The 520,747-nt window shown below is 37.5% G+C and overlaps 5 protein-coding genes and 2 long non-coding RNA genes across 64 annotated transcripts; 3 read left to right on the top strand and 4 right to left on the bottom strand.

Moving 5' to 3' along the window:
* Positions 1 to 38,486: 38,486 nt before the first annotated feature.
* POSTN (periostin) lies at positions 38,487 to 72,197 on the top strand. Of its 4 annotated transcripts, NM_001206347.1 has the most exon segments (23): positions 38,498 to 38,647; positions 39,992 to 40,090; positions 43,221 to 43,285; positions 45,210 to 45,367; positions 47,703 to 47,867; positions 48,753 to 48,899; positions 49,429 to 49,570; positions 50,954 to 51,166; positions 51,743 to 51,877; positions 52,997 to 53,145; positions 54,334 to 54,470; positions 55,298 to 55,428; positions 55,926 to 56,056; positions 56,163 to 56,265; positions 56,373 to 56,440; positions 57,148 to 57,193; positions 60,107 to 60,187; positions 63,361 to 63,450; positions 64,408 to 64,497; positions 65,208 to 65,285; positions 65,664 to 65,747; positions 70,117 to 70,158; positions 71,391 to 72,197. In NM_001206347.1, coding segments are annotated over 23 exon segments (2,511 nt in total). In that variant the 5' UTR covers positions 38,498 to 38,528; the 3' UTR covers positions 71,429 to 72,197.
* LOC146398538 (uncharacterized) lies at positions 47,133 to 54,465 on the bottom strand. Its single transcript, XR_014819304.1, has 2 exons — positions 50,915 to 54,465; positions 47,133 to 48,965 (listed from the first exon to the last, which is right to left on the bottom strand). It is a non-coding gene; the product is annotated as an uncharacterized LOC146398538 (long non-coding RNA).
* Positions 72,198 to 152,748: 80,551 nt separating the features above from the next.
* LOC106505265 (uncharacterized) lies at positions 152,749 to 434,596 on the bottom strand. Its single transcript, XM_084982501.1, has 10 exons — positions 434,550 to 434,596; positions 433,577 to 433,714; positions 432,746 to 433,309; positions 422,162 to 422,278; positions 421,159 to 421,313; positions 420,654 to 420,724; positions 358,156 to 358,261; positions 258,297 to 258,345; positions 184,714 to 184,814; positions 152,749 to 155,593 (listed from the first exon to the last, which is right to left on the bottom strand). The coding sequence occupies exons 1-5, from the start codon at positions 434,594 to 434,596 to the stop codon at positions 421,301 to 421,303; spliced, it is 879 nt and encodes a 292-aa protein (XP_084838627.1). The 3' UTR covers positions 152,749 to 155,593; positions 184,714 to 184,814; positions 258,297 to 258,345; positions 358,156 to 358,261; positions 420,654 to 420,724; positions 421,159 to 421,300.
* On the top strand, positions 432,977 to 472,136 carry SUPT20H (SPT20 homolog, SAGA complex component). 50 transcript variants are annotated; one of them, XR_014819202.1, is made up of 26 exons: positions 432,977 to 433,117; positions 435,593 to 435,688; positions 438,125 to 438,160; positions 438,955 to 439,013; positions 439,467 to 439,533; positions 442,961 to 443,087; positions 444,045 to 444,148; positions 446,560 to 446,676; positions 446,788 to 446,841; positions 449,674 to 449,813; positions 451,359 to 451,515; positions 451,615 to 451,671; positions 454,528 to 454,599; positions 455,574 to 455,731; positions 457,263 to 457,289; positions 457,851 to 457,883; positions 458,434 to 458,551; positions 459,215 to 459,314; positions 459,484 to 459,642; positions 460,633 to 461,658; positions 462,160 to 462,314; positions 464,805 to 464,860; positions 467,308 to 467,427; positions 469,086 to 469,191; positions 470,796 to 470,899; positions 471,655 to 472,136. XR_014819202.1 is itself a non-coding variant. In XM_084981495.1 (26 exons), exons 2-26 carry the CDS (start codon positions 435,686 to 435,688, stop codon positions 471,790 to 471,792), a joined length of 2,337 nt encoding a protein of 778 aa, XP_084837621.1. In that variant the 5' UTR covers positions 432,977 to 433,117; positions 435,593 to 435,685; the 3' UTR covers positions 471,793 to 472,136. The 50 variants fall into 50 exon arrangements, 26 of the variants coding, with proteins under 26 accessions (XP_084837621.1, XP_020920898.2, XP_084837619.1 ...); XR_014819193.1 differs by having other exon boundaries at positions 459,212 to 459,314; XR_014819197.1 differs by having other exon boundaries at positions 442,958 to 443,087.
* Positions 472,047 to 480,778, bottom strand: EXOSC8 (exosome component 8). The gene is made up of 11 exons (XM_021065264.2): positions 480,748 to 480,778; positions 479,598 to 479,634; positions 479,299 to 479,362; positions 477,355 to 477,428; positions 476,134 to 476,179; positions 475,369 to 475,474; positions 475,241 to 475,286; positions 474,441 to 474,537; positions 474,036 to 474,156; positions 472,588 to 472,694; positions 472,047 to 472,261 (listed from the first exon to the last, which is right to left on the bottom strand). The coding sequence occupies exons 1-11, from the start codon at positions 480,762 to 480,764 to the stop codon at positions 472,146 to 472,148; spliced, it is 831 nt and encodes a 276-aa protein (XP_020920923.1). The 5' UTR covers positions 480,765 to 480,778; the 3' UTR covers positions 472,047 to 472,145.
* Positions 480,779 to 481,059: 281 nt separating this feature from the next.
* ALG5 (ALG5 dolichyl-phosphate beta-glucosyltransferase) lies at positions 481,060 to 520,351 on the top strand. Of its 6 annotated transcripts, none has more exons than XM_084981037.1 (10): positions 481,060 to 481,201; positions 484,941 to 485,109; positions 485,459 to 485,505; positions 486,663 to 486,731; positions 490,400 to 490,492; positions 494,642 to 494,755; positions 505,857 to 505,916; positions 510,174 to 510,325; positions 517,792 to 517,877; positions 520,145 to 520,351. In XM_084981037.1, the coding sequence occupies exons 3-10, from the start codon at positions 485,467 to 485,469 to the stop codon at positions 520,258 to 520,260; spliced, it is 729 nt and encodes a 242-aa protein (XP_084837163.1). In that variant the 5' UTR covers positions 481,060 to 481,201; positions 484,941 to 485,109; positions 485,459 to 485,466; the 3' UTR covers positions 520,261 to 520,351. The 6 variants fall into 6 exon arrangements, 5 of the variants coding, with proteins under 5 accessions (XP_084837163.1, XP_084837166.1, XP_084837164.1 ...); XM_084981040.1 differs by having other exon boundaries at positions 490,400 to 493,232; positions 493,908 to 494,755; NM_001244320.2 differs by lacking the exon at positions 481,060 to 481,201 and adding an exon at positions 481,919 to 482,011.
* LOC146398537 (uncharacterized) lies at positions 488,018 to 496,910 on the bottom strand. The gene is made up of 3 exons (XR_014819311.1): positions 496,860 to 496,910; positions 496,546 to 496,661; positions 488,018 to 488,157 (listed from the first exon to the last, which is right to left on the bottom strand). It is a non-coding gene; the product is annotated as an uncharacterized LOC146398537 (long non-coding RNA).
* Positions 520,352 to 520,747: the final 396 nt, after the last annotated feature.

Genomic DNA, 520,747 nt, shown 5'->3' with positions numbered 1-520,747 from the left:
AAAGATGCACCTTGCCATTTGTGATAGATGTATTCCTAGAAATATCTGTGTAAATAAATCTATTAACTTCAGAAAGGAACAAGCTATGTAAAAAAAAATGGTGGTGAATTATTTTGTAAAATGATGAATTATTTTTTAAAGTAATAATCTTCCTCAAACTGTAACTGTTTCATAAGTTGGATATTTGTATATCAAAATTTCTTAGATATTTTATTTATGGGCTGGCAATTAAAATACTGCAAAAGCATACTCATTTTCTTGCCTTGACCTGGATGGCAACTTGACATACTTCAGTAACCAAGCATACAAACCCAAACAAAGAAATTTCTTGGGTAACTACTGGAGTGTAAAGAAAACTTTGGTGACAAGGGTAGTAAACATATATTATTCTCAAAGAAGTAGTCAATTTTTCAGCCAAGATAGAAGGAACATGGGTAACCAGTGACATCAAAATACACTTTTCTACTATTCATAATCCTTGATAATTCTGTGATCTAATTGAGTGAATGGCTGTCCAGTCCCATGACTTTTGACTTTTGGTGGAAGACCAGACATCAAGTATTGAAATCCATTCATTCTCATTTATTTGCGTGTGGGGTTTTTTCGGGCCACACCCGCATTATAGGGAAGTTCCCAGGCTAGGGGTCGAATCAGAGCTGTGGCTGCTGGCCTATACCACGGCCACAGCCACAGCAACATGGGATCCAAGCCACGTCTGTGATCATCTACACCACAGCGCACAGCAACGCCAGATCCTTAAGCGACTGAGTGAGGTCAGGGATCAAATCCGCATCATCATGGATACTAGTTGGACTCCTTTCTGCTCTACCAAACAGGAACTCCCATTTTCAGTTATTTGTGCATTGTATTTGCAACAGAACCTTCTAAAGTTTAGACATCTGCCGGATTAAACAGTTTAGGTAGTACCCCTAAAAATCAGCCTGGCAAAACCCATCCATATGTCCCTATCAATATATTTACAATGACTCAAACTTTTAAAAAGCCAAATTCATTAATATATTTTACAATTTTGAAAATAATTTATTCAGCTTAGCTTTATTATGTTTCTTTCTTGGCTTAAATTCTCCAAATTTCAAACCTTCCAGTAACCGTGGAATTTAGAAATTTAATATAGTTACCAGTTACCTAAATTTAACTTTAAAAATATTATTGTAATTACTTTACAATATACTATAGTACATTTTATTTATGTAGGGCCATCACATGACTTTTTTTAAAAAATTGAAAACCGTATTAAATAAAGTTCTCCATACATAACTGGAGAAATTAAGGCTCAGGGCATGTATGGTGATTTTCCAAACTTGCCCAGCTATTCAGTGGTTGAGTTAGAGCTTAAAGAAAAAACTCTTCATCCAGATATTCTGAGAAGACATCTGGTCATAAAAGTCTTGGCTAATGAATTTTTATTTTTGTGGAATTTTGTCTTCCTTGCCCTCTTCTTCAGAAGAAAATATTGATAGTTGTTTAAGTTTTCCACTGCTAAACTTTAGAATTAATATCATATGACCTTTTTCTCTACTAACTTGTGTTCACACATTTTTCTAAAAGCTGATATCCTACTGTTCTCTAAAAATACACTGTTCATTATTTTCACTTCGACCTGTAGATTTTCACAATTCTATATGCATACTGGTGATAATAAAATGCACTAATATTAAAGCTTCTTAACTGAAAAATAATACAGCTGGAAAACATGAAGCGGAACTAAGACCGAGACCATGGGACCAAGGCTAGATATGGCCATGCTATCAGCATGCGAGCTGACAAACAAACTTACAAGTAGCAAAACTATCAGTTTCCATTAGACCTGCCATCCAGGTATGGTAGCTACTATCCACATATGGTTACTAAGCACTTGAAATGTGCCTATAAGTGTAAAACACACAAAGATTTCAAAGATGTGGTACAAAAACAACATAAAATCTTATTAATATTAATACTGATTACATGTTGAGATGATAGTAATTTGCATGCGATGGATTAAAATATACTAATTATGTTAGTTTCCAGTTTCTTTTAACTTTTCAATGAAATAACAAGAACATTTAAAAATACATAAGTGTCCCACCAAATGGACTGGAAATCTTAAAAAAGATATCCTACTCCAGAAGAAAAAGGGGAGGCCACATCAAGAGGTAGGAGGGGCGATTACACAATATAAACAACCCCATACCTCTAGGGTGGAAAGCCTCACAGACTGGAAACTAACTGGTTCACAGAGACTCACCTACAGGAGTGAGAATTCTGAGCCATACATCAAACTCCCACGTGTGGGGATCTGGCACTGGGAGAAAGAGCCCCTGGAGCATCTGGCATTGAAGCCAGTGGAGCTGTACACAGGAGCTCCACGGGACTGGGGCAAATGGAGACACAATCCTTAAAAGGCACACACAACATTTCCGAGCACTGGGTCCCAGGGCAAAGCAAAGTCTCCATAGGAATCTGGGTCAAACCTGACTGCAGTTCTTGGAAGACATCCTGGGAAAACAGGGGTGAATGTGGCTTATTGTGGGGAAAGGTCATTGGAAGCAAAGCTCTCCGGAATATTCAGCAGTGTGTCTTTCTCTGGAGGTGGCCATTTTAGGAAAATCTGCCCCCCCCCACCACCACCCGGCAGTCAGAACTGAGAAGCCCCAGGGCAAACAACAATTCAGGTGGGATCACACTCCACCCCTCAGTAAACAGGTTGCCTAAAGACCCCTCAGGCACACAGCTACCTCTAATCCAATCTAGAGACTAAAGCCAACCAACAGAGGGATTAGAATCAGCTTCACCTACCAGTGGGCAGACATCAGCCCCTCCAATCAGAAAGCCTAGAGCAAGCCCCCATAAAGACTTCAGCCACAAGGGGGGAAGACACCAGAAGTAAGAGAGGCTACAACTCTATTAATTACAAAAACGTCACCACTCCATATACCTATCAAAATGAAAAGACAGAGAGCTGTAACTCAGATGAAGGAGAAAGGAAAAACCCCAGAAAATCAGCGAAGTGATGAGGAGATTCTCAGCATCCAGGAAAAAGAATGTAGACTCTTGATGATGAAGATAATGCAAGACATTGGAAATAAACTGGAGGCAAAGAGGGATAACTTTCAGGAAACACTGAGCAAAGAGATACAAGATATAAAACTGAAACAAGAAGAGATGCAGAAGACAATCATGGAAATAAAAAAATCCACTAGAAGCAGCTCACAGCAGAATACAGGAGGCAGAAGAGGAAATAAGCAATGTGGAGGACGGGGTAGCAGAAATTACGGATGCGGAACAGAAAAGAGAAGAAAGACTGAAGACAAATGAGGAGAGTCTCAGAGAAACCTGGGACAACGTGAAACGCACCAACATCTGTATTATAGGGGTGCCAGAAGGAGAAGAGAGAGAGAAGGGGACAGAAAACATATTCCAAGGGATAACAGCCGAAAACTTCCCTCACATGGCAAAGGAACCACTCACTCAAATCCAGGAAGCACAACGAGTACCCTATAAAATAAACCCAAGGAGGAATACACCGAGACACACATTAATCAAACTGACCAAAATTAAAGACAAAATCTTGAAAGCAGCTCGGGAAAAGAAACAGATAACATACAAGGGAACCCCGATAAGGTTATCCGCAGATTTTTCAGCAGAAGCTCTGCAGGCCAGAAGGGAGTGGCATGATACACTTAGCGTGATGAAAGGAAAAAACCTCCAACCCAAGATTACTTGACCCAGCAAGGCTCTCTTTCAGATTTGAAGGAGAAATCAGCAGCTTCACAGATAAGCAAAAGCTGAGAGAATTCAGCAACACTAAACCAGCCTTACCACAAATACTAAAGGAACTTCTCTAGGCAGAAAAGGAAAGACAGCCACAGGAAACAAAAATTCCACAAATGACAAGGCTCACCCATAAAGGTATATATACAGTAAAGATACAAAACCATCCATGCGCAGTTATACCACCAAAATCAGACATCATGAGAAGAGGTGGGAACGAATGCAGGACCCTGGAGGTGAACTTGCAATTAAGAGACCAACAACTTCAAACAATCTCATATACATATAGACTCTTACATCAAAACTTCAGAATACCTGCAAACCAAAAATCTACAATTGATACACAAACAAAGAAAAACCAACACGAAAGACAGTCATCAAACCAGAAGAGGAGAGAACCAGAGAAGAAGGGAAGAAAAAAAGAGCAACAAAAACAAATCCAAAGCAACTCATAAAATGGCAATAAGAACATACATATCAGTACTTACCTTAAATGTAAATGGACTAAACGCCCCAACCAAAAGACATAGACTGGCTGAATGGATACAAAAACAAGACCCATACATATGCTGTCTTCAGGAGACCCACTTCACTTCTAGGGACACATACAAGTTGAAAGTGAGAGGATGGAAGAAAATAGTTCATGCAAATGGGGATCAAAAGAAAGCTGGAGGAGCCATATGCATATCAGACAAAATAGACTTCAAAATGAAGAATATTTTAAGGGACAAGGAAGGTCACTCCATAATGATCAAAGGATCAATCCAAGAAGAAGATATAACAATTTTAAATATCTACGCACCCAACACAGGTTCACCACAATATATAAGGCAACTGCCAACAACCTTAAAAGGACAGATTGACAATAACACAATCATAGTGGGGGACTTTAACACCCCACTTACAGCAATGGACAGATCAACCAGACAGAAAATCAATAAGAAAACACGGGCCCTGAATGATGTATTAAAACAGATGGAAACAAGAAAAAGCTCAAATAAACAAGCTAACTTTACAGCCAAAGCAGCTCAAGAGAGAAGAACAGACAAGACCTAAGTTTAGTAGAAGGAAAGAAATCATAAAGATCAGAGCAGAAATTAATGAAGTAGAAACAAAGAAAGCCACAGAAAAGATCAGTGAAACAAAAAGCTGGTTCTTTGAAAAGATCAACAAAATTGATAAACACTTAGCCAGACTTATCAAGAAAAAAAGAGACAGAAGTCACATCAATACAATTAGAAATGAAAAAGGAGAAGGAACAACAGACATCACAGAAATACAAAGGATCATAAGAGACTACTATATGCAACTACACGCCAATAAAATGGAAAACCGAGAAGAAATGGACAAATTCTTAGAAAAGTACAATCTTCCAAGACTAAACCAAGATGAGACAGAAAAGATGAATGGACCAATCACAAGAACTGAAATTGAAACTGTGAGTAAAAAACTTCCAACAAACAAAAGTCCAGGACCAGATGGCTCCACAGGCGAATTCTATCAAACATTTAGAGAAGAGCTAACACCTCTCCTTCTGAAACTCTTTCAAAAAATTGCAGAGGAAGGGACTCTCCCAAACTCATTCTGTGAGGCCACCATCACCCTGATACCAAAACCAGACAAAGATACCACCAAAAAAGACAACTACGGGCCAATTTCACTGCTGAACATCGATGCAAAAATCCTCCACAAAATACTAGCAAACCACATCCAACAATACATTAAAAGGATTGTACATCATGCTCACGTGGGATTTATCCCAGGGATGCATGGGTTCTTCAATACCCACAAGTCCATCGGTGTGATACACCACATTAGCAAACTGAAGAATAAAAACCATATGATCCTCTCAATAGACACGGAAAAAGCCTTTGACAAAGTCCAACACCCATTTCTGATAAAAAAAACCCTTCAGAAATTCGGCATAGAGGGAACCTACCTGAACATAATAAGGGCCATATATGACAAACCCACAGTGTACATCATTCTCAATGGCGAAAAGCTGAAAGAATTCCCGCTGAGATCAGGAACAAGACAAGGATGTTTGCTCTTGCCACTACTCTTTGACATAGTCTTGGAAGTCCTAGCCACGGCAATCAGAGAAATAAAAGAAATAAAAGGACTCCAAATTGGAAAGGAAGAAGTAAAACTCTCACTATTTGCAGATGACATGATACTATACCTAGAGAACCCTAAAGACTCTACCAGAAAACTCTTAGAGCTCATCCACAAATTTGGCAGAGTCGCAGGATACAAACCTAACACTCAGAAATCAATGGCATTTCTCTACACTAACAATGAAAGAGCAGAAAGAGAAATTAGGGAAGCAATCCCGTTTACCATTGCATCCAAAAGAATAAAGTACCTTAGGAGTAAACCTACCTAAAGAGGCAAAAGACCTGTACTCTGAAAACTATAAGACACTGATGAAAGACATCACAGAGGACACAAATAGATGGAAAGATATACCATGCTCCTGGATTGGAAGAGTCAATCTTATCAAAATGACTAAACTACCTAAGGCAATCTACAGATTCAATGCAATCCCTATCAAATGACCAAGGACATTTTTGACAGAACTCAAACAAAATAATTTAAAGTTTGTTTGGAAGCACAAAAGACCCGGAATAGCCAAAGACATCCTGAAAAAGAAAAATGGAGCTGGAGGAATCAGGCTCCCGGACTTCAGACTATCCTACAAAGCAACAGTCATCAAAACCACATGGTACTGGCACAAAGACAGAAATACAGATCAGTGGAACAGGATAGAAAGGCCAGAATTCAACCCACGTACCTATAGCCAACTCATCTATGCCAAAGGAGGCAAGAATACACAATGGAGAAAGGACAGCTTGTTCAATAAGCGGTGCTGGGAAAACTGGACAGCCTCATGGAAAAGAATGAAATTAGAACACTCCCTAACACTTCACACAAAAATAAACTCCAAATGGATTAAAGACCTAGATATAAGATCAGATACCATAAATCTCTTAGAGGAAAACATAGGCCACACACTCTCTGACATAAACAACAGCAACATCTTCTCAGATCCACCTCTTAGAGTATTGACAATAAAAACAAAAATGAACAAATGGGACCTATTCAAACTGAAAAGTTTCTGCCCAGTAAAGGAAACCCTAAACAAAACAAAAAGACAACCCACAGAATGGGAGAAAATCTTTGCAAGTGAAGCAGCGGACAAGGGATTAATCTCCCAACTTTATAAACACCTTCTGCAGCTCCATACCAAAAAAGCAAACAACCCCATCAAAAAATGGGCAGAAGATCTAAACAGTTCTGCAAAGAAGACATATGGGTGGCCAAGAAGCACATGAAAAGATATTCAACATCACTCATTATTAGAGAAATGCAAATCAAAACCACTCTGAGGTACCACCTTACACCAGCCAGAATGGCCATCATCCAAAAGTCTACAATCATTAAGTGCTGGAGAGGGTGTGGAGAAGAAGGAACCCTAGGACACTGTTGGTGGGATTGTAAATTGGTGCAACCACTGTGGAAAACAGTATGGAGAAGCCTCAGAAAACTAAACATAGAACTACCATTTGACCCAGCAATGCCACTCCTGGGCATCTATCCAGAGAAAACCATGACTCGCAAAGACACATGTACTCTGATGTTCATTGCAACACTCTTTTCATTAGCTAAGACATGGAAACAACCTCAATGTCCATGGACAGAGGAGTGGATCAAGAAGAGGTGGTACATATACACAATGGACTATTACTCAGCCATTAAAAGGAATGAGATACCAGCATTTTTAGCAACATGGATGAACCTAGAAATTATCACGCTGTGTGAAGTCAGCCAGACAATGAGACACCAACATCCAATGCTTTCACTGACATGTGGAATCTGAAAAAAGGTCAGACTGAACTTCTTTGCAGAACCACAGATATTGAAAACCTTATGGTCTCTGGAGGAGACAGTTTGGGGGCCGGGGGGATGTGCTTGGGCTGTGGGATGGAAATCCTGTGAAACTGGATTGTGATGATCATTATACAACTACAGATGTGATAAATTCATTTGAGTAATAAAAAAAAGAATTAAAAAATAATGTATGTGCTAAACATAAAAAAATAAAAATACATATGTGTCTTGCATTTGTAATTTGCAATACAGTTCTCTTGCATTGTGGTGCTATTTTTTTTTTTTTTACTAAATTTTTGTATTTCCCTCTTTTGAATTGAATAGGTAAAGCTTATGTATTCAACTACTCAGTAACTTTGATGCGGCTGAACTAAAATTTGCCATCTCTCCTTGATTTCCAATCTCTTAATGGAATCACTGCTAATAATCTGCTGGGTTTTTTTATGCTTCCTTTTACCTTTGAAAATATGTTAACATAGAAATATGTATAGGTTACAGTTTTTCATTGTTTTTACAAAGAATAGGATTATACTATATAACTTAGTGACTTATTTTTCTTCAATCACGGTATCAGGGAAGCCTTTTCTAGAGCCATTTAATATATCAGAGACATCTGAATCCACTCAAAGTCCTTCACTAGTTGTTTTACCTACTGAAATGCATTCATAGACTATTCTAAAAGCTCTATGAAAGAGCTACTTATAGGGTCAGAGGTTTTTAGGAGTACTTGAGAGATGACAATGAGGTATATTGAAAGGCATATATGCTCACTTCTCTCAGAGCTTTCTATTTCCCTTGTGTTTAAGTGCAGATTGCACAGCAGGACCTTCATAAAGTCGCCCCACTTGATGATACCAGCATCATTTCTCAGCACCCCTCTTTAGAACACACTAAATTTCAGCTATCCTGGACTACTTCTCTCTGTTTAAGCCTTTTATTTCTCTTTCCCCAACATTTGCAAATACTGTACTTCCAGGCTTGGATCATAACTGGACTAAACATTTATATTTTAAAGAATTTTCTTTTAATTAATTCTATCCTATCATTTCTATGGTTTCCTTTAGGTCTAACTGTTTTACCAAATGTCTTTTTTTTTTTTTTTTCTTAAAGATTATCTTTTCTTGAGCCAGAAATAATGATCCAGGCTTCCCCACTCTGGGAGTAAGAGTTTATCTGCATTGACTTTCTTTCAGGTCATCAAAGTACTTAGAGGGGTTTAATTTACTCCCAGGAAATAACTTACCATTCTGCTTCAGCATTTACAATGCAAAATGCCTTGTGGCCTAGAAGAAGGCAGAAAACTGGTATTTGTTTCATTGCTGCCATGGAGTGACTACAAATTTCACTCATTTAGACTTCATTTGCTAGCATTTGAATTTTCTGGATGAAAATGGTCCATCTATCTATAACATGCTAAACAATGCTAAACCATCTTTCTAAAGTTCTAAGTACTAAATAAACAGGAAAACGGAAATTTAAAAATACAGACACCATAAAGTATTCAGTGGATGGTTATTTCTCCTTTTGTTTCACTTTATTATTATTATTTTCTTTTTACAGCCACATCTATGCCATGTGGAAGTTCCCGGGCCACAAGTCAAATCAGAGCTGCATCTGAGGCCGGTGCCACAGCCATGGCCACACTGGATCCTTAACCCACTAAGTGAGGACAGGGATTGAAGCTGCATCCTCACAGAGACAATGGTGGGTCCTTAACCTGCTGAGCCACGATGGGAACTCCTCTCCTGCTTTATTTTTAATTAAACTTTTAAGAAATTTTTTGCAATCATTGTAGATTTATATGCAGTCATAAGAAATAATAAAGAGATGTTTCACAAACCATTTAACCATATTCCCCAACAGAAACATCTTTCAAAACTGTATTATAATATTATGTAATATTGACAAAGCTATAGCCCACCAATCTTATTCAGATTTCTGCAGTTTCACTTGTACTTGTATAGGTGGGTTTGTGTGTGTATTTTGTTCGGGACAACTTTATCACACGCATGGGTTTGTGTATTCACAGCCACAGTCAAGATACTGCACATTTCCATTGCTACAAGGATACCTGGTATTGCCTTTTTAAACCACATCCATTTGCCAAACCACTTCCCACCTCTATCCCAAACCTCTGCCAATCTAACTTGTTCTCTATTTTTTATAATTGCGTCATTTTAAGGTTGTTAATAAGTGGAATCATACAATATGTAACCTTTGGGCATTAGCGGCTTTTACTGAGCATAATTTTCTGAAGATATCCAAGTTGTTGAATCTGTTAGTAGTTTCTTCCTTTTTTACTGCCGAGTCTTATTCCATGGTGTGTATGTACCACGATTTGTTCAGCATTTCACCTGCTCAAGGGTATCTGGGCTATTCCCACTTTTTTTCTATTACAAATAAAGCTGCAGTGAACATTGATACACAGATTTTGGCATGACCAGGATTATAATTGCTGGGTAGTCTGATGGTTTTACAAGGAACAGCCAAGGTGTATTCCGGGGTGGCTGTACAATTTTACACACTCACCAGCAATATATGAGTGAGTCAGTTTCTCTGCATTTTTGCAAATTTTTATTGTATTCATTCTGATAGTTGTGCAATGATATCTCATTGTGGTTTTAATTTGAATTTCCCTGATGGCTAATGTGTTGAACAACTTCCCCTGTGCTTATTTGCTATCCGTATGTCATCTTGGTGAAATTTCTGTTCATATCTTTTGTACATTTTCTAATTAGACTATGTGTTTTTTCTTAAATAATGCTGAGTTTTTTAAGATTTCTTTTATATTCTAGATACCATTCTTTTGTCAGATATGTGTTTTACAAATATTTTCTCCCAATCTGTAACTCATCTTTTTATTCTCTTAACAGGGTCTTTTGCAGAGCAAATTTTTAAAAAATTCTGATTAAGTCCAATTTTTCAGCCTTATGTTTTATGGCAATTCTAAGAAGCCTCTGTGAAGGCCTAAATCATGAAGACCTTCTCCAGTTTTATATTTTTCCTAAAATCTTGTCTTTTTTTTTTTTTTTTTTTTTTTTGTCTTTTCTAGGCCCACACCCGTGGCATATGTAGGTTCCCAGGCTAGGGGTCGAATTGGAGCTGTAGCCGCTGGCCTACGCCAGAGCCACAGCAACATGGGATCCAAGCTGCATCTTTGATCTACACCACAGCTCACGGCAACGCCGGATCCTTAACCCACTGAGCAAGGCCAGGGATTGAACCCACAACCTCATCGTTCCTGGTTGGATTCGTTAACTACTGAGCCACGACGGGAACTCCATATTTCTCCTAAAATCTTTACTCTATTATGTTTTGTGTTATGTTTTACATTTGACAAAATTATTTTCCTATTTCTTTTCTCCCAAGTACTTTAGTATACACAGACTTAGAGAAGAAAAGTCACCTTGATGAGTGAGGTCACATACATAGAGAAGAAATGAAGACAAGGATTTTGGACAGGTAAATGTGCAGATAGTAGTGACAATGGGGTGATAGAAAATTTAGTAAATCATAAACAACTGACTACCCAGAACTTATTGCCATACTTTTCAGAAGCTTGAAAAGAAACCTCAAACAATACTTCAATTCCATTGTGTTTCTCCCAACTTCCTGAATTAGATGGAGAAGCAATAAAGAATGAGAAAAACTGCTATGATGAGACTGAAAATCAGAAACACACAAAATTTTCAAATGCATCCATTCATAAAATCCAACTGCTGAATGAAGAAGACTGAGATTGCTGAAATATGATCTGACCCTACATTTTCTGATGAACAATCACTAAAATTGAAACTAGTAAAAATGTACCATTAAAATTACCAGTCGTTCGTTTAAAGTGCCTTTTTTTTTTTTTTGCTTTAACAATGAACAACAAAAAAAGAATAATTTGGGAATAAAAGCAATGTAATTCATTAATATAAACTTAGTAAAACTAGAATAATGAAATTACAACAGGAGAATAATATGAACCATTAAACAAAGCAATTTAGTGCACACACACAAATGACTGGATGATAAAGAATATGAGATAGAATTCCCATACTAATTAAAATAATCTCTCAGGCTTGCATTAGAAAGAAAAATTATCACTAATAACTATAAAAATATGGACTAGAGTTTTGACTAAATCCTTATGCTATATAATATCCCAATATTTTGATTCTTTAATGGAAATATGGCAAGTAACTGCATTGTTTAAGCAACAGAAACAACTGGAATTCTTCTCCAAAAAATTCAAAGTTGCCACTTTACAAAGGACAAAGTTGGAATTTGTAACTCAATTCATAAGGTGATGTAGATCTTTGATTTTGCTTTTATTTTCTATCATTTTCTATTCCCCCTCCACACCATTAGAGATACAGGCCCATGGTAGAGAACAGGGGTAAAAAGATGAAGCATCCTTCCTAGAGGAGCTCACAAAATCAAGTCTGGAAAAATCTCACTTATGTTTCACATTGTAAGCCATTAGAAATTGTATTCCTCTCCATACAGCTGGTGCCTTGCAGTCCAGGTTTATAGACTGGATTTCTTTTTCTTCATCATTCACCAAGCCATGTGAATAGAGACTATTTTGTTAAATGAATTATGTATTTTAGTTTTCATTGTGGTAGAAATGCAATAAGAAATACAGAAAAGGCACAGTTTTAAATTTCATGCCTAGAAAAATGCATTTAATTGGTGTTGTGTTGAGCAATTACCATCCTCATATTTTTACCCAATCAGCTAGTAAATTGCCTTTTGCAACAATTATTCCTTCATTCACAAATACTGATGAAGCACACATTTTGTGACAAGTATTGCAATATATGCTGAGAATAAAATAATGAACCGAAGAGTCACTGAACTAAAAAAGTTAATCTTCTGGAAATAACAGTTCAATGTGACAAGCATGATGTCCCTGGGGAGCATCTAGGAGGGGCATCTAACAAGATGGGTACAGAGAACAAGAGTTGTCTACGTCAGTTCCTAAAGATGAGTAAGAGTTATTCAGAAGTTGGCTTTTATCCTGGGCACAACTGAAAGTCATTAAAGAATTTCATGTAGGAGTTTGTCATGACAAAACTCTCTTGAAGCAGAGATGGAAAGAGATGTGAAAATCATCACATTTGCACTACAAAACTGAAGAGAAGTAAGACCTTTAAATTCTGAAAAAGAGGGTTTTTTTTTTTTTTTTTAAGATTTCACCTAATGGTTTTAAATAGTCTAAACTCCAATCTGCAGATGATAAATAGGTAATCTCTTCTCAATTTTTCTAAAGCCAAAGAGGCCAATGCAATTCTAATTAGTTTCATATTTTATCTTTTAAAAAGCTGAGTATGTTCTATATGCAATTATAATAAATTTTCAGGCCATTCTCAATCATCTGAAGAGTTATTATGTTTTAATAGTTTTATTTTGATATAATCTACATACCATACAATTCATTCAATTAGAGAGTAAAATTCAGGGTTTTTAGTATATTCACAGATATGTGCAATCATCAGCAGTCAATTTTATAACATTTTCATCACCTCTGAAAAGACCCTGTACTCTTTTGCTGTCACCATCCTATCTTCCCACCCCACCCTTCTCCAGTCCTAAGCAAACCACTAATTTCCTTTCTGTCATCATAGATTTCCTAGTCTGGAATTTCATATGAATTTGATCGTGTGTTTGGTGTTTTGTGACTGACTTCACTCAGCATAATGTTTTCAAGGTTCATCTGTGTTGTAACAGGTATCAGCACTTCATTTCTTTGTATAGCTAATATTCCATTTTATTTTTACCCATTTGTATTTGGGTTATTTCCACCTTTTGGCTATTATAAATAATGCTGCTTTAAACTTTCATATTTAAGGTTGGTGTGGACATATTTCTTTTTCGTTTCTTTTAAGTAAATATCTAGGAGTAGAATTTCTAGGTCATATGGTAATTCTGCATATAATTGAGAAACTGCCAGACTACTTTTGACAGTGGCTGTGCTACTTTACACTCCCACCAAGGATGTATGAGAATTCTGATTTCTCCACTTCCTCATCATTCTTTCTCTTGAGTTTCTTATTCTAGTGGTCCTAATGTGTGTGAAGTGGTATCTTATGTAGTTTTGACTTGCATTTCCCAATGGTGTTGAGCATCTTTTCACATGCTTATTGGCATTTGTATAACTTCTTTGGAGAGATACCTATTCAGATTCTTTGCCCATTCTTAATTGTGTTGTCTTTTATTATTGAATCTTAAGTTCTTTGTATATCATGCATACAAATCCCTGATCATATACATGATTTGCAGATATTCTCACCCTCTTATGAGTTATACTTTCACCTTATTGATGGTCTCTCATGAAGCGTAATACTTTTTAATTTTGAGGTCCAATTCATCTATTTTTCTTTTGTGGCTTATGCTTTTGGTGTCATAGCTAATAATACTTTGAAAATGTCATGAATATTTAACCTAATGTTTCCTTGTAAATTTTTAAATAGTTTTAGCTCTCAAAGTTATGTTATTGATACATTTTGAGTTAAGTTTTGAATATGCAGTGAGATAAGGGTCCAACTTTGTTCTGGTTGTAAGGGACTAACCAATTGCCTATGAATGATTTGTTGAAAAGAGTATTCTTTCCCCATCAAAAGGTCGTGGTACCCTTATCAAAAATCAGTTGACCATAGAGTTATGTATGAACTTTTTTCTTGACTCTCAACTATATTTCATTAAGATATATGTTTAGCCTTGTACTATTGCCATACTGTTTTGATTATCATTGCTTTGCAGTAGTTTTAAAATTAAAAAGTGTGAATTCTCTTACTTGAGTCTCCTTTTTTTAGTATTGTTTTGACTATTCTGGGTCCCCTGCAAATCCATATGAATTCTAGAATCAACTTTTCAATTTCTACAAAGAAATTAGCTGAAATTCTGATAAAGATTTCACTGAAACTATAAGTCAGTTTAGGGATTATTATTATTTTAAAAATATTATAACTTCTGATCCATGAACTAGGGATATTTTCCCATATTTTTTGATTTTTAAAAATTTCAACAATGTTTTATAATTTTTAGAGCATAAATTTCATGCTTGTTTTGTTAAATTTATTCCTACATATTTTATTGTTTACAATGCTATTATGAATCAAATTATAATTACCTTTTAAGATTCTCAAAAGTCAAAAATTGATACACAAATATATAAAAAGTTCACCAGTGTTCTAATTACATCTACTAAAAAAAAAGAAAAAAAAAAGACTAGATAAAGTGAATTACCTGTTCTCTGTTACCCTAGAAACTTTTGCTAAAAAATTATGCAGTTTGTAAGGGTACAATCTCTTTGATTGATAAAGCCATTTAACTGCTCAAGTTGTTTTGAAGGCAGTATATATAAAAGCCAAGAATAAAATATTTTATATATTTAAGCATATAATTCTCTATTCTTATTCAAAACTCTACCCCATAGTCTCATTTTCATTACCCTGTGTAGCATCTAGATAACTTTTTTTGCTGTAAATTTCAGTGTGGTTACAGGTATTAGTAACATTTTGTACTCACATCTAAACCTAGCATGATTATCCATTTTACCATACAGAACAGTGAACACAAACTTCCACTTGTTCATTTATAGGAAGGAAGTTTCAAATTTACTGAATTGTATGTATACATACACTGCGGTTTGTTGATGATAATATAGACTAAGTAACCAATACGGAAGACTTCATTTATGAATGTCTAATTACCATCTTACTGAAAATGAGAAATGAAGAGTAGAGAAGTAGATTATAATACTTCTTACTATTTTTTCATGTTTGCAATTGTGCTATACTTAGCAATGAATTTTTTGTCTAATATGGAAAGTGTGCCATAAATTTTACCCATTTATAGAATTCAAGATAGTCCATTAACCTTTGATTCAGGACAAAAGGAAGAAAACCTGGCTACTTGGGGAGGTTTGTGCTCAAATTACTACCTATATGAAGCCATAACCAGACTCATGGATTAGTTGAAAAACTGAGATGAAAAGAAAAAGATGGCTAGTATTAGGAAACTAGGTCCATGATCTCTGAAGATTAAGATTCCACTGAGGATGAGGAAAAAAAGCGAGAAGGAAGATAACAAGAAGCACAACTTTACATCCACATCTCTATTCCTGACAATGCCTCACTCTGCCTTCATTTGGTCTTTCTGTCTCTATCAAGGACAATTTAAAGACAAAAAAAGACATATAAGGGAACTTGGTTATAATCGTGTTTAATGAATGAAAATCCCCCAAACTATCCTCCACTCAAATCTGTTGGCTAGAATCCTCTGCTGTGGCTATTCGAGTTGGAAGCAAGACGGTCACTTTCCAGGTTTATCCTAATGTCTTTACAGGCTCATTTGTAAAATGAGAAAATAACAACTTACCCTGGACCAAAGAGCTTGGTTAGCATTATGATTTTAAAAATGGAAAAAAGAAATGAAAAACATTTTATCAAGTATAAAAAACTATGTGGGCATGATTTTCTTCTCATTACATGAGGATAACACCAAGAAATCCCAAAGTACTTAGGATTAAGTGGTACATAAGTTTCTTCTCATATAATTTGAATCAAAGAAAACTACGCAAATCATCCTAAGGAAGGAGAATGAATCACAGGCCACGAAGATGTCACTGCAACCTGGTCTAACGTATTAATGTGGCAAAACAAAGACAGTATTTGTCAGAACGGATGTAACAGGTGCAATCTGGAGAAATGCCACAGACAAAAGAGAAAGGAGTGTTAGAGCAGCCACTTTGGCATTTCTCAGTCACATGCTGCCCTGGCAAAGAAGGAACCTTAGCCCATGGGTTTGGATCATTCAGGTCCCACAGATAAAGCTGATCCAGTATGGGGATAAATGAAAGAAAGTATGTTAGCTAGATACCTCTGACACCATGCCCCAAATTTTACTTTCCAATCCCAGTGAGGTTCTGCTGTTATATGGCTTTATTCATGGAGCGAATGCACTACTAACATTTCCAATTTAAGTGACAGCTTTAATCATGGGAATAAGAAGTAGACACCTTGATTACAGAAAGCAAGTTCCTGAACTTAAGTAAATTGAGTCCGTGAGAGATGGGATCATGCTATAGCTGCTGACAAAGTTAGATTTCAGAGTCTGTAGGCAGAGCCAGACACTGAATTATGGCAAACTGGTTGACGGGAGGCCAGCTTGAGAGATCTCCCGGAAGACAATTAGCCTGTCTTTCCCAGAGTGCATACATGTATATATCACTAGGCATATTTACTATTCTAATATCCACAGTTATTATTATTATTGCCAAATCTCACTTTTTACATTACATTGAAGACAAATTATTAAGCAAAGAAAGTAAAAGGATCACAGATGCTATCCACTTGGGCTTAATTAGAAAGAAAACAAAATGCTTATGCTAACAAAACCTATGCCTACCTTAGTTTTGGTGTGTGTGTGTGTGTGTGTGTGTGTGTGTGTGTGTGTGCATGTTTGATTGTTTTTAAGACCAACCCAAGCTGGTGGTGAGAAAGATGGAGAATTCAAGGAGAATGCTCCTATCTCTTGCCTGGGCAGATGAACAGTTCAAAGGAAGAACAGAATGAAGAGAAAGAACCAAACAACCTAAACAGTCACTGCTAGAAGATAGTAGAAAATCATTGTCAAGAGCTTCAAGGGGTCAAGTAACAGAAATACAGAATTTCTCTGGGAACAAGAATGAGGAACAAAGTGGGTAGAGCAAGTTGACATGCGATTCACAGGACAGAGGTGCAATATACTGAAAGGTACACTGAAAACTGAGTAAGATTCAGATTCTCAACTTCCTGCTCTCAGGATACATGGGATGTGGAGAATGAAATCACATCCACAGGACAAGGCTACGTAGGGAGATGCTTTTGTCAGTTAAGAATCAAGGATTCAGGAAATGAAAATTGGTGGAAATTATTTTTAAAGTAGTAGGTGATTATTTAAAATTCATTTATTTAGCATGAAATAAGTAAAGAAATAACTGTTTCAGAATTTAAAATAAAATAGTTTGGGGAAGAAATCATGGGAAATAGGTGGCTGCAGAGAAACATATGGAGGGAAGTTAACAACACAACAAGGATAGAAAAAGGGTGGCTCTGGAGTTATTCTCAGGTGGCCGTGGGGTGAGAACACTGAACCCGAACCACTTGATGTAAGTCCCCAGAGCTTGTCCCTTTGGAGATAGAATTCCGCAAAGAGACTGAGGGTAGTGAGGCAAATAAGTGTTTACTTAGAGAGAAGAGGGGAAGCTAGGTGTGGAGAAAAAGCACAGGCGGTGTGGGTAGAGGAGGGGTGCGGGAAGGGAGAGAGAGAGACAGAGAGGAAGAAGGGAGAAAGAGAGCAGCACATGTGCTAGAAGGCATTTAAACCACCTGTATGGGGGCAGACCTTCCTTCATCTTGCTTCGTCTGATTTTGGCCTGGGCTCAGGGCCCGCCTTTGTGCATGTGCATCTTCTACCCAGGATGGATTGTAGCACAAGCTTCCAGGAGGTTGACAGGAAGTACTACAACACAACAAGGATAGAAAAGAGGGTGGCTCTGGAGTTATTCTCAGGTGGCCGTGGGGTGAGAACACTGAACCTGAACAACTTGATGTGAGTCCCCAGAGCTTGTCCCTTTGGAGATAGAATTCCGCAAAGAGACTGAGGGTAGTGAGGCAAATAAGTCCAGTGCCCTTCCCTTCTCTGACCCCTGAGGGAACCTTTCTGCAAGTGTGTAGTTCCGGAGGACCCCTCAACCTCAAGAATGAGAAACAGATAGTTTCTATCTTTTATTCATGCGGGACACAGCTTTTATCTTGAAGTTATCTGTCCACAGAGAAGAGATTACCGTTGCCCAGCCTGGGACCCACCTATCTCCTGCTTCAGTGTGTTGCAAGATTTCCTCAAACAATTGATCTCCCAAGTTCCTGGTGGATTTGGAAAGAGAGTGGAGACATTACTTACAGTACTATACCTTCTGGGAAAAATCAGCCTCATCTTTGATTAATTGCATTTCAGAGAGAAGCTTAGCCCAAGTTAGTATGTGGGTAATAAGTTTAACTACAGATTAAGAGTCTAACCACTAGCCCTAAATAGCGGTAGTTTTATTCATTTGTTGAATGAAAAATGTTAAGTGAAATCAGCATTTTTTTGGTACCTGGAGAATTGTTGCTGAAAACCAGGAAAGAAAAAAAAAAAAAACTGGTTGAGATGGTGGCATAAGCTTATTCGAAAGAGGTTAACGGACCCACTGCAATTTTTATGAGATTGAATAAGTTATTTTCTGGCTCTCAATTTTTATGATAGTTTTTAAAAATCACTAGACTATATAAACTTTTCCCTAGCCATTAGGTTGTTTATTTGTTGCTTCTCTGTGTATTTTTCTGCCTCTTTCTCTCTAAAATACCACTCTAAAAAGCAGGGGATGTCTCCATCTGGTTCACTCATTTTTCTAGTGCTCAGAACAGTGTTTAGGATATTAGGATATACCTAATAAATATGTTACAATAAAATTTGAAATGTTTTTTCATACTACCAAGTTTACTAACCACCCCAATCTCTTCCATCAATAAGCCAAAGAAGTAGGAAGAGTAAAACGTATACAAACTAAATGGTTTTTTCTAAAACCACAATTTTTACAGAAAATTTAACAAAGAAATTAAGAGAAGGGAAATCTATTTCTGAACACTTACTTACACCAGGAGACTTTCATACATATTTCATTTAATGTAACTCATAAAGGCTATTAACAAATATGTTCTGCAGGTGAAGGAAGAAGAGATTGAGAAAAGTTTAGCACTTTGCCTCGTGTCAAATGCCATGTTTGTGCAATCAGGTGGATTTTAACATGTGCTCCTCACTTCAAAAAGAAGAAGGAAGAAGGAGGAGGAGCAGGAAGGAGAAAGAAGGGGGAGGAGGAGGGAAAGGAAGGAAGCGAAGGAAGATAGAAGAAAAAGTAATACTTGGAATAAATACTTTATCCCATAAATTTCACAAGAATTACATGTGATAAACTCCTTTCACATTATTATTCAAAATTACCAATCACAGACTTTTCATGATCATTCCATGTGATTCATAACTAAAAGGTAGTGGACACGAGATTTGAACTGGGGTATTTTTAATCCCAAAGCCCATGATCTTCTGATTATATCACAATATTTGACGGTAAGAGAAAAGAAAGGCAAAAGAGATTTAGTTTCATTTGCAACCCAAACTGATTTTCATAAAACTGGGTTTAGACTGGTTTTTACAGTCATGATCAATTGAAGGACGTAGTGTTTCTTCCTTCGCACAAGTCCCCAGGCTTCCGTTAGTTGAAGTTACACTGTTTGCATTTACACGTTAATATTATACTAAAAATAAATCATGAGGAAATTAGGATTAACAAGCTATTGCTCATTACACATATGATCACTGTTTCCTTTCACATTGGAGAATCTGTCAGAGAACCACTTTATAATAAACACCAACAAAATGAACAATTTTTTTTCCTTTTGCTTTCTGCCTCGACAGCACATATACTGGCAGAGTCACTCCATGAGTCCAAAGGAGTGCGCCCAGAAATTAGCCCAGGAGTGATCTTTGTGACTACAAAATGGAGTATAATGACATTAAGTGAATTTTTCAGTAAAGGTATATAAGAATTACTGCCTTTTCCATTAAAGGCATGGGAATTTTAACAAGCTATGCCGACTCAAACTCTTCACATCTGTGCAGTCTTTCCCGAGCTTCCATGCTGTTTCATGATTCATGTCATCATCACCAACAACAACTGCAGACTCTAATAAAAGGTTTCTTTTTCTTTTCTTTTTTTTTTTCTTTTTTTAGGGCTGCACCTGGGGCATATGGGAGTTCCCAGGCTAGGGGTCGATTTGGAGCTATAGCTGCTGGCCTATACCACAGCCAGCTCCAAGCTTTGTCTGCAACCTACACCACAGCTCATGGCAATGCCAGATCCTTAACCCACTGAGCAAGGCCAGGGATCGAATTCGTGCCCTCACGGATACTAGTCAGGTTCGTTACTGCCGAACCACAATGGGAACTCCCCTGATAAAGGTTTCTATCATCTGATTATTGGTTAAGTGATGCATATAGTAATAGCAGAGGAAAAATCAAAAGCTACAGAACCCCAAATCAGCTTTGTGTGCCCCAAAGACAGAGATAAGCCAGTGCCTCATTATAGTCAAGGGAGTCCCTAGTCATGACATGATGCATTACAAAGATTTATCGTATAAATTTGATCTGAGAGCAAAGTTAACAAATGCTTTGTTTACATCTGTTTTTTTCCTTGGCTACACCACACCATATGGAAGTTCCTGGGCCAGGGATCCAATCTGAGCCACAGTTGTGACCTACATGACAGCTGTGGCAACACCAGATCCTTAACCCACTGCGGGGCTAGGGCTCCAACTCTCGCCTCAGCAGCAAACTGAGCCGCTGCAGAGATAACACTGGATCCTTAACCTGCTGTGCCACAGTGGGAACCCCTTGTTTGCATTTTTGAAGTGCTGTATTTTTAAGGTTTCTATTATGAAATTTTTGATAGAGAGCCTTTGCCTGACTCCAAAATAAAATGGTTGTTATATTCTTGCCATCCCCTGTGCAAGATGATTTCAGCTCTTGAAGAGAACTGGTAATTGGCTGGTTGGAAGAGAACATATAGAGACATATATGCCCTTTGTCTATTCCTCTCCGCCACAGTTTTAACTCTTCTAACACAGGTTATTACAATAGCAATTTATTTTCAACCTTTCACTCTTTGTCAAGAAGGAGGCGACATCTCTGAGGGAACTGTTACAGAAGAAACACAATGTGATGTGTCCAGCTGAACATTTTGCTTGTGAGTAAGGGAGGGAGAATTGTGAACTCCAATCCAAAAGAGTGGTCCAAGGATGACTTCAAACTGTTTTTTTTTGTTTTTTGTTTTTTTCCTTTTTAGGGCTACACCTGTGACATATGGAAGTTCCTGGGCTAGGGGTCAAATCGGAGCTGCATCTGCCAGCCTATGCCACAGCCACAGCAACCACCGGATTTGAGCTGCAACTGTGAGCCACAGCTTGGGGCAATGCTGAATCCTTAACCCACTGAGCGAGCCCAGGGATGGAAGCTGCATCCTCACGGAAATTAAGTCAGGTTCTTAACCCACTGAGCCACAATGGGAACTCCCAAACTGGTTTTGACCTCAGAACAAATACTGGAGTGTGAATATGTGCCCTGGTTGGTGCATGTCTGTGTCATAGGCAGGAACTAACCATAGCCTGGCTCCCAGCTCCAAGGAAATGATCAAAGGTAGTTTTTCCCAGTGGGGAAAAGTTTGGCAATGGCAACAAACTCAGGTGATGTATAGTTTCACTGGAGTGGACTTTCAAGGATTTTTCTTTCCCTCTATTTATCAGTACCATGAAATTTCTTACAAGAGATATTAATACTAAATGCAATAACACAAGCAACAAAATGTGATTCAGATCCTGCAGATATTTTTTAAATGGTCACTTTAAATATATCCAAATAATATGTGTACTATGTAAAGATGATGAAACAGCATTTAAGGTTTAAAAAGTTGCCCATGTTGCACAACTGGTAGAATTTATGTCACAGCTACTACAGAATTAGAGAAAAGCATCATACGCGCTCTACTGTTAAAAACAAACTCTCTATCATTCTTTCTTTCACATGCTATGTGCTTTGAGCTTCTCACTCCTCCTTTCTTTCATCCATGGTAGCTGATGGGAGCACAGGGCCTAAATTTGGAGATGCTGCTAGTGAGAGGATCTCCGACATGTATGAAGGTGCAGGTGATACTTCTCCACCTGCCGCTTCAGTGAAGACAATGACATTTATAAAAATTATCTGTCAAAAAACTGAGAAGCTCTGGCACTCCTGACTTGTCCCAACAGGTATGAAGGTGGAAAGTATTTTGAATTCCTTATTCAGAGGAATATTTAAGAGGGGTTATCTCACTTGAATTAACAATGTACTGCAGGTACAGAATTTCAATCATCTCTAGCAGTCTAGTTTCAGCTGAGGTTTTGAGAAGTGAAATTATATTCATATGGTCACACAGCAAGTTAGAGATGGAATCACCTCTGGAAGTTTCTAGATTCTTAAGCCAGCATTTCAAGTCTTATCCAAATGATTGGCCTTGAGGAGTGATATTGAATGGCCCTGAGTGCTGATTAAATGCTATAGTTTAGAGCTTCCTGTATAAACACATGAGATCATTTCACGTTGCTCAGCACCTGGTGTGATCCTGGCGTAGGCTAACACCTCAGAGCCATAAGTTAATCATGCTTAGACCATACCATGGTGTAGTAGGATAAGCATGACATTTATACCAAGTCAAATCAGGACATTTGAGAATGAATGTAGGAGTTCCTGTCATGGCTCAGTGGAAACGAATCTGACTAGCATCCATGAGAACGCAGCTTCAATCCCTGGCCTCGCTCAGTGGGATAAGGACCCGGTGTTGCTAAGATCTGTGGTGTAGGTCGCAGATGCGGCTCGGATCCCCTGTTGCTGTAACTGTGATGTAGGCCGGCAACTATAGCTCTTATTGGACCCCCAAGCCTGGGAACCTCCATATGCTGCAGATGCAGCCCTAAAAAGACAAAATTGCAAAAAAAAAAAAAAGAATGAATGTATATTCTATAATAATTTGTAGTATTTTATCTCCTTATAGAATTTGTCCTGGGTACTAATAAGCACCAAGGATCTAATAAAAAATTTACCACAACTTGGGGCCCATTTATCACAATTTGGTTGGTACTGGCTTCTTCTTGCTAATCTATAGCAGTGGGTAAAGTCAGAAGAATTAAGCACTAATCCAGAATCCAGCATATAGGTCTTAGTGTAACGTACCTTCACCAAGACTAGTTCCCTTAGCAATCAAATGGAGTTAATCATAGCACTTGACTTACTGATTTATGAGAATCAATCGAATCAAGTATTTGAAAGTTCTCTGAGGTACAAAAATGTGGTAAACAAACAGCCTGGTGGATTTCTCTCTTGAACTCAAATTACAGATGCCACAGAAGCAAGACAGGGGTTGAAATATTCCAGAATATTTCTCTCTCTCTGTCTTTCTCTATCTCTCTCTCACACACACACACTGCCAGCTCCTTAGATCTTAGATCCTTAGAGAAGAAAACACTTACTTTCAAGTAATGGCATGGGGAAAAATGGTAGCCTAGGACATACATTATAGAAAGAGCACAGGCTAAAGAAGAGATTTCTAGATGTCTTTCACTATAGGAATGGATACCTCAATGTCTTACAAGCATAAGATTGACTCTACGTGTCTGTCAGAAGTAACAAACTAAATCTACATATACCTACATGGATCAAATTTAATACATGGTATCATGTTTAAAATACACATGTCTATAGCAAAATACTATTTATGCAAATTCATAATGTGCAATACACACAAAACAGAACATGGTACATTTTTCCTGCCACACACATATATTAATAATTAATTGAATTTCTACAAGAATAGGAGAAAAACCATGTGGAATAAATTAAAAAAAAAGAAAACAATAAAAATATAGAACAAGGGAAGAGTCTTTAACTTTCCTAATGTTTCATGAATATCATTACCATCAATTCATCAATTCCATGAAGAAATAGAAAAGAAAAGCAGGAAAATAGGAGTAGGAAGGTGGAGAATGCTGCTTAAAACCAGGCTATGCCTCACTGACTTCCCTTTTGGTACAGAAACGTATCCTCTGCTGGCTGCACAGTAACCATCCCAATAATGCACATAATCTTTAACAAGGGCAAACTGTCACTGTCATTTATTGATGTTTGTATCCTGCACATACATATTTACACACACACACACACATAATTTCCATTCATGTCTTTACTGTCTGCTTAGATACAAAGATGTAATAAAAAGACCACAAACAGTCTGACTCAGTTTTCGATGTTTGACTAACAGCTTTCAAGCCCCTGCTCCTCCCTTCTCCCTCTTGACTGGCATCTAGACAAGCCAATAAGAAGGTCCACAAGCACTCGCTCTTGGTGCTGGTGGAAAATTCAAACCAAGCATACCGAGGGCCTGAGGTGAGACCACTTACCCTGGCCCGCACCCTAATTCCAATCAAAGTCAAAGCCAGTTTCCCCTTCCTGGACTCTCGAATCACTTTAGAACCTTCTTGGCAGCCTGACCTGCTTTCCAGAGAAAAGTCTTATTATTTAAGTAATAAACGTCTTTATATCTTCTTTGTGCATGTGTAGAATCATTATTCTCAATATCTAGACCAAATTTGAGTAATGGAATTGATCCTGCCTCTGCTCAGGAAACCAGAGATTAAAAAGGAAAGCAAAACACACAGGGGCACTAATTACCATTCAAATGATCCTTCTAATGATGATGTTGGCCCAAGGAGCCAATGCATAATAAAAGAAAGTTGCTCAAAGAGATATGCATTGATTATCTTTATCGCTTTATCTGAAATTACCATTAGGGCTGAAGGCTAAAGAAAAACATTTTTATAATTTTCTATTTCATTTCAAATATAATAAAAATAGCACTTAAGCAAAATAAGTCTTTTAAAAGCCACAGGGAATATATTACTATGGTAACACGATCCCCAGCAGAAATAGCAACACTGATCTTGACATACTCCTAGGATTACTCTTCTCTCGATACGCCACAGTGGCATAGATATAAATCCTTCAAAGACCCTAAGCAGAACACCTAAGCCACAATATGCGGCATCATTATAATGAGGTTGTATAAAGTTATCATGCAAAATAATCAGAAACTCCTTTTGGACTGCGCCTTTTCCATGTTGAAAAGGAATACAAAGTATAGTTGCTTTTTCAGGGCACATCAGCAGAAGAGAAACCCTGTCTGGTGTTTCTAACTTTTAAGTTAGTTTCAACTATCTATGTCTCCTGGCACCCAAAAATCAAAAATCAAAAATCAGACCATGCATTAACAGTAAAATATCTTGTACTTTCTAAACAAAACACTGAAAAGGGATTTCTAAAAGTCAATTTAAATTCAATTACAAGTAAATATGTAAAGTTATTACATACTATCCTGAAGTATTATTGAATAATACATACATCTTTTTTTCTCTTTAATTTGGATACTGTGAATTTTGAAGACTGATCAGTTTAGCATCTCAGTGTCATCATAAGCTAATCGCACAACCCTAACAATAAAATTATTTAGCAAGTATTTTGTCTTTTGTCCATTTGGCCTGCCCTTTTTCCTCCACAACTGGCACACTCTCTCTCTATATCTCCCTGGGGTTGATTATCTGAGTATGTCAAGTAGGTACTTCTGTGTATGTTCCTCCCCCCAGAAGTGTCTTAATTCTTTAAATCTAAATCTTCCTTCATCTGGTGCACAATATAAAAACTGTAAGAAATACACTTTACTCCAACAAAAATAATTCGGCATTTTCACCGATACTTTTGGTGCTACAGCAGAGCAGTATTTTGAGGTCAATCACCATGTGTATCAAGGCTGAAATATGGGTATTTCTTACTGCCTGCCATTTTTTTTTTTTTTTTTCCCTTGGCCTTTCCCGTGACATGTGTAAGTTCCAGGCCAGGGACTGAGCCTGTGCCACAGCAGCGACCGAAGCCACTGCAATGACAACGCAAGAACCCTAACCTGCTGTGCCACAGGAGAACACCCTCTCACTGCCTCTCACTTGACATTAGTACAGAGTAGGCAGTTTTGAGTGGTATTCATTTCTGCCAATCTTGAAAAGGCACATAATTTATCCTATTTAGACATTTACTTAAAAACTCACTCTTTCTTTAAAAACAACTCCTAAAACATGTCTGAGGGGTTGAGAGGGCAGACATTATTAGCTTATTAGTAAGCTGAGGAAATTCAGGTACACAGATGGGAAGCAATTTTCTCAGTGATCTCACTGCTTAAGACTTGATAACCAAGGGTTCGATTCAGGCCATCTGACTTCCCAGGAGTGGCCTCTTTAAGATAAATGTAGCACTGTTTCTCTTTGTCTCATCTTTACGTTTTTAATTTCTTTACTCTAAGTCTTTTTACTTTTATCAGTATTCACGTCCCCCCTTCAAATTTTAACAGTAATGTATAAGTTTCTGTGAAAGAAGAAAAACTCAGTGAAAAGGTTATAGAGAGGAATAGAAGAAGAGAAATAAAGACAAAATAATCCTTGCTAAGGGATTAATAGGGTGCCAGTCCTAAATTTATTTTACAGTTCTTCCTAATTTTTCTTATCAGAATCTGATCTCAAGCAGAAAAATCATAAACTCATTTTTACCATTAAAAATAAACTGCTGATCTATTAAAGATTTGTTCCTTCCTGCTTCTCAGAGAAGTTGTATCTTAATAGATGAAATTCTTTTTTTAAAAAAAAAAGCTTTCGGAGTTCCCATCGTGGCGCAGTGGTTAACGAATCCGACTAGGAACCATGAGGTTGCGGGTTCGGTCCCTGCCCTTGCTCAGTGGGTTAACGATCCGGCGTTGCCATGAGCTGTGGTGTAAGCTGCAGACGCGGCTCGGATCCCGCGTTGCTGTGGCTCTGGCGTAGGTCGGTGGCTACAGCTCCGATTCAACCCCTAGCCTGGGAACCTCCATATGCCGTGGGAGCGGCCCAAGAAATAGCAACAACAACAACAAAAGACAAAAGACAAAAAAAAAAAAAAAAAAAAAAAAGGCTTTCATACAGTAGAATTTCAGGCGACATCAAAGAGTGGGAGATGTTAGAAGGATGAAGAATTTGGAAAGGAAGGAAAGAGCGTGCCTGCTGGTCTCAGAGAACATACCCTGGATTAATTTTTCTATTCAGCTTTTTACTTCTTCTCTTTAGGTTTGATGTTTTGGGACATTTCCAGTCCATGGTCAAACAGCAAACACCATCCATCTCTCCTTCATCCCTTTCAACTATGTGTAGTGATGTGATACTATCTGAATCCAAAGTAATCCTAAAAAATCATCTCATCTAATTGCTTTATTTTGAACTAATCTCAAAAAAATCTTAGTATGGAGTTCTACATATTTTATCCCTTCACGAGATTTTTACATGCTAAATTAATTAGAAACTGAAAGTGTATCTTTTAATAACTTAAAAGGAAAAGCAACAAGATTCAACTAAGACAGATTCAGGTGTCAGAACACCTGAACTAGTGGTTATCAATCCTGGTTGTTCATTAATGTTTCTTGGGAAAATACTGATTTATTAATTTTCTTGGGAGGTGGTCTGGTTATCTGTATATTAAAAAGCTCTTCAGGTCATTCTAATATGCAGTTAAGGTCAACAAAAACTGATCTGGACGTTTCATATAACAGTACTTAGAGCCCAAGTTAGCTGAATGATGGTCAAAGTATTTTTTTCCCCATGTAAGTATAAAACATTCACATTTAAAAAGGCTTACCACTGGATATGCAGTTAAGTTAAAAGTCAATTTTTAGGACGTTAGTTACTGTATCAAAAATATTTTCATCTGCTACATCCTGGATTTGTTACTTGGTCAATAAAATCTCAAAGGAATTAGGTTAGTCATATCTGAACAAGCTATGAAGGGAATGCATCTTAAAGTTTTGAAAGGAAAACAAATCACTTATTTTTGTTTTGTTAACATTTACATTAATGAAGAGCTATGACAATGAAACTAATAATTTGGAAATGCCATTTTTTTTTTTTGAGAATTTATAGCATACAGAAGCCCCTAGGTTTGAAGTTAGGTTTGAAGTTATAATTCTAATTTTCAAAACATTGATATATAATTTCAAGAAAGTCCACAAATTCAAATGAAGATAAATACAGAGATCCAAATGATCCATCAGTTACAGTGGGAATAACAGAGAGTAAGTGATTGCTGAAGCAAGATGCTGGGCAGAGGGTGCAAACATTCAGTTCTACGATGAGTAAGTTCCAGGGAGATAATGCAGACATGGCGACTGTGGTCAACATACTGTATTGTATAGCTGAAAGTGGCTATGAGGAGAGGACGTCAATGTTCTCACCACCACCACCACAAAATGGTAATTATGTGAGGTTAAGGATGTGCTAACTAACACAATTATGTGAGGTAATTATGTGAGGTTAAGGATGTGCTAACTAACCTTACTGTGATAAATATATATATATATATATATATATATATATATATATACTGTGATAAATATATATATATATCTCAAGTCATCACATTGTATACCTTAAACTCGCATAATGTTATATGTCAATTACATCTAAAGGTAGATGGAAATAAGAAAAAGACATAGAGAAAAAAAATACTGGTTAACTACACATCTACAGAAAACCGGTGTAGCTACTTTAATAACTGATAAAGCAAAATGAAAAAGAAGAAGAAATATCAGAAATAAAGAGTTACATTTCATAAGGATCAAAGAGTCAATCTGTGAAGGAGACAGAAACCCTAAGTACGTGTACTCAATATCGGAGCTTCAAAATACATGAAACACAAAATGGAACAAACTGAACCGAGGAATAAACAAATCAGAGTAGTTATGAACACAGAGTGCACGTATCTTTTTGAATGAAAGGTTGGAATTCAGCAGTCAAGAAAGATGCTTATCTCTTCTCTCACCTCCTCCACTCCCACTAGGACCATGTAGGTCCTACCTCTTGAATACAATAAAAGTTACTCCTCCTTTTTTTTCTTTTCTTTTTTTCTTTTTAAAGCCGTACTTGTGGCATATGGAAGTTCCCAGGCTAGGGGTTGAACTGGAGCTACAGCTGCTGGCCTGCACCATAGCCATAGCAATGTGGGATCTGAGACGTGTCTACACACAGCTCATGGCAATAACGGATCTTTAACTCACTGAGCAAGGCCAGGGATTGAACCTGGATACTAGTCGTATTCATTTCTGCTGCACCACAATGGAAACTCCCAACAGTTACTCCTCCTTAATTTGCTCACCTACTTGTCAGATCCTTGGTGAGCCTCTCTACCGGGAACCCCCCGATTGTTGTAAATGCTAAGTAAACTTTATCCTTTTTGATTGGTGATGGCATGTGTCATCTGTCTCAGCATCCAAATAAATTACTGAGTGGACAATCATACTGCTTCTAGGGGGACCGATCTGAATAATTTTCAACACTCCTCTTTCAAAAATGGATTAAAAATAAGTAACCACACAAGTGATAAGGATATTAAGGAATTTAACATTCACTGACACAAAACCTTATCGAGATGGATCACATGTTGGGCCACAAAAAGTCACAGTTACTATCAAAGGATTGAAATCATATACAGAATGTTCTATGATCAAAATGAAATTAGAAATTATTAAGATATATAGAAAAATCTAAGATTGCACACTGTAAAATCAATACACAAAATCAACTTTATATATAATAGCAAGTGACTACTGAAAAATTAAATGGAAAAAGTCTACCATTTGTGATAGTATCAAACAGCATGAAATATTTTGTGAAGATGCAGCTAAAAACACATTACCAATTTACAGTTGCAAAAATTAGTTGCAACCACTAGAGGTCAGACATTTCAAGGTGCAATATGACGCTCAAATACTAGTCATTCAATTTAGAATTCTGTTCTCTGATTTTGAAAATATTTTCTAGGCTTTCTCCCATTACTAAAACTGTGTCTTTTCAAAAAGCTCAAAGCATTCCTGCCTGGGTGTATAGGTGTCTTACACTCTATTTAATTCAAGCTTCAAAACTCTAAAGAGAAATGTAATCCAGGAGTACAGAAAATTAAAGAAACTTTTCTGATGATTTTCTAAAAATAAAATAGAAAATGAAAGTATTAGATATATAATACTTCCACAGGTATTAAATAATTTAACCATAGGTTATAGGGCGCTGTAGGCATTTCTAGGTCTACCAGAAGTCCTAGGGTCTAAATGCCATTCTCCCATTGCCACAAGTATTTTTATCTTCCAGTCATTGAGGGGTAGGGTCTATGAGCTCACCTCTTTTATTTAGGCTGACTTGCGACTTTTTTTTTTTTGTCTTTTTAGGGCCACACCCATGGCATATGGAGGTTCCCAGGCTAGGGGTCAAAAAAGAACTGTAGCCGGCAGCCTACACCACAGCTCACAGTAACTCCAGATCCTTAACCTCCTGAGCAAGGCCAGGAATCAAACCTGCGTCCTCATGGATACTAGTCAGATTAGTTTCTGCTGAGCCACGACAGGAACTCCTGATTCATGACGTTTTTGATCACGAGCATATGCAGCAAAAGACTGCCATGTGAGCCCTAAGTCAGCTCATAAAAACATGCATATTCTGCTTGTTAGGCGGGTCACCGAGCTGTCATGTATGTGGTCCACCATGCTGGAGAGGCCATGGGGAGGTGCTCCAGTTGAGCATGCCAGCTGAGCTCAGCCTTCCCATCATCTTTGCCAACACGCTGGACAGGTGGGTGAAGACACTGTCATAGAGGCGGAGCCTCCCCCAGTACAAGGTGTTCCAGGTGGCAGCTGGAGGTCATTGGAATTATCCCAGCCCCTTGGGTCTCCCCAGCTGAAGCTACAGACATCACAGAGCACATGGGTTGTAAGCAATTCCCATTGGGCACTGTCAGAACACTTGACCCACAGAAATTGTGAGTGTAATAAAGTGGTTGCTATTTTATGCCACTGAGTTTGGAGTGGTGTGTGAGGCAGCACTAGATAACTGGAACATCCACAGAAATTAGCTGAACTCCCTCCTTTCAACGCAGAAATAGCCAAAATGTGGGTCAATGGGCAAATGATTTGTTTGTTTTTCACAATTACTCTCTGGCTATTAACTTTGTAAGACTGGGATGGGAGGAATTAAAAAAAAAAAAAAAACCTAGAGAAAAAGGAACTGCCACATGGTAAAAATATGATGTTTAAATATAAAAATTAACATAATCTGTTTCAAAACTGAAGTTCCCAAATGTTCTCCCAGACTGAAGAATTATTGATTCAGTGGTTTTCCACTGTCTGGCTCTTAAAGTTTCTTACTGTACCAGCATTATCAGCTCCTACGCAAAATGAAGCTTCTCCACCACATTTTACTTTGTGTATGAACTCCAAACACTGCTGATATACATGAATATATCCATTATAATGAATTGCTGTTATTGTTATTTTTAAGCAATGTCTGCATACTTGAGAGTTTATTTTACTTAAGCTGAAAATGATTTGCTAAAGGCAAAAATGTACAACTGTGTATGATTCTATGAAAATTAAAAGCAGACAAAGATTCAAAAAGTCTTTTCTCATTAAGTTAAAGCTTCCATTAACGACTATAGGCCTTATTTTTATTTTTATTTTTTTGGAAGAAGAACCATGGAGTTAAGTCTCCATGTCCACTTGAATGGATTTTCCTCCCCAGGACTCTTTCTAGTTGTTCGTTAAATCCTGGGAGGCTATTATGTCCAAACCCCTGTGCAAGTCATACATGTAGACATAACCTTAGGTCCTATGACTTGGATAACTCCACTTTTCCCACACGTATGAATATCTTTAGGAACAAGAATAAAAAATAAATAATTTTGGACATTTTGTTAAAATAAGAATAGAAAGTCTTTTCCACTCTTGTTCTCCCACAGTGCTAAATAACCTAGTACCCGAAGATGAGTTCGCATGCAAAAAAACCATAGAGAAGAAGTGACATTTTTGACTACATTCGAGTAAAGAAGCTGGAATTCCAATGATATATGAAGAGAGCAAGAAGAAAGAATATCTAATAGTGAAAACTGAATCCCTACAATTGGAAACTCAACATGTAAGATCAGTTTCTGGAGAAGTGGAGAAACACACTTTACTTTAGAGCAGAAAACAGTCAATGTCTCTGAGGACAGAAGACAGATTATGGTTGAAAAATGAGAAGTAACTCAACTTTGGTTGATGTTTTCCTGGGAAGAAGCACAAGAAACTTCTCACTTGTGGAGACAGAGAGAATATAGGAGAATATAGACCATACATTACAAACACTGGAAATAGGAGATGAAGAGGATTTGAGGACAGTGTCAACACAGAAAAATAAACAGAAAAATAAACACAGACAAATAAACAGCAGATGGAGGGCTGGGTATGTGATCTGAGAGTATTTGTTTCAGAGGGTCAGAATCCAAGGAGGTGGTAAATGGATGATTACGAATTACAGTGTTATCATAACTCAGACCATTTTTTAGCAGACCAAATGTACTAGATGGGATGTTGAAATTCTTACACTTGAAGGGTTGGAGGTATACAGATAAGTGCAGCAATTATCCATCCATTCATCATATGGCCTGAAGGAATATTAGAGGTTCTTACAAGTGGGAAGGAGTGATAACTAGAGTCTTAATTGCCTCTGAAACAAGGCCATCCAAATCTAAATGAGAGGAAAGGTGAAAGGCACTGTCAACAGCATCAAACAGGGTGGAGATTAGAAATACAGGACGTAGAAATGTGAGGGGGAGCCACTAAGTGAAAATAGACTGCAGAGGTGATTATTTCCAATCAGTTAACATTTATCTGCAATAAACAAGTCAGTCACAATTTCTTATTCTTACCCCTAGAATATGTCAGCATAGAACAACAACAATAACAAACTCAGATAAAAGATGAAACAATTCATCCTTCAGCCACAAACATACCAAAACAAAACCAGATTTTTCACTTTATATATGGATCTGACCCTCATTTATTGCGGTCAATCTAAATCAACTTTAAAATATTTTACATAAGAGACCACTTATTAATCTTCAGTTGTTGGCATTTTGAAATACATGTAAAATATTTAATATTTTTTCATATCAATTTGATATGAATTATTATTTTAATCAAATTGTAATAGATGGTATCTGTGCTTCTGGAAGTATGTATTGCACCTTCTCCACTAGATGTCTCCAGAGAAATACAAGTTTTACTGCTAATAAGAAATGGTGCTAATACACACCCAGTTTTAAAATTTCAAAAGTACCCACCTTGCCTAAGGACAAATACTTACATTGCTTACTTACTTACGAGAGAGAAAAATATCACTTGATGGGTTTTAAAGAAAACAGGAGTCTAAACGTATATAGGAAAGATGGCTCACTACCCACATTTATCACAGAAAGCCTGTTTACTCTGAAATGAGTTAACTTTAAAGAGACGTTATTTAATGTTTACTTGGGGTTAAGTTAGTCATCTCTTTGAATATGATTTCATTAGCTTAGATATGTTTGGCCAGAGCCTGCCTGGAAGATCTGTGGAGTAGAGGAGGAAATCCACAGGAAATACACCGGCTGGATGGCTGGGGAGATGATACTTCTTAGAGGTTTTACAACTGTGTCAGCCCCAAGTATCTGAGCCTGTATATTGCCCTTTTGACCTCTTTTAAGTTGGCCATTGATGTTCAGGTTTCGGGGTCTTTTTTGACTATATGAGTATTTTAATGAAGGGGAAAAGTAACAAAATTTAATTTTTGGCTTAATTTGAATTCCTTCTACTGTTGGCTGAGTACAGCATAATCCAATCATTTTAAGAAAAAGGTTTTCCCTCACTGGAAGGAAAGATCCATCTCTGCCAGAACTTCAGTTTACAAGGCTGCAAACCCAGGTACAAAGAAAGGAAGGCTGAGCCCTTCACTGGCCAAGGTGCTTGCACACTGAGAAGGGTGCTTCAAAAAAGTGTGGCATAAACTTCAAAGCCTTATCATATTTTACAAGTTCTATTATCTGTAGTTTATAAATAGATCAATAATAAAGAAAAGTGATACTCAAGCAATGTCAACATCCCACAGACCGTATGTTAAAAAGTGGGTTCATAAATTATTTGCAGCAAATAAATCGCTGTTGATCATTCAAAACCATGGAAATTCTGTTTTTAAAAAATCTACTCTTGGCTTGAGTATTCAGGTTTGTTTGAATCCATAGGCCATGTCCAGTCCTAGAGAGTGTAGGAATGTTGGTTACATGCTGGTGATAGCAAGCATGATATTTTAATGACATCACAGTCTCCAGAGGCTACAGGGTTTGCTACAAAGATCAACTGGATAATTTGCAAACTGCCTGTAAATTAGCATACTGATAGCTAGAAACAAAAGCCTCTGTCTTTCAGACACATTGTTTTTCTTTGGTTACATAATAAACCTTTCTTTTTTATTAATGACTTACATTTCCGGGTCAGGCTTTGCAACACTGGAAGTCAGATTTAATTGCCAAGATTTCAATCTTCCTCCAAATTGCTAAGAAAATTACGTAGTCAACCTCAGGGCAGGATCTCATCATGAAGCAGAACAATAAGGGTGCTGTGAGAGAAGGGGAGAAAGAGAGAAAGATTAACCCTTGATGAAAGGAGAGAATTGTGTCCTTCTCAAGATTTTAGAATCTTTTCTCTACAGCCTGAACAATCTTTTCTTCCCATTCTCTGGAACTATTTCCTTCCCTCAGCCTACTCCAAGTTATTGGCTATAAACCCAGATTCAATAATTAGCCTCCCTAAAGCCAGGATCCTTCCTGGCTAATGTAGTTGCTTGCACTTTCTCCCACTATATATCCACCTTATAATATTACACTTCTGGGGTGGACTCAACATTTTAAGTTACAATACTTTATGTATCTTTATTTACCCTAAAATCTTCCTTTCCTTGGTATGTTCTCCAACCTCTAAATTTATGTGTAATTTATATTTACAATCTGGCTCTCATTTTCAAGATCCTCTCTGATGACATGATTCATCCTGAGTGTAAATATTTGTTGAGGGCTAGCATTTGCTGACTTCCATGGAACTTACAGGAGTTCCAAATATGACGTTGAGGATGGATACATTTAAGACCCTATTCCTTGAAACTATGAAAAGAAAGATTTAAGAACTCTTTTTACAGTATGAGCATATATCTTGTTTTTTACAAAAAGTAAACCTCTATTTCCTAACAGAAGGGAGCAGTCATCTTATGAAATACAAAGGTATTTCCTTCTTCGAAACTTTCCTCGTGCACTATTTGTCCATTGAAGGAATCAGGATGAATGGAAGTCACTGATTCCAGTGGATAAAATTGTGATCGCAACAAAAACTAAGTCTGGAGTTTCCTGAAACGAATCTGACTAATATCCATGAGGACACAGGTTCGACCCCTGGCCTTGATCAGTGGATTAAGGATCCGGCGTTGCAGGTTGCAGATGTGGCTTGGATCCGGTGTTGCTGTGGCTATGGCATAGGCCAAGGGCTACAGCTCCGAATAAACCGACCCCCTAGCCTGAGAACCTCCATATTCTGCAGGTACGGCTCTAAAAAGACAGAAAGACAGAAAGAAAGAGAAATTAAGTCAAAATTGTTCTTGAAAATAATAAATATATTTTCTTTTCCCAGGCTAGGGGTCAAATTGGAGCTAAGCTGCCAGCCTACCTTACAGCCACATTAATGCTTAATCCCCACTGGGCAAGGTCAGGGATCAAACCCACATACTTCCTCATGGATACTTGCCAGGTTCATTTCCACTGCACAACAATGGAAACTCCTCAATATATTTTCAATGTAAAGGTACCATTAAGAAAAAAAGTAGGTAACGTGACAGGAAAGTATTAATTCTGCCTTCACCACCATCCTTATAATCAAGTCTATTTGTATTATGCTGGATTATATTTAAAGAACACTTTTACTCTTGATACACATTATCCAAGTCTATATCTTTCCCTCTGGACCTCATTCCTTCCTCTCTAATCAAACCCCACTGGATTCGAGCAGATTTCAGCTTCACTAAAGCAAAGCTTATAAGCATTTGCAGCTGTCTAAAATGAAAAGGGCTGGATTGACAATAGAGAGAACTCCAGCAAAGACTGAATGACTATATAGCGGGGACGTTGGAGAGATTTCTGTATTTTGAGTTCAACTTATTCCCATGTAGTTCCAAAATTCTCTTGTTATATCTTAGAAGATAAGCAATCAATGTTATAATATTTCAGTCTAGATTGAAAACTTTCATATAACTATGTTATCAATAATGTTCTAATAGTTAATATACTGATATTAGGTAGAACTTATTTTCATAAAAGTCTTCGCATGCTACTCAATAGGCAATTATCGACCATCTACTATTTGAACAACACAAGAATAATAGAAACCTATTATATAAAGCAAACCAGTAACATACAAGTAAAGTTAGAGTAATTCCATTCAGAGAAAGATAAATGATAAATTCCCTTCTTTCCACAGAGTACCAGAGAAAGAATATAATTTTCCTTTTCTGCATCTTTTCTCCAGCTCTTTTTGAATTGCTCTTTTATTTTCTATACCTAACATCAAGATTTTCAAATTGAAAAGAACCTTCCAAATCATATTTCCAAATTTATTGTTTCATTGTATGCTTTCTTAATAAACTAGGAGTAAGCTGCAGAACTATTTTAGTGCCCCAAGACAAGATCTTACAGCAAGCTTAATATAATCTACTGATACAACCAGCCTCCCCTAAAAGCCCGTTCAATGGCACAACATGCAGATTTAGTCTAAAATTTCTCCATATTGCCAGTGGGGAAACAACCAGGTCCTGCTATAATGGGCCACTATAGCAGGAGAATTTGCAGTACGATGTCATTTGAATTAGGCTTTGACTTCAGGATAGTGTGTAACCTATTTAACCAGGGAGATGCACTGCAGTTGTCTCAGCTTATCGCTGACTTCTGACATTTGGATTTCTTTTACCCAAAGTGTTCTGAACATTTGACCTACGATGTGAAGTGCTGAGGGCTCATAGTTCCTAGGCTAGCAATTGCAATGTGTAACACTAGGAGACTTTAGCTAGTCTTGATACAGCAGAAGAAATTCTTTGTTGTAGGAAATGTCCAGAAAAGGCAAATCAATAGAGACAAAATATGGTAGTGGTTACCTAGGGCTGGGGTAGCGGTGGGAAGTTCTGGGAGTTGACAGCTATGGGGTTTCTTTGGGGGGACGTAAAAATGTTCTAAAACTGACTGTGGTGATGGGTACACAACTTTGTAAATATACTAAAGGCCATTGAATTAGACACTTTAAATGAGTGAATTGTATGATATGTGAATTACATCTCAATAAAGCTGTTAAAAAGAAGAATTCTAGCAGTTCTGCTTTTTATTAATACACATTGAATTATTCTATTCCAGTTAGATTGGTAACAGTTGTTTCCAACAGGGGATGCTTTTGTCCAGTGACTACCAAGAGATGTGCTGTCTAGAGATGGCCAACATCATGCCATGTAACAAAAAAATAAATCGCACACATTCTTCTTTGCTGCTTCATCTCAGAAGTTAGGGACACTTGCCAGAACTAGATTTATGTTAACTCCATGTACTCCTTGACATTTGAAAAACGAAGTGAAGTGGGAAGTATCCCTCCAGTTTTGTAGGGCTGCAAAGAAAAGGTGATCCCTCCTATATGTTTCATCAGCAAGTTAAAATTCTTATTTCATACTTTGTGCAAGTTCATATCTATTCAACATTTGTTTTTAATCACCCGCCATTTACTGCCTTCACACTTACATCTACCTTTGTTTTCTGGTGAAAAATAACAACCGTTGTTCAATTCGGAGGTAAATTGAAGATGACAAGATGTGATAAGAGCCAATCATGCTCTCACTGAGCACAGGAACATGGACTCCAAAAGGGACAGATTACAAAATGATCTTTCAAACTGAAACAAAATCATTTCCCATAAAACCCCCTCTAAGTTACAAAAGAATAAAACAGAAATATGGACATGAAATGAATCAGGGGTAAAGAGAAAGATAAATCATAAAAATAACTATCTTTTTGGTAATGAGAGGAAAAGGAGGCTCAGCGTGCTCAGCAAACAGAGCTGACAACAGCTGACTTTCGCTGGCAACAGGGAGCTGCTGAAGGCTTTTGGAGGGAGTTCAGATTCTCAGGTTGATACAGCGCTCCCTCCCAGCACTCTGACATGTATATAAACCCTGAGCTCTCCATAGCCCACTGCCAGTTCTCTTCGTGGACTAACTGCAACGGAGAGACTGAAGATGATTCCTTTCTTACCCGTATTTTCTCTCTTCTTGCTGGTTGTTGTTAACCCTGCAAACGCCAATGGTCATTATGACAAGATCTTGGCTCACAGCCGAATCAGGGGCCGGGATCAAGGGTAAGTCAGTTTGATGTTATAAACCCTTTTTCCCCCCTTAGCTTGCTGTATGTACAATTTTACATAAAGCTCCTTATTTATAGCTCAGGGTTTTTTTTTTCCTACTTATTACAATGTAACAAGAAAAGGAAAAAAGGAGTGATTTATTGTGTCTTAACCTTTGAGAATTATTGTCAAAATAACTTGTGCATAATTGCTTTTTATGAAACTATATAATTTTAATCTAATTAACAACATTTAACAGGGCATTTCTTTATGATTCAGTTTATTTGTGTTTTTTTTCTGCCCAAATGTTTGGAATGAGGTTTTCAGAATTAAAGAATCTTGTGAGAGGCTCTCATTATGTAAGCTTTGCAGGTATGTAAGTTTTGAAATATCTCACGTGATGTTAATTTTCATTTAAGTTATGAATGAAAATTAAATCACAGGTAATGTAACATGTTCTCTGAATGTCTTGAAGCATTTAAGAATGCTCTTAAATTTTGCATTCTATAAAATTTCCAAAAATTATATTTCTTAGAATAAATTTAACTATGTTAACTTAGCATTTTTAAAGTTATCAGACATAATTTAGTAACTTAACCAACCATTTATTACTATTTTTTTGAAATGGATTTTGGCCCCACTTCTTATGTTTCAAAGGGAATTTCCTAATGCTCCAAAGTTTCCTTGCCTTACAGGGTCAATAAGACTTCCATCTCTTTAGGGGAGAAAGACACTTAAAATTTTGGCCAAGGATGTTTTAATGTCATTACTTCCAGTCAAAGAAATAAAATTCCTTTTGTGCAACTGTATTATTTAAGTTAAGCTTAGCATTCATTTACTTCTGTGATTACTTACCTAAAAAAGTACAGAGTATAGTGACTTTGGACTTAGTAAAACTTTCCTGTTTTGCTGTCTGATCTGCCATTGTCCCAGAGTCTAAAAGCTACTCCCATACCCCAAATGGCACATTTGACTTCAGTGGGCCAGGGCAATACCTACTATTCAAAGTGGTAAGGCACCTGAAAACAAAAGTATGTTAAATTTATGTTAAGTATTATACTAGGTTAAGTTTTATGATACTGGCATTTTACTCTCAAACATGTGTAATTTCCACTCTCTCTCTCTCTGTCTCTGTCTCTCAGATTTAGTTTTTCCAATGATTCAGTAGAACTGGATCAAGAATGAGATTTGTACATGACTAAAATCACAACTTTTTAAAATCTTCAAATGTCAAATCCACATGTTAAGTTTTTTCTTTCTTTCTTTTTTTTTTTTTTTTTTTTCACTATCTGCCTTGCAGATAGGAAAAACTAGTTGTCATTTGGAAATTAACTCTCTTTCCCTTCCTCTATGTTTCAGCCCAAATGTCTGTGCCCTTCAACAGATCTTGGGCACAAAAAAGAAGTACTTCAGCACTTGTAAGAACTGGTATCAAGGTGCCATCTGTGGGAAAAAAACGTAAGTCTCATCTCTTCCTTAGTGTGCCAGTTCCAAAACCAACACCATGACACTCATGCCTTTCCATGGACATACACATCATCCTTCTTGAAAATGCGCTCCAAAATTGTGAGCTTAAGAAAAATGGATCGTGTGTGAATAAAGACAAAAATTTCCCCTGCATTTCTCCCTACACCAGTGCAACTCTCATTATTCCTTAGAGTCTATGGCAAGGCCCATGTGATATGGTGCAGAATCACTGTTAAGAGTCTAACTATGTCATTTCTGCTCCTGATTTGGCCTCCTTTATCTTAGGCAAGTCAATTAACTTCTGTGCCTCAGTATCCTTATTTTATTTAAAAAAAAAAAAAAAAAAAAAGGCCAGAAGAACAAATTTATCTGAAATATCAGGGTTTTAAGGTAAAAATTAATGCTTGCCTATAGTCATTTAGAAATTACCTAAAGTACTCCACTTCGCCCCAGAGTTTTGACCCCAAAAAACCTCAAAGTGTGAAAGGGACTTAAGTTTTATCTCTTCATTTAATCCAGTCATTCCAACCCCAACTGCCAGATCCTCTGGGGTCCCCAAAGGTGACAGTGGAAGCTCACCACTATATTTACTATTTCAATAGCCGAAAAGATGACTGCTGTTCAACTTAGCTATCTATTTCACTGATTAACTTAAAACTGGAAAACATTTTGTATTACTTGATAGCTTATTGGTTTAGTCAATTAGTAAGTATTTGTAGAAGAAATACAGTCCTAGACCTATGCAAGTCAGGAACTACTCATGCGGTACAACTTCTTCATTTTAAGATGAAGGAGCTGAGTTCCGGGCACAATAAGTTTCTAGATCAAAAACGTTAGAGAGGTCATCCTCAGTCGAGAAAACAGTGGAAATGGTTCCTGCCTGCTTCCTGTTAACTTGGACCCCACCCTCAGTGAAGGGCTCCTTGAGAACCAGAATCATAAGCACATCATCATTAAACTTCAGTTGCCTTCAACAGGTGTAAGACTTGGAGGATGTTAAAAACATATTCCTAACTTAACAATACTGGTTGCAAATACTAAGTATGGAATCACTTAACCTTTTGGCGTCCTTATTTCTTTACCTGTGAAATGCAGATTTAATACTTAGAGAGTTTCTGAAGCTAAAATAAATGAATAAATGTGAAATTACTAAGTAACTCTAACTCATGAGTCTTAAAACTGCTTTAAGCAAATTGGATATATGCTGCTGGGAAAAGGAGTTGTGAGCAGAGACCTATTTAAAAGGATAGTATTATCTTTATTTCCATTAAAAATCATGTATTCAAGGAAGATAACCTTAGCTGGACTGTGCCTCCCCACAGTAACCACAGGACCTTGTTGCCCATTCCCACACGCTGCCTTAATAGAGTTTCAACTGATATTACTTTTTGACCTATTAGTTTGCAGACATCTGCTAGACTTGTGAGTCAGCCACACAATTACAATGTAAGTCAATGGTTACAATGATCCTGGCCATGATTTAGGCCTCAGTAGGGGACTCTGAAGCTCTGGATCCTTCTTCTTTTGTTCCTCATATTCTAGGTTGCCAGAGGTCTACTTGGAATGCACATTAACTATGTAATAAGAAAGGACTTGCTCTCTGAAATATTTAGGGTAAATCTTTACTACACCTTTCCTGGAAGTTAATGATATCTGATATAATCTTACCTTAATCATCAAAATGTATTAGAGATGCTAAGGCTTGTACAAAGCATATGCCAAGATTCTTTGTTGCTTTCCATCCAAAAAAAAAAAAAAAAAAAAAATTCTCTGCTTTGAAACCTGGCTTTTAACCGGAAACATAGCAGTGTCTCCTTTGTTTAATTGTATTAACTTATTTCCCTTAACTTCATTTTCACAAATATATTTACAAATGTGCTCTGGAATAAATGAAAACGCTGGTTTCTAGTTTCAATAACTAAAGAAGTCACTAATATTAACAGGAAGAATGTCTGACCTGCCATCACTTTCTACTGCTAAAATGTCAGTTATCTTTAGTACTTAATGTAGCAGTGGGCACAAACATTTACCTTCTGGTCGAAGAGTGGCTTTGGGGATATGGAGGAAGTAACTGAGTCTAACGAAAAACCTAAAGTTTCGTACGTTTAAGAGATTCTCAAAAATACATATCGGCTCAGTAATATAATATTTTATAGACTTCCTTTTAAAAACATCAGTGACATTTTCAGTTGGTATTTCCATGAGATTTTAGGTGCTATTCAGAAAATAAAGATAAATTTCCCACTTTCAGGTATCAACACAGATAACCATATTTCTCAACTATCAGGTGAAATTACAATTGCCTGTTTTGGAATTCTATCCAAAATATAATTCCATATATAATATATGCGAAAGCTAAAGTATAAGCAATTCTTAATCAACTCCTTGGCAACCAAATATTTACTTTTTTTTTTTTTTTTTTTTTTTAAGGCTGCATCTGTAGCCAATGGAAGTTCCCAGGCTGGGGATCAAATTGGAGCTGCAGCTGCAGCCTACACCACAGCCACAGTAACACCAGATCTGAGCCACATCTGTGACCTATGCTGCAGCTTATGGCAACAGTGGAGCCAGGCCGGGGATCGAACCCACATCTTCACAGAGACATGGGGTCCTTAACCTGCTGAGAGCTACAATGGAAACACCCACATTTATTTTTAAGACTATCTATGTAAATAAAATTATTTTAGAGATCATATTTGCATAAGGTCCCCTATAGTGTACATATGTTTCCAATACCAAAGCATTGTTTTATTTGAGATTCACAACTACCCCATGAGTAGGTATTTTAGCTACTACGTTCAAGTTAAGTATTTGGGGAAACTGGAACTCAAATTTATTGAAAGACTTGCTCAAGATCACACATCTACCAAGTAGTGGAACTGGGAAACAAACTCCATGCTTTTGGCTCAAGATTCTGGAACTTTTCCACATGCTGTGAGGCTAGAGAGAAATCAAGCTAATATAAAATACTTTGGTGCCAAAAGAAGCAAATGAACAAAACCACTTGATTTCTAAACTCTTAATAAATGATGACAATAAGTGACATGCTTTGCTAAATTTATGTTATAATGTATCCTATGTAGTCTCCCCATTTTAATAGCAATTTTCTTCCAATGTACAGGACTGTGTTATATGAATGTTGCCCTGGTTATATGAGAATGGAAGGAATGAAAGGCTGTCCAGCAGGTAAAGTTTCAATTACCGAATTAAATGAAGAATGTGTCTTGTTTGAGGAAAAAGGGCTGAAGTAGCTTGGAGAGAGTTCAGTTTTTTTTGTGTGTGTATTTAGTACCATGATAAATCCAAGACAGAGTCCCCATATCTTGAATTTAATCATGAATTTATCACAGTGATAAAATATTAAAAAATATATCTTATACACTGGATGCTGGACAATACAAAGAAGCTTAATCTAAATTTAAATTAGTCCAACTTTCCTTCAAGAACGAAGATCTCCACTGCAAAATCCTTTTCTTTGTATTTGTCCAGAAACATAGGCTGACCTCTTGGCAAGGCATCATCTTCTCTGATTTTATACGTTCCTCCTATTGAGTTTGTTTCCTATAACTTGCCAACTAGGGAAAAAACAGTTCATCTATTTCCTCTTTGAAATGACAGCCATTCAGATATGTAACAGAAATTATCACACCCTTCCCCCAGCTACAGTCATTTCTCCAACAGAATCTTCTCTTCTCTGGGCTCCCCACCTCCAGTTCAAATGTGATAGAGGCTTTGGAGCCCTTACCATCATTCAGGAAAAGCCTCTGGTCCAGTCATTTGTTTTATGATTGTGATCCAAAGCTGATGTCCACAAGCCAAGTGTGGCGAAGCAGCTGAAAGAATATTAAAACAAATACTTCAGTTTGGGGAGCTCCTAAACTTTGGTTAATGTCATCGGCAACCATGCCATATCATTAACTCACGTTGAATTTTCAATTCATTTAAATTGATCATAGGCCTTTTATACATGAGGACTGTCAAGTCAAGTCTTCCTCTGGGATTTCGTTCTTTTTTTTTCTGATTTAGGCATAGGATTTACATGGAACCTTGTGACATTTAACCTGCTAATTGTGACTCATTTCCCTCATCCTGTTGGAGTGTTTAATAAAATCCTGATTTTGTAATGCAGTTTACTAATTGTGTGCCTAGTACTGCAATATTCACAAAAATAATAGCCATTTTTCTTGTGATATTATCCAAATCATACTAAATTTCAAATAAGATAGGGTCATAAAAAATAAGTTGGCTGTGCCAAGCTGCAGATTGGCATTCATGTATTGATCTTATGAAGTTCAGGAGATATATCCTGGAAGTGTTATGTATTTTGATCTATTTATTTCCTTAAATTATGATTTAAAAAAAAGCTCTACATATTTCTTTTAGGGACCCAGAACTCTATATTTATACACCTATATTTAACCGTTTTACATTATTTAGGAGCTTTGAGCCAACATGAAAAAAAATTACCTTTGCCTTGCTCTCTCTCTCTCTCTCTTTTTTTTTTGTCTTTTGTCTTTTTTAGGGCCACACCCATGGCTATGCTGATTGCCAGGCTAGGGGTAGAATCAGAGCTGTAGCTGCCAGCCTACATCACAGCCACAGCAATGCGGAATCTGAGCTGTGTCTGTGACCTACACCACTGCTCATGGCAATGCCGCATCCTTAACCCTCTGAGCAAGGCCAGGGATCGAATCCACTTCCCTATGGTTGGTAGACGGTTCGTTAACCACTGCACCACAATGGAAACTCCCCTTTGTCATTCTCGATGAGAAGGAAGAAACTTTTTTTTCCAGCAAAATAATTTAAGAGACTTGCTGATAATGATAATTGAACCCTTTTGACATAGCAGATTTGATACTTAGACTAAAATGAAACTAGGACAATAATTTAAAATTCATTTTCAACCAATACAAAGGATGTGGGAAATGATATATTTCAACTCAATTATTTGACATTTGAATGGCAACTTCCATATAAAATTGATGATTTATAGAATTTTATTGCTAAAATTATCAGTTAAGTGTGTCAGACAACTTGATGTAAAGGTTAAATCATTGTAAATTATATTCATGAAATGTTATTGTAAGTACGTATTCATTTCTTATTTCAGTTTTGCCTATTGACCATGTTTATGGTACTCTGGGCATCGTGGGAGCCACCACAACACAGCGCTATTCTGATGTCTCAAAACTGAGGGAGGAGATAGAAGGAAAGGGATCATTCACTTACTTCGCACCCAGTAATGAAGCTTGGGACAACCTGGATTCTGTAATTTATTGTTTTTATGAATGTAGTTTTTTGCTACTTTTATTTTAATTAATTTATTAACTTAGAAATTAACATAAATTGTATATCTTTCTGTTGTGCATAAAAGGATGAATTATTGAAGGTAAGGAGTAAATGATTTTAATACATCCAGTGATGGAATAACACCCCAGCAAGCTCATGGACTAGTTAAAAAAAAGGCAAACCAATAGTGGACTGAACAAGGACGTGTTGTTGTTCTCTTTTATGCCTTTCCTCTTTCCCTTTTGGTTATGAGAAAATGTATATCATTTTAGATGACATAGAAATGAAAGGCAAGAGCTTTAAATTGCCTTTTACAATATGCTGTATCATGTACAATTATTACTTTAATTACATGTAAACGTATATGCCTGTTCAAAGACTGGCAGATTTGTAAACGTGTGGATATTTAAATGAAGGGTTGTAAGCAATACATTTGTTTTTTCAGGCATTTTTTGTGCCTCGTCTGATTTACAACCCACTAAATCATGACTCAATATCCAAATCTGTAAAACTGGTGTAGAATATATTCCCACTTTCTACCTGATGTGAGGATGAAATGATAATTACTACTAGAGTCAGATAACATTGAGTACAACTTGAGCAGATTCCTCTAAATTTTATTTTGCTACGTTAACTGTGTAGTTAATTGATTGCATTATAGAACCTCCTCTCTTCTGGTTGTCTTTACCCACCTCTCTAACCACCTCTCTGGTTCCTTTTGCTGACTCCTCTGCTTCCTTGCCTTAAGAGAATGGTTCTTAGGAAAATGTCCTTTAGGAACTATACTCAGCAGTTTACTTGTACAACCCATGACCTCTGCTTTCACTTTAATGCACAGAACCATTGAACCCCAGGAGAATACTTCTAACATCCATCTTCTTATTTCTCCTTGGACACACCATCTTTATTTTTAAACAAAACATTATCTAAAACATATGCTACTTTCTTTCTCCCCATAAACAACTGCTTTCCTGCTGTCTCTTTTCCATAATTGGCCATACCAATCTCAGAGTTCAAACTTGAAAATTATGAGTCAAGCTTACTTCCCCTCTCTCCAAATCTTAGAAACAACTGTTATCCAACCACATCTCATTTTTCACCCCCATAATACTCTCCTTTCTGCTATGCGTTACCACCAGATTAACTTTCCTAAAGCCCAGGCTGATCGTTACATTCCAATTCTGCAAAAGCTTCAGTGGCTCCACTGCCAATTTAACTTACACTTTACTAGGGCACTAAAGTCTTTGATTTTATTGTCCCCTATAATTTTATATAAAAATTTCTATATAAAATTTCTTTCTTAATATTATCTGATAAATGTAGAAGTAGACAATTACCACTCTGGACAACTTCTGCTTGCTCAACATCCAGCCAGTGCCTGCAACTGGACTTAGAATGATCACATCATTCCTACCCTTTTGACCCTTCAAGACCTGTCTCCAAAGCTTGAATTGCTGGCTATCTTCATTTGACCCCCAATCTATTTTTTTCTCTTCCTGTTCTTTATCTTACTATGTTCATTTTTACCTGTTGTTACAGGGTAAGTTGAGACTTCCCCTTACTTATCATTGTATTTCTCATAAACACCAAGTACAGTATGAAATAATATGGTAGTGTATAAATAAAAAGGTATAGGATAGTTGAATTCTTGAATTTTTTATAGAATAAACATTAAATGCTTATTAAAAATCCAATGTTATATACAAATATAATACCATTTTTGTTTTGTTTTCCACTTACAATATTTTATTTTATTTTTGTCTTTTGTCTTATAGGGCCACACCTGCGGCATATGGAGGTTCCCAGGCTTGGGATCTAACTGGAGCTGTTGCTGCTGGCCTACACCACAGCCACAGCAATGCCAGATCTAAGCCACATCTGTGACCTACACCACAGCTCATGGCAACACTGGATCCTTAACCCACTGAGCAAGGCCAGGGAGCGAACCTGCAACCTCATGGTTCCTAGTCGGATTCATTTCCACTGTGTCACAACGGAGACTCCCATTTATAAGATTTTAAATATTGATAGATCTATATTCCCTAAGCCTTTACATCAAGATCATCTCTTCATAAGTATATTCACTAAAAACTTTATTTTGTCTCTGAAAACGTCCAAGTGTTCTGTAAGATCCAGAACACTTTGCTTACAAAATTTCTTAATCAGTTAAAACACTATAATTTTAAGTGATTTATGTCAATTTGGTTTGACTGTCTGGATAATTCAGTGAGAAAATAATGAGAGTAGAAATTAGGTGATTATGAGAATTTTCAACTACAATAAAATAAACTTCCGTTATTTTAATTTTTCCTAGGATATCCGTAGAGGTTTGGAGAGCAATGTAAATGTTGAATTGCTGAATGCTTTACATAGCCACATGGTTAATAAGAGAATGCTGACCAAGGACCTGAAAAATGGCATGATTATTCCTTCAATGTATAACAATCTGGGGCTCTTTATTAACCATTATCCTAATGGGGTAAGTTTCACTAATAAAAAGTACATTGCCTTTAATTTTTTTCTGTACCTTTTTTATAAGGTCCACAGAAATAATAAAATGTTAGTGAATATGAGTGCCAAACCATGACTTTTCCCTACTTCTAGAGCATGTAAATTTCTAACTCAAGTGACTGATTTCTGCTAAAGAGTTAGTGAGAAGAAGTTAAGCTGGCAGTTCATTGACAGGAGACTTAGCTGTTCTATAAAAGGAAATTTTAGTATTTGATATATTTGAAAAACTAATAAGAGAGAAAATAATAAATAAGAATTTATCAGATAATTTATTAAAGCATAATCAGAGAATGTGTATTCCTTTATTCGCCCTCTGGCTACTATACTGATTTAGGTTCTTGTGTGTTTAGATAATGTCTTCGTGGGAAACTTCTAACAAGGTCATAGAGCTCTTTGATCAGAATTCTAGGGACAAAAAGGGTCAGCTATGATGCAATATTTAGGAAATCACTGAAACACAACTGATCATATTTATGCAATAATTATTTCTGTCTCAGAACTTTTTTTAGGATTAATTAGACCATGTAATTCATTGATCTATGTTAGAAATAGTGTAAGACTATCTCCATAAAGGAAAGAGAAGAATAAAGTTTCAAAGATGTTTTTGCCTTATGTTACTAGATATGTTAAGGGTAACTGGATTTGGGATCTCAGCTGGTTCAGTTTTCGCTTAGATTTTTTTTTTAGATATAGGAATATGTGAGTCTTCATCTTCAGCCTTGACATTCAGAATGTCAGTTCCTTTATGTTACATTTACCAATAAACAGGAAAAACAGGAAATGGGCTTGCAAGTCTCCATGGTCAACGGATAGCTGTGATTTCTGCAATTTGATTTTTCTCAAATAATTACAGGTTGTCACTGTTAACTGTGCTCGAATCATCCACGGGAACCAGATTGCAACAAATGGTGTTGTACACGTCATTGACCGTGTCCTCACACAAATTGGTACCTCAATCCAGGACTTCATTGAAGCAGAAGATGACCTCTCCTCTTTTAGGGTAAGTACAAGAATAACAGCAGATTGTCTTAGACCATTGAAATTCCTCCTCTTTCCTTGTCAGGCTCTAATGAAAAAAATAATAATAATAAAAGACTATTAAATCTAGCAGAAATGTAACCAAGATATTTCGTGAAATGAAAAGGTTTTCATTTTACACAGAATAAATCATCTCCTCATATGAAATAATAATATTTATGTGGGCATGACAGGTAAAAAATGATCAGTTACATGACTGTAGTATATTAGTGTATTTAGAATGTTTTCATCAGTTATACATTTATTGCCTTATTTCTTCAGTCACACGAGCATTGGCAGATTTCCCCATCTAGCAGACAGCTTGAGGAAAGATTGAAAAGATATGGTTGCCTGTGCCAAAAAAAACACTGTAAAGATCTAACAAGAGTTAGATCTAATTTCTATAGTTCTGTATAGAATCAACTCTGTCATGTCAGCCTAGACTGAAGGTGCTGTAGTTTTCTTCTGGACTGGCAATGTGCAAGCCTCTGAAAAGCACATTTGTGTTTCAGGCAGCTGCCATCACATCTGATATACTGGAGTCCCTTGGAAGAGATGGTCACTTCACACTCTTTGCTCCCACCAATGAAGCTTTTGAGAAACTTCCACGAGGAGTTCTAGAAAGGATCATGGGAGACAAAGTGGCTTCTGAAGGTACTTGAGTGTCTTCCTCTAGGAGAAACCGCCCAAAATTTCAAGAAAAGGAAGTGAAAATGAGATCAAGTCCTGCCAGTATCATCAGCTTTGATAAGAAAAGACAGAGAAAAACTTTTGTGCTGAGGTGGACTCAAAATCTTTAAAGACAAAATCCTTGAAAGAGTAGGCAAAGTAATTAAATAGTTAATTTAATAATTAAAATAATCAGGATATCTTAAAGATCACATTATTTTGCACTGCCTTTATGTAAATCAGTAGCAGATATTAAAAATAACTAGAAAGTGTTGAAAAGAAATATTGGATGATTCAAATTTAATATTATATATATATCATTCAATGCTTTTCATTCTAAATTTATGCTAAAGCTGATTTGAGAAAATTGTGTGGTTCTCTTTGGTCACTACTGATCCAAAGAATTTGGCTTCTTTCCAGTGTCCCTTTTTATTTTCAACTAGATTTTATGTTAGGACTGGCACATTTCATTTAGCCTACCCCAAATGTGCTTAACCAATTTAAGATGGGAAATTTTGATACAGATATAGACATAACACAGAATCGGCACAGATTCCTTGAAGAAATCTTTATTTGGCTATTTTCTAGATGTTGTCTTCAGGGTTGCCACAAAACTTCAATTTGTAAAAAACACAGTATCTGCAAAGCGCAATAAAGTCATGCTCAAAGAAATGAGGGATGCCTCTACAGCTATTCTGCTACGAATGGCTAAGGCAAGATACTGCTTCGGTGTTTGGAACGGGTATCACTTACAAATAACTTTATAGGCCTTCTGAAAGGAGGAATTATTATTTTTTTTTTTTTTCTTTTTAGGGCTGTACCTGTAGCATATGAAGTTCCCAGGCTAGGGGTCAAATAGGAGCTACAGCTGCTGGCCTACCTCACAGCCACAGCAACACAGGCTCTGAGCCGCATCTTTGGCCTACACCGCCGCTCACAGCAAAGCCAGATCCTTAACCCACTGAGCGAGGCCAGGGATCGAACCTGCATTTTCATATTAGTCGGGCTCGTAACCCACTGAGCCACAGCACGAACTCCAAGGAGCACTTATTCTTGTGTTCACATCAAAAATTACTTTCTTTGCTAATAGGTACTTGATCTAACACATTTTATAGAGCTACACCAATCATTTCATGCAGCCAATCTTCCCTTTTGACTTCCTACTGAGCTAATAAACTAATTTTATTGTAGAGTTGGAAAAAAAATTTCTAGAACATAAACAGAATCTTAAAACCTTAGGTCAATACTTAAGTCTTATATATGTGTTATATTTCTTAGAATACTTAGTTCCACAGTGAAATGCATCTTTTAGGGTCAAATGCTATTTACCTTGATCTGAAAGCTTGCTCTTTTTACTTTGTCCTCCAGCTCTCATGAAGTACCACATTTTAAACACCCTCCAGTGTTCTGAGGCTATCACGAGTGGTGCAGTCTTTGAGACCCTGGAAGGAAACACAATTGAGATAGGATGTGATGGTGACAGTATAACAGTAAATGGCATCAAAATGGTGAACAAAAAAGATATTGTGACAAATAATGGCGTTATCCATTTGATCGATCAGGTCCTGATTCCTGATTCTGGTGAGCAACAGTTTCGTTTCTTCTGCCTGCTATCATTTACCAATTAGGATGCCTCAAGAGTAAGCCCATGGAACAGAAATGTGCAGTTTAAGAAAAGGTGTGGGAAGCACAAACACAAAATAAACAGTGAGATGGGTACTAAGTAGGCAGCTTGTGTAGTCATGGGCCTTGAACTTTGGCTTTCCAGAGTTTCTAACACCTAATATTTATAAAGATTACCTTCGTGCCAGAGTTTTTCCTTGAAAACAGAAGGAAAGATACAATCAAATGGTTACGTGTGGACCAGTGAAAGAGCTGTGGCACCCGCAGGAGCAGAGAGACATGAGGCGAGCTATAGAGAATTAAAGAACACTGAAAAGCAAGAAGTCAGAATGACATTTTCCTTCAGAAATTCTTTGCTTATCAACCCTGGGAAAGGGAAGCTGGAACTCTCTTACTGGGGACAGGCAGGATGTCTTAGCACATTGCCAGTGCAGTAAAGAGCTTGTGGAAAACAGCCAAAGACCGATTTACTAATTTCATGATGATGGTAATAACAATGACGACATTGTTTGAATGGTGGTGGTTTATTTACAGCCAAACAAGTTATTGAGCTGGCTGGAAATCAGCAAACCACTTTCACAGACCTTGTGGCCCAATTAGGCTTGGCTTCTGCTCTGAGGCCAGATGGAGAATACACTTTGTTGGCGCCTGTGAATAACGCATTTTCTGGTATGTACTGGTCACTGTCATTCCTGTCTTTCCTCCCCTACACACCATTTTTCTCAACCATGAATGTTTGTATTAAGGAATAATATTCATTTTGTGAGGTGTTGATTAGTTTCTTCACTGGCTACACAGATAGATGCTCTTCATTTCAAAACATTTCACTATAATAGATAACAGGAAGGGGAAGTTTGTGATAAGGGGTCTTCAGTTATTCTGTGGATCTGATCATATTCTCAGCACACATAATGAGTCTATTAATAGAAAAAGAAATCTAATTTGTTTATTTAATACCAACATAATATTTAGGAATATATAGGTGGATTTTGAAACTCAGAATTTGAAAGGAAGGTATCAAATTTTAAATAAATAAAAAGAAGAGAATATTATGCATTTACATATTATGATGTCAACTATTTTCGCAAGTACTGACCCAGAACCTGCCATTCAAAGACTGTGTTTAGATTAATGCAACCTGCCACATTTTTTTTTCCAGAAAAAAAAAAATGACTTAACAAAGACATCTTTAAATTGTCAGGCAGAAATTAGCATCAAAAAAAAATATTATCACCTTTTAAATTTTTTCCAAATACTAAGTTGTTACATGAGAAATGACGGAAATCATTAATAAGAAAATTCAAATTCCGAGAAAAGCTGTTTTTCCTCTCTGTAATAGCAATGTTCATATATGTTGACAGCAACCCACCTTTAAGAGGTTATATTCTTTAACTCTCTCTCCATCAATCAAAACACATTCACAAATGATTCATCAGTAGTTTCTCATGTGACTAAGGGATATCAAATTCTCAGAGAAAATCTTGGCCGATCTTGAGTTTAACTTTTGCAGTGATCACATAAAACCATGTGGCCCTCACAGAGGTGAAAACCATTGTTTGAACTTCTTGGAATCATGTTGTAGACATTTGATGAAATAGCTCATAGAGTTTTAACTGGCGCTCATAATTCCTAGCCTTCAGCTTTTAAACAACTCATGCAGTACGTAAGTGTAGGATCCAATAGATCAACCGTTTTGGGAGTTATCCATTTTCATGATTTTCTTTTATAGGAGAAATTTTAATGCTTTTTAAATAAAATAACCCTCCTTTGTAATGAATCTACTTATAGATGACACTCTAAGCATGGACCAGCGGCTTCTTAAATTAATTCTGCAGAATCACATATTGAAAGTAAAAGTTGGCCTTAACGAGCTTTACAATGGACAAAAACTCGAGACCATTGGAGGCAAACAGCTCAGGGTCTTCGTGTATCGTACTGTAAGTAAATCAGAACAAGATAAAATACCCACACTGGTCTAAATGTCAAAGACATGGCCTTCTCAAAGAAGGTTCTTACAACAAATGCTTCTCATAATTTTGATGTGGTTTTAATAGTTAAATATTCATAGGAAAAGATGATGAGGAAAGTATACAAAAAGTGTTATATATTAATACTTCCAATATTTTCACTTGTTTCCTTATAAATTACCTTTTCTAAAGCTTGATTTCAATTCCATAAATCACTAAACTTCTTGAAAACAAGCTTTTGTGCTATAGAGTTCCGTACTTTACTGTTTACAAGGTAATGTTCATGTGGAGTCAAACATTTAGGATGAGCTTTTACTGTAAGATCACCATTTAGCAACAGAATCACTTCCGGCAGACTTTCAAGATTAACTCTTAGAAGCTCATCAAGATTTCTAGAAAATGGTTCCAATGTACTTTATCTGAAGTAAAATTTCTAGAAAAGATTTCTTATCAAAATCACAGTGCTACTAATGGTGCTGTTCAGTTTCTGTCCAGACAACACTGCAGCTACAGCTAAAAAGAATGCAGAGACGTCAAGCATTAGCTAAAACTGAATATGACCCAGCGCTGCTCACCGCAGTTCCATAAAGCCAAGACGCACATTTTAAATGATGCAGAAAACAGGTTTCATTCTACATGATACATACATGAATATTATATTTGTTCAAAAATGCTATAACTTAGTAATTTGACTTATATTTGATAGGTCTTACAGTCAAGACAATATAGTAAATATTTGTGAAAAATCAGAAGAGGCAGAGAAGCCCTGAAACTTTATGGTTAAAGAAGGTGCTTAAAAGGCTAAGGGGCTAAAGTTTACTAAAGTTTACCCTCTGGTCTGTAACAATGATCAGAACCTGGAGAGGAATGACAGAAAATGTAGAAGTGTAATTATATGGAATGTATGGTATTTACTAACAAAACTGGCTTTCCCACACACAGGGTAGCTTGCCTAGTAGTGAAAAAGCTAGTCAAATAAGCAGAGTGAGGTCAGATTGTACACGACCTTAAACACAGAGGAGAGAAACTATTTTCTCTGGCATTAGAAGTCAGGAGACCTCTTAGAAGAGCCTATCCAGATATTCTACTACACAGCTTCTTCCACATGGGGAATTTCAGGTAGGAAATTGTCAGCTGTATCTTTCTTCTCTTTGCTAGGCTGTCTGCATTGAAAATTCATGCATGGTTAGAGGAAGCAAGCAAGGAAGAAATGGTGCCATTCACATATTCAGAGAGATCATCAAACCAGCAGAGAAATCCCTCCATGAAAAATTAAAACAAGATAAGCGCTTCAGGTAAGCTTACTAGTTTCACCTTCACAAAAGAAAGAGAGCTTTAGGCATACTTCTGCTTCACAGTAAGTATTCCAGAATGCATTTAGTAGTTAATATTGTGGGGAACAGAAATTCTTTTTTATTTTTTGGGTTTTTAGGGCCACGCCTATGGCATATGGAAGTTCTCAGGCCAGGGGTCAAATTGGAGTTGCAGCTGCCGGCCTATACCACAGCTCATGGCAATGCCAGATACTTAACCCACTGACCAAGGCCAGGGATTGAACCTGCATCCTCACGGTTACTAGTCAGGTTCATTACCACTGAGCCACAATGGGAACTCTGAGAATATAATTTAGAATGAGATATATGCAAATGCTTTCAAAATGAAAATCTATCCTTAACACTATTTTTCTTCCTGGTGCAATGCACAAACAGATGATTTTGTGAGTAAAAATAAATAAATAAATAAACCATCTTTAAAAATTGAACAGACTGAACTGCTCCTTGCAATTTTTTTTATAATTAAGCTTTTTAAAAATAACAGTGTATATACTAACAAAGATTATTTGGCAGTTTATTAAATGAAAAAAATGCTTCTACTTTGTTAGAAAGTACGACTGTCAAGTTTTGTAGGATAAAAAGAGAGTTGAGGAAATTTAAAGATCATGTATACATTTAAATGATTTTTCCATAAGAAAACTTTAGCAGTAAATTGCATTTGAAACATATGAAAATGCATGAACAATTTTCTCATGCTTCCACAGATAGGGATTCTATTCTCTTTCATGCATGGTGGGTAGGCATGGCTAGATTAAATCTAACAACATAAACATGCCCTTCTTGCTTAGCATCTTCCTCAGCCTACTTGAAGCTGCAGATCTGAAAGAGCTCCTGACACAACCTGGAGATTGGACCTTATTTGTGCCAACCAATGATGCCTTTAAGGGAATGACTAATGAAGAAAAGGAAATTCTGATTCGTGAGTAGACGTGAACATCAGATATTTGACCCTTGACTTTGGGATCCCATTTCTTCCTCAAGCATTCCTGACCAGATGTCAGCCCTAAAAACATTCCCTTTTTCATATTCATGGCTAGCCTTTGTCTCCTTTAATTCCACTTGGGGTATGCAGAGGATTGTTTGGAAATGTTCTCAATTAACTGCTTAGTGTCACGTTGTTGGGCTAGATGTCCACTTACTATCTCTATTAAAGGCCACACAATTAGGTCACAACAAAAGAAATAGCCATGATTTCAAAAACAATTTGATGTTTTCCTCCCAGTGAGTTGGATAATATTTGATTGAACTGACTGAAGAGACTCTATGTTTTGACACAGACTCTATGTTTTGAGAGAACAATGAGAAATCACAGTGTGGAAAAAATAAAGACAAAGAAATATCTTCTCCTTAGTTCTCCTACTATCATATTGGCAGAATATATGACATTCTGTTAAATAAGTATATATTTTCCCCCAGGGGACAAAAATGCTCTTCAGAACATCATCCTTTATCACCTGACGCCAGGAGTTTTCATTGGAAAGGGATTCGAACCTGGGGTTACTAACATTCTAAAGACCACACAAGGAAGCAAAATCTATCTGAAAGGAGTAAGTTCTCTAGAATGAATCTGTGACAGTGTTCATCTATCATTCAATTCTCCTCATGTTCATACTTCATCAGATTTTTCATTAACACTATCCTCTGTTTTAACAGGTAAATGATACACTTCTGGTAAATGAACTGAAATCGAAAGAATCTGACATCATGACAACAAATGGTGTCATTCATGTTGTAGATAAACTCCTCTACCCAGCAGGTTGGTAATTACTGAATTCATGAATGGACTAAATCTTTTTCAGTAGAAACCTAGATTTTAATTTTTACCTATTCTTACCAATATTCATCTAATATTTCTCTTCATAGACATACCTGTTGGAAATGATCAGCTGCTGGAAATACTTAATAAACTGATCAAATACATCCAAATTAAGGTATGGATATTGCATGTGTTTCTAATGTGTTAACAGATATTGCAGGTTTAACATAAGAGAATAGAAGTATATGCATTAATAAGTAGATGGACATTGGGCTTGCATTGCTCTTTGTTCATTATGCACCATTGGCCTCATTTTTTCATGGTTTTATTCAAGAAGTATCTAATAAATGCTACTTGGGGCCAAGAAGTGTGTTAAGTATTCTGAGCAATAGTAGGTTGAATCAGATACGGCCCTTTATTTAAAAAATTTATAGTCCCTAGGGAAGATAAAAAATTTTGATATAAAACTATAATAGTTCTATCAAATATTTCTGCTGCATAATAAAAGGGAAAGATAAAGTACTTACGAGAAATTTTCACTAATCACAATAGTTAAAGGCAAAGGACTATTCTGGGATAAATATTGGGTTGAATATTTGTATTCAGACATACTCATACAACATATGAGATATTATTTAGCAAACATATTTAATTTGGGATTATTAGCTATTCTATAATTTTTAAAACCGAGTAGCAAATTCAGTCATTTTACACCATTTGCCCAATTGTAGTAAAATGGAAGATGATTTATGTGAAGACTTCATTTCTAGTAAATGTAATGATAGCTTTACTATTTTTACTTTGCTAAGAATTAAAAATTAGGGTGCCAAGATTTTAATACAGCTACATTTCATGTTACCAAATATAAATATTTATTTTCAGTTTGTTCGTGGTAGCACCTTCAAAGAAATCCCCATAACTGTCTACAGTAAGTACATAATGAATATCTGTCACATATAAATGGCAAGATATTAAAAAATAAATGATAATTTTCTCTGTATTTACAGAGATGATTGATAATCTGGTATTTAGAATTCTAAACAATGGCAAATCTCACCCCACTTGAAACGGTTTGAGGTCTGGATGAGACTTTTTAGCCATGACTATGCCCTTCAACACCCATGAACCACTTCCTCACTCATCTACTAGCTATCATATATGTATAAAATATATGCTATACCATATACATATATGATAGAGCATGGCAAAGAGGCAGGGGAAAAAGACATGCAAACATACAAAGAAGAGAGATGGCTAAAAGGCACTCAAGAGCCATCTGAAAATTCAAATGTGTGGACCCTGAAATAACGTTGCTGAAAGATCTGTAGCTCATTTCATTCTCAAGCCCTCAGCCATCCAAAGGCAGGCTGTCAGAGAATTCTAACGTTTATGAGCTGGTGGTTCAAAGACTCTTCCCATTCAAAATGGGATGAACAACAACAACAATAAAAATCTGTGAGGTAATAAACCTAGAGTGTCTAGAATCCAAGATTCTTTTATTTCTGACTCTACCAGATTATCAAAATTAAAGCTCTCCTTCTTAACAATGGTAAAGGGTACTTCATTTGCATCAATGTAACTTATTGTGTTTCTTATTCAACATGGCTTTTTCTTCGTCGTTTTTTCTCTCTTCCATCTCAGCTTTCAAAGCAGAAATTCTTTCCATTTTGTTTTGACTCTACAATTCAACACTCAAAATGTATCAGTAAAGCCTTGCTTCAATTCTCACATTTATCTTGGCTAGAAATTATTCTATTTTATACCGTAAGCATCCTGTTATTTAACTAAGAAAAATGTCCTTGAGACTTGCACTAGATATGGAAAGGAGTAAAGATGATGTAAGGAGCAAAACAAAATGACTGCTGCTCTTACTGACTTCAACTATGTAATAATAATAAAAGCAATCTTAGTATCAGGCCAGCTCCATACTGTTTCAAAGATTTAGTTGAAAAATTTGTCATTCAACTTGGCATAAATTCCAATATAGAAGTATACAGTCTTGTTAAAGATAGATTTTATAATAAATTAAAGAACACTGAAGGGCTCTATTCATCAGCAATGCTATGTCATATTTATCCATTAGAAAGGTACTACATTCCTTTACCTTTCCTACTTATCCATAAGAGGTCCACCACTTTCTATATATGCCAATGCAATATTTTGTTTACAATGAGCCAAACTGTTGTAATTTCTTTATTTTCCTCTACTTAAATTGGATCCTCACTCACAGAGAACAAGTTACATTTTTTGAAATTATGCAAGTTTAATGAATCTTGCATACTTTCTCATAGCTCTTGAGACAGCTCTGAGATTGACGTTTTGATGTGGAATGTTTCTTTAACTCCTCACCAACCTGTACACTGTTATTTGGAAGCACATTTCAAATAGAGGGAGAGACTAATTAAACTAAAGATCCCACTTTTGTGTTCCTTTATTGACTTGTCTCTAAAACTTCTTGAATTTCCATAACATGTACTATTCTTGTCCCCAAAACACCATACATTTTAAATTGTATGGGGTGGGGATGCTCTTTAGCATACGTTGTCAACTATATGACATTTGAGGTAGAGAGGAATAAAATCAGTACTTAATCCTCAGCCCATGACTCGTTAAAACTATTTAAGTCTTCGGAAAAGCAAAACTGAAACAAAACTAGGAATCAAATACAAACATTCTAAACTACCAGTTTCTTTAAATGAAGTGACCTCTGTGGATGTGACCTTCATGGAAAGGTTCCTCTGTGGCCAGTCCACCTGTGGAATCAATAATTGGACACACTGATTTGATACATTAAAAATTTTATAATTTGAGGTCTCAACATATGAAATCTAAAATAAGTGAGACATAGTCATGATTAAGCCTTCGAATCCATATTAATTCAAAGAGATGACATAGCTAAAGATCTCAGAAACCTGAAATGAGAATGTGACAGAAATCCAAACTCTGCTAACATCTTGAATTTAATGTGTCAACACAATCTGTTATAATTGCAGAGATAGCTTTGTGCATCAGCTAATGAATGCATTTTTTAGGCTCTAATTAGAAATGATAAAAAGCCAGTAGCTCTGGGATATGGCTCCAGAGGCATACTCCCACTTAATCTGTACAACTAAAAGCCAACCAAATAGTTGGCTGCTATTTCAAATACATTTTGCACATTATTATCTCAGCTGGGTGGACGACATACATTCAAAATACACAACTTTCAACATAAAAAGATGGTGATGATAAAGCTGAAAATTAGAGCCATTTTGGTCTACAACTTAAAAACTGATCATATGTTTGTTGCATAGAGCTCGTATCTGGCTGGCTGAAATTCATTTTTACTTTTAAGTATTCTAAACTATTTTTCATATTTTCCTTTCTATGTCACTGTTATCAAATGCATGAAAAATATATTGAGTCTTTTTCTTTCAATGTCTTCTAATTGAAAAAGAATTCAACAATGCAATTTAAGATATTATGAATTGCATGAAATTAATCATGTTTGTCTTTGTTGCTATGCAGCCAATATTTTCAAGAAGTACAAAAGAAGGTAAAGAGCTTTAGTGGTACAGTTCAAAATTATAGATTTCTAGGTAGAAATCCTCACTTAGTGAGTATCTGTTTCACTGGAACAAATCCAAGTCACTGGACTTCAGAATTCATCATCTGGACATAAGAAGATACTAGATTATGTACCACGAATATCTCCTGTATATGAATGCCTGAACAGTTACCACACTGATACCTCAGTACCCAACAAAGACAAAAAAAAAAAAAAAAAAAAAAAAAAAAAGACAATTATGTTCAGGTTGTTTTTTGGGAAACATCATTTATGTTCCACTTTCTATACTTACAGCCACTAAAATTATAACCAAAGTTGTGGAACCAAAAATTAAAGTGATTGAAGGCAGTCTTCAGCCTATTATCAAAACGGAAGGTAAAAATTGGTATTATAACATGGTTCCTTAAAAATCCATATAATAGATTTGAATGTATCTACATTCTTTTTGAAACTAACATGCTAAATATTTCTATACCAATGGCATGCTCATTTAACAGCAGAATGCGGAATGCAAATTATTTAGCAGAGTAGATAGTGCATTCCTAATACTTTCAGTACATTTGCTTGTATTTTATTTCACTTGAACTTAATTCGATATTGCATTAGCACTAGTACCCAGATACTGATTAAACAAATCCTGGGCTTATAATAAATTAACCAGGTACACATATACTTATCTCCTGGTATTTCAGACAAGAAAATTAAAGTCGCTTTTCTCTCTACCCCTACTGTCTCTGTTAGTCAATTTCAGTATCCCTGATGCCCTCTTCATTTCACGTTTTAATTAATTCCAAAGGGTCAGACCTTAAGAATTTATCATTTCCATGTCTAAGCATCTTAATGTGATGAATGGCCACAGAGAACAGACCAGGTTATCGTTATTATTCTGTAAAAAGAAAAGAAATAGCCTTCCAAATAAGGAATAGATTATGCCTTCAATTGAATCTCAAGAAAACTATTATTGTAATTATCTTTGATTTTGGTATTTCTTCTCATTTTATGAATTAAGATGCCAACCTCTTGAATTCTTTTGTCTATTCCTCTAAAAGTAAGACATTATCTAAAACTTAGACATTGGAAATACGTATTTAAAAGTTTATTTCCTAGCTATTATCTACATTTGTATATATTCTTGAGACAAAATTGAGGTATTTGGAACTTTTTTTAAAAATAATATATCTATTGTCAACTTTGAGAATTTGACTGCTCTTACACATTGATGAAAAGAACTTGGTGTTTTAAGATGAAGTTAAATCACAGAAATTTTTGTTGTGAAAATGTTTCTTCATTGTTTTAATGAAAAATTATAAAATGATCCCTGATTTTAAGTCTTTTACTCTTTTTTAAAAATTAGATTCCCTAAAATTTTTTATAATCACGTGTACACAGCTTCTGTTGAAGCTTCTATAGAAATAATTCACATGTACTGTTTTAATTGTTTTTTGTTTAAAAAATTATTACATTTGATTTATACACATGTACTACTCTTATTTTAAAAGATTCTTCTCTTTTTTTTCAAGCTTCTTCATTCAACCCACTTATCTTCTCAATCTTTTTGAGCAGTATTTTACTGTATTAATCTTTCTTGGATTCTTCCTATGACGGGGACTAGGATGAAAAATGGGGCCATGTAACCTATGCATTAATCTTCACTTTAAAAATTCAGGAGTTTTACTTTATGTAACACAATGAAGGAGACAAATACTCTCTTTGGCAGCTATTTACAACTGTCTAGCTCTCGGACTGCTATTGGCATTTCCTTCTCACTGTTAGAACTTTTGCTAATCCACTGATAACTCCTGGATTCTTACTAAATAAATTATACTCCGAGACACTATTTTTTAAATGTTTCTTATAAAAAAGTACTTAACTAAATTTTAGAATTATGGAATAAACCAACTGAAATTCAATTCAACAAACACTTATTGAGCACCTATTGTGTTGAGTACTCTCGTAGGTGCCCATGAGGAGTAAATATGAAAAAAAATTGTTATAAAAATCTGCCTTAATAGAATTTAAAGGTAGACGATGTTTCTGAAGTTTCAGTTTAGGCTCTTCTAAAGAAATGCCTATTGGGACATTTTATTCACTAATTTTCTGCTCTTTAACTACTTAAGTATTCTTTCCTTTTGAAATTTTCACACCTTAAAAACTTTGCCTTAATGTTTGACACTCAATGTCTACTGGCCCCATAGATCAAATATTATGGTGTGAAATTCTTACTGTTTGAAAGAATTATACTCTTGTTTTCATTATTTTAGATTCTCCTAGGCTATTTAATTCTGGGTAATGGTGTACATTGACAATTTCTGGACAAGCAAATAAATCCTCTCAAAGATAAGCAAATATAGTTACATTCAACTGCTAAAGGGTATTAATTATAGTATGAGTTAAATGTACTGAACTCCTCTAAGAAATAGTCTTGATTAACTAATGTAGTAATTAGCCTTCTAACATTCAAAATGATTTTCTCTGGGAGCAAAATCATTTTGCAAGTCAAATGCAAAAAACAAACAAAAAAAAACACCTTGCATTTGAAGGGCTGTTTAACTATTAATTAGTAAATATTTGCATTATTCACATATAGAAGGTAAGTACTCAAATCCATTTTCCCAGGAAACTTGAAATTCATATCTTAAAGGTAGGCATAAAATTGGTCTTTTTAATTTTATTACTTTATTTTTTTGTCTTTTTAGGGTCACACCCTAAGCATATGGAGGTTCCCAGGCTAGGGGTCAAATCGGAGTTGTAAGCCACTGACCTACACCACAGAGGCAGCAACATGGGATTCAAGCCATGTCTGTGACCTACACCACAGCTCACGGCAATGCCAGATCCTTAACCCACTTATCAAGGCCAAGGATCAAACCTGCGTCCTTATGGATGCTAGTCGATTCATTTCCACTGAGCCATGACGGGAACTCCAAAGTTGGCTTTTTTGATTTTCAGTCTTATGCCCATTAGATAAAAAAACAAAAGATGTTGAATGATTAAAGAATTAAAGTAGGAGTTCTCTTGTGCTGCAGTGGGTTAAGGATCCGGTGATGTTACTGCAGCAGCTCAGGTCACTGCTGTGGTGTGGGGCTGATCTCTGGCCTGGGAACTTCCATATGCTGCACGTGTGGCCCCCCAAAAATTAAATTAAAAATTTCATAAGAAAGAGTAATAGGTAATATCAGTATGGTTAAGTAAGAGCTAGACTAGTTATCATCAGAGCAACTCAAATTTGCATATACTGTATGGTTCCCAAAGTACAGCCACATGTAATAGTTTATGGGATCACAACTGTGGAAAAACTCGATGGATCAATTAAACAGCAATTTAAATGCTAAAGCAGGTGAAAGCTATTTCAGTAGCATATCAATAGACTGAGTCATTTTTTCATAAATACTGATTCAAAGACAATGGGAACTATTTCTTACCAATTTCATAAAATCTGAAACCACTTTGACACTTGAGCAATACCAAATGTTGAAATAAGCTTCTGTTCTTATAAGTTTAAAGGACTGCATTTAACATGGTATTTGTCTCCTAAAACAATGCCTCAGGACCCATGATAACAAAGGTCAAAATTGAAGGGGAACCCGAGTTGAGACTGGTTAAAGAAGGTGAAACTGTAACCGAAGTGATCCACGGAGGTGCGTTATTTATGTTTCCTGTAGCCTGGTTAGGATCACAGTCAACTGTTTGAAATACTGTTGGTTTAAATATATTGAACATCTGATGTTTTCTCTTGATGTTTGCTTTATATAAATTACGGGAACACTTTTCTCAGTTATGGATTCCTATTACCCAGTCAATTAAAATATGGTTTACCTTTTAATGGATCTAGTTGGAATTAATTTAACCATTAAGTCACCAGGTCCAACAAAACTGTCGTTACTCTGCACATGCAAGGATGACTGAAATATAATGAAAACAATAATGTACGTACAGACGAATATATTGAACTTAGAAGAAAGAATGGCCGTTCTTTAGACTAATAATAATACGGCTTCTTATGAGGTTCCCATTCTAATGATCTGTAATTCCCCAGATTCTCTCTAAACACTCACTCTCTAAACAGTCAGGAAGGAGTATGACATGGAGTGTTAGTTTGCCTGTTGGCTCTCTCCTTTACCCAAGATTGAGGACTTAACTCCTACTTTTTAGACCTCTGTTATCTGAATTTATGTGAGATATGTACCCAAATGATTACGATTGAATTCTAAATGGTACTGCTTTGGGAAATACGTTTAATCATTAAAATGTCTAGTTTATGGAGTTCCTGTTTTGGCGCAGTGGAAACGAATCCGACTAGTAACCATGAGGTTGTGGGTTCACTCCCTGGCCTTGCTCATGGGTTAAGAATCTGGCATTGCTGTGAGCTGTGGGGTAGGTCACAGACGTGGATTGGATCCAGCATTGCTGTGGCTGTGGCGTAGGCCAGTGGCTACAGCTCCAACTGGATCCCTAGCCTGGGAAACTCCATGTGCCATGGGTGCGGCCCCCAAAGCAAAAAAATAAAAAAATATAAAAAAATAAAATGTCTAATTTATGATTGTTTAGACACCATAAGGGGAGAAATTAAACACATTTTTCTTCCCCTATCTCAGAGCCAATTATTAAAAAATACACCAAAATCATTGATGGAGTGCCTGTGGAAATAACTGAAAAAGAGACGAGGGAAGAACGAATCATTACAGGTAATCTTTAATTCCATATATGGGACTATGCCTGGATTATAAAGAGCAAACCATATTTAATTCTAAAACACCTCCATAAGAACCATTAATGAAACAAGGTCATTTTCATGGTGGTTACTGAAGTTACTTCTTTTCTTTTTTGGCAGAAATAATACTAATCCTAAGTATGTAATCTATATTTTCCTCTGAACTGGAAAGTTTCCGACAAATCTAGAAGCATGTGTTTTTATTATGAATACACATATATATTATATAATATACTATCTTCATTTTGCTATTTATTAATGAGTTACTAAATCCTAGAAGAAAAACCACTCCCTCCTATTTGCCATTAATCTTAAGGTCTACATATTTACACACCAAAATATATGCAAGTTAAATGATTAATAATTTCAGTAAACCTCTGTATCAGTCTCCCACCAATGAACTGGCCTAAAATTCTGAATTCAGCTATTTTATATATATTTGTTTAAACAAGCAGTCAGTAGTTATGGCCCATGATACCTACTCATGTAAATAAAAGTTTTATGGAAAGATAGTGTGACCATTCACTTACACTATGTCTCTGGCTATTTCCATACTACAAGGACAAAGTTGAGTAGCTGCAAAACAACATATGATCCATGAAGTCTTACCATTTGGCCATTACAGAGGAAGTTTGCCTACTCTTGCTTTAGACCCTTTTTTAAATAAAATTGTCTCTCCTTTAGGTCCTGAAATAAAATACACTAGGATTTCGACTAGTGGTGGCGAAACAGAAGAAACTCTGAAGAAATTGTTGCAAGAAGGTCAGTATGTCTAGAAAAATAAGAATGTGACTTTACTTAAGCTACCTATAATCAAAGTCTAAAAGAATCTTTGAAGCCTTTTACATTTTCTCCTCAATCTCGTTCCTTTCTTCTAGTTCCAGACCAACACAAGAAAAAATCCCAAAGATAGGGAATGAAACTCAAATGGCAGTCATATTGATTGTTTTGTCCTATATTTGTTAAACACTGTTCAACAGCTTTGTAAGAACATTGGTTTATCCAAAAATAGCAGTAAAAACAGAGAATCAAGTGTTGGTCTGGAATTCATTGCTGGGCAGATGCCATTATATATCACATTAAGTCTCCCGCCTTTTTATTACATAAACCAATTTCTGCTATAAACATGTATCCTCTCAGAGGTCACCAAGGTCACCAAATTCATTGAAGGTGGCGATGGTCATTTATTTGAAGATGAAGAAATTAAAAGACTGCTTCAGGGAGGTTAGTAAAAGGGAAATAACTAACCCACTTAACAGGTTCTCATAACTGAGTTCTTCAACTTTTTAAAGACTGAGCATTCAGGTTTTTCTTTTAATTAGGTTAAAAAAGGCAACATCCTATGCTCTTAACAGACTGATTGGTCAATGGTGGTTAAAGTAATAAAGAAAGAATTACTAGTTTAAACAGTCTTTAAAAAGTCCATTGGGGAGCAATGAATATTTTTTTGCTTTCACACAGGTAATTGTAAGGATAATTTCAGTATGTGAAAAGGGAATACTTTTTAAATTGGTAGTTTTCTTTTTAAAGAAGCCAAATTGAGATATTTTTACATTTTAAAAAATGTATTCACTGCCCCCACAACAATAATAAAAGGCATGTTTATAGATTTTTTAAGTGCGTAGATCTAGCAAAAAAAAAATGCATTTAGTAATTTTATTTTCCAAAACTACATTCTTGGGAATGCATAACTGTTTCTTCTAACAGTTTGAGTGATAATCAATACCTGGAGCTGTAAATTATTTTGCATATGAAATTAATTTTAATCTTTAAAATATGGAATGTTCTTGTCTATGGCATTAAAAGGATCTACTTTTAAAAGGAAAGAAGAAAAAAAGAATTCAAAATCTTAAATCCTCAATGGCAATTATCAAAAAAACAGTAAATGTCAGTAGAGTATCATTTGGGTAATTGGCATTTGAATAAATTGATTTCTAGTTCATTTTATTAATAATATAAATACTTAGGGTAACAAATTATTTTAGAGAACAAATTTCTAAAATATTTGGAAAAATCCAGTTTGCTCCTTAAAATATACTGTGAATTGAGAAGTACAACTTAAGTTCAGTATTTATTCAAATTATATACCCAATAGCTTTTATGCTTAAATTTTTTTAAATTATAGTACTATGTCCAAGAAGTTGTAAATTCTCTTGGGACTGTATGTATTTTTGGCAATTATTGCTTGCTTATTGTTTATTTTTATATACATGGGATCTTTTACATAGCGTTGTGGCTGTTCAGTGATAGTAAAAATAAATAATTTTTGTTGAATCAATGATTGAATTTCCCCTCAAGAGAAAAATATGTGTCTGAAAAACACAAGATTTCCTTTCAGACTGCAGGGAGTACATGACACTCCCCAAATCAAAACAGAACCAGTTTTCTGTTCTAATGCAGAATTTACTCATCTATCTCTAATGCTTACCTCTCCACTAGAAAAAGGCAGAGATTTGAGGGAAGAGGTGAAGACATAATGAAGATTAAGTTGAATTCTTTTTTTTTTTCAGTCCTTGCCATAGTAAGCAGCTTTGTAGAATGGCAGTGCTTTTTAGAGAATGAACCAATTAGTAGCTATACTTGCATATGTTGCTGTAATATATTTAGGCTTAAACTTGAGGTAAGTATATTTTCCTCCCCTTCAATAAGTTCCTGTTAACAAGTCCATGACAAATAAACAACTAAGCACTTAAGCATAACTTCAGCCAAGAGAAGATAATACCAAAATGACACATTAAGAATAAGATATTCTAATTTTAGTTGATGAAATCCTTTCTAAACTCCGGCTTCTGTTCATCCCAGAGGTTGATTCCTTTAGTTCCTGGCATTTGATTTCTCTACATATTTATAAAGCATCAGCTTCCACAATACCACACCATAAATTTTTTATCAAAACATTTCCAAGGTTATATTTCCTCATAAGAAAGAAAATATAAGCAGTATGGTTACTAATACCTGAATATTAATCGGACATTCTAGTTTTCTTTTTTTCAGCCCTGTAAAACCACTGAGTCAACACTGAGTTACAAGTGTCTTCTTGTCTTGATCCTAAGAGATACCGATATCCAAAAAGGTCGTGTGAATAAAAACCATGATGTGCAAGATTGGATTTTTTTTTTTTCCAGAGGATAGATATTCGATCTATATCTAAACTGTGCTCTTCACCTCAAAGCTTGGAGTTTTCCACCCGAACTGCTCCTATTGTGATACATATATTACATTTTGATGAGCTGAGTGTATTCCTCCATCATTTAAGTCATGATTATTAACGTAGCTAAGTGGTCCTTTTGGTACTAATATTATCATGCCGTTGAAATGTTTCAGAGTCTTTAACTAAAAAATCTTCCCACAAAATGTGTAGAGTTTTTTAGGCTTATTTTAGGTAGAACTACATTTATTAAAACTACTAAGGTAATTAAGAGAGGACAGCCAGTTACAGAGAAAGAAACAAAAACAAAAGGTTATTTGGGAAGATTTTGACAAATCAACCAGTATAACATGTAAAGATTTACGGCCTCTGTAGAGAATAGGGGACTAGGCTGTAGGTGTGATTTCCAAACTGGGCTCCAACTTGAACTAATTAGGTAAACTGATTCTTTTCTGCCTTGCTTTCTTCATCTGAAAAGTGGGGATAGTAATGTTACCTACATATAAATGAACATATGAAAAGCACTTGGAATAACATTCAGTGCATATAAACTCTCAGTAATGTTAGTTACCATCAGTATTAGAGTCAGTTAACACGACTGTGATCGACAAAGTAATATTTTACACTCTACCTTAAATTTCCAAAGTGATAGCCACATACAAATGCCCAACTTTTGCAAATAATTGTGCGGAAGCATTTTGCATGCTTCGGGAAATGTGGTAGAGAGGAACGTTTTTGTGGGATCATTCAGATGATTAGTTTCTCTTACCACATTTTGCTTCTCTAAACATGACGTAATAAAAGTGTCATCATTTTGAGAAGGCAGAGAGCCACTGAGAGCAAATCTAGCTTTCCGCACTTTAATTGGGCTTTTCTTCTACAGATGTTTGCCTCAATGAACACTTCTTATTTTGAGGTTACCATAGCCAAATAGTAATAAATTAACAAGTTAATCAACTGGATGTACATTAATTGGATGCTGCCAAATTTATAAAAGAAAATCTGAGGATAAGTGCTTGTTTTGAAAAATAATGTTGTAGGAGTTCCCATTGTGGTGCAGCGGAAACAAATCTGACTAAGAACCATGAGGTTGCAGGTTCGATCCCTGGCCTTGCTCAGTGGGTTAAGGATCCGGTGTTACCGTGAGCTGTGCTGTAGGTTGCAGATGTGTCTCAGATCTGGTGTTGCTGTGGCTGCAGAGTAGGCCGGCAGCTGTAGCTCTGATTAGACCCCTAGCATGGGAACCTCCATATGCCGCGGTGCGGCCCTAAAAGGACAAACGAGACAAAAAAATAATAATAATAATGTTGTAAACATTTCTATAATTTTGTCTCAAATTGTATAATAAATGCTTTTGGAGTTTAATAAGTCCATTATAAAGAATGCTCCTATTCATTAATTAAAGATTGAATCCACCTTTTCTTGACAATATTTTATAAGCCATTTTTTTTGTGACCAAACCTGAAGTTAAGAAAAATATATAAATTGGAGCATATTCCATAATTCAGATTTTTCTATCTCACATAAACTTTCCTTCAATATCTGATCTAATGAGGTTTTCTACAGTTCCGTATTTTGTTATAGTATTAATGTGGTGTGATAACAGATTATGCATCTTATATTCTGGGGCAGGGGCAAAGAAAATACATTTTGGAAATGTGCTATTTATATAGACACAGAATTCTTTGAAACCTGTTAAATATTTCTTTCCCTTTTATAAACTTGGTATTTTGCAGCCAAAATTACCATTGGTAATACTTTCATATCTTATTTTTAATGAGATTTCAGAGAACTGAAAAAAAATAGAAAAATTTTAACTTCATTATTGAGTATAGATGATATACAAAAACTAAGAAGTCAAATATTGGAGAAAAAAAATTAAGAAAGGTAAACAGAATAATGAAGTCACTGTAGGAACCACATTTATTCTTTGATCTCAGAAATCTAACAACAGAGTGAAAAGGTGAATTTAGGTGGAGCAAGTAGTCTTGCCAGCAGGTTAAAAGGGTGAGGACCTGGGGAATATTTTGAAGTCTGATATACCACAAATAGGAATGACTAGAAAAATTGAGTAGATATCTCTGGGAAAATATTTCTGCTAAACTTTATAGAGTGTTAGACATCCCTTCATCATAAAGTAATGCTTTCTATAGAAGAATGAAAAATCCATGTAAGTCACTTACTTCATACAAAAAGGAACATCATCTGGGGCTCCACAAGCCATAATAAAACAATATGTTTTGCATATAGTGAACGTTCATTATGATGTATGGAAAACAAATGTCTGTTGCCAATGCAAAAGCCTCACTACTCCAAAAAAAAAAAAAAATCTACATGTTTACATGGTGTTTATTTAAAACTTTATACTTTTCTGCCCAACTATGGTCTCCCTTCTCAGATTAATCATAATATCAAAGTATTTTAACTACAGCTATTTAATTTCAGACACACCTGTGAGGAAGATACAAGCCACCAAAAGAGTTCAAGGTAAACATATTGACTAAGACTATTTGCATATGTGACATACCTTTTGGTATATGAAGAGAAACCAAAGAAAAGGAGAGTATTTTAATTTAAGCAAAGTATCTGATGCTATGAATCAGAAAATAAATTGATCATGTTATTCACTATTAGTAAAATATAATAATAATAATAATGATAAATGTCAAAGGAAAGGCAATTATACTCACGCAAACTGCTAGACACATTGAACCTTTGAGGTAGACTCAAGAAGAGTTAATGTGGGAGTTCCCATCGTGGCACAGTGGAAATGAATCTGACTAGGAACCACGAGGTTGTGGGTTTGATCTCTGGCCTCGCTCAGTGGGTTAAGGATCTGGCGTTGCTGTGGCTGTGGTGTACGCCAGCAGCCATAGCTCCAATCAGACCCTTAACCTGGCAACCTCCATATGCCACAGGTGTGGCCCTAAAAAGCAAAAAAAAAAAAAAGAAGAAGAAGAAGAGTTAATGTGAAAAGAAATCCTTCAATACCAGAGCCAAGCAAAAATAGGCTGCAGGTAGACCTGAAGTTTGTGAAAATATTATTTAAGATGAGTCTACAGTTTGAGACAAAAAAGTTCAAAAGTGTATGTACACATACATAAAACTGTTAATATAACTATGTACAAAATTTTGATATTTGTGTGGGATATACATGTATATATCACCCATGCACTATAATTTTATTTATAATTCAATTCATGTGCATTTTCTAATCTTCCACTTAGGTTACCTTATATTCTGACCCATTAAAAAAATCAGAGATCTCCCTTGTGGAACTTAGAATAAATTACATGTTTGGAATTTCTAAGATAATTATATACTAATAGTCAGAAGAATTTGCAACATGTATAAATGCATTATAAGCATATCTGGTTTTAACCCAGTCCAATATGGACATTTGAAACTAAAGACTCAATTGTACAAATAATTTTTAACTGAAGGATTTAACAGAGATTTCCCTAAATGTGAAGATTTATCCAAATTTTCTGAGGAACTAAAATCATCACTTTAAATTATTATTTTCATATACCTTTGATCAAAAGATGACTTAAGTTTTATCATTATAAATTAGAAGATACCATTAGGAAAATATGATCTAACATTTATTACAATCAGGTGGTCTTTTATAGACACAGTTATGCGTAGAATATCATATTCTTAAACACTCAAGTTTCATCACATTTACAATCTATATGTTCTCTGTTCTTCCTAATCAGGATCTAGAAGACGATCAAGGGAAGATCGTCCTCAGTGAAAAGTGAAAATCCAGACTCCAGACAACAAAGCTTATGAAACCCTAAGTAAATAACCTGATCTTAAAGGAAAAATATGAGAGCCACCTCAAAGTGAAGAAATGAGCCACCAACACAAAAAAAAACAATCACTGAACAATTCTGAGTGCAAAATGATATTTTTTTTTCTGAATGAGAAACATGAGGGAAATTGTGGGTTTAGCCTCCTGTGGGATAGAATCTGAGGGAAACATACCATCTCACAGGCTTTTACATCTTGACACTGAAACTTCTGGCTAACTTTGGAATCCATCAGAGAAAATTCTTGTCCCTGGATTCATTACAACCCAAATCTCAGAGTGGTGAGCTATTATCCCATTGAGAAGAATGAACCTTGAATTTGTATAATGGATAGATAAAATGCATGCAAGGAGTTACTTCTCTGTGGGAAATGGATAAATAGAAATGGATGCTCCGTATTAAATAACTGAAACAAAACTTTTACATCAAAAAGCTTTGCACATTTCTAATACAATGTGGGTTAACTGGTAAATTATATTATTTCTACAAATAATTTTGTACTCTTGAAATGTTTGTTCTTATGCTTCTTGCAATACATATTTTTATCTCAAACATTTCAATAAATCCATTTTTCGGGTATACAGAGAATTACTTCAAATTGGGTAATTAGGAAAACTCAACGTTTAAGTTAATGAGAGGATTTGGACTTGGGAACAGGATATTATACCTCTTTTTTTTATAACAAATACTCATTAAAGGAAATTGAATGAATTCAGTATTTTTTGAATTTTTAAAACTACTGTGATATATGAAGAATCATTACACAATGTAGTAATATCAACTGAGTAAATAATATAACCCCCAAACTGTGTTAAGTTGTGAGAATTTAACAGATGAATAGGGCAAGTACTGTCCTCAAAGGGTAAAAAGCCAAGTCACCAATAACCCAAAATATATCAGGGGCTACAACAGAAGAATAAACAGCAGTGCACAAGCACAAATGCATCAGTTAATTATTTCTAGGCTTGGGCTAACACAGAAGGAGCCAAAGAGATGCCCTTGACCAAGACTTGAAGTAACGTAAGCATCTACTGCATGGCAAAGGAGGGGAAGAGAAATATTTGTTTGCTGAGAGTGATGAAGAGATTAGTTTGATCTACTCAGATTTCCACAAGTGTCATCCTTTCTTTGTCTTAGTTGAGGTAAGAGCAAACAGGGGATAGAATGCATACTGCTGAGAAACTGAGTTGTGGTAGCAGAATAAATTACCCTGTGCATTGGAGGTGGTCACTGACAGACTGTAAGACAGAGGAAGACCAAACTAAAGATACCTCTTGGATCAGAGGCTTCGTTCTAGAGTAACACGAAAGGACTTGGAAAGACGTGAGGTAGCTGAAAAGCATTGGTTCTGTGAGGAGCAAATGGGGTGATCAAGTGAGATATAAAGTTCTGATGGTACCACTGACTGAGGAAGTTCTGAATAGCCGGGGTTTTCCAGAATGCTTTCTAGTCTGGTACAGTGGTGAGATTTATGTCCAGCATTTAGAACCCTAGCCAAGAAACAAAATGTCCTGCCAACTCAGTACTCACATGGAGAGCCTTCAGACTTCAATCTCAACTGGACAGAGTATGGCCGTGATTTAACCATGATTTGAAGGAGGTGGTTACATAAGGTGGTGCTGGTAGAATATACGAAGCTCTTATCAGCACAAATGGCTATTCCAAACAGATAGCATGCAGTTTTTGATCCTCTAGAAGGTCATAAACTGACTGCATAGAACAAAGAGCACATGGATGTGTTCAGTTAGCTCCCGTCAGGGTCTGCATTTGATAAAGAGCTAGTGTGGCGGACAGTTCATGGTCATCGGGGACAGCAGGGATGAAGCTGAGGTCTTTTTAAAAGCTTTTAAGTTTTAAGGCCTTGCTTCTTTTTTTGTACCACAGAAGGAAACCATTAGTATTGGCTAGTACAAATACGAAAATCTAGCACATCTCTCTGGTAAAGGACAGTCAAGTGACACATGCAAATATATTTAAGATAAAATTTAAAGATAAATTATTAATAAAATAGAAATAAATTAAACAATAATACACATAAGAAGAAACAAGATTAAAGTATATGAGAGTAAAGACTAAAACCACAAAACAAGAATTTAAAATAGATGATAGATAGATAGATAGATAGATAGATAGATAGATAGATAGGTAGATAATCCTACTCGGACACTTAACAATTTGAAGCTGCAGAGTAGTACGTGCTTTTACACACAATATTTATTCTTTTAAAAATTCTGAAGAGTTTTATTATGTCTGGTTTTATATGAAAAACATGAAGCTCCATGAATTTACATCACTGTCCTTACTTCTTTTACACTGTACTCTTAAATCCGGCCCTCAGTTGGTGCAGCACATGCTCATTCCCCAACAAGCACAAATTTGAGCATAGCAAACACGTTTGGTTTTGAAACTGTGCTTCTCTGTACTGCTTGATTTCAGCTCTTTTTCTAACTATTCTCTGCATAAGTGGTTGAACTTAAGCTGAATTTTAAAATAAGCCCTTCTAGTTATTCCTGATGTACAGAGATTTATGTTGAGATCACAGTGTCTAAGCAATCACTATCTACTCTGTCACTATAGACAACAGCATTTTCTTTTTTCTTTTCTTTTCTTTCTTTTTTTTTTTTTTTTTTTTTGTCTTTTCTAAAGCCACACCTGCGGCATATGGCGGTTCCCAGGCTAGGGGTCTAATTGGAGCTATGGTTGCTGGCCTACACCACAGCTCACAGCAATGCCAGATCCTTAACCCACTGAGTGAGGGCAGGGATTGAACCCGCAACCTCATGGTTCCTAGTCGGATTCATTAACCACTGAGCCACGACGGGAACTCCAGCAGCAGCATTTTCTACATCTTTATATAAACTAAATCACACAACATGCATGGCTTATTTTTTTGTCTGGCTTTCCTTTCGATTGGATTAATACATACAAATGGAAAAGCAGGACCATATGAAAGTCTCTTAGGACAGAATGCTGGGACAATCATGGATTTACCTTACTTGTTTCTTGACTCTCAGGCACCTCTGTTGTTTGAGCCCATGAGTCATCCTTGAATACCATTTTTTGGAAATTTTTCTCTATTTCTCTTTTAATTTTTTAGTCAGGAGAGTAAATATGGTTCCTACTATTCCATTTCCTGAAAGTGCAAGATCTCTAATTTAATTTAGTTATAATAATTCCATTTCATAATCATAAACTGCAATTTTAAATAGAAGCAGCCAACTGGAAAATACTAATCATAAGAGCCAGATGGGAAAATGTTGATGGGACGTGCATAGATCTATCATAGGTAACAAAAAAGGAATTCAAGATGAAATATCTTACAGCTACTATCATTGCTATCTACTGTGCACACAACTTCACACATACACCAATAAGAAAGTAGGGGGTTGGGATTGACATAGACACGCTGCTATATATAAATAGATAGGTAACAAAGACCTACTGTATAGCACAGAGTAATCTACTCAATACTCCGTAATAACCTATATAGGAAAAGAATCTGAAAAGGGATGGGTGTGTGTGTGTGTGTGTAACTGATTTATTTTGCTGTTCACCTGAAATACAATTTTCTAAGTCAACTATATGCCAATAAAATTAACTTTTAAAAATTGTCTAAAGGAAAATGGCAGTTGAACTTTATCTATTGAGATTTCTTTTTATATTTATCTAAGCAGATACTTACTTTCATCTAAAAACACTGAAAATAGCATTTCTTTTTTTTTTTTTTTTTTTTTTTTTGTCTTTTTGCTATTTCTTGGGCCGCTCCCGCAGCATATGGAGGTTCCCAGGCTGGGGGTCAAATCGGAGCTGTAGCCACTGGCCTACACCAGAGCCACAGCAACGTGGGATCCGAGCCGCGTCTGCAACCTACACCACAGCTCAGGGCAACGCCGGATCATTAACCCACTGAGCGAGGACAGGGATCGAACCCACAACCTCATGGTTCCTAGTCGGATTCGTTAACCACTGTGCCACGACGGGAACTCCTGAAAATAGCATTTCTTAAAGTTTTAGGTGCTTATTTATTTTATTGAAAATAGCCTCATTTTCTTCACTTCTGAGTCTTTGAAAGGTCTTACAAAATACCTGATAAATATTCATTGATTAGATTTCTACACAACGTGATGAGAAAAGACTAGTAATTTTCTAGCCACCCTAGATTCCCAAATAACATTTGGAAAACTAGACCATATGTGAATAACAATTAGATGACTTTCATTTTTAGCAATAAAGCCAATAACTAATGAATTTCTTAAACTTTAATGAAGTCTCACAAAAAGCTGTGGAAGCAAAGAAAAAAAAATCTGAAAGATAAAAGGGAATGATGGAAGTCCATGAAAGATAAATCAAATATTTCCAGTGGTTGGTAAGAATATTAGCTTGAAAATATAAGTAATGTTCCATGATAATTTTTTTTTTAAAAAAAGGACAGAAATGGGGTAAATAAACAATGTGTGAATTAACGATCCAGTTCAGTTAAAGGAATTTTAATAAATGGCTTCCTGAATCTATTATTCTAAAAAGTAATCTCAATTTAATTTGGTTAAACTTTAGGAAAGGTTTATTAGGTTAAGGCTCTATTGTAAAAATCAATCTAGTTTTTTTTTTCTTTAATATGGCAGAACAATACATCATTTGGCTTAAAAAGTTAAAATAATTCATTTTTTCCTGTTCTAGGAGAGCTCAATTGAAATTTTTCAAAGTTCATTAAATATCACCAATACCTGAGTTTCATGTATTTGTGACATGATTTTGGCTTGCTTCTCTTTTACTACAATAAAATGATCATCTCTCACACCCTTTAGATTGAGGCACACAGCTATGAGATACAGACAGCAAAGAACCCGGTAGAACCATACTTAACTATTACATTTTTACCTCTGTGGTCCTAAAGCTGCTCTCTGGAATTCACCATCTTCTCAGCCACAGTGTAAATGCATCTTCAGGAAATGAGCATAAAAACCCTGAGTCTTATCTTACTATGACAGTTTTGCCCAGCCATCTTTATTGCCAAACAGGGACGACATTAGAAAAATTAATAGGAAGACTATAGTAAAAATCCACAGTTTCTGCTACACTAGTCTTTGATGAGAAAATCTTTTTATGCCTGAATTATTTAGGTAATTTCCTCAATCCTTTATTGTCATTGTGTTTATAGCTATGACTTTACATATGTCAGAGAAACAGAACAGTGCACCCACTGCATTTTATTAAATGCAAAAGTCATATAATCTCTGATGTAATTATAAGAGTTTTACCAAACCAAAAAATAGCATAATCTAGTTTGACTGTAGATCAAAGGACAGGCAAACTTTGGCCAAATCTAGCCCACTACTTGTTTTCGCATGTAAAGTTTTGTTGGAACACAGACATGTACATTCATTTACGTACTATTTATGGCTTCTTTTGTGGTATTAGGGCTGAGCTGAAGAATTGCAGCAGAAACAGTTTGGCCCACAAACCTAAACTACTTAACTACTGGCCCTTTACAGAAAGAAAAGTGCCAACCTTTGGTACAGGCCCCAAATTAGGAAATACTTTTGTAATTTTATACTTAACACAAATCACATACTGAATTCATAATTTCCCACCCAGTTGGAACAAAATAATTTGTAGAAATTAGTCCCTTTTACACAAATGGAAACCCTGCTTTGAAGAGATTTGCCCATTAGTTGATAACTTTGTATTCATTTCTAGTAATTCATAATTCACACATGCTTTCAGCACTAGAAAAGGAATGCCAATATATTAATTAAAGTAAGGTTAATCCTACACAATTTACATATAATCATTAAGACATAAGAAATGATAATTCATTTCTTTTTGGAAACCATTATCAAGCACTGAATATGCCAGTGTCAGGGGCTGAGAGTCTTCCTTGGAATCAAAACTACCATCAGATACCACCTCACACCACTCAGAATGGCCATCATTAATAAATCCACAAAGAACAAGTGCTGGAGGGGCTGTGGAGAAAAGGGAACCCTCCTGCACTGTTGGTGAGAATGTAAACTAGTACAGCCACTATGGAGAACAGTTTGGAGATACCTTAGAAATCTATACATAGAACATCCATATGACCCCACAATCCCACTCTTGGGCATCTATCCAGACAAAACTCTACTTAAAAGAGGCACATGCACCTGCATGTTCATTGCAGCACTATTCACAATAGCCAGGACATGGAAACAACCCAAATGTCCATCAATGGATGATTGGATTCGGAAGATGTGGTATATATGCACAATGGAATACTACTCAGCCATAAAAAAGAATGACATAACACCATTTGCAGCAACATGGATGGAACTAGAGAATCTCATACTGAGTGAAATGAGCCAGAAAGACAAAGGCAAATACCATATGATATCACTTATAACTGGAATCTAACATCCAGCACAAATGAACATGTCCTCAGAAAAGAAAATCATGGACGTGGAGAAGAGACTTGTGGCTGCCTGATGGGAGGGGGAGGGAGTGGGAGGGATCGGGAGCTTGGGCTTATCAGACCCAACTTAGAATAGATTTACAAGGAGATCCTGCTGAGTAGCATTGAGAACTTTGTCTAGATACTCATGTTGCAACAGAACAAAGGGTGGGGAAAAATGTAATTGTAATGTATACATGTAAGGATAACTTGATCCCCTTGCTGTATAGTGCGAAAATAAAAAAAAAATTTTAAATTATGCTTAAAGATGATTATGTTGATCATTTTTAGTTAGAAAATAAATGTCATTACTTTTGCCAGGTTTGTCAAGTTTCACACACACACACACAAAAAAAAAAAAAAAAAAAAAGTCTTCCTTGGGTACCTGAATCTTTAGAACTGTGGCCAGATTTGAAACCTCATTTCTAAATTTCATTTCTGACCTCCCTCTAATAATTTTTCCTTTTAACAAAAGGCTTTTTTTCTTCTCTCCACCTCTCTGCCTACACTTCACATACCATGCGTCATACTTCCATGCTCTTCTCGTACATATCCTAGAGCTTCCATTACATAAGACACATTTCTTTATCAAGAAAGAGATCTATATTTTAGTCACGTGCGTGCTCCCATTGCCTTACACAAGGGCTGGCATATACAATACAACTACAAAAAAGCAAAAATCAGGGGTAATAACAAAGTGTAATCACCTTAATTGGACCTGTGTTTCCAACTGGGAGCCTGTGCAGACCTTTAAAAGATAGATGTGCTCTGGCACAAGAGACGAACATCAAAAAGAGGAAATTCAGTTCTCATAGTGGCGCAGCAGAAATGAATCTGACTAGGAACCGTGAGCTTGCAGGTTGGATCTCTGGCCTCCCTCAGTGGGTGAAGGATCCCGCGTTGCTGTGAGCTGTGGTGTAGGTCACAGACACAGCTCAAATCTGGCGTGTTGCTATGCCTCTGGCATTGCTGTGCTTCTGGCGTAGGCTAGCAGCTACAGCTCCAATTAGACCCCTAGCCTGGGAACCTCCATATGCCGCACATGGGGACCTTTAAAAAAAAAAAAAAAAAAAAAAAAAAAAAAAAAAGAGGAAATTCAACACCTATCTCAAATTCTTGGACTTAGTTTCCCAAAAATGCCCTACATCATCTGCACTGAACAAACCCTTTATTTAATTCTTCTAGCTTCTGCCACATATTATAGCCAACCTTGTATCTCTCCTGCATTAATTCATTAAGCAAACATAAACACATATATTTGTGTCATCTTTTTTACAAAACTTTAGATTTTAAAGAAAGTGCTACTTTTTCCCATCTTGGAACCCTTATGGTTCTTAATTAGGTGTGTTTCACATTGATTATACTTAATGAATGATGATTGAAATAAATATACTCATTTGTTTAAAATTCTATTGAATACTTTTCAGTAATTTATCCTAAGTCAAAGTTGGAGTGATTCCAATTGTGAATTAGTTCAATTTCCCTCCATCTTTAACAGTCACTTCTAGACAATAAGGCTGCAAACAAGACACTTGAGGGAAAAAGTTGTCTCAGAATCTTCTCAAGCTATTGGTCATCTGTAAACATCTGTTGGTCATTATTAGTCATGAGAAAATGCCTTATGAGTTTACAAGTTTTACTTAAGTTCTCCTTCAAAGTCTCCTCATATTAGCCAACGAGCATTAGATTCTGGGTATAAGAACCCTTCTCATGTAAAGAATTTGGTTTCCTGCTGAATATTCCTGCTCATTATTTATGTTGGTGAAGTGAAAAAAATCTCATAATCAATATCAGGTTGAACCCAGTCCTGGGAAGTGCAGATACCCATTTTCTTTCCTTCAGAGAAAAGAACATTTCACACAGAAATATTACTTTGAAATTATAACCTTGGGATTTTGAGAGATTATTTTACTTTTAATAGTGTATTGCTAATGAACAATTGCACTTGGCAAAAATGATGGCCCCGTTATGAAACCCATCTCACTAACACAGACCCAGTTACAAGTAAGACCTCCTGAAAATTCATAAACTTATAGAGTTTTAGTCTAAACACACCACAATTGCTATTTACTCATAAGCATAATAATAAATACTCATCAAGCCTGTGTACAGATCACATAAAAATAAATGCATGGACAGAATTCAGGATAATACTAAGAAATGATGGATTGAGTGTAAGATGGAAGGACAGAGAGGAATCCGTAATAATCCTGAGGTTTATGGCTTTAGCAACTGGATGGATGATGGTGCCATGTAATAAAACAGGAAAGCCTGGGAGAAAAAAAAGATCAAAAGTCCACTTTTGAACTTTGAACTCCTGGGCTCTCTATAAACACACCATGGATATAACAAATAGATTCTTGGACAAAGGAATTTAGAGTTCAGGGCACATACTCTAACTAGAGTAGAAATAAATTATGCACATATTGCCATTGATTTTTTAAAGTTATAAAATGGACCAGATTCAGAGACAAGTTAGAGAAAAGAAAGAAGGGATGAGCGTCTTCAAGAACTTCAGTAGCTGGAGACTGTTGGAAGAGCGGGAGCTAGGAAACAAGACTGAGACCAAGTGGCGACAAGAGATGGGAGAGAAACCAGGACTGCAGTTTCAAGGGAAGCAAGCTGTCCCAAGAACAGAATGGACAAACACATCAATCAATGGTAGGACATTAAAAAAAAGTATGGGGAGTGTGCCCACTGAGTATTCCAACAAAATGTTACTGTGGGCCATGGCAAGGACATCAGAAGCCAAGAGTGGTTTGACAAAAAGATAAAAAGTAAGAGAACGAAGGCTGAAGAAATATACTTTCTTCTTTACGTGTTTATCTTTGGAGAAAACAGAAAATGAGGCAGTACTGGAGAGGGATGAGGAGTCAAGGGAAGTGATTCCTTAAGGAAAAGCTTTTATTTCCTTTAATAGGAATTATTCCCTATTACAGGAAGCAAGATGCTTTGCATGACAAACTGTCAATGAAGTTTTCTAGGAGGTAGACAGCTTAAACTTGTATCTTAAAAATCTTATTAAAATGTTCTACACATCCAGTGATGTAAGTATGGATTCAATATTTTGTTTCCATTGTCTTTTCTTCATTACCACTCTTATGAATTTTTTCCTACCATAGTTTCTCATCTGGATGACTATATCAGCCTCTCACTGTCTCTAGCCTTACTTCTCTCTAATCAGTACTCTTTCAAAACCCCAAATACAATTGTTGCTTCATAGCTTAAAGTCATCCCTAAACTTTCAGAATAAAGGCTCAACTCCTTACTTCAGCTTTTCAAATCAGCTCATATTTCCTGTATACCTCCCCCCACTTCATTTATCAGGAGCCATTTTCCCAAACAACAATGATGTATTAAATATATTATGATGCTTTCCTTCAGACTTTTGCATATGCTTACACCACACATTTGCCTAGAATATTCTGTGCAATAATCCCAGTACTCAAGCCACATGCATAAATACATATATATTCACTCACTCACACACACACACACACACACACACACACAAAACCTTTTATAGCTGGTTAACATCCAGTCATCTTTCAGCTCTCAACTCAAAAGTCACCTCTTCAGGTAAGCTTTCCTTACTCAATTTGTTTTATTTTTTAATTTTTGTCAATTTGTTTTAGATTCTGATTCCATAAAGTACATTTTACCAATCATGGCACTCATCCCAATGTATCATATCATTGGTTTTCTTGTCAAAATTGGAATAAAATAGAAGGTCCTTGAAGGCAAGAGCAAAGGTTCATGAACTATATAGTCCTGGACTTGGCATAATTCCTGGCAATTATTCTTAATTTAGGGTATAGGAAAAAAAAAAAAAACAGCTGGAAAGAAATTGGGAAGAGTATAGGGCAGAGAAAAGAAAGATGCACATTTAGACATTCCCCAGCTGAATCTCAATTCCGTTATGCCAACCTATTTGAGAACTACCGACCTGGATGAATATCCATCCCTGGGAAGCAAAAGGGAAAAACTATTTCATTGTGTTGCATATGGGACTGAAATCATACCTAATTAAAAGAACACTTTGTTTTTCTTAACATAGCATATATTAAGACTTGCAGATGTCGAATTCTGGCACATTTGCAATAAGCTTACCAAACAAAAATTTTAAATTCACTACTTGAACCAGATAGAAGATTGGAAGAAAATAAAAAGTAACATTAATGATAACCATATTTTCTTCAAAATAGGCTGCACATTTGTTTTGAAGAACACTGCAAGTCCTTATGGTTTGTCTAATCCAAATTAAAAAATCACTGCAAGTTTTGATGTGGCATACTTTTTGGTCTTGCTATTAAAACTAAAAAAAAAAAAAAAGTTGTTAGGCATTTCACCCCTAAATAATATGCAAAATAATAACAAAAATATACTTTGACACAGCCTAATATATTTCAAAACTGATTAGGCCTTAAAAATGTGTATTCTATTCATCTCTGTTTCCCTACTCAGGCTATCTATTTATTCCTTGTGTTCTTTTCAAATGAACAACAGGTAACTGAATAATCTGCTTGCTATAAATATGCTTGGAATTCCTTTCTCACCCTCAGATTTCAAGAAAGGGGTAAAGGAAAAAAAAGTAAATTTTCCTTCTTATTCTGTTATCTTCTGATTTGTTTATAGGTTCAAAACTGGGGTTTCTGAATTATTTACCATCATAATATGTTTGCTGAGTAGCTGGTTTCTAAAAGGTATCTAGCTATGGGAAATCTTAGAATAAAACCACAGTAAAACACTTGGAAATTTTAGTTCCTCTTGGATAGTACAATTCTAGAGCTACATTTTAAAGGAAAAAGCATATATGGCATACATATGTGTGTGTGTGTATGTATGTATGTACATATATGCATAACTGAATCACTTTGCTGTATACCTGAAACTAACATGATATTGTTAAGTAACTATACTTCAATATTTTAAATGTGCGAAAAAATTAAAAACAATAAAGTAAAGCCAATTGAATTTTATGTCTCCTGGCTTCACATTTCTAAAAGGTCTGGACATATTCATCTCTTATCCTCTCTGCATCCTTGAGGCCTTCTTGTTTATTTAAAATAAAAACAAGAGCTGCATGAGAAACCATATTAAAAAGGAGAACTCAGTGAGGTAGAAAAACAAGGTTCACAAGAATCAATGAGTGAGAGAGTAGGAAGAATTAATCTGTCATAAATTTGGAGAGCATGTACAAAATACAAAATAAAAAATAATTCTTCAGAAATACTCAGTTAATTGAAGCTAGTTGACTATATTCTCTTAGAATGTAGAAAAAAATCATGAAATTGTGTGCATTTGTTAAAAAATATAGTCTTTACTATATGGAACCAACTGCTCAAAATTATGTTAAAATACAAATAAATACCTGTTTTGATTGTGTTTCAATTTAATAACCTCTTATATTTAAATTTTTTGTTTACATCAGGTAATTTATTGAATCTTCTTTGGTTTATAAATAAATAATTCAGAAATAGTAAATAAAATTTCTAATGCTTTATTTTAAAATGGACTCTTACACAGCAAAATACCAAGCATCAAAGACCAATATCAAAGTTTTCACCATGGAATAATCCAGAACGAGGCCTATAAGAAATGGAAATACTGATCACTTCTTTGCGTAATAATGTGTGTGAAACTCTTATAAACTTACGAAGTGACTGGTTTATTGCCCTTTGTATACAGGCTGACATCAGTTGAAACAAAAAACTTACTGGGCGTCCAAAGCCTGTTCATGAATTGAGTCCAGTGCCTTTTCATGTACTAGATTCTATTACCCCTACAACATGAGTGGGTGGTCCCAGACATAATTAACAAGCATTGAGAAGAAATCAATTAAAAAGTTTCATGAAAGGCTTGTAACCCTGAGCAGGAGTGTGCTTTCATTGGAAGGCAAGGTTTAAATATTTGAATCAAGGGTTTAAAGCTTGGTTTTGTTCTCAGGGTCCTAAATTCCGTAGCACAGAGTATTAGTCCATGTTCTTCTTTTTTTTCAAAGTATGTTTTTGTAGAGGTAATGAACATACATGGTATAAAATACAAAGTGAAAATGATCTTATTTTTAGAAAGTAAACCTCCCTCCTATCCCTAGCCATTCTTTTCAAATTTCCTGTGTTGTCTTTAAAATTATGCTATGCATATATGAACATATCTGTACCTATATATCTGTCTACCTATCATTTATCTATTCATCTTATACATCAAAGGTAACATATTAATCTTGTGTCCTGTGCTAATCTTTTTTTTTTTTTTTTGAAATGGTAAACTATGTCAACATCTTCCATACTGGTATATATAAGGCTACTTCACTCTTTTTACACCCTCCTAAGTTCTACAGAAGCTTTCTTCTTTAACACAAAGCTGGCCCCATCGTTTATCAGTTAATACTAATTTTTTATTAAAGAAGGAAGTTAAAAGATATGCTTGTTTATCTTTCAGTGGTCAATATTTTTAATCTTCCTGTAACTGATTTCCTTTCATGCTTACTAAATATACTAATTTAATACATTTTCAAAATTGGCATAATTTATATAGTTGTACTTTATTAACTCAAAGTCTGAGAATCATGTTTTCAAATAACGTGTGGCTGTCTTCCAGTTTTGAAAATACTCTGCTATTACAGGGATTGGGAGAAATCCGGAGAAGTAATTACTGGGTTAAAACTGGTTTCCATCCAAAAGTTTAGTTTCCCACTTGAGAGACAGTTATGAATTTCATATCCATTAACTCTGAAAACCTTTACAAATATCACTTACATGTGTGCACAGTCTCATGGGGATTTTGTCTCTGACTTGACCAGTTTGGGAAGCTGACAAGCACAGATTCTTTAAGAAATGAGCATCCAAACTAAACTGCAATCCTCCCAGCCTAGTCATCCACTTAGACAAAAATGACCAAATCGTCTGTCACCGTGTTGGAACAGGAAAAAGACATGACATAGGTGTCTTGAGTTGTATCATGTTAGATTCTGTGAACTACATGATCAACCTAAAAGTGTGCAAAGTAAATCAGTTAGCTTAAAGTATGAAAAAAAAAATAATAAGCAAAGTCAGTTAATGGTCTTTGCTCATGAGGTCAGAGAAATATGAAATAGTAATGACTAGCATTTGCACTATGTATTTTAAATTTACAAAGCACATTCACAAATACTGATTCAATTTAATAACTGTAATTTGCTGTACTGTACACGTATGAGTATAACCACAAAGAAAAGTCAGAGATTTGTATGTTATCATAATAATATATGTTCACACAGGCCTCTACCTATAACTGATATTAATACCTTTAAATCATTACAAGGTAGTGAATGGAAGGGGATGGATGGGGGTGGGTTGCTTGTCAGGTATTGATAATGTTCTGCTTTCAATTTGGGTGCTGGGTGCACTGATGTACTCAACTTGTAGAAAAGCCAGCAAAACAAATACACTTATGATTTGTATATATTTGTATATCCCAATTTATTTCAATTAAAACCTTTTAAATCATATGAAAACTACAGAGTAATACATGTTCTAAATACTTCAAGAAAAATTTTAAAATATTAACCATAAATTTATCCACTGTTTATGCTTCAAACATTTTTGGTCTATATATTTTCAATTTTTTTCTATTTCTATTTTATATATGTAGTTCCACAAAATGTGTAATCATAATGTGGCACTCTTTATAATCATTTTTTCACTTTATGACATACTATGAACTAAAACCTTTTCCTGATGGTAATACTATCTCTAAAGTAGCACTGCAGTATTTTTTCTATTTGGTGACACCACAGTTTAATTTTGGTTTTGTCATTTTCCCTTCCTCACAGGACATTGGAACATATTATAAATGAATGGCTACCTTTACCTCTTATGTTAGTGCCCTCGTGTTCTCCTCTGCAAGTCTACTTTGGTTTCCATTTTTATTTTGAGTCATCTAATCGATAGCCATTTAAATAAAAAAGCCGTTTTTAATAGGAAAGAGAAACTGTAAATCCAACATAAAAAGCAAATTGTCATATTTCTAAGATGCACACGTTCTTCACATTTTAACATCTCTGAAATCAAAATGCATTTTATAACTAATGTTGGCTCTGGACACTGTCACTAAGGCAGCCCTTATGATGAAATTGCTCCTGCTTCATGTCTCACACGTATGAACTTCCTCATCGCTCTTTGAGTCATGTGCTTTGATTGTATTGCACATGTTTCACAAAATTTCCATTTAAATATTTTGAAAAAAAGAAAAGAGGTCTTTGTTTAATACATAATTTGTAATTTCCATATTTCCTGATCCAGTCACCATGTTAGTACACAGTACTCAAGAAGGTAACGGTATCTTTGATTCGATTCGGACACAATTCATTTTTCCCTATTTCCTACTTATTGTTAAGTGGTTTTCAAAAAATTTATACAAATTTTTCCAGTAATTTTTGCTGAAGTAGATTATGGGATGTTTCTTTTCCCTCATTTGAGGCCAGATCTTTTCCTCCATCTTTGAAATCAACAACAACAACAAAAAGAAACAAAACAAAAGAAAAATCTGTTTTCTGTCTGTTGAATCAAAACATATGTAATTAAACTTCATAGACAATGGAAATCATATTTTACTTTCTTTTACATACTACCATCACAGTGAAAATTCCAAAAGGAAACTAGGAGTATATGTGGCCAAATAATACATTGAGAATAAAAATCAAAAATACCTTATCATTCAAGAATTTGGAATAGTAGAATTTTTCAGGGCTTTCTTTGCCTAACATATTATGTGGAAAGAAAAGGAAACAAAAAACTAATACACCTTGAATATTTACTGATGCTTATGTTTTTAGCTGAAAACTTTTGCTTATGGATTTTGCTCCCTGTAGAGTCACTGGAAAATTGTGGGAGAGAACTTGAAACCTAAGACAATGAAAGAAAGAATCATACATTGGGCATGAACCCTGGAGTGTCACTCAGCAATGAAACACATCTCAGCCAGCCACAAGTGTTTATCAGATGACCATGAGTGTCTGATGACAACCCATGGTCAGTCTATGCTGCAGTTTATTGGTTTCTCGATTACTCTGCACAGTGAATGTACTTTCTCCAAACGTCTCTACCCATAATGAAGAATTTTTGTTTCTCTATTTCTCAAACATCGCCTTTACTCCAAAATGAGGATGTGGAGTTTTTGCTCCATTGCTCTTCCGATGAACTTACATTTTGTGATTATTCTTTTCCTACTTCATAAAAGTTTCCTCCAAGAAACATCACTTACATGGTCGATGGCTGATAAAGGGAATTTAGGTCTATATCCAGTGATTTGGAGGGAGCAGGGCAAAGTAATAACATGTTATCCATGGACACATTCTCTAACCCTACCACTACTGGTGCCACAGAAAATTATTACTGTAGTAAAGAAAAAGTAAACATTTATTGAGGATTTTTCTAAAAAAGATTCTGTGCTAGTTCAAGAAGTTCACAGAATAGAAATGTATCTGGTCTATGAAGCTGAGGAGAGAGAACTATCTGGTGTTATAAAGCTCTCAATCAGTGGGAACAATGGATAAAGGTACAGGAACCCCCGCTGTATTGGTCAGCAAACAAGGGAGTCAGAGCGTTGCATTTTGTTTATACTGAGGGGCTTTTATGCCAGTCCTCGAGGGAGGGAACTGAATCCCATCCATTTCTGGCACTTTCTTTCTTAAGGTAAATTGACAGATTTCTCTGTGCACCCACATCTTTTTTTTGCAATTATTGCAGAGATTAAATTACATTGCACACATGAAGAACACGGTATGCAAGTATTTAAAGAATGTTAGCGTATCTTCTACTGGGGAACTTGAGAGACTTACTGCACCCAAGTCATATTCTAGGCTCAGGGAAGATCCTTTCCTCCCTGAAAACCTTAAGTTTCTTCATCTTCATGGTCTCTATACTGTTTGTTGAATTCATCTTGCCCTTGCCAATTAATTTGTGGAAGATGTGTGAGGACAAAGGCAAGAGCACAGGAGATGTCAGCAATATCTGGAAGCTGTGAAACCACTAGAATAACAGTAACCTGCTTAACCTACCAGAGAATGCTGAGCACTATGGGGTCAGGAAAGCCTAGAAACAGACTGATTGTGTCATCAAAACCCAGAAAGAGGAGTTCCCGCTATGGCACGGTGGGTTAAGAATCCAACTCCAGCAGCTCCGGTAGCTGCAGAGGTATAGATTTGATTCCCAGCCCAGGGTAGGAGGTTAAGGTTCTGGTGTTGCTGCAGTTGTGCCATAGGTCACAGCTGCAGCTGGGATTCAGTCACTGGCCCAGGAACATCCGTATGCTACAGATAAGGCAAAACAAACAAACAAACAAACAAAAAACCAGAAAGAGATGGGAAATGAAACAGATTTATACTTCCTGACAGGAATAGTGGGATCTAGAAAACCAATGATCAGTGCTTTCACTATCAGCAGCTCAATGCCCTTCAACCCAAGGAGCTATATACTCAGTTAAACAATCTGTCAACTACAAGGGAAAAATAATGATATTTGGGGGTATTCGAGTGTTCAAAATATTTTCCTCCCAGGAATCTTTTGTTCAGGAAGTTACTAGATAATATATCATACAAATAAATTAGCCAAGGAAGAGGAAGACATGGAATCAGGAAATGAAGAGGAAGTCAGAAAGAAGGAAGGGATGCCCCAGGGATGGTGAAGAAGTTCCAGAACCATAGCCTCCAAAAGGTCCATGACAGGAGAATAACATCCTGTTCAGACTGGTGCAGAAGAATCTGGGCTCCGGATAGGATCTCTTCTTGAAAAGAATGAAACAGATTAAATGCTCCACATGCCTGTAGGTTCTCTTCCATTAGAGAACGTGAAGATTAATTCTATAAAGATAATGCTAAGCTAAGAAAAACAGATAATTAATAATTCAATGGGACATAAATTTTTGTTCAAAACAAGGGATCACGGTCAATACTTTAACTGTGAATTATGGTATATATTCATAATATTACAAACTATCAATGTCAAACTAATAGAAATTAGGATGGAACTCTTCCAGAGAATGGGCGTGAGAAAAAGCACATACATGAGAAAAGGAGGAAGTCTGGGCTAAAATAATTTAATCCTCGTTATCTGTTGCATGAAATCATTGTGTCTCCAACCAAAAAAGCCAGCAAATAACCATATTTAAATGTACCTTAGTAAACGGACAAAAGCAGGTATTAGACTAGTTGAAACTGGTTGTCTCTGTAGAGTAGGAATTGGCAGAGGGGAGAAGTCAAGTGATTTATTTTTCATGAAAAGTCTTATAGAAACCATTTTCTTTTCTTTTTTTTTTTTTTTTTTTTTTTTTTTTTGCTGTGCCCATGGCATGGAGAGGTTCCCAGGCAAGGGTCAAACCCACAGCAGTGACACAGCAGTGACCCAAGCCATAGCAGTGACAACACTGGATCCTTAACTTGCTGAGCCACCTGGGAACTCCAAGGAACCATTTGCTTTTGAAAACTCTGTGCATAACTTTTGAGAATAAAAATCACAAATAATTACATAAAATTGCATTTAAGTGAATTAAATTCAAAACAACATTCTTAAGATAAGTAGATAGTTCTTACAGGTATTCCGGATTTATACTGTGACATAATTGAATTAGTCCTCTCTTAGAGTCCTTTTTTTCAGGAGTTTTCCTAAGGAGCTTAAGGAATTATCTAGCTCCTACCTACTCAAATATGGGCCCCAGACCACAAGCATCAACCTCACAGGGGAGCTTGTTAGAAATGCAGAACGTCAAGAGTCATCTCAGACATACTGAACTGAAATTCGCATTTTACCAACACTCCTAGGTGATCTGTATGCATATTCAATGTCAAAAGATTGATTTAGGTCACTATACTAGCATCCTCATCACTAAGCAAAATGTTTGGTTTTCTCTCATAGATAGGTTGCTCTGTCTCTAAACTTCTACAAAGCTCAAAGCTGGTAAATGCTCCATTAGAGTAGAGTTTTTTAACTTGGGTACTTTTGGCATTTTGGACGAGATAATTCTTTGTTGTGAGGAGCTGTCCTATGCATCATAAGATGTTTATCAGCATCTATGACCTCTACGAACAAGACGCCAAGCCCCTTCTCCATAGTAACAAAGTTATCTCTAGACATTGCCAAATGATCCTGAGGGGTAATAACCACCCTTAGTTGGGAATCACTGCTTTAGAGAATGAACACTGTGGTAGCGAGTATGGCTGCATTATGCTCAGAATTCAATGCAATCAAAATTGGGAGAGAGTGGCTTGAGGGGCAGAAAGAAATGGAATTTGAAAAAGAATGTTAAATAATAGAGTATTTTATATTATAAAATAATAACTCCTAATTTAAGTCCATCTCCTTTGGGTTTTATGATTCCTATAGGCATGCTTGCATTTTTGAAATTTCTACTGACTTAGCAATATTTAGGTAGTATGTTTCAAACTTCAAAATTATTTTGCAAAGAAATGGTCTCAAAATTGGAAAAAAAATAGAAATGTGTGATACTACTTATTGGGAATATAGGAAAGATATCTGAAATATTGTTTTATGTTTTAATTTGAAAATGTAAACAAAAATTCCAGATTTACTGATAGTTACAATGAGGATTGATACCTGCACCTGCACTCGGTTCATTTGTCAAAGGGTCAAGTCAGCAACTCTAGACACGGTGTCCTGCAGGAGGTGACGGTAGCACTTTAGCTCATTTGTATGGGAATGGATCACTGTTTAGAGGGGCCGGAGGCAGATGGTTTGAGGACATTATTACTTGTTCTTCCCTACACAAGCCCTCTAAAAGCAAGAGGCTTCAAAAGATTCTCCTGGTGTTGTAGGCACAAGGGAACAACAACTAAAAGCTAGAGTTGACCTATCTCCTACTCCTAGTACAATTTCATCAGTCATGTGGTGCAGTTAAGAAAAATATTTAAAATGCGGACAAAAGCTTGAATAAAATGGCATTTTTGTGAGGACTATTTCAAATATGGATTTATATAAACTTGGATTAATGACAAACCTTTCTGGTGTATGTTATCCCGAGAATATGGTTAATTATATGAATGCACATATAAAATTAGGATACTTGTATATACATACACATATGCGTGTAAGTACACACACGTGTATATGTATATGTATATATACGCACACACACACAAAGTATAATTAATATATGTATGTGTATCTTGGAAAGCTATAAAGAGTAACACATGAATTTGTTTGATACATGTCTGTGGCATGAACGATTAGCCCAGGGAATTCCTCAAAGCCACCCTGGATTAGTCTAGTTACCCTAAATGTCTGCTTTAAGACCTAAGATTGAAAAGGTGTTTTCTAATTGAGATGGTCTTTCTCTCAATTAAAGAGGATTTACTTGTAAAATTTTCCCAAAATAAAATTATCATAGATGATCTAGAAAGCAGTTTAATTTACTCATCCTGCTTTGGAACAGAAACATGTTTGAACAAAATTAAACTCTGCAGCTATCAGATCTGAAGGGTCTCAAGTCTGCTATGCAGAAAGTGTAAGGAGAGACTTGCTCTTGTCAAAGAGTTGAGTGGATGGCTCGTTATCAGAATCTCCTTAGAAATGTCTTGTCCTACAAGCCAGAGACCTGATTTATGTTAGGGTTAGAGTCCATGCTAATACCCAACTTTTGCCTGCTTTGTAGTCCTACAGATGTTTGGGCTAAAATAAATATTGTTCTACTTTGAAAATCTTGCAATACTGTATTTCAAACCCTCTTTGATAGATGTAAAAACACTGTATTAATAGCATCTTTTTTTCCTCTGTAAAACACTGACCACTTGTTATAACACTTGGGGATTTGTGCCGTGAGAAACAAAAACAAGCATGTCTTTAACTGGAAAGGCCCCTGAAACCAAAAACCAAATAAAATCAGCTAAATGTAAATGACTAAATTAGAGAGAAGGGAAGGAAACATTTTAAAGTTGATTCACAAATAAAAATATTCTCCAAGTTAAAACTAGATTTCCACACCTTATCAAATGTCTGCTACACTTTAAATACACAGCTAACCAAAGTTAGCACAAAAACACAATCCTTAGCTCTGTGAGTTAAACTCCAAAGTTGTAAAATTCATCCTTTATCCTAGATAATAACTAGACATCGAAAGATGTTTCACGAGGAGGGTGGACAGGATCTGCTTAAACATCACATTCTCTTGGAATTTTTGTCTTGCTCTTAATTTAATCTTGGTTGCCCGGGTAATATTCCCACAGTAAATGCTTTACCATAGTTACAGATGAACGTGGGTATATCCTGAGACAGTAACCTTTGTTAATTGTTATTATATACACATATAATACAGAACAAACAAAAATAAATTCTTCCAGACCTAGCAAAAGAAAAGGGGTCAGGTGTGGTTGCAATCCCCCAAACCTGTGAACATGTTGCCTTATGTGGCAAAAGGGACTTGGCGATTGGGATTAAATCAGGGGTATTGAAATCGGGAGGTTTTCCTAGAGTACTGTGTTGGGAGTCAATGTAGTCACAAAGGTCCTTATACGAGATCCAGAGGATCAGCGTGAGAGGCAATGTGTCGTGTCAGAAGCAGGAGTCACGGGAACGGGGAGCCGCCAGCCCAGGAACACAGGCAGCCGCTAGAAGGTGGAAGAGGCAAGGAAAGGATTCGCCCCTAGAGTCTCAAGAAGAAACACGGGCCTGGCAACTGCATTGCAGACTTCTGACTTCTGCAACTGTAAGAGGATACATTTCTATTTTTTGAAGCCACTAAGTTTGTTACAATAGCGGTAAGAATCCAAAATACAGACCCTGAGAAAATAAAAGGGTAGGCTCTATGGGGAGATAGCAGGTGTAAACCATGTAAACAAAAACACTCATTTACCTGAAGAAAATGAAAAATAGGACAAACATTTGGAAAAACAAGACCATGGAGCCTTTTCTTCACAGGAGAGGCTTGGGTATCTACAAAGGGAAAGAAAGAGGCAATGTGGACGGTATTAGCAGATTATGGAGAGAGACCGTGTGTGTGCGGGGGCCAACTGCTCATGGACACAGGTAATGAGCACCATGGGCTTGCCTGGACAGCCCTTGTCAGTAGGGGGCCTTTCCACTGGCAGAAGCATCTTAACAAGTTCTTAGAGAGACCGTTCACTGATGAGGAAATGACGGCTGACGGCCGGGTATGTGTGTGTCGGGGGTAAATGATTTGCCCAGGCTATGCGCCTTATAAATTGTGGAACGGGGCCTAAATCCAAGTCTGCCTGATAGCAAAGATCATCTTCTTAGCCTCCAAAAAGAGAGGAAAGGTTAACACTGCTGTTAAGCCCTGACTTCCAGTCCTTTGAGCTGGAAGGGGACAAAGCGAAAATGGATGAAGAAATTAATATGCTTTGGATATAAAAGAAGGAAGATGAAAATGTACTTCATAAAATACGGTTAATGTTTTTTCATGAGCCAACTTTTAAAGTATGAGGTTAATGTCAAAATATTTTTCCACTGAATTCCCATCTCAATCAATACATGATTATTTTCTGCACAATGTTAATGACTACTATATGGTCCAGAGTTTCAGCTTAACTAGCTTTTTGTGTTTTTCCCTTAAAAGAGAAAATATAAGAATAAAATTAACATACGACAGTATCCAGGCTGAATCTAAATCAAAACGAGTAATATTTCTAGTGTGTTTCAAAAGTGCAAGCTATTTTCCCATATCTCTGGATGACAGATTCTACTAAGTGAGAAAGTCCAAACTACTTTACAGAACACAATGTAAATTGACTTATCTGAATGTTATTTTGTGCTTCTAATTTGGGAAGGTGCTTGGTTTAACAATTTGTCTGCATCCAAAAAAGGAAGAGAGACTACAATAAGAATTGGGCAAGTACACAGAATCAGTCATTAGTACACAGAAATATTTACTAAGTATTTTTTAAAATGCTTAAAATCTCTACTTTCTTAAAAATCCAGGGTTCATTCTAAATTTTAAATAATTAGATGATTCATTAAACAACTGACTGGATTTTTTTTTTTTTTTGGTCTTTTTACCATTTCTTGGGCCACTCTCACGGCATACACAGCAACTCGGGATCCAAGCCTCGTCTACAACCTACACCATAGGTCATGGCAACACCGGATCCTTAACCCACTGAGCAAGGCCAGGGATTGAACCCACAACCTCATGGTTCCTAGTCGGGTTCGTTAACCACTGAGCCACAATGGGAACTCCAATTGATTGGATTTGAGCTAAATTTTGAAGACAATTTAAAATGCATATTGATGACCAAAAAAAATGTAAGTTGAGAAAATATTTCAAATGAATGGGCCAGTTTGGGCAGTTCATATAAGTAATAATAAAGATGAGTTTAGGAGTTCAAGGCAACTGTTGTACAGTAGAACCAAAATGCGTACTGAAGTGGAAAGAATAGATAGTCATTGTGAAGAAATAAATTTGTGATCTAGACCGTAAACATAAAATGATGCACCAGAGTTTATAGGAAAAGGAAAAAGTTTAAAGTCATAACACAGATGGAGAATGGAGAACAGGAGTGCAAACCAAGAAGGTAGCATTCCTGCAGGAAATCAGCACAACTGAACCAGATGGAATAGTTAACATACAATGAAGAAAACATCCCCAACTTTAAAAGAAATAATACCTAAGCATATAGATTAAGATATTTTATTATATTCTGAGGTGGGAGGGTAAAGAAAAAGACCCTTCAAATGAGACACATCCTGGAAAATAGCCCTCCAACATGATTAAGAGTATACCTCCTAGCATCTATGCAAAAACTGAATACACTTAAAAAAAAAAGTGAGGATATACTAAAGAACAAAACTCAAGTTCTCCCCAGACATGCTTTCAAAATTCTAGATAACAACAGAGAAGCCGTTAGTGCAAACATAATTTTGAATGCCCCTGATTTTGGTCATCCAATCAAACTGGACTTATCAAAAATAACAACAGAAAATTTCAAATATTTAAAGACTCTGAAAATATTTCCTCTGTACCCTTCTTGAGTAAAACACTGCAAAACATACACTCCAGCCAAATAAGAGTCGCATTACTCTTTTGTACATCCTGGCATAGCCCTCCTTGAAAAAGTCTGTGTTTGTGGATATTTTTCCTCACTTACTGTCCACCCTCAAACAAAGAGGGCATAGTCATGGGGTTTGCTCCCAGACTGTAGGATCACCGCTGACTCTGCTCACAGTCTCTAGAATGCTTGCTCAGATCTATTGTTGGAGAGCATTTTATGCTTGGTCTCAACTGGAGCCCACTTTATCTGGAGTGCTCTCATGTATTTTGCTTGCAATCTGGCTCTCTTTTACTCTGGTCTTTTTCTCTCCACAGGCTCTCTGCTGGTATTAGTGGCAGGATTGAATCTGGGTTGGTGACTCAAGTCCTCTATACTCCTACAGCACCTGTATTCCTCCAGCAGAGGACTTAGCAACAGTGCAGCTGCCTGTTAAATAGTTCCTATTTCTCCTACCACACGCCTACAATACAGTTGCATTAAAAACAATAACAGATAACCCAAACTCATCCTTTCCTAATTGTTTACCACATTTTACTATTATCTGTGCTCTTGAGTTTATTTACATTTATTGTAACTGCATGGAAAACATACCACATAGTGGTGTACTGATAAGCATACCTCCCCAACTCTTCTTCATTGCTGTCCACTCTCATCTTGGTTCATATATTCACTCCTATGTTGGATTTCATCATATTAATCTGAAATTTTCAACTTTTTAGTCAATGTGGTTGTTCACAACAAGATCTCAATTCCCTAGAGAGCAAGGCTGAATCTTCTCTTTCCTTGGTATCATTTTCATTGCACAGAATACACAGAAAATGCTGTTAGGCTTTCTGCTACTCGGGTATTGTTGAGGACTACAACATTCAGAGTTCCTTTTTGGCTAAGAGTACTAAAATACCCTACTGATTATTAAAAGTCTGATAGTTGAAGCTTCTGATTCTTCACTGTAGGGACTGCTCAAACCACCTCTCTTAATATCTGACTCTGCCGTGGTCTGAGATTTCCTGGTTAGTCTACAGATCACAAGAGGAAGAACTACAATAAAGAACCAAGAACAATGAGAAGAAAGAGACATCACTGGTATGCTACTTGGGTGATTTGAAAGAGGAACAGCAAATTTGAGGCTTTAAAGAAAAAAAAATAAGGAATTGGGAAAGGAACTTATATTTTTAAATACACACAGACTCCAGAATGAAGTCACTGGATTTTCCACAAAGGGAGGAATGGTGGGTGCATCATTCCTACCCAAGCCACTGCTTTCTTCACCCAGAGACTAAGCTAGTTACAATCAGCTCTTCCTTATCTCTTATTTTTTTATGAAAATAAAACACTTCTTGACTCATATCCTTATTTTTATTTAAAATTTTGCATATCTAACATATCTCCTGGGGGTCACAATTTTTTTTTCTTCAAGTTTCCCAGACTTCTCCTCAGACTTTTCTAAGGAGACACTTGGATAATTTCATCTGAAGTCTGAATCATCCTTCCACACCTTGCTTGCTCATCACCAAATGAATAAACAGTAGAATTTCACTATTTCTTGTAAACTTAAAAAATTAAGACAAATTCGGTTAAATGAAAAGACTGAAATTCCACAGATGCATTTATAACTTGTTTATACCTTTGATATATAATTTTAAAACAAATGCTTTGATATATAATTTTAAAACAAACGGTTCTCATAGTAGGAGTCTGTCCTGGACCTCCTATTGGTGGGCTATGGGCTCTTTGAATAATCTAGATGTGGGGAGGAAGTTTCATTTATGTATAGACTAAAGTTACTACATGAAATTATGCCACTTGTCATCTCCTAACAGGAAAATTTATGTGTGTTAAAGTCAGAGCTATGGGTTTCGTTCCATGTCAAGGTTATTGGATTTTTCCCCTCTCTCCAACATTTGCTTGCAACAGCCTGTATGTAGGATATTTGCTTTGTTATGTGCAATGCCATATGTGATATGCTTTAGATCTTGATAAATGAAGGATACTGCCAAGGTTACATGTCTTCCATCCTCAATTAAATTTTAATTTACTGAGAACCAACTACACATTTAGCAGCGATGGTAGGCATTCCAGGATAATATTAGTAAGATACAGTCTTTACTCTCCAGATGATTACATCAGGGAAGAGACAATTAGAGTGCCAAGTGGAATCTTTTATGTGACAATGAAATTTTTGGTAGCGAAAGAAAATCTTTACAGATCTTAAAATCAACACAAAACTGTGGATGTAAATTAAATTTTCCATTAAAAAATATGGCCAGTAGGAGAGCTGAGAAAGAAAAAAAAAAAAAAAAAGACTGACATCAGTGACTTGGTCACATGAGGATAAGAATCCTCTGTTCTCTGTGTTAAAATAATGTATAAAAGCAAACACTTGGAACTAATTTTTTCCCAAGACTTCTTGCTGCCAAATTCAAACTGGGTAGAATGTCCAAACTGAAAGAGGAACATCAGAGAGAAAGGAACACAAGAAATAAGAGGGAATGCAAAATTTCCATACTTGCCGCTCTATTCAAAGAGTTAAAATTAGGTAAATATGTCTGGAAAATAAGGTGTAGAGAGAAGTGTTTCTGTGTTATCAAAGGTTCTTTCTACTTTTTATTACAGTGTTAAAAACTGAAGCACTTAAATACACCTCTTCAGATTTGGCAACCGCATCTTAACACAAGAAAAAAGCCAGTGGGCTGGAAATCTAATCTTTCCCCCTTCCCTCCAGAGTTTATGGTTTGTTTAATGTTATCTTTAAAGGAAATTTTACTCCAGGAACCTTTCAAAATGATTATATGTCTTAACGAAATAACTTCATAAAGGTTGAGAGCAAACCAGAATCTTGAGCCAACTATAAGGTTATATGCCTTCATGGCATTTGACTAAAGTTTTCTAATAAGCTTAAACTATTGTTAGGCACAGGCAACTTTAACATAAAGATTCGCAAAAGCAGGGTAAAGGACTTGTGGGCCATCAGTGTTACTGATCACTGCCTTTTTATAATTGCTCAGATTTCAGAAATCAATTGTTCCTGACAACAATGGAATTTTTTAAGATCTTTGAAATTCTTCACTTTCCTTCATATCAGACTCAACAGATCATACTAACGTTCATCTGTTTAAAAACATTAATTGTCATGTATCTTATTGATCAAGAGTAAATACACTAGGAAATTTACTCACCGACTGTTTTACTACAGTGTTGTAAGTCACCAGAAAAGAAAAAAAAAGAAATGAAATTCAGCAAATTATTTAGTTTACATGGAAAGAGCAATACCAGGTATCACTTACCAATTGAGCATACACTATGAGACAAACACACTGCTTTATAAATCATGTCCATAACTTTTTTTTTTTTTTGTCTTTTTGCCATTTCTTGGGCTGCTCCCGCGGCATATGGAGGTTCCCAGGCTAGGGGTCGAATAGGAGCTGTAGCTGCCAGCCTACACCAGAGCCACAGCAACGCAGGATCCGAGCCGCGTCTGTGACCTACACCACAGCTCACAGCAACGCCGGATCGTTAACCCACTGAGCAAGGGCAGGGACCGAACCCGCAACCTCATGGTTCCTAGTCGGATTCATTAACCACTGCGCCACGACAGGAACTCCCATAACTTTTCAATGAAGGTATTTTTAGTGCATTTTACACGTAGAAAAATTATAAATTGCTCAAAGACACTCTTTGCTAAATGACAAACAGAAACAAAGGTCTGAACCAGGTCTATCTGATTTGCTGTTTCCTAAACAATCCATTTAAAGTAAAAACGTATTGGGTCCTTTCTCCCCCCCCCCCTTTTTTTTTTTACTTTCGTGGAATCAACCAGGTATATTTTGATTTTAAGTATAACTTATGTTTATTTGTTTAAAGTAAGAAAAATAAGTCACAAAATTATTGCAATACAAATATTCCATAATCCATTTCCCTGGGTTAATTTTTCAAATCAGCAAATCTGACAACCCTGACAATTTATCACTAGTTTTCAAGCTTAGCTACATCAACTTTGCACTACTGAACTAAATAAAAATATCTCTCCAAGAATCACTTGCACATTAGGGTTATGGCAAATTTCATTCTGTCATATCTAATACAATGTTAAAGAATTCAATTTATCAAATTTTAAGGATCAAAAGAAATCTTAGACATTTTTAAAGAAATGTTTAATATATCTACATCATTAGAAATATTTTTATTAAAAATGAAGACAAGTTCCCGTTGCGGTGCAGTGGAAACAAATCCGACTAGGAGCCATGAGGTTGCAGGTTCAATCCCTGGCCTCACTCAGTCTGTTAAGCGTCTGGCCTTGCTGTGAGCTGTGGTGTAGTTCGCAGACACAGCTCGGATCCTCTGCTGCCGGCAGCTATAGCTCCAATTTGAGCTATAACTGGGAACCTCCATATGCCATGGGTGCAGCCCTAAAAAGACAAAAAAAAAAAAAAAGGAAAAACCTGCCTTATCCATTATTTATTCCTGAAGAAACTAAGAGAAAACATAAGATTTCATTACATAAAAGAGCTTACCTTTTTTTTTTTTAGTTGTACTCCAGTAATGGGCTGGACTTCTGTTGTATTTGATGTTTGACTACTGAAAAGCCAAGCATTACTGTGAATCACGTCTGTATTAACATAGCCCTAACTTTATTTAGAAGACAATTTGAACTTTGAGAGAGATAATAAGATTCACAGTGAATAGAACTTTCTCTGCATGTTCAATGTCTGACTATAGCATCCCAAAGGACCAAGAGAAAAAATGAATAACTATTAACAGCATTTTTGGTCTTAAAAGATAAACAGTATTCTCTATGGAGTGAATTACTTCAAGAAGTCTATTTTATGCAGTTTTTGTATACTTTTTAGTTAGTAAGAAAAAAACCTAAAGCAGCGAACATTAAAATTTCTACTTTGATTCAGTATATGGGCCCAAATTAGATATGAAGGCCTTTTGTTAGTCTTGTCCCTTTTTCAAAGATGTGGGAGATATTTTGAAACTCAGCTATCAAAATTTTCTGGAAAATGTATGATTCATAGAGGAATTTTCTTAAATCATAATTTTCTCACATACTTTAAGATAAAGAAAACAATATCAGTTTAATAACCTATTTTGTTTCAAGCTAAATGAAGTTAATGGAACAGACACTAGAGAAAATGAACATTAACTATGGCTTGTTTTTCCTAAGTGGTAACAAGAGGAAAGAGAACATTCTGATAAACAATAAGATAATAATACAGTATTCAAATACTGTTCAGATGCTTTGGAAATATGTATCAGCTCACAACCTAAAATACAGAGAAAAAAGTCTTATTTTTAAGATTTAGGAAGAATTTTATTTCTTAACTATAACAGCTAGGTCTACATACTAGAAATAGAGATATAATTGGGTGCTAATATTGCTAATTCAGATACAAAATTAGATATGCAATAATTAGTTATAAATCTACCAAAATGTTTATGACTTACTTGTATATTGAAAACTATTCATAAAGAAAAGCTGATGAAAGAAATTAAAGATATAAACAGAGAAACTGATTGTGTTCATAGATTGAAAAAACGCGACATAGTAAAGACATCAATTCATCTCAAATTGATATTCAGTTTTGATGCAGCTCTTATCAAAATTCCCACAAGGTTCTTTTTGTACATCTAGGCATGATTATTGTAAAATTTATTTGGAAAAGCAAAGAAACTAGGATACCTAAATAATTTTGAAAAAGTTGACTAAAGTGAGAGATACCTGTCTGCCCAATTTCAAGACATTATATAACTACGGTAATCAAGAATGTGAGGTCTTGGCAAAAGACCCGACACACAGGTCAATGAAGCAAAATTACCTAGAAATAAACCCACAAAAATATGCCCACCTGATTTTTGACAAATGTTTAAAAGGAATTTAGTATAGGAAAGATAGCCTCTTCAACAAATGGTGCTTCAGAGGTTGGGCAGCCACAGGCAAAAGAAAGTGCATCTCAACCTAATTCTCCTAATTTATACAAAATTAATTCCAAATTTGATAGTATTTTAAACATAAAATGTAAAACTTTAACATGCCTAGGAAAAAAAAACTTAGGAAAAAATCTTCCATATCTAGGACTAGGCAAAGGCTCTTAAACTTCACAGCAAAAGTACAATTTATAGCAAAAATATAAGCTAGACTTCATCAAAATTCAAAACTTCTGCTCTGAGCAGGACCCTGTTAAAAGGATAAAAAGAGAAACTACAAAGAGGGAATATTTGCAAACCACATATCTGACAAAGAACAAGTATCTGAAATATATAAACTGAGAAATCAATAGTGAAAAAACAAACAGGAAAATAGGCAAAAGATGCAAAGAGACACCTCAACCAAGAGGATATACAGATGGCAAATAAACACACGAAAAGATGTTCAACATCATTAGCCATTAGGGAAAGGTAAATTCAAACTCCAATAAGACATCACTATACACCTATCCGAATGGCTTAAGTTTAAAAACAGTGAAGCAACAAAGCCTGGCGAGACTGCAGAGAAACTGGATCACTCATACATTGCTGGGATGGAGATTGGTACAGCCACCCTGGAAAAACATTTAGCAGTTGTTCAAAGATTTAGTATTCAAAAACTACACAATCCCACAAGTGCCATCCTGGATATTTATCCAAGAGAAATGAAAAGTTGTGTTCACACAAAAATCCATCCATGGATGTTGACAGCTCTTTATTCATAACAGTGAAAAACTGGAAATAATCTAGTGTCCTTCAACAGTCAACATTTAAATAAATGTGGTACATCCACACCATGGAATACTACTCAGCAATAAAAAGAGACAAATTTGATACACACAACAACTTGAATGCATCTCCAGAGAATTATGCTGAGTGAAAGAGAAAATCACAAATGGTTACAGATGGTATGACTCCATTTATACACCCTTCTTGAAATGACAAAATTATAGAAATGGGAAACAGATGAGTGACTGCCAAAGTTTAAAGGGGGGACAGACAGCAAGAGAAGGAGAGGAGATTAATGTGGTTATAAAAAGACAACATGGCTACATATTATATGACTCTAACTATATGACATTTTGGAAAAGAAAATATGGAGGAAATTTATGTCTCCACAAATATGGAGATAATAAAAAGATCAGTGGTTGCCAGAGGTGAGGATGTAAATAGGTAGAACACAGAGGATTTTTAGGGCAGTGAAAACACTCTATAAGGTATTATAATAAAGGATATATGTCATTATGCTTTTGTCCAAAACTGTAGAATGTACAACACCAAGAGTGAATCCTAAGGTAAACTATGGACTTTGAGTGATTACATTGTGTCAGAGAAGGTTCATTCTTGGTATATAACAAGGACCAGAAATGTACCATTCTGGTGAGTGTTGTTGATAATGAGAGAGGCTATGCATATGTGAAGACAAGTGTATATGGAAAAGCTCTGTTCTTTCCTCTCAATTTTATTGTAAACTTACAACTTCTTGAAAAAATAAAGTCTTATAAAAAATTGAAAAAAAATAAAATAAAAAGGCAACACGAACTGAGAAAAATGTTCTATATCTCAATGAATCAGTGTCGGTATACTAGTTGTGAAATTGTCCTACAGTTTGTGAGAAACTGAGTAGAGGGCACGTGAGATGTCTATCAACTGCGTGAAAATCCACTGTTATCACAAAATTTAAAATGTAAAGTAAATAAATCAATTTGCTTTGAATGTAAAATAAACAAAAACGTAAATTTGGAGACGTAAAATAATTTTATTTCTAAATAGCATATGTGAACCTAGAAAATATAGCTATAATTAGTATAATTATTAAAGCTTGTCATAGGTAAATAAAGATGTAATTAGAGTGAAAGTTCTCTTAAATTCTTATGTTACCAAAGAAAAAAAGCAGGAAAATAAGAGTTGAGCTTCTACTTTAAGATTTTGAAACTGTACTGAACAACCTAACATAAATAAAAGAAAAGGGATAATTAAGACATAGCAGAAGTTAATGAAATATAAAACAAAAATAAAACAGAAATAGTTAAATCACTCTATTTTTAAAATACCAATAAAAATGGAAAAATCTAAGTGGCTAATCAAAGATTAAAGACCAAAGGAAATATAAACAATACAGAGAATTCAAATGGTGTATAACTATTGAAATACAGATAATTAAAAATTAAGCAGTTACTATGAACAATTGTTTAGCAACAAATTTAAAGACACAAAATTTCAATTTTATTTAAAAAGAGGTAATTATATTTGACTCAATAAGCAGCAACTTATCTTCATAGGATACACAAATGTCTTGAGTTCAGATTTTCTTTCTTTACCTGCAGATTTGCTATTAGCATGACCATCTATGAACTTATGGAATGTCTTATCCATCCATTGTCAAGTTAATCCATACAACAATCACCTCTGAACAAAGGATACATTTTATAGGAAAGGGGGTGAGACAATGCACTCGTGCACACCGAATTCACTAGTCTAACCACAAATCCCATCTCAGAGGAGAAGGAGGCTTCACTGAACAGTAGATACCTTCTGAAGACTCACCTATGACACCAACTGAAAAATAAGATTCTTTGAGGTTAGATCACTATCCTGAGAAGGCATTACCTATCTTAAACCACCAGGAAATATATAGTGCCGTTTCTCCAGAGTCAGAGAAGGCCCTGGTCTGCAGACCAAGAGGTAACCAATATTTTCTTATTTTGCCATAGATTTGGGATCCAGGGTTTTGAAGTCCTTGTGCCCAGGAATAAATAAGAAAATACATTCACACGTCTGTTAAATTAGATGCTAACAATGCTATCGTCATTTTAGTTTTCCCGTGTCATTCTAAAATGTCTTCCAAGGTGCAAAGAAAGGGATTAATGTGCTGGTTAGGTTGATTGATCCCAACTGCAAGTAAGAAATTATGCTATTAGGTTGTGGTGCAGCGGAAATGAATCCGACTAGTATCCATGAGGTTGCAGGTTCCATACCTGGCCTCACTCAGGGGGTCAGGGATCCAGCACTGCCATGAGCTGTGGTGTAGGCTGCAGACCCGGCCTGGATTCCATGTTGCTCTGGCTGCGGTGTAGGCTGGCACCTACAGCTCTGATTCGATCCCTAGCCTGGGAACCTCCATATGGTGCGGGTACAGTCCTAAAAAAGAAGAAAAAAAAAAAAACTGAACGAATGAACAAACGAACGAAAGAGGGAGGGAGGGAAGGAGGAAGGGAGGGAGGAAGGAAGGAAGGAAGGAAGAAAGAAAGGAAGGAAGGAAGGAAAAGAAAGAAATTATGCTATTAAAAAAGACAGCCTGGAATCCAAGGAATTTGTTGGGGCACTCCTAGGACTCCTTGCCCAATAGGAAGAGTTGGGACGAAGTATTGGATTAAGAACTCCAACAATATCAGATGCTGACAAATCCTAAAGGGAACATGGTGATGGAACATGGTGATGGAAGACGGAAGCATAAATCTCAAGACAAACCTCACAAAGTCCCCACTGTGGCTTAGCAGGTTACGAACCTGACTAGTATCCACGAGGATGTGGGCTCCATCCCTGGACTCGCTCAGTGGGTTAAGGATCTCGTGATGCTGTGAGCCTGTGGTGTAGGTCACAGACGCAGCTCAGATGCTGCATTGCTGTGGCTGTGGTGTAGCCCAGCAGCTATAGCTCTGATTTGACCCCTAGCCTGGGAACTTCCATATGCTGCACATGTGGCCCTAAAAAGAAAAAAGAAGAAAAAAAAAAGTTAACCCTCATAAACAGCTACAGAAGCAGGTCTAAATAACTCTACTCTGTTGCTTAACTACTGGGTTTTTCCTCTACCCCAGCTACTTTATATATGCAAAGCACTGATGGTGACCAGCATTTTAGATCTCAGGTTGGAGTAACTGGAGCATATCCAAACTAGTGTCACCCTGAGAAGTTGGTATCAGATATAGGACTTCATCCCCTATATCTACGTAGTTTCTTTTTTTGGTTCTGTTAAATCACTTTTGTTTTATTTATTTTTATTATTGTTAAAGCACAGTTGATTCACAACGTTCAGTCAAGTTCGGTTGTACAACAAAGTAACCCAACCACACACATTTCCCTGTGCTGTGCAGTAGTTTCTACCACACACTCATATATCCACTCCCCACATTTTGGTGGTTTTCCCTACCCTTTTTTTCTTTTAGGTCTTCTTATAGTAATGGTTCCTGTTCTTATAATCCTTGGTGTACCACCATTCCCATTGGTTTTTCTAACCTGTCCATATCTTTATAAATGGTCTCCTGTTAAATGCTTCTGAAAGACTGGTTTGAGTGGTCATCTCTTTCTTACGAGGACTCTGAACAATAAAGCAAACATGATTTTATATCTGCCGTCAAATGAGTTTTTTAATACTTCATGCTGCATTAGAAATACCAGCTGGCCCTGGTCTCCTGCACATGGAAAGGATTCTTGCTGCAATTTTTCTGCTCCATGGAAAAAGAGACTCGGAAAGGACTGCACAGACTATGCTTAGACACTTCTGATCTGAGATAATTTGTTCAAAAGAGAGAGTGGGCAGAGAGACCAAGAGTGTCAACTCCATGGACATTTTGTCACACTGAAAAATTAGACCAGAGGTGGGGTCCCTCTCCCAATTTGCAGAAATCCTACAAACAATGAGAAAAAGACAACACAAAGTAGAAACTTTCAAAAAGCTACGAAAAGGCAGTTCACAGAAGAAATTGCTAATTAGATCATTCCTATTCTAATGCACATTCAATATACTATTTATTTTATGAGATCATCTTTTGTTATTAATTAGAATGAGTTTTCTATCTGGTGGAACACTAAATATTTGGTGACTGATCAAAGCAATTAGAGATAACATATAAGTCAGTTCCAAACTTTAACCTATTCTGTAAAGGCTTAAACTATCGTCTTCTTAGTTCAGCATTGTCCTTCCCCTATCTTGGACTTTAATCCTGCCTTTAATTATGAAAACACTAATGTCATTTATTAATAGGGCTTGCTGTAAGCCAAGAAAGAAATGTTCTAAATGCTTTACATGTAACAACTAGGTTAACCTTCACAACAATCCTGTGACGTATATAGTATTATTATTCCCTTTGATAAATGAGCAAACTGTGTGCCCAAGTTCAGCTGGGATTTGAACTAGGACAGCAGGCCTCATGATCCATGGTCTTAACTACCATATTATGTTACCTCAAATTTGCAGCTTGTTCCTAGCCTGAGCGATATTTAATCTATTTTAATCACATTCCTCTCCATGATATGAGTAGCATAAACACTAACTCCTTCAAGTACAAAGTTACTGATAGAAAATGCAAGCTGTAGTCTAATCCAGTGTGGACACCACGAAGAAAAACGGGAGGCATTAGATTAGTATATTTAATTGTAAAACGACAGACACAGTCGGGTAGAGCCAACATTCCCTTCCACCTCTGAGTCTCCCAGTGTTTGGGAAAGATTTAGAAAGACTGAAGGGCAATGGGAGGGGGAATTCCAAGCTGCAAATAGAGCTTGGACCAAGCAGTCTATTTAAGGAGACAGAAGTTGTGGCCTGCACAGGATTTCCTAGGGAGATAAGTAATGCAGACCAAAGAAGGAGCACCAATACTCAACACCGGATGCCGCTGAACCTGTGAGAGCATTTCAGCAATAAACCAGGACCACAGGAATGCAGTGCTTCTTTCCCGGACAGAAAAAGATGATTATACTTTAAGCACAAAAAGTCAAAGGTCCAAAATGGTAGTACTTAACTTATAAACCACTTTTCCCTCTCTTTAAAATATTTACAGACTGGATTAAAGTTTGCAAAAGTGGAAGAGAAACTAGGGAAAGAAAGAAGAAATATGAAATGTAGATTACAACAACTTTTTAAAGATATTCGGGAGACTTTTTTAGCAAAGATGGGGAAATCCTCCATTAGAATATGTTCCATAAGGGCCTTATTTGTCTTGCTCACTCTTCTTTCTGTGCTCAATACCTAGAACATTGCCTGGCAGAAGGTGATGCTTGATACATACTTATGGAATAATTTAAGTAATTAATTGACCAAAAAATAAACTAATGTTGGCAAATCAGGAACCACAAAATATTTTTATTTCTTCCTTATACTTAAACCCTACCCATTTCTGGCTGAAATTATCAGGACGATATGAATGAAGATGGTGTTTTGGCCCTAATGATCAGTGTAATTTCCGCTGATTAAAATGTTTTCAGAAATGCCAGACTTGTGTTTTCTTACCAAGAGCTCCATTTTTTTTTTTTCTTTTTTCCACATACTTTATTTTTTTCCCCTCATCGCCTTTAGGCCTTACTGTAGTTTAAGCATGAGAACTGTACCCAGAGGATAATCAACCTCTCCTCTAATCACTCTCTCTCCCTCTTCTTTCCCCTGCCCCACAATCCCCTCTCTCCCTCCCCAGCTACTAATTAGCCAGGATTGTGCTCTTAACCACAAAAAATATAATCAATATAATAAAAAATATAATATGAAATATAAAAAATATAATCAATCCATTCACAGAGGCATGTATTTATTTGTTGAAATCTCTGGTTTCTCCTGCCAGGGCAAAAATTCCACTCTACCAAATGTTCATTCTAATCAGAGACAAAAAAGGCCTTTAAGAGCATCCTAAGGGCCAATCCACATGCCATGTGAGTGAGAAACAAAGCTTTCAGAGCTGTCATTGAGAACACCTTAAAATCAGCACATAAACATATCTGAAACTATTGTCCTCTCTAAACCCTAAAGCCGCTGAATGAAAGCATATACCTTAAATCAAAGCCGCCATTTGCTGGACCTTGTCTATAGGTTTAGAATAAATACGCTGGGTGTTCTCACTATTATCTCAGAGGTTTCTCAGGGCCCCGCCAATCATGCTGTGACAAGCAGAAGGCAGGCACACAGGGTAAGGACTCATTTGTTTCTGTTAAGCTGCCTCTAATGAGATAGTCAAGGGCTAATGCAGTCACTCTAACTGGCAGTCCCTGGTACAGAGCAGGTGTCCTAGAACAGCGACCTTCTTTCTCTGCCTGTTTCCTTCCCAGCTTCATATACTCAATCTCTTCCTCTAAATCTCCTGCTTGAATATTTTAAATTAATTATATGCAGTTGGAGTTGAAAATCAATGTTCTGGTGCGTTTTGATTTTCTCCTTGGCTTTAAGGGGCAGATTTCATAAACATAAGAAAATGAATATAGGCTGGTTAAATGTTATCTGGATATTAAGACAAATATTTCCTTAATCATACTGTTCACACGGGGGGAGAAGGAGATTCATTTGTCATCATTTGCTTCCAGCTAACACGCATTAATCTTAAATTTACACTCCAATACCTACTAACTTTAGCATATTCTTTAGTCAGATTTGTCTATTTATTTTCCTTCAAATTCCACATGCCTTTGCTTGGGTCTCTGTCTTGAATGATTTGAAACCTTACAGCTATCTCTATCTTTCATGAAAAAATGCATGGGACACGAGGTATAACTCTGTTCCCCACTCTATCATTAACAACCCTCTTCTGCATCAATGTACTAAACACACCCATATTTTACTTAGGTTTTGAAAGATTCTTAGGCGCTCTATTACCTGTACAATTACTTGTGAGAATGTCTGTTCTTCTGAATTTTTTATTAATTAACCAGTAGTTTATAAATTCCAAAAGCCAAAGACATGATTGAACAAGTCTTTAACTACTGGTTCATTTTTCTAAACATGGGCTTTAGGGCAACATTTATTAGGACTTCAAGAAAGATAGCTGGAGAGTATGGGAACTGGATAGAAGAAGATTTTTTCAATAAGACACTATGAGACAATTTTTGTAAAACTGAGCTGACATCTTCCTGATGTTTTGATCTCAGTGTCTGTATACAAGATGTATAAACCAACACACTGCGAGTCATATTTTCCCAAAGAAAAGACAACTGTGTAACATCTGCAGGGAGACTGGGAAGGGATGGATACAAAACTAAAATTCCACAGGCACGCTGTCGAAGAAGAGAGGTTGTCCATTAGAAGTTGTCTGCTTCAAAGTTTCCTCCTGTTTCTTACCGTTCATGACCTTTGAAGCTGTCTGCACATCAACACATGAAGCACACAGGCCTTAAGTCAAGTTATTCTCAAGGAAATCAGTTTCAATTAAATGCCAATTAAACAAAAAATCCTGTCAAATTTATTGTTCTCTTCCTCTCTTTTCAAGAGAGTGGGGTGAAATCATAGAATATTAGAACAAAAGTTGCCCTAAGCAGACTCTAGTGCTTATTTTTAACCCTTATACTTGGAAAATAGTTTCATATAAAAGTTTACCATATAATAAGCAAAGTCTAGATACAATTTTTTTATGTCTTATCACTCTAGGTGACCCCACACAGATAAATTTCTTTAAAAGCTTGATGTTAATAATGTAAATGAGTTTGAAGAAATAAGCTCCAGGTCCTGCTTTTAAATTAGTTTTTGTTTTTTGTTTTTTTGGGTTTTTTTTTTTTTTTTTTTTTTTTGTCTTTTTGCTATTTCTTGGGCCGCTCCCGCGGCATATGGAGGTTTCCAGGCTAGGGGTCGAATCGAAGCTGTAGCTGCCAGCCTACGCCAGAGCCACAGCAACGCAGGATCCGAGCCGCGTCTGCAACCTACACAGCTCACAGCAACGCTGGATCGTTAACCCACTGAGCAAGGCCAGGGACCGAACCCGCAACCTCATGGTTCCTAGTCAGATTCGTTAACCACTGCGCCACGACGGGAACTCCTTAAATTAGTTTTTATAACTACCCCCAAATACAGAATTTGGGGGATTTTATGTCATGATGGGATGGAAGAAACTGTAATAAAATAGAAAAAGAAAACAAAATCCTTTTCAGGAAAAGCCTTGTACTTATTTATAAAAAAGATTTGGAAGCCAAATTAAAAAGCCAATTGTGATAGAAAGGATTGCTTGCCTTACAAAAGGCTATGCAGAAGGTGCTCTGTATAAGAAAAGGTGAAGAATTTGAGGTTCTAAGGAAAAAAATCTGGATAACAAAATAAAGGAGCCAGTGAAAGGTCACAGGATAGTCAAGGGGAAGATAATGAAGGACACTAATGGTAGGTAGTGTGATGGAAGGGAGAGTTAGGAGAAAATAAAACTATTTAATGAGGGATAGAATAAATGATATGAGATGTGTCACACTCTCCTAGAGAATCTTTATTTCTTTTTTTTTTCTTTTTCTTTTTTCATCTTTTTAGGACTGCACCCATGGCAATATGGAAGTTCCCAGGTTAGGGGTCGAATCGGAGCTGCAGCCTTGGACCTACACCACAGCCACAGCAACATAGGATCTGAACCACTTCTGTGACCTATACCACAGGTCGTGGCAATGCCAAATTCTTAACTTACTGAGTGAGGCCAGGGATCAAACCCACCTCCTTATGGATACTAGTCAGGTTCGTTACTGCTGAGCCACAACAAGCACTCCTAAAATGTATATTAATTTCAATCTATATTACTCACTTAAGGTTTGTTTCATTGCATCTGATATAGGAAGATGAAAAAATCTCCCTATCCAGCTTTTTAGGGAGGGAAAATTCACTCATGTCCATGCAGACATCAAGGATGGAGAGTAAAGCTTTAATCTGGGATACAGAAAAATGAAAATCTATCAATCATCATCATATCCTCTTCCCTTGATAAAGTAGTTGATGTTTATTATACAATCTCTCTATATCATATTTAAACCTTCCATAGGCCACACATAGCCACAACATTAGATTCTATAATGTGTTACCAAGGGTTACATGCTATGACCTACACAGCAGACTGAATCTTTCGAAAGAGTTACCATCATCTAGTAATTCTGGCATTTGCTCACCTCACATCAAATTTGGTTACAAAATATATTGGAGCTCATGTGTATTTAGATAACATAAGTTCTGGAAAGACTTTATGTCCTATTATATCAAATGATTTTGCAGAATAGATCTCAAAGAAGTATGAAATATATTTCCATTTTACTCAATGCTCTCCATCACAGATATTTAGGGGACATATTTATGTCTAGGGATATTACACTGGCACATAGAAAGTTATTTTTTAACTATAACAATGTTAACTAAGACAGGATAGCTCACTTTTTTTCCAAATATATATCTATAAATTAAAAGTGTCCCTTTCACACCTAAAAATTACTAAAAGTCCTGAAAACATTATTTATTCTCTTAGAAGAGCATCAATTTTTATAAACAACAATATTAATATTAAGACTACATTTCAGATTCAGCAAACATTGATGGTACTATTCATTAAAAATCATTCATATTTTCAATTTTTTTTTTTTTTTTTACAGCCTCACTCACAGCATATGGAGGTTCCCAGGCTAGGGGTCCAATTGGAACTACAGTTGCTGGCCTAAACCACAGCCACAGCAACACAGGATCCGAGCCACGTCTGTGACCTACACCATAGCTCATGGCAACGCCAGATCCTTAACCCACTGAGCAAGGCCAGGGATCGAACTCTCAACATCATAGTCCCTAGTCGGATTCGTTTCTGTTGGGCCATGACGGGAACTCCTCAATTTTTGAATTGACTTTTTTTTTCTAAATACACATCCAGGAAATCAAATGAAACTTCGAAATTGATTATTTTCTTTTTTTTAATTTTTCAGAATTGTTTTTTTCAGGGCTGCATCTGTGGCATATGGAAATTCCCAGGCTAGGGGTCAAATTAAACCTGCAGCTGCCGGTCTATACCACAGCCACAGCAACAGGATCTGAGATGCGTCTGAGATCTTGACTGCAGCTTGATGCAATGCCGACTCCTTAACCCACTGAGCAAGGCCAGGGATTGAAACTGCATCCACACAGACACTGTGTAGGGTTCTTAACCTGCTGAGCTACAATGAGAACTCCCAAAATTTATTATTTCCTTATAAGAAACAAAAATATTGTCAGTTTTAAATGCTGACTAACTACCCATATGCTTTCTAATCATAGTTACTGATAAATTACATTGTAAATAATTAGTTAAAGAAAATAACATAAGAAACGTCAGTTGCTAGGTGAATTTTTCCTCAGAATAGGAGCTGGATTATAACAACATTGCTTCTTGTTGAGTACGTATCATGCACTAGGAGCCCTGCTAGATATTTTTCATAATTATTTCATTTAATCTTCAAAACAACCCTGGAAGTTAATTATTCTCATTTTAAGATGAGGTCATTGAGAACCGGCAATGTTGGACAACTTGCCAAACATCCTAAAGTAATAAGCACTGAGATTCTAAATCAATTCAACCTTCACAACTCACAGTCCTTCCCAATACACCAGCTTTGTGAGGTTTAGTTCATTGTGATTTGAAACAAACTAGCTCTAGATTAGGTCAATGGACTTTAAAAAAATATTACTCCATTCACAACAAAGCGTCATCACCAAGTTGTAACTTAGATGAAGAAAAATACGGAACATTGAAAGAGAGAACTGGTCAATTTTTGAGTGTGCTGGGGATTAATGAAAAAATACATGCATCAAAAGCTAAACAAACAAATAACGACAAAAATTTCCCCCTCTTGTATTAGAAGTTAATGACTGAGATACATACAAAATGATGGACCATTTCTGAGTGTTTGCTGGTATCTATGTCAATCTCATTTTAGTGACTCATATTTTGTTTTTTCAAAAGCCTTATTTAAAAAAAAATTTATTATAGTTGATTTACAATGTTCTGTCTCAAAAGCCTTACTTTTGTTAATAAAAGTCCTTTTAGAGATTTCTTTTTCCAAAACAATGTGTCAAGAACACACCAAAAAATTATTTGTATTAAATCATCTTTCTAAAGCTAATAAAATTTAAAATGAAATTAAGGAGGCCTGCTTTAAGTTAAAAGATGCTGCTGAGGAGTTCCCGTGGTGGCTCAGTGGGGTTTTTTTGGTTTGTTTGTTTGCTTGCTTTTTAAGGCCGCACCTGAGGCATATGGAAGTTCCCAGGCTAGGGGTTTGAATCAGAGCTACACCTGCTGGTCTATACCACAGCCACAGCAACTCGGGACCCAAGCCATGTCTGTAACCTGCACCACAGCACATGGGATCCACAACCTACTTAGCAAGACCAGGGATCAAACCCGCATCCTCATGGATACTAGTCAGATTCATTTGTACTGCACCTCAACAGGAACTCCCGAGGCTCAGTGTTTTAAGAACCCAACATAATGTCAGTGAGGATGAGAGTTTGATCCCTGGCCTCACTCAGTGGGTTAAGGATCCAGTGTTGCTGCAAGCTGTGGCAGAAATCAGAGATGTGGCTCAGATCCTGTGTTTTGTGGCTGTGGTATAGGCTGGCAGCTCGATTCCACGACTGGCCCTGAAATTCCCATATGCTGCAGGTATGGCCATAAAAAGAAAAGAAAAGAAAAAAAGAGAGAGAGAGAGAGATGCCGCTGAGGCTTCCTTTCTGCTTTTGGGATATCAAGATGTCCTTTTTTTATGCACACACACAACCCAGAATGGCATTCCCTTTAATTTTTTAACTTTTCCTTCTTTTAAAACTCAACATGATGATGACTAAAACAGAGGTTAATAATACACTTCAGGTCAAGCTTTTTTTTTTTGTGTGTGTGTGTGTACAAAAACATTGAGATAACTAAGGGGATGCGTGCATGTTTCAGTTATCTGCATTTTTTCTCAGTTTCTCATTTTATCCTGCAAAAAGAGGGAGACAGAAGACATACAGACATTTGCAGAACCTCTGGGGGTACTGATCTCATCTCTTCTTTATTTCTTAGGGAAATGTTGGCTTTGGAAGTGGCTCCCTTTTCAGCATTAATTGCTTACTTATAATGTGCCAGTGAGTCTTCTCTTACACTTAATATGGAAAATGATACAAAATAAGCACTGTGCAAAATATTTGGCAAATAAAGTAAAGAAGCAATTTTGTTGTTGTTGTTTTCCAGTTTTCCAGACAAGAACTGAATGAAATCACATTTTTACACTAATAGTCATTAATGGGGCTTCAGGGTGAATAAAGATTCAGGAAAGTAATATTCACAAATAAGTCTATTGGATTCTCCATTCATCTAAGAAAACTATTAAATACTTGTTTGGATTTATAAATAGCATTCTTCCATAGAAGTTTTTAACTTTTTAAACTTTGAACAGACACATATGCAATAAAAATTAAAAACCACAGTCTTTAAACATAGTTGTGAAAATATATTTCCTGATAGATTCTAGATAGATATCAGTGAGTAGAAAATATGGAACATATCTACCTAAATAAAAATGAACTTGGGGTAAATATAAAAATCAGAAAGAAAAATCACTGAAAGTTATGAGAGACATGCTTTACTACCAACAAGTGTGTCAAACTTGAGTGTTTTAATTGATGACACCTCTATTAAAAATGGAGTATGGATGATGATATTATAAAAAAAAAAGACCACTGAGGTCTTCAGGAGCAGTGGAAGAATACAATATATGAAAAAAAGAAAGTGACCATCCTCTTCTACATTGCTCTGACCAGTATATTTTATTCTCCCTCATGATAAGACATTTATGGGCAAACGAGAATGCACTGAAGGCTAGCAACTAGTACGGTATGGGAAACTACATCACATAAAGAAAAGCTGAAGGAACTGCACATAGAGCTTGGAAAAGAGAAGACTCGGGAAAATTCCAGGGAAAACAGAGAGCAACTTTTTCTAAGGGTTAAAAACATCATTATATGAAAAAAGAGCCACACTTGTTCTGTGTCTAAAAAACCATCCATACTAACCAGGTCTTTTTTGCTCACAAGTGGTAAAACAAAACAAAGACAGGGTACTTACGGGCCCACATGCTTGAGAAACCCAAGGACAGAGCAAGCTTTGGGAACAGCACATTCAGAGGTTCAGACAGTGTCACTGTGCTGTCACTGCTGAGCTTTCATCTCTTTGTGTTTGGTTTCCTTCTCAGAAGGCTTTCTTTTCTCTGTGATTTCACGAGAGCCAAAAGGGCCACTGGCAGTATGAGATGTACCAGAGCTTAAAAATCACAGAGAAAAGAAAGCAACTCTATCTCCCATCTTCCATCTGACAGTTATCATCCACAACCATGACTGAGTCTGCTTGGCCCCCAAGATGGTCACTCTTGGACTGATGACCACAGACGGGGGGATGCCTGCTGTGAGAGACTTACCCTGGGTCATGTGCCTATGCCTAACAGTGCAGAATCAATCTGAGTAGGACAGAGAACAATAAGGAGCTACGCAGGCACCAAAGCAAACCAAACAAAGCCAAAAAAAAAAAAAAAATTTGAATTAAAAAAATAAGTAAAGTTGTGCAGCATGGCTACTTGGAAAGGTAATGAATTTCTCATCACTGAATGTGTTTAAGCAGAAGTTTAATAAGAGCTTGTCAGTGATAAAAGGCCACTGTGCCTCTGGTCAACGATGGGACTCTGAGCAAGTCACCCTTCATTTCCTCCTTCAGTCATAGATAATCATTGAGCACTTACAACGTGGAAGGCCACGGAGATTCAAGGGCACAAAAGACAGGTGAGGTCCCTGCCCTAGACGAGCTTATAACCAACAGTCTCTAATCTGTAAGAGAGATTATATTTGCCACACAACATGAGTATGATTGAAAGAAAAGATGTATGTGGGAATTGACAATTATAAAACAATATGCAAATGAAAAATATTAAAAGAGCATAAGTAGAGTAACTAAGATTTGCATTGGGAAAGGTGAAAAGATTTAAAAGCAAACTTTATCCCTAAAGGAATTTTATCTATACATACTACATGCATCCTTCTCAACTCTATAGCACAGGGCCTATGATCTAATCCCAAAAGAATTATTTCCCCCAGTAAAGATCAGGGCAAAAAAAACCTCAGCCAGAATTCAAAGCCAAAGATTTATGTTTGAGCCATAGACACTGACATTGAGTTCCAAAGCAGCGTTGCCTGAGGGATCCGTGAGCCAGCACAAAGGAGGGCAATTTCTCAGAGTAGCTAGAATGCCTCTCAGCACAGAGCTTCCTTGGACACCACTGGCACCGGCTTGCTAAGCTAAAGCTTAAAGGACATGGAACAGTCTTGGGAAGGTAGGGGGCCCCATTACCAGACACTTACATTAAGGAGGGTGGGAGTAGCAATACCTCGTCCAGCAATATGTCTCTAGTGCCAGGAACACTGCCAAGTACATCTTGTATGTGACAATTTCCACGACTGGAGTACGCTTTGATTCTAACTATACAGCTTTTGGGAAGCTCTTTATGTGAGTCATGGCCATTTCATCTTTCTAAGCCTCAATTTTCTAATATGAAAAACTAAATAAATTGACAGGATAAGCAATGAGATCCTGCTATATAGCACAGGGAACTATATTCAGTCACTTGTGATGGAACATGATGGACAATAATGTAAGAAAAAGAATATATATATATGACTGGGTCGCTTTGCTGTACAGTAGAAATTGACAGAACACTGTAAATCAACTCTAATGGAGAAAATAAAAATCATAAAATAAAAAAAGAAAAAATACAAAAAATAATTTACAGGATAAATAATGAAATACTGCCTCTCTTTTACAAATACTTAAAGATAGCCTTAATACTTCAATTTTATACTCAAAATGAGTGCCAATTTTCCCACTGAAATTTGTCTTTTTAATGAAGATTCTTTAAGATATAAGAATGTACTGTTAACCCATGGGACTCAAACACTTTCGATTTATTTTGAATGGAAAAAATGATCAGATAAGCTTTTAGGGGTCAAGTGGCGTGGGATGGGTGAGGTTGTTGGGCAATTTGAAAAAATTAAAAGTTGCTCTCTACTCTCTTAGATTTTACCCTGTTTTTATCACCCATGTTCTTTCCCAGACAGTTACATGATATAGTGACAGCCCTGATGTAGGATAGGAAGTAGCAGGATTAAGAGAGACCTCTAAATCAGTCAGTGCTTGCCACAGCTTAGTTTCCAAACCATCTGAGCACAAAGGTCTGTTTGGACCAGGATTAGATTTGGCCCTTTAATGTTTAAATCAGCCATCGAAAATCGAATGTGGAATTTCCTTTTAGGTCAAAAATATTGATGTCATATTTTCACCAGAGGAATAAACCAAAAATAATCTGAAAAAAATTTATCTCTCTGAGGGAGGAAAACAAGATGTAGAAACTCTACCCAGCTGACTCAAAATGAAAAGTCCAGAAGCAACTGCCAAACATCTACCTCAAAGGGGACATTTAAGTTGAATGAGGAATCCCACTCCTCAGTGAGGAGAAATGCTTTGGTATGGAAATGATGACGAAACAGCAAAGTCTTTTGTTTGAAGTGGGTTTTTAAGTCAAAGAATTTTTTTCAGATCTTAAATGTTCAGTGGGTACTACTGACCAATGGAGTAGGAGGCGAGTTTTTTTTGTTGTTGGTTGTTTGTTAGTTCTCAACTTTCCACTATTGCGTACTTTATAAAGTCATTTGGCAATGAGAGCATCACAAGTCTTGTCAAAGGTCTACTTGCTCTTTCTCTGTTTGAATTAATTTCCAACAAAACATTTTTTCCTGGTAAAAAGAACAAAAGGGTGTGTGTGTGTGTGTGTGTGTGTGTGTGTGTGTGTCTGTGTGTCTACCTGTCTACCCTTCATTTTGGCCTCAAAATAACACAGAAAAAAAAAGTATCTTTCAGTTTTCTGATAGTCTCTGCAGTTCAGACATTTCCATTAAGAGATCCTGCTTTTTTTTTTTTACCAATGGAACCTAATCAAACTGACAAGCTTTTGCACAGCCAAGGAAACCAAAAAGAAAACAAAAAGACAACTTACAGAATGGGAGAAAATAGTGTCAAATGATGCAACTGACAAGGGCTTCATCTCTAGAATATGCAAGCAACTTATACAACTCAACAGCAAAAAAGCCAACAACCCAATGGGAAAATGGGCAAAAGACCTGAACAGACATTTTTCCAAGGAAGACATACAGATGGCCAACAAACACATGAAAAAAATGCTCAACATCGCTGGTTATAAGAGAAATGCAAATCAAAACTACCATGAGATACCACCTCACACCACTCAGAATGGCCATCATTAATAAGTCCACAAATAACAAGTGTTGGAGTGGTTGAGGAGAAAAGGGAACCTTCCTCCCCTGCTGGTGGGAATGTAAACTGGTACAGCCACTATGGAGAACAGTTTGGAGATACCTTAGAAACCTATACATAGAACTACCATATGACCCAGCAATCCCACTCTTGGGCGTCTACCCAGACAAAACTTTCCTTAAAAAAAGATACATACACCTGCATATTCATTGCAGCACTATTCACAATAGCCAAGACGTGGAAACAACCCAAATGTCCATCAACAGATGATTGGATTAGGAAGATGTGATACACACACACACACACACACACAATGGAATACTACTCAGCCATAAAAAGGAACGAAATAATGCCATTTGCAGCAACATGGATGGAACTAGAGACTCTCATTCTGAGTGAAGCAAGTCAGAAAGAGAAAGACAAATACCATATGATATCACTTATATCTGGAATCTAATATAGGGCACAAATGAACCTTTCCAAAGAAAAGAAAATCATGGGTTTGGAGAATAGATTTGTGGTTGCCAAGGGGGAGGGGGAGGGAGTGGGGTGGTTGGGTAGCTTGGGGTTAATAGATACAAACTATTGCCTTTGGAATGGATTAGCAATGAGATCCTGCTGTGTAGCCCTGGGAATGATGTCTAGTCACTTATGAGGGAGCCTGATAATGTGCAAAAATAGAATGTGTACATGTATGTGTAACTGGGTCACCATGCTGTATAGCAGAAAAAAATTGTAGTGGGGAAATAACAATTAAAATTTTTTTTTCAATTAACTAATGTCATAAAAATAAAAAAAAATAATAAAAATTAAATTTTTAAAAAATCCTGCTTTTTTTGAAATAGTCTATTATCTAATGGTTGCATTTTCCAACATTTTCCCCAACAAAGTAAAAAGGGAACAGAAAAGGCTCCTATGGGTAGAGGTGATCAGCTGTAAAGGAACTCCTGTAAGGGTGATCAGGGCAGAGACAGCAGCCACTTGGAGCTTAGATACTCAACTGTTAAGTAACTCCCTCCAAAGGAGATGAAGTAGGCTTTCTTTCTCTGCCAGCAATTCTGCTACTAAGATCGCCTCACTTGGCTATTATCACCCTACAGGCCTGCATGGTCTGTCTCATTTTAAATACTTTATTTATCAATATGTTTTAAGTGAAGTTCTGTGTGGTTCAGTACAGCTTTCCACAGATAAAACTGCCTGAATTTGGTGGGTCTCTTATGTAGGCTGGGCATCCCACTGTGGCCACACTGCCACTGATACGATCCAGCCCTATGTATTTTTGCAGCATTATTCTGCAATCAGGGGGCCTTGGTAAACAAGCAGGCAGCTCACAAGTGAAGAATCAATATTTACAGATAAACAGAATCTTTCGGAATTCAAGGATCTAGGCTTCAAGTGGAAAAGACAAGAGTGGGCAGTTTGACCAAAGAAATTGCATTCCAAGGTCAGAGACATAAACGGAAGGGGCACTGTAGTTTTCTTGTAACAGAAAAGAACCAGTGTTTGCTGAATATGGCTGGTATCAGAAGACCCATCCTTACTGAAAAGGCACCTGTGAGTGGAGGTGACCAGAGGACTTTCCGAAGAGTGGAGAGAAGAGAACAGGACATTAGCTAGGCAGAACTACAGTTGACTCTCACAGGAGAGCTTTCTATTCTTTCTAAGTTTGGGTTTGCATGCAACCACTATTTCAGAGGGCTAAGGAGAAACAATGGGAGCAAACCAATCAAGCCTGCTAGGTCTTTGCTTCTTTTTACTACCTCTCAACAGAGCATTAGGAGGGGCCGATTTAGTAAGTCTGAATTTAGTATACAAAAATCTCTCTTCCTAAAGAATGCCAGCTAATATCAAATTTTTTTTACAGAAATATTCTTGTTTACCCCTATAAAAACTAACCTACTATGGGAGTTCCCATTGTAGCTCAGTGGTTAATGAATCCGACTGGAACCATGAGGTTGAGGGTTCTATCCCTGGCCTCCCTCAGTGGGTTAAGGATCTGGAATTGCCATGAGCTATGGTGTAGGTCGCAGACGCAGCTCGGATCCCGAGTTGCTGTGACTCTGGCTTAGGCTGGTGGCTACAGCTCCGATTAGACCCCTAGCCTGGGAACCTCCATATGCCGGTGGGTGCGGCCCTAAAAGGGACAAAAGACAGACAAAACAAAACAAAACAAAACAACCCACTAACCTACAACAATGAAGGTGTGCTTTCTCAAGGCTTGTTCTTGCCTACTCTCTTGCTCTCACTCATTTTCAAATTCTAACTGCATAAAACTGAAGATTTCAATTGATTTCACCTGGAAATTATATCACACTATCTTGATTCATTTTTAAGGAGTTAAATTACACTGTCAAAGTTCATTCTTATGATTTTACATGTTTGTAAAAGTTCTCTCTTGAAGGTTTTTCTTTCTCTCTCTCTCTCTCTTTTTTTTTTTTTTTAAGTGACTTTACCGTTAGTTGGTTTCACTGTTTCCCTGAGGGAAATGATGTTCTTATATTTTAAAGATGCTGGTCAAAAACTTGGAATTGCTCTCTCTTTTTTTCCCCAGCTAACTGCTTCCAGAAATAGATCGTAATCCACAGTGAACCCTCAAATACCTTTTGAAAGAAATTAGACTAGAGCTTTTATTTTTAAAAAAGCCACTTGGCCACTACCATAAAATTTTGACTAAAAAGATATATAAATGCTAAAAATGTTGATAATAAGCATTCATGCCTTATAGAATTTGAAAAATAAAACTGCTATTACACACATACACATGTAGAGTTGGAATAAGAAGGCACTATCATCATTTATGGGAAAAGAAGAAAATTTTAATCATTATTTGAAAATCTTAGAAATCATTTACTTAATAGATTTTTGTATTTTGTTTTTTTTAATGGCCACATCCAAGGCATATGGAACTTACCAGGCTAGGGGTGAATCCAAGCCACAGCTCTGACCTATGGCAGAGCATGGCAACTAAGATCCTTTAACCCACCGAGTTGGGCTGGGGATCTAACCTGTGCCTCCACAGTGACCCAAGCCAGTTGCCACAATTGGATTCTTAACCAACTTGCCACAGTGGGAACTCCAACAGCTGATTTAAAACATACATAACTGGAGACAAAAGCAGTTCTCATTCTAGGTCTTTGGACTTTTAAACAGAAAACTTTTGAGAATAAAACTCTGCTGTTGTCTTTTTTTTTTTTTCAAATGTGACAATAGACTCAATTGTTTCCTACAATTCAAACAAGAAACAACTCACTAGACAATCTGCCAAGCCAACACTTTTATATATATTCAGCAAAGTTTGTCTGCAAAAACCAGTAAACAATTAGTAAATTGCTCCCTTGTGTGGCATCTGCAAATGTGTAATGTATACATGTGGACATAAGCAGGATGAAAGCTATCTTTGTGTGAGTATAAAGTTCCTTTTCAGGGAATCCAAGTTTAATAAAAATGTCATCTGTTGCAATATATCTGGAACAAGCTATATAAAAAGCAAAATGTTTTATTTTCGCAGGTGTTTCCACTGGCAAGAAAAAGAGCTCTTTTTAAATGTTCAGTGATATAAAGCAGAGGAATATAAGCATAGGGGCAAGAAGAGCTTAAATAATCCCTGACCTCTGATAATAATACCATGAAATTCAACACTCTCCTAAAAATGTTGCTGAATATAATTGCCACAGGCTAACTATGCTCAGAATGAACTGCTGTTCAGAATATGGATATTCTTATTTTCTAAGGGTGAAATAAGAGAACATAAATATATTGCGAAATGTATAGCATGGGATATCACTTTGTCAGTGGGCTCTATCAGGTTGATGCTTCTGGTGTTCTTGCCAACTTTGGACTCTTGAGTTTACCACTTTTATTTTATTTCCTCAGTTCCATTACTGCTGTGGTTCTTGGGGTTTTCCCCATCTGATCCTGGGTACTTCTCAATATTTTTATGTCATCCTTTTTGTCTCCTAATAATTCTCCAGTCGGTTTAATCATTATCAACTTTAATCAGTCGTACCACCGAGACGGCAATTAGTTCATGATTACATCATGAAAAGCCCATTTTCTTTGCTTATTTGAGGGCATTATTTAAAATTTAAAATACATCATCAATTCCCTAATTAGAGCATCAGATTTCCCCCACCTGATCCCTTCCCCTCAACATCAGTGTCTAGTGGAGTCTGCAAAAGAGAGCATTCGTCAGTCTGAGACGACATACCGAGCTCCCTGAGCAATGCCTTTCCATTGTGCAGACATTTCCCTTACTAAAGTGCCTGGCTCACCACAGCTAAACACATCCATATGGTCTGCCTCAAAGGCTGCCTTTAACAAACTGGCCAAATGAAACATTGAGAATGTCTGTAGAGCAAGAACACTAATGTGTACTTTTTAGAAAATGACTAGAGTGTGGTTTTATTGAAAATTACAGTGCTAAAGGAAGGGAGATATGGAGGGAGGCCAGGCCTATTCATGGGTGGCCAGGTTTCCACGGAGACTCGCTTACCTCATTAATCCATTCCTTCCTTTCACAGTAATAGAACTGTATGTGTGTCACATGACTGCTCAAAATAAAGACTAGATTTCTATTTCTTTTGCAGATACGTGTGTATCCATTGCACGAATGCAAGTCATTTTGCAGTTGTCCTCTTGTGGTTATTTTTAAGGAGGTAAGGCACTACATAGGAAGTAGGTCACCTGGAAGCTCCTCATCTGCATAACAGAAGTTAGATTCACGAAATATTTCCTTGAAATGAATGACCTCCTTCCTCTGTCCATGAACAACCACTGTTCCCTTAAATATCACTCACATACAAAGCCATAAGGGAAATCACTCTTTACAAAAGCCAAGACATGGAAGTAACCTAAATGTCCATCAACAAAGGAATGGATAAAGAAGATGTACATACATACAAGGAAATATTATTCAGCCATAAAAACAGAATGAAATAATGCCACTTGCAGCAACTTGGATAGAAATAAGGATTATCATACTAAGTGAAATCAGACAGAGAAAGACAAATATCATGAGATCATTTTATATGTGGAATCTAATAAAAATAACACAAAAGAACTTATTTATAAAACAGAAACAAACTTACAGATTTCAAAACCAATCTTATGGTTACCACATGTGGAACTGTTGCCCATGGTGTGGGAGAGACTGGGAGGATAGGAATAATATATACACACTACTGTATAAAATAGATGATTAATGAGAACTACACTATAGCACAGGAAAATCTACTCAATAGTTTGTAATTACCTACACGGGAAAGAAGAATGGATATATTTATATGTGTAACTGCTTCACTTCGCTGTACACCTGAAACTAATAAAACATTTTAAAACAACTATATTCCAATAAAATTAAATTTAAAAAATATAATACATTGCCCCTAGGTAAAAACAGTGAGACATAACAAATAGCACCTCGAAATAAAAAATAAATTAAAAAAAAAATAGAACCTTGATTCTCCAGAAGAGAGAATCCATCTTTCCTGTTCAAAGAACTCGTTTTCTAATGACAATCCCTTAAGCTGGTCAACTGCCTAACCTGATCGAACAGCTCACTTTATCTCCTGATGGCTTTTTAGGTATAGAGAGAGCAGACAGCTATATAAATTCACACTCTGTCCAATTCAGTATCCAATGTCTATTTGATGACTGACTGTGAGGGGTTTTTAAACATTATCAATCCTATTCTTGGGTCTCTGGCTATCTTCCCCTATACTATCTGTTTGCAGTTATCTTAAATCTTTAAAAAGACAATCTTTCTAGTATGGTAAAGGAAAAACAGCTTTTTTATTTAGTTATAGGACACTTTCATCATGCACTGCTTCAAATTCTAAGCTTAACAGAAAAATGCTGTTACCAAAAGTTTAGAAACCAAATTGATCTGCACCATTTCAGTTTCCAACTCTTCCCTAACCACACTGGAAAACAACATTTACTGTTATTCCTTTATATAGTGTGACCACAAGAAACTACGTCTGTTCTTAAAAATGTTCAAGTGTCACCTAAAACTTCATTCTCCCCTTCTTCTCTCTTGACGAAAACAATCTCACAACTATGTCAGAGGGAGAAGAAGACCATCAGCTCAAAGCATCTTCAAATGACCATTTCAAACTACTTTTCCTTTTTTTTATTCATTCCTCCAAGGAGTACCTCATCAGATGTGACCCTATAGATATTCTATCATAATCTTATTTTATTGACAAGGAAGTTATTGCTGAAGAAGGAGAAAACTTGAATCTTTTCTCCCTCTCTGGTTTTCTTTTTAATAATATCAACATCACTAAGACCTATTTTTACTAAAACACAACAGTGTGTTTTAATAGAAAGAGCAAACACGATTTGAATAGGAACTAATTCTCTGAAATTTGAAAATCAAGCCCACTTCATTATCATATTCATTGTGGCTATCCCTAATGATTCAATAACTAGCCTCTTGGCTTCTATGCTTTTTCCATGGCTGAGTCTCTCTTTTCCCCCCTCCCCCTGTGCATCGCTCACATGACATGTGATCGGGCCTGGAGATCTGGCAGATCTTGACCAATGGCCCTTGACACAGCTTATGAGTATTTAAGCTGTTAATTTACTAGATCAAAGAATGGAAAAAGCTACAGGCCATACCCCTAATGTTCTTCATCAAAAGCAAGTATGCAAGAACAGAGTATGATGATTTGAAAACAGCACAAACTTCACTTATTTCATTAAAGCAATGTGAACCGACAAAAGGGATTAAGTGGAGAACTATTTCCAAGGATAAAAAGGATCCACGAGAGTGTACAGATACCTAATATAGAAAGAGATAAATATTAATTTAGAACTAGGATAGGCATTTTAAAAAAAATGGTGTGTTCTAGATGCATTTATCTAAAATTAGGTGAGGTCAACTTTTGTTTATTTATCATTTGTCATTAGTTTAAATGTCAAATAGCTGTGTCCTTCTTTATTAATGAAACTCTGATAATAAAATATTTTTTAGAAGTGATATCTCTTCTATTATTTATTCAGGACATCATTAAGAATAGCATATTTGGACAATGACAACTGTGTCTGGTTGTAATATCTTTGCCAAACGTGGTGACACCACAACATAAATTAGATTTGACATGTGATTATTCTGAAGTTCTTTTCTTTTCCCCCACTTTATTTCTATTTAAACAACTGTGGAAGAGTAAAATAAAAATGTGTAAACAATTTATTCTAGAACACTTGTAGGAAATCTTTCTTAATGTTGGCTGCATTTTTCTGTTCATTTGCCCCATGAAATGCAATAGTGATGTTGGATAAAGAACTGCATGTGTCAGTACTATTTTAGCCATTATGCCTGTAGGTGTAATTAGATTTTCTCATTTGAAATCCATGTTATTATGTGCGCTCGTGGCATGGCACTCCTGTGAGCAATCATCACTGAATGTCTACAATAGGCTTATAATGAGACACATATTTATATTAGCACAGTATTTTTTTTTTTCCAATTGAAGTCACAGTCTCCTTTCTCAGACCTCTAGGTTGAAAAAAGTTTATGCTTTCTCTGAACATCCTGTATGATCCTATGATACATCCCCACGTGCCAATAACAAATTTTTTGGATAAAAGCAAATCTTGTAAGTGTTCATAAATAATAGTGTATTTATTAGTGCATACACATAAATAATACTGCATATTATGAGTAAGTATGAATGGGAGGCGCCTAGATTGTTTTTTTAAAAAGTAATTAAAGATGAACTATATCTAGAATATATCCAGAAATTTCCATTATAATTAGTTAAGAAAAAAAAGCTGATGGTTTTTGAAGTTTAAAAGATTTATGATATCTGGAGTTCTCATCGTCGTGGCACAGAAGAAACAAATCCGACCAGGAACCCTGAAGTTGAGGGTTTGACCCCTGGCCTCGCTCAGTGGGTTAAGGATCCGGCGTTGCCGTGAGCTGTGGTGCAGGTTGCAGACGCGGCTCGGATCTGGCGTTGCTGTGACTGTGGTGTAGGCCAGTGGTACAGCTCTGATTAGACTCCTAGCCTGGGAATCTCCATATGCCATAGGTGCGGTCCTCAAAAGACAAAAGACAAAAAAAAAAAAAAAAAGATTTATGATATCAATAGCAAAATACAAATAATTTAATTTAAAAATGGTCAGAGGATCTGATTAGACATTTTTCTAAAGAAGATGTACAGGTGGCCAACACACACACACACACACACGCAAATGAAATGCTCAACCTCATTAATCATAAAGGAAATGTAAATTAGAACACAATTCACAGACTGGGAGAAAATATATGTAAAGCATACATCTGATAAAGGACTATTATCCAAAATATATAAAGAACTATTAAAACTCAATAATATGAAAACAAATAATCTGATTTTAAAATGTGCCGAAGACTTTAACAGACATCTCACCAAAGATATACAAACGGAAAATAATTATATGAAAAGATTCTCCACATCACATATCATCCAAAAACAAAACAGATCAAAACAAAAATAAGATATCACCATACAACGGCTAAAATTCAGAACACTGATAATACCAAATGTTGTTGAGAATGCGATAGGAATGGAAAATGGTACAGCCATGTTGGAAGACAGTGTGGCAGTTTCTTATAAAACTAAACATATTCTTACCATAAAATAGAGCAAACACATTGTTTGGTATTTACCCAAAGGAACTGAAAGCTTATGTCCACACAAAAACCTGCACAAAGATATTTAGAGAGCTTTATTCATAATTGCCAAAACCTGCAAACAACCAAGACATCTTTTAATAGGTGAATAGATAATAAAACATGATACAACCAGATAATGCAACATTATTTAACATTGAAAGGGAATGCCATGCACAAAAATAAACTCAAAGTGGTTTAAAGACTTACATGTAAGACAAGACATCATTAAACACCTAGAAGAGAACACAGGCAAAACATTCTCTGATATCAACCTTACAAATGTTTTCTCAGGTCAGTCTCCCAAAGCAACAGGAATAAAAGCAAAAACAAACCAATGGGACCTAATCAAATTGACAAGCTTTTACACAGAAAAGGAAACCCTAAAAAAAAAAAAAAAAAAAAAAAAAAAAAAAAAAAGACAACCAAGGAATGGGAGAAAATAGTTTCAAACAATACAACTGACAAGGACTTAATCTCTAAAATATACAAACAACATATACAACTCAACATCAAAAAACTCCCTACAACCCAGCGGGAAAATGGGCAAAAGGCCTGAATAGACATTTCTCCAAAGAAGATACACAGATGGCCAACAAGCACATGAAAACATGCTCAACATCAGTGATTATTAGAGAAATGCAAATCAAAACTACCATGACATACTGCCTCATACCTCTAAGAATGGCCATCATTAATAAGTCTACAAATAACAAATGCTGGAGGGGGTGTGGAGAAAAGGGAACGCTCCGGCACTGTTGGTGAGAATGTAAGCTGGTACAGCCACTATGGAGAACAATATGGAGGTACCTTAGAAATCTATACATAGAACTACCATATGACAGAGCAACCCCATTTTTGGGCACATATCCGGACAAAATTTTCCTTAAAAAAGATACATGCACCTGCATGTTCAGTACAGCTCTATTCACAATAGCCAAGACATGGAAACAACCCAAATGTCCATCAACAGATGACTGGATTAGGAAGAAGTGATATATATACACAATGGAATACTACTTGGCAATAAAAAAGAACAAAATAATGTCATAATAATGCAAACTATTGCCTTTGGAATGGATTAGAAATGAGATCCTGCTGTGTAGCCCGGGGAACAATGTCTAGTCACTTATGATGGAGCATGATAATGTGCAAAAATGGAATGTGTACGTATGTGTGTGACTGTGTGTGTACGTATGTGTGTATGTGTGTATGTATGTGTGTGTGTGTACGTATGTGTGTGATGTGTGTACATTAGGGAAAAAAATGTGTATTGAGGAAATAGCAATTTATACAAAAGTTAAAAAAAAAAAAAGACTCAGCATTGCCTCAAGCTGTAGTGTAGGTTGTGGATGTGCCTTGGATCCCTCATTGCTGTGGCTGTGGTATAGGCAGCAGCTGCAGCTGTGATTTAACCCCTAGCCCATAAACTTCCATATGGTGTGGGGAAAGAAAAAAGAAAGGAAGGAAGGAAGGAAGGAAGGAAGGAAGGAAGGAAGGAAGGAAGGAAGGAAGGAAAAGAGAGAGAGGGACAGAAAGAGGGAGAGAGGAAGGAAAGAAATCAAACCACATTATTGGACACAAATATCTTTCAGCTGCTAAGTGCAGTAAGGCATAGAGATAGGAACTAGAAAACAATAAAGGAAATAAAATCTTGCTCTTTTCTTCGAATTTCTTCTTCAACTGGGTATGCCTTAATGGAAGAAAGAATTTCTTTTCAGTAACTCTCAGACTGAGTTTGTAAATATTCTATGCATACTCAAAGAATCTGGATTCTCATAACTGGGGATGTAATATTATATATAAAATACAGACCTGTAATCTCTGATTTGCAATTCTATAATCTGAAAGTCTCCAAAGTTAATACTTTTTAAAACATGCACAAAAATAAACTCAAAATGGCTGAAAGACTTAAATATAAGACAAGACACCATCAAACTCCTAGAAGAGAATATAGGCAAAACACTCTCTGACATCAACCTCATGAATATTTTCTCAAGTCAGTCTCCCAAAGCAACAGAAATAAGCAAAAATAAACTAATGGGACCTAATCAAATGGAAAAGCTTTTGCACAGCAAAGGAAACCCAAAAGAAAACAAAAAGACAACTTACAGAATGGGAGAAAATAGTTTCAAACGATGCAACGGACAAGGGCTTAATCGCTAGAATATAAAAGCAACTTACACAACTCAACAGCAAAAAAGCCAATCACCCAATGGAAAAGTGGGCAAAAGACCTGAATAGACTGTTCTCCAAGGAAAAGATACAGATGGCCAGCAAACACATGAAAAAATGCTCAACATCACTGATTATAAGAGAAATGCAAATCAAAACTACCATGAGATATCACCTCACACCAGTCAGAATGGCCATCATTAATAAGTCCACAAATAGCAAGTGCTGGAGGGGGGTGGAGAAAAGGGAACCCTCCTGCACTGCTGGTGGGAATGTAAACTGGTACAGCCACTATGGAGAACAGTTTGGAGATACCTTAGAAATCTATACATAGAACTTCCATATGACCCCGCAATCCCACTCTTGGGCATCTATCCGGACAAAACTCTACTTAAAAGAGACACATGCACTCACATGTGCATTGCAGCACTATTCACAATAGCCAGGACATGGAAACAACCCACATGTCCATCAACAGATGACTGGATTAGGAAGATGTGGTATATATACACAATGGAATACTACTCAGCCATAAAAAGAACGACATAATGCCATTTGCAGCAACATGGATGGAACTAGAGACTCTGATGCTGAGTGAAATGAGTCAGAAAAACAAAGACAAATACCATATGATATCACTTACAGCTGGAATCTAATATACCAGCACAGATGAACATCTCCACAGAAAATAAAATCATGGACTTGGAGAATAGACTTGTGGCTGCCAGATGGGAGAGGGAGGGAGTGGGAGGGATCAGGAGCTTGTGGTTATCAGATACAACTTGGAATAGATTTAAAAGGAGATCCTACTGAGTAGCATTGAGAACTATGTCTAGATACTCATATTGCAACAGAACAAAGGGTGGGGAAAAATGTATGCATGTAAGAGTAACTTGATCCCCATGCTGTACAGCGGGAAAAAAAAATTTAAATTAAATTTAAAAAAAAAACCTCATTTGGTGGGGAAATCTGAGCTGACTTTAATGGATTAGTGACAAAAACCTATCCTGAACTGATAGGCAGCTACAAAAAATCTTTATTTGTTATATATTTATTTAGCTGTAGAAATATTTATATTTGATCATGGAATCCTATGCTAGATCCCATCAGGATTACTATATAATGCATAGCATTTATATTATATAATTTACTTTATTACCAAAAATATCTGAATTCTGAAATTCATCTAGTCTTGTGAGTTTTGGATAAAATGCTGGGACCTAAATATATATACCAGTTTATACATTATATATAAAAATTCCGTATTTTTTCCTTAACTTTTAAAATTTTTGTTCATTTCTGACAAAAGTATATCAAAACTCATGTCAACTTTTGACTTATCTATTTATATCTAGCTCTCTCTATATATACACTTCTTTCACTTATTACATTATATATTTAGGGGCCATAAGGCTTGCTGCATACATGTTCAACTTTTATATATTCTACTCTTCTATTAGTTATCTATTGCTGCATTACAAATTATCACATACTTATTGGCTTAAAATAATACATATTTATTATGCGTGTCAGGAATCTAATTGTAACTTAACCAGATTCTCTGCTCAGTCTCTTAGGACTGAAATAAAGGGGTCTGCCAAGCTGCATTCTTATCTGAAGGTGCTAGTAGCTTCCAAGATGCCTCAGGATGTCAGCGGAATTTATTTTCTTGTAGCTGTACAATTCATGGCAACTAACTTCTTCTGTGCTAGCAAAGGAGAGAAATACAAACTGAGGGGGGGGGTAGTTTGTTGAGGCCTCTGAATTCATAAGAGGCATGAGCCCCCTTTGAATGGGCTCATCTGACTGATAGTTTAGACCCATCCATAATAATCTCCCTTTTGATTAACTTAAAGTCAACTGATTATAGGCATTAATTCCTTCACTTTTGCAATATTCTATTAATTAGGAGCAAGTTACAGGGTTTAACTACACTCAAGGAGAGAGTATTATACAAGTGTGGGGTCCCTGGGAGGAAGATCATCTTAGAATTCTTCCTGTCTCAACTTTGATATGTCATCTTGTCTTACCGTGTCATTCTCAAAAGCATAACTTCCTGATTATTCCATATGATATTTGTCTCCCTTAAAGTCTATTTTCCTGATTTTAAAAAAAATGATACTTTTCTACCCTGGCTTTATTTGTGGTATTAATCTGGTAATAAGTACATATTTTCCATGTTTTTAAGTTCTCAGTATATTTTTACTTATTTTTAAATACAACATATTTCTGGATCTGTTTTAAAAACCAAGTCATTATTTTAAACATTGAGGTCAATTATGCTACAATAAGATTTGTTACCAACTAATTTCATATAGAAATTATGAAATTCATATAGAAAACTACCTTCTATATTTTTAAATATGTTTTTTTAATTCCATTTTTAAAAGATGTATGCCCTACTTGTAGTGTTCTAGTCTCTCATATATATTCACTAAGGACCACGCTTAGGTTTATTTCTCCCAGTCTTGAGTTTATTGACATCTATGTATTGCTTCTGGACAAGACAAGTATCATAGCATGTTCTCATTGTCATTTGTTTTTCCATCGTTCTCCCATTTGACATCACATTATTATCATCAACATTTCTTGTGATTTAGATATTTCTCTTCCTCCCTGTTTTGCCATGATTCTTTATTTATATAACAGTAGAGTTTATTAAGTTATTCCTACTTCACATATCTCCTTAATTTTCCTGGATATATTTATCTTCTTCCTGGACTATTTCTTCCAAAAAATACTTCTAAGGTGGGGCAGGAGGGGAGGATGGAGCGAGTATTTGTGCAGGAAAATGTCTATATTTCTAATTTCTTTTCAATAATCCTAAATTTTACAATATATTCTTACCTATCTTTATTGATATGTAATTACAAAACTATGCATTTCCTTATTTTTGTAATTCTTTTACCTTTCAAAATATTTAACTGCCTTTTTCACCATTTTGAAAATTTATTAAACTTAATTTTGCCAACCATTCATCTTAACTCTTTTATTCTTCCTATCTCTATATAACTCTGTAATGCCTCGGGACAATGAAATAATCTGATTTACCAGCCTACATATTCATCCCTTGCTAACACCCATTCTGCTAGTTTATTTTCTAATGAGTTTTTCATTTGAAGCATTATATTTCCAGTTTGCTTTTTTTTTTTTTCATTAGTAATTTTTTCTGCTTCATATCTCTAACAACAGATCTTGTTTCTTGAGGGATTTATTTTGTTTACTGAAAAGTCTTTTTCTTCCTGGCCTATTAAATCTGTTCCCTCTGAGATAAATTTTATTTTCTTCCTTTTAAAATGCTTACTGTCTTATATGTCTTGTTACTTCTTCTTAAATGCCACTTTGGCTGCAATACACATTTTGGCAGAATAAGTGAAAGCTGAGGCCTGAACTTGTTGTCCTTCAGGAAGTTGATGGGAAAGGAGGACAGAGAGGCTCTAGCATTACCAGTTGAGCTTCCTACTCTATTTGTCTCCTGCGCTGTTGAGGGAACACTTCTTTCCCATTCTAGGTTTTGTCTTCAATTAATGCAATTACTGACCTTTTTCAAAACCCTTATTAAATCCACCCCCATCTGACTATTAAATTTGTGAGTAATAAATTTCCATGCATAGCCCAACTAACTCTTTTTCCTCTTCAGAGCAAGCTGCTTAGAGCAAGCAAGGTTTTTCTCCTGCTTTTCTAGGGCCAGGTAGCCTGTGCCAGGTTGGTAATGTACCAGTCCAGGTCTTCTGAAAGATGTTGATGAACAAAACTTTTGGGGTGAAACAGAGAGGGAGTCAGTGCTAGGAGACCTGGCAAACCACTATGGTCTGGTATCTGTGCAGAAGAGAGGAAAGGAAAGAAAGCTGGGTAACAAGATCTCATTCTGCAGTAATGTTTTAGAAATATTTCAGCCAGGCTGAAGAGGAGTCCTTGAGCCAAAGTCAGAGGAGTCCCCTGTCTCCCAGGAACAGCTCTGCCTTAGCATCCCTGCTATGTCATTATTGGCTGGGAGTAGCCCAGGGAAAAAATTGAGAAAGAACCTAAAGAGTACAATGTTATGAAAACCAAGAAGTGAGATATTTTCAAGAAGAAGAACTCATCAAACATATCAGGTATGCAATGTATGTTTGTGGGTGTATGTGTATTAAACAGACACAAAATCCACAGTTAACTATAAACCTTATTGTTCATAGATCAAAAAGAATTACATCCCATAAAATCTTGTTTTCAAATTAAATAAAAATTTCCAAAATGCTGAGAATATATCAGGCACTTAATTATAAGTAAAGCACTTGTTTAACACCTACTACATACAAAGCATTGCTATGGAAGATAAATAATTGCTTATAAATATCCAGTATTTTACAGTTTATAGACCACTTCTCCTGCCTTCTAAGAGTTAATCTTATCAGAGATTAGAAACACAATTTGCATCAGAAATATTCTTGTTAATCACAATATGAATTTACCTTAATATTAAAGTTATTAATTTAAAAAATCATTACTATTATTTGTCCACTGTTGTCTTATTTTCTACACAATCCTAGAAGAAAAGAAAGTGGCTTTTTTGCAATAAATATTTAAATTCTATATAGATTTTGCCTTTAATGGTTCACTGAGAAACAATTATTCAATTACGTCTTTCTCTCCCTCCTTTACATGTACACACACACACACACACACACACTCACAAATTGGATTAAAGGATTTGAAAATGTCATCTATTTTTATCATTTCTTCACTATAAACTGGGATTTTCACTTAGAATAACAATATATTCATCTTGTCATATTTAAAGAAATGGCTAATATTTGTATGCTGCCCAAATACAACCCAACTCAAATGTGATAAAACATGGTGGTTTCTTTCTAAAGGTTTACAGATGGTTTTTCATTTCAAAGAGTTCTATCTGTATTCTATTGTTATATTCCTTATAAGGAGAGATCTGATGTAACATGGCCCTTGCTCCTTTTTAAATGTTAGGATTTGCAGGTGATATAATATTTAAAAAATAACAAAAAATCCAAAATTTTTACTAAGTATTTCAAGGCTCCATAAATATGGTCCCTGGTTATTCTTCCAGAACTTCCAAATCAGGGACAAACATATGGGATAGAACAAGAATAGGGTTTGTGCTGGGAGAAGGCTATAAGTGGAGCATAACATGACTAAAGGGCAAATTATATACAAAGGAGACTAGATAAGAAACTTGGGAAGCAATTTCCCACAAATGGACTATGAAGCATTGTCCTCCATAGATGAAGTCACCTTGGGATTCTTATAGAGATAGCACAGTCCAAACACTCAGCATAAAAATCGCATGGAAAGAAACATAGTTGGGGGTTGTTGATAGCAAGAACTTTGAAGAGAGACTGGCAATCTGTGAATATGATGGTTTAGGTCCAGATAAAACAAGTCACCATAGGATAAGAAAACGCAGATTGAGATAAGGTTGAGAAAGCTCAAGACAAAATATCCACCAAAACTGCTTACAAAATAGCATAGTTTTCTGATATTCCAGATGGTATGCTATTATTTGACTGATCATAAACCCCTAGAATATAATCTTTATTAAGCATTGCCTTAGTGTTGGCTATTTGCTAACATTTCAACATTTTCATTAATGTCTTTGTTTTATGATACTATGTCTCATTCGTAAGGTCTGCTTCTCAAGAAAAATTAGGGAGAATTTTTTAAAGCATTATCCTAATGTAATGGAAACTACCAGATGCCTTCCAGTGTCCCCCCATGATGCTGCTTCAAAATACACACACAAACCCACTTAACTGTGAAGTATTGGTATTTGCGTTCATATTTTGAAAAGCTCAACAAAATTGACAAACCCTTAACTAGACTAAGAAAAAAAGAGAAGACTCAACTATCAAAAATCAGAAATGAATAAGGAAACATTACAATTGATGCCACAAATAAAAAGGACCATAGAGACTACTATAAATAATTATACACTAACAAATTGGATAACCTAGAAGAAATGTATATATTCCTAGAAACATGGAACCTATCAAAACAGATCCATGAATAACAAAACTAAAAACCTGTACAGATCTAAAAGTAATAAAGAGATCGGTAATCCAAAACATCCCAAAAAAGAAAAGCCCAGGACCAGATGGCATTACTTGTGAATTCTACCAAATATTTAAAGAATTAAAGGCTAGCCTTCTCAAGCTCTTCCAAAATATCACAGAGGAGGAAACATTTCCAAACTCATTTTATGAAGCCCTGATATAAAAACCAGACAAAGGTATAAAAGAAAAGAAAATACTGTCAAACTGAATTCAACAGCACATTAATGGAATCATATACCATGACCAAGGGGATTTATTCTTGGAATACAAAGGTATCCACTTCCGCAAATCAATGTAACACATTGCATTAAGAATGAAGTACAAAAATCACGTGATCATCTCAGCTCATGACATCTGACAAAAATCAAACAGCCTTTCATGATAGAAACATTCAACACACTAGAAATAGGAGGAAACTACCTCAATATAATAAAGGCCATGTATGAAAAGTTCACAGCTGACATAGTACTCAATAATGAAAAATTGGGAGATTTTCCTCTAAAAACAGGAAAAAGGAAAAGATGTCCACTCTTACCGCTTCTATTCAACATAGTATTGGAAGACCTAGTCAGAATAATTAGACAAGAAAAAGAAAGAAAAAAGGCATTCTTTTTTTTTTAATTAAAGTATAGTTGATTTACAATGTTTCTTCAATCTCTACTGTACAGAAAAGTGACCCAATAACACACAGTTCTCTGTGCTGCACAGTAGAACCCCACTGCCCATCCATTCTCAATGCAATAATTTGGAAAACAGGAAGGAAAACTATACCTATTCAAAAACAAGATATTATATGTAGTTCTAACAACACAAATTGTTAGAACCAGTAAGTGAATTCAGAAAAGTTGGAATATAAAATATCAATATACAAAAATCCATGGTATTACTATACACCAACAATGAATAAATCTAAAAAGGAAACTATGAAATTGAAAAAATTCCATTTATAATAGTATCAGAATGAATGAAATGCTTAGGAATAAGCTTAACCAAGGAGACAAAGGACTTGTACATTGAAATCTACAAAAACATTGATTTTTTTTTTATAAAAGATACAAATAAATGGAAATACATCCCATGTTCATGGATTGGAAGACTTAATATGTTAAAAATTTCCACACTACTCAAAGTTGTGGAATTGAATGCAACTGCTATCAAAATTCCAATGGCATTTTTTTCAGAAATAGAAAAAACATTCTAAAATTCATATGGAATCTCAAAGGACCCCAAACAACCAAAGCAACCTTAAGAAAGAAAAACAAAGCTTGAGGTGTCACACTTCCTTACTTCAAAACATATTACAAAACAACAATAATCAAAACTGTATGGTACTGGCATAAAGACGGACATACAGACCAATGGAATAGAATAAAAAGCTCAGAAATAAACTTTTTACCATATGGCCAAATAATCTTGAACAAAACTGCCAATACTACACAATGAGGAAGGTACAAAGAATGGTGTTGAGAAAACTGTATATTCACACACAAAGGAGGAAGTTGGGCCCGTATTTTATAACATATACCTCAAAATTTAACTAGAAATGGATTAAATACCTACTTTTAAGACCTGAAAGTATAAAAAACCTAGAAGAAAACATACAGGAAAATCTTCACAACATTGGATTTGGCAAAGTTTTCTTGGAATTAAAAGCACAGGCAAATAGACAAATGGGACTACATCAAACTAAAAACTGTAGCAAAGAAACAATCAACAGAGTGAAACAGCAATGCATAGAATGGGAGAAAATATTTGTAAAGAATTTATCTAATAAAGAGTTAATATTCAGAATTTAAAAAGAATTCCTCCAACTCAACAGTAACAACAAAATAAGCCAAATTTAAAATGGGCAAAAGAACTTGAACAGTCATTTTTTCCGAAGAGATATATAAATGGCCAGCAAGCATATGAAAAGATGCTCAACATCACTAATTATCATGAAAATACAAATCAAAACAATGAGATATCACCTCAAACTCAGAATAGTCACTATCCAAAACAAAAACAAAAGAGTATTAGTGAAGATACAGACAACCCTTGTTCACTATTCGTGGGAGTGTAAAATGGTGCAGCCACTGTGGAAAATAGTGTGGTGATTCCTCAAAAAATTGAAAACAGGAATTACCAAATGATCCAGCAAGTTCACCTCTTGGTGTGTACCCAAAAGAATTTAAAAGAGGATCTCAAAGAAATGTGTGCACACCCATGTTGTTTGCACCATGATTCATAATAGCCAGGAAGTGGATGTGACCTAGCTGTCCACTGAAAGATGAATGGATAAAGGAATCGTGGTATGCACATAGAGCAAAATGATTTCCAGCCTCGAAGGAAAGAAAGAAAGAAAGAGAGAGAGAGAGCGAGGGAGGGAGGGAGGGAGGAAGGAAGGAAGCAAAGAAAATCCCATCATATTCTACAACCATGAGTAAACCTTGAGGACGTTATGCTGAGTAAAATAAACTAGTCACAAAAAGTAGAATATTGCCACGATTCTACTTAAAAGAGGTATCTAATTAGTCAAGTTCTTAAAAGCGGAAAGTCAAATGGTGGTTGCTAAGGGCTGGGAATAAGGAGGAAAGAGTTGTTCTTCAATGGTTGTAGTTTCAGTTCTGCCAGTAAAAAAGTTCTAGCAATCTGTTGCACAACCACGTGGATATAGTTAACACTACTATACTCTGCACTTAGAATGTTTAAGATGGTAAATTTTATATTATGTGTTTTTACCACAATAAAAATATGTTGATTTGAGACTCCAGATGGAAATATTTTGCACAATTTAAGCATCAAAAATAATATATATTAAAGATAATAACCTAAGGAAGTTATGAGTAAATGGAGATAGCTGAGAGAGGAGAAAGGAGAGAGAGAGAGAAACTCTAATATATGTAGAAAGATTGAAATAACTATTTAAAGATGGGTTTTATAACCTCCAATATAATAATCGACTTAGCAAGATACAAAACTATTGGGTGAAAGTTTGTTGAAGACAGAATTTTTACATGGACTCAAGTTACTTCCCCATAAATTACTTACAAAGGAGAGATACAGCATTCAACAACTTACTCAAGTGACAGCTAGACATCTGGTCATCATGTGATAAAAATTATATAACGTCATCTAGAATTCTAGCCAAGAATGTTTAACCTTAACCTAATTGAGAAGAAATGATCAGATAAGCCCAGAATGCAAAACATTATACATGATAACTGGCCTGAGCCTCAAAAAGTTAATGTCAGGAGTTCCCGTCCTGGCTCAGCAGAAACAAATCTGACTAGCATCCATGAGGATGCAGGTTCAATCCCTGCCTCACTCAGTGAGCTAAGGATCTGGTGCTGCTGTGGCTGTGGTGTAGGCCAGCAGCTAGCTATAGCTCCAATACTACCCCTAGGCTAACCTTCCTATGCCTCAGGTACAGCCCTTAAAAAAAAAAAAAAAAAAAAAAAAGTTAATGTCAGGTTAAAAAAAAGAGAGAGAGAGAGAGATTTAAAAAAAGTTGGTGAGGAGGAAATTAAAGAAGATTCAAAGAAATGGAAAGACAGTCTATGCTCCTGGTTTGGAAAAATTAATATCATAAAAATAGCCAAAATATCCAAAGCAATCTACAGATTCAATGCAATCCCTATCAAATTACCCATGACATTTTTCACAGCAGAACTAGAACAAACAATCCAAGAATTTACATGGAACCACAAAAGACCCAGAATTGCCAAAGCAATCCTGAGGAACCAAAACCAAGGAGGAGCCATAACTCTCCCAGTCTTAAGGCAATATTACAAAGCAACAGTAATCAAGACAGTGTGGTACTGGTACCAAAACAGACATACAGACCAATGCAATAGAATAGGGAACCCAGAAATCTAAACCCAGACACCTATGGTCAATTAATTTTTGACAAAGGAGGCAAGAACATAAAATGGGAAAAAGACATCACTTTTCAGCAAGTGATGCTGGGAAAACTGGACAGCCACATGTAAATCAATGAAACTGAAACACACCCTCACACCATGCACAAAAATAAACTCAAAGTGGCTTAAAGACTTAAGCATAAGACAAGATGTCATAAAACTCCTAGAAGAGGAACATAGGCGAAACATTCTCTGATAGCAACTGTACAAATGTTTTCTTAGGCCAGTCTCCCAAAGCAACAGGAATAAAAGCAAAAATAAACCAATGAGACCTAATCAAACTGACAAGCTTTTGCACAGCAAAGGTAACCATAAAAAAAAAAAAAAAAAAAAAAAAGACAACCAAGGAATGGGAGAAAATAGTTTCAAACAATACAACTGACAAGGACTAATCTCTAAAATATGCAAACACCATATACAACTCAACAGGAAAAAAACCAACAACCTAATGGTAAAATGGGCAAAAGGCCTGAATAGACATTTCTCCAAAGAAGATACACAGATGGCCAACAAGCACATGAAAAAATGCTCAACATCATTAATCATTAGATAAATGCAAATCAAAACTACTATGACATACTGCCTCATACCTCTAAGAATGGCCATCATTAACAACAAGTCAACAAATAAATAACAAATGCTGGAGGGGGTGTGGAGAAAAGGGAACCCTCCTGCACTGTTGCTAGGAATGTAAACTGCTACAACCACTATGGAAAACACCACGGAGGTACCTCAGAAAACTAAATATAGAATTACCATAAGGCCTAGCAATCCCACTCTTGGGCATATATCCAGACAAAACTTTCCTTGAAAAAGACACATGCACCCATATGTTCATTGCAGCACTATTCACAATAGCCAAGACATGGAAATAACCTGAATGTCCACTGACAGATGAATGGATTAAGAAGATGTGGTAGGAGTTCCCGTCGTGGCGCAGTGGTTAACGAATCCGACTAGGAACCATGAGGTTGCAGGTTCCGTCCCTGCCCTTGCTCAGTGGGTTAACGATCCGGCGTTGCCATGAGCGGTGGTGTAGGTTGCAGACGTGGCTCGGATCCCGCGTTGCTGTGGCTCTGGCGTAGGCCAGTGGCTACAGCTGCGATTCGACCCCTAGCCTGGGAACCTCCATATGCTGCGGGAGCGGCCCAAGAAATGGCAAAAAGACAAAAAAAAAAAAAAAAGAAGATGTGGTAAACATACACAATGGAATACCACTCAGACATAAAAAAGAACAAAATAATGCCATTTGCAGCAACATGGATGGAACTAGGGACTCTCATACTAAGTGAAGTAAGTCAGAAAGACAAAGACATATACCATATGATATCACATATCTGGAATCTAATATGCAGCACAAATAAACCTTTCCACAGAAAAGAAACTCATGGTCTTGGAGAATAGACTTGTGGCTGCCAAGGGGGAGGGGGAGGGACTGGGAATCTGGGGATAATAGATGCGAACTACCGCATTTATTGGAATGGATAAGCAATGAGATCCTGCTTTGTGGCACTGGGAACTATATCTAGTCACTTGTGATGGAGCATGGTGGAGGATGTTAGAAAGAGAATGTACATATATGTGTGTGTGACTGGGTCACTTTACTGTACAGTAGAAAATTGACAGAACACTGTAAACCAACTCTAATGGGAAAAAAATAAAAATCATTAAAAGGAAAAAAGAAGTTGGTGAGTACTAGGAGCTGTTCTAGGTGGAAAGACATTGCAGAGACAACAGTTAAATGCACGATATGAACCTTGATTGGATTTTGGCTTTTAAAAATAGCTACAGGAGTTCCTGTTGTGGCTCAGCAGCAATGAATCTGACTAGTATTCATGAGGATGAGAGTTCGATTCCTGGTCTTGCTCAGTGGATTAAAGATCTGGCGTTGCCGTGAGCTGTAGTATAGATTGCAGATGCAGCTCAAATCTGGCATTGCTGTGGTGTAGACCAGCAGCTACAGCTCTGATTTCACCCCTAGCCTGGAAACTGCCATATGCCGTGGGAATGGCCCTAAAAAGACTAAATAAATACATTTTTAAAAATAGCCACAAAAGAAATTTAGGGGGAGCATTGATGAAATTTGGCCATAAAATGTATATCATTTGATATTTTTGAACTAGGAGTTAGGTTGGCAAGGGGCAGAAAATGCTGGATTCATCACTATCCACAAAGACTGTGACAGGAACCCACAGGCAAGATGAGGTTCCTGCTTTCTCAGTCCATCACAGGCAGCCCCCAAACCTTTGGCTGCTCAATGGGAGAATCTATGAAAACTATTTGGGAAATTAAGAAGATTGATCTTCAAATGCCGTCAAGTCCTGGGCCCACTGAGTTGTAAACAACTGCAGTTAAAACTTTGCCAAGTAAGCAAGGCAAATAAGAACTGCTCAAAGGACATAATAGACTCAGGGAACTAGAAACACAAAATTAAACCCCCAAGAAGTACAGACATCGCTAAAGTCACCTCTGTGGTAAAAAAGCATAATGATAAATGCACACTTCTTACACCCTACATAGCCCCTGAATGATGTTTGGATTAGGAAGAGGAAAAGCAATCTCGCTGTAGGCAGAACATAATGATCAGGAAGATGTTTGCTTAAGAAAATACTAGATCTTAGACTCAGAACCTTTAGTGATAAAGGTTTACCACAAGCATAGTCTGCTGTGTTCTTTTTTCCCAAATAATAGTAAATACTACTAGTGCATAAAGGACCAAGAGTTTTATATGGTATTTTTTTATTGGTTTTAAGAAATCCAGTGAGACCCACAGGGTCATACGGAGAGCTGGAAATTATTTTCTGTCCTTGTTGGCTTTTTTCACTATGTATAAGGCAAAGCCAGACTTCTTTTAAAGCTACCTCACTCAGCTAGGAAAAGAATGGGGTGATGAATAGTAATTTTCCTTCAGTAAATGCAAATCTGCTGACTTCACGAGCCAAGGCCTTCATATGAAGTGCAAAGTATTCGAAGCTATGGGCGTCTCCTAACATTTCTAATACAAATATTTCTCACAAAGTATTACTGTGACACAATGGAAAAGGTTATGTCCTCAAGGAGCAAACTCTGGTTGATTTAAGGACCAATTATTATTGCTCTACAGTTTCAGCATCTATGTGGCCATGTCTGCCCATCTGTTCTATTCTAAACTTGCAACTTTGTGGCTGAAGACACATTTGCAGAGCAGTTAATTCAGTTGCCATATCCTCAGAATAGCGCAATGGAACAAATTAGCAATAAGTTCAAGTAGATAGAATGCAATAGATATATCACTTACGAATAAAACAACCAAGTCTAAACCAATGAAAGTAAGACAGAAAAATGTAACTGTGTACAATGAGTGTGAAATAAAATGGTCATTAAATATGTCTAAGCAGAACTGAATGACTTCTAAGATGCTGATTAGGGAGAACTTCCTCTTACTGAAAATAAAAGGAAACATTCCCAGGAAAAAAAAACTTGATGTTTTAACCCTATTAATATTCAGAATTATGATGGGAAAAATAAACCAGCAATAAGTTGGTGCTACCCTGTAGAAAGGAAAATTTGAAACTTTAGTTCTTCCCAGTGATATGCTTATTTTAAAGCAGTGTTTATAAAAGAAAAAAAAATAGGCGGAGAACTGCAAATATTAGCCTAATGTGTTCACCCCAAACTACTTCAATTATCCAATTTTTAGAAATAAATTGAGACAAGCGACTCTTTAAGTAAAAGTCATTGTACTTTTTGGAGATCCAAAAATAAACTTTTGTGCTCTATTTAGAACACAGCATACCACATCTGAAATCATGTTTGTTAAGACGTCTCTAAAGCAACAACTGGCAAAATGTGTTTGGGGAAATGCAAAAGCATTACAAGTTATTACCAAGAGTGTTAAATTTTTCCAAAATTTTAAAACAAGGATAATTTAAAACATATATTTATGACATCATCTGCTTTGTAATAGGAGGTTTTTTTAAGTCAATTGACAATAAAAATTTGAAAGGATGCTCTTCATTGTACTAGAGCTACATATCTCCAGAACAAAAGTCTTAGGATGTGTTATAATGAAAAATGTTCTTTGGTCAGTTATGGGAGGAATCCTGGCCTCTTGGCTGCAGAATTCCTGAGAGACAATTTTTTATAATGTGTTGCGGAACTCCAGGTATTCCACCATACCACACTTCTTTATGGAGCCTCTCCAGGGACCAATGTTCAGAGGCACACACTTTGGAAGTCTCCTCCCTGGAAAATAGTAGGCTTATATGGAAGTTGAAATCCTAGATATGCATAAGATGATGCATTAGTTTGCTAGGGCTGCTGTAACAGCAACAAACCACTACAAACAGTATCTTAAACCACAGAATTGACTGTCCCACACTCCTGGATGCTGGAAGTCTGAGGTCAAGGTGTCACCAGGGACAGCTCCCTCTGCAGGCTCGAAGGAGGATCTGTCCCATGGCTCCCTCCTAAGTTCCTCCTTACTCCCTCGGCTTGTGGCTGCATAACTCCAGTCTTCACATGGAGTTCTCCCCATGTGCCTATCTCTGTCACATTTCTCCTTCCCGTTTTACTCATCACAAGCAGTTCTATTGTTAAATCACACTTTAGTTTAGACTTTTCGAATTTTTTTTTTTTGTCTTTTTGCCTCTTCTAGGGCCACGCCTGAAGCATATGGAGGTTCCCAGGCTAGGGATGTAATCGGAGCTGTAGCCGCTGGCCTACGCCAGAGTCACAGCAACTTGGGATCCAAGCCGCGTCTGCAACCTACACCACAGCTCACAGCAATGCCGGATACGGATCCTTAACCCACTGAGCAAGGGCAGGGATCGAACCCGCAACCTCATGGTTCCTAGTTGGATTTGTTAACCACTGCACCACAATGGGAACTCTGCCTTTTCAAATTTTGAGGTGGAAAAGAAACCACTGTCACGAGCACTAATTACTCCTAACATTTTAGCAGCGTTTCTCTGTGGTGGCCTTCATATATTCCAGTGAACTGGAAGCCAGAGATCCTGGTGCATATTTTGTTACATCTCCAAGTAAAACCAGTCTCTCTCTTTTCTGACAACAACAGAATTCTCTTGGCCATATATTTATCATCTAAGACTAATTCAATTTAGCTTTGTATTATATATATTGCCTTGTGCTATGTTCCAATAATTTCAACAAGATCGTTAAGTCCCTAGAGAGTAACAGTACATTCCACATCAGTTTTAGGTCCTTGATATTGCTTATCTCAGGGCTCAATGCAAAGTGCATGCTCAGTGGAAACTCATTTAAGGAACTGAATTATTGACTACTTTCCAAAGAGAAAGATCAAATAATAACCATTAGCAAAGTCATCTAGAATTCCACACTGAAATAAACAAGGTTGAAGCTTCTCCCCAAGTCTTCTCTAACTGTAAAGCAAATATAAAATTTATGGCTTTTCATCATTGATATTTTTGTCACCCTTGGCTCCTGCCTTGATATATGTCTGCTCTCCTCCCATGCTTTCTAATGACTACTTGTTAGCCTCCTCAACCCATTCATATCACTGCCCCCTGATATGCTGGCATACCCCGATGTTGTATGCTTGGCCTTATTCACATTTCTAAGTTATCTTCCTGGACAACAGTCACACACTTCAGCTGTCAATTCCGGAGTAGATGATGCTTAAGTATACTCTTCAGCTTTGATCTGTTTTCCCAGGCTCAGAGACAAACGCCCAATTTTCACTGACCCACACTAAAACTCATTATTGTCCCTGAAAACACTGATCCTTTCTTCTGAAACCTGTATTTTGGGGAAATGAAAGAGTATGCACCAGTCATCTTCATTTTGTTACTCTCTTTGCCCTCCTACATCCAAACCATGGTTAAGTCTGGGTAGTTCTATCTCCACATACCATCTCTCCTGCCCTTTCCTTCTCTTCCATTGTTACTTAGGATGACCTGCATCTTACTCAGATCTTTGCCTGGACTACTACAGTAAATTCCTTCATTCACTTACTGCCCTCCTCATTCTCTTGCCATCCCAAACTACTTTCCAAATTGCAGCTGTGCTGAAGCTCTCCCATTTACCCCTTCAAATCTAGTCTCCACCCTTCTCCACATTGATCTGTTTCCCTGGAAGCTGAGCTATGTGGACTATATCAACAAGAGTTCTTGTCCCCTAGCTTCCTTTGGTTTTGACCAACAGGACATGCTGATAGGAGTTCAAAATGTAGGCAGAGAATGAACCTAGGTTTTTTATTGCCTTGATATCTTTAACTCTATCAGATGGCCCTCTTTACACCTCTCTCTCTCCAGATTGTATTGTTTAGAGCCGTGGATGGTAAAATCGTGACCTTAGCCCCAGTTTCAAGTCCTAGAGATTGAATTTCTTTTGATTTTCATACATCATGACAACATCTTTTGCAGAATCCCTTTACTAAACTTTTCTTCAATCACCTGATTTGAGTGTGCCCTCTGCTTCCTAACTGATATGAAATTACTTACCAAAAACAAAACAAAACAAAAAAACTATGTCACCATCTTTTAACTTTAAATCTTATAGTTTTCTCCATTGTCTAAGGTTCAAACATTGGAGCACAGCATGCAATATCTTCCACAGAGATCTTGCTCTGGCCTTCCTCTCCCACTGTAAACCACACCACTCTCTACACCAATGTATGCTCAGACTCACTGGAGTTTACCCAATTCCCTAAAGAGTCATGTATTTGAATGCAGTATGCCCCAAAGTTCCCCCTACTCTTTCACTTTCTAGTAAAATGCTATTTTTTTCAATGCCCAGTTAAAAATCCAATCTTTCAATGAAGACTTCTCAATTGAAATCAAATCTTCTTTCTTTGTTCTTTTAAACTATTAATTAGTACTATTTTAAGTGATGGGCTATGTACTGATATTTTGGTGTGTTCATATGAAAATGTGCCTCTTTTTTGATATATATCAAGTGCATCAAAAGAATGGCTGTGTTTTCAAAGTTTCTATGAGGAAATGCAGCTTGAGCTGGATGCTTACACTACTGGAGTTCTGCCACTGAGGCAAAAACCACTGTATCCCCAATCAAATGGTAATCTGTATACTATCGGGCATTATCAGAAAATGGCGATGTTGAGAGGGAAATACAGTGGTACAACTAAAAGAAAGGACTTATGTGTAGTTCTTGGTGAGAGAAAAAAATAATCTGCAACAAACATAATTCTTAGAATGACATCTTAATTTCAGTGGAGAGAAAGCTGGGGACATAGGCAAGGGTCGTGGATGGAGCCAAGTTAGAATATTCTTTTGCGATTTGCTTCATTCTTATGTGAACTGGGAAAAGAAGTAAAGAAATTCCTCCAAGAGAACCAAGGGATTTCTTCCCTGGTTATGCAGTGCTGAGAATGTTGAATGAATGTTATCCCCCAATTTTCCCATTACTAACATCCAAATTTATCTTACTCTTTTGGTCCAAGATCAGATTTGAACAACTGCAAAGGATACTAACCCTAGAGGACCTGGCTTCTATCTTAGGCTAGAGTTAAATGCAAATCAATTTGAGCAAGTGGAATAAAGTCCAAAACACACACACACACACACACACACACACACACACATATATATATATTTACAAAATTCTACAAGCAATATCTACAAGTGCTTACATTCTTGGATGGGAATGGTGAAACTATAAAATATTTATTCTACACTTGATGAAAGTGAAGACTCAAGAGGCAACAGTGAGTTTGATGTTACATACACTGAATTGCTCCAAAACACATGAAAGGGAAGGGAGATAAAATAGCCCACCATGCAGATGTGAGCTATAAGATTAACTTCAAATTAGATATCTGAAAACAATAAAAGTATTGAAAAAACTTATTTTTTTGTCAAATTGTTAAATGTCTTTACACCCAAGTTGAAAAGGCAATACTTAAAACCAGCGCTGAAGAAAGCATTCTCAGCCACACACATTTGGTGTCTTGCTGGATATTTGACTTCTCAACTACACTTATGTGCAGAGGAAATACTCAACATGAAGGGAAGGATATAGGACAAAAATATCAGCCATGTGCTCAGAACACTGAAGCTCATCTAGAATTTCCCTTGAATCAGGCCTTTTCTTAAAATGAGGGACAGGCATCCAAGGCTGTGTGGGAATGATGAGCGTGCAAAGCCCAGACCAAGGCATGGTGAAAGAATACATGCCAAGAGGGATCGCACATTTTACCAACTAGTGTCATCGCCAGCTCTAATTCTGTGGAACTCTTTCTTGCCTTTCTCTGCATTTCTCTTCCCACAATCTCCACAGTTTCCACAACCCACAGCCCTTCTTCATGCCCCACCCAAGCCAGTGCTGGCAGAACACATGGTTAGCTTGCAAGCAAACTCAGATGCTGAAGTTAGAGGTGGCCTGTCATTTGTTTCCTTTTTTTTTTTTTGCTTCTCAGGGCTGCACCTGTGACATATGGAGGTTCCCAGGCCAGGGGTCTAATCAGAGCTACAGCTGCCAGCCACAGCCACAGCCACAGCCACAGCAATGCCAGATCCAAGCCACGTGAGCAACCTACACCACAGCTCATGGAACACCGGATCCTTAACCCACTGAGCGAGTCCTTAAACCACTGAGCAAGGTCAGGGATTGAACCTGCAACCTCATGGTTCCTACTCGGGTTCCTTTCCACTGCGCCATGATGGGAACTCCTGTTTCCATTCTTTGATAAACTTTTTAAACTAGAGGGGAATACTTCTCTTGGAAATAACAACCAACATAAGATGTCCAGCAATCTAGGTCATTTCTTTGCACTTAGTGGGGAGCTCAGTAATTTGTAACTGGTAGTCATATTTATTTCTGAGAGTTAGATTTAAAAATACCATCATTCAGAAACCTGGACTGTATTTCCTCCTTGTAAATACAAAAATTATAGCTTTATCTTAGAGAAGCCTTTTTTTTATAGAAAGACATAAAAATATGCTTTAGTTTGAAAGTATATTAAAAAGTCCTTCAATAAACAACTGCTATATTTATTAAATATTGACCTTAAAAGTTATTTTTATAGTACATTGTATATCCACATATGATTGATCAAAGTGGACACCTTCTTCCTGGTTTCTGTAGAGTTTGATTCACTATACAACTAACCTCAACGTGTGCTAGTACTTTTATTGGCACAGGAAATCACTGCATGTTTAAGTAAAAAATAATAATAACAGTAAGAGACACAAACTGTTTTGTTGCTTCTTTTCTCACTAATCCCCCCCCCCCAAAAAAAAGTGGCTTTGTTTTACCAGAAAGGAATTCTGTATTCAATTTTGTGGTCAATTATCTTTGTCTCTGTTTCCCTTAAAATATCATTACTTAAATATTGTGGTATTTTAAACAAACTAAACACAAGATCTTTTTTTTTTTTTTACAAAGTTACTACCAAAGAATAAAAAGCATTATAATATCTTTAGAAGAAAATGTATTTTCTATGAGCAGAAACTTTGTATTGATTGCCAAAATAAAATTGAATAGTTGACCAATCATTTTAATAGTATTGATAAATTTTCTGCTTTGTATTATTGTATTAGAAAATTAGAATGGCCAGTTTGAACTTCCTTTGTCACTTAATCTTGGTTCCTTTGCCTCTAAATGAGAAACTCATTCACAGTATTTTTTTTTTTTCTTTTTAGGGCCACACCCATGGCATATGGAAGTTCCCAGGCTGGGGGTCAAATTGGAACTGTAGCTGCCAGCCTACTTCAGAGCCACAGCAACGTCAGATCTGAGCCACGTCTGTATCTGCACCACAACTCATGGCAACACCAGATCCTTAACCCACTGAGCGAGGCCAGGGATCGAACCTGCAACCTCCTGGTTACTATTCGGATTTGTTTCTGCTATGCCACAATGGGAACTCCCAGAGTATTTCTGATTTCAGTCTAGATCAACCATTACATTATTTTAAGTCCTTTGCATATTGCTTGAACATAAGAAAAGAAGAAGCTTATTTATGACCACAGCCAGACCATATAACCACTGCATTAAATGCCAATTATAGGTTTGGATTGATAGAACTTCCAAACATAGCACAACTTAGCTAAATTGGACAGAATTTACTGATATAAAAGTCACAAAACAGAGAGCACCATCAGGGTACTGGGCAGAGAGACAAGTCACACTGTCCAGAAGCATAAGTTTCTGAACCCCCAAATCTGCACCAGGATTATGCAGATGGAAATAAAGTGTCTGAAATAGTAAGGTCTTTACCTGGAAGTCCAGGTTTCCAGTACATAAGGCCCAGCTTCATAAACATATACTTTTTTACAAATGGTGAAATTATTCAACACGTAGGCAACTATAAATATGTACAAAACATCACTTCATCTGGTCTTGGTCTTAATCTTGGTGCACCTCACGATATCAGAATTTTTTTTAATAGCCACACCCATGACACATGGAAGTTCTTGGGCCAGGGATTGAATCCAAGCAACAACTGTGACCTATACCTCAGCTGCAGCAATGCCAGATCCTTTAACCCACTGCTCCAGGCCAGGGATGGAACCCACACTTCCACAGGAACCTGCAGTTGCATTCTTAACCCACTGTGGGAACTCTAATATCAGAATTTTGCAATAAAACTTGCGACCGCAGGGTGGTACAATATCCCCGGGCGTCGACACGGTTCTCTTTGATGACACTCGCCGCCCTCGGACTAACCCAGGGTCGTCCAAGTATATCCTGGAAAGAAATGGTATTGCACAAGAACACAGTCAGTTCTCTCTAAGACTCCTGCTAGCAGGAAAGGAATTACCAAGAAAGACAACAATGCCAAGTTTTCACATCGAGAAGATCAAACAAATAAATAAAGAAAACTATCTCCCAGAGTTTCCATCGTGGCTCAGCGGTAACCAGCCTAACTAGTATCCAAGAGGATGCGGGTTTGACGCTTGGCCTTGCTTAGCGGTCAGGGATGTGGCGTTGCTGTGAGCTCTGGTGTGGGTCACAGATGCCACTCAGATCCCACCTTGCTGTGGCTGTGGCATAAGCTGGTAGCTATAGCTCCACTTGGACCCCTAACCTGGGAACTTGCATATGCTGAAGGTGCAGCCCTAAAAAGAAAAGAAAGAAAGGAAAAAAAACTATCTCCACATTATTTACTCTGCCCTCATATAGTAGGTACATGGTCCTTATTCACTCATCTTACTAAATATTGAATACTTGCTTTATGTCTGGTACTATTCCAGGAATTGAAGAAAGAATGGTATACAAAAGAAAGTTCTTGCTCGCATGGACTTGACATTGTACTAGGGTTATCTTCTGTGTGACACTGAGCAATATTGCTTAGAGAAACTTAACTTGTGAGTTATTCCAGGCACAGTCTATGTTTACTCAAAGTTAATGAGATGTAGCAAAAAGGGACAGGCTCCTGGGAAAACTGTCAAATGATGAGAGGTGAACATTAGATGATAAGAAAGTGTTCTGGTTCAAAATTTGGGGCCTTTCCCATGAGCTCATTTGCTATCTAGTGCTGAACTTCAAAACAGATTTGATCCTTGATACATAAAACATTATGGAGAGGAGGGAGGTTACTAACAAATCCTTTAAGGTGCAGAAAGTATTGTGTTTATTTCTATGAGATGATAACTACTCTTTTTTTTTTTTTTTGTCTTTTTGCCTTTTCTAGGGCCACTCCCGTGGCATACAGAGGTTCCCAGGCTAGAGGTCTAATCGGAGCTATAGCCACCAGTCTACGCCAGAGCCACAGCAACACAGCATCAGAGCTGTGTCTTCGACCTACACCACAGTTCACGACAACGCCAGATCCTTAACCCACTGAGCGAGGCCAGGGATCGATCCTGCAACCTCATGGTTCCTAGTTGGATTCGTTAACCACTGAGCCATGATGGGAACTCCAGATGATAACTATTCTTAAAATAATTAGTCAATTATGAATTTGAAGAGTCTCTAGAGTCCATCTGGAAGGGAGACATAGGTCATAAGTAACATACATAAATGAAGCAAAAGACAGCAAGGAGTGAACTGTAGAAACATGCTTCCTCTAAAGCCATTTTAACTTATTTTTAAGAATACTATACATGCTAAATTTGGCCCAAAGGCTGCCAAATGACAACTTCTGCCACCGTATTATGGAAAACTAAGCCTTTTATGTTATAAAAACACCATCACTGTTTTTATTGGTCACAGGAGTATTATTATTACATACTTTTAATTTTTGACATCTAGAATCTAATCAGTCTTCCTTTTACAATCATACATAACCCATTTTTCCTTCAGGGCAACCAATCTGTCTTATATTATCTGACCATGTGTTTTGAATAAGTTCCTCCCTACCAGGAAGAGATGCTGTACTTGACCTGGCATAAGCCAATGGAAGCATTACAATTTCCCAGAAAGTGAATGATTTTGTAATAAGCACATGAACCAATCGGGCCTGATGCAGAGCAGTATACTCCTGATTCTCATTTCTCATGTTAGATGTGAAAATGAAATACGTTAAGGTATGGAGCATCGTTCTCTGTCATCATGGGACCAGGAAGGTAGAGCCTGTCTGACAGCAAAACCAAAGAAGAGTACCTTGAACATAATAAGTAGATGCTAAATATTTACTGGGCAAATTAATGAACAGCATCAGAGTTTGCAGATCTGGGTTGCCATAGCAAATTAACATCTCTGTGGCACAATTTACTAAACTCTATAAAGTAACAGGGATGGTCTAGATTAGTAAGTGTTAAACTATCAATGGAGAAGAATAAACACAGTAGGCCCTCTCTAGCCACAGGTTCCATGTCCTTGGGGTCAATCAACATTGGATCAAAAATACTGGGGAAGAAAATCCCAGAAATTTCCAAAAAGAAAAACAAACATGCTGCATGCCCATTACTACTCAAATAACATTTAAGTTGCATTTGTAACTACTCACAAGAATTTGCATTGTATTAAGTATTATAAGGAATCTAGAGATTAAAGTATACAGGAAGATGTGTGTAGATTATATGCAAATAATACACCATTTTATAGAAGGACTTGAATATCAATGGATTTTTTTTTCTGTCTTTTTAGGACCGCACCTGCAGCATATGGAGGTTCCCAGGCTAGGGGTCGAATCGGAGCTGTAGCCACCAGTCTACACCACAGCCACAGCAATGCAGGATCCGAGCCGCATCTTCGACCTATACCACAGCTCACAGCAACACTGGATCCTTAACCATGGAACAAGGGCAGGGATTGAACCAGGGATTCAATCTCATGGATGCTAGTCAGATTCACTTCCACTGAGCCACCATGGGAACTCCAAGCATCAATGGATTTTCTGATGTTCACAGAGGTCCTGGAAACAAATCCACATAGATACCCAGGGATGGGTGATTGTAATCACCTTGAAGAAGTGAGGGAATGTAACCAGAAAAGCCTCTTGTTAGCAGAAATTTTATTCAAGTTTTGTGTTTTATTTTAAATATAGACACTTTCATTTTCAGAATGTTTAAGAAACGAGTAAAAGCTCATGCTCCAGGAAGATGGGGATGTTGATTCTATAGCTTCAAAAACTCCTTGGGGAGTTCCCGTCGTGGTGCGGCAGAAAGGAATCCGACAAGGAACCATGAGGTTGTGGGTTCGATCCCTGGCCTCGCTCAGTGGGGTAAGGATCCGGCGTTGTGGTGAGCAGTGAGCTGTGGTGTAAGTCGCAGATGCAGCTCGGATCTGGCGATGCCGTGGCTGTGGCGTAGGCTGGTGGCTACAGATCTGATTAGATCCCTAGCCTGGGAACCTCCATATGCTGTGGGTGCGGCCCTAATAAGACCAAAAAAAAAAAAACAAAAAAAAACAAAAAAAAACCCACACACAACTCCTTGGAACATCATCACTCTTGACCTAGAGATACTAAGAAACATGGGACTAGACTGTTCATAAAGAAAAGTCTACCATTAAAAGCCTGTTAATTTGCATTTCTGAGCACTTGACCTTTAAGACATTCTCTTAACAATTTACAAGTAAAGGGGCAGTATTATTGAGCTTCCCTATAAACCAATTTAAGAAAACATTACCAAATAAGTAGCCCTTGAGAACTCAACCAGGCTCCCTTCTTCCCTCCTTTTTCTTCTCACTACCATTCACCAACTACCACTTGCCCTCCCCTGTTCTGCCACTGAAATTATTACACGATTTTAAAGATTGCTACTCAGCCAGTATAAAGAAGCAGGCTGCCTCTCCTCACCCAATGTGCAAACACTTGTGCAAGTTCTTCATTAAGAAAAGAAAAGGAAAGACGTTGAATAAAAAGAAAAGAAAAGGTTCCTCTTAGGACTTTATGTGTCCCGCTTAGTCTAAGGATGCCGTGTGAATCCTGTGAGGCAAAGTGCCACCCCAAATCCTGAGGACATTGTCTGAGCGTGAGGTGTAATTGTGGAAACAGCATGTTACAGAGACATTAACAATGAATCTTGGATTTTCCAGTGTAATGTACATTTTCTGGAACACTCAATTCTTCCCGAGGCAAAAGTCAGAATGTTTATAGCTTTCAGCCTCACTGTTTGTAAATGGAAAGTGGAGCTCAGAATTCATAATCACTGATTAAGCTGCTGTTTTTTACCCAAAATTGGGGGAAGAAACAGTGGGTTCTTTCATACTGAACCATAAACACATGTTATGTTATGTGTAATAAATTCCCTAACATTACATTTCTTTTGAAGGGAAGGATGAGGGATGTAATAGAGTATTTTGAGCTGAAAGCTGAAAGAGTCTGTCTAGTTGGTATATCAGGTTGACAATGAAAAGAAATCCCTGTAAGTACTGCACCATATATATTTCATAATTTTATTTTTATATGTTAGCATTAACATTATGAAATGCTGAAGCTGGAAGGACCTCACAGGTTACCTAATCCAATCCCTTTTTTATAAAAGAGAAAACTTAATGCACAAGTGAATCTTTCCACAGAAAAGAAAGTATGGACTTGGAGAACAGACCTGTGGTCGCCAAGGGGGAGGAGGAGGGAGTGGGACGGACTGAGAGTTTGGGGTTAACAGATGCAAACTATCGCATTTGGAGTGGATAAGCAATGAGATCCTGCTGCCTAGAACAGGGAACTATATCTAGTCACTTGTGAGGGAACATGATGGAGGAGAATGTGAGAAAAAGAATGTATATATGTGTGTGACTGGGTCACTTGGCTGTGCAGTAGAAAACGGACAGAACACTGTAAACCAACTATAATGGAAAAAAATAAAAATCATTTTAAAATAAAATAAAAGAGAAAACTGAAAGGCACTGAAACAAAGTGACTATTCAGAGTTACACAGTTAGAGTCAATATAGAAAATAGACCAAATTTCCCCAATTTCTAATGGAGCATTACTTTTCTACAGAGGATTTTATAGAAGATACACTGATTCTGTCTATTAACTACCAACCAGTGCTATAGACCATACAGACTGTGACACACCATTTTAAATACATCTGAATTCTACTTCTCAATGTCTTTGTAACTGTATTTAGCCATCATGCTGATCTGGGACCTTGCTCACTACAGCTATTTTCCTCCACTTCCTCCTATCCTTTAATAAGTGCCTTTGACCAAGCCAGAAAGCCTCAAAAAAATACTAGTTAGTAAGTTTGACTTTGCTGAGTCAAGAATAAAAAGATCTGTTATGAACGAGGAGGAAAAGAAGTGGGTCACAGTGTAATAACCAAGCTTTCCAGTTTCTGTATTTGACGCTTGACGTTTTGGGGTCCTGCAGACCCTGGAGGGACTGCCCCTCCCAGAACTAGCCAACTCCTAAAGACAGTAAAAGAATGACCTGAATGTTCATCTTTCTTGGGCAAACCAGTCAATCCAGAGTTCACACCACAAACACCTCTTTCATCAGGCTCTTACACTCTAGGTCAGGTCCCAGACAACGAGCTAGAGGAGAGCCTTTACACCCCAGAGCCCACTGAAATTACTCAGATTAGCCAAAACTTGCCTGTGCCCTTCTGCGGAAACCACAGTAGAGGTTCTTGCCTACATTTCCTTTCACTCCTGCTGCCTTCTAACCAACACTGGTGCTTCCCTACGTGGCCCTGCATGATGTATGTGCCCCCTCCTCTTGGTAAGTGCAAGCAACGAACCCTCATTTCAGTGGCAATCCTTTCCTCATCTGTTCGCTTCACTATACCTGAATAATAGTAATACCTACCTTTTACAACACAGAGGTCAAAGGCCAGGAAAACTACAAGTGCCAAAGTCAGAGCTGGATTTGAAGCAAGCAAGAGAAAATAAGAGATAAGTCACAATAGAGAGAATATGTCCAAGGTATGGCTCAGACAGAACTCTTGCAAACCCAGAATTCTGACTATGATACAATTTTGGTGCCCTCCTGGTCATACGGGAGGGCTGTCTTAAAACAGCACATTAACAACTTCCTCTTGAACGCACAGCTTAATAAATGACATGTGAGGACTTGAACATTCCTAGACACAGACTCACTATGTATTCCCGTGACCAGTGTCCCAGATCCTGTCCATAGCAGAACCTTAATATAGCCTCTTTGTCATCTCCCTGATTTTTTAAAAATCTGTCTTCCTTCTTTAATTCCTCTACTCTTTCTAAGCCACAGACTGTATATTCCTAAAAATCCTTCATAGTTCTTCATTTCTTTCTCAATTAAGTACTGAATCTTCACTGATACATTTAAAGCTCCCCAAAGAGTGTCTCCATCATGCCCTCCAGTCTTGGCTTCCACAAATCCACTATATTCACTATGATCTGGCTAAATCAACCATCCACTGTTCCCTGCACACTTTCCCATGTTCTGAACCACCCATGTTCTAATCATTATGGTTAGAAGCACCATAGAACATGTTTAAAAATATTGGCTTTAGAGAAGAGCATATCTGGGTTTGAATTCTTAGCTCCTCCAACAAACTGTTGTGTGACGTTTCAGGCTCCATTTTCTTATTCTAAAACAGAATGAATAATACCCATGTTACAAGAGTCTTACCAGGCTAATGAAATAGTATGTTTATAGATATAAGCACAAATTTGGTGTAAATTAATACTAATCAACACCAGCTATTATATTATTACTAAGTTTAAAATAGTGTTTCTGAGTTTTCAAAATATACCATAAAGATTGTTGCTTGATACCCAAGAAACTCTGGCATGTATATAACTGTTGCCATTTTTTTCAAATGAAGAAAACTCAGACTTATATAACTTGCTCAAGCTCATACAATCAGATAATTATAAAAGTCTCTCCATTATTTCTTATTTTCCACTCTTGTCTTCTCCATGTACATCTGATCTGCCACATAGTTATTTAGTGGAGAGATTGTGACTCATTCAGCTTTTATTTTCAGAGTACTTAAGAATATATTTTAATCTTCAAACTAATGTTACTGAAAACTTGCTCTGTATCCGACACTGGTTTAAGAGATTTGTATAAATTATATCATTTAACAATGACAGTATTTCTGTGAGTTATATACTTACACCTACATTCAGGTGAGGAAATGGAGAATCCCAGAGATTAACTTGCTCACATCACACAATGGTAACTGACAACACAATACCCATCTAAGGCAGAAGCTGGTGGGCTTACATACTACGTTAACCTACAATTCAAAATAGGCATGCAATTTATTGCTACTGAATCACATTTTAATTGGCATCTGGGAAATATATCTTCTTTCCTAGGCCAAAGATTGCAAAATAATGAGATTTTCTGGAAAACTCGTTTGTGTGTGTGTGTGTGCAGTGTCTGGCTGTGCTGGGTATATTTTAATAAGCATTCTAACTTTCCTCTAACAGTAACAGAAATCCACAGTTAAGGTTGAGTACATGGCTACTCCAGGAGCAGAAGGGTAAGGAGTGGGGGCAGGGAGGTGGTATTTCCAGCCTTCTCGTGGTTAGCTGTGACCCTACGGAAAGTTCTGATCAATAGGATGTTAGAGAAATGATGTAAATAAGTTCAAAGGCATACCTTAAAGGGAAAGGCTACTTCTCTCTTTCCTCCACCCTGCTTAAAACATGGATGTGATGGCTGGAGGTAGAATTTAGACCAGAAGAAGGAGGGTTATTCCCCAGAATGAAGTTGTGGAAATCTCAAAGGAGCCTGAGTCCCAGACAGTTACTAATCTACCTCACCAATCCTGAACTCTTAAATCCTAACTTCCACATGAGAAAAAAATACACTTCTATGTACTTAAACCACTGTTATTTTTGCTCTCTATTGAAAACAGCCAAATTATCATGACACTTAACGTCTTAAGTATTTCCTGATGAGTAGGGGAAAGCTAGAGAAGAAAAAAGGAAATAACTGAAATAATTTCTGAGGAAGGTATGGGATAATGGAACTGAGCAGGAATCTGTGAGGCCTTCCCAGAGTGGACCCCCACTCATGCCCTTCATATGCCTTTTTATCTATAGAAAAACTTTAGTCAAAGAATCAATTTAATCAGAGAAGTGAGAAAATACAGAGAAAAAGGAAAACAGTCAAACAAGACAGAATAATTAAATTTAGCCATTCAGCAAAGTCAAAGACTTTAGTTAGTTCTTCTTCAAAGACTATAGATAATATTCTGAGCCATGTCCATGGAGCTATTTTTTGGCAGGTGCTGAAGCCCCCACCAGGTGGAAGAAGTTAACTGTACGCTGCCCACAAGTTTGTAGACCCCAGACTGGGTGGAACCAGAAGGTTGATGACACTGACTCCCAATGACCTCGCCACCAACCAATCAGGAAAATATCCACAAGCTGATCACATTCTGCTCCGTAAAAGCTGTAAGACCCTTCACTATGCCCTCCAAGGGGTGGCACAATCCTTGAGGCACTAGCCTGCTGTGTTCCCCTCTTTGCCTGGCAATTAGAGCTACTTTTTCTGTTTTTTCCAACTCTGCCTCTGCGTTTCTATTTGGCCTCAGTGTACCGAGGCAGCCAATATTTTGGCAACAATAAGAATCAAGCCATAGAGTTATGGAATCTTGGGGCTGGGAGCGATTTTAACAGTTAGCTCATCAATTCACCAAGGCCATGCTCCATACACTCTCCAAACTTAGCTAAGTAAAGCCAGAGGAAAACTACAAAAACATATACTGAATCAGATGTACTTAAAACAAAGTGTGAGATTTTGGTACTTGTCAGAGCCACATCTATGAGTTACATATGAGGTACATGAGTGGAATACATGCAAGGCACCAATATTTATAAGCCAAAATGTGCTGCCTCTTTGTGAGATGATGCAGGAAGAATAGAACAGCTGAAGTCACGGCAGAGACCTAAAAGGGGTTATTAACCAAAAGAAGGTTTTCAGGGGCTCACATAGATTTACTACTTGGTACCACAAGTTCGTAGGGACCTCAATAAGCTTTTTCTCCCACATATCCCTCACTGCACATCTCCAGTGACTTGCTTCATGGGAAGCAGGACCACATCACATGAGACTCATTATGGTTTCTAAAATATGAGTATTACAATAGTTGCATTTGCATGGTTATGCAGACAAGTCTAGACTGAGGTCATTGCTGCTGCACAAAGTGACACTGTGGTTTATTCTCATGTTTATGCCAACTGTTCAGAAGGAAAACAGAAAATTGAGGATGCTGACTCCTTGATTACGCCTTAGGTAGCAGAAAGTTCAGTATCATGCTCCTAATCGGTGTTACACAGTGTCTGCCTAGAGGCCTGAGAATCGGTAATATCCAGACATTAGGCAGAGAGATTCCAAGAGTTACAGTATAAGACATATTCCTCCCTTCTGTTCCTCAAAGGACAAGGATGTGTCCGAGCGGAACAAGCTGCCCTGGGAGCCTCCAGGACCTTCCTGCTTGACTCCTAGATCAGCCCAGCTCCCACCCGAGCACAGAGACTCGCATCAGCCTTGTGACACCAAAGCAAGGCCTCCCCTTCATCTTCTTAAAAATATCATCAAAAAATGATTATAAAAAGTCAACATAAAGATGCTCTAAAATCTGCAGAGAATTCATTTCATCTAACATAACTGCCTTTCTAAGTATTTAACGGCTTTTTTCTTTCTTTTAAGATGCGGTTTGCACGTTCCATTGAAGTGGAAATACACTGTTACAAAACATACTTTTGTAAAAAGAATAAAAAGCAGAACTACTTGGAAGCTGTTGTTTGACTTGCACCCTCCATCAGTAATGTGCCCACAAGCAATGCTCTTATGACCCATCAAATATATTTTACTTCTTCCGAAGGGCCAAACATAAAATAACTTACAGTGGATGTGTCATAACTTACTAAAAATACAGGCATTCAATTGTACAGTTCCACATCAACTGTGTTTGCCACTGGCCATTATTTTTGTTTTATAAGGAAAGTAATATTGGCCTTTAGGCAAAACAAAATTTACTCATTTAATAAATACTCTAAACTTAATTATTTGGTTGGAGGTAAGGACCAGGTATTTTATGATTTTCTTTCCACTAATAGTATTTGCTTATTATAAAAAAAAACACAAAAAAATTTGTAACTATGTCTGATGATGGATGTTAAACTTCAATTTTTAAAATATTTTAAAAATGTATATAATACAGGAAATAAAACTCGCTGTATGCTATCACTGAAATTAAAAGAAATATTTTCATACATTTTAGAATATTGCAATGTAGCTTGTGTTTTCTATTTATTTATTTATTTTTATAGTTCCACACATGCAGCATATTGAGGTCCTCAGGACAGGAGTTGAATTGGAGCTGCAGCTGCCACCCTACGCCACAGCCACCCCAATGTGGGATCTGAGCTTCAACCTACATCACAGCTCACAGAAATGCCAGATCCTTAACCCATTGAGCTGAGCAAGGCCAGGGGTCAAACCCGCATTCTCATAGACACTACTTGGGTTCATTACTGCTGAGCCCACAATGGGAACTCCTATATTTTATAGGGGGAGGGGGAGGGAGTGGGATGGATTGGGAGTTTGGGATTAATAGATGCAGACTACTGCCTTTGGAATGGATTAGCAATGAGATCCTGCTGTGTAGCACTGGGAACTATGTCTAGTCACTTATGACAGAGCCTGATAATATGAGAAAAAAAGAATGTATACATGTATAACTGGGTCACCATGCTACACAGTAGAAAAAAAAATAATGTATTGGGGAAATAAAAAAATAAAGTAAAATAAAATTATATCACAGCAGTTTTCCATGTTTTAAGACATTTTCTGTTTTCCTTGATATTTTCTTTGCATTCTCTTTTGCTACACAGACTATATTTTATCCAGTTTTAACTTCTTATGTTTCTTGGGGGAAAAAAAATCTCCTAGTAGTAGTGGTTAAAATTTCTTCTAAAATTATTTCATTATAGTGCTGCTCTAACTAACAAAATAAAGAATAAATGGACATCATTTACGTCGCTCCATTTTATCACACACACACAAAACAGACAATTTAGGCTCCCTCTGTCTCTTCCTATTCTGGTAGCTTCATTAAGTGTCAGCCTGGCAAGGCTGAAGTGTATTTCCTAGAATTCCCTTCCTGTATGTTTCCAGCGAGTGGGGTTCTTGGGTGAGATACGGTGGCAGAAGTAAAATAGCAGCCATTTACTATCTGAATCAACTTATGGTATGAAACAGTGGCCGAGCCTGCAACCACTCCATCCTTCCTTAGATTCTCCTTCAGATTCTCCACCTTCGACACCAGGTGTGAGCTTTGCTCTGTGACAAAGGGCCCTGGCTTCTGCTGGACACCCACACCATTAAGCTCAGAGGAACAAATACTAACACATTTCAGTTCATCCTTGTGCCTCTAGCTCATGCTGGTTGATTCCAGGTTGTTCTTTTTCCAAACAGCTTTTTCAAAGAATAAGTTACATTCCATAAAGTTTACCCATCATAAGCAAAGAATTCATTTATTTTTAGTAAATTTATAGAATTGTGCATTCATCAGCATAACCCAGTTTTAGAATATTTCTGTCACCCTCCATAATTCCCTCACTCTATTTGTAGCCAATTCCTGCTTGTACCACCAGCCCCAGGTCAACACTTAACTATTTTCTAGCTCTGTAAATGTGACTTTTCTGAATATTTCTTATAAATGGTGTCATCAAATGAAATCGTTTGCAGCTGACATCTTTCACCTAGCATAGTAGTCTTGAGGTTCAACAATGCTGTGCTATATATCAGTATTTTGTTTTTATTGTATAAATATATTTTGTTTATATGTTCATGAATTAATGGACATTTGAAATTTTCTAATTTTTGTCTGTTTTGAATAATGCTGTTACGAATACTTCTGTTCAAGTCTTTGTGTGAACATGTTTTCACTGGATCTACAGGAATTAATGCTGGATTCTACGTTGGTAAGTTTATATTTAACTATTTATGAAGCTGACAAACTGTTTTCCAAAGTGGGTATACTGTTTCACCTTCCTACCAGCAATGATGAGGGTCCCCGTTTCTCCACAGCAGGCAATACTTGTAATCAACTGACTTTTTTCATTACAGCCATGCTAGTCAGTGTGTAGTGGTATGTCATGGCCTTGACTTGCATTTTTCTAATGACATCATTGAGTACCTCTTCTGTTTTTAGTAGCCATTTGGATGTATTCTTTGACAAATGTCTGTTAAAGTTTTTTGCTCATTTTAAAAATTGGGTTGTTTTTCTTATTATGATTGAGTTGTAAGCGTTCTTTATATAGTTCAGATGCAAGTCTTCATCGGATACATGATTTGTAAATATTTTCTCCAGTCTATAGCTGGACTGCTTTGGGAAACATTACAGTTTTTAATTTTACGATTTATAATTTATCATTTTTTTTCTTTGGGGTCAGTGCTTTTGTGGTCATGTCTAAGAATTCTGTGCTTAATCTAAGATCATAAATATTTCCTTGTGTTCATCAAGAAGATTTAGCTCTTACATTTTGCTCTATGGTTCATTCTGAGTTATTTTTGTTTATGGTGTGAGGTAAGGTTCTTTTTTCTTTTCTTTTTCAAATAGACATCCAATTGCCACAGAACCAGTTGCAACTGTAAAATTTTCCCCAATGAATTTCCTTGGCAACTCTACATAAGGTTAAAACCCTTAATATGGATAGGTAGATGATGGATGATAGATAGATAGATAGATAGATAGATATAATGATAGACAGACTAACTCTTATTGGATCTGCTTCTTTGATTGAACCCAGACTAATAAATTAATTTTACTATGCAATGGTTATTATCTGAAATTTTCTACTTTTTAAAAACTTTAACTATTATTCAGCTATCATAGATTTGCTGTTTGTATTCAAAGTTGTAAATATGCTTTAACTATTAATTAAGAATAACTATATTTGACTGGTTTCAATGTTCACAATTTAATTTTGCAAACTCCCAATTCTTGAGACGTTCAAGTTACACATCTTTCAGTATATATGGGTAATAAATAAATTGGTTTATTTTATGCCATCTACATCTTAGTATGTTTTCTGTTGAAGTTATGCACAAATGAAAATGTCATTGTGAATGAAGTCCTCGACTTAAGAAGATCAATCTCACTTTAATCCTTAAGCAATTCTTAAAATTCTTCCTTTCAATGTCAAAGTATCAGGATGAACGCAGCACTCGTTATCTGTATTACAGAAAGAGTGGTTAAAATACCTGGCACCAATCATGGGAAATAGCTCATGAGTTTATCTCTGTGTAATTAACAGTAAGCTGAATATAATCTGTCAAATCTTTATCTGTGTGTTATTTGTAAACAAATTATGTGAAATAATTCCAAAGAACAAGATGTATTTTGTCCAGCAGCAGAAGTGTTTGTATCCAAATTTCTACTCTAGTTTACAAACATAATTATCAAGTGATAACTTACTAAATGAATACATCTGCTTATCACTTCACATTTCTTTTCCTTCATAGTCTCCAATTCATTCTATACAGATAAAATAAATTCTCTGATCTTTTTACTTTTTGGGGGTTAACTGGGTTTTTCCTTGTTTTCCTTCTAACAGATTCACAATTTATTCTTTTTCTTTTTCTTTTTTTTTTAAATGGTAACCCTTGAAATTTTACCATGAATTTTTATCATTTAATGATTTTTGAAGTTAACATTTTAATCGCACTCATCAACAACAGAAGCTCCTTAGGACCATGTTACCTTCTGAGAGGTGGAATTGGTGAAGCTCAAACAGGAAGGAAAACATGTTCCTGTGCCTTCACGACTTTTTATTTTCTCACATTTCCTAGAGATAAGCTTGATCAAAAACTTCCCTCAGCAAGGCCACTGATAAGAAAGTCTTAATAAGCTTCAAATCACCATTCATATATTTTCTATGTATATGTTTCCACTTTTGATACTAATTAGTATTCTGGTCTTTGCCCATAATTAACTCGTCCAAACAGCCTAAGTACAACTTTAGTTTGAGGGAAGCAGGATTAAGCCTTTTAAGAATTCTTCCTATCAGATGAAATCTGTGTCATAAAGTCCATGCATTTAGGAAGCAGAGGAAGGGAGGGTGACCTAAGTCTGCCGAGCTAAATGTATCTTAAAACGGCAACGCGATATTCTCTTGAAATTTGATTTTTCTGCATTGCTATGCTGCTTTCATGTTCTAAGTTTTTACAAGCTCCCCTGAGTAGAAATCATGGGCTGTGGAAGTCTGCATCCTCCCAGGCAGCCAGCATCATACACAGTAGTAACTTGGTAAATTTGTCGTCATGGTGTCCAGGAGCAAATGAATACACGAGTTGGCAAATGAAGGAAGATAGGGGAGAATAATTAAATGACCTGTCCTTTTGTTAACCTAGGCTTTTTATGCAACTGTCTTACTATTACTTCATTTTTTAAATACTTAAATTTATTCAAAATTATTTTAATACATTATTTTGCTTAAAAATAGAATATGTGTCTTTTGTTTATTTAACTATTTTGGTGTGTTTGTTTGTAGCCAAAACTAAAACTGATCCATCAGAAGTCTGTGAAAGCATGAGTTAACAAATACTCTTTTTTAGTTATTACAAATGGAATGGATTACACAATCTTATTTTGAAGAAAAACTAGCAACCATGGAGAAAAGGGGTAACATGGAAAAACAAAACAAAACAAAAAAAAAACACGCTCACAAGGTTGAAGAGGACCTTCAAAGCTCATCTGATCTGTACACTCAGATACAGGAAAAAACACACATCAGTCATTGGAGACTATGGAGTACATTTTACTTTTAAATAAACCCAGTAAAAGAGGCTCCACAAGCATCCTTCCTGACAAATGCTGGTTTTAAAGTCATCAGAAATGACTTTATAATATTAAATCGAAATGCTTCATCACGATAAAAGCTAAAAGTGACTGATGCTATGATAAATGCCTCATACGGACTATTTCATTTAATCCTCATGATCCTTTGATTTAGGAAGAAATGAGGAAAATAAGGTTTACTGGGACAAAGAAATGGCAAGAACAAGGATTTGACCCTAGGAAATCTGACTGCAGGATCCACTCACATAATTATCAAACTCGTTGCTTCCCTGTCTTGTAATATAAATAATTTCCTTCATGACCAATTGGCAGTACAGTTAAGCCAAAACAACAGATCTCCAGTCTTAGGAACCCTCAATTTAATAGGTATTCGTGTATTTTAAGATTTTTTTATGGCTAATTCCTATTTTTAAAAGGGAGTAATTACACTCCCTGCTTCTTCTTCCTCTTTCCAACTCCCGCCCTAAACACACACACACACACACACCATTTTTTAATCAGTACCTAATCTATTTAGGCCAGTTTTTCAACCGTAGCAAATAGGAAGATCAAAGTACCACTAGTCTCTGAAATTTCATGTTTCCAGCACCATCGAAGGAGTAGGTGAAGCAGATAGAGTCCAGAGTCAGAGTATGTGGGCTTTAGTTGCTATTTCTGAGATATCAGGGAGGTTATTATTAACCTCATCAGTAAAATGCAAAAATAAAAATTTCTAGTTGTAATAAAAATCTAATTACATAAGTCTCAATAAAATTTTTCACATTATGCACGGTATACAGTAAGTAGCCAACTAATGCTAGATACATTAATATTAATTCTGGCCTGGAAAACCATCTAGTCACAAATTATGCCATAAATATGTTGGTAGTGATGATGGTTTTTAGCAGATTCACTAAGGCAACTACATAGAACAATGTCTATTTTTCAAATGTTAACACACTAATTTATTTGGGGGACTCCTTTGAAATTCTACTAACTAGCATATAGTTGTAGCTAGAAATCAATGTTACGAAAGTTATATTAAGTTTCTGCTATGGTAGATGTAGGCATTTGAGATTATTTAGATGTAAAATTGGACCTCTTAGAAGTTTCCCTTGTGGTTCAGCGGTAGCGAGCCTGACTAGTATCCATGAGGATGTGGGTTCAATCCCTGGCCTCACTCAGTGGGTTAAGGATCCAGCATTGCCAAGAGCTGTGCTGTAGGTCACAGACACAGTGGATCCCACATTGCTGTGGCTGTAGCATAGGCCAACGGCTGCAGCTCCAATCCGACCCCCTAGCCTGAGAACTTCCATATGCCGCACATGTGGCCCTAAAAAGAAAAAAAGGAAAAAAAACCATGCTCCTTTTTAATCATTTATTAGGCCCCAACCTTACTACTGGGAAAACCACTATGAGGTTGCAGGCATTCCTCTGGTTCACCTTCATGAAGAGATGAGATAGCTCTCTATAAAAATAAGAAAACAGGTCTGAAATTTCCACATCAAATTATCATCTCTGCCATCAAACAACCAATACAGATCTCTAGTATCCGTGCTCTAGCTTCTCACCAGCAACTTTCATCTCAAATGATCTCATTCTGCTTCTGGTAAGTGTCTGACCCACATATCTGATCACTGTAGCAGCTATGTATACTCCTCTGAAGTCTCCAAGCGTGATTTGTGCATTAAACCAGATATCCATAAAACTGCAAAATTGGAACATGCTATGCTTGACCTCATATATAAACTATCTCCAATTGTTGTAAAAATATTATCAAGTACATCATTTATTCTATGTTTTATGAAAACATCCACATGAAAAATTTCTCTCTAATCTCAGCCAGATTAAAAATATAAATATACTTGACAAATTTCTGAGCTCCCCATTTTTGGATAGCACGCCAGCTTTTAGGATGACACTCAGTTAAATCTGAGTTCAAATATATAACATGCCACCACCAAATTTTTCTTTGATTATTTTAAAGAGTTTTACATTTGTCAAATAATTGTTTTATTAGCATTTTGTATTAATGCAGTTCCAAGGTGGTCCCTGAAGTCTCTGTCTATCGAGGTACTAAGTTGGCCATGTCTGCTGGGGTCTCACACAGCCATTTAGCATCTCCAGATCATCTTACCTGTCCCCACCCCAGCTTTACTCAACGCCTTGTATAACTACTCTGTAGCAAGCCCTGTTAAATCTCTAAGCACAAAAGACTTATTCCATGATCTAGTTTCAAGCGTGATCACTGGTCTTTTTCTGACTGATCTCCTTTGCCTGTGGGTTACTGCCCAATTTCCTTTTTCCTTTTTTGTATCAAAAATCCTTGAGAATTTGTCTCTATTCATTATCTCCAGTTCTTCACCAACTATTTCCTCTTAAACCCACTCCACTCACCACTCTCCTGTGACTGCTACTTTCAAGGTTGCCAGTGACTTCCCAGTTATTAAATACAACAGCTAAATCTCAAGTTTCATGTCTTCAGTAGTGCTCAGCTCAGATGCTCATTCCCTCTTCCTAAGTACACCTTCTTCATGAGGCTTCCAGTCTGCCTACCTTGCCCGTTGCTTCTTCTGTTTCCTAGGTTAGCTTTTCTCCCATTGTGAACGCCTGAGTCTCTCGGGGCTTAGGTCTTGGATACCCTCTCTATTTTTACTGCCTCCTTGAGTGAGCGCATCCAGACTTGAGACTTGAAATGCCACCTTATTCCAATGACTGCCTCCCTGACAGAGCCATTGGACACAACACTCCACCTGTATCAACTGAGGGTAATCTGCACCTAAAGTTCCCCAGGCCTGAAGCGCTCAGTCATTCCTGTGTCCTCCCGTTCACTCACAGCTTATAGCTGATCTCTCTGAAGATGCTATTAGCTCTAACTTCAGAATGCATCCAGATTCACCACCTCCCACACCTTCATAGATCCACCTTGATGCAGGCCCCCGTCATCTCACGTGGATATTACAACAGCTCACCACTGATCTCCTACTGCCGTCTTTTTCTGGCTGCAGTCTATTCTCAACAAAGCAACCAGAGGATTTCTTTTAAAATGTAAGATGGTAAGTAGGATGACACTTCTTAAAAGTCTCCAGAGACTTCAGATTTCACCAGAGAAATAGCCAAAATTCTTCCAGTGCTGCACTGTTACCTCTGATCTCACGGCCTTGCTCATTTTACATTGGCCTCTTTGCAATTTCTCCGAGACACTAGGCACATGCCCACCTTTGGATCTTGGCACTTGCTCTTTCCTTTGCTTGGAATCATTTAATCCAATTTCTTTCATGTGTTTGCCCAATCCCTCCTTTGCAATGAATGTTGCTCTCATGATCTAACTTAAGATTATAATCTGCTCTCCATACTTTTCCTCCTCTATATTTACCTTTCTCTGCCTTACTTTTTAAATTTCTTCCATATAACTTAACATTTTCTAACATTTACCTAATTTACTTACTACATTTATTGCCTATTGCTCTCTTACCTGGCACATACCAGGGACTCAATAAATATTTGTTCACAGTTCCCATCGTGGCTCACCAGAAACGAATCTAATTAGCATCCATGAGGATGCAGGTTCAATCCCTGGCCTCAATCAGTGGGTTAAGGATCCTGCATTGCCATGAGCTGTGGTGTACGTCACAGATGTGGCTTCGATCCCATGTTGCTATGGCTGTGGTGTAGGCCGGGAGCCACAGCTCCAATTCCCTAGCCTGGGAACCCCCATATGCTGTGATGCAGCCCTAAAAACACACACACGCACACACACAAAATCTATTCAACCAACATGGCAAGAATACCTATATTAATCAGCATTTTTAGAAACAAGAGAATCCACTCTAGCTAATTTGAGGAAGACTATTAGATACTCCCCTTTATATTTGGTACAACTGAAGTAAAAGTATAGAGAATGACTTTTTTGTTTGTTTGTTTGTTTTTTGCCATTTCTTGGGCCGCTCCCACGGCATATGGAAGTTCCCAGGCTAGGGGTCAAATCGGAGCTGTAGCCACCAGTCTACACCAGAGCCACAGCAACGTGGGATCCGAGCCGCATCTGCGACCTACACCACAGCTCACGGCAATGCTGGATCATTAACCCACTGAGCAAGGGCAGGGATCGAACCCACAACCTCTTGGTTCCTAGTCGGATTCGTTAACCACTGTGCCACGATGGGAACTCCGAGAATGACTTTTTGATAATTCTCAGGATCACATGGTAACATTTTCTAGATAAAGGCTTGCCATTGCCATTACCTTGACTTAAAATTAGAAAGCAGCAAAATAAGGAAACCATTGCCACAATTTGAACCCAAGAGGAACCAAATCCTTTTATCACCATTATTTCCAGAATATCCCAACACTTCACTCATGCCTGCCACTATAGTGATGCCCAGTTGGCTTAAACCCAGATCATAAATATAATCGTAGCTGATAAATGTAGTTTTTTCTCTTTCCCGTCTCTTGTTTTTGGTCTCTTCAGGAAAACGTGCTCCAAGGGAGAGTGAGTGGGTGTGTGGTGAGCCAATTGCATTAAGAATCAAAACCTACGTGTGTGGCTACCCTACATCAAGAGAGTCACTAACTTCGACACTTTGACTTCCAAATAACAACAGCAGTATTTTTCCCAACCATGATGCAACTTCCCTCACATAAATGAAAAGGCACAGACCATCTCCTCAAAGGCGGAGATCCACAGTGTCATCAAACACCACAACCACTTCTGGATGATCAGCTCTCCTCCAATTCAGTCATATTCCTCTAGCACTATCCTGTAACGAAAACTCCAGTAATTAGTAAGATCACTACCACCACTCACTTATGTGAAGCACCATCGAAAAATGATGAAAGGAGGGAATATTTTTATGTGTATAACTATATATGTGACAGACTAGTAAGGAAAAAAATACCTAATCTTCGATACAAAGCCATATGATTTATAACTTCTTTCCTCTATTACCTCTCCATGATGCCTTCGTCCCTGGGCAGCAATAGAAAGATATTTCATAAAATTCAAATGTATGTATAATAGTCAGCTCTTTATCGTACTGGCTGTATACTTGTTTTCAGTTTGTTCTTCATCTTCTTTTGACTTTCTACGTCTAAGATTTAAATTATTTATGTGATCATATGTGATAGCCCCTTTTTGGTTCCTTTCATACATCTTTTACACATTATTTTATACATCTTTACATCCAGTATCTTTTATTAATGTACTTTTTAATGATATCACTTTAAAATATTTTAATCCATCTGGGATACATTTTGGGATATGGTCATGCTCTAACTGTCTGTATTCTATTTATAGGCCAACACTTGTACTATATCCACTGGGCTAATATCATAGTGTTACAGGTTTTGATTTTTGTAATTTCAGAAGGTAGAACAGTGTGTCAGAAGAAAGAAATGGGATGCGGGGATCTAAAAAATGTTAATACAAAGACACTCTTGTAATAGCAAGTTCAGGAGCGACTCTCTGTGAATAGGGCATTTAAGCTGAGAGCTGAAGATGAGAAAGCACCAAGATGCAGGAGTCAGGCAGAGGACAGCCTGTTCTGCACGTCCTAAGAGGGAAAGATTGGCCACAAATTCAGTGTGATGACAGCACCATGAGGGAAGCAGGAGTGGCTAGAGATTAGGCTGGAAGGACAGAGAAAGAGAGTCAAGAGTTGTGCTTTGGACAAGTTAAGTTCGAAAAACTTCTATGTGGGCTATCAGATAAACAGGTGAATATGTGATTTCAGATCTAAAAGCTGAAGGGGCAATGGTATTTACAAAATTTTGGAGATGCCTGAATATACGTGATAGTCAAAGCTATGGGGGTGAATGAGGTAGCCCAGAAAGAGGTTAGGAAGACATCCAGACAGAGCCAAGTCTCTAGGAATGCCAGTATTCAGCATCTAGTAGAAAAGGAGATGTTGGCAAGGGAGATTATGGAGAAACTGGTGATTAGAAAACAAATACCAGAAGATTTAGTGTCCCTGAAGGTAAAAGAGATTTGTGTAAAGAAGGGCATAATCAACTGTGTTGAATGATGTTGAGAAGTGAAGTATGATAAGGCCGAAGAGTGTTCACTGGGCAAGTCACTGCTAACCTTGACAAGAGCATTTTTGATGGAGTAACGGGCAAGGGGTCAGACTGGAATGGGTGAAGAGGGAATGGATGACTAGGAAGGAAGTAGAGACAATAGGAATGATGAAAAGTAAGGGAGCAGAGAGAGGGCAAGTTCCTAGAGGAGTCTGTGATGAAAGAAAAGAGGTTATTGTGGCTCTTTTTGTAGTTTTAATGGGAAATAAAAGTACATTCAGGATTTCCCATGGTGGCTCAGCAGGTTAAGAAATTGACTAGTATCCATGAGGACGTGGGGTCCATCCCTGGCCTCGCTCGGTGGGTTAAAAATCCTGCATTGCTGCAAGCTTCATAATAGGTCACAGATGCAGCTCAAATCTGGCGTTGCTGTGGCTGTGGCAAAGGCCGGCAGCTGCAGCTCCCATTTGACCCCTAACCTGGGAACTTGAAGGTGCAGCCCTAAAAGTTTTAAAAAAGTACATTCTTTTTTTAAGTATATTAGTGTGATGATGGAAATGATCCAAGAGAGACTATTTAAAATCTAATAAATATAAGTATCCCCTCAATTCTTTTTCAAAAACGACTTCAGCCAGGATTTTTTTTTTTTTTTTTCATCTTCTTTTACACTCACATGTAGGTTTTGTTTTTATCGCTGTTAGTTATACTTTGGCAAACCATGGCTAGGTCCAAATCTTCTTTTGTGTTTTAAATAAATCAATGCTTTCTGAACTGTGTACAAAGGTTTGGGCCATACATTTAAATTGCTTTTCTTTTCCATGTCATAGGCTTACCTAAGAAATAAAATTATGTGAAATATTTTTCCTCATAAAACTTCACTATATTACAGTAAAAGAAAAAAACCTCATTAGATGTTATTTTGTAAAATGATTTGAAAGCAAGACAGAAGACATAAACAAAAATTCTCTCAATACTTAAAAACATTCTAATGTCAAATCATATTATGTTCGAATTTCATTAAAAATATAGTTATATATACCTTTACATTGATCTATACATGTATGTGGGAGGCGAGTGGGAGTGGGCACATGCGTATCTTTAGTTCCATGAATGAATAAGACAGATCTGTTATGCAATTGAAAAAGAGTATTATTCTGAATGAGGAGCCAGCCTAACTCAACTGACAATTGCAAAAAAGTGAAAATAATTTTTTAAACTTCTAATTCCAGAAAAAAAATGACCAAACTTCGCTTAATGAATGACCATAATTTTCGCTTTTAAAAACAAGTTTCAGAGTTCCTGCTGTGGACAGTGGGTGGATTAAGAATCCAGCTGCTGGGGCTCATTCCTGCAGAGGTGCAGGTTTGATCCCTGGCCCAGCACAGTGGCTTGGGCACTGCCACAGCTTTGGGGTAGGTTATAGTTGCAGCTCAGATTCAGTCCCTAGCATGGAAAATTCCATGTGTTTGGGCGTGGCCATTAAAAAAAAAAAAAAGTTTCAAGTTAATCCTAAAAATTACTTTTGAATAAATTATTGTTCTGGGTAACTATTTGTCAGATTTTAATTACAGTTTTATTTTCAAAACCACTTTTAAATTTTCAAAATAGTAGTTCAAATGGTAATCATATTTTTTTAATTAGATCCAGTAGAGTTTATTTTCATAGATAATTGGCAGGAAAATAGAATTGAACTTTGCTTTGCTTTAATATTCATTTTAATATGAAAAAACCTCAGGGATGCATATTAAAGAAAAGACAACTGATTCATAAATTAAAATAAATTACTTTTAGTATACTTAAACCTCCAGAATTTATGGTACATCAACAGATTTATATGGCATTTATACCAGTAGAACTTTTATGTTATGGTGGTGATGTTAAAATTTATGACATTCATTTGCCCAATTTGCTAATTCTAGGAATGTATGCACTTTAAACACTTAAGGTAGGGAAGCCATCTCCACGTCTGATTACAAATTTAACTTCCACAAGAGACTTTGGCTCGGGAAGCAAAAACATGAAAACCTCAAGTACCAAATACTAACATGAGAAAATGTTTATAGAAAACTAAAGACCACTCACAGAATTCTCAAGGAAACCTAGAGCCCTTAGGTAAGTGTTCTGATGGCTGCTCAGAGTGATTAGTTTTCCCTGGCCCTGGTTTTGCCCACTGATTCCTTGGCATGGAATTCAAAGACAGAACCCTCGAGCCCGGTCCACTCCTAGCTCTTCTGATAACTTGCTTTTGTACATTCCAAATCCTTGACCTGTCCATGCTTTAGATTTCCCTTGTATAGCAGTCCGGAGCTGGCAGAATGCAAATAACTTGAATCTTCATACAAAATAAATAAATTTATTGGAAGACTACACGGTACCTCACAGAACCCAATGGAGTGAAATGCAGCAAGAACTGAGAAACTAGAACCAGGAAGTAAAACCCTTAGGAACCAAGGCATTTACTTTCCGCTTTTCTCTCTATAGACAAATGTCTCATTTTGGCTTCTTTTCGGTCTGATTTTTTTTCTTTCTCCCTCCTTCTCGGTTCCACAAGTTTATTTACAAGCACATGGCACAGATATGACCATTCTCATTCATCTATCTTTACAAATCTCATATCCACAGCTAAATGAACAAGTCCTTCCAAACTTCAAGTTCCCGAGAGAGAAAATAGAATTAATTGTCCAACTTAGGTCATGTTTCTCCCTTTGGTCTCACCAGTTATAAGTAAAGAACAGGAAGGGATGGAGTCATGAAAAATAGAGCATAGTCAGCCAGGACTGGTGAGAAGGGCCTCTGAGATTAGTTTTTGCTAAGAAAGTCATATGGGTTGGAAAGGAACTGATTTGTGGAGAAAAAGGCTTTCATCTCTAGGATTCGTCTCTAAAACTCTTCAAGATGATGTAGGCGTAAATGGAGATCACAGATGCAACAGTGATTTGAAAATATATTTAAGTACTTTAAAATGCTCGATGTGAGTATCAGTATGGTTTCTCCCAAGAGTATTTGGATTGCTCCTGCACTAAATATAACATTTTGGGATAGTTAACATAAACGTCCCAATTAATAGAGACTATACCTTAACAACTGTTCAGTTTACATATTTTGCCAAAACAGTACTTGGAAAGGGATACTACTTTTTGATGTACTTCTTGCTTTTCAGTATAATGATTTTACCCTAAAGTACATTAAGTACAGAGACATAAGAAGTATTACTTTAACAGTGTGTAAAGACTAACCAATTTGTTCAACAGAAGTATCAAGTTAGTAAACATCTTATATTAAAAAAAACTGCATCACATGTTATTTTGGGGCAAGCCCTAGATATTTGCCTTGCATACATCCAACATGTAAGAGGGGACACAAGGGGGTATGTTCTTTGACTCATCTGTGTGACATTACATATATTTCAGAGAATGTTCATGTTTAGTCTTTATTGTTACCCTAAATGTGTTTTTCTATCCTAAATATGTCTCAATTTTATTTTTGAGACATCTGAGTGCAAGATAATCCTGAGTGTAGTAAGCTGAATAACAGCTCCCCAAAGACGTCCATGCCCTAATCCCTGGAACCTGTGAGTTTGTTACCTTACAAGAGAACATAGGTTTGAAGACATGATTAAGTTAACGGTGTGGGTTGGGAAGAAGACAGAGTCAGTTCTGATATGAATAAACTCAATATGTGTCTCTGCTATAAATGAGTGCCACTATGGTCCCAATTTGCCAGTGATCTCACTCAAGCTCTGAGAAGGTAAATAATTCATTCAAGGTTATGTCCTGATATGAGTGTAAATTTTTTTTATTTTGCCAGGTTAGGACATAGAAAGCAGACAAATTAAAACAAGGAGAAAGAGGAAAGAAAAAAAATTGGAGAAGGAGGAGGAGAAAGAAACTAGACACAAAGCACCCTAGCATCTGCTATGACTCTGATTGCATAAAAGAAACCATAGATATTGCAAAGTACTAAAAAGATCATATTCACAGTATAAAGAATGGTTCTTAACATTAATTTCTCCACATAAGATACATGGTTTTTTCATCTAGGACTTTAAAAGCTTTTGAGGAACTGCTTTGGGCACCAAATTCAGGAGGTGCCCTGAATCCCTGACTCTAATTTACATCCTTCACCCCAAACAAGGAGTTTATTTGGAAGCCAGGTCTCCGCATCACTGGCACCTAAGAAGGAAGCATCTCACCAGGTCTGACACAGAGGTTCCTCCTCCTTGCTAATGTAGGAATCATTTACTATATCCTCTTGTAACCTAGCAGGGCTCTGTGGAGCTCCTGGGCACAAAAGGCTTTCTGTGTCCTCCACTTCTTGTTCTTGGGAAATGTGCCACATTCAGCCACTGCAGCCTTCCCTGAGTTCCAAGGGACAGGTTCAGACAGTTGCTGATCAGGGAAGGAGGGGAATGCAAAGACAAGGGAGGAAGAGTCAAAAAACAATAGCATAGCCTTGGGGCAGGACACTGGTTCCCTCGCAAGGGATGCACAAAATGATGCACAAAATAATGATCTTATACACCTAAGAGAAAAGCTATGTTCCTTATGCTTCTTTTCGAAATAAATACTTTAAAACTGAACAGTTTAGAGTCCTTCCTTGTCCTTCTCCCCCGCGTAACTGCACCCTAAACACAATCACCTGTAAACTAGAGACTAGGCACCCTGAGCGCAACCGCCTGTGGGTGAAAGATTACGAGGACATGGCGTTTTGTAGAAACATTCCTCGTTTGCTCTCATCTCCGATCAATATGCCCTTTCCACAAGTACTGTTATTCTGGGCAATAACCCAGAAGACCACTGTCATGATCATGCCAAGATCTCCTGAGTTCAGCTTTGATGACCAAGATTTCCCCAAAGAAAGAAGAATGCATGTCTGTCCCAATCCTGATTCCTACCTGAAAACCTTTCTTCTCCTTTTTACTATAACAAACTCTCTGCAGTTCTTCCCAGTGGAGGGTACAGTCTTTAAGGCATTAGCCTGCTGTGGCCTCCTTTGCCTGGCAAAGCAATAAAAGCTATCTTTTTCTTCTTCACCTAAAATTCTGTCTCACGTTTCTATTCAGCACTGGTGGACAAAGTGTCGGCAACACCCTCATAGCTTTTTTTTAAGTTCAATTCAACCTTCAGTAGCATACTCTGTGTCAAGTTTAAATTTCTGTTTTTCAATCAAAATCAAATATCTTATCATCTATCTTACTGGAAAGCACCAAAGAAAGTATCTGTTTAGCGTACTTATGCTAAACATATCTTAGGCATTGACTTAAGAAGATTAACAGATTCAGTTTTTCTCCAATCTTTTCCATGAACCTCATCCATGCTGAATGGTGAGTGTGTCCAGGGTGCCTTTAAAAACACAAATTGTAAGTTTGTTCTTTTTCATGCTTCAGAATTTACATAAACTCCTATATTGTTACATGACAATAGAAAAGTCTCTTGTTACTAATCATAGGGCTTAAAGGAACAGAATGTGTGCTATGAATCACCACAGATGTTGAGAACAGACCCATCAAGCTTTATTTTGAAGACAGACAGCACTGATTGACTTAACAGAAAGCTATCATTGGCTTGGTTTGCTGTAAGTATTCGTTTGTAAAACATACAGCATATCAGCTAAGATTACTACTACCCGCTCTGAAAATGGAGTCTGAGGAACAAACACTTAGCAATTCTGTGTAGTTCAAGCTTATTGAATACTGATAAAAGATAATTCCTGTAGAACCCTCTCACATCTAGAAACTTGAGCACATTTACAAATGACTTTTTGTTTATCTTTAACAACGACAATAACAATATGGTATAAACACCCTGCCTTATCAATGACAGACTGCACTATCCCTGAAGGTTCCAAGTGGAAGAATTCTCTGCAGTCAGTCCTGACACCTATCAGGTTAGAAGTAATACCTGAGGTTATTTCTGGACCAAGTAAACACTGTTATGTAAATAAAACTACATGTGATATGACAGATAAACTGTCATAGGCTAAAGAGTATTAGAGGAGTTTTAAATGGGATTCTAATATCTTGCCTCATTTCATTCCAAAAAATACCTATCAAAATTTAAAAATGCTAATAATGAGTTCAACTCCTTTTCATTTCCACATGCTAAGTCATATACAGAAACGCATTAAAAACTACTTCTAGAAATATTACCAAGAAATAACGAAAAGAAATATTAAGTGTTGATTGTTCTTCAAATTTAGCATGAAGGTCATAAATGGCATCCTTAACTTGTACACAGCTCAGTCCATCTGTTACACGGATTTAACTTCAGTTTTATTCCTTGCTATTTACAAGTATTATTGCACAGGCTAACAAAAGCAATTAAGATCAAAAGATTTAATTAAGCTGGATTTTTGTTTTACTTTTAGCAGATGTGCCATATATTTTGAAAAGACACTCAAAGTGCTCACAGTTTAGAGAAACAGACAAATATGCAAATAGATGTCAACAAAACAATGTGTTGAATGTACTAGTGAAGAGGCGACCAATACACCTCCACCTCAGTGACACAGGGCAGACACTACAGAGAAACAGAATGGTTGTATTGTTTTAAAATATAAATAAAGATTTGCAAGTTCAAGAATGAAGAATGGGGCTGGAAAGTAGAGAGGAAGAATATTCCGGACAGACTCTGGAAATATTTGCCACAATAACATTGAATCCCTAATAATCCCCTCTTGTTGACTTGGGTGATCTGATTTTTTGGGGTTTATATGATTCCACTATCCTCCCCCAAGAAAAATCAGAAATAAGAAGTGGTTTGTAACTGACATGTTGATACAATCCAGAGCACTTTTTCAAGTGCAAGGGAAATATTTATCAGAACCAAAACTCTGAGTGAAGGAAAACAGTTGGAAACTTAATGATAAGGCATTATTTGGGAAGGATATCTACATATTGTTCTTTGGGAGGAAAATACATACTATAGTTCATTTGACATAATATGACTACGTAAATATTTCTACACAGTAAGAGCATTAAGAACAGTCATTATTGCAATTTTTATTGCTTAAACGAAATTTAAAAATCACCTTAGTAAAACAAACAAAATATCTATAACCGTTGCATGTGTTCTGATAAAAAAATTACAAACTCTTGTGGAAAATTCTTTCTTCTTTCAAACATATTTTATGGCAATAATCATAATTAGGCACATATGTTAATAAAGTAGCACCTGTCTTCCAAATTGTCTCATATCACTAGGGGGTTCAGAACTTACTGGGTCAAATGCAAAGTTCAGATGAATCAATATATGACTGCTATTTTCTCAGATGCAGTAAATTATACATTGCCATTAACTTATCACCAAGTGATATTTATTTCACATAGCTGATGCAACCATTTCAATAACATATTAACAATTATTCACGTTTCTCATCATTATTCATGAATATTAATTGTGTAATGTCTACTCATTGGTGAAGTAATCATATATACAAATTCTATCTCTTTCAAACAAGTCTAGATATCCTCAAGGTTGCCAAAATTCCATGGACAATTTCCAGTCCATCTGTGATTTGAACTCTGCGGCATTTGACCTATTACTGGTCACTGCTCCTTTTTAAAATATTCCGCCATTGGCTTCAGCAACAGCGCTCTATTCTGTGTTTCCCCTACCTCTCCTACCCTGCCTCCCCAGCCTCATTTGTGGACTCTTGATCTTCTTCTGCAGCTTTCTTAAATCCTAGCACTTCTGGAGTTCCCATCTTGGCACAGCGGAAACCAATCGTACTAGGAACCATGAGGTGCGGGTTCGATCCCTGGCCTTGCTCACTGGGTTGAGGATCCGGTGTTGCCATGAGCTGTGGTGCAGGTCACAGATAAGGCTCGGATCTGGCGTTGCTGTGGCTGTGGCATAGGCTGGCATCAACAGCTTCCATTAGACCCCTAGCCTGGGAACCTCCATATTTCTGACTCTGAATTATGGATCCAGGCTCCATGACATGGCTTGACTGACTTGGGAACTCAGATGAGACTGAGCTTGAAGGGCACTGTGACTCCACTGTGGGAAAAACTGAAGTGAAAAATAGGGAGGAAGTATAAGGCTAAACTACAGGAACTGGAACCTGGACTGATTTTTTTTTCTCCAAATAAGACAAATGAGAATTTATTTTTAGCATTAACACAGAAACAAGTAATTCTTAAAGTGCTACAACATAAAATCTACCAGTTAAATCTATCCTTGTGAGCATTAGGAAGATATATAATTTCCTCTCCCAAGAATGTAAAGACAAATATTCTGACTAATAGAAAGAATACAACTGATTTCAGAAGTTCAAGGCTTAGGGACAAAATATCCCAACATATTGTCGCAGCATAGCAGTTATTCAATGTCAATGTTTGGGAGTGCCAATGGAAAAATCACATCCTGGGAAGTGTGCATACATACAGGTAGAAAGATTCCATCATTTATCTAGAATGTTAGGATATTGATTAAATACTACAGAATATGAAACAGTTTGCTCCACGAAAGTACTTTCCATGTCCATTTTCTTGAAAAGCATCTCCAAAAACATTCATCTTTTAAGAGAGATTGTTATTTTAAAATGTTGGCAATTTGTTAGAAACTAATTAGATTTTTTAAATATTTGTTTTGTCTTAAATCCAACTATGAAGTAAGGATAATGTATTCCCTTATGAGGAGGCTGTCTCTGGCTGGCTCCATTGCTAGAGAATTATGAGGCCAGCTGTAATCCTCCTGTGAACCAGTTAGCTTTGTTCATGTTATTCTGAGACAACATACTATATAGCCTTCACCATAGCCAAACATCATGAAGATGAACAAGCCAGGCAAGAAAGAAAGAATTCTAAAAAGGGAACCAGTTGTTATTACGCTTTTGCATGCCTGTGAGCTTTGTCACAATGTACTCTGATACCATTGTCCTCTGAGACTTTAAAGGAAAGACTGATGCAGAAAGAAAGGCACTAAAGTCTCCCAGGACAGAAGGTTCTCCTCATGTGAATCACTGAGGAAGAAGCAGATCCACAGACACACCATCAGAACTTAGGAGGTAAATTTTAATTTTGTAGGAAAGGAGCATCCCATCTCTTCTAGGGCCTCCCCAGAAAGGAGGCTTGACTTTGGACTTTATGAAATGTAGACCCATGTTGAAATACCTCTGGACAATGGAACAGAATGTTAAACATAACATTTTCTGTTTGCTCGGAGCTTCAGATGAGGATTCAATAAGAAAGAAAGAAAAAGAAAGAAAGAAAGAAAGAAAGAAAGAAAGAAAGAAAGAAAGAAAGGAAGGAAGGAAGGAAGGAAGGAGAGAGGGAAGAAAGGAAGGAGGGAAGAGAGGGAGAAAGAAAGAAAGAGAAAGGAAGAAAGGAAGAAAGGAAGAAGAAAGAAAGGGAAAAAATAGAGAAAATATAAATACTTTCATGTATTAAAGCAAAGAGTTGGGCCACATCTGCAGGGAGGCCTTGGTAATTTTAAAGCAGATTTCGCTGGCCTCAGCCATCACCACCCCCCCAGGCTAAATGAATGAAGAAGATGAGGTAATACACAAGTTTTAGAGAGTTTGACTGAGGCAGGTTGAGGATTCCTTTGCAGAGACTGTCAGGGTGCGGTGCATTATTTTCCCTCTCCCAAGGGAGAGAATATGGAATACCTCCCTCCCCTCTCAGGCCGTGGAATAGGACAACTTTGAATAACTTGTTCTGTGGTCCCTGAAATTTGACAGATAAGGAGAATAAAAGCAGTCTTGTTCCTGAAAAGAAAGGCATTAGGCTAACCCATTGTCCTGGGACAACAGAGCAAGGAGCGGTGGGTGAGATGGGAATGACCTGTACTCAAGGCTGTGTGAGCTATCAGAGGGGAGGATGTGGGCTCCACAGGAACAAGTTGGGCTGACTCAGCCTGAGTGGGACTGCTGAAGAGGAAGGCCTGGAGGCATGGGCGGATCCAGCAGGAATGCTCAGATCTGCCCACCAGCATCCAGAGGCCTTGAGGAAGACTGCAAGTGATTAAGAATAGAGAGTATCCACCCTGTCAAAGGAACTGAGAGGCAGTCCTCCAAAGAATCACAAGACACTCCATGACAGCAACAAAAATCATCTTTTTGAATTAGCGCCATCCAGAGGGCATCAACACCAGATTCACTTCAAGTAAGACTTTCTTCTTTTATGCCTCTTCCCTCTCCTACTCTGAACCCAGAAGAGCTGCGTGCCATTCAGGGAATGATGGAGAATAAGCAGAGCAGAAGATGAAAAAAACCCCTTTCGACTGCAGTCTCCTAAGCCTGAAACGTGCCTGGGCTCGGGAAGAGAAAACCTTGAACCTGTGTTAAGGAATGGAATGATGTGATTATACCAAAAAGGGCCCTTAATTGCTTAACAATAACCAGAAACATCACAGCACTTGGCAAAGTCCAGGGCCCAGTGAAAGAGCTACTTGACAAAGCCAGTTTAGTGGAGAGTGGCGAGAACGAACAATGCTACTATCCTTTTGCACCTAGAATTTGTCTTGCTCAATAAACTGGTAGCATTAAGGATCACAGGCACCCTCTATCCTGCAGAGTCAGGCAACTGGCTGAGAGAGGGTCATCACTGTAGGAATTACAAGTGAGGATGAACAGAATCTGTCTGAGAAAGCATCTTCTCTAGGTATATGCTGCTCTCTGGTTATTTCCCTTTTGTTTGCACTAAACATTTAATAATGTCTTAATTTTAACTTTCCAGCATACTGTCACCTAGGTAATATCTAGTTAGTCCAAAGCTCTAAACTCATGTCCCCTAAGGTCATAATGGCATTAATTAGGATGAAATCTCCAAAGATGGCACCTCACAGCAGAGTAAGAATAGGAATTATGAGGTCCAACGGTTCCACCGCAGATGTAGATTCTCCATTGCCAAACTGGGACGATTATATTGATATTGTGTCAAGGAGCTAGAATTGTCTTCAAAAGTATTACAAAACCAAGTGGAAGCATACATCTTACAGCCAGCTAGTCAGTTATACCAGAGTAATTCAAGAGGATCCTTTGCTTATGAGCAAAAGGACTTGATGTCTTGCCTTAAGGCAGTTCACACCAGAGTTCTGACAAAAGGCATGACAAAGCATATTCTATGCTGAGGCTCAAGTATTCTAGGAACGGCAGTTGCACCCACTTCAGCTTGAACAACAGAACTTTAAATTTATTTTGGTCCCATGTTGTGGACAGTTTTTGGAAAAGTGATACTTTCAGTGTAACTGCTAAACAATGAAAGAAAGTCATACACTACATTAAAGCAAATGTAAGGGAAGGTAGCCAAAATTAGGCCTTAGATCAGTGAAGTGCTGGTGCATCCAGAGGTCATACTCCTCCCCCTCCAAAGCCCATGTGTTTCTAGATGCCCCCTTCTACTCCTAAAACTGGTGCTCTGCTCCTGAAGCCACACTCTTAAGAGACTGGTGTCAATGACTTAATTCCCAAAGCCAAGGGATCTCAATGTTATCACTGTGTGTTCTTGTTTTCACTTTGCAATTAATCATTTGCATGACTTTGTTTAAAGTCTGTCTTGCTACAGTAGATAACAAAGTCCCATGAGGACATGTCACTCAAGTTCATTGCTCTATACCCAGCTCTCAGCAGGCTGCCTAGTATATAGCAAGGATTTAAAAAACTAAATTGTTAAATAAATAAAAGGTACTGGAGTTCCCGTCGTGGCGCAGTGGTTAATGAATCCGACTAGGAACCATGAGGTCGCGGGTTCGGTCCCTGCCCTTGCTCAGTGGGTTAACGATCCGGCGTTGCCGTGAGCTGTGGTGTAGGTTGCAGACGCGGCTCGGATCCCGCGTTGCTGTGGCTCTGGCGTAGGCCAGTGGCTACAGCTCCGATTCAACCTCTAGCCTGGGAACCTCCATATGCCGTGGGAGCGGCCCAAGAAATAGCAAAAACAAAAGACAAAAAAAAATAAAATAAAATAAATAAATAAATAAAAGGTACTTAGAGGCCAGCTTGTAAGGAGGTTTTGAATGCCAGGCTATAAAGTATAAATTTATTGAATAAGCAATGGGGAGATACTAAGCTTGTGCCTCTTAGGTTTGACAATATACTGGAATAATTATTCGGGCAGAATAGTGCAGAATCATCTGGATGAGGAGGAAGGCTGGAAACCTATTTCCCACCACAGAGCCCACAGGGACAGACAGGTAAACTCAGACAGATGTCCAAGCAAATCAATCAAAAACTGTCTTAACCAGTTGTGTTTGTTTTGTGTATTTGTGTGTGTGTGTGTGTATTTGTGTGTTTGGGGGGGGGGGGCTGTGTTTCTCTCCCCTCCCTAAAATGACTGGTTAGCTGTCTTAACTAATTAAAATCACAGATAATTAGGGATACAAGGCCTTGTAGCCAAAATCAGGTGAAAGGAGTTTCTGATCTATTTGATAGAGCCTATTGCTAGAGAAGGAAATCTTGGCTAAACCTCAGTTTTGTAAATATTTGAAAATGACCAGAGCATCTGTCCAGTTTCTCTTTCCAGTAATTTTATAACTTTTCACATGAAGAGTCATTAATGTTTCACTTTCTGGACTGGAATGGATGGCATCCCCCTTTAGGGACAAATAGGGATGGCAGCCTCTCAGAGCGAGGGAGGAAAAAAGTCTGGCTGGAGAGACTCCGGCCTAAGCCGAGGTATCCCTTGGGAAACAACCTCAGCCACAGGAGGAAAAGATACGGCTGTGGGTCAATCTCAATCAGACTATGGCAGGTTTTTACACCATAAATAACCTTTGTCATCCACATTTTCTTCCTGTTAACCCTCCTTCTCCATGTCCAACTGCATCTCTTCTAGAAACTCATGTTTATTCAACCCAGTGGATTTACTAAAGCTTTCCTTCTCTCATGAGTCATGAAACCATATTTTATAAACTGTATGGAAAATGTGCAGTTAACTTACTTTCAGATACTCCTGGCCTATACTACAATGAATTCATTTTTCTCTTGAACTTCATTTCAGTAAAGACTGTCAAGGATTCCAAGTTCGGCATGCTATGTCTGGGAGACCAAAAGAAGTATATATTATTTTCTATGATTTGAAAGTCCGAAGACCAGTTTTTAAAAACTAAACTCCCCTCACAGCTTTAAAATTTGAATTTTTAAATTTTCAAAATCTTGTTTCCACTGAAATTATTAGATCTACATCTATTATATAACCAAAACAAACATTTAGACCATATAATCCAACAATTCTAACAATATGGTATTTTCTTTAGAGACAAATAGGATACTAAGAAGAAATAGGAAATAAAGGCAAAAATATCTATTAAAGGCTAATCTTGGGCCTCGTAATAGTCTTGGTACTGTGGAGTACAAAATAGTTGGGTTTTATAGTATAGAAGTGTCCAAGCAAGTATGTCCCTGTTTTTCCTCACTGCATCCTTGGTAGCCAGTACAGCACTTGACTGAGCACTCAATATTTATTTGCTAGATAAATGTTAGTGGATGACTAAATAAGTGAATGAATGAGAATAAATGAATTCTCAATTTGACAGAAATAACTTAAAGGCAGTATGAAGCTGTCTTCTTCCCACAATTTTTTAATCATAGTCTGTTGCCTCTGAAGGTTATGCAAAGGTCACTTTCTGGGTTCCTGAGTGACCTAGCATAGTCCCATGCCTTAAATACTTCCTACAGGCGACAACACCCACTCCAGCTGAACTTCAGACTCCTCCATCCAACTACCTACACAAACACTTCTACTTAAGTGTGTATATGTGTGTGTGCACATGAGTGGAACCAAACAGTGTATCCAAAATTGAACTCTGGATTTCTAATCATCTCCCCACAGCCTGCCTCTCTTCCGTCTTATTCATATTAGCAAATGACACCTCCACACATCAGACTCAAGTCTTGGGTCACCCTTGACTCTGTTCTTTCTCTGCATTCTATGGCCAGCTCATCAGCAAATCATCTTGCTCTACCCCCAAGATATATTCTGGGTCAAACCACTTCTTCCCATTCCAGCACTAACCCTTCTAACCCAGGCAAATTATCCTCATCTGGACTATGGCAAAGCCGCCATGTGTTCATCCTGCTTCCACTTTATCTACCTGGGTGCTTCTAGAACTTAAGTCAGAGCATGTTCTGCTCATGTTCTTTCCTCGCATTCCTTCCCTTTCACTCTAAATAAAAGCAAAGCCCTCACCTCAGCCTGCAGAGCTCTACACAATCGACTCACCACCTACCTCTCAGATACACCCGTCCCCCCCTGCCCCTTAATCATTCTACTTTGATCACACTGGCCTTCTTGGGGCTTTTCACATCCACCAAAAACAGTCCTGCCTCTGGTGATGTTCTTGCTCTCTCCTCACCTAGGTCTTAAAACGGCTCTTTTCACTCAATTCAGGTCTCACCAAAACAGATCACCCTATCAAAGCACCACCTCAAGCCACTCTCAACCCCTCTACACTCCTTGCTTTTCATTCTTATTGCTTATCACCACCCAAAATATCACCGTATCTATATAGGCATCATCTGTCTGCTTTCCACTGCTCTGCACTGGAACACAAGCTCTGTGAGAGCAGGTATTTTCCCTAGAATAGTGCCTGACAGTGCTCTGTGAATTGACCAAAATTCATGGCACTCCGTCCTAGTCATCTTTGAATATCCTATGTGTTGATTTGGTACAAACAGTAAAGATCGGTTCAATGAACACATGGGTTTATCCTAGAAATAAGTTTTCTAAGGGGGCAGTTAAAGTAACAGGGCCAGATGCAACGCCACAGAACTAAGTCGGAGGTTCCACCTTGCTCTGCTTGTGCTTGTAGAGAGCCTAGAATCAAGCCCCCTTCGAAATCTTAGCTCTGAAAGAACAACGCCCTCCCTTGCCAGGGTATGTCAGATGGCCCAGATGTATATTTTGGACACAGCTATGCTTAGTTTGTCTTCAGTCTGACCACAATTACCGTAGGTTAATGATTTCTCCAGAGCAGTCTGTGTTTTCAGTCTGGTTTGCTAACATCCTCCTGATCATGGCTGAAGAGCGATTATTCATGGCGAAAATATCCTGCCTTGACAAACAATGGGGAAAGTTTTAGTGACTTTATATTACCTACTAGTTTCCTTCATCTGAAGGTCATGCTGCACTCATCTTACTGAAATTGCCCCAAACACATACAATTGGTCATTTATGGCACTCGTGTGAAACAAGAATTGTATTTTTTTAAAAACTTAAGAAGCTGTCAAATCCCATTTTTGAGGTACACATGTGTGTCTAGGACCAGTCTCTTCCTTCTCTTTTCAGATTCCGTTACATGCTCTAAGCAACAATTCTTAGGAAAAGGCTTTCATCTTTAAAAACTTTACACAGGAGAAGCATCAATAATAGCAGTAATTATAATCTGAAATTCCTCTCCCTCTTTCAAAAATTTTTTAGCTTCTCTTGCTATCTGAAATTAAATGTCAATGAAAAAATAAGTTTCTGTGAGAATATATATGTAATGAGTCCATTTGAAATTTATTTCACTTTGTTATAATTACTGATCCACAGAGGAATGTTTTCTTCATATAAACTGGAGTAGGATTATCTCTCAGGAGAATTTTTGAGTTTTAATTTTTCCTGTGGTGGTCTATACTATATCCCAAAGTACATTTGCTGGAAGAGGCATCTTACTGTCTCTCAAAATTTGCTTGAGTAATAAGTCATAAGACTGGAATTAAATAGTTATTCTTATAACCAATCAATTATTATCTTTAGACACCTTGTGATAGTTATCCATTACCACTAAAGCATGTCAAAACTATTTTCAAAGACTCAATAAAGCTCAAAATATTATCTTCAGCCTTAATTTTATATAAACTTTCCCCAAAACCTTTTGATGTATGTACATCCCACCAGAAGGAACCCCAACCTGACCCAGGCCTGACCAATCACAGTATCCTATGACCCTAAATGCAGTGCTGGGTCCAAAAATACAACCCAGCCATGTCAATTAGAGCCCTTTCCTTGAAGTGATTTTTTTTTTCAGACATTAAAAGAGAAACATTCCCTTCTGGAGTGCTGAGCTGAAAGGGGCCACCTTCCCAGGCTGCAGGAGTTGGAGAAGGTACAAGAGGGTCATCATCCAGGTACTGATAGTTGCCACCTTCAATTTGAAATAATCCTAGAAATTCTCCTTTCCACTTAGCAAAGCACAATACCAAAACCAACTAGGGACAAGCAGTAAATTTCAACTGAATCTCAGTCCAATGACTTGTCTTCATTCTTTCAACATTTCCCCAGTACTGGTGAATGGGGCAATGACTTTTAAGTTCTTGGACAGCAATGTTTCATGTTTGTGATTTTGTTTTCCATTTCAGGTTTAGAGTTTAGCTTTTTTTATTTCAAACAGGAAAACTCAGGCAAACTACTGAAATTCAGCTCTTTCTGCCATCATTAGTGCCTGGATTTATGGAAAGATGAGGAATCATTAGGGAAAATATGTGAAAGCAAGAGGAGAGGAGAAAGAAGAGTGTGTGTGGTCCTTGGGTGGGCATCCAAGAATGAGAGCAGGCAGGTCATCTCAGTTCCAGCCCTTCCACCAACAGATGAGGTTCCTGAGAGAACACAGGGCTCTCACCTGGTTAATGGAAGCTTAGCCTCCAGCCCCCTTTCATGGAGGAGGCCCATGTGTAGTAGCAAAGGAAGAGGCTGACTCAAAACAGGGGAAAACGCAGCTGAGAAAAAGGCGGAAGAAGGAGAAGAAGGGCTAGTGGGAATGAGAGGGAGAGAATGAATGAATTGAATGAGGTTCACTCAAATATATGAGTCAGAGATTGCAAGGAGATACAGACACTGTTTGAGGTGAGAAAGGGGTTTTGGCGCCATCTGGAAAGGCCCTTTTCACATTTCTCATAGTCTGAGTGAAGCCAGAAATGCCTTGAGAATTCGTGCTCTGGCCGCCATGTCATCCAAGTGTGGGCAGACCTCCCTCCAGCCACACTGAGAAAACCTCTCTGATCTTCCTTAACAATAGCTTTCAAGCCATGAGAGAAAGACCTTATCTGGCATGTGTCCTCTACAAAGCTTACTAAGTATTGCTGTTTGTTATTTTACCAAGTGCTTTTCCAGTCAAACTTTGTTTTAGTTGGGTTGAATAATACAAGCAAACAATTTTGAGAAAATATATATTCATACTCAAGTAAGTCTTCATGAGCATTACTTATCTAGTACAAATTAGATGACAAAACTGCTCACTTGCCACATTATTTTTTTTATTTTGCTGATTGGAGGGAAACTGATATTAGTCAATGAATAAATATTTACTCAAGCCTTGCCAGGACCATGCAACATATGATGTTCTTGGTAAGGGTTTCATCTGAAATTCAGATCTGAAGTTTGGCCTGTTAGAGGCTAAGGGAAAAATCACCTGCTGAAGTTATCCTTCATGTAAGATATACAGAAGAATAAAGTCCTGAGTCCAAATATTACAGAATAAATAAAACATTTATGCCTATTACTCATTATCCTAAATAGCTATTCACGGACAGAAATAAGAATAAACTGATACAGCATACTTGTTATATCACCTTAAGGACAGGGATTAGGTCTCCTTCCTTTGAGGAAGAGTGTCGTGTTGTGCTTAGGAACCAAGCTTCTGGGTACAGATCCAGTGCCACCCACTGCTAGATGTGTGCTGCGGAACAAGTCCTTTAACCTCACTATACCTGTTTCCTTGAGTATAAAAAGGATAATGATAGAACCTTCCTCACGGAATCAGTGCAAAGAAGAAATCAGACACAATTTGTAAATTGCCCAAAATAGTGCCTGGCACACCATCATTACTATACATACATATTAAGCACTACTGCCACTATCATCATCGTCTGAATCCCCTCAAAGCAGGCACGGTAGTGTCTAACACATAATAAGTGCTCATTTAGTATGTATTGGCCAAAGGAATAATGAGTGGAAATTCTGAATCAAAGACACAGTCCCTGTCCTCCATTTATTGGATGCGGGGTGGCTGGCATGACGGTATATAAAAAGAACAACTTCAGCATTAGATGACTTGGATTCAAACCACTTCGGCTCTACGTCCACATACAAATCACTTGACCTGCCTAAGCCTTTGTTTCCACAGATGGTGACAACTAGCTGACACATACATAAGGGTCCAGCTTCATGACAGATGCTTGAGAGATGTTTGTTCTCCCTGTGCCACCCACCCACCCACCCCCTCAAGTGCTAGTTGCCAATTTAGTGGCAGAAACCGTACGTTTCCCAGTATTTAGAAAAGAAGGGACTCGGGAGACACGAATCATCCTGGGCTGTGGACGTCTAAGAGGGTTTCCTGGAAGAGGTAACCTTGAACCTGATCTGGAATGTTGGGAGGATGTCCACACCCTGAAGGCAGGGGAGGAATGACACGGAAGCAAAGCACAGAGCAAGAACTGGAGCAGGTGACCATGAAGGCGAAAGCAGGGAGCTGGGTGAGAATCATCAATGGAGAAGATAGAGACAAATGACAACAGCAAATGTGAAATCTGAAAGGTCTCCTCAGGAAATAGGAAGCCCCCAGGGCCCCTCAGCACAGGTAGCTATGCACTGGTGCTCAAGAGACTGGTTTGCTGGCTGTGGGCACTAAGTAAGGTGAGACTGGCAGATGGTGATGACATTAGATGATGAGATATTTTCATAGTGTAGAGTGGGGGAAAAGCACAAGAAAAAGATGCATCATCTGTCAACAGGCTCGGCCTGCCAGGTATGAGGAGAGAGGGAGGAGCAGAAAAAAACGATCCTACTGTTTTGAGTCTGGGTAAAGGGCAGGAAGGAAAACGGGAGAAGTGAAGACTTTCAGAGGTGACTTGAACCCTGCTTGACAGAGAAAATAACAATTTTCCATGTTTGCCACAGAGACTTGTAAACTATAAAACCATGGAGTTATCTTCTCACAGAATAGGCTTGAATATCTGAGTGAGGCAAAATGATAATACCGACTAACCATAGTTATGAAAATACATGTTTCTTGGTTTCAAAGAACAAAGTTCATCCTAAGTAAGTCATATTTACCCAATGTATTATCTGCAATTATGTTAAATATGAAAAAATTGTGAAAAATAATTTTCCTGTTTTCAAAAGGAAAAAGGAGAAAGGAAAGTATTTTTAAAAGGACTGTAAATTACAATAGAAAGTATTCATGTCTTAATTGCAATAAAATTTGTATAAATAAGCACTATCTACCAAAATATAGTCATTTTGAAACATTTATTCACTAGATTTATAATCAATTTCTTGAAAAATACTGGAGGGATTGGCTTGTCACATAAATCAGACAGATGGTAAGTGTGTAACTTAATTTCTGTCTAAAATTATCTCAACCACTTTACCAAGCAAGTCCTTTAATTATTACTTTTTTTTTTTTTGAAAATCTAGACTCCACTTTACAAATGATTCAACAAACACAAGATGTCTGCCACTTAATGGGAGGTGGCAGTCCCAAGTATACAGACAGACGTCCACTCCACCTTCCAAGAATCTCTGACTCAAATCATAAGCAGGAACCTAGTTGTTTAATGGAGGCTCTTCAACACAAGGAACCTAACACAGACCTAAGTACTCTCCTGATTTGCAGAGGGAAATGGTACCATTTACTTCTTAAATGCTGCTAAAGTAGCTAAGACAATTTGGGAACTTGAACAAGGCCAGTTGACTTTGTTTTCAAAAGTGGTTATTTCACTCTTCCCCTTCCCTTTACCTCTTTAAATTAAACCTGTTAACTAAGTAAGTGTAATTCTGTACAAAGATAATTATTCATTTAAGTCTTCATATGATTTCTTTCCGTTTTTAACTTCCTGAAACTTTTAATTTCCTGTATACTAACAAAGGAAATGAGGTACGCTACTTAACTGAATCCTGGATTCTTACAGTGGTAATTATTAAAAATTTATAAATAATAGCTTGGGTTTGGATCTTTATTATAAGTGTTAAAGTATGAAAATTTGATTATAGTAAGTTTTTCTCTGTATCACATTTCTCATTTGGAAATCATTCACTATTACCATTCTAAATCAATGCTTTATCTTGAGAGATCAGGAAATGTAATGATATATGGCTCCCATAATTTTGAAAACAGCCTACGATGTTAAGATATTCGTTTAGATAGTCATCACGACCACTAATATCATTTACAGAATTAATATGCTCCAGTTACGCACGTAACATGTAATATCTCATTTATTTCTCGCAAAAATGCTGGGAAGTACAAAATATTCTTATCTCCATTTTGCAGATGAGCAGACTGAGGCTTACCAACGTCAAATAACTTGCTCACTATGATACCGCTTGTCAGAAGCAGAGCCGGGATTCGGTCTTAGGCTGCCTGACTCCCAAGGCCTCCAGCCATAGATATGCTGCCTCTGTGATATCATTTTAAATGTTCTATTAATCAAAAAAACATAACCAAGATAAAGCAGAGTGCTTGAGTCTTAATTAGTGGGAGGAAAGGATTTTGATTTCTCCTGGGAGCTATGTGTAAGGGGGATATTTAGAGACTGTCACATTGAACTACCTAGAAATCAGCTAATTCAGTGAAGAGAACTGTAGTAGGAAGATGTCATAAACAAAATTTTCAGCTAAAATATGTTTCTTAAGAAAGCCCACAATTGTCTGACACAAAGCAAGTTTTCAGAATCATTTCCACTGACCTTGGCTTTCAAACCCACTGTGTGCCTTCCCATCACATAATGAGAATCTGTGTAAAATACGTACACACTCTTGGTAGAACTTTTGCAAAAATACTTTTGTACAAATTTTTGGGGAAAATGATAACTTGTGTATTTTTCAAAATATTTCATGCAAAAAAAATGCTTCCCGTTAAAGTCAGCACCTCTTTCTATCTAAAATCTTATGTATTCATGAGTTTTAAAGCTTGTTCTTGGGTTTTGTTTTTTGGGTTGTTTTGTTTTGTTTTGTTTTGTTTTTTTAGGGCTGCAGGTGTGACATATGGAAGTCCCCAGGCTAGGGGTTGAATCGGAGCTGCGGCTGTCAGCCTACACCACAGCCACAGCTACGCCAGATCCAAGTCGCGTCTGTGACCTACACCACAGCTCATGGCACCCTGGACCCCTTAACCCACTGAGCAAGCCCAGGAATCAAACCCGCATCCTCATGGATACCAGTCGGATTCCCTTATCAGTGAGCCGAACGGGAACTCCTGCAGCTATTTTTAAAAGCCAAATATGCAGTTAAAAAGATGTTTCTGCCAGGAGACTTAGGGACTTGTGTAAGGTTGTATAATTCTTTGACTGCCTAATATACGTTAACTGTTGATATATTTTCCACTGTAATATTTAAGAATATAAAGCTTTCATACATACATTTATAGTCAAGACTACATTTCAAACACTACTGGAGAAAAACCATGACATGAAAAAATCCTGTATTATATATAACATTGTAATTTGTAACTACATTCCACTGTAATTTGGAATTTTCTTTTGTTCTTACTTACCTTTGTGTATGTGTTTGACAATTCTGTAATTTGCACTATTTTGAAAACAGAAGTGAAATTATACTATGAAAATGGCTAAAATGTAGTTGAAAACTTCTCATTCTCAAAGAGGTAATCTTATATTTATGTAAAATGGAACTTAACATAAATTATAAAAATGAAGTATTTATTTTAACTATCCTTCGTGGACTTCAAAAGTAATCAGGGAGTTCCCGTCATGGCTCAGTGGTTAACAAACCCAACTATCATCCATGAGGACGCAGGTTCAATTCCTGGCCTCCTTCAGTGGGTTAAGGATCCAGCATTGCCATGAGCTGTGGTGTAGGTCACAGATGCGGCTCGGACCCGGTGTTGCCGTGGTGTAGGCCGGCAGCTACAGCTCCAATTAGACTCCTAACCTACAAACCTCCATATGCCAAGGGTGCAGCCCTAAAAAGACAAAAAGACGAAAAATTAAAAAAACAAAAAATAAAAAGTAATAAGAAGTTTTTGCCACGGAATTATCTAAAGGATTACAAGATTTCCATAAAGTGAAAATAAGATAGATTCAATGAGGCTAACAACAACTTTGTGAGGGAGCAGTCAATACCCACAGACTTGTTACATCATGTTCAGTTGGGGAGCTCAAAGCAGAAAACAGTAATGACTGATACTCTTTGGCTCTTAGAATCAGACACAGGGGGTGGAGGAGAGAGGACTGGAATTCTGTATGTCTAATATCCACAATATTCCATGGTTAGCAGTAAACTATCAATTAAATAGGAAAGGATTGACAATTTAAAAATGAATATTCCAACTTACTAAATATGTTTACTTAGAAACATATTTCAGGGGGAGTTCCCGTCATGGCTCAGTGGTTAACGAATCCGACTAGGAACCTTGAGGTTGCAGGTGCGATCCCTGGCCTGGCTCAGTGGGTTAAGGATCTGGCGTTGCCATGAGCTGGGGTGTAGGTCACAGACAAGGCTTGGATCTGGCATTGCTGTGGCTGTGGTATAGGCCAGTGGCTACAGCTCCAAATAGATCCCTAGCCTGGGAACCTCCATATGCCATGGGTGCAGCCCTAGAAAAAAGACAAGAAAAAAAAAAAAAAGAAACATATTTCACTGAATTTTAATTAAGACCCTGCATTATTGGTTCCTGCTGTAATGACTTCCAGATTCTCTAAATAAAGTGTGTCCTTAAATGTCAGGTGTGTTAACCCCAGCTCGTCAGGTCACCAACCACCCTACCTCAGAGGCAGGCCATAGCCCTTCCTACAGCAGCTCCCATGCCCTCTTCTAGAGCTCTCTGGACAACTCCACCAATGAGCTCGAAGCCCACTATGTCTGAAAGTAACTGATTTTCATCAGCATGAAGCTACTCATTTAAAATATTTGCCCTCCCTTCAACACTTCTTACTTAGACCAGAAGAACTACTGCTTTTATTTTATGTGATCAGTTCTCTCGTTTCCTGGATACATTTATCCAGATGTCTGCACATTTTTTCTCCATCACCCACCCTTCCTCACTAACCAGATTTCACTTTGTCCCACTTCCATCAGTTCGTGAGGCCCCTCTACACATACTTGAATGAAGAGTTCCTTAGAACTAGGAACAGACTTTTTTCTTCCCAGTAAGGAAATTGTTTTCTTGATAGCAAGATAATTATTTGTATTTAATAAATAGAGGTTTTTTCCAAGGAATTTTAAATGAATAACATTGAAAACCACATTTGGTTTAAAATTTCTCATCCTATCATCTTCTAATCTGAGTGAGTCATGACAGAAAAAAATGTTTCTTCCATCAACATGTACAGACAATTCCTTCAGGATGAGCATGACCTAGACTTTCAGGTGGTAAAGTAATGAATTAACTTATTGGTGAGGAAAAAATATACAGTCGTTAAACTACTCTGTGTCTTCATCAAACTGTCTTTGTAACATAACCAAGTCTTAATGAGACTTCTCAAAATGTTTGAATACGTAAGATAATAAACAATCAGAAACCCACCAGAAATCAAAAGCAGGTCACAAATTACTCCCTTTTAAAGGGCACAATAATAGAACAGCCCCAAATGTGGAATGCCAAATTCATTTAGTGCTAACATTCAGAAACTCTAAACATCAGATGGTGATATAATCTTATATTTGTACAACATGGTAACAGCTGAAAATAATGACAGAATTATTTAAGATAAAAGTCTAACAGGAAAGTTTACACAGGTGTGAACAAGCATTGGTATTACATATAGTATATTTTAATAATATTTAATTTCAAATAAATACTCTGATGCTACATGAAGCGCTGAAAATTTTTTTTCACCCCATTGTAATGAAATTATTTTAAGCCCTTTGAGAGTATGAACACTTCTCATTTATATGTGCACCAGCAGACGTAGTACAGTGTCTGCCACACAGAACAATACATACATACCATCTGCCCCGATGTCAAGAAGTGTCGGCAGGTGCTTCAGAGCTCTCACTTCTCATGCTCCAAAACAGAAAATTTGGGGTATATTATGGAAACCTGCATGTTTAAGTTCTCCAAATGCTTCTCGTGTACACCGTAGTCTGATAACTACTTTTTTGTAGTTTAATATTACATATCATTTTTTAAATTTTTTATTTTTATTAAAGTACAGTTGATTTAGCATGTTGTGCCAATTTCTGCTGTACAGCAAAGTGACTCAGTTATACGCATATATGCATTTTTTTATATTCTTTTCCATCACGTTCTAACCCAGGAGACTGCATATAGTTGCCTGTATTATACAACAGGACTTGTTGTTTATCTATTCTAAATATCATAGTTAGCATCTACTAACCCCAAACTCCCAGTTCATCTAAATCTGTCCCTTCCTCCCCCTTGGCAACCACAAGTCTGTTCTCTAAATCTGTGAGTCTGTTTCTGTTTTGTAGATAGGTTCACTTGTGGCATATTTTAGATTCCACATATAAGTGTTTTTCTCTGACTTACTTCACTTAGTATGATAATCTATAGTTGCATCTATGCTGCTGCAAATGGTATTTCATTCTTTTTATGGAGTAGTATTCCATTGTGTATATGTACCACATCTTCTTAATTCCATTCATCTGTCGATGGATATTTAGCTTGTTCTCCTGTCTTGGCTATTGTGAATAGTGCTGCAAAAACAAAAGTTTTTTTCTAATACATTCCCAGGAGTGAGATTGCTGGATCATAAGGTAGTTCTATATTTAGTTTTCTCAGGAACCTCCATACTGTTTTCCACAATGACTGTACCAATTTACATTGCTACCAACAGTGAAGAAGGGTTCCCTTTTCTTCACAAATTCTCCATTTTTTATTTGTAGATTTATTAATAATGGCCATTTTGGCCAGTGTTATGTGGTACTTCATTGTAGTTTTAATTTGCATTCTTCTAATAATTAGAGATGTTGAGCGTCTTTTCATCTGCCTACTGGCCATCCATATGTATTCTCTGGAGAAATATCTATATAGGTTTTATGCCCTTTTTTTGATTGGGTTGTTTGTTCTTTTCTTGTTGAGTTGTATGAGTTGTTTGTATATTTTGGAGATTAAGTCCTGGTCAATTGACTTGTTTGCAAATATTTTCTCTCATTCTGTAGGTTGTCTTTTTGGTTTTCTTTATGGTTTCCTTTGTTGTACAAAAGCTTGTAAGTTTGATTAAGCCTTTTTTTGGGGGGTTTGGTTTGGTTTTTATTTCTATCCTCTTGGGAGACTGACTTAATAAAACATTTGTACTATTTATGTCAGAGAATGTTTTGCCTATGTTCTCTTGTAGGAGTTTTATGGTATCATGTCCACGAACATAAAAAAGTCACTCAGCAAATGTTTGGTGACTTTGGAACACTAATGTGTAGAATGCAGAACTATATTCTATCAAGTTTACCATTGGAAAAATATCTGGACACACAGCCGACTTTCCTCCCTCAAAGATACTTATGACACTAAATTGCCCTACTTTCATTATTTTCATTGGTTAATACCAAAAATTCAAATCATATCTGTTCCATCCTTCAACCATTGTCACTGGGCCCTCAGTAATTGCCTTTGTATAATCATAACTTCCTCTGAGTACTTGCTCTCTTTCCCTAGCTTCCTCCTCTCCATCCTGGCCTTAACTTGTCATTAGATTCCCATTTCTCTGTGACTCTCTCAAGTGATGGCTCACATAAACTTCTTCAGGGTGCAGAAGGCATGTTGATATAACGGGCTGAAGATTTATGTCCCCACAAAGAAGCCCACTGCTAGAGCATCTGGAGGTGGAGCTTTTGGGAGGTAATCAGGTCATGAAGATGGAGCTCTTGAATGGAATTAGTGCCCTTATAAAGAGAGATATGAGGGAGCTATGTGGAGATAAAGCAAGAAGGTGGCCATCTGCAAGCCAAGAAGGTTCTCACCAGGAACCAAACTGGCCAGAACCTTGATCTTGGATTTCTCAGCCTTCAGAAGAGTGAGGAAAAATTTATGTTGTTTAAGCCACCTGGTCTGACCAAGGCAGTTGATATCTGGCAAATTCTCCACTGTCACTTGCAGACTAATTAGGAGGCTGACTCTATAAGCCGGGTGAGAGATGATGGCAATTTAGAGTAAAATTTGTAGCACTGGGGATACTGAAAAATGCTTAGCCTTGGGATAGTGCTCTTTGGTGCTAAGTTATCAGTGCTAAGTTCTCTTTGTACCTTCTTTGGCCAGTTCATCTGGGTCTGGGTCCATGACTTCAATTACCACCTAAAGATGGACGACTCACATTTACATGTATATTTCTTTGAAATTCAGAACCTTAATAAGTAATTGGCTATTTGGCAACGCCACTTGATTTTATCAAAATCACCTCAAAGTCAAAATTTCAAAGGTTAAAGTCATAATTTTCTCCCCCAAATTTTAACACAGCCCTAACCTAGACACCAGCCTTGTCCTCTTCCAGTGTCTCACATCTCAAAAATGGCACCACCATCCATCCTTGAGTGGTGCTCATGGATTCCTCCATTCATTGATCCTTTCATATACATCTATGGGCAAGTCTGTTTACTTTACCTCTTAAATATTGAATCAATAGACAGTTCTGCATCTCTATCTCCATTTCCCAGGTCCAAGCCACCATTTTCTCCTGCAATAACTTAATAGCTAGTTTCCCTGCAAATCACTTTTATTTCTCCTCTACTCTCTTTTAAACAGGGCAAGAGTGATAAAGATCAATGGCTTTCTACAATTTTATGATGAAAAACAAATTTTTGGATGTGGTTACAATAAGGTCTGGTCCTACATATCCCTCCAGTCATAGTTCCTACCAGTACTATCCTTAGAGGCAGGAGAGAGACCTCTGCTAGACCCTTCACTCTGAAAGTTTTCCCATACTCCCCCTGCCCCCCCACACATATGTGTGTGCACATACAAAACACATTAAGAAACACACGGGAGCTTCTGTCACTAGAATAGGCATTTCACCCTAACACAGTACGACTCATTTCCCTAAATATCTACTCTTGAATCAACACTCTGAAAGCCTTAGGAGAACATTTTTACACATCTCTTCCACTGTGTCCTCAAATCAAAAGTACTGACCTCCATAAATGCCATGAAGGTTTAGAGATACTTAAACCACTTCTAATAGCAGGAGAACACTGCTGCTTCAGAATGCAGAGAATTTAAGCAATATAAACTCTTAGATTAGAGCTTAGTAAATCAATCAGTCCATCAAATCCTTCTTTTCTGATAGCATGAATGTAACAAATTCTTATATAATTGTATAATACTTGAATATTTCATAAATATTTTCTCTTGATAGACTGTAATCTATATGAGGGCAGGGATGGGAGGGGGGAGTGGACAATAAACATTTGATTAAATAAGTAAATAAATTTAGAACAAGACAGAAGTGATGCAGTCACTTGGGCAATTCATTTAACTTTGAAATTTAGTTTGTCAGCTAAAATGAACAACCTCATAGGGTTGTTTATGACTGTAGTAACAATGCCATGAAGAGCACACAAACCCTGCAATTACAATTTATAATAATTCAATGAAATAGAAAAGATGACGTCAATCTTTACTACGGTAACAATTCCCCAGATGCCACCATATTTATTAATGCTGTACTTATTTTTCCAAGTTTCCAGAACAAATTGCCTAGAAACCAAACCATGGATAATTACATCGGGAAACTAAATCTAATGCTTTTTCTTTTGCTAACAGTTGTTTTCAGAAGATGAGAACTATAATGAACCAGTACAGCTGAATTTTAATTATAGAGGAGACATTTTACTGAGTGACTCTATTGTGCTGACATAAAAATTGATCCTGCCCCATACTGCTTCCCTTGACCCTTCATTTGTAACTTAAGACTCTTTAATTCACATTTATTTATCTGCAGATAGCATTTCAAAAGCGTTTCAAAAAATCACCCATGAAATTATATTCCATATTGGAGAGCATTCATTATAATTGCCATTACTTTATCATACAGATCTTCTAACATGATTCTATCTATATTTGTGTGAATAGAGATGTCTTTCCAACACTATGGATCTTGGTATCTTGACACTCTCCTCCTCCAATGACCTTATCCTTTATGCTACCTCAACCACTCACTCTCACAGTCATAGGCTAGAAATTGTCATTACCAGTGTATGCAGACCTACCAGATTTCAACCTCCATGTCTTTCTCCCCAAACTTCCAACATCTTACGTTTTCTCTTCACACCCATTAAAGATCTTGTTCTCTCCACCCCACCCCCTCAAAAAGTAGACGCACCCCTCTATTCTCTTTATCAATACAACAGCCAAACTGAGTCTGATAGAGTGTAAACAAATCATGCCGTTCCTCGGATGAGAAACCACTCTTTTGTAAGTTATTATCATGCGTAGCAAGAAGCCAAGCCCTACAGTGGCCTAAGAGCAGAGTAAAAATAGGCACTACTGATAACAGTACCAGGACAAGAGGCATAAGCTGGGAATCTTCTGAGCGAACTGAGAAATGTATTTCCCCTACATGGTTCTGGCTTCCATGAACTCGACGACCTTAACCCGTACTGGTTTTCGCCTTGCTCACTCTGCTACAGGGCATGGAGCTCCTTGATGTTCCTCAAACACACTGCTAAGCTTCAGTCTGGGGCTTTTCCACCAGTACTGTCTTTACCTTCACCATTCTTTAAGATATCCTTTGAGTTTTCTCCCTCTCTTCCTTCAAGTCTTCACCTTCCTCAGTGAGGAAAGAACTTCCTTTGACCCATGATCTCAGACTACCACATACCCAACTCCATCCCCTTTCTCCTACTTTAGTTTTCTCTTTAGCCGTTATCTCCATCAACTGTACTATATATTTTACTTATTTTGTTATTGTCTGTGTTCTGACAGAGATATACACTTTTTGTTGTTGTACCATCACTGAAAAATATAAAAGACCTTTAATAAATATTTACCTTTAAGTCTGACTGAAAAAAAAAACTAAAGTTCTTATTCAGTTCAGGCAGCCTCATTCATCTAACATGGTCCATTCTTACAAGAAATGAGACTTACAGCATCTTAAATGTAGACTGGATGGGTAAATAGAAAAATCATGTAAAATATTCTGAGAATAAGAATTATACTCATGACTGGAGCAAAGGAAGGTAGAAAAGAAGAGGGTTTTGTACACTGGAGTGGGAGAAAGTCCTCAAGAGAAGGAAGTTCCCCATAAGCTTGGCCTTGAAGAAAATGGAGCTGGAAGGTGAGAAGAGGAGCTTTCTGAGTAGGAAGAAAGAAGCTGGCAAAGCAGGGAGACAAATGAAAATGATGTCTTAGTTAAGATTTTCCCACGATCCTCAATGAGGAAAGAACTTCCTTTGATCCACGATCTCAGACTACCACATACCCAACTCCATCCCCTTTCTCCTGCTTTAGTTTTCTCTTTAGCCATTATCTCCATCAACTGGAGATAATGGCTAAAGAGAAGGTAATTTATTTGAGTGTGATTTCTGGAAGCACACGTCAGGAAGGAGAGAAAGTGACACAGAGAAAGGACAGAAATCAATGAAGTGTATGGTAATGAGTGGGCAACTACCAAGGCAACTGTAGTTCAATTCTCCTAGAGAACTCTGAGCCACCATTTTGGTTTCTTATCACTGGTGTAACAAATTTACAAACTTAAGTGTCTTGAAACAACACAAATTTATTATTTTGCAACTCTGGAAGTTAGAGGTACAAAAATGGCTCCTACAGAGCTAAAATCAAGATGCCAACAGAGTTGTATCCCTTCTAAAGGCTATACAGGAAAGTCCTTGACTTTTCTAGCTTGAGAGTCTGCCCATATTCCTTGGCTTGTTGCCACCTTCAAACAATGCCATCATTCTCCTTCTATTATCACATATCTTTTTTTTTTACTCTCCTGCCTCCCTCCTTTCCATAATAAGAACACTTATAATTACATTGGGAGCACCTAGATAATTCAGGATAACTCCTCATCTTAAAATCCTTAATTCAATTACATCAGCAAAGTCTCTTTCACAGAAGGTCACATATTCACATGTTCTAGGGATTAGGATGTGCACATGCAGTGGTGGGCATTGTTCTGCCTTTATAGATACCATCTGGAAACACTTCAGAATCATTCACTCCACCACCAAGGATAAGGAACCTGGGACATATTGCACTGACTTCTAGCCCTGACCATTGTTTGAAGGTTGCCTTGGGTTGCACCTACCTGTAGCTGAGCAAGGTTTTAGAGGCAGGAGGAAGTCATCAAGCAGAGATGGAGATACTGTAAATGGGATGCTGCTGGTGGGCAGAAATTATTCTTAAGAAGATCTCTATATCTTGTAGCCAAAATGCAAACAGAGGACAATTAGCAGTGTGTGGGGGGAAACCACAGAATGTGGTATATGAACAGAGAAGATTGGCACAGATTGTGCAATGATCAAAGACCAAAGCATTGACTTTAGGAAAACATGAATTTTTAAGAGAAGTGATGCAAGCAATATTTTAGGGATATTTGTCTTACAGAAAAACACTGGCATCCCAGCTCTTCAATAATCCACAGAGGAAGGATGATGGAATGCCATGACTAAGGTACACATCTGAGAACTAAGAGGAAGCAGTGAAAGCAGAAGGAAAATAAAAGCCTAAGTATTAAGAACTGGCATCAGGAGAAGGAAAGAAAAATTTAAAAATACCGTAAGATTTCCAGCTTAAAAGGCTGAAGTAATAGTGGGTATAGGAGTTGAAAGTGAAAATTCATTTAAAGGAATGGATAGCTTCAATTTTAGTCTCATTGAATTTTAGATAAGATGATGGTGGTATATCCCAACTGAGCTGTCAAGTCATTAAAATTCCTCTAAATTATCCCTTATCTACACATTTCCAATCAAATTGAAAATCTTATTCAAAACAATTAAGATCATTGCCATTTCATTTTGTGGGTAGTAGAGCAAATACTTTGACATTTCTTGTCAGTTCATTTCCATTAGTATATTTCCAAGCTCACTCATATCACTTTTACAGCATACTTAATAGGAAAGTAAACTTTATTGGAACCAGAGTTTTAGACTTCTTATAATAAGTTACAGAATAATGAAGATACTTTCCAACCACAGACAAACCAGAAAGATAGAACTGTATATTAAAAATTGCATTGGTCTCAGAGTCCACGCATCTGGATCAGAGTTCTATCTCACCTTTATACCACCTAACTGTGCAAACTAGGGAGAGTCACTTAAATGCTGTGTCTGCTTCATTACTGATCCTGAGGGAGTTGGAATATTTTATCTCTAATGTTCCTCCTAGGTATACAAGCCTCAACTCTTGGCAGACAAACTGCTAAGTTTATAAGCACTTTAGTCAAATTCTAATCATTCCAATATGGTACACATTTTATCTGAATCTATTATTAAATTGACTCCTTTTTGAAGCCAAAGTGGAAATTTTGAGTGATAAGTAATACGTTGTTAATGCATAAATCACACATACAACGCACATGTCCTGAACTGGAGTTTGATTTTTTTGATAATAAAATAATCATTGCCTTTGTAATGATTCCTTTCTCTGTTGGAGAATATATACATAGTATTTTATTTCAGGTGTTCATATTGTTTGCTTATCTATTTGAGGAAGGAGATTCTCAAGGGTAGAGAATATGTATGTTATCTATATCTACCACATGAGCTGGCACAACGTATGTTCTAAAATGGTTTGGTACATGAATGAATATAGTGACTTTAGCTGGCATATGCACATAATATTTCATTACTGTTTAATACTTGTGATTGCTGTCTACTGTCATTACTGTGTGAAAGGTGTTAAACTGACACACATTTTCACAAGGTACTTACTTTTAACTGTCATACCAAAAAAAAAAAAAAAATCTGTAAGCCTGAGAAATGACAAATTCACAATAATAGTTAAAGTCTTTAAAAATATTCTGAGTTGGAGTTCTCTCTATGACGCAGTAGGTTAAGGATCCAGCATTGCCACAGCTGTGGTATAGGACACACCTGCGGTTTGGACTCAGTCCCTGGCCTGGGAACTTCCATATGATGTGGGTTCAGCTAAAAAATAAAATAAAATACTCTCAGTAATTTATTAAACAATGAGCTTCTTTTAAAGACAAAAATACAAAAGATCTGAATCTACCACTTTTATATAATGATGTGTTTATACCTTCAACTACAGAATACACATTCTTTTCAAGTACACATGGAATGTTCACTAAGATAGAAGGTATTTGGTTACAAAATAATTCTTAATAAATTTAAAATATGAAAATTTTACAGAGTATGTTCTCTGATTACAACAGAATTCAACTAGAAATCATTAATAAAAATATATCTGGAAAATCCCTCAAACATTTAGAATTTAAGCAACTCATGTCTAAGTAGCCTATGGATGAAAAAAGAAATCACATGGGAGGGACAGGCAAGATGGCGGAAGAGTAGGGAGCACGCTCGCCCTCCCCCACAAACACACACCAAAAAAACCCCACATCGACAGGTTAAACAACTCACACAGAACAGCAATTAATCACTGGCAGAAGCACCTAAACTCCAATAATGGCAAGAATCTCGTGACATAACTGGGTAAAACAAGAGAAAAGAGGAGAGTGAGAAAAGGGGAATCGGGGCTGGATGGGCGCTCCCAAAAGGGAACTGTGGGGGAGAAAGGGATCCCACACCCAGGAAAGTCACCTACTCCACGGAAAGATCAACCAAATCGGAGGAATCTCCAGATGCAGAGAAGAGCACAGCAGTAAGTCGGAGTTCTGAAAAGCAGAGCGAGAACCAAACAGATCATCTGAACTACTGGCACAGTCACCAAAAACAGAGGCACTTGGGTGGGGGCTGGGCACCGAGCCCTCGGCTCCGGAGGTTAGTCCCCGGGAACGGGCTGGGGAGGGTGGTGTGGAGATTGCTTGGGGAACTGGGAACCGGTCGGTCGGGGTGGCAGGGAAGAGACCAACCTGAGGGTTTAGGAAGCAGTCTATCAGATTGGCGGGGCAGAGACTGCCTGAGAGTCTATAAAGCAGAGCGTCGCGGGTGGAGGGAGCAATACGCTAAGGGAGCGGAAAGCCACATCAGAGGGAACCTGGCAGAAGAGCTGGGTCTGCAGGAGAGACAATGTGCCAGTATTGGGGAGGGGAGAGAAGAAGGGGTGGGCCTCCATAGAATACTCCCCACACCACAGCAAGCTCACTTGCCCTCAGCTATCGGAAAGCTGGGCTTTCCAGCACATCCCCCCACACCCTACTCCGTGCACACTGGACCTGAGACTGCCTGCCATCCTGGAGGGCTGGCCTCAGCATTAGCGGGAAGCCAACCACTGCAGGAGTTTTCCCTGACTTGGCCTGCATGCCCTCTGGAGGGGCTACACCCCTGTGGAGCAGCACCCAGCACCAACAGTCCCCGCAGCCGAGAAAAGCTAAAACAAGCTCAGCCCAGTGGTGCAATATCTGCCTCCATCCCAAGGCAGGCCTGCCAATCCAGCTGCCCTGGGGAAGAGCTCCTTTGGGTTCTCAGTGGCCCAGCTAGCTGCTCCCACCCTTGGGGGGTGCTGCACTCCTGTGGAACATCTGCCCAGCACCAACAGCCCCCTGCAAGAGCCCCCGCAGCCCAGAAAAGCTAGAACAAGCTCAGCCCAGCCATGCAATATCTGCCTCCATCCCAAGGCAGTCCTGCCAATTCAGCTGCCCTGGGGAAGAGCCCCTTGGGTTCTCAGTGACCAAGCTAGCTTCTCCAGCCCTCAGGGGGTGCAGCACTCCCATGGAACAGCTGCCCAGCACCGGAGCCCCCTGGAAGAGCCCCACAGCCCAAAAACATCAGAGCAAGCTCTGCCAGGCTGAGTGAAATCTGCTTCCATTGCAGTGCGGACCTCCCAGTCCTGTCTGCCCTGGGGAAGTCCTCCTTTGCTTCAGAGAGACCCTGTCAGCCACGCCCACACTCAGGAAAAGCCACACTGCCTCAAAGGAGACCAACCAACAATGCCAGCCCTCAGGAAACATTCCATAGCACTGCAAAGGCAAACTCTGCCTAGCCACGGGGAGTACAACTCCACCAAGAAAAAGAAAACAACAAGCAAGATGAAGAAGCTGAGAAACCACCCCCACTTAAACCAACAGGAGAACTCACCTAAAGCAGTCAGCAAGGAAACAGACCTCTGCAGTCTGACAGACTTGGAGTTCAAAAGGGAAATAGTGAAAATACTGAAGGAATTAAGAGAAGATATGAACAGTAATGTAGAAAGGAACTAGAAAATATAAGGAGGAGCCAAGAAAAACCAGAAAATTCATTTGCAGAGATACAAACTGAACTAAGGGCAGGAAAAACCAGAATGAATAATGCAGAAAAATGAATTAGTGATGTGGAAGATAGAATAATGGAAATCACCCAATCAGGACAGCAGACAGAAAACCAAATAAAAAAACATGAAAGGAATATAAGAGACCTATGGGATAACATAAAGCCAGCCATTCTACGCATAATAGGAATTCCAGAAGGAGTAGAAAAAGATAAGGGGATGGAAAATATATTTGAAGAAATTATCGCTGGAAACTTCCCAAATCTAAAGGCTACTGAGTTCAAGATACAGGAAACACAGAGGGCCCCAAACAAGTTGAAACCAAATAGACCCACACCAAGACACATTATAATAAAAATGGCAAAAGTTAGTGATAAAGAGACGATCCTAAAGGCAGCAAGAGAAAAGCAGAATGTTACCTACAAGGGAACCCCCATAAGGTTACCAGCTAATTTCTCTACAGAAACTCTACAGGCCAGGAGGGAATGGCAAGAGATATTTAAAGCACTGAAAGGAAAAACTATGCAACCTACAATACTCTATCCAGCAAGAATATCATTTCAAATAGAAGAGGAACTACAAATTTTTTACCAACAAACAAAGCCTAAAGGAATATAGCAATACAAAACCCAGGCTAAAAGAAATATTGAAAGGGTTTCTCTAAACCAAAAAGAAAGGAAGGGAAAGGAGGAAAAAAAAAAAAAAAGAGGAAATCCTAGGGTGACTGAGGAAACCACAGTCAGACAGCAGTCACTCAAATAAACCATTAATCATGAACACGTTTAAAACAAAATAAAATTAAAAAGCAAAAAAAGAGTCATCAAAACCATAAAATGTGGGCAAGGGAAGTAAGGAAATAGACTCTTCTTTAAAAAAATTTTTTGTTTGTTTGTTTCTCTTCTTAATTTTAGTATAGTAATGAAGTGTTTGAACCTACAGGACCATCAGGCTAAAACACACAATTATAGGAAGGGGTTAGCATACTTAAAAAACAGGGCAACCACAAACCAAAACCAAACATTGCATTCGCAAAAAATGGAAAAAAACAAAACAAAACAAAAAAAAAACACTCAAGCAGCAAATAACCAGAGACCATCCAACCAAAAAAAGAAGAATGGAGAACCATAGAATCAACTGGAACACGAGGTTTAAAATGACAATAAATAATCATCTATCAATTATCACCTTAAATGTCAATGGACTGAATGCTCCAATCAAAAGACACAGAATGGCTGAGTGGATAAAAAAGCAAAAACCTTCAATCTGCTGCCTACAAGAAACTCACCTTAGGACAAAGGACACATATAGATTGAAAGCAAAGGGGTGGGAAAAAACATTTCATGCCAATAGACGTGACAGGAAAGCAGGAATTGCAATACTCATATCAGACAAAATAGACTTTAAAACAAAAAACATAAAGAAAGACAAAGAACGACACTATTTAATGATGAAGGGATCCATCCAAGAAGAGGATATTACTATCATCAACATATATGCCCCAAATACAGGAGCACCCAGATACATACAACAAATATTAACAGACATAAAGGGAGAAATTGATGGAGAGACAATCATATTAAGAGATTTTAATACACCACTCTCACCAAAGGACAGATCCTCTAGATAGAAAACCAGTAAAGCAAAAGAGATCCTAAAGGAAACAATAGAAAAGTTAGACTTAATTGACATCTTCAGGACACTACATCCAAAAAAATAAGAATACACATTCTTCTCAAATGGTCAGGGAACATTCTCAGGAATCAACCACATATTGGGACACAAAGCTAACCTCAACAAATTTATGAGCACAGACATTATTTCAAGTATCTTCTCTGACCACAGTGGCATGAAACTACAAATCAACTACAGGAAAAGAAATAAGAAAAAACCTACTACATGGAGACTAAACAACATGCTACTAAAAAACCAGTGGCTCCATGAGGAAATCAAGAAGTAAATTAAAGAACACCTGGAGACAAATGATAATGAAGACACGACCTCTCAAAATACATGGGATGCTGCAAAAGCAGTGCTCAGAGGGAATTTCATAGCAATATAGGCCTTCCTCAAAAAATAAGAAAGGTCTCAATTGACAACTTAACCCTCCAACTAAACTAATTAGAAAAAGAAGAAAAAAAAGACCTAAAGCCAGCAGAAGGAAGGAAATTATAAAGATCCAAGAGGAAATCAATAAAATAGAGATTCAAAAAAACAATACAGAAAATTAATAAAACCAAGAGCTGATTCTTTGAAAAGGTAAACAAAATTGACAAACCCCTGGCTAGACTCACCAAAAAGAGGAGAGAAAGAGCCCAAATAATCAAAATTAGAAATGAAAAAGGAGAAATCACAACAGATACTTCAGAAATATAAAAAACCATAAGAGAATACTAAGAACAACTAAATGCCAATAAATTTGACAATCTGGAAGAAATGGACAATTTTCTAGAATCTTACAGCCTGCCAAAACTGAATCAAGAAGAAACAGACCAACTGAACTGACCAATCACTAGAAATGAAATTGAAGATGTCATAAAAACACTCCCTAAAAATAAAAGTCCAGGACCAGATGGCTTCACAGGCAAATTCTACCAAACATATAAAGAGGATCTGGTGCTCATCCTCCTTAAACTTTCTCAAAAGGTTGAAGAAGAAGGAACACTCCCAAAGACATTCTATGATGCCACCATCACCCTCATTCCAAAACCAGACAAAGATACCACCAAAAAAGAAAACTATCGCCCAATATCTTTGATGAACACAGATGCAAAAATTCTCAACAAAATCTTAGCCAACCGAATCCAACAACATATCAAAAAGATCATACACCATGACCAGGTAGGGTTCATCCCAGGTTCACAAGGATGGTTCAAAATACACAAATCAATCAACATCATTCAGAAATCAGTTGCATTTCTGTATTCCAACAATGAAATATTAGAAAAGGAATACAAAAATACAATACCTTTTAAAATTGCACCTCAAAAAAATCAACTACCTCGGAGTACATCTGACCAAGGAGGTAAGGGACTTATATGCCGAGAACTATAAAACTTTAATTGAAGAAATTAAAGAAGATGTAAAGAAATGGAAAGACATTCCATGTTCATGGATTGGAAAAATCAGTATTGTAAAAATGGCCATACTACCCAAAGCAATCTATAGATTCAATGCAATCCCTATCAAATTACCCAAAACATTTTTCACAGAACTAGAACAAACAATCCAAAAATTTATATGGAACCACAAAAGACCCAGGATTGCCAAAGCATTCCTGAGAAACAAAAACCAAGCAGGGGGCATAACTATCCCAGACTTTAAGCAATATTACAGAGCCACAGTCATCAAAACAGTGTGGTACTGGTATCAAAACAGACAGACAGACCAATGGAACAGAATAGAGAACACAGGAATAAACCCTGACACCTATGGTCAATTAATCTTTGACAAGGGAGGAAAGAACATAAAATGGGAAACAGAAAGTCTATTCAGCAAGAATTCCTGGGAAACCTGGACAGCTGCATGCAAAGCAATGAAACTAGAACATACCCTCACACCATGCACAAAAATAAACTCTAAATGGCTGAACGACTTAAACATAAGTCAGGACACCATCAAACTCCTAGAAGAGAACATAGGCAAAACACTCTCTGACATCAACCTCATGAATATTTTCTCAGGTCAGTCTCCCAAAGCAACAGAAATAAGAGCAAAAATAAACCAATGCAACCCAATCAAACAGAACAGCTTTTGCACAGCAAAGGAAACCCAAAAGAAAACAAAAAGACAACTTACAGAATGGGAGAAAATAGTTTCAAATGATGCAACAGACAGGGGCTTAATCTCTAGGATATACAAGCAACTTATACAACCCAACAGCAAAAAAGCCAATCAACCAATGGAAAAATGGGCAAAAGATCTGAATGGACATTTTTCCAAGGAAGATGTACAGATGGCCAATAGCACATGAAAAAATGCTCAACATCCCTGATTATAAGAGAAATGCAAATCAAAACTACTATGAGATATCACCTCGCACCACTCAGAATGGCCATCATTAATAAGTCCACAAACAACAAGTGCTGGAGGGGGGTGGAGAAAAGGGAACCCTCATGCCCTGCTGGTGAGAATGTAAACTGGTACAGCCACTATGGAGAACAGTTTGGAGATACCTTAGAAATCTATACATAGAACATCCATATGCCCCGCAATCCCAGTCTTGGGCATCTATCCGGACAAAACTCTACCTAAAAGAGACACATGCACCCGTATGTTCATTGCAGCACTATTCACAATAGCCAAGACATGGAAACAACCCAAATGTCCACTGACAGATGGTTGGATTAGGAAGATGTGGTATATATATATGCAATGGAATACTACTTCAGCCATAAAAAAAGAATGACATAATGCCATTTACAGCAACATGGATGGAACTAGAGACTCATACTGAATGAAATGAGTCAGAAAGACAAATACCGTATGATATCACTTACAACTTGAATCTAATATACAGCACAAATGAACCTTTCTACAGAAAAGAAAATAATGGACTTGGAGAAAAGACTTGTGGCTGCCCGGGGGGACAAGGAGGAAGCGGAAGGGATCAGGAGCTTGGGATTATTGGATACAACTTGGAATGGATTTACAAGGAGGTCCTGCTGAGTAGCATCGAGAACTATGTCTAGATAATTATATTGGAACAGAACAAAGGGTGGGGGAGAAAATGTATACATGTAAGAGTAACTTGGTCCCCATGCTGTTCAGTGGAAAAAAAAAATTAAAATAATAAAACAAGAAGAAAAAAAAAGTGAAAGCTGGAGAACAAAACAAAACAAAAAAAAGAAGTCACATGGGAAATAAATATTTTGAACTAAATGACAAGGAAAAAATTGTGTGTATGTAAATTTGTGAGATAATTCTAAAGTAGTGTTTAGAAAAATATTGATAGGTTTAAGTGCTTACTTTGTAAAGAAGTTAAGTTTTAACTTAATTTTGTGGTTATCTCCCTATAGAAATTAGAAAAAATAAGCAAATTAAACCTAAATTAAGCAGAAGGAAGAAAACAAGAAAGGAATTAAACAGAAAATAGGCAAACTAGAGAAATCCACCAAGTCTAAATGTTTGTTCTTTGAAAGATTATAAGTCCTTTGAAAGGCTAATAAAAAAAGAGAGAAAGTACAAAATTACCAATATCAGGAATGAAAGAGGGGTTATCCTTTCAGCTCTTATAGATATCAAATGTAATAAGTGAGTATTTTGAACATTATGCCATCAAATTTAAAGCATAAATATTGGAAAGAAAGAAGTAAAAGTGCCCCAATTTAAAAATAACATGAAAATACTTATAAGTTAAAAACAAGCAGCGGAGTTCCCATCGTGGCGCAGTGGTTAACGAATCCAACTAGGAACCATGAGGTTGCGGGTTCGGTCCCTGCCCTTGCTCAGTGGGTTAATGATCCGGCATTGCCGTGAGGTCGCAGACGCGGCTCGGATCCCGCGTTGCTGTGGCTCTGGCGTAGACTGGCAGCTACAGCTCCGATAGGACCCCTAGCCTGGAACCTCCATATGCTGTGGGAGCGGCCCAAGAAATAGCAAAAAGACAAAAAAAAAAAAAAAAGAAGCTACTAAAAACTAAGTGAATTTAAAAGATCCCAAGATACAAGGTTAACACATCCAATGTAATTATATTTCTATATACCAACAACAAATGTTTGGAAAACACATTTTTTGAAAATTTTATTTATTCTATGAACAAAAAAATAAAATATTTGGGAATAAATGGAATGAAATACACACAGGAACTCTTTAAAAAACACTACAAAGTATTTCTGAAAAAAGAAGGAACTAAATGAACAAGTTATACCATATTCACTAATAGAAACAATGTCATTAAGATGCCAGTTCTTCTCAAACTGATGTATATATTTAAAATCTCATTAATAACCCAAGCAAGATTTATTACATAAACTGATATGATGCTTAGTGCACAGGAAAAATAATCTTGTAAAAGGAAAAAAGAAATGGAAGACTTGCATTATCTGACTTCAAGAATTACTACAGGAATTCTTGCTGTGGTGCAGTGGAAATAAATCTGACTAGTGTCCATGAGGTTGCAGGTTTGATCCCTGGCCTCGCTCAGTGGGTTAAGGATCTAGTGTTACCATGAGCTGTGGTGTAAGTTGCAGATGCAGTTCAGATCCTGCACTGCTGTGGCTGTGACCTAGGCTGGCAGCTACAAATCGAAAGATTCAAGCTGTAACCTGGGAACGTCCATATGCCACAGTGCGGCCCTAAAAATTACTATTACAAAACATAATAATGAAAACACTTTGGTATTGGTACAAGGATAGACAAACTGAGAATAAAGCCCACAGAGAGACCCACACTTATAGTCAACTGATTTTGACAGAGGGGCTAAAGCAATTACATGGAGAAATGGAGACAGGAACATCTTTTCAACCAATGAAACAGAAAAAAGGACCACAACTCCTACTCATATAATACATAAAATTCAATATGAGAAATATCACTGATGTAAGTGAAAATCCTGTTTTTCACAAAGCTTTTAGAAGAAAAGAAGGGAAAATAACTTTACTACCTGGGAGTATGTAAAGATTTAAAACTAGATACAGAAAACAAGAACAATAGGAAAAGTATTGATATGGACTACGTCAATATCGAAATATCTGCTCATCATGAGACTGCTATAAAATGAATGACTACACAATCACATAAAAGGAGAAAATATTCACAAAACATGTATCTCATAAGGGATCTGTGCCTAGACTATATAAATCAATATAAATCCTATAAATCAATAATAAAAAAGACAGACAACTGAATTTTTAAATGAGCAAAATGTGAACATTTTACAAAGAAAGTTATAAAATAGCCAACAAGCACATGGAAAAGTATTCAACATCATTAATCACTAGGATATTCAAATTAAAGCCATAATAAGATACAAGTTTACAAATACTAGAATAGCTAAAATTAACTAAACTGGAGTTCCGGTTGTGGCTCATTGGGTCGAGAACCCAACATAGTGTCCATGATGATGTGGGTTCAATCCCTGGCCTTGCTCAGTGGGTTAAGGATCTGGCATTGCCACAAACTGCAGCACAGGTCACAGATGTGGCTCAGATCCAGCACTGCTGTGGCTGTGGCACAGGTCTCAGCTGCAGCTCCAATTCGATCCCTGGCCCAGGAACTTCCATATGCTGCAAGTGTGGCCATAAAAAGAAAAAAAAAATTTAATAAAATTAACCAAAAATATCAAGTGATGCATAGGATGCAGATACAACTAAAACTCTCCTATATACATAAATTCTAGAACAAGTAAAGTCAGTCTTTAGTGAATAAAATCAGGAAAAAATCCTGCCTGAGAGGCAAGGATACTGACTCAGGAGACTGAAGCAACTTTCTTAGATGATAGAAATATTCTACATCTTGGCTGGCATTTCACATCAGTGTGTACATTTGCCAAAATTTTATTGTATTGTGCACTCAAGGTTTGTACCTTTTATATTCTGTATGTAATTTTACCTCCAAAAAATCTATAAACAAACATTAAATTCTAATTAGAGATTGACCTTTCATGGTAGTATGGGTTAGGAATTCTGAAACTATTTTCTAGGTATTCTAGGCCAAAAGGGTATAGTAGTCAGGGTTCTCCAGAGAAACAGAACCAATAGGGTGTGTGTGTGTGTGTGTGTGTGAGAAAGAGAGAGAAAGAGAAGAAAGGAAGGGTGGAGAGAGAGATTTACGGAATTAGTATAACATCTGCAGGGCAGGCTGGCCGGCTGATACCAAAGAAAGAACTGATATTGCCATCTGAAGTCTAAGGCAGTCCAGAGGCAGAATTCCATCTTCCTTAGGGTTCTTCACTCTTTCCTCTTAAGGCTTTCCATTGTTTGGATGAGAGCCACCCACATTATTATTACGGAGGATAATCTTAACTCAAGGTCTTTATTTGTATATATGTATGTAAATTTATATGTGCATATAAATATGAAAGTAATATGTATATATGAAATGTGTAAGTTCTACAGATACATTTTATATATCAACATAGAATTATATAATTATATATAAACTATTAATGTATATGCATGTAGATATAAAAAAGGAAAACCAATGGAGCAAATGTAAATAATGGTGAACATGGATTAAAGAATATCCAGAGTTCCTTCTACTGTCCTGGTAACTTTTCTCTACATTTGCAAAACTATAAAATAAACTAGATACCAAAAACCATAAACTATACATGCATGATTTTTTCATGCCCACATTAAAGGTGTTCAGTATATCGTTATAAAGCATGGATGAATAAAGCTATTTTCTTATGAATATTAAAAACTTTTTGTAAGTTAGGGAAAAAATGATGAACCTGTGAGGGTTTTACTAAAAATCGAGAATATAGTCTTTATAACTCATATCACATTTTTCAGGACTCATATAATCATATCTAACACACACTGGACATATATTTTCACCTGATTAGACAAAATATAGCACAAGACATAGTCAAATCATTTTTGACTCTTCCCCAAGTAGATTTCATGTCAGGTCAAAAAACTAAAAAACAGGCGGCTGCTTTCTATCCAACCTGAATGTAACAAATTAGCACTTAAGTCGCTAATTCCCACAGTCTGTACAACTTTCATGTTAAATATTTAACATCTCAAAAAGGTTTAAGGACGTCTTCAGAATAATTTAACATTACATGGTCTCTATTTCCTATAGGATGATTCCTTCATTTTTACTCCCTGATGCAGCATGTAACTAAATCCAATAGAAAACCGGTTCACAATCTTACCGTCCAAACAAGTAGGCCAGGGTACATGTTTGTCTTCATGAGGGTTTGGAAATCATTAATGAATAGTTCAAAATTTGAATAACAAAAACATAATTTCTATTACCATTTTGAGGACTATTTCACAAACCCTAAGGCAAGTTAATTAAAATCAGATTACTTGTATTTTGGAAGAATGGAATTTACAGAAAAACAAAAATATTATTTAGTGAGAAAAGCACTGTTTCACCATCCTAAAGCTACCAAGAATTTTACAAATAATCTGCTTGCCTATTTTTATCACAATCAAGGCAGTTCTTATGGTAAAATATGTTTGAGAGTTTAGCAAATATTAAAACAATGAAAACTCTGGTTAAGGAAGGAAATAACATGAAAGATGCTGGCAATATTTATTGATTTCTGTATGAATATGCAGACATGAAAGACCTGTTTCAGGGTTTTATATTCTCTCCCACAGTATTTTGTAAACGAGCACAAAACTTGGGACACTGAAGTGAACCTAACTCAACTTAAGGGTAGATTTAGTGTCTAGGCAACTTTAAGTATATAATACTGTATTGTTAACTATAGTCATATGCCAAGTATTAGCTCTGCAGTGCTTATTCTTCTTCTAGCTGCAAGTTAGTCCTCTTTTACAACTCCCCAACTCTACCATCTCCAAGCCCCTGTAACCACCATTCTACTCTCTGTTTCTACAACTTTGGCTTTTTTAGATTCTATATATACGCGAGATCATAAAGTGTCTTTCTCTGTATGACTCATCTCAGCACAATGCCTTGAAAGTCCATCATATTGTTGCAAATGGCAGGAATTCATTTTTGAGATAGGCCACCAGGCCCAGATCTTGATAGATCCCCATTCCCAGATTTCATTCCAGGGGTGCAAGCAGGCTGTATACCAGGCAGTTGTTTCCCAAGGTAAGCCCAGACATCTAGATCTGGGGAAAAGTATCAGGAAGCCTCATTTTGACCAGAGACTTGAGCTTCACTTTCCAATCCAGCTTCAGCAATAATAAAGCTAACATATTAATCTTTATCTGAAGGCCATGTCTATTTCTGTTAGATTCTCAGGGAGGAAAATAGACTTCAAAGGACTAGATGACTGAAGGTAGAGATAAAGAGAGAGGAAGGGAAATCAAAGGCAACCCCACATACAAGCCGTTCTCTGTTTCTCTACCACAGTCACCAAGGGCTGCATGTCAGTGAAAAGGTCAATGATTAATCCAGCTTGGAAAATAAATTTCTCTCTAACGTGGTATCTTTGGTCTCAGTGGATTCAGAAAGAAATGTCTTGGCAGGACATTCAAGGAAAGAAGCAGCGCCAGAATATACATCCTCAGCCCACTATACTAACAGAAGGCAAGCACCCTCCATCTGCTTGCTACTCATCACTCTTCCCCAGGCAGTCAAAGGGACAGCCAAGGGAAATGGCTTTATTAACACCACATGGTTACTGACTTCCCTGCAGGTAGGCTGAGGCCTGGAACCCCCTCCAATTAGGGACCCACACAGCAGTGATTCATATTTCTGAGAAAAGCACTAGAAAGATATTAAATGGTATGCAAAAGGTAATCGTTATTCGAAGTAAAATTAAGTATCACCAACATCTCACATTAAGCCTATTTATGAAATGTGTCCCATTCTTCCTTTTTCACCAGTAGGATCTGAAATCTACACAGGGCCAAAATCCAATATTCCATCATCTGTTGGCTCATATCTTTTCTAGCTCCCTCTGGGCCTATGTTCTCATGTTGTGAAATTCAAATTCAAAACTGTCCAAAAAAACTTGTGTTGTTGATTATGAACTTCTCAGTTAACTTGCTGAATTTATTATTTTTTGTTCATAATAATATTGAGAATTATGAAAAAAATTAAAATCACTATATTAAAAAGTTAAAAATAATAATATTGAGAATTAGAACAAATGTCACAATATGAAATCAATATAGCACTTCAGTAAAGTATGGGACTTCATGTCATCCTAATACATCCTGTGAGATAAAGCTTTTTTTAAAAAAAATTAATTCTTAAAGAACTGGGTAAAAACAATATGTGCATGTCCTTGATATATTTAATATCAGTAAATAATACCACATACAAAACTGTGATGGTGATATTTACTGAACGAAATCAATGTAGTATATATTCTACTGTTCTTAAGTCTACAATGTCATCAATTTAAGAAGAGTTTATATGAATTACTTCCTGCTGCTCCTAAAATAAAATGAAGAAATTTTTCACAGTCAATTTTTTTGCTATTTTTCACGTAAGTGAACCCTTTGTTTTTTTCTCCTCCCCGGGAGAGTAGGCATTGAAAGTGATTTCTTTCAGGAGTTCCCGTCGTGGCGCAGTGGTTAACGAATCCGACTAGGAACCATGAGGTTGCGGGTTCGGTCCCTGCCCTTGCTCAGTGGGTTAAGGATCCAGCGTTGCCGTGAGCTGTGGTGTAGGTTGCAGACGCGGCTCGGATCCCGCGTTGCTGTGGCTCTGGCGTAGGCTGGTGGCTACAGCTCCAATTCAACCCCTAGCCTGGGAACCTCCATATGCCGCGGAAGCGGCCCAAGAGATAGCAACAACAAAAGACAAAAAAAAAAAAAAAGAAAGTGATTTCTTTCAACTTGGCTCTTTTTCTTCAAAGGAATCACTGACTTTCAAATAAAGCATTGGGTCCCCTGGCATACAGCCTTCAATCAATATTTGCTGAATGAATTAATGAATGATCACATATGATCCCAACACATCGCTGTAGAGAGGAGGAAAGGTAATAGGGGTAAAAGAGCTAAAAGAATAACTTTCTTTTAATGTGTAAGACTCCTACTTTCCAAAAGAAAAAGGACATAGTAGGAAATCGGAAGATAATCACCCAAGAGCTATTTTTCCATTCAGCTACACATAGCAATGCACACACAAAAGAACCCCACCTATATCACACCTCAGAGAAAACTAAAGTCGAATTACAAAGAATGCTCTATTAGCAGAAAAGGCAGGATTTTTACCAATGCTTTTCTGTATCCCAGAATACATTAACATAGTTATTACTCTATTTCAAAGAAAAACAATGGTAAATCAAGAGCCTCTGGTATTCAAGAAAGAGGTATTTGGAGAACACATTCACTACATCTATGTAGTAACCACATGTCTCTTAGAGTGAAACGTAAGCTGGGAGTCTAGAAAGCACGCATCTTCTAAATTCTTAATAATGTATTTATATTGAAACTTATTTTCAAATTAAAAATGTTATTGCCCAATAGACTCCACTAAGGAATAGAGACTGCTTTATCAGGTTTATAATTTGGATAAATAATAAGCTATTTGTATCATATTCACATGAACAAGATGTCACAGATGCCTCAGAAAATCTCCCACATTTGGAATGAAAGATTAAAAAGCTACATTTGCTCTTAAGCCTAGCTGTTTTCCAGTTCCTAAAGGAATCCTGGATTAGGTTTGCTTAACACTATGATCCATCCCTCCAAAATTTTTTAAATATCTCTGATAATAACCTCCTAAATAAATTATTGATGCTATTCTAGTTATCTGTCACAATTACAGCATTTTAAGTTTGTCCCTGAAGAATGGAATTGCCATTCAAAAATGAAACAGCTAAATACAGATTCATAAATACTGTATAATAATGTATATATCTTGACAAAAGTTGGTTTATGAGTAGAAAACATTCTGAAAAGATATATACTAAATTTCATTAGCGATTTTCTTTTTTACTTATCTGTATTTTTGAAAAATACTTTTATAATACAAAAAGTCTCTGAAATTATATTCATGTTTAAGATTTATAGTAATCATTTGCTAATCAAAAATTTAAAAAGTCACTTTCATTTTAATTTCAAGAAGAGAAGCTCATGATTGCAGGCTTCTCTATCTATTACAAGAAGTCTGAGTTCTGAAAAGGCCCCCCCATTCCCTCATTTGCTGCCAATTTAGCAGCTGCTTCTTTTGTTCATTTCAACCACCCAGCTGCTTCTTTATTCCCTGAAGATCAGAGATGAAACTCAACTACCTGAATCATCATTACTTACCACATTTTATTATTTTGACCTAACTTAGTATTTCTCAGCTGTGGGTCTCATTTAAATTTAATTTTTGGTGTTTGGCCGTAATAGCACATCACTGAGGATATGTAGCTCCAAACTTGCTCCTGGTGGCTTGCCTCCCTTTTGGAAAATCCCAGGCTGCTGAGGAAAATGGCCATTTGACAATTTGATTGCATGTGCATGTACATACAAACTTGATGGTACTTCAGGCCTCAACTCTACACTGTAGTTAAGTGGCAGTAATCCTAAGTAATCTTAGTGTTTGTGCTTCCGAAGTATGACATACCACCTATACCACCTCTTCAAAAATCATAAAGATTTTATCAATTTTCAGAGCTCACACTAATGTGACTTAAATATTATCCACAGCTGATCTGTATCATGAACTAAAATTTTGTTTTTCCTGGAATTAATTGCTAATTTTTTTATTTGCCTTGTTTTTTATACACCTAAGACTAACTCTTTCCCAAATTCTCTGACAGAACTGTAAAACTTTTCCTAGTATAATCAAACACACTTCTTAATCCAAAAGTTCCTTTTCTTTTTTTGCTTTTTAGGGCCACACCCACGGCATATGGAGGTTCCCAGGCTAGGGGTCCAATGGGAGCTGTAGCCGCCGGCCTATGCCAGAGCCACAGCAACGCCAGATCCGAGCCGAGCCGCGTCTGCGACCTACACCACAGCTCACAGCAATGCCAGATTCTTAACCCACTGAGCAAGGTCAGGGATCAAACCCGCAACCTCATGGTTCCTAGTCGGATTCATTTCCGATGTGCCATGACGGGAACTCCTCCATCAGTTCCATTTTATTTTTGTTGACTATCTTGCTCCAGGAGCACTCTCTCCTCTAGCTCCAGCCTGGTCCTTTGTCACACTATGCCTGCTTCTCAGCTGCTGCCATGGTAAGCATCATTCTGAGATTTCTAAATCCTGAGCACTCACTATTTCCTGGATCCCAGATCTCTTTTCACCTTTCTCTCTGTCCTTTCTTTGTAAAGATCATTTGTTCCCTTCATGAAAAAGAGTGCTTGGAAGATATATATAGATGTATATATATATATAGAGATATATATATATATAGATATATATAGATATTTTTACAACTTCCACATCTCAAATGGCTGTATTCTGGCTGTATGTGTATAGTTTAACTGGATATTGAATTCTAAGTTGAAAAGTTATTGTCTAAGACTGATTTGATCCTTTGTTACCACTGTTGTGAAATTGTCTGAGTTATTTTGATTCTTGTTCCTTTGTATATATATATTCTGTTTTATTTCTTCTGGAAGTTTTTAGGATCTTTAGTTTCTCCTTGGTATTTTGGACTTTCACAATAAAGAGCCTCAGCATGAATATTTCGCACAGACCATGCTGAATACTTGATAGAACCTTCCAACCTAGAAACTTATGACTTTGCTTATGTGACATTTTCTTCTTTATGTCTCTGTTTTGTTTCTCTCCATAATCTCTATCCTCCTTTTGAAATGGCAATTGGTTGTATTCTGTATCTCTTGGCTTGACCATCTACTTCTTTTATCCTTTATTCTTTCTGATATACTCTTTATTCTTTGTTTTAGTTATTAGAAAATTTCATTGCCATCTTTCAAATCTTACTAAATTTCTTATTCCTGCTCTAAAATTTTAATTTCCAGGAGCTCTTTCATTTACTCTGCATTATCTTCCTTCTGCATTTAAAGTAATCTAGATTACTTCCTGAGAATATCAATTTTGTTTGAATTTTTAAAAATTTCCTTCTGCTAACTGCATTTTTTCCCACAAAATTCTCAAAGGCTTTAAAAGTAAGGGATAATTAGGCATCTTATTCTTTCTTCAGAAAAAGGTATAAGTGATCATACTGTCAAGACATGGGTTACTAAATATTTCATACTAAAGATTATTCTGATAATTTAGTATCAAAATAGCCTTTCATTTACAGGCTTATTAAAGAGAAAAATGAATAAGTGGTAGAACATAAAATCAAAAGGCCCTGATCTGTCTTTATTTGCTCCAGGTCATACATAAATGAGCAAGAGCATCACACTGGCCATCTCGGTCAGGGGAAAAGTGAGAGTCTCCAGCACTGTAAAGAGATTCCTTTCCTTATAATTAGCCCTCTCATCAACAAACAAGACAACATTGATTCTATTTACATAACCTTGAGTAATCTCAAGAAAACCTAAAATGTAGGTGATAAAGTAGGATTTTTTTTAATATATATATACATCTAAAGACTAGAGCATGTGGAGCATTTTTTTTCCAAAGCAGAGAAAACCAAACAGTTGATAAATTCTCAGGAATTCAGGAACTAGGAAGTTTTCCAATAAGTATCCTGAACACATTCCCACTTATAAAATTTCCCCATCTGACAGTTTTCCTGCCAGCTAAAGGGAATGTAATAGTTCATTACTCTGTTTCCAAGAAAATTTTTTTGCAAAGGGTTTTGGCATAAAGTGGAAGATGAATTCTCCTCAGTAACAACTCTGCTTTCTCAGGAAGTGTAATATCTCTTCAGTGAGAACAGTTATACGAGGAATAAAAAAAAAGGTTCACACAACAAACAACAAATAGACTAAATAGAAGATAAAATGAAGGCATAAAATGGAGCACATTTTCTTTTTTTCTTTTCCTTTAGTTTGTTTTATGAGTTCATATCTATTTAAGCATGAGAATATAATCAGGAACATTGCATTTCTACAAACATAATCCTATGCTTAGCTTATCTTGTTTTACATTATGTAGTCTAAGGAAATTTTTTGAAAATATTATGCTATTCATCTGAGTCAGAACACTTAACAATACATGAAGCAGCCATAAAAATAAAAGTCAAATGATTCTCATTAAGAAAATTTATATTGATGTTTTCCAGGCTTTCATCTTTCCTTTAGAACATGAAAGTCATCCACTCTACACTGTATAAGATGATGTGCTCTTCATATTTCTGAAAAAGTGTAGAAAATATGGCACAATAAATATGTACTATTCTTGTTTTCTCTAATCTTCTTTCATTAAACTCATCCACCAAATGAAACTGTCTAATTGGACTCTCAAAACAGTATATTTTTTGGATATATAATTAACTGCATAAGTTGCATGTTAACAAAATTTAAGAATGTTCTGCTTTATTTTGTTCAATGACCTTAGTAAGGAAATAACAGTTACCTGGTATCCAAAAAATACTAAACACCCACTCCCCAGTACACAACCATTCTTTTAAAATAATTACACTGTGGAAAAATTATTATAAATTAGTTATTGCACATGTTTCAAATCTAATCAAGTCCACTAACATATAGCTACATAAAATTAAAACTTTTATTCAAATGTTCTGTCTATATTATAGGTGAGGGGAAAAAAGCTTGTGTCCAGGTAACAGCAATATAACTTAGACTTGTTTTATATGGTAAAATCAGACAATATCAATACAATAATTAGACTTCTTTCTCAAGTGTAACATGATGCTACCATTCTGGAAATTGTCACCAGCTAAGAATCAAAGACCAAGATATTTGACTGTTTGTTCCTGCTCAGTGTAGACATTTCATCTCTATTAAATTCTATATTCTCAGCTAAGATAAACTGGGAAGTTATAGCAGCTATATATGTCATTTCCTGTTCTAATCTATATATTAACCACAACAATACAAATACCAGAATATAATGTTAAATTCAGAATATGATTTAAATACTTCTTGTTTTGATAATACTAAATATAGGAATTAAGATCAAATCTTGGCTCCTTAAAAAAATACTAGAAACTGGGAGAGTATAGTGGGTATTGTACCTTCTATAGTCATTCAGAGGAAGCATAAGGTCAGAACAACTGAGAAGGCCTGAGCTATGAATATTGTTAACTTCTCCAATCATCTCACAGTGATCCTGTCAGAGATCAAAAGAACAGAAGGTCAGTATTGATGGCATAGAAGAAATAAAGGATAGAGAAGGTTGGGGATTTGGGTAGAGGGTCATTAGGATTTTATTGGTCATAATAAGGAATTTCAATTTTATTCCAAGTACAGAGGGGGGCCATTAAAGTGTTAATAGTACATAATTAGTGGCTTAAAGCAAGACAGAAATTTGTCCCTCTCATCTAAATGAAGTCCAGAGATAAGTAGATTTGTTTCTGGATTCAATATTCTTTGGAGACTCAGATTCTTTCCGCTGATTATCCAATCACACTAAAAGAATGGCTCTTATCTTCAGAAACCAAGATGGCTGCCAGGGTTCTTACCATCACAACCACATTCCAAGCAAAAGACAGAAGAAGGAACAAAGAAAACAGGAAATAAAGGCATGCACCAGCTATCATTTTAAAAGTTTGTGGAAAGGGCCATGCAACACTTCAGTCTGCATCCTACTGGCTTGAATTTGAACATATGGCTATCCCAAACTGCTCTGAGCTCAGATTAAAAATGGCAGTTCCAGTACTAAAGAAAAAGGTGATAGATATTGAGTAAGCAACTCTCACTGTCTGATATGAACTTTGTAAGAATAGGCAATCTTATACAATGGTAACATACTGCCTCAAAAATCTCAGTTCTTTAAAACAAAAGAATGATTTATTTCTTATTTATGGTACACATTCATGATAGGCCAACAGAGGGGCTCTGTCCATCATTCAGTAACTCAAACTCATAGACAGGTGACTCTCATGGGTAAGCTTCTACTTTATATGGTAAAGACCACCATGTTAGAAAAAGAGTGAGGAAATATCACTCTTTTTCATCTACTGAATAGTGAGACTCAGTAGATGAAAAACCATAAAAATATAGTTGAATTGACCAGCACCATCAATACCTAAATCTGACATCTATAGATCACTTCATCCAACAATAGCAGAATTAACATTCTCTTCAAGTTCACAGGGAAAGTAAGCCATATTCTGAGTCATAAACACATCTTAATAAAATTAAAAGAATAAACTAGAAATTATTCAAAGTATGTTTGCAGACTGCAATGGGATTAAACCGGAAATCAATAATGAAAAGATAGATGAAAAATCCCAAAATATTTGGAGATCCAAAAACACACTTCTACATAACAGATGAATCAAACAATAAGAGTATTTTGAACTAAATAAAAACAAAAATAAAACATCAAAATTTGTGGGATATAGCAAAGGGAGAGTGTAGAGGAAGATTTACAGCATTGAATGTGTGTATAAGAGAGAAGAAATATCCAAACTCAAAAACTAAACTTTTCACCTTATGAAACAAGAGAAAGAAAAGCAAATTAAATTCAAAGTAACCAGAAGAAAATAATAAAAATTCAGAACAGAAATCAATGAAGCTGAATGCAGGAAATCAATAGAGAAAATCAACAAAACCAAAAGTAACTTCTTTAGAAAGATTAATAAAATTGATACACCTTTAGACAGATAAACTAACAAAAAAAGAAGACACAAATTACTAATATAAGAAAAAGAGGAAATAACTACAGATCTCATGGACATTAAAAAATAATAAAGGAATATTACAGACAACTTCATACCCACAGATTTAATAACCCATCACATCAACAAGCTAAAGAAGAAAAAAATGATATGATTATATCAGTAGATGCAGAAGAATCACTTGATGAAATCCAACACTCATTCATGATTAAAACTCCTAGCAAACTAGAAAGAGAGGGGAATTTCCTCATCTTCATAAAGAACATTTACAACAAACCTACAGCTGACATTATATCTAATGATGTTTTCCTGCTATGATCAGGAACAAGACAAGAATGTCCCCTCTCACCACTTCTATTCAACATCATACTGGAGATCCTAGCTAATGCAATAATAAAAGAAAAGTAAATAAAGAGTATATGGACTAGAAGAAGGAAATAAAAGAAAGGAAGATATAGCTAGATTGAAGGTAAAGAAGGGTAGGAAGAAGAGAGTAGGATTTGAAGATATGGAATTCTGACTTTTTGGAAGGGAGAACTTTGAGTATCCCTAGGATCAAGGAAGAAGAAATTATGGAAACAAAAATGTTTAATATATAGAAGACAAAGGCAATGATCCATAAAGCAATGCCCCTCAGAAACAGAAGGGTCTAGGATTCAGAGCATAGGTAAAGGAAGACTCAACAATTTTTTTTTCTTTTTTTCTTTTTAGGGCCACACCCATGGCATATGGAAGTTCCTAGGCTAGGTGCCAAATTGGAGCTACAGCTGTCTGCCTATACCACAGCTTATGGCAATGCCGGATCCTTAAGCCACTGAATGAGGCCAGGGATCGAACCCAAAACCTCATGGATTCTAATAGGGATTGTTAACCATTGAGCCACAAAGGGAACTCCAAGACACAACAATTTATGCTAAGGTTAAATATCTCCAGAATTGTCTTCACTTAGTCATTGACAGAGGCAATGGAAAAGGAACAACTGAGTTAATGACTCTCAAGAATTCTGGGGTCTCTGCCTTTAGGAAAAAAAAAATCTTCCTCAGGCTACCTATTTTCACATTCTAAAGAAGTTTTGTTTTTTGCTGAGCCTCTAAAGAAATAGACATTCCAACCAACATTTTTCCTTTCTTTTTTTTTTTTAAACTAATGCCTTTATTTTTATTTATTCATTTATTTTTTGGTCTTTTTGCTATTTCTTGGGCCGCTCCTGCGGCATATGGAGGTTCCCAGGCTAGGGGTCCAATCGGAGCTGTAGCCACTGGCCTACGCCAGAGCCACAGCAACGCTGATCCGAGCCGCGTCTGCAACCTACACCACAGCTCACGGCAATGCCAGATCCTTAACCCACTGAGCAAGGGCAGGGATCGAACCTGCAACCTCATGGTTCCTAGTCGGATTCGTTAACCACTGCGCCACGAAGGGAACTCCCCCAACCAACATTTTTCAATCTCCTCTTCATTCTATCCCTCTTTCCACCCCAACTCACAGAACTGTTGCAGTGTTTCAAACATACACAGTTTTATAAGATTTTACATCCAATTATTAATTGTGGCTGGACTTTACAAAAATGAACTTTCTAGTAGAAACTTTTTATTAACCCAGAGTCAACTGAAAGACAATCTAAGGAAAATGAATACTAGCAATTAATAACGATAGTAACTTCAACTTACTGAGCACTATTTTGCATCAGTCAAAATGTATTTACTCTGAGGCTTCAACTTCACCCTAGCTGAAAATTGAGTACCAGTGTATGTTTGACCACTAGGCAATTTTTAAAGTACAAAGCTTTTTCTAAATTATTCCTAAATTGGTTTATAAGATGAAATAAATTTATTAGGTCCAGTTAAATGGAGGAGCGATAATTTAAACATATTTTATGTTTTAAAATGTTATTGGAAAAAATTTTTTTGGTAAAATATTACCTAGGCTAAAGAAAAAATGGTTCACTGATCACAGTAACTCATTAGAAGTTCGACAGTGAATTTGTTTCCCAGTAATGTTTCCTTCTGAAAACGAGAAGGAACAATTTTAGCTTAAGCCAAGGTAAAAAAAAATAACTCCAGTATGCTATATTCAAGAGTATCAAGTAAGCAGAACTTTATTTGGACTAAAATTGTTTTAATTAGTATAAATAAGTATCAGACTAGTTTATTATCATCACCATTATGACTTAAAATTTTCTTTGATTTAGTGCAGTTTTATGAAGTATTTCTCACACAATTAGGAGTAATTTCAGTATCTATCTAATGATAAAGTAATCCCTTTTATAATCTGTATTATTTAATTACTAAAACAATCTACAGAGTAGTTTTTATAATATTTTATTAATCAAATCTCAGATAACTGGTTTGTGAAAGCACTTTTTTTTTTTTTTTTTTGTCTTTTTTTTTTTTTTTTTTTGTCTTTTTTTGCTATTTCTTGGGCCGCTCCTGCGGCATATGGAGGTTCCCAGGCTAGGGGTCCAATCGGAGCTGTAGCCACTGGCCTACGCCAGAGCCACAGCAACGCTGGATCCAAGCCGCGTCTGCAACCTACACCACAGCTCACGGCAACGCCGGATCCTTAACCCACTGAGCAAGGGCAGGGACCGAACCTGCAACCTCATGGTTCCTAGTCGGATTCGTTAACCACTGTGCCACGACGGGAACTCCTGAAAGCACTTTTAAATAGGGATTATTTATTAGTTACATTTAGGCAAAGCACAACTTTCTAACTAAACTTAAATAAGGAAAACTTAAGAAAACATATTTCTGTAAATTTGTTTCCTTTTGGAAAAATCTGTGCATCTTGGAGAACTGAATTGTGACAATGGCTGGGTCTAAAGCTTGCATATCAGAAAGGAAAGAAAAGTAAGACACAAACTCAAAGCTTGCATCCAAGTCCAAAATGCAGTGCAACCAATGAGCGAGCACAAGCTTTCAGAAAACCAAGAAAGAATAAGCCAGGAAGACAGAGGCACAAGGAAAGAAACCAGAATTACTCAGAGAAAATCTCAGGTATTAGAGGAAAGATATCAAATTCAGAAAATTTGTCGATTCAAAACTTCAGGATATTCACAATGGAATTGTTCAGTAGTGCAAAGTGTTTCGCTGTCCCTGAGTCAGGCCACTTTGGAGTCATTAAAGGGGTTAATGTGGCCTAGAAGTTAATGAACTTTAATTCCATATAAATATTCTTCTTTTCCCAAGAAGAAAAGAAGAAAAAACTTTTTCCCTATCTGAATTAGGGAGATTTAAATTATGAAGTCAGAAAAATAGACATTATTCAGATAACATTTCTAAACTTCTCTGCGATTCTTGGATGAAAGGTATAGCAAGTGAAATATAGCACTGCTCTCTAGAGGTTATCTTTCAGATACAAATAGTACTATAGGATATAGGTAAGAAACAGAAATAAAACTAAATTTAAAACAGATTTAGTCATTCATTTACTCTTTGTTCATTCATCAGATACTTGCTGAAGAATTATTCCATGAGCATGACACAGTACTAGGTGCTGCAAATATAGTGCTCCATGGGATTTATAGTCTTGCAGAAAAGATATTGATACAACATGAGTATGTACAGTGTATCCAGAGATACATAGCAAGGACTACAATTCCCATCACTTCTTGAATAAGATGGCAGGGTAGGGATGAAGGAAGGCTATTCAGAGAATGAAACCAAACCAGTATTCAGCTGACTACATTTTTAGACAAAGGTAGAAAAGTTATAAGAGAAAAGAGAGAAATATGTTGTTTTAGGCAAAATAAATGAGTTGAACCCAGTGTTTTGAGGAATGAGAAATGCATACATTCATTTATTCAACAAGGGTTAACTGAAACCTTAGATGACCAGAAACAGAGGCATGGGGTGGACAGACAAGCCCTTTGCTCTTCTATTGTTTACATTCGGTGGGTCAAAGTACATTTTAAGCAGAGGAAACAGTAAAAAATGACAAAGGCTGGATGTGTTTGAAGAACCAAGAATGGGCCAGAAGTAAGAATGTACTGACCAAAAAGAGAAAACACTTGATATGTAGTCAGGAATGAAATTCCATTGGGCTATGTTGGCCAAAATAAAGGGGTTTTTTTTCATTTCCTACCATATGGTTTTAAACAAAGGGGATATAAGATCTGATTTACATTTTTCAAAGATTACTCTGGCTATTATGCAGGAAATGGATTAAAGAAAATCAAGGAAGTCAGAAGTTATTACAGACAGGCAGGTCAAAAAAATGGTGGCATGAATGCAATCAGTGGAGAGGACAAAAAGTGAGCAGACTTTGGATACAGTTTTGGAGATAGAGTTGATTGCTCTCATCTATGAATTCAATAGGTGTGATGAGCTAAGAGAAAGAAAAATATCAAAGTTAATACAGAGTTCTATATGGCTGTAATTTAAAGCAAATAATAAGGCTGGTGAAAGATGAGAATGAGAAAAAAAAGCAAGAACCACTTCATCATGAATATGTATGTCTTATTAGAATCTAAATATTAATACAAAGGGTAATAAGAATCCATTAAAGGATTTAGGCAGCTATCCTGATTTGAGTTGATACAGATTTTTGAAAGATCAGTCTGATGGAAAATTACTTTTCAAAATAGCCTCAAAAACTAAGATACTCAGGAAAGATCCTAAAAAATATTGTAAAAACACATATAGAAAAAATATTAAGCATTATTAGAGGAGATAAAAGAAGGCTTAATTAATGGAGTGATATGTCACATTCATGGATTAGAAGATTCAGTGTTATAAAGATTTCAGCTGTCTCCCTATATATTATTGAGTTTATATGCAGTGCTATTCCAATCAAAATCCCTAAGTTATTTTTACGTATCTTAGCAACAATGGTTCTAAAATTTATATGGAAGAAGCCCCAATAATGACAAGATCATTTTACAAAAAAGACCATTATGGGAGCTCTTACCCTTCCAGATATCAAGGCTTAAAAAAAAAAAGCTTTAATAACTACACTATGTGATAATAGGATGAGAGAAAAATAGCTAATTAACCAGATAAAGAACTCAGAAACAGGCATAAAATGAAAAATTACTATAATGATGCTTTATTAAAGTATAGGGAAAATAACTTAATACATGGTATTAGTTTCTTATAACATTTATTTAAAATTAATAATTTCATAATTAATAAAATTAATTTTATGATAATGGATTTATTCATAATTAATAAATGATTTGTTTGTAAAAGTTATAATTTATACAGAAAATTTAAATAAAATTAGATTCCAATCTCACAACACACACAGTAACCAAAGGGAAAAAGGAAACAAAGGGTATAAATGATGCTGTATTTTAAAATTAAGGATGCCCTCAACTGATAGTTTTTGTTCTGTGGGGTAAGACCACCCATTAAGAGTGAGAGCAAAAGTAAGGGTAAAACATGTTTGACAACGGCTTGGATTTCAAAAGCTGTGAAGAATAAAATAAAGAGTTGTCTAGGAAAATATAGAAGACATTCTGCACAGTATCTAAATGTCACATGAATTTGGAGTTTTTGAATTTAAGGCAGTATCCACTCGAAAGAGCTATTCAACTTTCCTATAACTTTCTGGTAGAGACGTAAGGAGAATGCTAGATAAACTAAGAGTTGCTTTCCATAGACAAAGAAAGGAAAATGGGTGGTTTAGGGAGTTGAGGATCATGTCAAGACAGTGGTCAAAGAGATGGAACATGAATTAAAAGAAACTGGGAATCCAGGGTTCGAATCCATCATCAGCATGGATGATAAAGCAACCCAGGGTAAAGGCAGAACTTGGACTGGAGCCGAAAACAGGGAGCCACATACCAAAATCTTCCAAGATTCAAGGAATAAAATTTATCCTCTTTGTTCACAGCACTTATTGACTTTATTTTGGAGAAAATTAAAACCCATTTCTCAGTTCAAATCAGAAACATGTATAGTCCTAGAAAGTTACTGTTCTTGGGCTGAGTAATAAAAATCATAAATAGCAAAGAGAATAACTATAAAAGCATAACAATCTAAGATCATTTACCATGGGAAAAGAAATAGCCCTCAACACATCAGTGACCCTGGAAGACGTCAGCAAAGTTTATATTCCAGTTCTTATCCTCCTATTCTCTCTTGGGAAAGTCTCTGAAATACAGTTTCCACCACTATCTAATGAAGAGATTAGACTTAATCATCTCTAAATTTATTTTTAGCTCAAAGTATATATATATATGTCCATAATGTTTGTCTTGACTTACCAGGGGAAGATTCTTATTTAGGAGGAAATTATGTTACATGTTTTAGAAAGAAAAAAAAAAAAACTTTATCAAAATAATGTAAAGTATCAAAGAGATAAATATCAATTATTTGAAAATTTAACTATATTTGATATCATGTCTTCCAACAATGGAGATAAATTAATAAAAGGAAATAGTAGAACTGAATTCCCATATCCAGAATTCCCATATTCCAGCATTCCTTTGGCCCACAATTTAACACCTCCTTGTAGAGTTCAATTTTTGCTTATATTGCTCCCCAACTAGACTGTGAGTTCCTTTAAGACAATTTTAGTCAGTATTTTACTTTTCTTCACCAAGACTGCTCTCATAGGTCTGGGTATAAACTAGACACTTCATATTTCCAATGTCTGAAATGAATAAAGACCAGACTGGAAAGTACTGTCTAAAAGTTTCCAAAGAAAAAGGACACAATTATATCTACACAGAAACTATGCCAAGAAGTCAAGTGCCTACTGTCTTATCTATTTCAACAGAATAGTGAAACTCCTGATGTCCTTCATCAAAGAGTTGTGTTTCTTCTTTTCATGTTAAAATAGATATTTGCAAATCAAACAAACCTATCCCTAGCCTTACCCATTTCTGTTTCATATATCATGGACTGCAAATGTTTTTAAACATTATTTGCTCCTGATCTGCTTTCCAATTAAGTTTTTTTAAAAAAAAGCATATCGAACACGAAATACCTATAGATTTACAACTGTGCCCAAAGACCTAAAATTCAGACTACTATTCTCTTTCCCAGTGTTTTCCAACACAGATCACAGTCATAAAAGTGATTGTAAAAGTGGCTAAGAAGAGAACAGTTTATATTTTAAAGAAAACAAAATGAAGCACCAGCTAAAATGACAGCAATTCTTTATTCTAGGCTTAATGTTTCAGTGAACAGATGAACCCCTGGGCTCTACCTTCCCAGCAACTAAAGCTTCACCAGTCTTTCGCAAAGAATGACAAATAGCACAGCAGCCCAAAGCACGTAGGCCACATTCCTCTTATTAACTTTGCTTGTCCTGGCTTGTCTCTCCATAGAACACCAACGTTCCTTCCAAGCAACTTCAAAAGACCCCTCAACAGCAAAAATAAAACACATGTCAAGAGAATCGAGCTGTTGGTAGAATGAAATTTATGACATTCGCTACCACAGCCGTTGAACATCTTTTACTCCATCAGGTTCTCTGGCAATATCCTTATTCATCTTTTTGTACTTAAAAACCTGAAACAATTTCAACATATTATCCACATGTGGACTTAAGCCAAATTTGGACATGTGTTTCTTTTTCATTCAATCAACATGACTCATAATCATAAGACACTAAAGACACAGAGGCATAAGAAAGAAACTGTATAAACAGAGACCCAGAATTTACCAATGGGCAAACACATAGTTAATGCCAGAGCACGGTCTAAAACCCAGGATTCCTAATTGGGACTCTACAGCTCTTTCCACTACATCAAGAGGCTGACTGTATCAAATTTCATGTTTTCACCTTCCCAATTAATAAAAACAAGATGATTTTTGTGTGTATATATACATATTTTAAGCTAAACTATAGCATGAATATAAGGAATTCTTTTTAATTACTATGTAATTACTATGTTATAAGCATTGCTAAAAATTTTCTTTAGTATGAATTGAATAAAATTAGGGATGGAGTACCTCTTATAAAAGAAAATATGATAATTAAAAGTGAGGCATCACTAAAAAGAGAAGAGGTTGCGTATCATTGCCAATCTCCCTGCAGTCTTCACATATTTTCCTTCTTAGTCATCTCTTCAATTATTTCAAGACATCATTTTCTTTTTGTTCTCCACTTAACACCTCATTTCTCCTTCTCATAGCCTGCATGGGCTTTTCTTCCTCTGCTTCCCTATAAATGTTGGGGAGTCTCAGTGTTTGAACCCAAGAATTTCAACCATCTCATTCCATGTATCTATATGATGTTATCTATTGTCATGAACATATCCATTACCTATATGCTGGTAAGCCCTCGAAGTATAGGTGTAGTATCTACTTCAGGGCTTATTTCATTCATTTAACAAATACAGCATTTAGAGTGCTTTTACATGCCAGGCACTATTCTAAATACCGGAGATATAACTATGAATAAAAGAAAAAAGTCATGACATCATGGAGATTATATTCCAGGTGAGGGATAGGGAAGTGACAATAAACAAAATAAATTAAGTATGATATATAATATATTAGACGACTGTAAATCCTGTGGTAAAATTATGCAAAAGGATGAAGATGGTACTTATTTGAGCATTAAAATCATGAATATAGTGCAGTGATATAAATGCTATCTGCAACAAAATTTGGGGTCTCTCATAGATATCTATTGGGCATAATGTGATAAGGACAGTACAATATCTCGCACCTCAAAATTAGTCCAGAGGTCACAAGTTGTCCTTTTTTTTTTTTTTTTTTTTTTTGCCATTTCTTGGGCTGCTCCCGCGGCACATGGAGGTTCCCAGGCTAGGGGTTGAATCGGAGTTGTAGCCGCCAGCCTACGCCAGAGCCACAGCAACGCGGGATCGTCTGCAACCTACACCACAGCTCACGGCAACGTCGGATCTTTGACCCACTGAGCAAGGGCAGGGATCGAACCCGCAACCTCATGGTCCCTAGTCAGATTTGTTAACCACTGCGCCACTGAGCAAGGGCAGGGATAGAACCCGCAACCTCATGGTTCCTAGTCGGATTTGTTAACCACTGGGCCACGACGGGAACTCTGACAAGTTGTCTTTTATTCTAAAGGCTTCAGAGCTTCTCCAGATGATGCATTTAAAATATAAATTATACCAGTGTTAGAAAAGTCTTCTTACTATAAACGATGTAAATTTATTCTCTCTGTCCTCTGTAGAAAAGATCATTTGTCACGAGTACATTGTCCATCCCAGGAATGTTATAGTGACAAAGGCTCATGTGGTGTGAGATCAGAGATGATAGATAAAGCCCCTAAATCAGCATTTCCTGTAATGCCTTCCATGACCCAATGACTCTGATAAATATTAATAGGTTCCATAGAAACAAGTGAATAATAGTTGGGATTCACAGCCAAATACAGTTGCCAAGTGTGTGTTAAATAGAATTAAAGACTGTTTTCATAAACCTCCTCAAAGCCTTTTCTATTCTAAGGTGAATTTTGAATTTCCAACAAAGGGATAAATAATCTTTCCCAATATGACCATATTTTAAGAAAAGTTACCTAGGATTTAGTTTGCACGAACACTCTTTCGGAATCATTGGTTTCAACTACTCTTCCTCATTCTGCAGATGATAAAAGAAACCCCCCAAAGTATTTTGCTACACTTATTAACATGGGGGTCACTCTGAAAAGAAGAAAACTTTAGAACTTTATGAATGTGTCACACCTTAGTGTACACCTGAGTTCAGATTTTGATGATGGCAGCTACCCAGAAAATAAGACGGAATTGATTCATTGAAATGAGTGGAGAGAGAGCAAGGAGCTCTAAAGAAAGGGAGGAGGAAAGCAGTAGGTTATTTCCCTAGAAGCAAATTTCTCCTACTCACAATTTTGCCAAGGGGCAACCTTAAATTGAATAATTCCATAGCTATAATTAAAATGGTTAAATCTTCCCTCAAGACTTCCTCATACTTAAAAATTCCAAATCCCTTGGAGACAGTTGCCAATCATTTAATATCATTAATAGTTTTCTTGTGGCTCAGTAAAACACTAAAGTACAAGTGGGTTTCTGTTATTTATAACCTATCAGATTAGCTCCTTTATACAAAAAGGAAAAAGACATTAAATTAGAATTGAGTTGTCCACGGGTTCAACAAATATAGAGAGAAAAACTTGAGTTGGGTCTGTCTGCCCTTCTAGATCTTTTTGGCATAATGATTCTTCACACATACGGAATTTATGTATATTAATTCCACCAAAGCAAACTGAGAAACAAATGATCTACTCCAAATTACCCATTCTAATACCTGTGTATGTCTACATATGCAATCCAGTTAACAGATGTTTTTCCATATAACACCTTAAAGGAACTATGAATCATACTAATATGCTTCTATGGAAAATACGTGTTAGCAAAATGGAAGGAAACAGGGATCTATACCAGTCAGATTACAGTCTGTGTTTTCATTAGCTACAAAGCTGCGGAAATTTGGCAGGAGTAACCTTCAAGGCTATTTCAACCACAGCCAGCCACTTCTGCTCCACCTTCCCTCATCTTAAGATTTTATAGAGCCACACAATTTGCATAGGCCTGTAGGAAACCATTCAAGAAAATGTGCTGATTTATCAACTAGGTTAAAATCCCCTACCTAGACCTTTCACTGAACATTTCTTCTTGTTCTGGACTAGAACAGCTTTGGCACACTACCCAAAAATAATACAATGATAATAACAATATATTTTGTAGAATTCATTTAAATATAGTTTTGAAGACTAAATGTATACCCAAAAAATTCTCAACCAAAGAAAAGATACAAGAATTTTTTTTCCTGAGTAAAGCAATTTAAAAATATCCCTCCCATAGTAGATTTTAAACAGTTCTCACCATAATTGCTTATGTGACATGATGGAGGTGTTAGCTAATGCTATGGTGAAAATGGTTTTACCATACGTAAGTTTATCAAGTCAAATCAATATCTTGTACAACTTAAATTTAAACAATGTTGTATGTTAATTATCTCACTAAAGCTGAGGGAAATCATCTCTCCCAACTGGGAATTTTCCTCTATCCTCTGAACCCTATCGAATGTTTTATTCCACATTGTAATTTCTAATGAAGACTCAGCTAATTTCCACTCATGACTCCACTATTCCTCCAACTACTCATACTACTACTGATAATAATTATATTATAATGGTTAATATTTTACATTACACCTATAACAAAATACAGCATACTTTGCCAATGAGCCCTGCCACACCTAAGGGACATTAGAGCTTATTCAGCAATGCCACAATTCAGCTCAGAAAAAAACTGTTTTCCTAAACCTTGTCATGTAGTATTCTATCTGAAAAAAATTATAAACTTCATATTCCTAAAGGAAGTGGGGATTCTGAAATACAACCACTGCAGATATTTTTGTTAGAATTCAGAAATTTATGCTCTTAAATACACACACAAACTATTTCACCACTTTTGGAGGAATGTAATAGGGTTTTTATGAAGAATTTTCTTTATTTTCACATTTTGGGGATTTCTTCCTTCATGTTATCTATCACAGTCAAATTGGAACATTTAATTGAAGACTAGTCAGGTTGTTGAATGAAATATTTCACATGCCTGAGGAAAGTTTCCATATATTTCCAATTAAAGAAGCAGCATTATTGATTACTTAATACATATTTTAACATTTCAGGAAATGTTCATGCTTAAAATGCCAATGAAGTTGCCTAGGCACCCAGATATACACACATCCACATATAGCCACACCTTACTGAAATCATCTAGATAGCTGTGGTATAGTTACTGCAAACAATAAAACAATTGTATATATATGTATATAAAAGTAGATTTGTGATCTCTTAACAGACATTAAATTAAACACTATTAAATTAGCAAAGCACATGAAGTACAAGGATCTTGTTGAATTACATCAACAAATGCAGCTTGAAATATTTAACATTATAGCTATGCCGTATTTTATATTAACTTCAAATTTGTTTACAAAACTTAATGATTACAAATCTATGTTGAGTTACCTTTTTTTTTTCATTTGTTTCAGATGTTGACTATGTAACTTCTAACAGTTTCCTGTTCTGTTGCTTATTTTTCCAATGTATCCTCCGTTTCTAACTGCATATCAAAGGGCACATCCTCCCTGATCTTTCAAGTACCAATGACTGAATATATCCCTCCCAAGTGGGAGTTCAAGCTAGAAGAAATGCTAATCTAAGAAAGCCCCCTAAGACGTATTAGGAACAATTTTGATGGTACATCTAAATAAGCCCAGCTTAGTTTCAACAATATCATTCCTCCTTATTTACTCTGGTTCTACAGTTCACCGTTAGTCTTGGTATGCTATCAATAATTCAGAGAAAGTTATTTCCCTCTTTATCTTATCATATGCAAATAAATATGTATTACTTTCATTTTCCTGTATGTCTTATACAGATTGGCTTGTGACCTCATTTATTTTAAACAAATCCATATTAAATGTCAGAAATATCTGATTTGGGGAGTTTCCTTGTGGTGCAGTCAGTTAAGGATCTGGCATTGTCACTGCAGCAGCCAAGGTTGCTGCTGTGGCACAGGTTTGATTCCTAGCTTAGGAACTTCCATATGCCACAGGTGTGACCAAAAAAACAAAGAGAGAGAGAGAGAGAAATATCTGATTTTTCATTATCTCTTTCTGTGTAGGTATGCCCAACATTTTTAATTGAAATATACATTATTTTAGTATAAATTAGCTTCCTTCTACTTCTCTTTATGTTTTTAAAGTTAGATCCAGAGAATTCTATTCATAATTTTAAAATTGTATGTGTAGGCAGGTTACATTACCTATGAATTTTATTTCAGTATGATAAAAGAAAAAGTATAAACAACATTTCCTAACTAGAGGGTGGGCATAGACTAATACGTACAGCAATTGTTTTATAGGGCCAGAACTTTCAAACAAAACAGTTGAAATACTCCTTTTCATATCAAGATTTATCCATCAAACGCCATTAGAAAGGAGATCAGGCAAACAAGATTAATCCAGAAAGAAACCCATGAGGATTAACATTGTGACAAATTCCTATTATGTTCATAAAAAAGTATATGAAGAAACTAAACTACACAGCATATGACTCCAACTATATGACATTCTGGATAAAGCAAAACTATGGAGACAATAAAAAAAAAATCACTGGTTACCATAGTGAGAAGGAAGGGAGGGGACAAATTAGAGAAGCACAGAGGATTTTTAGGGCCATTAAACCCCTCCATATGATACTGTAATAATGGCTATATATCATTATACATTTGTCCAAATCCATAGAATCCATAGTCAACACCAAGAGTGAATCCTAAGGTGAACTATGGACTTCAGGTGATTTTAATGTGCTAATTATTAGGATATGGGTTCATCAATGGCACCACTCTACTGGGGGATGTTGATAATGGAGAATGTTATGCCTATATGAGAGAAGGAGCTATCTGGGAAGTTTTTACCTTCCTCTTAATTTTGCTGTGAATTCAAAACTGTTCAAAAAAAATTTTTTTAAATAATAATTCTCATGTGATGGTTAAGTGCTAAGAAGAAAAAGTCTAGTAAGGATTCAGAGAGTTCCCTTTATATAGTTTATCAGGAAAAAAAAAAGAGAAAACTAGATAACAGAAATGCAATAAGCAACATTTTACTACACTGGTTTTACATTTACAGAATTTAAATACCAAATTTTATGGTGGTTAAATTATACTTATTTTAATTGGAGAAATTAATTTCAACTTTTTTTTCACAAAATAAACAATATTTTACAAAAAGTAGTTGCCTTCAAATCCAAAGAAAGCAATGAAGACCATATTTATGTATGCCTTTCAGGTTTTGTTTTGTTTGTTTTTTTCAATTTTTTAGGACTGCACCCACAGCATATGTCCCAGGCTAGGCGTTGAATAAGAGCTGCAGCTGCTGGTCTGTACCACAGCCCCACCAATGTGAAATCTGAGCTGCATGTGCAACCTGCACCACAGCTCAGGGCAAGGCCAGATCCTTAACCCACTAAGCAAAGCCAGGGATTGAACCTACACCCTCGTGGATGCTAGTCAGATTCCTTTCTGCTGAGCCACGACAGGAACTCCAGGTCTTTTTTTTAATATACAAATGTGTTAATTTAAAACGTCATAAAATTTTATAACTTACATTTGTCTTTGTTATCATCCTTCTGCTGTTATTCCACAATATTCATGATCATTATTTTTGTCATCATACGATATATTAATGAGGAAATAATTATAATTCACTTAAACATCGCTCTACTATAAACCTTTTTATTGCTTCCAGTATTTCACAGTTTTAAGCTATAGTGCCATAAATATATTTGATCATTTGAATTATCTCCATATCAGATGACTTACTGGGCTAACATACAGAAAGTTAGATTATGGGTTAGTAAGATTTAAAGAAAGCCTCACATCTCTTAGTGAATACTGTCCAAATAAGCTGTACCAATATAAAGGCATAATCAATATAATTACTGTCTCAACACTATTTTCTAACATGGGAAGCTCGTTATTTTAGTTGAATGATTCCATAAAAATTAACAGCATACAGCATTTTCCCTTAGGAATTCATTACACAATAGGAGAAACAGATGCACAAATAATCATAATATATTGAAATATATGTTCTAATGGAAGTTATTGATTTATAACAAGATTAATGCATATATATGCATCTGTATGCATTTTCCCCTCTAGTCCCTGTTGTCTATTTAAGGATATGGGCTCTCTAGAATTTTTTTAAATATTAGAAAAATATTTACCTTCCAAATAATGGGATTTCAAGCTAAGGTACAGGTCATGAAAGAAAATGTCTACCAATGAGAATCACTTTCCTCTTTTGATTCTGAAATTCCCATATAATATAAGCAACATTAAAGTTACCAAAAGCAGATTCATTTCTTAATTTATTCACTTATCTTCCAAAATCACCATAGCCAAAGGGTAAGGAACCATATAAAATTGCCAATATTTGATTTTATAAAGATGTGCAAAAATATAATTTCATTAGTTCAACATAATATAATACATATACTATATGCATTATACTATAACATATGCCCTTTTACTTAGGTTACTTACATTAGTATAGGTGAAAAATAAAAACAACATTTTTGCTTAAAAAAGTTAATTTTTTTGGTTGATGTAAAAATTTTTTAGGGAGTTCCCATCGTGGCTCAATGGTTGACGGCCTGACTGGCATCCATGAGGATGCAGGTTCGATCCCTGGCGTCGCTCAGTGGGTTAAGGATCCAGCATTGCGGTGAGCTGTGGTGTAGGTCACAGACGCGGCTCGAATCCCGCGTTGCTGTGGCTGTAGTGTAGACTGGCAGCTACAGCTACGACTAGACCCCTAGCCTGGGAACCTCCACATGCCACAGGTGCAGCCCTAAAAAGAGAGAAAGACAAAAAAAGAGAAAAAAATCAAATCAAAGTACATAGTTGGTAAAAAAAAAAAAAAAAATTCAAATACTACTATACCATAACATAAATCAACAAAAATAAGAATCCTTCTTCTGTGTAGCTTTCATCACTTTCTTATTCTTGTCTGGCTTTATGTTATGGCATGTTATCTCTATGTGACATTATATTTTTACCTCTTTTGTAGTATGTTACATGTTTTCACAGTGGAATGCATGTTACATGGAAACAAGGAGTTTGTCTATTTTGTTTACTGCTACATCTCAGCATGTAGAATGATACAATACCAAAAGAAGGAACTCAATAAATATCTGAGAAATGAATGAATAAGGACTTTCATGAAAATGTTTCTCTGAGTTAAAAGACAAGGTAACAGCAATTCTTGAGTACCCACATATTGTAATAGGCATTTTATTGCTAATAATGCGAGCACTTATCATACATTTATAACACATTAGTCACTGTTTTAAGTGCTCTATTTTCATTTGCCCAGTAAATCTCACAATAACTCCTAGAGGCAGCGGTTTTAGACATGATGAAATAGGCTCTAAAAAGTAAGTGCCAGAGCAAACTACAAAGCAAGATAAGTTGGGAGTTCCCATTGTGGCGCAGTGGTTAACGAACCCGACTAGGAACCATGAGGTCGCGGTTCGATCCCTGGCCTTGCTCAGTGGGTTAAGGATCCAGCGCTGCCATGACCTGTGGTGTGGGTTGCAGACGAGGCTCGGATCCCGAGTTGCTGTGGCTGTGGCATGGGCCGGTGGCTATAGCTCCGATTTGACCCCTAGCCTGGGAACCTCCATGTGCCACGGGAGCAGCCCTAGAAAAGGCAAAAAGACAGGGGAAAAAAAAAAAAAAAAGGACATCATGTAATAACAACATGGCCAATCCCCCAAGAATACTTCACAATCTTTAACATGGATGAGACTAACAATAGAGCAGGAAACTAAATGAGGTAAAACTGATACAACTGTGAGGAGAAATAGAAGAATCTACTATGATTAATAAAGATTTCAACACCCCTCTATCAGAAATCTACAGATCCAGTAGACAGAAAATGAGTAAGACCACAGTTGGACACAGCAAATTATCAAGCGAATGGATGTAATTTACATCTATAGGTTATTTCATTGAACAACAGTAGAAAATACAATCTTCTCAGGTTCACATGGAACATTCACCAAGAGAGCCTACATCCTGGACTATGAGCACACCTTAACAAATTTAAAAGAACAGAAATCATTCACTATGTACTCACAGACCTCAATGGTATTAAACTAGAAATCAACAACAGAAAGATGAGAGGAAAAGCCCAAAATATATATAAATTAAACAATGCACTTCTAAATAACACATGGATCAAGGAGGAAATCATGAGAGAAATTTAAAATATTTTTAACCAAATGAAAATGAAAGTACAACTTATCAAAATTTGTGCCTGAAGCAAAAGTGGTATCCAGTGGGAAATTATAGCATTGAATTCCTATATCAGAAAGGAAGAAAGATACAAAATCAATATTCTAAGTTTTTACTTAAGGAAACTGGAAAAAGAAGGCACATTCAATTCAAATAAGCAGAAGAAAGAAAATGACAAATATTAAACCATAATCACTAAACTGAAAAAAAGGAAATCCACAGAGAAAATCTACAGAACCAAATGCTTTTTTAAAAAATCAATAAAATTGCTAAGTTACTAGCCATGTTAACTAAGACAAAAAAAAAGAGAAGAGGAAACTTAACTAATATTAGAAATTAAAGAGGGGGAGCTCCTGTTGTGCCTCAACAGAAACTAACCCAACTAGCATCCATGAACATATGGGTTTGATCTCTGGTCCTGCTCAGAGTGGGTCAAGGATCTGGTGCTGCCATGCACAGCAGTGTAGATCACAGATGTGGCTCGGTTCTGGCATTGCTATAGGTGTGATATAGCCCAGCAGCTGCAGCTCCATTCGACCTCTAGCCTGGGAACTTCCACATACTGCATCTGCAGCCCTAAGGAAAAAAAAAAGAAATGAAAGAAAGGACATCAGTCCAGATCCCATGCACATTAAAAGGATAATAAAGGAGTACAGTGAAGAACACTCTGCCCACAAATTTGATAACCTACACGAAGTGGAACAATTTCTTGAAAGACACAAGCTGTCCAAACTCACACAGAAATAACTGGGCAATATAAATGGGCAAATATCTGTGAAATAAATTGAATCAATAATTAATAACATTGCAAAACAGAGAGCACCAGAATGATGGATTAACCAGTGAATTCTACCAAATATTTAAAAGAGAAATTATGGGGGAGTTCCTGTCATGGCTCAGTGGAAACGAATCTGGCTAGCATCTACGATGATACAGGTTCGATCCCTGTCCTTGTTCAGTGGGTTAAAGATCTGGCATTGCCGTGAGCTGTGTTGTAGGTCGCAGAAGCAGCTTAGATCTGGCATTGCCGTGGCTGTAGCAAAGGCCAGCAGCTGCAGCTCTGCTTCGACCCCTAGCCTGGGAACCTCCATATGCTGCAGCAGCAGCCCAAAAAAGACCAAAAAGAAAAAGTAAAAGAAAGAAAGAAAGAAATTGTGTCAATTATTTACAATCTCTTTCAGAGAATAGAAGCAGAAGAATGTTTCCTAATTCATTCTATGAGTCCCGTGTTACACTAATACCAAAACCAGACAAAGACATTACAAGAAAAGAAAACTATGGATAACACCTCTCATGAATGTACCTGAAAAAAGTCTCAACAAAACACTAGCAAATAGAATCTAACAGTGTATAAAAAACTATACACCACATTAACTGGGAATTATTTCAGGTATACAAGGTTGGTTCAATATTTGAAGATGAATTAATTTAATTAATCACATCAACAGGCTAACAAAGAAAAATTACGTGGACATATAATTAGATGCAAAAAAAAGCATTTGACAAAATTCAACACTCATTCATGATTTTAAAAAAATCTCAGTAAACTACGAATAGAGGGAAACTTTCTCAACTTGATAAACTCCTCTTCAACTTTAACCTCTCCTTTTTCTAACTGTACTGAAAGTTATAACTAATGCAGTAAGATGAGAAAAATAAGATGCAATACATCTTGGAAAAGAAGAAATAAAACTATCTTTGTTAGCGAGTACCATGATCATCTATCCAGAAAATCCACAAGAATCAACTAAAAAAATTCCTGTAACTAGAAAGTGATTGTAGCAAGACTGCAGGATACAAGGTTAATATACAAGGGAGTTCCCATTGTGGCTCAGCGGAAATGAATCTGACTAGTATACATGAGGATGTGGGCTCAATCCCTGGCCTTGCTCAGTGGATTAAGGATCAGGCATTGCCATGAGCTGTGGTGTAGGTTGCAGATGCAGCTCGGATCCTATGTTGCTGTGGCTGAGGTGAAGGCCAGCAGCTATAGCTCTGATTCAACCCCTAGCCTGGGAAATTCCATATGCCATGGGTGTGGCCCTAAAAACCAAAAAAAAAAAAAAAAAAAAAAAAAAGGTTAATATACTAAAGTCTATCACTTTCCTATATAACAGCAATAAACAAGTGGATTTTGAAATAAAAACATAATACCATTTACATTAGTGCCCCCCAAAATGAAATACTGGGGTATAAATCTAACAGAATACATACATGATCTACATGTAGAAAACTACAAAATTCTGATTTTGAAATCAGAATTTAAAAACTAAATGAATGGAGAAACATTCTATATTCATGGATAGGAAGACTCAATATTTAAGATTTTGATTCTTCCCAACTTGACCTATCGATTCAATGCAATCCCAACCAAATTCCCAGCAAGCTATTTTTGGGATATCAACAAACTGATCTAACACTTATATGGGGAGGCAAAAGACCCAAAATATCCAATACGATTTTGAAGGAGGAGAATAAAATTGAGTAGTAATACTATCTGACTTTAAGATTTACTATAAAGCTACAGTAATCAAGACAGAGTGGAATTATTGAAAGAGCAGACAAACTAATCAAATGAACAGAAGAGGGAGCCCAGAAGTACACCCACATTAATACAGTCAACTGATCTTTGACAAAGGAGCAAAGGCATTACAATGAAGCAAAGGCAGTTTCTTCAACAAATAGTGCTGGAACAACTGGACAATCACATACAAAAAGTGAATCTAGACACAAGTCTTACACCTGTCACAAAAATCAGCTCATATTAGATCACAGACCTAAATGTAAAAGGCAAAAGTATAAAACTCTTAGAAGATAATGTGGGGGAAACCTAGGTGACCCTGGCTTTGGTGATGCTTTTTTACATACAACACAGAAGACATGATTCCCAAAATGAACAGCTGATAAGTTGAATTTCATTAAAATTAAAAAATTCTGCTCTGTGAAAGACAATGTCAAGATAATGAAAAGATGAACCACAGAGTGGGAGAAAATGTTTGCAAAAGATAATCTTATAAAGAATTATTATCTACAATATAAAGAGAATTCTTAAAATTCAACAAGTAAACAAAAAACTTACTTTAAAAATGAGCTAAAGATCTTCATAAACATCTCACCAAAAGAACACATAGAAATGCCCAATGGGCACATGAAAAGATGCTCCGCATCATATGTCATCATGGAAATGTAAATTTAAAATGACGAACACAACTACCTGCCTATTATAATGGCCAAAATCCAGAACACTGACAACACCAAATGCTGGAAATGATGTAGAAGAAGAACCCTCATTCCTTGTTGGTATACATGCAAAACGGTACAGCCACCTTGAAAGACAATCTGGATGCTTCTTTCAAAACTAAACAAACTAAACTCTAAACACTTATACAAACTAAACTAACCGTACAATCCAGCAATTACAGTCCCTGTTATTTACCCAAAGGAGCTGAAAATTTATGCTCACACAAAAACTTGCACAAGGATGTTTATAGCAGTTTTATAATAATTGCTAAAACTTGACAACCTAAATGTCCATCAAGAGATGAATGGGTAAAGAAGATATATGATACCATACGTTTTATATAGATATATAATATGTCACATTACATATTATATGTCCTATTATATATTTGCTATATATGATATATATCTACTGCAATATCATTCAACCATAAAAAGAATAAAAATGTTGCCATTTACTACATGGATGGGCCTGGAGGGTATTGTGCTTAGTGAAGAAGTGAAAGACAAATACTGTATGTTGTCACTTATATGTGGTATCTAAAAAATAAAACAAATAAACAAATATAACAGTCATAGATACAGAGGACAAATCAGTGGTTATCAGGGAGTAAAAGTAAGAGTAAGAGTCAAGATAAGGGTGGGGAATTAAGAGGTCTAACTATGATGTATAAAATAAATAACCTACAAGGACACGGTGTACAGCCCAGGGAATATAGCCAATATTTTACAACAACTTTATTTATTTATTTGTCTTTTTACGGCTGCACCCACAGCATATGGAGGTTCCCAGGCTAGGGGCTGAATTGGTGCTGTAGCTGCCGGCCTAAACCACAGCCACAGCAATGTGGGATCCGAGCCTCATCTATGACTTACACCACAGCTCATGGCAAAGCCAGATCCTTAACCCACTGAGCAAGGCCAGGGATCGAACCTGCATCCTCATGGATGCTAGTAGCTTCATTTCCACTGAGCCATGATGGGAATTCCTACAATAACTTTAAATGTAGCATAATCTTTAAAATTTTTGAATCACCATGTTGTACACCTTAAACTAATATACTGTAAATCCACTTTATCTCAATAAATAAATAAATAATCCTTATCGCTGGGGAAAAAAAACACGTACACACAATGGGGTACTACTTAGCCATAAAAAAGAAAGATATCTTTCCATTTTCAACAACATGGGTAGACCTTGAAGGCATTAATGCCAAGTGAAATAAGTCAAACAAAAATGGCAAATATCATATAATTTCACTATGTGTGGAATCTAAAAAACAAAACAAATGAAACAAAACAAAACTAGGGCTCACAGACACATAAAATAGATTGGTGGTTGCCTTAGAAGAGGGATATTGATTGGGGGCAAAATAGTTGACGGGGATATAGAGATTAAAACTTCCACCAGTTATAAAATAAATATGCCTGGATATAATGTACAGCATGTGGAATACAGAATAATAATGTATTAATTTTGTACAGTAACAGATGGTAACTAAACTCATGGTGCTGATCATTTCACAATATACATAAATGTTGAATCATTATGTTGTACACATGAAACTAATATAATATTTGTCAATTCACATTCAAAAATGTTTATTGCAGGCCTACTCTGTGCTTAAATTATGGGAGGGAATAGGAACACAATAGTTTGCAAGAGAGACATGGCCCTGCCCTCGTGGAGGTTATAGTCTAGCACGGAAGTCAGATCTTATACAAGCGATAGTAATGAAGTGTGATGAGCTTTGTTAGATGATAAATGAGTTAGGAGTGTTTCAGCTGCCAAGAAAATGTACACACACAAAAACAACCTGGCTTGAACAATAAAAGGGAATGTATTGGCTCATACCACTGGAAACAAAACAAATGAAACAAAACAAAACTTATCTTCAAGTGATTTTTGATACAGAGATTTATATAATGTCACTCCAAACTGGTTTCTCTTTCTCCACCTTCTGGATTATCTTCTCTGGATGTCTGCATTATCCAGCTCATCTGGAGACAAGACAGCTACAGCAGTCTCATCTCACATCTTCACAGGAATAGCAGATAAAGGAGCCAAATTTCCAGTAGGTTCCAGAAAGCTCTGAGATTCACTCTGATTGTGCCATCTTTGGTCATATACTCAAATGATCCCAGAGCCAATGATCCCAGCCTGGGAAATGTGATCTACTGATTGTGAAGGCCAATACCAGGGCAACTATCTCATGGAAACAACTACGCTATTATGTCAGATGCAGCCAACACACCGCGATTACTTTTGTTAAACCTAGGCATGGAAATCAATGTGCTCAGGCTGTTCTTGAGCTGTGAAAAAGTATGAATACTTCCCTGCACCTTTCTTCTTTCCTAGGTAACACTGACGTATCATAACAGAAACTTATTGACAACAACTACATTTTCCCCTTTCTCACCTTTGAATCTCAAAACATAAGAATCTAAATAAAGCATTATACCGGAGTTCCCGTCGTGGCGCAGTGGTTAACGAATCTGGCTAGGAACCATGAGGTTGCAGGTTCGGTCCCTGCCCTTGCTCAGTGGGTTAATGATCCGGCGTTGCCGTGAGCTGAGGTGTAGGTTGCAGACGCGGCTTGGATCCTGCGTTGCTGTGGCTCTGGCGTAGGCCAGTGGTTACAGCTCCAATTCAACCCCTAGCCTGGGAACCTCCATATGCCGCGGGAGCGGCCCAAGAAAAATGGCAAAAAGACAAAAAAAAAAAAAAAAAAAAAAAAGCTCAATAAAAATCATTAAAAAAAAAATAAAATAAAGCATTATACCATCAAAAGGTTATAATCCAAGAATTGGATTCTTTACTAAAGTGGAGAGTATTTAATATAAAGTATTGTGAATTTAATTATTTTACACTTTTTATATTTCGTGGTATTAAATATTTTTAAAACCTTATGCCAGCCATGTACGCTGTAACTGAACAAACGTTAAAGCCACTATATAACCCAAAGACATGACATTTATTTTTTAATATCTAAGAGGAATGAAATGCTGAAGCCAAGGAAGTCTAAAAGGGAATATCCTTAGACCAGGAGAAACCTGGCAGTGCCCTGAGTTTCAAATCATTTAAGAATCTTCAATATATATGATAGTCTCCAGATACAATAGCTACTGAATATCAATAAATACCTGTAAAATAGCACCTGAAATTCCCTATGAGTCATAGATTATTCCAAAAATTTCTGTTACAGTTGGAAATAGAAAAGACAGCAGTAAGGAGGAAAGGGGAAAAAATTATAAAAAATAAAAAGGAAGAAAGTCAATTCTAAGCATCTAACATAATAAAACACTAGGTAGCAAAACTTTAGTGACCATCCAACTACCTGGGAAACTTATTTAAAATACAAAATTTTGAGCCTTACTCCTACACATTCTGATTCATAAGTTTTGAGTGGGTCCTAAGATCCTACCTTTTTAATCAGCACCTTGGGTGATTCTGATGCTAGTAGTCCAAAAACTACAGTAAGAGAAATGTACTTTATGGTTAATCAAAAACTGCGACATTTAATAAAGCCAGACATTTTTAAACTACCATGCATTATAAGAGTAGGGAGAGTGCACATATCAGTGAGTAAAGCCCATCAACCTAGATCAGTTCTGCTTCCTAAATGCAGGCTGAAATAAAACAGACAACATGGATACAGACCAGTTCTTAGAAGCTTACAGAGAGTAGATCCTAAGATAATGATGCCCCTGAGAAAAAAACACTAACATCTTGGAGATAACACTACATTTTTCAAGTGAGGACAGTAAGCAGAACTGTAAAACCAAGGGTTCAATCCACAAGTTACTTGGAGATCAGGAGTAGAAGTCTCTGGAACAGGCCCCTCAGGTCGGCACTATTTGTGCTATTCAAGAGCATTTTAGCAAACTTCCCTAACAAAGCTTAAGTTCTGGGTGATTTCCAGAATGATTCCAGAGAATGCTGGAATATCTCATCTGCAGAAGCAGTGGCTAGGAGGGAATTGTGGTCATCCACATCTCCCCATACAGATCCAATTTCTGATTCATCGAGTTACATCATGTAATGTGACCAGAGAAGAGAACAAAGTTTAATAAGCAGTCAAACTACTATTCATGCAAATACCTGTTCATTTTCAAATCCACTAGTAATCCAAGGAGTCTGCAGTGGCTTTATACTCTCCATTAATTTTTCTACCCAGTCTATCCCCATAAAGCTGATTTCTGCTGGACTTGCACAAATTTTCTGAACTGTGTATTTTCACAAAGCCCCAAAATCCATGGGTAATAACTGAAGATCTAAAAGTTTTCATCTCTGAAACTTATAAATCTTGCCTTATAAATACATCCAAAAGACAATTTTGAAAATAATTCAGATGCCCAGAGAAAAACATCTTATACTGCCATGACACATATTGTGTCTGTATGTGTGTATGTGTGGTGTGTGTATCTGTAGGCAGTAGTATAATATTTCAAGTAAAAATACATATTTATCTCTAATGAAAAACTCAATTTCTCTCTCTCTCTCTCTCTTTTTTTTTTTTTTTTTTTTTGGCTTTTTGCCTTTTCTAGGGCTGCTCCCATGGCATATGGAGGTTTCTAGGCCCAGGGTCGAATTGGAGCCGTAGCCGCCGGCCTACGCCAGAGCCACAGCAACTTGGGATCGGAGCCGCATCTGCAACCTACACCACAGCTCACGGCAATGCCAGATCCTTAACCCACTGAGCAAGGCCAGGGATCGAACCCGTAACCTCACGGTTCCTAGTCAAATTCATTAACCACTGTGCCATGACGGGAACTCCTATTTCTCTTTTTAAACTAAAGTTTATTTTAAGAAAAGAGGTCAAAAGACTAAATACCGCATCGTGATTAAAAACACAGATTTTGAGTTGAATTTGGATCCCAACTCCGCTAACCATTCTTGAGCTTTGGAGTAAATTTTTCAAATCTCTAGACATAGGTATGCACAACTCTAACAAGGACGCAAATACCTACCTTACAGGACTGTTGAAAGTATTAAAAGATATAATGGGTATAAAGTGCCTAACATAGCAAGTAATTATGATGGTGGTCAAATATCCACCTTAAAGAAACCAAGTAGGAAGAAAACAAAAAGCATCGTCCTTCATTAGTTTCCCAGGGAATCTTAAGAAAATCAATTCCAATGGCTGCAGAGAACATCTGAAAAATTGCTAAGTGACAAAATCATCCTGGACTTCCTGGACTTGACAAAATTGGGAGGCCAGAGTGATAGAGAACAACTTTTTACTTACCCTTAACTGTAACTCATGGTGAAAGTATTGATTTTAAGCAGCTATTATCTTAGGCTGTGTTAAATATCAAGGCATGTAAATTCCCTCTGTATTCACCACAGATTACTGTTCAGTAGTTGGGCAAATAGGCAATTAAAACATAAATTCACCTATAAAAGGTCAACCAGAATATTTGTGAGTCTATAAACACTCCATGCCTAAGAATGCTAACTGTTCTCCAAAAATTACTCTGTCCTTCTCTCAGAGTTGAAGAAAACATTTTTTAATGGGCATTTGACCACCCGAAACAAAGACTGCTTTACAAATAGATGTAGCCAAGTGACCTGGTTCTTCAGGTCAACAATATATAAAGCAGTAGTTTCTTAAAGCACTTTCCAAAAACTTTCCTTAAAAGGCTGCTGGCATATGGTCTCTCATTTCTTCTCTGTCCTTCTCTCTTTCTTGCTAGATAGAATGTGAACATGATGGCTAAAGGAAAAGAAGCTATTTTGAACCATGCGGTGACCTTGGAAAGGGAGGATATCACAGAAAAACAATAAGCTAGAAGAAGCTTTGAGTAAATCTTTGTGAAGCAAAGCAAGCATGACTTAACTATTTACCTAAAATTTTTTACATTGGGAAGGAAATCACCTGCTAACTTTTTAAGTTACTCTTATTTTGATAATCACTATTGAATCTTACTATAACTGTGTCAAATGAAAAAAAAAATTGGATAAGATTAACCTAGATTCACATGAGCCAAATTCAAAATTTAAAATGATTCCCTATGACAGAGTTAAAAACTATTCTCGAGAGTGTCATAACAGAAGCTGTATAATGGAGAACAGCATTTTTGTTCTCTTCCTACTGGTAGGCATTCCAAGAGTTTTGTTGAATACAAATGTGTGTCTGTCAGCAAATTGCATTGAAGTGAAATTCCAAAACTTCTTTTTGACATATAATCATTTAAAAAATTTGCACCCATCTTCAGATACAAGATAAAAGAAAGTTAAAAGATTTAATAACTCCCTAGTATGGTTTTCTATTCCTCTTTACCACCCTAATCTGCTAGGGACTATCACTTGATTTAATTAAATGCCAGTGTTATCCCAACTTAAGCAGACCAACACTTAATCTTCTCTTACAACCTATGCTCCTGAAATGCCTAGAATTTATTGCCAGAAGTAGCATGAAGATATGCTTTGCCCTGTTTGGAGCATGCGTGCATGTGCACACGTGCACACACACACACACGCAAAACTTCTTCCAGTTGCAACACCCAAATTATGTGCCCGATAACTTTATCTCTGATTAAGTTCCCAGATATCCTCAGGACATTATTAACCTCCATAATTACAAAAGAGAGATGCCCCTCACTCTCTCCTCTCTTCTCATAACCAATCCAAGAAAAAAGAACCCACCACAATCTTCATTTTTCCAATTTTGAATTTCTGTGAAAATGAACTTCTCTGTCACCTACCTCCATTTGGCTGTTTCTCAATTCTTCCTAATGAATTCCTTCATCCCCCCCAAAAAAAGTTCAGATATTACAAGCATTATTCTTTCATATATTCTGGTTTTTATCGTCCAAAAAGTAACCTCCATGATTTTCTAGATGCTGAGGACATCCACTTAGCATTTATTCTTCCCAACTGAAGAAGCTTCATGTTTCAGTCTGTCCTCACAGAACATTTTTCTCCCATGTAATACTTTTAACATTGTGTATATATTTTTTGAGTATAGCAAATTTTTCCAGTGAAAAACTTAAAAACAAGAAAACCCAGAATATGAAATAAACAAACTTTGGAACCAATTTCTCATGCTTACTGTAAAATATCTTTCCTACAGATAATTATATATGCTTAAGATGAAATAAAATTTTTCAAAAAAAATTTTCTTCCCTTCTTCTGTGTGTTGTTGTGCTGAGGGCAATGAGACAATAAATTGAATTATACATTTCTCTCCATTTCTCCTTCATTACCAGGACCAGGGACTGAAGAATTTGAAATGGAGAGTAAAACAGTGTGACATATTTTAGGGCCATAAGCTATCACAATCATTATCCTAATTCCTCTAATTGCCAGCTCTATAACCTTGGGAAAGTGACTTAACCTTTCTTTGCCTCAGTTTCCTCTAAAAATTGGGATAACAACAGTATATTTCAATTGGGTTATCATGAAGATTGAGACAATCTAAATAAAACTATTAAAATAAACTATAGTACCTGCCATAGGTTAAGCATGAAATAAACAGATCCCCTAACCTTTTTTTTTTTTTTTTTTTGGCTTTTTAGGGCCACACCCACAGCATATGGAGGTTCCCAGGCCAGGAGTCAAATTGGAGTTACAGCTTCCAGCCTACACCACAGCCATAGCAATGCAGGATCCTTGCCACATCTGCAACCTATACCACGGCTCACAGCAACGCCAGATCCTTAACCCAATGAGTGAGGCCAGGGACTGAAACTGTGACCTCATGGTTCCTAGTCAGATTCGCTTCAACTGCGCCACAACAGGAACTCCCAACAAATCTCCTTACTTTTTAATCACAATGATTATGCGCTCTTCTCATTAGGCCATTGGGACACTTCCTCAAAACATAGTGCTTTGAACCTACTGAAAACCACACATCAAAATCTACTGCACATCAAAAATAAGGACATCCATAATTTTTTAATTTTAAAAAATATGCACTGAAAAACATGTTGTTTGAATCCCTCAAGTTCAGAATATAGCACTTTAGGGCATTTTTTTCTTTTATTTTTTCTACTGTACACATGGTGACCCAGTTACACATGCATTTTTTTTCTCCCATTATCATGCTCCATCATAAGTGACTAGACATAGTTCCCAATGTTACATAGCAAGATCTCATTGCTAATCCGTTCCAAAGGCAGTAGTTTGCATGACTTTAGTTTTGATGACCTTATATTTTAAAGAAGGAATTATCACATGCCATCAATGTATTTAGCATCACTTGGGATATTTTGAAGAATGCAGCAGAAATATAATAGAGCCTGTTTTCTAGAGCTTACCTTATGCTAAGATGACAAATATATTTCCCAGCTTACAACATCAAATATACTATTAAGACAATATAAGATAAAAGATAAATTGCAAAACAGGTTCCAAATGTTTTATGGGGGGGGGGGATAAAAGATAATTCAAGATGTAAAGAAAGATTCTATTAAATATGTTAGAATTTAAGCATTTAAGAAATTTTTACTAAGTCCTAGCTACTTCGTGAGATAGAAAATATCCCCTGAATATGGGATTGTTTTCTTCTCTTACACATTTCTCATTCCCTGAAAAAATTTCTAAGCACCTTTATGTATGGAGGATCGTGGAAGGCTTTGGGAACACAACGATAAAAGTAATACATTACTCTCATTGAAAAAGCCTCTAGCTTTCCTGCTCCTGGCATAGGTGGAGTGGTTTACAGCAGAGATATTTTCAAAGGCTTAATCTGAAACAATTTAAAAAGTTGGAGAAAATTTTTTAAAATGTATGTATTTAAAGATAAAAAATTTGAATAATCAATATACTGGAGAGAAGTGGAAGTATGCTGTGGTAATTTTCCCTTCCAGATAATTGTTAGGCTATAAGGGCAGGATAAAGAGGCAGCCTAACTACCATTTACCGTTTGTAGACTTTTTGATGATGATCATTCTAGCTGCCATAAGGTGGTACCTCAAGGTAGATTTGATATCACTTATATCTGGTATCTAATATACAGCACAAATGAACCTTTCCGCAGAAAAGAAAATCATGGACTTGGAGAACAGACTTGTGGTTGCCTGGGGGGAGAGGAAGGAGTGGGAGGGATTGGGAGTTTAGGGTTAATGGATGCAAACTATTGCCTTGGGAATGGATTAGCAATGAGATCCTGCTGTGCAGCACTGAAAACTATGTCTAGTTACCACAGAGAATGGTAATGATGAGCATGGTTACAGGAGAAAAAAGAATGTATACATGTATGTGTAACTGGGTCACCATGCTGTACAGAGAGAAAAAAATTTTTTAAACTGATTTGCATTTCTCTAATAATTAGTGATGTTGAGCATCTTTTCATGTTTTTTGGCCGTCTTCTTTGGAGAAATGTCTATTTAGATCTGCCCATTTTTTGATGGGGTTGTTTGTATTTCTGATATTGAGTGGCAGGAAGTGTTTGTATATTTTAGAGATTAATCCCTTGTCAGTCACTTCATTTGCAAATATTTTCTCCCATTCTGTGGGTTGTCATTTCTTTTTGTTTACAGTTTCCTTTGCTGTACAAAAATTTTTAAGTTTAATTAGGTCCCATTTTTTTAATTTTTGTTTTTATTTTCTTTACTCTAGGAGGCAGATCTGAGAAGATACTGCTGCAGTTTATGTCAGAAAGTGTTTGGCCTATGTTTTCCTCTAAGAGTTTTATAGTATCCAGTCTTGCATTTACATCTTTAAGTTTATTTTTGTGTATGATATTAGAGAGTATCCTAATTTCATTCTTTTACATGCAGCTGTCCAGTTTTCCCAACACCACTTATTGAAGAGATTGTCTTTTCTCCATTGTATAGTCTTATCTCCTTTTTGTAGATTAGCTGACCATAGGCACATGGGTTTATTTCTGGGCTTCCTACCCTATTTATAATTTGCTGAGATGGATATACAGATCATTGATTTTGGCCTCTGTAGTGTAAGCCCTGATAATTGTTCTTGGTTGGTTGGTTGGTTTTTTCCAAATGCAAGTGCCTGACTTAAGCTTTGATTGCAGAGGCATTCATTTCAAAAAGGCATTCACTTCAAAGACCACTATCTCAAAAAACACATTGCCAGGCATACTCTAGATAGAGCCAGGATGTCTCCCCACACTGAGGCTCCTTTGTTTTAGAGATCTTGGTTGATTACAATAACTGACCATCTGGGCTACTTGGTTTTTTTCACTTCCAGCTCTCAAAATTTTGGATCTTAAGTTTTAAATTCATCAATAAAGACTGAGCCCATGAAATGCTAGGCCCCTACCCTCAACCCCAATAAAATCAGAAACCCAGACCATCTGTGGTCTCCCTCTATGCTTGACCTCACTGTGTGGCCCCAGGTGTGCTGTATAGTTTCCATGTCTTCTAAGTAAAAAACCTTTATTTTTTCAAAGTTTCCTGACAGTTATTGCTGAGAAAGATCTTGCAATTATAATAAGAGCTATAACAGCTGGTCCAACCACAACAGTGATTATTGATAAGCTGAGACCAACACACAACACTTTTCTTTCTAATTGATGCAATTAGGGCTATAAATTTGCCTCTTTAGCTTTTTCCACATGTTTTAATATTTATTATTTTTACTATAATTCACTTCAAAATATTTTCTAATTTACATCTTGACTTTTAAATTGATTCATATGTTATTTGTAAATGTATTCCTTAATTTCTAGACACTTAGGAATGTTTTATTGTTTTACAGGTTAATTTGATTGTCACCAGAGAACAAAAATTGTATGATTCCAATCTGTTGAAACGTATTGACACATAAAATGGCTCAGTACATAGTTAATTTTCATAAATATTTCTGTGCACTTGAAATATATAATAGAAAACCCAGAAGAATCTACATAAAGGCTGTTAGAATAAACAAGCAAGTTTTGCAGCGTTTCTGGATATAAAGAACATATTTAAAAATCAACTGTGTTTCTACATATAATCAAAAACTCAAAAATGAAAAATTTTTAAGTAGTATTATTTATAAAAATGGTGTGGTAAACAAGAGATGAGCCATTAAGACCCATGTTAATGAAAATCTTATTGCCCCATCCACGCAGTACCATCAGAAGATAGCTCCCTATCACAACCCCTTCAGAATTTTCCTCACTGACAAGGAGCCATCTTGCTCAATAGCATGCCCTCCGCCCGCAATCCATATCCAATAATGGATAACCACCCAGGGGCAATTTTGATGAGATGAATTTACTCACAGGTCCCTTTGGGCTTGGCCAAGTCTTTGTCAGACCTATGTCGCAGTTTGACTTCTCCCTCTGTAAATCACCCCTCTCTTTCACAGATGTTCACCATTAATAAATAACCTATGTGCCTATCTCCATCTTGGCACCCATTTATACCAACCTGCAACAACTGGTACCAGGAAAATCCTATAAATAAGCAATAAGATTAGGTGTTAGAACTGAATGACTTGCTACTCAACAGGAATTGAAGACTACATGGCTGAAAGTAGCAAAGAATGCCACAGACATAGGTGCTGGTTCAATAGTTAAAACTATAACAGATCATTAAAACTGATCACTGGGATAGTGTGCCAGTGGAGGAGAATGCACTGACTAATGTAAATATCAGGGTTTTGAGAAGTAACACATAAAATAGTAGACATAAAGACAATGAGATTCGATGGCTATTGCTGCATGTCACTGAAACCCCTAGAAAATAATAACGAAAACCTGCAAGGGATGAACAGGCAACTGAAAGATAAGTGTGAAAAACATCAGACCTCTTTGGTAGTTCAAAAAGAATGTCTCATCTTCTTCAGGCAAATGGCAAAGAAAGATAAGGACCAGGCCCAGGATTTAGGAGTTAGATCACAAAAAACTCTGCACCAGGTTTAGGCTGTGGAGTAAGCAGCTCTGATTCAATAGATGCTACATTATTAGAAGTATCAATGTTGGGAAAAGATACCATGTGAAACAAGGAGCTTAGGGCAAGCCCTAGAGTGCAGTCCTCTGATTTTCTGGAGCAGAGCTGTATCATCTGCTATGGAACTATACACCACTGGACGGGGGGGGGGGGGGGGAAATATTCCTGGAATTTTATTGATCTCTGGTGGAGACTAAATACCTGACCATGGGATACTAAGTTACCATGTATCTGGAAATGCATACCATAAGCTGGGCTCTGTCAAACCCAATAAGTCATAAAGACAAGCAGACCCAGAAAAAGCGCATCTTGAGAAGGAAATGATATATCCTGGATCCAGCACTAGCAGGACAAGATTACATAAACAAGCTGTATAAGACACAGCCCAGATTCCAATGTCTCTCACCAATACTGTTCCAGTGCACTTCCTTTAGCTCAGACCTATGACCACACAGGATTTCTCATTACCCTCTGATAGAGAAGGAAAAGACCTAAGCAAACTTTATGGATGAATCGGCTTGTATATACAGCAAGACACAAATGAACAATAATTTCACAACAGTCTCATGTAGAAGTGTCCTTAAAGGCTAGTGCAAGGAAAAACCCTCCCAATGGTTGGAAATTTGGGCAGAGCAACAAGCCATCCTCTTTGTGTGAAGCTGACTCAGGTTAGAATATATACAAATCCACTGGTGGAGAAGAGCCTGCTTGGTTGGGGCCTAAAAGTAGAAAGAGTGGAAGAAAGAGACATGGAGGTCTGGTGTAGAGACATGCGGATGTACACATGGGTGTGAGCACAAAGTGTGAAGATCTTTGGGTCACATGTTAAATCATATCAAAGAGGAGCATCCACTACAGGAGAAGCACTAAACAACCAAAGAGAAAAGAATGACCTAGTCTGTTGCCTTCAACCAGCACTAGTGATAACCACAGAACTACAACAGGCACATGAAGGAAGTGGCCACGGTGAAAGATATGGAGGCTATACATGGGCCCAACAGTGTGAGCTCCCACTGACTGGCTGATTTACCTACTGCTGCCACTGAATACATAACCTGACAACAAGAGCGGCCAAGGTTGAGCCCCAACACAGCACTATTCTTCAAGGAATTCTGCCCAATTCTACTCTATGGGGCCAAGCTTACCAAATGGGCCTCTTACTTCCTAAAAAGTAAGACGATTTAAGAGAAATAGCTACATATTCTAGATATGGGTTCATCTTCCTGCACTTGAAGCTTCAGCTAGCACCATTATCTAAGTGTATACAGAGTATTTGCTCCACCACATGGGACCCACATAATACTGCATCAGACCAGATGACCAAATGACCCATCTTTCTATATCAAAAGAGGTACAAAAGTGGGCCTGGAAAATGGAAAGGTAGGATCCACCGGTGCGATTACATATTATACCACCAAAAAAGATGCTATTGTTGCTGAAAGTCACAACTGATGTGCCAGGTTAGAAGCAATCAACCATGAGGATAAAATTCCATCCTCTGTGAAGCAGTATATATACTGAAATCAAGAACAGTAAATGATAATTTGCACTTACTAAGAAAAATACATGAGCATGGGAACTAGGGCATGCGATGGCCTGCTTATCATCATTCCCCATGACCCACTGACTTTGGAATTCCCATCTCCAAAGCTTGGAGATCTGTAGGGTTAGAGGTCCTGATCTTTAAAGAGAGTATACTTTAACCACAGAACAAAACAATTGTCCCTTTGAACACCATGCTATAGCACCACTAGGGACAAGCAGGCAAGAAGAATCGCCCTCTTAAGGGGAAAAATTGGCCCTGATCATCAGAAAGAGGTAGTGCTGCTATGTTACAGCACACACAATCATCTCTTCATCAAAAGACAAAATTATGATAATAGAAACGCACAGAGTGGGAGAAAATATGATTAACAAAGGAAATGATTCCAAATAAAGAGCACTTATAATTAATAAGAAAAATATAAGCCCATAAAAAAACTTGAAAAATCATTAAAAAGAGGACGGCGGGTACATACAAATGACCATTAAACATAGGAAAATGTGCACAAGCACATTAGTCTTTAGGGAAATACTCTGCAGCTATGAATGGCTCAAATTAGGAAGAATGACAGTAGTAAGTGTTGGTAAGGACCTAGAGAAAAGGATTCTCATATATTCCTGATTAGCATACAGTGATACAACTACTTTGGGAAACTTTTTAGTAATATCCTCTGCAACTGAAAAAAAACACGTTATCGTGTGACCCAGAAATTCTACTTTTAGTTTGCTAGTTAACAGAAATGCACATCTGTGTTTATTAAAAAACTATACAGACATGATCACAGCTAAAAACTGGGAATAACCCAAACATCTATTTAGAGTTGAATGGATCAATAATTTTGCTATATACATACAATGGAAGGCTATCTATGATGACAAATGATAAACTACTGTTACTTACAATAAAATAGATGCTTTCCAGAAATTTAATTTTGAATAAAACCAGGCCCCCCAAAAATCATCATACTGTATGATCCTATAAATATAAACCTCAAAAGTATTAAGTGGAGATTATTCATGGAGAAGAAGAGTGGGTAGTGACTGTGTGAGGGTCAAAGAGGGGTTTCTGGGATACGAACAACTGTTCTGTTTCTTAACATGGGTAGTAGTAATACACATGTGCTCAGTGCAATTTTTTGAGCTTTACACACGATCTGTGTACTTTCTTTAAACTATAGTAAGTTACATGTCCAGCACAATGTCAGATAAAAGGATACCAATATCTATTGGTTAAAATTATAAACTTCATTTGCTATGCACACAGTGCATCAAAAGAATGAGAGTTCTGGGCACAGGAATAGAATATAAAAAGCAATCCATCTTCACAGGTGTGAGGGAGGGCTGAGTGGAGAGAGGCCCTATGTCAGTGCCAAGACCGTCACACCCTTGGCACAGCTGTATGTACCCATGTGTCATGCTCACTTTATAGAAGAACATTTTGCTAATGCTCTAAGGCTATAGACCCAAACACAAAATTCTAAGTTAACATCCTGTACCATTCCTTCTGTTTTAATTTGGCTGCTGAATGGCAATAGTCATTGCCTCCATTAGTTTTAAGTGGAGGGCTTTTCAGTGCTACAGTTATGAGTTTCTCATTTTTTAAATGGGCAAACCTGGCCAACTCCACAACCCTAAATACTTTTACTCATACAAATACCATCCACTGTAAACACGTTCTTCAGAGGGGAAAATCCTGGCTTCTTGATACCTCGATTGGGCCAACACCTCCCACCAGGTTTCTAGTGAAAGATCAGAGTTCTCTAACAACGGCATGAGGAATATTTTCCCATCCAAGGAGGAGTGACTCCTGACAGGAGTTTGCAGATCTGGCAAGACATCGCACAGACCAGGCCAAACCAAACACTGAGTGGAAAACTCCACTCAGACAGCGTTCCCTGGGCCCAGGCTCCGAGACCAGCCCACATGCACAGCTGACTCCAGTTAGCAAGGAAGCAGCAGCCAAACGGTACTGCACATACTGTACAGAGAGTGTGCCTCAGCCAGGTAGGGGGAAGGATGACAGGCCACTGGGACACCATCCCAGGTCTAATCAGAAGAGTACACTCTGAGTTTTCCAAGATCTTGCAATGCCAGGGAGATTTTGAACATGGCTCTGAGCAAATACCTTGAGTTTAAGTGGCTTTTGCGACCCATGTGTCTAAATATTTTCCCTTTTATGCCTAGAGAAGGGAAACCTTGTTTTCACATCTCTACAAAGTGAAAAAAAAAATTTTTTAAGAACACGTTATTTAAATCACTCATCATATTTTGCCACCTCCCTTCAACATTCTTACTCCTCAATTGCAAATTCACTAGTTAGGAAGAATGTTTCTATACCTCTTGCATCCCGACAAGTACACTATTCATACTCCAAGCTACTGAATATTTGTTCACATGATCATTACATCTACTTCGTTTACATATTCTGAAAACTTTAAAAGGTGCTATGGAAGCATCTATGAAATTGCGCCTCTAATAAAAAAAAAAAAACCTTTCATGAAGAAAGACAATAAATAATTGAAAGTTGTTTGTGCATTTACTTTAAGATATGCGACATTTATCCACTTGGTGTAAAACTGGCACGTGTGATGATGCATGTATGTGTCAAAAGCAGAAGCTATTCTCCCCCCAAAAGGTGGAAGATCGCTTTACTCACAGCATATTACAGAAGATTTCACAGAGCGGTTGAAGATGTCAGAAGATGCCTAAATGAGGAAAGAAAGATTTCTTTTTGAAATTCTTTGGATTTCAAAGGATTGCGCAGATATATAAATCAGATTAATTGTATCACATGCACTAATATTTTTATGCTTAACAATAGCTATTAACACCCAATTTCCAAAAAGATAAATATTTCCTGACACATAGATTCTTATAACTAGAACATATTTTTTCCAAATAAATATGTTCACACCCATTTAAAGAAAATCACATCTTATTGTGCAAAGAATAAAGAACGAGCCAAAAATTACTGTGAACAGTTAACTGTAACAAATATCAATTACTTTCTTCTGTGTTTTCCTGTGCTTTTCCGGAACTCCACATCACCCCACTTGGCAACTTACCTTCAGTCATTTCAGTAAAAATTTAAAGGTTCTGACCCTTTTCACCCAAGAAGGGTGAAAGTTTGCACACCAGATTAATTCACTCGTGAAAGACCTAAAATTTCCCCCACTATCCATTTTCCAATGACAAAAGTTTCAAGAGAAAAAATAGATGGGTTATTTTGTTCAATCCAGAAAATGTTTTGCCTAAAATATTTTTTATCTTTTTCTTTTAGGATCACACTTAAATTTCTATAGACATATATAGTTTACAAAGTGCTACCTGCTTTATTTTGTTTAATTCTCACCAGTACAGTGTTCAGATCACTACTTCGTAGATGCAGAAACTGAAGCCAGAACCTGAATCTAAACCCCTGACCCCAACACAGGATTTTTCTTATTGACTGTATTTGCTCTTAATACGTGAAAGAAATAGACGAAGCTGCTTAGGACTCCCTTCTGTTGGGTGAGATGAAAGAAGATACACGACTTAAAAGGAAGAGCGATGCTGATGGAGCCTGAAGAGATATTCAGCAATTTGGAATAGAATTGGGGAAGACATTTTGTGAAAGAGAAAGAAGTGAGATATGGAAGTTATCACTTCAACTTTTAAGGAACTTGCTACAAAATCAGAACCACTTTGGTAGTAGTTCTCTCAGAACCACGCTAAAGCAGAGGTTTTGACTAGCGCTACAAGAAAGAAACAAATTTGGGTTAAAACACCACATTTGCAATGGTAGTAAGGCTGGCTCGAAATTAAAGCTGCTTGTAACACACAGCTCCACAGATTGTGGGAGTGTAAACGTTCCCACGATCCCTTTCTGCCTTTATCTTTTGTCTGCTTCCACATGCACTGTCTCAATGTCTCACTGGGTCAACCAAATTGTGAACTCACATCTTTTACTGATTTCAAAAAAATTAAAACATACTACCTTTTAAAAAAAAATCATACACTGATCATTATGAGCAATGGAGGTTTTATTAAAGACTAAAGAAGATTAGAAGGCTGTGGCATAGCTCAAATTTTAAAATTCATCTTTCAGATATGCTTCTTCCCAAAATTTTCTTGATAAGAATGGGACTTAGGGGTCCTTTCTTGGTCCCTTCTCTAGCCAGTACTTCATCTATCCTCCCAACCCCTCATCTTTCTGGTAACTGCTCTTGCTAATCACTGACCTTTTTCTGTTCATTTTCTTCCCCCCCCCCCCACCTCAGGAAAAGCAGTATGTTCTTTCTTGTCTCAAGTGTAACAATGTAGTGATTGTCTTTGCCATTGAGATGTTCCTAAAATCTCACCACCCAACTCCAGGAGGTTACCCAAGTGTTTTTTTTACCCAGATAGCTCTTAACTATAGGAAAGAAAAAACAAATGAGGCAATAGTCACGAATAACCAGGTGACCTTGGCTGGCCATTGATTTTAAAAGAAATGTATATTTAAAACTAATTTAGATAAAGTACGGTTTATCCTATGCATTTCGTATTCAAAACTGTTTTAAAAGCAAACTGCTTATGTGTATCCAGCTCACATAAATTTGAAGGATCAGCCATCAAAATCCTGAGCAGTAATTAAGGACATGGTATATGAAAGTAGGCAGCAGAGTTCAAATTCTGTCTCCTCCATTGCCTTAAGCAAATTATTCAACCTCTCTAGCTTCAATTTCCTCAAGTGCAAAATGGAATGATAGTAATTGCTTCCACCAGATTCAACACATGTAAAGTCCTTAGAACATTCATTGCCTGAAAAATAGTACACACCGAATATTGTTGGATCTTATCAGAATTGTCTTAACTCACTATAGAGGGCAGTGGTGTCTTTTTTTCCTTATATCTCCTCTTAAACATTTGCTATTCTTACTGTATTTGTCAATTACTAATGTGTTGCTTTGAAACAATTCTTATGCATCTATGGTATAGTACAACTTACATGTTTATCTTTTCTTTGTAGGCATTAACTGCATTTTAACCTATTTGTATCTGTGGTAGTACTAAGTAGAATAGCTTGCTTATAATGGGGCTTAATTAATATTTACTAGCTCAAACACCAGCTGTGACAAAACCAATTGTGTTGGTATACTTTTAACTTGGTTTATGACACCTTACTGGAGAATCACCTCAAAACCTTATTTATCAACTAGTGCTTGTCCTGTCTTCCCTCTTGATTACCTGAGGTATTCTGATGTCCATTTCTATAAGCTTTTCACTGTCCCCACTGAAATTCCAGGCCAGAGAGAGAGAGAGAGAGAGAAGGCTAAATACATGAATAAATGTTAGACTCATGAAGTTGCATCTATATCCATGGATATAAATTTTATTTTTCAGCATATTACCACTATAAAATATGCAAACAATTGCTAAAGAGTACTTGTAGTTATCACTTTAACTACTGAAAACTGTGGGCATACTTTAGGATGAGATTTTTTTCTCTCTAGCCTTTTTCATTTTACTTTAAAGCTACTTTATTGGTACGTAGCCAAGGATTGAGGTAGGGCTAATCCATAATGACCATTTTAGCTATTTTTCATAGCAATGAGAAATTCAAGGACTAGAAACTACTTTCCAGACATTTAGGTCATGCTATCTCTTCACTGCTCTGCTCATGTCTCTCACACTTAGTCCTGTGTGCATACATACCCCATCTTAAAGCAAGCACTCAGGCTCATGAGAGACCAATTCCATTAATTAAAGGAAGTCAGCCAAAGGAGAAAAAAAGAAGAGGCAATTTTAGGTCTCTGGTTCTTTTTGGATTGCAAAATTTGAATCTTGGGCTGTCTCCAAACACCTGCACCTAACTAGGAGAGCAAGAATGTGTTTCATGGCTCTCTACCTACCTACTGATTAAATAAATATTATTATTTTTATAGGATAATTTTCACAGAAATTCACTTGGCTAAGAAATTGTAAATTCAAAAAATCAAATTACTGACATAATATTGTTCTTTGTATCCATGAATCAAATATATATATCAGGCTATACAGATATAGACATATACAGCCTGTCCTCTATAATAGTAGTAAACATCCAATAGCTTTTAGAGGGAAAAGAAGTAGCAAATAAAACACATGATCTATGGTTTAACAGAGGCTAAATTGGAGCTCATATATAACATCATCCATTAACTGTCATTCTAATACCCACACCCAAAGTATCTAAGCAGTAAGTGATATACACAGGAGTTTCAGTTTTCTAAGTAAAACAGGAGATGGGAGTTTGTGGTCAGAGTCTAAGCCTAAGGAAGGAGAAGGTGTCAGGGGTACTATGATGTCTGTTCTAAATAGAACTCTTGTTCTATGTTTAAGACCCTACAATTAGTAGGGTGGGGTCCAAAAATGATTAAACTCTTTGACATGAAAGATTCTGTAAGATACTGGACCCAAGAAGAGGTTCTCCGGGACTTAAATTTTTTAAAAGTTGAGGCAAGAAATGAGGAAGTAACCATTCTTCCCACTGCAACCCTGAACCCCACAAGTTAGCAGCTCAAGGACTGTAGCTTGAGACACATTTGAAGACATTTTTCTTGAAGTAAACAAGTAGTGCTCCTATGACATAAAGGGGCAATAATGAGCCTTCAGGCACCAGTTCTATATATAAAGGAGCTAACACATAAGAACACAAAGATTGGGCACCAAGTCACAACTACATCTAGAGTACGGGCATTTGGAGGCAACATCCTGGGAATACATGGAAACAACTGAGGGATGCCTTAAGGGTGACAGATTGAGATCTTCTATTATGCAGATAGAAGCTAGCACATCAGCAGTTGTAGATTAAATGCATACTGGGGTTTTAGAAAGCTAATAAATGAAATCATCTTTTCCTCTCCCAACTTCAGAAATGATTGGGAGATGGAAGTGGGACTTAGGCAGGAGGTAAACAAATACCAATTTAATTACTAATGGTTGGGGGATGTGGCTTAGGTGTTCAGTAATCATGAGCTTCCTAAGGTTGGACTCCCAAATTAAACAGAGTTACCACTGAGGCACAGGCAGGGCTGAAGGCTGCAGACCCCCTCAACAGGGGCAGACACTGGAATGGAAAATCATGACAGAATGTGTATTCTCCATAAGAAAATCTAGAGAAAAGGAAATAATTAGAGGATGCTTGCAAAATTCATGTTTCCAAAGTCACCTTTTTTGGGAGCACCAGAGTTATCTCACCAGAGGATGGAATAAAACACCAGTTTTACTCTCGTGTAAATCCTTCCACATGGAAAGGCGGGAGCTTGTAGAAAGGAGGTTCCTCCACCATCAGCGATGCACGAGGAGCCCAGCACTGTGCCAGTCACGAGCAGACTATTTACGGAACAGTCGACAACGGTCTAGGCACGTGCCAACAGCATGAGTTACATACCAATAAATATTTGCCTTCCTAACTCCCAAAATTTGGTATAAATTGGAATACGCTCATTTCTATTTTTCTTACTTTTCACAGGGAGGGAGGAAGAAGTGTTCTTCCTAAACATATCAATTGGAGGTAAATAAGTCTATTTAATAACCCTGTGATTACAAAGATAATATAGAAAAATATTTCCAACTGCCATTTAGATAATCCATGGAGATGAGGAGAGAAGAGTGGCAGAGATTAGATTCATATTCAAAATAACTTTTATCAAGTGTCCACTCTGTGTCAGAAGTAAGCTAATACTTTCACAAATGACTTCATTTAATATCATTTAGTCCTTAAAATATACACATTAAAAGAAGAAAAACTGAGATTCCTTTATTTTATTTTTTATTTCTTTTTAGGGCCACACCTGCAGTATTTGGAGGTTCCCAGGCTAGCGGGCGAATCAGAGCTGCAGCTGCCTGCCCAAGCCACAGCCACAGCAACAGGGGATCCAAGCCATGTCTGTGACCTACACCACAACTCATGGCAATACCAGATCCTTAACCCACTGAGCAAAGCCAGGGATCGAACCCTCGTTCTCATGGATCCTAGCCAGGTTTGTTAACCAATGAGCCACGAAGGGAATTCCAAAACAGAGATTCTTTTAAATAATTTGTTCAAGGAGTCATGGTAAAGAAGAGGTAGACTGATATTTTGAATTAAGCGTGACCCAGATTCACTTCATTTTGCTACACAGCAGACATTATCAGTATATAGATATCAAAATAATTATAACTTTTTAAAAGTATATTTTTTTTGGACAAAACTAAAAATCCTTTGCAACTTTGAATGATACTATTAGGTAAATAAAGGATCAACAGCCATATGACTAATATAATGGTAAATGGTCTTCATCCCTTTTAAATCATTGTGCATATGTCCTTCATCAAACCCAAGCTTTGGAACTTTAACCAAAGTTAGAGAAATTTCCCCCTGACCTTGTGCAGATGCAAGATAACTCAGTGACAATCACACCCTTGCAGGCTTTGCACATGAGGCATTTTAAATGCTGGTGAAGACAATCTGTGGATCCAAACCAACATAAAATCTGAAGTGGAAGAAAAGAGTTCCCCTCTCTTGTTAAGTGATAGCTCAGAGAAAGGACAGAGTGCCTGAAGGTATATCAGGAACCAAGCAGCTTGGCCTGCTTTGATTGTTCCCAGAGGCTCCCTTGGCTGTCCTGGCAAACTTCCTCTCAGATTTATTTTCCATTGTACCACTTCCCAGAGTAATTAGAAACAAATACCAACGCCAAACAAGTCCAAATATGCCCAAGATTCTCTCAAACAGCTTGGCACTTTCTGCTGCTTTCATTGGCAATACCATGATGGGGCTTGCTAAAGAAGTTTTCATTTAAATTCAGGTAATACAGTAATTTGAGATTTTGATTGACTCATTTCCAAAAATATTTCTTGTTTTCTATTTGGAGAGACCAAGTTATACCAAGACCAAGATATATGGATAGATAGATAGATGGATAGAAAGCTTTGAGATTTTACATATACCTAGGTTTAAACATAAACGGAAAAAGAAATGATTTGAATAATTTGAAATCTAAATTATCTCAATATTTTTTGCCCTTCTTACTTTTCTTGAAACTTCCTACCATTTTCTCCACTTTATTTGATATATTCACTGTCCACATCCCTCATTTAAGTTAGAATACTAAAGCAATTATCTCTGGAAAGCCAGTAAAGGCCTATTACCTAGGAAGAGGAAATGGGAAAGGTGTGTTGTAAGGAGGGTCCAGCTCCCACTCAAGAGTAGGGGAGACCCGCTTTGTGAATCTGGCCATTTTTTATCTTTGTAGCAGAAACTGATGAGAAGCTATGTATGTTCTAATGCAGGAGAGAAAAATCATCTTAGGCCTGTTACTCTGTGAGCTCACCAAGGGCATCCAATTTAATATCTCAAATTCAATATAGGCTATCATAGAGTTCAGAGTAACTCCTGCAAATGGTCAACTCAAAGTACGTAAACAACACATGAAAACAAAACAAAACAAAACAACAGCCATCAGATCACCAGATCCAAGCTGCATTTGTGACCTATGCCACAGCTTGCAGAAACACTGGATCCTTAACCCAATGAGCAAGGCCAAGGATCAAACTCCCATCTTCCCAGATATTACGTTGGGTTCCTAACCTGCTGAGCCACAATGGGAGGTCCTATTATGATGTTTTGACATTGTAAGAATATTTCTGGCTGGAAAGAGACTGCTCTTCCTGGGACTAGCCAATTTTTAGAGATAGTAAAGGGTTAGGGGAGCATGTCTTTGATATGCAAACTAACCAGTCCAGACCCATACATCCTCTATCTGGCATGTGCAGCTCAAGGAGGCCTTAATTATCCCAGGGCCAGGCACTGCCAGCAAGAGACCATCATTATAGACCAAAATTCAATGGAGTTATTCAAACTACTTCATCCTAAACTGTTTACCTTCCCCAGTCTTGCCTTTCCTGAGAAAATCCCAATAAAGGCCTTGATCTAGACTTTCCCCTCACTGCTATATTCTGTCTCCTGACCAAAACATGGTATTCCTAACGTGGTCCTGTGTCGTGTGTCATGCCTCCTGTTTATAGGGCCTGTGAGTACAATAAATTTTGTTTTCTTGAGACTTTCCTGTGTCTCCCATTATGACTACACCTGACTGACCATCACATAAAAGAACAAAGAATAGCAGAGCTGTGAGCATGGCCATGAACTATCATTTCCTGTTCTTTTCTCCTCCTATCTGATTTAAAACACAATTGCAGAGAACAATAATTATAGATGGATTTGTAATGTCTAGAGATGTGATTTTATGATAATAGCACAAAGATGTGGGAAGAAAATGGAGCTATAAAGGATCAAAGTTTTTGCATATTACTGAATTTAAGTTAGTATTCCTCCAAACTAGGTTGATACAACTGAAATGCTAATTATCATCCATGGAGGTGACAAGTTATAGTAAAAGAATTGATAAGAAAACTAAAATGACAAAATAGGACATATCTAGATAATACAAAAGAAGACATTCGTGGAAGCATATAGAAACAAAGACATAGACATATTACAAAACCAAATGGCAAAATAGCTGGTGTAAACTCTATTGGTAATTGCATTAAGTATACATGCATTAAACATTCCAATCAAAAGCCAAGATTGACAAATGAATAAAAATGCAGATCCAACTTTATGAAGTCCATAACAGATATAATTTTAGATCTGAAGACACAAACACATTGAAAGTAAAAGGATGAGAAAGGGAAACCATGCAGACAGTATCAAAAACATAAAAGGAGTGGCTATACTCATAGACAATAAAATGGATGAGATATTGTGACCCAGATTACAGATAGGAATATCACTTGGGTTCTAATCCCTTGTATGTTGACTGTGTTAATGGCCCAGCTGTGTTGCTGCATGTGGGTCAACAGGGTATACAGTTCCTATTAGTCAGTGCCCTTGTCTGGGCCCACCAAGAGATGGAAGGTCAATGCTCCTTCAGTGCTTCAGGGAATAGGACTTTTTCCAGATCATAGCACACCCATTGATGGCAGACAGCCAAGAAGTTTAAGCAGCCTTGTGGAAGAACCTAAAAGTTCTAGTGCAACTCATTCCAACTAAATAAAGGCAAACTGATCATGATCATTTGGATGGAAAGTGATGGTGGACAATGCACTTGTCATGTAAACTGCCCCATGCCAATGTCCCTTGGCTTGGCCAGTAAATTCCATGACAGTCACAATGTCAGGTCCACCAGCACCAAGGGCAGCACCAAGGCCTTGAACACAGTCCAGAAAGAACTATTAAATGGAGAAATAGTTTCCCTTTGGCTTTCTCAAGCTTGGCAATGAAGGCAATTATTTCTTTTTTCTCCCCAGGAAGCCAATAACGCTTTGGGGAGAAAATGGCAACATGCTTCCACTTACCCCACTAAGGTGGCCCTAACTACAGCAAACCCAGTCAGGAGTTAGGGATAAAGGTGAACCAAAGTACACGCAGATAAAACATGTATATCAATAATATATTTAATAGTGGAGGTCGTAGCAATGGAGGTTTATAGGGACACAACAGCACCCATGCATAGCCAAGTCTGGGCAATGATCTTAGTGATGGTAATCTCAGACCTAAAACCAAAGAGTCTTATCTGCTTCCCCCTCCTCCTGGTGGAAGGGGTTGTAAGGATCACAGTCACCCATGAACCAGTATCTGAAAAACCCAAGAAATACAATTCTCCCCCCACCTCCCCACTGAACTCTGACCTTGGCCTAGGAACCCTGGTCTTCCCTAGGGACAGAAGGACCGAAGCGTAACCCCTATCTCTGTTTATTCTTACAGCTAAGAGTTCTGACTATAGGTTGGTAAGGGTCTCCAATTCATTTCAACACTCACTGGGAGGGAAGGAAGGAATGGCACTTGTATCAGTCACAAGAAGTCACAGGCATCATGTGGACCCTAGCAGAGCTGCCCATCAGGACCTTCCAGGTACTTGGCCTGGTATCTGGTCACAACAAGTTCCCTGGTCGAGAGCTCATCAAGCTCCTTCTTATCAAGTAACCAAAGCCATACATCTTTGGGGGAAGGTCCTTGCCCAAGTCACTCAGGGGAGGATGCCAATTATCACTCCTACACTGCTCTTTCTACTGGTCACATGCAGGCAGTAACACAGCAAGCAGAGAGACCCTGGCAGTGGCAGTCAGGAAAAGAGAAGGAATAACAAGCAGGTAGAAAAACAGCAGAGATGGAGAAACAGAGACCGGATGGTAGACCCTATAAAAGACACTACAGTTGTCCTTGTCTGAGGAGTTCATTAAGGAGGTGCTGCTGAGTGAACTGGGCTGATCTGGGACAGCAGTTCTTACACCTGGAGAGGTTGGCTGAATGACTGTGAGGCTTCTCATATTTCCCCACACATCTTCATCATAAAACGCTACTGATGAAAGGAACCAAGGATGTTTCTCTTCCTCACAATGAACAGAGTGAAACACAAATACTTTGACAGTCTCAAGTTTGGGGGGAGGATGTGGCGATGAGAGATCAGTTCCTGTACAGTTTTATACGCAAAGCTAATGAACTGGAACTTGACTCTGTTGGAAACAGGAAGTCACTGAAGAACTTTAAGCCAAAGTGACAAATACAGACAAACACAGAAAAATCACTTTTTAAACTGTAAAGACTGGATTGGAGGGGCTAAAACATAAGTGGAGAGAGAGAACGTTTGAACCTAGGAATTTTTAATACTTGGTATCCCTGTATGACTTTGTTTTCTTCTTGTGCTCTTTTCTTATTGAGTTTGTATCTTCAAAAAGTCAGAGTTATAGCATAAACATGAGCAGCTGCAGTCAACCTGATAAACCCAAATAAGAAATCTGTTAAAGCCTCAATTGTAGGGCTTTTCCTATCACTTCTTTTATTTCACTTGACCTAAATAGAGATAGACTAAGCATGAAGTAAGAGTATAGAGGTGACGAGCATTTAAATTAAGACAAAAAGGTAAATCAAAGGAGTGTGAATAATTAAAAAGTTTCAACTATAGAATGGGAATAATTCTGGAAACAACGTCCCCAGTGATACAGCAATAACTGTTATTCACTTGTTTTTCCCCTCAGTGTACTGGAATTCAGGGATGTTCATCAGTACAACAATCCGAGAGGACAAATATATTTAGCTCCCTGAGCCTCTGTAAAGTCAGGTTTAAAACACTGGAGGATCTTTATTTTAGTTGTTAAAATTCACCTTTCATTTCCACTAACATTTCTAGTTTAGAACTTCATACTCTTTGTGCTGCAAACCTTAGTGGAAGGTTTGAGAAAGATATTTAAATGTTCCATCTAGACAGTCAGGCCCTAGGAAGCAGACAAATGAAATAAACCAGAAAATTTTCTGATTAAAAAACTTCAAAGAAATTGCATCCAGCTGTTTTTCCACCACTGATTTATTTCCTCTGAAAACTGAGCAAGAGGAAGCAATCTGTGGGAGAAAAGATTGGTTTAGACATACGTCAGGACTCAATGATAGTAAGACTTGGTAAGAATAGTCAACCAAAAGTCTGCACAGACAACAAACCTGACTACATATTAGGTAATTCCTTTAGTTTGAACCCTTGGGCTGAAAGTTGCCTATGGCCTGAAATATTCGTGAGAGTCCATCCTCAAAGCTCTGACCTTTAAAGGTATAACACTTTTCCATTCATTTAGAGATTAAAAAGTTGCAGAACAAAAAAATAACAATTGTCTTGTTGGAGATTTATAGGAACATTGTGAACAGACCTACATGGAAGCTGCAAGAACAAACAATTACTATGGAGAAGTTTGCAATATCCTGCCATGCCCCCTCCCCTTTTAGCTTAAAAGTGGCCTGTGTTCGAGCTCCAATAAGACAGCTCTTTAGGGCACAAGTTCACCATCTTCTCAATCTGCTGGCTTTTCAAACAAAGTCATTTGCTACTCCTTGCCCCAACATGTTGTCCTCATGTGGCAAGTAGTAAGGGCATGGACTCACTCAGTAACAGCGAGGCCTAAGTGCTTATACACTAGGTTCAAAAAATACTAGCAACTGTAGAAAAGTAACAAAAACATAGGGGTAGACTAAAAGAAGACAAGAGTTATTTTGACAAGATCTGTTTATACAGATCTCTCTGAGTCTAGGCTCTACATCTCTGGTGATAAAAATGCTTCCTTCACCTTCTGCTTTCATGAAGAAAAGAGGGGGTCAGACTGCCCTTCTTGCACCTGCTGATTTCCAAGTGCCTTTAACTCAAAATAATCAAGACGTCAAAGTGGCACATTTGGGGATGGCATGTCCTGAACTCCTACACAAACTTCTTCTTAAAGTATGGTAGAACAGGGATGGTTTGAACTGCTTTAAGTATCCTGTTAAGAGACTTTTAAGACAATTTATGATTCCTTCTAACTTTCTATCAACCAAGTGTAATAAAACAAATATTTATAAGGACAATCTTCCCATCGTTCCCATCGATGGAATGTGAAACTTTCCCCTTAGATCCAATCAGTAAGAATTAGACACTGTGTTTCTAAAGAGGAATCCGCTCTACCTGAAGAGAGGGGAAATTGAGTTTTCTACTGAATTGGTTTTGGAAGCAATTTTTTTTTTTTTTTTTTTTTGTCTTTTTGCCATTTCTTGGGCCGCTCCTGTGGCATATGGAGGTTCCCAGGCTAGGGGTTGAATCGGAGCTGTAGCTGCCGGCCTACACCAGAGCCACAGCAACGCAAGATCCGAGCCGTGTCTGCGACCTACACCACAGCCCATGGCAACGCCGGAACCTTAACCCACTGAGCAAGGCCAGGGATCGAACCCACAACCTCATGGTTCCTAGTCAGATTCATTAACCACTGAGCCACGACGGGAACTCCTGGAAGCAATTTTAAATGAGAGATCACAGACCTTCTAGAGGTCAATGCTAAGAGAGGAAAAAAAAAAAAGATAAGGGAAATAAAGCCAAAAAGAAAGCAGAAGTGGAAGATCTTAGGAAGGAATGGAAGGAAGGCAGACAGAGGAAGGAATCTGACTGCCAGAGGCCCCCAAGCTAAGTGAGTTTCAAGAATGAGGTGTTGCCTTAGGAATTGCTGGCAAACGACCAAGACAAGAATTGTTGCCATGGCCACAGCTAAAGTGTCTAATAACACTGTTGTCACAGTCCTAGTCAGCTGTCCAAGCTGTCACCATCTTAGCAGGAACTCCCCCTTACCTTTATAAAGTACCTCATACAGTTATTGTGGCAGGAGAGCCACTCAGAGCTGAGCTTTAATAACCACCGAAGATACCTCCTGAATACCTAATGCGAGGGTGGGGAAAGACACTGTCCCCTGAACTTGAAAACCAAAATACATATACCTAAGCATCCCATGAGATAGAGTGGACACTCCTAGTACCCAAAGGAGCCAGATGGGTGTGATACTAAGATGCTGCCCTCCAGGAGGTGACAGCACGGTGACAGGAGGCTCTGGACAAAGATTAGCCCAGGTTCTCTCATAGTCTCCCACCTGCTAGCAAGTAATTTACTTAATCTCTTTATAACTCAGTTCTGAAACCTACACAATGGAAATTTAAAAAACTGTGCCAGAGTTCCCATCCTGGCTCAGCAGTTAACAAAACCGACGAGGATCCATGAGGATGCAGGTTCAATCCCTGACCTCGCTCAGTAGGTTAAGGATCCAGCATTGCCATGAGCTGTGGTGTCGGTCGCAGATCTGGCATTGCTATGGCTGTGGCACAGGCCAGCAGCTGTAGCTCCGACTGTACCCCTAGCCTGGGAACCTCCATATGCTGCGGGTTTAGCCCTAGAAAAGAAAAAAAAAATAGTTCCAACTTCACAAGCACTGTATCAGAATTAAAAGAGGTAATATATTGCGAGAATTTAGAACCATGCCTGTCATATAAGAAAACATTCGATAAATGATAATAATGACATCTAGATTACAGTTGAGAGTCATCACCAATATTCCAGAACTCTTAGCAATATTCTAGAACCTGATAGGCCCAATAATGTTTATGAAAACCAAAGGATTATATCACCCATTGAATATGGGACTAGTTATCTCTAAAGACCCAGCACCTAAGATGTGGAAAGTTGTTACAATTCTTTTCTTAAAATTTTTGCAGAATGTGGTCCAAGAGAAAGTGCACCTACTGTGGAGCAAGGCAAACTCCCAAGAACACCCAGCAGCCTATCTGCTTCTAAAGTTACTATCACAGGCTCCTGCAGAAAGAACCCTGCCTCAGCCAGGAAGCCAGCAACTACTGATTGGCTCTATCCACCCCAAGACGACCTAAAGAGGAGGCAAAGGGCAGTGATTCCCTCCCTGAGTTCCAAACTTGTCCACAGGACCCTGTCTACTGCCTCTCCTTTCGGTTCTCTTTTCTCCCACTTAGTGGTACTGACCTGGCTATTGGGATGCAAGCCATCATTTCTCTGTTTTCCCACAGGTCTGAGCCTTTGGGAATTGACCCTAGCTGATTTCAGATTTTGACCACTCCTTAATCACTCCAGTTTAACTTGGCACACAGGAAGGACTCTACTTCCTCTTCCCGCATAGTTGCCAACTAAGCCTCATCCTACAGTTACAGAATGCAAACTCTCATTGGTGGTTTTGATTCTACTGTCACTTTCCAATGGCCAAAGGAAACTTACATTTGGCAAGATTACAGCGATAGGAATCTGTGTCTGGCAAAATTTAGCAGAGACCAGAGATAGGGATGATAGAGAAAGGAGATCCTTAGGAAAAAGAGGTGCTGCAGTCTAAATGTCTCTGTCCTTCTCACAAAGAAATTCAAATACTGAACTCTAATCTCAATATGATGGCATTTAAAGGCGGGGTCTCTGGGAAGTGATTCAGTCATGAGAGCAGAATCCTAACGCATGGGATTAGTGCCCCTGTAAAAGAGGCGTAACAGAGCCCGCATGTGAAAATACAATGAGAGGTCTGCGACCCACAAGAGTCCTCACTCAACCATGCTGACACCCAGATCTTGGACTTTCAGCATCCAGAACTGTGAGAAATAAAGCACTATCATTTATTAGCTACCCAGTTCATGGTATATTGTTTAAGGAGTCCAAATAGATAAGACAATTGCATAGCAACACATGCATAACGAATCACTCGGAAAGAGACTGATGGTGTAGCAGACATTCCAAAGGTACCAGTGTGACTATAAGTCATCTTTTGTGGCCTGTTCTAGTAATTTCAAAGTGTGCGTGCACGTGTGTGTGTGTGTTTGCGCTTATGTATAGAACTATACACACATGTTTCTGCCTTACATGTAGGATTTGGCCTTTCTAGTCTTGGAACTTCTGCTTGTATGTAAGGCTATGTTCCTGATAAATGGCACCCCATCAGCTCATACAGCCTCGAACTTACAGATACTTCCAAATTGATCTCCCTCATCCTTAAAATTATCACTTTATATTACCTACTTGGGCCATTGCTTCTTCAAGCTCTGAATGATCTCTTTAAATCAGGATTGCTCAACCACAGCACTATTGACACTTGGGGACAGATAATTCTTTCTGTGATGGGCTCTCCTGTACATTGTAAGACGTCTAGTATATCCTTAGTTTCTACCCACTAGATATAACGGTAGCCAGTAACAACACTCTGCACTGCCCTCTCTCCCGTTTATGACAAGCAAAATTGTCTCCAGACATGTCAAATGTCTCTGGAGAGTAGAGAAAGGATGGAAACGTGGGGGAAAAAAATCACCAAATCACCCCTAGCTGAGAACCACTGCTTGAGACTAAACTCCAAATGTACTCACTGCTGGAGGTTCATTTGCTGTGACCAGGGACACTTGGGTGCTCCCACATATCATTTTTTAAACGCAGTCTTCAGCGGAGTTTATTTTGGTTACCCTCTATTTGCCTACTTGTATCCTTGCCCCACTTTTCTAGTACACTGGTATCCCCACTTGGAATATCTTGAAAAACTGAACTTTAAATCAACATTTTAAAATATATGACTGAGCTGAAAGAGCTGCTTCTCTTAAGAAATATTTAAGAAGACATCCACCAGAGTCTTTGTCATCCTACAGCTCTGCAGCCTCTATGGCTGGCTTCTTCATCTACAAAATGAGCAGATAGACTAGGTCATAATTCACAGATTAAACGAACAGAAAGAGAAGAAGTAGGAAATAGGCCATAAGGGAGACAGCTCCTTAGGAAGGGAATTTGTCTGTGATGAATAAAAGAAACAGTGGGCAGAAATGGCCTTTCACAAAAATGTTCACCAGTCTAAATGCAGAATATCAATTATAAAGCTAACAAAAGAATTTACAGAGAATATCTTCGGAATCTTAGCATGGGGAGGGATTTCCTCAACAGCCACAGCAACAAAATATATAAATTTATTATCTCTTTTCTAAATACACTTCTTCTTTGATCATTATTCTGGTTAATCATTACCCTGTAGTCAAGACATTTCAGTCACCTAAAGGAACTGTCAATTCAGAATTGTTCAAAACCAACCACTCATCAGTCATCAAGTTGTCTAGGTCATCCTACATAATGTCTTTGAAAACTGCCTCTTCCTACCTATCTCAGACATTGCCAAAATGTCTATGTTAAAGATAATTTACAATTGATAAGTTTCTTTTTTTCTGTATTTATATATTTTAATTATTATTTCCCCAATACAATTTTTTTTTCCTACTGTACAGCATGGTGACCCAGTTATGCATCCATGTATACATCCTTTTTTCTCATATTAAAATGCTCCATCGTGAGTGACTGGACGTAGTTCCCAGTGCTACACAGCAGGATCTCCTTGTAAATCCATTCCAAAAGCAATAGTTTGCATCTATTAACCCCAAGCTCCCAATCCATCCCACTCACTCCCCCCTCTCCCCCTGGACAACTACAAGTCTATTCTCCAAGTCCATGATTTTCTTTTCTATAGAAAGATTCATTTGTGCTGTATATTAGATTCCAGTTATAAGTGACATCATATGGTATTTGTCTTTGTCTTTCTGACTCATTTCACTCAGCATCAGAGTCTCTAGTTCCATCCATGTTGCTGCAAATGGCATTATGCCATTCTTTTTTATGGCTGAGTAGTACTCCATTGTGTATATATACCACATCTTCCTAATCCAATCATCTGTCAATGGACATTTGGGTTGTTTCCATGTTTGGCTCTTGTGAATAGTGCTACAATGAATATGTGGGTGCATATGTTTTTTTTAAGGAAAGTTTTGCCTGGACAGATAGCCAAGAGGGGGATTGTTGGGTCATATGGTAGTTCTATATATAGTTTTCTAAGGTTATCTCCAAACTGTTCTCCATAGTGGTTGTACCAGCTTACATTCCCACCAGCAGTGCAGGAGGGTTCCCTTTTCTCCACACCCCCTCCAGCATTAGTTATTTGTGGACTTATTAATGATGGCCATTCTGAGTGGTGTGAGGTGGTATCTCATGGTAGTTTTGATATGCATTTTTCTAATAATCAGGGATGCTGAACATTTTTTCATGTGTGTTGGCCATCTGTATATCTTCTTTGGAGAAATGTCTATTCAGGTCTTTTGCCCATTTCTCCCTTGGGTTGTTGGCTTTTTTTTTTTTTTTTTTTTTTGTCTTCTTGCCATTTCTTGGGCCACTCCTGCGGCATATGGAGGTTCCCAGGCTAGGGGTCGAATCGGAGCTGTAGCCACCAGCCTATGCCAGAGCCACAGCAATGCAGGATCCGAGACGCGTCTGACACCTACACCACAGCTCACGGCAACGCCGGATCGTTAACCCACTGAGCAAGGGCAGGGACCGAACCCGCAACCTCATGGTTCCTTGTCAGATTCGTTAACCACTGCGCCACAACGGGAACTCCGGGTTGCTGGCTTTTTTGCTGTTGAGCTGTATTTTAGAGATTAAGCCCCTGTCAGTTGCATCATTTGAAACTATTTCCTCCCATTTTCTAATTTGTCTTTGTTTTCTTTTTGGTTTCCTTTGTTGTGCAAAGGCTTGTCAATTTGATTAGGTCCCATTGGTTTATTTTTGCTTTTATTTCTGTTGCTTTGGAGACTGACATGAGAAAACATTTGTAAGGCTGATGTCAGAGAGTGTTTTGCCTATGTCCTCTTCTAGGAGTTTGATGGCATGTTGTCAAATGTTTAAGTCTTTCAGCCATTTTGAGTTTATTTTTGGGCATAGTGTGAGGGTGTGTTCTAGTTTCACTGATTTGCATGCAGCTGTCCAGGTTTCCCAGCACTACTTGCTGAAAAGACTGTCGTTTCCCCATTTTATATTCTTTCCTCCTTTGTCAAAGATTAATTGACCATAGGTGTCTAGGTTTATTTCTGGGTTCTCTATTCTGTCCCATTGGTCGGTCTGTCTGTTTTGATACCAGTACCACACTGTCTTGATTACTGTGGCTTTGTAATAGTGCCTAAAGTCTGGGAGAGTTATGCCTTCTGCTTGGTTTTTGTTCCTCAGGATTGCTTTGGCAATTCTGGGTCTTTTGTGGTTCCATATAAATTTTGGGATTGTTTGTTCTAGTTCTGTGAAAAATGTCATGGGTAATTCGATAGGGATTGCATTGAATCTGTAGATTACTTTGGGTAGTATGGCCATTTTTACAATATTAATTTTTCCAACCCAGGAGCATAGAATATCTTTCCATTTCTTTGAATCCTCTTTAGTTTCCTTGATTAATGTTTTATAGTTCTCAGCATGTAAGTCTTTTACCTCCTTGTTCAGGTGTATTCCCAGGTATTTGATTTTTTTGGGTGCAATTTTAAAAGGTATTGTATTTTTTTATTTCTTTTCTAATATTTCCTTTTTAGACAGAAATGCGACTGATTTCTGAATGTTAATCTTATATCCTGCTACTATGCTAAATTTGTTGATCAGTTCAAGTAGTTTATGGGTTGAATCCTGTCAAATAGATCAAATGAACAGACCGATCACTAGAAATGAAATTGAAGATGTCATAAAAACACTCCCTACAAATAAAAGTCCAGAACCAGATGGCTTCACAGGCAAATTCTACCACATATACAAAGAGGAACCTATACCAATCCTCTGTAAACTTCTCCAAGAGGCTGAAGAAGAAGGAACACTCCCAAAGACATCCTACGATGCCACCATCACCCTAATTCCAATACCAGACAGAGATACCACCAAAAAAGAAAACTATAGGCCAATATCTTTGATGAACATAGATGCAAAAATTCTAAACAAAATTTTAACCAACCGAATTCAACAACATATAAAAAAGATCATACACCATGACCAGGTGGGATTCATCCCAGGTTCTTAAAGATGGTTCAACATACACAAATCAATCAACGTCATACACCACATTAATAAAAGAAATGTTAAAAACCACATGATCATCTCAATAGATGCTGAAAAAGCATTTTACAACATCCATTCATGATCAAAACTCTTACCAAAGTGGGTATAGAGGGAACATACCTTAACATTTATGACAAACTCATAGCAAATAGAATACTCAATGGAGAAAACCTGAAAGCCTTCCCACTAAAATCTGAACAAGACAAGGATGCCCACTCTCACCACACAGTACTGGAAGTCCTAGCCACAGCAATCATACAAACAAAAGAAATAAAAAGCATCCAAATAGGAAGAGAAGAGGTAAAACTGTCACTGTATGCAGATGACATGATACCATATAGTGAAAAACAATTGATAAGTTTCAATTTTATAGAAAATTGCTGTGTCCAGAGTACCTAAAAATAATCTCTTGGGACATATCTGATCATGCTATTCCTCTAACAACTTTGATAGCTCAGTATTTGCTTTAGTTTTTTTTTTTTTCCCCATCTGATTTGTGCCTACAGAGTAAAACATAATGTCCTTATCATGGCATTCAGGGTCCTTATGACTTTGATCCTGCATATCTTACACTCCAACACCAGAACACTACCATGGCCGTCTGCATCCATTTCCTAGAGCTGCTCTAACAAAGTACCACAACGGGGTGGATCAAAGCAACAGAAATTTATTGTCTCACGCACAGGTCTGGAGACCAGAAGTCTGAAATCAAGGTGTCAGCAGGGACATGCCCACTCTGAAGGTGTTTGGGAAGGATCCTTCCCTGACTTTTCTAGCTTTTGGTATTTTCAGATGACCCTTGGCTCATGACAGCATAATTTCAATTTCTGTCTCTGTTTTCACATGATGTTTTACTTGTGTTTTTTCCTATCATTTCCCCTCTCCGTGTCCAATTTCGCCTTTTTATAAGGATGCCAGTCATATTAGATTAGGGCCCATCCATGGACCACATTTTAACTTGACTATCTCTCTAAATAAGGCCACATTCTTAAGTACATTAGAATTATAACATATCTTTTAAGGGGAAGACAATTCAACTCATCTCTGAACAAAACAAACTCTTACATCTCCTGGCCTTTGTTCATCCAATTTTCCTAACCTGAAGGCCCATCTTTCCTATTAAAGCTCCTCAACCATCACCCTCTCTCGCGTAACTTCGTCACCCCCAACCCTGAACCTTCTCTTCCCACTCCCAAGTAAGGTCACCATGGTGTCATTCTATGGTTAGGAGTCCCGAGTCTCATGACCTATGTTTCTGATCCCCAAAATCATTGAGCATCTCTATGGTTCCCTATGTGAAGAAGAGGCCTACAGGGGGGACAGAATGGCCAGTACAGAACATGAATGTGTGGACACAGGATGATGCCCTGAAATGTGATGGGATTAGAAGCAGAAGCCAAGAGAGCTACATGTGGTGTGTGGTGTGGAGTATGGATGTGGTGTGGCATGTGTATGTGGGCATACCCACAGGATGATTAAGTGGTAAAAGGTATTCAGGGAATACTGTGAATATTGATCATGGTAACAGAGGCTAGAGAAGTCACACGTTATCACATTTGTCAATAAACGTGATAGGCTATTTTTGCTGGAATTTTTTTCTGGTTTTCAAGATTAAAATCTTTATCTACAGGGACCAGCTGTATAACACAGGGAACTCTATCCAATATTCTATGATAATCTGTATGGGGAAAGATACTAAAAAAGAATGGATACGTGTATATGTATAAGTGAATCGCTTTGTTGAACAGGAGAAATGATCTCAACACTGTAAATCAACTATACTTCAATAAAACTTTAAAAATGAAAAAAATATTTGTCTATTGCTAGCATTTACATCTTTTGCTCATATAAGATGGTTGTCAGCTCAAAAAAATTAAAAGAATTAGAAGAATCATTGCTTTAAGGAAGGGAGCCAGTGATAAGATAAACTAACCATCATTATCTATTTTTCCTTTTTTTTCTCCTTGTCATCTTTAAATACTTTGTACCTCTCACTCTCTTCTTCATCTAGACCAGTCCTGTTTTGGCTGTTGAGAACCAAAGTTGCTCCAGAGAAAACTGAGCTAAGTAGTAGGAAAGAAGTTCCCCAAACAGAGTCCTTGTGGAGACCAGCTGGTGCTACTGCCTATCTCAGTCTGCGGGGTTCATGGAAAGTAGGGGGTCTGTTGCCTGCCTACCCTGAGATGCAGTGAAGCAGGGTCCCTGCAGGGCTCAGAAATGACCCAACATTTCCACCTTCAGGAAACAGGCTAATTTTAAGGGGGGAGCACAATCCAACACAAAGGCTACTTTGAAGAATCTCTTTCTAAGCTTTTGTTTATCTTTCCCCTTTTAGAGCTACAGGCTTAAAACTGTGCTATTTGAAAGAAGAAATGTATATAAATGAAATTGGTGTTAATATAAGCCAAGGAAAAAATGGAAATCACACCAGGCAAAAAAGTTGGCTGCCAGTCAGGAGGCTTGATTTGTCTTGGTTGTGAATTCCATTTCTACTTATAGCACTGAGATGTTAAGGAAATTTGCAGCAGCTGAAATTAACACTTCAGCATTTTAAAGAATGTTTGAGGGCAACATTCTATCTTATTATTTTCTTTCCCTTTATTATAGTTTTAATGACTTGGGACATAATGTGAGCCTTAAAACAAATCTGATGAATGTGAAAGAATGATTTGGGTAAAAACAGAACCAGAGTAAGCACACTGTTTATCTGCAATGAAGAATAATATAAAGCCTACACTCATTTTTTTTTCTTCATGCCTTCAATAAATCTTTTAAATATTTAGGTTTTTTGGTAAAATAAAAAAGGCATACAAAAATTTCATAAAACCCCTTTCCTTGCTCAAAACCTTTACACTCATTTCCCCTTTTAAGTAAGATTTTATAAACAGAAACAAATGAAGCTAACTACATCAAAATGATTTTTTTAAATCACATACAACAATTTTAAATGTTCTGATGGTAGACAATTATAAAGAAGGAAATAGTTATAACAGCAGAGATAATTGTGTTACTATCCTAGTATATTTTCTTACCGTTTTCCATACATAAATAGTACTTTATACAATTTGAAATGCTGAATACTTCTTTTTAACATTTGGTTTTGTGAAATATTAAGCATATAAAAAATGTTTAGAATATTTGTGCATGGAGTTCCCGTCGTAGTGCAGCGGAAACGAATCCTACTAGGAACCATGAGGTTGTGGGTTCTATCCCTGGCCTCACTCAGTGGGTTAAGGATCCGGCATTACCGTGAGCTGTGGTGTAGTTCACAGACGCTGCTCGGATCTGACATTGCTGTAGCTCCGGCGTAGGCCGACAGCAACAGCTCCGATTCAACCCCTACCCTGGGAACCTCCATATGCCACCAATGTGACCCTAAAAGGACAAAAGACCAAAATAAATAAATAAATAAAAATAAAATATTGTGCAGCTGATAAAGAGATCAAAAGGGAAACCACTCCAACCACTTCCCTGCTTAGCTAGGACTACAGAAGCCCACAATCAATATCCCTTCATGCTGAGTCCTTCTCACCAAGCACCTTTTGCTTATCATTTTATTACTCAGGTTGCCTGACCACAGGGAGGAAAGAGCATTGGAGTCAGTACAAGTACTCCATCTCCCATGAGATGTTTTTTCTTTTCTCATTCGGAATTATCAAGTTATCACTTTGGCTTTAGATATCAATGTTTTGAACTTATTTTCTGAGAATCTCCTCCCATGAAATGGATCTGATCTTGGTGCTGCCAAGATCATATTTCCAAGTCTGAAAGATAAAGGATAGAAATTGGCATGAGATAAAACCACCAGGGTAATTATGAAGTTGATGGAACATGAGCCTCCTGGCATTTCCAGGGCAACACGTGCTCTACCATACCACTGACTTAGTATACACATGCTTTTCCTGCAAACATTTTGCTATTTTAATTTTAGAGCAGACTGTTTGTCTACAGATTAAAGTTGCAAAAGAACAGCTGGAGGGGAAATATGGTTGCCCAGAATTCTACCCACCTTAATTTCAAAAGTGTTCTTGAAGCTGTGTTCCAAATCTGAGATTGGGAGTTTACTATGGAAGGACTGAGAGTTACAGAAGACCTAGAGTGGATTCATCAACAGCCTCTTTCTCCGTCCCCTGCCCTGTCTTTAGGAAAACTGGCTTCCTGTTAGTTCCCATATCTAATTACTTAGAGGTACCCACTGGGTTTCCGACATGCTCAAGACAACATAACTGAACAGAGGTTATCATTTCCCCTCTCAACACAACAGGATCAGATCTACACAACTGCCGCATCAAGTCTTGCACCAAAGGGAAAAGAGTGGATGGAGGACAGAAAATTTCCTAAGAGATAAGTGACAATCATTATATTACATTAAACAAGAACAACACGGGGTATAATGAACACACATTTTCTGGGTCTTCTATTTTAATGGAGGAAATGTTCCCCCTGCCACTGGATAAAAACTCACCAGACTCCATGGTTTTCTTTCAACTTACATATAAAATAATTCTATGGCCACTTGAATGTATTATAGAAATGCAATCCGTTTAGTCCAAAAGAGTAATCAACACATCACTGAAAGGTGGGACACAGCTGGCCTCCAAAGGCTTTTATTGGGTGGGTGTCTGAGACAAAGATAATGATATCCTTGGCTTCTCTTCTCTTTCTTGGCTCACTTTCCCTGAGTCATTAGCAGTAGTTTCTGCTCAGCCAGTGAAAGGGAAAGACAAAGAAGGGAACAAGACAAAAAGTTCCTACTTAGTGAGTGAGCGGTCCTAGGAATCTGGACTCTCTGGGCCTGTAGAGGGTCAAAAATTCATGCTCTTCTCTCCCATGGGCTCCTCTGTGAGCTTTTGTAGGCCCTCTTGGTGGGTTTGTCTGACCACAGATCACCTGACATGGGCTGTGCTTCTCTTCCTGGCCATTTTCCCCCATATCAGCTCTCAAGTGTGGAGTCTCCTCACTCCCCTAGGTGGTTGTCTGAAGCAGGGTGCTTCCCCTTTAGGCCTGCTGTTGACAGTGTACCCACTCTCTAACACGGCTCTTTTATATTCTCCAAGTGAGCGACGGAGTTCAAGAATCACGGAACTTATCCTTGAATATTCAACTTCGAAAAGTCTTTCAGGGAGTTCCCATTGTGGCTCAGCACTTAACGAACCTCACTAGTATCCATGAGGACTCAGGTTTGATCCCTGACCTCACTCAGTGGGTAAAAGATCCTATGTTCCTGTGGCTGTGGCATAGGCCGGTGGCTGCAGATCCAATTCGACTCCTAGCCTGGGAACCTCCATATGCCATGGGTGCAGCCCTAAAAATAAACTAAATAAATAAATAAATAGATAGATAAATAAAAAGTCTTCCAGAAAGGTACAGCTCACTCTGATTTTGGTATCTGCCTCAGCTGCAACTTCAGTTTTAACATTCTGCTACGGTTCAATCTTTTAGCAGTTAATTAACAAACATTTATTAGGAGCTAATTTTATGCCAAGCTCTCTACTAGGCATTAAGTCAGAAAATTAAATGCGCCATCCTCCTTTCCTTGGAAACACTCACAGTGTGTGGAGGAAGAAGGTATTGGAAACATGAGTCAAGATATGTGCATAAATAATTAAATGCAATGTATAAGCATTTTATAAGGATAACAAACAGGTGACTATAAAAGCACCAAGAAGGGAACAATTTATTCTCAGGGATTAGTAGGAATATCTTCAGTTTCTTCTCCTTTTAAATTTTATGCCTCCTTGGGATGAAGGAGAAAAGGCTCGTCTTACATATAGAGAACTCTAAATCAGGGTTGACTTATAAAATTAAGTGGAATTCTGTTATTTGGGGGTTATATAGAAATTTGTTGAAAGTTTTAGAAAATCAGTTCCGGAGTTCCTGTCGTGGCGCAGTGGTTAACGAATCCGACTAGGAACCATGAGGTTGCGGGTTCGATCCCTGCCCTTGCTCAGTGGGTTAACGATCCGGCGTTGCCGTGAGCTGTGGTGTAGGTTGCAGACGCGGCTCGGATCCCGCGTTGCAGTGGCTCTGGCGTAGGCCGGTGGCTACAGCTCTGATTCAACCCCTAGCCTGGGAATCTCCATATGCCGCGGGAGCGGCCCAAGAAATAGCAACAATAACAACAACAACAACAAAAAAAAAAAAAAAAAAAAAGAAAAAAAAGAAAATCAGTTCCTCTGTTAATGCTAATCCAACAGAAAATCCTTTAAAGCTAGTGGGGGTTTTTTTATTATTATTTTTCTATTTTTTGCATTTTAGGGCCGCACTCACAGCATATGGAGATTCCCAGGCTAGGGGTCGAATCGGAGCCATAGCTGCCAGCCTCCACCATGGCCACGCAGGATCTGAGCCGCATCTGCTACCTACAGCACAGCTCATGGCAATGCCAGATCCTTAACCCACTGAGCAAGGCCAGGGATCAAACCCGCAACCTCATGGCTCCTACTCGGATTCGTTTCCATTGCACCACAACATGAACTCTTTAAAGCTAGTTTTTAAATGAGTCTATATGATGTAATGAAAAGAATCTCTTGAGTAATACTCTACTTAGAAATCAGCTTCTCAGAGTTCCCGTCCTGGCTCAGCAGAAATGAATCTGACTAACATCCATTAGGATGCAGGATAAATCCCTTTCTAAAATGATTTAACAATGATTAAAGACTAAATAGTGAAAGAAAAATTGTGAATATATTTATGAGACCATGTGTTTCAGTATGGGTTCAGAAAATACAGTCACTAAACCTATATATCAAATATTACCTGATAATTTAAATTTTATTGGTGATTTCCACCTCAGAAATTAACTGCTTGAAAGTCTAATGTTTTTAGGAAATCCAGGTTAGCCCTAAATATCAACTGTAAACATGTTTTTGAGGGGTTTGTTATGTTTTGTTATGTTCTCTGCAAATTAAATGTATCATCAATCAAATAGCAGAAGAAAAATAAATATTTTCAAAATTATTTAACCACTGTAAGGGCTTATTGGTTTTGTATCCACATAAGCAGATCTCGTAATGCAATCAGTTTTTCCTAGAACAGAGTGTTACTTGCAATCTACAGAGGCAGTTTTCTTTTCAATTAAGGAAAGTCTTTCGTAATATGCTTTGAATACATTCACTGCTCCAGTTGTTCAATTCTGTTTCAGGGACACCATTTATGCTTTTGTTGGATCATGTTAATCTCTTCTGTGTATGTATTAAGTTCTTTAATTGCTTTAATCTTTGGGTCTTTTTCTTCTACCTTTAATTATCTTAAGCCTTTTATTACGAAAATAAACTTTAAGTTATATCTTTTCTGTTTGTAATTATATTAGTTCTATAATAGTGATTCCTTGTCTTCAATATGTCTCCTGCTCTGGGAAATCTTTTATTTTTTTCATTCTTAGTATGATTTTTATGTTTTTTTTATTTATTTATATATTTTTTTTTCTACTGCACAGCATGATGACCCAGTTACACATACATGTATACATTCTTTTTTCTCACATTACGTGATCCATCATAATTGACTAGACAGAGTTCCCAGTGCTACACAGCAGGATCCCATTGCAAATCCATCCCAAAAGGCAACATTCTGCATCTATTTACCCCAAGCTGCCAGTCCCTCCCACTTCCTCCCCTTATGTTCTTATCAACCTAAAAATAATCATTAATTCCAGTTCAAGAGGCAAAGCGTTTATCAGGATGGGAGAATTGCAATTCAAGGTACACAGATTTAGGTAGAAACCCAAATAATGTCCCAATTATAGGACAGGGGCTCAGAGTCTTTATGGGGAAAGAGAGGGAGATGAGGTAAGTTGTTTTTAAGAAGAGATTATTGGCGCAAGATGAAGTGATAAATCAGGTGATGTGTTCACTGGTGACAGATGATGTAAAGCCAGATTTAAACTTCATTGATCAGTCAAGTGAAGTGGTCACTAGGTAAAAGTTCACTTTTTTTAGTCCTTTCAACAGGATATTCTTGGTTTTGATGACTTCTCGGAACGTTGGCAGTTTGGCCCAGTTCAAAATTTCAGAAACCAGGATGTACCAGGCAGTTCCTCTGGAATGGCTGCTCCAGCTCTATTTCAAATGATTTCACTCATGTCATCTTTCACAGCTCTATCTTCGAGGTTATCTAATTAAATCCATATTTTTTGCAAATAGTTTAATAATCAAATGCTTTCATAGAGATGTTTCTTCTTTTCCCTGGGTTATGTTCACCTTTAAAATATTTTTTTTCTTTTTCAGATTATTTCCTCTATAGCTTATCACTGACTATTAGGTAGAGCTCCCTGTGCTATACAGCAGGTCCCCATTGACCATCCATTCCATACACAATAGTTCGCACATACCAATCCCATACTCCTAATCTATGCCTCCCACCTGTCCCCTTTAGTAAAGCATAAATTTGTCTTTGACATCTGTGAATGCTTCTATTGTGTAATATCTGCATCTCTTTTTTTGATTCTACATATAAGTGATGTCACATGATGTTTGTCTTTCCCTGACTTACTTCACTTAGGACGGTAATCTCTAGATCCATTCATGTTGCCTGAAATGGCATCATTTCGTTCTTTTTTATGATGAATATTCCAGTGTATATATGTACCACATCTTCTTGATCCAGTAAGTCTTTAGATGTATTTTATCTTTAATGATTTTCTTTTTTTCTCCCCACTTTTCACCCAATATATTTACTGCAATTTATTTACATAGAACCCAGCATGACATATTGTTTTCTGTTTCACTGGTGTGTTGCTCACACAAGAAGGATGACGAGCAACTCAGTCAATATCTGCTGTTTGATCTGATAGACTCTAGAAGAACTCTTCTTGAATCCCCTTCTATGCTACACTTGCATAGTTCTAGTTACTGGAGCCTCATGCCTTTAACATTTGGGGTTGGAATAAAGTAAGTTTCAGCTGGGCCTGTGAGCAGTCTCTGTTAGCGAGACTGAGCTTTAGAGGGATTTTGCTAAATATTCTGTGTTCCAGTGTTCTCTAGCTAATCTTCAACTTATATTAATCCAGTGTGGATAATTTGAAATTCAAATAATTCCTCCAATTTAATGTGAGTCCCTAAAGACTCAACTCCATCAAGGTCAGCCCGAATTTTCCCTAACCACATTTTTTACTTCCTTTTCCACCAGCCACTGTTATTCTCCGAAAGAAGACAGAAGAGTGGATTTATTGTGTTTCTGTTCTGTTTTGGTTTTTGGCCCCTGGGTTACAAATTCACAGTGTGGTGAAGGGTTCCTCTTAACTCAACTCTTTCCTGACTCCCTCAGAAGATCTAGTCTTAGATCTCCTCTTTGCCTGCTGTTTCACCTAATTTCTGTTTGCTCCCTGTATTAATAGGTGTTTAGGATTTGTAGGTCCTTTTGTCTTCTTTCTTCCTCTTTTGTCTCAACAGCAGTCTGCAAATATGGTAAACTCATTTTCTCTGACAAACCAGAAAGGCAGAGGTTTTTAATTTCAAGTGCATTTCCACATCTGCCCACATCATCTCTCTGTCTCTCCTTCTGCCACTGCTACATGGTGCATTAGATATTTCAGGCTTGTGTCTGTCCACAGCCCTGTTCTCACTTCCATCTCCACCGGATCTTCACTGTCAGTGCTCTTCTAAACAGAAGTTAGTAGCTGTACTGAGATGCTCTAATCAATGGCTTATTAACAGCTGAAATTTGTGCTTGTTCTTTTTATTAGCCACTTCCTTTGCACTGTTTAATTCAGTCTATCATTTTTATGTAGGACTCTTGTTTATACCATTAGTTTCTCAAGGGGAGAGATTTTTAAATCTAGCTTTACTTCACTACCTTAAGTAAGAATGTGTACAATCTGCTCTTAACAGGCCATACATGGAGGCTCCCAGGTCCTTGAGAAAGGAAACTCCTGGGTTATAAAACTGGCAAAAAGTTTTTAAAAGATATTATACATACATCTCAAAGGGGCAGAAAAAGAATTGACAGATTTTCCAAAGTAAATACTGTATGAAAAAGGTCAGAAAGAAACTCTCTAAAGTCCATTCGAGTGGAGGGAGCAATAAGGTTGATGTAATCCTCTTATTTGACAGCACAGGGAAATGCAGGGCACCCCTGCCCATCCTGTTCTTCTTATCTAACTTATTTACTGCAAGTTGAATGATCATGAAAGGCACAAAATAACTGAAAATGTTTCAGTTGTCAGGATCAGTATACACAGGTTGTAGATAGCACCACAAAGATTAAAAGATAAGTACAAATTCTCTGAAGCGAGAAAATCAAACTCTCAAAATTTTCTTTGTAGATCAATGTACTGCTTCAGACCATCACAGTCTATACAGGCAAATGTTGCTAATTTCTCACTTGAGATTTATCTATGTAGACTCTGCACTGTTCAGAAAATACAGACATCGAAAACTGTGCCTTGGTGATGAAGAATGTTTGTTCTACAACCAAGTGTTTGCAAAGCTTCCTGGGTTGTCATTCATAAATGTGATTATCTTTTAATGCTCAATAAATTAGACGTCCTTGTACTTGTTTTAAATTATGCTCTCATCTCATGTTTATTTTCAATCTCAAATTTATGAGACCATATATATTTCTCAATTATTTATACTAATAAACAGAAACAAGGGAAATAATGAAAATACTTTAAATTGCTTTTAAAATGGTGTGGTTGTATTTAAAGTTATTATATATTACAAAATGTATTTTGATTGCCTTGCCTCACAAAGAGTTAGAAAGTCGCTGGCTTTTTCCACATGAATTTGTGTTACCTCCCCCACTGCAACACACTATATATATCTGTAATTAATCTCCCCCTTGTTAATTTTTCTGAGATTAAAAATTATGTTTTATACTTTTGCTTGCAAAAGATTTTCTCTCCTGAGACTTAATTTCATTCTGTTCAATTCAATAAACATCTATTGTCTCCTACTATGTGCTGGCCACTGTGTTAGACGGGGCCGTCCCATCTCAAGGAGGTCATGGTCCAGTAGGATTCAGCTTAAAAATGAGAATGTAAGAGACAGAGGTTGACAAATAAAACACCAAACAATTCTACAAATGCTATCAACAAACTTGAAAATGAGATTTCACATGGATGAGTAATATTTGGATATAATTCCGATCATCAATCTTATTTCCTCTGCTTGAAACAGTATTACTTATTGCCCTATTAGTCTCACTCATCCTTTCAGTTTCACTCCAGATATCACCTCCTCCAAGTACTCATGGCCTCCACTTCCCTCCCAGGTTGGGTGGCTCACAATATTTTCTGTCTTACCACTGAAGACACTGAACTGTATTCACTTCTTTACTTGTCTCTATCTCCATCTGGACAGTGAGTTCACTGATGACTGGGACAGAGTCTTTACCGCTGATTTTCAGGCACCTCATATTAAACACAGGTCGAAGGAATAAATGAATACATGACTACATACAATAACAATACTAGCTAATGTTTACTGACAATTTATCTGTGCCATCCACTATGCTAAGTATTTATACAGGCGCTATTTTAATTAATCTAATTATTATTCCTGCTTTACATATCAGAAAAACAGAAGCTGTGAGTGGTTAAGAAATTTGCTTATATTAAATAACTATTAAATGACAGAGCTGGAATTTAAACATTAGCAGTCTGACTTTGAAGTTTGCTCCCTTAACCACATCATGAATGAATAATGTAATTTTCAAATTGGTGTTACACAATGCAGAATGAGACTATTTTCATGAAGCAGGTGGAACAAATTTCTGCTAGGTCTAGTAATTTAGCAAAGATGGGAGTTAAAATGTCATCATGGGAGTTAAAATGTCAAACGTTTAAATTACCCCGCAGAAACAGACAAATGTTAAATATCCCACTGGAACTAGTTAAGTATAGAGTTTCCCAAAGGCAGGAATAGCCTTTCCAGGAATCCTTGAAATCTGAGGACATCACAACTAAGTATTTTCAAGCTATGCATCCAGATTTGAAATATCATTGACATAATTCAGCAATTTTCCTTAATTTATTAATAACTATAGTGCTAGTTCATTCTTTAAATGGAAATTTTCTTACTAACTCAATTTTATAAGCCTAATAATTCAGTTTGACATGTATACAGTAAATTTTTGTACTGAGTAAGAAGGTGATTAAATGTGTACTCACTCTCATAATAATTAAAAGCCTTTGCCTCCAATTCAAATCAAAGAAGAACAGTTTTATTCCCATTTCTGCCTGAATTCTACACTCGTGTTTTATTTTTACTCAATAATCTTATGCTTGGAGCATTATTGAATGAGGCAAGTATTTGATCCAGCTTTAAGAGCAGAGAGTAAGACTGCACTTCAAAAGACTTTAGAAAAGAAAGCAAAAGTTAGTTGACTGGCAAAAAAGTAACAATTTCCCTTATTTCATGGTTTTATTCATGAGTTAGTGATTTCAGAAGACTACTTCTGATCTTGTCACAATTTCATGTCACCCTGACTGCACAAATGGTATCTGACTTCATCTTTGGTTAGTTTCCACAGTTTCTCTGTCTTCTGATTGACCCTCTAGTGCCTCACCTGATCAGAACACATAGGGCCGGGGGCTCTTATCACCCTCATTCTATGGCACTTGGCTTTTCCAACCAGCTACAAGCTTTTCAAGCATATTAGAGCCTGCTTCTTGAAGTGTAGTCTCAGGTCAGCAGGCTTGGCATCAAGTGAGAGCTCAGAGCGAACAAAACTGGGTTAAAAACTTTCTTTTGAATTGATTTATTACTACTGCTGTTAATGTGTGATTTATCAAAAACAATGTTAGAAGTTTTCAAAAATACATTTAAACATAAAAATAAATTGTTATTGGTTTATGTACCTCTTAACTAAATTGGTAAAGGTATTTTTAGTTTCCCAACTAGTTACTGTTTTCATAATAGACTGATAATGATTGCTAGAATGAGATAATGCTCAGCATCAGTTCTTGTCTCTATTTTCCATTGTTATAGGCATTAAGTTCCAAGAAACTCTGGTCACATAAACAAACAGATGATAATAGAAGGATGTTTTTGTTTGTATTTCTTCACCAAAACTACAAATTTTAATTTTAAAATTTAAAATTATTTTCATGATCAATCAACTGAAAACTTAGTGGGATCCTTTCCCAATACTGCTGAAAAGAAAGAATTGGAAGCCAACTGATTGCAAAAGGATTTGCCACACAATCAATAGAGTCATTCACATTCTCATTTTCTAAGTACTATCACACTAATGTTAATTTTACCTAATATTCTTTTATTTAAAAGTGCCAGGTTAGCTCTGCATATGCAAAAGGGTTGGGGAATCAAGATATTTTTAATTCCAATAAATTTTACCATTATACTTATCTTACTATATGCTTTAAATTATTTATCAAAATGCCAAAGCTTTAAATTTTAGCTCCTTCAATTCAATTACTATTTTTATATAGATTTTATTATAGATTTTCACCTCTAATCACAAATGAAATTGACCTACAATTTCCCTCTATTTTTCTGTCTTTGAGATTTTGATATCTGGTATCTAAGTTATATTTAGCCTCATACAAATTTATCACGAAATTTTTGCCTTTTTTACTAATTTCTTGGACAATCTAAAATAAGGTGGTATTAGCTATGTGTTACTTGAAAGTTCACTAGAACTAGCCTGAAAAATCATCTAGCCTAGTGCTTTTATAGAGGGGATTGTTTTGATTACCATTTCAATTTATTTTATTTTCAATTTCTTTTCAAGTTTTCTGTTTCTTTCCTATTTCTAGTTCTAACTAAGAATCAGTTTCAACATTTTATGTTTTTTTTTCAGAAATGCAGCCATATCAATTCACTTCAAATTTATGTGATTGTTCATAACATTTGCTTTAGATTTTTTAATTATTTATACATATGTATATAATTATTTACATTTTGTTTCCTATATTTTGTTTTTCTTTCTTCTACATTTTCTCAGTAAGCTTTTCCATAAGTTTATCTAGCTCACAAATCTTTCCAAAGATACAAATTTCAGCTCTCATAATCAAATGTATGAGATAATGAGATGAAATACATTCATAAGAAACAATTAAAAACCTAAAATGCCTATGAATAATTATTTTAGAAATGTATGAGTCATAAAAGAAATTATGTCTTCATAGCTATAGAAATTAAATATAGCCCAGTTTTTTCATTGAAAGATTAATATTATAAAAACACCATTCTTCTGAAATAATAAGAATGCCAAGATTTTTTTTAGAGAAGTTTAATGCCTAGAAAAATGATTTTGAATTTTCTCTGGAAGAATAATCAGAAAAAAATAGCAAAGACCATTTTTTAAGGAAGTAGGAAATCACACAAAGCAGTTACTAAAATTTGTTATGAGACTATAATAATTTTTAAAATGCAATGCCAGCATGAGAATAGGCAAGTCAACCTATTTTTAAACAATATTTTCAAGATATCCATGAAAACAACAGAGATATTAGCACTTACTGAATGCCCATGGTTTCTCCAGTTTCTCAACGACCTTGTACAGTAGAGCCATATGACTAGTTCCAGCCAATGAATAAGAAGCAACAGGAGTCAAGGCATCTGAGGGTGGGTGAGAGTTCTCCACTTACTCTCACCCCTTGCTCTGCCATGAGGAGTATACAAATTCAGAAGGAAGCACCCAAAAATGTAAACAGGCTGAATCAACCATCACGTGGTGGATAAAAGATGAAGCTTCCCTAGAGAGTCATCCAATTCTCACTGAATGCTGTGTGCACTAGAAAGAAATCTTGGTTGTGTTTATCTACTGAGATTTGGGGGTTTATTTGTTACCACAGCATACAGAGCCTATCCTGACTGATAAAATAAACATGAAATAATATTTGTGTCTTTCAGTTTTAAAAAACCTATGTGAGTTGAGTACTATGAAACAGTAAAGAGGGCAATTATGAACAACCAACTGAAACCTTGGAAATAGGAGAAATGAGGTTGCCTTTGAAAACTAGCCTAAAGAATTAACACTAAAAGGATCTGAGAAAAGACTCCCAAGTCAGAGATACAAGATTTTTTATTCATGGAAACTGAGCTTTATGACTGAGTCTCTCCCCTGACCCTCAGATCCCATGAGGACGATGCAGAGCAGGTTAGGTGGATACCGCATACACAGTGGATCAGTGTCACAGCTGAGGAAGACTCAGTTTAGGTAACCCAAAAATTCTACAGTGGGCATTAAGCAAACCTGCCTCATCTGTGCTCTGGCTGGAGACATTATCTTTATTATAAAAAAAATAAGCACATCTTAGTCTGTTAGAAAGACATTATCATTACCTTTCAAAGACATTCTCTATATATACATCCTTGAAAATTTAGTCATGTAGTGTCTTTGCTCAAAAGATTCGCAGACAAAGGACAGCTCATAAGGAATTGTCTCCCAATAGTCATAAAAGTAAATAACCAATTCAATAAGTCTATCAAACCTAGATTGTGTGGGTCTGGAATAATGTACTCAGCTTATTTATTTATTTATAAAGAAAATTTATTTATAAAGAAAATGTGAATGCTTCATCTCTATGAAGAAATGCTGTGGAATTTGGTCACCTTTCTTTCAGTCAACTTCTGAAAAAATGGGATTATGGAAGAGAAGGATAAATTAAGTTCAAATTTAAGCTTTCTCACCATGCAAAATGCCATTTTGATAGATTTATTTTATTATCCCCTATCTCTAAAGATTCTCGTATTTCAAAGATATATCAACAGTTTTGCAAAATTTTTATGTGCAGCATTTTCTTCTTTCCCTAGGATAAGATTTCTCTTCATTTGATTTAACTGGGGAAAGGAAGTCTTTCTTTTTTTTCCATACTCATAAAATTATAAGAGTGAGACTACACACAAACTCCAGGCAATGGCAAAGTGAGTTATCGAGTCCCTGGCAAAATCATTAAATGAGAACACCAGCTGTCAGACTGGACTCAGCAAACACCTATGCATTCAGTAAGAACTTGGCAAACCACTCAAAGCACGGTGCCTGGGTAGAACCAGAAGCTTGTTAGGCAGACTCAAGTACAATGGAATTAATGGAGGAAGGGTCTATGTAAAGAAATGTATGTATAATCTACGATAATGGAAACTCTGAGGATCAGATAGTTGCATGATACTCTAACTTGTCATCATTTCAGAGTATTAAAGGTTTTACAACTATCTAGGGAATCAAGTCTCAGCCATCACGCAGTCTATGGTGTTACATAGTTCTGAAGATCACTGTAATTTAGGCATATTACTTCTCAAGAGAAATATTTTTACTTTTTAAAAGGCTTGTTTTAAAGTTTATAAGTACTTTTAAAGTTTTATAAGTATTTAAAAATACTACATTTTTATTTATATATATTTTATAAGTATTTTAAAACCTCTTTGCTTTAGTCTTGTAGAAATAAAAGTTATCACAGTTATATGGAAAACTAACAATAAAACAGGAATTTATAAAGATGAATGAGGCTCAGAAAGACTAGTTTTGCTATTGCTTAGGACCTTCTGCAATTCCAACACCAATTCAAAACGTGCAGAAAATCCCATAACTAGTGAGAGTAGCCTAAATGCCTGAACCACATGTCTAAATATAAAGCCGTTTTATATTTTCTTTCTGAAGCTTAAATGGTACAGTATGGTTTGTTCTAGAAGCCATTTACCAAAAATTTTGAAGATTTATGTGTTCACAGATAGCTATTAAAAGTTCTAGATCAGTTATTTTATTCTGTCTCTCCATAGGAAATTTGAAATAAAAATTCATTTTAAATGTTTCAAGGCTGTTATTTTGAAAAACAATAGAAAACAAGAGTTTTAAACATCACTGGAAGAATATGGGAAAAGAAAGGAATTGTTCATTCTCAGCTAATACTAGATAGAAAATGTAGAGAATTTAAATGATGCAGGTAAAACCTCAAGATGTGAACTCAGCACTCATCTACAAAATATGGGGTAGAAATTTTAAGGAAAATGTAATAATTTTTACCAAAAATAAATAAGAAAGAGTTGAACAACAGAAGTGAGTCCTGCTCAGAGATATGCAGTAAATGGATTTTTTTTTTAATGTTACCAGAGTAGCACTGCAACTAGAGGATGGGATTTCCCAGTGTGCCTCATAGGTAATGAACCTGACTAGTATCCCTGCAGATGAGGGTTTGATCCCGGCCTTGCTCAGTTTGATAGGGATCCGGTGTTGCTCTGAGCGGTGATGTAGGTCACAGATGCAGCTTGGATTCAGCATTGCTGTGGCTCTGGTGTAGGCCAGCAGCTATAGCTCTGATTCAACCCTTAGCTGGGAACTTCCATATGCCACAGGTGCGGCCCTAGGAAAAAAAAAAAAAAAGGAGAAAAAAAAAATGGTATGGGTCTAATGCCTCATTTAATGCACATTAACTCTATTTCTATCACTTGTTTGCTGGTACTTCTTTTCTCTTTTTCTAGATATTTTTGCCCCAATATGCATAACCTAGCAACTACAGAAGTTAGGGTTCTCCAATGCAAACTGTTTTAATATTTGTGAATGTCTTCGGTGCTATGAAGCTGTAGAGGGAGTGACTCCTAGGTGAATATACTCTTGTCTAAACTAAGGGATTCTTTGAGACTCTCCTCTATTCTTTTGTTCCATAAAGCTCATTCATTTTGGGTTACTTTCTGCCTCTTCATATAAACATTTATATGATTTGGGATCCATTTTCTGTTGGAGCTAAGCCTAGTCTATCTAACACAGGGCTTTTCTATTTAACTGTTTCACATTTAGTGCATATGTATTTACTTAGATTTATTAAAAAAAAATCAACCACTTACCATACTACCGGGTAATGGAGTAAAAAAAATAAAGCACAGCTAATTCACATTTAAGACCTAATTACTTGAAAGTATTTATCCAGAGTTTCGCTTATAGGATCTACGCAAATTGAATTAAGTAAATGTCTTCTCTGTGTTCTTGTGGTGTTTATAATCCAACAAAGATGCTAATAGTAATGAGCTATATTTTTTTGAGTGCTTACATACCTCAGACATTATTCTAAGTACTTTGTATATGTTATTTAAACTCACAACAACCCTGTAACTTTGGTACAATTATTATACCAATCTCACAAATGAGAGAATTATGATTCGGGGAAATGAAGTGTCTTTCTCAAAGGCATAATCAGGAAAATATCAAGCAAGTTTGACCCCAGAGCTTTGGCTCAGATATGCCATCCCATACTCCATTTCATAACAATGGTCAGCATTTGCAGAGTATTTACTATCTCTTCTCAGGACTGTATAGGCACTCTTCTCAGTACTACACAAGTATGACTTCTTCGATCCTAACCACAGTCCTATGAAGTTCTAATATTATAAACCCCATTTCAGAGATGGGGAAAATGAGAACAGAAAAATTAAGTAATCCCACAAGGCCACATGATAGGAACTGGTAGACCCAGGGTTATAAACAACACATATTCTTAAATCCAATAGTACCAAAGCACCTCATAGCACCTGGTTTTTGTAAGCAGGGTGTTTAGATAAGAGAAATTACAGAGATATTTTCAGATGTTTATTCTCCTGCCCTTTGACCAGACTATCTCTCAGGATGATGGGAAGGAAATTGAATGGATTATTTTTATATTATACATTTATAAAAACAAATTATTTTGGTCAGTTGAGCTATTTAGCATTTATTACATATGCTCAGTGTAATCAAAAGAACATTAATTACTGAGTGAGATTATCTAATAAAATCACAAACACAGGCAAAAACAAAAGGTCAAAAACTGCCCCTGTAAGAATGTGAAAATGTACTAGAAGAAAAGTACTACCATTGATGATTCCAATGCTTCTTTCTAAAACTGAATTATTCGGCTTTATCATTTAAAAGTATAGAGTATGGAGTTCCCGTCGTGGCGCAGTGGTTAACGAATTCGACTAGGAACCATGAGGTTGCGGGTTCGGTCCCTGCCCTTGTTCAGTGGGTTAACGAGCTGGCGTTGCGGTGAACTGTGGTGTAGGTTGCAGACGCGGCTCAGATCCCACGTTGCTGTGGCTCTGGCGTAGGCTGGTGGCTATAGCTCCAATTCGACCCCTAACCTGGGAAACTCCATATGCCGCGGGAGCAGCCCAAGAAATAGCAACAACAACAACAACAAAAAAAAAGACAAAAAAGACAAAAAAAAATAAAAAATAAAAAATAAATAAAAGTATAGAGTATAATGATAAGCTGTATAATAGTGTGCAAGCCTTCAAAGTTATTTTTTTCTTTTTCCTCGGTAGAACTAATACTGAAAAATTTTGGAGGCTACCTATGACCAATTTCAGTATTATTCAGGATCAAAGTCATTGTTTTACTTGTCTGCATTAACACTAATTGAAAAGAAAGTAAACATAAATGGAATTAGGTAGAGAAAAATACAAACTCATTCATAATATGTCCATAAAATAGTAAACATTATATCTGTATCAGCTGAAGTTTTAAAAATTTAGAACAATACCCTAAGTAGCCATAGAAAAGTGCTCAAGAATAAATTAAACTTTAAATTTTATAAGACAGAGTTATAAGAGCTAATACTGGCTACCAGTCATATGTATAAATCTTCCCAAAAATCTAAAAATAGGGATGTGTTAAACAGAATACACAAAGACATAGACAATGGCTCATCAAGCTTTCCCAGCTAGGAACATGTGGCTTTCCCATACATCATTCAATAAAAAACAGATGGGGAAAACTGGCTGCCAGAAAGAAAGAAAAGATATACAGCATGTTATAATTATGAGCTTCAAATAAACAAAGAGAAGGAGAAGAATATTTTAAAACAAAAAGCAAAGCTCTTTCCATAAAAGCTCTCTCTCCTAACTAGGGCAAACTAAGGATAAAATGGCATCCTCTCAGAAACATTAAGTACGCCTGGGATGAACATTTTTAAACTATCTAGATACCTCCGCTTCTTTGGTTATAACATTCCAAATGCTTTGCCACTTCTGGTACTTGTGTTTCTGAGGTCCCATCCAGGCTCTGGGGATGGGACTGCATGATTCATGTTGGTTCAGCCCCCTTTAGCCTCATGATCAAATCAGGCCACATCTGGGATGGGCATGTTTCTCAACTGGTTCAATTTGGAATAAATCCTAGGGTTTGTGCAGAAACTCTGAGGGAGCTATGTTCATTTTCACCGGAGTTGAACATAGGAGGCTGTAGGTCTAGAGCTACTGACAGCATCCTAACATCACATGGAAGTAGAATGAAACCACTACGCAGGAGAGCAGGTTGATGAGACAGACAGTGAGTTCTGATGACAGCATTTCAGGCCCTTGAGTAAGGTGATCCTAAATAGGATGCACTTTGGAGGAATTCCCCTGGTGACGCAGCGGAGACGAATCCGACTAGGAACCATGACTGCGGGTTCAATCCCTGGCCTTGCTCAGTGGGTTAAGGATCTGGCGTTGCCGTGAGCTGTGGTGTAGGTTGCAGATGTGGCTCGGATCTGGCATCACTGTGGCTGTGGTATAGACCAGTGGCAACAGCTCCAATTACACCCCTAGCCTGGGAACCTCCATATGCCGCCAGTGCAGCCCTAAAAGGACAAAAGACCAAATAATAAGAAGAAGAAGAAGATGCACTCTGGAATTTTGAGTCATGTGAGCCAATAAACTTCCCTTTTATCCTAAGCCAGTTTAGGTTGGATTTTCTATCTAGTGACCCTAGAAAAGTCCCCAATAATCAGAATCCAGTCTCAGCAAAATATTGAACAATAAGTAGAGTCATTGCAGTTTACATGGTACCATTTCCACACTTGTCATAACAACTGAAGGAACTCTGTGAAGGAGGTGTCACTATGACTCCCCTTTTACGAATGAGGTTAAATGAGGTCTTAGGCTGTTGGGGCTGCCATAAGAATATACCACTTTCCAAAATTCCCTGGTGGCACAGTGGGTTAAGGAGCTGGCTTTGGTCGCTGCTGTGGCACAGGTTCAATCTCTAGCCCAGGAACTTCCACATGCTGTAGATGCAATCAAAAAGAAAAAAAAAAAAAAAAAGAAAGAAAGAAAGAAAAAGAAAAAATAGAATATACCACTTTCTCCAAAAAAAAAAAAAAAAAAAAATACCACTAGCAGCTTATAAACAACAGAAATGCATTGCTCATAGTTCTGAAGGATCAGGATGCCAGCATAATGGAGTAAGGGACCCCTTTTGGGTCAGAACTCTTGTTGTATCTTTACATAAGGGAAAGGCAGTTAGCAGGCTCTCTTACACCGTTTCTATAAGGTTACTAATCTCATTCGTGAGAGCAGAGCCCTCATAACCTAATCACCTAACAAAGGCCCTACCCGGCACCATCATATCAGGCATTCAGAATTTCAATCTATGAATTTTGAAGGACACCAAAATTCAGACCATGGCAAAAGACTTGCCCAAGATTACACAGCTGATAATTAGCAGCACCCAGGCCTTCGGAATTCAAATCCCATGCTTTCCACCTGTGTTTTTCAATCTCAGGCTAAAAACAAAAAATGGAATGCTCAGTGCTATGTCAGGTGTTATAAAAAGTCATAGTTTAAGTGTAACTTATCTTTCTAGAACTTCATTTATATTCAGATATTTGATGGAAAGTATATGTTATATGATGTAATTTATAAATAATTCTATATAGTATTCTATAAAGTATTTTAAATCTTAATATAGAGCAATGCAAACATTTTTATTCATTTATTTTTTCCTTTTGGGCTGCACCTGCAGCATATGGAGGTTCCCAGACTAGGGGTCAAATTGGAGCTACAGCTGCCAGCCTATGCCACAACCACAGCAACACTAGATCCAAGCCGCATCTGCAACCTAAACCACAGCTCACGGCAACTTAACCCACTGAGTGAGGTCAGGGATTGAACTGGCAACCTCATGGTTCCTAGTCAGATTCATTTTTGCTGCACCACAATGGGAACTCCAAGCAATGCAAACATTTTTAGAACTCAAATATGAGGTCACAGAAAACTGTAAGGCTTGTAACTGGCCACTTGGGTATTTACCCTCAGAGCAGAAAAGGTCCTTTTGCCATAAGGAAACAGATAAAACATAGCAGTACTTTGAAACTTAAATGAAAGGACAAAATTTATAAATAAATGAGGTTCCAGGAGTAAAACCTACATTTAGACATGAAAAGACATGAAAAGTCCAAAGAAGCGACTATAATGACTAAACAAGCCCAGGATATCTTGAACAAAAAATAGAAACATAAGTACAAAATATTCCAGACTAGAATTTCTATTGCCACTTACATACTATTGATCTAGATGGCCCAGAAATTAAAGTCACAATAATTGTCCAGAGGGACTTCCAAAATATTTTGGCAGTACAGTTCAAGCAAATGTTTGTTTTAAAGTTAATACAGAAAAAAATTATTATTTATGATAGATTGTTCTATTTCATTCACTATTTTCGGCAGAAGTCTAATCTTGAGGATGAAGCAAGGCCAATAAGCCATAGAGAAAGTAGAAGACTGGAAAACGCCCCTCCTAAAAATATCCCACCTTCTAATCCCCAGAACTTGTGAATATGTCACCTTACAATGGAAAAGGGACTTTGTAGATAAGTTTGAGTTAAGCATCTTGAGATGGAGAGATATCCTGAATGGTCCGGGTGGGCCCAGTGTAATCACAGGGTCTTTTTAAGAGATAGAAGGATCAGTGTCAGAGAGGGAGATGATATGGGGCCACCAAAGCCAAAGAATGCAAGGGGGCTACCGGAGCTTAAAGAAGCAAAGCAACAGAGTGGCCCTTAGAGCCCTCCACAAGGAACACAGACCTACCAACCAATTTCAGACTCTGGACCCCAGACCTATAAGATTATAAATTTATATTATTTGAAGTCACTAAATTTTTAGTAATTTGTTACAGTGAAAATAGGAAACTAATATGGGAGCTGTATTTTCTTATAAAAACACTTTAAGAAACATAAATATATATATATTAAAATAACAAAGCAAAAGATTCTCCCTTGTGTAGGATTCCCAGAAGCTAAATCTCAATTGTCTAGCATCTGTTCTCTATCATCTAGTTCACTTTCTACTAGGCTACTAGTCAACATTCACAAATCTATTTGTTTCTACATGCCTAGAAGACTTCAAGTTGGAAGATAAAACTTTTAAACATAATTTTACAATAGCATCTAAAAAATCACCCAGCAATAAATCCAGTAAAATATGCACAAGACTCTGCACATGAAACCTTAAAACAATATTGAAAGAAATTAAATACCTATATAAATATTTAAATCATAACTGTAGATTAGATTACTAATATTATAATGATATCATTTATATCCAAATTGATCCAATGCAATCCACATAAAAGTATCAAGGAAATTTACAAGATAATTTTAAAATCTATATGCAAAGGGACAAGAATAGCTAAAACAATCCTAAAGTAAAAGAAAAGGGTAGGAGGACAATACTGAAAATCAGGAATTACAAGTGGAACAGTGAAATAAATAGAAGCCTTCACACAGATTCATATATAAATGGACCTTTGATTTATAATAATGGTAACTTTGTAGAAATTATCTTTAATAAAAGCAATAGAACAGCTGGTTATCCATATGGAAAAAAATTAACTCAACCCTTGCCTTATGCCAAACACATAAATCAAAAGAAAATAGGTTTCTATGTAAGTTAAAAACAATACAGCTTTAGAAAATAATTTAGGATAATATTTTCATGATCTTGTACTGGGAAAACACTTCATTCATAAAAAATCATTTAGGGAGTTCCCTGGTAGCCTATTGATTAAGGATTCAAAGTTGTACTGCTGTGGCTTGGGTTTGATCCCTGGCCCAGGAACTTTAGCATGTCATGGCATGGATGCAGCCAAAACAAAAAAAATTTAGGAGTTTCCATTATATTTCAGCATATTAAGAATCTGACTAGTATCCATGAGGAGGCAGGTTCAATCCCTGGCATTTCTCAGTGGGTGAAAGGATCCAGCATTGCTGGAGCTGTGGTGTAGGTTGCAAATGCGGCTTGGACGCTGTGGCTTTGGTGTGGGCTGGCAGCTGCAGCTCCTATTCAACCCCTAGCCTGGGAACCTCCATATGTCAGAGATGCGGCCCTAAAAAGACAAAACAAAAATTAATATAAAAGAAATTATCAATAAGTTGGGCTGATTACATTTAAGAATTACTGTTCATCAAATGATACCACTGAGAAAGTGAAAAGACAAATCAGAGTGGTACCATCTAAACATAACCAAATTAAGATTTATTCAAAACATAAAGAGTTCCCTATTAAAATAACTAAGTCATGGGGATATAATGTACAACATGGTGACTACAGTTATTAATTCCATATTGCATACTGGTTGCTAAGAGAGAGATACTAAAAGTCCTTATCATAAGAAAAAAAAGGAACTATGTATGACAACAGATGTTAACTAGACTTGTGGTAATTATTTTGCAAAATACTCGATCCTTGAATAACATGGATTTGAGCTGTGCACGTCCACTTCTTCATGGATTTTTTTTTTCAATAAATATACAATTTGCCTTCCAAATCCACAGGTTCCACATCTGTTGATTCAACAAACTATGGATTCTAAACTATGTTTGCTATCTGAAGTTGGCTGAATCCACAGATGCAGTTGGATATGGAAGGCCAATTATGGGACTTGAGCATCCAGATTATGGTATCCGAGGCAAATCCTAGAACCAATCCTTTGCAGATACTGAGGACCAAATGTATATACAAATCAAATTATGTTGTACACTTGAAATTATTATGTTATATATCACTTAGGCCTTGGTTTTAAAAAAAGGAACTCCTCCAAATCAAAATGCAAAGGAGAAATAGTCCATTTAAAAACAGAGAAAGCTCTTGAGCCGGTACTTCGCAAAAGAGGAAATTCAAAACCAATAAACAGGAAATTCAAAACCAATAAACGTAAAAAAACAACAAACATTGCTACATGTTTGCTTAAATTTTATACTTGTATGCACTTTTCAACTTTATTATTATTTAGGAAATTCTGACTAAACCATTTCACACCAACCAGACTAGTAAACATTTAAAGGACTGACAATACCACGTGTTGGCAAAGATATGGAGTAAAATGATCTTATGTACTATGCTGGTGGAAGCATAAACAGATACAATCAATTTGGAAAACAGTGTATCATTGAAGATACACATATTCTGTGATCAGTAATTCCACTCCTACATATATGGCCCATATAAATATGTGCATATATGCACCAAGAGGCATATAAAGAAATGCTCCTGGTAACATTATTTACAATAGTCAAAACTATGAAACAACCTAAATGTCCACTGACAATAGTGGGTAAAGAAATTAAAATACTTCATGCAATAAAATAATACATATCAATAAAAATTAACAAATGTCAGCTACACAAAACATGTATGGATCTCACAAACATGATATAAAGCAAAAGGAGATGGACACAAAAGCATAAATATCATAGAATTCCATTCACTTAAAATTCAAAAACAGGCAAGACTGACTTAAAGTTTACAAAGGCACACTAAGTGACAAAATTATAAGGCAAAACAGAGAAGTGATTATTATTATCAATATAATGGTTATTTTTAGAAATAAGAATGAGAAGTGTGAGCAGGTATGATAATGTCAATATTTTAACTTGACCTGACTGATTGTTACATTTTTGCTTAAAATTTATACATGTATGCACTTTTCCATTTGTGTGACTTTTTTTCCAAAATTAAATGATTTTTTTAAAGTGCTGTACAAAGTGAAATAATCATAGTTTACTCTGTGACTCAATCTGAATTGTCTATGTAGATTATAATATATAATAATGACATAATATTTACTAATATATTAATCTGAGAAAAATTACAATGTAACTCTATGAAGAGAATGGGGGGCTGGGAATGCATATTTATGTGTTCATGGAACGCAACTAAAAACAGGTAAAATCTTCACTTTACTTAGGAGAAAATCAACAGATAATGCCTAAAGTTGAGAAAACAATAAGTAGCAATAAAAGAATGTTATTTAAATATATGGAAATAAATACAAAAGAATATTCCAGAAAAATTAAAAATTACTATCTCTGGAAAAGAAGAAATTAGGAGCATGAGACAAATGTAGATCTAACTGACTCTTTAAACAATGCTCATACATGTATTAGGCAGGAAAGGCTAGGTTATGATGCGGTAACAAGCAAATCCCAAATTTGGACACAGCACCAAAAACAAAAATAAAGTTGTTTTAGTGTTAAATCACTAAATACAGTTATTGACTTATACATACAAATACCTCTAAGTTTAATGATATTGTATTTTCCAAGATAGCCACAATAAGAACTCTCATTCCACATGCACTTCCTCTTAATGTGACACTGCCACTCCTTCCACAGGAAATGTGGGTCTATGTTCCTCCCCCTTGATTCAGGGAGAGCATATAACTACAGCCTGAAACAATTTGCCAAAACTAATACAAGAAGAAATAAACAATCCAAATAGGTCTGTATATATTAAAGAAATTGAATCAATACCTAATAACCTTCAAAACAGAAAGCACCATGCACAGATGGGTACACTGGTGAATTCAATCAAATATGTAAGGAAGAAATAACCAATTCTCTACAATTTCCACAAGCAAAGGGAATACTTTCAAACTTATTTTATGAAGCCAGCATTAACCTTATGCCAACAATCATACAAAGACATTACAAGAAGAGAAAACCACAGACCAATATCTCTTGGAACTGAACAAGATGTCCTTCACCTACATTTTGAAGGTGAAGGGATAAATAAACCATGATGCATCCAGACAATGGGATATTATTCTGCACTAAGAGGAAGTTACCTATCAAACCATGAAAAGACATGGAGGAAGCTTAAATGTGTATTACTAAGTGAAAAAAAGACAATCTGAAAAGGCTACAGACTGTATGATTCCAACTACATGACATTCTGGAAAAGCCAAAGCTATGGGACAGTAAAACATTCCATGGTTGCCAATGATTGGGGTGAGGGGTGAGGTGAAGAGATGGAGCACAGGGGATTTTTAGGGCAATGAAAATAGTTTGTATGATACTATAATGATGGAATCATGTCATGTTTGCCCAAACCCATTATACATTTGCCCAAACCCAGGTGTACATTATATATTTGTACAACACCAGAGTGAATTTTAATGTAAACTGTGGACTTTGGGTGATGATGATATGTAGGTTCATCAACCGTAAAAATGTACATTCTGCTGAGGATGTTGAGAATAGGGAGGCTTTGCATGTGGATAAGCTAAGGCTAAATGAGAAATCTCTGCACCTTCGTCTTAATTTTGCTGTGAACCTAAAAGTGCTCTAAAATCTTACCAGGGGAGGGGGAGGGAGAGGGATGGATTTTCAGTTTGAAGCATTTGGATGCAAACTGTTATATTTAGAATGGATGGGCAGGAGTTCCCGTCGTGGCGCAGTGGTCAACGAATCCGACTAGGAACCATGAGGTTGCGGGTTCGGTCCCTGCCCTTGCTCAGTGGGTTAATGATCCGGCGTTGCCGTGACCTGTGGTGTAGGTTGCAGACGCGGCTCAGATCCCGCGTTGCTGTGGCTCTGGCGTAGGCCAGTGGCTACAGCTGCGATTCGACCCCTAGCCTGGGAACCTCCATATGCCACGGGAGCAGCCCAAAGAAATAGCAAAAATACAAAATAAATAAATAAATAAATAAATATAAAAAAATAAAAATAAAATGGATGGGCAATGGAGCTCTAGTGTACAGCACAGTGAACTGTGTGTAAGGGGGTCACTTTGCTATACAACAGAAATTGAAGAAACGTTGTAAATCAACCATATTTTAATTAATTTTTTTAATTTAAAAAAATAAAATCTTTTTAAAAGCAAACTCAAGGGAGTTCTTGTCGTGACTCAGTAGTTAATGAACCGGACTAGGATCCATGAGGACGCAGGTTCAATCCCTGGCTTTGATCAGTGGGTTAGGGATCTGGCGTTGCCATGAGCTGTGGTGCAGGTCACAGGAATGGCTCAGATCCTGTGTTGCTGTGGCTGTGGTGTAGGCTGGCAGCTGTGGCTCCAATTCGACCCCTAGCCTGGGAACTTCCATATGCCATGGATGAGGCCCTAAAAAGTCAAAAGACCAAAAAAAAAAAAGCAAACCCAAGTGCCATTAAGTGTAATTAATTCTACAGTAATAAATTCATTTGTTAAAATACAGATCCTCTCTCATGATATTTTAAAACATCTAGTTATAAGACATCATTCTAAAACATGTTGATACTTCCATCAGTCAGCATTCCTAATTTAGGTGATAATCCAAACATTATTTTCTGAGAATTAATTCTTGATCATCCTACTTTTAGTTATAGATTAGCTTTATAACTGGACATGACAGTACACTTTAGTCACTCTAAAGATCTCCTGAGTTTCAGGTAATTCCCAGTAGCCCCCTTTAAGAAAGCACCCCTAAGTCACCTTGATAATTGGGGTCAATCAACACAGCCAAAATTCTAATACCCTTTCTACCTCTTCATCCATGTCACAAGGATCAGAATCATTAGAGCTTTGTTTCTTAGAAACAACTTCCAGGATCACATCACAAAACTGGCCCACTAAGAGCACTGCTGCTACTTCTGTGGAAACAGTCATCCATTCCAAAGGGAAACACCTTTACTGGCTTTTCCCCTTCAAATTCTCTCAGATCATAGGCTACTATTTCTCCCCATTACTGAAACCTAAGAAAGCGCTATCTTAAGTCAAACATTAGAGTGAAAACTCTAGCAGGGGAACTAAATTGTGAAAATAAATAAATCGGTAAATAAAGACAAACAAGCATATCTGGTTTTTAAGAAGCAGTATCTACCAGCTAGAGCATTTACTCAGTATTCAAATATTCTATGGAAGAAACAGGTAAATAAGTAATTGGAATCTGAGGAACTTCACTAAAGAATCTACTGTGTCATCACATGTATGTCAAAGTCAAATGTCTTTTTGATTAACACATTATACACATTGGGCAAGTCTCTGCTGTCTACTCTGTTCACACCAGGTGATTTCAAATTTTATTAAAAATGTGTTCAGCAAGCCATTGCAGGACCTAATGAGACAAACGGAATAAGAGTCAAGGAAACAACAAGCAATGCATTCTATACTTTCATATGTCTGGAAAGTTTTAATCATATGCATGGATAAGTGGTTTTTCAAAATCATATTTAAGTTTATGAATCACATGAACTAACCTTATTATAACTGAACTGGTATTTAGTAATATAAGTTATTGCAATGACCATAAATGATCAAAAACATATTCTTTCCTTCTCTACCAAGTAAGGAAAAAGTCACATTCAAAAAAACTACTAATCAGCTCAAAAAGCATTAAATTTTCTTAAGTTAAGAGGGTCTTAGGGAAATTTAAGACTTTTTTCTTACTTTTCTCCCTTCTCATATTCTCCCCCTACAATGAAAAAAACTCTTGTAGTAAGAGTTAAAGAACACTGAAAAAATCCTGACCATAGAATTTGAGAGACTGAACTATTACTTAAGCTTCCTGTTGTAAAAACAAAATCCCTGCTACAAATTTATCTAGGCTTTTTTTTATTATGTGTTTCTCCCAATGCAGACATTAAATATCATTTGGGTCTTCCTCCATGTGTGTTCTTCTTAGATGGATGGCTTAGTACCAAACCTTTATATTCTTTCCGAGTGAGCACAATTTCCAAACCCTATGTAGTCTGACAAATATGCTATGAAAGATCAGTCAGCAGTGAGATAGTCAGCCAAGTTCTACAATGGCACGAAAGAAAATAAGGTGATAGAGAAAGAATTTCTCCTCTCTTTCTACATGGAAACACTAGATATTGTGGATTCTAGGGGCCATAAACAGCAACTCGTAATTTGAAAATTGCTGGTACCAATAGAATATTGGTGACGCAGAAAACAAACTTCCTTTGGCTCAGGGTGCACTTGTTACTACCATGTATTTCCTGACTTCTCTGCTGTAATGGAGTGGGGAAAATATATGAATATACATAAATATATGAATCTGAGCACTATATCCAGTTCAACTATACTCTTTTTTTTTTTTCAGTTCAACTATACTCTTAACAGCGAGTGGTTGGTTTCAGCATAAAATGAATAAATAGAGGATTAATAAGTCTCATCAATATAATTCATCTCTTCCATCTATGCAAATTCAACCTCCAGGTGGAGTCCTGAAGTACCACCAGGACCCTCTATTCATCCAGAGGTAAGGTTGTGGGTACCTGATGAAATTCACCCTTGTCTTTAGCCAGAGTTCCTATTTTGGCTCAGTGGTAATGAACCTGACTAGTATCCATGAGGACGTGGGTTTGATCCCTGGCCTTACTCAGTGGGTTAAGGATCTGGCATTGCCCTGAGTAGCAGTGTAGGTTGAAGAAATGGCTTGTATGTGGTGTTGCTATGGCTGAGGTGTAGGCTGGCAGCTGCAACTCTGATTTGCCCCCTAGCCTGGGAACTTCCATATGCCATGGGTGTGACCCTAAAAAAAAAAAAAAAGAAAAGAAAAAAGTCTCTAGCCACTGGGCAAATGCTTTTGGTTCAAGCTTCTTCTCTGTCCTTGGTATTCTCTCATCCCCATCTGGTTTTCCTGTTTCCTTCACATTCCCTCCTTGGAGGGGTAACCTAATTGTTTACATTACTTGGACTGGATTTCACTCCTGCCCCTTAGATGCAACTTTTTAGACCACTGACCTTTCTGGAGTCCCTGTTGCCACTGCTAATGCAGTTCCTGTAACTCTGACCCCCAACACAAGCTCCTATATTTCTTGAAAGAAATTGCAAGGTCTAAGGAGGTAGAAGCGGTCTATTTCTCTAAGTCAAAAGCACCACTGATTTAATAATGATGAAAAGTGGAAGGAGATGCTTTACACATGACCTTCAACTGTAATAGGTATATAATCTCAGAAACATAAGACTGGAAAGAAAACAAAGGCAGCTTTGACTGGAGAAAATGTGATTCACAGTACACTTCCATTAAACCATTACTCTCACCACAGCAACCCTACATTGGTCCCTTCCTAGAAAGGTGCTGAAAAATTAATCTCTTTAATTATAGTTTTGAAATAAATCTATTTAAAGAGATGGGTTAAAATTTAAAACTTCATATTATAGTTTAAGCACTGAGTAGAGTTCAGAGAATTAAAACAATGACCATGTAACAACTTAAAGGAGCTGAAATCGAATTCCATGATCTAAATCATACCCAAACCTACAGGGGAGATTTTTTAAAATACATATTCCAAAATAGCATCCAAACCTGCCAAATCAGAATCTCCATGGGTCAGGATAAGAAGTATTTTTCCCAAGTGGTGCTATTAGTCCCTGAAGATGCCTTTGAGAATCCCTGCTCTAAGAGAGGTAGTTTAGTTTTCCAATTCATCCTGTGTGCCTTGCCTCAAAATTGCTATGAAAACAAGTAATCAAAATGACAACTCCAAGGAAATTAAGTGGAAGATTTTCCAAGAAGTAGAAATCAAAGCAAAGGACCAAATACAAATCTACTGATTGTTACTGACTCTGACTGATCAAAATGTTTTTGCTCTCTACTTCCCATCTTGCTACCTCAGTATAGGACAGTACTTATGAACATAGAATTTGGAGACACATAGCTTCGTTCCCAACCTGATTCAATCACACACTAGCTCTATGACACCGAGAAATTTTCTCTATTCTTCATTTTCCCCAGCTTTTTAAAAAACCCAGATATAATATTAGCACCTACTTCATGGAATCACTGTCAAGATTAAATTACTAAATATATGCAGACTGCTACGAAAAAAACCCTAGTGTATAGAAAACACCCAAGAATATGAGTTATAATTAATATTCATTATAGCATTGGAGTGGGTGTTAAAAAAAAAAGTTGGAAACATACTAGTTCAAGTTAATATAAATTAGGCTATAAAATATTGCAAATTACTATTTATTTTTATAGATATTAAAATGTTCTAGTTTATCAGACACAAAAATGTTCACATGCAAAAGTACAGAATAACAATAATAAAGTATAGCATGTATATGTATATATGTGCTATATACATGTTATACGTCCAAAATTAGTAAAATTAGGCACATAATTTTTAAAAAGTAAAGAGACCCTTTGGTGGATTTATTTTCAAGTTGTTTGTTTTGGTCTAGAGAGCCCTAATTTTTCAAATGAATCCTTGCCCAAGTCAATACGCCCCATGACACATGAATGATAAATGCATTTCATACAGTGGAAGATTTTCTTTCCAAAAAGCCGTTATCAACTGCTGAAATAAATTCCCACAGGGCAGAAGAATACCATACACGTGGTCAAGTTCTGTGTTTCTCATTTTTGTCATTTAATTGCTCTGTATTTGTATCTGGCTTTACCACAGGAAAGTTTGATGCATGGAATTTGCCTCAAAGCTGAGAATAAGATATTTATTCAGATTTATTCTATACAGCATAATTTTCTGGAGAAAAGTGTGTAAAAGTGTTTTGTGGCAACATATATGGAGTCGGGGTAAAATGGTAAAAAGAACATTCTCCAAAGGAAACCACAGTGACTGGGGTAAAGCCTTCCGTCAGGTAAGTTTAACTTTATTTAAACCCGCGTGTCACATATTATTTACAATTTTTAGGGTCTAAAAGTGAGTAGGGAAACAAAAAGCACGACTATTTAAATTCATGTACACATGGCAAAATTTCTTGTGTTCAGAACTGAGGAAATCTACTTTCTCCTCCCTTCAAAAAAAGCAGGTTATCTGCTATTCTTTAGATTTTAGACCAATTTTGTGTTTTTCTCCTCTGCCCCTTTAGGAATGTAAAAGATTTTAAACTAAAGATATAGAATTATAGAAATCTTTTGATCCTAGAGTGGAAAAGCAAGTAGAAAAACTAAAATGGACTTGTTTCTCAGCCGCCCAAAATTAAATGGAATACTGATTGCTGCTGATCTAAATAAATCACTTTAAGAGCTCTATGGAGTTCCTGTTGTGGCTCAGCGGAAATGAATCTGACTAGTATCCATGAGGACACAGATTCAATCCCTGGCCTCGCTCAGTGGGTTAGGGATCCAGGGTTGCTGTGAGCTGTGACGTAGGTTGCAGACACGGCTCAGATCTAGTGTTGCTGTAGCTGTGGCTAAAGCTCCAATTCGACCCCTAGCTTGGAACCTTCATATGCCGCAAGTGTGGCCCTAAAAAGACCGAAAGAAAAAAAAAAAAAAAAAAAAAGAGTTCCTGTCATGCCAAAGTGCCTCCCTAGTTTTTCTAAATATCTCAATCTTTCTCAAAGCTAAAGGGCAGGTGGATACCTGCAAAGGTATCTTGAGGGACCTCGACCAAGAAAGGTGATGCCAAGCAGGGAGTTCTACCATAAAATAAGGCTGAGTTTGAAAAGGCACTACAATAAGTTGGCCATGAACTGTGCCACGTGCATGAAGGACTGGGATAGTGTAGAGGTTGGGGTTTAAAACAAGAGTGTTTAAGAACTGAGGAGACAGCATTTAGACTTCTGCAATGAAGAAAGGTTCGATGTTCATCCAGTGTGAGCCAAAGGAGAAAGAGCCCCAGATGAGTAAAAGGTGTTATCCTTTTTTCTCCAATTCCCATTCTCTTTACTTAGATTTTCAATCAACCAGAAGGTGGAATGGTAGGAGGAGGCACTTGAAGGAACAATTATTGCTAGTCCTTGAGCCCCATATCTGGCTGGGCAAGAGTGGGAATTGAGGCTGTGGAGGAGAGGGAGCATCTTTGAACTGGGAATGAGATTAAAGCTTCAGTGGAGTCTTGGCTGGATATATTCTTAGTACATTACTTAGTATAACATATTCTTAGTGTATTACTTGAAAATAAGGACATCTTCAAAGTTAAAATTTACCAAAGTTTGTAGGATCTTCCAAAGCTATCATCCAGTTATGGGGAGATACAGTGGGATGAAGCTGAGGAGAGGGGAAAGAAAGGTGGGAGATAGTCATTTCCTACTTGTGCACCCCTACGTCCAGGCCATGTAGTAAATAGGTTGCATTTAGAATAAACCTTCATTCACTAAACTCCATCTCTGTTCTCTGAAAGAGCCCAAATAAAAGAGCTTTGGTGTTTTCATTTACACTGTCTACTGTGTAGATAACTTCTTAACTAAATAAGGAGGTACATTTTTGTTATAGCTTTCTCTATTTTTTTTCCACACCAACAGCATACAAAAGTTCCTGGACCATGGATCAAACCCAAGCCAAAGTGATGACAACACCAGATCCTTAACTGCTAGACAACCATGGAATTCCTCTCTTCTTTTTTTAAAATTCAACCTCCAATCTAAGTCAATGAAGGATTTTTCTGCTTTGTTTTCAGCATTTTTTTTTTTACATAGAGCAAACAAAACAAATTCCAAGTCTATTTTTTAAGTGATGGAAAGCAATAAGTATAAAAACTGCAGGTATTCTTAGAATTCATACATTTCTTATAAATAAACTTATCAGAGGATAGGCTTTGCAGTATTTTCTGTAATCATTCACTACACAGTAAGCAAATACTTTTGTGTTCACTTATCCAGAGAATGTGACTTGGCAAAAAAAAAAAAAAAAAGTACTTGTTCGTAAAATTCATGTTTAATAAAATTACACATATTTTTAATAATATTGAACTGAATTTTTAGTACTTGTCTACCACACCCAAAGGAAAAAAATTATTTCCTACACCAACATTAGACTATGTCTGTCTCATCACGCAGCTCAAGAGGGTGAAATGTACAGTCTATATATATACTCAGACATCCAAGAGTACGATTTTCTGTATTTTAAATTACTTACCTCATCTTGGCTCTCAAGCTGCCTTTCCAATGTTGCGAACTAAATGTATCCTGGTATTTTACTTGAAAATAGTCTATTTAGAGTAACTACTCATTTCCAGATTTGTGCTTTCCCTGGAAGAAATTTCTAGATTTCTTCCCAGCATGACTTCTAAATATAAGATAAACAAATTTCTAATCAGCAAAGTGTAGGAAGTATCCAGTCCTTGTGATGCTCTCATTTTGTCAGAGCACTGACATCTGTCCTCATCATATCAGTTAGGATGCACCCTGGCCTGACCGGTCACTGCATGCCCAAACACAGCATCCACAGAGGGGTGGATGCTTCTACTTGGTCTATTCAGAATTAGGTTCATATCTGCAGCTGATAATCACAGAACTTTGCTTTGTAACCAGTCTTGAAGTGCCCGCAAACATTGTGGCCTCTTTATCCCAATCGCAGTCTTCTTAATGAGTGATTCTCTCAGAACTCTCTTTTCCCATTCCCAACCTCCATTGCAATAGTCAAGGCTCTTTGTTGTAAGCAAAAGAAGTAGATTCTTCCTGAATTAGAGGGTGGGATGGGGGAGAAGTGCTATAAAAAGATTTCACATGGCTTGAATAAGCACTGAAATGGTTATAAACAAGACTCGAGTCTGGGATTCCAAAACTATGCCATATGACTTCTACTTCTAAATAGAATATAGGAGATGGCAGCAGGTCAACATTCCCACTGCAGCAGCTAGAAAAAAAGATAGATGAATTATAAGATTAATATTCTTTAAAACATTATAGAACTATGAAAACAAAGATGACTAGTACTGTATTCTAGTCCTTCGCATGGGAGCTGATAATCTTCTGAGCTTTCTGTCTTTATAGGGAATTTGCCAATTTTTAAAAAGAGTCCCAGGATCCACTTGGATAAGGTAGAGATATTCTACTGATGAAAAGGAGTAAGTGAAACCTTTAAAGTTCACATGGACCAGAATTATATATTAGAAACTACAGTAACTCTGAAATCATTATCTGTTTTTCCCCAAAGGATATTTCTTGAGTTCCGGAGTAGCACAAAAACCTGATGTTCTAGACCCATAGTCCATGGTAGTTAGAAGACCAAATTCACTAGAGTGAGAAAGCCTGCCTCAAACACTCCACTGGTTTCAGCCTCAAGATGCACAACTTTGAACATACTTGTGATAGGAAATCAGTGAATTATGCTCAAAAAATGTGAAAGGCACAAATGGACCTTCCAGTTTCTCAAGACTGAAAATATGAAGACTTGCCTGGTTCTCAATCACAAGCCTGAGGGGGCAATACCCAAGAAATGGGGTTAAAACACAAATTGGCTAGGTCTTCCTAAAGTTGCAACCTAAAACCAACTTAGGTCAATCCTGGATTGGATTGAGATGATAGTTTCTCCTATTATCTGCCTAAGAGAGCAAAGGAGATATCATCTCTAGCAGAAATAACATCATCAAATGGACATTTTGGATCTGAAAAATATAACATCTGAAATTAAGAACCAGTGAGCAGTGCTGAACAGCAAAGTGGCCACAGCAAAGGCAGGATTTCTGAACCCAAAGACAAGTCGACAGAAAGAGTGAGAGAGAGACCAAAAGGAAAAAACAAACAAACAAACAAACCTACAGGGCATAAGAAATATGTAAGGCACAGTCAAAAGCTCTATGGTACATATAAACTGAAGTCCAGAAGTAGATGAATGGGAAGAAATGGAGGCAGAAGTAATACTTAAAGAGATAATAGCCAAGACTTTTCTGAAACTAATTAATGATAGCCACACAAAGATTCAAGAAACCCACTGAGCCTATAGCAAAATAAACACAAACAAAATGGCTCAAGACAAACTGCTGAAATTCCAAGACAGAAAAATAACTTAAAACAATCAGAGAGAAAGAAAAAGACAGTGTTTCCCAGAGTGCAGCAGCAAGACTAATGGCTAACTTTCCAGTGACACTATGGAATCTAGAAGATAATGAAATGGCATCTTTTTAATGCTGAAAGAAAAAAAAAATTACTAATATAGAATTCACTATCCAGCAGAAATATCCTCCAAAAATGAAAACCAAATACAGATTTTTTTTTTTTTTTGTCTTTTTAGGGCTGTGCCCACAGCATATGGAGGTTCCCAGGCTAGGGGTGCAATGGTGCTATAGCTGCTGGCCTACATGACAGCAACCGCCACCACAACGGGGGATCTGTAGCTGCATCTGCAACCTACACCACAGCTCACAGCAACGATGGATTCTTAACCCACTGAGGAAGGCCAGGGATCAAACCCATATCCTCATGGATACTAGTCGGGTTCATTAACCACTGTACCACAAAAAGAACTCCTAGATATCTTCTATAACAAAACAAACTAAGCGAATCTGTCACCAAAAGACACACACAAAAAGAAATACTATTATTCAAAGAACTTTTTTCCACTCCTGCAGTTTTCAAGGAAATCATTATGTTTTTGAAATTTATGTTACAAATGCAGGATCTGAGTTTTATGTTGCCATCAAATAGTCCACAGGTTCCTTCTAGAGGAAAAAATTAAAAAAAAAAAAAATCACACAAGCTAATTTCCCTTCCTGGATCATTATCATGGCTTTCTACAGACAAAATATTGAGTTTTTAAAAATTGTTTAATATAATGATAGCAACTAATTTTACACTTCATGCATTAGGGATGCAATAAATTATTACAGAAATGTGTATGAATTTCTTGGTTTTCAGTCCAGAGGCATTGAAACAGAAATTAAAGAAAATGATAAAATCTATATTTAACAGCTTTTTAGAGTTTAAAAGGAATTTTTACATACATGATGTTATTTAATGCTTACAAACTTTTAGATTAATTAATGGTATTCAATTCTTATATAAGAAAAATGCATCTTTAATGAGTTAAGCAACATATTGAGTAAAAGTGTATCTTTTATCAAATCAGGTGGCAGAAATGTCTGGGAAGAACAAAACAAACCTAAGCCTCAAAGAGATTAAGTACCCAGATTTCTTTACCCAAAATGAGCAGTTCTGTCTACTATCCAAAGCAAACAAAAAACATATATATGTATGCATGGTATATGTGTCTGTATATTTATTTTTATACATAGCAAATATAAATATTTATATTATAAAATTACCATATATTTAACAAATATAATATTTTAAGCAGAGAATAGATAAAAGTGAAGTCATCAGAATAAGCGTTTAACTGTTCAGTAATACACAGCCTTTAGAGTTATAGTAATAATGAGGCTAACACTTCTCCATCATTTTAAAGTACCCAAAGTAAATTTTTCTTTAATTTCAAATTTGAGATATTTTTTTTTTATTTTTATTTTTGTTTTTTTGTCTTTTTGCCATTTCTTGGTCCGCTCCCATGGTATATGGAGGTTCCCAGGCTAGGGGTCCAATCGGAGCTGTAGCTGCCAGCCTATGCCAGAGCCAGAGCAACGCAGGATCCGAGCCACGTCTGCGACCGACACCACAGCTCACGGCAACACCGGATCATTAACCCACTCGGCAAGGGGCAGGGATCGAACCCGCAACCTCATGGTTCCTAGTCGGATTCATTAACCACTGTGCCATGACAGGAACTCCTCCATTGTATATTCTTGCCTCCTTTGGCATAGATGAGTTGACTGTAGGTGCGTGGGTTTAATTCTGGACTTTCTATCCTATTCCACTGATCTATATTTCTGACTTTGTGCCAGTACCATATGGTTTTGATGACTGTTGCTTTATAGGATAGTCTGAAGTCCGGGAGCCTGATTCCTCCAGCTCCATTTTTCTTTCTCAGGATGTCTTTAGCTATTCTGGGTCTTTTGAGCTTCCCAACAAACTTTAAAATATTTGTTTGAGATCTGTGAAAAATGTCCTTGGTCATTTGATAGGGATTGCATTGAATCTGTAGATTGCCTTGGGTAGTATGGTCATTTTGATAAGATTGACTCTTCCAATCCAAGAGCATGGTGTCTTTCCATCTATTTGTGTCATCTTTGATTTCTTTCATCAGTGCCTTACAGTTTTCAGAGTACAGGTCTTTTGTCCCTTTAGGTAGGTTTACTCCTAGGTATTTTATTCTTTTGGATGCTATGGTAAATGGGATTGCTTCCCTAGTTTCTCTTTCTGATCTTTCGTTGTTAGTGTATAGAAAAATAGTCGATTTCTGTGTGTTAATTTTGTATTCTGCGACTTTGCCAAATTCATTGATGAGCTCTAACAGTTTTCTGGTAGAGTCTTTAGGGTTCTCTAGGTATAGTATCATGTCATCTGCAAATAGTGAGAGTTTTACCTCTTCCTTTCCAATCTGGATTCCTTTTATTTCTTTTACTTCTCTGATTGCTGTGGCTAGGACTTGTGAAACTATGTTGAAGAGTAGTGGCCAGAGAAGGCATTCTTGTCTTGTTCCTGATCTCAGCTGGAATTCTTTCAGCTTTTCACCATGGAGAACGATGTTTGCTGTGGGTTTGTCATATGCGGCCTTTATTATGTTGAGGTAGGTTCCCTCTATGCCCACTTTCTGAAGGGTTTTTATCAGAAATGGGTGTTGGATTTTGTCAAAGGCTTTTTATGTATCTATTGAGAGGATCATATGGTTTTTATTCTTCAGTTTGTTAATGTGGTGTATCACACTCATTGATTTGCAGACATTGAAGATTCCTTGCATCCCTGGGATAAATCTCATTTGATCATGATGTACAGTCCTTTAATATATTGTTGGATTTGGTTTGCTAGTATTTTGTTGAGGATTTTTGCATCTATGTTCATTAGTGAAATTGGCCTGTAATTTTCTTTTTTTGTGGTATCATCTCATCCTTCTAAAACTGTTGCAAAAAACTGCAGAGGAAGAGACACTCCCAAACTCATTCTATGAGGCCACCATCACCCTGATACCAAAACCAGACAAAGATACCACTAGTGTTTTTAAACTTTATGTAAAAAGTATGCTTTTGTGACATATATTAAAAAACAATATGTTGGTTATTTATCCATGTTGAGGTCATGTAGGTTCTGTTCATATATTTGACTTTCTGTGAGGTGTTCCACTATAATATTAAACCACATTTAACTTAGACTGATGAACTATTAGATTATTTCTCATTTTTTACTATTGCAAAAGCATTGTAATGAACACTTTTTCATGTCTCTTCCTGCCACATTTGAGAGTTCTCTAGGATAGATATACCTGGAACAGATGCAATTGCTGAATGTGAGCTATGTTCATCTTCAACTGTACTAGACATTGATTAATGGCTCCCTAATTATGCTATATTATTTTTATACTCTCAGTTGTAATTTATTAATGCATCCCTTTCCTACATGCTCACCAACTCCTAGGGTTACCTGGCATTATATAATATTTGCCATTCTAGAGGATGTGAAAGATAATCTCACTCTTACAGTTTTAATAGGCTTATTTGCCTTGTAAGTTTACTCATCTATAAAGTGTCTATGTGCGTCCTTTGATCATTTTTCTTCCAGGTGGTTGGCCTTTTCCTATTGATATGTACAAATTCATCTAAAGAATTAATCCAAAATTAATCTAGAGAATAATCCTTTGTTATCTGTATTACAAATACTTTTTCCCAATCAAATAAATAAATAATATGCCACAGGTCTGGACTGAAAGAAAAAATTTTCCTTCCGCTAAGCACTAGATATCACAATTTTTACAGCTTTAACTTTTCTACCAGGAAGACCAGTTGCTAATACCACCAGAATTAATGTGCACATCGTATATTAGAAATTTGACCTTATAACCATTTCTAATGTTACATTCAAGAAAGAGAAAGAGTTCACTATCACTTCTCTCTTTGCCCTCTGTGTCCTCAAAAGTCTTTCACGCATGTGTGTAATGTGGAGCTACAAGATAAAGTGAAAACTTATCAGCTTTTCTAAGAGAGATCATCTTAAGATAAAGTGATCATCTACAAGATAAAGTGAAAACTTTTCAGCTTTTCTAAGAGAGATCATCTCTATCCTACTCAAAAGGAGGAGGCTCTCCCAAGTAGAAAATAGTTTAGATGTTGTATGGACGAAAGAAGTAACAAATTTCCATCTGATTGCCTTTTATTAGCATTAATACTTAAAGGCATCTACAAGCAAGTGAAAATGATTCTAGCCCTGCTTTCTTGGAGCTTTTGATCTAGAATCATTTTTCTTTTAATTGCAAGAAAGATAAATTAAAAAATTTTTCTATGGTTACAATGAATCTTCCAAAGAGAAAAGATAAAATCTTCATATTCCACTAAGATGAGCTATAGATCATCTATAAACTTATAAAAGTAAATTTTTCAAAGTACACAGAGAACCAAACACAGCAGGTTTCATCATTCTTTTCATAAATAAGACACATTAACAGATTCCTTCTTAGCATCAACTACCTGCTAATCAGACCCTTGCCTTTCTCATTCACAAAGTCCAATAAAAAAGAAAATTGACCTTCTAAAAATAAAAGACACTTTGGTTAAACACAAACATGAGTTTAAATCTTACTTAAATTTTTACGGCTTTGAGCTTGGGAAAAATCACTTAATCACTCTAATCTTTCACTTTTTACTTTAAAACAAGACCATGAATACTCACTTTGCAATGTATTACAAAGATCCAAGACTACATATCCTAAAATGCCAATCATATTTTTTTAAATTTAAATGTAACATTAAGGAGACAAAATATCTTCAAGGAAATTTAGAGTCACATTTTTTCCCTTAGAGAATGGAAGGAAATACAGGTTAATATATTCTGCCATGGAATTATGACTGCCTAGGAATAAATACAAGAAGTTTCTCTGCTCTCAGTGTTTCCACAGACCATTTGAAAACAACTAAGAATCTGATGGATTCAATTTTTTAGAAAAAGACACTAAAAAAGAAGAAAATAAATAACATTTCTTACAGTTAGATGAGAAAGACGAGAACTTTTAAAACATTTCTCTCATGTTTGTATAAAAAATTTGGGCTTTGTTAAAAATATTTTTTAAGGAAATCTCTGTGTGACACAGCAGGTTAAGGATCTGGTATTGTTTTTGTGGCAGTACAGATTCAATTCCCCACCCGGAGCAGTAAGTTAAGGATCAGGCTTTGTCACAGCTGTGGCATAAGTCTCCATGGTGGTTCAGATTTGACTCCTGGCCTGGGAACTTCCATATGCCATAGGTGTGGCAATAAAAATATATATGTATATATTTATTCAATTATGTTCTAGAATCATCAGAGTCTACTCTCAAAACCATATTTTCTGGGAAAAAGTAGACTGGTTAAGAGTAATTATTTTTAATATGAAAATAGCTTCCATGTCCCTATCTGTCAGGTACTTCCCAAATGACGATTAGATTTGAATCATACCTGTGAGATTATAAAATGTAAGCAACCCAAAACATTTTAAGAAATTGACTTTGCCAGAAAGTCATGATATGTAAGTGCAAAGCTGAATGATAAACTGGCACATCAGAATACATTATACATTCACTCAGATGCCAAAATACTGCCTCAAATTCTTTACTCAGGCATCAAGAAGCCAGCGCACAATGTGTCATTCCATCATATGAGATAAAATTTCGGTATCTGGCCAGTAAAAACTGAGAAAAACTTTTCAAAAAGAAAAGGTAAAAAAGTTTGTAAATATAAAATTTCAAAGTACCTAAACTTTCTAACTTCTACATTTCTGCTGGTATATACTTTATAAATTATGCAAGCAAGAAAACAAGGAGCAGCAGTTGAAAGACTGAGGAACCACCTTGTTTTCTAAAATATATATTTTTTTGCTTCAGCAATATGGATCACCTTTAAATGTTTTCTAAAAGACCTAGAGATGAAATTATCTTACAGTACCAATTAAACTCGTCACACTATTAAAAAGTTATATTAAGTATTTTTTCACACACATTGAAATTTCCTTAACATGAAAAGTAAACTGGAAACGCTACAAAAAATTGCTCCCACTTCTCTAACAAAAGTAATTGTATCAAAAATTTGAGTAAAACAAAACTAAAAAAATTTTTTTTGCTCTTTAGTTCTTTATGGAGTATTGTGCCAACACAAATCCAGGAAGATTGGAATTGTTTACTGAAGTCATTAAGGAACACTCTTCATCTATCTTCTAATTAATCAAAGGGAAAACTAAGGAACAAGGGACTTGACCAGGGTCATATAGCTACTGAGTGGCAGAAATGAATCAAGGTTAGAAGCTGATGTCCTCCTGGTTGGCAACCTGATACTCATACATCTACAGAATACTCCCTACCAGTGGTTGAAAAAGTGGTATTGAACAGCCACATAATAGCACATACCATGATGATTTCAAGTCACCAAAGGAACTGTACACTAAGTTTTAGCAGTAAATTTCACATGCATTTATTCAAAGGTATTTTTCAACATCTTCCCTATGCCAGGTCTATGGTAGGCTGTGATTATGCAGTAGCACGAGCCATACTTCCATAAAGCTTAATGTCCAGTGTGGGTAAAAATTTTTAAACCAATAACCTCATGATGTATCATCATAAATGGTGAACATGTTGTAATAAAATAATGAGAAGGATTTACTTTTTTATTTATTTATTTATTTTTGTCTTTTTGCCATTTCTAGGGCCGCACTAGCGGCACATGGAGGTTCCCAGGCTAGGGGTTGAATCGGAGCTGTAGCCGCCAGCCTACACCAGAGCCACAGCAACACTGGATTCGAGCCACGTCTGCGACCTACACCACAGCTCACGGCAACGCCAGATCCTTAAACCACTGAGCAAGGCAAGGGATCGAACCCGAAACCCCATGGTTCCTAGTCGGATTTGTTAACCATTGAGCCACGACGGGAGCTCCAGGATTTACTTTAGATTTGGCAGTATCTATGTGAAGTGAAGGTTAAACCAACATCAAAACTATTAATATAATTCATCCAGCTTAAGAAAGAGAGCATTTCAGACAGAAGTCACAATAAATTCAGGGCCTACGGAGAAGACAAGACTCTGGAAAAACAGCTTATATGTCAGCAGCATAATTAATGAAATTGCACACAATAACACTGAAAAGCAAGTCAAGGGTCATACTATCTATTATCTCGTAGGCTTAGATAAGAAACTTATCATAATTAAATATAACACTTAATGTTTGTAATCAGGAAATGACATGATCTTATTTTCACTTTTAGATCATTCTGGATACTGCATGAAAAATGGTTTGGAAGGCAATAAAAGCAGAAATTAAGAGGCAAGTAAAAATGCTACTGCAATTTCAACTGACCAAGACAAAAGAAAAGACTCAAATTCCTAAAATCTGGAATCAAAGTGAAGGAATCACTACAAACATAAATTTTTAAAAAGTTATCTAAAAACACTATTAAGAACCTAATTCCAACAAATTAAATAACTTAAAAAGGGGGGGACTCCTAGAAAGGCACAAATTATCAAATCTGACTCAAAAAGAAATAGCAAATCTGAATAAATCTATAACAATTAAAAGATGAATTAGTAATTTAAAAGTTTCCAGATGGCTTCACTAGTAAATTCTACCAAAAATTTACAGAAGAATGAAACTCTTTGTTTAATAAAAAGAGGACAGAAAAGAAAAGGTCCCTGTGAATCTAGTATTACCATATCAAAGCAATACACATTACAAGAAAAGGAAATATATTATTTATTAACAAATATTAGCAAACTGAATCCAGCTATACAGTCAGCTGTTCTTATGCACAGTTCCACATCCATAAATTTAATGAACTGTAATTAAAAATATTCTAAAAAAAAAAAAATTCCAAAAAGTTTCAAAAAGCAAAACATGAATTTGCCACATGTTGGCAACTATTTACATTATATTAGTTATTATAAGTAATCTAGAGATGATTTAAAGTATATAGGAAAATGCATAGGTTATTTGTAAATACTATATACACCATTTTACACAAGGAATTTGGGCATTCATGGATTTTGGTACCCACAAGGAGTCCTTGAATCAATCCTCTGCAGATCATCAAGGGATTTTAACTCTGTATAAAAAAGGATATACACCATGACAAGGTGGGATTTAACTCAGGTTTGGTAAACATCTATTAATATAAGACACCATATCAATAAAACAAGGAATGCAATCACCTCAATCAGCTCAGAAAAATATTTGACAAAATCCAAAACCCTTTCACAAAAACCAAAAAAAACCTCTACAAACAAGGAGTAGAAGGGAAATTTCTCAACTCTATAAAGGACTTCCACAAAAAACATCTAGTTTCATAGTTAAAGGTGAAATATTGAATGCTTTGCCCCCTAAAACTAGGAACAAGACAAGGTTGTCTGCTTTCACTACTTCTATTCAACATTGAACTTGAAGTTTTAGCCACAATGCTTATTAGGCAGCAAAAAATAAATGAAATACATTCAGAATGTAAAGGAGGAAATTAAACTACCTCTATTTGCAGTTGGCCCTAATTTTTACAAAAAAAATACTAACATGCACTGAAATAAACATCAGAACTAATAAATGAGTTCGGCAAGGTTGCACCATAAAAGATCAATACACACCAAAAAAAATTACATTTCTACTAATGAACAGTACAAAATTGAAATTAAGAAAAAAATTATAATAGTATCAAAAAGCTTAAAATAATTAAGAGTAAACTGTAAGACTTATAAAGTATGACATACAGTAATATATACAAAATATTGTTGAAAAAAATTAAAGATCCAAATAAATGAAAAAATACCATGTTCATGAGCCCGAAAACTTAATATTGTTAAGAGAGCAATATTGCCCAAATAGATCTACAGATTAACACAATTCCTATCAAAATCCTAGCTGTCTTTTTTTTTGCAGAAATTAATATACATGTCCTAAAATTCATATAGAAATTCAAGGGACACATATTAGCCAAAATAATCTTGGAAAAGAAAAACAAATTTGGAGTATTCATACTTCTCAATCTTAAATCTTACTGCAAAACTACAAAAATCAAGACAGTGTGGTACTGGCATCAGGTTAGATATGTAAAGTAATGGAACAGAATTGACAGTTCAGGAAAAAATCCATGTATTTATGGTCAACTGACTTTTGACACAGATGCTAAAACTATTTCAAAGGAAAAGAATAGCCTCTTCGACAAATAGTTCTGGGAAAAATGGATATTCACATGTAAAAAAGAAAGGTATCAGAACCCTATTTTAAATTAAAACAAAAACTGGAGTTCCCCTTCTGGCACAGCAGAAATGAATCCCACTAGGAACCATGAGGTTGAGGGTTCAATCCCTGGCCTCGCTCCGTGGGTTAGTATCTGGCATTGCCCTGAGCTGTGGTGTGGGTCGCAGACGCAGCTCGGATTCTGTGTTGCTATGGCTGTGGCATAGGCTGGCAGCTGTAGCTCTGATTCAATCCCTGGCCTGGGAACCTCCATATGCTGTGGGTGTGGCCCTAAAAAGCAAAAAAGTAAAAGTAAAAATAAAAAATAAATTAAAACAAAAATTAACTCAAAATGGATTATAGCCCTAAATGTTAAGAGCTAAAAATATAAAACTTTTAGAAGAAAACATAGAGGAGTAAATACTCACGACCTTGGGTTAGGTCTTACATACCACACCAAAAGCAAAAGTGACTAAATAAAATCAGTTAAATTGAAATATGTCAATATTTTAAAATTTCTGGTTGGCAAATGATACTATCAAGAAAGTGAAAAGATAATCCCAAATGGGAGAAAGTATTTATAAATAATTCATCTGATAAGGAATTTGTGCCCATGATATATAAAGAACACTTATGACTCAATATTAATTTAAAAACTAATAGTAAAAATAATAATAATAATAAAATAAAATAAAAACTAATAGTAAGAACCCTTACAACTCCAAATTAAAAAAAAAAAAAACTATTCATCCAATTAAAAATAGAGATGTCTCCAAAGAAGATATCAAATGATAAATAAGCACAGGAAGTGATGCCCATATCATTAGTCATTAGGGAAATGTGAATCAAAACAATAATGAGATTTTACTTTTATACTTCATTTCCGCTAATCTTGATGGAGTCTCCTTTGAACCAGCTAGAACATCTTACAATATTCTAGGTCTCATCAATAATTTATGAGTTAAATAATAACTTTGACTTGTGCTTACATTTGCATGAAAATTGTTTTACCTTTTTAAAACAATTATCCTGCAAACAGACAACATACTAAAATCCTCCCATGGTTTCACATTGTCCTTCAAACAATAACTCAAAATCCTTATATGAACAATGGTGTTGCACGATCTACCCATTCCTCATGCCCTTTCCTACTTGAGATTCTTCACCAGGTCCTCTGCCTGGAGTTATTTGCTTCCTCTGTCTTTCATCTCTTTTCTAAGTGTCTCCTAACCACCTGCATGGTGTTCCATAACCACTTCTGTTCAAGCCAGGGTCCTTCATTCCATGTTCTGTTCTTACAGCCCCAGGCAACTGCACAGTTTAACACACAGAGAACATCTAACACTTGTTGAATAAATAGAGGAGTGAATGAATCACACATAATTCCAGCTCTTACTGTTCTGATTTGTTGGTTATAGTCTTGAAATTCAAGGAAAGTATGCAAGGGCACCTGCTGTTAAGTTGATGATTTAACTGAGCCAAATGTAAGACCTGAAATATGTTTTTTTTTTCCCTAAATTCAACTGTCCCTATAAATGGCCAAAGCAAACTTCACCTACAGCATGCACAGCACAGGACATGGCTGCAAAGCCAGATTTCCACTGCCTGTTTCTCATCTTCACTCGGTCCCTCCAAAATTGGATGTTTTTCTCTATATGAGAGGGGAAAATGGCAAGAGTAATGTGATGCATGTCTCCATGCCTTTTAGGACTCAATTATCCCCCATGGATCTGCCTAGAAAGGAGGTGCCCACAAAATGACGTGTGCTCTTGATGGAGCCTAGAAGATAGTCCTGACACATCATCAGTCCCACTACTAGACATCCATTTGGACATTTCATACAAAGGCAAAACCAGAATCGCAGCATAAAAAGTTTCAACCACATGAAAAGTACTTTCTCAGACTAATGAGTTTTTGTGATTTTTGCTGATGAATCAGATTATATCTCCCTGCAAGTGAGATGTACCTTCTTTATTCCCATGTTGGGATGGGAGAGTGGAAGTAGGAGATCAACTCAGTCAGCAAAATGCAAATACATCACATATGAGGAACTTAAAAATATGGTTCTTCTGTGCTTTTATTGGGTTTAAATATCTTTTGGCTTATGTATTCCCTTTTGATTTTATAACGTCATTTTTCTACATTATGCAAATAAGGAGGAGGCACTATCATGTGGTACCAGTCTCCCCACTGCAAAGGCAGACTGCATCTACCAATGCGTATTTCAAGGAGATTGCAAAGTTGCTTCCCAAACATCGCCACCTTATTATTGTTTACTTACATTTTATAAGAATACGAGTTAACTGTAGTAACTGACACCTCCCCTAATATGTCTCTGACTTGATAAAGCAGTAGTGTCTCCTTCCCCAATATTGGCTTGGCCCCACGGTTTCCTCCCACTTCCAGTCTCTTTCCTTTTTATGAACTGAAAGAGTCTGTATTTGGGAAGTATGAGAGTCTGAAGTCCACAATACTAATAAACATCTGATATGTGAGCCAAATTGGGGGGTGGAGTGGCAGGGGGAACTGCAGTGAGTTCTAAAATTCAGGTCTCAGTCTCAATTCAAGGGGTCTTGCTGAGACCTAACAGACATTAGGTGATCAGATTCAAAAGGTATCTTCTTTTACCCACCCTCTTCTGCCCTAGCATCCCCAAAACATCTACAATAGGCCCAATCACAAGTCAAAAAGAGTACCTAAGAGTTAGAATTACCTTCTTCCTGTGAATTCTTTACAAGCTGACAGAAAGTTAGGTATATGTATTAATTCACTCTTCCTAACTCCCACTTTCTCCCAAGCAACATTATTCCCTCCTTCGTGTACATTCTTGTGGCTGTTTGTCTTCATTAGTACTGATTACATACTGGTGAGGCTAGTTGTATATGATTCCGTCCCTCTCTCTCTCTCTAGACTAAGATTCTTTTAAAGGTAGGAAACAGGTATTGTTTTTCTTAGTATTCTCAAGGCAAAGCCCAGGACTTAGCATATAGTAAATAGATGATGGATGGTTTTAGAATGGATAAATAAATTAAACTAGCTCTTTCAACCCAGGAGCAATTTAGCAAATTACTAAAGCCAATACATTCATTCCAGACCAGATAGATAACATCAAACATCCTTTTCGAGTTTCTCCTTTGACTCTGCTAGATGTGCAGATCAGCCAGTTCCCTGGTCTGATATTTTAGGTATCTATAAGATACCAGAGTTCTAACCAATCAAATAGACATTCTTTATAGCAAAGTAATTACAAATGCCTACCTGATTTCCAATGCTGAGATAGCCTGGACTGTGTAGAAATCACAAGTCTAACTCTCTTGTACTATCTTATAACCTAAGCCAAATCCAGGTCTTAGTAGACATATTTATTCAAAAGAAGCAAACGCCTATGGAGTATCTTCTAAGTAGAAGATGCTCTTGGTAGTTCCCGTTGTTGCACAGTGGAAATGAATCCAACTGTATCCATGAGGATGCAGGTTCGATCCCTGGCCTCGCTCAGCGGTTCGGGGATGAGATGGTTGAGATGAAGGCCTTTTTCAACCTAAGACATTCCTGGCCCCAAATTCCACCCTCAGAAAAAGAAATATAAAATAAATAAGGCAGTAATCTCTGCTTCACCTTTACATTTCTCCTAGTTTTGTAACCATATACTCCTATCACTAAGGTCCCACTGCTAGGCTTGGGAATTATGATATTGATTTCTCCTTGATAATGACCTTCTCCTACGTGGGGTGGAATAAAGGGCCAAGGTCATTTATTTTGTTTGTATAGGTCCAAACAAAATCAGAATAACATAGTGATGTTTTAGAAATGAACTAAAGATTTTAAATATCTATTTTATTGTGACCTTATTTATTTACTTATTTATTTTTGTCTTTTTGCTATTTCTTTGGGCCACTCCCGCGGCATATGGAGGTTCCCAGGCTAGGGGTCGAATCGCAGCTGTAGTCACTGGCCTACGCCAGAGCCACAGCAATGCAGGATCCGAGCCGCATCTGCAACCTACACCACAGCTCACGGCAATGCCGGATCGTCAACCCACTGAGCAAGGGCGGGGACCGAACCCTCAACCTCATGGTTCCTAGTCGGATTAGTTAACCACTGCACCACGATGGGAACTCCTGTGACCTTATTTATAACGATACCACTTAGTAGAGACTTTTCTCTGAAAATATCATGGAAAGAAAAGGAAAGAGGGAAGGAGGAAAAAATGAAAGAAGATATTAATACCCATTATTACTGCCATCTTTGTATTTCACTGCTTTAGAATTAAGGAAGAAAGATGATTGATTTGATTTGGTTTTATTTGGGTTTTGTTTTAATAGTCACTGACATAACTGTTAGTTTCTGGAAGGAAGAACTCTTAAAAAACTGCATCAGTGATTACATTTAAAACAATGAGTCAAAAACTGAATAAAAATATCCAAGCAGCCTAAAACAATAAGCTGATAGTTTTTAGAAAACTTAATTTTCAGATATTCTATATCATATGAACATTTTCCTAAAATTATTCTCCAGGGCCTAATTCTCCATTCCCACAAGATTCTTCCCATTCTACTATTTATTAAAAGATAAGCATATTTCTCACTGTCTTATATCCTGCTGTGGTATATTAATCTAGGATGTAAAGATCTGCAACTGCCAAACAAAGGCACAATTCAAAATCTTGGTGTTAGTAGCAAGAAAGAGAATGACATTCACAACTAAATAGAAATTTATTTTGCAAATCGAGTGGTTTCTAATCCGTTGATTTTAACAAAATTAAAGAAATACCTAACTGAGCTATCAGCTTATAAATCATTAAAAATAGTTTTCATACTATATCACTAGGTGATTTTTGGCATATAACTTGGAATAATTTTATTTCAGGCATCTATTTTTGCCTAACAAACAACCCTAAGACTTCGTGGTTTAAAATTATAATCTAATATTTCTCCTAATTCTATACGATTGGAGTTTGGGCTAGGCTTAGCTGAGGATTTCTACTTTGTAATGAAAACTAGGATAAGGATTTACCATTGTGGCTCAGCGGGTAACAAACCTGACTAATATCCATGAGGATCCGAGTTCAATCCCTGGCCTCACTCAGTGGGCTGGGGCTTCGGCATTGCCATGAGCTGTGATGTAGGTTGCAGATGTGGCTCAGATCCCACATTGCTGTGGCTGCAAAGTAAGCTGGCGGTGGCAGCTTGGATTCGACCCCTAGACTGGGACCTAGCACAAGCCTCAGGTGCAGCCCTAAAAAGAAAAAAGAAAAAAAAAATGGATCATTCATTCATTTGCTTTCAGTTGCTGAGTAGACTCAGATAAAAGTCCAAAGAGGCTTCACTCCCATGTGCGGTGCCTCTGACCTCTCCTGATAACCCCATGTAGGCTTTCTCCCAGTAGAGCGGACTAGGGGTGTCTTACATGACGACCAGCTTCAAGAGATAAGTAATAGCTGCCAGACTTGTTAATGCTAGGCCTGGATCTCTCACAGTTTTACTTTCTCCATATTCAATTGGTCAAAGCAAACTGTAAGACCAGCCTCAAGACAAGGATAGAAGAAAGAGATCTGATTTCTTCTTGTTATAACATTCAAGTATCTACAAGGAAGGAACTAATGGCAGGCATCTTTGGAGAGAATTTAGCACAAAGCTCAAAGAATTGAATGACATCACTGTAACAAAATTATTTTTATTCCCATAAAGTTTTCATGCATTTTTAGGAACACTGAGCACCTATCACATGTCTGGCACTGTTCAAAGGATGGAGGATAAAATAATAAATATAACCTACTGATTTTGAGTGCACAGTCTCAAAGCAAGTCACAGAAAAGATAAACAGATTTTGTAAAAGATAGTTGATAAACTGTCATTAATTATTATGAACTCTGAGGAAACAATTTAAAAAAATACATTCATCACTTAACTGAACTTTGCCGCTTGGCCACACTCCACTGCACTAGAAACTCTTAGAAATTTCTGTATTACTTTAGGTTCATGCGGTCAAATAAAAGGCTTGTTTTCAATGTTATAGGAAAGCCTGGAATCACAGTTGGAATAAATTTCTATTTCTAGCTCATTATTCCAATAAAAACATATGGTTTTTACAGAAGAAGAAGATCCCTGCTGTTTGAAGATGAATTGATGACAGGATTATAGAAAGTTTTGTCTGAGAATGGTTTTCAGTAATGTGATGAGGAATTTCCTGTACAGTCTGGAGTGGAAAGACTGGAATGACGTCCTGGTCTTTGCAGGTAAAGTAGCCTTTTATTACTTCTAAAAAAGACCCCTCCTTTATATAGATAGTACATAGAATTCCTATCACATTACATTGTGTTATATTGCATAACATATAATTCTAATAAAATTTATTATACATATGAATGTTTATATAGATAACCATAATATTTCAATGGTTAAGCAATCTATGTAAATGGAAACTAAAAGCTAGGTATGGGAGGTATAGAGTTATATCAGTGTAAGGCACTGTGTTTTCAGCCCAAGATCTACATTCTAAACACAGCAATCCCTCCCATAACCCTAATTAACATGTCTGTATAATGATCTCCCATGAGTCATGCTTATACAATGGGACCATTCCATTGACTACTACTAGTTGAATCAGGCTTGGGCACCTGACCTAATCTGGGACAAATAGTTAATACTAGGGCTGAGAGACAGAAGTTAGTCCTTCTTGACTAACTAGATCAGATACAAGAGAAGCTTGGGTACTAAGAGTTGTCATTGTTTACTTTGTTCCAGCAAAGCAGAGAATCCATTTCTTCAAAGAGAGAAAAAGAAGAATGCCACAGATTTGCAGGGTCTATACATAAGGTTCTCCCTGGGTTTTTAGCAACTAGATTCAGTCCCTTCCTGTCCTGGAGTTCTAGGAAATACCCCTGTACTCTCCTAATAAATTTCCTTTTTCTCTTTTGGCTAGCTACAATCAGATGAATTTTTTTTAAATACCACTTAATCCATGTTATCAATTTTTAAATTTTATTGGAATATAGCTGACTTACAAAGTTGTGTTAATTTCAGGTGCACAGCAAAGTAAATCCATTCCTTTGGAATATATCCATTCCTTTTAAGATTCTTTTCCCATATACATTATTAATTAGAGTTCAAGGAGAGATGTCATAGAGAAGGACATAGAATAGGCCAGAAGTAAGTAAGAGAACTAGGTAGGAGAAAACAGGAAATGAGGGTCAATATCAAGATGGCCCATGATAAAGTAGAACTATAGATGCCAAATGAACAAATTAAAAATTGATTCTAGGAGTTCCCTGGTGGCTCAGTGGTTAAGGATCTGGCATTGTCACTGCTGTAGTTCTGGTCGCTGCTGTGACTTGAGTTCCATCCCAGGCCAGGAACTTCTGCATGCTGCAGGTGTGGTCAAAAAAAATTTACTCTATTTTGTCACTCAAACACTGTCACCTTCTTTCTGTGTGGTCTAGATCAATCTATAGCTAAAATGTGGCCAAAGAGAGATATCTCCTTCCTCTGTATCATCTGATGATCATTTCTCTCCAAGGGCTTTTTGTCCCAATCTTAACAACAAACTTATCTGTCCTTAAAAAAAAGAAAAACTTTATTTTCCCCTTTCCGAATCAAGCAAATTTTTAAAAATAGATTTAACTCCTTCTTTCTTGCCCTTATTCAGCCAATGGCTTTTTTCTCTCCATTCTATCAAAGATGCTCTCAACCATTCCTTGGTTCCTCAGACTCCCTCGTTATTGCCTGACTTTGTTCCCCGACAATTCTACCTAAACATTGTCTCTCCAATATGTTCCTTCCTCTGTATTTCCTCTCCAGTACCCATAGCGGAGGTCCTCACCCTCTCCAACTGAGGCTGAGGCTAATGTGACAGCCTCCTCTTTGGTCTACCTACTCACAGCACTTCCTCTTTCCAATCCATTCTTTACAATGTCACTAGCATTATTTCCTAAAACCACAAATATGACTGGATCCACTCTCATTTAAAGACCTTCTAAGTCTTCATGCTGCCTTAGTTGAATCTAAACTTCTTTTTTTTTTTTTTTTTTTTTGTCTTTTTGCCATTTCTTGGGCCGCTCCCGCAGCATATGGAGGTTCCCAGGCTAGGGGTCAAATCGGAGCCGTAACTGCCAGCCTACGCCAGAGCCACAGCAACGCGAGATCCGAGCCGCGTCTGCAACCTACACCACAGCTCACGGCAACGCCAGATCGTTAACCCACTGAGCAAGGGCAGGGATCGAACCCACAACCTCATGGTTCCTAGTCGGATTCGTTAACCACTGCGCCACAACAGGAACTCTCCGAATCTAAACTTCTTAATTTGGCTGTCGAACCACTTTCATTTTTATCCCAATTTATTTTGTTTACGATATTATCTTCACTAAACCTCTTCATGTACTATTCGGGATTGAAATGCCATAATCCAAAACACAGAACATTTTATGCTTTTTTGTGCTTTTTTATGTTGTTTCACTTGCCTAAAATGCCGTTCTCCACCATACATACCACCTCCCCATTCTATGCCTCATGAATTTTTTATTAAAGTTCTCATCTGTGAAACTTTACTGTTTTTAGCTGCTACTGCAGCTCATAACAGATATATTTCCTTGTGATACCAATAGAGCACTTGCCACACTGTACAGTATGGTTTGCACAATCCTCCTACTGGCTGTAAACCTCTAGAATCCAAAGACAATGTATTATTAATGTTCAGCTTTCTAATGCCTAGAAATGTCCCCTTAAATACTAAATAAATGTTTATTAAATCAAATTGAATTATTAAGCAGTCAACCTGCAGGCTAAAAATGTCATTTCTATTCCCCATGATTTATATGTTGACATGGAAAATTTCCATTCTTAAAATAACAAACTAACAAAGCCACTTATTCATTCATTCATACATTCTTTCAAAAATTGATTCATTCTATTCCCCAATCACATATTCTTTCATAATAGAACTGTACAGAAGTATCTTCAAAATATTTCAAAAAATAATTTTTATTTAAATAGTGACAAAAAATTCCAGAGTTGATAGTAGTCAATACTCCTAGCTAAATATTCCTATTCAAATGGATATTGCAGTGCAATATCAAGATGCAATACAAGAAGCAAAATAACAACTCTTGTATTTTTCAAACACTTGCATTCTATTTTAAACTATACATATTTCATAAACCAAACCATAAATTAAATGTTTGATTCCATTTCAAATCCAAAAAGGTATAAGCTTCTAACAAAACACAAATTTCAAATATGTCTATTTTTAAAATGTGTTCATCAGCAGACAAAATTAATTTTTACTCAAAATATAATTAATACTACATAAAATAAATAAAAATTAGTCATAAAATGTTTGCTGTTGAGTAGTCTACAATGTTAAAATATTCCTATTATAAAACAAACTGGCCAGCATATTCTAAAAAAAAAAATCAAAACTTAGTGATAAAGGCTAACTCCAAAATAATTCTCTTTTCCAAAAGTACTGTGAGAGGTATGCAAAAATGAGGGGGACAACCTAAGATAACAGATTTTTTTTACCTAAATTATTTCCCAACTTGAGAAATTTCACCTGCTTCAATTTTGTGATTTGTTGAGTTCTTTCAATTGCTTCCTAGGTCCAAATTGTCTGGAATAATATTTTGAACGTTAGTGCCAGTATGAAGTTAGTATAGCTTTAAAGTTTCTGCCAAATGCCATTACCTCATTTCTCAAACTGAACTATGGAAATAACTAGAATCATCTTATACAGACCTTTGATGACCTCAAATGAAGAAATGAGAAAAGCAAAGATATATAGCTAGTGAAACATTTTTATGCTTTTGTGATTCAAGTTATATTACCAAATCTACCAACATTTGCTTAATTTGAGAGGTGAAGCTACACTGTGGACAAGTAAATGATCAGAAGTTTATATGACCCAGATTTTGTGCTCTGTCAGCCGAAGGATTGCTTCATTTTGATCCACAAATAGACAACCAGCCATATAGACACAGTCAGGACATAAACCAGAGATCTAAAATTGATCAAAGAACCCCACTGGCATCCAATTTAGGACAGAGGGAAAAATGTGCAGAGACCAAGTCTGGTACCATATTGGTACCCCTTTTCCCCCACACTGCCCCTTCAAAAACTGCCTATGATTGTGTGTGTGAGTGCATGGATTTATGTTCTCATACACTCAATCCTCACTATTCACAGGTTTCATAACTGTGAATTCACCTAACTTTCTAAAATTTACTTATAACCCCCAAATCTGTATCACACAAAAATATCCTTTTTGTGATGGTTCATGAACATGCTCAGAGCAGAAAAAATTTTCAAGTTGTCCAAAGCACTTGCTCCCAGCTGAGGTCAAACAAGGTGATGCTCTGCTCTCTTGTTTCACTCTAACAGACATGACCAGAGGATGGAGATGAGAGGAGCAGCGGTGAAGAGCCCCAGCTCTGGGGCCAGGTGGATGAAGTTTGAATCTCAACTCTGGCACCTGTTAGGGGGGAACCTCAGGCAAGTTACTTAACATTTCTGTATCCTATTTTCTCTTTTGTAGAATAAATACAAGAGAGCGAGTTGTTTTTTAGGATTAAAGATTATATACTGTGTGAGGAGTTTCCCGTTATGGCACAGTGGTTAACGAATCCAACTAGGAACTATGAGGTTGCGGGTTCCATCCCTGGCCTTGCTCAGTGGGTTAAGGATCCAGTGTTACCGTGAGCTACGGTGTAGGTCGCAGACACGGCTCAGATCCCACGTTGCTGTGGCTCTGACATAGGCTGGCGGCTACAGCTCTGATTAGACCCCTAGCCTGGGACCCTCCATATGCCACGGAAGTGGCCCTAGAAAAGCCAAAGACAAAATATATATATATATGTGTATATATATATATACACATACATATATATATTATATACTGTGTGAGATATATGTAACCATAAAAGAAATTCAATGTTTACAGCAACTTTATAGACCATAGCTACTATGAATATCAAGAATCCACTGTATCTAGACATTGGGGATGAGATTCTGAGACATAACAATGACTTAAGCTTGCATTCAGAAAGGACTGGGAGAGATCATTCTTACCCCAGGCTTTTACGCCCTTATTTTTACATGTACCTCAATATGTTTATATTGTTCACCAATTTAACTGCAGGAATTTATGTGCTATCTAGTATAAGATAATCTATCAAATTCCCATTCTACTTGCCATACAAGATTGTTTATTGAATCGTTTAAACCATATGGAAGAGTTGCCTTGTGTAAGCTACTCTTTGAATGATGTATTTCTCTTATACTATTACTATATAATATTATGACAGGTTTAAGTCTTCTGAAAAAGGAAGAGAGAATTATCAAGGAGCAGTTTATAGCAGTTTCTTGCCTCATGGCAGATTGTCCACCAGCCTAACTGCTGCACTTGACTTACATATAAGCAGAAGTACAAGCACTATTGAATTGAATTAGGGATTTGCCAATATTAATTAAACAGAAATATAGCTTTTTAAAATTAGAAACAAATTATGTATTGCTGACATATCATGAACTCTTACAACACATCATAAGATTATTAAATTAAATATTTTGTCCACTCAAATATATTTTAAATGGACAAAAGATTGGAATAGTTCACTTAGATAATAAAAGCCAATAAGCACATGAAAAGATGCTCCAAAATCATTAAACATCAGAGAAATGCAGACTAAATCACCGTGAGATAATCACTACACAATCACTAGAATGATTAAAATTTTAAAGGTTGATAAAACCAAGAAAAACTGGAACTCTCATACATTGCTAATAGGAATGTAAAATGAAGAACTACTTTGCAAAACAGTGTGCAGTTTCTTACAGTTAAATATACATTTATCACATGCCCAACAAATCAGCCAAAATCTATTCAGCCATAAAAAAGAATGAAATTTTGCCATTTGCAAAAACATAGATGGACTTCACTACGCTTCATGAAATAAGTCAAAGATAAACACTGTATGATATCACTTAGATGTGGAAACTAAAAAATAATACAAACTAATAAATATAGCAAAACAGAAACAGACTCACAGATATAGAGGATAAACTGGTGATTACCAGTGGAGAAAGGGAGTGGGGGCAAGACAGGAGTAAGGGATTAAGAGGCGCAAACTACTATGTATAAAATAAATAAGCTACAAGGATGTATTGCACAGCACAGGGAATAGAGCCAATTTTTACAATAACTAAGTGGAGTATAGCCTTTAAAAGTTATGAATCACTATGCTGTACACCTAGAACTTATATGGTATTGTACATGAACTAGACCTCAATTTAAAGAAAATTTCAAGAGCTATAAATAAGAAAAAGGAACAGTTTTGGACAGGTTTACATTTGGTAAATTTGCTATTTGTTTTCAGTGAATTTAAGCAATAAAGTCATAATATGGCTGTTTAAAAATGGATGTATGTTGGAGTTCCATTGTGGCACATTGGAAACGAATCCAACTGGTATCTATGAGGATGCGGGTTCAATCCCTGGCCTCACTCAGTGGATAGGGGATCTGGCGTTTCCGTGAGCTATGGTGTAGGTAGCAGACAGTGCTTGGATGCCATATTGCTGTGGCTGTGGCCACGGTTGGCAGCTACAGCTCCTACTTGACCCCTAGCCTGGGAACCTCCATATGCTGCAGGTGTGGCCTTAAAAAAAAAAAAAAAAAAAAAAAAAAAAAAAAAAAAAAAAGATGTATGTAAATTATACTTTAATAAAGTTCACTACAAATTATATATATAAGGAAGGTAAGATAACAAGCTAGAAAATAGGAGAGAAGAGAAAATCAAATAATCTATAAAAGAGGATTAGGAAGAAAGTAGATAAAAACAGAAGATGAGGTTGAAATAAAGTAGTTTACAAAGGGCCTCGGGGCAGAAATAAATGAAGAAGTAATATGGTAAAATAAGCAATTGACCCATGTCTGCCTTTAATGCTCTGTCTTTGCACTAAATTTTAAAACTGTATAGTTTCCTTCAAAGAAATATACGCTACATTTTAATTATTTATCCTACTTGTAGTTGATGAAGTAGAATCAGGAAAACACACACACACACACACACACACCTTTCAAATACCTTATCTGTTAAGAACCAAAAGTAAAGCTGTGCATACTCAGAGAGTAGCAACTCAAATCCCTAACCAATTGGGTAGTATTTTTGCCCATTTAAAAAAAATTAATTATTGTTCTCTAAAGAATTAATTAACTGAATTAACAAATACATATTAGTATTACCATGTTCCGGGCTATGAACTAGATTCTGAGGATCCAGAATATTGACCTTCTCTGAAAGCATGCTCAACTGAGACAGAGGAAAATGCATACTGGTGTAATTACAATAAATATCATGACCCCACTGATATGTCTTCAATCATTTACGTATATCAGAATCACCAGTGTAACTGCTACAAATTCAATTCTTGAGCCTGCATCCAAAGATTTGTTCAGTCTGGGTGGGGCCCTGGGAACTCTGTATTTAGTGTTTTGCAGATGATTCTGCTAGACACCAAAACTTGAGACCCACTGATGTAACATTTTCCGAGAGCACAGAGGACTACCCAAGCCCACCTAGGATAGCCAATTCAAAGAAGTGATGTTTGAGCTTGTTAAAGAAGGATTAATAGGAATTACCAAATAAGAAAGTCCGGGTGAAGAATTAGGTTCTCAAAAACATGATAACTGTTAAAGCTAAAGACAGAAGTGGCAGAGGTGGGGAGAGGTGGGGACTATCAGAGTCAGATGATGGAGAGTTTTATTTTTTATTTTTTAATTTTTCTTTTGTCTTTTTGTCTTTCCTAGGGCCATTCCCGCAGCACATGGAGGTTCCCAGGCTAGGGGTCTAATCGGAGCTGTTGCTGCTGGCCACAGCCACAGCAACGTGGGATCTGAGCTTCCTCTGCGACTTATACCACATCTCACAGCAACGCCAGAACCTTAACCCACTGAGCAAGGCCAGGGATCAAACCCACAACCTCATGGTCCCTAGTCGGGTTCGTTAACCACTGCGCCATGACAGGAACCCTGGAGAGTTTTAAATTCGTTAATTAGGGTGACATTCTGAGGGAAGTTAGTCTGACCTGAGACTAGGTGGCTATCACACGGTCAGTTGCCCAGCTTTTATTATCATTAGCAATTTCTCCAGTCTTCTCTCCACATCTGACTACGCAAGAAGAAGCTATGTGGTAGGTATTCAACAGAAACAACCTCAGACCCATAGTCTCAGTTCACAGACTTAAACTGAACTACTCAATCTGGCCTGCCTTCTGCTGCATTTCTGACCTCCTGGATTCTCCACCTTTTGCCTCAGTCTTCCGTTCTGGACCACAGCACTGTCCCTCTAATTTAATCACGAATATAGCTGCTTAGTCATCTCTCTTGAAAAAATGTTGTCCCTTTGTCCTCCCTTACTCACAGGGCTTGAGGTCACTGTGATGAACACTGGTACTCACTATCACCCAAGAGAGCAGCATCCCCTACCCAAGAGGGAGTTTACAACATCTTGGTGACTGTAACTAGAAAATCTTTTAAATTAGAAGAAGTAAACCTTTGGGAACACTTACATAATGCTTTTATTTTCATTGGTCTCTGCATACGAACTAGTAAGCGATTATGTCTCTAAATATTTAAAAGGATATCTGCACATACTTCACTGAAAAGGCATTTATTTCAGCTGAGTTCAATCACAATTTAAGACACAGTCTGAATTTTATGATCCTTTGAATTGTCTACAAAAATATCAATCTTAGTGAGAGATATGGCAAAACACACAAACAAGACAGGTGCTTTGTAGGTTTTCTTAGTGTACTATTGACTGAGAATTTGAGGGATTGCTGAAGGGGTTTTTGGTCTTTGTTTTGGGTTTTGTTTTTGTTTTTAACTCTCAATCCTTTTCAAAGTATGCTCTCTGGAAAAGTGCTATTTTTAAGTTGGTAGATGACAGAAGACATGTTCTACTAATGGCTGATACCTAAAGCAGTTTTATGGGGGGGGAGGAAAGTATGCAGAAAAATTCAGAATCCAGGTAAAAGCAACTAGGATAGAACACAACATCTGAATTAACTAAACACTAGAATAGAATCTCTTGAACCTCATGAATAGAAGAGGAATTGCTCCTATTCTCCTCTAGCAATGTGTTCTTCCACTGATCAATATTACAGACAGTATGCTTCCTAATTGCACAGCCAACAAGCATTTACTGAAACCGACAAGGTGTCTGTGTGGCCATACAAATCATAACATGTAAAAGTTGCCCATTTTGCTAATTCTACCTTAAAAGTGGGAGAAGAACTAAGAAACTCCATTCAAGAATGCATGTACAAGATCCAGAATAAACGCTTGGCTGGATATTAAAAACACTGATAAGTGTCAGCAAATTTAGACGTTCACAAGTTCAGTAGCTCTTGCTATCATTCTGAATTTAATTTTAGGAAGTACTTTCAGAAATTCAGAAAACAAAATGAGTTTTCAAGGAGTCTCTGATAACAAGGGTTTAGTTTGGCTAGCCTCGAGCGTAGTAGGGAAAAACTGAGTCAAAATTTCTTCTGCTATAACTGAATCCTCCAACCAGATAAATTTTCCAAGGGCAAGAGTAACTTGCCTTCGGAGTAACTAAAAGAGGATAATATAGCCCTGTGTCATTTAACTTGGTGCTTCTTCCTTATCCTGCTGTGAGTATGTACCCCTGCCACCACATCACCTCACAAATCTGACAGCTCCACTGGTCAGGAAGGCTTTGTTGTAGCAGCTTTGAATCTTGTAATATTTGGTTTCTACCCATTCTGTCTGTGGTTTTAGAACTACTACTGCAGAGTCCCAACTAGTTGGATAAGAACAGAAAATTATGACCACACTTGAAATGACTTAGCAAGATGTAAGAAAAAGCTTAAGCCCTGGGAGCAGAGGTTTCAAGAGATCAGACTTCCAAACCAGATTTCTGGTACTGTTACTTCCTGTTTATTCCAAGTCAGAACTATTAGGAAAAGCTCCATTCTTGGGGTATCAGTATGTGAGATTCAACTATAATGGAAAAAATAAAAATCATAAAAAAATACATTAAGAGGAGATTCCATAGTGACTAAAAACCAGAAACTGTAACATAATCTGAGATCATTTCATGTTGCTGGGGGGTGGGGGGACCTACTGTTTCTTTCCCTTTCTTCAACTGAATTTTTACATTTTTAAAAATAATAATCAGGGCGTTCTCATGTGGCACAGCAGGTTAAGGATCTGGCATTATTACTGTAGCCGCTTAGCTCCCTGCTATGATGCCAGTTTGACACCTGGCTAGAGAACTTCCACACGCTGCAAGCACAGCCAGAAAAAAAAAAATTAATAATCAGAAAATATAGCCAATCCATTTCTATTATTTTACAGCTATTTAATACAACTCCATAACTCTAATAAAAGATGCCAAAAGCACAGTCTACTAAAAGGGATAACACATAAACATCAGTGCTCAAAATATCACCCAACCTATGACATGTGAAGTATAAGTAACAAAATACATTGTAATTACAAATGTATTTAAAATACATATAATTGGTAGCAAGGACAACAGTAAACCCAAAGTGTTGGAAGAAGATGCAGATGTCTTATATGAAGACTTTGCGTTTGGTCGGGTTAAAGAAAAAAAAAAATGTTTCACAGAACTAGAACAAACAATCCAAAAATTTATATGGAACCACAAAGGACCCAGAATCGCCAAAGCAATCCTGAGAAACAAAAACCAAGCAGGAGGCATAACTCTCCCAGACTTCAAGAAATACTACAAAGCCACAGTCATCAAAACAGTGTGGTACTGGTATCAAAACAGACAGACAGACCAATGGGACAGAATAAGAGAACCCGGAAATAAACCCTGACACCTATGGTCAATTAATCTTTGACAAGGGAGGCAAGAACATAATATGGGAAAAACAAAGTCTATTCAGCAAGAATTCCTGGGAAACCTGGACAGCAACATGCAAAGCAATGAAACTAGAACACACCCTCACACCATGCACAAAAATAAACTCTAAATGGCTGAACGACTTAAACATAAGTCAGGACACCATCAAACTCCTAGAAGAAAACATAGGCAAAACACTCTCTGACATCAGCCTCATGAATATTATCTCAGGTCAGTCTCCCAAAGCAATAGAAATTAGAGCAAAAATAAACCCATGGGACCTCATCAAACTGAAAAGCTTTTGCACAGCAAAGGAAACCCAAAAGAAAACAAAAAGACAACTTTCAGAATGGGAGAAAATAGTTTCAAATGATGCAACTGACAAGGGCTTAATCTCTAGAATACATAAACAACTTATACAACCAACAGCAAAAAAGCCAATCAATCAATGCAAAAATGGGCAAAAGACCTGAATAGACATTCTCCAAAGAAGATATACAGATGGCCAGCAAACACATAAAAAAAATGCTCAACATCATTGATTATAAGAGAAATGCAAATCAAAACTACCATGAGATATCACCTCACACCAATCAGAATGGCCCTCAATAATAAATCCACAAATAACAAGCACTGGAGGGGCTGTGGAGAAAAGGGAACCCTCCTGCACTGTTGGTGGGAATGTAAACTGGTACAGCCACTATGGAGAACAGTTTGGAGATACCTTAGAAATCTATACATAGAACTTCCATATGACCCCACAATCCCACTCTTGGGCATCTATCCAGACAAAACTCTCCTTAAAAGAGACACATGCACCCGCATGTTCATTGCAGCACTATTCACAATAGCCAAAACATGGAAACAACCCAAATGACCATCGACAGATGATTGGATTCGGAAGATGTGGTATATATACACAATGGAATACTACTCAGCCATAAAAAAGAACGACATAATGCCATTTGCAGCAACATGGATGGAACTAGAGAATCTCATACTGAGCGAAATGAGCCAGAAAGACAAAGACAAATACCATATGATATCACTTATAACTGGAATATAATATCCAGCACAAATGAACATCTCCTCAGAAAAGAAAATCATGGACTTGGAGAAAAGACTTGTGGCTGCCTGATGGGAGGGGGAGGAAGTGGGAGGGATCGGGAGCTTGGGCTTATCAGACACAACTTAGAATAGATTTACAAGGAGATCCTGCTGAATAGAGAACTATGTCCAGACACTCATGTTGCAGCAGAACAAAGGGTGGGGAAAAAAATGTAATTGTAATGTATACATGTAAGGATAACTTGATCCCCTTGCTGTACAGTGGGAAAATAAAAAAAAGAAAGAAAGAAAAATAAAACTATGCAGACCAAAAACCAAAAGTATATATACGAGAATTATGAATAAGGCAAATGAGCTATTACACTTGTTTCATTTTAGATATTTCTGGAAGTTAAAAGAAATCGAAGGTCAGAGAGCTAAAAGCCAAGTTAGTGAGTCTGAGCTTTTACCCAATCACTTAAAGGAAGGCAGTACAGTGTAGTGATTAAGAGCCCAGGCACTGCTCTCTTTCCCCCCTTCCCCCACCTCCCCAACCCACATCCACATCAAGGATTTGACTTCTGACTTTGTGTCTTGCAAATTATGTGATCTGCCTTCCATGAGCTGCTGAACTTTTTAAGGCTCAGTGTTCTCCACTGTTAAATGATAATAGCAGTTAACTCAATATTTGTGAGGATGAATTTCATCTATCCATATAAACTACTTAGAACTATGCTTAACGCATAGTAAACTTTACATAATTGCTATTAGAATTGAGCTTAAAGTAACATAAGTCAAAGATTTGGGAAAGTGTCAAAATGCATTGGAGAAGAACGACTGTAAGAAATGAGACCAATAAAGAGAATACCACCAATTTCTTAAATATGTGCTGATTAAGGGCTAAACTAAAGTAGTATAGTAGTAGCAGTAGTAGTGGGAAAAATACAGAAAAGAAAAGATGTCAAAAATATTCCAAAGATAAATTTATCAAGACATGGGTACTGATTATCTCTGGGAGACAATAAAAAGGAATGAATCAAGGAGGTTCCAAGATTTCATTACTCCTCCTTTGTAAAAAATAGGAAATAAATTATGAGAGTGAGAAATAATTTGAATGAAAAGATCCTGAATTCAGTCTTAAGCATGATAAGACATCTACGTGGAAATGTCCATCAGATCCCTGATCACACAGAACTGGAGCTTATGAAAGAGAAGGCTAGAGAAAGGTGAAAAACATCAGCTCAAAGGAAGGAGGATAGAATATGGATATAGAAAGGGGATATAGAAGCTTGACCAATCAGAGAAGATGCTGCCTGGCAGGTCACACCAGTGCAGAAAATCAGCCTCATTCTATAGGAAGAAGAGAAAGAGGCAGAGAGATGTTAACGTCAGAGGTAGAGTAAATCATTTGCTGAAGAATTTTATGGAAAGGGTTAACATGGAGTTGCCATCATGGCACAGCAGAAATGAATCCAAATAGGAACCATGAGGTTGCAGGTTCGATCCCTGGCCTTGCTCAGTGAGTTAAGGATCCAGCGTTGCCCTGAGCTGTGGTGTAGGTGGCAGATGCGGTTCATATCCCGCATTGCTGTGGCTGTGGTGTAGGCCGGTGGCTACAGCTCCGATTAGAACCCTGTCCTGAGAACCTCCATATGCCACGGGTGCAGCCCTGAAAAAGGACAAAAGACAAAAAAAAAAAAAAAGGAAAGGGTTAACAAATCATGGCCTAGTGAGCACAAGTGACAATTTCATCATGGAAAAAGAGGAAAAACACATTTCTCCTACAATAGAGAGGAAAGGGATGAAGAAACAGAGTAATTATGGATTATTGCAAAAGAGTGACAATAGGGATATCCGAGGACAAGGGGGGAAGCTGCTGGAGTTCATGTTGGCTGACGTGTACAAGAGGAGCAAGGGCCATTTCTTAGAATGAGGGAGAGGTCACAAGATTGGAGGTTGAAACATGTGTAGAAAATCAAAACAGCTGCCATGAGAAATACAATAGGAATTTAACACTCAAAGGAAAAAGAATGTTGCATTCTTTATTAACATGAAGCACTAGGAGCCTGAATGAGGTTACAAAGCATGAATTTGCAGTGGACTGAGTCTGCACAGATTCGTGACTTTCTATAACACCAAGCAGGTTATATCATTTTACCACTTCATCAATTGTTCCCCACTGAATATTTCCTTTTTCAATTTTTTTCAACATGTTTTTATTTATTTATTTATTTATTTGCTTTTTTTATGGTCTCAGGTGCAGCATATGGAAGTTCCCAGGCTAGGGGTCGAACTGGAGCTGCAGCTACTGGCCTACGCCAGAGCCTCAGCAAAGAGGGATCCAAGCCACATCTGTGACCTACACCACTGTTCACAGCAATGCTGGATTATTATCCCACTGAGCCAGAGATGGTACCAACCTCCTCGTGGATACTAGTCAGATTCGTTACCACTGAGCCACATGGGAACTCCTCCAGTATATTTTTAAATGAATACAGAAGTGAAAAACTCACAATATTTGATGGACATCTACAAACCATAATTCAAGAAAGATAAAGTTATATATAACCCAGTATAGCATGTTCAATTTTGCCTTTAACTACGATTCTTATCCTCACAAGACTATGTTAGTGAATGATTATTTTCTTGTCTTAGTCAAGTAATATTACATAAAATATTCTCATATAATTACCACAATAAATCTAAAAATACAGTCCAATTATTTAACATAACTGGTACTTATACTTTATTCCAGGGATTGGAAAACTATAGCCCACAAGCTAAATCCAGCCCACCATCTGTTTTTATACATTCTATGAGCTAAGAATGATTTTTACATTTCCAAATGGTTGAAAAAAATTTGTATTTCATGACATGAAAAAGTATATCAAACACAAATTTCAGTGTCCATAAATAATTTTATTGGAACACATCCATGCTCATTATTTATATATGTCTGTGGCTACTTCTGTACTATAAGAGCAGCACTGAGTAGCTGCAACAGACTCCATGGCCCACAAAGTCTAGTCTAAGACTCACCATCTGACCTTTTGCAGAAGTTTGAGGATCACTATTCTATTCATACATTTTACCAGTATTTATTGGGCACCCACTGTGCATTAGGTTCTGTCCTAAGTGTTTAGAAAACAGAAAGATGAAAAAGGGACACAGTTCTTACCTTCAAGTAGATTACAATCTTTCCATGGTGATAAATTAATGCCATTTTAATGGTGTTTGAAAGTTATCAAATCTGATTAATGCTGCCTACAATAGACCTTCACAGCACTGCTTCACCTCCTTATATCCTTCAGAAAAGAAAACCAAAATTTCATATGTGTAAGTGGCCTTGTGAGTAATCAAGTGGAAGCCAGAGCTCAAGACTTCCCATGCTGGCCCATTGCACCACTTCTCATCCCTCCGATCTGTTAAACGGGGATGATTATGGAATCATGAGGTCTCCATGAAAGTTGATAAAGACCATATGAATACACTTAACAAATACGTAAATTTTTAAAGCTGCCAAAATTAAGCAAATATCAGGGAGCTCCCTGGTGGCCTAAATGTCACTACATGGTTCTGCTTATTATGTGGCATGGGTTCAATCCCTGGCCCAGGAATTTACACGTGCTACAGTAGTGACCAAAAAAAAAAAAAAAAAAAAAAAAAAAGACCTATGCAAACATCATAAAGTATTAAAATTACAAAGTAAACAGGAAGAAGGATATATGAGCAATAAACATAAGACACTGTGAAGAGCATCACAAAAGAGTACAAATAAATTTTCACAGTGGTTCATGGTTCATTTCAGGAAATACTGCAGTTCAGTGAGGGTATTAGGAAGATTTCATGAAGAGGCCAGCATCTGTGCTCCACTCAGAGGGATGAGTTAGCAAGTCTTCAATAAGGGATAAAGGAAATGATCAGTATCATGCTTATAATTTCATTCAGCAAAATACTGAAGTTATTCACGCCCCAACATCATTCTTCTTGCGCCCACTGTTCAGCCGTAGTTTATCTGCAGAATCATATCAATAGTAAAATATGTATGCCTATACGCCATCTCTGTTAGCAGTGAGGGGCCAGACTAGACAGACTGTCACCCTGTACCCTGACACACAGAGGGCACTAATAACTCCATTCCTGGACTTTCTCCTGGAAATCATTCTCCCCACAGCTCTTCAGACAGCACCACATACATTAAAACCTGTCTGAAAGCTCAGCATACTTAAGAAATTAAGTGGTTAACACTATATTGTATTTCAGAATTCGCTGACAAAAACACATACTCAGTATCTCTGGGAATGTACCAATTTGGCTTATTTTGGTCTATTTATAAAAGGTGAAATTATTTCCATCTGAATACATGTACTCCTCCCTAGAAATGAAATGTATAATTGCTCAGAGTGGAAATACCCTGAGGAAGTATCTGACAGGAACTTCATGTATATTCAGGCATGGAATGCATTACTTGATTATGACTACTCTATATCTGAAGATAAATTTAGGGAACTGCTTATCATTATTCTCTGAGACCATCCTTGGACTTCTTACTCTTTGCCACGTCTTCATCAGTCATCAGTGTATTTAATATAATCAGGTTATTTTGATTCTTTCTGACTTGGATCCTATTGAAGTAGCACATTCCTTGCTTTTCTCATCCACTCTGACTAAGTAGAACAGGAGAGAGTCCAGATTTGAGAAGGATTTGTCATTCCTAACCTAATAAAAATGAGAATGCTATGATCTAAAAATCTTAATAAATTCAATCCATTCATGATAAAAACTCTTATCCAAGTGGGTATAGGAGGAACATACCTTAACATAATAAAAGCCATTTATGACAAACCCACAGCAAATATACTCAGTGGAGAAAAGCTGAAAGCCTTCCCACTAAAATCAGGAACAAGACAATGATGCCCACTCTCACCACTGTTACTCAACATAGTATTGGAAGTTCTAGCCACTGCAATCAGGCAAACAAAAGAAATAAAAGGTATCCAAATTTTAAAAGAGCTAAAACTGTCACTCTATGCAGATGACATGATACTAAATATAGAAAACCCTAAGGACTCTGCACAAAAACTACTTGAACTGATCAACGAACTCAACAAGATAGCAGAATACAAGATTAACACCCAGGAATCACTCGCATTTCTGTATACTAACAATTAAATCTTAGAAAAGGAATACAAAAATACAATGCCTTTTAAAACTGCACCCCTGAAAAAATCAAATACCTGGGAATAAACCTGACCATGGAGGTGAAAGACTTATATGCTGAGAACTACAAAACATTAATCAAGGAAATTAAAGAGGATTCAAAGAAATGGAAAGTTATTCCATGCTCCTGCGTTGGAAAAACTAATATTGTAAAAATGGCCATACTACCCAAAGCAATCTACAGATTCAATGCAATCCCTACCGAATTACCCTTTACATTTTTCACAGAACTAGAACAAACAATCCAAAAATTTATATGGAACCACAAAAGACCCAGAATTGCCAAAGCAACCCTGAGGAACCAAAACCAAGGAGGAGCCATAACTCTCCCAGTCTTCAGGCAATATTACAAAGCAACAGTAATTAAGACAGTGAGGTACTGGTACCAAAACAGACATACAGACCAATACAACAGAATAGAGAACCCAGAAATAAACCTAGACACCTATGGTCAATTAATCTTTGACAAAGGAGGCAAGAATATAAAATGGGAAAAAGACATCACTTTTCAGCAAGTGATGCTGGGAAAACTGGACAGCCACATGTAGATCAATGAAACTGAAACACACCCTCACACCATGCACAAAATAAACTCAAAATGGCTTAAAGACTTAAATATAAGGCAACACACCATAAAACTCCTAGAAGAGGACATAGGCAAAATATCCTCTGATGTCAGCCTTACAAATGTTTTCTTAGGTCAGTCTTCCAAGGCAACAGAAATAAAAGCAAAAATAAGCCAGTGGGACCTAATTAAACCAACAAGCTTTTGCACAGCAAAGGAAGCCAAAAAGAAAACAAAAAGACAACTTAGAGGATGGGAGAAAATAGTTTCAATGATGCAACTGATAAGGGCTTAATCTCTAAAATATACAAACAATTTATACAGCTCAATAGCAAAAACCCAACAACCCAATGGAAAAATGGGCAAAAGACCTGAATAGAAATTCCTTCAAAAAAGGTATACAGATGGCCAACAAGCACATGCAAAAATTCTCAACATCCCTAATTATTAGAGAAATGCAAATCAAAACTACTATGAGGTATCTGCTCACACTGGTCAGAACTGTCATCATTAATCAACAAGTCAACAAATAAATTCTAGAAAGGGGGTGGAGACAAGGATCTCCTACACTTTTGGTGGGAATATAAATTGGTACAACCACTATAGAAAAGAGAATGAAAGAACCTCAGAAAACTAAATATAGAGCTACCATATGACCCAGAAATCCCACTCTTGGGTACATACACAGACAAAACTTTCCTTGCAAAAGATACATGCACCCATATATTCATTGCAGCACTATTCACAATAGCCAAGACATGGAAACAACCTGAATGTCCACTGACAGATGAATGCATTAAGAAGATATGGTAAATATACACAATGGAATGCTACTCAGCCATAAAAAAGAACAAAATAATGCCATTTGCAGCAACATAGATGGAACTAGAGACTCTCGTACTAAGTGAAGTAAGTCAGAAAGACAAATACCATATGATATCACTTATATCTGGAATCTAACATATGGCACAAATGAACTTTTCCACAGAAAAGAAACTTATGGACATGGAGAATAGATTTATGGTTACCAAGGGGGAGGGAGAGGGAGTGGGATGGATGGTGAGTCTGGGGTTAAAAGACACAAATTATTGCATTTGGAGTGAATAAGCAATGAGATCCTGCTGTAGAGCACAGCAAACTATATCTAGTCACTTGTGATGGAACATGATGGAGGATAACATGAGAAAAAGAGTATATATACACATGTATGACTGGGTCACTTTGCTGCACAGTAGAAATTGATAGAACAGTGTAAATCAACTATAATGGAAAAAATAAAAGTCCTATATATATTAAATAAAAATCTTAATCCAAATATTCCATAAAATCTTTTTCCTTAACCCCTGTAAGGAAGTAACTTCTAAAAACTTAGTTTATTATGACAGATTATACCTTCTTCAGCAACATTAAATATTTGGTAAGATAACTGAAGATTCAGGTTCAACACAGGTATATCTCTGTATCATCAATTTATGTTCTCATTCAAGATCACTGGAACTGAGTGTCAGAGTAGTAAGTTGATTGCTGAAGAAAATGCCAGTCTTCTCCAACCTCACACATACCTCATGTGCAGTAAACATTCTTTAAATCAGTGAGTAATGGCATGATTGGTACTGCATAAAATCTATACTTTTGCAGATAATAAAGAGAAGTCTGTTTTCTGGCAAAGAGCAAAAGTTATACAATATATTGGCTACATGACCAATAAACATTAAAATTATTTTATTAAGTTATTATAATAATTATTATATTATCTATAATGCTCACCATGTATCTACTCAAGTTTATTTAATAAATGAATAAATCAATATTTTCTTCCTTTTAACTTGTTCTCGTTATGTGCTGTGCTCTTCTGGAATCAAAGACCTGTATGAGATCTCTATTGTATTGCCTTATAGTGTCTGTCACCTGACTTTTTTATGGTTTAAATCTGTGTATATTAGTAACTCACCTCCCAAACAAAATTGGGAGCTCTTCTTTGCTATTTTAAAAAATAATTTCAACATGAAATGTCACAAATACACAGATAATTATAGGGAATCCTAGACTGAACACCAAATACCATGAAATCTGAACATTTTTGCCATATTTGATCCTTATTCATAAATAATTAAGTATTACCAGTAGAACTGCAGCCCTCTGCAAACATGTTCTCTCCCTCCCTCCCTAGAGGTAAATTTTATTTGAATTTGGGTTTATCTTTTTCAGACATGTTTTTATATGACTGCAGCATATGAGTCCCTAGACGTTGTGTCCTATTGCTGGAATAAAAGCAAAAAAGTTAGATGCCTATGGGAGTCTCCCTGCCCTGCATTTCTCTCATGCCTACCCTCCAAAACCAGGGTTAGCTTCAAAAGGAAGAGAGTTAATTGGAAGCTTCAGAAGAGTCAGGGGCTATTATGGTAGAAAGGACCTGTGCTCTCTTCTTGGCAGAGATGGGGAGAAGTGAGCTAGATCCTAAGACTTCCCGTAGAGTAGAGGAAAGCGGCTGGCAGGGAGCATGTGGGATAAAGGTAGAAATTTCCTGCTTGTTACCCAACCAAGTCACCTGCAGCTCTGGAGTGATGTGAGAAAGCAGCCAAATTTCCCTGCCTCCATGGGACTGGGGATTAGAGATCGTAAGGACTTTCCAGTTAGGCAAAAGATCAGAGTAGGTGAGCCAGAACCTAATCAGAAAGCTTACTATTCAGGGGATGGGAGTGTAGAGGACGCCAAGGTGGCAGATGGAGCAGGTTACATTTCAACAGATAAGAGACTGGACAGATGCCAACAATCAGTGGTCAGATATGCTCCCCAGTGTCACCACATAGAGTTAAAGCTAAAGCTGCTGGGTTTAAGTGTGAAATCATTGAGTTTACTCAGAATGCACTAAGGTTGCATGTTCTTCCATAAAGAGCAGAAACAGATTAACAAGAGTTATTGAAAAAGTAAAAAAAAAGATACTACCTTTTTCACACCTGAGTAACTGAAAATATTGCAACCATTACAAGAACATTTACAACACTAAGCTCTTCAGAATCTTAAAATACCACCTAAAATTACTTAATTGCAAAGCTACCTTTAAATGTTCCTTAATTGGAAATAACTAATGTACTGACAATGCTGAAAAAATTATTAGTAAATGCTATTAAAAGGACATTAGGAGTTTCCGTCGTGGCGCAGTGGTTAACGAATCCGACTAGGAACCATGAGGTTGCGGGTTCGGTCCCTGCCCTTGCTCAGTGGGTTAACAATCCGGCGTTGCCGTGAGCTGTGGTGTAGGTTGCAGACGCGGCTCGGATCCCGCGTTGCTGTGGCTCTGGCGTAGGCCGGTGGCTACAGCTCTGATTCAACCCCTAGCCTGGGAACCTCCATATGCCGCGGGAGCGGCCCAAGAAATAGCAACAACAACAACAACAAAAGACAAAAGACAAAAAAAAAAAAAAAAAAAAAAGGACATTAAACTTACAAAGCACAAATATTTAAATTATTCTTACACCTTAAGAATTTACCTCAAATAAGAAAAATATAAATATTTTCATTAAATTGAAAACCACAAATCAATTAGGAACTATAAACAAGACTAATTCTTGGAGTTCTCACTGTGGCTCAGAGGACACAAACCCAACTAGCATCCATGAGACTGAGGGTTCAATCCCTGGCCCCACTCAGTGGGTTAAGGATACAGCACTGCTTCAAGCTGTGGTGTAATCTGCAGATGCGGTTTAGATCCTGCATTGCTGTGGCTGTGGTACAGGCTGGCAGATGCAGCTCCAATTTGATCCCTAGCCTGGAAACTTCCATATGCTGCAGGTGTGCCCCCCCCCAAAAAAAAAAGTTTTAAAAATAATAAAATTAATTTTTAAAAAAAGACTAACTCTCAATAATGGAAACACATTTCCAGCATTGGCAACTTATGAAAGAAACCCTTGAATGTGAAATAAGAGTGATGGGTTGAATCCCTGTGCATGCAGCTGCTGCTGTATGATTGAACAAGCTACTTAGACTCTGTGAGTCTCAATTTCTATAAAAATGGTACTTATCCCAAAGTATTGTTGAAAGATAGTTTTCATAGAACAAATGCTTATTGAATGTCTGCTATATGCTAGGCATCAACTATAGATATTAAAAATAGAAAATTAGAACACTGGTCTCTGTCCTCAACAAATTCAGAGTCTGGTAGGGGAAACAAATGACAAAGATTTATACAGTCACATAGTACTTTCTATAGATGAAGTTATGGGGGGAAATAAAAGGAAAAGAAGGATGAAAGAGAGAGTTTAGTGCACTAGATTAAGAATAGGTAAGGGAGTTCCCGTTGTGGCTTAGTTGGAATGAACCCGACTAGTATCCATGAAGATGCAGATTCGATCCCTGGACTCACTCAGTGGGTTAAGGATCTGGCATTGCTGTGAGCTGTGGTGTAGCTCTAAGATGTGGCTCAGATCCTGCGTGGCTGTGGCTGTGGCTATGGTCTGTGGCTGTGGCTATGGCCTGCAGCTGTAGCTCTGATTTGTCCCCTAGCCTGGGAAATTTCATATGCTGCACTTGCGGCCCCGAAAAAAAAGCAACCCAATGAGTAGAAGAAAATATTTACAAATCTTATATCTGGTAAGGGACTAATAAAGAAAATTATATATAAAGAACTAATATAACTCAATAGTAAAAAAATATCATTTAAAAATGAGCAAGGAAGGGACTTCCCATTGTGGCTCAGTAGTAACCAACCTGACTAGTATCCATGAGGACATGAGTTCAATCCCTGCCCTTGCTCAGTGGGTTAAGGATCCGGCATTGCTGTGAGCTGTGGTGTAGGTTGCAGATGTGGCTCAAACTTGGCGTTGCTGTCGCTGTGGCATAAGCTGGCAGCTATAGCTCCAATTTGACCCCTAGTCTGGGAACTTCCATATCCCACACATGTGGCCCTGAAAAAAAAGAAAAGAAAAAAAAATCTGAAACCAGCCAGGGTGAATTCCCAAGGACTCAGACCTGTAAGACAATAGAGAATGACGGCCAGCATCCCAGGAGCCAGGTCATTACCACTAAGTGGGGGAAAGGAGAACTGAAAAGAGTTCTTACCGCAAGAAAAAAAAAAAGCATGTTATATACCTGAATCTAATATAACGTTATTTTTCAATTACATCTCAATTAAAAATACAATTTTAGGAGTTTCCATTGTGGCCCAGAAAGTGAAGAACCCGAACAGAATCCATAAGGATGCGGGTTCTATCCCTGGCTTCGCTCAGTGGGTTAAGGACCTGGCATTGCCAGGAGCTGCAGTGTAAGTCACAGATGCTGCTCAGATCCCATGTTGCTGTGGCTGTGGTGTAGGCCAGCAGCTGCAGCTCCAATTCGCCCCCTAGCCTGGGAGCTTCCCTATGCCACAGGTGCAGCCCTGAAAAGAAAAAAAAAAGAAAAAGAAAAAGAAAAGAAAGGAAGGCAGGAAGGAAGGCAGGAAGGCAGGAAGGAAGGAAGGAAGGAAGGAAGGAAGGAAGAAAGAAAGAAAGAAAGAAAGAAAGAAAGAAAGAAAGAAAGAAAGAAAGAAAAGAAGAAACATACATACATAAAATTTTAAAAATAAAATGCAGACAGTTTAAGAAACAAATACACAATAAGACACACACAGAGAAATTCATAATGGCAGAGAGAAAGTAAGTATAGGAAGTTGCAAATTGGTTCAGAAACCACTCTGCAAACCGCAAATACCAGAGGACAGTTCTCTTCTGGTGGCCCAGCACACCTGCCCCAGCCAGAGGCAGAACTTCAATGAGTAAAGCCCCCATAGATGGAGGTGGAATCTCAGGAAGGTGAACTTCATTTACTTTACATCTTGTCCTAGGGCTTCTGTTATACTCTGGGCACATTCTAATACTCACAAATTCTGTTATTCTAGGCCTTAAATATAAACATTTAGAATTGGATTCCAAATTAAACTTATAAAGTACAAAAAGACCTCATTTTCACACACAACTAACACATACATACACACACAGAGTCATGGCATATATATGTATGAGACTAAGAACTATTAAATCAATCATCAATATATGTTCTGAGAATAGTTTTAAGAAAACAAAATTCTGGACAGGATTATGAGTTATGATCTTTTGGGATTTAGAAACAGCGTGGTTTTTGTTTTTTTTTTTTTTTTCATAGCATTCTCTATTCTTTCAAAATGTTTGAAGCATTATGTAAGCACAAATTTGACAATATCTGATGGAAAAAAATGTAATATCCTTTTATTACTTAAAACGCCTTCTGGAACCCATATTGATTTTCCTCTGATGCATCAAAATCTGAAATAGATGAACCTGGCGATCTTATGCTTTCTTTTATTCCATACGTTTTCTCAACTCCTGCTCTAAACAAACTTCCTTTTCACAGTTACTCTTCCAAAAAAAAAATCCATTAGAAGCTTTTATATGCTAAAGATCCAGTATATATCTTAACTTTTATAAATCATATTCTCATGAATACACAGGGTAAATTTTATCAACAGATAAATCATGATGGCCAAGGAAGAGACGTCATGCTTTAGGAAGAAAATTTGAAACTGAGGATATGTCTTATATGGACATCAAGAGCATCTGAATTTTTTAAATAATAGATGTTTATCCTTGTTTCTATTCATTGCCAGGATTCTTTGCAACTAACCAGTAAACTAAGGGCCAGCTTATTTCCCCAGAGATATGATTAGTCACCCAGTAAATCTTGGATTAATTTTGTTCCAAAGTTTTCTAAGGAACTCATTAGATAATCTCTGGATGTGGGGAAATTAGTCATAGGACCTAAAGGAGTTCGCCTTTGCTGAACCAAAAGAAAAAAAAAAAAAATTCAGTAGCAGCAAACAGGCTGAGGAAATCTTAACCAAAAGATTTCCCAAGTCTTAGCAAATATGAATTCATGATACAATGACTATTTCTACTACAAAGCAAACGACCAAACTATATTTTAGCATCTTATGCTAGATGGTCTTACATGTCAAGATCTGGTGTAAATCTGTGGTTTACTTGGAGCAGCAGATTTCTAGGTCTAGAAGCCATTGAGGCGATTCTTCAAAAAGGAAGTTTAATTAATGCACATACCTGAATTCATGCTCTACCAAGTCACTGACAAATCTCTAGGCTATTGGGAATAATGTCTCCAAAGCAGGGGATGAAACTGTAGTTCTCTCACTGACACACTGCTTTTATCCTTTGCTGCCACCTTAGTTGATTCACACTGAGGAAATAAGCAAAGTCAAGGTGTTGACTATTTCTTAGCTTCATCTCTGACAGCCCACTCAATGGCACACTCTCTCTAGGTTACTTGTTCCAGAGAGCACACAGATAGGAAAAGCATACAAGATATTACTAGACTCCAACACCAGATAAATATACCATCCCAAGCCCACAGCCAGCACCGGGAAATTGATCTAGTTCCATACACAGAGTAGGATTAGAATCAGTTCACCCGCTGTATACCCAGATCAATTTTGTACCACATACTTTTTTTTTTTTTCATAAAATTTCAAAATGGCCTTAGAAGGAAGGTACTAATAACCCCTTTCTTTTAACTGCCTAGAAGTGAATTCCAAACCTAATAAAAACATAACTTTGTTTAATAAATAAATAAGACTGGCCTATCCACAGTTTGTACATTTGTCCGCATCAAGTTTAGAACAAAAACATGTTCATGGGAAATTAGAGCAATATTAAAAGCAAGTCAAAGTAGGTATTAAAATTCTCAATTTGCTCAAATAAGTTGTGCTACTAATTAGCAGCAAAGAGTCAATGGACTTCAGAGAATCCTTGTAACCTTGAGCTTTCTTTTGATCAATGTGCTATGGAAGAGAAAGGTTTGTTTTCATTGAGATACGGCCCCACTAGAATGCAATTTCTTTCTAGCAGTGGTAAATGACAATCAAAATCTAAACCCTGCCTCTGAGGCTTCTTAACTGCCAGTTTTCACCTGAATATATAAGTCTTATGAATTAAAAGTATAATTACGCTGAATAAAGTGTATTCTAGCTGGCCTTAAATGCCTCAAAAATCAGAAGAGCTCTGTGAACTCCTTCATGAATTTGCCCCTTTAGCTGAAGGGAGAGGTTACAGACTGTAATAAACAATACAGGACGGCTGGTGTGGCCAAAGGAATTCACCTCCATGCAGGAAACACTAAGGCCCAGATATCCAATTGCTTATAACCCATCAGCTCTTGCCTATTCCACACAGTTTTTAATAAGAATTTTCTGGAACAGTCTATATTCATCTTGCAAACAGACATACAAAAAGAAGGGGAAGGAATGAGAGAAGAGAAGGAGGAGGAGAAGGAGAAGAAAAAGGATTTTTTTAAGATTGATCCTTCTCAAGATTTGAGAGTTTGATAACAAGGCAATCTTTATATTTAGCCTCTGGAATAATACAATCAGATAATTTGGGAACGAGTAAAATGCTAGGACCATAAAATTTTTTCCGTGCAAAAATATAAACTCTGTTTTTATAGCCCAACTGTTGCCCTTTCTCATATCTTTTCAAGTATTTTGCTTATAATGAGTTTTCCCCAAAGAATTACTTATCTGAGCAAACCATATGAATTCCATTAGCAAGGCCAGTTCCAAGAAAGATCAGTTCTGATATCAGCTGGCTGTTATGAAAGAAAGGGAATAAAATTCACCATGATCCAGAGACTCATAATATACATTCATTATATATTGTTTAAATTGAGCGCTGCAAGAGAAGTTTAAAGAGTAACAGTTTATATGAAATGTGGTCTGTTAGTCCAGTTTTTTATCTTTTCAAGTGTATATATTACAGGCGATTTAATAGAGAAATAAATCCCTGACAAATAAAACTTACATTCCTGGTGTTTATAAATCTATAAATTAAAATCAGTAATCAAAATTTGTTTTTCATCCTGTGTGGAATTAATCTGACAATTTATGAATACTTGTTATTCAGATTTAGAGCTCTTCCTTATTAACAGCAGATTCATACAAACCAAATGCCTCAGTGAACCATTTTGTCCTAATACTCTATACTAGGAATTCACAAATTACACCCCCAGCTCACTTTTGTAAATAAAGTGAACACAGCCATGCCCATTCATTTACATATTTTTGGAAGCACTTGAAACACATGGAAGTTCCCGGGCCAGGGATCAAACATGCACCGGAGCAGTGATCCAAGCCACTGCAGGAATAACACCAGCTCCTTAACCCGCTAAGCCACAGGAAAACTCCTTATTTACATAATTTCTATGGCTGCTTTTGAGCCGAGTTTAAGAGTTGCAACAGAAAGCTTGTATGGTCCACAAAGCCTAAACTATTTACCATCTGGCATTTTAACAAAAAGTCTGCCAAACAATGTTCTCTACTCCATCTACCTGTCTTTCCCAATTTTACTCTCATTTCCTACTGAAATACACATTTCTAATGCCTAATTTATTATAAACCCTAATGAACATTCATTACACTTTGAATAATTGGCTTGAAAAAGATGTTTAGTAAATTTCAATTGTCTCCAAGGAAATAAGAATTGCTGTTACCTTTCACAACATACACCTGACTCTTTACCCTCTGCTGTTTTACATTTACTAGAGTTGCTCTTCCCGGGGGGAGGCAACATATGATTGTGCAGGTTCTTCACTGCACAGAAGGGCCTAGAACAACCAAACAGGACCCGGGAGGCCTTCCCAGAGTGGACCCCGCTCATGTCCTCCACCTGCCTTTCTATCTGCAGAAAAACTTTAGGCAAAAAACCAATTTAATCAGAGAAGAGAGGAAATACAGAAAAAAAAGAAAACAATAATAATAATTTGGACATTCAACGAGGTCAAGGACACTCAGTTCTTTTTCAAAGACTATAGATAATATTCTGAGCCATGTCCTTGGATCTGTTTTGCAGGTGCTGAAGCCCCCACCCCGTGGAAGCAGTCAAGTGTATGCTGCCCACAAAACGTAGAACCCAGACCAGCTGGAACCAGAAGGTTGATGACACCCACTCCTAACGACTCACCACCAACCAATCAGGAAAATGTCCATGAGCTAATCACGCCCTGCTCCTCCAATGCTATAAGACTCCTCACTACTCCTCCAAGGGGTGGCATAGTCCTTGAGGTACTAGCCTGCTGTGTTCCCCTCTTTGCCTGGCAATTAAAGTTACTTTTTCTGTTTCTTCCAACTCTTGTCTCTGAGTTTCTATTTGGCATCGGTGTACAGAGGCAGCCGATATTTTGTCAACACTAGCTGAAGAGCTGAGGCTAGATGCAGCCTTCACACCCCTTTTCTAGCCATAAACCTTGACACAAGGTGGCGTTCTTCCACAAGAAAGGCCACCTTTATTCCAAATTGCATGAAGGTCTCTTCTGCTCACCAAGTTGTGCACCCACATGGTCATTTATACTCATGCGCACAGAGGTCCAACAGAACCATATGTCCCTCTATTGTTTTTCCAGCAGATCTCTCATAAGAACCTAGAAAATGCAGGTAAAATTCCTAAACAACATCCTGAATGTTCCAACTTCTGCATAACCCAGCTCTTGTATTAAACAGACATTTAGCAATTTACAGTGATGAAGTAGGACACAGAGGTTGAGAGAGAAGATAAAGGTTGGCTGATAAAGAGAATGTATTGATCATCTTTGCTGAGGATGGGAGAAGGTTCTTAATTAGAAAGGAAAATAAAGGAAGAGATCTGAACTTGTACGAATCACTTACATCCTGGCCCAATCTTTGTGAGGAATTTATACATTTCTAGAGTTACGTAATTATTTCCTAAAAAGGAAATAGAAGAGGAAAGAAATTAATTTCTTAAAGCTGGGGGGTGGTAGTCGTGGAAAGAAATGATCCATGAGAGAAGGTGCTGGAGAGGAAGGTAAAATAACGGCTACAAGAAGGAAGAAAGGTCCTCATAGAAAACTAAGATGAGGAAAGGTCAAGGATGAGAATTAAAGGAAACAAGATGATCGGACATGAGAAGAAGGGTCCAGATATGGAGTCAAGAAAAGGTTTTGAGATAAGGAATCTGAGTCACAGAGAAAAGAAAAAATGAGAATAGGAACCACAGCTGTGGCTTCAACTTTCCAGCTAACAAGTAATTAAAGAAGATCATTGACCTATTTTGAGTTAATACAATATGCAGTTATCCTAAAAATACAATGCATGATAGCATAGTTTAAAAGAATTTATATAGAGATCAGTGTTAAGAGTTTCAAGGAATTAAACATTTAAACATTTTACAGCAGGAAAAGAAAACAAAGGATAATGTATAAAAGTTCGATTTGCGTTTTATATTTTTCTCAAGAAGTCTCTACACATTTGGATTCAACCTAACTCCCTTGAAATAAACATAATTCTGATTATTCAAACTATTAAATTAAACTTATTAGAAAGTAAAATATTTTACCCTCCCCAAAAAAAAGTCATCTCTCAACAACTCTAAACTGAACATCACAAAATGATTACTGAGTCACATACTTAGGTTTGAAGTATTCTCAAGTCCCAAAATGACAAATAAATTAGCTACTTATTCTAAATCCCACATTCACAGAGTATTAATGATAAAAAACAGTGGAACCAATATACCCAACTATGTTCAGCAAGTTTATAGGGAAGATACACCTTTTTAACCTGCTATGTCAGCCTCTCCTAAAGGAACCGCCTTCTTGTTATGGAAGGTCTACTCCCAGCCATGTCACCTCACCATTGAGATCACACCTTACTGTTTTATTTTCCTTTTTGTCTTAATTTTCTTTTGTTACACAATGGATTGCCACAGTCTAGCAGCTTAAAATAACAACTCAATTCACTCACAATTCTGTAGTTTTGACATCAGGCATGGTGTGACTGGCTCCTCTAGTCAGCGTATCACGAGGTAGAAGTGAAGGTATCAGCTAAGCTGAGTTTTCATCTGGAGACTCTGAAAAAAAAAAAAAAAAATCCACTTTCAAGCTCACTCTATTGTTGGCAGAATTTAGCTCCTGGAGGTTTTATGACTGCAGTCCCTGGGTTTTTTTGGTTGGCTGCAAACCAGGGCATTCACAACTTGTAGATGCCTCCCACCATGTGCTGACAAGTGGCTCTTTCCATAACACAGCCTTTGTTTCCTTAAGACCAACGGTAGGATCTCTTCTGCTTTGAAACTCTTCTTTTTTTTTTTTTTTCAGGACCATACCCCTCGGCGTATGGAGGTTCCCAGGCTAGGGGTCAAATCAGAGTTACAACTGCTGGCCTACGCCAGAGTCACAGCATCATCAGATCCAAGCCACATCTGCGACCTACACCACAGCTCACAGCAATGCTGGATCCTTAACCCACTGAGTGAGGCCTGGGATCGAACCTGCATCCTCATGGATGCTGGTTAGATTCATTTCCACTGAGCCATGGGAAATCCCTGTCCTGACTCATTTTTGATTATTCAGGAAACATCTGTAGACATCATGATTTCTAAAACTTATAAACTTTCATTTGTTTAATTTGCTTGTAAAATTTTATTCTTTTATATAGCTTTTTGGATCAGCTCTTGCAAGCTTGTAAACCTAATATCTTTTAAACTTGAAGTTTCCTTTATTCGTTTGCACAAGTTACAACAAAACTTTGTCTTTCTCCCCAGCTTAACTCCTGAATTTCTGGATTTGACCTTTTATTCATATCACTGCACCAACCTCAGCACCTATATCTTCAATAAATACTTGTTGAAAGACTGACTGAATGAATGAATGGGTGGATGGATGATTGAACACTGAGAGGGTACAACATAAAAAGATGTCTCTACTCTTTCCTAAATCTAAGGCAAGAGAAAAATAATTATCACACTCTTTGTTTTAAAAAAAAATTGGACTGAACTATATATACATTAAAAGATCATGATTTTTTAACTTGGAGCATATCGATAAAGAAATTTTTGATTATTTTAGAATAGCATTTATCAGTGGTGGATTATCTCAGTATAGGTGAAGAAGGGTAAGTGTATGATGGTTGATTTTATGTGTCAACTTCACTCGACCACAATGCCCAGATATTTGGTCAAATATAAGGATTTTTTTTTTTTTTTTTTTTTTTTTGCTTTTTAGGGCCACACCCATGGCATATGGAGGTGCCCAGGCTAGGGGTCGAATTGGAGCTACAGCTACCAGCCACAGCCACAGCCACAGCAGCGTGGGATCCAAGCCACATCTGCGACCTACACCACAGCTCATGACAATGCCGGATCCTTAACCCACTGAGCAAGGCCAGGGATCGAACCCGCAACCTCATGGTTAAATATAAGGATTTTTTTGATGAGATTACTATTTGCAACAGTGAACTGTGAGTAAAGTAGACTGCCTTCCCTATGTGGATGGGTTTCACCTAATCAGATGAAGACCTGAATAGAACAAAATCTGACATCCCCTGGGCAAGACAGAATTCTGCCAGCAGACAAGCTTCAGACCTGAACGACAACATCACCTCTTCCTAGGTTCTAGAACTTGATGATTCTGGTCTTAACCAACCTCCATGGTCACAAGGGCCAATTCCTTAATATAAATCTCTCTGTGTGTCTCCATTTCTCTCTCAACACACACACACACACACACACACACACACACGCACACACACACGCACATACTTGTTCTGTTTCTCCAGAGAACCCTGGCTAACACAAGAGATTTCAAGGAGGCACATCCACACTGTCAAGGTGGAAACCTGTTCTGCTGGAACCCTCTCTCCCTCACGGCAGCCCAAGCTTTGCTGTATAGCCAGGGTCACCACCTGGGCTGGACTGTTCCTTTGTCAACCTGACATCACTGCCATCTTCTCCAAAGGTTTCCTTTGCATCACAGAAGAGAAACCAGGAATTGCATTTCCAGAATCCACTTCCTTGTGTGGTTATAGGCTAGAATCTACTGAGAGACATTTGCATGAAATCTTGAAGGCAGAAGAAAAGGAGAGGCTGTTCCCCTCTGGAGACAGCTGCAGAGAGACACGTGAGCCAACATGAGGATCAAAGAAATCTGAGCTCCTTTCAAAGTCATGGGAATCACTGCTGTGGGATGAGATCATCAGTGCCGCTTTCCTGCCCTTTGCCCCTACAGTGCTTTCAGGACTTACATAAGCCTCTCCTTCCCCGTATTGAAATCCTTCCTATTCAGAATCCATACAAGGCTTCTGTGTTCCGACCAGACCCAGACTATACATCACTGATACATTCTTTAGGAGGAAAGGGGGAGGAAGCTCTTCATTCTTTCCCATTAAACAGCCTCAGCTGGTGCTACTCTAATCTATCAGACGGAGTATAATAACTGTGAACTCTAAGAGTGATCACAAGTCTCTTCCACCCAGAAATTCCCATGGCTCCTATGAAAGCGAGTCCACTCTTCATCCTTGAGATCACCAGGGAAAAGCGGCACAGCTCTACAGAGCAAGAATGAGGTGAGTACCTTGGCAAAAATATCTCTCATTACACCTCCCTTGGAAGGGCAGGTTTTGACTTATACAATTGTGACTGAGACTCTAAAACAGTTCTTCCCAGAATAAAGAAAATAAAAAATAAAGGGTTCACCTTTAAAAATAAAATTGCTAACAACATTAAAGCAGCAGTTTATCCCTCTTAAATATCTGTGTACATTTTCTTTAGTTCCATTTCATAAGCATCTTATTATAAAAGGATAAACCTTAAACTCTTAACCTGAGTATGACAACGTGGCCTCTGCATAACATCTCAGACTCCCTTCACTCACTTCTGAATCCAGGCCTCATTAGCCTCTTTATAATTTGAGTCAACTTTGTAGGGCCTTTGCACATTCCATTCTCTCTGCCTGAAAAAACTCCCATGGATTCTGACCCTAACTTCATACATTTTGTCTCAGTAATTTCCACTCACTCTCCATTTTTTTGTGTGTGTGGTGTTTTGTTTTATTTTCTTGTGTTTTTTTTGGGTTTTTTTTTTTTTTGTATTTTTAGGGCCACACCCATGTCATATGGAGGTTCCCAGGGTAGGGACTGAATCGGAGCTGTAGCTGCTGGCCACAGCCACATCCACAGTAACGTGGGATTCGAGCCGAGTTTTCGACCTACACCACAGCTCACGGCAATGCCAGAACCCCAACCCACTGAGCAAGGCCAGGGATAGAACCTGCTCCTCATAGATGCTAGTCAGATTCATTTCCACTGAGCCACAATGGGAACTCCTCAAAGCCTCCTTTGAAACATCGCTTCCATGGGCAACTTACTTCATCCTGTTATTCACATTTATATTATCTTGTACTTCCCATCTACAGTGCTTATTACAACTACAACTCACTAATTTTCAAAATCTTTCTCCCTTTTGGACTATAGCTTTCTGGTGCTACATTTTCACCACTGAATCCTTGGTACCTATCATAGTGTTAAGCAAATAAACCTTAAATATGTACTGGAAGGAAAGAAGGAAGGAAGAGAAGGAAGGGAGAAAATGTGACGTTTAAAATTAAATTCACCACCCATCAGTGATATTCCAGGCAGCACTGTAGATGAAGGAAACTATGAACTGACTGGAGAGAACAAAGAACTCCACAGAAAGCTGGAGGAGTGTTCTGTCTGGCAAAAATTAATGCAGTCATTAAAGGGCTGGGATCATTAAAAGAAACCATGTTTTTTTAAGATAGTGATGACGACAGAAATTGGAGAGGGTTCTGTGTTACATCTGCAGTTTTGAGAAGGTAAATAAGTTTTAAAATAAGGTAGGCGAACATTTGTGGGCCAACGGAAACCACACTACCTCCATTTTTGGAAGTGTCTGGCTGCCACTATTCCCCAACTGAACTCCATGGACTGTGTCAGCACACAATGGCTCCAGCCTTTTCTGGTTCTTGGCAATATAAAATAGCCTGAATCAAAGGACAGGAAACAAAACAGACTAGACTATTCTCCCCAGTGCACAAAAGTAGCTACTTGCCACATGAAAGAAGTAAATACATTGCTGCCTACTCAGAATATGTAAAATGAGAGTAGCTCATAATTTGAATCAATTTGTTCTATAATATCCACTGAATTCCTAGCACTACTCTTCAGCTTCCTCATCCTACCTTTACAACTCCCTCCCCAAAGTCAACAGGGTAACTTTCCCCAGGGATTTGTATGTATGTGCATGTGTTAGAACACAAACAGAAGGAACTTAATACCACAAGGAACTTGATACCACAATCACAATTAGATAAGTCAAGCTAGGTCAAAGGGAAAGGTCAGGTCAAGAGGAAATGGGAGATACATGGGGTACATTTCTTTGGAATTAGATTCATGGACATCTGCCAACACTACACAATTGCTTATTATGTGGAAGAATGCCAAGATGTGACAGCAAGAAATTTCCACAATAAGAAAATAAAAGAGTCTTTCTATGAGGGGGCTTAGTGCAATGAAAATAAAAACCAATTCAATGTTATGGCTTTAAATTATATGAAAGAGGATTGAATAAAAAAGAGAACTAGCTTAAAAATTTCATGTACTGAAGAAAAAGCATCCACACTACATAGAGCAAAGGTGCTGCATCCAAAACCTGATACTCTATAAAATGCAAAGCATTTAACTCTTTCCAGTTCTCAGGAGGGAATAAAAGGACCAAACATACACATACAGACACATAAATACACATGATGTTATAAGGAAGATAAGCAGAACTCATGATTTTGATGAGAATTCTCAGCCATTGACTATATTTTAGCACTCAGAGTTTGCATTCTTGTAATGATTGCTTTTGTCTACTTTTCTTAAGTGTTGTTCAGGTGATCGCCTGAGTCCTGATCACTTTCTCTCCTAAGTCTGCACAACCTTCCAACATATCTTCTGTGCTATGAGCCATTTTCCTTTCCTCACTAGTAATTTTCAATATCTAATTTATTTCTTTAAATATTTCAGTTCCTTAAATCTCCCCAAAGCCATGATGTCATCTTTCAAAAAGACAAGGAAAACAAAAAAAGCATCAAAAAATTTCTTTAAATATATATTTTTTCCATGTTACCTATTATGTCATTTGGAAATTCTATCCAAAAATCTAACTTGTGGTGATTATTCTACCTGTATTTTTTCTCAAAACATGACAGCTGGCTTCATATGTAGTTCAGTTTGCTGTTGCCTATGATACAACATTGTGCAGACTGATTATGCAAAATGATTAATTCTCTTCAAATTTTCACCCATTGTAATAAAGTCACTTTTCAAGTTCAGTGGGTTAATGGAAATACATGGAGGAAATATAATTACATATTTTTTCTCCTATAGATCACAGCTTTTCCCATTTTTTGGTAACAGATAATTTTGCAAAACCAACACTGAACACACTGCTTCCAATCTCTTTGTACTATTTCTTTTTAAAGCCCTGGAGGAATTCTTCAAAGAATTAATGCATCACTGGATGTGAAATCTAAACAAGAAATAGCACTGAACTGCTCCATGAGAGGGAAGTTTTAAATGTGCTGAAAATTTCCATTTCTAAGGAGGAAAACTAGGATATATTCACATATGTGTAGTATTATAACTGTATGAACATGTGTGTATTCATACACACTAATGTATCACAGCATTTTTAATAATAAAGAGTTGGAAACAATTTAAATGTCCTTCAATTAGAGATTGAATTAATAAATAATGGTTTATTCATCCATGGGATAGTGTGCAGCCACAAAAAAAAAAATAGGGTAGCGGAGTTCCCGTCGGGGCGCAGTGGTTAACGAATCCGACTAGGAACCATGAGGTTGCGGGTTCGGTCCCTGCCCTTGCTCAGTGGGTTAGCGATCCGGCGTTGCCGTGAGCTGTGGTGTAGGTTGCAGACGCGGCTCGGATCCCGCGTTGCTGTGGCTCTGGCGTAGGCCGGTGGCTACAGCTCCGATTCAACCCCTAGCCTGGGAACCTCCATATGCCGCGGGAGCGGCCCAAGAAATAGCAACAACAACAACAAAGACAAAAGACAAAAAAAAAAAAATAGGGTAGCTTTCTACATCTGATATAAAATGATCTTCATAAAGTTAGTTAGTTAAAATGTCAGGGAGAAAAAGGTGTGTTTAATATACTATTATTTACATAAAATGAAGAATATTTTTTTGTTTGTGTGTGCACTGTATGTGAGTGTGTTTGCTATAATATGATGCATATATTCCTTAAAAACCCATCTTCAGCAAAGGTTTTGGGGGAAGTTTCTTATAAAGCATTATTTTAGCAGTAGTTAGCAATCCACTACACATATGTACAATAATTTATTCAAAAACGATCTTATTACTAAAGGCCATTTGGATGGCTCCAATTTTTACATTTTTTCAAAACCTGTCATACTTTTGTCGATGTATCTTTAGGATAGATTGCTTGATGAGGAATTGCTGAGCGAAAGACAAAAATGTACCTGTAGTTTGCAGATAACATCAAGTTTCCATCCACAGAGGTTGTGCTGTTTTGCATTCTCAACAGGCTCAACAACAAAACATTGTAAACCTTTGGAATTTTAGCAATCTAGTAATTTACAAATGGTATGGGAGTGTAATTTTAGTAAGTATCTTTCTTATTATGATCTATACATGTTTTATATGTTTCAATGATACTTTCCATTATTTTTCTGTAAACTTTTCTTAACTTCTGCCAATTTTTAATTAGGATATAGGTCATTATCTTTTTTATGTATTAGATTTATTCAGCCTTTGTCTCTAAAAAGAGTAACAAATACTTTTTTCTCAGTTATAATTTATATTTATATTTGCTTATGGTATTTTTTGGTTTGGTGAAGATTTTTTATGTAGTCAAATTGATAAATTGATCAGTTTTTATGCTTCTAATTTTGGTTCATATTAGAAACACAACTTTCCTACTGGGATTTTCATGGTTTCATTTGTTATAGTTACCTTTCTGAAATATCTGCAGCATATGGAATGAGGAACAGGTCCAATTTGATCTTTTTGATCTTTTCCATGTGGCTATCCAGTTATTCCAACACTATATGTTACACTGATCTAAGATGCCACCTTTTTCATATAATAAATTTTAACTTAAACCTGGGCCCATTTCTGGATTTTCTGGTTGTCTGTTTATTTAGTTACCAATACCATAAACTTATTTAGAGAAGCTGATAAGGGTAATTCCCATTGATTCTATTTTTCAGAATTTTTCTGGCCATTCTTTGTTTATTTTTCTAAACAAACTTTATAATCAATTTGGGTCAGAACTGACTAGAGTTCTTGGAGGATCTCTTGGGAAAACAGGGGGTGACTGTGGATTGTTGTGGGGGAAGAACATTGGAAGAAAAGCTCTCGGGAATATTCAGCAGTGTGCGTTTCTCTGGAGGTGGCCATTTTGGGAAAATCTGGCCCCACCCATCAGCATTGAGAAGCCCAAGGCCAACAATAATCCAGGTGGGATCACAGCCCCACCTATCAGTAAACAGGCTACCTAAAGACCCCTGGGCACACAGCGACCTCTAATCTCACCCAGAGACAAAGCCCCGCCCACCAGAGGGATAAGAATAAGCTCAACCTACCAGTGTGCAGGCACCAGTCCCTCCCATCAGGAAGCTTACAGCAAGCTCCTGTACCAACTTCAGCCATAAGGGGGGCAAGCATCAGAAGTAAGAGAGGCTACAACTCTACTGTCTGCAAAAAGCACTCCACACCAAAAAAACCTATAAACATGAAAAGACAGAACTATAACTCAGATGAGGGAGCGAAAAAAAAAAAAGAAAAAAAAAAAGAAAAACAGCTAAGAGATCAGGAGATTCTCAGCCTTCATGAAAAAGGCTTTAGACTGATGATGCTGAAGATGATGCAAGACACTGCAAATAAACTGGAGGAAAAGACTGATAATTTACAGGAAACACTGAGCAAAGAAATATAAGATTTAAAACTCAAGCAAGCAGAGATGCAAAATACAGTAAATGAAATAAAAAATTCATTAGAAGCAACCAACAGCAGAATACAGGAGGCAGAAGAATGAATATGTGAGGTGGAGGACAGACCAATGGAAATCACTGATGCAGAAGAGAAAAGGGAAAAAAGATTGAAAAGAAATGAAGAGAGTCTCAGAGAAATCTGGGACAACATTAAACGCACCAACCTCCATATTGCAGGGGTGCCAGAAGGAGAAGAGAGAGAGAAGGGGAAAGAAAAAATATTCCAAGAGATAATAGCCGAAAACTTCCTTAACATGGGAAAGAAACCACTCACTCGAATCCAGGAAGCCCAACAAGTACCATACAAAATAAACCCAAGGAGGAACACCCTGAGACACATATTAATCAAACTGACCAAAATTAAAGACAAAGAGATAATACTGAAAGCAGCTAGGGAAAAGAAACAAGTAACATACAAGAGAACCCCATGTTATCAGCAGATTTTTCAGCAGAAACTCTGCAGGCCAGAAGGGAGTGGCACAGTATACTTAATGTGATGAAAGAAAAAAAACCTCCAACCAAGATTACTTTATCCAGCAAGGCTCTTCCTCAGATTTGAAGAAGAAATCAAAAGCTTTACAGATAAGCAAAGCTAAGAGAATTCAGCAATGCTGAACGAGCTTTACAAGAAATACTAAAGGAACTTCTTTCTCTAGGCAGAAAAGAAAAGGCCACAACTAGAAATAAAAACACCACAAATGACAAGGCTCACCAGGAAAGGCATATATACAGTAAAGATAGGAAATCATTCATACACAATTATGCTACCAAAATCAGAAATTGGAAATCATGAGAAAAGGAGGGTGCAAATGCAGATCACTGGAGATGTACTTGCAATTAAGAGACCAACAACTCAAAACAATCTCATAGATATATAGACTCCTACATCAAAACTTCAGGGTAACTGCAAACCAAGACTCTACAATTGATACAAACATGAGTAAGAAAAATCAACTCAAATACAACACTAAAGAGAGTCATCAAACCACAAGAGGAGAGAACAAGAGAAGAAGGGAAGAAAAAAGAGCAACAAAAACAAATCCAAAGCAATTAATAAAATGGCAATAAGAACATACATATCAATAATTACCTTAAATGTAAATGGACTAAATGCCCCAACCAAAAGTCAGAGACTGGCTGAATGGATAAAAAAACAAGATCCATATATATGCTGTCTTCAAGAGACCTACTTCACTTCTAGAGACACATACAAATTAAAAATGAGAGGATGGAAGAAAATATTCCACACAAATGGGAATCAGAAGAAAGCTGGAGTAGCAATACTCATATCAGACAAACTAGACTTTAAAATGAAGAATATTTTAAGAGAAAAGAAGGACATTACATAACGATAACAGGATCAATCCAAGAAGAAGATATAACAATTTTAAGTATATATGCACCCAACATAAGATCACCACAATATACAAGGCAACTGCTAACAACTTTCAAAGGAGAAATTGACAATAACACAATAATAGTAGGGGACTTAACACCCCACTTACAGCAATGGACAGATCATCCAGACAGAAAGTTAATAAGGAAACACAGGCCCTGAATGAAGCATTAGACCAGATAGACTTAATAGATATTTACAGGACATTCCAGCCAAAAGCAACAGAATACATATTCTTCTCAAGTGCACACAGAACATTCTCTAAGATTGATCACATTCTGGGCCACGAATCAAGCCTCGGTAACTTTAAGAAAATTGAAATTATATCAAGTATCTTTTCTGACCACAGTGATATACGACTAGAAAGCAACAACGAGAAAAAAAAAACTGCAAAAAACACAAACACATGGAGACTAAACAGCATGCTACTAAACAACCAATGGATCACAGAAGAAATCAAAGAGGAAATTAAAAAATACCTAGAAGTGGGAGTTCCTGTCATGGCACATTGAAACAAATCTGACTAGGAACTATGAGTTTGCAGGTTCAATCCCTGGCCTTGCTCAGTGGGTTAAGGATCTGGCGTTGCTGTGAGCTGGTATAGGTTATAGATGCAGCTTGGATCCTACCTGCTGTGGCTGTGTTTGTGGCGTAGGCTATAACTCCAATTCGACCCCTAGCCTGGGAACCTCCATATGACACAGGTGCGGCCCTTTAAAAAGAAAAAAAAAAAAAAAAAAAAAAACCTAGAAGCAAATGACAACAAAGATACAAAACCTATGGGATGCAGCAAAAGCAGTTCTAAGAGGAAAGTTTATAGCAATAGAAGCCCACCTCAGGAAATAAGAAAAAGCTCAAATAAACAACCTAACATTACATCTGAAGCAGATAGAGAAGAACAGACAAGACCTAAAGTTAGAGGAAGGAAAGAAATTATAAAGATCAGAGCAGAAATCAATGAAATAGAAATAAAGAAAACCACAGAAAAGATCAATGAAACAAAAAGCTAATTCTTTGAAAAGACCAACAAAATTGATAAACCCTTAGCCAAACTTATCAAGAAAAAAAGAGAGAGGACTCAAATCAATAAAATTAGAAATGAGAAAGGAGAAGTTACAATGGACATCACAGAAATACGAAAGATCACCAGAGGCTAGTACATGCAACTATATGCCAATAAAATGGAAAACCTAGAAGAAATGGACAAATTCTTAGAAAAGTACAATCTTTCAAGACTAACCCAAGATGAAACAGAAAAGATGAACGGACTAATCACAAGAACTGAAATTGAAACTGTGAGTAAAAAACTTCCAACAAACAAAAGTCCAGGACCAGATGGCTCCACAGGCAAATTCTATCAAACATTTAGAGAAGGGTAGGCTACACCTACCCTACTGAAACTATTCCAAAAAAAGTGAGAGGGACTCTCCCAAACACATTCTATGAGGCCACCATCACCCTGATACCAAAACCAGACAAAGATACCACCAAAAAAGAAAACTACAGGCCAATTTCACTGATGAACATCGATGCAAAAATCCTCCACAAAATACTAGCAAACTGCATCCAACAATACATTAAAAGGATTGTACATCATGCTCACGTGGGATTTATCCCAGGGATACAAGGGTTCTTCAATATCCACAAATCCATCAGTGTGATACACCACATTAACAAACTGAAGAATAAAAATCATATGATCTTCTCAAAAGATGCGGAAAAAGCCTTTGACAAAATCCAACACCCGTTTCTGATAAACCCTTCAGAAAGTGGGCATAGTGGGAATGAACCTACCTCAACATAATAAAAGCCATATATGACAAACCCACAGCTAACATCATTCTCAATGGTGAAAACCTAAAGAATTCACACTGAGATCAGGAACAAGACAAGGATGTCCAGTCTCGCCACTACTCTTCAACATAGTTTCGCAAGTCCTAGCCACAGCAATCAGAGAAGTGAAAGAAATAAAAGGAATCCAGATTGGAAAGGAAGAAGTAAAACTCTCAGTATTTGTAGAAGACATGATACTATACCTAAAGAATCCTAAAGACTGTTAAAGCTCATCAATAAATTTGGTGAAGTCACAGAATACAAAATTCTGTTAGTATATAGAAATCAACTACATTTCTATATACTAACAACGAAAGATCAGAAAAAGAAATTAAGGAAGCAATCCCATTTACCATCACATCAAAAAGAATAAAATAACGGAGTTCCCCTCATGGCACAGTGGAAACGAATCCAATTAGGAACTATGAGATTTTGGGTTCAATCCCTGGCCTCGCTCAGTGGGTTAAGGATCTGGCATTGCTGTGAGCTGTGATGTAGGTCACAGACACGGCTCAGATCTGGTGTTGCTGTGGCTCTGGTGTAGGCTGGCGGCTGTAGCGCCTACTGGACCCCTAGCCTGGGTACCTCCATATGCCACATGTGTGGCCCTAAAAAGACAAAAAAAAAAAAGACCCCAAAATAAAATAAAATAAAAAGAATAGAATACTTAGGAATAAACCTACCTAAAGAGAAAAAAGACCTGTATTCTGAAAACTGTAAGACACTGATGAAAGACATCAATGATGATACAAACAGATGGAAAGACATACCATGCTCTTGGATTGGAAGAGTCAACAATGACCATACTACCCAAGGCAATCTAAAGATTCAATGTGATCCCTATCAAATTACCAAAACTTTTTTCACAGAATTAGAACATGGCGTTGGGGGTGGGGGGGTGAGCTATAGTAGCCCAGAGGTACTCTTGGGGAGCTTTGTGGAAGGAGGAAAGCCTGCTAAGCAGACCCCAGGAAGTGACCTCACTTCCCTGGCAATAGAGCCCAAAGGAACTTGGAACCTACTTCTCCAGGAAACAACAGAGGAGGGATGGACTGTGTCCCATCCCCCCAAGGCTGTAGCAGAGACAATATCTGCAAAACCAGCAGAAAATGGATCAGAACTCAGGGCAGACATCTATGGGCCTTTGCCCACAGGAACCCAGAGGTAATACAGGGAGAGGGAGCTCCAGCCCAGCACAGGGCCCTCTCTGATCTCACATGGTAGTCCCGTGTCCCCTCCGTTTGTGTGCAAAGGGTTTTGTGAGAGGTGGGTCTGCCTCAAGCAGAAGCAGGGTAACGCAGGGCTGGATGCCTGCTGGGCAGGGCATGTCCACACGCCAGGACAAAGCTGTCCGGGGAGAAGGGGTGGTGTTGAGAGTCAGGGCTGAGCCTTGTGCGTGAGCTGTACCCCCAGCCCTCCGGGGGGGAAGGGGGCAGTATCTGAGCAGAGAAGGACTCACCTGATCTGGGAGCAGAAGGTCAAGGGGGCAAAAGAAACAGTGAGAAGATAATGGCCCTGCAGGGCTCTGACACCTTAGGGCCGGGCCCTCTGCTGCTCACTGTCATTGCAGAACTGCCCATCTGAGACCCACCACGAGCTGAGTGAGGAAGGCAGAAGGCCTCCAGATGAAACTCCACGTAAGCCGCTACCCAGGGTCCTTTGCCAGGCTCATAGGGAGCTCAGCACATCCGGCTCTGGCACAGAGAACAGAGTCCACCTGTGCCTGAGTCTGCTGGATGGCCTGGCCCCCCCAAGGCCCAGCCTGAAGCTCCAGCAGGAGACCTGGAGCCAGAGGCAAGACACAACCCAGGCAGGGCAAACATGGAGCTGCTCCTGCAGGAGGCCCAGGTCCGCATGAGGACTCAGCACCTGGGCAGGGAGAACCTGCAGCTGCTCTGGCAGCAGCCCCAGACACTGATGTGCGTTTACCTCCGCTGGAGGGAAATGTTGCACCAGCTCCTGCAGGAGACCAAGGGCCAGAGGAGAATTCAGCAGCCCTGCAGGAAGAGCCTGCACTGACTGCTGCAGACGCCCCCATACTAGGTCCTGTGCTGGCTCTTGCAAGAGCCCTGGGCCAGTTTCCAAAACCACCTTCCACAAGGTCACCTCTGCCCCCACAAGCGCCCTTCCCATCAGCTCCCCCAAAACCACATCCACCTGCTCCCCCTCCTGTAATTTACTCCCCTGCCCCCCTCATGATTTGTTTTTGGATGTTTGCTCATTTCCTATTCCTCTTCCATATTATTTACAGTATACTTTATGTTTTAAAAATAAAATTAGAAAGTTGAAAAAAAACAAACATTTTAATGATTTGAGAAAAAGTGTACTGTATAAACAAGATAAAAAATAGAACTGTAGTTACCAGCAATATTTTTAAATGCATAAAGAAAAGACTAAAAGGAAATATGATAAAATGGCAAAAGATGGGGATATCCATGGATGAGAGGGAGCTCCAAACTTCACGGTGTCAAAGCCTGATTAGAGGGAGGAGGGTGTGCAGGCACACATACAAGGTGACTCAACACAAGGGGTCAGAGGTTAAACAGGGTAAGCAAGGCATCCACCCAGAACAGTGGACCACACATCAGCATCTAAGCAGGCTGGAAGGGCATTACTACAGAAAGGCTACTTGGTGTAAAATGTTGGAACCCAAGAAGAATGAGGAGGGATCCACTTGAAGAGCAGTCCGGGGCGGACTACTGGAGCCTGAGCAAGAAAAGAGAGTGTGTGTAGTGTGAGGTGGGGAAAGGAAGCCCAGCATTGAGTGTCAAAGCATGAGCAGGTAAGGACAGCGTACACACCAGAAACAGCGGCTGGTGGAGGATGTTAGATCCAGCAGGGAAAAGCCGGTGTTTTTGTTGTAGATGTCAGCCCCAGAGCTGGTTGAGGAGCGAATCCACAAAAGGGAGCTACAGTGGCAATGGGATATTAGTTACATACAGGAAGATTAATTAAGAAACATGTTAAGGAGTTCCCGTCGTGGCGCAGTGGTTAACGAATCTGACTAGGAACCATGAGGTTGTAGGTTCGGTCCCTGCCCTTGCTCAGTGGGTTAACGATCCAGCGTTGCCGTGAGCTGTGGTGTAGGTTGCAGACGCGGCTCGGATCCCGCGTTGCTGTGGCTCTGGCCGGCGGCTACAGCTCCGATTCAACCCCTAGCCTGGGAACCTCCATATGCCGCGGGAGTGGCCCAAGAAATAGCAACAACAACAACAACAAGAAGACAAAAGACAAAAAAAAAAAAAAAAAAAAAAAAAAGAAACATGTTAAGATAATGGGAACCAGATTTCTCATTTTCTGAGGAGGGAAATAGAAATACGGAGAGAGAGGAAAAAATAGAACTCTATGGTGTTGGATTAGAATTGAAGATATTAGTGTGAACTCGTGGTTTTCAAAGAGACAAATATAGAAATAAGTACTCGTGTGTGTGTGTGTGTGTGTGTGTGTCCGCCCCTAGCTCCACCACTAAGAAGACCTAGGCTCAGTAAAAATCCATAGAATGAGCACACCTACAGCCTACATTACAGCTTCTACATACTATACTCCAGTAAAAGGATCAAAGCTCTTTTGAGAAATGGCCAATTCCAGGACTAGGATATGAAAAGCACAAGATGAGCCTGGGACATCTTGTACCAGAGTAATAAAGAATGTATCTAAATGTATAACTGGGTCACTTTGCCATACAGCAGAAATTAACAGAACACTGTAAATAAACCATAATAAAAAAAAATTTAGGAGTTCCCATTGTGGCACAGCAGAAATGAATCTGACTAACATTCATGAGGATGAGGGTTAGATCCCTAGCCTTGCTTAGTGGGCCGGGGATCTGGCGTTGCCATGAGCTGTGGTGTAGGTCGAAGATGCAGCTCGGATACTGAGTTGCTGCGGCTGTGGTGTAGGCCAGCAGCTGTAGCTCTGATTTGACCCCTAGCCTGGGAACTTCCATATGTCACACCTACAGCCCAAAAAAAAAAAAAAAGGAAAAAAAAAATTTTTAAAGAATTAGAGAATTACAATGAAAAAACATTTAAGTAATTTTTGAAGTTAAACTTTGACCCAGAAACTTCACTTCTGATAATCTACTTACAGAAATGAGTCAAAATACATGCCCACCTCCAATAGCACCAGCACGTCTATTCACTGTTCAGCTTTTAGCTCAAGGTTACTTTCTCAGCATTCTGATGACTCTTCTGGTCATAGATAAAGGGAGAGAAACTCTATCTCTGGCTGAGCTTCTGAATACACACCTCTGACTCTAGGGACAAAAGAACCGTAAGCAATAAGAAAAAGCTGTTTCCCTCAAAATATGTTGAGGCCTAAGAAAATCTGCTCTATGAGCCTCCAACAGATCTTAACACAAAAGGAGAGAGGGTCCTCCAAGCCCGTTCCCCGATTCCGCATGAATCATCACACCCTGAGGGCTCTGGGCCATCATCTGTGGAAAAAACTAGACTCTGGAGCACCTCCTCATCTGGAGTGAGGCAAATCATCTGCAAGCCAGTAAGCTCTGGGCAGCAGCCCCAGCAGCTACCACATCACGCCAAGGACAGACTGAAGTAGCCGATAGAGTAGCACGAGGCTGTAAAATACTGCCCAGCACCTGGAAACTCTCCCTAGGGAGTCACAGGAGCACTTCTAAGAACTGTCTGCGGGCTTGAGCACCACCTCTGAGCAGGGAGGCCGGAGCCAGAGAGATCCATGATACATGTGCTCAACAAAAGAATCTGCAAAATGTTCCTAGGAAGATACTCCTTGCTTTTACTCCTCTCTCATATATAAGGAGGAAATAACAGTTTTTAGTAGTATATCAGGGTCACATGAGAATCTATCTTCGTGTGAAGATAATGCAAAAATACCTCCTCTCCTTTTTAACAAAAACACTGTTGGAGTTGCTGTTGAGGCTCAGCGGTTAACAAACTCAACTAGTATCCACGACCACGCAGGTTTGATCCCTGGCCTTGCTCAGTGGGTTAAGGATTCGGAGTTGCCATGAGCTGTGGTGTACTTCACAGATGCGGCTTGGATCTGGCATTGTTGTGGCTGTGGCGTAGGCTGAAGGCAACAGCTCCAATTAGACCCCTAGTCTGGGAACCTCCATATGCCGCTGGTGCGTCCCTAAAAACAGACCAAAAAAACCCCACTGTTCATCTGGACAGTAAGTGAGACTTAAATGAAAAGATTTTCTTTTCAAGTAATAAATAAAGTGACATGCCAGTCAAGATTGTCTTAGTTAAAAGCAAAATGAATACATGAATCACCGGTCTGAATAATTCAAGAAGAAAATTCTTTATCTTGTATTTATCTCTACTTCAATTTGACCTGAAGAAGTTGTCTAAGTTATCCACAACCCAAGTATTTTGGTTATGTTTGTTTTTCATAAAGCGCTAACACTTTCACTTTTCATTTCTCCAACATTTCAGAATACAGTTCAAACTGCTTAAAAGGAAAAGAATATTTAAAGCATTGATTATGGGGAATATTTCCATTTCTCTTGCCCACACTACCCTTCCCAGGCCACCTCTTTAACCCCCTGTTTCACCACAGCCTTATTTCACTCCAGCTAATCCCTATCTCTGTCCTCACCTTCAAAGCTACGCTTCTCAAGATCATCGTGCACATTACTGCCTTCATTTCCTCCCCCTCATTCACTCTTCAGCCCACCAGTCTGGCTTCTACTCCCACCAAAACCACCCTCCTTAGGATCATCGATTATCTCCGTTTCCAATGGGCAGCATTTCTCTGGACGATTTTAGAAAGCTAACCACTTTTCCCTCTCCTTGCGTCTATGACTCCACCCTTTTACCTCTCTGGCCACTCCTTTTCTAGCTCGGTTCCATACGTCTCATCTACCAGCCTTTATTTTTTTTTATTTTTTTATTTTTTTGTCTTTTTTGCTATTTCTTGGGCCGCTCCTGTGGTATATGGAGGTTCCCAGGCTAGGAGTCTAATCGGAGTCGTAGCCACCAGCCTACGCCAGGGCCACAGCAACGCAGGATCTGGGCCGCGTCTGCAACCTACACCACAGCTCAAGGCAACGCCGGATCGTTAACCCACTGAGCAAGGGCAGGGACCGAACCTGCAACCTCATGGTTCCTAGTCAGATTCGTTAACCACTGCGCCACGACGGGAACTCCTACCAGCCTTTAAATGCTGTATTTCTTTAAGTCTTCAGGCATGGGTCCCTTTCTCCTCCCACCTTATATTGGCAACTGCACTCCCAGATGGCTCAGGAGCTTGGCAGGTAACTAAACCAGCAAAACAGAATAGGAAAAGCCCTCCAGTGAAGGCAACATTTACCATCTGAAAGGGAAGCCTCACCTCAGTTCATTACTGACTTGCAGGAACGTGATGGAAATGTTGCTTCCTATCTTCAACTACTATATATAACACCAGCTCTCAATTACTTATCTCTGGTGTAGACATCCTTTCCAAACTCCAGATATACACCTTCAATCATCCACCCAATGTCTGCACTTGAATGTCTCAAAAGGGCTTTCTAATCAAGACGCCTGAAACAGAATTCATGATCTCTCAACTCACTTCTCCTGGAGAGCAGACTACTTCTATTGTCTGTAATAAGCGACATCATCATGGTTACTAAAAGCTGGGTGTTGAGTAAAACAGAGCTTGTTCATCCAATTGTAAACAACATGTTTTCAGAATATACATGTATATATGTATATCAATGTGTATAAATATAAATTTGACCACTGAGTGTATAAATATTATAAAGTTTATACATACATCACTTCTGTATATGTGAAATACATATATATAGGTGTTAGTGTTATAGCACTAGTGCTTTGAATATAGTAAAGAATTATGTTAGAAGACACTGGTAATGTCATTCTCTCTCCCTTGGAAGACTCACTCTATCAGTGAGTCATTGAATCTACTTCTTACCTATCGTGTGTGTGTGTGTGTGTGTCGCTAAGACCTGGAATTGACTCAGAAGAGAGGAACTGACATGACAGTCACAGTGAGGAAGGTTTCCACTCACTATGAGGCAAACTATTTTATCTATGGAGCTGATCTGATAGATGCAGTGATACCCAGGTGACCCTTGAGGAAGGAATGACTTATTCTATTAGTTATCAGAGAAGAGAACCTTCACTTTTTAACTTTTTGAGGATTGCCTGAGCTAAAGAAAATTGCCTCACCCAAGATCCAATGATTGGTCAATAAGAAGGCAAATAAAAGTCTTGCCTTCTAGCCCAAACTCATGACAACTCAGATGGGCCATTGCAGCCCCAAGCTTGCCATAGGTTCATGTGAAACTTTCACTGAGACTGCATGACAGCTTGACCTCTCCCAGTGCTGTCTTCCAGCCTCCCTTCCTCAGGTGATGATGCAAAGAGCATGTTCTGATAAATTGTCTATACTCTAATTTCCCCCTCTGAGTCTTCTTTGTAAGGAACCCAACCTGGGACACCTGCCAACTACTGAATGACCTGCCTCCCAAAGAATATGAGGTCATCATTGGAACTGTCCAAAGATGGGCCAATTACCTTTAAGTGTACAGAAAAGATGCATCTATGCAACATCCTCTATGTATGATTTTGTGATTCTTAGTTTACTTTACATCTAGAGTACTTATTATTAGCTTATACACATGATCTCATTCAAGCCTCAAGAAAACCCTATGATGTAGAGGGAATATTAGCCCCATTTTACAGAAGAAGAAATTGAGGCTCCGAAACACTATTTGGTCCGAGGTCACATATTCATTAAATAAAGGATCTAGTGCTTAAACTAAGTTTTTTTCTCAGTTCTCAACTTACAACCAAGGTTTCTTTTGCTGTGTCAATTACGAGAAAGGACTACGGGTTTTCATAAAAGTACTGTCTGACCCAAAAATTATACTAACTTTTTAATTTGCTCTACTATTGCCAATACTTTAATGAGTATGTTTTAAAAATCATTGAAAATGCAGCTGTGTTTCCATTTGCCAGGTATAAGTAATTCCATCCAAGAATTTTGATGGGATCTTTGAGACTTAGAGGAGTCCTTTATTATTTCATTTGGTTCCACATAAGACCCTGCTTTTCTGCTCAGTACATAGGCATGTCCTATGACATACCTGGCAGGACACATTTCACAGCCTCCAGCCTGCTAGGACCAAAGCCAGATCTCCTTGAGTAAAATTCTGGATGTTCATAAGAATATTACAACAGCAGATGAAGGAAGCTTTGTACAAAATATTTCTGAAATTAATAGCTATCATATAGACTCTATTCTAGCATCCACCATGCTAGACAAAGCAAAGACTAGCTGTTTGGTTTTTGCAACTCAAGAGTGTGTGGTAGAAAAACACTTGAACAAAGGCCTGCAAATGCCACAATAATCTTGAGAGTTACATTCAAGTCTCAGAATGGTTATTTAACTATACTCTGAAGAGAGGCAATAACATTTTCTCTAGCTCCAGATTATGTCCTTTGAAACAAGGGTATAATCCAAATTCATCTTATAAGAGCATAACTGAGGGCAGAAGTTTGCATAGAATCTGACCAGACCATACTTAGCCTTTTAATTCATAAAGATTAAGCCTTTCGATAGCATCGTTTTTTGACAGACAGAATCTCCATTCCTGAAGGACAAATGACAGTTTCAAACGTGATTATCTGGAACTCCCTTAGGAGACACCAGAAGATGGAAAGAAGGCACCCACGTTAAGAGGGTGGCAATGATATACCCACTCATTTGTATTTTAGTTTTATATCGAACTTTCTTATAAACTTTTACTTAAAACATGTTACACAAATTTAGAGGGGAAAGTTTGAAACCACTCCAATGAGTGATACAAAGCTGAGGTTTCAAGGCTGGTATGCCTACCAGATGCTGTGAGCAGGATGGCACCATCACCTCCTTCCAGGAGGCATTAGGGTCTGGCTTTGAATCTGGATCCTATTACTTCCCAGCTGTGTGAAAAATAGAGCAACTCACCATAGTCTCAGTTTTTCATCTAGAACTTGTGGCTAAATAGCATCTTCACAGGGTAGTTATAAATACAGCATGAACTTGCCAGCATCCATCACCACAGCTTCCTCAGGCTTGGTGGTATCTTCCGACTCTGCAGCTCCATAGTTGCTGGCACCCCTAACAACACTGCAGCAGCCCAGTCGCCTGTAGCAGCTGTATCTGCTCCCTTCGGTCCCCAGAGCCACCTGGACCAGCACAAAACTGGCCTTTTCAGACATCCTTCAGCACTGGCAGAGGCTTATTTCCATCCCCGCCATGACTGTTATTAATCACACTAACTTCTATTTATTTACAGAGTTGTCTTCCTGAAAATGAAGAGTAGGTATCTGGGGGGCAATACGGCACTTAATATGGGGGGTTCTGGAGTCAGATCACCTTGATTTGAATCCTAACTGTACAACCCATTGGTGTGTGACCACAGGAAAGATAGTTAACATTTCTAGGGGAGTTCCCGTCATGGCGCAGTGGAAGCAAATTCAACTAGGAACCATGAGGTTGTGGGTTTGATCCCTGGCCTTGACCACTGGGTTAAGGATCTGGCGTTGCCATGAGCTTCAGTGAAGGTCGCAGACGTGCCTCAGATCCCATGTTGCTATGGCTGTTGCGTAGGCTGGCAGCTGGAGCTGCAATTGGACCTCTAGCCTGGGAACTTCCATATGCCACAGATGTGGCCCTAAAAAGCAAAAAAATAAATAAATAAAAATTTTTTTTAAAAGATATTTAACATTTCTAAACCTCACAAATGGTCACAACAATGGCACCCACTCCCTAAGGTCATTATAAAAAAAATAGATATTCCATGTAAACTTCATGAAACACAGTAAGGACCCAGTGTATGCTAACTAGCTATTATCATTGTAAGATCTCACTAGAGTAACCCCATTTTTAAATGCCATGTTTCAGGCAGTAGAGCCGTATGAGTTAATATAAAATGAGTAAGAAATACTAAGTGAAAATGCAAGAATGTGCACATTACAGATGATTTGTGCTTTTTAAAAAGGGGAACTATCTCTAGATGCTTAGATTAATGTGAAAGAAACAAACATCAGGGGCTTCCTCTGAGAAGGGAACCTGGAAACTAAAAAAAAGGAGTGGAAAAGAGACATGTTTTATTGCAGACTATTTTTACCCTGTGAGTTGTTTAGTAAGTGTGGGAATTATCTAGTTCAAGAAATAAAACATAAAAAATGAATATTTCCTTTTAGTTTCACTACAAATAATATTTAGAAAGTGATCTCAAGGTACTGCTGCTTTCTAGGGACATATTACAGAAATCATAAAGGTGGAGCTTCCTTTGTGGCTCAGCAGAAACTAATCTGACTAGTATCCATGAGGACGCAGGTTCAAGCCCTGGCCTCAGTCACTCACTGAGTTAAGGATCCAGCATTGCCATGAGCTGTGGTGTAGGTTGCAGACACAGCTTGGATCTGGAGTTGCTGTGGCTGTGGTATAGGCCAGCAGCTACAGCTCCAACTCTACCCGTAGCCTGGGAACTTCATATGCCAAGGGTGCAGCACTAGAAAGATCAAAAAAAAAAGAGAGAGAGAGAGAGAGAGAGAAAAGAAAGAAATCACAAAGTCATCGATTGGAAGAGCTTTGACAGCAATGATATCTCACAAAATCACGAAATTGTTCCACTTTATAGATTTTACTGAAGAAATCAGTTACCTCTTTGACAGTGAAACATGAATTTCAACTCAGATATCAAAAAGCTAGTTGGTAAAAATTATGCTCTATTTTATTTACAGAACATTAACGAAAAATTTCAATGAATGAGAATATAATCTGGTACCTGATACTCAATAACGCACCACATAATGCCTCTATGCCCTACTACTCTGCCCCAGTTCTTACAAATTCATTCTAGAAAACTAAGTTAATGTGTAAGGAAGACATTTTTAAAACTGTCCTTATTATGTTTTCTGTTTCTTCTATGAAATCTCCTCCAGCTCTCATAGATGGGCTTCTCTTCTACAGGAATGTTAACTACAATTTATTGGCTGATTTCAACATATCAGACACTCATCAGAGCTCATTTTATGCATTTTCACTTACATTGCTCTCAAGGACAAAAGGCTATTTTTAAAATCCAGTAACAGAGTATAATAAAAATTACATAATTTACGAAGACAACACAGCAAATAAATGACTAAATGTAAGATAAGACTACGCAGTTGCAAAGCCTGTGCTTTTCATCATTCAAATTAAAAAAATATATATTACCCATAGCTACTTCCTGTACAGCTCACTGAAAAATTAACATGTGCTCCTTTGAATTATTTCTTTTACATTTTGCTTTTGTTCGATTTTTACATTCAATGTTTGCCCATGTGCGGCCATCCTAACTTTAAGCTCCTCCAGGAAGAACCTTATGTTTTGACCCCTTTGTATTCCTAGCAGTTAGTAATGGGCCAGAAGAATGCCATGGGGGTGATGAGGTTATGGTGGTGATGGTGATAATCAAACAATGAAAAAGCCCACTGGGTGGGATTTGGGGCAGGCACTCAGGACTGAAATGTACCTTTCATTCAACATGTATCGTCTCAATACCCTCTCTACACCAAGCTGGAATTACATAAGAGTAACAACATACTATAACTACTATGATTAAAAAAAAAATTTATGAAGTGCATTTGGGATACAGAGTGTGACTAGTATATCCAGAGAGGAGGAAGTGACTTTGTAACCCAATTATACATTTATAGTCCAAGTACACATTGTTACCATTTGGGCCACGTTATGGGCCTTGAATGTATTATTTCAACTAATCCTAGCTACTACAACTTTCGGCTGTTTGGCATTATTACCTCTTTATGCAAATGAAAAAAGTGAAGCTCATTTTTCCTAGGAGCATTTGGCTTTTAAGTGTTAGAGCTAGTATTTGAGATTCTAGCCCCAGAGTCTGAGCTCTTCAGTGATATCTGACCTATAGGTCTAAGACCTAAGACCTATAAAACTAAAAACCATTCCATTTGAAAGTTTCATCTGAAAGTTTCACAAACTGCACAAAAACCAACCTGTAAAGTACATTAAAATTGAGCAGAGCCCACCTAATACCACAGCAGTAACTCCACCTGAAAAGAATTTTGGGGATGGTTACAATCCTGCTACGTACATGGCAACTGTGCTATAGAACAGAAGTGTCCTGTCTGAAATTTTACTCTGGAGTGGGCTTTGCCACTAAGAAGTCGAAGGAGTTATCCTAATTAAACTATAATTTTTAATTTTCTTGAAGAGCAAAACAGAGTGATAATTTAAAGGGCCAAAAGAACTTATAGGAATAATCAAACTGCACAGTTTCTAAGCGTATCAGCGTCCGGATGCCTAGTCCAGAAGCAAGTCAAATATTAGCAACCAAAATTACTCTAAGTTCATTTAATGCAAACAAATTGTCGAATTAAGTAAAAATAGTCTAGATCTATATAGCTTACAACTTCTGGAGGAAACCAGACAGTAAAAGCCAGGAAGACTTTCCCAGAAATAAATCAAAGATAATGACATTGAATACAATGACATTCACTCCTGAAATATGGGACAGAAGTATAAAGCCAAAGAAGAGGCAGAACTACTAAATGGTTTCTGTCAGGAGCCAGAGTTATTATAAATAGATTTGAAATGGGGGATTAAAAGACTACTACAGAAACATATGGCTTAAAACATCACATTCTATTCAAGAGACCTAAAGCTTTAAATAAACTGGTTAAATGCTTTGTGCAACATAAAATATTTCTGCAGGTGGAGTAAAAGAATGAAGTATGATCACAGTACTAATTCATTCCAGTTCCATAAGGCACTACACCTCTGTTGCAACCCACTGGGCAGAGGCCGAAGTAATTACGACTGCTTGTCAGTTATCTATCCACTCCCCGAGTCCCTGAAAACTATGAATGATTAGAAATACCAGAAAGAATAGTACTGATATGTATAAAAGAGAAAATGCCATAAACAAAAGACCAGCCCAGATCTTTAGAACAGTGAAACTACTCTATATAACACTATTATGGTATATACATTATTAAACATTTGCCAAAACCCATACAATATACAACACTAAGAATGACACCTAATGCAACCTATGGACTTTGGGTGATGATGACTTGCCAATGAAGATTCGTTGATGGCAAGAGAGGAACCAGTCTGGGGAGGATGTCCCTGGTGGGGAAGGCTATGCACAGAGGGGCAAGAGTTACACGGGAACTTTCCGTACTCGCCAATCAACTTTTGCAGTAAACCTAGAACTGCTCCAAAAATTGGTCCTTTGTTGTTGTTTTTGCTTTTTAGGGCCGAACCCGCGGCACATGGAGGTTCCCAGGCTAGGGGTCTAATCGGAGCTAGAGCTGCTGGCCTACACCACAGCTCACTGCAACACCCGATTCTTAACCCACTGAGCAAGGCCAGGGATCGAACCCACAACCTCATGGTTCCTAATTGGATTTGTTGCCACTGCGCCACAACAGGAACTCCCAAAAATTAGTCTTAAAAAAGAGAAGATTACAAGCTCACTGCTCACTGATGGACCCATAGAGTCCACAGACAACACTAAAGAATGAGAGGGTGAACAAACCAAACTCTGCAGCGCCACCTGACTGCATTCTAGTTGCTTGCTTCTTTATGCCAAAATAGTGGGACCTTCCACCTGCCCATTGCTCTTGCTCCTCGTGCTGTTCTCACTGAGCTATCTACTTCTGAACACATAAGTGTGTCCATTTCAAAGGGAAATATTTGCTGAATAATGAGAGAGTAAAACCCATTACTGAAAAAAATTTAGTTGCGAACTTAAAATTTCTTCGTATTTATCCTACTAAAATTAATCTATACTTATCCCCTTTTATAGCAAAGATTAGCACAGCAAGCTATAATTTTAGCATTTATAGAAAAAACTCAAAGCTGTGTGATGGGTACATACCTGAAGGATCATTATAGTCTTTTCTAGGGCTGCACTAGAGGCATACAGAGGTTCCCAAGTTAGGGGTCTAATCACAGCTGTAGCTGCTGGCCTACGCCACAGCCACAGCAACACGGGATCTGAGCTGCCTCTGCGACCTACACCACAGGTCACGTCAATGCTGAATCCTTAACCCACTGAGCAAGGCCAGGGATCGAATCCGCAACCTCATGGGTCCTAGTCAGATTCGTTAACCACTGAGCCACAGCGGGAACTCCAAGGATCATTACATTATTATCTACTTTTGTATCTGTTTGACAGTCTCCCTAATATACATTTTTTAAAGGCTCAACTAGGAAGTTAAAGTATGTAGCTGCTTCATATACCAGTAACTCTACATAAGGGAATTTGATTGCTATCAGATTACGTTTTTAATAGGCCCAGAGAAATATTTTATATTCTATAGCACCAGCATTTAAAATATAGCCTAGTATTTAAGAATAAGAATTTGGAAATTAGACTGCCTTAAGTTTCATTCCACTGCTCTGCTTTTTAGCTATTGTAACCTTGGAAAAATAATTTGTTCTGCTTAAACTCCAACCTCCTCACTCAGAAATGGGAGTAATATTATTATAAGGTGATTGTAAAATTAAACGACACAAAAGGTATAAAGTTAGCACAGCACTGGACTAATAACAGGTGCTCAATAAACATTAGCTATTATTGGAATTCCCGTTGTGGCTCAGTGCATTAAGAACCCAACATAATGTCCTTGAGGATGTGGGATCGAATCCCTGGCCTTGCTCAGTGGTTTAAGGATCCTGTGTTTCTGCAAGCTGTGGGGTAGGCCACAGATGTGGCTCCGTTCCAAGTTTGGGAACCTCCATGTGCCACAGGTGCAGCCATAAAAATAAATAAATAGCTATTATTAACATTCCAAAGTGCTCTATTGCTATTATTGATCTAAAACCAAAAGAAATAGTATAAGTCTTTAAGAATTCCACTCTGTAGGTGAGGAAAGAGATTTCAGAAATTCACAATTCAAAGATTAAAAATCTCTTGCCTATTCTAAAGTATTTCTAGGTTAATTATGTACAAATTACAGAATTTACAAAAATAGAAGATGTTATATAATCCCATCTTGGCCTTTAACCCTAATGAAGTAACCTAAAAGAAGTTCTGCCATTGAATTAATTAGTTTGCAAGACTGCTGTGGCTTATACTTCCCAATAGAGCTTCTAGCAACAATCCTACACCGGTGTGCAGTCTCATAGCTTAGCCAGAATGTGTGGATTTGGGGAGCTTTCTCCCATCTCTCCTGAGTGGATATGTGGAGAATTTATCAAAGCCCTCCGTGCTATTTTACTTCCCACATCTCCCTATTAAATCCCAGGCTAATCTCTAGTCCACTGCTTGCTCCAGCCACTTCTGCAACCTTAGGCTACCTGAGCCATTGGTCTACCCCATTCATTTCCACCAAAACTGGTGCTTTACTGACAACACGGCTGGATGTGAGGGTTTTGCATACTCTGCTCCAAACTAATGGAGCGCCCTCTGGCAGGCAAACTGGTTTTCTTGTTCTGCAGAGCTCTGTTCAGATCTACCTTAGGAGTGGGCATGCATAGGAGAAGCCCCAAACAAGAATGCCATAGACACCCACCATTCATATCATTCAGTATGTTTTTCATGAATAAACTGCTTCTCAATATGTCGAATGCTGTTGACTGATTTCAAGAGCCCTGATATGGTGGCTTTTGACAAATCTGTTCAGTTTTATTGTTATATAGTGCTTTATCAGAAAACATAATCGGAACATACAATGTTTTATCACAAAAGGTAAATAGTAGGGCATGTTCTAAATTTACTAGCTGGTAGCCATCATTATTAGCATTTTGTTTTACGGATCACAACAAATGTATGCAAAATAACAAGTTCGCCTAATCTCAATAAGATACTGGTCCGTTTCTGTGCAGTGTTTATAGCTTTTCTATATAAAGTTTATATGGGGGCCTGGTCTATTTAACATTTCTATCCAGTATTTCTATATAAGGCCCATATTTTTAATGTTATGTATTTCCATATAAAGTTTATATGATTCTATATAATACTATATATAAATAATCATCTAATCTCAATAAAATCTGTTTCTTATATAATGTTTATATTCCCTAATAGGTAAATTATTCAAGCTCCTCAAGAAACAGGATTCTGAAAGCTGGCAATAGACAATAATCCGCTTTTCTGAAACTCTCTTTCATCTCAAAACAAGTCCTATGGGATGATTAGAAACTTTTTTATGCAGGATTTTAGAAATGTACTTTTAGTAAGAATGAATGATGGTTGGATAAGATAAAAAGTCTCTTTTAACACAGTTATGTAATTATAATAACCAGGTTGAGACTCCAAAAATAGGTATATTTGACTACAAACCCAGAATTATCGAAGATATTTGTGGGGTTTCCATCATGGCTCAGTGATTAATGAACCTGACTAGCTGTGAGGACGAGGGTTTGATACCTGGCCTTGCTCAGTGGGTTAAGGATTCAGCATTGCCGTGAGCTGTGGTGTAGTTTGCAAACACAGCCTGGATCATGCATTGCTGTGGCTGTGACCTAGGCCAGCAGCTACAGCTCCGATTTGACCCCTAGCCTGGGAACCTCAATATGCCACATGTGTGGCCCTAAAAAAAAGACAGAAAGACACACACAAAGATATCTGTGTTCTGCTGGAGACAATCTCTCCTAGACAACAGTGTTAAAAAGGAACTCACTGGGATTAACTGCGAACCCATGTCTATCAATGCAGGGTGCACTGTAGCTCAGCCAGTCCGTTTATTTTCTGTGCCGTTATCATTCCTGATCATAGTCAAACTAATCACACGATGAGCCCATAGAATAATTAAAGCAGATTTAATTTATGGATCACCTGCACTCAAAAGCACTCCTTTTGAACTATCTGACAGAGTTATAACCTACAGCTTTTGAAAAAATTATATTAAAATTCCTGACATGGCTCAGCAGTTAATGAATCCAACTAATATCCATGAGACTCGGGTTCAATTCCAGGCTTGCTCTGTGGGTTAAGTATCTGGTGTTGCCATGAGCTGTGTGCAGATCAGATCCCGTGTGGCTGTGGTGTAGGCCAGCAACTATAGCTCCAACTGAACCCCTAGGCTGGAAACCTCCATAAGCTGCACGCACGGCCCTAAAAAGAGGGAAAAAAATTATATGCGATAATTTTGTTAGAACTTGAGAACAATTAGAAGAAAGACAACCGGAAGATGTTATAAATGTGATATTATATTATGAACTGTTGCCATGTAATTTTCTCTTCTGTGAATAAAGTAACATAATTTACATGAATGGGTTTTCATAATAATATACCAACAAATTAGATAGTCTTAATAAAGAGAGAAACATTCTGAAAGAAAAAGCAGAAGAAAGTATATATTTCCTTACAGCTGCAGTAGGAAGTAAAAAAAGATATCAAAATTTCAACATATTCATAGGAACCAATAGAAAACATAATGGTTTTTAAGGCTTAAATTTCACCCTACATTTCACCCCCAATATAGTAAAACTTGTATTTCAAAAAGCTTTTTTCCACATAAACATACTGCAAGTTTCAAAATGAGAGAATAAACACAAAGCAATAGGTAGAAAAAGGTTTTTCATGAAGAAAAATCTAGCACATTGCAATGAGGCCCTCTGCTGCCATTTTAAAAATACTACACCAAAAGGCTTAATTTCTAGTGGTGTCTCATTTTCTTTACAAGAGCCAATACTTCAACAAAGCTTTAAGGAAAAAAGGACATAAATCCTTCAACAGGAATTCCCGTCATGGCGCAGTAGAAATGAATCCAACTAGGATCCATGGGGTTGCGGGTTCGATCCCTGGCCTTGCTCAGTGAATGAAGGATCTGGTGTTGCTGTGAGCAGTGGTATAGGCTGCGGATGTGCCAGATCCGGCATTGCCGTGGCTGTGGTGTAGGCCAAAAATTATATTAAAATTCCTGACTTGGCTCAGCAGTTAATGAATCCAACTAGCATCCATGAGACTCGGGTTCAACTCCAGGCCTTGCTCTGTGGGTTAAGTATCTGGAGTAGTATCACAGCTGCAGCTCTGATTCAACCCCCAGCCTGGGAACCTCCATGTACTGCGGGTGTGGGCCTAAAAAGGAAAATTAAAAAAAAAAATTCTTCCAACAAAGTTTAGTCATTTCCAAGATTTTTAAAAATTGAAGTGATTAATTCTAGATAATATTATTCTGAACACAGTGTCTGAGCCACATAAACCTTAGTTAAATCCTTTAGTGACAGCATTATTTATTTAAGAACTGATTTTCATTATATATTTTGTATTTTGTATAAATATTTCCAAAAGGAGATTATATTCATGCCAAATAGCTTCTATGAGGACAGTTATCCAACCAGTGCTATGGCCAAAAAAAATTTTTTTTAATTATAAAGAAATCTCTGTATCTCAAAAGGCTATTCCTGTTAAAATATCTCCATTTTCTGAGAAAAGGTACCAAGAAGTCCAAAACTTAATTCAAAAACTCCTATGACACTAAAACTAATGCCATGTGACCATCACTTTTAAATTGCCAGGCCCAGAGGTTGGACCTACTGGGAAATAAATAAAGCTTCATGTGTAGGGTATCAGTGGATGCTGGGAGTGGCCAGAAGTTGTGAAGCATCCTAGGTCAGGACGAGAAACCAGGTGGCAATAAGGAAGCATATCCATGCAAGCATTTCTGGTACACTGTCTCAAATAGCTTAGAAAAAAAAAGAAGTTGAACCTCCAACACTCAAGTGAATCGTCATGATTTATTTTCCTATGCTAAATATGATGTTTATTTTTATATTTGTTCTTTTATCTTTTTCTTAAAAGAGGGCTCCCCAAATTGTGTAAGCTCAGGACCCACAAAACCTGAATCTACCACTGGGAAGTACCATTTACCCCCATACAGTCTACCCAGAAACTGCTATTTCACTTTTAATGGGATTATCTCATAAGGGGGGATCTAATTTCAATGGCAATTTTTAAACTGAGGCTGAATAGGCCTTGGTGAACTACTTCAAACAATTTTTTTTTTTTTTCTGTTTTGGGGCCATACCTGCAACATACAATTTTTAAGGGAAAGAAAGAAAATTAATATCTGCCCAACAATGAAGACACCTAGCATTCAGAAACCTCTAGCTCTTGATATATACATAGTGGTTAAGAATACTGACTGTGGAGTTAAGCAATTCTGGATTTCAATCTTGAATCTGTCACTCTATAGCTATGTCACCTCTGCCAAGTCAATTGTACCTTGCAATGAAAGACACTGAATAACTGTTGAAGAAATAAAAACATGCATCAACTCCACACTCTGTCCAGAAAACTTTCAATTTAGCAAATGTAGAAGTTCAATCTATTCTAATTTTTAAAGCTATGTGTTGCACATCTCTTAAAGGAAAGGTACTGTGCATAAGAGTAAGGGATACTAGCATTTAAGGAAAGCATTGTTTGGGTTTTTTACTAGGATTTGTATTTGTATTTGATGAGATTGGAAAAGTCGGCCAGGAGCAGAAAGCACTTAAGGATGGAGCCTGAAAGATTATTGGGATTAGACCTGGGTGATGAAGAATGTGGAGCAGGCTGGAAACATTTCAGGGAACAATATACACAAAGCCAAGACTCAGAGGTGAGAAAATGTAGAAATCTAAGGATTCTGGGAAAAGTCAGCAGCCCTGTTGGCTTGAGGTTTAGAGGACTTATGGGAGCATGAACTGGAAAGAATTCAGAATCATATCACTACTTCAGTTAATAATGTGCTTCATTCTGGAGTTGCTCCCAAAATTCCTTCTCACTATTGATCTACACAATCACCACTATCATGACATTTGACTTTAACTGACACAATGTCTTTAATTGATACAAAGAAATATATAACTTACGACAAATTTTTACTAAACTACAATTAAGTTATTCCAGTATTGAAAATCCCAGTGTTGAAATGGGATTTTTTTTTTTTTTTTTTGTCTTTTTTTTGCTATTTCTTGGGCCGCTCCCACAGCATGTGGAGGTTCCCAGGCTAGGGGTCTAATCGGAGCGGGAGCCACCAGCCCAGGCCAGAGCCACAGCAACACGGGATCTGAGCCGCGTCTGCCACCTACACCACAGCTCACAGCAACGCCAGATCATTAACCCACTGAGCAAGGGCAGGGACCGAACCTGCAACCTCATGGTTCCTAGTCAGATTCGTTAACCACTGTGCCACGACGGGAACTCCGGATTTTATTTTTTAACTCAAGCTTGGACTAAGTTTTTTTGTTTTGTTTTGGGTTTTTTTTGTTTTGTTTTTGTCTTTTGTCTTTTTAGGGCCACAGTGAAGCATACGGAGGTTCCCAGGTTAGGGGTAGAAATGGAGCTACAGGGAGTTCCCGTGGTGGCGCAGTGGTTAATGAATCCGACTAGGAACCATGAGGTTGCGTTGCTGTGGCTCAGGCGTAGGCGGGTGGCTACAGCTCTGATTCGACCCCTAGCCTGGGAACCTCCATATGCCACGTGAGCGGCCCAAGAAATAGCAAAAAGACAAAAAAAAAAAAAAAAAGAAAAAAAGAAATGGAGCTACAGCTGCCAGCCTATACCAGATCTGAGCTGCATCTGCAACCTACACCACAGCACACGGCAACGCCAGATCTTAACCCACTGAGCAAGGCCAGGGATCGAACCCGAAACCTCATGGTTCCTCGTTGAATTTGTTTCCACTGCGCCATGACAGGAACTCCTGGACTAACTTTTTAAGTATGTCTCTCAGATATATGTATGACTGGGTCACTTTGCTGTACAACAGAAAATTGAAGAAGCACTCTAAATCAACTACACTTTATTTTTTTATTTATTTTTTTGTCTTTTTAGGGCTGCACCCGTGGCATATGGAGGTTCCCAGGCTAGGGGTCTAATCAGAGCTGTAGCTGCCGGCCCACACCACAGCCACAGCAACGCCAGATCTCAGCCCCGTCTGTGACCTACACCACAGCTCACGGCACCGCCGGATCCTTAACCCACTGAATGAGGCCAGGGATCGAACCCGCAACCTCATGGTTCCTAGTCAGATTCGTCTCCGCTCTGCCATAACGGGAAGTCCAAACTATACCTTAAAAAAATAAAAATAAATACTTCTACCACATAGAAATTATTTGATTCGAAGTTTATGTCAAAGCCATTTATTGGAGGATTGAAAGGGAAGGAAGCATAATGGGCACTGGGTTAACTACATAAATTTTCTGAGAGGTAATCAGGAGGAAAACTGTCCTCAAGGCAAATGACAACGATGATGGATGGGTAAACGAAGTTGCTGTTCTCGTTGGTACAACACAAAAAGTAATAGCATGAGGTTAGAAATTAAGGTTCAAATTGGCCTCTGCCACTTGTCAGCAGTGTGAACTTGAGCATTTCATCTAACTTCTCTATGCTTTGGTTTCCACTTCTGCAAAATGTGAAGCACAAGGCCAGGGGTATATATCATAGTACTATCTGCCTCGGAGAGGAATATACATTTGCACCATATCATCTTTGGACCTGACAATTTGACATGTTTTGTCCATTGGAATGTGACATTTGTCCCTTCTCTTTTTGGTTAGAAGGTATGCCACACAGGCTGCTCTGTCTGTGAAGAGGACATGGGAAGCAAAAATGCAGCTGATCTACAGCCTATATAAGACGTAGATGACAAACTTTGTGGTTGTAAGCCGCTGAGGTTTGGGGATTGTTACTGCTGCAAGGCCAAGTAATACACTGTGCTACCTACTTCACACCCTTGTTATAAAGACTGAATAAAATATTTTACAGCACCTATAATTTTCAATGACCACTCATACCTCAAACTATCTCCTTCTCTCATCTCAGGTTGTTGGAGATCAGAAACTTGGGTGCCATGAGAGAGTAAGAGTGGGAATACCAACTGTCAAAGTGGCACCTACCTCTCCTGCCCTTCTGTCATTGCCTCCCCAAATTCAACACTACCTGCCCTGTTAGCAGTATATACCCTGTTCCTGTCCCATCTCCTTACCATATCTTGTAAAGTAAAATACTCTTGAGGTTTTTCGTTATTTTTTATGTGAATTCACACAAGAATAATGAAGGGGGGGGATATCTTTCAAATGACACAGCTTTTCATGCTAGTGCTTGCCCCAATTCTTCTGAGAAAAAGCTCAGAACCACTTAAATCTGGCTTCCCTTCTTATTTTGGTTAAATCTAATTGAATCCTTTGTTTGGCCAGAGTTTTACCAGAACTTCTATGTGGAACTATTTATACTTTAAGGATTCCATGGGAAAAAAAAAAATTAAAGGATAGCTTAAAAAAAAAAAAAAAGACATTTCAGAGTTTTCCTGTGGCACAGCAGGATCCAGTGGTATCACTAGAGTGGCCTGGATCATTGCTGAGGTGCAAGTTTGATACCTGGTCCATATGGAACTTCCATATGCTGCAGGCTGGGCCAAAAAAAAAAAAGCATTTCAATTTAACTAATGGGAGGGAAAAGCCACCTTGACTGAACTCAATAAAAAAGGAACCAAACAGATGGCAGAGAAAAAAACCAAGAAATGGCACCATGATTCTCAATAAACCTGGTAGAGATGATGGCTAGGGAAACAGATGAAAACAAGAAAATATTTTTCAGGCCCATTTCTGCCTGATGAGGTTGGAAAAAACAGAGGCTTCAGAGTTATACAAGGCCTAGGAGCACTGAATATCAGCTCAACCACAATCTCTTCTCATCCTTAGTCAGTTACACAGTTTGAGACTTACTTTTCTTACCCAGCAAATTAGGGAAAATAACAACTACCTGAAAAAGATTGCTCTTAAGTCTTAAAGGGATTAAGGTGAGTGGAGCACCTAACCATACTTAGACCACAGCAGTTTCTCAAAAAATTCTAGTTCTTAGCTCTTTGCCATTCTCTCCATACCCAGAATGAATCTTCAACAATCTACATCCAAGCGCTTCTGTTCCTAACTGGGAATTTCCTGTACAGTAACAAAAGCGACTGTAATCCACCATGTAAAGAGAGACAGCAATTAAACACTTTGTGTTTCAAAGCTCACACTATTTTTTAAATATTTACACATTTACATGTAGATATTTTTCTTAATATATTGATAGGTTTACACTGGCCAACAAAAAAGCACACATCTGAATATGCAGAAATAAAACCACACATTTTCCAAATAAAGTCACACCATCAGTTCTGTATTTATCTGACTTCCAACTTTGAAATCCCTAGGAACTAGAGAAGAAAGAGAGTGAGCCCCCACCCATGAAGAGGTCATATTGAATGATTCCAAGGAACAGTAGAAAACCTGAACCGAAGCCAAGTTTTTAACTGCCAAGTTTTTAACTCCTGGCTACAGTTCCCGTGTATGATATAATTTAGAAACTTAGTTTACGCACAGGAGAATCACGGGATTTAAAAGTATTCCTCAACATATAAAAATTTAGTGGAAAATCCAGACAACTCATAAATTATCATGAGGAAACTGAAAAACAAACACGAAAGGTTGTAAATGGCAGGGAGACCTTTCTAAACCAAAAAGGGAGAAAAAGGACAGATGACTATTTTATTGATGTGTGAGTTGAATGGAAGTTTTCTAGGTCCTTCATGCTCTTCCCCTTCTCCAGGCATCTTCTGTACCAGTGATTTCCTAGGGCTTTCTAGTAGGGAATGGGACTCCTATAAAGATGGAGCAGCCAATCCTGCAGTACCACCACAACTACCCACAGCACTTGCACACACACGGACTTATTCATATAAACCCTGAAAAAACTTCCAAAGGCTTTCTGCTGCATTTCTTTGAACACATTGGTTGATTCTTGGTCTGAGATTTGACTCAAAAATTCTAGATAAAATTAATTTTCACCTGTAAGTCTCATATTTACTTCTAAAATCCCATGTGGTCAATCTCATTTATTCCTGTTACAGAAAGAAAGGCATAATGCAGACAGAAGAACTTATCAATTCATACAAAATGATTTTCCTGCCCCTACCAGCATTTAAGCTTAGACATGTTCTGATACATAAACACCTATCTGGGCATGGCTGTTATTCTCCATGGTCAGGGCAATAGTTCCAGAACTGAACAGGAGAGAGAGGCCACTGACATGTTTCAGCAGAGTTCATTCACATCCTCATTTATTCACTCGATATTCATTTATTGAGTACCTACTACATGCCAAATAATGTTTTAGTTGCTGGGGTGTGTCAGTGAACAAATAAATGGAAATTCCTACTGTCATGGAGTCTATATTCTAGTAGAGGCAAATAAATAAAAGAAATAAGTCAATTAAATTACTTATAGTTGTGACGAAAAGTAACATAGTGGAGGGGATAAGGCGTATTGTACACAGTTACAAATATAAACAGGGTAGTCAAGGATCCCTCACTTAGAAAATTCCATTTCAGCAAAGACATGGAGTTGAAGGAGCATTTCAATTAGTGCAAAGGTTCTGAAGCAGACACACTGAAAGTATTTAAGAAACAGCCAGACAGCCGATGATGCCAGAGGATGGAGCGATAGGAGATGAGGTCAGAGAACTGGAGGTGGAGGAGAAGAGACTTAAATTTTATTGTTAATGAGAGAAGAATGATTACAGGGCTTTAGGTGGAGCAATGGCATGACCAGACAAAGGTTTAATGGAATCACTCTGTCCGTTGGAAAGAAAGGAGCTTGAAGGAAGAATTAGAAGGTTGGAAACAAAAAGTCCACTTAGTCTCTACCACAATAACCTAGGTACTCAGGTGATCATAGTTAGGATCAGGCTGAGAAAGATTAAGAAGTTATTGTATTCTGTGTATATTTGAAAGGTAGAACCAACAGGCATTTTTTTGTTTTTCAATATGTAAAAAAAAAAAAAAAAAAAAAAGACAAAGATAACTTCCTGATGTTTGGACTGAGTAACTAGGAGGAAGAAGTTACCATAAACTAAGATGGGGAAGACCCCCTGCTTGGGCAGGGCAAGATCTGGAATTCAGTTTTGTATGTGTTATATCTGAGACGCTTGCGAGGTGTGCCTGCCTAATGGGGGATGCCTTCTGGAAATACCTATGGGGATATCTAAGAGGCAGCAGTCAGTACTCTTCCTCCGTAGCTATGTAGCTTTATCTACCTCCAAGGGGTCCTTGGGTGGTCTCCTTTGCCCCAAATACTTTTCCTTTTTCTCACTTAAGGGACTGAGATAGCACCAAATCTTCCACTGCTGATTCCGTCTGACTCAAGATTTCCTCCGTGTTCTGCTTATGTAGCTGTTCAGCAATACTCTGAGAGGTAAAGCACGGTAAGGGACGAGAAGAAAAATTTTAAAGAGACTGAATTATCCTGGAAATAATTCAGAATCTTAAGATCACATGAAAAAAAAAAAATCTCTTGAAATACATTGGGAAACACTGTCACCATTAAGACCACTATTCAGTGTGAGATATTTGCATAATTAGCACTTTATAAGATCAAACTTTTCCCGGGATTTATTATTAAACTAATGCATTTCAGCTGCTGTATCCTGTGGTTTACAAATCATCAGGAGCTTGGGACATTCGTGGTCATGTGAAGAGCCAAAAAAGATGTCATTTCTCAAATTAAAAACTGATCTTACTAGGAACAAACAAAAATATGATGAGCAAAGAACCAAACCACTAACCTAGGTTTTCTTGCAGACCTGGAAAGTTTCCACCAGGGCCAAGTTCCAACAAGGAATGATGTCCTAAATTAGATAACAATTCTAACATTTGAGTAAGTAAAGATCTGCTCTAACATTGAATATTTACACACAAAAATAAAAAGATACACACACACAAATAAAATAAAGACAAAATAGTGTGGATACTGCCTACAAGTAGTGTAAATTTGAGGCGTAAAGATACAAATACGTTGATGGAATTCTTGAGCACTGTTATTTCATCTCAAGATAAGCAAAAGGCTACCTTCCTTCCCCACATCTATTAACACCCCTTGATAAGTGATACAGAGCTACTTCCTTTCAGGTTTCAAGGAGATCCCTTCCACTCCTCTGCTCCTTTATTAAAGGAAACTCCCATCTGAACAAGATTACCCACTCTTTCCATTGTGCAGTTATACTACTTAAGGCAGAACTAATTACAGGATAATGCAAGCAGTTTTTATAATTAGTCTCATGTCTGAAAAGGCAAGTCTTGGAGTCTGAACAATTTGTTGCACATTCCCAGACAATTATTACCTCCAGTCAACCTCACTACTTGTGGCTAATCAGTCTGTTTTATTCCCTTCAAAATAAATGGGAATCACAATTACCATTTTAATAGCCCTATAGGAGGGCACAGTGGCCAAGAGTTCAATCTGTAAGGCTACAGCCCCATTCCACGCCCAGTTTTGACTCTTCTGAGCTAGGAGACCTTTGACAAAGTCACTATATGTCTCTGTGTCCCGGTTTCATTGTGTGTAAACTGAGGTCATCTGTAGGATGTACCAATTGGCTATTGTCATTGCAACTGGCAAATACTAAATGCTCAATAAAAAGGCCCAGCCATAATATCTGTGGTAGATGGAGAGAAATATAAATGAAGAATCTTGAAGTATCAGAGAGATCTAAAGCCAAACACTGATGAAAGTGGTAAAGCAGGATTTTTACACAGAAATTATTGAGGACAGGGAAAAAGAAACTTCAGTATAGTATGAGAAGGATAAGCAGAAATTCATAGCCAAAGAAAAGGATGAGGAGCAATTTTTCAGTGGATAGAAAATTACTAAGAGGAGAGAGACATTGAGAGTAGGAAGATTATTGCTACACCAATTTAACAGGATTCTTGCTGAAGGCAGGCCAGGGTGATCAGATACCAAAAGTGGGGAGATTCTCTGTAAATTGACTTTTAGCAAGATTCTTGCTAAAATTGGGCCCAGCAAGAGTAGTAGGTCTAACGTCCAGGCCTACTCAAGAAAAAGGCTAAAAGGAACGTAACTAGGTTGGTCAAAGAGTCTTTGTCAACACTATAGGTCTAACCGTTTAAAAGGATACAACTGGAGTTCCTGCTGTGGCTCAGCAGGTTAAAAACCCAACGTAATGTCTGCGAGGATCCAGGTCTGATCCCTGGCCTTGCTCAGTGGATTAAGGATCCAGATTGTCTCAAGGTGCGACACCGGTTACAAATGTGCTTCGGGTCCAGTTTACCTGTGGCCTGGGAACTTCCCACATGCTGCATGTGCATCCATAAAAAGAAAAAAAGATACTCATCATGATTTCAATATTCTCACATTGGTTAAGACTTTTTGTGGTCTAACATTTGATCTATCCTGGAGAATGTTCCATGTACGCCTGAGAAGAATGTGTATTCTGCAGACGTTGGATCAAGTGTTTTATAAATGCCTGTTAAGGTCATCTGGTCTAACATGTCGTTTAAATCCACTGTTTCCTTATTGATTTTCTGTCTGGATGTTCTATTCATTGTTGAAAGTAGAGTATCCCTACTATCATTGTGTGGCTTTCCATTTCTCCCTTCAGATCTGTTAATATTTGCTTTATATACTTAGGTATCCCAATGTTGTGCGTATGTATATTCATGACTGTTACATCATCTTGACAAATCGACCTCTTTTTCATTATATATTGACTTTCTTCATTTCTTGCTATCATTTTGGCTTGTCTATTTTTTATGTTATAAATGTAATTAGCTCACAGTTGGATCTTGATTTTTATACATTTAGCCATTCTATGTCTGTTTACTGTAAAGTTCGATCTATTTTACATATAACATAGTTATGGATATATATATAAACTTACTGTTGCCATTTTTATGAACTGTGTTTTGGCTATTTTATAATTCCTTTGTTCCTTTTTCTCCTGCTCTCTTCCTTTATGGTCGATAATTTTCTGTGGCGGAACACTTTGATTTTTCTTTACCTTTTCTATATCTACTACAGGTTTATATTGCAGTTACCAGGATGCTTACATTAAATATCAATTTATAATTGATAAATATCAAATATCATTATCAGTCTATTTTAAGCTGATAAATTAACTTTGGATGCATATAAAGGCTCTATATTTTTACACATTTTTGTTTCTGATGTCACAATTTACACATTTTACCTTGTATATCCATTATCAAATTATAGTTATATTTATTTTTAATACTTTTTTTTCCTTTTTTTGCTTTTTAGGGCTGCACTCGCAGAATATGGAAGCTCCAGGCTAGGGTTCAAATTGGAGCTGCAGCTGCTGGCCTATGGCACAGCCACAGCAATGCCAGGTCTGAGCCACATCTGTGACCTACACCACAGCTCACAGCAATGCTGGACACTTAACCCACTGAGCGAGGCCAGGGATCAAACCCACATAGTCTTGGATACTAGTCAGGTTCACCTCCGCTGAGCCAAAATAGGAATGCCAATACTTTTTTAACTTTCATAGTAGTTATATTTCCCCACCACCATTATATTAGAGTTCTGAATTTAACTACGTATTTTCCTTTACCAATAAGTTTTATCCTTTCATATTTTCAGTGTTACCAATAGTGTCCTTTAGTTCAGGTTGAAGAATTCCCTTTAACATTTCTGGTAATGTTAGTCTAGTGGTATGAACTCCTTCAGCTTACACTGGTCTGGTTAACAAGGTCCCACAAGACCCTTAAGCTATCTTCACTCTTTTTCATTCTTTTTTACTTCGTTCCTCTAACTGGATGACTCCTACTGCCCTGTCTTTGAGCTTGCAATGTCCTTTCTTCATTTGGTCTAGTCCACTACTGAACCCCTCTGTTGATTTTTTCATTTCTGTTACTGTATTCTTCAGATCTTTGCTTTGTTTGGTACTTTTTTTATATTCTATCTCTTTGTTGAAATCCTCATTTTGGAGTTCCCGTTGTGGCGCAGTGGTTAACGAATCCGACTAGGAACCATGAGGTTGCGGGTTCGGTCCCTGCCCTTGCTCAGTGGGTTAACGATCCAGCGTTGCCGTGAGCTGTGGTGTAGGTTGCAGACGCGGCTCGGATCCCGCGTTGCTGTGGCTCTGGCGTAGGCCAGTGGCTACAGCTCTGATTTGACCCCTAGCCTGGGAATCTCCATATGCCGCAGGAGCGGCCCAAGAAATAGCAACAACAACAACAACAACAAAAAGACAAAAGACCAAAAAAAAAAAAAAAGAAATCCTCATTTTGTTCATGAATTGCTCTCTTGAACTCACCCAACATCTATATGACCACTAATTATCTCCATTTCATTAAGGTTGGTTTCTGGAGATTTAATTTTTTTATTTGTTTTGTTATAAACATAATTCCCCATCTCTTCACTTTGTTTGACTCTCTGTGTTAGTTTCTGAGCATTAGATATAACAGCTGCCTCTCCAAATTTTGAGTGTCTGGCCTTTTATAGGGATAAACTTTAGCAATAAGCCGAGCCTGAGCTCCTGGTTGCCTCTCAAACGTTTGCGATTGACCAAGCTGCCTCTTTGTTCTTAATGACCGTCAGTAATAGAGGTTTGCAAGACCCTGAGTGCCCCCAAAGTGTGAGAAATGCCCACATGTTTGTTTAGGCTCCCAGAGGACTACTAGTTGCCTACTCCCTCAGCTCCCAAAGAGAGGTTAATTAGAAGCCTGACCTTCAGGCAGCTGCTGGGAAAGTCAGAACATTTGCTTTGCAGTCTAGCCCCTATCAGGGATAAATCAGGACTAGGTAGGTGGTTTTTTTTGTTTGTTTGTTTGTTTTTCTGCTCATTGACTCTGTACTGAGCCAGAGGGAATAGTTGCTGGGAGTATTTGTATACCCAAACAGAGCCACCCTTTGTTTTTTGCAGTTCTAGGGAACTCATGAATGCTAAGTCCCAGCAGCTCCTACAGTAAAGTGATTTGGGAGCCATTCCCTTGAGTGGCAGCCATAACAGTTGAGGAAACAAGCTCCTCTCAGAGAAAAGCTGATGACTTGGTTGTATTGATGGAATGAGACAAAAGGAGAAGGTGGAGGAAGACCCTCCAGCTCTTTCAGGCCCCAGGAAGGATCACAGTCAGCACCTAGATGTGGGCTAAACAGAAGTCAAACACTCAAACAGCCCCCAGTAAAGTATGCAGTCAAATCCTACAGGAAAAACTGGGAGATAGACATTTTTGTCTACTCCCTCTGCACTGAGCCCAGAGGGACAGCCATGGGTAGTGCCTGCATGCCTGTTAAGAAGTGTTTCTTTGTTTAAAATAGTTCTATTGTTCCTGAAGGTTAGGTTCTTGTCTCATGGCAGGAGGAATTCAGAAACAAAAGGGAAATTGAGGGAAAAAAGTGAGGATTTATTAACATGAGAAATATACCTCTTCAAGAGAGGTGAGCAGCTGCCCTGCTCTTCTCTGGCATGCCAGTTATAAGGGACATCCAACTGCATGGGCAGAATATTCACTGGGAAGGTGGGGTTTGGGGGTCATATTCCTTAATTTTTATCCCAGCTCCACCGTCCTTGAAGGGAAGTGGATTTCTGTCCTTATTTAGCATTTATCAGAAGTGTCATGGTATCAGTACATGATGGGTACTTATCTGCATAGCTAATTTATTATAATTTTATTATAATGAGGGTATAATGAGCAAAAGGTTACATTCTGATGCTGGAGAGTCACACCGTTTTCTATCTTTGTTTGCCTCCAGGGCACTGATCACCCCAAATTGTGTGGTTTCCTGTTAGTCTGGAGTTTCCTGCTTTTTCTCTGCCAATGGACCCCACTGTTTACATGATGCCTGGTTTCCTGCCATCTGGCCCCATGCTCCCCTTCTCTGCTCATACCTAACTATCTGTCTGCTATAACAATATGGGACTTGTGAATTCAAGCCCCTATTCAGAGCTAGGTCATTTGGGGACCTGTCCCTTGCGTGGTAGCCTTAAAAGCTGGGGGCACTCTATATGGTCCACACCCTTAGCTCTTCAGTGAGAAGCTAGGTTTGGATATTGGGAGTTCCTTACTGATTGTAAGGTGCTGTGCTAAGGTTAAAAGGGAGACTGTGTCTCAGCCTTTCCTACTCTTTTTGATGTGGATATTTTCTCAGTTGCCTGATGTGCAGGAGTCACTAAACTAGCTCTGTATTCCTCTCAAAGGGAAATAACCCATGTATAGCAGTATATCTGGTGTGTCTGCAAGAGAAGGAAAATTCAGAATCCTTCCATATTGCTATTTCAATGATATCCTGCAAGTTCTTTTCTAAAATGTTGGTAGTTGCCCATGTCAGAGTTAAGCAGAGGAGCTCCCTTCGTGGCACAGCGGAAATGAATCCAACTAGTATCCGTGAGGTTGCAGGTTCAATCCCTGGCCTCGCTCAGTGGCTTAAGGATCCAGCATTGCCATGAGCATGGTGTAGGTTGCAAACGTGGCTTGGATCTGATATTGCTGTGGCTGTGGTATAGGCCAGCAGCTGTAGCTCCAGTTTGACCCCTGGCCTGGGAACCTCCATATACCATGGGTGCAGCCCTAAAAAGCAAAAAAAAAAAAAAAATTAAGTGGAGCTATTCATCCCCTTCTCCTCAACTTTACTACCAAATGGCATGTTACAATGAAAACAAGTACCTGAGTGAATTTAACTTATGCCAGGGAGTTAAAACACCAGTTTATCATATCCATCCTCTCCAAATTCAACATTGATCCAAAAATATGAAAAAAATATAGAATCAAAATAAAAATATAGTAGGAAAAACTAGATTGGGGCCTCATGTGGTACTTTGTAAGAATGTGACTTGACATTTTCTTTTAACTACACAACCAGCAAAAAAAAAAAAAAAAAAAAAATCCAGAAAAAGAATTTGAAATAATTTCCTATCTAAAGAGAATTTAGAAAGTTTAAAGATGGGTAAGGTCAGCTTTAGTAAGATCAATGAGGTCACAGTTAGTGGGTTAATTATCACAAAGTTGGTGAGAGAATTCAATTTCCTAGGGTAAATACTGCTTATAACTTTAGTGAGCAAATTCAATTTCCTATAGCAAACATTTAAATAAACCTTGAGGTTAACAAAGTCTCAATATTATAGGTTATAATATAAGGAGATTAAAAACAAAATTATCCTTCCTCAATCATTATCTGAAATGAAGTGGTAAGTACCATAATCTTACACTTTAAATTTTTGGAGCACTTATGTCAACAATATTTATTCTGACTCTACATTTCTTTAACGTTCAACAAGGTTGATTTTACCTGCTCAATTCAGACAATTCCAGGCTTGCCCGATATGCTTACTTTTAAGAAAAGAGTATGACAGAAGACCTAGAGACAGAAGGTGAAGAGTGAGAGGAAGGGGTAGGGAGGAGGGGGAGGGGAGAATGAGAGAGAGAGAGAGGAAGTGAGGGAGGGAGGGAGGGAGACTCTAACAAACCGAAAGGTAGAGTTATACACGGAGCCCCTTCTTCCAACTTCACCAAAAAAATGGAATCACTCCCACTCCTGGGCAGAGGAGCAGATCAGAGGTGTGGAGAAAGGTGAAAGTTTGCTCCCAAATGAGTGCTTCTAAATGCATGAACGTTTCGAAGGAAACTCCTATTTACGACAACAAGGTCTTTGGGAAAAGGAAAGAATAGTTTCCTTAGAGATAATATTGCTTAAGAAGAGTATGGAGAATGGAAAGAGGAGACTGATGATGGAATCTTGGGGAAAACAAACAATAAAGAAGCAAAGGTAAGGGGTAGCCAGAAAGAGAAACAGAAATGAGAGTGGTTTCTCAGAAACATATGCCAGATAAATATTGACTGGAAAAAGCTTCAACAAGGAGAAAAAATTGCTCAAGCCATGAATAAAGACCACGTGTTATGAGTCCCTACGTGTCAGGCACAGTGCTACATGTGCAGCTCAGCCAATCTTCTAAGTAAGAGGTATTCTTACTTCCTAGAAAGGAAAACTAAGGTTAAGACAACTTAAGTAACTCATAACAAAGTCGAGCTTTGAACCTCTTTATATCTATAGAGTCCATTATATTTTCACTATGTTGTAAAGCCTTTGAGAATGGGGAATCTGGCAAATATATGTCTATGCACTGCCCTGCGGTCTCTTGAAGCCATCATTAGACTCTCAACTTGCTACTTCTCAGCTGTCCCACAGCTGCTCCTTTCATTTCATAGCCTATTAACTCCACTGGAGTTCCCAACAGTCCTGCTGCCTAGAACTGATGTGTTGCTTGCCCACTGCACTAGGTATTTACTGCTGCACAGACAGTAGCTTTTTATTTCATAGTGTCTGTGGATCAGGAATCTAGGCAGATTTATTTGACTTCAGGCCTCTCAAAGGCTGCAATAAAAGGTGTCAGCTGGGGCTTCAGTTACCTCAGGCTCAACTAAGGAAGCACCCAAGCTTATTCCTGTGATTGTTGATAGTACACAGTTCCTCATGAGCTGCTAGCCAGAGGCTTCCTGTGGTTCCTTGCCCTGTGGGCCTCTCCATGGGACAGCTCACAACATGACAGCTGGCTTCATGAAGGAACGCAAAAGAATATGCAAGACAGCAAGATGGAAGTCAGTTTTTTATAACCTAATCTCAGAAGTGACATCCCATCACGTTAGCAGTATTCTGTTCTTTAGAAGCACATCACCAGGACCAGCCCACACTCCAGGGAAGAGGATCACACAAGGGCATGAAGAGCCGGTGGTGGGATCACCAACACGAACATCGCTCCGTGTTGAAAGCCCAGATCTACCGTTTTGTTCTTAAGGAAGAACAGACCTGAATTTGAGCCCATTTTCTGTAATGGTTTTTCTCTTCTACTGTGAGCCTTAAAATGATTAAATAACAGCTCTTTTCCTTTAGGCAACCCTCACTCCACACATTTTCAGGTCCACAGCTTGATGGTAAAATCCTACCCCTCTGATTTATAAAATTAAAATGAGAAAGAATCTTCAAAAGCATTCTGATATACTTGATGTTGGAAAGCTAAGGACCTTGGGACGTCAGTCAGAAAATAAGTTCCACAATTTTCCCTCTTTCCTTGGTTTTTACTGAAATCAGTGTCGTCTTGTGACAGAGGGGACAATACTGGAAGGAGTCTGGGGAAGACATGTAATGGAAGAACTTACAATATCTTTGCAAAACTTTTCCATTTTCTAGTCAGACTTGGACCATTCAGCCCATCTGACATCTCCTAAGAGTTAGTATGAACTGGCTTTTCCCTGTGGCTGTGGGCTTAGAGCAACCTAGGCTTGCCTGGCATTGTAAAAAATTCAGATTTCCACCCTGCTTCTCAGAAACCCTACCTCAGTAAGTGGTTTTGGGAAAGGGCCTAGAATTTGTTTAATTGCTGACCAAGTGGAGAAACTCTGTCAGTAGGAAGCCTAGAGAAAGGTAGGAAGCCTACAGAATGGCAGGAAAAAAGCTGTTTCTGCTCTAGTGTCAGGATCCACCCAAAATATCTATAGCCCCTTTCTTACTCTCTGATTCCCAAAACCACAGTACCTGTATGATTCTGCAAGTTCTTTCCTCTCCCTCAAGAACTTAACTTAAAAAAAAAAAGAGTTCCCGTCGTGGCGCAGTGGTTAACGAATCCGACTAGGAACCATGAGGTTGCGGGTTTGATCCCTGCCCCTTGCCCAGTGGGTTAATGATCTGGCGTTTCCGTGGGCTGTGGTGTAGGTTGCAGATGTGGCTCGGATCCTGCGTTGCTGTGGCTCTGGCGTAGGCTGGTGGCTACAGCTCCGATTGGACCCCTAGCCTGGGAACCTCCATATGCCGTGGGAGCGGCCCAAAGAAATAGCAAAAAGACAAAAAAAAAAAAAAAAAAGAACTTAACTTTTGTCTCCATTAGACTCATATCTGCTGTGTCACTAACACATCATAAAGTTCTGCTCCATTCAATGCAGAGCCGCAGACCCCTGCGTAAGAAAGACAAAGTCCTACTCCTACATTGGCCAGATGTCTGTAGCTTAGAGTCAAGCCTAAGCCTTTTAGCCACAGTTCAAAACTATCAATAACTTCACAATCATTCGGAACTGCCAATCCATCCAGAGATCTCTGGCACTGTCTAGAGAAACTACTTAACTAGACATTTGCTTTCTTAATCTTTGGTTCAGTCCTTAATCATTCTGAGTTTTTCCTAAATCCCTCTGTAACTGATGAGCACTGATTGGGTTTCTCTCCTTCCCAATCTCCCAGATACCAATACCACTTTTATTTTTGCTTTGAATATTTCTATACTACCAATTACTTTAAGCCCACATGAGGTTAATTTCTGCCTCACATTTCTTCCTTTCATGAGCCCCACTTCCGCCATTCCATGTGATTCCAATGGGGGCTGCTAATCATCAGATCTCACTTCTTTCATCTCAGGACAAGTACAAGACCCAGACTTGCCAATCAGAGTCTTCTGTTCCCCAAGACTCAGTGGTTGGTACACTTATTCCAGGGAAGAGCACTTGGAGTCATCCTCTTTTTTCTTTTTTTAAAAGGACTGATACAGATACAAAAACAGTAGAATGCAGTAGAGTAGAGTTATAAGGGCTATTATGATCCAAATATACTTGGGACCATCTTTCCTGACATAGAAATTAAGCCAACAGAAAAGAAAAAAGAGTCAAGATATGGAAAAAAGGTACAGAGGCCCAACAACATCATTAAAGTAACTGGGGACTGCTATGTCTGAAGCAATGAATCCTTGAACTTTTCAGTTAGGTGAGTCGATGAATTCTCCTTTTTTGCCTAAGATAGTTCAAGTTAGATTTCTGTCACTTGTAAAAAAGAACCTGACCAATCTGTCTCCATTCCCACAGAGCAACTTCATAAGTCACTTTTAGGGAAGGGAAATTACTTTGCTGCCATTACATAATTTACAGTGTCACAGCAACTGTGTTCTTTCCTTTTTAACCTCAAATATATAATAACTGTGAAGATTCCCAATTAGTCAACATGGGCCTGTTTTATTTTTAAACACTACACTGTCCTCAAGTACCCGTGGAGAGGTATGGCCAAACGGGTACAGAGTGACTGGCCTGGTTGAAATTCAGAGGTAAGACACCTTGTGTTTGTCATCGTGGCGTTCTTCATTCATTGTTAAGCCACAACGTATACACAAAACCTGTGCATTACTGTCAGTGGCCTGAAACCTTACAGAAAACTTAACCTATCACCAATCTCAACTAATAATTATCCCTTCCCAATTTCCCCAATTCTATAAAAGTTTCCCTCTCTCCTTTGCCAACTACCTTTGACTCATTATGATGGTCTATTGCTTCTTTTTTCACAAAGTTTCTTAGGTCTGATGCTGCCTTTCTATTTTCACAGTCATACCCTTTATAGGTTCTGGTTGAAAGCACCCTCAGTCACCCTCCATCACATGGCATCTGGTCATGTGTTAAATATGTGTCCCCAAATCCACTGCCACTGTGTTCAGTCCAGGATTCTCACCATCTCTCCTCACCATTCAGCACTTCCTCCTCCTCCTCTCACGTACTACCTTCCATCTCTCTCCTCCACTCTCTCTTTCGAGTTGTTTTTCAAAAGTTCATTTAAGTCACCGTCCTTGTGGGATCCACCCTGTCAAAGTCTGTTTTTTAATTTTTGAAAAGAAAATCATGTTTGGAAAAAGCAGATATTGTACAATAGCACAATTCCTAGGAGCAATTTTGTAAGAGTGAAAAGGAAAAAAAAAATGTGTGGTTTGATATTTTAAGTTGATAAAAATGCTTTCTAGGTTTCATTGTTCCATTTACTAGTGTATACTAAATGTTTCCATATGACAATGATCTCATTTCTGTGAGCAAATAAACTGACCTAAATACATACCAAGAGAGATTGCTTAACTAAATCCATGAAAGCTGGCTTAGAAAATATAATGAAACTCTAGCCAAGAAGAATAGATGCTGAAAATATAAAATACTGTATACAATTCAGTTCAAATGGAAATACAGTTACTATTTCTAAATCGTCTTTAAACACTTAAAAAATAGAAAAACAGGAAATGTGCTCCAGAGAGAGTCAATCAACTAAAAGGTTTTTACCACATGTTGAAATTTATTGTCTTTCAAGTTCGTTCTGTCTGATCTCATTGAAACTAAAAAGGCTATATTTCAGACTATGAACATGAAGCAAATAAGCTGCCTTCACAGTCTATGAAATTCAGATTATCAAGGTCCATTTTATTAACTCAAACTTCATCTGGATATTTACAGTCCTTATTGTTTTTACTGGTCCGCTCATTGTGAAACATTAATAGGAAGTGCTATCCCAGTAAAACCGAAAAATTCCAAATTCCAAAACAATCTGGCCCCAAGGGTTCTGGAAGAGGGTGGGGACCTGTCCCTTTACTTTGTAATGTTGGAAATGTTAATCCTCTTTTTCCACCATGTGCAGATTTTAGAAATTAGATTTAATATAGGGTCTTCAACAGAAAGTTCCATGAATGATCAGATTAGCCATTTTCTCACCTCCCTCCCTACTACGTATTATTTATTATTGTCCAGCTACTCTGAATAGAGCACTGGACTAGACACTGAGGTAATGAAGAGAGAAAAAGCCTGATCCCTGATGCTCACAAACTAGTTGAGGAGTCATGGGACATGCATTTTTTTAAAAATCCATCAAACCTGTAAATAAATTCTTTAGAATTTCCAGGAAAGAATGGTCTCTTAAGTCTTTAATCTCCTGGGGGCTCTAAGAAAGCTGTAAGACTTGAGCTGGACCCAGAAAGATGTGAAAGAAGTAGCCAAATGGAGAACAGAAAATACATTCCAAAACAAGAGAAATGACATAAACACAAAAAATTAGAACGTGCAGGGCCAGTTCCTAGAACAAGGAGATGACCGATTCAGGCAGAATGGAAGAGGTAGGAGATTTATCTAATACTGATTATCTATTTTTGCCAGCACTCAACTGGAAACTTGAAATACAACCGATAAGCAAGAGAGCATTTGCTCTAAAAGAACTATAATCTAGTAAACTCCACATCAAGAATTGTCCTAAAATTTTATAGGTGTTGTGAATGTGTCACATGAGGATACAAAGGAAGAAATAATTAAATCTGTGTATGGTTAAGGAAAAGCTTCTTAGTCAAAAATGTGATTGAGTTGGGTCATAGAAAGTATATTAGGGTAACTACACATACAAAGCCAGAGGTTGTTCCAAAACATTGTTACATTAAATGGATCTATATTGTAAGTTTAAAACTCTTGCAACATGAAAATTCTACAACCTGTTTTGATAACCCATTCCAGCATTCAGCAGCCTGACACTGTTCTCTCTTACAAAGTTCTTTTTACTCACCATGTTGACACTTCTCTTCTTATAAAACTCAACATGGAATATTTTCTAACTTCTAGTTTAAGTTTCTCACATTCATATTAACCTTTTCTGTGTGAGACAATTAACAAGGAAAGATACATTGCTTAAACCTCAATACAGACAACTTTAACTTTGTAACTCTAATACAAAAGAATACCTGATTTAGCCTCAGTGCTGGCAATCTGTCTGTTTGGCCTCCTGGGCTGATGTACAAATGTGGAGAATACTACTGCTTTGGAAGATAGGATTAACTAAAATCCAGGTGCTTAAACTATTCCCCAATGCAAATATAAACAACACTGGAGTGTTTACCCATCAATCATTCCAAGTATTCATCATGGGCTATTTTACTTCCCACTTTAGTTTATTCTCTGTAATCCCTTCTCTTCAAGATACTCAGGCACCCTATCAAACAATAACAAAGATTTTTCTCTTTCAGGTATACATTAGCAGAATACAAACATGTACAAATCCCTTTAAATGTTAAGATAATCTTACTGTTTAAGAGTCAGTCTTCTTAATAGACTTGGTGTATGTTTTTTAATGAATGACTCATGAGCTCCCAGTTTTCTTATGGGTAATCACATCCCTGGTTTTTATGTACTCAAGAGAAAGAACTTTTCCATTTTTTCTAAAGAAAATGTCTTCTTTTTTGTTCACATTACCATATAAAAGGATCCATTCTACCATATAAAGAACTACATCATTGTTGATCCTTCAAACAGAAGCCCCCCTTTTCATCCTTATGTCTACAATGTAAATTTTGGTACGTAATAATGAGGTCTAAATAGTTGTTTGTTGAATGAATTATAGAAATAAAATTAATAGACTTATACCGTACTATGTGATATTATTTTAAACAAATGATGCAAATATTAAAATTAAAAACTAAATAAGATCATACAGGATCACAAGTAATGAAGAAAATAAGCAGCTCTGCTCCTAAATATCTTCTCCATACTCCTTGGCCTATTTTGATTACTGACAGATGAGCTAACAGTTGTTTGTTGAGAAAGTTATTTAATTTTAAAATAAAAACAGCTCCTGGAGCTCCCATCGTGACTCAGTGGTTAACAAACCCAACTAGTATCCATGAGGATGTGGATTCAATCCCTGGCCTTACTCAGTGGGTTAAGAACCGGGTGTTGCTGTAAGCTGTGGTGTGGGTCTCAGACTCGGCTGGGATCCCGCATTGCGGCGGCTGTGGTGAAGGCCATCAGCTACAGCTCAAATTCAACCCCTAGCCTGGCAACCTCCATATGCCGGTGTGCAGCCCTAAAGAGACAAAAAAACAAAAAAAAATTTTTTTAATTTAAAAAATAAATAAAAACAGCTCCTAAAACACTGAAGGTAGAGAGATAGCAAATCACTCAATGTGCACAAATTTGATAATACTTTTTTTCCTTCTACTTCTGCTGGGTTCCTAGTTCCCAAAAAGCAAAACTTCTATTTTTAAGTAAGTGAAAAATTTACATTAGCTAAATATTTAAGAAATTCCTAAGGATACAACTGGAACTACAATAGTTCAGCATGATTCAGGCCAGGCCCAGTTGTAGATAATAATAAAAGGCAGTTGTACATCTATTCAAAGAATCCTTTCTCACAGTAAATTCCAACATTATATTGGCTGTCACTCTTATTTACAATACATAGATGATATGCACCAAAATGCTGAAATGTTTGGGGTTTAGACGTCAATTTGCTAATGTCTTTAATTCTTAGTCTGATTTCCTTTAGTTTCAGATGTTGTGGTTTTTCAACTCTCCTTGTTTCTGGCCAAGATAAAAACACAACTATTTCTCAACTAAAATGAAGTAAAGCAAGTAAAACATTCAATTTAGAATAAAATTACCTCCTTGAAGCTCAGCTCCAAGCTTCTGATTCTGTAGACGTAGGGCTGGGGTAAGAAATGTATTAGCATCCCAGGAAATGCTGACACGGTTATTCCTTATGCTTTGAGAAGTACTTTTGTCACAGTACTAGACAGCTGAAAGCACTAACATGAATTCTTCACAACAGGTTTGAAGTGCTGCTCAGTAAGCCTGGATAAGGTAAGCTTTTATATTAAGTATAATACAATAATTGAGCCCAGTTTCATTCAGGAAGAAATACTCTCACAATCTCCACTTAATTTACACTTAAACATCTATTTATGAACTTAGAAACAGTAAAAATCTGTTCACACCTTAATGTCACCAGATCATGACTTCAGAAGAGTAGACTGAAATCTGTTTCTTTTCCTGTCTTTTTAGGGCCGCACCTGCGGCACATGGAGGTTCCCAGACTAGGGGTCTGATCGGAGCTGTAGCCACCAGCCTACACCACAGCCACAGCAACACCAGATCCAAGCCGCATCTGCGACCTACATCACAGCTCATGACAAGGCCGGATCCTTAACCTACTAATCGGGGCAAGGGATCATACCTGCAACCTCATGGTTCCTAGTCAGATTCGTGTCTGCTGCGCCACAACAGGAACTCCTGAAATCTGCTTCTATCTCCATCGTGTCTACCTCTACCCCTTTTACTTTAACTCCATCTCCATTTCTATCTCTCCTGAAAATATATGCTGGAGTTCCCATCATGGTGCAGCGGAAACAAATCCGACCAGGAACCATGAGGTTTTGGGTCCGATCCCTGGCCTCAATCAGTGAGTTAAGGATCCCGCATTACTGTGAGCTATGGTGTCGGTCACAGATGCGGCTCCGATCTGGCACTGCTGTGGCTCTGGTGTCGGCCAGCAGCTGTAGATTAGACCCCTAGCCTGGAGTCTCCATATGCCATGGGTAGGGCCCTAAAAAAATAAAAAATAAATAAATAAATCGTATCAATCGTTTCCAAGAAAAAAAAATTAGAGAAACTACTGGCTCCAACTATAAAACTCTTAAGAAGAAAAAATAGGCAAAAATTTTTGTGACCTTACATTAAGCAATGGTTTCTTAGTTCTGACACCAAAAGCCCATGGAATAAAAGAAAAAAATAGCGAGTTCCCATTGTGGTACAAAGGAAACGAATCCGACTAGTATCCATGACGATGTGGGTTCGATCCCTGGCCTCATTCAGTGGGTTGGGGATCAGGCATTGCTGTGAGCTGCGGTGTAGGTCACAGACATGGCTCGGCCCAGATCAGGTGTTGCTGTGGCTGTGGCGTAGGCCAGCAGCTTTAGCTCTAATTTGACCCTGATCCATATGCCGTAAGTATAGCCCTAAAAAACAACAAAAAAAAAAGAAAAAAATAGACGAATTGAATGTCATCAAAATTAATCTGATTCACATTACTCTATCAAGGAAGTAAAAAGGCAACCTACGAAAGGGATGAAAACATTTGCATATCATATCAGCTCCTGAAAAAGGAGCAGTGACCAGAATATATAAATTACTCTTATAACTCAACTATAAAAAGAAAAATAACCCAATTGAAAGATGGGCAAAAGATGTGGATAAACATTTCTCCAAAGAGGATATACAAACGACAAGTACACAACAAGATACTCAACATCATGGACCATGAAGGAAATGCAAATCAAAACCACAATGAGGTACCACTTCCCATCCATCAGGATGGCTACAATCGAAAACAGTCAATTACAAAGGTTGGCAAGGATTTGAAGAAAACGGAGCCCCCTCATACACTGCTGGTGGGAATGTAAAATTGTACAAGCACTTTGGAAAACAGTCTGGCACTTCCTAAAAAGGTTAAATACAGAGTAACCATGTGACTTAATAATTCCATTTCTAGATAAATACCCAAGAGACAAAAACCAAAAAAGTATGTGCACATTAAAACTCGTACATGAACATTTACAACAGCGTAAAGCAAAACAGCCAAAAAGTGGAAACAAATCCAATGACCCTGAACTGATAAATAAATAAAAATAATGTCCATAAGATGAAACATTCAGTGAGGCTGGTACTGTGTGATGATCTAATAAGGGAAGCTAAATGGAAGTAACCAATGAGATAAGAAGAAGATTCAGTCCTTGCTCTAGGTCTCACTGGTCCACTTTACATACAGGTAAATAGGAGCTCAAAGTGGCATGTTACAAGACGTCATGGTAAAGCAGTGCCAGAATCTAAACCCTGCATTCTCAGGCTAAGTCCATGTTTTTCCACCCCTGTAGGACTGTCATTGAAGAAAAAAACGCAATTCTAAAAATGTATATATTATTGTTATTATTATATTTGTCTGTTGTTTTGGCATGAGGTTTTTGGCCAGTAATTTAGCATGACAGCTACATTATTGAGTTAAATTTCTTGCACTTGTGAAGAACACAACAACACATAGCAGCATCCCCAATCAAAACTCTTAATATGACTAAACTGAGGAATTTCTGTGGATTCACAAGGCTACCCAGTCAACAGTAAGGCATGTTTCATACAAAGTTCTGGAGATAGCACTGGGAAACAGGTCTGAGAAGTGCCAAAGAGGAAGCACATTTTCAGGCTTCCACTGCAGTCACAGATACATAAATTTACTTTCTCCTTTCCTTGGCTGCTCAGCGACTGTTCCATGTTTGGTTTCACCAGTTCTCTTCCTACCGCCCCACCTTTCCTGTTTTACCATTTTAGCCAGAGTACTAAAAAATAAAGTTTAAAGTGACTTGAGGAGTTCCTATTGTGGCTCAGTGGGTTACAAACACAACTAGTATCCATGAGAATGCAGGTTTGATCCCTGGCCTTACTTAGTGGATTACAGATCCTGTGTTCCTGCAAGCTGTGGCACAGGTCACAGATCCAGCTTAGATCCTGGGTTACTGTGGTGCAGGCCCAAGGCTGTGGCTCCAATTGGACCCTTAGCTTAGCAATTTCCATATGCCAAGGATGCAGCCCTAAAAAGACAAACATTTTCTTTAAATAACGAACATGAACTTCTAGGGAACAGGAGTATTTAAATCTAGGAAACAATCTTTAGCATAGTGATAATGTTTTAAAAATGGAAAAATAATATTGCAAAAACTACATTTTTCTCTCTCTCTTTTTTTTTTTTTTCTTTTTTTTTTGTAGTGGCACCCATGGGATGTGGAAGTTCCAGGGCCAGAGCAGCACATCCAAGCCACTGACATGTCAATGCGAGGCCCTTAACCTGCTGCACCACCAGGGAACTCCTATATTTAACCTTTTAAAGCAACAAACATTTATATTTCAGAGTCAAAAAATTTTATCCAGAAATTCCTAAAAATGACACTGATAGGTTCCTAGGAGGATGGAGACAGACCCCGTGCCCCCCCCCCCAACTCCCGAATGTGTCTGTTCACTCTGGAGACCCACTGCAGACATGGGTGCAGCCCTGCACAAAATCTACGCCCTTTCCCAGAATTTGGATGCTCAAGTTGGGACGGCAAGAAACAATGGCCTGCAGGAAACAACTGGCGGCATATATTAACCTTCCGCAAGGATTAACTGCCCTCTGTCATGGGACTCAACCCCCGAGTCACTCCTCTTCTTCATTGTTGACCTTCCCCTCTTTCTTCATTGTTCCTGCCACAGGTTCCTGCCATGAGCTCCAGCCGCAGATCCTTCATTATAAGCCTAGCTCCTCCACACAGTCAGGGCTGGCGCCACCTTGAGCTCAGCCCGTCCCCCTCTGACGCCTTAATAAATGTCTTTTGCTTTACCAACTTGGCCTTGCACGTTCCTCCCTCAGCAAACCTAACAGACACCTCATTAACAGAGATTTTTTTCCACACTTACAAAACTTAAGTCTGGATCCTTCATGAAGTGTTTATTTTTAAAATAAAGTCCTGACCTCTAGTGGCTAAAATGAATTAATTCAATACCTAAATCTACCAAACTATCTTAACATCACAATTGGACCCCTAGCTTGGAAATTTCCATATACCAAGGGTGCGGCCCTAAAAAGACAAAAAAACTTTTTAAAAAATAAAGTGACCTGAACTTCTAGGATACAGGAGTACTTAAATCTAGCAAACAATCTATAGCATAGTGATAACGTTGCAAAAGGCAACATACAAACACACCTATGAAATATTTGTGAAAAATATCAAACCTGATTCTGATCTAGCTTTGAGATCTAATTTAATAAACAGGTTAAGAGAAATAAAAAGGAGATAAACATGTTAAACAATATCAAACTATACTATCAGAAATTCTACCTCACAAAAAGCTCAATCTCTAAAAAAAAAAATCAAAGAACATAAAAAAAGGGAGAAAGAACTTCATAGATTAAAAGTATCTTAAGAGACATATTAAGCAAATACAATTGTGGACCTTGTTTAGATCCTGATTTGAATAAAAAAATCTTAGCTGTGAAAACTTAGGAAATGTAAACCCTGACTGTGTATCAGATGATACACTGGAATCATAGTTTACTTTTATGGTGTGATACTGGTATTAAGATTACTTTTTAAAATGATTTCTTAGAAATACATAGTATTTACAATTGGAATTTTTAAATTTAATTATTTTTTTCTTTTTTAGGGCCACACTCACAGCATATGAAAGTTCCCAGCGTAGGGGTCAAATCTGAGCTGCAGCTGCCAGCTACGTACACCACAGTAATACCAACGCGGGATCCGAGCTCCATCTGCAACCTACACTGCAGCTTGCGGCAATGTTGGATCCTTAACTCACTGAGTGAGGCCAGGGATCGAACCCACATTCTCATGGATACTAGTTGGATTTCTTAACCACTAGGCCACAAGGGGAACTCAGGAATTTTTTTTTTTTTTTTAAAGAAGAGAATTACAAATAGAAGAAACTACAAATGCAAAAACCTGGAAGCAGAAATGGGTTAAAGAAGATAGATCAAAAAGGTCATGGAGGTGTGAAAAATAAAGGGTTTTGTAGCATTTTTAATGATTTTGGCTATGTGAAGTCATCAGAGCATTTTTAGCAGAGAAGTGATATAATCAGATTTAGATATTTATAAGAGGTAATTCTGTATGGAAAGCAGATTGTCAACAGGCAACCAGTTAAGAAGCTATTACCATAATCTAGAAGAAAGAAAAAGGCGCCTTGGACAGCATGGTAAGAAGTGGCTGCATTCTGGTTATATTTCAGAAGTAGAGCTCATAGTATTTACTGATGGCTGAATATGAGTGTGAGAAAATAACAGAAGCCAAAGAAGGCCAGTTTCCTAGCCTGAGCTATTGAAAAGATGGAGTTGCCATTTACTGAGATGGGAAAGATGGTAGGAGAAGACTTGGTGCTGAATTTGAAGGTCACTTTGGACTGTGTTCTTTCCCCTAGATATAACTGACATACAATATTATATTAGTGTCAGGTGTACAACACAATGGTTTGATATATAATGAAATGATCACAATAAGTCTAATTAATATCCATTATCTCACAGTTACAATTTTTTTCTTGAGAAGACAACCTTTAAGACTCACTCTCAAAAATATACAATATTGTTAACTATAGTCATCGTGCTGTGCATTATATCCCTGATCTTATTTATCTTATAATGGGAAATCAGTACCTTTTGACTACCCTCCTTCACTTCCCCAACATTCTCCAGCAAACACCAATCTGTTATGTTTCTATGAGTTCATTTTTACATTCCATACATAAGTGAGATCAGACAGCATTTGTATTTCCTACAGGACATATTTCACTTAGCATAATAACCTCAAGTCCACACATGTCATCCCCAACATTATGGTTTCCTTCCTTTTTCATTACTGAATAATATTCTATTGACTATTTTATATATGTGGAGAGAGAGAGAAGGAGGGAGAGGGACCTCACTGCTTCCTTATCCATTCATCTGTGGATGGATGCTGAGGTTGTTCCCGTGTCTTGACTATTGTAAATAATACTGCAATAGACTTGGGAGTCCTGATATATCTTCAAATCAGTGATTCTGTTTCCTTCAGATAAAGAACCAGAGTGGAATTCCTAGATCAAATGGTAAACAATTCATATTTTTTTCAGGAAACTCCATACAATTTTCCATAGTGGCTGCACCAATTTCATTCCCACCAATAGTACATGATGGTTCTCTTTGCTCTACATCCTCACCAATACTTGTTATCTATTGTCTTTCTGATGGTAGCCATTCTAACAGGTGTGAGGTGATATTTCACTGTGGTTTTGTTTGCATTTCCCTGATGGTTAGTAACGTTAAACACATTTTTCATGTACCTGTTGGCCATTTGTATGTTTTCTTGGAAAAATGTATATTTTATCGCTCTGCTGATTTTTTAATGTTTTTTGTTGTTGCCAGGTTATATGAGTTTACAGATTTTTGATATTAACTCTTCATTAGACACATGATTTTCAAATACTTCCTCCCATTCCATAGGTTTTCTCTTCATTTTGCTGATGATTTTCTTCACTATGTAGAAGTTTTGTAATTTGACTGAGTCCTACTTATTTATTTTTGCTTTTGTTGTGTTTGTTTTCAGTGTCAAATCCAAAAACTAATTGCTAAGTCCAATGTAAAGGGGCTCACCTCATGCTTTCCTCAAGTTTTCTGACTTGAGGTCTTACTTGAGTTCAAGTTTTTAATCCACTCTGAATTAATTTTTATGTATAGTGTAATACAGCGGTTCGGTTTTCCCAATACCATTAATTGAAGTGACTATCCTTTCCTCACTGTATATTCTTGGTTCCATTGTTGTGAGTTAATTAACCATATATACATAGCTTCCTTTCTGGGTTCTCTATTCCATTCCATTGATCTATGTGTCTGTTTTATGCTTTGATTACTATAGCTTTGTAATATTGATTGAAATCAGGAAATGGGATAACTCTAGCTTTGCTCTTCTCTCTCAGGATTTCTTTGGCCATTGGGATCTTTGGTGGTTCCACACAAATTTTAGGAGTTTATTTCTGTGAAAAATACCATTGAAATTTTGATAGGGATTGTAATAAAACTGTAGATCACTTTGGGCAGTATAGATATTTTAACAATATTAATTCTTCCAATTCATAAGTACAGACTATCCATTTATTTATGTCTGCAATTTATTTCATCATCTTATAATTTTTGTTGTATAGATCTTTACCTCCTTAGTTAAGATTTATTCCCAGGTATTTCATTCTTTTCAATGCAATTCTAAATGGAGTTGTTTTCTCAATATTGCTTTCTAATAGTTATTAGTGTATAGAAATGAATTTTTGTTTTTTTAGGGCCACCCTGCAGCATATGGAAGTTCCCAGGCTAAGGGTCTAATAGGAGCTGCAGGTGCCAGCCTATGCTGGATTCGAGCTGCCGCCACACAGCAGCTCACGGCAATGCCAGATCCTTTAACACTCTGAACGAGCCAGGGATCGAACCCACAGCCTCATGGCTACTAGACCGGTTCTCAACACACAGAGACACAATGGGAACTCTCAAGTGCACTAATTTTGGTATACTGATTTTGCATCCTGCAAATTTACTGATTTTGATTATTCTAACACTTTTCTGGTGATGTCTTTAGGTCTTCAATATATAATATCATGTCATCTACAAACAGAGTTTTAGTTCTTCTTTTCCAATTTGGATGCCTTTTATTTACTTTTCTTGTCTAACTCTATCTAGGATTTCCAATATTCAGCTTTTCACAACTGAGTATGATGTGAGTCGAGGGCTTGTCATACGTGGCCATTGTATCAAGGTATGTTCCTTCTACACTCAGTTTGTTGAGATATTTTATCACGAATGATTGTTGATCTTTGCAACATAATTTTTTTGCATTTATGGAGATCAAAGTATAGTTTTTTTTCCTTCATTTTATCAATATGATGTATCATATTGATTTGCAGATGTTGACTCATCCTTGCATCCCAGGAATAAATCCTGCTTTATCATGGTATATAATTATTTTAATGTAATCTTGAATTTGGTTTGCAAATATTTGGTTGGGGATTTTTGCATCTATGTTCATCAGTGATACTGACCTGTAATTCTCTTTTCTTGTAGTCTCCTTGTCCAGCTTTGGTGCTAGGGTAATTCTGAATTCATAAAATGAGTCTGAAAAAAGTCCTCTCCTCTTCTATTTTTTTAAAGAATTTGCAAAAAAAATTGGTATTAATTCTTCTTAAAGTGGTTAGCATAATCCTATGAAGCCATCTGGTCCTGAACTTTTGCTTGTTGGGAGGTTTTTGATGACTAATTCAATAGCCTTACTAGCAACCGCTCTGTTGAGATTTTTATTTCTTCATGATTTAATCTTAGTAGATTGTATGTTTATTAGAATCTTTCCGGAGTTGCCATTGTGGTGCCGCAGAAACGAATCCGACTAGGAACCATGAGATTGCGGGTTTGATCCCTGGCCCCACTTACTGGGTTAAGGATCCAGCATTGCTGTGAGCTGTGGTGTAGGTCACAGATGCATCTCGGATCCTGCCGTTGCTGTGGCTGTGGCATAGGCTGGCCGCTGTAGCTCTGATGTGACCCCTAGCCTGGGAACCTCCATATGCTGTGGGTGTGGCCCTAAAAAGAAAATTAAAAAAAAAAAAAAGAATTTTTCCATTTCTTCTAGGTTGCCCAATTTGTTGGCATATAATTGTTCACAGCAATTTCTTATTATCCTTTGCATTTCTATGGTAACAGTTGTGATGTATCCTCTTTCATTTCTAATTGTATTTATTTGATTCTCTTTTTTCCCTTGGTGAGTCTAGCTGAAGGTTTGTCAACTTCATCTTCTCAAAAAAAAAAAAAAAAAAAGCTCAGTTTCATTGATCTTTTCTATTGTCTTAAGTTTATTTATTTTTACTCTAATACTTGTTATGCATTTCCTTCCTTATACTAAATTTAGGCTTAGATTTTTTTTCTAGTCCTTTGAAGTATAAAGTTGTATTTTTTGAGATCTTTTTTGCTTCTTATATAGGTGTTTATTGCTATAAACTTACCTCTTAGAATGGCTTGTTATATCCCATTAGTTTTGATGTGTTATTTTTCCATTATCATTTGTCTCAAAAAATTTTTTTTTGTTTTTTGTTTTTTAGAGCCGCACCCTCAGCATATGGGGGTTCCCAGGTTAGGGGTCTAATCAGAACTACAGCTGCCACCCTACTCTACAGCCACAGCAAGACCAGATCCTTAACCCACTGAGGGAGGCCAGGGATCAAACCCGCAACCTCATGGTTCCTAGTCAGATTCATTTCCACTGTGCCACAAGGGGAACTCCTGTCTCAAAATATTTTTGATTGCCCTTGAGATTTCTTATTTTACCCATTGGTTATGCTGGAGCATATTGTATAATCTCCATATATTCATGAATTTTCCAGTTTTCTTATAATTAATGTCTAGTTTCATACCATTGTGGCTGGAAAAAATGCTTGATATAGTTCAATCTCTTAAGTTTATTAAGACTTATTTTGTGGCATAACATTTGATCTATCCTGGAGAATGTTCCATGTATGATTGAGAAGAATGGTATTCTGCAGCTTTTGGATAGAAAATTCCATATATATCTGTTAAGTCCATCTGATGTAACATGTAGTTTAAGTACAATATCTCCTTATTGATTTTCTGTCGAGATGATCTACCCATTATTGAAAGCAGGGTACTGAAGTCATCTACTGTTACTCTATGGCTGTCTATTTCTCTCTTCAGGTCTGTTATTATTTGTGATATGTATAATTAGATACTCCCATGTTGAGTACATCTTTACAAATGTTACACTATTTTGTTGGATTCACCTCTTTTTCATTGCATAATGACCTTATTTAGCAGTTATTATATTCTTTGGTTTAAAATTTATTTTGTCTGATATGAGTATAGCTATGCCTGCTTTCTTTTGGTGTTCATTTGCATGGAATATCTTTTTTTAAACCTGTCACTTTCAGTCTATAAGAATTCTTAAAGCTAAAGTGAGAGAACATATACTTTTAAAGAAATTCATTTAGCCATTCTATGTCTTTTGATTGGAGCATTTTTTATCATATTAAACTTTAAATGTTTACTAGATGTTTAAGAGGAGATGTTGATGAGTCTCGAGTCCAGGAGCAGTAATCTAGGCTAGAGACATAAATACAGGAGTTGCTAAACTCTACCACTAACTCTCCTTTGCTTTTAACCTCTCCAATTTCTCACCTTTTGGGTAGGACCACACATAATTGCCATTTTTGTAGCTCAGTAAAATACAGCAATTTCATATGGTTCAATCAAATATAAGTGGGAAGATTCCTACCTATTTCATAAGCAGTTAAAATGCCCAATGAGACTGACATTTGTGAAAATTTACACAGCATATGTTTAAAGCATTGTTATGAAAGAGCTTTCATAACTCAAAATTTATTTTCATGCAACACACACATTTTAAGATGATTTCGTGTTCTCCATGTGGAATCTGTTTAGGGAGGCCCCATTACTGGGTTAAAGCATTTAGCAGATATCTGAATGCTCTATACCAGCACAAAGCTCATCATTTGTTTGGGATACTGCTCTTAGACAATGCTTGTGAGATGAAGTCTGCCTACAGCTTCTTTTTATTTATTTATTTATTTATTTATTTATTTATTTATCTATCTATCTATTTTTGTCTTTTTTGGACCGCACCCACAGCACATGGAAGTTCCCAGGCAAGGGGTTGAATCGGAACTGCACCACCAGCCTACAACACAACCTCAACAACATGAGATCCGAGCAGCGTCTGTGACCTACAATATAGGTCACGGCACCACTGGATCCCCAACCCACTGAGATGCCAGAGATCAAATCCTCGTCCCCATGGGTTTGATGGGGTTCGTTAACCCCTGAGCCAGGACAGGAACTCCTAAACTTCTTTCAAAAATAATTCAGTCTACACTAATCCAATCCTGAGTCAATACCCTTAATTAGCATACCAAAAAGTGGTAGGTCTTGACCTAAGGCCTGCAAAAGTCAGTATGAACTCCATTCAGTGCTGGATAACTGGGTTAGACACTCTATATCTAGCAACAGTATCTTAGTTTGAGTCATTTCTCTTATCTTTGTTAACAAATCACTTAGCCCTATGGTTTCCTTACTGTTCCTTGAATGTGCCAAGGAGTCCCCTTTTCCCCCCATTCATCTCTCCACCTTTCTCTTCACCTCCTTCAGATGTTTGTGCACACGTTAATTACTCATGGAGTCCTTCATTAGCTCTCCCGGTGTAAATCAGAGCCACTCTTGTCTAGCCCCACCCACAATTCCCTGTCCCCTCCCCTTGATTTATTTTCTCTTCATGAGACTTACCATCAGAAAAAGCAAAAGTCCCTGAAATTTGGAAATTGGCCTGATGTGCACAGCTACGCCACAGTGTTCTCCTGTTGGACATAAATAATCTCAGAGTGTGACAACAGACAAGGACACCTAATTATAAAATTGTCCCTGCTTTCTGACAATATGCAATCCAAATAAAATCTCCACTTATTAGACCCTCCCCAAAATTACCCAGCCAAAGCCTAAATCCTGTAATAGGTTCTTTCTAACACCCTCTTACTGAGACCCACCCACTACAGGTTACAGCTCCCCATGGTTACAGTTCCCCCTCATCGCAGCAAGTAATAAACCCAAGTTGTTCCACTACAGGTATGTTCCTGGAGATCATTGCCTGGAGGATACTGATATATCTAACACACTGTGTGTTCTTCTTACTTATTTTTATTGTCTGTCTTCTCCCACTACAATGTTTCTCTATGAGGGCATGAATTTTTGTCTATTTAGTCACTGCTAACATCCCCAGCAGTTAGAACCATACCTGGTATATTACAGGCTATCAACGAATAATTCTTGAATGAATGAATGAACAGGTACTCAGATTTCAGTAGGCATTAGAGATGCAAACATGAATCAGCAAGTCCTCGAAATATTCATAGTGGTGCAGTTTCACCAGTACTGGTTCAGTAAGTTTGCCTAAAGAAAGGAAGAAAGAGGCAGAGACAAAAAGTCAAGTTCTGTACTGGAGACTGCTATGTAACTCTGCTTTCCATTTCTGCTTTATTTTCTTTTATTTTCCTCTGCTTTCTTTCTTCATCAGAGTCACTCTTCGGAGCAGGTCAGGAATACTCTCCTGAAACCGCTGTTGACTAAAGGAAAGTAGGGTTTGACCTGTGCCAAAAAGAATGGACCACGCTATGAGATCTTCATGCCAAACCTATAAAATGTACTGTTTATGGCCTGAGACAATAGTTCAAGAATTAGAGATGCTTGCATAGTCATCTCGAAACCCCTCTTATGGTTCTCAAACTCAAGAATCCTCTAAAGAGTTATAAAAACAGACTGCTTTTAATTAAAACAAAATTTACTAAGCTTATAATAAGTACACTGAGCTTTAAGGCTTAAAATATCTAAATTTGTAAGTCTACAATTTTAATAAATTGAATAGTCATTAAAACACTGGCAGCTGTAAATAGTTTTTTCAAGCACAAAAACTTCCCTCAAGATAACCAGCCATACAACTGACTCAGGATTCTTTGCAAAACCTTTTGCTTCTACAGCCAACACACATACTTCTCCTTTTCCTTGGTTTCAATTACCATCCTTATGCCAATTATTAATAAATTTATCACAATGATTTAGGGAAACTCTAAAAAGTCTGGTTCCCAACTTGGTGGGGGCTGTGGTGATTCAGCCAGGAATTATCCCAGGTAGGCTCTACCCCAGGAGAAAAAAAAAAAAAAAAATCCTTTAACAATAATATTTGCCTATTACCCTCTGATTGTAACAATGCTTATTTGGGAAAAACTTTCAAGAAGACATACAGGGAGTCCTCTTCTGGTGCAGCAGGTTGAGGATCCAGTTTTATAGATTTGTCACTGAAGCAGCTTGGGTCGCTGCTCTGGCGTGGGTTCAATTCCTGGGCCAGGAACTTCCACATGCTGTGGGTGTTGGGAAGAAGAAGAAGGAAGAAGAATAAGGAGAAGGAGTAGGAATATAGGATCTTGATTTTTTTTTAAAAAAAAGAGAACAAATTTTTTTTTTTGAGGAAAATATTAATACAGTACTGGTTATTCCATCTGGTGCCACAAGATGTCACCTATACACAAGAAAACTCTCCATGTATACTAGAAACAATTTACATCATTTTTAGCAAAAATTTTTTGAGGCTCTAATTTGTAAGGACACCAGTATATACATTCTGGATGATGAAAGTATGAACACAATATGGTTCCTTACTTCAAATAACTTTAAATGCCACAGAGAAACAGATGTGCTCAAATAACTATATACAATGCAATGCCAGAACTACAAACTGTCCAAGCAAAAACTGTTCCCAACTAAGTTAAATAGGTAAGGAAGACTTTACTCAAAGCTACCTAAACAGTCAGAACTCAATTCTGCTGAAACAAAGAATGGGAGAGTTGTTTTAGTAGTTTTAAATTTTTTATTATGGTAAAATATACATAAAATGTACTATTATAACTTATTTTAAATATACAACTCAGTGGCATTACGTACAGTAACAAATGTGTATCAGCATTATCTAGTTCCAGAACTTTTCATCCTCCAAAATGAAAAATCAATACTCACTGAACAAAAATTTCCCTTTCCTCCCAACCACAGTCCCTGATAAACTGTTCTACTTTCTGTCTCTAAGGATTTGACTATTGTAGACAACTCATTTGGTGGATTCATATAGTAACCGTCCTTTTGGGTTTGGCTTATTTCATTCAGCATAATGTTTTCCAGGTTCATCCATCTTGTCGCATGTGTTAAGAGTTTTTTATTCCTTTTCAAGACTGAAAAATACTCTACTGTATGTATATAACACAGCTTATAAATTCATCTGTTGATGGACATTGGGTTGTTTCCACCTTTTGACTATTGTGAATAACACTACTACAAATATTGATGTACAAATATCTGGTTAAGACTCTGCTTTCAATTCCTTGGGGAACATACCTAGAAGTAGAATTGCTGGAGCACATGATAATTCTGTGCTGAACTTTTTGAGGAACCACTGTTTTCCATAGCATCTGTACCATTTTACACGCCCACCTGCAATGTCCAAGAATACTGATTTCTCCATATCCTTGCCTATACTTGTTATTCTGGTTTTTTGATAATAGCCATGTCAAAGTATGTGAGGTGGTGGCTTACTGCAGTTTTTATTTGCATTTCCTTAATGATTAGTGATGGTGAGCATCTTTTCATATGATTATTATACATCTTCAGAGAAATGTCTATTCAAGTCCTTTGCCCACTTTTTTTCAAGTTTCTTATTGCACTTTGAGTTACAGAACAGAATTGAAGTGGTAACCTAATTGCTTTGAATGTAAATATCATATTATTTCACTGGATTGGTAGTTGCATAAAATGACTGGTTCTCTTGCCAGTTCAAAGAAGTTAATACCAAAGAAAAAATTAAAATTATATTTCTGATCCTAAGAGGCACAAGCTAGTAAAACTATTCCCTCTCAGGAGAAAAGCACTTGTCCATATTAAGCAAATTATCTGTCTCTCCAAGGGAGCCAAATAATAATAATTTTCATAGGCCAAGTTATGATTCAGCGATGGGTAAAATTTTTTCATAGCAAATATGAGTTAGTGTTTATAGATTCCCTCAAACCTTTCACAATAGAAGTATAGAAAATGGTCTGATAATTTGATATTTCTACACCTATAAGAATTCACCCAACATATAGCTGGTTATTAGAGATGACAGCCAAATTTATGACTCTGTAGGCCCTGTAGGTATATACCACAAAGAGTTTTTGATGACATCATTTGAAACATTAAAATGAGGTATATTAGGATATGAGCTGCTCAGTACCACACACACAGTAACAGTTCAATAATTACACGTGTCACACACATCTATTCGCTGATTAGCCCACAGCTAAAAATCAGCCAGAAATGTTGCTATTTGTCAAAAATATTTTCCTTTGTTTTCTATCATGGAGCACCGTAGATGCTGAGGTAGGAGATAATAGAAGTGTATTTGTTTTCAGTGTTTTCTCCAGTTTCTTTCTTAGAATTCATCACTGGATCAATCTCTTTGCAGGCTTTCCAAATAAACCTACATACTTCTATAGGGCTGATGGACAATTAAGCCCATGGGCAGTGGGTAATTCAAATAGTAGCAAACAGCACCTTTTCTCTGCCGAGATACATTTAGTTCTGGCGCAATCAATAAAAATGAAAATATTGCTGAGTCTTCAATAAAACTTAAGACAGTCTTCCTTCAGTATTACACTGATAGAAGTACAAAGGTTCAAAGACAAAACAGCTAAACATATGAGAGAAAACAGTTCCATGTTCTCGAGTAATGAAAAATATATCATAATCTGTTTGATTTCCAATTTTTAGAAAAAGCAGAAATAAAGTATACATATCTTTCAAGGCAACTTGGGAAACTATTGCAAACTCATTTTAGACACTGGTCCTACTATCACTTCCATCTTATTTTCTCATTCTCTCCAAACAGCATTCTCCTATGTTTCCAAAAAAAAAAAAAAACTAAAAACTAAAAAAACCCTCACATAGCTTGTTAGCGCTCATAATTCAAAATGCCCTTGAAATAACCTTTCTTGATAAAATGACACAAATGTTCATTCAGAAGAATACGCTCATAGGTATCACCAGAAAAAAAAAAAGTTTAGCAGTTTATTATAAAGGATATTGTAAAGAAAATAGAGGAAGACATGCAGAGGACAAAGGATGGAAGGGTCCTTCTGTTCCCAAGGAACCAGGATGGCTCCACCCTCCAGGCATGTGAATGCTTTCACCAACCCAGAAGCTCTTCCTTTGCCCAATTTTTAACCAAGTTGGTTTCTGTGGTTAAATTGTAGGGGTTCTTAATATAGTCTAGATTTTAATGCCATATCAGCTATATGATTTGCGAGTATTTTCTCCCAGTCCATGAGACTTTTCACTCTGCTGCTCGCGTCCTTTGAAGCACAGAAGTTTATAGCAGGGAAGGTTTTAAGAGCTGCAGTGAGGGGGTTGTAGACCACCTGTGTTAACTGGCTTTACTCAAAGGAAACGTAAACTTTCTTTCATCTTCATGACAAGGGGCAATTTTAAAACCTGGATCTTGGCACCACTGAAGTTAGGCTCCTTCTCTCTCAGTAGACAATGGGAGATAGAAGCATAGCCTCCTTGATGATTGCATTTCAAAGGGATGACTGGGGAGGGGAGGTTAAAGGCTTTCTTAAAAATTCACATCTCTGGAGGTTCCTTAAAAAACTAAAAATAGGGTTACCACATGAAGTAGGTCAGACAGAGAAGCACAAGAACAAAAATAGGAGTTCCCATCGTGGCATAGCAGAAACGAATCCGACTAGTATCCATGAGGATGCAGGTTCAATCCCTGGCCTCACTCAGTGGGTTAAGGATCTGTGTTGCCGTAAACTGTGGTGTAGGTCGCAGATGAGGCTTGAATCCAATGTTGCTGTGGCTGTGGCACAGATTGGCAGCTGCAGCTCTGATTCAACCCCTTCGGCTAGAATATTCCATATGTCCATATGTGCAGTGCAGCCCTAAAAAGACCAAAAAAAAAAAAAAAAAAAGGAAAAAGGCCTCCCATCCACTAGCTTCAACAATGATCAATTCATATTCATGGCTAATGTTGATTTACCTAAATCCAAACCCATCTCCCCCATTCCTGTCACATGAATTATTTGTAAGCAAACCTGAAACATATCGTTTCATCTATGAACATTTCACTATTTATTCTTGCAGGATATATGTTTTTTAAAAAAAGACTCTTTTTTTTTTAAAAAAGCCACAGTACCATTATCATAACTTTAAAAGTAGTAATATTTCCTTAATATTTTTGCATATGTAATCATTGTTCAAATTTCAATGTTGTCTCAAATTTTTATAGTTTATTTTCAACAATTTATTTAATATATACGTTCTCCCACCACACCCTACCCCCTTTTCCTTTTGATATTATTTGTGAGGAAACAGTGTCCTATAATTTCCTATATTCTGGATCTGGCTAACTGCATCCCTAGAACGTCATTTAACATGTTCCTTTGTCTTCTTTCTTTTTCATAAATAACTAGTCAGATACAAAGGCATGACTGGATGGAACTGGTGCCTCCACAGAGACAAGCTGGATCATTAACCCAATGTACCACAGAGGGAACGCCTCAATTTCTGTTTAAGGCACTGTCCTAGACAACCATTTATCCACCAAAGCTTAAACTTTGAAATATGTATTTTGGATACATTGAACATTTATTACAGGTTTGAAGCTGCCTCCTTTTTTTTCAAGGAATAAGATAGATAAATGGGTTTACATATAAACAGATTATACTTAGCATATAATATAAAAAGGATTTTAAATCCTAACAGAATTTTGTTTGTTCTTTTATTTATTTATTTACCTGTAAATGCTACATTTTGTATCTCTAATGAAGTCCATTTGTCTTATTCTCATAACCAAAAAAAAAAAAAAATCACTATTCCACTAATGTTATTATATTAGTTTGCCAGGGCTGCAATGGTAACACATCAGAGACTAGGGGGTTTAAACAACAAAAATTAATTTTCTCAGAGTCTGGAGGCTGAAATCTAAGACCGATGTGAGAGCAGGGCTGGTTTTCTGGGAGGCCTCTCTCCTTGGCTTGTAAACAGCCCTTTCTCGCTAAACCCTCACAAGGTCTTTTCTCTGGGCTCTGGCATCCCTGGCCTCTGTCTGTCCATCTCTCTCTCTCTGTGCCCTAATCTCTTCTTAAGAGGTTACCAGACTTACTGGATTACGGCCCACTATAACAGCCTCATTTAACTGAATCACTTCTTTAAAGCATCGTATTTTGATGTACTAAGCATTAGATGCTTTAACGTATTAATTTGTATATTGGGGTGGGCAGGGGGCACAATTCAGCCCATGACAGTTAACAGTAATTCCTTAATACATGGCTAATTCACATTCAATTTCCCTACATTTTACCACAATGTATTGGGCAGATTCTATTATCGTGCTATCACTTTAACATGTTTCTCTGTGCCTCTCTATTCAAGTAAACTAGTAGTTAGATATAGAGGCTTGATTTAATTCAGATTCAATTTCTGTTTTTATGAAGACAGTTCATAAATATAATAATAGGAAATACACATCTAGGGCCATATAATACTTGATCATTTCACTTTTTCTATGTTAAGATGATCAAATGTTGAAAGCCTGATCCATTCCTTATAAAGTTTCCTTTTACTGTTCCACCTAATGGTTATTTGGCAACCATTATTCCTCAGCCATGACCAGTCTATTAATAGGTCCATCAAAGGAAGGCTTCATCTCAGTTACAATGGGTTGTTTGTTTTTTTTTTTAACTCCACCATTTCTTTTTGGCTCTTTCCTAGGATTCTCATCTCTCTGCTTACATTGCCCATCTGTTCTTTCAGGCTCTTATTCAACAGATCTCTTAGCAAATTAATCATAGGTGGTTTCTTTTGGGGGGGGGGTCTTTTTGTCTTTTAGGGCCACACCCGCAGCATATGGAGGTTCACAGGTCCAATCGGAACTGTAGCCACCAGCCTACACAATAGCCACAGCCACGTGGGATCCGAGACATATCTGCGACCTACACCACAGCTCACAGCAATACCGGACCCTTACCTCACTGAGTGAGGCCAGGGATCGAACCTGCAACTTCATGGATGCTAGTTGGGTTCGCTAACTGCTAAGCCACGATGGGAACTCCATGGTTTCATTTTTTATTTAAGTATAGATGATGCACATTATATAAGTTACAGGTGTACAATATAGTAATTCACAATTTTAAGGGTTATACTCCATTTGTAGTTATCAGAAAATATTGACTATAGTCCCTGTAGTTTATTTTCTACATTGATTGTTTCTACTTCATTAATCATAGTTTCATATTGCCAGTCTGATAATTTTCAACATCTATGCCATGTCTGGCTGTTATGTTAGTTCTGTCTCTTCAAACTGTATTTCTGGTCTTTTAGTATGACTTACAATTTTTTCTAGATAGCCAGACATGATGTACTGGGTAAGAGAAGTGCTGTAAATAGGCTTTTAGTGATGTGGTGGTAAGGTTTGGGGAGGGGAAGCACTCTAGAGTCCTTTGATTAGGTCTTAGACTTTTAGTGATCCCCTGTCCCTGAACTGTGAACTCAGATTCCCCCATTCAAAGGTGAGAGAGGATGGCTACAATGGGCTGGACTTGGGTATAGCCTTTCTCCTCAGGTCAGCTAGGCTGTGATAAAATTCCAGTGGATAAGGCTTTGGTTAATTAGTTTCCCTTGAGGGCAGGCCTTGTTAGACAACAAAGCGCTGTTATTTTCATCCTACCGGCCTTCCCTGCAGATTTCACACTTGTCAGGCTCTACAATTGCTTGAACCAAAAATGAAGGAATGACTCTAGCCAGAGAAATTTGGGAAAGAAAGGAAATAAAAGGCATCCAAATTGTAAGGAATAAGTAAAACTTTTTCAATTAACAGATGACGTGATCCTAGATATAGAAACTTTAAAAAACACACGCACCCACCAACACACACACACACAACTATTAGCACTAATAGACAAATTTGGCAAGTTTTCAAAGTACAAAATCGACACCCAAGAATCAGTTGCTTTTTAATACACCAACAATGAATAATCTGAAATGGAAATTAAACAACAATCCCATTTATAATAGTTTTGCTATGGACTAAATAGTATTCCCCTAAAATTCATATATTGAAGTCCTATCTCCCAATGTAATTGTTTTTGGAGAGAGGGCCTAGTATCCCTATAAGAAGAGATAACAGAACTCCCTCTGTCTGTATCACCATCATGTGAGGACACCAGGAGAAAGTAGCTGCCCAGAAGCCAAGGCAAGAACTGAAAATAAATTTGTCAGCACCCTATCTTGGACTTGCCAGGTTGCAGAACTGTGAGAAAGAAATTTCTGCTGTTTAAGGCACCCATTCTGTGGCATTTTGTTATAGCAGCCCTGAGCAGACTAAGGTAACATTCCAAAAAATGGAATTTGTAGGAATAAACCAGCTAGATAAAAGATTTGTATTCTGAAAACTACAAACATTGCTAAAAGAAATTAAGACCTAAATAAATGGAAAGACATCATGTTCATGGATTGGAGGATTTAATATTTTAAGAAAACAATATTTGTCAAAGAGATCTACTAATTCAATGCAATCCTTATCAAGTCCCAGTTTTCTTTTTTGGAAAAATGGAAAAGTTAGATCCTCCAACTCATAATAAATTGCAAAGGGGCCTTAAGAGCCAAAACAAAATTGTAGAAGAACAAAACTGGAGTTCTTAAACTTTCCAATGTTAAAATTTAGTACAAAGCTACAATGTAGTACTGGCATAGGACAGACATATAGATCAACTGCATAGAATTAACAGTCTAGAAACAAATCCATTCAGCTACAGCAAACTCATTTTTGACAATGACATCAAGCGCATTCATTGAAGATAGAAATATTCTCTTCAACAAATGGTTCTGGGGAGTTCCCATTGTGGCTCAGTGGGTTAAGGACCCAATGTTGTCTCTGAGGATGCAGATTTGATTCCTGGCCTTGCTCAGTGCATTAAGAATCCGGCATTGCTGCAAGCTGAAGCTATGATTTGACCCCTGGACCAGGAAACTTCCATATGCCCTAGGCTCAGCTGTAAAAAGATACAAACAAAGAAACAAACAAGTGGTTCTGGGATAACATGCAAAAGAATGAAAGGAACACCTACTACACAATGTATATACAAATTCACTCACATGGATCATGATTTAAATATAATAGCTAAAATCATAAAACTCTTAGACGGAAACAGGGGTAAATCCTATAGAACAAAAACTAAAATGGAATCACTTATACTGGGGACAAAATGGAGTTGGACAACAAAGGCATAATAAAGAAAGACAAAATTTAACCCTACCAAATATTAGCTCTTCTCAGAAATCAGCAGAGGACGCCAGCTAATCACCAAAGACTAAGTCTGTCCAACCTATCTTTGAACTTCCCTGTTCCCCTTACACGACCACCCTAATCCAAACAAGCATCAGCTGAAAAAGCCAAATTACTTCTGCATTTACCCTATAAAAATCCTTCGGTCTGTAAGCAACCTGGAGCTCCTTGCCACCACAGCCTTGAGTTTCATGGCTTGCAGGTTGAATCCCTTGTGATAAATCCCTTTCTGCTTTGTTTTACTCAAAGTGCAGAGTTTGGTTTATAGCAATACTTATGACTTTGTACTTGGCAATAGATTCTCAAATACGTCACCAAAATCGCAATCCACAACAGAAAAAAACACATAAATTAGACTTCATCAAAAATTTACGTTTGTATATCAAAAAACATTAGCAAGAAAGCGAAAGGAGAACCTACAGAGTGGAGAAAATATTTTTAAATCACATATCTGGAGTTCCCGTCGTGGCGCAGTGGTTAACAAATCCAACTAGGAACCATGAGGTTGCGGGTTCGGTCCCTGCCCTTGCTCAGTGGGTTAACAATCCGGCATTGCCGTGAGCTGTGGTGTAGGTTGCAGACGCGGCTCGGATCCCGCGTTGCTGTGGCTCTGGCGTAGGCCAGTGGCTCCAGCTCGGATTCAACCCCTAGCCTGGGAACCTCCATATGCCGCGGGAGCGGCCCAAAGAAATAGCAAAAAGACAAAAAAAAAAAAAAAAAAAAAAGAATAAATCACATATCTGATAAGGGCCTAGTATCCAGAATATATAAAGAACTCATAACTTAATAAAAAGACAAACGACCCAATTTAAAAATGGGCAAAGGACTTGAATAGACATTTCTCAAAAAAATACATACAAATGCCCAATAAGAACATGGAAAGATTCTCATTATTAACTATGAGGGAAATGCAAATCAAAACCACAATGAGATAACCATTTCACAACTGCTAGCATGGCTATATAACCAAAAACAAAAACGTTGGTGAAGATGTGGACAAATTGGAACTGCCATACATTGCTATCAGTATGCAAAATGTCAGCCACTATGAAAAACATTTTATTGAATCTGAAAATATTTAAGGGTAGAATTACCATATGATCCAGCAATTCCATTTCTGAGTAGGGCAAAGACCCTCTCCTTGACTAAACTAGGCTACTCTAAGCTCTCTCAGCCTCCACTTTAGCATCAGGTTTTTGGGATCTGCATCAACCAGCTGTAATGAGAACCCAGTTAAGTCAGGTTAGAGAGAACCCCTACCTGGATATCTGATCGCTCTCAATATGATCAAATTCTTCTTCTTTTTTTTTTTTTTTTTTTTTAATTGGCATGTGGAAGTTTCCAGGCCCAGAAACAAATCTGCACCATAGCCACGGCAGTGAAATTTCTGGGTCCTTAACCACTAGGCCACTAGAGAACTCCTCTGATCAAACTCTTCATCCCCCACCTTTAATATCTGATCACCCTCATCTGTCTTCTGTTAAGAATCCTGTCAAGTCGGTTTAGCCAGAATTTAGCCCTTACGACTGATTTAGGAAATTTCCATCCACCTCCCCCCTTCCTTCTTGGCTATAAATCCCCACTTGTTAATGCTGTTTTTATTGTAATTGAGCCCAGTTCTATACTGAGACCTTTTTTCCCTACTGCAATAGTTCTTGAATGAAATCTATTTTTTATCAGTTCAGTTACTGTCAGATTCTGGTTTTATTTAACAGTATATACCCCCAAAAGAGTTGAAAACAAGGAATCAAACAAATACGTCCACACAAATATTCACTGCAGCACTATTCACAATAGCCCAAAGGTGTAAACAATTAAAATGTCCATCACTGGATGGATGGATAAATTGTTATACAAACAGAAAGAAATATTCGTCATAAAAAAGAAGGAAGTACTGTTTGCAATAAGGTGGATGAACCTGAAAACACTGTTTCATGAAAGCAGACAGACACAAAAAAGTCACAGGTTCCATTCATGTGAAACACCCAGATTAGGTAAACACTTAAGAGTCTTGACAGCAATTTATGTCTGTCTGCTAGGGTCTGGGAGAGAGAATGGGGTGTGATAATTTAACAGGGGTGATGTAAATGTTTTGGAACTAGGTATGGTTAGTGGTTGCATAACTTTGTCCATATAATAAAGGCTACTGAATTCAACACTTTAAAATGTTTCATTTATGGTGTTTGACCTCAATAATTTTTTAAAAGTTTACAAACCCCAATAATGTAGGTTGTTTAAAGGTGCAAAATTACAAATAAGGCACTGCAATGCAGTTTATTCTTCAGTGAGGTGTCTGTTTTTTAACATTAAGATCATTGGCAATTAATACTCTATCAAAAGCTGCAAGGCCGGGACTAGTAAATGCAGGAATTGTGTCTTCCCTTTCAGGAGGATGGGCTGGGCAGCAAGGGACGCTTGTTCCACGTTTCTTTCACTGTATAAATTCAACAAGGCTCCCTACCTCACAAACAGCCACAGGCTACTTCGCATTTTTCGGACCTGGATGTAGGGCCAGAGAAGGCGCTCGTGGGCCTCGCCCCACCATCGTGCCTGAGCCTCGACAAAGCTCGCGGGGACCAACCGCAAACCGGAGTGTGCTGGTATCTGGCCTCCCGACCGCGGCCCCGCCTTCCCAGCTCCACCACTTCCGCCCAGCCCGCCAGTCGAATTGCGGGCGCCGGAACAGACGATTGGCGGGGCTACAGCGCTGCGCCGGCGAAAGGGCGTGCGGAGCGAGCCCCTGGCCGGCGTGCAGCTGGCGGCGGGGGGCCGAGGCTGCACGTCACGTTCCGGCCGAGCCAGCGGCGCCGTCACGAGGCGGCTCCGGGCACAGGTGGGCCTCGGCGGGCGGGGTAAGCGCGCGAGATTCGGGGCGGGGTCAGAGGTGAGGGAGCGATTTCCCAAGTGGCTTTTCGCCGCTTCAGGGCCCAAAGCCGACGGGAGAAAGACGTTGTTCCCACAGACGCGGCGGGCCGAGGCGAGCGAGCTGCCGTCGGTGTTGGTCCCCTCCGTTGCCTCTTGGAGGCTGTCACGCCACGGTTTTCATTTTAGTCTTGACTTTGGGGTTCCGGTTACAGGTATTTCCGGAAGCTCGCAAGAATTTTGCGTAGCTTCTTTGGGGGCGGGTTTCTCGGTGTCCATATTGAATAAAGGCTGTTCGCTGCGCTGTGGAGATAGGGCGTTTTTCAGGTAAAGTCTAAATTGTTAACGGAAGCTCGAGCCTTTGGAGGAGACTCACGTCGATCAGGGCAGTCAGTGAGACTGATGGCGACATTTAAATTGGATTGAATACTGGTCCTCGCCGTGGTTACTGGGAATTCGGAAATAAACTTGGCGAATAGCTGCCCCTGGAAGCCATCTCCGATAGTCTCCACAGGGGAGGGGCTCCGTTTTCCCGGTACAAAACCCAAAGCCCCTGGTAGAAATCAAACTAGTTATGATGTAAAATTAGATCAAAATTAGGAGGAATCGAGTCCTTGTTTTAAATGTTTTGCTTTAAAAAAATCTAAAAACGGGTGCTGGATTGAGTGGTCTGAAGGTTGTAAAATTTACTAAAAGAAACTTTAAGATTTAAAAGAGAGAGGGGTCTGAATTCCGGTCCAGTTGTGTGATCTTGGGAAAGCCACTGGTTGTGACAGCCTTATTCTGTAAAATAGAGATGATAATTACAGTGATTTTTCTCATAGCGTTCTAGTAAATTCTGCGTAGTCAACATATTTGGTTTTTAAGTGGTGTCCGTAGTTACTGTGTTTTGTGGTACTTAGAGGTCGCTAAGCATACCTCTCACCCAGTCCCCCCCTTCCGTCTCCATTCAGTGACAAGAGATCTAATTTTAAAGTCATTAAATTTTGCCTATACTTAGTGTATCTTCATCTTTGGATTCATTGATCAGAAAATTTTCACCTTAACTTGAGTTCATCTTAAACCTCCCACGAGCTCTTCTGGAGTAGGATTAATGTCTTATTTATTTTTAAAATTATTATTTCTGGAACCTCTACGGTGGTTGTCATTTCTGGTGGTTTGTGGGTTTTTTACCTGATTTCTCCACCCTTCTTTTTCTCAAACCCGAACTGGTAAAACTTAAGCTTTGGTTTCACCAAAAACAAAGCAAAACAATTTTACATGGAAAATACTGTTTTCTGTCACTTAAAGATGTGCTCAGCTGTGTACGGTCACGGGGCGGGGGGTGGATGGTTGCAAGGAGTTATGTAAAGAATTAGATTAAAAATAAGCCTCGTTTAGGGTCACTCTGAGAGCAAACATACCGTCTTCGGGAGGCAGAGAGCATAGATAGCAACACAGGCAGCACCATCGAATCCCCTAGAGCTCTTCAGAAATGCTGATCCCTGAGCACTACTCCAGACCAGCTAATTAGAATCTCTGGAGAGTGGAGGGTGGTATCCTACCTTTTAAAGGTCCGCAAGGTTACTCAGTAGTGCTGCGAGGATGAGAACTTGTGTGTTAGAGGAATGAGGTTCTCAGGGAGTGTATCTTGTTTGAGGAGGGGAAAGGCTGGAAGGTCTGGAGCTGCATTGGAAGATAGCTGGAACGTTTGGGAGGACTTTTATTAGCAGGTATGCTGAGACGTATGATTTGTAAAGTGAACTGTACAGTGACCAAGGCCAGAGGGCAGGCTGTTAAAATAATCCAGGGTAACAGTGAGTGCAGCAGCAGTGATGGTTGAAGAAGTTTAAAAATATTTATTTTCTCTCCTAAATGTTAAATATTTTTAAGAAACTGAGTAATGATTTTAACTTGCAAACTGTATCTGGCCCTACCTAGTTAAAAATGTACTTTTCAAAAAATGAATGGCTAATATATATGACTGGGTCACTTTGCTATACAGCAGAAATTGGCATATTGTAAGTCAGTCGTAATTTAAGAAAATGAGTGGCTCAGGAGTTGCCAACATGACTTGGCGATAACAAACCCAACTCGGATCCATGAGAATTTGGGTTCAATCCCTGGCCTCACTCAGTGAGTTAAGGATCCAGTGTTGCTGTGAGCTATGATCCAGGTCGCAGACTCAGTTCAGATCTGGCCTTGCTGTGGCATAGATTGGCATCTACAGCTCTAGTTCGACCCCTACCCTGGGAACTTCCATATGCTGCAGGTGCGGCCCTAAAAAGACCAAAAAAAAAAAATGAGTGGCTCAATTGTGATATGTATGTTTTATTGTTACTGATTATTTTAAAGGTGTCTTAGAAATATACATGCCTCGAATAATTTTCCTTTTTAATTGCTAAGTCATGCTATGTCTTTTAATAGCCTGGTTAATATAGGGGTTCTGTTGTTTTTGCTTTTACAGTTCTCTAAGATTGATTTCTAAAGATATGGTTTTCACCCCACTTGGTCAACGCACATAAGTTTTCTTCCTTTTGGACCCCTATTTTATACCACAATGGTAAGCTACAGCTCAGTATGTTAATATTCTTAGAATGTTCTCTTCTCTCCTGATAAAAATATCTATATGATACATAAAGATTCTTGTAAGCTGCCTAAGTTACCCTAATTGGGAAATTACTTAGTAATCACATGCAAAATCTTCTCTAGGGGCCTCATTTATCCATTTAGTGTTACAGTTGTATCCAGGTTACACAGATAATCTGTCAGTCCTTATTTTTGTGAAGTTTTAAAAAACAATTACTTCTGTCTTTTTTACTATAGTCCACATCATTGGCAACAAAGATGGGTGTAAATTCAAGTAGTTTGGGGGCAGAGTTCCTCATATCTTAAAATTTCTCTTAATTTAGATTTTTAAAAAAATTTTAAAAACAAATGTTAACCTCCTTACTGAAAATAACATTTAAGCAGCATTAGTGTTAGCCTTCTAATGGCACATTTCTGCTCACCACTCACTTAGAGTCACTAAACATACTTAGGATTGGGCATTTAACTTTTGCCGTTAAATGTTAAGAAGGAAAAAAAAATCACTAATCTGTTAAAGAAGCAGCAGCATTTGACAGTAAGAATAAATGAACATTGAGCACAATGTTGAATAAACCTCAGAAAACATATCTTCTCTTCTTGAGATCTTGCCTGTCTACCCTTTCTCTATTAGAGAAAAGTGGAGCTAACACAGTGGGGTTCTGACCTTGCCTTATATTTTGCATTTATATTAGCTCATCACTTCCCTCTTAAGTATTGAAATGCAGTAGTGAATGAATGATGCCCATGTTTACGTATGCAAGTATATCTTACTAGACCTTTTAAAGTTTTGATTTCAGAAGATAAAATATTTACTTGAGAAAATTGATTATTTGAAATTGTCCTAGGATATACATTTGATCATGTTTTTTATAAATTTTTGATAGAAATTTACCTTAAGGTTTTATGGCCAAAATAACTAAAAGAACCTTGTGTATTCATCAGGAGTGTATATTCAGAGGTATGTTTTTATGCTGGAAAATACTCAAGAGTCACATCTTGAATCCTGGAAACTCATTTCATTGGGAATCTGCCCACATAATTTTTTAATAAATTAAATTGATGTACGTTTATTTTAACAACCTTTTGAAATAATGGGGTATTTCAGACTTTTTTATACTTACTCCATTTAGATGCTTGATAATGTGGGGTTTTAATTGCTGTCTAAAAAGACCAGCTGTTTTGTCATCATTTGTTTCTCCATCCTTAAGTCTAGGATGACAGGGTCATTTCAGCCTTTGCATGATTTCCGAAGGGTAGCAATACTTATGCTTCTGTCAACCCTCTTGGGATATTAGTGGGGGCTACGAGTTTTTACTCTATGCAGCTTGGTAGATTGAGTAATTGGAGTCTGCAAAATAAAACAAAAGTGTAGGTTCTTATAAATAAAAAATGAAAATTCTTTGCCTCTTAGTGAAAATAAAAATGACCATCATTGTGAAAGAAAAATACTCTAACTTTGTGTGATACCCAGACTACAAAACTAGAAAGAGGGATCATTGGTGGTATATTTGCTTAGTTTTGTTTAAAATCTAGTACCTTTTATTTTTAGGTATCATTACGAAAGAATGCTATACAAATAAGGAAAATAAGAGTTTACCTTCTTATTTCTCCCTCTTGCCCTACAATAAGGGTCTCTCAGAAGTGAATGAAGGGTGGGGATCTACTAGTAGATCTCAAATTGTGTATGTGATAATGTGTTTTTATCAATTCTAAGATGCATTTGCTTTTACATTTTAATAATTGATAATGTGTCTACAGTCAGTGACATCTTAACAATCATAATTGACAGCATATCTTTCTTTCCTAATATTACATATAACAATCCAGACATGTAATTGATGGTGTCTTAAAAATTCATTAAAACATGGTAAGGATAACCATTATTTATTGGACTTCTGCTAGGCACTAACCTAGAAACATTGTATTATAGGTTCTTTGCATTATATTAAGGATTTCTAAGTCAATATAAGGTACCAACATAACAGCCCCCCAGGTTTTCAAGATTTCTAGTAGATTAAGGGATTTTAGACTTTGCTTCTCTGTAATTACATACTTGATGACCAATATATTTTCCTGAATGGTGCTCTTAAAATGTTGCAGTTTATAAAATGGTAGTTACCATATCTATCCTTCAGTTCTATATGCCTGCACAAGCATGGTCAGAGAACATCATTGTAGCATTTCTTAATAAATTTGTTATCATACTCAGGTTCCTGAGACTGCAATATTTTTTTCTTTGTCATATATCTTAAGCATAATGGGGTGGGTGGAGGAGAGAAATAAAAATGTTAGACCTGTTTTAGAAAACAAAACACATTTAAACACTTAATTGGAAAATGTTATATGTATATTAAATTATTTTTGTGTGAAAATAACTAATATTACCAAATACACTATTTACTTTTTACAGCAACAAGCTTTAGAACTAGCTTTGGATCGTGCAGAGGTGAGGCGTGACTAAGTTACATATTGAAATAGTGTTGTCATTAATCGACAAAACTCAGTTTTAAAAGATTTTTGTATGTGACTATCAAAGGAGTACATTAATATTATTTCAGGATAACTCTGCAAATTCTGCTGTAAAATACCAGATGATATTTGGATCATCTGTTACTTGGAATACTCAGATAATAATTTTGTAGAATAAAAATTGAATAATACTGTGGAATATATATTTGAACAAGGATATAGAATTTCTAAAATTTTCTGTTTTAACAAACTTTCTAGCTGCTCAGGGGAAAGAGCTCAAGTATATAGAGTCTAGGAGTTCCCTGGTGGCTCAGTGGGTTAAGGATCTAGCATTGTCACTGCTATGACTCAGGTCATTGCTGTGGCATGGGGCTCAATCCCTGGCCCAGGAACTTCTGCATGCCTCAGGCATGCCCCCCCCAAAAATAGAGGTAGAGTCCTTGTAATTGGTTATGCTGTGCATATTCTGAACAGCCATAAAACATTGAAAATATTTCTGACCTGTGAAATCACAATTGTGAAACTATGATTTTGCTTATAACATAGCAAGTAAATATTGTGCTAAATTTTAGCACAGTTTAAATTTCACTTGTTTGTAACATATATTTAGAAGTTCAGTAGATTTCCCTGCAAGGTATGATTTAATGTGAATCAAGAGACTTGAGTGACTGAACAGCCTTTTTAGACTTACATTTCATTTAAGTGTTCTTAATACAATTGTTCATGCACTAAGCAAAAGATAAGCTGTTTTCTTAAACTTGTCTTTTTTAGTATGTCATTGAAAGTGCCCGACAAAGACCTCCTAAAAGGAAATATCTATCTAGTGGAAGGTATGAATTCTTAATTAATTGATGATATCTTAGATTCATTAAAAAAGGATAACCATTTATTTCAGTCTTACTGAGTTAGACATGTTATATTATGGGTATTTTGCATATACAGTTGACTCTTGTACAACATAGGTTTGAACTGTGCAGGTCAGCTTATTTGAAGATGTTCTTCAGTAGTAAACAGTAGTATATTTTGTCATCAGTAGTTGGTTGAATTGATGAATGCAGAGGAACCTCAAATAAGGAGGGCTGACTATATACAAGGATTAACCCCCGTATTGTGCAAAGGTCAACTATGTTAGAAATTCCTAAGTTGATGTTGGCTACCATATCCAGCGCCACTTCACCCCAGTTTTTGGGAAATTGGGGGGAAATTAAGAAAATTAAAAATAATGTTTATTTTGTGAATATTGTATTCACATTATTTTGTATATTGTCTTTATTAAATTTTAGAAAATCTATATTTCAAAAACTTTATGACTTATATATTGAAGAATGTGAAAAAGAACCTGAGGTTAAGGTATGTATAGTTTTTTTATGTTGTATGGCTTTTGAAATGTAGTGAAAGAGGGAAATTTGAAGGAATTATATTTGAAACAGATAATGATTTATATTTTTGTGAGTGAACTCATATCTCCTCTAACCAGACCCTCAGCAGTTTTAACCAGAGCTCTGGCTAATCGGGCACTAGACAGAGATTACCTGCTTAGGTAGGAGAGGGGAACCATGTTTACCAAGTAACAAAAGTCAGAAGCAGCATAGCCACCATATATATAATCTGTTGCTTCTTTTTATTCCTGAGAAGTTATTTGTAGAGTGAAGATAGGAGGAAAGTAACCTATTTCCTCGTGGTGGTTTGCACTGCAAAGTGGAAACTATTATAGGACATGTAGGAAATTCAGATATGATAATAAAAGGTGAATTTGGTCACAAAATTTAGTTCATGATCAGGTTAACTTAATTCATTTTTATTTAGCATGAAAGTATGGGCAGAAGAAGTGTAATAGAATTTGATTTCTTGGTATCTTTTGGATCCTGAGGTTGGAATGGCTATAAAGTGCTCTAATGAGCTTCTGTTGTCTGTCTTTACTTTGAAAATGAAGTATGACTGGGTCCCTATGCTATACAGCAGAAATTGACACAACGGTGTAAATCAACCATAATCTAATAAATTCTTTTTGAAAAGACTGTGACAGGAGTTCCTGTTGTCATGCGGTGGAACCGAATCCAACTAGTATCCATGAGGATGTGGATTTGATACCTGGCCTCACTCAATAGGTCGGGAATCTGGTGTTACCGAGAACTGTGGTGTAGGTCTTAGATGCAGCTTCAAACCTACATTGCTGTGGCTGTGGTGTAGGCCAGCAGCTGCAGCTCCGATTTGACCCCTAGTCTGGGAACTTCCATATGCCATGGAAGCGGCCCTAAAAAGCACACACAAAAAGAATGTAACAAAAAATAAAAATGAATACCTCTTAGGCAGAAAATTAGTGGAATTCCAGTAGTAGCTAACATTTAAAATATTTAGGAGAAAAAAATGATTGTGAAACCATGAATAAATCTCATGGTATGTTTTCCATGAGTTCTGTTGAGGTGTAATTGACATACAGTAAATTGTATATGTTTGAAGTATATATTTTATAAGTTTTGACATGTATTGTTAAAAACAAAATTTTAGAGTTCCCTTGTAGCACAGTGGGTTATGGATCCGGTAGTGTCACTGCAGTGACTCAGGTCATTGCTGTGGCGCAAGTTTGATCTCTTACATATGGGAACTTACATATGTAGAAAAAACTAACCAACAGGAGTTCCTGTTGTGGTGCAGTGGAAACGAATCCGACCATGAGGTTATGGGTTCAATTCCTGGCCTTGCTGAGTGGGTTAAGGATCTGGCATTGCCTTGAGCTGTGCTGTAGGTTGCAGACGAGGCTCAGATCCTGTGTTACTGTGGCTCTGGAGTAGGCTGGCAGCCATAGCGCTGATTCAACCCCTAGTCCCTATGCTGCTTGTGTGGCCCTAAAAGGCAACAACAACAAAAAACATAACAACCAACAGAATTTAAGTGAGTAAATTTAAAGATCTAATTAGCTTTATTAAACAGTTCATGAATTGGGCAACATCTCATCTGTCAGATATTCTGAGGAGTTACACAACATGGAAGGCTTTTATGATATGAAGGTCAGGACAAGGAAAGAAAGTCATCAGCAAGGAAAAAATGAGAGTTCATTGGATGAAAGTAAAAGTTGAGGAGATGACAGCTTTTCTTTGGCTGGGTTGCAGTCCTTTTCCATTCACTTGCTTATTGCTGGGCAAAAAGAAAGTCTTTCTTCCCCAGTTGGAGAAGTAAAGTAGTTGTGTTTCCTGTTTGGGAGTACAAGGTAATTCCCTTCCTGATGGAATCCGCACCTCTTTGGGGTAATTGATGATAAGTGATGTGGCGTGAGAGGTCCCTCTAAAGGCCTTTCCCACTCCAGTTTTATTTGAGGTTTCCTTTTCACAGTATACACTTGTAAGCTATCACCACAGTCAATATAATGAGCACATAGCCATTACCTCAGAGGCAGAACTAAGATAGGAGAGTTACATAAATAAAGATCCTAAATCAGGGTTGATAGCCATTGTCCATTAGCCAAACCTGGCCCACAGCATGTTTTTATACATGAACTTTTAGTGGAATCCAACAACACTCCTTGGCTTATATCTTGTCTCTGGCTGATTTTGAGGTAAATACAGAGTTGAGTAGTTGCAACACAGACCATATTGGGCCACAAGCATAAAGTACTATGTGGTCCTTGAAGACATTTTCTGTCTTCACATCAGAGTTGTTAAAAGTTGCTTTGGTTTTTTAAATTTTTCAAAATACAGCTTTTTGCTTCTATGATGACCATAGATCAAGAATTTATAATTTCTCTCTGCATATGATTCTATATATACATTTAATATAAGATACTCAAAATGATTTGTTTTTAGAGAACCTACAAAAGTAAATATTCTGTTGACTGACAGAAGATTTCCTTCACAAAAAAACATTTGATGAAAAGAATTGTATCTGTAGGGGGCTTTCATTTTACATTGTATGCATTGCTTATTTTTTCTTTCTTTCTTTCTTTTTTTTTTTTTTTTTTTTTTTTTTTTGCTTTTTTAGGGCCGTACCCGCAGCATATGGAGGTTCCCAGGCTAGGGGTTGAATTGGAGCCACAGCTGCAGGCCTATGCCACAGCCACAGCAACATCAGATCCGAGCCACATCTGCGACCTACACCACAGCTCACAGCAACACCAGATGCTTAATCCACTAAGCAAGGCCAGGGATTGAACCTGCAACCTCATGGTTCCTAGTTGGATTTGTTTCTTCTGCACCATGACAGGAATTCCAAAATTGTATGCATTTCTAAAATAATGGATATTGATGTATGTGTGTTATATTTCCTGATAGTTTTTTTGTTTGTTTTAGTAGAGTGGTTTCTAAGGAGCTGTTATATTAAATTTACAGAAAATTACTTAAATTTATGTCCTCTTACCAGCTAGATATTTTTGGGCTTAACATTTTCAGCTAATTAGAACTATTGAACTTCTTTGGGTAGTACAGTCAAAGAGAATGCTCCAAATTATTTATTTATTTAGATTTATACTTAATAGAAACTAATTATATGTTATAATTAACCTTAAAAATAATTATTTAAAATATTCACATTTAATGGTTTTCCTTTTTAATTTTTGCTACCTGTGTACTCAGAGGTACATATAGTCTATTTATATTGTTTTATAGATCTCTAGTTTTTCTTTGTGATCTTTGCATAAAACATAAAAATGGATCAAAGTTAAGTCTACATTGGATGTGGAGGGAGCACCAAAAGATCAATTCAGGTCTGATTTTGTTAAATGATAACATTTTTTGTTACGGTTAGGCTGAATTATTTTCATGAGCACTGCCTCTTTTTAAAGCAGAAATTAAGAAGAAATGTGAACTTGTTAGAGAAGCTTGTTATGCAAGAGACGTTGTCATGTTTAGTGGTCAACCTGTATCCAGGAAATGAAGGATACTCACTGATGCTCAGGGGAAAAAATGGATCAGGTAAGAACCTCCAGAGGGCAGTAGCTACGCAAATCCCTCTGCTAGGTACGATGTGCTGTCTTTTAAAAGTGGCTTTTTAACTTGCTAACTCTTACAGATCAGTTGTGACTTGATAAAAGAAAACTTGGATTCCAACTTTTCCTCTCTCTGATGTTTTGTTGTAATGTTAGACATTATCTCTAGTATGATTAGCCTTCCTCTATTTGAGAATTATTCTGATTGAGATATATCTTTGAAGTTAAATGATAAAAGACATAATTTTAAAATAATTGTCAAAATTTCTCTTTTTCCTATTGCTGTTTATATACTTAAAATAACAAAGTGTTTTAAAGTATGTTATTCTGTTTTAGATATACTTTGAGTCTGAAGGTATCAAAGTTCAGCAGACTCACTGCCTTTTTACGTGTTAGCATCTTATTCTTGCAATGTGAATATGAAGAGAGTTTTAAAATATAGTCTCAGATTTCACTAAAGAGGCATTTTAATTTTGATATGGGTTCTAAAAGGAACTTACCTCGTTAGAATTTTTTATGTTGGTTGTTTATTGTAAAATTTAACACCAAGAGAATTTTGTTCTATAAGCGACCATTTTTCAAAAGTGATAACCTATTTATTCTGATTTTCAGATTAGATTAAGTTCAAGGAAATTTTGGTTACCAGGTGTTGGAATTTTGTCATATTCTGATTATTGTACTGCTGGTTGTGATTTGTTTCATGATTGTTGTGCTGGATGTTTTTCTGTATTATATTAGGTGTTTTTCTCCCTTCTGGTCTAATACTCTATATGGAAGATCAATTTTTTTTTTAGCAATATATAAAGTGATTTATTTATAAGACTTAAAGAAGGACTTCAGGGGAGCTTTTGGCTTTATTCTCTCTATTTTTTATGAGAAGTTACTTAAATTATTACCAACCCTTTTTGGTGAGCTTGATCACTTTCAGAAACTCTGTTTTAAGATTCTGAGACCATTCGACTGCCTTATGAAGAAGGGGAATTGCTTGAATACTTGGATGCAGAAGAATTACCTCCTATTTTGGTTGATCTCCTAGAAAAATCTCAGGTACAAAATTTTTCTCTTTCAGATGTCTTTAGATTTGCTAACTGTATGTTGTTTTGTGATACAGATATTTCGTTTTGTTCTTAGTGCTTGGAACATGAAATAAGACATTATACATAGGTATATGAAAATTGGTTTATTGTAGGTTGTTTATTCTTTTAGGCTGTACTGAAACATATAGTTTTAGTTGATTCTTTTAAAATCGCTGTAACATTTAGTTCATCCATGGATATCTCCCTCAGCTATAGTCAAGAAGTTATGGAAAGAGTTTCTTTGTGGTACAGTGCATTAAAGATCTGGCATAGTCACTGCAACAATTCAGGTTGCTGCTGTGGCATGAGTTTGATCCCTGCCCAGAAACTTCCACGTGCTAATGGCAGCAAAAAAAAAAAAAAAAAAAAGATATTATGGAAGAAACTGCTTGCTTCCTTGGCTTCACACCAGCCATACAGTAGTACAGTAGTACTTTTACTGAAGAAAAAGCCATTAGATGGGATTCCCCCATTTCTTCCCTGCATCCTACATCTCTGTCCACACTTTCTGCCTGCCTTCTTGTTAAAATGAATGAAGTAAGTTGTTCCTGAGGCATCCTCTCCTCTTGTGTTTTGGATCCTTCTCCCCCTTCTCAAGGACTGGCAGCTTTAACCTTCCTCTCTTCTATTCTCTATTCTCCTCTCTCTGTTACATAAGAATATAAGCATATTGTACTGTCTCTCAACTTTAAAAAAACCAATTATTTTCTGTTCTCATCTTAATTGAGATTGGTCTCCTAGCAAAGTTCAGTGTAAACAACTCCTTCCTCCTTGAAACACTCTTGTTTTGACTCCTGAGGCATCACCTTTCTGGTTTTTCTCTTCCCTCTATTTTTTCAGTCTTTTTTGCTATATCACCTCTGTTTCCTCATACATATGTTCAGGGTTCAGTCCTAAGTACTCTGTTGTTTAGTAACATCCTCCACCTGGATAATCTCAAACAGCTTTATGAATTTTAAAACATGACATTTAATCTTTGTGCCTTATTTTTACTGGGATATATAATAGGTTCTTCGGACTTAAAATGACAAAACGGAACTTTTTATTTCTACCTCTCGGACTATTTTCCAATCTAATGGATGACTCTTCTCTTAACCTTTCACGTTCAGTCCTTCAGCAAGTGTTAACGATGCCTTCAAAATATATGGTCATGACCTTCTACAGTTAACCTTGACAAACTTCCTGTTTTCATTCTTGAACACAGAAATCACTTTTCTGCAGACAACAAGATTAATCTTACAAAACAAAACAAGTCAAAAAGCAACTAAGTTCCCTGCTTAAAGTTCTCTGGTGTCTTCTCACTGTACAAAACCCCTGCCTTTCTGTTTGTCTTCACCTCCTGGTTCTCATCGCCACTCACTACACTCCAGCCATCCACTCCTTTCCATTCTAAAACACACCAAGCTTAGCCCTGTGTTACTCACCTGCTGTTCCTTCTGTTTGGAATGCTGTGTCTCAGATGTGTGGCCCTTTGTTGTGATTCAGGTCTTAGCTGAAAATCGCTCCCTGGGAGAGTTGCTATCTGAGCACAAGGTCTAAATTAGCCCCTCCCTGTTTTATTTCCCTTGTAGCATTCACTTATTAAGTATTTATTCATTTACATGTTTATTGTCTGTATTCCCACTCTTAGAGCAAGTATCTCACCACTTTATCTGTGAAGCTTCTTGGATAGTGTGCAGCACATAGTTCATATTATAGTGGCTTAGTAAATGTTGGTTAAAAAGCATGAGCATGATAGTGACTAATGACGTCGCGGTCGAAGTGCCCGCTGAAAGTTCTGAGTAGGTAAAAAAACAGTACCATAAGCAACTATAGCAAGAGATAATTAGCAAGACTTGAGTGATAAAGATTCTAACCTTGGGTCTTAGAAAACAGACTAGAAAAGAGTATCTTTAACAGAAGATTATTATTTGAAATAATGTTAGCTTTCTTCCTCTTGCTACTAAAGCCTGTCTTCCGGAAATTTTAACAGAGCAAATATAGCAGTTGTATCCTTAAGCTGAAATTCTGGCATGCTTATTGATAATTTATACAATGACAAGGTTAGCAGTTTACAACAATGAAAAGGTTATCAAGTGAGCCAATGAGTAGTCAGGAAGAACAGCAGTTCCAGTGATCTATAATAGCAGTAGTATATAAATGCTAAATGTCAGTCTGTAACTAGGAATTGACAGTGTTAAACTGCTTCTTGAGTCATAGTGGAGAACATGAAACAATTCCTTTTTAAGGGTTTATGTGGTGGTACATCCATCAAGAAATTCCATTTAAAAGTGTGTGAATGATCAGAACCATTGCACGAGAATGTAAAGAATATGAAATAGTCAATGTAAACCTGTTTATTTAGGCTTTTGAAAAATTGCATTTACTTTTCGCTCAAAACAGGTTAATATTTTTCATTGTGGATGTGTCATAGCAGAAATACGTGACTACAGGCAGTCAAATAATATGAAATCTCCTGGTTACCAAAGTAGGCACATTCTCTTACGTCCAACAATGCAGGTAAGGAATGCTTAATTAAGAAGTATTTCAGATCTTACTTGGAGTTTTATTAAATGTCTTCATGTGTTTGTATGCATGTATGTTAATATGTTTTTAAAATTTTTCTTGTAGACGCTAATCTGTGATGTGCACTCAATAACAAGTGATAACCATAAATGGACCCAGGTTAGTTCGGTTTCTTTCTTTTTTTTTTTTTATTTTTTAATCACAAACAGGTCATAAATAGGATGAAATAACAAGTTAAGCAGAAGGTATTTTCTACAAAGATGCAGTAATTCTTCAAAGAACTAGAACAGTTCAGTCATAGTTGCTTTAGAACATGGTACAATAGGATCAGGTTGACCTAATGCCCAATGTGAAACATACTTTTTTATCCTCTCTCAAATAGAATGTCTAGTTTGCACTATGAATACAAATACATAATTGATTTTCTATTATCTAGGATTCTAAAGCAGAACTAGCCTGTTTTTGGGGGGGCTTTTTTTTTGTTTTTTTTCCCATCCATATTGGTTGCAACCCTAGTGGACCTCTCCCTCCATCTCTGAGAATAGCCCAGGTTATCCTCCAATGCTGGCTCAGTATATATGAGGTGTCCACTTAAAAGTGTTCACTTATCTCTGTTACTAAAAAGAGGAATAGTTACTAAACTAAAGAAAATATAAATTATGAAAATCATTCTAGCTGTGAAGTACGATTATAAAGTAAGGTTTGGTTCATCAGTAAATGTCAAGTATTGCATTGTAGTTTGACCTGTAATCTTCATTTACAAGAAGGTTAAAAGCTATTAAAAGAGTATTCAAAAACAAATGCATTGGGCACTATTCCAGCTTCCTAAGACATCAGTTTCTTTATCTGAAGATTGAAAAATAAAGGGACTGTAGGCTTTATTGTCTCTTCAAGGAAACTTCTTTAGAAAAATTTCAGCTAACGGGTAAAAGAAATGATAGACTTAAAAATGTCATCAGCTTGGAAATTTTAATGAATTGATGAATCTAGATGGCTGTATTTCTTAGATTTGAAAAACCTATAATCTGACTAAGCCCTCTGGTCTAATAATGGGACAGTCAATCATTGTCTCCTCATGTGATGGATGAAAAAATACATGGTAGTACCATTGAAGAACTCTTGTTAAAAAAAAATAGAACTTTCTGGAGTTCCCGTCGTGGCGCATTGGTTAACGAATCCGACTAGGAACCATGAGGTTGCGGGTTCGGTCCCTGCCCTTCCTCAGTGGGTTAATGATCCGGCGTTGCCGTGAGCTGTGGTGTAGGTTGCAGACGCGGCTCGGATCTCGTGTTGCTGTGGCTCTGGTGTAGGCCGGTGGCTACAGCTCCGATTCGACCCCTAGCCTGGGAACCTCCATATGCCGCGGGAGCGGCCCAAGAAATAGCAAAAAGACCAAAAAAAAAAAAAAAAAAAAAAAAAATAGAACTTTAATTTAAATCAAGCCTCTGCATCTAACCAGCAGTTGAAAAGTAAGTAGAAAAGCCATTAAACGACATGGATGTGAGGAAACAGTTGGCCAAATCCCAACAAATCACTTGCATGAGAAAAGGAAAAATGATGGAGGAGGTGATCATTACAGAATTTTAAAGAAAGGAAAAATGTTTAAGGGAGGTAAAAACCAAATACATTGTTAGGCCCTGGTTGGGTTCAAATTCAAACAAACCAATTAAAAACACACTTTTGAGATAATGAGAATTTAAATCTAGACTAGACATTAGAGGTTTTTAATAGGTAGCAGTGCATGCTTAAGGATTTTCAGATGAAAAATAGAAGATCAGAGATTTATTAAAATTACTCCAGGAAAACCAAAAGAAAAGAGGGGCAGTCACTAAATAAAATTGGGTGTTGGTACATGGGTGTCATATTTCTGTTTTGTGTACTTTTGACAATTTAATGAAAAGTTGAGGGAGTTCCCATTGTGGCTCAGCAGAAATGAATCCAACTAGTATCCATGAGAGTTTGATCCCTAGCCTCTTTCAGTGAGTTAAGGATCCAGAGTTGCCGAGAGCTGTGGTGTGGGTCACAGACATGGCTCATATTCCATGTTGCTGTGGTTGTGGTATAGGCCAGTGGCTACAGTTTTGATTCAGCCCCTAGCCTAGGAACTTCCATATGCCATGGGTACAGCCCTTTAAAAAAAAAAAGTTGAAAAAAATTTATTGAAAGGAGCAATTTTCCCTTTTTTTTTTGCAAAAAATCTTAATCAGCAGTAATAGTAATTAACTCATTTGACTTTTAAAATGTGTAGTTATAGCCATTATAAATTTTGGAGTTGGGTGTATAGAGTTTACACAATATTAGTGGAGTCATTTTTATTTTATTTTATTTTTTTGCTTTTTAGGGGTGCACCTGCAGCATATGGAAGTTCCCTGGCTAGGGGTCGAATTGGAGCTACAGCTGCCAGCCTACACCACAGGTACAGCAACACCAGATCTGAGCCATGTCTGTGATCTAGACCACAGCCCACGGCAACACCACTGAGTGAGGCCAGGAATGAACCTGCATCCTTATGGATACTAGTCGGGTTGGCTTCCGCTGAGCCACAATGGGAACTCCCATTTTTATTCTTGTTACGAAGTTGAGTATAGAATGAGCCTGTTAACCTCAGTTACTGAAAGTGCTGTCATCCATCTTAATCCTGCAAGCTTTGTGGAAGCAGAGGATTTTATCTGTTGTGTTCACTGATATATCCCCAACATCTAGAACAGTGACTCACACATTGTAGGTGCTTAGTAAATATTTGTTTGGTTAGTGGATAGGCAGTCTTAAAATTTGACTGCTTTGTACACTGTACAAATTACTGAATTTTTATTAGTAGATTAATTATGCTATCAAGTTTCTAAAGTTTACACACTTAAGCTGGAACTTGAAATACTGTATTTTACTGTACTCCTTAGCAGAAAATATTCCAAGGACTATTTCTAGATTAAGTGATATGTGTGATTTGGAAATCTTAAATCTGCCTTTGATATATGATCTTAAACATTTCAGGAAGACAAACTTTTGCTTGAGAGCCAGTTGATTCTAGCTACAGCCGAACCACTGTGTCTTGATCCTTCTATAGCCGTAACCTGCACTGCAAACAGATTGCTCTATAATAAGCAAAAGATGAACACGCGCCCAATGAAACGGTAATTAACTGTGTGGAAGGATAAACCAAAAGATTATCCTTAGAGAGGTAGCTCTAAATTTTGCCATTTATGGTATCTTTTCCCTCTAACATGTAAAAGTGCTCTGATTTTTTAAAATTTGATTTTTAATGGCCTTTCACTACTTTTTTTGTGTAAGAATTATTTTTTTATATACTTTGCTTTATGTTGAAGTGATGCATTCTTTGAATTCTTTTGAAGAACAGTCTACCTGTAGGTTTCAGTCTGTTCACCAAAAACATAAAAATTTCTCTTTCTCTTTTTTTTCACTTTTTTTCTTTGGGAAAAAGTGATCACTGTTTGAGAGGTCAGTTTATAATTAAATGCCCTTTTATAACATAGTAGTTTGTCTTATGAATATTTTAGGTATCTCCTCTACTTAATAAAGTAAGAGAATGCAGGGAGTTCTCTGATGACACAACAGATTAAGGATCTGGCATTGTCACTGCAGCAACTTGGGTCATGGGTTAATCCGTGGCCCAGGAACTTCCATATGTCACAGGCACGGCCAAAAAAAAAAAAAGAGTAAAAGAATGCGTATTAATTTGGATTCCAGTTATATCTGGCTCATCTTTAAGTTCTTTTTGCATAATTGAGTTGCCCACTTTGGATCTTCTTCAGGTTTGAAGGGGCTCAAATAACCTATCCATTTTCTAAATTCCCTGATTTTACCATTGAAATAATATGTGCTGGGGTAAAGGTACAGCTTTGGAAATAGTGAAATAAGTCCATAGAGGATCCATCTGCAGGCCTTTAAAGTCTCTTTCTATCTCTGTCCACATTTCTCCATGCCCATTTGCCAGTGCCTTAGTCCAAGCCACCATCTGACTTCTGTAATAAACTTCTTCCTAACTGGTCTTCCTACTGCATCTTTCTCCATTTTGGTCTATTCACCACATAAGCAAACCAGAGTAATACTTTAAAAACCTCAAAGCTGATCATGCCACCACTTGCTTGAGTTCTTCTAAAACCGTCCCATTGTACTTCACATTCAATCTAAACACATTACCATTCATCTGCAAGGTCCCTGCCTCGCTCTTTGACCTAATCTGTGTGGACCCTGGTGCTCTGGTCCCAGATGCAGTTTTCTGTTTTAAAAACAAGCCAATTTTGTTCCTGCCTCGGCATCTTTTAAAGTTCTTCTCTTTGCTTCAAATGCTCATTCCGTAGCTGACCTTTCCATAGCTTGTTACATCTTGTCATGTACAGCTCATGCATTTCTTTAGAGTCCTTCCCTTCTCTTACCTATTGTTGCCCTCTATCACTTACCACAGTACCGTTTTTTTCTCTTAGTGCTTATTGTTATTGTTTACTTGTGAATGTCTGTTTTCCCTTCTGGACACTTAGCTCCATGGTTTGTCTTGTTCATTTTTATTTTATCAGTGCCTAGGACATTGCTTGGCAAGTGACAGTGTTCTACAAATATCTGTGATTTAATCACACATTTAACACCTAACTAATTTAAACTATATTTATTCTGAGTTTATTTTATTAGCTTTGTTTAGTTCTAATCTCTTAATATTTCAGGTGTTTCAAGAGATATTCCAGATCCTCTCTGAACCGGCAGCAGGATCTGTCTCATTGTCCACCTCCTCCTCAGCTAAAATTACTTGATTTCTTACAAAAAAGGAAGGAAAGAAAAGCAGGTCAGCATTATGACCTCAAAATCTCTAAAGCAGGAAATGTAAGTATATATTTTTTAATGAAGTTTATTATTATGCTAAATGCCTTGCCTAATTTTGAATTTTCGATATATTTATTTATACTGTTTTTAATTTTTTAGTGTGTAGATATGTGGAAACGGAGCCCCTGTAATTTGTCCGTACCTTCTGAAGTGGATGTAAGTCAGTTCATGAATCGCACTGAATTTCACATTAAGTTTCACTAATACTTACACTTTGAGAAAACAAAGACTCTTTTTAAAAAAAAAAATTATTTATTCATTTAAAGAATGAAAGATTCTTTACATTTTATAGTGCTTTACAATTTTCAGAAGTTTGATACACAATTTTATGTAATCCCATGATAACCCTTTTTTTCCCCCTGTTGGTATGTTGCCCCTCCACCCTTCCCTCCCCTCACTGGTAACCCTAGTTTGTTCTATCTGTGCAAAGACTCTATTTTTTAAAATTTTATTGGAATATGGTTGACTTACAAAGTTGTGTTAATTTCAGGCATACAGCAAAGTAAATCAGTTACATATATACATATATACATTCCTTTTCAGATTCTTGTCCCATATGAGGTATTACATAGTATTGAATGAATTTCCCAGTACTATACTGTAAGGTCTTGTTATCCATCTGTTTTATATATAGTAGTGTATATATATCAATCCCAACCCCCTAATTTCTCCCCCCAACCCCTCCATGATTTCTCTTTGGTAAACATTAGTTTGGTTTTGAAATCTTTGAGTCAGTTTCTGTTTTGTGAGTTCTATTATATCATTTCTATTAGACTCCACCTATTAGTGATCTCAGATGGTATTTGTCCTTCTCTGACTTATTTCACTTAGTATGACAATTTCAGGGTCCATCCATGTTGCTGCAGATGTCATCATTTCATTCCTTTTTATGGCTGAGTAATATTCCATTGTTTATATCTACTACATATCTTCCTTATCCAATCCTCTGTTGATGGACGTTTAGGTTGTTTTGGCAATAGTGCAGCAGTGAACATTGGGGTGCATGTATCTTTACAAATTATGATTTTCTCTGGACATATGCGAGAGTAGGATTACTGAATCATATGGTAGTTCTACAATTTAGTTTTTTAAGGAACCTCCATACTGTTCTCCATACTGGTTGTACCAGCTTACATTCACAGCAGCAGTATAGGAGAGTTCTCCATACCCTCTCCAGCATTTGTTTGTAGACTTTTTGATGATGGCCATTCTGAAGGACTCTTATTTGTTAAATCAACTGCTCATTTTCAGAAGCTATATTATTTCACATTAACATGTCTAAGAATGTAACTCAATAACAGAGGTCTGTGTTTAGAGCAGGAATAATATTATATTATATTATTAATAATAACCAAAAAACTCAAAAATGTGAAAAAAGATGGTACATGTTACATAGTAAAGCATAAAACGTTTCTGATTCTTTTATAATATTTCATCATACTTACCTGATAATGCTTCTTTTCTCACTGGTTAAATTTAAAAATTAATGATGTTGGCACAGTGGCCAATATTAGGAACCTTGGGTCATACTCTTTGCTGATCCGTGATGCACATGAATTATAAATGAGCAAAGATAAGAAATAGATCTTTCGATGGGAGTCCTATATTTTATACTTCTTTTTTTGTCTTTTGTCTTTTTAGGGCCACACGTGCAGCATATGGAGGTTCCCAGGCTAGGGATCTAATCGGACCTGTTGCTGCTGGCCTACACCATAGGGACAGCAATGCCAGATCAGAGCTGAGTCTGTGACCTACACCACAGCTCACGGCAATGCCAGATCCGTAACCCACTGAGCAAGGCCAAGGATCAAACCCACAACCTCATGGTTTCTACGGGAACTCCTATTTTTCTATTTCTTTCTCCTGTTTTTATTATTCACTCAACTCTTTAGAGTTGATCATTGATTTTTTTAGTTAATCATTTTAATAGGCGTTTGCCCTTCCATATCCTTTCCAGGCTAGCACATGTACAATTCTCATTATCTGTGATTTTTTAAAAAATTGTCACAAGCATCAGGAGTAGGCTATGTATACAGCTCAAGAAAGAACAACCTTATCTTTCAATAACTGTGCCCCTCGAAGAACACAGCCTGAGAAGAGATGTTTGGTGGATATACCAAAGGGATATGTAGCTTTGGAGGGCAGTCTGGATATCTCAAGCAGTACTTCCCAAACTTTAATGTACATTAGAATCATGTGGATTGCTTGTTAAAATTCAGCAAGTCTGGGCTAAGGCCTGAGATACTGCAGTACTGACAAGCTACTAGGTTGTGTGGTACTAGGGTCCTCAGACCAGGCTTTGTGACGTAAAGCCCTAATACAGAGTTTCTCATTCTGAGTCAGTCGGTAGAAGCATCTAGGATACCAGTTAAACATATAGATTTGAAGCACCACTTCAGATCTACTTACTGTGTCGGGTCTCCAGGGGAGGGACTTGGGAATCTGAATTTTTACCTGGTTCCCAGGTGAGTCTGTCACTGCTAAAATTGTGGTTACCAGGAAAACAAAAACGTTTGGTTCACACAGACTGGTAGAAGATACGTGGACTATATGGTCAAAGTCTGACTTGAAAGGTTTGCAAAAATTTTACCAGTTTTAATGTAACTTCCCTAGTCTCTAGTTTTGTCCCCACTGTTAGGCTGCAGTTCCTGTTCCGGTGAAGACTCAGCCAAAGGGAAAGATCTAGACTCTGGTTTAATCATCTCTCTAGTACTCTACTTTTCCTAAAAGACAAATGTGATACCAGCTTAATGGAATAAAAGGAGGAGGCACTTTGCAAGCAGCAGCTATGTGTTTTACATGTAATGGCAGGAGATTCTAATTTTGTTCTATTTGTGAAATCAGTTGGTCTAATTGAGTGTATATCAAGAGAATTTTAAACTGCTTAAGCATAAGTAGTTGGTGTTATTAGTGATTCAAGAATTCATGTGCTAAAAACATTAAGGTAGGTTTTTCTCTTTGGTCATAATATGGATTCCATTATATCTAGTATCTCTTGATTTGATTGCTTAGGTAGAAAAATATGCCAAAGTGGAAAAGTCTATCAAATCTGATGACTCACAACCAACAGTCTGGCCAGCCCATGTAAGTAACCAGTGTAGTTTCCATTACAACGGTGTTATTTCTAATTGAGGAATCTGAAATTTTTTTTATTTGGGGAGGGGTGTCTTTTTTAGGGCTGCACCCGAGGCATATGGAAGTTCCCAGGCTAGGGGTCAAATCATAGGTACAGCTGCCAGCCTACACCACAGCTCACGGCAACACTAGATCCTTAACCTACTGAGCAAGACCAGGGATTGAACCTGCATCCTCACGGATACTAGTCAGGTTTGTTACGCCAAAGCCACAACAGGAACTCCTGGGATCTGAGTTTATTAAACATAAAGTACAGTCGCCTTTACCTTGGGGTCTTCTTTTATTTATTTATTTATTTAAGAACATTCTGGTAGTTCAGTGAATTAAAAGAAGGAACAGCTATTTAGTTTTGATTTTCACAAAGTATGGTTTCCATTCTAAAGGACAGTTTTAATGTGTAACTGCATTTTTACTTTTGGTTGCATGTTAGTAGTTTGTTTTCTGTTTCAGATTAGTAATTAGTAAGTTTTTCTGAGGCTGTCTTTAAAGAGAAATGTTTTGTGTGAATTTCTCTAATTGTAATACCTTATTAAAGGGAGAAAAAGGCATAATATATGTAATTAGGTGAATCTGAGAGTGAAACGATGGGAGATGTTTTATATGTGTAAGAGCAAAAAGACTAATGACAAATAGAAACAGGTTTGCTTTTAAAAGTTTTATCCTTTTAATATTTGCATTCATATGTTCAGTATATGAAATTCTGACATAGTCACTCAGGCTTAATTAACTAAATATCCCATTGGAAAATCATTTTCAAAGTACCATGTAAAAAAAGAATCTTGGGCTTTATTCTCTTAAGCAGTCTTAAATAGATCTATAGACTGTTCCAAGTGTCTTCTTATTGCCATATTTATTCCTGATTTTTGTTAATCCTGATTACTTACTGGAGAAGGTGTTTATTTGAGATGCTCTGTATTTTTCAGGATATAAAAGATGATTATGTATTTGAATGTGAAGCTGGTAATCAGTATCAGAAAACAAAGCTGACCATTTTGCAGTCACTTGGTGATCCACTTTACTATGGTAAAATACAGCCATGTAAAGAAGATGAAGAAAGTGACAGTCAGATATCTCCATCCCAGTGAGTTCTGTTAAATACTTGTGATTGACAAAAGAAGCCATCAGAATTTACTTATATCTCCTTTGAAAGATATGCCTGTAATACCCTACTTGGTATAGTTATGTATTGCTACTTAGGCCTTTAAGCATGAAGGCTTCTGGGCAATAGTTTGTTTAAATGGGAAGCAGGTGTACTATATAAATGGAAATGGAAAAGCTCTTAAAAATACTTGGTATTTCAGCACTGCCTGTAAGGACACAGACTCTCTGCTTAATGTCGTTAGTGGCCCTGAAATACACACACACACACACAATTGTCCGTCAGTACTCATAGGGGATTGGTTCCAGAACCCGCTTGGATACCAAAATCTGCAGATGCTCGTCTCGTATAAAAATGGTATAGTATTTGCATCCTATGCACATCTTCCCACATACTTTATCTAGATTACTTATAATCCCTAATACAATGTAAATACTATGTACATAGTAGTAAATACAATTTATATGTTATATAAGTAGTTGCCAGCTCATGGCAAATTCAAGTTTTGCTTTTTGGAACTTCCTGGAACTTCTTTTCCCCTCAAATATTTTCAATCCATGGGGATGCAGAATCTGCAGGTATGGAGGGCCAGCTATAGTTTGATCTTCCTCAACTTAATGGACTGCATATATTTACTACAAGGTACCCAGCATTTAAGTTTTATTTTTATTATTTTTTATTATTCTGTTTTTAAATCAAGTTGCTATTTTGAGAAGAAGGAAAAATAGAGACTCAGCAGAAAATATCAGTGGCCAGTTCTACATTAAATCATTTAAAAATACTAATTGAAACTGCAGCAGAAAGACAGATTTTTAAAGAATAACCTTATCGGAGTTCCCGTTGTGGCCTAGAGGAAACAAATCTGATTAGTAGCCATAAGGATGTGGGTTTGATCCCTGGCCTCACTCAGTGTTGTGATGAGCTGTGGTATAGGTCACAGACGCAGCTTGGATCCCCCATTGTTGTGGCTATGGCATAGCAACAGTAGCTCTGATTTGACCCATAGCCTGGGAACTTCAGTGTGCCACACCTGTGGCCCTAAAAAGCAAAAAAAAAAAAGAATAACCCTATTGATATCTAAGTAAAAGTCAGGAAATCCTAAGCTAGTGTTTATCAAATATTTTGTACAGTAGAAAAAAAATTGTATTGGGGAAATAACAAAAAAAAAGAAAAAAATTCAGATATTTTGATTAGCTCTGTTTTTTAGTCTTCCTCTTAAAGATATACATTGGTCATTTTAAACAGTTACTAACTTTTCTCAAACACAAGGGTATAACTTATGTTCTCACTTTAAAAAACTGATTCAGAAAGCCAACTGATGAGATCTGTTTAATAAGAGAGTTGATTTTTTGCCTTTTACATCAGGACGTTGCTGCAAATATGCTGCATGATTTACTGCCTTTCCATCACTCTTCCATATTCATAAGTTACTTGATGTAATAGCTATGAAGTTAAAGTTGGAGCTTGCATTAACCAAGTTTTTTCTTTTTTTTTTTTACATTTTATATTTCAGCTTCTCCACAGATGATCATTCAAATTGGTAATTAAAAAATAAACAAACTCACTATTTTAATCTGTTAAGAAATCATATAAATGTCAAACTCCTTTAAAAAATGTGGTAAAGACATTTTATTTGAATTGGCGATAAACTACCTTTCATGTCTAAAATGTATCTAAGATCCTGCTGTGTAAACATTAATAATGACTTCCAAAATTAAAAGTTAAAGTGAGAGGAAAGCCAAAGGCCTTGCAGCAGTAGTTCAATGAATTTTGCTGTAAAACAGACACTTGCAAGGGTGTTTAGCACTTGGTAACTTTCAGCCCAGATTTTGTTTTGAAATAAGGTTTTTTGCCAAAATAAATCTCCCTTAAATTAAATCAGCCAAATTATTCACAGAATTATTTTATAATGCATGCAAAACTTGGTCATTGCTTCATGTTTTTTAATGTGTTTTTACTTTTTTTTCTTCATGATATCTTGGTAGATTTTAACTCAGTTTATAAAAATCATTGTCACTAAAACATGGAAGCCTTCAAAAGTAATCTCAAGGCTCCTTAAAACAAGTCTAATTTCTCTTCTTTTTTTAAAAAAACAATTTAGGTTCATTATTGGATCAAAGACTGATGCTGAGAGGTAAAAATATTTGCATCTTTATTTTTGATCTGGATGGATATGATAAACTTCACTCTTAATAGAATAGAGAGTACTCCATTCAGAGTCAAGGCTTCAATTTTAATTATGCCTTAGGTAATGCTAGGATTTTTTAATGGAATTAGGAAAATAACAATAATGTGTAAAATATAGCTTTATTTTAAACAAAATTTAGATATATCTACGGTAGCTAAGAAAAAGAATTTCTAGGTAATATTTTAATCATTACGTAAGTGAAAGTCAGTGGTGATTCTTTTGGCTGCCTATTGGTGCAGTAATACCTGTAATTGCTGTATTAGAGACAAGATACTGAAAATACGTCTTTAGGTTTTTTTTTTAACTAGCAAAATGTTTTCAGCATTAGCTTGTCACTGAAAAATTAGAAGAATGTCCTTTTAAGAAAGAAAATGGTCTGATTTTGATTTTTGCGTTAATTTTAATAGAACTTTTTTACTATTTATTTCCTGTGTAATAAATTTATGTTTAAAACTGAGTTAGCTAATCTTTATCTCTTTTGTCCCTAATGTTTCAGAGTAGTCAATCAGTACCAGGAATTGGTCCAGAATGAAGCCAAATGTCCAGTGAAGATGTCACATAGCTCCAGTGGCTCAGCCAGCTTGAGTCAGCTTTCTCCAGGGAAAGAAACAGAAGTGTGTGGTTTTTTTTGTTTTTGGTTTTTGTTTTCCTGCTGTTACTTTTTTCTGCCTGATTTTTTTCCCAAGGAATCTGAAAAAATGTTAAGGACATTTTTAATTTTCTTTTTATTATTTAACTTTTTATAATGAAAAATTTCAAATGTACTCAAAGGTAGAGCAAAAAGTATAATGAACATTTGTATATACTGATCACGTGGCTTCAACAGTTACTTTTCTGCAAAAGGTTTAAGAGTAAAGCTTTGCTGTCATCTCACTCTGCTGTTCTCCCTCTAATTCATTTTCCCCTATCTTTCCTTTAGAAAGCTTTTATTCATCCTTTATGTATATTGTAAGTTATTTTATGGATTTCCTTTTGTGAAATTACACTCTTTTGAAACATCTCTAATACCTAATCTATAGCCATTAAGAATACTTTGCAGGAGTTCTCTGGTGGCTCAGCAGTTTAAGGATCCTGCACTGTCACTGCTGTCTTGGGTCATTGCTGTGCCACAGGTTCAAAACTTGACCCTGGAACTTTCCCATGCCGTGGGCACAGCCAAAAAAAAAGAATACTTTGCAGAGTTTTAAACTGTGTTTTCATCCAGCAGTGTTATTAATAGGAATTTCTGATGTGACTGATTTTTAACGAGTATGCCTCATGTCACTGTCTCTTAGCAGCCTGAGACCGTGTCAGTTCAGTCTTCAGTACTAGGAAAGGGACTAAAACATCGACCTCCGCCCATCAAACTTCCCTCAAGCTCAGGGAATAGTTCTTCAGGTATTATATTCCTTACTTTTCTCTAATCTAGAGTGAGAACATGTGATCATAATCTGTTTACTCATATTTTGATTTACTCAAAATTTTGAATTATAAATGTAAGAAATAACAGAATACACAGGGTTATGAATTACAAATCTAGGAAATAGCTTTTATGTTCTCCTTCTAGGTAACTATTTTACACCACAACAGGCCAGCAGCTTTCTTAAATCTCCAACTCCTCCTCCTGCTTCTAAGCCACCCAGTCTTTCTCGGAAGTCATCTGTGGATCTCAATCAAGTTAGCATGCTTTCTCCAGCTGCCCTCTCACCTGCCAGTTCATCACAAAGTGAGTCATAGCTTAATTCTTCATTAATTCTTCATAAGCTTTTGCATTAGTGTTTCTTAAAATGGCTCTTTTTGACCAGTGAAATAGTGAAATCTAAATGTACTGTCTACTCAAAGTGTATAAGTTTTAAAAAGCTTCAGGCAAATCTCTTGTTGACTGTATGTATTGTGTTTATTGTAATTGTATTTGTTTTTCTGTATTTATGTATGCACCTTGTGTATACCTTTCTCATAGACTTGCAACCTACACGTCTCCTGAAAAAAAATAATCTGGTAGTTAAATGTGGCAATAAGACTCCAAATTATTTTTTATTCCAATGCACCCTAGGACCATTTTACATTTTATGTGCGCTATGCACCTGATAGGGAAAAAGTGTCATAAGAGTTGGTGCTGCAGTCCTATCTTTGTAAATGTGAGAAGCCAACTAGTTCCAAGGTGGTGATATAATAAACTGAAAGCCAATTTTTCAATAACACCCCTACACTCCATAAATTGTTGTCAGTTACTAAAATGTGGGATGATCATTAAAGCATTATTCTGAAGATACTAAAATATAATTTTTACTACTGAATACTTTTTTTTTTAACATCAAGAAAAATTACTCAGGAATTCTAGCATTAGTTTGGGAGAATTTCTTCAAATTAGTAATTATCTGAGATACTTAGGTACCAACTAGCAAAAAAGCATTCCAGTTTTTTAGATTTTTTTTTATAGATACTAATGTGTGCTAAAAAGTTTTGGTACACTGCACAGTGACAGGGTGGTCTTCGCATTAGATGTAAACATCTTCATCTTGATAGCTCAAAAGGTGTAATTTTTCTGCCTTCTTGTTTTGCACAAAGAAAAATTTATAAATTTCCTGAAAGTCTTATTCACACTTCTTATGTTGTGGGTATGGATTATGTTAATCTACTGCACACAGTTGTTACTTTAAGTAAGGGTTGAGTGACAGCTTCTGGACATTCACATTTCTTTCCTTTCTTTCTGCAGGACATGAAAGCTAAAAAAGAAAACACCTCAAGAGCTTTTGGTTTTATTTTTTTGGTTTTTGTTTTTTGTTTTCTTTTTTTTTTAAATTGATAAACTGTGCATACTTCATTCACAACAGATTTTCTATACATTCTACATTTAAACAGAAGTACACAGTTACTGTTAAAGATGCAGTATTATCTATCAAATGTTTTGCTTTATTACTGTTTTATAAAATTTGTCAGGATAAACTTAATGTGTTAGGAATTAAACATGTACATTTAGGTGCCAAATATGATTGTTAACCATATGTAATTTATTAATATGTTCAGAGTTTATCTCAGACTGTTACAGAAAATAAGCAGTATTTCTAAATGAAGTCCTAAATTAGTGTAATCGTAAATAACAAAAATTAATTTGAATTACTTTTAAACTTTTTAGGCCAAAGGTAGCATGTAGGAAACTATCTTCTAAATGGGTATTGTGGTAGAATATAAATGTATATTTTTACTGTTACTGTAATAGCATCTCTGATGGGATTTGTAGGTGATATACTGCATCCTTAATTGTAATTGAGTGTAGCAACACTCATGTATCGTGTAGAAATTAACACTTGCAGTTAACTGCTTAAAAAAAACTGGAACAAATTGTCAGTGCTAAGTAAGATTCCATTAACCTTATTTTAAAAAGGACTGGCCATTTATAACAAACTAGCAATTTTTATTTTTCTCAATGAGCAGGATCTGGAACTCCTAAGCCATCTACTCCTACACCAACCCCTTCATCGACCCCACACCCTCCTGATGCTCAGAGTTCAACTCCTATTACCCCTTCAGCTACCCCTACTCCCCAAGATTCAGGCTTCACCCCTCAGCCCACTTTGTTAACTCAGTTTGCTCAGCAGCAAAAGTCTCTGAGCCAGGCAATGCCTGTAACGACCATTCCTCTTTCCACCATGGTAACATCCATAACTACAGGAACCACGGCCACCCAGGTCATGGCAAACTCTGCTGGACTTAACTTCATCAATGTAGTGGGCTCTGTTTGGTAAGTTTGCAAAGATGTCCTGATTTTTTTTTCCTGAGATATTTTCACCAATCTAAATAAATCCTTATTTGTGAAATTAAGAACAAATCGCATGTTATTTTAAGAGAGTATAGCTTCTGTGTGGATATATACTGTCTCAACAGTTATGTTTTAATTTTAGATCATACATCTGTTACATGTATGACGCTAAGGTGATACTATTTCACATTGACAGCAGCTTAGATTTTCCTGTTTTGCCTCTGCATTACCATCTTTCATTCCATTGACTAGTACATTACTCTTCCCAATTATATTTTATACCTTGATAAATATACAGTGTTTAATTTTAGCCAAACTTGCTATCACTTTCTAGCGTGAAAATGAAACTTTTAAGCTTCCAAATAGATATTTAAGATAGAAATATCTGTGTTTGTTTAGTAGTTTGTCTTTAATGAAAGGAACTATGTGGCTGATTTTCCCTTTTATAGTGCTAGTTTAATGCTTTGTCTTATTCTCCTGCAGTGGAGCTCAAGCCTTGATGAGTGGTTCAAACCCTGTGCTGGGCTGTAACACTGGTGCCATAACTCCTGCAGGAATAAACCTGAGTGGCCTTCTACCCTCAGGAGGTCTGCTACCAAATGCATTGCCCGGTACAATGCAGGCAGCTTCTCAAGCAGGTCAGAATATTGGAAATAATAACTTCTAACAAAATCAAAGTCCATGCTTATGTAAAAATGTCATTTTAAGGATATTTAAACATTTAACATCCTAATTTTACATAAAATACTATATATTGGAAATACTTCCTTTCAAAAGCTTGTTAAAGTTCTGCTGTTTGAATTGAAAACCATCTAGCTTTCAGCTTCTGTGGAAAAACTTGATAGGCCTATAAGTCTGCAGATTTTACCTTTGCCTTCCAAACATTATGATAAAACTAACTTTGATTGTCAGTGTAGTCCTGTTTCAAGTAAAAGAAATATATTCTGAAAATGTGTGTATGCAAGAAAGGCAACATAGCATGGCACTTAAAAGCCTGCATCTGGGAGTTCCCGTCGTGGCTCAGTGGTTAACAAATCTGACTAGGAACCCCAAGGTTGCCGGTTCGATCCCTGGCCTCGCTCAGTGGGATAAGGATCCAGCATTGCCATGATCTGTGGTGTAGGTCACAGATGCGGCTTGGATCCCATGTTGCTGTGGCTCTGGCATAGTCCCGTGGCTATAGCTCCGATTAGACCCCTAGCCTGGGAAACTCCATATACTCCCAGTGTGGCCCTAGAAAAAGAAAAAAAAAAAAAAAAGCCTCGGTCTGAAGTCAGACATTCTAAATTTGAATGCTGCTTGTGCAACATACTCTACCCCCTGTAATCATGGCAGAGTTAACATTTGTGCCTCACTTTCTTCATAAATAACATGAGGATAGGAGTTCCCAGGTGGCCTGGTGGGTTAAAGATCTGACGTCACTGCTGTGGCATGGGTTTGAGCCATGGCCTGGGAACTTCTCTATGCCGTGAGTGTGGCCGAAAAAAGTGGAGGGGAGTATTATGATAATACTTACCCTTAGAGGTAAGTGAATGTTGATGAACTGCTTAAACTATGCCTCAAACGTGATAAACATTCAAAAATATTTGCTATCATTATCATCATTAGTAGTAATTTTATTCTAGTAGTAGTAATTATAATTATATATACTGGAAAAGAATTTTAACAACTTGTGCTATTTTTTAATGCTCTTTAAGGCCATGTATAATATCTCAAGACAATCTAATTTCTTCTGAGAAAAAAAATTAACAGTAAAAAGAAGCTTGACTTAATAAGAAAAACTTATCAGAAACTTTCTATGAGTTAGGACAAAGAGAACCTCAGAATATAATTTGAACATGTTAATAAATTACTCTGATTTTCTAATTCTAGCTAATATTCTTGATGTGTATAAATGTGCTTTAGTGACAGAAGCCCTGAAAATGGAGTCAGTATTGAATTTAGGATGTTTATATGTAGTTCTACTAGTTAATTGTAGCTCCAAATCCTGTCTGTGGTGCCTGAAAGAAGTCACTTAGTTTTTCCTTAGCACAGTTTTATCTGTTCTAAAATGGGAATAAAAACATCTAACTTCAGTTGGTACTTAGGAGAAATAAATTAAGTGATATGAAAGTGCCTTCAGTAAGCTATAAAAAGCATTATACAAATGTCATCCACTTTTAAAGGGAGTTGTGTCAATTTTTTTTAAGTGAATGCCTGGAGAAGTATCAGTATTGCCATATTTTTATCTGATTGTGCTTTTTCCGTTTCTTATACAAGACTTTCATACTGTTATCTGAGTTGTCTGCTCTTTATCTTTTTTAATACAATTATTTGTGTAGAGAATTTTAATTGGTATTTGACTTGGTATATTTAGTTAGGAAAATATGTACATACTTTTGAGACTGAGATCAGCAAACCATTACCTGTAGTCCAAGCTAAGAATAGTTTTACAATTCTAAAGATTCATTTTTTCCAGGGGGTGTTTGGTCAAGATAAGAGAAACAGTATGTGACAGAGTCTCTGCGTGGCCCACAAATCCTTCTGAAAGTTTGCCACCCCCTGCTTTATGATATACTCTATCTTGTGTCACAGACTTGGGAGAATAAGTCCAGAATTCACAGAGCATTGTTTCCTGACTTTTAGCTTGAACCTCACACACACAAATTCACTGTTCCTTCATATTATTAATGTTAGCATTTGTACTTTAAAAAATAGATCAGAGCATACTGGTTCTCAGATACAGGATTATTATCATATACTGTTAGCACTGAGAATGTAAATAGATGCTAGTACCTGAAATGTATTTACACAACAGTGGCAATTTTATTATATTTTTAGTGTTTGTATACCGCTAGATTATTTTTCCAGCCCACACTCAAAATAGTGATAAAGTCGTCTTAGTTTTTGTAATATGGAATACAGTGTACATCTTGTGCTCCATATCTTTGAATGAGATCTTAGTATTGATAAATACTGATGAAAATGAGATTTTTTTTTTTTTTTAAGAAACATTAGGAGTATAGGAAATAAGCACAACTATGCAGGAAGTACTTAAGATGTTGTATTTTTATATACTAAAGCATAAAATTCTTTTAAGTATAAAAAGATTTTAATTTGCTGTTATAACCATGAGTTTTATTTAATAGGTGTTCCATTTGGTTTAAAAAATACTTCAAGTCTCAGGCCCTTAAATCTACTTCAGGTAAACCTTAAACACTGCTTTTTATTAAAATTTATATATTATTATATATTTTTAAACCATGTATGTCTGTATATTTCAGCATTTGAAATTTTGAGGTTGTTTTAAAATTTTCTAAGGGTGGTTATCTTTGTATGGTCAGGTAGTTGAGGGGAAAGAATTGGTATCCTGTGTCCAATTTTATCAGCTCTAGCACCCTTGCCGAATCAAGAACTAGTTTTTCCAGAAGGGAAGAGTTGACAACTGCCAAGGAAAAGGACTTGCCTCTAGTAATAGCAGCAGATATAATTAGAAAGTAATTCCTCACTCCGCAGATTTTTATGTATACATATATGTGGTATTGTTTGCTTACAACAGATTTTATGCATGAAAAGAAATTTTTTAAATTAGGTATGTATTCTTTACTGAAGAGAATATGACTTGGTAGCACAATGTCAGGCACCTGGTGTCATTCAGTAAATGTAGCTCTATTTTTGTATAATGATGAGACTTTTTTTTTTTTTTAATATAGTATCTGTAGCTTTTTTTTTTCTTTTCTTTCTTTTTTTTTTTGTCTTTTCTAGGACCACATCTGCAGCATATGGAGGTTCCCAGGCTAGGGGTCTAATCGGAGGTGTAGCCTCAAGCCTACACCAGAGCCACAGCGACACAGGATCCAGGCCAAATCTGCGACCTGCACCACAGTTCACGGCAATGCTGGATACTTAACCCACTTAGCAAGGCCTGGGATCGAACCTACAACCTCAAGGTTCCTAGTCGGATTCGTTAACCACTGAGTCATGATGGGAACTCCGATCTGTAGCTTTTTAAAAATTATAGTTGATTTACAGTGTTCTGTCAATTTGATGAGACTTTCCGTATACATGTTATCAGTGTTAGCATATAAAGAGAGATTGTAGGTGAAGAGTTAATAAGTACATGTTGTGATCTTAAAATATTCTAAGTTTTATGCTAGGTCCTTTAAAGATGGAGTCCAGTATCAAACTAGTAGGTTGGAAAATGGATGGGATTATCTACAGAGAATTTTTAGAAAAGGTAGACGTGAATATAAAAATTTGGAGACACAGAATGGCAGATCTGTGAATTATTGGGAAATAAACAGTAACAAACAGATCTGTCCAGAGTTCCCATCGGCTCAGCAGAAACGAATCTGACTGGCATCCATGAGGATGCAGGTTTGATCCCTGGCTTTGCTCAGTGGGTTAAGGATCCGGTGTTGCCCTGAACTGTGGTGTGGGTTGCAGATGGGCCTTGGATCTGGTGTTGCTGTGGCCAGCGGCTAAAGCTCCAATTTGACCCTTAGCCTGGGAACCTCCATATGCTGCAGGTGTGGCCCTAAAAAGACAAAAAAAAAAAAAAAAAAAAGAAGAAGGAAAGGAAGAGAGAGAGAAAGAATAAATCAGGGAATACATTTAGAAATAAAACTTAAATCTTATTTCCTGTACAACATGCCAATAGTCAGTATTTACAGACTAATTGCAGAATAATCTGCTTTGTAATATGAACACACTGGTTTAGGTTAAGTAGGCAACTTTCCTGCATTTTTCTCTAGGAATTTCTACAGGGATTACTCTCAGTGTTAGGAGCGGGATTCCTTAATAGCCCTGATAAGCATTAAGGGCAAAACCATCTTATAAATTATATTTTGCTACATTTATTATCTAATTGAGGAAAGAACATTTGACCTATGCTATGTCCAGATTTACCTAACAGTGAGCTGTGTTGTGCTTAGACCCTCAACACCTTTTTTTGACTGTATTTAAGAGTTTTATATTTGATATTTGCTAGGACTTGACCCCAAACATTCAAAGTGTTTTTAGTTTAAATCCCTGTAGAATACAATAGAAAAACCATTTGTTTCCTGATGCATTTTAGTTTCAGTTTCTAACGTGGAGTTTTTTTAAAGCTTCTTTATAAGAAGCTTTTGCTTTGTCTTATTTTTAATTTAGATTGACAGAGCATGTCCCCCAACTAAATAGGGACATCTAATGCAGTTTCTTTTACGCTTTAAAATTCCTGTGTTAAATGAAAACCTATGCATTTCTGGTTTGGGGACAAAGCTATTCCATATTTAGTGAGATGAGTTTTCTTAATTTATATCCCTGATTATCACTAGCTTCTTGTTTGTACTTCCAAATGCATGTAATGCTGTTTTGTGTTGATGTATAAAAAGATTTAAGTTAAAGCAATATTTGGATAGCTAACTATTGAAGCAGAAAGATTTGTGTTTGAGACTACAAACATATTTGACAAGTAATAGCACTTAAAAATTGTGTTTAAATAGATCATTCCTTTTTTTAAGGGCAGGGATCTTGTTTTGATTTTTGTTCACCTGTTTCCTCAGTCCATAGAGGAATGCCTAACACATAGTGAATGCTCCAAAAATATTTGTAGAATAAAGAAATTTAAATAATCTGAAATTGGCTAATTCTTGCTTAAATTCTCAATAGCTTCCAGGTGGTTCGCTCATTTTTAACACTCTACAGCAGCAGCAACAGCAGCTTTCTCAGTTTACACCACAGCAACCTCAACAACCCACAACTTGCAGTCCTCAACAGCCAGGGGAGCAGGTATGTCCTTCCTGTGCTTTGTATTATAGAATTATGGCCTTTGTTGTTGTTGTTGTTGTTGTTTGTATTTTCCTACATAGTCATACATTTGCAAATAAAGAATTTTCTCTTTTCTTTATATGCCTTTCTGTTTGCTTTTCTTGACTTAATGTGCCCACTAGATTTCTAGTACTATATGGCAAATATAATTTGAAAATATACTAATGAAAATATACTAATTTTTCATTCTGATTAAGCAATATTGGGGGAAAACAAAAAAAAAAAAAGCACAGTTTAAAAATGGGCTAAAACAGACATTTCTACACACACATGCAGGTGGCCACTAGGCACATGAAAAGATGTTCAAGTTGTTAATTAGAGAAATGCAAATCAAAATCACAGTGAGGTATCATCTCACATCAGTCAGAATGGCCATCATCAAAAAGCCTACAAATAATAAATGCTGGAGAGGGTGTGGAGAAAGGGGCGCTCTCTTAAACTGTTGGTGAGAATGTAAATTTGTGCAGCCACTACAGAAAACAGTATGGCAGTTCCTTTAAAACTGAAAGCAGAGCAACCAGGTGATCCAGCAATCCTACTCGTAGGTAGGTGTATATATCCAGAAACGATGAAAACTAATTCAAACAGAAGCATTATTTAGAAACAACCCAAGTACCCATCAACAGATCATTGGCCTAAGAAGATGCACACACACACTGTAATATTAGCCATAAAGTATGAAATATTGCTATTTACAGTAAAATGGATAGATCTAGAGAATATCAAATTAAGTGAAATAGGACAGAGAAAGACAAATACATGATATCACCTAAGATGATAATATCTACAAAAAAAATACGAATGAGGGAGTTCCCATCATGGCGCAGCAGAAACGAATCTGACTAGGAACCATGAGGTTGCAGGTTTGATATCTGATATCTGGCCTTGCTCAGTGGAGTTAAGGATCTGGCATTGCTGTGAGCTGTGGAGTGAAACACAGGCAGCTTGGATCTCACATGGCTGTGGCTGTGGCATAGGCCAGCATCCACAACTCCGATTAGACCCCTAGCCTGGGAACTCCATATGCTGTGGGTATGGCCCTAAAAAGACAAAAAAGACAAAAAAATTATAATACAAATGAATATATAGAAAACAAACTAGTGACTCACAGACATAGAAAACAAACATGGTTACCACAGGGTGGGGAGTTGGGGGAGGATAAATTAGAATAGGATTAACAGATACAAACTATTATACATAAATAGGCAATAGGAATTTATTGTATAGCACAGGGAACTATATTCAGTATCTTATAATAATCTATAATGGAAAATCTAGAAAAATATATAAAACTGAATTGCTTTGCTATATGTACACCTGAAACTAAAGCAACTAACTATATACCTCAATAAAAAAAAAGTTCTGATGAATCTTTATAGAAGCTGCATTAGTTATTTTTAATACAGCATCAAACAATAAACCAATACAGAATCACTTCTGAAAATTAGGTTTTATTACTTGAGTATTATTCTTGCTAATCTAAATGCTTTTGAAATCTTTTCCCTATTTTTTTATGTCTAATGTTTTTTTTTCCATACAGGAAAAATATGAATTCCACTAATCCAAAAAAAAAAAAAAAAGGCTTTTCTGTACAAGTCATGTATTCTTTTTTTATTCAGGGTTCTGAACAAAGTTCAGCCAGTCAAGAACAGGCCTTATCTGCACAGCATGCTGCCGTTATTAACCTTGCCGGAGTAGGAAGTTTTATGCAGCCACAGGCAGCTGGTTGGTATTTTCATAACTAAATATGTTGAATTTGTTACTAAATCTATCTAATCTGTTTGGGATCTCACCATTTTAACTGTTTCTTTTCCTTTTGCAAGCGGTAACAAGGAAAACATTTAGTTGTATTTTAATGTGTGAATTATTAAACTCAATTGATGGCCCTCTGAGGGTTTTTTTCATTATTTTTACAATTCATTAGTTAAAAGTGCTCTGACCTTTGTATATTTACAGCAATTGTGTTTTCCTCATGTTAAGTTTTGTTGGCAAAATTTTACACAGTTATCCAGCTTACTAGGAAGCTTCCAAAGCTATTAATCTTTTCAGTTTTTCTGGATTATTGAGACTGCATTTTTCTAGGTTGCAAAATCTTTGATCTCATTCCAGTAGCTTGTAGTTGCATGAATTAAGACTTAATGGTCAAGTAGCATAGCTTTAGTAAGACACTTGGAAAAAAAAAATAAGATTATACCAAATGATTGCTCACCACTTCTAGTAATAAATGGTGAACCAAAGATTGACCTTTAATGAAGATTATTTCATCAACTGAAAATAGCAATTATAACTTAACATTTAGTTAAAATCAATAAGCCACATGTATAAGGAAACTGAGATAAGCATTTGAGGATTAGTGATTGAACATGTTAATGTTACCATTTTGAACCACTGGGTTTACTTACTTACTAAGACGCCTTATAGAGTCCTGCACAACTCCTAGTTTCTGAGTCTGGAATAAGCAATGTCTTAGGTTAAGTTCTAATTTAGAACTGATGAATTTCCAAATGGAAATTATAAACCATTACCCCACAAGTTACAAATTTCCTAAAATAGCTGTAATATAATTTAATGGAAAGAAACGTAGGCTGAAAAATGAGAATGTTCCTAGCTTCACACTGCCACTAGCTTTGAATTACTCAAGGATCCAGGCCTGAAATTTCCTCATCTGTTCTTCATCAGTGAGAGTTGAACTTAACACTGATCCCACTCAGTTCTAAAAGGTTTGCCACCTTTGTTGCTAATACTATATGGTCTGATACTCACTGTAACATCTTTTTCCACTTGTCTACCAGTTTTACCCTTAAGGTGGTTTGTATTTCACTCCTTTTCCTACCTGATTGATTATATTTTAAAATAACATACTACAGTCAGTTGTTTTGTTTTTTTTTGTTTTTTTTCTAGCTTTGCCTCCAGCATGTGGAATTTCCTAGGCCAAGGATCAAACCTGCACATCAGGGACCTAAGCCACTGCAGTGATAACTCTGGATCTTTAAGCCATTGCACCAGAGAACTCCACTGTAGTCAGTATTTTGCAAGAAATCCTTAATAAAATAGTGCTAATCAGGTCACTGAGACTGAAGAAAAGAGAGGAATGCAGTGCTTTGGCCCACATGCTCTCCCTTCTCTTCCTTGTCCAGGAAGTTCTATAATCATTGGTACCCTCAACTAACAGGAGACTCTACTAAATTTATTCTGAAATGTCTGTGATTTGATACTTAAGATTAATCATACTGATACTTTTCTATTATTTCATTTTCTATGTTGTCCTTTTCTAACCCTGGTAGCCTTCAAACTATCTGACTGGCCTGCTTTCCCCTTCTCCTCTGTAGTGTTGTCTCAGCTTGGCTCTGCCGAGAACAGACCTGAGCAAAGCCTTCCTCAGCAGAGATTCCAGCTCTCCTCTGCCTTTCAACAGCAGCAGCAACAGATCCAAGTAATCCAGCAACTTCACTCTGGTTACATTTTTAAAGATACTCTGCTCCAAAAGTACTTTACACTACCTTACTTTGGTTTTATTTTACTGTCTTTTAAGACTGTACTATTACTGGTAAATAATTTAGCAGATTTTATTTAAAAGTCTGACAATTTTAGCCAGTCAACTTGGAGCACAGAATATATTTTGTACATTTAAGTTATACTCTTCCTAATTTAAAATCTTTCATGAAGTGCTGGTGGCACATTACCATATTTTTGTAGTTTCCAGTATATTTTGAAATAGTTTTAATGCCTATGGTTAACTTTTTAATATTGTACTGCAGAAAAGGCAGGCATACCAGTGTTATTAGAAAATGTCATACCTATTTTAGAAAAAATGTTATTCTATTATTCTAGGAAGTCAGCAATATTATAGTTGACTATCTTTAATATACAGGGAGGTTTTATATTGCTATAAACGATCATACAACAAAATGGTAACTGAAGTTGCTGAGTTACTGCAATACAGACTGGCCAGGCAAAGTAACAGAAATACTTTTGAGGTTTACCAAGAACCGTTCTTAAAGCCCTCAGCAGGCTTCTGTGCCACTGGTGCTGTTTGACTGTGCACTGTCTCAGTGTGGTATAGTCCCTTTTTGTTACCTTGGTGCTTTCTCCCTTTCGGTTTTGTTGTTTTCATCACTCTCAGGAAAAGCACCTTTCTAAATATGCCGATGTTTAACTTAACTTGCTTTTTCTCCCTCTGTTTTGCAGCAGTTGCGATTCTTGCAGCATCAAATGGCTATGGCAGCAGCAGCAGCACAAACAGCTCAGCTACATCGGCATCGGCATACAGGCAGCCAGTCAAAAAGTAAAATGAAAAGAGGCACACCAGCCACTCCAAAATTCTGAGTCCTATTTTTTTCTTTTTAGAAACTTAAGAGCATTGAATCAAAAGGATTCTGAGTTTCTACTTCATTTTTGTTTTTTAAAATGTGTCAGTATTTTCATTGCTGGATACAAACTTTATACAGAAGCACAACCCTTAAATAAAAACAGCAAAATGGTTTAATGAACCATTAGGGTTGGTTTGCCTCAGTCACTGCTTTTTAAAAATGGTTTCACTGTACATAAATGGAAGTGACCTAAGAAATACTAGAAACATCTTTCAGAAGACTGTAGTTTGATATTTATTTAGTATAAAAGGTTTGTGCACAGTGTAAACAAATACAGTTTTTACAAATTTGTTTTGAAAATGTGGTGGTTTATTTGGGTTTCATACTCTTAAATACTTCATCCATCAGTTTTTTTACTTCTTTATGTCTTGTAACTGCTCGGCTCATACAGTCCTGAAGTTTAGCTCCAGTCAGTCCACTTCCACCTGGAAAATCAGTGTACTAATTAACACTTTTAATACCTTTTCTTTTTACATGAACATCACATCAAGTTATAAAACAAGAAAAGATGAGTAACATAAACCAGTGGTGTGGTCGCAGGAGTTGCAAGTTATGATTCTGAGATTTGAGAACCACTGACATACATTATTAAAATGCCAGGAATCTGAGGTAACAGAGAAACTATAGTAAACGTATATTAGGGAAAAACAGTACAACACTCCACGTTTCACTTGGCCCACCTTAATAAAAAGAAGCCCACACTGAGTTTTCATCTACATGTTTAGTACTGTAATGGCAGGAAAGTACATGCCTGGTTTGTGAAGACAGCATAGCTTGCCTTCCTCATCCATTACTACTGTTAAGGTTCCGGTGGCCAGATGTTCCTCCTCTTCAGTAGGATCAACTATAAGCAGAGTACTATTTTTAAAATTAAAAAAAGAACAAGTATAAATTATTAACCCATGGGACAAATTTTACTTTGGAAAGGTACTAATTAAACTCACTACACCTGCATTTTAGCCTTGACATGAGGCTAGAAAGAACTGGTTAGAAGCCAGAAAAAATTGATAGCAACCTCAAATTCTACTACTTGGAAGAATCTTTGTCCATCAGTGGGTTTTTTTGTTTGTTTGGTTGGTTTTTTTTTGGTCTTTTTGCCTTTTCTAGGGCCACTCCCGCAGCATATGGAGGTTCCTGGGACCTCCTCCCAGGCTAGGGGTCATCGAATTGGAGCTATAGCCACCAGCCTACACCAGAGTCACAGCAACTCTGGATCCGAGCCACATCTGCAACCTACACCACAGGTCGCGGCAACACTGGATCCTTAACCCACTGAGCAACGCCAGGGATCAAACCGGCAACCTCATGGTTCCTAGTCGGATATGTTAACTACTGCACCACGATGGGCGCCTGTCCTTCAATTTATGAATATATTGAAGTCCCTGGGAATTACTGGAGATAGGCTAAGGTAAAATCTTTTGCAAAATAATTGAAAACTAACCTTACATAAGAACAGGCAAACCAAGCTACATACAAGTGAGAAAAGCACAGAATTAATCCAAATCAGGATGTTTTTGACAATAAAGGTTAGCTAATAATAACTGTGCAAGGAGAACAAGTATAAGAACAGGTATAAACTCAGCTGTCCAGGACAAACTATAGTCACTAAGCATTTCCTGAAAAGCCAACTGAGTAATAATCCTTCGGAGTTCCCATCATGGCTCAGTGGAAACAAATGTGACTAGTATCCATGAGGATGCAGGTTTGATCCCTGGCCTCGCTCAGTGGGTTAAGGATCCAACGTTGCCGTGAGCTATGGCATAGGTCAAAGATGAGGCTCAGATCTCGCGTTGCTGTGGCTGTGGTTTAGGCCAGCAGCTCCAGATCTCATTCAGCTGCTAGCTTGGGAACCTCCATATGCCACTGGTATGGCCCTTAAAAAAAAAAAAAGACAGGAGTTCCTGTGGTGCAGTGGTTAACGAATCCGACTAGGAACCATGAGGTTGCGGGTTCGGTCCCTGCCCTTGCTCAGTGGGTTAAAGATCCAGCGTTGCCGTGAACTGTGGTGTAGGTCGCAGACGCGGCTCAGATCCCGCGTTGCTGTGGCTCTGGCGTAGGCTGGTGGCTAAGGCTCCGATTAGACCCCTGGCCTGGGAAGCTCCATATGCCGTGACAGTGGCCCAAGAAATGGCAAAAAGACCAAAAACAAAAATAACAATCCTTCAATGTACAACTTTTTAATACATTTGATTAACTTACTCATCAAACACAGCAAATGAAGTTGCAACTGGGTGAGTTCTAATATTCAAATAACTTTTCTTCTTTAAATTAACTTCTGCTAAAGCAGTTTCTTCATTTATATTAACTTCAGGCAACTGTACTAGAAAAAGGCAAATATGTAAAATCAGTCTAGTGAAAGTAACAAAAAGGTGCTATCCTTTGTTAACTCACTCTTCCCTGTTTAGCTTGTCCAGAATATTAATTTTTCAAAAAAATTATCCTAGAACAATTAAGGTAAATATAGTAGATACAGACATTTTTCTTTAACTTACGAACACATGAGAGGTAAATCTTAGCAAAAAATCTTTAAAAATTTGCTGAGAAATTTTAACAAAGCATTCTGACACATAAGTAGGAATATTCCCTTTTATTAAGGTTGCTTACCATTTTTTAAAGCTGCTAACAAAGCAAATGTACAGGCATCCAAAATGTTTCCATCGTGGTTGAGGCAAATGAGATCACAATATAGAACCCAAGCTAGCTAAAACAGAGTTTACACAAAATGGAAATTAAAGTCTTCTGATTGGTATAACATACATTTGTTTTTACTTACAAACCACACCTTCATTAGATAAGATAACCTTCAAGACTCAAAAAACTTAAAACTTTAAAGTTTAAAAAAAAACTGTACAGGTTGGATAAAAGCTGACTTTTTACTACCAAAAGCTGACAGGTGAACATCTCCATTTCACTCAAGGGAACTACAATGATGAAGGAATTACTTCTGAAAATTTAAAATGTACTTTACCATAGAAACCTCAATATATGAAACTTTTAGATCTTAATGCTTAATACATCAGTATAATCAAATAGGAAAAGCCTCTAGGTACTAGTCAACTTAGTTCAAAGTCTCCAAACAGACTTTTGGAATTTATACTGTGGATTCACCTCAAACACATGTTAGCTGATCAGACAGTAATAATCTGCTAGAAGAAATTTTAAAATGACTTATTTCTGTAAAAGGGGAGATTACATCAGCCTAAGAGGCATATCCTAGCCAGGTACTGAAGTCATCAAAATTGGTTGTTTAATTTTTTTACCTTTTTTTAGTGAATTCCATCTAGAATGGAATCTAGTAAAGACATCAGTATTTAAGGCTACTGTTTTTTGGGTTTTTTTTTTTAATTTTTCCCACAAAACCCACCAGAATTAATAAAAGGTCATAGCCTCTTTATTCCTCTTACCTTTCCTGGAGAAATGCATAAGTCCTCTTTCTGAATTATCTGTGAACTTGATTTAAAGACAAAGAGCATGGTAAATAAAAGTTCCAACGCTCTAAAATGAATGATAGATTTTATCAGGATGATCTTACTTTTCAATGACATCTGCAATGAACTGGCTGGCCACTTGGGCCTCTTCTCCCGGAGGGCCAGACCGAAATCTCCAGGAACACAGAGGTGATAGATCCACATTAGGAACTGAAAAAATACTGCAGCTATGAACCAGATTTCATCTCTGATTTAGTGATAAAGGTATTATCAATCCACTGCAAAAGCAACTAGCCATGGAAAGCACTGTAAAACATCACATATATCTTTTCATCTTTGTAATAAGAATCCTGGGCTTAGACAAAATTTGTATTTTCCAACTGTTTTCCACACAAGCAATATCAAAAAAAGTATATTTAGGGCCTTTTTCTAAAGGCCTTTCACTAAAGTTCTTATATGTCTTTCAAAATGCCCCAAAGTGTAACAGAAGATAGCCCCCCTCCCCAGTCATACCAAGTGTTACGCATTTTTAAAATGTTGGTTCTCATCATAATGAAAAGATGGTCCAAGAAAAAAAAAAAATCACATGGTGGTATGAATAAAACTTTATGGAAACAAAAGTTTGTAATTATAGCCTTTGCCTAAGATTTTATTTTCTTGGTTGATGACATCTATACAAAAACTGATCAAAAAAAGATACTTATAAAATTATCTTGCTATTATGCTATCTTCTAACATATACAAAAAACTTTTCAGGAATGTCTAAAGCTTATGAATACTCTTCAATTCACCTACTAAGATTTAACTATAACAACAGTATTAACTATGTTAAAATATTTGTATTAAAATTACAAAACCATTTAACTCACCAATATATCCTTTATCAGGAGCATCTGTTGGTGGCGCTCCAAATTCCTGTAGAAGTAAACAAATGTTTCCTATGAAAGAAGCTGCTAAAAAATTGAGAAGGCAGCAGTCAGTTACGGAAGGCTCTTCCGTCTTAGCTAGTTAACTACATCCTGAGCATCTCCTGTGCTCGGGAGGGCGTGACAAGGGCTCTAGGGCCACTGGCACCACTCCTTACAAGTTCTGCAAGGCCAGAAGGCAGTAGAGCACAGCTGACTGTCGTGCCACTCATCAAAATTACTTGGGGCTCGTTAATTGGATTTCTGCTCCACCCTCTCTTCCACTTATTCAGCAGCCAGGACTGAATTTAAACCTAGGGATACTGACACAGCCAGATTTAGAAACTGATGGGAGGAATCAAAAGCAAATGTCAGAATCACACTTTGTAGCTCAGAGACTTTGAGGAAGTTATTTAACCTCTTACCATTCAACTTCCTCATTGGTAAAGTGGGAAGTTAATAGGGCCTACTTTCAGAAGATGTTAATAAGGGTCAAATGAAATAATATTAAATCCCTGACATAAAACCTAAAAAAGAGTAAGTGCTCAAATCTTGTTACATATCACTGCAACCTTTACTGAAAAAGAACCTGAACTTAGATTAAGCAAATTACAAAGTTCAGGATAGTCAAAAAAGCAGAGACTTTGGAGTTAGTTATGTCTAAATTCAATTTATGAGCCTTATGTTCCTAGACAAGTTTTTTGAACCTCATGTAAGATAGGAGATGAAGAGAGAAATATTTCAAATAATTATTCTGAGGTTTAAACTGGCTAATTTTTTAAAGCACCTAATATAAGGTGCCCAGGATATAGCAAGTACTCAGTTAATGGTGGCTATTACTCCCTCAAGCTTTTCCTTTAAACAATTTTCTACATGTTTGCACAGATTAAATGCCATCCCTGCATAAAAAGATGTCACCCAAAATCCCTCTTAATTTCTCAAATTACAACCAAATTTTTAAAAAATTAAAAGTGGTGAGGGTTTTTAAAAAATTTCATTTCAGCACATTTGCAAATGTTCATAAATTATAATTGAGTCATTAAGCTTGCGAAATGAAAACAAATACTAAAAAACTGACATCTGATCACCTCATCACCAGAACTATAGGTGTATATTACAATCTAATAAGTGTATGAACTAATTTGGTAACTCAAATCTTTATAGTAATATACACAATAAACTTACTGCTTTAATTCCACAAATTACTGTAGTATTTCCCAGCTTCACTAAAGAAGAACCATCTGCAGTACCAATTGAACCTGAAAAGATAAGTATTTAAACAAAATGAAAAGCACTTTTTTTTTTTTTTTTTTTTTGGTCTTTTGTCCTTTAGGGCTGCACCCACAGCCTATGGAGGTTACCAGGCTAGGGATCCAATCGGAGCTGTAGCCGCTGGCCTACATCACAACCACAGCAACACCAGATCCAAGCTGCGTCTTCGACCTACACCGCAGCTCATGGCAATGCCGGATCCTTAACCCACTGAGCGAGGCCAGGGATTGAACCCAAAATCTCATGGTTCCTAGTTGGATTTGTTTCCGCTGCACCACGATGGGAACTCCTTTTCATTTTCTATGTATGGTTTTATCTTGCTACATATCTCATTTGTTTACAAAATTGTATTCCTTGAGTCTTTTTAAAATTATAGTTGACCCTTAAACAGCATGGATTAGAACTGCACCAGTCCACTTATACAGGCATATTTTCAATAAATACTACTACAGTACTACATGATCCACAGTTGGTTGAATCCTTGATGCAGAACCCGAGATATGGAGTACCCATTGTAAAATTATACTTGGATTTTCAACTGTGTGAGGATTGCCACCCCTAATCCCCTCGTTGTTTAAAGGCCAACAGTACCATTTTAGGAATTATTCATGGAGTTCCCGTCCTGGAGCAGTGGTTAACGAATCCGACTAGGAACCAGGAGGTTGCGGGTTCGGTCCCTGCCCTTGCTCAGTGGGTTAACGATCCGGTGTTGCCGTGAGCTGTGGTGTAGGTTGCAGACGCGGCTCGGATCCCATGTTGCTGTGGCTCTGGCATAGGCTGGTGGCTAAGGCTCCGACTCGACCCCTAGCCTGGGAACCTCCATATGCCGTGGGAGCGGCCCAACGAAATAGCAAAGACAAAAAAAAAAAAGAATTATTCCTTGAATTTGAGTTAATCATTTATTGTTCAGTCACAGGACTGTTACACAGATTAAAATCTCTTGACAAAATCATTGTAATCCCTTAAACGTGGTACAATTTGTCTGAAATACTGTTTAAATGGCTCAGGGGCTAAAACTTGGGCATGTCATATAGGTATAATGAGAAAATTCTATGTTTGCAATAGAAGATTTAATAAATTTAAGATATATGAGAAAACCATATCTTAAAATTTTTTCTTTTTTCTTTTGTCTTTTTTGTCTTTTTAGGGCCACACTCATGGCATATGGAGGTTCCCAGGCTGGGGGTCCAATCGGAGCTGTAGCCACTGGCCTACGCCACAGCCACAGCAATGCAGGATCCAAGCCGCCCATCTACGACCTACACACAGCTTCAGACAACACTGGATCCTTAACCCACTGAGTGAGGCCAGGGTGGAACCGAAACCTCATGGTTCCTAGTCGGATTCATTTCCACTGTACCATGATGGGAACTCCCACATCTCAAGATTTTTTTAAAGGAAGGGGCGAAACACTACAGTTACTTTAAAATTTAAAATGAACATAACAGGAGTTCCCGTCATGGCTCAGTGGTTAACGAATCTGACTAGGAACCATGAGGTTGAGGGTTCGATCCCTGGCCTTGCTCAGTGGGTTAAGGATCCAACATTGCCGTGAGCTGTGGTGTAGGTTGCAGACACGGCTCCGGTCTGGCGTAGCTGTGGCTCTGGCGTAGGCCGGCGGCTACAGCTCCGATAGACCCCTAGCCTGGGAACCTCCATATGCCGTAGGAGCGGCCCTAGAAAAAGGCAAAAAGACAAAAAAAATTTAAAAATAATAAAATGAACATACCAGTTGAGAGAATGATGCATTTAAAACTTAACAAGTAAAAATTTACTAGTATAAAAAAACAAGAAAAATTCTATTTTCAGAACTGAAGCAACCTCAACACTGTATTTTAGAACTCAAAATATCCTCACCTACATTGACAGTTGTGGTTCTGAATTCACCAAGTTCTCTTCCATCAGGTCGGCAGTTCTCTTTCTAAATAAATACACAAAAGTAGATTACATACATGTGTATTTTACACGCACCAGGAAATACACACTAAACTTCAACTCAAGTAAATCTGGATTACTTGAAAACTGTCTTTAACAATTGAGGCATAACTGACATTTAACATTAATTTCGCTATACAACATATGACTTATTTGTATTTATGAAAAAAGCATACATCATTATCAAAAGGCATAACATGTACATAACCACCTTTACTTACTAAAAATCTCCTGTAATACTCCAGAGGTTCCACAGTTCTGAAACATATAAATATTAAGATAAAGAATCTTAATATGAATTCAGAAACTTGGCTAAAATCTTAAGAGTGTGGTGATGGAGCAGAAATCTCCAAAATTGGTAACTAAGTTTCTTAAGTTCTAATGTTTATGTTGCCACATGTTACTGATTATAAAAAGCAGATACCTTGCCACAGCAATCACACTCAAGTGCGGTCCTTAATTCTGCCTTAAACAAGTAGAAAGTTGGAGCCCAAGACCCTGGGGCATCTTTAAAGAGAATTAATCCAAGTGTGAAAATAACATCACTCTCCTCTGAAGCAGGGATTCTCCGTGAATGGTAAAATTTACATATTTATTTTTCACTACCCATTCCGCCACTGAAATTCAGCATATTCTTCAATTATGACTAGGTAGTAAACCATTATGAGCCGTACCTGCGACTTTAACAACCACAGATAGCAAATGTTTTCGTTATCACTTTGTAGTTGTCGAAGATATATGTAATACTCATGTTACTTCGAAATACTAGACTCCCCACTAAACCCTGTTTAAGAAAGTTAATTCTAAAACAGATCTATCTCACTATGCCATAAACTTGGAGTTTATATACAAATAGACAACTGTTTCAATATAATTGGTTTTCTTTGGAATTCCATTTCTTTTATCCACTTAAAACTAGACTCTGAAAAGAAAAATGTATAGGCTTCTCCAGAGTGGCACTAAAAACACCTAAAACCTTCCGAGTAAGGCACAAAAGCTTTCAAAAGTAAACTACGGAAGACTGAGAGAGAGAGAGAGCAGGGTGGCATGTGGCCCGGGCGGAACACTTTTTAGGAGATTCCCAACGTCTCCTGGGCTGCATGTCGCTACACACCAAGCCAGAGCGCTTGCAGCGCTTGCAGCGCTTGCAACGCCACACAGTCCTTCCAGCACAGCCTCACTGGGGGAGGACGCCCCCGTTCCTTTCACTACGACCCCCTCCAGTCCTCCCGCCCGTCGCCTACTTCCGTGATGGAAGGAAGTGGGCGTCCGGTGGGATGGTCTCTCGGTGAGAAAAATCCCACCTAAAGAGTAAATGAAGCTGCAATCCGCTAGGATACGAACTCCCGCCCGCCGTGCAGCCACACTCACTTGAACCCGGCCGCCATCTTCCCGCCCGCGCGCCTGCGCCTGCGCCTGCGCCTGCGCCTGGGTATCGCCTCACCTCTGGCCCGCGCAGCTGCTCCGCCGCGGCACTTTCAACACTGATGTTTGTTTGTGCCTTTCTGCTGCCTGGTATCTGGAAGGCAGAGTACAATGGGGGAGAGCTAAGCCAGGCGGGGCGGGGATTGTTTCCTGCATGCCTTCCCTTCGACCGCCACTAGCCAGACGCCCTTCAAGGTTTCCTTGCTTTTGGCGTGTTTTGACGAATCGGCTATTAGAGAAGTGACCAGTGTCTGTTTAGAAACTGTGGTAGTTCAAGACTCAGGAGAAAACCTACCTTACATCAGAGGATCAAGTATTTGAGTGTGGAGCATTACTCCAGTGTTTCAGCATCCTTTTCCCGCCCCCTTCTTGACTGGGCCCTGGGCTTGCCTCCTCCCAGGTAAAGTCCTCCCTGCTCCAGCACGGAAGAATCACCTAAATTTTCTGCTCGCTCCTTATCCGCACCAAGCAACCTGACCGGGCTCCAAAGGAGCAGTTTTGTTGTAGACTGTGTCATGGTTCAAGACCTACACCTCCCTCTTAGATAGGGTTGCCAGATAAAATACAGGGCATCCAACTCAATTTGAATGTCAGATAAAGAGTAGTTTGTTACTGTGGGTACAAGAAAAAATTTTCACTTGATTAGTTGCTACCAGAAGCTGGGGAATAACTGGGAAAGTTTTAGAAATAGTGACGATGGTTGAAAGAAATTGTAAATGCAATTAATGTCGTTGTAGTGTACACGTAAAGTGTATAGAGTGCCAAATTTTATGTTTTACATTATCAGAGTTTGAAAAAATTAATGTGTGGATTGTATGGTATGTGAGTTGTATTTTAATAATGCTGTTAAATAAAACGATTCGTTGCTTATCTGAAATTCAAATTAAATGGATATCCTGTACTTTTATTTGTTAAATCTGGCAACCCTGCTACTGTGGAACTGAGTGAGCGCCTGCCCCTCGCAAGGACTGAGCGTCTCTCACACCGCTAAGTATTCCTCGCCTCGCCGCGCGGCGGCGCTGTGGGCGGCGGGCGCCCGACCGGCGCGGCCTCTCTGCGGGCGGGAGGCGGGGCCCGCGGCTGCACTTCCGCGTGTGTGTAGGCGCTGCAGAGGGCGGGCGGCGGCGGCCTCTGGGCATGGAGTATGGTTCCGCTCCTGCTGCAGTTGGCCGTGCTTGGCGCGGGGCTGGCGGCCGCAGCCCTAATTCTGGTGAGGAGAGGGGTTGGGGACCGACGCGGGTGCGGGTGGAGACTCGGCCCCCAGGCATCCTCTCCTCCGCACTGCCGGTTCTTCGACGTGTCCCTTGAACCATGCTTCACCTAAGCTCCGACCCCAGAATTTCTTCTGCTAGAATTTTACGCATCTTTCTAACGTTCTTTATTTTTATCTTGGAGCTTTATTTCCCTGCGTGTCCAGAGCCTAGAACTTGGGTTCACTGGGCCATGCCCACCCTGTCTTCTTTCGCCCCCTAGTCTCCGGACCCTCTGCCGCCCGCCGCGTCTGTCCCGACCTCTCCAGCATTTCCTCCCGGCCTTGCAGTCGCTGCAGTTCTGGCCCCACCAGGGAGGTCTTGAGCCCCCAGATGTTTGCTTTGCAGGCTCTCCCTTCCCGATGTAGATAAGGAAATAGAAAGTGGTGGCAGCACTGACAAGTGCCATCTGTTACGGGATTGGTTAGACTCGTGCATTAAGGAGACCCACTGGGGTCACAGGAATACCTAGACAAGGCCAGTGTTACCATATGCTGGGGGTCAATATGTCCCAGAATTCAACACCTTAAGTTTGCTGCCTCTAAATGAGGCAACACAGTAGAACTTAAGCTCGGATTTTCTTTGCCATTACGGTGGAAACACAGAATCATTGTAACACTTGCTGATCCAAAAGTAGTAGAAAAGTTGCCAAGTGAACTTTCTCCCATGTGTTTTGGAATGGGTCTGTCATCTAGTTAGTAAATGGAGTAGAAAAAGCGTCAAGTGAATTACTCTACCACCCCGCCCCAACTCTCTGGCACCTAGTTAGTGAATGGAGAGGTTCCTGCTTCCTTGACTTTGAAGTTGGCAGCCTAGATAGCATTGCTAGGAAGGCCACTTTGCCATCTTGCCAGAATTTTACAGCTTAAAAGTAGTTTAGAGAAACAGCAATATATCCTGACTTCTTCAGTGTTTGTGTGTTTGGGTGGGAAAGGAATCCTCTTTGCCCTTAGTATATGGACATTTGGGGAGTCGGGGGAGGTTAGCTTTAGGATGGGGCAGAGTTTGACAGAATCCTAAATTGAATCTGCCTAATGTTGACTCTTGCACGTATTTAAATGTGTATGTTATGAGATTGTCTTGGAAATACTTTAAAAAAAACACTTTATTTTATTAAAGTATAGTTGATTTACAATGTTGTGCCTATTTCTGCTGTACAGCAGAGTGACCCAGTCATATATATATGTAATATATTTATATATATATATATTCCTTTTCTTATATTATCTTCCATCATGGTCTATCCCAAGAGACTGGATATAGTTCCCTGTGCTATACAGTAGGACCTCATTGCTTATCCGTTCTAAATGTAATAGTTTCTGTCTCTAACCCTAAACTCCCAGTCCATCCCACTCCCTCTCCCTCCTCCTTGGCAACCACAAGTCTGTTCTCTAAGTCTGTGAGTCTGTTTCTGTTTTATAGATCGGTTCATGTGTGCCATGTTTTAGATTCTACATATTGGTGATATTATATGGTATTTATCTTTCTCATTCTGACTTAGTATGATAATTTCTAGTTGCATCCATGTTGCTGTAAATGATATTATTTCATTCCTTTTTATGGCTGAGTAGTATTCCATTGTATATATGTACCACATCTTCTTAATCCATTCATCCATCAATGGACATTTAGGTTGTTTCCATGTCTTGGCTATTGTGAATAGTGCTGCTATGAACATAGGGGTGCATGTATCTTTTTGAATTATAGTTTTGTCTGGATATACACATACACCCATGTCCTGGAAGTATTTGTTCTATTGGCTTGAAGTGGTTAGAAGAGCTACCATTTATTGAGTATTTAACAGGGATTATCTCATTTGGTCTTTAAAACAACACAGACATAAGTGTTATCATCATTTGTTTTATTTTACTGATGAGGAAGCTGATGTTGGCAAGATGAGCTCCTGTGTGCAAGTGTTACCCAAATAGGTTTTTTTTTTAAAGCCAGAGGAGAAAATTATTACAAAACACACTGATCTTGTTACGTGTGTGTGTGTGTGTGTGTGTGTGTGTGTGTGTGTGTTGTTTCCTCACCCCGCTTCCTTTCTGAATCAATTTTGAAGCAAACATAAGCCATAACATGTTATCTGTAAATCCTCAGCATTTATCTCTAAGCTTAGAACCCCCTTTTTAAAATATAGCCACAATGAGGTCATCAATGACTTTTTTTTTTTAAAGTGTAACCATTGTTCACTGATTGCAGATACCCCATCTGTTCCGATGCCTCATGTATGTATTGGTATAATTAATTTTTTCATTCAGTATTCATACGCGATTATCACTCAGTTGGTATGTCTCAAGTCTCTTAGTCTGTAACAGTTTCTCCCCACCCCCCTTTGTATCCTCTTGTCTTTAATGACTGATCATCTGTCCTGTAGAACTCCTCAAGAATATATTCTTCAGCATTACTGGTCCCTACTATGGGGCTTGGGGAACTCTTTCCTTCTTACCAGGTCAGTCTGGTCCTGGATGGAGGTCTGCCCTCCCCCCACAGGTTCTACCTGCAGAGTATCCTCTGTCACATAGGCTCCAAGTGGGGAGAGGGCCTCACTGTGTATGTGCCAGGGCATGGATATTCTGGGCCTCTCAAAGTAGATGGCACTTCTATAGTGACGGTTCCCTCTTAGGCCTGGGATGACGGAGGCCTGGGAAAGGACAAAGAGCCTCCTAGGGATTAGGAATGGAGAACAGGACAATAACCAGTTATAAACAGGGAACTGACTGGTGTGAATTTTGAAGTCATCTCCAGACCATTCTTAATGGACTAAAAGCAGGAGCTCTTTCACCCGCCCAGGGGGAGGGTGGGAATCATGTAAGTGATGTCTTCTAACGTAATGAGACGAATGTCTAAAAACGTGGCATAATTTCTTGTTAACACACCTGCTTTTAGATTTCCTTTGTTGCATTTATAACGGCTGCAGAAGTACCACACCATCGACATGAAGAAGAAAAGTTCTTCTTAAGTGCCACCGGCCGGAAGGAAGCTTTGCCCAGCATACGGGACCCACCTACCAAACAGCTCTCTGTTGTTGTGCCTTCTTACAATGAAGAAAATCGGTGTAAGCCCCCTTTGATTTGGGGGGGGGGCAGGGGGTAATGTGGGGGAGAAAAGTAAAAGGAAGTTTAAAGTGTGGACTCGACCGGCTTTGCCAGAACATCAATACACATGGGCTGTGGAGACAGCACAGTGGGTTGTTGTAGTTCAGACCAGGTCTAGGCTGAAGTGTTCTGAGACGTGATGAGCAAGAGGTGAGCAGGAGACAGACGTTCCAGATGGAAATGGCCTTGGGGGGACATCCCGGAGGGGCTTTTTGGGTCATTCAGACTTTGTCTGTATATAAACCGTGTGTGCTGGGGCTGGGTGCGTCATTACCTAAAGCAATTTTTAATATTATTTTTTTCTTTAAGTGCCTGTGATGCTGGATGAAGCTCTGGGCTATCTAGAGGAGAGACAGGTATGGTGTTTTCTCTTCCAGTAGGGGGTCTGTAATTAAAACTGGAGCAGGCCACCACGCTGTGGGTCCCAGGACAGAGCCACCGTGAGAGGCAGTGCCGGCCATGCACAGGCCATCGTGGTCCTGGCTTCTGTGCTCAGCTTGTTTCCAGCCATTAGCGGGCCAGCCCGACAGCTAACGCACTAGTTCCAGAGCAAACGGGAAAGCCGACATTCCTCTCATGCACTTCCCGCCTCGTTTTATCCTCTCTTGCCTGATGATATACTTAAAATTGAGTGACAGTATGTCTCAGCCTTTGAATGACAGCATGATGCTGGTTTTGCTTTTGTGAGTTTTTAAGGAAGATGTATATTTGAGAAAGATCTGTTAGGGTGAAATCATTTTGTATGTTTTTATTCTGAAGGTCCCCTCTCATTTATTTTCCTCTGCTTTCCCTGCATAAAGAGAAGGACAGTAACACGTGCCTCTCTTTTGTATCAGCTGCCACTGGACTCTCTTTGGAAAGTTTAAGACAATAAGTAAGCTCTATGGCTGGGTCTTTTTTTAGAAGATTTCTTGTTTTGATTCACTTTGGCTTTAGGTTGCTTTTTTGTGTTAAGGGAAAAGAGGAGATTCATTGAAAGAGAAAAAAACTGAATGAAAGAGGAATTTGACTGAGCCTTTATTCTACACGATGCTTCTGCCTCTTCCATTACACATGATCTGCACACTAGCCAAGTGAATGAGGTGTTGTTTCTGGTTTTGTTTTGCTGTTTTTGTTTTTAAGAGAAAGCAGGCCCAAAACATTAACCTGCCTGAGGTCCTAAAGCTGAAAAGTAGTGCAGCCACTTGGAACCTGCACCTTCTGACCTCAGGCTTCATGGGCTTTTCCTCCCAGAGCTGCTCAGCCTCACACGCAGTGGTGGTGGCGGGGGGTGGGGGGGAAAGGGGGGGATTTGCAGGCCATGGGGATGTAGTCGGTGTGCACCCTCTATTCCACGCAGTCTCTCTCCTCCTTTCTGTCCTTAGCTTCTTATTTTATGTGGTCTGCACTTATCTTCATATTTACACACATCAACACTAAAATAGTTGTTTTTTTTTTAACATCCTTTCAACTTTATTAGACTTCTTGATGGTAGTCATGCCAAATTGAGGTATTTTATTTTTGCTTCTTGCAGAAACGAGATCCCACATTCACTTATGAGGTGATAGTAGTTGATGATGGCAGCAAAGACCAGACTTCCAAGGTAAGTGAACTTACTTTTAGAATTGCCAACAGCTAGAATAGTTTAGCAAAGGTAAAATCGTATTTTTGCTCTTCCGAGAACCCTACAGCAATACCCAGTACGCTCCATTTAGGGTAAGTGAGTAGGAGAAGAATCAGAGAGATTTCGTGTGTGGCAAGCTAGGACATGTGCCAGCCACTCCACTGCCCCATGAGACCAGGGGAGCTTGGGGGTCACCAGTAGGGAGAGATCCCATGTACCAACAGTTCACCTTGGCCTCTGTGAATCTTCAGTCTGCCAATTTATGGGCTTCACTTTTTTCTTAAGCAGAATTATTTCCTTTATGCTCCACCTTAACTTACAGTTTCTAAAGCAGTTTTCTCATTAAACAGAAAACATACAGGGAAACATCTCTTCATCTATTTATTTATCAGTGATGGCTTTTGTTAGCTACCAGCCGTGCAGTGCAGGAAGAGCTGGACACTGGGTGGGCCCTGTAGATCTTCGCGCCTGCCCGTTGTATAAGCGGCCCCCAGGTCAGGCAGCGTGGCTCCAATCTCTGTAACACAGGTGAAAATGGAGTTTGTTAGACTGTGAAGGGAGGGCACCTCGAGTCCCCATCGGGCACCCACTGCTGAGGTGACAGAAGCAGCCTCAGCCCAGCCGAGAAGCAGCAGCTTTTCCTGGAGAGCAGTCCTTAGCGGCCCTTTGGCCCATGAGGAGCAGGCTGCTCTCCTGGATGGATCAGGGAGGAAGAGGTTCACACTCGTTCCCAAGGTTGGAGAAACGGGAAACTTGAAATCATGTTTCATATAAGTTTTTATTTAAAAAAAAAAAAAAGTATACATCTAAGGATGACCTGACCCCCTTGCTGTACAGTGGGAAAATAATAAAAAAAAAAAAAGAAAGGAGAGGCAATACATAAATATTCACTTTAAAAATAAATAAACAAATAAAAAAAAAAAAAACTCTGTCCCTAAATTGAGTATTTATTGTCTTCCTCTGACGTGTTTCACTCTCTGACAGGTATGAGAAAAAACTTAGATGTAGTTCTCATTCTTAAGGAGTTTTAAACTAAGGAGGCAAAATCTAGGCCAAAGTATGGCAGAAGAGAGTCCTGCAGTGGTACAGAGATACTGATTTTACCCTCAAACAGCGTAAGATACCAGAAGGGTAAACACCCGATGCTTACCGGGGAGCAGGTGACGGCCGCTGTGTTGCGCAGGGCTCACCGAAGCAGCCGCGTCCATGTAGTCCAGGCAGGTGGACTTCAGCAGGGTTCACTTCTTCCACAGCCAGATAGCGTCCCCTTTAGAAGGAGCCTTCATCCTGCCTGGTCGGGTGTCTTCAGGGTCACTCAGCTACTTGCCCAGTGACTTCATCTGCCTGGTTTTGGAGTCTTGTGATGACTCTCAGGCTTTCTGCGCCCCCCTCCCAGAACAAACATCTGCAATCAAGGAAATGTTCTCTGAGTCAAAAGACATTTCTTGAGCCATTTACGTGAGTCAAGGGCCGGGACTGGTGCTAAAATACAAAGACGGAGACCTGCCTCTGCCCTCAGGGAGTTCACATCGCATACTGGAGACCTGCACTGGATAAATAGAGCACAGTGTGTCCGATATTTTTATCAGTTAGGAAGTGTTTCCCAAGAGGAGCTTTGGTAACAGAAGGTGTTCAGTTAATCTCCAGGACGTCTGGGTGTCATCATTTCAGCATCTGGGCAGTGTCAGGTGGCTGGATCCACATTGTTTCAGTTCCTGGGCACTTTCTCATCACATAATGGACACAGCCACAAATATCACTCATCCCAAGGCAGTAAGAGATAGCTAGGACATAAAGAATTTTCCTTGTGGGGAGTTCCCTTTGTGTCTCAGTGGACTAAGAACCTGACTAGTGTCCCTGAGGATGCAGGTTCGATCCCTGACCTTGCTCAGTGGCTCAAGGATCTGACATTGTCACAAGCTGCAGTGTAGGTCACAGATGAGGCTCAGAGCCAGAGAGGTGCTGTGGCTCTAGTGTAGGCCGACAGCTGCAGCTCCAATTCAAGCCCTAGCCTGGAAACTCCCATATGCCGCAGATGTGACCCTAAAAAGAAAAAAGAATTATCTTTGTGTGCCTCTTTCCTTTTTCTGTCCGGGAGTGAAAATCTTTACCAGAAGCTCCCATCCTCCAGCAGGCCTCCCCTAGAGGCCACGAGCTAGCACTTGATGACATGGCCTCCATGCCTACAAGAGGAGCTGGAAGGTACTTGGTAAAGAGGATTTAGACCAATCATGACTCATCTCTTAGGCCTGCACACACTGTCACTATGCAGCCCGGGGCCCAGAGAGCAGGGCAGGAGGTGCTGCTTATTGAATAGGCAGATGATGGTGCCCCCTCAGTCCTGCCCTAGGAGGAGGTATGGTGAGCGGTGGCAGCACTTGTTCTCTGAGGTTAATCAATTCTAGGCTGTGTGTCAGGCACCAGAAATATTAATCCTTGCCTTTAAGTAGCTCCCAGCCTCGTGGGGAGGGTCTACAGTGCCTCCCTCCCTGAGTGGTGAAGAGGTGGAGATAGCAAATAGAGACCACTGTTTTGTGACTTTGATTATACCCAAAGGGAAGAGACAGTTGTTTAACATAGTAGTGAAGCCAAAGGGAAGTTTTTAGCGTGCTCGAGTCTTGAGCCCAATTCTTGTAGGTTGGGTAAGTCTGCACATCAGTGAAAGTAACAGTCCAATGGAAACATGCCTTAGGAGCACATACCATCACTAGAATATACTGTCCTTTTTCCGGGAGAAGGTAAAGATGGGCCTGGAAGCTGGGAAGAGGAAGTGGTATTTGAGCTGAGTCTTAAGCTGGCCTCTCAGAGTGCAAAAACTGAATGAGAATGACTTCACAGTGCCTTGGAAGTGGGCTTCAGAAGGCGAGGCTGCTGTTGATGAAGAGAGGTTTTGTGGAGGGCGAGTGGAAAAGCAGCAGCCACTTTCCGTGAGTCGCACCCAAGTGGCTTGAAGCCTAAATGAGGGGCAGAGAGATGTTGAGAGCAAATAAGTAGGATCTCCATTTCACGACTTTGATAACGAACCCGAGTAATGGCAGCTGCTTAAGACAGTAGTGAAGTCAAGACAAATTTTTAAGATGCTGGAGTTTTGAGCATGTTTGTGGCTGAGGAACAGGCAGAGAGGAAGCGATGAAAGATTGAGAAGAGGACAAGTCTTGGTGCAGTTAGCTGCTGAGAGCGAGGCATTTGAATGAGAAGATTTTGGAGAAATGGTCTAGGATGCAGACTGCTTCTCTGGGGAAGAAGGTCGGTGGCTTATTCCCGAAAGTAAATAGGGCCGTTAAGCAGTACTGGGAGCCCAGTCACAAGCGTGCACCAGTTGATTAGTGCATGGGTTTCAATTTTATTTTTTCGAGCAACTCGGTAGCCTAGGCAGAGGAGTCAAAAGAATGAGACGGCGGCTGCCAGTTCTGGTGTTTTCCTCTGCAGGAAAGTGAATTGTGACTTTAGCCTAGTAGGTCAGTGTCTGATCATGGCACCAGGAATTCAGCAACTCCTCTGGGCCACCAAACTGTGGGGTGAGTATGATCTAGTCACAAGGAGAGGGCAACTCAAATAGCAGTGTTTAAGCCAAATCAGAAACCCAGTCCATGTCACTGTCTTGGAATACGAATTAACTTTATTTTGACTTTTATATAATTTGACAGGTAGCTTTTAAATATTGCCAGAAATACGGAAGTGACAAAGTACGAGTGATAACACTGCTGAAGAATCGTGGAAAAGGAGGAGCTATTAGGATGGTAATACATAGTTTCAACATTTTTAATCTAAAGGATTAAGATCTTTTAAGTAACCTCTTTTGCAGATTATAGTACATGTGTATTCTGCAGCTGGCTAGTTGAATAGCAGCCTTTCAAGTTGGTGGTAAATTGCTTATAACAATAACTTCATACATATATATGTATTTCAAATAAAAAAATATGCTCTATCTACAACATATGGGTGATTCAGGAAAATATGTTTATCTTAATCAGAGTTTAAAATGTTGCTATCTATCTCTTTGTGTCTTTGATACAGTCACAGATGATAAGATCACATGATTTTTTGCAGTTTACAGAATGCTTTGGTGTATTGAGTTTAACCCATGCGAAGGCTCTGTGCAAATTCATACGTGTGTGATTTAAGATCTGACGTGGGTCTGTCCTGATGGAATTTACAGTCTAATACACAAGGTGATCGTGCTTACAAGAGAGGCACAGATGAAGTGCAGTAGAAATTCCAAGAAGGAAGGTTACTTTCAGCTGAGGTGTGTCAAGTAGGAGTCAAGATTTGCTGAAAGAAAGATCGAAAGTCAAGATATGTGAAGGAAAACCAAACAGTAGTGCTTTAAAAGATTTAAGAGTTTAATTTATTCATTTTGCCCCACCCTCTCCCCCATGAAAAGAAGTCTGGAAGTAGGCAGTCCAGGGCTCGTTCAGCAGCTCCTTGTCTCATCAGGAACCCAGGCTCCTCCCTCCCCTTCCTCCTGCCCACCCTGCGCACAAAGTGGCCCCAGAGCACCAGCTTTTACCTCCGCAGCCCAGGCAGGGAGCGTTCCCAGAAACTCTACCCAGGAACTGAGGTAAATCCCCCAGGGTAGAACAGTGCCACCCAGTCCCAAGGAGGACTGGGAAATGTTTTTTCTCAGGGTTCCAGTTATCAGAAAGAAGGGATCAGGTCGGTCACTAGCAGCCGCGGGCACGTGAGGAAATGTCGCTAAAGCCAGGCCCCAACCACAGTGAACACTGTCTTGCACTTGCTCACTGATTATTCTGAGCTAAGCAGCACATTTACCACCTTAACACACTTATCGCCTTTAAACCTCCTCACATTGGTGAGTTAGGTCCTGTTATTTTGATTAGATAGATGAGGAGGATGAGGCAGAGACAGGTAAGTGACTTGCTCGAGGTCACGTAGATAGTAAGTCAAGATTTGGATTGGGTTGAGTTAGCCCTGAAGCCCATGCTCTTCAGCTCTCCGAGCAGGTATAGAGAAAGATTTGAAAGAAGAGCATACCAGTCAGCAAAGCAAGAAAAGACAGGAGGCAGAACGCTTGCGATGTGTACTAGAAACAGTGAGTTTGCTCTGCCTGGGTCACAGGATGTACAGAAGGGAGAAGAACAGGGGGTTAATGCCATATTAAATCTGCCGTTCATTCATTTATTCAGCCAGCATTTGAGGGTCAGCTGCATGCAGGTCCTTCGTTCGAGAGAGCAAAACGAAAGATACCCCTCCTGTCCTTAAGGATGTCGCAGTTCACGAATGTCGTAAACGCTCCAGTAGACGTTTGTGCAGAATGTGGCCACCACCCTCCATCTGGAAGGAGCAGCAAAGACGCCCCACAGGACGGGAGTTCTGAATGAAGTCTTCAAGGAGAATTAGGAATTGTCCAGGCAACAGTTGGGACAGGGATCTTGCAGAGGAGAAGAGAACACTAACAAAGGCACAGCAGAGGAACTGGGACGTGGGGCTTGATGTTAGCGATAGGCTGGAGGGTCACGTGGGTTCAGATTGTGGGCTTTGGGCCAGGGGCTTTCAGGTGTTACCACTGACAGAGTGGCAGCAGCCAACACAGTGGTGTCGTCAAGGTACAATGAATATTTGGATTATGCTGGCGACGCAGCAGAAAAAGAGAAGACAGATGTGAGGGGTGTGCGGAACGAGGTCAGTGTATCAGGTGATGGGAGGAGGAATGAGTCACCAAACTCAGAGGAGGAGGATGCCTTAGACGGAGTGAAACACTGGAGGAGGAACTGGTTTAAGCGACAGTATATTTAGTTGAGTTTGAGCCATACTGAATTTGAAATACCAAGTGGTGGTATCCAGAATAGCCTGGGAGAGAGGGCCTGAGAGTCATCCATGTGTTTTAGATGGTAGTGAAGCCGTTAAATTGGCAAGGAAGAGGATATAGAAAGAAAAAGGAGAGCCAGGAATCAAGCCTCGGGGAAAAGAGGCCCATCGGGAAGAAGACAAATCAGAGAAAGAACAGTCAGAGGAGAGAGGGTGTGATTGAATGGACAAGAATGGGCGCGCTGACCTAGACTTTCCTCGAAGGTTGGCAGTGAAGTGCGGCCATCAGTAGAGTGGGAGAGTAGTGGGCATTAAAGGACTCCCTAAAAAAAAAAAAAAAAGGCATAATGGGGCTTAAACAAGTTTGGGGGCAAAGGCACTTTGCCGTTTGCTATGTGATAACCTATAGGTCAACTTTATTATGTATCCTTGAAATAGTTCTTTGATTTTTTTTTTTCATTTCAAACCTCTAGCTACAGATTTGATATTTTGTAATGTTTTTCTTTTCTAAATCTTAGTCTATGATGTTCAGATGCTAAGTACATTTTTAGTTTACTTTTTAACCCATATTCTAATGGGTATGATAAAGACTCTACAGATACTACTTCGTGGCCTTATACTATAGAGTCAGCAGTCTGTCTAGTTGTCTACACACAGTCACAATGTTATTTTACTGAATCAAACCATAAGTATATTTACACTTAAGAAACAGCGAAGGAGTTCCCATCATGGCTCAGTGGTTAACAAACCTGACTAGTATCCATGAGGACGCGGGTTTGATCCCTGGGCCTGCTCATTGGGTTAAGGATGTGGCATTGCCATGAGCTGTGGTGTAGGTCACAGATGTAGCTTGGATCTGGCGTTGCTGTGGTTGTGGTGTAGACCGGCATCTGTAGCTCTGATTCTACCCCTAGCCTGGGAACCTCCATATGCTGCAGATGAAGCCCTAAAAAGAAAAAAAAAGACAAAAAAAAAAAAAAAAGAAAAAAAGAAATCGCTCAGATGCACCATGAAATTGTTGATGCATACCTTATTTCTGTGTGAAATATATACTTGTAGAGCCATATTTTGCCCAGAAGACCCATCAATTCAAAATTGAATGGCAAAATTTTGCTAAATGTCAGATACCTGCCTCAAGTAATAAAACAGCATTTGAATATATCCATATTTCCTAAATTTTAGTGACATTCCACATGTTTTTATACAACAGTTAATTTAAAAATACTTTAGATTCCATAATAAAAATTCTTTTTTTTTTTTTTTAAGGCCGCACCCACAGCATATGGAGGTTTCCAGGCTAGGAGTCTAATTGGAGCTACAGCTGCTGGCCTACTCGAGAGCCACAGCAATGTCAGATCCAAGCCATGTCTGCAACCTACACCACAGCTCATGGCAAGGCCAGATCCTTAACCCACTGAGCAAGGCCAGGAATCGAACCTGCAACCTCATGGTCCCTAGTCAGATTCATTAACCACTGCGCCATGATGCGAACTCCCCATAATAAAAATTCTTTCACGTTATGGTGCATTTCACAAAAAAGTCTATAATATATTTGTTAATTTGCTCCATAAATGTGTTCTGTGTTTGCAAATTTTTTTTGGCCACACCCACGGCATATGGAAGTTCCCAGGCCAGGGCTCGAATCAAAGCCATAGCTGCAACCTATGCTGCAGCTGCAGCAATGCCAGGTCCTTAACCCACCGCACCACAGTGGGAATTCTAATATATCCTTCATATGCTGCTCTAAGGAGCCCCTGATCCCTTTTCAGCACCATGATACATATATAATACAGATATAATATTTATCATAGGTATTTTACATTTTTATTCTTACTGATGGAACTTTAATTTATCAAAATCTATTTTCTTATCTTGATATTTTCCAAGATACTACTAGTATGACTGCACAAAGTTTTTAAAATCATGAAATAGACATTAGGTACTTTTGGAAAGATCTTACCAATGTAATTTGTTTTCAGTGAACTTTGGTGTCCTTCTGCCATTTCATATCTAATATTTCATTCTCGGGTATTTTAAGTAAAAGAGAAAAAACTGATATGTTACCAAATGTAACCTTAATTTTAAGCAACTTTCTTTTAATTGAAATTTTTTAAATACAGGGTATATTCAGTTCTCGAGGAGAAAAAATCCTTATGGCAGATGCTGATGGAGCTACAAAGTTTCCAGATATTGAGAAATTAGAAAAAGGACTGAATGATCTACAGCCTTGGCCTGTGAGTATAAGAATGCAGTCTAAACGATATTCAATCAAGAATAGAGGGTATCAGGAGTTCCCGTTGTGGTGCAGTGGTTAACAAATCTGACTAGGAATCATGAGGTTGCAGGTTCAATCCCTGGCCTTGCTCAGTGGGTTAAGGATGGCATTGCCGTGAACTGTGGTCTAGGTTGCAGATGTGACTCGGATCCCAAGTTGCTGTGGCTGTGACATAGGCCAGCAGCTGTAGCTCTGATTTAACCCCCAGCCTGGGAAACTCCATATGCAGCAGGTGTATGGAGCAAAAGCAAAAACATTTTTAAAAAACAAAACATTTTTAAAAAGCAAAAACATTTTTAAAAATTAAAAAATAAAAGAATAGATGGTATCTACAGTAAAATTAAAATGGTGTTTACCTGTGAGTTAAATAATTGGGGTATTTTTTGTTGTTGTGAATTTCTTATATATAGTCCCACAGAAGAGCTAATCGTTTTATTAAAAACGTTTAATGATTTTCTGATTTGCTTGACAGTTACTTATTTAATATTCTTTCCATCCGTCTTCAGTTTTAAATTGCTTTTTTCCTACCAAAGTTTTAATATTTATTGTGTATATTCAGTTAAGTCTTATTTAAAAGCATAGAGTAAGACTTTCGGTAAAGATGTGACATGAAATAGATCATAGACTATTATCTTTGATGAAACAAACAAAAACAAAACATAAGCAGCAAGTACTCAAAAAAGAATTTGTGCAAGTTCATGCCATAAGTTCAAAAAGTGGAGTTACCTATTGACTTAGAATGTCTCCTTGATTACAAACCCTAACTTCTGACTGTGGTGAGGGGAGCAGCCTTGTGACATTCGTCCTGTATCGTCCACATTTACACCTGAGGCAGGTGGGGCTAGAGGGTGAGTTGCTGGTCCAAGTGGCACAGCTGGCAGGGCAGAGCTGGGACACAGCCCCCCGCCCAACACCTGGTACCAGGATCACTCTGGCCCTGCACACAAGCGTCTCGGGGGTGTTTTGGAGCTTCTGCAATGAAAGATGTGATCCATTCGCAGCGGTAGGGCTTATGTGCCTCCAGGTGGGGCAGGCTGTTAAACCCCTTCAGACCATCACAGGAAAGCACTTCAACCTCAAATATAAGCAAATAAATACAGTTCTAATAGCAGGAACTCTGCCTATTTTACCACAGAAAGGAAAGGAAAGTAGACATTAAAAGTTTGTATTATAAGAAAAAAACATAGTATGTAACTATGAAGCATAAGGGATGTTGACTAGACTTATTGTAGTGACTGTTTCACCAAGTATACAAATATCAAATCATTATGTCATATAATTGCGACTAATGTCATGTATTATGTTAATTCTACCTCAATTGAAAAATTAAAAAAATTTTAAGAAAGAAACAACAAAAAGTGGAGTTACTTTCACTCAGCATAATGCACTGGAGATTCACCCACATTGCTGTGTGTATCAGTAATGTGTTCCTTTTGACTGCTATGTACCATTCCATTGAATGGGTATACCACAGCTTGTTCAACTATTGAAGGATATTTGGGCTGTTTTTCCAGCATTTGGCAATTATGAATAAAGCTGGTATCAACCTTTGATTTTTGTTTTTGTTTTTAAAGTAGAGATTGAAAAAAGAAAGAAAATCCAGGTGCCATTTCCAACTTTTAATAGCCATTTAGAGAAAGAAAGTGAAGTTGCCAGATTCTGAGGTTTTTTACCAAATACTCTCAACCTGGAGAGAATCAGATTGAGAATGAGTCAGCACCCATGGACAACATTAAACAACACACTTACCCACCATCATGCTCTACTCCAGGATTTCAGGGGAAACAAAACTTGCTGGGGCTCGCCACGCCAGGGCTTCAGGCAGGGTTTGGGATGATCATAGGTCCATGTCGCTGGATCCGTTCCTTGGAAGAGTGCACCCTTGTAAAGGACAGGACGAAGCTCAAAACAGCAAAGAACTCAAGTAACCGAACTGAGCTGCATAGGGCTCTAGGGTGCTCCGCCACCCCCAACCCCAGGTATAACCCTCAGGCCTTGAAACTCTAGGTCAGAGGGGAAAAATAAGTATCATGAAAGGTAGACATTTATCAAGGAGAATTCACCTGTGCTGTATAAGAGCTGCCCGTGTTAATCATGACAAAGCAAAAAGAAATAAATGGCAGCTATCCAACATGTGAGTACAAAAAAAAAAAAAAAGAAAGATAAACCCTCTCTGAAAGCCAGTGTAATCCAAGGAAAAGGATAAAATTACGCAAGAGCATATTTGCTAAAGAAATAATTCTTAATGAAGATAAGAATTTGGCAACATAGGCATTTGAAAGTGAGATGACAAAACAGCAGAATGATATCAAAAGAGAAGTTGCAGAACTAAGGAAACAAATCGAGGCCCACAATAAGATCAATACTTGGAAATATATATGAATGAAATAGGCCTAATTTAGACCTGATTGTTACTATTCTCTCTTTATTAAAATAATCCACATTCATTAAAAAAACAAATAATAAAAAACATATAAAACCATTAAAGCAAAACCTTCAGCAAATAGAAAATTTAATAATTATAGAAATTCAGGAGTTCCCGCCGTGGCGCAGTGGTTAACGAATCCGACTAGGAACCATGAGGTTGCGGGTTTGGTCCCTGCCCTTGCTCAGTGGGTTAAGGATCCGGCGTTGCCGTGAGCTGTGGTGTAGGTTGCAGACGCGGCTCGGATCCCGCGTTGCTGTGGCTCCGGTGTAGGCTGGTGGCTACAGCTCCGATTTGACCCCTAGCCTGGGAACCCCCATATGCCGCAGGAGCGGCCCAAGAAATGGCAAAAAAACAAAACAAACAAACAAACAAAGAAAAGCACATGAAAAGGCATATGTGAAAGTGTCGAAATCATAAAAGGAGAGAGGAGTAATCCATGTGGACTCTAGTAATTCATAAAATTTACATGAAAATAGTAAAACTTAGAAAAAAAATTCACCTCATACTCCTCTTCCTAGGAATAATTTTCTGTTTAATTTCATGGCTTGTGGAATATATCTCCCTCCACCATTAATCCACTCCTTTTTTTATATATAAAAGTACTAAATAAATTAAATTATTCCTGCAATTCTTAAAATAATTAGTTCTGTGAATACCCCTTTTGCTTGTGCTATCCAGAGCAGTAGCTATAGCCACGTGACCCTGTTAACTTCATACAACCAACTTTTCTTCAAGCATTGCCATTGAACCTTGACTCCCATCCTTCTACAGTATAGTTGTTATTTCTGTTTCTGGGTGTCTTTTGCTTTGTTTGTTTTGCCACTGTGCCACAAAGGAAACCTCTTGTGCTTTGTTTTGTTTAGGAATGGAAGTGTGGCTCTTAATTTATCCCTGTTACACATCAGCATGTTCAATTTCAGTTTCTCAAGGTGTGCATTCTTATTCTTTCTTTAACACAGCTGCTGTTCCCTTCCCAGCTCTTTAAGCGGTGGAGTCAATAAGCATGCCTCATATATTCCCTTAAACCCTAAAGAAAATCAACTAGAACAGTTCTGAAAATAATGAAACAGAAACATGGGTTTCAAAGTAGTCAAGTCCTATAATGAATACAGGACTGACTCACTAGGTGGCAGTAGTTGACTTAAATGTCTTTTACAGGCTTGGTTTGACAGGCTCCCCAGCATGTTTTCAGTAGCTTCTACTGTTTTCTTTCTTCTGGGCTGATTTTATTTTTAATTGTAACAATAAGGAAATTTGTTACTACAGCAAAACAAGGAGGGCATTGGGGGGGGCTGCTCCCCCCTCCCCACACAGGCCCTGTTTAAACCTGTGTTCTTTGAGGATCAACTGTACTTCTCGTTTGTAGGTCCTTTTAGGAATAACCAGGTCACATATCTGATTATTCTTATGTGATGAACTTTAAAAAGTTGCCTGCAATTCTTCCTCTGAAGATCATTATTCTCTTAAGGTTCTGAATGAAATATGTATAATTTAAGTAGAGCTTTGTATGGCAAATGATTGCAATAGGGATTTACATTTAGTTCCAAATACTTTATTTGTATTTTTTAAGTGTAAAGCTTTTCTCTGAACTTTTCAGTTTTCTAACCAGTAATTATTCTACCTCTTTTGATAAAAGTATGCTTGATTTTATAAAAAAAAAAATTTCTTTTGTCTTTTTAGGGCTGCATTCTCAGCATACAGAGGTTCCCAGGCTAGGGGTTGAATCGGAGCTATAGCTGCTGGCCTACACCACAGCCACAGCAACACCATATCCGAGCCGTGTCTGCGATCTATACCACAGCCCACAGCAACACCTGATCCTTAACCCACTGAGTGAGGCCAGGGATCGAACCCATATCCCCATGGATGCTAATCAGATTCGTTTCCCCTGAGCCATGACAGGAACTCCTTGATTTTAGAAAGTTTTTTAAGCAAAGTGTATGATGGTCACTTGTTTAGTGGCTTAGCTATTCGAGATACATTTTAAAATCCCTGAGCAGACAAATAACTGACAAAATGTCTGTACTCGATGGTCATGGATAATTCCTCAGGCCATGACTTGGGTCTTAAATTCTCATTTAGATGAAGTTTCAACAAGCTTGACTTTTGGGTTTTTAAGGCCGCAAATAATAAAAGGTAAAAGATACGAAAGAGAGATCAAGTAAAATTACCCTAAGAAAACTGTAGGAAACAGATATCAACCACATTATATAGCTCAATCTATAGTGATTGCTAACTAATGCCACTGTATGTTCCTTTGCTTTAAGTATAATAATCCTTGGCCAAGTGAGGATTTCGTATCCTCCAATGTTTTGTATGTGTGTTCATGGCTTGGTTGTTCCTAAAACAAAACAACGTGACAGTCACTGCTTCCCTTTTTTGTGGATCACGTGAGCAGATCTAAGAGCCTAGTGTATTTATTTCATCTTCTCAATATGTGGGTCGATGACCAGACTTCCAAAAGTGATCCCTTCATTTTCCAAGTCATTCATTTTATAAAGTAGGTAGTTACACAAACATTTTACTGAGATCTTTGTGAAAATCCAACAAAGGAGAATACGAAAATTTAAAAGGCAATCTTGAAAAGATAAAAAGAGGTAGATGGTGTATAGTAAAATTTCACAAGAGTTTGTCTCAGCAGATCGATCACAAAAATGTTTCTTAAACCTTTGAAGGGCAAGGGCTGCCTCTCAGAGCAAGTGTTTGTTTAACACCAGCCAACCTAGTTTGAAAGTGCTTATCTCTTAGACAAGGAACAGCAAACTTGTTCTGTAAAGAGCCAGAGGGTATAGGCATACCTGGTTTTATTGCATTTTGCCCTTTTGTGCTTCTTAGATATTGCATTTTTTTTCTTTTTTTTTTTTTTTACAAATTGAATGTTTGTAGTAACCTTGCCTTGAGTCTGTGTTACCATTTTTCCAATAGCATTATTTTTAAATTTATTTATGTACCTTTTTTTATGTAATGCTAATACACACTTAACGACTACAGTGTAACCATAACGTTTACATGCACCAGGAAACCAGAGCATTTGTGTGACTCACTTTTTTGTCCATATTCACTTTATTGTGGTGATCTGAACCGAACCCACAGTATCCCTGAGGTATGCCTGTAGATATTTTAGACTCCATGGACCATGTATAGTCTCTGTTGTTAACAGTCTTCTTTTTTGTTTAACAACCCCTTAAAAACCGTTTTTGGCTCACAGGCCAAAGACAAGCAACAGGCAGGCTTTGGTCCATGGGCCATAGTTTACCACTCCTGCGCTAGAAGGTTGAAACCTTGGTCCTAACAACCACAATTTCCCTAACCACAGAAATTTTTATGAATTTAATGTCTTCATGATTGTCAGGAGAAAATACTCCTAATTTGAAAGGCATAAACAATTAAAATAAAAGGCAGGAAAGTGGCAAGGCACCTTTTATCAAAGAAAAGGGAGAAAAAGAGCGGATGATGCCAGATTTATCTCTTGAGTTTGCAGAGGTTGATACTGTATTTTTTAGAACAAATTGGAAATATGAATCAAAGGCTTAAGTAATTTACGTCTGTTGACACAACAATGCATATCCGTTGACCCAGATTTGAGAAATTTATCTTAAGAAAATTAAGAATGTGTACAAAAATTAGAAGTTCCCTGCTGGCCTGGTGGTTAAGGATCCTGAGTTGTCACTGCTGTGGCACAGGTTTGATCGCTGCCCCCATGAAAAAAAATAGTACTAGTAAGTTCAGATAGACATAGATTCAAACTCTGTGTGAACTTGGGCAAGTTAACCCACCCACCTCACTTTCCTCATCTATGACATAAGGACAGTGTAGTAACCTACACTGTGTAGTTCATCATGCCGAAGTAATGATGAAAATTTTTAATGTATGCTGAGTGTTTAGCGTGTGTTCAGCCCTCAGTAACCCATGGCCTCTGATTACTAACATTAGTCTTTGTGCTTGATTTTCAGAACTAATTCTGATACTATTGCTTATAATTGTTCATGTAAATTGGATTTACCTATTTCTTCTAGTCTATTTCTACTCTCCAGTGCTTTTGTGAGAAAACACTTAACTGAAAAAGTACTAGAAAAGAGTCTGATGAAGCATTTCTTTCTAGAATTCAATATAGTACCACTTTTAAGAGACAGCTGTCACAGCAAAAAAAAATTCTTTTTTAAAGACATAAGAAATTCAGCTAAACTCTGAAAGAAGCTTAAAGAAAGACACCCCATGTCTACATATATTCTCTAATATGGGAGGTTTTAGAACAAGAATATCCTTCATTCCTGAAGAATAGCTAACTATGCTAAACGCTGCTTAGATGAATGCTCCTGAGAGTGAGATAACTATCAGGGCTTCAGTTCTGATATCAGAATGACAGATGCGTAAAACTCTTAAAAGTTTTGAGAGACATATGCTGAAAGAAAAGGAGATGTTAAAGATTTTGTTTTTTATTTGCTTTCATTTTAATTAAATGACATTTTACTCTACTTAGTCTATGAAAGGTAGAAGGGTGTTCTTTTTTTACCTGTTACTCAATAATGTCACTACTCTTTGGATTCAAAGTTAAAGCTTATTTTCATATACTGTTGAACTTTTAACACGGCTCTTCCTTAAGAAAATCATTCTGTCCTTTCCCAAGCAAAATATCTCTGCCACAAAAAGAGGGGAAGAAATTATTCTTACTATTCAGTAGTAAGCAAAGTGTATAACATAATTTCCAAAAGAAAATATAGGTGGCTAATAAAAACTCCCCAACAGTTTACCTTTTTATTTAAAAAAAAAAAATTTGATCGTATGTGGTTATATTTTTCCCCTTATCAAGTTCAAAAAATTAAAATAATTAGAACTGGCAAGAACTTTTGATGAAATATAAAAGTGGGAATATAATTTAAAGAATAATTTGGCCCATATACATTAAAAAACATTCACACTTTTATCTACTATTCTAGTTCTATGACTTTCTCATAGGAAGGAATCCAAAATACAGTTAGAGTTTTATGTTCGAAGATGTTCTTTTAGACTTCTTTGTAGTAGCTTGAAATTCGAAATGGTCAACATAATTAGCTTGAATTAGAAATGGCATGGGTGAATAGTGAAAGCATGGTTAATCTATGCGGTGAAATATTACGTTGCCCTTACCACTGACACAAAGAAAGAAAGTGCAGTATTTTGTCATAGTGCAGCACTACTGTGTCAAGTTCTTGAAAAAGAAAACCCAACTCTTACCCACCCTTTAACACCCAGTTGACAGGAACTACAGAAAACAGAGGAATGTGTGAAGTGTCCCTGGGGTGGGAGGGGTTGCAGTCAGCAAGATTCAAAATCTAGGACACTTTACAGGACGAATTACATGATTTCTTCAACATATAAATTACAAGAAAAACATTGAAAAGAGGTAGGAGGAACTCAGGGATAAAAGAAATATCAACCAAACTGTACAGATTTTATTTGGCTCTTGATTTAAACAAACTGAAAACATTTATGAGATAATTGGGCAAATTTAAAACCAAATGCTGATGGTGTTAAGGAATCATTCTGACTGTTTGGGGTGTGAGAGTGGTATTGTAATTGAAATAACTGCAATCTGTGACATATGATACAAAGAATTTGTTTCAAAATAATCCCCAGTTGGGTAGGGTGGTGGTAAGGGGCTTTAGAGGAACCAGGTTGGCAGTTGGCCGTGTGGTGATAATTGTCGAAGCTGGGGGGTGGGCACATGGGGCTTCATTTTCTTGTTCTCTCTACCTTAAATGAAAAAGATCATGGCACACATGGGTAGGTTTCAGCTATGGTTTTTAAATACAGAGGGAAAAAAAAAGAACACGGGGAAATATACAAAATGTTATCAGTGGCTGATTTTTGGTAAAAAGACTATACATGACTTTTTATAATCATCACACATGTGTAAATTTACATGCTTGCCATTGCTTTACAATGAACGTTTTTAAATTTTATCTATTTTGATGAATGGTTCAGAATTCAGACTGTATAAAAAGGCTTATGTGAACCTAGCTCTGCCCATTATTTCTCAGTCACCCCCAAAAGTAACCGTGTTACCCATATCTTGTATATCCACGTAGAAGATGTATATATGTATTCTTTATTTTTAAAATGCAAATTGTAACATAATACCTACTACTCTGTTGTTTCCATTCAACATCCTGAAGACTGAGCCATATGTGTACAACAGAGTGCTTCCTCATTCTTCCACAGTCCCTTTGGACAAACATACAGGTTTGCTGCTTCAAATAATACTGAAGTGATGAAACTCACTTAAATGTCATTGTACACTTGTGCAAGTTTATTATGAGAAGAATTCCTAGTTGTGGAATTGCTGGCTCAGATTATATTTATAATTGTGATAACAGTTTTCAAATAGCTGTCATATAAAGTATTGTAGGCACAATGTAGTAAAAAAACAATGGGTTTTATTTGCTTTGCTCTTGGTATAAGTGTGATTGAGGCGAGGACCTTGTCAGTTGTTCAAGAGCTATTTTCATTATCTCTTTTTGTGAATTCTCTTTCATTCTCTTCACCTCTTTTCCAGCTGAGTTGTTGAGTACTTTCCTTAATAATTTGTAGGTGTACTTTATGCATTTTGGAAATTAATCTTTTGTCTATAATGTAAATTACCAGTATTTCCCCCCAGTATTTCTTTTTATTTTTAATAAGGTTGGATTTTTCTTGTTTTCCCACACAAGTTTTTGAATGTTATTGTCAAATTATTCGATTCTTCTGGGGTTTGTGTATTTGTGCCTTCCTCGGGATCATTTAAAAAAATATTTCTGGGAGATCCTGTTGTGACTCAGTGGGTTAAGGACCCAACATAGTGTCCGTGAGGATGCGGGTTTGATTCTTGGCCTTGTTCAGTGGCTTGAGGATCCAGCGTTGCTGCAGTCTGCAGTGTAGGTCGCAGATGCAGCTGGGATCTGATGTTGCTGTGGCTGTGGCATAGGCCTGCAGCTACAGCTCCAATTCGACCCCTCGCCCAGGAATTTCTGTATGCCACAGAAAAGAAAAAAAAATTTTTTTTTAATTATTTCTGATATTCTACACTGAAATCTTTGATGTAGCTGGAATATGTCCTAGTCAGTATGTGGCTTGTGTCCATTTTAATTTGGTTTCTAAATGTCTACCAAAATGCCCCCCACATCTTTTTTCCGCTAATTTAAAGTGTCATCTTTATTATACCCTTAACTACCCATATGTTTTTTTGTATGTATTTCAGGCCTTTCCAATCTGATCCTTAGGTTTATCTTAAATAGGTACTATTTCTATCACCTTAGTTTTCATCATTATAGCTTTGTGATATATTTTCAAATCCTTTGGAGCTAGTTCTTCCTCACCCTTAGAATTTTCTTGGCTCTTCTTGGTTCTTTATTTTTCAATGTTAACTTCCAGATCAGCTGGTCTAAATCACTGAAAAATTATTTTGCTGTTTCTCCTGGTATTTACAAGTTAGCTTAGGGAATACTGCCTTTTCACGTCCTCTCATCCATGATCATGGTGTATCCTCTGTGTGTCCCTTGGCTGCATTTTACATGTTTCCTTTATTTAGATCTCGCCACATTTCTTATAAAGTTTATAGATTTTTCTTTTTTATTGATGTTGTAAATATACTGTCCTTTCCTCCATTATCTTATGATTATTGTTTGTACGTATAAAGACTAATACATTATATACTCATTTCATGCCCAGTCATCTTTTCATATCCTCTTATTGTTTGTAGTCATTTTTCAGTTGATATTCTTGGATTTTCCATAATGTAATGATGGTATATGAAATCATGCCATCTGCAGATACCCCTTTTCTTTCTAATACTACTAACTTTTCTTATAACTCTTTCGTTTTTAATTAGAATAGCCATTTAAACATATGGGTTGGAGTTCCCATTGTGGCTCAGCAGAAACAAATCCAACTAGAAACCATGAGGTTGTAGGTTCGATCCCTGGCCTTGCTCAGTGGGTTAAGGATCCAGTGTTGCCATGAGCTGTGGTGGTAGGTCACAGATGCGGCTTGGATCCCACGTTGCTGTGGCCAGCAGCTATAGCTCCGATTCAACCCCTCGCCTGGGAACTTCCATATGCCGCAGGTACAACGCTAAAAAGCAAAAAATAAATAAATACATAAATAAATAAATAAATAGATTTTGACATACATGCCCTTGTATTTAATCCTGAATGGAGTCGTCTTAGTAATACAACTAGCCTCCTTAAGTACATATTCTGAACTCCTCAATAAACCCTTAAAGATATTTAATGATACTTTTAAAAAATTCCTAATAAATAAGATAGTTACACTAAAAATAAATATTTTTGGAGTTCCTGTCATGGCTGAGTGGAAACAAATCTGACCGGTATCCATGAGGATGCAGGTCCAATCCCTTTCTGTGCTCAGTGGGTTAGGGATCCCAGCATTGCTGTGAGCTTCGGTGTAGATCATGAGCTACAATATAGATCGCAGACGTGGCTCAGATCTGGTGTATCTGTGACTGTGGTGTAGGCCAGCAGCTGAAGCTCCAATTAGACCCCTAGCCTGGGAACCTCCATATGCCGCAGGTGCAACCCTGAAAAAAAGGAAAAGAAATATTTTTAGTAATGATACTTAAATATGGAAAAATTATTTCATTGCTTTTTTCCCTTAGGATCAAATGGCTATTGCATGTGGATCTCGAGCTCATTTGGAAAAAGAATCAATTGCTCAGGTAAGGCTTTCATCAACCATGGATCAGCAGGTTTTTCCTTTTTTACATACACATTGGCATGAAATACTTGGCACACTCAAGTATTATATGTTAAGTTTTATTAAAATTAAAAAATTTTTAAGCTATTCTTCTTAGAAAAGCATTATACCTTCAAATTTGTGAAGTTTTACTGACCTTTTCAGTATATATATATTTTAAAATACTGAAGACATTAACTTCTTCAGGTTGTAATTTATTGATTAAGCTAAGAAGCTGGAATTTGGAAGAAAAATATAATAAGAAATTATTCCATGCAATGTTTTAAAATCATTTTTCACTTAAAAATGTAGATCAGGTGTACCAAGCTCAGTAATTGTCCATTATATTCTTAATGGTACATTTAGAATGGTCAAGTAGAGCAAGAATAAAGATATATTTTTCATGCAAGGTCAGAATTATCTGGGGCTTTTTTTTTTAATGTATATTCTTAGGCCAACCCCATACACATTAAATCGGACTCTAGCCATGGGGCCAGGAGTCTGCATTTGTAATAGTTTCCCAGGTCACTCTTTGCATACCAGAGTTTGAGAACCAATGGGAACCTTTCCCTCAATGATTTTGAAAAAAAGACATGAAAAAATTCTCATTTTTTTCCCCCAAGAAATACATGGCAGAGTCATAAAACTCCTTAAGGATTTTGCTCAAATGTGGAAACCTGAACTCTCCTTTTTTAAGAAATAAATTGTTTTAATATCTTCAGCATCTAGTCCAAATGTAACTCTGCAACCCTATGGGCTCTCACTGCTATTTGGAAAAGCTTACTGTGTTAACCACAGAGAATACAAACTCCTGGAAATTTAAAATTGAAAGAGTTTAGAGATTTACTAGTCCAGCTTCATCGCTTTAGTGATACCCAGGAGATAAAGCGAGTGATACCCACGATGATCAGTGCATTACTTACAATTGTAAAATACTAAAACTATGAAATCCTAAATCCCAGTGCTAGAAAGTATACATATTTCCCCTAGATGAAATGCCATACAGCAATAAAAATGTAATAATATGGGAAATACCAAAATATGGGAAATACCAAAAATACTAGGTTGTATGGAAAAGACAAAGTATGCTATTGTAAATCCAGTATAATAGTGTGAAAAGGTCTATTCAAACAAAAACATTTAATGAAAATAGACTATTATTAATTAGGATTTTGTGACTAAATGGTTTCCTTTTTAAAAATATATTTGTGAATGGAGAAGAAAAAGAATAATCTACTTGGAAGGGGAAAAAATGTTGGAGAAATAGCAAGCAGCAATTGAGGTCATCTAGGCAAGAAATAGTTGGGACCTGTATTGTTGGTGGCAATAGAAAGGAACTGTGGTTTTAGGTTTTGTTTGGAAGGGTGTAGATTCTTGACACTTAGAACTTCCATTAGCTGAAAACTCTGAATTTTTTCCAGAATAGTATTTGCATGAGGCTGTGCTATGATTTGAATCTCCTTTTACCCAGCACTGCTTTTAGCCAGTTGTCAAGGGATCTATCCCAGGATCTCTGTGTTTATAATTAATCTTGTCATCCATCCACCCATTCCTCCTTCTCTAAAACTTAATGATTGATTTGGTGCTTTTAGACCCTACAGAATTGGCCACTGCTCAGTAGAAAGAAAGGGTAAACTACTCCACTGACTAGAGTTCAGCAGCTGTCCATTGCAGACACTTTATATAACCCCGGCTGAGTAGACTTGGAGTCCAGGTCCAGGGGATTCTCACAGTACCAAACCTGACTTATAGAAGGTCCTCGCCCAGGGACAGCACATCCAGCTGCCAAGTGTCCGGGAAGCTGCGGCAGGGCCTTCCATTTCTCAGCCACTTGGGTTTTCTCTTGATGTGTTTTGGTAACAGAAACCCTGCATGTGGTCAGTCTGTGGATGGTGAAAAAGGTATAAAAGTATTAATTAATCAAGGTAGTAAACAGCAGCTTCAGTAGCTTCACCATTTACTTTTTATTTGCAGACGTATCTTTCCTGGATACCTTTACCCATGTTCTCTGTTTATCCTACTGTCTGTTCTGTTGCTCTCTTGGAAGCCAGACATGCACGACACAGCAGCGACGAGTCTTTTAAGCATCCTTAAACACGTTCATCTGCTTGTGTGTTCTGTGTAACAGTTATAACAGGACTGTTCACATTGTCTGGGTATTCTCAAATTTATCATTTCTCAAAGATTAAAAATAGAATCCATTACTCTTTGATGTCTTTAGATTTTAAGAGTCTTTGTGTATCTATTTCAGAAGTTCGTATAGTGTTTTCGATGAAGTTATTAGCTTCATGTAACTAAATAAGTCTATCCTGTATGTTTTTAGATGTCTTCTAAATTTTAAGATATTTTCCCAAGTTTTAAAAATTAAGGAAAGATCCTCTTGTTTGTAGGTTATATTGTTATGCTTTTAAATATGTTAGACATCAAGTAAGTTAAAGTCTTCATGTGAACTCCACTTAACTTACTTTTGTTTTTTAAAAAGTAGCTGTTATCGTAAAACAAAAATCTTCTATTAACATCCAAGCAAAAGCAGTCATGAATATTTTTATTTGTTAACTAGTAAGCTCATCTAAATCACATTAAAAATCATTCAAGGAGAATAGTTTATAGGTATTATTTTTCTACCTTTTAATTTTCATTTTTTTTCTATCTTTTGATTTGTTTGTTCCTTTCCTAAGCATAAATGCTCTTTTGGAGGTTTAATCAGTCAACTAGTATTTACTGGAATATTTTAAATGGAAGGCACTGAGCAAGCTGTTGTGAGATTCCCAAAGTATTTTAAGATGAGGTTTCTGCCCTATCTGCTTAGAGAGGTAAGACATATTTACATCAAAACATAACTGATGATTCTAGATGATAAATGAGAAGTGCTAGAGCTTTTCAAAGAGTTTGTTTACATACCCTATAGGTAAGCATTTTATTCTTTCTTCCCTTCTTGCCCTGTGTAATACGCAAGTGAAATTGTGGTCAAAAGGTTAAAGTGACCTTTCCAGCCCTCTTCCTTTATTAAAAGCATTTATTGAGTTTCTTTTACTTCTTGTACCAAATACTTGACTAAAGCCCTTTGATATTATTTCAGTTAATCCTTACAGTAACTTTGTGAGGCAGGTATTTTCATTCTAGATGAGGAAAGTGGGGTTTAGAGAGTGGCAGTAACTTGCTCAAGGCCAACCTACTAATTTTTAATGGAGCCAGGGTTTTTTTTTTTAAATACAGGTCTGCTCAGTTCAGTGGCTTTTTCTCCTGTGTCATCTTATCACTATTGATCATGGTTCTGTTCCTAGTGATAGAAAAGGCCATGTGAATGAAGAATGACACTAAAGACTATAATTATGGAAAACAAAGCCAAAAGGAGGAAGTGACCTTTATTTACTAGCGTGTCAGATATTCTGCATAGACTCTTACTGCATTGCTTATGTGCATATGTAATAGATCATTCCATGAGTCTACCACCATCATTATAGAAAAATTTAAGAGAGAATATATTTTTTTAATCATCGATATGGAAGTCTAGAATGCAGTGATAACTAATGTTATTCTTATGTTTTAAAGTTTGCAATGTTTAATGAATAATGAAATATATGTCATGTTGCTACTACTAATAAAATTAATCACTAATAACAATAATGAGTACTCAGGATTAAACTCAAACTTAATATCTAAAGAATTAAAGAACTTTATTCTTAAAATGTAATGAATCGGGTATCTGTCATACTTAATGAGAGAGACGGCTTTTTGTCTCAGACTCCCTTCTAGGGTGTGATTTCTGTGACACAGCTGCCCCTCTTCTGTCGGTGCTCTCGTTAGCTGGGTGTCGAACCTCAGGTTCAAATCTTGTGTTTTGTTTTTCCAAGATATTCTGGTAACTACGTTTTTTGAAACTGAAGTATATTTGGGACTCAGAAGCACAAAATATACAGCGAAGGAGATGTTCTCCTTGCTCAGCACCCCCCAAGCTGCTGAGGTTGGCTTCTGACTCTTAGAGGCACCGCGACTCTTCTTGTCTTCCGCCAGGAAGCGAGCGCCTGCTGCTGTAGTGCCTCTGCCCAGCTGCAGGCAGGAGGCGTGCCCCCAGTTCCTAGGATAGCCTTGGCCAGTGCAGCGGATAGAACAGTGGTGCTCACGTGTAGGATCGACCCGGTCAAGCAGATACTGAATTGCAGTTGTCTGCAGCCAGGTGTTTTCAGTGACTCCTTTACACATAAATGGAAAAGTCACTTATATTTTGTCTCTGTTTCAGCGTTCTTACTTCCGTACTCTTCTCATGTATGGGTTCCACTTTCTCGTGTGGTTCCTTTGTGTCAAAGGAATCAGGGACACACAGTGTGGGTTCAAATTATTAACTCGAGAAGCAGCTTCACGGACGTTCTCATCGCTACACGTTGAACGATGGTAGGTTCCTGACCGGGATGTGTCTGGTACATCTTATTATACAGCAGGTAATGGGCAGCAGACCTGTTTTCTCATAATGAACATCCAGGTTTGAACAAAATTGACACTTACGTATGTGAACCTAATCTGTACCTTTACTGGTTTTGTTCTTATTTTGAAAATCCGAAACCAAATATAAGATATAAAGTTATAAACTTACCTGAATTGTAGAAAGTAAAATTGAGAGGCCTAGAAACATCCTGTTTCTTTAAGCTTCCTTTTTTATCCTTTGATGAAAAAAGAAAAAGCTCAGAACTATCAAAAGCAGAAGAGGGGGTACCCATTTCCTCTTCTATCCTTCCTTTTACGAAAGTTCCCTCTCCTGCCTAAGAGCAGTCCTGGGCGCTCTGCATCCCCTTCCACCGTCTAAGAACCTGGTCCTCTTTGCTTATTGTCTCATGTATTCAGCCTTTTCCCTCGACCACATCTTTCCCATCAGTTTTTACAAATTTAAATTTCTCTTGTCGGAGTTCCTGTCATGGTGCAGCAGAAACAAATCCGACTAGGAACCATGAGGTTGCAGGTTCGATCCCTGGCCTCACTCAGTGGGTTAAGGATCCGGCATTGCCATGTGCTGTGATGGTGTAGGTCGCAGACGCGGCTTGGATACCAAGTTGCTCTGGCTGTGCTATAGGCTGGCAGCTGTAGCTCCGATTAGACCCGTAGCCTGGGAACCTCCATATGCCGCAGCTGTGGCCCTGAAAAGATAAAAAGACAAAAATAAATAAATAAATTTCTCTTGCCAAGAAAACAAAAAATGTCTCTATTGACACCTGCCCCCAGCACTCCTCCAGCTCTCATCCTGTTTCCTTTCACAGCCAACCTTTTCTGGGAAGAGTGGTCTATGCTCAATGTCTCCATCTTCTCGCTGCCCATTCACGCCTCACCCACCCTCCCATCTAAACATCTAGTCACCCGCCTACATTAACCCCAGTGCTCTTGTATAATATCACCCCGTACCAACTTGATTACCCATCAGTAGCATTCAGTACTTTCGCTTTTTTTTTTTTTTTTTTTTTTTTTTTTTTTTTTTTCCTTTTTTTAGGGCCGCATATGCAGCATATGGAGCTTCCCAGGCTAGGGGTCTAACCAGAGCTACAGCTGCCAACCTACACCACAGCCACAGCAACGCCAGATCTGAGCCACGTTTGCGACCTGCACCACAGCTCACAGCAACACTGGATCCTTAACCCACTGAGCAAGGCCAGAGATCGAACCTGCAACCTCATGGTTACTAGTCAGATTCATTTTTGCTGCGCCGTGATGGGAACTCCGAGTTCAGTACTTCTGACCTCTCTTGAAATACTCTGTTCCCTCTGCCTCTCTTCATCCCAGACACACCTCAGCTCTCAGCCTGTCTAGTGCTAACACTGTCACAGAGAAGCCAGGAACTTTGACATCCTTCCAGCCTTCCCATCAGCCCCTCCATAAAGCCAGCCCAACACCAAGGCCTGTTGATTTGAGCTTTTATGTCCCGTTATTTCTCTTCATCTTCATCACCGTCCAGGACATCATTCCTATGCTGCAGCCCAAGGGGTCTTTTCAAAAATAAGAGGTGCATTGATCAAATGCACCCCTTCTGCCTCCCGTCGCCTTTCGGTGTCTTTCCAGGGCCTTGAGAGGGACACCAGTGGGCATACTGGTGTTGATCGTATGGTGTGGCCCTCCTGAGTCTCCATGTGAGGGTCCTTCCCACCTCACCGCCCACCGCCCCTCCATCAGCGGCTCCTTATCCTCCAGATCTTCCCTGTGGCCGCTGCCCTCACGCTCCGCTAGATCAGATGCTCTGACTGTACACTCTGGTAGCCCCGTGAGTCTTTGCACCTAGCACCTGTCACATCTGTCGTCTTCTATGGGTGTAATCTTTCTTCTCTAGTAAAACCGAACCTTCGCAAGAGCAAGAATCTCATCTGATTTTGCTTATTATAGTCCCCTATCGAAGAGAGTGCCTGGCACGTCATAGGACTCAATGAATACTGTTGAAAGAAATAATACTTAGTCTTAGTCCTGGGTTCTTTGTCAGCTCTGTTCATAGTGGGAGTCTACACAGTTATTCCATTAGAAGTTCATTTTTACAGTTTCTGTAACTTTCATGCATCTGTTTGCAAAGGTCTATTATCTCCATAGAAATAGATGTCATAAAATCTTCCCAGATAACTTGAAAGAAACTGTAGTTTCAGAATTAAACACATAAAATATGTTTTTAAATCTTTTTCATTAAAAATTTTTAAGTAATATATATTTGATTTTCAAATTTAGATACATGTTTCTATTATGTTGAAGAATAAAATGTGCTGATAGGTAACGGACTCTAAAATTAGAGATTCTAATTTAAGAAGCCACTTTAGAAATAAAGCCCTCCTTCTGCATTAGATATTTTTCAGTCAGCTGTTATATCCAGATCTAGGGTCAAAGCACTAGGTTCTCTGTAGTTTTCAAGGAAGGATTTAAAAATGGAGAACATTGCAGTTAGGACTGATAAATCAAAATTAGGGTTGATAAAACATTATTAAGCTTCCTTGTCAGGGCTCTTTTAAAGCAGCAGTGCCCAATGGAAATATCATATGAGACACAAATTAATATGTAATTTTCTAGTAGCCACATTAAAAAGTAAAAAAGAAAGATGAAATTTATTTTAATACTATATTTAACACAATATAAACATAGTCATTTCAGCATGCACTCAGTATGAAAAAATATCAAGCTATTTTACATTCTTTTTGTTGTCCTGTTTTCAAAGCACAGTACATCTCAGTTCAGACCAGCTGCGTGTGGCCAGTGGCTGCTGTTTTGGCCAGCACAGTATCAAGGTTTTATGGTGTTTTTTAAGTTAAAGAACATGTTTTAATTTTATTCTTCTTTAAACTTTATGTTCATGTGCATGCCTTTTTGTTTGTTTGCAGTTTGATTGCTGTAGCATCGACCTGGCTTAAGAGTTTAGCCTCTCACATCTCTCTTGAGTCAGTGATGTTTATTTTGTGCCCAGAAGGGAGAAGCACCAAATACGAATGTGTCAACCTGATTAGCAGTATATCCCTCACCACAGTGATGTTTCATCCATTGTTTTTACCTAAACATCTCTGTTCCTGCACTTCCATCAGGAAAGACTAAGGAGCAGATGTGTTTTTTCTTATGCAGCATAAATTGTAGAAATCCAGTTGTGCATCTACTCATCTCCATACGTGTCACCGTAGACAGTTTTTGTAAGAGGATCTATTCTAAAGATTCATTGAAATTTTCTTATAACTCTCCAGAAAGCCAATTCAGGTAGAGTTTCTCGGTATTAGAAAACTTCAAGGTCTACTACTGCTGTATTGCTGAAGTGAAAAGACTACAGACATCTCTTTGATTCAGAATTACTTGATATGGGTGACACTAAATGTTCCATATATATAAAATCTCCATCCTCCAAACTGTACCTCACCTTAATCCTTTCCCTTTTTTTTTTTTTTTTTTTTTTTTTTTTGCTTTTTAGGGCCGCAGGCAGCATATGGAGGTTCCCAAGCTAGGGGTTGAATCAGAGCTACAGCTGTCAGCCTGCACCACAGCTCACGGCAGTGCCAGATCCTTAACCCACTGAGCGAGGCCAGGGATCGAACCCACAGCCTCACGGTTAGTAGTCAGATTCATTTCTGTTGCACCACGACAGGAACTCCAAATCCTTTCCATTTAATGTTAAGGTATAATTTGACCCAACTGGTGAGTAATTTTTTAAATTGATTGTTTGAAATGTATTTTTTTCCAACGAATACTTTTTTAAAATGTTTATACCGTGTTATACGTGTTTATAATTTTAAGTCATTCCATCAGTCATCCTTTGCCCCATCTCCCTCTGTCCCCTGCTCCGTCTTCTCCACTATAGTCACTTTCCTCTCTCTGCTGTTTGTTTGTGGTCTTTGCTTTCCTATTGAGCATAATGGGTCTACATGGCTGTGTCTCAGTTTTTGAGTTTTAGGTATTACTTTCCAAAATAGGAAATCAAACCCCTGTACAGCCCTCCACACTTATGCTCCCAATACAGCTTTAAAACAATGTTTGCTTAGCTCAGTGTTGCTGCGTAAAGAGAATTCAGATTTAAGCCGTAGCATGCAGTGGGATTATACGACTGTTCCCGTAGTACTTTTTGTTTTCCTAAAGATAATAACTCTCTGGAGATCTGTGCTGGTATTACTTGACCGTGGGCTCGACGCTTCTCTGTGTTCTCTCCAACAGGAGCATAAATTCCCAGACGGCTCAGATTAGCCTGAGCTCCATCTTTTCTTGGTCACGTTTGCTGGCCTGTGGCACGGCTCCTGTCCTAAAGTTTCCTTAGTTTACCCCCTATCTTAGTAGAGCACACTCTCTACTAAATTTCCTAAAAATATGAGAGAGAAAGCGTGAGCCCCTGCGTGCGGAGACATGCCTTCATCCTACGCCCACACTCATATCCCCATTAGCAGGAGAAAGAGTTATGGGTGGAAAATCATTTTTCCTCAGGATTTGGAAAGCGTTGCTCTGTTGTCTTTGGCATTCAGTGTTTCTGTGGAAAAGTCCAGTTCTGTCTATAATCTAATCTTGATTCTTTGTCTACGGCATGTTGTTTCTCCAGAGTGTTTTGAAATATCGTGATTCAGAGACTCCGTGTGGCTCTTTTTCGTGTATTCTGTTGAGTACTCAGTAGGTCCTCTAACCCTGGAAATCCACGTCCTTTAGTCTGAGAAGTGCCCTGTAATTTCTTCCACAATCTCTCTTCCTCCTCTACATTTGTAGCAGATGTAGAACCTACTGACCCTATTATTTTATCTTCTCTCCTCTTTCCTATTTTCCTTCTTTTGAGATTTCCTGTTTTATCACTCAACCCTCCTTTTGATTTTGATCTCTGCTGTCAAAATTTTCAGTTTTCTACGGCTCTTATATTCCAGTCTTCATTTTCCTGAATCTGTTCTTGTTTCATGACTATAGTATCTCTTGTTGTCTCCGTTAAGACTTTGACATTTTCTTCTTTCCTTGGCATTGTTTCCGCTGCTCCATTTTTGGTTGTATCATTAAAGTTTATCCTCCCATCCCTTTAGTATGGCCCTCAAAAGCCCATCAGAAGCTGTGTGCATGGTCAGAGAATTTTGATTGACTGGTAGATACCAGTCAGTCAGAGTGGCTGAGATTTGCATGGTAACTCCCCGCTGTCATTATGTTTTGGGCTGGTCATTTTCACTGAAGTGGGTTCCTTCGGTCTCCTGCCTAGGAGATAGGAGCCTGGCTGCCAACATCCACAGGACCAGCTGGAAGAAAAGAGAATCTCATACAGATGTCCAGTGAGTCCTCCGGTTTGCAGCCCACCTGCACCCCCACCCACAGAGATCCCTTGAGACCCCGATGCCTGAGCCTCTGAGAGGCTCTGTGGTGCCTCTCCGCCTGCTCTGAGCCTCTCCCTCTGCCCGTCTCCTTTCCTTAGTTACCACTTGTCCAGCTACTCTCCAACTTGCAGATTTTTTTTTTTTTTTTGTTACCATCATCTCCTCCTCTTTTTCTTCTTGTGCGGTTATCCCATCATTGTTTTCATTTTAGTGGGGTTTCAGGAGGAGGCAGTAGGGTGTGTGTGTGTGTGTGTGTGTGTGCGTGTGTGTGTGTGTCTGCAGTGTTTAACCTAGTCTCCTTGCACTCTTTGTTCTTCAGAAATACATCTGTTCAAAAGAGGTTAACAGCTATATCAGGAACTGAGTGACAAAAGAAAACATGGTGGCTCTGCCGTCCCCACATTTGCAAAAACGCAAGAAGTCATCTTAGCTGGAAAAGAACCCTTACGTTGCTTCTTTTTATTAGCATAAGTTCCATCCAGAAGTACTTGGTATTTTAAGTATAATATTTGCTTTGGTAGCAGATTGGTCTCTTAATTTATGATATGGTGATGTGAAGTGCAGTGTTGGTTTTTTGAATATGCATTGCCTGTCTTCTAAAATGTTTAAGGGGAGAGCGATATAATAAAAACAATAGTTTAGAAGAAGAATAGCCCTTTCAGTTTTTTTAATAGAAACTAATTTCGGTTAGTGCTTTTTTTACCCCACACCTTTCCATCCATCATTCTTATTTTGATCAGTCACTAACTGTATACCAATATCTTTAGAAAAATAATAATCTTGATCAGATTATTAAATAACATTAGAACTTAACTTGCTAGCCCATTAGGTAATTTTTTTGTTTTTGCGTTAAAGGAGAGAATTTTAAGGGTTAAGCACCTGGTGGCTTAATACTCAAGTTATTTTCTTTCATGAGGGTCACAATTCTACTTAATAGAAGTTTTACATAGGCCTTTTAGAAACACAACATTGTTGTAGATGATTTTATCATCTTAAGTTTTTTATTAGGTTAAGAAAAGGCATTACATGTTTAAAAAATAGTTTTCATATTGAATTATCCATACACTTGAGATTTGAACTAGCTGCATGATGGGTGGTGGTAGTATTATAGCTAAGAAAACAAAACTCCCAAATTCATAGTATCTGGGACCAGGGAAATCAAATTGAAGTGGATTTTAGTCATTTTCCTGTTTGTGCTAATATTTTAAAAGCCAGCCCAGGAAGTTTAAAGTGTGTTCTGTACAGTCTGGAAAGTGAAGGGTTTAGTGTCTCAAGAATGAAAGCAGTGAAAGACTCTAGTGCTCTTAGAGACAGGTAAAGGTATGAAGAAGTGTGGCACAGGTGTGATGTGTCTCTCTTTGAACTTCAGGAAGCAGCTGGTTGAGAGAATTTTTTTAAAATCCAGGAAAACTCAGTCACAATTTGAGAATGTGAGAATGTTGAGGAAAGCAGCATATCTCCCTTCCTTTGCATGTATTACACCCTCAAGGCATCTCAGACCAGCCTAAGCTGACTTTTCACGTTCAACAGCTCCCAGCACTGCACTGTCCGGGACAGCACTGGGAAGGGAAAGGGGAGGGCACGCTGCCAGGACCCGGTACTTAGAAAATAAACCTTGATTCTTTAGTCGTAGAAGAATGTAATCAGGCAACTCTAAAGTGATTAAGATTCTCTCCTAGTGCTTCTCAGAGTTCTGATATAGCAGCTTCTCTGAATCAGGTGAAAATGCTATCACTTCTGTATCTTGAGCTCGTTAAGCCTGGGATTTGAAAACCATCAATCTTGAAAATTTCCAGGATTAAATTTTCTCTTGGAGGTCAAGAGGCCCTTTTTTCCCTTGGGAGTTTCTGAGTTGTGCTAGACACCATATTTCTCCTTCAAATATTATGCAGTGGCGCACTCCATTACTGTATTTGCCTTGAGGCTCCTGAACTACTTGGCTTTTCTTTGACCTTATGTTTTTCCGACCTTCACTTTTACAGTATAAGCTCTTCTATCTGCCATGTAAGCTTCTTTAAGGCATGCCAAGGTAGAGGTTTAATTACACTCTATTTGTCTCTTTAAAAATAAGTATCAATGTTTTTTCTGTTTCAGGGCATTTGATGTAGAACTGCTGTACATAGCACAGTTCTTTAAAATTCCAATAGCAGAAATTGCTGTCAACTGGACCGAAATTGAAGGTGAGTCTATAGTTGACGTTACAGCTGATCTTAAGTGGAGGAAGGCGTCAGGCAGTAACATGAGCTGGCTCTGCTGTCACCCCCTCTGCCCCTCAGGGCCTGCTTAGCTGTCTGGACTCAGAGAGGCAGTTCCATAGAGTGGCTCCCACTCATCCCTCTACCCTCCTCCAGCTGCCTTACTGCCTTCTGTATTTTTTCAGGCTCTTCTTAGGGTCTTCAGTAGAAATTCAATAAAACTTGTCCAATAGACAAGATCATGGTGATTTCAGGCGCGAAGCAAGGTGGATGGTCTTGAGATAAATGTAATTGTTTGTAACACCGTTTTTTCAGTATTACATTATTTCATTACTCAGTGAGTTTTAATTGAGTACCTACAAACCACTATGCAAAGCTAAATAAGGGATTATAGTAATTTTTACTCCAAATGTCCACAGTCCATTCACAGCCAATTTTTAACTGGCATCTGTACCTATTTTCAAAAATGTAAAGATCTCTTAGATCTATAATAATGTAAATCTATTATAATTCTTAATAATTTCTATACAGAGAAGTTGAGAGAGTTCTCACTATGTAGAATTTAGAATATATTCTAGTTTTCACCTTTGCTTACCTTAGAGTGATCCTAAATTAATTCACAGTGTCCCACACACGGGAGGCTTGTAAGCATGGCCTTCTCTTGAAAAGTCACTGTTGTAGGAAGTAACCTCAGATGTTTAGGGACAGAAGAAGATTAAGAACCAGTCTGGAAGTCAAACAAGCTTTGTAATCCAAAACGAATTCAGCCCTCTTGGAGTCTTGCTGAATCCTTTTGCGTCTGTGGCAGGTTCATCTCCACAGTAGCAGCCTAGACCACAGAGGACCGGAAGCGGGTAAAACGACTGCTCTGCTCAGACTTCGTCATGATCATGTCCATCCATGTGTCTGTGTTGATCTGTACCCAGTGTAGACTCTGGGAAGTTCAAATGGGGAAAAGTCAGAATGTGTTTCATTTTATATCATTTGCTCGTGTGTGTTTCTCAGACAGCCAAGTAGTACATTTCATTAACCAGCACCCAGTGAGCAGCCGTGCACAGTCAGTCCCTCCCCCCAGCAGGGCCATCTGAAATTTTCACAATTTAGGTCCTTTCCAGGTTTCACTTCACTTCAGGATGTTTTATTTTTATTTTTTGTTTTTTTCTTTTTTGCCCGCCCCATGGCATATGGAGTTCCCAGGTCAGGGATCAATCAGATCCTAGCTGCAGCTGTGACCTCTGCGCAGCTGTAGCAACACCAGATTCAACCCACTGTGCCAGGCTGGGGATCAAACCTGTGTCCCAGCGCTCCAGAGATGCCACCAATCTCACTTTGGCTTTGAAGATGTTTAATTCTTTTGTCCATGATTTAAATAAAATTAAGGTGGATGTGTTTGCTTAATTGTTAACACATTTCACAGTGTATTTGAATATCACATTGTATACTTTAAATATATCTCCATTTTATTTGTGAGTTATACCTCATTACAGCAGTGAGGGGAAGACAAAGAGAAAGAAGCTAGAGCATTTGGGCTTAAATCTGGCTTGTCAGTGATTGCCTGGCGGTCTGGTCCATGTCAGTTTACCGCCCAGCACCCCTTACCTGACCAATGGGTGGGGATGCTCTACTCCTGACTTAATAAAAAACAATTTCCAGTGGTAAAATCAAGGAGTATGATAAACTTTTTTTTTTGGCCATGCATGTGGCTCACGGAAGTTCCCAGACCAGGGATTGAACCCATACCACAGCAGTGACAACGCCTAATCCTTAACTGCTAGGCCACCACGGAACTCGAAGAATATAGGCTTTGTTTTCTTGTTGGGGAGGTAGGACTGTAAGCTTTTAAAACATGTTCAAGAAGGTGAATCTCGTGTGGTCACCTAGGCCTGGACAAGAAGATGGCCTGGCTAAGGTGTATGGTTTTACCTGATGGAGAGTCTTTGGTAGAATTAGGATAAAAGTTGGGGTTTTATCCTGGCTTTCTAATCTCAGATTATTAATATATACTTGTATAATGTACTGAGGTTTACCTGATCCTCTGTAGTGCCTGAGATTGAAAGGCAGTGTATAAAACATGATTTGTCACCAATAATCATTTCTAAATGTACTAATGGAATTAAATGTCTAATATAATGTAAATAATGTAAATTAAATTAAGGTGACTAGAAAGTCACAAAGGTCATGTAGACTGATTTCTAAAATAGAGAAAAATTGCTATATTTTCTCCTGAAAATAAATTTATTTTTAAATTGCAGGTTCTAAATTAGTTCCTTTTTGGAGCTGGCTACAGATGGGCAAGGACCTACTTTTTATACGCCTTCGATATTTGACTGGTGCCTGGAGGCTCGAACAAACCAGGAAAGTGAATTAGGTTATTTGCTGTCTTTGATTATGTTCTTATGTATCAGTGTCACATTATTTCATTTGAAATTAAAATTTTAAATAAAGCTGGAATAAACCAATGCTACTGTCTGCATTTTGATAATTCTGAAGAATTTACTGCCAAAAGTAAAACTTTTTATACATCTTTTGGACCAAAAAAAAATTTTTTTTTAAGGTATTTGTAACAAGAGTCAGATTTTCTTTTGCTTTAGCAATTTTATTTAGATTAGTTATCTTTTTTTTTTTGCTTTTTAGGGCCACATTCGCAGCATTTGGAGGTTCCCCAGGCCAGGGATCCAATCACAGCTACTGCTGCCAGCCTAAGCCACAGCCACAGCAATGCAGGATCCGAGCTGCGTCTGTGACCTACACCTGGCTCACGGCAATGCTGGATCCCCAACCCACTGAGCGAGGCCAGGGATCAAACCTGCAACCTCATGGTTCCTAGTAAGATTTGTTTACGCTGCGCCACAGTG

This window comes from Sus scrofa, chromosome 11 (assembly GCF_054392235.1).
Source record: "Sus scrofa isolate SSC_HxYL_T2T_F1_AM1 chromosome 11, Sscrofa_HxYL_maternal_Yorkshire_Landrace_v2.0, whole genome shotgun sequence".
Lineage (NCBI taxonomy): Eukaryota > Metazoa > Chordata > Mammalia > Artiodactyla > Suidae > Sus > Sus scrofa.
Note: the sequence above shows the minus strand (reverse complement) of the source record. Positions and strands in the feature narration are given on the sequence as shown.

Excerpts from the sequence above, each read along its gene's own strand:
- LOC106505265 (XM_084982501.1), bottom strand. The coding sequence starts at position 434,596 with ATGGTGCTGCCTGTGTTGCTATCTATGCTCTCTGCCTCCCGAAGACG. Across the intron at positions 433,715-434,549 it reads CTCTCTGCCTCCCGAAGACG|TTTGATTTCTACCAGGGGCT; the intron begins GTATGTTTGCTC and ends CATCATAACTAG. Across the intron at positions 433,310-433,576 it reads AGTAACCACGGCGAGGACCA|CCTCCAAGAGGCAACGGAGG; the intron begins GTATTCAATCCA and ends GTGGCGTGACAG.
- ALG5 (NM_001244320.2), top strand. The coding sequence starts at position 481,946 with ATGGTTCCGCTCCTGCTGCAGTTGGCCGTGCTTGGCGCGGGGCTGGCG. Across the intron at positions 485,110-485,458 it reads TTACAATGAAGAAAATCGGT|TGCCTGTGATGCTGGATGAA; the intron begins GTAAGCCCCCTT and ends TTTTTCTTTAAG. Across the intron at positions 510,326-517,791 it reads TCGCTACACGTTGAACGATG|GGCATTTGATGTAGAACTGC; the intron begins GTAGGTTCCTGA and ends TTTCTGTTTCAG.
- POSTN (XM_005668350.4), top strand. The coding sequence starts at position 38,529 with ATGATTCCTTTCTTACCCGTATTTTCTCTCTTCTTGCTGGTTGTTGTT. Across the intron at positions 40,091-43,220 it reads GCCATCTGTGGGAAAAAAAC|GACTGTGTTATATGAATGTT; the intron begins GTAAGTCTCATC and ends TCCAATGTACAG. Across the intron at positions 55,429-55,925 it reads AGAAAAGGAAATTCTGATTC|GGGACAAAAATGCTCTTCAG; the intron begins GTGAGTAGACGT and ends ATTTTCCCCCAG.
- SUPT20H (XM_084981491.1), top strand. Across the intron at positions 457,290-457,850 it reads ACAGATGATCATTCAAATTG|GTTCATTATTGGATCAAAGA; the intron begins GTAATTAAAAAA and ends AAAACAATTTAG. Across the intron at positions 457,884-458,433 it reads TCAAAGACTGATGCTGAGAG|AGTAGTCAATCAGTACCAGG; the intron begins GTAAAAATATTT and ends CTAATGTTTCAG.
- EXOSC8 (XM_021065264.2), bottom strand. Across the intron at positions 475,287-475,368 it reads ATTGCAGATGTCATTGAAAA|TTCACAGATAATTCAGAAAG; the intron begins GTAAGATCATCC and ends CTTTAAATCAAG. Across the intron at positions 474,157-474,440 it reads GTTAGCAGCTTTAAAAAATG|TACAGTTGCCTGAAGTTAAT; the intron begins GTAAGCAACCTT and ends GCCTTTTTCTAG.